Here is a 576,716-nt window from a genome sequence, read left to right as displayed (position 1 = left end):
GCCACTCGCACGACCAACCAGGGCCGGGGATAAACTGCAACTGAGGTACATGCCCTTGGCACGAACCGAACCCGGGTCTCTCTGTACCCCAGGCCAACGCTCCAACCTCTGAACCAAACTGGCCAGGGCTCCCTTTATTTTTTTTTTTAGAGACAGAGAAAGGGTGAGGGACACAGAGAGAAACATTGATGTGAGAGTGAAACATCAATTGGATGCTTCTTCCTGCAAGCCCCTTACTGGGGATTTGAGTTGATGACCCAGGCTTGTGCACTGACCTGGAATTGAACCTGCAAACTTTTGGTGCCCTGGAGGATGCCCAACCAACTGAGCTACATCAGCCAGGGCCTAACTCCCTTTAGCTTGAATGTCTCTAGAGCAGTGCCTCAAAAAGCATGTGGGGGAAAGATAAAAAAAAAAAAAAACTAGAAAAGGGAAAGAAAACAAAGATACACACAATGCAAGACCACATTTTTATTAGATCCACAGAAAAAAAATTCATGCTCAACTGCTATAAAAGTTTGTAAATTCTCACTCTCAATTTCTGTACATCCCTTGTCATGGACCAATAACAAAGGGTTTGCAGACTGGCACTGGCCTGTGGACCATACTTTTGGTGGCACTGACAAAAATCAGACTTCTGAATAGATAGGGCAAAGGTCAGAGCCTGAAATGTAGACTCAACTGAAGGGTTACTCTCAGTCCTGAGTCACCAGCTGGAAACCCAGTGGCCTTTTTCTAGGTTCAAGCACTTCCTAGCTCAAAAATTATCCACTGTTCCTTTTGTCTTCAGGGTAAAGTCCCAATCCTTTCACACGGCATCCAAGCAAGGCCTTCCCAGGCAGATTCCACACAACTTTTTCAGTCTGATTTTCCATTAGACTCCGTGGTGCAATATAGTGGCAACAGACCTGGCCGGTTTGGCTCAGCGGTTAGAGCGTTGGCCTGCGGTTCTGAGAGACCTGGGTTTGGTTCCCGCTAAGGGAGCATAGCTAAGGGTGCGTACCTCGGTTGCAGTTTGTCCCCGGCCCTGGTCGGTTGTGCGGGTGGCAGCCACTTGATGTGTTCCTTTCACATCGATGTTTCTCTCTCTCTGTTCCTCTCTCTCCCTCCCACTCTACCTGAACAAAAAATGGAAAAATATCCTCGGGTGAGGATAAAAAAAATATATATACACACACACACACACATACATATAGTGGCAACTAGCCACATGTGGCTATTAAGCACTTAAAATGTGGCTAATTTAGCCGTGGCTGGTTTGGCTCAGTGGTTAGAGTGTCAGCCCGTGGACCATAGATTCCTGGGTTTGATTCCCGCTAAGGGCACATACTTCGGTTGTGGTTTGTCCCAAGCCCTGGTTGGGGTCATGTGGGTGGCAATGACTCGACATGTCTCTCTCACATGGATGTTTCTCTCTCTTTCTTCCTCCCTCTCCTGCTCTATCTGAAGATAAATGCACAAATGTCCTCAGGTGGGGATAAAAAAAATTAATAAATAAAATGTGGCTAATTTAGGAACTGAAATTATAATCTTAATTTAAAACCACATTAAAAACCTCACACATAATCCAATTACTGAAAAACTTTTAAGCGTGTTCGGAATGTCTTGGGTATATGAATTTACTTTTTTAACTGTAAATTGTATGAAATCAAGTATTGAGATATGCTGTCAGGTAAAATACACATCAGATTTCAAACACTCAGTAATGAGAATAAGAATGTAAAACATTGTAAAATACTTAATACTGATCACATAATGACATAATACTCTTTTGGATAAATTAGGTTAAATAAAAAACTATTAAAATTAATTTCAACAGTTCCTTTCTACATTTTTAATGTGGCTACTATAAAATTACATTATGTGGCTTGTTATATTTATATTAGACAGTGCCGGTCTAAACAACCATGCCCTAAACCCTGTAATCACTCTTGATTCCTCCCTTTCCCTCACTCATGTTTGATTCATTAGCAATAAAATCTCTCTCCAACCCATCCACTTTATCTTTACTGCTACTGTCCATGTTACTCTCTATTCCTTAAAAAAACCATTTAATGGCCCTGGCCGGTTTGGCTCAGCGGTTAGAGCGTCGGTCTGCGGTCCAGAGAGACCTGGGATCGGTTCCCACTAAGGTCGTGTACCTTGGTTGCAGTTTGTCCCCAGCCCTGGTTGGTCGTGCAGGTGGTAGCTACTCGATGTGTCCCTTTCACGTCGATATTTCTCTCTCTCTCTCCCCCTCCCACTCTACCTGAACAAAAAATGGAAGAATATCCTTGGGTGAGGATAAAAAAAACCAACCACTTAAACTTACTAGGGATGCAGACTTCATCTTCTACCATTCCTTCCTTTGCTGTCTAGATTTTAGCCCCACTAGCTTCCTTGCTAAAACACAACTCTCATTTCAGGATTTTGCCCTGCTATTCCCTTTGGTCTCAAATACTGCCCTTAATTTATTCCCATTCAGGTCCTAGCATTGAATACCTTCTCAGTGAGGCCACCTCTGACCAACAACAAAAATTTTGCCTGCTTTCTGCCTCAGAACAAGATTTTATCCAAATACCCTTTTCCATTTTCTTCATGGAACATATTATGGGAATTATCTTTCCTCCTCTTCCGTAAAACTTATTTATAGTCTGTTCCTTCCACAAGAAGCTGAAGGAGCCTTTGTTGGTCTTGCTGCTGCTTAATCTATTCCAGTGTGTAGAGCAGTGCATTATAGACGGGTGCTCTTCAAACGTAAATGAATAAACATCTAATTACCTATTATACATATCTGCTTGGTTGGTTCACAATCACTTATTTCTACAAGGTCCTAACAAAATCTTCTTTCTTATCTGACATGTACTTCTCTTCTCTTGTTTCTAATCGCAATGAAGACATGACCATCCTTCCAGCTGCTCTCCCAACAAATTTGGGAGTCATTTTTGGTATCTTCCTCTCAGTCATTCCCTTATCTAGTCAAGCAAATCACCAAGCTCTCAAACACTTTGGTCAAATTCTTCAGGCCTATTTATTACTATCTCAGTAATATCTTGCTGTTTTCCAGGCCTCTGATTTCTGCACAATAGTCATCTGTTTGAAATGCAAATCCAATCTTATGATACTTCTATCTAAAATCTTTCAACTGCTTCTTCTTAGCTCTCAAAAGCTAATTCCTGCACATGGAATCCCTGACCTTCATGACTAGATTTCTTTAGGAATATCTCAGGCACTCCTGAAACATCATCAACTTTTTCACCTACCAATTTCTCCAGAATTTGCCTTTTAATCTTTGCATTTATTGCTTCCTCTGCCTGAAAGGTCCTTCCCTAATTTCCTTATTAAAGCAAGCCCTGGCCGGTTTGGCTCAGCGGTTGGAGCATCGACGCGTGGACCAGAGTCCTGGGTTCGGTTCCCGTAGGGGCACGTACCAAAAAAAAAAAGATATACTAGCCTTGGCTGGTTTGGCTCAGCGGTTAGAGCGTCAGCCTGCGGTCCAGAGAGACCCGGGTTCAGTTCCCGCTAAGGGCATGTGCCTCGGTTGCAATTTGTCCCTGGCCCTGGTTGGTCGTGCGGGTGGCAGCCACTCGATGTGTCCCTTTCACGTCGATCTCTCTCTCTCTCTCTCTCTCTCCTTCCCACTCTATCTGAACAACAACAACAAAATAATCTACAAATGTCCTCGGGTGAGGAAAAAAATAAATAAATAAAAAGAGCAGTTTAAAATAAATAAATAAATAAATAAATAAATAAATAAATAAAGCTAATTGCGCCCTGGCTGGTTTGGCTCAGCGGTTAGAGCATTGGCCTGTGGACCAGAGAGTCCTGGGTTCGGTTCCCGCTAAGGGCACGTACCTTGGTTGTAGTTTGTCCCTGGCTCTGGTTGGGTTGTGTGGGTGGCAGCCACTCAATGTGTCCCTTTCACGTTGATGTTTCTCTCTCTCTCTCTCTCTTCCTCTCCCTCCCTCCCACTCTATGTGAACAAAAAATGGAAAAATGTCCTCGGGTGAGGTTAAAAAAAAAGTCCTTGGATGAGGATTAAAAAAAAATAAATAAATAAAGCTAAGTGCTTCTCCAGTCCCATTCCATTCCTCCCTCCCCAGGTGAGAGATTCCTTTTGTATGAGTTTTCGGAGTTCTCAACTGTTAACCCTCATCATATTGATGATGCTTATTTACTTGTCTGCATTCTACAGCATATCATCAATGAGGGCAAGGATGCTGGAGAAATCACTAGCTGAATACATTAAAATAAACTCAATGTTAAAGAAGAGCACATGACGAAAATTTGACAAATTTTTATCAACTGAAGCAATGAAAATATAAGATCAAAAGAAAACACAGAATAGGGCCCTTATGCCATTCACTCTACTTCTATTTTAGGCACAGCGCTTTAATACAAAGACTTCACAAATCTTTACTACATTGATATTACAAAGGGGTCAGAAGAGAAAAGATAACTTATCCGAGGCCACAAAAATCAGTGGGCAATATGGATTTAATTAAACCTGTCAATTCTCCCTGGATCGGTCTGATATCCTTAATTCCTAGATACAGGATGCCAAAAGTTGTATGGTTAGCAGGCTGGGAATGCTGGGTGGTTAAGTCATTCCTAGGCTCCTCTATTAAAAACATATCACCACTTCATGGTGAGGCTTGAAAACCAGGTTACATACAGATGGGGACACTGAGGCACAAAGAGGTTAAATCACTTGCCCAAAGGCATCGAGCTTTAAAGTGACAGAACCTAGATCTTGACTTCTGCTTGTTTTGTTGGACAAGGAGGCCTTTCCGGAAAAAACAAAGAATGTCCAAAGAATACCAGTAACTGAGTTGGGTTAAAAAAAATTTTATTAGGGGAACAGCAGTGATCAAAGCTGGAAAGGTATTTGGGGCTGTACTGTGGAGGAGTTTGCACCAATTTGGGCATAATGGCATAGTCCAGGTGTCAGCAAACTGAGGCCCCCCAGGCCAAACCTGCTGTTTTTTGGGCCACAAGTTAAGAATGGTTTTTACAGATTAACAATCACAATTGATCTGATGATAGAGAACATTAACTCTGAGCTCCACTTAAGTGAAAATGTTCTATTTCCCATAGGAAAGGATTCCATTCTTCTCATTAGACAAATATGACAAAATACTATATTAAATTATTATTATATTTTTGTTTCATCCATAAAGTTTGTGAAACTTTAAAAAAAGCAAACAAACAAAAAATCACATATCAGTGTGGCCCTGTCCAAGTAGCTCAGTTGGTTAGAGCATGGTCCTGCTATGCTGTGAGTTGGATACAGGGCACATGCAAGTAGTAACCAATGAATGCATCAATAAGTGGAACAACAAATAGTTGTTTCTCTCTAAAATCAATCAATAATTAAAAACATACACAAACATATCCGTGTGTTGGGTATCTTAGCAAATCAGCCCATGTAAATTAAATTCATAAGGCTTTACTTTGCAAATCACCATACCTAACTAAACTTTTGCTGCTCTCTTATTAAATACAACACAACAAAAATCTTGACATGTCAGCCACAAAAAAAAAGCACATCTCTACCTTTGGTGACCGTAATCCAACGGAACTCAGAGAGCAGTTATTAGGGTCTACAAAGTATGAGAGAGCATCAGAATTAAAAAAAAAAAAAAAAGCTACAGGAATCTACACGTCATAAACCGGACCATCCTTGTTCCTCCCCTTGCACCTCAACAGCCACTCCTGTCCCAGCCTGCCTCGTTGAATCCAGGGGCACTTTTAAGTTAAATCCTGGCTGCCCTTCCATCTCCCAGCACTCTGCTAAGCGCCTCGGCTTAATCTCGGAGCCCGGACTCCCCGTTTCTCAGCATTCATGCCGGAGAGACACGGAGGTCAGCACCTGCCCTTCGGTTCCCCACTCCCAGCCCGAGGAGGCGGGAAAGCGCGGCGGCAGGCCGACTGCTCCCGGCGCACATGGCCGGCCGCAGCTCCCACCCCTTGCCGCGCAGGCGCCGGGCGAGCCGGGACTTGCGGTCGCCGAGAGCGGATCATTCCGCCGCTTTCTTTGTGTGGCTAAAGCTCTAGAAATGGCCTATTTCCTCCCCCGCCGTTAAAAACGAAAATCGGACCCTCTCGCCCCTTCTTCCCTCCGGAATGGGGTCGGGCAGTGGGTGGGAGGGGGCTCTGCTGACGCGGTCCGGGGCGGAAAGGCTCAGACGCGGGGCTGCCGAGGGCCGGGTCCGGGAGGGATGCTGGGAGCTTTGACTCACTCGCACACGATGTGTCCCTCCGCGCGCAGCACGGGGACTTTTCGGTGGGGATTTTGGGCGCCGACCAGACGCGGCATTTTCGGAAAATAGCGCCCTGTGCAGCTGAAGCGCTTTGTGTGTAGCGGGGCCGCGTCAGCCCGGCCGGGTACGAAGCGCCTCGGGTCCCCGCACCACCTCCTGCTGCTCCCCCGTCGCCGCTCCCGAAGCTTTTCCAGGTCAGTGCGGGTCTGTGTAGGGCCCTGTTACCACCGGATGTGGAAGTTGATCTCTTCGCTGGTAAAAAATAATTCCACTTCCCCCGGAACCCAGATCATCCCCGCGATTTCCTGTTTATTGCATTAAGGCGCCGGGTTTCCGGGGCTCCTGGCCCCGCTTATTCCGCGGGGGTCGACGGGGTCGGCCTGGGCGCCCGCTCCGCCCGCGCCGCCGGCGCGCATTGTCCGCTGGGCACCCCGCTTCTGGGAGGGGCGGGCAGACATGGTGGCGGCCGCCGCCCCCTCCTCGGCCCCGGCGCGCCGCGGCCTCCCCGCCGCTCCTCGCCGGGCCGTCCCGAGTGGCGGTCCCGGGGCAGGGACGGGGTCGGGCCGGGGCATCGGGGGCTCGGCGGGCGGCGGGCGGCGGGCGGGGGAGAGAGGCAGACACGACCCGGCCTCGGCGCCCGCCGCCCCGGCGGCCGCGGATCTCTTTGTCTGGGCGGCCTGAGCGCCCTGCGGGGCTCGCCGGAGCGGGAAAAGGGCGGCGGCGGGGCCGGCCCCGGGCGCGCTGTGCCTCGGAGTCCCCGGGCCCGGAGGCGCTTGGGCCGCGGCGGGAGCCGACGGTCCCGACAGGCTTAACCGGGGAGCGCGTCCTCTCCCGCGCGGGGCTGCCACGGCGACTGCCTGGGCCTCGGGGACTGGAGTCCTGTGGGCACGACGCCTGCCACTATGGATACTGGGACCTGCTTTTGGGACTTGGCCGCCGGGATCTGCGGATGCATGGCTTTGGGAAAGAAGTTTAAAAATTTGCCAGGTCATCTCTGCCTGGGCACCGTTAATCAGTGTGTCTGCAAGTGGGTTTCGTGGAAGCGCTCCCGCCGTGTGCTCGGCGTGCCTCGCCTCAAGGGTGCAACGTGAAAACTGAAACCAGAGGAATGATGTAGGCCCGCTTTGTGTGTGTTTTCCCACTTTAAGCTTGTTTGCAGTACACAGACTCTTGCTTTAAACCTGATTGGACTGCGGCGAGCAGACATCTGTTCAAAGGAGGGGCAGAGACCACAGCGATTCTGAAGGGGGCTTGGTAGTGTGGAAATATTTTAAGTGCTCTCTCCGGACAATGATTTGCTGTCTGGATTCAGGCAAGTTACTTTCTGAAGTACAATTTTCCCCTGGAAAGTGGTTTGGTGTAATTAGTAAAGGATCCTTGTCACTTGCCATCTCAGAATTAAAGATGCACTATCATTTATGATGTAGAAGTTAACGGTCAAAAATTCTTTTTACAGATAGCTTACTTTATTTCACATGTAGATGCACCCAGCTTGCTTTAAATTTCTCAGTGACATAAACCATCAGCCTTGACACTTCCACTTTCAGGCCCAGACTTTGAATTTAAGGAAACTAAAAGATTTTATTTTTCTGCATTTTCCTCTTTTTAAGTATTTAACAAAAATAAATTCATTGCATGTTAATATAATGACATATTGGTCAAAGACTGGCATTGTTTTGCATTTCTACAAGTCTTTGAAATGTCTGGTGAATGGAAGACAGCTAGATTCTTAAATCTACTTCTGCATTCAGTCTGTTGTAGTATCACCATATAACCTCTGGAACAATCCACTGTATATTCATGGCATTTTTTTTTTTTTTTTTAACTGAGAAATGTATACTTTCTAGCTGGTGCTCACCATACAAGTCAAATCAGGATATTATACCAGACACATTTTTAAAATATGGATAAGAAGGCTGATTTCGGTACTTTTTTCTTAGGCTCTAACTTTTTTCAACTTGGGATTTAGATGCATAAACAACATCACAAGTAAAGATTGCATGATCCCATGTGATTCTGGAGACTCGGGAACATTTGAAAAGATTTTAAGAAATTAAACTTGAATTTTTAATTCCACAACTTACTTTTAATGATGTACACAAATAAAATGTGAGTTCTGTATTGGATGTGCTTGTGAAACTTGCATGTAAATGTCATTTTGAAGATAGAACACTTTTCAAAGCTCTGTAGGAGCCCTAGACTTAAAAGGAACCCTGCAGTGAAACTTTTGGTAAATAATACTTTTGTCATGCATATATTTACCTTCAAGGTAACTGTTATTTAGAGTTCTGTAACTTAGAGTTTTATATCTCTGAATTAATCTGAGTTTTCTATGTTGAGGGGCAGTTATACTGTAAATGTGTGAAAATTTAAGGCCATACTTTGATTTACTGGTTTTGAAATGAAGCTAAATTCATTTCCAGTTGTTTCTGTGAACTCTAGTCTGGTTCTGTCAGTCTAGTTCTCTGTTTCATCAACAGGAAGCATCTGGTCATTCTTCATGTAATTGTTAGAAAATGCCAGGTATATTTTTGATGTTTGCTATTCAAATGAAAATAAATATCAGATTGGATCTTGGTTTGCCCCTGACCCCCTCTTTCTGAGATGAATTTATAATGGGCTACATCTTTCATAGAAAGAACATTTTAAAAAAATTTGCCCTTGTGTACCTCATGAGTTAGAAATAGCAACAGGTAGAGCAAACAAGTCATAAGGAATTCAGAAATTACTACATGAACTTTTGAATCATGACTTCATTTTGAGCGTGCATTTTGGCGGTGAGGTGTCCTTTTGCAAGTAGCCTAAGCCTGAATGAACTCACCAGTGGATTCCATCGCCTCTCTCTGCAAACATTAGAAAACAAGCCAAACAAAACAGAGTTCAGGGCAACTTAGTTTTCTAATTAGTATCATTTCTTTGGCTCCATAGCTTTCCAACCAGTAAGCATATTTCTATAACACTAATGTGTCTACAGATATAATTAGTATTCTACTTAAATTTTCTGAACATGTTTGTTTCATTGTGCTCTCTAGAAGGTATAAATCTTTCAAATCTCAGTACTAGGGCTTGTGTTTCCTCAGAGTATTGACAGCAGTGCTCTGCACAGAGAAGATACTTTGGTGTTATCAGCTGTCAGTTCAATCTTTGGTGGGCTAGTACACCTTTATTTGGACTAAGTATGTCCATGATGTAAGTGTAGAGGCTTAGATTAGCATGGAGTAATTTTTCCACCGAATGTAAATCCATGTGCAGGGCCATTGATACGTTTAGAAATAGAAATCTAATCTAAAACTCTTATCCCTAGTTCTCTTACCTTTTAATGGGAATAATTGTAAATTGGCAGTTAGGGCAGAAGATGCTAATGCACAAATAGAGAATGTGGAAAAGACTTGATTATTTTAACTGCTTGTAGAACCAACACTGTAGTATATATATTTTAACGTAAATGTCATCCTGAAGTTGGTAGAACATGGTATATAAAGAGCATGATGTTAGCCCTATTTTACTTCATACTGGTTGTATTATACCTGGGACGTTATGTCAGCTTTTTAGGTTGCATACCATCATAAGTGGGACCTTGAAGCAGTTCTCAGACTTTATATTAGAATCACCTGGTGGGCTAATTAAAACAAAACAAAAATCCACAGAGGCCCAAGCTTAAGTAGCATAGGATGTGGGCCACTGTGTTTTTTTCAAGTTTCCTAGGTGGTAGACACTCAACTTTAAAAACCAGAGGACTGACCTGGCCAGTTTGGCTCAACGGTTAGAGTGGTAGCCCAAGGACTGAGGGATTAAGGGTTCGATTCCTAGTCAGGGGCATGTGCCTGGGTTGCAGGTTCAATCCCTGCCCTGCTGGGGTCATGTGGGAGGCAACCAATCAATGTGTCTCTCACATAGATGTTTTTTTCTCTCCCTCCCTCTCTCCCTTCCACTCTATCTAAAAATCAATGGAAAGATATCCTCAGGTGAGGATTAACAAGCCCCCCTCCCCCCCAAAAAAAAACAAAAAACAAACCAGAGGACCTTGATCATGGAGGAAATGAAAAGGAGGAAAGGTTGAAAACATGTCTGGCTCCAAGGAAGAGAAGCTCCTCTAAGAAATGATAGTTGTCTATAAACATTTGGAAGTCTGTCACACAGATCAGGTTTGATCTAACTAGAAAGAACTAGGATCAGTGCGTAGAAGTTAGGAGGAGGCAGATTTCAACATTCCTCCAAGAAAACTTTTTCCAAAACAGTAAATATATATTGTTTTGGGTGGTAGGTTGTCTACCCTCACTTGACAGTATTCAGGTTGGGAACTTTAGGGAAATTGATGTGCTGAGTGAGGATTTGGGCCCAGTGTCCTTAAGTTCCCTACAAATTTTGAGATTTTTATGAAATACGTTTAAGTTTGCAGGTACAAAGGTGGAAGAGCTGATTGAGTGAAACAAGCTGGTTAGCTTAACTGGATCATAGTTTTTATTTTCTTGGGTAAAGAGAAATGAGTGTCCAGTGAGAGCTATTTGATGAGGTCTTTAAACCCAGCTGTAATTTGACAGACTCAAAAGCCTTCTGATGTGAAAATTTCCATTTAAGGGAATTTATTTTGATGTAATAAAAATACTATTAAATTGGTAGCTTGGGAGCATACCAATTACAGCATTGTTGATAATAAAGCTATGTATTAACATATTTGCATCCCCCCCTTAATTATATAAAGTAGACAATATTCCATTTTTTAGAAGAGAAAACGGAGCCATAGAGAAATGAGGTAGCTTGCTCAAAGTAGCAAAGTTAGTAGTAGAGCCAGGGTTTGGATCTAAGCTGTTTGATTCCAGAGCCAGTGACTTTTTTTTTTTAATCCTCACCCGAAGACATTTTTCCATTTTTTGTACAGATAGAGTGGGAGGGAGAGAGAGGAAGAGAGAGAGAGAGAGGAACATCGATGTGAAAGGGACACATCGAGTGGCTGCCACCCGCACGACCAACCAGGGCTGGGGACAAACTGCAACCGAGGTACATGCCCTTAGCGGGAGCCGAACCCGGGTCTCTCCGGACCGCAGGCCAACGCTCTAACCGCTGAGCCAAACTGGCCAGGGCAGAGAGCCAGTGACTCTTGATGTAAAATTATAAACAACCTAACTATTTCACAGTGATTGCTGGGCTATATCCCTACAGTAGGGTACTGCCTATTCATTAAAATGATGTTAGAAGAATGTAAAGACATGAAAAGGTGTCTTGGTATATAGAAGTGGAAAAACATTTAAGAAACAATTCCATTTTGGTTAAGAAACATATATTGACATCTGGAAGGATAACGTGCCACATTGTTCAGTGGTTATTTCTGAGTGTAGGTGATTATTGTCTTTTTTCATATCCAAGATTTTTAACTTTTATGAATATGTGTTGTGTATTATAATTGAAAAGATATTAAGATGTTTTATGTTAATTAAAGTTAAAGATATTAACATAAGCTGAGGAGTTTGGATTTTATACTATGCAGTCGATGCAAGGTAGGAATTCACATAATTGAGAATTGTAAGTGAAGGAAGTGGTTTTTTTTGTTTTATTCCTTACCATTCTAGAAATAATACATTAATTGAATAGAGAAAAATATCATTGATGCCCACCACCCTACAATAATAATCAGTTCTCTATTTTGTTATGTTTTCTTCAACTTATGTTTAATGTTTAAAAAATTTTTTTTCTTTATTGGTTTTAGAGAGAGGGGAAGGGAAAGGGAGAGAGAGATAGAAACATCAATGAGAGACAACATCAATTGGCCGCCTTCTGTGTGCCCCGCACTGGGGATCAGGCCCACAACCTGGGCATGTGCCCTGACCGGGAATCGAACAGTCTGCCCTTTGGTGCATAACCACTTAGCAACATCAGCTGGGCTTATGTGTTATGTTTTATTATTATTTTTTTAATTAACTAATTAATTTTTGTTACAGATGTTTCTCCTCCCCCGCCCCCAGCCACCCTCCTCCCTATCCTGCCCCTCACTGCCTTATGTGTAATGTTTTATTTATTTTTTTATCCTCATGTGAGGACATTTTTGCATATATCTTCAGATAGAGCAGTAGGGACAGAGGGGAGAAGAGAGAGAGAGAGAAACATCAATGTGAGAGAGACACATCGATTGCCACCCACACGATGTGAGAGAGATACATTGGCTGGTTGCCACCCACATGACCCCAACCAGGGTGGGGACAAACTGCAACTGAGGTATGTGCCTTTATTGGGAACCGAACCCATGACTCTGGTTCGCAGGCTGATGCTCTAACCGCTGAGCCAGACCGGCCAGGGCATGTGTAATGTTTTAAATATATTAAAATGTATTCTAGCCTAGTCACTCTCTAGCTATATGACTTTAGGCAACTTGTTCACTCTATACCTCAGTTCCTCCTTTGTAAAATGGGGATAATTATACCTCCTTCACTGTGGTTGGGAGGATTGAATGAGCTACTGCATATAAAGTGATCAGATCAGTGTCTTGACACGTAGTTGATAATTCAGTAAATGTTAGCAATTACATGCCTGGCTGGTGTGGCTCAGTGATTGAGAATTGACCTATGCCCCAAGAGGTCGCCAGTTCAATTCCTGGTCAGGGCAAATGCCCAGGTTGTGGGCCGGATCCCTAGTGGGGGGTGTGTAGGAGGTGGCCATTTGATGTTCTCATTGATGTTCTCTCTCATCAATGTTTCCTCTCATTGATGTTTCTCTTTCTCTCCCTCTCCCTTCCTCTCTAAAATCAATAAAGAAAAACTGTAAAAAAATGTGAGCAATTATTATTATAGGGTCTTAGCCCACTAAAACCCTTGGAGTTTACTAGTTTTGGAATTAAGAATTTTTTTGGATATAGGCATGGTAATAATGTTATATAACCTTTCAACAGAGTCCCTCTTAAATATGTTACTATTTCTGCAGGAAAATGTATGAACATTTACACTAAATGGGGTAAATAAAGAATATAAATAGCTTCATGTCAGTTCAGGTCAGGTTTTTACTGCTAAAGAAACTTGGCAATCCATGATGATTAAAAAATCAAAAAAATAATAGAAACTATTTACTTCCATTTCCTTTGATTAAAAAATATGCTAAACCCACCAGTACTGTGATTCTGTTGCATAGTGTAGAATCTTTTCTATAAGAAGCTTGAGAGTTCCTCTAACCCAGTTAGCTTTTTTCTCCCATTACACTTAAGGGATGAGACACTTCTATTATAGTGGTTTACTACAGCAGTGATGATTCTTTTTTATTTTTTATAATAGATGTTTATTTAAAGTAATATATTTGAAACCCAGATGGTTCTAAATTGTACATTTCAGGTTTAACCAACATAATTAAAATATCGAGGACAGGTGCATCTACAGATTTTGATTACATGATTGCTTCTTGCCCATTCTTCTCTTTCTTTTCTTTCCCGAATAACCTTTTTCAGATATGGTTCAAGGTAGAATTTATCCTCCTCGTATTTTGTACACTGCTCTTTAGGCAGGATCTGCTACCTCGGCCCTCGTAATGCAAAACACTCTGTTATACAGGTTCTTAGGAAGCCTTCTTGTACATTGTCATCCACATATATTGTCTCGCATTTACCCCAGTTTACTAAATCCTGCAGCATTGTAATACCATTTTGAATACCCTCCAGCTACTGGCTTGATGCTGCAACAGCAGGCCGGCTCGCCATTTTGACCTGATTCTGAAGCATTGCCTACTCATAGATTCTTAAAAGAAGCTGAAGTGGAGGCCAACCTAGTGCCTATCTTTATATATCTTCCTATTCTGTAAATGTGAAAATTGAGGTGGATATTTATCCCAAGTCATAATATTATAAACTGGACATTGGAATTAGGAGACTTCATCATGATAAATTTATTGGATATGTAGCCACTCTGACTCCTCCTTTGTGTCTACAGCACTTATCATGTATCCAAACAGGTAAAACATTTTTTAATTCTAATTTTTTATTAAAGTATAGTTGACATACAATATTGTGAGTTTCAGGTGTACAGCATAGTTATGCAACATGTATATACCTTATGATGTGATCACAATAAATCTAGTAACCATCTGTCACTGTACAAAGTTTTGATGACACTATTGACTGTATTCCATATGCTGTATATTACATCCCCATGACTTATTTTATAAATGTAAGTTTGTTCCTCTTATTCCTTTACTTTTTTTCACCCATCCCCCAACCCTCTCCGCTATGCCAGTCATCGGTTTGTTCTTTGTAGCTATGAGTCTTGTTTTATTCTTTTTGTTGTTAATCCTCACCCAGGGATATTTTTTTCTATTGATTTTTAGAGAGAGTGAAATTTGGGGGAGAGAGGGAAAAGAGAGACAGAGAAACATTGATTGGTTGCCTCCTGCATGCACCCTGACCGGGGCTGGGGATTGAACCTGCAACCCAAGGACATGCCCTTGACCAAGAATCCAACCCTAGACTCTTCGGTTCTCGGGATGACAATCTAACCACCGAACACAGCAGTCAGGACAGTTTTTCATTTGTTTTTTAGATTCCATATAAATGAGATCATATGGTATTTGTCCTCCTCCGTCTGTCTTATTTCACTTAGCAAAATATCCTCTAGGTTATTCATGTTGTCACAAATAGCAATATTTCATTTTTTATGGCTGAGTGATAACTCCATTGTGTAATACCACATATTTTTTTTATAAGTATGTTTTTATAGATTTTTTTAGAGAGAGAAGAAGGGAGAGAGAAACATCATTGCGAGAGATATATATCAACCAGCTGCCTCCTACACACTCTCCACTGGTGATCGAGCCCACAATCTGGAAATGTCCTGGCCGGGAATCAATCTGGGGCTTCTCAGTCCATGGGATGATGCTCAATCCACTGAGCCACACTGACCAGGCTGTAATACTACATCTTTATCCATTCATTGATTGATAGACACTTAAGTTGCTTTCATATCTTGGCTAGTGTGAATAATAGTGTTTTAGTTCATTTGACCTGTTATAAGTAAATACCAGAGACTAGGCAGCTTATAAACAACAGAAGTTTAAAAAAAATTTTTTTTCTTTCTTTTTTATCCTCACCCGAGGACATTTTTCGATATTTTTTTGTTCAGATAGAGTAGGAGGGGGAGAGAGAGAGCGCGAAACATCAATGTAAAAGGGACACATTGAGTGGTTGCCACCCACATGACCCAACCAGGACCGGGGAAAAACCGCAACTGAGGTACATGCCCTTAGTGGGAACCGAACCCGGGTCTCTCTGGACTGCAGGCCGATGCTCTAACCGCTGAGCCATACTGGCCAGGGCCAGAATTTTATTTTTCACACTTCTAGAGGCTGTTTGGTCTGAGATCAAAGCACCGGCATGGTTGGATGTTGGTGGCAAGTCTCTTTCCGGTTGCATACTTCTCTATTTTATAATCACATAGTAGAAGGAGCAAGGGAGCTATCTCAGGTCTCTTTTCATAGGGAAATTAATCTCATTCATGACCTATCTATCTTCATGGCTTCATCTTATAATACCATCATCATTTTGGGCATTAAAACTTTAACATACAAATTTGGGCAGTGGGGGAGGACACAAAAACATTCAGACCATAGCAAACAGTAGGTGTGTATGTGAATGATCTAAAACATTTCCCTTACATCCCAACTAGCTTGTGTGAACACTTTGATCTTTGCCCACATGATTACTCCATCTATGTTCCTTTATTCCATTCATTGGGACCCTAAATTTCTCTGTCTTAGCTAGTTCCTGTATGCACGAGATAGAGCCTGTACTTGACAAGAGTCACCTCTTTCATATTGTACTAGGCTCCTGTTGTCAAATCTGCTACCATCTGTTTTTGTTTTTCCTCACAGGTTGCAGTTTATTTGTAGAGGAAGGTGGGTAATTATGAAGATATTTTAGGCTAACTCTGAATTTATACTTAATAATTCCAATGGGCTCTTGCAGCTTCTTGGCAATTATTTTATTATATTTATTTTAAAACTTATCTTTATTGTTGAATGTATTGCAAATGTCCCCCATTTTTGTCCCCATTGACCCCCCTCTTCCCTGTTCCCACCCCTCTCTTGCCTTCTTCACACTATTGTCTGTGGCCATTGGTTATACATATATGCATATAGGTTCTTTGGTTTGTCTCTCCCTGCCCCCCCCCTTCCCCTGAGGTTCATCAGTCTAACAACCAATTTGTATTTCTTAATCCCTTCACCTTTTCCACCCATCCTGGCAACCAACAAAAAGTTCTTTGTATCTATGAGTCTGTTTCTGTTCTGCTTGTTCATTTGGTTTTTAGATTCAATTGTTGATAGATATGTATTGCCATTTTTTAATCTTCTTCAAGAAGACCCTTCAACATTTCATATAATACTGGTTTGGTGGTGATGAACTCCTTTAGCATTTTTTTGTCTGGGAAACTGTATATGACTATCAATTCTAAATGATAGCTTTGCAGGATGGTGTAATCTTGGTTGTAGGTTCTTGCTTTTCATCAATTTGAATTCCCCTCAGTAGTTGGTCCAATTCACCCCTCTATGTCTTCTTGCCACTCCCTTCTGGCCTGCAAAGTTTGTTTTGAGAAATCTGACAGTCTTATGGGAGCTCCCTTGCTTTTCTCTTGGCTACTTTTAAGATTCTCTGTTTGTCTTTAACCTTTTGCATTTTGATGATGATGTGTCTTGGTATGGACCTCTTTGGGTTCATCTTGTTTGGGACTCTCTGAGCTTCCTGGTCTTGTATGTCTGTTTCCTTTACCAAGTTACGGAAATTTTCTGTCATTATTTTTTTAAATAGGTTTTTAATTTCTTGTTCTCTCTCTTCTCCTTCTGACACTCCCATGATGCGAATGTTGGACACACTTGAAGTTGTCCCAGAGGCTCCTTACACTATCATTTTTTTGGATTCTTTTTTCTTTTTGCTGTTCTGATTCGGTGTTTTGTGCTTTCTTATATTCCAAATCGATAGTTTGCTTCTTGGTTTCATCTACTCTACTATTGATTCCATGTAAATTATTCTCTATTTCATTTAGTGCATCCTTCATTTCTGACTGGTCCTTTTTTATGTTGTTGATGTTCTCACTAAGTTCCTTGACATCCTTATAACCAGTGTTTTGAACTTGACAATTATTTTATAAATCTCAGGTTTTTCTGTTGTCTCTATCTTCTTCTTCTCCCTCAAAAGATACCATTGACTTCTTAATAGAAAAAATAGAGTACAATTTTGCACATTTTTTTATTGTCACCATGAAAATAATCTCTATTCTTTCATCTTATTCTGTAACCCGAATGGAAGTGGAATCTTTTGCTTTTGTAGGAATCTTGCTGCCATGCCTTTCCTCTCATCACTTTGATCATTATCTGCAATCGTTGTTTCTCTCTGCCTTCAGGTATGTACAGACCTCTATATTTGGGGAGGAGAAAAACCAACTTTGACTAACTATTGCTACTATTTACAACTATCCTTGTTTCTCTTTCAAAAAAACTTTTAAGATTTTAGTTAAAATTGCTACCCTTAGCTCTTTTGCTACTTCTTCCTTAACTTGCTAGTCATATTCAGACTATTTTCAAGAAACATCCTTCTTGCCAATGATATTGTCTTCATACTGATTTTATTCAGCCAGTCATGTGCCACTTAATAGAGGGGTTACATTTGTTAGGTGATTTTATCATTGTGCAAATATCATAGAATGCACATACTCAAACCTAGATGGTGTAGCCTACTACATACCTAGGCTATATAGTATAGACTATTGTTCCTAGGCTTCAAGCCTATATGCATGTCTCTGTATAAAACAACATGAGATTAAATCAAACACAAGAAACAACGATGCAATCAAGAGATATGGTAAATATGAGGTGTATGAGACTGCTGCTGGCATAACACAGTGTACTGATTTATAGCAAACTTTTTTTTAATAAGAAGAAAGGGTACATTCTAACATAATGATAAAAAGTATAGTATAGCCCTGGCCAGTGTGGCTCAGTTAGTTGGAGCATTGTCCCATACACCAAAAGTTGATGGGTTCGATTCCTGGTTTTGGGTTTAATCCTGGTTGGGGGCATGTACAGAAGGCAACCAATCAATGTTTCTCTCTCACATCAGTGTTTCTCCCCCCCTCCCCCCCAAGATTAATAAAAAAATGTATAGTATAGTAAAATACATAAACCAGTAACAGTCACTTATTATCATTATCAAGTATTATGCTCTGGCCCTGGCCAGTTTGGCTCAGCGGTTAGAGCGTCGGCCTGTGGTCCGGAGAGACCCGGGTTCGGTTCCCGCTAAGGGCACATACTTCGGTTGCAGTTTGTCCCCGGCCCTGGTTGGTCGTGCGGGTGGCAGCCACTCGATGTGTCCCTTTCACATCGATGTTTCTCTCTCTCTCTCTCTTCCTCTCTCTCCCTCTCACTCTATCTGTACAAAAAATGGAAAAATATCCTCGGGTGAGGATTAAAAAAAAAAAAAAGTATTATGCTCTGTACATAATTACATGTGCTATGCTTTTATACGACTGGCAGCGCAGTAGGTTTGTTTACATCAGCATCACTGCAGACACGTGAGTAATGTGTTGTGCTCTGACCTTAGGATGGCTACGCCCACACTAGGTTATAGGAATTATTCAGCTCCATTATAATCCTATGGGACTACTATTGTATATGTGGTCTGTCATTGACCAAAATGTCATTATAACATGAAGGAATATATTGATTTCCACTTAGGCCTCTTAACGTTCTTCCTTTCCTTGCCCTTCATGTTAGTGTGCCATCCTGGTTTTCCCTCTCTGACTACTACTTTCTGTTTCCTTTGTTGTTTCATGATCCTTTTACCACTGTCATCATTCCCCTCGGTGGTTGGTCCAGTTCTCCCCTCTATGTCTTCTCTCAGGTGGATGTTTTATATGCCGATGCTTCCTAAATGTGTTTTCTCTGAGTATGTCCATCACTTCAATTTTTTTTTTATTTGTTGATTTTAGAAAGAGTGGAAGGGTGGCGAGAGAGAGAGGAAGAGAGAGACAGGAAGACACCAATTTATTGTTCCACCCTTTCATGCATTCATTGGTTGATCCTTATATGTGCCCTGACCAGGGATCAAACCCACAACCCTGGTGCATCTGGATGACATTCTAACCAACTGAGCTACCCAGCCAGGGCTCCATCGCTTTTGGATTTATTATTACCAAATTTCCAACCTGTTCCATTTTTCTTTGTTAACTTCATCATCGTGATGTCTAAATCATAAAATTTTCTGTGATTACATGTCTCTTATTTCTTATAGCCATCAGTCAGCATAGTTCTTCACTCTTCACTGGATCTCAGTTTATCTTAGGATTCTGCATTGCCTGTTATTTGCCCTTTCTAACTTTAGTCTCCTTTCTCCAGATCCATCCTGCATATGGCTGCCAGAATAATTGTCCTAAAACTTTTTGAGCTCAGCTGGTGTGGCTCACTGGTTGAGCATTGACCCACGCACCAAGAGGTCGCCAGTTCTGTTTCTGGTCAGGACACATGCCCAGGTTGCGGGCCTGATCCTTAGTGGGGAGTGTGCAGGAGGGGGCCAATCATTCTCTCTCATCGATGTTTCTATCTCTCTCCCTTTCTCTTTCTCTAAAAAAATCAATAAAAGGAAAAAAAGAATCATAAAATAAAAACTGCTAAAAATAAATAAATAAAACTTTTTGAACACATTGCTACTAAACCTAAGCAGTCTAAGGAGAGAACATGTGGTGTTGACCTTTGTACTCTCCATTGTGCCAAGCAAAGTGAATTGAACTTGTGCTGAATAAATGTTTGAATGGATCACCATTTGCTCAAAATGTTGAATGATTCCCAATTGTCTGCAGGATAAAGTCCAAACTCTACTTTCTGGTTTTCAGACCTTTTCATATTATATTCTTCTTCAACCTCATTGTTTTTACTCCTTAACATTATTATCAAGCTCATATTTCCTCTGTAATATACCATGTTCAGGCACAGCTCCATGTGTTCTTCCTTTTCCTTTTCCTTGTCTGTCAAAGCCTATTCAGAAATGTTTGCCCTGTGCCAGGCACTGTTCTAATCTCTGGTGTTACAGTAATGAACAAAACAGAAGACAAAGTCTCTGTTTTCTTGGAGCTGGCCTTGGGGTTGGGGAGGAGGAGGGGTACTGCAAACACATGTCAGGTGGTAATGAGTGCAGTGAAAAGGAGTAAAACTGGATAAGGGGATAGAATGGTGGGAGATGGTTGTCATATTAGGTGGTCAGGGGAAGCTGCTCTCTTTGGGTGTCTGGAACAAGGGAGTAAACAGTGCAGTTATCTAAGTGAAGTACTTTCTAGGCAGAGGAAACATGTCCAACCAAGACCTCAAGGTGGGAACATGTTTAGCTTGCTAGAATAATAATTAAGATTTGTGTAGTTATAGCAGAAAAATAAGGGTGTGGGGGGGTTATAGATGAGATTCGAGAGGTAGTACACATTTCAAATGGTTAAGTCCTTTATTGAAGAAGTCTTTGACAGCATCATTTTGTTTGGTAATTTAAAGCTTTTCTGAATTCATATAACTTTCAAATTATTTTTTATTGTGACCCACAGTAAAAAATGTATTTTAGCCCTGGCCAGTTTGGCTTAGTGGTTAGAGTGTTGGCCCGTGGGCCAATGAGTCCCGGGTTTGATTCTGGTCAAGGGCATATACCTCGATTGTGGTTTTTCCTTGAGAGGCAACCAGATGATGTATGTCTCTCACGTCGATATTTCTCTCTCTCCCCCTCCCACTATCTAATGATAAATAGAAAAATATCCTCAGGTGAGGATTGGAAAAAAAAAAAGTATTTTACATCATTAGTGTATATACATGTTTTGTGTGTGTGTGTGTGTATGACTTCAATTTTTTTAGTGTGTAGGTTTTTAGTATTTATTGTAGTGCTGAATAGAGAGGACTTGTTTGAATAGCTATTGAGTGGTATGCTAGACGTGGCTAGATGCTGAAATATGCACACAACTAAGATAAACCCTGCCTGACTTCTTGAAGCTTATGGGAGAGGAGAGCTTGTAAACAAATTGTTCAAAATATGGTGGGATTTCTATATTAATGGAAGTAGGCTCAGAGCACAATGACAGAGTGGAGGAATTTTTTTTTTTTTTTTGCTGAGAAGGTAAAGGGGAGCTTGTTGGAGGAGGTAATGTCTGAACTGGGTTTTGGAGGAAGAATATGAATATTTGGTCAGACAAATTGGGATAAGGAAAAGACTTCTCGAGCAGAATAACATATAAAGGGATGGTATTATGAGAATCCAAGGGGAAAGTGGTAAGTTTAAGTCCAATATAGCCAGTTTTTCCTCTAGTGATGAAACATAGCACTGTTTTCTCCATTGTGTGGTAGAAGAAGTTGGTCTACATTTATGGGCTGTGTTGTACCCCCCCAAAATTACTTTTTTTTTTTTTGATAGTTTGTTCAGATAGAGTGGGAAGGAGAGAGAGAGAGAAACATCGATGTGAAAGGGACACATCGAGTGGTTGCCACTCACACCACCCAACCAGGGCCGGGGACAAACTGCAACTGAGGTACGTGCCCTTGGCAGAAACTGAACCCGGGTCTCTCCAGACCGCAGGCCAACGCTCTAACCGCTGAGCCAAACCAGCTAGGGCAACTTTTTAAAAAAATCCTTACCCAAGGACATTTTTGCATTCATCTTCAGATAGAGCAGGAGGGAGAGAAGAAGAAGGAAGAGAGAGTGAGAGAAACATCGATGTGAGAGAGACACATCGAGTGGTTGCCACCCACATGACCCCAACGAGGCCGGGGACAAACCGCAACCAAGGTACATGCCCTTAGTGGGAATTGAACCCAGATCTCTCTGGTCCACAGGCTGATGCTCTAACTGCTGAGCCAAATCGGCCAGGGCAAAAAAGTATTTCTTAAACATTAAATTTTCATACGTTACAGTGTGAAGTTCACTCTATAAGAAATATTTGAGAATTGAGACCTACTTAAGAAATGGTAGGTGGCCAACTACTTAAATTAGTTTTCACTTCAAGTTAATCCTATGGTATTTTATAGATGATTGGAATACATGATTATATGTATGTATTAGAAAGCTATTTTTATAAATTTGACCACAGTTTAAGACTTTGGTAATGTTAAATATATAAAAATTTTGCCGTGGCTAGTTTGGCTCAGCTGTTAGAGCATCAGCCTGCAGACCAGAGTGTACTGATTTCAGTTTCCGCTAAGGGCATGTACCTTGGTTGCAGCTTAACCCCAGCCCTGGTTGGGGTTGTGTGGGTGGCATCCACTTGATGTGTCTGTCACATCGACCTCTCTGTCTCTTCCTCCCTCTCTCATTCCCACTCTATCTGAAGATAAATGCAAAAAAGGTCCTCAGGTGAGGATGTATATGTATATGTATATGTATATGTATATGTATATGTATATGTATATGTATATATGTAAATTTTAAACAGACTGGGAGGAATATTTGCAACATATATAATAAACCAGAAATATACATAATGTACTCTTACTAAGAAAGTGACATAGAAAAATAAAGACTATGAGCAGGCAGTTTCAGAAAAGGAAACATAACTGGCCAACAAACATTTGCTGAGATACGCAATTTCATTAATTTGAGAGCTACATATTAAAACATAATTTACCATCATATAGGCAAAACTTAAAAAAGTTTGGCAATATTAAGATTGGCTATGTTTTAGGGTAATAATAAATACTATGAACTATTGTTGGGAGTATAAATTATATAACTAATTTGGGGGTATAAATTGGTATGGGTAGTTTGGTAGTATATTAATTTAAAATGCTCTTTCCTATTGTAAATAGCACTGCGGTAAACATAGGATTGGTGTTTCAGTTTTCTTAGGGTATATTCCTAGAAGTGGATCATTGGGTCAAATGGCAGTTCCATTTTTAATTTTTTGAGGAAACACTATATTATTTTTCACAGTGGCTGCAGCAGTCTGCATTCCCACCAGCAGTGTGCTAGAGTACTCTTTTCTCTATATCCTCTCCAACACTTGTTTGATGATTTATTGGTGGGAGTCATTCTGGCAGATATGAGGTGATATTTCATAGCTTTTTAAATTTGCATCTCTCTGATGATTAGAGATATTGAGCATTTTTTCATGTCTCTTGGCCATTTGTATGTCCTGTTTGGAGAAGTGTCTGTTCAAGTCCTCTGCCCATTTTTTAATTGGATTGTTTGTCTTCCTTTTTTTGAGCAGTGCTCTTTACAATAGCTAAGATCTGGAAACAACCCAAGTGTCCATGAGTAGATGAGGGGAGAAAAAGCTGTGGTACATTTACCAATGAAATACTATGCAGCTGTAAGAAAGAAAGATCTTTTATCCTTTGAGACAACATAGAGGGACCTTGAGAGTGTTATGCTAAGCGAAAGAGCCAGTTAGAGAAAGACAAGTACCAAATGAGCTCACTTATTTGTGGGATATAATGAACAAAATAGATGCAGAGACATGGAAGTAGGGAACAGACTGACAAACCTCAGAGAGAAGGGGGATGGGGGTGGGAAGAGATAAACCAAAGAACTCATATGCATATATGAGGAACCAATGGACACAGACAACAGTGTGGTGAAGGTGGGGGAGGGTAGAGGGAGCAGAAAGGAGAGTGTCAATGGGGAAAAAAGGAGAGACATCTGTAATACTTTAAACAATAAAGATAAACTTAAAAAACTAAAATGTTATTCCCAACAAATCTGTTTATTTTCCACACTGGAGGAATAATTCTATAGGTGCATAAGGAGACATGTAAAAGTATGTTCATTACAGCATTGTTTATAAAAGTAAAAAACTGAAAAAATAAACAAAATGAGCAAGTATATTGGTGTATTCATACTGTAGAATAACAATAAAAAAATAAATACATAAACTATTGCATGATAAGTTATAGAGTATATACAGTATGATAGCATTTATATAAATAAGGAAAATGCCAGATCAATATTATATGCATGCAAATGCAAATAATATGGTCTGGTAAGATAAATACTAAACTGATAATAGTGGTTAACTCAGGGATGGTAGGTAGAGGTTTGGATTTTAGAAGTAGAGATAAGGAGGGATGATCAGAGGAAACAACCTTTTCAGTCATTTTTAAGTTAGAATGTTATAGTGTATATTTAAAAATTAATTAAAAATAATGATCAGTGTGGCAATAAGATGGACAATGGTTGGGGAAGGATGGGAGTCCACTTAAGGGGTACTTCATTAATACAGTCATGAGAATGCAGTGGCAGAGAGAATGGTGAGAAAAGGACAAATTTAAAAATGACACCAGGGCAATTTGGCAATATCTATCAAAATTACAACTGTATTTATCTTTGTCCCAGTAATTCTACTTCAGGGAACTTATCTTTCAGTTATATGAAATGAAACATCTACAAAGTTATTAATTGTAGCATTGTTTATAATAGCAGTAGTGTCTATCTATAATAAAATAAGTCTTATACACACAGCATACTCAGCAGCTGTACAAAAAAAAATGAGGAAGCTCTGTATGAACTAAGAGGAAGAGAGATCTCCAGGATGTGTTAAGTAAAAGCAAGTGCAGAATGGTATGTAGTAATCCTGTCTTTTGATAATTATAGAAACACTGGGAGGATACCCAAGAAACTATTGAAAATGGTTACTTATTGTGGCTGGCAGGAGAGTGGGAACAGTGTAAATGCTTTCATTGAGACTTTTCAATGCATACATTTCCGTGTTTGGATATTTTGAGTTATATGAAATTACTGCCTGTTGAAAAAAGAAATTAAGAGAAAAAGAGATGTGAAGTAGACCCTAAAGGACTCGATGACCAACTAACTAACTATGTAAAGACATGAGGGAGAAGAAGGAGTTGAGGATAGCTCCTGGATTTCTCATTTGTGAGGTAGAGAGGGTGGTAGCATTGTCAGGGAGTACAGGAGGAAGATTAGGTTGTGGCATGTGCGTGGGAAGTTCTGGAGATGCTAATTGAAAATTTCTTACTCCTTTTTAGTTTAGTGTGTGTGTATATAATTTATGTGCTTTAGATATGTAGATATGTAACTTGACCTTATCTATACATGAATATTAAATAGTCATCAATAAATATTTTTTATCCTTAGATTACAGACATTGATATTCTAGGTTTTATGGAGAACAGCTTTGTAATTATGTCATAATTTTACAGTGAAATGGGGACATTGGTATGCACAGATTTAGTGTATTTAGACATAGAGACTGTATATCTGATAAGTACATAGCTTATGTGGAAAGTAGGAACTTGATTTATCAACATGGTTCCAACTTAATTACACCTGAAATTTGAAAAAATAGAAGTAGTTTTGAATGAGGAAGTACTCTTTAGGATAGATGAGATTATATTATAATTTTAAAAACAATATTAAAACTGGTTTAGGGAATTTTATAGTAGAGGAGAAAAGTATTTTTTTTTCATCTTCACCCAAGGATATGTTTTTTATTGATTTTTAGAGAGAGAGGAAGGGAGAGAGAGACAGAGAAACATCAATGTGAGAGAGAAACATTGATTGGTTGCCTCCTGTATGTGCCCCAACTGGGGATTGAACCTGCAACCTAGGTATGTGCCGTGACTGGGAATCAAATCCACAACCTTTTGGTGCAGGGGATGATGTGCTAAGCGACTCATCCACCCAGCCAGGGCCACAAGTGTTTTTTAATAGTTCATTTGGGAGTAACTGTATATAAGAGAGTTTCACCCTAATAGAGGAAAGGAGTCACAACATTGTGGGTGCCTAAAAAGCTCTTGCAGTATAATTTGAGGTTTAAAATTTATTCAAGTTACATTTCAGAATTGATTTTTGAAGTCTTTATTTCATATAACTTGTCCCTGGTTATATTTGGCTAGAGTCAAATAAGTAAAAAGGAGTACACAGGTAAAACACATACATGTCAGTACTTGCAAATTAATTTAGTTCTTTTCTGAGTTTATGTTAATAAGGACTTGGCTGTTGAATAGAAATAAAGAGTTGTTAAGTAATTCTTGCTTGAGATTTTAAAATTTAACCATTTTATATCTGAAGAGATGTTTTACTGGAAATCATTTTATCAATGCTTTAAAAATTACAAATAATGTCATATATGGAATCCTGTAACAATTGGAGATGATCTTGTTTAAGTGAGGGTGAAACTGTTATGTCACCTCCAAACTGTGCTTATCCTCTTTACCCACTGCCTTTATTGGCACTGCCTTCCTCTGGAGCTCTGGGAAGCACAATTTGAGAAGTGCTGACTTGGGTTGGGCTCCAGTTTCGTCTTAGATGGACTCTTACCTCTTACATATTTTTGATGTGTTCAGTTGAGTGAAAGGATGATCATAGCTTAGTGGATAGAAATTAATTTTAATTCAGGTAGCATTTAACTAATGGTTCTCAATTATGGGTAATTTTGCCTTCATGGGCCATTCAGCAATATCTGGAGACTTTTTTTTTTTATATTTTAAAATGGAGGAGAGGAGAGCGCCACTGGCATCTAATGGGAAAGAGCAAGGATGCTGCTAAATATCTTTCTTTTTCTTTTTTTTTTTTTATCCTCACCCGAGGACATTTTTTTATTTTTTGTTCAGATAGAGTGGGAGGGAGGGAGAGGAAGAGACAGAGAGAGAAACATCGCTGTGAAAGGGACACATCGAGTGGCTGCCTCCCACACGACCCAACCAGGGCCGGGGACAAACTGCAACCTAGGTACATGCCCTTAGCAGTAACCGAACCCGGGTCTCTCCAGACTGAAGGCCAAGGCTATAACCGCTGAGCCAAACCGGCCAGGGCACTGCTAAATATCTTAATGCACAGGACAGTCTTCCACAACAAAGAACTCTCAGGTCTAAAATGTTAGTGGTGCTGAGGTAGAGAAATTCTTGATTACTTGAATGTCAACTACGTGTGCAGCACTGTTCTAAAGTACTTATGGGAGCAAATGACAGTAACAAAAAGTCTTGTCTCTATCCACAAGAAATTTATAAACTAGCTAAACCATCTCAGACTTAACAAGTTAGTGGCCAAACTCTTAACACCTGACTCACCCTGTTCCACTCTGCCATCTTTATTTCAATAAGTAATCCTACTTTTCACCAAGTTGTTCAGGCCAAAAACCTAGATGTCATTGACTCTCCTCTTTTTCTTGTATACTGACATGTAATAAGTCAAGAAGTCCTGTTAGCTCTACTTCAAAGTATATCTTGCATTTGGGTAATGGTGGACTAGATTATTTAGACCACTCCTCTTATTGAAAACAACTAAAAATGCTGGATAAGATATATAAAATACTACCTTTCAAGCTTTGAAGCACTGAGAAGATAAGGGAGTCTGGCAAGTCAAATTCTGGAAGAAAGCCTAAAACAAGAGAGGTTAGCAGAATACCTAGATAACTGATGCCACTTTTACCCTGAGTATGGTTACTGATATCAACAAATTTAGGTAATTTAGACTTCTGATCATCAGCCATATGGGGTAAGGCAGACAAAATCAAGACCCATAGCCTATCCAACACATGGACATGTAAAGTCTTTTAAGGTATTCTTCCTTATAGGCTTGGACTCCATAGTTTACACCTGAGAAATAAGGATGAACCAGAACTAACCCCTGCCCCTCTTTCATTACCTACCTCCCAGCCAAATATTAGGGACTTGAGCACAAGTGGTCTTGGCATTGAGCAGAACAGGAGAACAAAAGAAAGGAAACAAAAATCTCTGTAAAGTTGCAGCCAAAGCCTAGCAAGATAAGAGAACCTTAAATCATGATCTAACTTAGATTGGTCCCTGACTGGTAGTGTCTCTTAGGGTACTTGGCAGAAACAAATGCAGTTGTTTCCTAGAGGAATACTCCTTCATCTTAGGCATTCCCTCAAATAATTTTTCAAAGACACCAGCACACAGAGATAACCAGGTGTACAAGGAGACAAGGAAATAGACAAGAAACAGCAGGAACAACAGACAGCAGAGAAATATTTTCATAGGCATAATATGTTAGAGAATAAATGATAAAACAACCATGCTTACCGTGTTTACAAATAAGTGACAAACTGCCCTGGCTGGTTTGGTTTAGTGGTTAGAGCATTGGCCTGCAGACCAGAGAGTCCCAGGTTTGGCTTGTACCTCGGTTGCAGTTTGTCCCCAGTGTCGGTTGGGGTCGTGTGGGTGGCAGCCACTTGATGTGTCTCTCTCACATTGATGTTTCTCTCTCTCTTCCTCCCTGTCTCCTTCCCGCTGTATCTGAAGATAAATGCCAAAAAAAAAAAAAAAACGTCCTCAGGAAATAGGAAACTAAAAAAAAGAAAAAGCACTGTAGATTTGAAAAAAACAAATACAACTGCTGGAAATAAAAAAATACAATAACTGAATTAAAACTTAATGTTATTTGTAGCCTATTGGACACATCAGAAAAATTATTGACCTGGAATATAGACCAGACAAAATTTCTGGGATGTAGCTTAGAGGCAGGAGGATAGAAAAAACAAACAAACAAAAAGAAGACAGGATAAGAGATACGGAGCATGGCTTAAGAAGATCTTATTTGGAATTTCAGAACAAGAAGAGAGAGAGAATGGGGCATTTAAAGAGATGATGGCTGATATTTTCCAGAACCAATGAAAGATACCAAACCCAGGATTCAATAATTCCAACATAGCCTGATCAAGATAAAAATAAGTCCATACCTAGACACGTCATAATGAAATTGCAAAAAAATAGTGACAGAGAAAAATCTAAAAAGTAGCCAGAGAAAAGATAACTATCAAAGGAACAAGAATTAGATTAACAGATGACTTCTCAGCAGCAACAGTTAAAGTCAGAAGATAGTGAAATGATATCTGCAATATGAAATGGAAAAAGCTTGCCAATGTAGAATTTTACACTTAGTGAAAATATCTTTAAAGAATGATGATGATGCCCTGGCCGGTTTGGCTCAGTGGTTAGAGCGTCAGCCTGCGGTCCAGAGAGACCCGGGTTCGGTTCCCGCTAAGGGCATGTACTTCGGTTGCAGTTTGTCCCCAGCCCTGGTTGGTCGTGCGGGTGGCAGCCACTCGATGTGTCCCTTCACGTCGATGTTTCTGTCTCTCTCCCTTCCTCTCTCTCCCTCCCACTCTATCTGTACAAAAAATGGAAAAATATCCTCGGGTGAGGATAAAAAAGAATGATGATGATCCCCTGGCTGGTTTTCCCAGTGGTTAGAGCGTCAGCGTGAGGTCCAGAGAGACCCAGGTTTGGTTCCCGCTAAGGGCACATACCTCGGTTGCAATTTGTCCCCGGTCCTGGTTGGGTTGTGTGGGAGGCAGCCACTCGATGTGTCCTTTTCATGTCAATGGTTTTTTTCCTCTCCCTCCCACTCTATCTGAACAAAAAATAGAAAAATGGCCTCAGATGAAGATTAAAAAAAAAAAAGGTTGATGATCAAACAAGTGCTGGTGAGGGTGTGGAGAAAAGGGGACTCTAGCACACTGCTGGTGGGAATACAGACTGGTGTAGCCACTATGGAAAACACTATGGTGTTTCCTCAAAAAATTAAAAATTGAATTGCCATTTGATCCAGTGATCCCACTTGTAGGAATATATCCTAAGAAGCCTGAAACACTAATCAGAAAGAATATATGTACCCCTATGTTCATAGCAGCACTATTTACAATCACTAAGATCTGGAAACAGCCCAAGTGTCCATCAATAGATGAGTGGATAAAAAGGCCATGGTACATATATACAATGGAATACTATGCAGCTGTAAGAAAGAAAGATCTCTTATCCTTTGAGACGACATGGAGGGACCTCGAGAGTATTATGCTAAGCGAAATAAGCCAATCAGGGAAAGACAACTACCACATGATCTCACTTATTTGTGGAATATAATGAACAAGGTGGGCTGATGAACGAAATAGACCCAGAGACATAGAAAGGAGTATGGTTCAGACTGACAAACCTCAGGGTAGGGGGGTGGGAGGGGATGGAGGAGATGAACCAAAGAACTTACATGCATGTATGCATAACCAATAGACATAGACAACAATGTGCAGGGTGGGGGCAGGATGGGGAGGAAGGTGTCTAGGGGGGAAAAGAAACATCTGTAACAAAAATAAATTAATAAAAATTGGAAAAAAAAAGAATGATGATGCAGTAAAGATATTTAAGTTTAAATAGTCATATGCACCACATTGGTCCAATTCTATAGGATATACATTGGGTAAAATGAAATTGATCCCACAACAGAAGAGTAAAATGTATGAAGGGCTGAAAGGTAAAGAAAGTGATATATATTTGGAAAATAAAATGTGATTGTATCAAACAGTAAAAATATCTAATAGATTAAAGGCAATAAAGAAGGGGATAAATGGAGTTTCAGGTTCTAAGGTCCTTGTATTTTCAGAAGGAGGGTAAATTAAAAAACAAAACTCTTTGTATAGAAAATTTGAAATATATAAAAGGAAAAAAGGGTATAATGAACTTCCATGTATTTATTACCCAGCTTCAGAAATGATCCACTCATGACTAATCTAGTTTCATATATATTCCCAAATTATTAAAAAAAATGTTTTTCGTCGATGTTTCCCTCTCTCTCTCTTCCTCTCTCTCCCTCCCACTCTGTCTGTACAAAGGATGAAAAAATGTCCTCGGGTGAGGATAAAAAAAAAAAAAAAATGTTTTTTAGCCCTGCCCGGTTTGGCTCAGCGGTTGGAGTGTCGGCCTGCGGTCCTGAGAGACCCGGGTTCGGTTCCCGCTAAGGGCATGTACCTCAGTTGCAGTTTGTCCCCGGCCCTGGTTGGGTCATGTGGGTGGCAACCACTCGACGTGTCCCTTTCACGTCGATGTTTCTCTCTCTCTCTCTCCCTCCCACACTCTATCTGAACAAAAAATAGAAAAAATGTCTTCGGGTGAGGATTAAAAAAAAAAAAAGTTTTTTAAGTTTTTTTTTTTCTTGTATTGATTTTAGAGAGAGAGGAAGTGAGAGGGAGAGAGAGATAGAAACATCAATGAAAGAGAACATCAACTGGCTGCCTCCTGCATGCTCCCCACTGGGGATTGGGACCACAACCTGGGCATGTGTCCTGATCAGGAATCAAACTGGCGACCTCTTGGTGCATGGGTCAACGCTCAACCACTGAGCCACACCTACCGGACAATTATTAAAAATTTTTTAAAGTATCAGCCCTCGCCGTTTGGCTTAGCGGTTAGAGCATCAGCCCATGGATCAGAGAGACCTGGGTTCAGTTCCCAGTAAGGGCGTGTACCTGGGTTGCAGTTTGTCCCCAGCCCCTGTTGGGGTTATGTGGGTGGCAACCAGTCGATGTGTCTCTCTCACATCGATGTTTCTCTCTCTCTCTTCCTCCCTCTCTCCCTCCTGCTCTATCTGAAAATAAAAAAAATAAAAAAAATTTTAAGACCCTGGCCAGTTTGGCTCAGCGCTTAGAGCGTTGGCTTGTGGTCCGGAGAGACCCGGGTTCAGTTCCCGCCAAGGGCATGCACCTTGGTTGCAGTTTGTCCCCGGCCCTGGTTGGGTCATGTGGGTGGCAACCACTCGATGTGTCCCTTTCACATCGATGTTTCTCTCTCTCTCTCCCTCCCTCCCACTCTATCTGAACAAAATATTGAAAAATGTCCTCGGGTGAGGATTAAAAAAAATTTTTTTAAGTATCACATTATTTAATTCATAAATATCTTGTTTTTATCTCTAAAAAATATAAACTTAAACTATAATACTACTGTTGTAGTCAGAAAAAAATCAACATAATTCCTTAATATCATTCTATATTAAGGCAGTGTTCAGATTTCCCCAATCATCTCCAAAATGATTTTTTTTAAGACAAGATTTTTAACCCTGGCCAGTTTGGCTCAGCGGTTAGAGCGTTGGCCCATGGACCAATGAGTTGCCGGTTTGATTCCGGCCAAGGGCACATACCTTTGTTGCAGTTCATCCCCAGCCCCGGTCTGGGTCGTGTGGGAGGCAACCAGTCAATGTGTCTCTCTTGCGTCGATGTTTTTCTTTCTCCCTTTCTTGCTCTCTCTCTCCTTCCCACTCTATCTGAAGATAAATAAAAAAATATCTTCGGGTGAGGATTTAAAAAAAAAAAAGGACAAGATTTTATAGGCCAGTTTTAGGTTCACAGCAAAATTGAGGGAATTTTGAGAGATTTCCATTTGCCCCCATACATGCATAACCTCCCCATTAACAGTATCCCCCACCAGAGTGGTACATTTGACTTATGGATTGTGGAGACACATTGAAAAATTACAATTCAAAATGAAAACAGTCCCTGAAATTGAAAACAAGCTTGAACAAGTGAACCTATGTGTATATCAAAAAATGTTATTTAAATACATGGAGAAAAACACTTAAATCAAGTGACTTTTGAGCTCAACACTAAATAACATATATGCTAAGGACAAAAGAATCCTTCAACTTCATTCATTTAATTACTGTTTGTAATACTATTATTTTTATTTTGATACCAGTGGATATATATTGTAGGATAATGCCAATAAATTTTTAGGCTTATATATTAGGAGCCAGTAGAGATACATGTAAAATCAAAGGTGCTAAGCAAGAAATCTGATAATGTTAAATTGGAATTATAAATGTCAGTATGAATTTATGATTTAAAATATATTTCTTAAAAAAATAGATAGCCCTGCCCTGGCCGGTTTGGCTCAGAGGTTTGAGCGTCGGCCTGCGGTCCAGAGAGACCCGGGTTCGGTTCCTGCTAAGGGCATGTACCTCGGTTGCAGTTTGTCCCCGGCCCTGGTTGGTCATGCAGGTGGCGGCCACTCGATGTGTCCCTTTCATATCGATGTCTCTCTCTCTCTCTCTCTCTCTCTCTCTTCCTCTCTCTCCCTATCACTCTATTTGAACAAAAAAATGGAAAAATGTCCTCGGGTGAGGATTAAAAAAAAAAAAATAGATAGCCCTGGCCGGTTTGGCTTGGCGGTTAGAGCGTCCGCCCGTGGACCAGAGAGACCCGGGTTTGGTTCCCGCTAAGGGCATGTACCTGGGTTGCAGTTTGTCCCTATCCCTGGTCGTGGTCGTATGGGTGGCAACTACTTGATGTGTCTCACATCGAAGTTTCTCTCTCTCTCTTCCTCCCTCTGTATCTGAAGATAAATGCAGAACTGTCCTAGGGTGAGGAAAAAAAAAAAAATGTGTGTGTGTGTATGTAAAATACACACACACACACACATATATATACACACACACACACAAACATACATTTCTTAAATCTATTCTTTTATAGCCTTGTTCACTGAAAGGACCAAGAAGCAAGTGTGTCACTTTGGTAGAAATCAGTACTTTTATTTTATTTTTTATTTTTTTTATCCTCACCTGAGGACATTGTTTCATTTTTGTTTAGTTAGAGTGGGAGGGAGAGAGAGGAACAGAGAGAGAGAGAGAGAGAAACATTGATGGAAAAGGAACACATCAAGTAGCTGCCTTCTGTACGACCCGACCAGGGCTGGGTACAAACTGCAAACGAGGCACATACCCCTGACCAGAACCGAACCCGGGACTCATTGGTCTGCAGGCTGACACTCCAATGTCTGAGCCAAACTGGCCAGAATCGATATTAGTTCTTTTAATACCCTGATGTTGGTCTTCAAATACTTCTACTTAGAATCCAGGGCTCCTCAAAGCAATGACTTATTTCAGGACTGGGGCAGAGAACATACATAGTGAGCCTGCAGCACCTTGCCCCAGAAGTGGCAAACCTTTTAAAGACACAGAAGCTGCCCTGGTTGGTTTGCCCAGTGGTTAGAGCATCCATCCATGGACCAGAGACACCCGGGTTTGGTTCCCACTAAGGGCATGTACCTTGGTTGCAGTTTGTCCCCAGCTCTGTTTGGGGTCGTGTGGGTGGTAACCACTCCATGTGCCTCTCTCAGATTGATGTTTCTCTCTCTCTCTCTTCCTCCTGCTCTACCTGAGGATAAATGCAAAAATGTCCTCGGGTGAGGATTAAAAAAAAAAGACACAAAAGCCAACCTGAACAGGCCTTGGTTGGCCAAAACTGGGACAGGTTGAGCATCAAAAATAATGAGAATAATTCATTGAAACAACATATAACAGTAAAAAAAAAAAAAAATGGAGATGACTGTTATACATATTCTTTACTTCTGGAAATTGGTGATTAAGCATTTGAGCCCTGGTTAGGTAGCTCAGTTGGTTAGAGTGTCCTCCCTATATGCCAAGGTTGGGGTTTCAGATCTCTGGTCAAGGCATATACAATTATCAACCAATGAATGCATAAATAAGTGGAACAACAAAATTGATGTCTGTTTGTCTGTGTCTGTCTTTCCCTCTTCCTCTCCTTTGCTCTCTCTTTAAAAATCAATCAATAAAAATTCTTTTAAAAGCATCTGAAGTGCCTCTTTAGTAGAAACATTATAGTTAATGAGGAATGCCAGATAATATAAAATAGAAGGAATCAGAATTAGAAAGTCACAATTTTCTAAAACCTGTTAAAAATTAGTTGATTTGGGCCAGGATCATTAATGGATGCTACTGTTAGGCAAAAGGTTCTTTGGGAATTGGATATTCACATGGTGCCATAGTAATACTCCACAGGGTACTAGTTGGTCTCAAAGTAAAACAATATAACTACAATGGAAGGATCAGGCTATCACCAACCTAATTATTATTATTATTATTATTATTTTTTATCCTCACCCGAGGGCATTTTTTGATATTTTGTTCAGAAGAGTGGGAGGGAGGGAGAGAGAGAGAAACATCAACGTGAAAGGGACACATCGAGTAGTTGCCACCCGCACAATCCAACCAGGGCCGAGGACACACTGCAACTGAGGTACATGCCCTTAGCAGGAACCGAACCCGGGTCTCTCGGGACCGCAGGCCGACGCTCTAACCGCTGAGCCAAACCGGCCAGGGCCTAATTATTAATCTTAATATCACTAAAAAGCAACCAAAAAATATGCTTCCTGATGTGATTTAATATCATGTATGTAGCATCAACTATGAAATATTTTTGACCAAAATTTAAAACCTGAATTTAGTCAATTTTAGACTTTTAGTTTATAAGAATATAAAAGATGAAAGAAATTAAGTACTACCTTGAAGCAGTCAGAAAAATCTAGAATGTGACATATGCATGAACTGGTCATTTAATGTCATGGGAGGTAGATAGGGGTGTGGGGGGAGAGGAAAACTGTCCTAGAATAAAATTGGTTTAGGGATATAATGACAAAATGCCATGTGTCAACTATAAAGTACATCATTTTTTAGAAAGGAGTAGGATGAAGCAAGATGGTCAACTTTTAAATTTTTTTTTTTATCCTCACCCAAGGACATTTTTCCATATTTTGTTCAGATAGAGTGGGAGGGAGAGAGAGAGAGAGAAACATCGACATGAAAGGGCCACATTGAGTGTTTGCCACCCGCACAACCCAACCTGGGCCAGGGACAAATTGCAACTGCGGTACATACCCTTAACGGGAACGAACCCGGGTCTCTCTGGACCGCAGGCCGACGCGCTAACTGCTGAGCCAAACTGGCCAGGGCTTAAATATTTTTTTAATTGATTTTTTTTTAGAGAGGAAGGGAGAGAGAGAGAGAAACATCAATGTGATACAGAAACATCGATTGGTTGCCTCCTGCATGCCCCCTACTGGGGATCGAGCCTGAAACCCGGGCATGTGCCCTAACTGGGAATCAAATTGGGACCTCTCAGTCCATGGGACTCAATCCACTGAACCGCACTGGCTGGGCAACTTTTATTTAGAATGTGGGTGATTGTCATATGGGATTGTGTATTAGTATACCTGCACACATAAATACATATGCATATACATACTTTTCTGTATTTGAAAAGTTTTATGATAAAAACAAATATTTTTCTGTTGATGGACACTTAAATTGTTTATAGTTTCCTTTTTTTTCTATTATAAATAATGTTTCTGGAAACATACTTATGATACATGATTCCTCTCTTTGTTTACACATTTTAGAGTACAAAAGGAAATGTTAGCTTCCCAGCAGTGGAATCCCTGGGTCAAAGGGTAGGTGTATCTTCAACTCTACTGATAAATTGTTCTTCAAATGGTAGTGCTGATGATAATTTTAGACAAGGGAATCATGAGATGGACAGGGTGGGGCAAAAGTAGGAAAAAATAAATAATAATACAAGAATAAACTATTGCATACTTACAACTATAAACCTACTTTTGCCCCACCATCTTCCCTACTAGATGGTGAATTCTTGGAAGGTAGGTACTATGTAGAGATTCACTTATAGAAATGTTTGAATTGAATGAAATTTTATTTTAGGAGGATTGGCTGGCAGCAGGATGAAGAAACTAGAATTAGGTCAGCTAAGAGGCTATTGTAATGTTTGAGGTATGAGGCAATGAATGTGTAAGATGAGTTAGTAGAAGGAAGGGATGAATATAAGAAATCTTGGCGAGAAAGGATCAGAGTGTAAGCATTCTTACTGTTGGGCCAGATATTGATGGTTTACTGTTGTGACTTCTGACATCCATCAGTTCCTTGGTTTCACTTTATAGTAAACAGGTAAGTTATGCTTCTCTGATTAATTCAAAACCATCTACTGGCCTGGTTCCAGTAGAGTTGTAGCCTTATTTTCATCTTCTGCTTGTACTCTTTTTAAGCTTCAGTCTCTTCCTTTGGATAAATACTTGTGATTTATTTTATTTTATGTTACCCGAGAACATTTTTCTATTTTTTTGTTCAGATAGAGTGGGAGTGAGAGAAAGGAAGAGAGAGAGAGAAACATCGACATGAAAGGACACATCGACATGAAAGGGACACATCGAGTGGCTGCCTCCCGCACGACCCCAACCAGGGCTGGGAAGGAATCACAACTGAGGTGCCCTTGACCGGAATCGAACCTGCGACCCATTGGTCCAGGGACCATTGCTCCAACCGCTGAGCCAAACCGGCCAGAGCAATATACTTGTGATTTAAAAGAGACTAGTAGTTGAATGGGTAAAGGTACAGTGGGTTGCAAAGATGAGAATTTAGTAGGCTCTATGGGTGCCTTTATCCCCAAATGAATCTGTGAAGTCTTAAGGACAAAGGCCATACATATCCACCTATAGTTTTTAGAGGGAAAGTCTATCCAGTGTCAATGGATAATTCATTAGATAAAGTTTTTCTATGAGAATGCCTTATATCTTATTTTAAAATGTTGCAACTCTTTGCACATTCTAAAGTTGGTGCCTTCAAGAGGTTTCTAGAACAACTCTGTCCAATAGAAATATAATACAAGCCATATATTTAAAGTTTTCTGTAGGCACATTAAAAAAAACCTGAAAATAACAGGTGAAATTAATATTTATAATATATTTTATTTAACCCTATATAGCCAAAATACTGCCATTTTAACATTAATCAATATAAAAGCTACTAATGAGCGATTTTACATTATTTTTGGTACTAAGTCTTCAAAATCTGGTTCATTATATCTATACACCTCAGTTTTGACTAGATGCATTTCAATAGTCAGTAGCCTCTTTTGGTAATGGCTACTATATTGGGCAGATCAGTTCTAGAACATACTAATTTGAAACCTTTGAACTCAGTTTGGTATTTTTATTTTCTAGAGATACATACTGAAATATTTATAGATAAACTATGTCTGATATTTGCTTCAAAATAATATGTGTACATGGGAAATGGATTGGCCATAAACTGATAATTTTGAAGCTAGGGGTGGCTCTGTGGCAGTTTGTTACACTATTGTGTCTATTCTTATATTTGTTCAAAACTTCTCATAATAAAAAGTAAAAAATAAAAGACCACAATGCTCCATTTTAATTTTTTTATTATTTGCCCTAGGGCATTTCAATTTTTTTCCTATTTTACATTATTACTGTTATAATATTTATGTTTCAGATAGTTTTCTTATGATAGATTATATGAATGAAATTACTAGGTCAAAGAGTATGAACAACTTAAAGGATTTGGGCTGGTACTTAGTGCTAAATTGCTTGATGAAGAACTTAAGAATTTTATTGGATTTATAATTGTATTCTAGGAGTGATATTTCTAAAAAAATTTAATAAAAATTTAAATTTTTATTAAGTATATTATAGGATTACATTTTAAAGTGTTTTTATTCATATTCATTTTTAAGAGTACTAGAAACAATTCACATGGAACTAGTTAGTACTTTACAGTTATGTAGAGAGTTGTCATGTCCAGGAGATGCTGTAACCTCACAACAGGTTTATAAGCTATGAGGTATAGAAATTTAAAACAAAATAGACTAAGCTTTACATTTTAAATTACATGTAATTCCTGTTACCACTAGATGGCCCTCTCAGCATGTCCTTTTGAGCAAATGTATATTTCGTTTGTAGACTTTTTGGGGGGGAGGCTAATCCTCACTCGAGGACATTTTTCCATTGACTTTTAGAGAGAGTGGAAGGGAGGGAGGGAAGGAGAGAGAGAGAGAGAGAGAGAGAGAGAGAAACAACAATGTGAGAGAGACACATCAATTGGTTGCCTCCCACACGACCCCAACCAGGGCTCAGGATCCAGGGAACCTGCAACCCAGGTACATACCCTTGACCTGAATCAAACCCTCAACCCTTCAGTCTGCAGGCCAGTGTTCCAACCACTGAGCAAAACTGGCCAGGGCTGTAGAAATTTTTTTTAAGCTGATTTTTTAGAAGGAGAGAAAGGAAGAATCATCAATTTGTTGTTCCACTTATTTATGCATTCATTGGTTTATTCTTGTATGTGCCCTGCCCAGGGATCGAACCCACAACCTCAGCGTATTGGGATGCTGGTCTAATGAACTGAACTGCCAGGCCAGGGCTCATTGGTAGACATTTTGAAGTTCCCCTACAGATCTTATTAAAACATTTTTATGTATTTATTTTTGTTAATCCTCACCTGAGGTTATTTTCCCATTGATTTTCAGAGAGAGTAAGAGGGAGGAAGGGTGGGGGGGGGGGGAGAGAGAGAGAGAGAGAGAGAGACAGAAACACTGATGTGAGAGACACATTGGTTGGTTGCCTCCCACATAGCCCTGGGGCCCGATATTGAGCCTGCAACCCAGGTATTTGCCCTTGACTGGAATTGAACCTGAGATCCCTTCGGCCAAGGGCTGATGCTCCAACTGCTGAGGCAAACTGACCAGGGCTTACAATACATTTTTTTTTTTTATCCTCACTCGAGGACATTTTTTTTCATTTTTTGTTCAGATAGAGTGGGAGGGAGGGAGGGAGGGGGAGAGAGAGAGAGAGAGAGAGAGAGAGAGAGAGAGAGAGATCTTCACGTGAAAGGGACACATTGAGTGGCTGCCACCTGCCCGACCAACCAGGGCCAGAGACAAACTGCAACTGAGGTACGCGCCCTTGGTGGGAACCGAACCCGGGTCTCTCTGGACCGCAGGCCGACACTAACTGCTGAGCCAAACCGGCCAGGGCTTACAATACATTTTAAGTGGAGTTAAAAAATCATGGTTTGTATCAGAATGTGATAAGCTTCTTTAGAAGTAGTAGAGGAATTAAAAAATGGAATTTATTACAGTGTGCTTTTGGGTTGGTTTTCCCAAGATGAAAGGAGTATTAAACTAGATGGTATTCAGTGCCATACTCAATATATTTTCAGTAAGTGTTTTTAACATTCATTAAAATGTACTGAATTGAATAATGCTTCTTTATTTGGTATACTGAAACACTTATTGCCAAGCCATTGCATGGTTTTGTTTAAATCAAATATTACTTTATCTCTGAGGATTTGATATATAAACAATGAACCAAGAAAATTAAGGGCCCTATCTGGAGCAGTGGTCCCCTTGGTCATTGCATTGTTGTCTTAATGCAATTGAGTTCCTCTGGGTAAGATTTATTCTACTGTGATGTGTGTGGTTCCCTTCAGATGAGAATCAGAAGTGAAATAGTTACATTTTGGTATTTTCAGTTTTACTAATTATCTTCACAAGAAAATTAGAGCACCTTTGATTTTGGTCTTACTTGATCTCGTGTATTTTTTATTTAAAAATTAGTTTATTGATTTTTAGTTAGAGAGGAAGGGTAAGGGAGAGAGAGAAACATAGATGTGAGAGTGCAACATCAATTGGCTGTCCTTGACCAGGAATTGAACTGGCAACCTCCTGGTGCCTGGATAACACCCAACCATCTGAGCCACACTGGCCAGGGCTCATGTGTATTTTTTAAAAAATTGATTTTCATCTTATTAGACCCATTATTGACTTTTTATAATAAATATTTTATATTGTCTCCATTGTTAACTGGAAATGAAAATCATAGTTAATATTACTTATCTGTGTAATTTTTAAAAATCATAATATCCTAATTTTAATATATAGGAGAAATAGATGGAAAGCAACTTATAATAAAATGTATATTTCAGTATGTAAATATTTGCGTGGACTACACTAGTTGTCTCAAGAGGTAGTCAAGTGGTTGCCACCTATACATAAAATCATTGTGAATGTGATAGCTGTGAAAGTGTGATTGATATAGTGTCATCTGTATTGGTGATTCACATACCCAAGTGGCATTGAGATTGGTGGCATGGTTTTCCAAAATGGTGAACAACTCAGTAATGTTCTGAACAAAGCAAAGAGATTTATAGCGTGGTTGCATTTTGGAAAATTTGGGATACATTAATAACAGTGGAGAATACATTTTTTACAAATTAAATTCTAGCCTTAGATATATTTAGTGGAATGTTTGAAATTCATCCAGGACATGTGGCAGTTCTTTGCCATAGCGGCTTATTCCCTGCATTGCTGTACCTCTAGTGTCTCTGGCACTTGCCCATTAAATACTGCTAGAGCTTTCACCCCACTCCTCTCTCCATCAGTCCCAGAATGTCTCCATGTACAAAGCGACCTCTAGGGGGCAATGAGAACCACTGATTTAAAAGTATTCAGCTACATTAACCTACTACACAGTTGTATTGCTCATGGAATTTTAAAACCACAGTAATTTAAATATCCTAGCTCCTTAAATATGCTATGTTTTTAGTAATTAAGATAATTGCAGAATTATGGGAGAAGTTGATTTGTTCAAATGCATTATTGTTTTGTTGCAATTCTTTATTTATTTATTTATTTATTTATTTTTTATCCTCACCTGAGGATATTTTTCCATGTTTTGTACAGATAGAGTGGGAGGGAGAGAGAGGAAGGGAGAGAGAGAGAAACATCGACGTGAAAGGGACACATCGAGTGGTTGCCACCCGCACGACCAACCAGGGCCGGGGACAAACTGCAACCGAAGTACGTGCCCTTAGCGGGAACCGAACCCGGGTCTCTCCAGACCGCAGGCCGACGCTCTAACCGCTGAGTCAAACTGGCCAGGGCTTGTTGCAATTCTTATAAGCATATCAGTAAGTTTGCTATTTTAAGTTCTCAATATCCTGCATTTTTGTTATTTTTTCTACGCTTCCTGTTTAGTAAGTCAGTAGCATATAATTTCCTTAATGTCAGCATTTTCTTATTTAATAGTCATACAATATAATTTGTCCCTTAAAAGTCCACATTTTAGCCCTGGCCAGTTTGGCTCAGTGGTTGAGCATCGACCTGTGGACCAGAGAGTCCCGGGTTTGGTTCCCGCTAGGGGCATGTACCAAAAAAAAAAAAAAGTCCACTTTTTAAATTAGGAAGATAATATAGTAACATTGCAGAAGCTTTGTAAACTGGAGGCAAAATTTCCCATAACCACACCATTCTATATTTAATATGTTTCAGTATTTTGTTCTCTTTGTGCATATTTTGACATTAAAAAATTAGTTTTGTATCTTATCTTTTCACTTAACATGGCATTACTTTTTAATGTTATTATATAACTTCAAAACTATTATTTTAAATTACTGCATCTTATTCTACTAGATTTCACAATTTAATCATTTTCCTATCTTTAGATTGTTCACATTATATAAATGATTATATATGTATACATACACATTTTAGTAAATATGTATGTATACATACTATGTATACATATTTAGTAAATATGTATACATACATATTCACATATTTAATCTGTATTAATAAATCTGTTTCAATATATTTTTATTTTTCCTTCAGAGTAGTTCTCAAAACTGGGGTCATTTATTGGCTCAATAGGCTGGGACATTTTTGTAACTTTGGAGATTTTAAATTCATTTATGTTTTGTTTAGATGTCCCTGGTAGATTTGGGAAAGAAGCTTTTAGAAGCGGCACGAGCAGGTCAAGATGATGAAGTTCGTATTTTGATGGCAAATGGAGCTCCTTTTACTACAGACTGGGTAAAGAATGATTATAATGTTATGGTGTTTTTTATCTTCTCATTTTTTACTTTTTTTCCGATAAAAATTTAGTCAGTATTGTGTTTATAAGTGGTGAAATTTTTCTTTTGAAAATTTATTTGCAACTGTAGAATTATAGCTGTTTTTTTTAAGAGAATGATTTATATAATTTTAAAATATTTAATAATCTTATCCAAGTATTCTGCTCACAAAAGGTTTTTTTTTTTTTAAATGTAAGATGAATGTAAAATGTAGCTGCTTGTGATTTAATTTAAAGGTCTTATAAATAGCACAGGTACAGTTTATAATTCAGAAAATAGCAGATAAAGATTGAGGTTATTATAATTGCTTCTAAAAAGGAAAAATGTTTGCATTTAAATTGATACTTGTAAAATTATTATTGCAAACATGACCAAAGAGGAAGACAGGAATGAGAAGTTCTTAGTAATCATAGAAGGCAATTGTGAGGAAGACAAAACCCTTAACTCTATTTAATTCTGGGGTTAAATCAAAAGGGATGCTTTTGGGAGTTCAGAGGGCTAGGAATCTGGATTACCCCTTCCATTGGTAACAGCTAAAAATTCCAGATTTTTTATTTTGTTGGTTTTGGCTTACTTGTCCTATGTTCTTCTTTTTTTTTTTAATCCTCACCCGAGGACATTTTTTCATTTTTTGTTCAGATAGAGTGAGAGGGATAGAGGGGGAGAGAGAGAGAGAAACATCGATGTGAAAGGGACACATCGAGTGGTTGCCACTCGCACGACCCAACCAGGGCCAGGGACAAACTGCAACCGAGGTACATGCCCTTAGTGGGAACCGAACCCGGGACTCTGGTCCGCAGGCCGACACTCTAACCGCTGAGCCAAACCGGCCAGGGCTTTTTTTAATTTTTCATTGAAAACAAAACTAACAAAAAATTTTTTTTCAAATCTTCACCTGAGAATACCTTTCCATTGCTTTCTAGATAGAGTGGGAGGGGGGGAGAAACATCGATGTGAGAGAGAGACACATCAATTGGTCACCTCCCTTATGACCCCCACTGGGGCCAGGGATCAAACCTGCAACCCAGGCACATACCCTTGACTGGGAATCGAACCCGAGACCCTTTGGTCCTTGGGCTGACTCTCTAACTACTGAGCTGAACTGGCCAGGGCAAAAAAATAACATCTATTATGGAGAATTTCAAACATATATCAACTCCTGCATACGCTTTACTCAACTTCAAAGATTATCTCAAATCATGATGAATTTTGTTTCTTCTATAACCCCATCTACTTATTTTGGTTATGTATTATTTTAAAGCAAATTCCACGAATCATTTAATTTTATCCATAAATATTTTAACATCTGTCTTTACAGATAAAGATTTTTTGTTGTTGCTAATCTTCACCTGAGGATATTTTTCCATTGATTTTTTTTAAGATAGAGTGGAAGGGAGAGAAGGAGGGAGGGAGGGAGGGAGAGAGAGAAAAACATTGATGTGAGAGAGACACATTGATTGGTTCCCTCCCGAATCACCTGGATAGAACTTGCAACACGGATATGTGCCCTTGACCTGTATCCAACCCGACGTACTAACAGCTGAGCCAAACTGGCCAGGGTAAAGATAAATATTTTTTGATTAAATATTTCAAAAATTCTTAAGTGCACTCATGAGTTAGAGAGAAAATAAAGATTATCAACCTGAAAAGTTAAGTGAAAGCCAGAAGCCTGAGAAATTTTACCCTAAGAACATTTGCTGAACGAAGTACATTTGCTTGTTGTTTTTCCCACCTCACTGGCATGGATTACTGCAATGATTTGAGACTGCTCATAGAGAGAAGTCTCCTAGGAGAGTCTCTCCCCATAATTCTGGAATCTCAAAAGATGCTCCCCTAGCCCAAGGATAAACCAGAAGTACCCCCATCCTCTTCCTACCTGCTCCTGCCCCTGTTTTTAGGGTACTGCAAGGAAAAGGAATTGACTGAAACCAAGGCACTAAATGGAGAGAGGGAAAAATTTGGAGGCACAAACCATTCATTGCACATGTTTGTGTCCTGAACCAATAAATACTTTTGCTTTCTATAAAATTATAACTGAAAAATGAATTTAAAGTAATCTTTGAACTAGAGATTATCCTAGGTTTCTGGAGGAACAAATGGAGGAAGAACCTACCTTCATTCCAGGCTTTATATCCACCAATGAAATTCCAAGGAAAATGAACAGTCAAACATAACTGAACAGACAAGGATACAGGCATTTTTAACAATACCCCACTGAAACAACTGACAACAGAAGACTTATCATATAAGCAGATTGGGAACAGTTGAAGAGAAAATTAGTAAACTGAAAGATAAGAAAAAAAATCATCGAGAATGCAGCACGGAGAGAAATTGATACAAAATATGAAAGCTGTCAGGAGTCATGAAGGCTAGTGGGAGAAAGTCTAAGATATATCTAAACATAAACTCACAAGGAGAGTAAAAATAGGGATGAATTAATTTTAAGACGTGATGTCTGAGATTTTTCCAGGACTGATGAAAGATGGCAACTTATAGATTGAATTGACCCATCAAATCTCCAACAGAATCAATAAAAAAGTCCATATCTAGACACATCTTAGTGATACTATAGTACATCAAGACAAAGGGATCTTAAGAAGGATTTGTATCCATAATACATAATTTCCATGGCAGTAATAAAAAGACAAGACAAAGAAGACTGGGCAAATGCTTTGTTATGCTACTTTAACAAAGAGAAAGTTCAAATGACCAATAAACATGAAGTGATGTTCAAGTACATTGGTAATTGGGTAAATGCAAAGTAAAATAATGAAATATCATTGTATATCCACCAGATTAGCCAGGGAAAAAAAGATCTAGCAATACCAAGCAGTGGTGAACATGTGTGTGAATTGGTATAAACATTTTGGAGGACAGTTTGGCAGTATTACATGTGCATATCTATGATGTTGAAATAAAGACATCCCCAAGAGAAACTTTTCTTCATATACTTGAGATATTTACATGACTGGTTTTTAGCAGCAACATTATTCATAGTAACAAAAAACTGGAAACACCCCAAATATTTATCATTAGATTAGTTAAATTAATTGCCACTTATTCATTCAGTAGACTGTTACAGAGCAGAGAAAATTAGTGAACTACACTTAAATTCACCAATGTGGGTGAATCTTATAAACATACTGTTAAGCAAAATAAGGTAAGTCATAGAGAAATACATGCAGTCTGATCCTATTTAAACAAAGTTCTAAATAGGCAGAACTGAAGTATATTATTTAGGAATATATAAGAGATTTCAGAAAAAAAAAAAAGCAATGTTTATTACAAAATTCAGAATAGTAATTACCTCTGGGGCTGAGGAAGGGGAGTGGTACATGGGAAGATTTTGAATTGCTGGCAATGTTTTTATTCTGGACTGTGATGGTTGTTTCATAAGTGTTTACCTTATTTTTTTCTTTAAACTACATATAGTCTGAGGAATAGAGTAGACCTAGAAACATGGAGGTAGGGTACAGACTGACAACCCTCAGAAGAGGGGGTTGTGGGGGGAGGGAAGAGATAAACCACTGAACTTATATGCATGTACACATAACCAATGGACATGGACAAAAAAGCCGGGGACGGGGCAGGGGGGATGGGGAGGAGGGTGACAATGGGGTAAAAAAGGAGAAACATCTGTAACAACAACAAAATAATAATAATTATTAATTACAAAATTAAAAACATAAAAAAATAAACTACATATAATATGTATATATGTTTTGTATTAGCAACCAGAAGGTAAGGTCTCAAGAAGAAAAAAATGCAAAATAAACCCTATTATTACACTGAGCAGAATCCATGGTTGCTAAACGGGCCATTGAAATACTTCATTAAAATTAGAATTTATGAGTATAGAAAAGTTCAGTTATAGAAAAATATGATAACATATGGAGAAAGGACCATTAAAGAATCTTCTTTGAGCTGTTAGACCTTCCCTAAAAGAAAATTACAAGGCTTTTTTTTTTTTTTTTTTTTTATCCTCACTCGAGGACATTTTTGCATTCATCTTCAGATAGAGCGGGAGGGAGAAAGTAAGGAAGAGAGAGAGAGACATTAAGTGGTTGTCACCCACACAACCCCAACCGGGGTCGGGGACAAACTGCAACTGAGGTACGTGCCCTTAGTGGGAACGGAACCTGGGACTCCTGGTCTGCAGGCTGATACTCTAACCACTGAACCAAACTGGCCAAGGTTACAAGGCTTTTATTAGTAATAAAATAATCATTCCCAGGGTAAATGATTTCTATTTTTACCATGTATTCAGGCAAGTTGGTAACCTCTTTGTGCCTTCCTTTTACTGCCAAAGGAAGATAGCAATAGTACCTATGTTATGAGGAGATTAAATGATAACACATATAAAGGTCTTAGAATGGTGCTTGCCATGGAAAGTGCTTAACAAAATGCTATTATTACAGTAGTGGTCTTAGCAAATTTCATGTTCTAGTGAACTATCTTGTTTTTTTGGAACATTAGTACCTTGGTAATTAGAGAGTTGTAGGGACTTTCTATGCCTCTAATTGCATGTGATATAATAATTCTAATTTTCACATATTAAAGGTGATGCCTCTAATAAGGATTGTATTTCCCCTGTATATTGTGAATATAGTATTAATGTAGTGGCTAGACCACATGGGATTAATTTTGGGAGAACTGGGCTCTGTTTTGTTTCTGTCTTGACTGACTTGTGGCAAGCATACCTCAGATCAGGTTTTTCCCTTTAAAAATGACTATATGAACTCCTTTAAAAATATCACTGAGGTGCTTTAATTAATTTATTTTTAAGTATTACAAAACAGTTTAATATAAAAATGTGCACTACTACATTTATTTGATGGAATGTCACAGATGAAAAAAAGTTTTGTGTGGTTGATATGAAGAAAAGATTCCAATACTCTGAAAAATTTCTCAAACCCTAATTATCTCTAATTCCTCATGCAATTAATTTTGTTTATACCCTTTTATCTGAAATATTGACTTTTCTTCTTCACTGAGGAAATTCTTGAAGGTCTCTATGAAGAGAATGTCATAAGCATACATTTCTTTTGAGTTTTGAGTTACTGTGTAAACATAATATAATTTTGCTATATAAACAGAAAATATATAGCAAAGGTAGTAATAGAAGTGTATTAAAAATGACTATAAATGTGAATTTTTTTTCTTGTGATATAGCTGGGAACTTCTCCCCTTCACCTGGCAGCACAGTACGGGCATTATTCTACCACAGAAGTACTACTTCGAGCTGGTGTAAGTAGGGATGCCAGAACCAAAGTGGACCGAACGCCACTGCATATGGCAGCTTCCGAGGGCCATGCCAGCATAGTAGAGGTTTTGCTTCAGGTATGTGTTCTCTCCTTTTGTACTTTGCTTTTGAAAGTAAACCCCTAAAGACTTTATAGTTTTGAAAAAGGGAGAAGGAAACTAGTTTTATGGACTGTCTTACTTTTTTGCCCCTTAACGCTATCTCATTTTGTGTGTGTAAGCATATCAAATGAAAATTATCTGAAAGTTTTCCTTTGTGGGGAATACAACACTTCTCCTAGGTATGTTTTCAGTTAAGTCAAACAGTTGTTTTCTTAGACCTTGATCTCTGCTGTGGTGAAGGACTACAGTTTTGTCTTAACAGTTAAAATGCTTATGGAAAAGGAATATTAGGCTTGGATAAATAATAAACAAATACTGCAAATGGGGATTTTTAAAAAATCATTTAAATGCCAAAAAGAAAATTCTGAAACTGAGAATGATAGATTTAGGCATTCTGAATCCTTTTTATTCTTGCCTCTAAATCAGTGATTTTCAACCAATGTGCTACAAGAGTTGTTAAAATATGCAATACCTGACCATTTTTAGTCAGGGGCATGGACCTCTTTTCCCTTAGATTGTAAAATAAAAAAAAAATGACAAAACCAACACAACAATAGCTGTCCAGTGTGAATGCCCTGTCTTGAACCATAAATATAATAGAGTTGCATCTTATTGGTCACATCTCATAATAAGGTTGCACCTGACTGGTTAATTCTTGGTCCCAGGAATCCTTATATATAAGTATAGGCACCTGATTTTTTTAAAAAAGTCACTTTGGAGCAAAACAGATAGGTGATTTACTATTTATTTATTTGTAAACCAATAAAAATTATACCTTTTTTTTTAGATCAGCAAAAAATATATTTTTGGTGTGTTGTAGACTTTTAGTAGTTTATGTATGCCATGAGATGAAAAGGATTGAAAATCTCTGCTCTAGATTAGCCTGTCCAAAGGAAATACAGTGTGTGCCACACATGTAAATTACATGTAATTCTATATTTTCTATTTGTTATCTTAGAAAAAGTAGAAAGTAATTTTAATGTTATGTTTTATTTAGCTCAATATATACAAAATATCATTTATATATGAAATCAATATAAAATTATTAATGAGATATTTTACATCCTTATTTTGGTGTTAAATCTTTGAATTCCAGTGTGTATTTACACATTCAGAACGTCTCTATTTGGACTAGCTGTACTTCAGCTGCTTAGCCACATGTGTCTAGTGGGTATCATTGGATAGTGTACCTCTAGATGGCTCCCCTTAAATTCTTTATATTGCACTGGTTTAGAAAGCACACGGTGTTTTTGTATAAATAAGGAACTAGAATTAAAAATAGGATTTGGGAGTAATGCTTATAGTTTTCCTTCACTTTTTTTTTTTAAATCACCTGAGGATATTTTTCCATCTGTCTTCAGAGAGAGTGGGAGGAAGGGAGGGGGAGAGAGAGAGAGACAGAGAGAGAGAAAGACATCAGTGTGAGAGAGGCACATCAACTGGTTGTCTCCGGCACAATGCCGACCAGGGCCAGGGACAAACCACAACCGAGGTACATGCCCTTGACTAGAATCAAACCGTGAATCTTTGGCCCATTGGCTGATGCCTTAACTGCTAAGCCAAACTAGCCAGGGCTCCTTCAGTTTTTATTCTGTTCTAGCACTTCATGCTCATAGCTGGGTGACTAAAAAATAATAAGTGCTGCACTCCTAAGAAATTAGAAGTAAAGAAAGCATTTAGGAAAGTCATCATTATAGAAATGTGATTAAGTGACAGATGTGTGGTTATTCTGGAGCATATAGGTTATTCAACACAAAAAATTAGTTGAGCATGTAGGCAAATTCTTTAAAGTGTAATGTCTAGTATTTTCATTTCAACAATTTTCAATGTTTCATATTTTAGAAGTCTCTTATTTTGTAATATTTTTGTAGCATGGTGCTGATGTCAATGCAAAGGACATGTTAAAGATGACAGCTCTACATTGGGCCACCGAACACAATCATCAAGATGTGGTGGAGCTTTTAATCAAATATGGTGCTGATGTACACACACAAAGTAAATTTTGTAAAACTGCATTTGATATTTCAATAGACAATGGGAATGAAGATTTAGCAGAACTATTACAGGTAACTTTTGGTTTTTAATTTAAGAAGATAAGCAAATGATCTTTGTTTTGTGGTTGATATGACCTGTAAATTTGGACTTACTTATTTTGGACAGGCCTTTTCCTCTTTTACTTTCTCTTTGGTCATTACTGTTCATTTTCCTGATTGTCTTTATCTCTTTGTGAGCATGGTTATTTATGGCTTTTGGGCAAGTTTTCCTCCCTCCCTCCCTCCCCCCCCTCCCCCCCTCCTTCCCTTCTCTGCCTCGCTCCTTTCTCTCCCTCCCTTCCTTCCCTTCCTTTCCTTCCTTTCTTTCCCCTAGCGGGAACGAACCTGGGTCTCTGGTCCGCAGGCCGATGCTCCAACCGCTGAGCCAAACCGGCCAGGGTGCAAGTTTTTCTAATAACCAGTATTCTCTTTTCTCCAGGTAGACAACATTGATATAAATTATCTTCTTTACTTCTTGCCTCTTCTTGCCTATCTTCTTGTTATTCTTCCCAATAAAACTCTTCTCTAAGGCCATCTGACTCTATTGAACTTCAGCTAGTTACTTAAAAGATGTGTTCAGAAAAATGAATTTTGCTAGGCCTCTTCCAACTCTTTTATTCATAGGAGTGCAGTTTGGGGGATAGGGTTGAAGAGGTAGAACAATTAATTGGGAAGGATATGCTTTATATATGTGGTGTTATAGATTGCTGAATATGGTAGAGGAAATACTTTGATTTAAATAACTTAATTTCTGTAGTCACAAGGCAGCAGCATATCTTTCAGCTGTGTTCTATAAAAGCCTTTCAGATATCCATTTTTTTCTTTCATGGGATTTTGCTGCTTTACCTAATGGGAACTTAGATATAAATTCATATCTTTGGTTTACCACTATATTCTCAGTAGACCATTAAAAAAAAGATACTCGTGCCCTGGCCGGTTTGGTTCAGCGGTTAGAGCGTCGGCCTGCGGTCCTGAGAGACCCGGGTTCGGTTCCCGCTAAGGGCGCGTACCTCGGTTGCAGTTTGTCCCCGGCCCTGGTCGGTTGTGCGGGTGGCAGCCACTCGATGTGTTCCTTTCACATCGATGTTTCTCTCTCTCTCTCTGTTCCTCTCTCTCCCTCCCACTCTACTTGAGCAAAAAAAAAAAAAAGATACTCGTTTGTATTATGTGATTATTCTTAAATTACGGAATATTCCTTTATATTTGTGTTTGTACTACATTGAGAGCCTGTGCTATATGTGGTGATTATAATTCTGAAAATATTGTGTTGATTTGTCCCCCAGATTGCTATGCAGAACCAAATCAACACAAACCCAGAGAGTCCCGACACTGTGACGATACATGCTGCAACACCACAGTTTATCATTGGACCTGGAGGGGTGGTGAACCTAACAGGTCTGGTATCTTCAGAAAATTCATCCAAGGCAACAGGTATTGAGATGCATATAGGATAGCTGTTGGGATTTTATGCCTTAGTAGGTATCCATCCTTTTAAGGAAAGACAGTTGGAGAATGAGGGTAAGAATATTTTAGCTACCTTGGTTTTCTTTGGTATAATTGGAAAAATACTCCAAATTTTTATGAGAAAATAATCTAAAGAAAGGTGATATTGCAAAACAAACTGCAATGTTATCTCTCAAAAACCAATGCTATCCAGGATAAGCTTGTTTTTCACAAAACTAATATTATCCAGGCTTCATTTAAGAGTCGAACAAAGTAAAACCATATCAGATCAGGCTTCGTAAACATTCAAATCTGTTTCTCTTTTCTCGTAGATGAAACGGGTGTGTCTGCTGTTCAGTTTGGAAACTCCTCTACGTCAGTATTAGCTACATTAGCTGCCTTAGCTGAAGCATCTGCTCCCTTGTCCAATTCTTCAGAAACTCCAGGTTAGAAAAACAAATCACATGTGCACATTAAAAATTGGAGATTACGCCCTGGCCAGTTTGGTTCAGAGGTTGGAGCATCAGCTTGCGGACCAGAGAGTCCTAGGTTCAGTTCCCGCTAGGGACACATACCAAAAATAAATAAATAAATAAATCAGACAACCCTTTCTTTTAAAAAAAAAAAATTGGAGATTTAGATAATCACAAAGGCTAGGAAGGTACTATAAAAGGCTGCAGTGGGCAGGGTTAAGATTATGGCCTCCTGAAGAGAGTAGGGCAGGGCAGGAAGTCATCAGCTGCTCAGCTCTAGCTGGTTAGAGTTATGCTTAATGTTGCCAGATCCTGCTTTTTCATGGGGAGCTGAAACTCAGGATTTTAAAAAGTTATTAAATCTTGCCAATTAATTAAAATTTAATTAAAATCGAAAAACTTGTGTGGTTCACAGAAAACATGTCTGTGTAGCCAATTTGGCCTTCATTTTACTAGTCTGTGACTTTTTTTTTCTTTATTGATTTGAGGGGGGGGGGGAGATAGAAACATCGATGAGAGAGAACATTGATTGGCTGCCTCCTGCATGCCCCCCACTGGGGATTGGGCCCACAACCTGGACATGTGCCCTGACCGGGAATTGAACCTGCAACCTCCTGGTGCATGGGTCAATGCTCAACCAGTGAACTACACCAGCCAGGCTAGTCTGTGACTTTTTGTATAAAATATATATGAATTTGTTATCTTTCATACTTTTGTTTTTGGTCAGTTCTATTAGAAGAACCTAAAATCTTAACATCTGACAGAACTAGGAAATGGCATACCAACAGCACTATTAAGGGATGATAAACAGTATTAATAGCTGATTTAGGTAAAGTTTACCTTTATACTTACCCAAAATAGTTCTTACTATAATTATTATGTAAGCACAATATTTTTTAAATCAGGGAATTAAGAAAACATAAAACTTTTCTTCTTACGATAGTTTAAGTGATTATGTTTGTACTAATGCTTACAAAAGTAAAAATAATTTAATGTTGCCCTGGCCCAGGTTTTTAAGTGGTTAGAGCATTTGCCCACAGACCAAAGGGTCTTGGGTTTGATTCCTGGTGAAGGGCATGTACCTGAGTTACAGGTTCGATCCTAGACCAGGGCTGGGGTTTGTGCAGGAGGCAACCAATCAGTGTGTCTCTCTCAGCATCGATGTTGCTCTCTTTCTTTCTCTCTCTCCCCACTCCTTCCCTCCCTTCCACTCTGAAAATCAATGGAACAAATATCCTTGGGTGAGGATTAAAAAAATAACAATAATTTGATGTCATTTATTATTTAAATTACTGTTTTTTCAAAGTCTGATCAATAATAACAGTAGCCCGGCCAGTGTTGCTCAGTGGTTGAGCACCAACCCATGCACCAAGAAGTCACCGGTTCGATTTCCAGTCAGGGCATGTGCCCGGGTTGTGGGCCAAATCCCCAGTGGGAGGGGGGGGGGGGCATGCAGGAGACAGCCAGTTGATGTTCTCTCTCATTGATGTTTCTATCTCTTCCTCTCTCTCTAAAAATCAGTAAAGAAAAATATAGTAATAACAACAGTAGCAGCAGCAACAACAATTCATTGAATGCTTACTGTGTGTGCTGTGGATTGTGGTATAATTCTCACCAAAAATCTTGAAGGTAGTCATTACTGGATTTGATTTCTTTAAGGTGCTATTGATTGAAAGATATATTTTTTTCCACAGGGAGAAAACCTACCTGTCTCTCTCTTTTCTTTATCTTTCTCTCATGCACTCTCTTTTTCTACAAACCAGTGATGATAAACCTTTTTCCACTCTCCAACTTCTTTAGTGTCATAATCAGGGCTTGAATCTAGGCCTTTTATATGTGAGAATTGTCAGGTTTTTCTGAATCACATTTGGCTCTTAGCAGCTATGTGCATCACCATATTGACATGCTGCATAATGAAATAAATTTGCATGTGCTCAGGCAAATTATTTCTCTGCTTTTTGCCTCTCCAGTTTCTTTTAAAATCAATTGTTAGATTCAGCCTTATTTTGGAAATATTTGTACACATGTTTCCAAGGACATCTTAAGATCTGGGAAATAAAGTAGTGCTTCCATTTTACATATGAAGAAACTGAGGTTTGTGAAGGTTAATCTTGTTTGAAGTTACCATGGCAATAAAGTGGTGAAAGGAGGTCTGTGCTCAAGGTCTGATTCCCAAGTTGTGTATCTGCGACCACTGTAATATAATGTCTCCTCTGTGCAGTTTCTTCCAGTGATCAGTGGACTGGTCTCAGAATATTTATAAATTGGTTTGTGATAGAAATAGACATTTGTGTAATTATCATTTTGTCTTATATCTGTCAAAAGTATGACTGATCCTACTTTTATTTCTGAGGTGTGTTTGTTGAAGCAGTATGTTGAAATAAATGTTCTGTTCTTCTTTTGTCCTTTTTAAATGATTGAAAACCAAAATATAAGAACCATCAGTACACTCATTGGTACTGCTCATATTCTTTTCTATTACCAGATAAGTTGTACAGTAAACACATCTTCTGGATACCAGATAGCCAGAATGTAGGAGCAGATGGACTGCATTTGAAATAGAGGCTGGCTGGCTGGCTGACATAGCCCTATATATTAATGGAACATACTTATAATAGTCTAGGATACCACCCACTTCACCTGGGAACTATGGCTTTAAGTAACACCTTCATGATTACATTAAAGCAATCTTTCACATTTAAGACACATCTTAATGTTAGTCCAATGGGAACCTCATAAATGACAGCAGTCTATTATGATGCTTTCATTGTGAAACCAATGATATTGCTCTCTTTTCTTGATGTTACAAGCAAATATAACTGCAGGTTGTTAATGATTGATGATTAGAATATCTCACTGAATTGCATCCTTACTAGTATTTTTTATGTAAATATTTTCAGTTTATTCTTTCCTCATAAACGTTTATTTTTCCAAGTATTTAACTTATTTGATTAAATTTGTAAGTCTCCATGCATAATTTTCATGATTTTTTTTTTTCTTTATTGATTTTAGAGAGAGAGGAAGGGAAAGGGAAAGAGAGATAGAAACATCGATGAGAGAGATCATGGATTGGCTGCCTCCTGCATGACCCCCGTTGGGGATTTGGCCTACAACCTGAGCATGTTCCCTGACAGGGAATCGAACCAGCAACCTCTTGGTGCATGGGTTGACACTCAACCACCGAGCCACAGTGGCCGGGCTAATTTTCATGATACTTTATCTGTTTAAGAGAAGTATAGAAAAATAATTTGATCAATTTCAACATACTCTGAAGAGTTTATTGCTAAGGTTCACTTTTTATTTTTTTAAAATTTATCTTTATTGATAAAAGTATTGCAGATGTCTGTCCCTCTTTTCCCCCATTGACACCCCCAGCCCCCCACCCCTGCCTTCACTGCACTGTTGTCTGTGTCCATTGTTTTTGCATATATGCATATAAGTTCTTTGATTTATCTCTTCCCTTCCCTTTACCCCCCATCCCTCTGAAGTTTGTTAATCTGTTCCCCAATTCCATGTCTTTGGATCTGTTTTGTTCATCAGTTTAATTTGTTCATTAGATTCTACATATAAGTGAGATAATGTGATACTTGTCTTTCTCTGACTGGCTTATTTTGCTTGGCATAACACTTTCCATGTCCCTCCATGTCATCTCAAAGGGTAAGAGATCGCTTTGAAAGATCACTAATGTTCACTTTTAATAAATGACTAGTTTTGTTGGGAATTACATATGTCACTTCCTGAGCCCCTAGGCCTATGCTAATGTACATAGTTATATTAAATAATCATTAGCTCCATCTGGGTCCAGGCCAAGCCAAAAAAAGATGATGAAACAATTTATATTAGCCATAAATTTAATTTGGCATAATGAATTATGGAAAAATAATGATTACTATTTATTGGGTTCTTGCTATATGCTCATTGCTGTGCCAGGTGCTTTACATGCATTATCTCATTTTGTTCTCACAAGAGTCATCTGAATTAAGATGCTATCATTGAACTTTGACCTAGTTTTAATTTTCAGGTGACACAGAAATGAGAATGCTGTTGTTTATTTTTAAGGGAAGATACAGCTGTCTTTTAATACATGAAATTAACTTACTCATTTTGGAAATCAGTAAAAAAAATTTATAGCATTTAAAACTATACACACACATGCAATTTTTAAAAACCTTGTTTAAATCATCCTTCATAATTTATGAATGGAGTAATTCAGGAGAAATGTCAGGCAGCTCAACATTAATATAATAATTGTCATTCTCTCTTATATTATTGAAACAAACTAGTAGAACCTCCGCTTGGAAATATTTGGGAATTAGTTTGTTAATTTATGTACCCAATGATTAGAAGACTGTATTCCTTAAAATATTCTCTAATTCAAGTTTTCTACTAATTTGAATTCCTTTCACTGAATTTGAATTAATATGATAATGGCAGTAGGAGCAGGGTTCTTAAATTTTGTGTGAATCAGAATCATCTTAATACATTTGCTCCAGTTGTACCCCCATAGATTCTGATTGAGTAGGTTTGGGGTGGGACCCCGACATCTGTATTTTTAACATGCACCTAAAGGTGATTCTGAAGGCACACCAAATTTTAAGATTTTGGCCCCTATTTTGTTGTTGTTGTTGTTCAGATAGAGTGGGAGGAAGGGAGGGAGGGAGGGAGGGAAAAAGAGAGAGAGAGGGAGAGAAACATGGATGTGAAAGGGACACATAGAGTGGCCGCCACCCACACGACCAACCAGGGCTGGGGACAAACTGCAACCGAGGCACGTGCCCCTAGCAGGAACCGAACCCGGGTCTCTCTGGACCGCAGGCCAACTCTCTAGCCACTGAGCCAAACCAGCCAAGGCATGGCCCCTACTTTTTAATTTTTATATGTAATTTAAGATTTATTTAATTATTTATTAGGTGCATAGGTGAATCTCTAACAAGGACAAGCAAGATGTGAGAGAGAGGAATGGCTTTCTTAATAGCTTTAATAGTTAAATATATCTAGCTGCTTGCTACTTAATGTTTTTAGGAGTTGAATAATTAAGAAGCAGGCTTCAGGTAATTAGGATATAATTAAAACAAAAATGTGACATTGATGATGAAGACCAGATTTCTCATGTTGAGATAAGAAGAAATTTGTGTTGAGCAGTTTAAAAATAAAACCAAGTGGAATAAGTTTTCAGTCAGTAATATACAGACCCATTTGGGTTTCCTTACCTTAAGTTTTCCCTTATTTATATATACTATTATCTAACACATTGATTTCTGTTCACAAAGATTAGAAAAATATTTTAGATTATGGAATTCCTATGAAGTTATATATCTAAGAGATGCTGATCGGTGAGCGTTGATAAAATTATGGTTTAAAGATAATTATATTACCTCTGTTTATTAAAAGAATGAATTGTTTCAGGGTACTAAGTGTAGTTACCTACTTAAACTAATAGAATGCTTGTCTTTTAATTACCTCTAAGTTATGTAGTTATCTACTATATTTGCTGGAAGCTTCTGTTGTTAAGCTTGATAATCTTAGGAATTATACTTTTTTTTTTTTTTTTTTTTTTTATCCTCACCCGAGGATATTTTTCCATTTTTTGTACAGATAGAGTGGGAGGGAGAGAGAGGAAAGGAGAGAGAGAGAGAGAGAAACATCGACGTGAAGGGACACATCGAGTGGCTGCCACCCGCACGACCAACCAGGGCCGGGGACAAACTGCAACCAAGGTACATGCCCTTAGCGGGAACCGAACCCGGGTCTCTCCAGACCGCAGGCCGACGCTCTAACCGCTGAGCCAAACCGGCCAGGGCAACTTTTTTTTTTTTTTACTAATATTTCCTCTTCTACTATCATATTAGTAGTCTAATTTGCAGTCTAGTTTGGGCTCCTTTTTTCTCTTTAGTATTTTGGTCTTTTGCTTTATTGGATTTGTTACAGTAGATACCTAGCCAGTTAAGAGATTTAGCATCTGAAAATAATGTGCGAGTTCTGTGTTTAGGCACAATTGGACATTTTTTTTGACTGGCAAAGTTTGCAGAGGTTCTGTTAAAGTATACTTTGTTTTTTCCCCCCTTCCTCATGCTCTCTTCACTAGTTTTGGAAAAAGCAAGTATATTCCTGAAACATACATTTTTGAAGTGTTCTCACAGTGTATTTTCCTGTGCATAAAACTAAAGGGATTAAGCTTGTGACTGCTGATTTCTTTATTTTAGGCCAGCCCATTTTTTAAGGTACCTGAGCATGTACTCTATGCTAGATTCTTATGGTTTCTTGGGAGCACTTTGTCTTCTTATGTCTTTGGTTTCCTTATTTTTTCTTAAATTCCTTATCAGAGCACATCTTAAAAAGAAAGCTTTTTAGATGAAAGGCAAGAACTCTATTATTTTAATGACAGTTATTGCAAGTAGTGCAAAGATGAAAGTTCTTGGGTTGTGCCTTGATTGTGTGTGATCTCAGAAATTTCTTACAAATTATTATGCTTTAAAATAGTCACTATGTGTAGTTAGCATTCAACTAGAGCAAACATTTCTTTTTCATATGGATATTTTCTTAAAAAAATCAAAGCAATAGTTCATATGTTTGGAAACCTTAGTAGTTGTTCTATTGAATATATTACTATTTTATGTCCTACGTTTCATTTTATAATTATCTTCCTGAAATTTTCTTAAGTGCTTGGTGATAAAGCCTAATTATAGTGTAAGACAAACAAAAATGAGAGAACTCAAACCATAAAGGTTGTTTACTTATCTTTTGCAGTTTGTATTGTGACCCTTGGTTATCAAATAAAACAAAAAAAATAAAGAGTTGCAGCCAGGCCTGGTTCCATGAGTGCATCTCTGGAAACTAGGGGCCCAGTACTTACCTTGCCTCTCTCTGCAGTAAATCCTGCGGTCATTGATATCCATGATGTTCCACTGGGAGTTGATAGCAACTTAACATGTTTCAGAGCAACTGTGTATCTGCATGGTAGCACTTGAGAAGAGAATGATTTTTTAAATTATACTTTTGGTAAAGAGTTTCCTCAGATAACACATTAAAAAAAACCCCATATCATTTAGAAATAGTTTTTATGTCATTTCTTTTTTCAGAAGTAGTTATATTAAAACAGTTTTTATGTTGACAGTTTTCAAACCTATAGAAAAATTGGAGGATGAACTTTATAGCTTTCACCTGTATTCACCTACTTTAACATCTTGTCACACCTGCATGTTCACACACCACCACCCCCCCTTTTATTTTGCCATATTACCTGAAAGTAAGCTGCAGACCTCATGACACTTTATCTTTTAATACTTCAGCATGTATCTCTCAAGAATAAGGACAGCCTTTTACTCATTCATGTCTTCATTATATTTCCTAAAAGCATCAACATTAATTTAGTAACATTCTTGACATATGGTCCATAATTCAAGTTTCCCCATTTATCCCCAGTATGTCCTTTAAACTCTGTTTTTCATCCAGGATCCAGTCAGAGTTCACAAATTGTATTTGGTTTTTGTGTCTCTTTAGTCTCCCTCATTCTAGGACAATCCTACTGCCTCTTGTTCTTTATGATTCTGAAAGCTTTGTAGAGTCTAAGTTAGTTGTCTACAGGATCACTCACATTCTGGATTCATTTGTTTCTTAATAATTAGATCCAAGCCAAACATTTCCAGGGATATTTGGTAATTTCCTATTGCATCACATCAGGAAGCTCATAATGTCAGGCTGTCTTGATAATGACCACTTGGTGAAAGTGGTGACTGCCAGGTCTTCATAGGCACATTTTCTTCTTCCCAATGGATACTGATCTTCAATGTGATGCCTGAAGAACATTTAAGTATCTTGTTTCCTTAAAACATTTCACCAGTGTTTTTAACATCCACTAGGATGATAGATGATAATTTTGGGGGGTTACAATGATACTTTTTTGTACGCTGTTAATTAGATGTCATTTGCTATCAAGGAGATCTTTTCTCCTTTTTCATTAGGTATTATCATAGATAAGTGGATTTTTAAAACTTCAGTGTGTTATAATTCATTACTGTCATTCCTTTTGATGCTGTTTTACTAAAGTATAACATATATGCAGAAAAATGCATAGATCATAAGCATACAGTGTAATGAATTATCACAAAGTGATTGGTTTGGCATGTGTAATCATTGTTCAGTTCATAAATGGAAAGTATGCACTTGTCTGATTTACATCACTCTGCATTGGTTTTTTTGGTCAGATGTTGTCCACATTTTGCATTTAGTCACTGAAATTGCTGTGTAATATTCCAGTCTGATAATCTACCACAGTTTATGTATTTATTCTACTTTTGATGGATATGTGGTTTGTTTCAAGCTTTTGACTATTTTAAGTAAAGCTACAATGAGTGGTCCTGGGTTTGTCTTTTGGGATCAGTAGTTGGTCCTAGGCTTGCCTATAGGAAAACATTTTGGCACTGTTAACTTGTGGTTTCTTTACCCAGATAAATCCAGGGGTACAGTTTTCAGATGCTAGAATACTCTCCGAGCCTCTCATAAAATATTAAGAACATGGTTTTGGATTTTACTGATGTAAATGTTAATGTATTATACTATATGTTAATGAATTATTATACTATATTATAGATTACAATAACATTACAATATATTATTCATATGATATCAGATCTGCATGCCAGTTATTATCAAGGTAACTCCATTTCACATAACCCAAAAAGGAAATACTATTTATTCTGGCTACTTGAAAAATACAAATTTTCATGTTTTATTGGATATGGTTATGTTTATCAACTCATATGTACATGTAAATGGAATGTAACCACATATAAAATTATCTTTTGGATTGTGGATTTTATTAAGCAGGTTAACCTTTGTCATATTTGTGACCTTAAGAGATCTTATACATTTTGTACCTCATATAACTAAATGAAGAGAAATTGTTTATTTAAACACACACATGCATAGTTGTAACTTACTTATTATAAACTGTGGGACTTGTAGTCATAACGTTTACATAGATATATACAGCACTGCTGGAGACTAAAGTGTAAAACAATGTACAAGCTTTTCTGTGTAATAAAGAAGTAGGGAAAGCAAAGGTATTAGCAGAAAGAAACTTCTGTTTATACTTTTATGTATGTTCACTGATTTTCACATTTATATATTTTTTTCCAGTAGTGGCTACAGAGGAAGTAGTTACTGCAGAATCTGTGGATGGTGCAATTCAGCAAGTAGTTAGTTCAGGGGGTCAGCAAGTCATCACAATAGTTACAGATGGAATTCAGCTTGGAAATTTGCACTCCATTCCAACCAGTGGAATAGGTCAGCCCATCATTGTGACCATGCCAGATGGACAACAAGGTTGGTAGTAGGCATTTACATAAAGTTTGTGTTCATTCTCATTTTGCAGGAAATTGTGATATGTTTTTCAGAGCATTTATTTTGGCCTTAAAATTGTATTTTTGTAATGCCTTGCAACATACTTAATTTTATTTGGTTAGGTTAATATTAAAATTAGTTTGCTTTCTCTGTGTATATGCTAGGTGGAAAAAAGAATTGACCCCAAAGCATTCTGGTTGGAAAATGAGCTTAAAAAAATAATTCAAAATCATCATTGGATGATTAATTTCCTAGGCCCATTTAATGCCATTCAGATGTTATGTGAGCTTTTAAAAATAAAAGATTCACAAAGATTAGAAAACTATTGTAGTAGCCATGTAAGAAATGGCTACTTAAAAAAGTTGGACTTAAGATTTGTAGTAGGAATGTGGTGGCAACTTTTAGCGGCTTTATTGATAATTTTCCCATTTTTCCCCTCTCGGAAACCACAGAGAACAATAAGATGGTTGACACAGAAGCCCTAACTACAATTTCAGTGAATCTCAAAGGCTGAGAAAACCACAAAATTCCATATTTTAAGTGCTGCCAGAAACATCTAAGACCATTACAGCCAGGGCAAGAGAACTCACATGAAAACCCACAATGGTGCATCAAGAAAAGAAAAGGGTTGAACTTAGAAATCAGCAATAAATATACATTCCCAGCAAGGCAGGGCCCAGACTGCATAGAAAGTGCAGCGAGAGGGCTAAGGGAGAATGGGGCATGAACAGAGGAGGAGGCAGAAAGAGAAGGTGCAGAAAGTTCCTAGCTGATAAAGCATCACCCTGCAGCCATTCCCCGACAAAAAGTATGTACACACACATAACCTTTTAGAAAATGACTAGGATTGCAGAGACCATGCCTCTTCGTGGCCAGTGAAGGAATTATAGAAGGGAAGGGCTGGAGGTAGAAGTTCTCCCAAACTATGTTTGGTTTAGTGATAGAGGAGGTATGACACTATAGGAAATAGTTTGTCCCTGTAGCAGGACAGGAGGAGTCCCTTGACCTGCGAGGCCTGAGAGGCCTCTCTCCTGTTCTGCCGAAATCATCTGCTGATAGCTGGTCTAAGGTCTGGATCAGGCCCAGGTGCTTGCACAAAGCTTTAAAGAACTAATTCTAATTATACATAAAAGAAGAAAACTTGCAGAGTATTTGTATCAAGCAGATATAACATTGCTTCCAATTGCTGACATTTATACAGACGAATCTTATTGATGAACAGGAGGAAATAAATTCATAGTTTTAGATGGGAAGACTCACTTTCATGAAGCTCTCAATTCTTAAGTTAATTTGTAAGTGTAATGTGATATTTAAAAAAGAGTATATTAATTTGCTAGGGCTGTCATAACAAAATACAACAGACTGGGTGACTTGAACAACAAAATTTTATCTTCTCACAGCGCTGGAGGTTTGAAATACAAGATAAAGATGTTGACAGTTTTGGTTTCTTCTGAGACCTCTCTCTGACTCACAGATGGTTGCCTTGCTGTGTCCTCACGTGGCTATCCCTCGTCTGTGTGTATTGTCTGTGTCCTGGTCATCTCTTTGTATAAGGACACCAATCATACTGGATTAGGGCTCACCCACATGATTCCATTTTACCTTCTTCACTTCTTTAAAGTACCTATCTCCAAGCATTCTGAAGTACTGGGGGTACTTTGAGGGGACACAATTCAGCCCGTAACAAAGACCAACAGGTCTCTTTGTAGAAGTAGCCAGATTCTAAGTTTATATTGATAGGGGAGGAGAGAAGAATAAAAAGAAAGAAAACTCTAGTAAAGAAGAGCAATAAGAGGAACCTACTGAATATCAGAATAAACCTTTAAAGACTCCAAAACTTTAAAATGTATTAACTGACATGAACATATACATTGTAGACAGTTCAATGAAACAAAAGGTTCTCACATTTTTGAGTTGATTTATAAGTGTAACGTAATATAATATGAATTGAAAGAAATACAACACTTTAATTCTCATTATTTCTAATTTTGAAATTATATTGCACTAAATAAATATTAGTTTTACTTTTTTCATTTGTTTATATTTATAATGATAGTTTTAATGTCTTGACAAAAAACATTTAAGGCTGTGGAACAATTATAATCATCCCCATTGTTTATTAAGATGGTTTTTGCATGGTTTCAGTATGCATTGTCATTTTTATGGTCCTATACCACTATGTAAAGCAAGGACAATCTCTCTCTGTACAATTTACATTTATATAATGAGATACTAAAAATTGAGACAAAGTCCATCAACCCAGTAGAGAAACAAGCAAAGTGTATAAACAGACAACATTCATCATGATGTATCCACACATTATTATTCAGCTAAATAAAAGAAAGCTCTCTATGTACTGGTGAAAGATACCTTAGATATATGAAGTAAAAAAAAATTGCGGAATGAGGTATCTATTGTATGTATGTTTGAATGTATGTTTTATAAGTGTTCTACCTTTTGTGTAAGAAAGAAAAATGAGAATGTATGTTCATGTTTGTTTTTACATAAATTAACATAAGAACAGTACACAAGAAACCAATAAAAGTGATTATTTGTGTTAGGAGTGGAGTGAGACCTCAAAATATGCTTGTTAAATATTGTTTTGATTTTGAGCCATGTGAATGAATATATTATATATAACATTAAAAAAAAAGTAGGTACTCAAACAATGAATAGTTTGCAGTTAAAAAGCAAGAAGGTGAAGACGAAGATGGACATCTTCAAAAAACATCAGTGTTTTGAAATGATTGTTTTGGAATATAATTTATTTTAGATGAGTTGCATCAACAATGTTGACTAGTTTTATTTCTACTAAACCTTTCTGAAAATGAAGTAATGTATACATTTTTTCATTTTAGTATTAACAGTACCAGCAACCGATATTGCTGAAGAAACTGTTATAAGTGAAGAACCACCGGCTAAGAGACAATGTATCGAAATAATTGAAAACCGGGTGGAATCTGCAGAAATAGAAGTAAGGAGTCTTTTACCCGGTGTGTTTTGCTGCAGTCATCCAAAATAAATTCAATTTACTTTTCTTTATTTTATTTTTGTCTTTTATATTTATTACTGACCATGTTATTTTGATACAGAAAGTACATAGTATTATTTTGTTTAATTTTTGCTTTATACATATAGCAAGCCCTCAATAAATAAATATTGAATGACTGAATGAATGAGTGAAGAATTTGTTTGTAACAAAGTCTGCCATCCTGGTAACATTGGAATGTCTTTGTTTCTTGCACTCCATCCTTTATTTTCCATTAACTTTACATACATCATTCTCACAAGTCACTAAAAGAAATATCACTGTATATTGACTAAAAAATTTTTTTTCTTTTAAAAGTGAAATGCAAATGCCTATTTGGACTGGAGGATCCTTTTGAAGAAGGTTGATATTTGTCAACTGGGTTGTTTGTTATAAAGCTGTAGATAATTGCTTATTTTACGTAATAAGTCCTTTAAAGAAATTAAGTGTAGACTAGCTCTCGACAGGATTCAACTTTTTTACCCTCTCCCAAATTAGATTGTAAATGTAAACCAGTGTGTAAGTGTAACCAGACCTTAATTACCTCACATGACTGTAAATAAAATTATGTCCCTCAAATTGGATATTAGCTTATATCAAATGAAAATAAAATTATTCAAAAAGTTATTTTGGAGTTTTCATGAGAATTGAAAAAGTTACATACCCATTATACACAAATTCATAATATCTGATATATGTGAATAGTAATGGTCATTATTTAAGGTTCTTGTTATAGGAAAGAGGATTTGAAAAGTCAGTAGAAGGCAACATAATTCTGACTGATGACAATTAGAAAATACCCTTGCCCAAATTCATTTAAATGTAAGACTGGTATGTCATTGACCACAATCACAAAGAATTTTTGAGTTGAAAATATTATCTGGTTCAACTAGTAACCAGGATATTTGGTAAAATTATCACTTTAATTACTGAGGGTGAGTTGTTTTATTTCTTCAGAATTTAAAGTGATATTCAACACATTAAAGTTCTTCAAACTAACAATTTATTCCATTGAACAGTATCATATACTTAGTAGCAATCTTTTAAATATCTTCCAATATGTCAGATGATCTTGTTTTCTGGCATATAAGGTGAAAATATTTTGCCATGTACTTTGCTTTAACTATTTAATAAGACATTATTTTAAAATTACTTGAATTTTTAAAAATCGTCACCTGGGGATATGTTTATTGATTTTAGAGAGAGAGATAGAGACAGAAACATTGTTGTGAGAGAGAAACATCAATTGGTTGCCTACTGCACACTCCCCGACTGGGGATAGAACCTGAAACCTAGGTCTGTGCCCTGACCAGGAACTGAACCCACAGCCTTTTGATATACAGGATGATACTCTAACCAGTTGAGCCATTGGCCAGGGCATTACTTGAATTTTTACTAAACATAAACTTACTAAGTTCAGTCAGTTGTGTTTTTAAAATATTGAATGTGCAGCCTGCAGCTTTATTTATATAATGTGAGAGATGCTGTTTTCCTCAAAGTTCCACCTGATTCCTCTCTTACAGTCTTTCAGAGACCAGGAGGGAATAATGCAAATTACAGGGAAGTATGAATTGAGGTATATAAATTAACAACAACCACAGAGATAGAACTTCAGGGGATAGAGTTTTAACTTGGTATAAAGAAGAGTGTTGGCTTGTTTTGTTTTTAGTAATTAGAGCTTTCTGGTGATGGAAATCTTATTCTCCATCAACAGAAATGTTCAAGCCGAGGTTGGATGATGTCTTAGAGCTATTACAGAGACCTTGAAGTGAGTTTAGATGGTAGAGGTGGGCTGGGAGAGTGAATGAGGAGACCTCTAGTGTTTTCATCAAACCACGTAATTATTTCCTTATAACACATGAAGTGGTCCTTTTGCAGTTATTTTCTTAGATAACCAATAGAGTTGTCTTGGGTCAGATTTTTATACTTCTCTCTGACAGTTTGGCCATTCACCCAAAAAGTCTAAGGCAGTGGTTCTCAACTGGGGCAGTTTTGACCCCAGGAGATATTTGGCAATGTCTGGAGACATTTTCGGTTATCGCGACTAGGAGCATGCCACTGATATTTGCCATGGGATGCCGCTAAACACCCTACAACGATACACAGGACAGGAAAACTGCTGCAAAGGAATTAAAAACGTAACTCATCACACAGAATCTAACATGTTTGGGTTTCTCCGTGTGTCCACAACTACCAGAGTGGCTATCTATAAAGAAGGTGTTAATAATATAGGGTGCCCCCCCCCAAAAATGTATATACAAAAAAGTGTAATTATAATGCCAGTGTTTATTCAAATACATTTTTGGGGGATACCCTGTATTGATGCCCTAGCTGGTATGGTTCAGTGGTTAGAGCGTTGGCCCATGCACCAAAGGGTCTTGGATTTGATTCCTAGTCTAGGGAATGTACCTAGATTGCAGGTTTGATCCCCGGCCTGGTAGGGGCGCATGTGGGAGGCAACCAATCAATGTGTGTCTCATGTCGATGTTTTTCTCTCCCTCCTTCTCCCTCCCTTCCTCCTTTCCTCGCTATAAAAACCAATGGAAAAAATATCATGAGGTGAAGATTAAAAAAAAAAAAATATATATATATATATTTACAGTTTCCCAGTTAACATTGGAGATGTTTATCAATAATCTCTAGAAAAATTGTTTAAATTGTAGAAAATTTATTGTAAATATGGCTTTTACATCTGCATTATAGCAATATAGGAAACCAAATAGGTTTATTTTTTCATAGGGAAAGTATGAATAAAATCAAATTACAATAATTATACTTTATCAACCCTTGATATTACTGTACAATACATTTTTGGAAGAAATATGCTGAGTTTGGATTTCTTCCATAAATAAACATTGGCCTATTCTGAATTGAAGTTAAAACTGTTCTTTGTACATATGGGAGGAAGGAGATGACAAATTTTTCTATTATTGTGTAAATTCAAGAAATACATTTACTTTTTCTTTGCCATGGAGATTATAGATGAATATGTTTATTAGCAAGTTTTGGTTACTTTATTTAATTTTATTTCATTGTATTGATTTTGAGACAGAGAGGGAGAGAGAGAGACAGACAGGCAGGCAGACAGACATCAGTGAGAGAGACATAGTGATTGATTGCCTCCCGTACTACCCCAACCGGGACCGCGGGTGAACCACAACCAAGTTACATGCCCTTGGCCAGAATCAAACCCGGGACTCTTTGATCCAAGGGCAGATGCTCTAACCACTGAACCAAACCAGCCAGGGCAAGTTTTGTTCATTTTTAATGAACAACTTCTATCTTATCCAGTGATGGATTGGGATCCTTAGAGTTCGTTAAAATATTGATTTCTATAAACTTTATACAATGTTTCATTTGATACAAATTTTTTCAGTCTTTTTTCCTTTGTTTAATAAATAACCTTTTGATCTACCAAAGTTTAAAATTTGTTATAGTCATATCCCTTTTTTGATAATTTTTTTCTCTAGTGCTGGAGTAGGCAAAGTTTTTCTGTAAAGGGCCAGATAGCGACTAATTTTGGCTTTGGGACCTATATAGTTTGTGTTTTGCTGCTTAGTTCTATCATTGTGGCAGGTTAGCAACCATAGACAATTTGGAAGTGAGTAGGTATGGCTGTATTTCAGTAAAACTTTATGAAACCAGGTTCATAGTTGGCCGATGGCAGTTAGAAAATTGATGCTTACACAGAAGCAAATGGACAGCTCACACACTTGACCAGTTTCTTTCCTTGTTAAAAGCAAAACAAAACATTTAACAGTTAAGAATATGGATCTGGAATCAGATTTAGATTTGAATTATATTTTATAATTTTCTGATTGTGTGATATTGGTTGAGTTAATTTCACCTTTCAAGACTTGGCTTCCCCATCAGTAAATAGCACCCACATTATCAGGTTGTTATAAGGCTTGAAGGAGAGTACGTGTGAATGACTAGTACAATGTTAGGCATATAGTAAGTGCTCCGTAAATGATAATTACTACTGAAAGCAGAATTCAAGAATCTTGTTTGAAAATGAAAAACCAAATTCAAGTTTTTCCTTGCTCTATTCCATTATCCAGTGTAGTAGTAATATATTGCTTGGGTTTGCAGTTATGTAAGATAAATATCTTTTATTGCTACCAAAACTTATCAGAATTTATTTTTCTTGGAATTCTTCAATGTTAGACTGTTAAAGGAAAAACACTTCAGTATTACATATTAGCTAGCTAAAGTATGTTTATTTTAAAATGACAAAATTCTTTTTATTGTGGTTTTATTGCAAAAGGTCAAAGCCATTGGATTGGCATTTCTATTTAAATATAAATCTCAAATATCTGTCCGTTGCACTATATATATGTGAAACAACCAAATTACTGTTTGCATTAAGGAAGTGTCTTACATGAAACATATGTTCAGTAAATATTTGACAAATGAATTTGGAAACAGGATCTTTAGAGTAAAATAGGAGCTAATATTTTCCACTATTTAGAGACGTTTATTTATTTTGAAAAGTGAGATCTCAAAAAGGTTCTTTCCTATATTTCTGAGAGGTAAAAGATGAGAACATAAACTTTAATAATGTCAACTATGCTTTCAGTGTATATTAAGATATATTCTAATTGAAATAAAAATACAATAAGGAGAATAGGATTAGAGTGTATTCACTGTTAACTGTTTACTTCACTCAATTTGCTCTTTATCTTTTGAAATTGTGAACCCCTTGCTGTTTCTAAATATTAACAAATAGCCAATACTAGAAGAGACTTTAGTATATCTGTTCCAATATTTCCTACCAAATCAGGGCAAGTTTTTTTTTTCTTTATCCTCACCCAAGGACATTTTTACACTTATCTTCAGATAGAGTAGGAGGGAGAGAGGGAGGAAGAGAGAGAAACATCGATGTGAGGGAGACACATTGACTGGATTGCCATCCACATAACCCCAACTAGGGCCGGGGACAAGCTGCAACCGAGGTACGTACCCTTAGCGGGACTCTGGTCTGCAGGCCGACACTAACCGCTGAGCCAAACCAGCCAGGGCCAGGGCAAGTTTTTATCCATATCCAAAACTTTGCCTACCAAAAGATCTTATATGTTAACACGTGAATTTTTAAAACATTTATGAGTGGCTGTAAGTGCTCCTGCTGAGGGTTGCTGGTGGGAAGCAGCACCCAGCTCTCACCCCTCCCACTAGTATGCTCAAAGTCTCCCAGAGTCACCGCCAGGGGACTGGCACTGATTGCTTACATGAGGCTCATCTTTTGGGTGTTCTTTCTGACTTGTTCCCACTCTGTCATCTTGCCTGGAGTATGAGGGTAAGAAGTGGGTAAGAAAGGGGTAGCGGGGCAGGGCTTGGGCATTTCTTCAATTGGAGATGAAGGGCACACCTTTCTTCTTGTCCATTTTGTGTAACTGGAAGATTTGAAGACTGCTTATGTAACCAGTCACTCTCATATTTGATGAATCCATGGGAAAAATAAATGTTAGATGTAGCTTTATTCCCAGTATGGGGAGGGGAGTGGGATTACAGGAAGGCAGGACTATTCAGTATGCTCCCCCTGGTGAACCATGTGAATAGGAAGAAGGAATGTTGGTATTCCCCTGGAAGAGTCAAGGGGGCAGGGGATGAGACTCATACTGTCCTTTTCCCCAGCACGATGCTGACCCCTTGTTTTCAGTTTCCTCTGGTCAAGTGTCTTACCTGGTGTGAGTGTGGCCTTTCTTATGATGAACAGTCTTACCCTCAGCCCCCACCACACTAATAGGTCCGGGCCTCTGTGATTTGTTTGAGCTCGGGCGTGTGCAGGGTGAGCTTTTGTCCATGTGCTTACTAGAGGTATGGGAAAAGAACCTTTGAAATGTTTTTCCTTAGGCAACTGAACAGAGGCAGAATGAGGAGGAGGACCAGATTTGTTTCAGCTCTCAATTTATTGAGGAACTTAATACATCTATTTTATACCTGAATAAAATAGTCACAATAGAGATTACTATTGTATTGATGTGTAAACTGGTATAACTTAGGAAACGCTAATTTAGACCAGCACTCATCATTTTAGAGATGGGGAATCTCGCTTGCTATCATAGAGAAAGATAGTTTTAAAAACAGTTATATTAGAATTTCATAGACCCGACTCCTTACTGTGTTACCATGGGAAAGCTACATCATCTCTGAGCATCATTTTCCTCATCTGTAAAATGGGCATGATATCTATCTTAGAAGCTTGTCTTTGGGAATCATCTTGTTTTGTCATAGAATCGGGTGTTCAATAAACACTGTTTATAAGTATTACTTTTAGACAAAAATGCAGATAAAGATGTGAAGAGGATGATTGTGTATTTCCTTCTTAAAGTTCTTCATTGGTTACTGTAGTACATATAAAAGTACAGGTCCTATTTGGGTTCATTATGTTAGTCTTATTTCTAATTAGGGCATAATTTCCTTGAGGTCAAAACCGTAATCTGTATCTCACAGTGTGGAGCACAAAATTCGGGGCTTTAATTATTAATGAATTGGTGGAAAAGGCAAGATGTCTAGGAAATATCTTCAATAAGTGACTACTTTCAGCTACTACGGATTTTTTTGTTAGAGGATGCGTGCATGTAGATGCTAGTTAACAATGTATTTGTGCAAAAATTGAAAAACAAACTTTCTTTTTTAATTAGGAGAGAGAAGCTCTTCAGAAACAGCTGGATGAAGCAAACCGAGAAGCACAAAAATACCGGCAGCAGCTTCTAAAGAAAGAACAGGAAGCAGAAGCATACCGACAGAAATTAGAAGCTATGACTCGTCTTCAGACTAATAAAGAGGCTGTTTAATTGAAATGGACATGTTGTTTGAATGTACGTTTGGTGAAGAAAGAATACAATCTTGAACTGTACACATTAAGGTGCAGTCATAGGAAGACAGAATGATAGAAGAGACTACAGATTGATAATTGGACTTAAGCCATGCGGTCTGAATTCTTGTAACATAAAACTTTCGAAGTTGTCAAATGTATTTAAAATTGAATTTTGTAAATAGTTTTTGTTGTTTTTTTTTTACAGTTCTAAATGAGTTGATAAAGATTGTTGAAGAGATCCAAAAACACAATAAGCCACTGTTTTTGTGAATTCTTTTTGATTTTAGTATGAACCTAATTTCTCAGAAAACAGACAGTTTTAAGGGTGATCGTTGTTTAGACCAAATGTTGTGTAATAATTATGTGGTGGACTGATGCTGGAATTACTCTTGTAGGTATAAACTTCTATATGAAGAGAAGATTTCTCCTGGGAAATCTTTGTACAGCTTTAAGTTGTCTCAGATTCTCTGAAAACATTTTTTAGAAAACAAATTTTTATATTTGTTCAACTTCAGCTATATACCCAAGTAGATTTACATGTATATGAAGCAAATATTTTTTAAACTTTGTGTTTGTACATATCCTGCATGTTTTATAATTTCAAAATGCATCACTTGCATAGGTGTTTTTCCCACAAAGATGATGAAAGTTACTAGGGAAAATGTAACACCTTTTATTCTGTAGGTCATCTTAGCTAAGTAAACTAGCAGCTGGTTTTATTGACATGATAGTGTTCTTGGAAGGAGCAGCTTACAAGATAACTTGAATTTGCAAACTACAAAATCTATGCTTTTTTTTGAAAATTTCATAGTGGGGACGTGAAACTGTATTCTGTGCCTTCCATCATGATTTCCACATGAAAGCACTTTAAGACAGTACATTTTAAGATAATGTTTTTTGAAAACTCAGAGCATATGGGTTTCTGAAATATTTCATGGACTCATTCCCCGCCCTCCCCCAGGAAATTATTCTTATGGAAAAAAATGCTTTTGTATGTAGAACAAGAACTTTTTGTACTACAGTGATGCTATAGATATGTCTACCATAACTTCTGCCTTCCCCCGTGAAAGCTGTGTGTCTGTGCTGTCACTTGCTCTCATCACAATGTTGTTGAATTCCACAATGTATGAACATTACACTCTGACATGCTCTTCATTCTTCTTTGTAAAATGTAACTTCAGACCTTTTTTTTTTTTTTTTTGCTTTATTTCTTGCATTAATATTTTATTGCTTTATGAAAATGTTTAACCCTAAGGCCCTCCTAGATTATCTATACTGTATAAAGAAGCAGTTACCCTTAAAACTACTCTGGCCTACTTTTCTATTTTACAATTAAATATCTTTTCCACATATATTCAGTGTAGACTTGTATTTTGACCACATTTTATTCACACATTAAAATAATGCTTGTTCTGTGTATTAAAGCCATATTCCACCATATGAAAAAAAAAATTCTTCACACTGTGTCTTAAAAGTCCTTGGGCCCTGGCCAGTTTAGCTCAGCAGTTAGAGCATCGGCCCACAGACTGAAAGGTGGTGGGTTCGATTCTTGGACAAAGGCATGTGCCTGGGTTGCAGGTTCAATCCTCGGGCCCGGTCGGGGTGGCGTGGGAGGCAACCAATCGATGTGTCTCATTGATGTTTTTCTCTTTCCCCCTCCCTTCCACTCTGAAAGAATCAGTGGAAGAATGTCTTCTTGTGAGGATTAACAACAATAAAAAAGTCCTTGAGAATTTGTTAATTCTCTCACTGTAGCTATCAGACCAGTGGTTAAAGTAGTAAAAATATCTGTGAACTATCAGCCTGATAGTTGCTATTTGGAAACTCTTAGAAAGGTTTTAGGGCAAATTTAAGAACTGTCAGGAAGAGCCCTGGCCGGTTTGGCTCAGCGGTTAGAGCATCAGCCTGCGGTCCTGAGAGACCCGGGTTCGGTTCCCGCTAAGGGCATGTACCTCGGTTGCAGTTTGTCCCCGGCCCTGGTTGGGTCATGTGGGTGGCAACCACTCGATGTGTCCCTTTCACATCGATGTTTCTCTCTCTCTCTCTCCCTCCCACTCTACCTGAACAAAAAATGTCCTCGGGTGAGGATAAAAAAAAAAAAAAAAAAATCTGTCAGGAAGAGAAAAAAACTCTTTCAGCCCAGCCGGAGTGGCTCATTTGGTTGAGCGTTGACACCAAAAGGTTGCAGTTTCAATTCTTGGTCAGGACACATGCCGGGGTTTCAGGCTATGGAATTTTTGTCAATGTTTCTCTCTCCCTGCCCATCCCTTCCTCTTTATAAGCATCTCCTCAGAAGAGAATTAAAAAACAATTAAAAAACGTTTTCAGGTTTACATTAAATTTGACATGAATTTTAAATAATCGAAATCTGTGCATTTTGCAAATGCCAGGCCATATTTTCAGTAGCATGAAGCTACTTTTTCTATGTCTGCTTTTCATTACTTTATTGCATTTATGGAATTATGTTAGGCAGGATGCCCTGACAGGCAGTGTTGAAGCAGAGAAGGGCCAATGTGTTCAACCCAGAGGGCAACCACTGTACAGTCTTGCCTCCAGACTACCTTGGTCCTGAGGAAACTTGAGACTGTTAGAAACAAACTTCTTAAAGCTAATTTAATGCCTTTGATTTCCAGTTTCCTGTTCTGCTAGAGACTTACCTGGTGCAAGAGAGCATTTTGATCTATAATAGCATGGCATAGATGGGAGAAAATAACTGGTATTTAAAAGGAGTAAGTCTATAGTAGTATCAGATGGATAGTCAGATGTCTTTGGGGGACGTTCACTTTTTTTTTTTTTTAATCCTCACCCAAGGACACTTTTTTGGCATAGAGCAGGAGGGAAAGAGGGAGGAAGAGAGAGAGAGAAACATTGATGTGAGAGAGACCCATCGAGTGGTTGCCACCCACATGACCCCAACCCGGGCCAGGGACAAACTGCAACCGAGTTATGTGCCCTTAGCAGGACCGAACCCGGGACTCTCTGGTCTGCGGGGTGATGCTTTAACCGCTGAGCCAAACCAGCCAGGGCTCACTTTTTTGATATCTGATTGTTATGTTGGACTCGTGTAAATCCTCAGTCATCTACACCGGATTCACTGTCCTATGAAATCATTTAGACAGAAATGATAACTAATGGGTTGCCTTTTTCTTTTTCTTTCCCTTTTTAGCTCCTGTTTTCAACGGGGCCAGTAAAGCTTTGCATTCTAATCATTCTCAGTGGTGTTCTGAGCAGAGGATTAAAAGAGTTTACAGAATAAAGCAATATAAAAGTTTTCAGAAATTCACACTTAATGTGTTTCCATTATGTAATGATGGATTTGCCACATTAATCATTAATTGTTTCCTTTTATGTGTCAACAAACCACCTTCTAGAGCAGCCTTTCTCGATGAGGGTCCTGTGAGAGAATCAAGCCCCAATGCCCCAAGTTAGGGCCTAATGAATTAATTTTTTGTAATGAATTAGTTTCTTTTCTAAACATCTGGAATAGTACTGGTTATATACCATCTTAGACACTGAGCTCATTAGATGTATTGACTGCTTAATTTCTTGATTCAGATGAACACTTCCCTATGTTTAGTAGCTGGGACTCTAGGATTACAAATTTTAAGTCGAGTCTGTGGTGCTTTGGGAAAGCCTCATCTGATGAGAATGGTGTCGCAGGGACTGTGCTTCTCAACTAATTTTCATTTATTATTATTTATATCTTACTTCCCAAAAGGGCTTGTTATGTCAGTTTTTCGTTAGCTTTTAGGCGTTATTTTCTTGTGTCAAGCTCTCATGGTATGAATGGCAAAGTAGTTACTCTGTTTTATTCTGCCACAGGATTGCTCTATTTGTTCATGGCAGTAGAGAGTTGAGGAGTTTTTTCTGTGACATTTAAAAGAGCAAAGTTGGCCTGGCTAGTTTGGCTTAGCGGTTAGTGTCAGCCTGCGGACCAGAGAGTCCCAGGTTCAGTTTCAGCTAAGGGCATGTACCTTGGTTGCAGTTTGTCCCTGGCCGGGGATGGGGTTGTGTAGGTGGCAACCACTCGATGCATCTCTCTCACATCGATGTTTCTCTCTCTCTCTTCCTCTCTCCCTCTCGCTCTATCTCAAGATAAATGCAAAAATGTCTTCGGGTGAGGATTAAAAAATAAAATATAATAAAATAAAAAGAGCAAAGTTAAAGAGATAAGAGAATAAATGTGAAATCCCGTATAATTTGGACTATGCTTGTTTATAACAAAAATATCTGTGTACAAATATATTTATCCAAAATATATTGCTAATGAGAATGTATGCCAGCACGCGTTTTTTTTTTTTTTTTTAATCCTCACCCGAGGACATTTTTCCATCTTTTGTACAGATAGAGTGGGAGGGAGAGAGAGGAAGAGAGAGAGAGAGAGAAACATCGACGTGAAAGGGACACATCGAGTGGCTGCCACCCGCATGACCAACCAGAGCCGGGGAAAAACTGAACCGAAGTACGTGCCCTTAGCGGGAACCGAACCCGGGTCTCTCCGGACCACAGGCCGACGCTCTAACCGCTGAGCCAAACTGGCCAGGGCAGCACGCGTTTCTTTAATATGATCCTTTCTTTTTGTTTGTTTGTTTTATTTTGTTAAACCTCATCCTCACCCAAGGATATTTCTTTCATTGAGAGGGAGGGAGAAGGGCAGAAGGAGAGAGAAAAAGAGAGAGAGAGAGAGAGAGAGAGAGAGAGAGAGAGAGAGAGGTCAATGTGAGAGAGACATCAACTGATTGCCTCCCACAGGCCGGCAAACAAAACAGTAACCCAGGTGTGCCCTTGACTGGGAACCAAACCCACAACCCTTTGGAGCGTGGGCTGACATGCTAACTAACAACTGAGCCACATGGACCAGGGCCAATATTATCATTTCTGATAGTATTTATTGAAAATTAGAAGAAACCTTTGCCCATAACAGGAATTGATGAGCTGATAGACATATTCATGAATGCTTTATGTGATGTGACTGATTTTTTCTGCATTACTTTATACCAAGTTTCTTCCAGATAAAAATCTGGTAAGTTCCTCTGTGCTTTAATACCTGGAAGATCTCGAGAACCAACTCAAGATATAGCAAGAAGAAAAACCTTTTCAGATAAAAACACAGTATGATTGCTGGAACCTTTATGTCCATATGGATAGGTTCCCAAGGCATTGGCTCTCAGGCTCACAGAGCAAATAGAAAAAAATCTCTTCTATTCACCTAGCTTCTGTTGAACAAACAACTTCTTCCATCATGTCAGGTCAACTTAGGAATGAACTAACTAATATATTTGTTGGTTCATTAAGTAATATTTACTGTACTTGCATTTCATTATAGATAACTAGTCTGTTGTAGTTGTGAATGATGTTTGTTATTTGCTTTCTCTATGTTATGAGAACATCTCAATGGACATGGGTTCTGTTTGACGTAAGCTCTCCAAATTCATTCTCAGATTACTCTGTGTAACCTCTGATGGAAAACAGAGTATCATCACTGGAAATATACTTCTGGTTCCAAATCAAAATTTTGGTATCAATATTTTTGTGACTTGCTAATAGTATTTTTCAAATGTATAGATATACAGATGGTCTTCCAATTTTTGATTATTTGATAGCCTGAACTCCTTTAAAAATATTTCACTCTCATTAAAATAGTGAATATAATTTGGATGCAGTTCCTGGGGCTCTTCATGGTTAGATATTCTTCCATTTTTCTTCAGACAGAGTGAGAGTGAGGAGAGAGAGAGAGAGAGAGAGAGAGATAGATAGAGAGAGGTTATATGAGAGAGATACATTGATTAGTTGCCTCCAGCAAGACCCCAACCTGGGCCGGGGACCGAATGGGCACTGAGGTATGTGCCCTTGACCAGAATCAAACCTGCGACTCTTGGGTCCATGGGCTGACGCTCTAACCACTGAGCACACTGGCCAGGGCAATACTACCTCCTTTTTACAATGTACACTTTTCCAGATAATTAATGGGGGGAAAGTTTTAATCTTTGCACTTACTGTTTTTAAAATATATGCTACCTAATGTAGTGAAAGATTCAAATTTGATAAACAATATTTCTAGGCACCATTGGTTGTGTTTGAGTGTGAGGGGGATAACATGCTGAAAGTGAGAACAATCTTCTAGTCATTATGTATAAAATGGGGGGGAGGGTTAGGAGGAACAACTTGCTGTTGTATTTTAATGAAAATGTGCATGGTGGCTGTGGAATTATACTTCTAATTCCCTCTGTAACTTTTTAAAATTCTAGTTTTTTCCAAGTTCAATTCTCTACCATGAAGCTAAAGAGGAGTAAAAATGCAAATCTGATCTTGTCACTCTCTTGCTTAACACCATAAACATTTCAATGATTTCTCATTGCCCTTTGGGAAAATCTAAATCCTAAGTGGCCCTTCACAGTTCTGCTCCTTCCTACCTCTCCAGTTTCACCTGGAACCTGGCCCTCTACTATGTTCTACTCCAACTTTATTGGAGTCTGTCTAACCTCAGGTCCTTTGCACATGCTGTTTCCTCTGATCAACTTTTTTTTTTTTCTCCTCATCAGAGGATATTTCTCCATTTATCTTCAGGTAGAGAGAGAGGAGAGAAAGGAAGAGAGAGAGAAACATCAACATGAGAGGGACACATCGACTGGTTGCTTCCCGCTCGACCCCGACCAGGGTTGGGGATGAACTACAACCTAGATACGGCCCTTGGCTGGTATTGAACCCAGGATTCATTGTTCCATGGGCTGATGCTCTTTTGCTGAGCCGAACTGGCCAGGGCTCCTCTGATCAGCTTTTCACACCCTTCTTCGTCTACTTTTAATTCAACTTCCAGGTCTTAGAGTCAACACATATCCTCATCAAAATTTCCCTTCTGCCCCCCAAATTAGGGAAGGCTCCCAGCACCTTTGTATGCCAACTTGACACCCAATAATGCCCCTCTCAAAAAACCTTTGTAGCCCTGGCCGGTTTGGCTCAGCGGTTAGAGCGTCGGCCTGCGGTCCTGAGAGACCCGGGTTCGGTTCCCGCTAAGGGCATGTACCTCGGTTGCAGTTTGTCCCCGGCCCTGGTTGGGTCGTGTGGGTGGCAGCCACTCGATGTGTCCCTTTCACGTCGATGTTTCTCTCTCTCTCTCTCTCCCTCCCACACTCTAGCTAAACAAAAAATGAAAAAATATCCTCGGGCAAGGATAATAAAAAAAAACCTTTGTAGACTTCCGGTCAAGATGGTGGCGTAGGTAAACACGGTATCGCGTCCTCCCACAACCACATCAAAGTTACAACTAAACTACAGAACAACCATCATTCAAAACTGCCTGTAATCAAGCTAAATGGAAGTCCTACAACTACGGGATTAAAGAAGCAGCCACATCCAGACTGGTAGGAGGGGCGGCAGCGGCGGCGCGACGGGCTGGTCCCACACCCACGTGTGGCGAATAAAAATCAGGAGGCTCCCGCGGCTGGGAAGGTCCTTCCTGAAGACTGAGGGGTCCCCGTCCCACACCAGGTGCCCCGCTTAGGGTTCCAGTGCCAGGAAGAGAAGTCCCCATAACTTCTGGCTGGAAAAACCAGCGGGAACTGAGGCTCAGGGAGGCTGAAGCAACTGGAGCCCCAGGCAGCTCCTTAAAGGGCCCGTGCACGGACTTGTCGGACCCTCTCCCTCTAAGCTTGGAGGGGAGGCAGCTCAAGGGGCACCAGAGACATACAGGGAAGAACTGAGCTGTTTGGCACTGGAGCGAGGGCTGGAGAGGGGGCTTTCTCTGAGGCAGATGTGCAGACAGAGGCCTTTGTTCCTTTGGTGAGCCCTTCCCTGGGGCAGCAGACAGTCGCCATATCTGGGACTCCAGCAACCTGGCTCACACTGGTCCCCCGCCCCGCCCCACCCAACTTTCAAGCCCACCCAAGCTGTTGCCACTTGCTTAACCATAGGATTGGCCTGTCTTGGATCCTGCTTCAGGTTTTTCCTAAATTCTTTCAAATGAGCAGCATCTGGTCTCAGCGAGCCCCTTACCTCTCATTAAGTAACACACAGAAACAAACACAGGGAGGCAGCCAAAATGAGGAGACAAAGAAACAGGTTCCAAATGAAAGAACAAAACAAAACCTCCATAAAAGAACTAAGAGAAATGGAGATAAGCGATCTAACAGATAGTGAGTTCAAAATATTGTTTATAAGGATGCTCAATGAACTTAGTGAGAACCTCAGTGAACTTAGGGAGGGCCTCAAGAGCATAAAAAAGGACAAGTTAAAAATCATGGATACACAATTAGAATTGAAGGAGGCATTAACTGAAATAAAGAATAACGTACACAGCTTCAATAATAGAGTATGTAAATCCAAGGAGCAAACCATTGATTTGGAATATAAGGAAGCAAAAAATGCCCAATCAGAACAGCAAAAAGAAAAAAGAATTTAAAAAAATGAGGATAGTGTAAGGAGCCTCTGGGACAACTTCAAGTGTGCCAACATTCGCATCTTGGGGGTGCCAGAAGGAGAAGAGAGAGAACAAGAAATCAAAAACCTGGTTGAAACAATAATGGCAGAAAACTTTCTTAACTTGGTGAAGGAAAGAGACATACAAGTCTAGGAAGCACAGAGAGTCCCAAACAAGATGAACCCCAAGAGGCACACACCAAGACACATCATCATCAAAATGCAAAAGGTTCAAGACAAAGAGAGAATCTTAAAAGCAGCAAGAGAAAGGCAGCTAGTTACCTACAAGGGAGTTCCCATTAGGCTGTCAGCTGATTTCCCAAAAGAAATTTTGCAGGCCAGAAGGAAGTGGCAAGAAATATTCAGAGTGATGAAAACCAAGAACCTACAACCAAAATTACTCTATCCTGCAAAGCTATCATTTAGAATCGATGGACATATAAAAACTTTCCCAGACAAGAAAAAGTTAAAGGAGTTCATCACCACCAAACTGTTATTATATGAAATGATGAAGGGTCTTTTTGAAGAAAAAAATAAAATGTATGAACAAACAAAATGGCAATGAATACATATCTATCAACAATGGAATCTACAAACAAAATGAACAGGTAGAACAGAATCATTCTCATAGATACAGAGAATATCTGTTGGTTGCCAGTTGGGAGGGGGGTTGGGGGAATGGGTGAAAAAGGTGAAGGGATTAAGAAGCACAAATTCATTGCTAGACTGACAAACCTCAAAGGGAAAGGGGTTGGGGGGGTGGGAAGAAATAAACCAAAGAACTTATATGCATAACCAATGGACACAGACAATATTGTGGGAAAAGGTGGGAGGGGGGCGGGAGTGGGGAGGAGGGGGTCAATGGGGGAAAAATGTGGAACATCTGTAATACATTTTACATCCAACAATAAAGATTTGAAAAAAAACAAACAAAAAACAAAACCTTTGTAGCATCTGTCCTTCTAGATTATAAACTATCTATATGCCTTGAGTTGGTATCTGTCTACTAAGACAGTATCACCACTGTATCACCCACTGTAAAAGAGAAGGAAGGCAATAAATATTCCTTGAATAAGTGAGCAATTGGGGAAAATGATGATGAAGGAAAAGTATCTACAGTGATACCTCGGTTCTCGAACATAATTCGTTCCAGGAGGACGGTCGAGAATCAAATTGCTCGAGAACCGAAGCAATGAAACCCAATAGGAAATAATGGAAACTGGATTAATTCGTTCCAAGCCCCAGAAAATGCCTATTTACTGGCCTAATTTGTATATAATATGTAGAAAAACATAAGTCTCAACAAGAAATTAAAGTGTACAGTATGTCTAAGGGTTAAATTCAGTGTAAAGCGTGACTCTCTCCACAAAGCGTGACTCTCTCTCTGCACTCACACTGATGACGCAAGCAAGGCGCGCTGGGCCGAATGAACGCCATTCGGCTCAACTCGGCTCATCTCGGAAGTTCGAGTTCCAAATATTTGTTCGGATTCCAATACAAAAGTTTCTCGAATCTCCTGGTCGAATACCGATTTGGTCGAAATCCGAGGCGTTCGAGAACCGAGGTATCACTGTAATATGATGATAAACCTATTCTCAGTGTTATTGCATTTTCTTCAGTTGTAGAGTTTTCATTTATTTTTATAGTTTTTAATTTCTTACCAAGTTTTTTTTTTTTTTTATTATTATATTGGATACATCTGAAGAGAAGAATGGAAAATAGGTTAGAAAAAAATTTCCAAATGAAAAACCGGAGACAAGAAGATGGAAAATAAAGAAAAGAATATACTTTATATAATTTATAATGTCTATATCACAGAATATATCATAATATATAATATGTATATACATATGTACATATACAATTATATACTTATGAGAGAAGGTAAAAATGTTTAATATGGGCATAACTGGAGTTGCAGAAAAATAGAACAGAGACAATGGAGCAGAATCACCACTTGCAGAGAAAACAAGTGATAGTTTTCCATTTAAATTGCATAACTTGGTGCTTGGTACTTTTTATGGGCTCAATAAATGTCAGCTATTATCACTGTCAATATTATTTTCCTCACCCCTCCTTTTTTTTTTTTTTTTTTGAAGAGACAGGGGAAGGGAGAAAGAGGTAGAAACATCAATGTGAGAGAAACACATCGATTGGCTGCCTCCTGCACGCCCCCTGCTGGGGATCAAGTCCACAACCTGGGCATGTGCTCTGACCAGGAATAGAACTGGGACCTCTCAGTTCATGGGATGATGCTCAATCCACTGAGCCACACCGGTCAGGCTCCCCACCCCTGCTTTTATGAAAGATTCATACTTTGGTAGTACCACTGGAGTCCAAATCTACTTGGCCATTTTTTTTTTTTTTTCACTAGGCATTCTTCTTTCTTTCCTTTTTTTTTTTTTTTTTTTTGGTAAAGCTATTGAGATATAATTCCATATTATAAAGTCCCCCATTTAAAGTGTACAATTCAGTACTTTTAGGATATTCATAGAGTTGTGCAACAACCACAATAATCAATTTTAAAACATTTACAAACAACCCTACAAAAAAAAAAAAAATCCCCCAAACCCTGTTCCCTTGCTGTCAACCTTGCTGTCACTCCCCACATGCCCCACTCCGGCCCCTAGTAAGGAGTAATCTTCTTTCTGTCTTTATAGATTTGACTGTTTTGGACATTTCAAATTAATAGAGTCATGTGACATGTGGTCCTTCGTGACTGGCGACTTTCATTCAGCATGGTTTCAAGGCTCATCCATGCTGTCAGTGCTTCCTTTTTATTATGGAAGAATCTGCTGAATGGATATCTCACATTGTATTTAGCCACTTCCCTGTTGATGGACATTTGGGTTGTTTCCACTTTCTGGCTGTTTTGAATAATGTTGCTATGAACATTTGTGTTTCTGCATGTCTATTTACACACACACACACTCACACTCACACTCACACACCCTCTTAAGTGCTAAAAGCGATCACATCTGGTGATTGTTATCCTTTTTGCTTATCTGTGTTTTCTCATCTCTTTGCAACAATAAGTATTGTGCAGCAACAAAATTACTTCATTGTGCAACATGAAAACCTCTGCTGTTCCTACGCACCGTGCGCCTTCTCCTCCCTCCCTGCCCCGAGGGGGAGGCAGCGCAGGAGTGATACCAGTAATTTGTGCTTCTTATTCTGCATCCCCTTGGCTTTGTTCTGGGCTACTGAGCTGTGAGCTGTGTCTGAGGCTGAGGCTTGTCTGAATCCAGGGACGGAAAGAACTAAGAGCTCGTCACCTTATTTACCTGTAGGCTTGGGTTGCTAAGTGCCCCGTTTCATCCTCCACTTCCTGACCAGACACAGTCTTGGTCACTGTTTCTCACAGGGACTGGGGGTGGGTTCATTTACCTAGAGGAAGAGCTATCGAAGGGCGGAGCTAAGGTTGAAGAAAGGAGAACCCTTTAAATAAGGGGCCCCCTTTGGCTGCCCAGCAGTGTCCCTCCGACCTCCTACAAGTCTGTGAGAAGGAGCCAGAGACTGACTGAGATGATGGAGCCCGAGGAGTACAGAGAGAGAGGTGAGCGATGGGCATCCCAGGTCCTCTTCCCCACCGCCAGCTGCAGAAACTGCTGTTGCTGGTGTGTCCTTAGGTTTTGCAGTGTCATTTGACTGGAAGGGAGAACTGCCTTTCGAGAATTGGCTGCTGCAAGGTTTTTTCTGAGACAGGAACTTGGGATCAGAGTTTAAAACTTTTCTCCACTTCTCCTTTATTCTCCCTCTCTCATACCCACTCTCATACACATCCACTCTACCACGCCATTCTTTTCTGCTTTCCCACAAAATAGAAGCTTTGGATTCCCTATCCACTACATGGCAAAAGGGGCGTTGATTATTCATATTCTGAAATAGAAAAACATTCCCTAAGTGTTCTGTAGCCACTGCAAAATCTGTTCTTTCTTAAGATTCATTTTTTCTTTTCTTTTTTTTATCCTCACCCAAGGACATTTTTTTTGATATTTTGTTCAGATAGAGTGGGAGGGAGAGAGAGAAAGAGAAACATCGACGTGAAAGGGACATATCGAGTGGTCGCTACCCACACGACCCAACCGGGGCCGGGGACAAACTGCAACCGAGGTACATGCCCTTAGTGGGAACCGAACCCGGGTCTCTCTGGACTGCAGGCCGATGCTCTAACCGCTGAGCCAAACCGGCCAGGGCAAGATTCATTTTTTTCTATGTGTGAACTTATCAGCAGTGTTCTTTTAGTCATACATTTTTCATAACTATTTAGTGAGCACCTACTATGGACCAGGTCTTGTGTCCTGAGCAAAACCAAATGGTTATCCGGTGTTCAGGCATGACTCTTCTAAGAGGGGGAGTAGGTCGTTGCTTATAATTCCCCTCACTGTAAGTTTTTTTGTCCTCATTCCACTATCAGGCTATACTGCCTGAAATTCCTTTTGTCCCGTGTTAAAATCCAAGCTTCTCCCTCTCCTCCACCCAGGCATAGCTCACTCAGAGGCTGTCAGCTTTACACATCAGTTTCTACCATTGCTTTCTGAAGGCGTTTTCAGCTGAGAGCAGGTTCTTGTGTGTGAAAGGAACACAAATACATTTCATACTGTCACTGGACAAGCAGAGGGCTAGGGCCAGGGCTCTCAGACCTCTGGCGGGGTCCTGCTGCCGCCTCGACAAGCATCGGGCTGCGGGAGGGTTGGAGGAGAGCAGAGGAAGAGAGGAGGGTGCAAAGTCTTATGCCTTCGTCAATGTTTTTTCTGTGGCTGGTCCTGCTCGTTAAGGATTTTGCATGAGGTAGTGCAGAGGGAAGAGTCTCAGGTTCCCTCTCCTTTTCTCTATTTTATTTTATTTTTTACATGGGAAAAGGAGCCTAAGGAGTACCAAGGAGAATCATAGATATTGAGAGAGACAGAGAGATGGATGCGCAGACACAGACGGGGAAATGGAGAGAGAGACACACACACAGAGGAACTATAGACTGACCCTCTCCTGGAGAACGGAACTGAAAGAGAGAATAAATAATTTGCAATGGCTTCAGCATATCTAACTTGGCAACCTTTTTTCCTTATTCATTTGTTCATTGATTTAGTAATTCTTTTTTTTTTTTTTTTTTTTTTGAGCATCTAAAAAATGTTCTAAGCAGAAGAGGAAAATAAAGTGATTAAGATAAGATTTCAGGCTAGTGCAGGGTTTTTAGTTGGGGCCTATGGGTGTGCTTTAGGGATTCCATGACCCTCAGAAATCACAGACTACATTTTGTGTGTATTTCAGCCTATAGTTTTAAACCTAGTCTTAAAGAAGTTTCTGGGTCTAAGAAACACGAGGAATTATGGTCCAATGGGAATGGTGAACAGACAGATTTTCACCTTTAATCAGAACCTGGCATGGGAACTTGCCGTCTGTGCTAACAGAGTGAGGTGTGTGTGTGTGTGTGTGTGTGTGTGTGTGTGTGTACCAATTTTTGGATAGAAAGAGCCACAGAGTTTCCACTGAACCTGTAAGGCAACGATATTACAGATGTTCTGTTTTTGAGAAGAAAAGAAAGGCGGGAGAGACGAGTGAGGCTGAAATGAACAAGGGAAGAGGAGGAAAAGGAATCGTTTTACATTGGCCCTGGAGTTTCATTAAAATAATTTTAAATCTTTATACTTGAGAGTATTACACATATCCTCTCCCCCCTTTCCTTCCCCATCGCTCACACATTCTCTCCATCATTCATTCACTCCCTCACTCGTTTTTAAATTCTGAAGACAAGGCCTATACTGGGGATCAGACCCCTGCCCAGCCATGAACCCATCTCCTTTGCACCAAGTTTCTTAGCCCAGACATGAAGGGGACAGGCACACATGGGCCAGGCCCAGTCAGGGGACACAAGGCTGGTTCTCTGCCTCCCTTGTAGGAAAAGAGATGGTGGATTACATCTGCCAGTACCTGAGCACTGTGCGGGAGCGGCGGGTGACCCCGGACGTGCGGCCTGGCTACCTGCGGGCCCAGCTGCCCGAGAGCGCGCCTGAGCAGCCTGACAGCTGGGACAGCATCTTCGGGGACATTGAGCGAATCATCATGCCTGGGGTGAGCTACAATCACCACAAGAGTGATTCTGCACTTCGGGGCACGGGAGGGTGGGCAGAAGGCATGCGAACGGCCTGGGATGACCCTTTAATCTCTTGGCCAACATCCAAGCCCAGCTTCTGGACGTGTGGAGGGCTGGGACTTTGACTGAAATTGGTTTCTGATGCCAGGCGAGCTCTAGTGTCGGGTGGGGAGCTGGAGAGAATAAGGATGGCATCCCAGGGCGTGGGGGGAGTAGAAGTGTGGAAATCCGGTGGGATGAGGGGAGAAGTGAAAATTGGGTCTGAGGAGGAAGGACAACTGTGGAGAGCAAAATGGAGAGAGGAGGCTGGGGATGGTCCTTGAAGCATTTGGCAGAACCAGGGACTGTCTAAAGAATTCTGAGACATGCCAAAGAGAAAGAAGGAAGCTGAGAACACAGCCTCCTGATGGAGGCTGAATGAGTCCCAGCAGCCCCCTCCTTTCTCCTTTGTGAGGTGGCACCGAGGTTCCTCCTTATCAAGCAGAGGTTGTGTGATTGAGCTGCTTTTCAGGATAAGAGGGGGCTTTCCCGGAACCATCCATACTCCCAGAGGCAAAGGGCACAACCTGGTGGTAGCCAGGGGCCAGGGAACAGGCAGAAGCTGGACAATGCACAGGGCAAGAGCTGAGGCTCGCGGCCATGGGCCATGACAATGCCCCTGCCACCAGGAGTGAGGAGCTGTGCCAGGGCAGTTCTTCCAAAAGTGCACGAGTCCTTCTCCCATGGAAGAGCTGCCTTTTACCGAGCTCCATGCCACGTGCCAGGCACGGTAGCAGCCGCATTCCAGACCAGCTTGTTTTATCCTACAGTGGCCCTGTGATCCTTGATTTACATGGGAGTAAATTGAGGCTCAGAGAAATTCACTGTCTTCTGAATGCCACAGAATTTGTGCCTGGGAAATCCAGGATCTTAACCTCAGCCAGTCTTGCTCCAAAGGCCCTGATGTTTCTCCTACACTGATGTCTCTGCTAGTGAGTGAGCGAGTGCTCTAGACGGAGCCTGCGCACTGGCTGTGCCCCCCGCACACAGGCTGTTCTGCTCACTCCCCCTGCCTGGGGCGTTGGTGTTCTGAACAGCACACGTCCAGCCGCTCTTTCAGGCGGGCTGGAGAGCTGCTTCCATTACCCCGACAGAGCCACAGAGCGTAGGACTCAGATGTAACAGAAATGTGCCCGGAGGCAGGAGTGAGAAGCTCTTCAAACTCAGAAAGTGATGGCAAGTTTGTAACAAACCAAATACTTCATCTCTCTCTCTGACCATTCAGCCTATTTCACAAGCATCTTTTGAAAAGTTTTGTATCAGTAAAGCTTCACCAGGGAGGCCAGCGCCCCAGTAAGATTATCTCACGGATTTCATTCTGTAAAATGTAATCTGCGGAGGGGCCAACGGTAATTTGGTAGTGACATTTGAAAGCAACCGTCAGAGGAGGCGGAAATGAGCTGATTCGTTTGATTGAAATTCCAGCAGTTGCTGGCAGTGTGGTCAAAGAGGGTCATTTCTGGACTGAGAGGTCTGTCTATTTTGATAAGGGTTCTTCTGGCTTATCTTATTGTGTTTATCTTACAAGAACACACAATTGCGTCTTGATAGGATCGGGAGGTAGAAGCCCTTCTCTGGCTTTCCAAAATAATGTCACCAAGCACATCAATAACGAGGCCCAATCTTTCATCTCATCTCATGGGCTGCACCAGCCTCTCAGAGTTGGCCTGAAAGCTGTTGGCCCTTTGCTTTCTCATTTTGGCCAGCACCGTACTGACAAGGGGATTCATTTTCCTTCCTAGCGACCGCCTCCTAGATGCAAAGAGAAGAAAAACTATCATTTTTTGCTTTGAATTCCAATTTCAGTTAGAAAAACCGAACTTATGCAGTGGGGGAGAAGGCGGGATGCCAGCCTGCTCTAGGGGTTTGGGCTCTGCTTTAAGGGTTTGGGCTTTAGGAGTGGGACAGGCTGGGTGTCTCTCTGGGTGCTGTCATTTGCCCCTCCGTGGGGTGCGTGGTCACGGGAACGCCGCCTCTCTGCCAGCCCCTATTCTCATCTGTAAATCAGAACCTACTTCATAGGGGAGCTGTGGGAATTAAATAAGATAAATCATGGAGAATGGAAGATATTGTTATTACCCACAGTGCCTTCTGCCCAGTGAAATTGGGAGGAAAAGGTCTGATTATCTTATCTAAGAGTCAAGTAGGATGTGGGCTGTGTCTATCACCAGGTGATTATCATTAACGATAGCACTTTACATGTTACTAATTTCCTCCAGACCAATTTATACAGCAACCCTTGGAGACGGGATTTAATTTTTGATGAGAAACTGAGGTTGAGAGAGGTACAGGGGAAGATCCTGGTTTTATGGGGTCTGAATCCTATACAAATTTTAAGAACCCCTCTAAGAAAATAAAATTAATAATGGATCTTTTTTTTTTTTTTTACTTTTTTTTTTTAATCCTCACCCGAGGATATTTTTCCATTTTTTTTGTACAGATAGAATGGGAGGGAGAGAGAGGGAGAAACATCGACGTGAAGGGACACATCGAGTGGCTGCCACCCACACAACCAACCAGGGCCGGGGACAAACTGCAACCGAAGTACGTGCCCTTAGCGGGAACCGAACCCTGGTCTCTCCGGACCGCAGGCCGACGCTCTAACCGCTGAGCCAAACTGGCCAGGGCAAGAATGGATCTTAACAGAGACCATACAAAAAAAAAAAAAAAAGCATTGCTCTAAGACACAAATGCAGAAATGAGCAGGGTATGTTTGCAGAAAAGTGAGATGAAGCCAGATTAGATAATCAGCCAGGCTCACGAGACTGACGATGCTTCAGAGACCTGTTATAGGGGCCCTCCTTGTCCACCTGGTTCCTCCTCACCTCCGGTTTAATCTGATGGAGGGCTGGGGGGTTAGCCTGGAGACAGGGGTCCCATGCCCACAGGCTGGCACATCTCCTGCCCTCTTTTCTCCTCTCTCCATCCTCATTGGGAAGCTAAGGACAGCTTTGCACCCATTCACACTGACCCTCTGCAGGAGCTGCGTGGCCAGAGAGCTCAGCGATCCATAGCGCAGAGGCTGCTTTTTGCAAGACAGTGGATGAGACAAGCAACCTGCTGTCCCCAGTAGTCTCCCTGTCTTTTTATTCCTGGGCAGGGGTGGTGTAGGAGATCAGCATTGGAGGCTAATGTGAACATTACTCAGAATCCCCAACTCTAATTACTACAGCAATTTTCATTTTACAGATTTCCTTCTGGTCTTTGCATATGTGCAAGTGCTCCACTGAAGAACTAGCCTAGAATATGAGAAAAGTGGGTGGCAAGGACAACACAAACAGGTCTTATTTTTATGGAGTTGCGTCACTTATTTGGCTGTCTTAAATATGTCAGCCCGTCTCTAGACTGGGTGCTTCCCCTTGCCAGGGAGGGTCTCTGGAGGAGGAAAGCCTCCTGCACATGGTTCCTGGTGTCACCTGTGTACATGCTCTGCCTCCAGGTGGTACACTGGCAGAGCCCCCACATGCACGCCTACTACCCAGCTCTCACCTCTTGGCCATCACTGCTGGGAGACATGCTGGCCGATGCCATCAACTGCTTGGGATTCACCTGGGTGAGTAGCCACGCCGTATCTGTCACCAGTGGCAATGGGGAACATTGCAGGGAGTGACATCCTGGGCCACACGTAGTTGGTCCTGGTCTCTGAACAGGGTTTCAAGTGAGATGTTAGTATGGCTGCATTCTTTGAAGTTAAGCGTTACATACATTATCTTATCTTTAACACCATAGAATTGTGAGTACTGGCCCCACATTGTAAGTGAAGAAATGGAGGCTTAAGTAACTTATCTCCCCCTGATCACACAGCTCAGAGACAGAGATGAGATTTGGACTGAGATCTGATTATTGCCATAATTTGTGGCCCTAATTAAGCACCTTGGTGCCTGTGGGTACAACTTCCCTTCTGCTCTTGTCTTTGATGGGGTTTCAGATATGCCCTAAGACTTCCCTTAATAAGGCCTTAAGCTAAATAGCTTTAAATTATGCTAGCAGCCTCCTAGAACAGCTTTATATTTTAAGCCTGAACTGTCATAGGATGTGTTTGGGGGGTTGGGGGGAGGGAATTGCTATCTTTTCCAGGAAGGGGTCCTTGCTTTCTTAGTCCTAAAACATCCCCCTGGCCTTTAGAATGCATCTCAGCTGGGTATTTAAGGGGCTTGGGGAGCCAAATAGAAGCAAGCATTTCTAGGGCTTGGAGTCCCAGGAGAACCCACTTCATCAGTGGTGGCATGAATCCAAAGCCCCCCATTGTTTTCCCTTTTTGGTTTGGCAGAGGATGGGGTGGGACTGGGGCACAGGGCTCGACACTGACCCCTTCTCCAGGGACAGCGTCACCGCCAGGGGAACACTAGGGCAGAGACAGATGTATTTCTGGGGCTGGTGGGGCATCTTGGTGCCCTGGGGCTATCCAGACGAGGTTGCGATCCTCTTCCAGGCTTCCAGCCCTGCGTGCACAGAGCTGGAGATGAGCGTCATGGACTGGCTGGCAAAGATGCTGGGACTTCCAGAGCACTTCCTGCACCACCACCCTGGCAGCCACGGAGGAGGCGTCCTGCAGGTGCTTCCCTGGCAAAGCTCGCCTCGCGTGGGGGAGAAGTAGTGAAAGATAAGCCAAACCCTTGCCTGGGCAATTCTTCTATCCCCAAGGAGCCTCCACATGCCACTCACACCACCATCCCCGCCACCACCATGGCCATTACCGTCACTGTCATGGTTGACGCCACCAACACTGTCACCGCATAGCTACCACCTCCTCCCTGGCAACCCCCACCATTGCTACCACTCCATGTCAACTTCCACTCCGTTCACGCTGCAGCTGCCTCCGTCTCCACTCTTTCTCCTTTCCTTGAAAAAAATTAAAACGCATATCACATTGCCGGTATTACTGGATTTAGGTTTCTTAGTTTACAATCTGACAACTCCTCTCCCTTGTCCTGTTTTACACCTTATGGCAAGTGGAAAAGAGAAGCAAGTAGAGACGTCTTCCCGTCCTGCCTAGGTTCAGGAGATTCTTGGCAGTGAGAGAAATTGACAGCACAAGTCAGTTTTTCTTATCCAACAACCTTATCTTTTGTATATCTATCAAATTCTTTTCTTCCTCCTCCCCCTCCTCCCCTCCCCCTCCCCTCCCCCCTCCCCCTCCTCCTCCTCCCCTCCTCCTCCTTCTCCTTTTTCTTCTTCTCCTTCTTCTCCTTCTCCTTCTCCTTCTCCTTCTCCTTCTCCTTCTCCTTCTCCTTCTCCTTCTTCTTCTTCTTCTTCTTCTTCTTCTTCTTCTTCTTCTTCTTCTTCTCCTTCTCCTCCTCCTCCTCTTCCTCTTCCTCTTCCTCTTCCTCTTCCTCTTCCTCTTCCTTTTTTTGCTTCTTCTTCTTTTCAAAAGTAATACAGCGTAATGGAGCTTTCTGGGTACCTTCCAGAGACCTTGCACATCACTAGGTACCTTTACATCTGTAAACCCTTGACATTCATGAGGGCTTGGTTCTGAGAACTTTGAGAACCCCCAAATTCCTGAATTCTATTATAATGTGCAATGTTCCTAGTTTTATAATCTATAAATAGGATAATATTTCCCTCACACCTCATACTCACAGAGTGGATATGAGGATTAAAAGAATTATTGTATTAAGTAAAATCACCCATGCTGCCCTGAGATGAGAAATGGAAAGTTCAGTGGGTCCCCTTGTTAGCTAAGTGACTCCCTGTCTCACTTCAACCTTGCAGCAGGAAGGTGAACCTCACAAGAAAGACAAATTATTGTATGTCGTGGATGTTCTGGGTTGTTAGTCAGTAGTTAAAACTTCAGATGTTATATCTGGGAGAACATGCTCAAGATCTGCTGTCCAGATCTTGCTTTTCATCCATTCATCTCAAGAAACTTGTAGGTAAATTTCAGCATTCACAATTTTTGAGATAAGAGCACTGAAGCTCAGAGAGGTTAAAACCTTACCCCAGGTCACACAGCTGGTAAGTGCAACCCATGTTTTATCAGCCATAGGGACTTGGTTTAGTCCTGTAACCTCTCTGAGTAGCATTATCCTCATCTATAGACAAGAATTACAAGAACCTCAGAGAGGTTTTATGTGGGGCAAACGGGATGAGAGAAAGTGTTTTGTAAATTATAAATTGCTATGCAGAAGATAAGGTGGTATTATTACTGCTACTCTGCTGTCTTCCTCGTTGTGGAGTAATATCTAACCACTGACTATCTAGGGGGATATGGCCTGTACCATTCCCACGACAGTCGGCCAGGCTTCTTAGCAGGGAGCTAGGAGCTGTAGGTCTCCTGAGGATTTCAAGAAGCAAAAGCCATTGAAGACAGAGTGGGTGACTGATGAGAAACCATAACAATTCTGTGAGGCTGCTGAGGTGGCCCCCAGAACCTCCACAGTCATAACCAGAGCAAAATCCTATCCAACCCTCATGGGGATAATCAGGATAATATCCTGGAGGCAGTTAAAGGGACATTCTCCATTTTACAAATGGAAAAAAGTCATCTAGAGGGAAAATACGAGATCAAGGTCCCAAGAGCCATTGGCAACAAAAGCGAGGCCAAAGTCATCAGCCTCTCCTGTAGGCCAGGACCCTTTCTTTGGGACATCCCTCCAGAAACAAACCCCACGTCCATACCTAAGACATTGAGAGTACTTTCTCTTAAGTGCGTTTTACAAGAAGAACATACATATCTATATGCAAACTTCTATGTAGCAGGGGTTAAATATTCTCTTTTTGGTCTCTGTGGCCTCTCCAATAAAGATGCTGGTTGGAGGAGAAAATCTGCCTTCATGACTTCCCTGAAAAGTTAGAGAGAGGTGTCCCAGGGTTGCTTACGGTGCTGTGAATGCAGAATAGGCATGAGCTTAGGCAGAAGCTGTGTGCTTTTTCAAGAATAGCTACCACACACACACACACACACACACACACACACACACCCTATGAAGAGCCTGGGGAATTTGGCAGGAGAACACAAGGAGAGTCTGCCACCAGTGTTCCTTCTTCCACTACAGAGCACAGTCAGTGAGTCCACCTTGATCGCCTTGCTGGCCGCAAGAAAGAACAAAATCCTGGAGATGAAAGCGTCTGAGCCCGGGGCGGACGAGTCCTCCCTGAATGCGCGGCTCATTGCCTATGCCTCTGACCAGGTGAGCAGGCCATTCCTTCAGGTCACTGCTGGGCTCCTGGAGTCTTAGCCCTGGAGTAATTTTCTTCTGTACTCGGGCTTAGGGAAGCTCAGGCCCGTGGGACTGTCTCCGGGAACCGCCGGGAGGGACACATGTCAGATGTTAGACTTTACTCGGTAGTCTGGCGCCTGCAGTGTCTGGGGAATGCTCCTCCCAGGAGGACTCTGCGAACAGGTCTCCTTGGTTCTGCCAGGCTCACTCCTCAGTGGAAAAGGCTGGTTTGATTTCTCTCGTGAAGATGAAGTTTTTGCCTGTGGATGACAACTTCTCACTCCGTGGGGAAGCTCTTCAGAAAGCCATCGAGGAGGACACACAGCGGGGCTTGGTGCCTGTCTTTGTAAGTGAGAATGTGTTCAGAGCTTAGGATGATAGAGCCTGGAGGTGAGGAAGGACTTTTGGCAGAACTCAGGTAAGTAACGTGCTGCAAACAAACACAGAAAGGCCATCAAACGCGATGTTTTGCAATTCATGAGTTGCTAAGCATTTGTGTGTTAGGAAATACATTCTGGGGGTTATAACCAGCATTAAAAAAAAAAAAAAAAGAAATGGAATAAAAAATGTCAGAGTGCATCCCTGGGGCTAGAGTAGGTATTGTTTGGTGAAACTTTTATTTCAAATACACATGTTTGTATGTATTAGGTTACCTTATAAACTGCATTTCTTACTGGGGGTCATGGTCAAACGTAGATACTCACTGTTCTAGCGGGATGCGTGGGGTAGATAACATCTGTGATCACATTTTCTTTCAGGCCAGATGTGTCACAAGCACCTCCCTCCCTCCCCATGTTAACTTCTTGTGCTTCCCTCCAGGTCTGCGCAACACTGGGGACCACTGGGGTCTGTGCCTTTGACTGCCTGTCGGAGCTGGGCCCCATATGTAAGTCTGCCCTGTCTGGCTGGGAAGACAAGTCATGAATTCTAGAATCTTTCCTAGCACAAGAACCTTAAACCAGCTCTGCAGAATTCCCTTGCTCCTCCATGGTTATAGAACGTATGGGAAGAACCACCACAGGTCAGAAATGTCTTCTCCCAGGCAACCAGGTCCCTGCTTTCCGCAGAGGTAGGACCGCGGGTTGGAGCGGCTCTGCCTTGCACCCCGTCCCGGGAGGCAACCGTGGGAGAGCCTGAGGTTTCATGTGTATGTGGACATCTGCTTGAAGCAGGCTCATCCCACAGCACAGGGAGAGAGGCACAGTGGACCATCTTCTAGTCTAGGCGGAGGAAAGTACAGGGGAGGCGAAACCACTGGAGGAGGTCAAGGCAGGAAAAAAACAAAACACCCAGATGCGATTGTTTAAGTCTCCGGGCAAGACACCAGCTAGGAAAGAGGGACATCCCTCTCTAATGTGTGTCTTAGATACATTCCCATTGCTCTCTGGGCTGCGGGCAGGTGGTTTCTGTCAGAAAGCTCCAGGATGAGGCCAGCAGGGTGCTGAGCTCTGGCTCGGGTGGGGCTCTGCAGGCTTCCCTTTAAGAGGCGGGGGGCCCCATTCTGCCCCCCTCCCCACACCACACATCCCATGGAGCCAAAGCAGGCCAGTCTGCCCCAGCTCTTCTCTGGTAGCCCCCCGGCCAGCTGGGCCGGACAGGGGATGCCTCTCGGCGGGTGCTGACCCACTCTCACCCCCAGTCCACCTCGAAGCCAGGTGACGTTTGCCTCCGCAGGTGCCAGGGAAGGGCTGTGGCTGCACATTGACGCCGCCTACGCGGGCACTGCCTTCCTGTGCCCCGAATTCCGGAGCTTTCTGCAGGGCATTGAGTATGCGGATTCCTTCACCTTCAATCCTTCCAAGTGGATGATGGTGCACTTTGACTGCACCGGGTTCTGGTGAGTGTGGCAGCCAAGCACCCGGCCCTCGGGACAGCCTCCTCCTCTGAGGAGGCCTCAGCCATCCATGCCCACTTGGAAACCCGCAGGGTCAAGGACAAGTACAAGCTGCAGCAGACCTTCAGCGTGAACCCCGTCTACCTCAGGCATGCCAACTCGGGTGCGGCCACCGACTTCATGGTGAGTGGCCAGGAACGGGCAGCCAGGTGGCCTCTGAACCAGAATGCGACCCCCACGGGTCTCCCGCATGGCAGCCCTGGTCAGAGAGTGGCACACTGGGAGTCCACCCCATCATATTGCTACTATATTCCTTTGGTTTCAGGCTGTGCCCAGCTTGAAAGCCAGAACACTTTACAAACCCTAAAAATGAGCCCTGGCCAATTTGGCTCAGTGGTTAAAGTGTCGGCCCGTGGACCAATGCGTCGTGGGTTTGATTCTGGCCCAGGTCACGTACCTCAGTTGTGGTTTGTTCCCGGCCCTGGTCGGGTCGTGCAGGACGCAACCAGTCGATGTCGCTCTATCACATCGATGTTTCTCTCTGTCTCTCTCTCTCTCCCCCCCTCCCACTCTATCTGATAATAAGTAGAAAGATATCCTCAGGTGGGGAATTAAAAAAAAAAAAAAGCCCTAAAAATGAGACCAACTTTGGAGGCAGTCTGCATGTTTCTTAAATATTTGTGGCAATTTTTTTTTTTTATTCCCAGAAATGTCCCCTTCTTGAGAATGGACCCATTCTTTTTTCCCTCTGTCCTGGATAATCTTTTCTGTCTGCTCCCCAGCAGCAGGGTAGGGTGGAGAGTTTCCTTCTCCTGCTGTCCCCGCGGAGGCACTGCCGGAGGCCATCGCGGGCGGGGCCACGGGTCTGTCCCGCTGGAGTTCCCAGATGCCTCTGGACATCCTCGGCGTTTTCTCCACTGCATCTCAGCCTCTCCAACCTGCCCGTGTTTTCAGCCTGTGCTCTGTCTTCGGGAAACGGGTTCAGATTTCCTCCTCAGTTTGGAGTCGAGCCCTTTCTATAACTATAGGGCCGACAGAGGTGTACACAAATAAGTTGCTTATCAAGGCCAAGGGGAGGCAGCAGTGGGCCTTGGGAAACTTGGTGGGTCTTGACTTCCTTATCTGTTTGCATTCAATATTATTTTGTATTAGTTTCAGATGGACACCATCGTGGCTAGATGATCATATACTTTACAAGGTGGTTCCCCCAATATTTCCAGTACCCACCTGGAAATAAATAGTTATCACAATATCATGGACTATATTTTCTGAATATCATGGACTATATTTTCTGTGCTGTACCCCCATGACTGCTTTGTTTTATTTTTATTTTTATCCTCACCGGAGGACATTTTTCCATTTTTTTTTTTTTGTTCAGGTAGAGTGGGAGGGAGAGAGAGGAACAAAGAGAGAGAGAGAAACATCGATGTGAAAGGAACACATCGAGTGGCTGCCACCCTCACAACCAACCAGGGCCGGGGACAAACTGCAACCGAGGTACATGCCCTTAGCGGGAACCGAACTCGGTCTCTCAGGACCGCAGGCTGACGCTCTAACCGCTGAGCCAAACTGGCCAGGGCCCCATGACTGCTTTGTAATGACCAATTTGTACTTCTCAATCCCTCCACCTTTTCACCCATCCCCCATCCCACTTCCTCTGGCAACCACCAGTCTGTTCTCTGTATCTATGAATCTGGAACTTTACTGTTTATATTTCTTCATCTAAAAAGTGCCGCTTTGTGCTTTCTCTTCACTCATCTCTAATCCCGTGGCTTTAATTTTTCAAGTCTCCAAAGAAACTCCTAGAAAACTAAAGCTGCTATTTGTTGTGACCCCAGGGATCTTCCCTACTGCTCTGACCTGTGCCTGAAGCTCTTTTTTACCCAGGTGGCTGCCCCTTTAAACAGAAGCCCACAGCATACTGGGAGAAAAGACTAAGGGACTTCATCCCCGGGGGCCAGGAGCCACCCCAAATCAGGCCTAGGTTCTCTGACATCGGGGCTGCCCCCTCACAGTAAATGGGGCATTGCCTCGCCCTTGGCAGAGGAGACCTGCAAGTCCTTGGAAGTGCACAGTGGAGGGTTGGGAATGCCTTGAGTTAAAGAAGAGCCATGTCATTTTTTGTAAGTCCAAACTTACTGTTAAAAACAAAAACAAACCAAAACCCAGCTAGAACCATCCAGCTGGGTCAGCATAGGTTGGTTTTTTTTGTTTGTTTTTTTTGTGGTACGTGCCCCAGCGGGAACCAAACCTGGGACTCTCTGGTCCGAAGGCTGACGCTCAACCGCTGAGCCAAACTGGCCAGGGCCATAGGTTGGTTTTAAAATAGTGAGCAGAGGAATAACTGGGGATATGGACAGAGAGGGAAGAAAAAAATTAATCTCTGCCTCTCCTTTAATGTGCTGGTGAAATAAAATAGCTAATTTATAACCATCGGGAAAACAATGTCTTTTCGAGAAGGTTCCTATCATCCATTCATTATTCTCCCGAGTGTCCATCTGACAAGCGGTGGAGTTGCTGCCTGCCTTGTTAACAGGGTCTGGGTGCGGTGTCCGAGTTTGGATGCCCTCTGCTGGTAAACAAAAGTCTCTACGCTGGTCCTCAACAGGAGAGATTTGCTTAGAAATCAAAGGCTTAGTAGTACTTGAAGTGGGAGACACACGGTCTCAGGAAAGGGGTGATGTCCCAACTGTACTGGGCCAAGAAGCTGGGTAAAAGATGAAGGTGAGCATGTTTTTGAGGATTTGGCAATCCCGTGGATGAGTGGATAAATATTCGGTGAGGTAAATATTTACTTTTAGTCAACAGAAATTGTGGTCGAAGCTTCCTGACATTTGAGGAAGAGGTCACATTAGCCATCAGAATAACTGTAAATGTTTCCACACCCTTTGCTCTGGTTCCAGATCCAAGAAATCGGTTTAATATTGCTTTGGGATTTTTCTTTTTTTTTTTTTTATCCTCACCCGAGGATATTTTTCCATTTTTTGTACAGATAGAGTGGGAGGGAGAGAGAGGAAGAGAGAGAGAGTGAGAGAAACATCGACGTGAAGGGACACATCGAGTGGCTGCCACCCACACGACCAACCAGGGCCGGGGACAAACTGCAACCGAGGTACGTGCCCTTAGCGGGAACCGAACCCGGGTCTCTCCGGACCGCAGGCCGACGCTCTAACTGCTGAGCCAAACTGGCCAGGGCTGCTTTGGAATTTTTCAAATCGAGGATGCCTATAACCCTGAACTTTAAGCTCTGTTGAATACAGTCACCAGGAAAAAAGGTCAATTTTAGTCTAACAGAGGCTGAAATGCAGATGCTCGGCACAGGAATGTCCCAGGAAAATGTTAGGACAAGAAAGTGAGATTAAATAATGATCATCTTGGCGCTAGGCACAAATACTACTGTGATCCTTAGCTCACCGTTTGTGTAAATAGCCAACACTGGCTGACGACTTCCTGTGACACTCTTAGCATCTGTTCTCCTCGAATCACTTCCCTGGGGCTGCTGTTCATTTTCTGTCTCACAGGGACCAGTGAGGTGGCACTGCCCAAGGTCACAGCCCAGATATGGCTGAGCTGGAGAAAAAGCCCAGGTCTGTGGGGCTCCAGCCTCCGAGCTCTTGACCACTATACTTTACAGTGTGTGTGTGTGTGTGTGTTGGGCGGGGGCAGGGTTGGGAAATAAAAATAAAACTTAATTTTCTGCTATTCAAAGAAGTGAGGTTCTTTTAGGAAACAAAAAAAGCCCTGGCAGGTTTGTCTCAGCTGTTTGAGCATTGGCTGTGGACTGAAGGATCACGGGGTTGATTCCCAGTCAAGGGCATGTACTCGGGTTGCAGGTTCGATCTCCAGCCCCAGTTGGGGTCATGCAGGAGGCAACCAATTGATGTATCTCTCTCACATGTATGTTTCTCCCTCCCTTTAGTCTATCTAAAAATCAGTGGAAAAATATCCGTGGGTGAGGATTAACCAAAAAAAAAAAAAAAAAGTATTGCCCTTATCTTGAGTTTCAGCCTGGGATGACATGTTTAAAGCTGTACTTAAACATAAAGTGTCTTCTCCTTCATTCAGGGTCATGGACTTGGTTTCCACTTGTCCTGCTCTTGGACGAGGGCTTATGCACTGGTGACTTTCACCAGTGACTTTGTCACTTGATGGGGCAGCCTTTGGGTAACTTGCCTTGGCTGCTCCTTAGCAACGGCCTCAGAGTTCCGGTGACACCGACCATCCCCGAGGGCTGGGCTGGCAAGGGGGTAAGGCCCGGGAGTGGCGAGGGAGCGGGCCCCTCGTCTCTGACCTGGGCGCTGTGTTCTCTGTTTCAGCACTGGCAGATTCCTCTGAGCCGGCGGTTTCGCTCTATTAAGCTCTGGTTTGTGATCCGGTCCTTCGGGGTGAAGAATCTGCAAGCACACGTCAGACATGTATGTAGTAGTTTGTGTGCGAACTGTGGGCTGAAGCCGGGCTTGCTTTGTGTCCTAGTGGGGAGGAAGGCTGGTCTGTGCTTTGCAGACCTGCCCAGGGGACCTGTGTCGTAGGCTCAGGTGTCTGGGACTGTTCGAGGCCTCCTGGGAGTTGACTGTTCAGGTCTCTCTGTGAGCTAGAGAAATACCGAGCAGGACATGACATAAAGCAGCTAGAAAATATATACCAGGGTGCTTTCCCTGAGAGAGAGCCTTAGGACTCGCCAGTGAAAAGTTCTTGGGGCAGTGACTGGAGACTGTTTTCAAGAGACCACGCAGCAGAGAGAGAGGGTTCTCGAGGAGGTTAGCATCCATTTGTTTCGTCATAGTCAAAGGCATCATTAGCTAAATCCCCTGCCTTCTCTTGAAATAGAGTAGCAGGTGTGAGAACCGGGTGATAGCAATTACTTAGCAAATATTGTATTGAGATCCTTTGGGAGGCTTGGAGAAATTTTAAGAAATAAAGAAAAGGCCAGTCCTATTCTTGTTTAGTTAGTATTCCTTCGTGAAAATAACATCGGAAACAAGTGCCAGGAAGAGAATCCCCATAACTTCTGGCTGGAAAAACCAGCAGAAACTGAGGCTCAGGGAAGCTGACCTGGCTGGAGCCACAGGCAGCTCCCTAAAGGGCCCACGCACGGACTTATCGGACTCTCTCCCTCTAAGCTCGGAGGCAGCTCGAGGGGCACCAGAGACATACAGAAAAGAACTGAGCTGTTTGGCACTGGAGCGAGGGCTGGAGAGGGAGCTTTCTCGGGGACAAACGTGCTGTAAGAGGCCTTTGTTCCTTTGGTGAGCCCTTCCCTGGAGCAGCAGACAGAAGCCATATCTGGGACTCCAGCAACCTGGCTCACACTGGTAGCCCCACCCTGCTGACTCCCTGAGGCCCCGCCCCGCCCCGCCCCACACAACTTTCAAGCCCACCTAAGCTGTTGCTACTTGCTTAACCATAGGATTGGCCTGTCTTGGATCCCGCTTCAGGTTTTTCCTAAATTCTTTCAAACAAGCAGCATCGGGTCTCAGCGAGCCCCATACCTCTCATTAAGTAATACACAGAAACAAACACAGAGAGGCAGCCAAAATGAGGATACAAAGAAACAGGTCCCAAATGAAAGAACAGAACAAAACCCCAAGAAAAGAACTAAGTGAAATGGAGATAAGCACCCTAACAGATGCTGAGTTCAAAATACTGCTTATAAGGATGCTCAATGAACTCAGTGAGGGCCTCAAGAGCATAAAAAAGTACCAGTCAGAAACGATCGCTGCACAGTTAGAAACGAAGGAGGCTTTAACTGAAATAAAGAATAATTTACATAGCTTCAATAATAGAGTACGTAAATCCAAGGAGCAAACCATCGATTTGGAATATAAGGAAGCAAAAAACGCCCAACCAGAACAGCAAAAAGAAAAAAGAATCCAAAAAAATGAGGATAGTGTAAGGAGCCTCTGGGACAACTTCAAGCGTGCCAACATTTGCATCTTGGGGGTGCCGGAAGAAGAGAGAGAACAAGAAATCGAAAACCTGTTTGAAACAATAATGGCAGAAAACTTTCCTAACTTGGTGAAGGAAACAGACATACAAGTCCAGGAAGCACAGAGAGTCCCAAACAAGATGAACCCCAAGAGGCCTACACCAAGACACATCATCATCAAAATGCAAAAGGTTCAAGACAAAGAGAGAATCCTAAAAGCAGCAAGAGAAAGGCAGCTAGTTACCTACAAGGGAGTTCCCATTAGGCTGTCAGCTGATTTCTCAAAAGAAACTTTGCAGGCCAGAAGGGAGTGGCAAGAAATATTCAGAGTGATGAAAACCAAGAACCTACAACCAAAATTACTCTATCCTGCAAAGCTGTCATTTAGAATCGATGGACATATAAAAACTTTCCCAGACAAGAAAAAGTTAAAGGAGTTCATCACTACCAAACCGTTATTATATGAAATGATGAAGGGTCTTTTTAAAGAAAAAGATAAAATGTATGAACAAACAAAATGGCAATGAATACATATCTATCAACAATGGAATCTACAAACAAAATGAACAGGAAGAACAGGAACATTCTCATAGATACAGAGAACATTTTGTTGGTTGCCAGTTGGGAAAGGGGTTGGGGGAATGGATGAAAAAGGTGAAGGGAGTAAGAAGCACAAATTCATTCCTAGACTGACAAACCTCAAAGGGAAAGGGGTTGGGGGGGTGGGAAGAAATAAACCAAAGAACTTATATGCATAACCAATGGACACGGACAATAGTTTGGGAAAAGGTGGGAGGGGGGCGGGAGTGGGGAGGAGGGGGTCAATGGGGGAAAAATGTGGAACATCTGTAATGCATTTTACATCCAACAATAAAGATGTGGGAAAAAAAAAAAAAATAACATCGGAAACATTTTTAAGTGACTACATTTCAGTGAAAGATTAATAGGATACAAAGCTTACATTTTTTTTATTGTGGTAAAATATACGTGACAAAATTTACAATGTTTAAGCATTTTTGTTTACAATAAAGTAGCATTAAGTGCACTGACAATGTACGCGACCATCACTACGATCAATTTCCTCTTTTCCCATCATCCCAAGCAGAACCTCTGTATTCATTAAACAGGTGCAAAGCCTTTCCATAGTGTATGGGGAGATGATATGTAACATATGTTCTTGGAGGAATATCGGGAAAATGGGGATGGATGATGCAAGGGCGTGTGAGGTGAGAAGGTTCAGAGGCAGGGGAAAGATGTAGGCTTCGGGTGGGGGCAGAGCACCCACTGCCCACCTGGTGCCTTTAGCAACAGAAACCAGCTGCAACCCTTGCGAGGCACCTGTTGGGAATGCAGAGCGCGGGTTTCGGCCCTCACTTGTCTTGGCTGTGAAGCCAGGATCCGAGGCCAGATTGCCTCGAATGCAAAATACGTGCCTCCCGGTTCCGGGGGGTGAGTTGGAAGAGGGCCCTGAGACATGAGTTCTGGAGGTAGATTTGAAATGACAAGAAACAGGGAGCTGTGGGAGGTTTTCAGCTTGGAATAGGGGCACAATCAAAGAGAAGAAAATTTGGCAGCAGCGTTGAGATCTCAGTGGTTCAAAGGTGTCCTGGCTTATACCCATCCAGCAGTGTGACAGTTTATGCATGCTTGTCCCTTGCCTGACTATTCATCTCAGTTCTCTATTTACAATTCTAGGGGACCGAAATGGCTAAATATTTTGAATCTCTGGTCAGAAACGACCCTTTCTTTGAAATTCCTGCCCAGAGGCACCTTGGCCTGGTGGTTTTTCGTCTAAAGGTAATGTCATCTTCTGTGGCTGTGAACAGTGTTCTTTGGTGATCCCTTAGCATCTCGGAAACACCAGTGCTGGGCTCCTGGGGGTGCTTACAGGGGCCGTGGTGCAGACTTCTCTCTCTCTTTCAAACAGGGTCCTAATTGTCTGACGGAAAGCGTGTTAGAGGAAATAGCTAAAGCTGGCCGTCTCTTCCTCATCCCGGCCACCATCCAGGACAAGCTGATCATCCGCTTCACTGTGACATCCCAGTTCACCACCAGGGCTGACATCCTGAGAGACTGGAATCTCATTCGCGATGCCGCCACGCTCATCCTGAGTCAGCACTGTACTTCCCAACCTAGCCCGCAGGTCAGGAACCTCATGCCCCAAACCAGGGGCCCCAGAGCCCTGACCAGTGGCATGTCCCTTCAGCCCATCAGTGGGGCCGAAGATGACCTAGCCCAGGCCAGAAGGATCATCAAGCAGCCTCAGCGTGTGGGAGCCAGTCCCCTGAGGCAGGAAGACGGCTGTCACCTTGAAAACCTGCTGGACCCTCCAGATGACTGCTTTTCAGAAGAGGCCCCGGACGTCACCCAACACAAGGCGTCCTCCTTCCTGTTCAGTTACTTGTCCGTGCAGAACAAGAAGAGGGCCGTGCGGTCCCTCAGCTGCAGCAGCGTGCCTGTGAGCGCACAGAGGCCTCTGCCCGCCGACGGCTCTGTGAGGAACGGGGGCTCCTCCCGGGTCAAAGTCTCCTCTCGGTTTCCGGAAGACGTGATGATGCTGAAGAATAGTGCCTTCAGAAAGCTCATCAAGTTCTACAGCGTGCCCAGCTTCCCCGAGTGCGGCTCTCAGTGCGGGCTCCAGCTGCCCTGCTGCCCTCTGCAGGCCATGGTGTAGGCCAGGGCCTCGGCGGCGTGCACGGGGGTGCTCCAGGGCGGCTCCGAGCCCTGGGAATGGTGTGCCGAATCTGTGTGCTTATGCGTGTGCATGTTTTCCTTCGGGGGAGAGCCCATCATTTTTATCAGATTCTCACAGGGGTTTATGATTCACCAAAGAATACAAATGGGGGGTTGAGGCAGCTCCTGTGGTTCAGCTTGTGATATGAAATGTAATGTAGAAATAAATTGTGCTTGTCTCTGAAAAAAAAAAAAAAAAAAAGCATATCCCGTGTGACTTCATTGACCCCTGGAACATTGGTTGATTATCCTGGAGCCTAAACGCATATGCGTGTGGACTCCGCTTTTCTAGGGTCCTGAAGATTCCAATTTGACTGGAAAAGCGGGTTTGGAGGAGCCGCCGCTATGAGAAGGCAGGCAGCTTGAGGCAGGCACGATGGCGTACAGTTTACAAACGAGGAAACTGAGGCTCCAGGTCACACAGCTTGTAAGTGGACGAGTCCAGGTCGTCTTGGCTCTAACTGAGCCCGTGCGCTTTCCACGGGACTGAACTGCTCACGGCTGCGCTTGGTCAGAGGCTCTCAGTCCAGCAGGCCCCTCTGGTCCTTCCGTACGTTTAAGTCTCCCTGTCTAGGGATTTTCTCATTTTTCTGGACCCTGTAGTCAAACAAAAGCTGTGCTCACTGGCAGCTTGCCCATACTTATTTCATAGGACAAAAACATGACTTTCTTCCCATTTCAGATGGTACCTTCATAGGGAACGGCTCTGAAATTGGTTATATGAGCAATGTCAAAGGCAAACAAAGCTGGACACTAAAGTGGTAAGAATATATATATATATATAAAATTATATATAATTTTTTTTTGGTCAATCCTCACCTGAGGCTATCTTTCCACTGATTTTTAGATAGAGTGGAAGGGAGGGAGGGAGGGAGAAACATCAGTGTGAGAGAGAGACATCGATCGGTTGCCTCTCACATGACCCTGACTGGGGCTGGGGATCGAACCTACAAGCCAAGTATGTGTCCTTGCCTGGGAATCGAACCTGAGATTGGAGGGCTGATGCTCTAACCACTGAGAAAACCAGCCAGGACTGTTCACATAGGACAGGTTGAGGCCAGGTCGACAAGAGAGCTTTGAGGAGCCTGGCATAGAATTTGGTCGAGGAGAGAATCTTTGTCAAGAGCTTAACGTTTCATGTTGATCTTTGTTCTCTACCAGTGGTCCCCGAACTTTGCTGCACACTGGAATCACCTGGAGGCCTCTAAAAAGATACTGATGTCTGCCTCCCACTCCTAGAGAAATCTTATGTAATTGGTACGGGGTGGCCTGGGCTTTGGATTTTTTGACAGCTCCCCAACTACAACTAATTCTAATGTGCAGCAGTGTTGGGGAGCCACGGCTCCAGAGTCCCTTGCTACTCAGAGACGGGTGTGTGGACCGCAAGCCGTGGCGCCCCAGGTGCTTCTTCTGCACAGTAGAGCTGAGAAGCACTGCCCCGAGCTGCTGGTTCTCGAGCTGAGCTGTATCAGAATCGCCAGGAGGGTTTGTTAACACAGATTGCTGGGCCCGTCCCAGCGGTTCTGATTCAGTAGGTCTGGGCATGGCCTGATAATTTGCACGTCTAGCAAGTGTCCAGGTGATGCTGCTGCCGGCCCAGGCCCACACCCTGAGGACCACTGGTCTAGAAGCGCTTCCTTTAAGCGCTCGGTGGGAGCTTAGTGATGCCAACGAGCTGTGTGACTTTTGGCATGTACTCAACCTCCCTGGTGTCCGTTTTTCTTTCATCAAATAAAGAGGTTGGACTAGACACTCTCTAGGATTGCTTTGCAGTTCGCTATCGCAAGTGATAGTATGTGTATATCTAGAAAATAAATACGTGCCGTGAATGTGCATTTTCAAGAACAATTGCGGGCTGAGGGTGAGCAGTGCGGCTTTGTGCTGGGTCTTTCCTGGAGCGGGCACTTTGAGTCCCCCAGATCGAAGATCTGAGGCGCAGTTAATAAAAGATAATCAGCGCCCAAGAGCTGAACTACTCTAACTAAGCACACACCATGTGTGACTCTGGATGCCTTTTCTCCGTCAGTGCTTCTCGAAACGTGGCAACACCCAGGAATTTGTCAGAAATGCAAATTCCAATTCTGGTTCTAACTGGGCAATGGGCCGCAGCAGTCTGTGTTTTTTTTTTTTTTTGTTTTTTGTTTTTGTTTTTTTTTTTGTGGTACGTGCCCCTAGTGGGAACTGAACCCGGGACGGACTCTCTGGTCCGCAGGCCGACGCTCAACCGCTGGGCCAAACTGGTCAGGGCAGCAGCCTGTGTTTTAACAAGACTTCCAGGTGATCTCAGTGCTCCACATGAACTAGAAGACTCAGATCCTCTATTTAGCTCGCTTTCTTTGTGCCCCCCCCCCCGCCCCATCTCCATAGAAAAGTTTGCATGGGGAGCCAGATATTTATCAGGATTGCTAGATGAAAAAGCAGCAAATAATTATTGCCTACTGTGTGCCAGGTACTGGGTAGACAGTGATGACCAAGATAAACAGAAACTCTGCCCTCATGGAGCTTATAGCTTCATAAAAGCATGACATCTGTGCAAAGGGAAACTGACGATCATGTGGAATGGCCCACCAGCTATATACACATACTACAACATGGCACTCCGTGCGCTCTGGGGAGAGAGCAGCCGCGCTGACCAGGAGACCTGCGCTGGCCAGTCGCCACCTCCCCTGGACTAGTGCCGGGGTGATGCTAGGTGACTTCTCCTTCCTGTTAGCTGCCTCTCTATGGACTTCATGCAGCCCCATGAACTGTAATGACAAAATAATTATTGTTGAAAAGTTAAAACACAAGGAGAAGACCTCCTTTGTCCAGGTTTTTCCAGTCAGCCTTCCTTGAACGTCTGACCTGACTTCCTAGTAGAGGCTTGGAAAAGTTGATCACACTAGTGCTGAGCTCATCTCTTGGTCCATAACAGGGACCCACTAAATGCTTGTAGAGTGGGTGTATGAGTCAGCAACACATTAACCAATCATCTCTTAGGGTGGGTCACTGCACTTGATTAATCTTATCCATTTTTATTCTGATTCTCATTAGCTTCCATTTCTTATGCTGACATTTCCTAGGTTTATCCCCAAATTATTCTGGTGCCTATAGCATCCTATCTATGCAGATTACATGTTTCCAAATACACATTTGAAATCAGACACCTGTTGAATGATTTACTTGGATATTAGCCTATGTTTATAAAAATACTCATTTGCACTTTTAAATTATGATTTGTGCAGCGATTTCTATGGGCACAATTTCTAACCCCCTTTAAAGGAGAAAAATCAGTCTTTCGAGTTGATTGTCTGAACACACGTGCAAACTGAGGGGCCGAGGTTGTGTGCTGGTGCCTCTGTCCGTCCTGATGCTGCCCAGAATCAGGAGGCGTGGGGAGGTGAGAGGCTGAGGGAGCCGGCAGGCCGGGAAGGAGAGTTTCCAAGTTTCTAATTGGAAAGTGTAAAATGTCCAAGGTGGACAGGCCCCAGTAGGCTCTGGGAACCGAACACTGTGTTCTGGCCAACACTGCGAGTGTGTACCTTTCACCCACAAAAGTGTCCCTGGTGACAAAGAATGATGTCACTGCTCCAACCTCTGCTTACAACTGGCTTCACTTTAACAGGATTCCAGGTAATACTATTGCACAATGTGATAGTCTCAAAAACAAAGGTCATGCTGTCCCCCCTCACTTGGGTTCAGATTCTCACTGGGAGGTCAATAAAGCAAAGGCAGAGATACTTTGGATCTTTAAAAAATTCCTAAGTGCTGACTCACAAGCAACAATCATTCTGAAGTATTCACGAAGAGGCAGTGGTATCCAGCATCTTCCTTAGGCCACCCTCTAGGCCCTTCTGCATGTTAAGGGCTCAGGAAGCGTTATTGTTGGGCATAATGAGCAGGGGAAGAGAGCCTGGTCATGAGTCTTCTTAGGAGTCACCCAAAAGTGGAGAGTTTAAAACATATTTCTAGTACCATGCAGGGGGTTGGGGTGATCACCCTTCTTGTCATATATCCTCGAGGATCCCTAGATGTGTTTGCCTGGGCCCTTATGGGGACTAAATTGGGGGGGTGGTATTGGGGCTTCTTATTAGCTCCTGGTCAGCTGAAAATGTCCTCTAGGGAAGGAAACTCCACTTCTTTTAGGGAGGCCGGGATGAACTTGGATTACACTTCCTGGATGTGGACTCAGTGACCGTGATGTTCCCGTGGCCGAGGACAAGCTCTAGTAAAGACCATGTTGTCTTCAGTGCCGCCACCAAAGACCTGCTCTTGCAATCTGTGTGCAGTGGACACGTGGAGGTCAGGGAGGCCTACTCAGGGAGACAGGCAGCTGAGTGTGAGGAGGAGACCCGCCTGAAGAGCGCTCGGCTCCCAGGCCTCCCTGCGCCATTGTCGAGGGCCTCGGGTCCCTGAACAGGCTCTCTGGCAGGACGCTGGCTTTGGTGCGAAACCTGTTCAAGTCCGAGGGGCACATGGGACGGGGGGTGCCGACTGGAGTTCTGGGACTTATCTGGTCCACAGAAACATTTCACTTGGGATGTATACAAGTTTTAAAATTTAGGGGACTTCATATTTTAAAAATTGGGAGGGTCACATATCTACCTGGGTTTCTGTTTTCTGAATAACCAGAAGATCCCAGAAGTGCCTGAGCTGTATTCCCACGTGGCAATGACCAGCCAGCTGAAGCTGCGCAGTGGCTGCCCTCAAGTGTGCCACGTTCATTTGTGACCTGCTTCTCTCATCCACATTACCAGTGTGGATCCCGAAGACACTTGAGTTTGCACACTGTGATGTAACTCAAAAATATCTGCTGGACACCTTTTATGTACAGAACGCCGATGCCATAGCTTAGTCTTCCTGAAGAATTCTATAGGTGGCATTCTCAACTTTTGGGTGACGCTGTCTTAGACAGTGGCCGGGGTGCTATTCGGTGGGGAGAGTTGGCCTTACGCTGGAGCTGGATTTCCACTGGGTTGTTCCTTGGTGACCCACACCCCTTCACCTCCCAACTCCGTGCTATCTATTACCCAGAATGCCATTATCGTTGTGAGTGAGGTACCTGTGAAAAGTCACCAATGAGACTGTCAGGCCCAGGGTTTGCATTTAGAATAAAAGAAGGAAAGAAAGTGCCATTTCACATGCTGGTGTTCATCTATTTTATTACATGTTAAAAAAAAAAAAATAACACCCTCCTGCTAACAAGGTTAGTTTGCAAATACAAACACTGAAAAATAATTATCTAAATTTTTTCACTTGCAAAAGTTTAGGTGTAATTTAGAAAAGTCTCCCCTTATTGGTATGCATAAAAAAATGCACCTCACAATCTTCAGTCAATTAAAGCTGGATCCATTCATTTTCTTTCTGGAAATAGGAATGATCATCCTGAGGATTTTCAGAGTTTCAGAGTTTCAGCATTTATGGCATTGTAAATGTCCTCAGTCAAAGGCACATACATTTCTACTTTGTCATCCAAGAAATACAAGGCATCTTTGATGACTGCAAGGTTAAAGCCCTCCTCCACAAGGGTCACTTTTCGGTGTTTAAAAGTTCCAGTGATCTCGATGTTGTCCTGAAAAAAACACACCAAACAATCCACACCGTTGCAGTGTTTTGCAAACAGATAAGGGTGCAGGGAAAGGGGTGGAGGCGGGGCAGTGGGCTGGCACCTCTGGCTCTTTCGTACAACATGGATACTTCCTGTTTTCCGAAGCTCCACTAGGGGACCCTCTGCGAAGGTAATTTTCATCCCCTTGAAGCTCCCCACCCCCTTTCACCTAAGGACATGTTTATTAATTTTAGAGAGAGAGGAAGGGAGAGAAAGAGAAAGAGAGTGAGAGAGCGAAAGAGAGAGAGAGAGAGAGAGAGAGAGAGAGAGAGAGAAACAGAGAAAATCATGTGAGAGAGACATTTTCAATCGATTGCCTCCTGTATGTGCCCTAACCGGGGATCGAACCCACAACCTTTTTGTGTATGGGATGATTTGCCAACCAACTGAGCCACTCAGCCAGGGCTCATTCCCTTAAAGGGGAGTGAGGGGCTGCCAACCGTGACAGAGCGTCTGCTGCTGGGTGAGCTTCATTACTGGAATATCCCGGTTACGAGTAGGGTGGGGCTAGGGATCATTGACACACAGACAACTCGACTTTTCCAGCTCGTTTGTTACACTGAAGATCTGTTTTTCTTCAATTAATAGGCAATGATCTGAGGATATTTGAATTTTCATGATCTTATTGTAAAGTACACACCAGTGCTTTATGAACATCAATTCTATATTTACAGCAATGTCTGGTAATCTAACACTTCTCAACCCTCAGGATGGTAGAGCTCAAAGTTGAAAGTGAGTGTTAAACTAATCATGGGGTTCATTTTTTTTGAATCCTCATTTTTCTACTTATCTTCAGATAGAGTGGGAGGGAGAGAGGGAGAGAGAGAGAGAAAGAGAGAGAGAGAGAGAGAGAGAGAGAGAGAGAGAGAAACATCGATGTGAGAGGGACACATTGACCAGTTGCCTGCCACATGACCCCGACCAGAGCTGGGAATGAACCGCAACCGAGGTACGTGCCCTTGACTGGAATTGAACCTGAGACTCTTTGGTCTGTGGGCTGACTCTTTGGTCTGTGGGCTGACACTCTAACTGCTGAGCAAAACCGGCCAGGACAGAGGTTAGTGTTTGAGAAAGTAAAAAAAAAAATCCCTTTGGTGGTGAAAGCTAAACCTTTGGTCGTTCCAGCTGGCTAATAGCGCCCAGCTGAATTTCACAGTGTAGAAAGGTGTAGGACTTCAGTGGAGTTTTCTATCCTTTAAAAGTGGAAACAAGAAACAAGGTTGGAGCATTTCTGTCACACATCCCCAAACACAGACTTTGTGATGTATTTGCTAATACTGTTGCTGAGTGAACTGGCCTGTCAATTTTAGGGAGAAAGGGATCCGGTGGGTTTCTGCTAGTTGTATTTTTCTGATATTTTTGCTTCCTTGTTGAACTTCCTGGAAAGGGGAGTGAAAATCTGGCCAATGTGGTCGCCATGGTAGAAGGGGAGATGTTGCCTAAGAGACAGGGGTCTCCATGAGAGAGGATATTGAACTTGATAGCAGAGGTCTCACCTGTATCCTTAGAAACCGGGGCCTTGCATAACCAGGCAGGTAATCCGCAACGTGCTTGAAGAGTTTCTTCCCATCAAATTCATGGTCTTTCTTCATCTTGATCGAGGCCATGCCAATTCGACCCTCATGACCTAGAAATAAGGTGAAAAAATATTAGATGTGTTGTAGCTATTTTATTTATACTTATTACCTGTTTCAAATAACAGTGGACCGAGACAACATGACATACATTTCTTTTTTGATAGTTGGAATTTTTATTTCAAATATATGTCGAAGTTATTCTAAAGTGAAAATACTACTACTACTACTATACTACTGATTGACTAGCGCTATACATTGATTGAATCTTTATTATACACCAGGTTTTAGGGACTATCTCATTTAACCCATGTAACAACCTTATGAAGAGTTTCAGACGTTATCTCCATTTTGCAGATGAAGAAGCTGAGGCTTGAGGGCATTGAGAGACTTGGTTAAGTTCACACAGCAGTTACTGAGCAGAGGCAGTCTGGCCCTAGATCCTGTGTTTGCAAGCGCCATCCTTGGCGGCCTACAGGAACACACTTGAGTGGGAAACAGGCCAAACTGGTGGCTAAAGAAATTATTTTCCCCTCCAGTGAAAAGTCCTGGCTCCACTCAAGAATAACGGAGCTCAGGTTGTTCTTTAGCTGCACTTCCAGGCACGGAACACCGTCTTGGAGACTCCGATATGTAACCAAGGCTCCTAACAGCTTTGCCTTTCTGCAGTTCGGAGAAGCTGCAGGACAGGAGGGGAAGGCAAGGTGCAAGGGTGAGCTGTTCTGTCCCCTCCCGCCCTTTCGTCCCCAGAGAAAACAGATCCTAATAACTATTTCCTCCCTGCCGGGCAGGGCAGTGGAGCCGTGTTCAGAACAATTACCATTGTTTTCTTGTGAGGACAGTGGTAATTAGGTACTAATCTACCTTCTACCTGATCCAGGAGACCTAGTGGGAGCCCAGGTCCATTTCCCTGAACTACTTAGCTGTAATCAGAGCGCGAGAAGGAGCGGCCCTTTGTCACCTGGGCCCCAGCGTTCGCAATTTCTCCCATGGTGATTGTGTGTTTACCTACAGCTCTAGAAGACACAGGAAACAAGAGGAAAAAGGAACAGAAAGGGAACACACCCTCAATTTATTCACCTTTCATCTGAGAGAGGCAGGGCACTGGACCCTCTTTCTCCAGGGGTCCCTGGTAGCTCTGTGCAAGGCCCTTATCTTGGGCATCTCAAATGTCTCCAGTAATTTTCTTTTAAAATTAAGACAGAAGCTGATGCAACAGACAGCTTCAGCGTGGACTAACTCCCTGCTGCTGGCTCTGCTGGGTCTCAGGCCTCCGCCTTGACTCCGAGAGGCTGGTGTTGGGCGAGTTCAGATCCAGGGGAAGGGTCCCGCCTGCAGCAGTTCCGGCCTGGGCTTCTCCGGAACTTCACTGCCTAATATGGTTGCCACCGGTCACCCGTGGCTATGAAAATTAATTACAATAGCAATGAAAAATTCAGTTCCTCAGTTGCACTTGCTACATTCCGGCTGCTCGGCAGTCACCTGGTGGCTACTGGATGCCATATTGGACAGTGCGGACACGGAACACTTTCATTGCTGCGGAAAGTTCTCTGGCTAAGAAAAGTTCTAGAGAGTAGATGGACAGTTCTGGTATGACACCTAGAATTTAACTCCATTCTAAGCCCAAACCTGGCTCAAAACTGTCATCTGTGAAGGCCCCGTGAAGATCACCTGAAAGTTGGGAGAGACCTCAGAGTCTCTAATCTCGAGTTCACCTCTAATTTCTCGCTGCTGTAAGAATTCTCACAGATCCCAGGGGGACATCCTGCCTCTCTACACACTCCAGTTGGTGGGACAGTCTCCGCCTCGGGAGATGGTCCATTCTGTTGCTGGCTCCTCTGGTTACAGGAGACTTCTCAGCTGCAATGTGCCCCCTGGTCGTTTCAACCTGCTGGTTTCCATTCTGCATGATGGAGCCGCAGGAATCCTCTGGCTCCTTGTTTTAACGGACTGTCTCCAGCCATCTGAAAACTGCTAGCTTCCTTGTCTTTTTTCCATATCAGTGGCTCCCACACCTTTCTGGTCATTAGTTACTTGGGGATGAAAAAAAAAAAAGAAGAAGAACAAGATTCTGACTCCCAAACCCAAGAGGGTCTGATCCATCAGATACGGGCTTTTAAAGGTTTCCCAGATGATTCTGAGGATTGGCTAGGTTTTTGGAACCACTAGGCCTCGGTGCTTTTTAAGACTTTAGTGTGTGTGTGTGTTTTTAAATTGTGTAAAACAATTTGGCTGGTGTGGCTCAGTGGCTGAGCGTTGACCCATGCACCAAGAGGTCGCCAGTTTGATTTTCAGTCAGGACATATGCCCAGGTTGTGGGCCGGATCCCCAGTAGGGGGCGTGCAAGAAGCAGCCAATCATTGTTTCTCCCTCACATAGATGCTCTCTCTTTCCCCCTTCCTCTCTCTTTAAAATCAATAAAAACATATTAAAAAATAAAGAATCACGTAAAGGGCTTGTTAAACACAGCTCCCTGGGCCCCACCCTAGAAAGTCAGAATCAGTAGGTCTGGGGTGGGCCTGAGAAACTGCTTTTTTTTGGTTAATCCTCACTTGAGGATCTTTTTTCCATTGATATTTAGAGAGAGTGGAAGGAGAGAGAGAGAGAGACATGGATGTGAGAAAGACACATCAGTTGGTTGTCTCCTGCATGACCTCGACTGGGGACAGGGATCAAACTTGCAACCCGGGCACATGCCCTTGATTGGGAATCGAACCCACAATCCTTGGGTCCATGGGCCGATGCTCTAACTGCTGAACCAAACTGGCCAGGGTGAGAAATCGCGGTTTCAACAAGCTCCCAGGTGAGAAGGATGGTGCTGCTGGTTCAGGGGTCTCGCTTTGAAGGGCACTGGGTTAGGTCCTTCCGCCCAGTTCCCAGATTCTCTCGCCTTCTCCTACACATTCTTTTGTGTTGTTACCATCTTAAAATTCAGCAGTTCAAAGTGTGTGCAGCCTCCCAGGTGGGGTGTGGGAGCCCAGAGTGGTGCGGCGGCTGGCAGCCCTGCCTGTGCACGCTCAGCCTCTGGTCCCCCACGAGACGCTCTCCCACCCTCCCACCCCGCGCCCCAGCTGTGGCTACGCTTCCACCGTGTCACTGCCACAGGGTTGAGAGGAACAGGTGAGAGCAAGTCCTGAATATCCTTGAAGAAATAAAGAACAGCTCAAGGTCATGTGAAACCATCACAGGTCAGGGAAACGGGATTTTGGGATGTCCCTTCTGAATATAGGTGGGAATCCCAAATACTGAGTTCTGGGGGAACACTAATATCCCTGGCATCTTATATTTGGACAGTGATTTGGAGGTTTAATCCTCCCTGACATCTATAATTGAAATGATTTCTTCTCATGACAATGCTCATGTACATATCTGGTAAATATATCTTTACTGTTTATGTAACTGAAATGAATTTGTTCTCTTGACCATCTTAACTACAGGACTGGTGTTATCCCCACTTTCAGTGACTTTCCTGAAGTCAGACAGCTGGCAGGTATCGAAGGCAGGACCCCTAATCAGACCTGGGTACCCCCACGCTGCCAGCAGATCTGCAGAAGGCTTGGCGACACCATCCTGTGTCATGACTCTGAAACTCGGTCAGGTGGGCTGGGTCAGGTGGGCTTTAAAAGAAGAGTCTGGCCCGGCTGGTGTGACTCAGTGGTTGAGTGTTGACCCATGCACCAAGAGGTTGCCGGTTCAATTCCCGGTCAGGGCACAGGCCCGGGTTGTGGGCCCGATCCCCAGTAGGGGGCATGCAGGACACAGCCAGTCGATGTTCTCTCTTATTGATGTTTCTCTCTCTCTCTCCCTTTCCTGTTCTCTCTCTCTCAAATCAATAAAGAAAATAAAAAAAGAAGAGTCTGGACAAAATCAGCTCCTTCCCAGTTTTTTCTCTTAACAACTGCACTTGCTCTTATTTGTGTCTTGTGTATCATTTCCTAGCTATCCCGCCAAGAGGTATCTTTTCTTGAGGAGAACAAAATGCAGCCTGGGACCTTGCGTCCCGGAGAGACTTGGCTTACCGGAGAGCCCAGCTGGGCAGCTGAACCACAGAGGAAGGCCAGGTTTGGATGTACTGCCTTGGCTGATTTATAAAGGAACACAGACCAGCCCTGACCAGTTTGGCTCAGCGGTTAGAGCATTGGCCTGCGGTCCGGAGAGACCCGGGTTCGGTTCCCGCTAAGGGCATGTATCTCGGTTGCAGTTTGTCCCCGGCCCTGGTTGGTCGTGGGAGTGGCAGCCACTCGATGTGTCCCTTTCACATCGATGTTTCTCTCTCTCTCTCTTCCTCTCTCTCCCTCCCACTCTATCTGTGCAAAAAAATGGAAAAATGTCCTCGGGTGAGGATAAAAAAAAAAAAAAAAAAAAAAAAAAAAAAAAAAAAGGAACACAGACCAGACACAAGCCCCTTACTCCCAAGTGGCTGAAAGAGTGATTCTCCAGTCCGCAGGAGAGCGCAATGGCATACCTTGCCCTCGGGTTAAAATGATCCGCAGTATAGCATGGAGTTAGGAATAGATTTACACTATCTTGTACATACCTGGTACAGGCACTCCATAAACATTCACTTCTTGGACAAAATCAACCAGTCCTAGAATGTCAGAGACTTCAGTGGTGGCCACGTTTTCCCCTTTCCACCTGGAAGAAAAGGCAAGGTGAGGAGAGTCACTGGTGGTCTCTGGCTCAGGAGGCAACGACAGGCAGCAGGTGGGTCCCTCCAGGCCTCTGTGGGGTGGCCGCACTCTGTATCTCACCTTGGCCTCCAAGCTCCCTCGAGGGACAAAAGATTAAGGTATACACCTAAATAATAAAATGTGGAATTTCAGCCCAGCCACATGACACACAATACACAGAATGATGTGCTAATATTAAAATACAGACTTGTTCTACGAAAGGCACTGGAAATAAAAAATAAACCCTCAATGACTTTTTGCTGTATTTGGGTCTGTCCCTTTCCTCATTCACTAACTTTGGGTGATATTTAACTCAATTAGTAAACTTCTGTTTAGTAAAATTTCATACTTGTAAGTCAGGGTCTCATGGGAATGAGAAAACTTAAAAACATTTTTTTAAAAAATTCTATTTTAGAGAAAGAAGAAGGGAGAGGGAGAGAGAGAGATAGAGACAAATAAGAGAGAACATTGATTGGCTGCCTCCTGCATGCCCCCCAATGGGAACTGAACCGGTGACCTCTTGGTGCCTGGGTAGATGCTCAACCACTGAGCCACACCAGCTGGGCAAGATAAAGCTTTTAATAAGAACAAAATATTATACTTTATTTGCAGAGAGACTATAATGTTAGTGGCCAACCACGTGCTATTTCTCACTTCACAAAGTTATTCATGTTTTACATTTAGATCTACATTTAGATCTCCCAGGAGTATCTTTTCAGTAACTTGAAGGTGGCACAGCATCATGACAGGGATCCTGAGTCAGAGAATATTACTGGTGGAAGGAACCCTGAGGATTATGGGGACCCTCATTTCATGGTTGAAGAAACTGAGGTCAAGAAAGTTTACCTGCCTTGCTAACGCAGAGGGTCGGGGCGCAGGTGAGCCTGGGAGCTCCACTCTCCTCGTTCATATCACACTCTGCAACAGCCAGACAACTTCCATCCCTTCCTCGCCAAGCCATGCAAAAAAGTAACTATGTGTGTCAGGCACTGTGTTGGGAGCTGGGGTCTGGCCTCAGGAAGTTCATGAAGGAAGGAAGCTAACTAAACAAAGGTGATATGAGGCTGAAGGATTGTGCTGTTGTTGGGAATTAGTTCCATGGTCTAAAACCATGACTTTCAAACTGTTGTGCTGACCTGGGGGTTCTGTGGGAAACCACCTGGTTGGGAATGGACACTGGGAAAAAGGGGAGCAGGTGGGGCTCAGAACCCCTTAACCCGCAATTAAATCAGCTCCATGTTAATTTGCATCTGATTTTATCTGAAAAAAAAAGCCAAATCACTGAAAACTGTGAAAAGCCCTGGCTGTCCTGAGAGTGACCATAATAACAGAGGAACTGGACGGACTAAGCTATTTAGACACAGGTTTTCCACCTTACTCTCCTCTGGTGTTGCTCAGCCAAGCTAACTGTGCATTGTCCGGGAACCCCTCGTGTATTTTGCTCCTTTTTCTCTAGGAACACAGGAGGTGGAATTGACACACCGGAGAGACAGAAGAAAAGGGAGTACCATAACCAAAGCAGAACGTGATTCCTATTTAGGAGTAAGCCAAATTGTGCATGTTTCTCAACCATTCAGAGAAACCAACCGGAATGTGTCTCCAACTCTGTCGTGGAAGTAGATGAAATCTTCGTGGTCAATCATTAAGAGATCTCCACTGTTGAAATAAATGTCTCCTTTCTTAAAGACATCTCTCAGTTTTTTCTTCTCTGTCTGAGTCTTTCCTCCAGCATAGCCACTAAATGGTGTAAGCTGTGTGATTTTGCAAACCAGGAGTCCAACTTCACCTAAAACAGAAGAAAGTAAATTGTTATTTTATGTGCTAGCAGTAGGCACATTTTATTATTAACCTTCTCTTAAAACTGATGCCATGCAACTCATTAGCAGCAAGCTAGCTGCATGTGTACCTGTATATTCATATACATCGTATGTACACACACACACACTATGCACACACAGCACATTATGCCACACGGCCACTCATTTGTAACTTTTATTATTATTATTATTATTATTTTATCCTTACGCGAGGACATTTTTGCATTTATTTTCAGATAGAGCGGGAGGGAGAGAGAGAGAGAAACACTGATGTGAGAGAGACACATCGAGTGGTTGCCACCCACACGACACCAACTGGGGCCAGAGACAAACTGCAGCCGAGGTACGTGATCTTAGTGGGAACCGGACTTGGGACTCTTTGGTCTGTGGGCTGACGCTCTAACTGCTGAGCCAAACTGGCCAGGGCTCATTTGTAATTTCTGAAATGCTAACCTTTTAGTGAATAATAATTTACATACATAATTAAACAAATGAATAGTAGTTGAAGCTTACAGGTAAAGACTCCCTAAAACTATTATTTTACAACCATAATTATATATGCTTTCCACAAAATGCTTACCTCACAATCAAGAAGTTGTTAAGCGAGGTTTCAAACTATAATTGTGTTACACGTAGTGGTTAAATTAGTATCTTTTGGAGTTTCTGTAACTATTTCTGAGCAAACAAAAATAAATATTTTTTTCTCCACTCTGATAAATTTTTACCAGGTATTCATTTTTAAAATTGTATGTTAGTTCTTAACAATCTCTTGGTCAAGGTAAGAAAATGACAGGTTAAGTCCTGGCCAGATAGCTCATTGGTTAGAGCATCGTCCCCATATGCCAAGATTGTGGGTTCAATCCCTGGTCAGGACACATGCAAGAATCAACAAATGAATGCATAAATAAGTGGAACAACAAGTTGATATCTCTCTCTCTCTAAAAATCAATAAATAAAAATTTAAAAAAAAGAAAATGACAGGTTAATTAAACAAAAATCCACCATACCTTTGGGCACTTTGATGCAATATCCATTTCCATCTCGGACAGGTTCATCTTTCTCCACATCATATTTAATCAGCTCATAAGATATGACTTTCTAGCAAAATTAAAATAGATCAGTTTGAGTACACATTTTCACTTTTACTGTGGTATAGCATGCATAAAGTATATAAAGAACACCTATCTTCAGTGTACAGCTTGGTGAATTTTATATATGTGTTCACCCATGTACTTACCACCCAGATCAAGATAGTAAACATTTTCATTACCTTATAAAGTTTCCTCCTGCCCCATTCTGTCAAGTTAACCTCTATTCTGACTGTTGTCACCATCAAGTAGTCTTAAACTCCCAATAAATAGCTTTGTGTCTGCTTTCTCACTCAGCATTCTGTGTGTGACAGTCATCCACCCACGGTGGTGTTTGTTCCAGTGGTTTACGATTTACTGCCACGGAGTTTTCCTTGTTTGAATGTGCAACAATTTATTTATCTGTTCTCCTATTAATGGGCATTTTGGTTGTTTCCAGTTTTGGACTATTAAAAATAAAGCTGTTATGAACATTCTCATACATGTTTTTTTGGTGGACATATCACAAGTGGGTTTTTAAAAGCTTGCATAACCTTATTATGACACTGTTACAGGTTTTGCATTTCCAGGGACATGCTCTCCAATATAGCTTAGGTTCAATGGTATAATTACTTCATGCCCATGGCTAGAAAACGATTAAAACTCCATCATATTTCATAGGTATTATAATTCAATGGCATGAAAATGGAAATTATATAATTCAGTAAGGGCACAGGTACAACTAGGACAGTATTTCAATGTAATTATCAGCCATGATTACTGTGTTCCTTTCAAATTTAAATTCGAGTCTATATAATAAATTAACCAATTATGTGCATTGACAGTAGCAGATAGCCACTAAAAACCAAGTGGCATTCATGGTCAACAGATGTAGATGTTCTTTATTTGCAAGGATGTGAAAAAACAATTGGGGTGGTCACTAACGCCTCTTTCCACATCAGCTGAAGGACCATCTCCCTCCCCCTCCCTTTCTAGTTCTAAAATAAAGAGTGTTTAAACTAGACAATAAAACATGGCAATCAATGGAGGGGGTACAAAGAACTAGTAACACACAGCACCAACTTCTAAGGGCCTCAGGTTTGGTTTGGAACAAAAGTTTCCTTGCAACTCATCATGACAACATGGAGCTGGCACCGTGCCTCAACTCGGCCATGTGCCCTCTCTTGTTCTGGACTGCAGTTAGCCTGGTCTGCAAGGTTTGCGCTCGCTCGTACAGCTGGGACCAGAACTAGTGAAGACAGACCCTCTCCCAGGGGGAGCAGGAAATCGAGTCCCAGTCTCTAGGGGCACTGCCCAGTAGCATCTCCTGTGACGATGGAAATATTCCATATCTGTACTGCTCCACACGGCAATCATAAAGCGTGGCTACTGAGCACGTGAAACGTGGCTAGGGCAAATGAAGAACTACATTAAAAATTTATTTATACAATTTAAATTAATTAATTAATTAATTAATTAATTAATTAATTTATTGTTTTCTTTTTTTATTCCTCACCTGAGGATACTTTTCTCTTTATCATCAGATAGAGTGGGAAGGAGGGAGAGAGAGAGAGAGAGCCAGACAGAGAGATACATCGACTGGTTGCCTCCCACACAACCAGACCAGGGCCAGGGACAAACTGCAACCTCGGTACATGCCCTTGACGGGAATCGAACCCGCGACTCATTGGTCCACGGGCTGACGTTCTAACTGCTGAACCAAACTGGCCAGGGCATGCAATTTGAATTTAAATAGCCATGCCTGGCTTGTGGCTATTGTATGGGATGGCACAGGTGTGGAGGACAGTGCAGTGTAGATTTGGCTGTCATTGTCAGGGAGCTTCCTTGGACTCAGGAATGCCTAGAGACCAGGCCAGAATATAAGGAATGGAATGAAAATAATCGTTACAGCTAACAATTACTCAAGGTCAATATATGACAGGTATTTGGGCTATATCCTCTAATGGCTTTTCCATAAATTATTTAATTGAATCCTTTCAACAACACTTTTCCTTTATCAACACTGAGTTTGGGCCGGACTCTGGGCTCTATATTTTCTCTTTTTAAACTGTTTTCCAGATGATGCGATTGAGGTGTAAGGAACATAAAGTGATTTGCCCTGGGTCATTCAGCCAGTTTGTGAATGTGCTGGCATTTGATTTCTAGAGTCCGATCTCTGCTGCATATGGATCTCTGTCTGCTGTACTCTGCTGGTCAGTCCCTGGGGACACAGGTTGCTTGGGAGGGCTGGGGTGGCTGTTTTGTGGCCAAGAGGATGGGTTACCAGAGGCATAAAGATGGCAGTGACTGTTCAAGCCAGTGGAGGCTCAGCATTTGCTGAATATTCCTGAAATTTTGAAGAATAGGTGGTCATCTGGCTGACTGACTGCTTGAGCACAAAAAAGGCAAAGAGATTGTTGGAGATCCCAGTCAGTAAAAGAGACTGCTATGTGAGCTGGCTTAAAAGTAGGAAATATCAATCATATATTTGATACGTAATCAGATATAAGAATTGTGTATTAATATCCAAAATAAAGAACTCATACAGCTCAATAGCAAAGAAACAAACAATTCAATTAAAAAATAGACAATCTAAACAGACATTTTCCAAAGAAGACATACAGAGGGCCAACAGGTACATGCAAAGATATTCAGCATCATTAATTACTGTGTAAGAGAAATGCAAATGGAAACCACAATGAGATAGCATCTCACATCTGTTTGAATGGCTACTATCAAAAAGACAAGAAGTAACAAGTGCTGGAGACGATGTGGAGAAAGGGAACCCTGTGCACTGCTGGTGGGACCGCAGACTGGTGCAGCCACTGTGGGAAACACAGTGCCTCAAAAAACAAAAAATAGAACTGCCTATAACCCAGCAAGTCAACTTCTGGATATTTATGCAAAGGAAATGAAAACACTAATGTGAAAAGATGTGCGCACGCCCATGTTCACTGCAGCGTTATTTACAATAGCGAAACATGCAAACAACTTAGGTGTCCGTTGACGGATGAGGGGTTAGAGAAAGCATGGTGTATATATACAGTGGAATATTATTCACCCCTCAAATGAAGATCTGGACATTTGTGACAACATAGGTGGATCTTGAGGGTATTATGCCAAATGAAATAAGTTAGGGCATGACAAATACCACGATATCACTTGTATGTGGAGTCTAAAAAACAAAAAAGAACTCAAAGGTTTATGGAACAGATTGGTGGTTGCCAGAGGTGGGGAGTGAAGAGTGGGTAAAAATGGGTGAAAGTGTTTAAAAGGTAGAAACTTCCAGTTATAAAATAAATAAGTCCTGGGTATGTAATGCACAGCATGGAGACTATAGTTAACAATAGTGTATTGCATATTTGAAAGTTGCTAAGAGAGTAGATCTTAAAAATTCTTATCACAAGAAAACATGGTAATTATGTGAGGTGTTGGATGTTAACTAGATTAATTTTGGTGACCATTTCACAATATTTACAAATATTGAGTCATTATGTTTTACACCTGAAACGAATATAATGTTTTATGTTAATTACATCTCAACTAAAAAGATGAAATACATTTTGTAATGCAGTTATTAGGAAAACACAAATCTTTACAAATCTTTTTTTGTGTATTTTTTTATAATCCTCACCCGAGGACATTTTTCCATTTTTTATTCAGATAGAGTGGGAGGGAGAGAGAGGAAGAGAGAGAGAAATATCGATGTGAAAGGGACACATCGAGTGGCTGCCACCTGCATGACCAACCAGGGCCGGGGACAAACTGCAACTGAGGTACACACCCTTAGCGGGAACCAAACCTGAGTCTCTCTGGACCGCAGGCCGACGCTCTGACCGCTGAACCAAACCGGCCAGGGCCAAATCTTTACAAATCTTAACCCTGGCTGCAGAGCTTTAAAAAAATACTTATGCCTGGGCCCCACCTCCAGACACCTGCACCCAAAGCTGAGGGGTGAGGTCCTGCACATGTATGTGTAAAAAGTTCCCCAGATGGTTGTAACCGACAGCACAATGAAAAGGAAATACCACATCAATTCCAAAATAGCGGCAGAGTGAATGGAAGCTACAGAGACCGCCTCCCAGGACCAAATTGGAATTACAACTAAAACACAGACAAATCGACAGGAAAAAGCAACAGAAAAGCAGCTTGGGAGGACCATATAACCAGGAACATTGACTTGATCCTGGTAGGATTGCGTGAAACGGGGGATGGGAACCCACGGTTGGCAGCACCGCAGTGGCCTTAGATGTGAGCAGTGGCCTGGCGCTAAACTCCCAAGCATCTTCACAGCACAGAGCGGGGACAGAGGCTAAAATAGCCACAGCCACTCACCTTGGGCTCCGGCAGAGGGAGGGCAGACTGGACTGGAACTGTGTGGGGACACTTGGGATTTGGAGGGCTCTCAGAGCTTTTGCTGAGTTGCAGCCACACAGGACAGTGGCCATATTGCTTCTTCCCAGGGCTCTGGGGAGAGGCAGCAGCCCCTCCCTCAGAGATCCAACCCCACCCTGTGGGCCACTGAAATACAAATTGAGGCTCACTAACAACCAGCATCTGCCCCACCCTGGAGAAATCCCCTTATGCTGAGCAACTGAGGGAGTTTTTCAATCAACTGACAACCCAAAACTCTTCAAGTAACCTGGACTGCTAGCCTCCAGGCAAAAAGCTAGAGGATAACAGTACCATTCCTAGGCTAGCAACTCTAACCAGGAAAGTAAGACTTGACAGTGGTGTTTAACGTGGGTCCTCCCTCGCTCATCCAAATCCAGTAGAGGGTGCCACAAACAGCAGAACACCAATACCCACAGGGAAAACTTGGTAGGCCCCAAAGCCCACTGTGATAGCCCAAATGGTGAAACACAGAAACAAAAGCCAAATGAAAGAACAAGAGACCTCCACTGAAGATGAGATTAATGTGGAGCAGTTAGGCAAGTTAACAGAGCTAGAATTCAGAGCCATGATCTTGAGGAAGCTCAACAGCATGAGTAAGGACATAGAGATGCTGAAAATAAACCAATTGGAAATTAAAAACCACCAAGAAGAGATCAAGAGTGACATATCAGAAATAAAGAAGGCATTGGAAGGTCTAAAGAGCAGAGTAGAGGAAGCTGAGGACTGGATCAGCGAATTAGAAGACAGGGTAGAAAAAATCAACCAATCAGAAAACCAAAAGGAAAAAATGATTAAAAAACAGGAAGACAGCTTAAGAGAACTGTGGGACAACTGGAAACGTAATAATATTCGCATTATAGGAATCCCCGAAGAAGAAAATGAGCAAGGGACAGAGAATATATTCAAAGAAATAGTGACAGAAAACTTCCCTAATTTTGTGAAGGAAGAAGGCATTCAAGTTCAAGAAGCACAGAGAGCCCCAAGTAAGAAGAACCCAAACAGGCCCACACCAAGTCACATAATAATTAAAATGCCAAAAATTAAAGACAAAGAGAGAATCCTAAAAGCAGCAAGAGATAAGCAACAGGTTACCTACAAAAGAAAGCCCATAAGGCTCTCAGCTGACTTCTCACAAGAAACACTACAGGCCAGAAGGAAATGGCATGAAGTAATCAAGGTCATGAAAAACAAGGATCTGAATCCAAGACTACTCTACCCAGCAATGCTGTCATTCAAAATAAAAGGTCAAATAAAGAGCTTCCCAGACAAAAAAAGGCTAAGGGAATACATTAGCACCAAACCAGCACTGCTATAATTAGTAGAAGAAATAGGAAGAAAAATATAACCCAACTAGACAAAAATGGCAATAAATAAATACATATCAATAATCACCTTAAATGTAAATGGACTGAATGCTCTGATAAAAACACAGAGTAGCTGATTGGATAAGAAAGCATGACTCATTTATATGTTATTTACAAGAGACCCACCTCACAACAAAGACTCACATAGGTTGAAAGTGAAGGGATGGAAAAAAAATTTTCAAGCAAATGGAAAGCAAAAAAAAGCTGGGGTAGCAATACTCATATCTGATAAAATAGACTTCAAAATGAAGACCATAACTAGAGACAAAGAAGTCCATTACATAATATTGAAAGGATCTATCCAACAGGAAGATATAACCTTGATAAACATATATGCACCTAATATAGGAGCACCAAAATATATTAAAAATCTTCTGGAGGACTTCCAAGGAGAAATCGACAGCAATATAATCATAGCAGGGGACTTCAACACCCTGTTGACACCACTGGATAGATCCTCTAGACAAAAACTTAGCAAGGAAACAGAGACTCTAAATGAAGCACTAGACCAAATAGATTTAATAATATCTACAGAGAATTACACCACAAAACTACAGAGTTCACATTCTTCTCAAGTGCACATGGGACATTCTCAAAGAGAGACAACATAATAGGACACAAACTAAATCTCTACAAGTTCAAGAAGATTGAAATCATATCAAGCATCTTCTCAGATCACAATGGCATGAATAGAAATCAATTGCAACAACATGCAAAGACATTTGAACATAGGAAGGCTAAATAGCATGCTATTAAAGAATGAATGGGTTACCGAGGACATCAAGGAAGAAATTAAAAACTTTCTGGAAACCAATGAAAATGAACACACAACAACACAAAATCTATGGGAGCAGCAAAAGCTTCCTTCTGAGAGGGAAGTTCATAGCACTACAGGCCTACCTCAAGAAACAAGAAAAATTTCTAATTGACTGTCTAACCTCCCAACTTAAAGAATTAGAAAGCAAACAAAATGAAAAACCCACAGCAAGTAGAAGGAAGGAAATAGTGAAGATCAGAGCAGAAATAAATGACATAGAGACCAAAAGAACAATTCAAAGGATCAATGAAACAAAGAGCTGGTTTTTTGAAAAGATAAACAAGATTGATGGACCCTTAGCTAGACTCACCAAGAAACAAAGAGAGAGAACCCAAATGCACGAAATCAGAAATGAAAGAGGAAAAGTAACAACTGACACCACAGAAATACAAAAGATTGTTAACAGCTACTATGAACAATTATATGGCAACAAATTCGACAATCTAAGTGAAATGGACAAATTTCTAGAAACACACGGTCTCCCAAAACTGGACTGGGAAGAGATAGAAAACTTGAACAGACCAATAACAACTAAGGAAATTGAAGATGTAATCAAGACTCTCCCACCAAACCAAAGCCCAGGCCCAGATGGCTTCAAAACTCCCCAGATGGAGGAGTTTTACCGAACATTCAAAAAAGAACCAACACCCATTCTCCTCAACCTATTTCAAAAAATTTAAGAAGAAGGAATACTTCCAAACTCGTTTTATGAGGCCAGCATAATTCTAGTTCCAAAACCAGAAAAAGACACTACAAAGAAAGAAAGCTACAGGCCAATATCCCTGATGAACATAGATGCCAAAATCCTGAACAAAATATTAGCAAATTGAAATAGCAATACATAAAAAAAATTATTCACCATGACCAAGTTTGATTTATCCCAGGGATGCAAGGCTGGCACAATATTCGCAAATCAATAAATGTGATACACCACATAAACAAAATGAAGAATAAAAACCACATGATCATATCAATAGACGCTGAAAAAGCATTTGACAAAATCCAGTATCCATTTCTGATAAAAACACTCAGCAATGTGGGAATAGAAGAATCATATCTCGACATAATAAAGGCCATATATGAAATACCTACAGCCAACATCATACTCAATTGGCAGAAACTAAAAACATTTCCCTTATGAACAGGAACAAGACAGGGATGCCCACTTTTACCACTCTTATTTAACATAGTACTGGAAGTCTTAGCCACAGCAATCAGACAGGAAGAAAAAATAAAAGGGATCCAAATTAGAAAGGAGGAAGTGAAACTGTCATTATTTGCAGATGACATGCTATTATACATAGAAAAGCCTAAAGACTCCATAAAAAATCTACTAGACTTAATAAATGAATTTGGCAAAGTAGCAGGATACAAAATTAACGTCAAGAAATTGACAGCATTATTATACACCAATGATGAACTCACAGAAAGAGAAACTGAAAAAACAATCCCATTTACCATCATGGCAAAAAAATTAAGATACCTACAAATAAACTTAACCAAAGAAGTAAAGGACCTACTTGCAGAAAACTACAGGACATTGAAAAAAAGGAATAGAGGAAGATATAAAAAAGTGGAAGCACATACCTTGTTCATGGATTGGAAGAATTAACATCATTAAAATGTCCATATTACCCAAAGCAGTCTATAGATTCAACGCAATCCCCATCAAAATACCAACATATTTCATAGAACAAGAACAAATACTTCAAAAGTTCATATGGAACCAAAAAAGACCTCGAATAGCCACAGCAATTTTGAAAAAGAAGGACAAAGTAGGTGGGATCACAATACCAGATATCAGGTTATACTACAAAGTGACTGTAATCAAAACAGCCTGGTACTGGCACAAGAACAGGCATATAGACCAGTGGAACAGAATAGAGAACCCAGAAATGGACCCAAGGCAATATGCTCAATTAATATTTGACAAAGGTGGCAAGAGCATACAGTGGAGTAAAGACAGCCTCTAATAAATGGTGTTGGGAAAATTGGACAGCTACATGCAAAAAAATGAAACTAGACCATCAACTTACACCATACACAAGAATAAACTCAAAATGGATAAAAGACTTAAATGTGACCTGTGAATCCATAAATATTCTAGAAGAAAATGTAGGCAACAAAATTTCAGACATCATATGCAGCAAAATTTTCACTAATAAATCACCTAAGGCAACAGAAACAAAGGTAAAAATGAACACATGGGACTACATAAAACAAAAAGCTTCTGCACAGCAAAAGGAACAACCATCAAAATGGAAAGGCAACCCACTGTATGGGAGAACATCATTGCCAATGATACATCAGATAAGAGGTTAATTTCCAAAATATATAGAGTGCTCATACATCTCAACAAAAGGAAGACAAAGAACCCAATTAAAAAATGGGCAGAGGGACTTCCGGTCAAGATGGCGGCATAGGTAAACGCGGTATCGTGTCCTCCCACAACCACATCAAAGTTACAACTAAACTACAGAACAACCATCATTCAAAACTGCCCGTAATCAAGCTAAATGGAAGTCCTACAATTACGGAATTAAAGCAGCAGCCACATCAAGACTGGTAGGAGGGGCGGAGGCGCGAGGGCCGGTGGTGAGATGGGCTGGTCCCACACCCATGTGTGGCAGATAAAAAGCAGGAGGACACCTCGGCTGGAAAGGTCCTTCCTGAGGACTGAGGGGTCCCCGTCCTACACCAGGTGCCCTGCTCAGGGTTCCAGTGTCAGGAAGAGAATCCCCATAATTTCTGGCTGGAAAAACCAGCGGGAACTGAGCCTCAGGGAAGCTGAAGCGGCTGGAGCCCCAGGCAGCTCCTTAAAGGGCCCGCGCACGGACTTGTCGGACCCTCTCCCTCTAAGCTTGGAGGGGAGGCAGCGCAAGGGGCACCAGAGACATACAGGGAAGAACTGAGCTGTTTGGCACTGGAGCGAGGGCTGGAGAGGGGGCTTTCTCCGGGACAAACGTGCTGTCAGAGGCCTTTGTTCCTTTGGTGAGCCCTTCCCTGGGGCGGCAGACAGTCTCCATATCTGGGACTCCAGCAACCTGGCTCACACTGTTAGCCCTGCCCTGCTGACTCCCTGAGGCCCCGCCCTGCCCCACCCAACTTTCAGGCCCACCCAAGCTGTTGCCACTTGCTTAACCATAGGATTGGCTGGTCTTGGATCCTGCTTCAGGTTTTTCCTAAATTCTTTCAAACGAGCAGCATCTGGTCTCAGCTAGCCCCATACCTCTTGTTAAGTAATACACAGAAACAAACACAGGGAGGCAGCCAAAATGAGGAGACAAAGAAACAGGTCCCAAATGAAAAAACAGATCAAAACCCCAAGAAAAGAACTAAGCGAAATGGAGATAAGCAACCTAACAGATGCTGAGTTCAAAATACTGCCTATAAGGATGCTCAATGAACTTAGTGAGGTCCTCAAGAGCATTAAAAAAAAAAAAAAAAAAAAAAAAGTCAGAAATTATGGATGCAGTCAGAATTGAAGGAGGCATTAACTGAAATAAAGAATAATTTACACAGATTCAATAGTAGAGCATGTAAATCCAAGAAGCAAACCATCGATTTGGAATATAAGGAAGCCAAAAGCGCCCAATCAGAACAGCAAGAAGAAAAAAGAATCCAGAAAATGAGGATAGTGTAAGGAGCCTCTGGGACAACTTCAAGCATGCCAACATTCGCATCTTGGGGGTGCCAGAAGGAGAAGAGCGAGAACAAATCAAAAACCTGTTTGAAACAATAATGGCAGAAAACTTCCCTAACTTGGTGAAGGAAACAGACATACAAGTCCAGGAAGCACAGAGAGTCCCAAACAAGATGAACCCCAAGAGGCCCACACCAAGACATAATCATCATCAAAATGCAAAAGGTTCAAGACAAAGAGAGAATCTTAAAAGCAGCAAGAGAAAGGCAGCTAGGTACCTATAAGGGAGTTCCCATAAGGCTGTCAGCTGATTTCTCAAAAGAAACTTTGCAGGCCAGAAGGGAGTGGCAAGAAATATTCAGTGTGATGAAAAGCAAGAGTCTACAACCAAGATTACTCTATCCTGCAAAGCTGTCATTTAGAATCGATGGCCATATAAAGACTTTCCCAGACAAGAAAAAGTTAAAGGAGTTCATCACCACCAAACTGTTATTATATGAAATGTTGAAGGGTCTTTTTGAAGAAAAAGATAACATATATGAACAAACAAAATGGCAATGAATACATATCTATCAACAATGGAATCTACAAACAAAATGAACAGGCAGTACAGAAACATTCTCATAGATACAGAGAACATTTTGTTGGTTGCCAGATGGGAGGGGGGGTTAAGGGAATGGGTGAAAAAGGTGAAGGGATTAAGAAATACAAATTCATTGCTAGACTGACAAACCTCAAAGGGAAAGGGGTTGGGGGATGGGAAGAAATAAACCAAAGAACTTATATACATAACCAATGGACACAGACAATAGTGTGGGAAAAGGCGGAAAGGCGGGAGGGGGGCGGGAGCTGGGAGGAGGGGGTGAATGGGGGAAAAATGTGGAACGTCTCTAATACATTCTACATTCAACAATAAAGATTAAAAAAAAGAAAAAAGAAAGTGAAAAAATGGGCAGAGGAACTAAATAGACACCTCTCCAAACAGGACATACAAATGGCCAAGAGACATATGAAGAAATGCTCAACATCACTAATCATCAGAGAGATGCAAATTAAAACAACAATGAGGTATCACCTCACATCTGTCAGAATGGCCGCCATCAACAAATCATTAAGTGTTGGCGAGGGTGTGGAGAAAAGGGGACTTTAGTGCACTGCTGGTGGGAATACAGACTGGTGCAGCCACTATGGAAAACAATATGGTGTCACCTCAAAAAATTAAAAATTGAACTTCCATTTGACCCAGTGATCCCACTTTTAGGAATATACCCTAAGAAGCCTGAAACACCAATCAGAAAGAATATATGTACCCCCATGTTCATAGCAGCACTATTTACAATTGCTAAGATCTGGAAATAGCCCAAGTGTCCATCAGCAGATGAATGGATAAAAAAGCAGTGGAACATATACACAATGGAGTACTATGCAGCGGTAAGAAAGTAAAATCTCTTATCCTTTGAAACGACATGGAAGGACCTGGAAAGTATTATCCTACGTGAAACAAACCAAGCAGAAAAAGACAAATACCACATGATCTCACTTATATACGGAATATAATGAATATAACAGTCTGAGGAATAGGGTAGGCCCAGAAACACAGAAGTAGGGTACAGACTGACAACCCTCAGAAGAGGGGGTGGTGGGGGGTGGGAAGAGATAAACCACAGAACTTATATGCATGTATGTATAACCAATGGACATGGACAACAAAGTCGGGGATGGGGCGGGGGAGGAGGGGAAGAGGGTGTCAATAGGGCAAAAAAGGAGAAACATCTATAACAAAAATAAAATTAAAAAAAAAAAAAGAAAAGAAAGGAAAAAAACAAAGAAATAAAAAAGTAAATACCACGTTTCACCATTTCACAGAGTATGGTAAATGTACGGAACTGGTCACATTCAGGTGTGTTATCATATACAAGTAAAAATGACATCAGCAATACTTTACCTAACTTGCAGATGGCAAAGGTATAATGGGTTGTTATTCACAGAAGTTAAGATTTTAAAATTAGAGCACCCTATCTTATTGAGGTCCTAGTTATAGAGACTGAGCAAAACCTCTCCTGGTGATATAGATGGACCACAGCCCTGATGCTTCATGAAATTCTGATAATAACATCAGCATGACAGATGTTCTAAGAAATCTCTGGATCCTGAAAACCAGCTACACACACTCTCATTTCTCAATATACTTACCCTGTGTAGGTAGTTTACTCTTCCAACAGCACCAATTTTCCTCGTATAATTCATAAAGCCGACATTGCCTTCCGTGGAGGCATAGAACTCATAAATGTGAATGTCCCCAAATCTCTTGACGAATTCTCTCCACACATCTCCTCGCAAGCCGTTTCCCAGTGCCACTCTTACTTTGTGGTCACGATCACTTGGTTTCTGTGGGAGGAGGAGGAGGCCACACTGAAACATCTCTGGAGGCGGTACTTACATATTGATGACTGCCTTTGTTTCCACATAATTATGTTGGTGACGAAATCACTTTAGTGCCCACCTTTTCGGTCACCCGTGTACATTATTCCCCTTTTGCCCCAAAACACGCAGTGGGATCTAATAAATAACCCTCTAATTTCATAACCAAAAGACTGGGATTTTCCCATTTTTGATTTTTAAGAGGCAACCTGAGACAATCTGACAGAACTAAGTGATGCCAACATTTAATCTATATCCAACCTGAAGCTGGAACAATGTATTGTTTTCTTTCCGGGGCTGGTGAACCCCAGTGAATTGCCAGAAAGGAGGGGCCGCATGGCAAAGATCTGTCAGAGACTAAAACAATCTGCAGCAACGATGTTCACTCGGCAAGGAAGAAGAAAACTGAGAATACAGTCCAAGGAGAAAGAATCATTTCCACAGGCTATTAGAGAGCAATGATGTTAGGTCTGAGTGGCCTGGGGGGAGAATCTTGATCACCAAGACAATGACACTGTCCCCGAGGGATGGGAAGGGGAAGAGTAGGAGGAAACTGGCTCCCAGTTGCCTCAGTGGCCTGGGAGGCGTATGCTTTGCTACAAATAAAAATCACAAAGGAAAAGCTGTTTTGAGTGTGAGAACTAAAGGAGAGCGTGTGGCAAGACAGGGGTTAACAGTGGAGGGTATTCCACTCAACCATATCTTTTAAGAGGCCCCTGCAAATATGTCTAAACCTATGGTAATTTTAATGATTATATATATATATATATAATAATTATTATTATTATTTTAAATCCTCACCTGAGGATATTTTTCTATTTATCATCAGATAGAGTGGGAAGGAGAGAGTGAGAGAAAGAGAGAGAGAGAGAAACATCAATGTGAGAGGGACACATCAACTGGTTGCCTCCTGCATGACCCGACTAGGGCCAGGGACGAACTGCAACCAAGGTACATGCCCTTGACTGGAATCGAACCCAAGACTCATTGGTCTGAGGGCTGACACTCTACCACTGAGCCAAACTGGCCAGGGCACATGATTTATATTAATAAAGGAACTGATGTTCTAAAGGAGCTCCCAGCCTGGTGGGAGAGGCAGGTGAATAAATTACAGGTATAATTTTAACTTGCATATTTTGTAACTCTATGACTTCTTCTCTAACAGAAAACCCAATGGAACAGGGTAAAAGTGCTAAGTAACTAGGGCTCTCCTCAAACATCAAATTTTAATTTCTTTGATTGAACCGCATTTTGCTTACAAGAGCAAATGCTTTAAGGCGTAGATATGACTTCCTACTCTGTGAAATCACTGTGAAGTAGGAGTAAGAGTTCCTCTTTGAAAAGAACTGCTGGCGGAGAGAGGCGCTGATAAGGCCCTTACACACCAAACCAAAACAAACCTCAACCCGTCTCCACGCAGGAGGCGCCGAGGAACCAGGGGAGCGGCTTACATGCACTCAATTTTTAAGTAGCTTCTTGGTCAAAACTCAGGTGGCAAAACCCTTTCAGGAATCCTAACCAGGGAGCTGGACAGATCCTGGTCTCTGGGAAAAACTGGGTCCCTCGGGCAACCTTCCCGAGGAGGAAGTGCCTGGAGAACCACGCCAGGTACTGCGGAGGACACAGGAGTATATTTGGCCTCAAAGGCATTTACAATCTAACGGCGGAGCGGTGGAGAATTACCAGGAAAGCCTTTGAACCTGCATGAGCCCTAGTCCCAAGGTCACTGAATCCATTCCCTGTTATGATGACTGAGTGCCTGTAAGTAGGGAGACCCCTTGCCTGGTTTGCCAAGGCCTGTCTTCGCTTGTGCCTGTTGTCCTGGTGTGCTTGTTACACCCTTTCACTCTCAAGTGTCTCCACTGGGATCATGGATTGTCACCCTGTCTGTCCAGTCACTGTTTTCAGTAAGAAGTGTCAGCTTTTCAGAGACCACCCTCACACCCACCACTGCTGTCCCTCACTCCCACTCCAGGAATAAAACATCACCAACACTTGAAGAATACTTTTTGTTTAAAAATAATCACCTGACCTGAGGCTCACCTGCTCCCAGGCCTGTGTTTTGGAAGCTCCCATGTAGTATCCCAACGTGTCAGCTCAAGACCTTACGTACTCCATATGCAGCCCACAACCACCCTCTTAGTTCATTTCCTTGTCTAGTGGGTGGTGAACATCCATCTCCTCCCCTGGGTCAAAAACACTTTTGAGGCCAAATATATTTCTGTATCATCCACAGCACCTGGGCCTGTGCTTTGCATACGGTGCAGTCCTTCAGTGAAAGAAGAAATAGCCTCCACCAGGAAACCCTCGCTTCCCTGTTCCACCATTAGGAGGTGGGACATCAGCACAAGGGCAGGGCGGAGGGCGCGGGCGGCTGCAGGGGCCTGGGCGTGCGGAAGTGGGCAGGTTCACAGGTGCAGCTGTCACCTGCGGGTGGCAGGTAGCCGGTCATAGTCACAATACCATGGGCTCGGTTTTCATCATAAACAGAGGGATCTTATTACATTAGCAGAAAGGATTAAGGCTCTAGGCTGGAAATATTTGTGGACACAAACCGTGAGACCCTGGAGCCGCCTGAGATGGCTGGTTCTCACCTAAGAGAACCAGCTGGCAGCGCCGGCTGTGACTCCTTTTCCTTTCCTAGAGGAGAAATGGTGTTTCCCCGTCAACAAAGCCACCCCTCAAAAGAACTAGCTGCATTTCAAGTCAGGAGTCACTGGGCTCAGTTTTCTTTAATAGGGATCAAAGCTGTTCCGCAGTAGACGGAGCTGCAACGTGTGAACACACCTGGGGGACTTAAATCCTCCCTGGGACGGACTGACTGATGAGGGTGAGAGGTCAGGGTGTCCAGAGAGGAATGTAGGGCACCAGGTAATTAGAGGAAGCAGAAAACTTTCGCTGAAGGCTTTACCACGTGTCAGGCTTTTGCCCTGTACTGTCTTACCTACGTTTCTAAAGAACCCTATCAAAACGTGCCTGGTAGTACAGTATCTGCTTCGTAACCAATGCCTGAGAGGAAAACAGTCTGCCCAAATCACCCGGATAGCAACAGAGTTGTTCCAAGATTCCAACCCCAGTCTACGTGACTTCAGAGGGTGCTCTTTTCCATATTAAAAACAAAACAAAACAGAGTGACTCAGTTTAAGGATGGAATAATACTGAAAGGCTTTTGAAAGAAAGAAGCTGTTCATCGCACTCTCTGTCCTCATCTTTGGCCCCAACTTACCACCCAGAGGCAGACGCCGTTAACTCTGACAGCTGTTTCTCATCCTCTTATTTCTACATTAAATGCTTACACAGCTATCTTTTGATTAATCCATTTTAGATGTTATTTATTGCTTTCCTATTGTGCTGGATGAGAATTAAGCCCTCTCCCAGTTCCCTGACTTTGGAGGGATGGCAGATAATACCAGGAGGTAAGCTGTGTCCAGAGGTCTGGTCTATATTACTTCCTCTTCCTAATGTCATGCCTGCTATGTGTGGTCCTTGGAACTCTCTTCTGGTTCCCTTTTCCTCCTTTTTCCCCGGTGGGTCACACTCTCAGCAGGCATGCAAAGCCTCACTGAGACCCCTTCCTGTAGTTTCAATTCCTAATTGGAGCAGAGAAACACTCAGCTTTGGAGGTGTCTTGTTCCAGTAAACAATTGGAACACTGAGTGACTGGACAACTTTAAGAGGCAGGACATGAACAAAACTAGCCTCTCCTTATAAACAGGTGTTCTGAGAGCTAAGCCCCAAAGAGAACAATGGAAGACAGGTAAATACAGAGACTCTTGAACAATAATACTATAAAAAACCCACTTAAGTCAATAGTTTTGCTACCTGACCCATTTTCAACATTAGAAGAGGGTGACTGACTAATTTGCATATCTTTTCTTTTTTCTTCCTTTGGATATGTGTGGCAGAATTTTCTTTGACTCATTCAGCGAACATGTATGGAGCACCCACTATGAGCTATACATTCCTAAGCACTGACAACAATAATAATAATGGCTACCATTTGTTGATTATTTACTAAGCATCAGGTACTTTGCTACATGCTTTACATAACATCTCATTTTGCCTCACCCGCTGTGAGGCAGGTGCTATTATTTCCCCGTTGGCTGATGGGAAACAGAACTAGAGGGGTTAACTCTCCTGCTGAACCGGTAGTCAGGAGTCAGGTCTTAAACACTACATTAAGTCTCTTGTGCCAAATCTGAACTCCTCCCCTAAGGATGGTTGGGAGCCTTCCTCCCCAGTCCTCTGCTGTACCAAAGGAGCTACTGAATATGGTTAAGAAGAGAAGCATTGCCCCAGAATACCCCCATTCTCCTGCTGAGCCACATCATGCCTGTGGAAGGCTGTCACCTGATTCATGTGCTCAGCTAAGGCAGGAGCTGCCTCCCTGATAGACACTGCTTGGGGGCTGGGAGTGTTAACCCCTCCAGGGAGAGCCTATTTAGGCAGCTCTAAAGGTGAGAAAGATCCTGATACACTGATCCCAAGCTTTCCTCCATTTGTTCTAGTTTGTATCCACTTTTCGTTTGACACAATTGTTCTTTAAGCTCCCTTTAAATCCGTAGATATCTGGGCTTCTTATCACAACCTATTTTCTATTTAAATTGTGGTAAAATACACATAACAATGCTACCATCACCACCATCCATTTCCATAACTTTTTATCTTGCAAAATTGAACTCTGTACCCATTAAACAATAATTCCCCATTACTCCCCTCCCCCAGCCCTTGGCAACCACCATTCTACTTTTCTGTTTCTGTGATTGTACCTACTCTGAGTACCTCATATAAGTGGAATCATACTGTATTTGTCTTTTCGTGACTGGCTATTTCACTTAACATAATGTCCTCAAGGTTTATCCATGTTGTAGCATATTGGAGCATTTCCTTAATTTTTTTGAGGAAAAAAATTTTGTTTTGTTTTCCACAGTAACCGTACCATTTTACATTCTCACCAATAGTACACAGTGTTCCAATTTCTCCACATCCTTGCCAACGCTTGTTTTCTGTTTACTTTTTGTAAAAGTCATCCAAATGGGTGGGTAGTAGTATATCATTGGAGTTTTGATGTGCATTTCTCTAATAATTAGCGACATAGAGCAGCTTTTAATGTGCTTACTGGCCATTTGTATATCTTCTTTGGAAAAATGTCTATTCATATACTTTGCCTATTTTTGACTCAGGTTATTTTTTTGTTGTTGAGTTTTAGGAGTTCTCTATATATTCTAGATATTAATTCCTTATCAGATAAAGGATTTGCAAATATTTTCACCCATTCTGTTGGGTTGCCTATTTATTCTGTTGATAGTGTCTTTTGAGGTAAAGAATTTTAATATTTTTATGAGGTTTACTTTGTCTAATGCATCTTTTGTTACCTTTGTCTTTGTTGTCATATTCAAGAAATTGCCAAATTCAGTGTTGTGAAGTTTTATCCTGTTTTCTTCTTAGAGTTTTATTGTTTTAGGTCTCAACTTTAGTTCTTTGTTCTGTTTTGAGTTAATTTCTGTATATAGTGTTAGGTAATGGTTCAGATTCATTCCTCTACTGTGGATATTCAGTTTTCCCAGTACCATTTGTTGAAAAAACTGCCCTTTCCCCATTGAATGGTCTTGGGACCCTTGTCAAAAATCATATACACCAGGATTTATTTCTGGGTCCTCTATTCTAGTCCATAGGTCTATATGTCTGTCTTTAGCTTAGTACCACACTGTTTTGATTACTATAACTTTGTAGTAAGTTTTGAAATCAGAAAGCTTGAGTCCTCTAGTTTTGTTTTTCTTTTTCAAGATTGTTTTGGCTATTCAGGGACCATTGAGAATCCACATGAATTTTAGAATTTTTATTTTATTAAAAAAAATTTTTTTTTCATTTATTGATTTTAGAGAGACAGAAAGTGAGAGGGAGAGAGAACTAGAAACATCAATGAGAGAGAACATCAATTGGCTACTTCCTGCATGCTCCCCAATAGGACTTGAGCCCACAACCTGGGCATGTGTCCTGACTGGGAATTAAACCGGCAACCTCTTGGTGCATGATTTAATGCTCAAACACTGAGCCACACTGACTGGGCAAATTTTAGAATTTTTAAAAAAATTTCTTCAAAAAACATCATTGGGATTTTGATATAAATTAAATTAAAACTGTAGATTACTTTGGGTAGCATGACATTTTAACAATGTTAAGTCTTTTAATCCATGAACATGGTATGTGTTTACATTTATTTTTATGTCATCTTTAATTTCTTTCAGTAATGTTTTGTAGTTTCATTATAGAAGTCTTTCACCTCCTTGGTTAATTTACTTCCTAAGTATTATGTTTTTGAAATTTGCTTTTCAGATTATTCTTTGTTAGTGTATAGAAATGCAATGAATTTTTATGTGTTAATTTTTTTCTTTTCTTTTTAAAATTTTTATTGTTGAATGTATTACAGATGTTCCACATTTTTCCCCCATTGACCGCCTCCTCCCAACTACCGCCCCCTCCCATCTTTTCCCACACTGTTGTCTGTATCTATTGGTTATGCATATAAGTTCTTTGGTTTATTTCTTCCCACCCCTCAACCCCCTTCCTTTGAGGTTTGTCAGTCTAGCAACGAATTTGTACTTAATCCCTTCACCTTTTTCACCCATTCCCCCATCTCCCCTCCCATCTGGCAACCAACAAAATGTTCTCTGTATCTATGAGGATGTTTCTGTTCTGCCTGTTCATTTTGTTTGTAGATTCATTGTCGATAGATATGTATTTATTGCCATTTTGTTTGTTCATATATTTTATCTTTTTCCTCAAAAAGACCCTTCAACATTTCATATAATAACAGTTTGGTGGTGATGAACTCCTTTAACTTCTTCTTGTCTGGGTAACTCTTTATATGGTCATCGATTCTAAATGACAGCTTTGCAGGATAGAGTAATTTTGGTTGTAGGTTCTTGCTTTTCATCACTCTGAATATTTCTTGCCACTCCCTTCTGGCCTGCAAAGTTTCTTTTGAGAAATTAACTGACAGTCTTATGGGAACTCCCTTGTAGGTAACTAACTGCTTTTCTCTTGCTGCTTTTAAGATTCTCTCTTTGTCTTGAACCTTTTGCATTTTGATGATGATGTGTCTTGGTGTGGGCCTCTTCGGGTTCATCTTGTTTGGGACTCTCTGTGCTTCCTGGACTTGTATGTCTGTTTCCTTCACCAAGTTAGGGAAGTTTTCTGCCATTATTGTTTCAAATAAGTTTTTGATTTCTTGTTCTCTCTCTTCTCCTTCTGGCACCCCCAAGATGCGAATGTTGGCACGCTTGAAGTTGTCCCAGAGGCTCCTTACACTATCCTGATATTTTTGGATTCTTTTTTCTTTTTGCTGTTCTGATTGGGTGTTTTTTGCTTCCTTATATTCCAAATCGATGGTTTGCTTCTTGACTTTACCTACTCTACTATTGAATCTGTGTAAATTATTCTTTAATTCAGTTAGTGCCTCCTTCATTTCTGACTGTGCATCCTTCATTTCTGACTGGTCCATTTTTATGCTCTTGAGGCCCTCACTAAGTTTGCTGAGGTTCTCACTAAGTTCATTGAGCATCCTTATAAGCAGTGTTTTGAACTCAGCATCTGTTAGGTTGCTTATCTCCATTTCGCTTAGTTCTTTTCCTGGGGTTTTGTTCTGTTCTTTCATTAGGGACCTGTTTCTTTGTCTCCTCATTTTGGCTGCCTCCCTGTGTTTGTCTCTGTATATTACTTAACGAGAGGTATGGGGCTAGCGGAGACCAGATGCTGCTTGTTGGAAAGAATTTAGGCAAACCTGAAGCAGGTTCCAAGACAGGCCAATCTTATGGTTAAGCAAATGGCAACAGCTTGGGTGGGCCTGAAAGTTGGGTGGGGCGAGGCCTCAGGGAATCACTAGGGTGGAGCTACCAGTGTGAGTCAGGTTGCTGGAGTCTCAGATATGGCTGCTGTCTGCTGCCCCAGGGAAGGGCTCACCAAAGGAACAAAGGCCTCTTACAGCACGTTTGTCCCTGAGAAAGTCCCTTCTCTAGCCCTCGCTCCAATGCCAAACAGCTCAGTTCTTCTCTGTATGTCTTGGTGCCCCTTGCACTGCCTCTTCTCCAAGCTTAGAGGGAGAGAGTCCGATAAGTCCGTGCGCGGGCCCTTTAAGAGGAGCTGCCTGGGGCTCCAGCTGCCTCAGCTTCCCTGAGCCTCAGTTCCCGCTGGTTTTTCCAGTCAGAAGTTATGGGGATTCTCTTCCTGGCACTAGAACCCTGAGCGGAGCGCCTGGTGTGGGACGGGGACCCCTCAGACCTCAGGAAGGACCTTCCCAGCCGAGGTGTCCTCCTGATTTTTATCCACCACACTTGGGTGTGGGACCAGCCCCTCCGCCTCTGCCCCTCCTACCAGTCTGGATGTGGCTGCTGCTTTAATTCCGTAGTTGTAGGACTTCCATTCAGCTTGATTTCAGGCGCTTTTGAATGATGGTTGTTGTGTAGTTTAGTTGTAACTTTGATGTGGTTGTGGGAGGACGTGATACCGCGGTTACCTACACCGCCATCTTGACCGGAAATCTGTGTTGACTCTGTATCTTGCTCCTTTGTTGAACTGATTTATTAGGTCTGAGAGGTTTTTTTTTTTTTTTTTTTGTCTTTAGGGTTTTCTATATGTGAGATCATATCTTTAAAAAACTCTTTAAATGAAGTTTTTGTGGTAATTTTATTTTTTAAAATTCTTAGAAGAATTTTTCCGACAAACCAGAATTCAGGGGTGGGAAGAAGCAAGGGCAAATAGGAACTTCAAATCTACTTTTAGATTACAGGTCATCCATGAATTATACACCAAACCATAACATGTTTTGAAGATATAAAATCCCAAACTGCCTCAGCATCGGAGACAACATTAGGAGAAAAGAGAACGGTGGAAGTGTGCGTATGTGTGTGTGTGTGAGCCTGAAAGAGCTACCCACAAACATGTTTCTGTTCTTTAAGTCCAAAGGCAGCTCCCATCAGAACGAATAGAAATAACATGCCCTCCCTCAGGAGACTTCTAATTGACAAGGAGGTGACTTTAAGGCAGAGAAGAAAAGTCAAACAGAAGGGCCCCATATGGATTTCTGAGTTTTAATAGAGAGTAATGCAATCTTGAAGACCAGATGGAAAATTAGTGTGAGAAAAGTTCAGTAATGACATCAACAGAAATTGCTGTAGAAAAGGTCCTCACCCAGCTGAATGCTAATTATGACCATCAGGAATCCTTTGAATCTGCCCCCCAAATTAGAATAATAAGTGCAAAACCCAAACATTTTGGGAGAACGTACTGCCTCCTTTAACTGAATTATATATCTTTCAGTGTTAAGGATTTCGGGTGGGATCGGGAGGAGGGTGTCAATGGGGGACAAAGGAGAAACACCTGTAACAAAAATATATAAATCAATAAAAAAGAATTTTGAGGTTCATTTAGCAAAATTTGTTGATGCCTAGGATGTACCAGGTACAGATTTTAGTGCTGGGACTCTGGTAGCAAACAAACCCCTGGTGCACGGAGCTTCAGTTTACTGGGGAAGACAGACCCATCACATAAACCTGTAATGTGTCAGAGGTACTAGCGCTGTGCAAAGTAGTAGCTCACGAGACGAACGGCAAGAGGCAGGGTGATACTGTGGTAGTTAGTAGGAGGGGCGTCTGAGGAGGTGACATGTGAGCAGAAACCGAATGAGCGAACAGTGGCATGGGCCTTCTTATACTTCTTTCTGTGTCACACAGCAGCTGTTACATAAGTTGAACGTAACAGAAGTTTATAAATAGCAATTCATCAACTTAGTGATCCTTTGAATTTTTTTTCCTATGATGAGTTAAAAGATTAAAAGAAGTAGTATCTGATGAATTGACTTCATTATCTAGTCTAGTGTTTCTCAACCGAGGATGACTTTGCCTGCCGGGGGACATCTGGCAGTGTTTGAAGACATTTTGATTATCGCGGGGGGGGGGGGGGGTACTATTGGCATGTCCTGGGTAAAAGCCAAACTAAACATCCCATAGTGCATTGACTAAATCCATACAGCAAAGAATAAAGGGACCTAAAATGTCAACAGTGCCACTGTTGAGAAACCCTTATCTTGTCCCCAGGCAGGCTGCTGTATCTCTGATGAGAGCTGAGGGACTGGGCAGGAGTTGCTCTTCCAAATATTCTATCAAGATACCTGGACAAATGCAAACAGGGTAGATCCAAGGCCCGTGGAGTTACCTTGGGAAAATCTGTTCCAAATCATCAGACTTAGTCAGGTGGTTTCAAAGCCACATTAAGCAACATTAAATAAGTTTCCTGAATGCCTTTGGTACAAGAGAGGGCCAGAAGATAAGACAAGATATGGTCCCAGCTGTCAAAATGTTTACACCCTAGGGAGAATGGGAGACATGAAGACAAACACCTGCAATGTGGCAAGGACCACAGTGGAGCAGACATCAGATGATGTAGGGTAGAGGGTAGTGACTTTTGTTGGAGTGACCAAAATAGGTTTAACATATAAGGAATCATTTGAGCTAAGCTTTAGAAGTGAGTAGGTTTTAATTAGGCAAAGAGGGAAGAAGAGGGTAAGTTATAAAAACAGGTACAAAGGTAGGGAGTAGTAATATTAATAGCAAATGTCATCTAAAAAATCCCTTCTATGTGATAGGGTGGTACCAAGCACTTTGCTGTGACAAACCGTTGAAATATAAAATAAAAACTGATTTTACACACACACACACACACACACACACACACACACACCAGCTGAAGCCTAGCATGACCCAAAGTAACTTGAATTCCCATCTTATCCATTTCAAAAAGATAATAAAACATGGAGAGTTACCTGGGGTGTGTTGCATAAATATCGAAGCAGTTCACCGATATACTGAATGACAGTAATGTTGTATTTTCTGCAGTCATCCCAAAACTGGCTGGCTGAAAATTTGTTCCGCAAAACAATAGTAGCACCTATAGAGAAGGCATAGAAAGTGTTGGTAAAAAAGTGCTACAAATATTGCATTCATAAATGTGTGTTGCGTACCAATTATATTCAATACAAAAAAAAAGGAGACATGGTTTTTTCCTATAGGAGCTTCCAATCTAGTCAGAAGAAGACACACAAAAAAGTCTTTCTAATGAATCAGTATGCAATAAATAAGAGGTTCAAATAAGGCCCTGTGGGAAGGTGAGTGTGTGTGTACATTAATTCTGCTTGGGCAAGAGCTGAGAAAGCCACTTTTTGGAAGAGGTAGGATTTGAACTGCTCTTGAGAAATGAAAATGGAGCAAGATGAGAGAATACCAGGCAGAGAAAAAAGCATGAACATAAAGACAGGATAGTCCAGAAGGTGCTGGAGGACGACCAAGATTCAGCTGGCCCATAACTGGGTGGTGAAGGGTGGGCGGCTCATGAAAGAGGAACCTGGAGAAGCAGCTAGGGGTGCGATCATGGGGAGCTAGGAAGTGCCAGCTGGAGGAACCAGACTTGATTTTGTGGGCGATGGAGAGCCAGGTTCTCGAGCAAACAGGAGAATTCGTCTGTGTTGGGGGAGGTAGACAGAATAATTGCTCCCAAAGATGTCCACTCCTAATCCCTGGAACCTGTGAATATGCTTCCTTATATGGCAAAAGGGTCTGTATAGATGTGATAAAATGAAAGATTTCGAGATAGGAAGATTATCGTGGATTATCTGGGTGGGCCCAGTGTCATCACAAGAGTCCTTATAAGAGGAAGGCAAGAAGGTCAAGGGCAGGAGATAGGATGATGGAACAGGAAGGCTGGAGTGATATGCTTTGAAGACAAAAGCTGGGGCCATGAGCCAAGGCAAGCAGGCAGCCTTTGGAAGCTAGGAAAGGCAAGGAAGTGGATTCTTCCCTAGAGCTGCCAGAAGGAAGGCAGCCCTGCTACCTTGATTTTAGGACTTTTGACCTTCAAAACCGTAAGAGAATAAATCTGTGTTCTTTTTAATTTTTTTTTCTTTATTGATTTGAGAGAGAGAGGAAGGGAGAGGGAGAGAGAGATAAAACATCGATGAGAGACAACATCGATTGGCCACTTCCTGCATGTCCCCCACTGGGGATCGGGCCCACCACCTGGGCATGTGCCCTGACCGGGAATCCAACCAGAGACCTCTTGGTGCATGGGTCGACGCTCAACCACTGAGCCACTCCGGCCGGGCGTGAGGAGAACTTTAAATGAGATGCTGATGGAGGTCAACATACAGATTTCTAAAGATGAAAATGATGTCTGAGTATTAATTATAGAATATAAGAATTGAGTGTTTGCCCTGGCCAGTGTGGCTTAGGTGGTTGGTGGTCAAACTGTGCAGGGAGCCCTGGCTAGTTTGGCTCAGAGGTTAGAGTGTCGGCCTGCAGTCCAGAGACCCGGGTTCGGTTCCCGCTAAGGGCACATATCTCAGTTGCAGTTTGCCCCCGGCCCTGGTTGGGTCATGTGGAAGGCAGCCACTTGGTGTGTCCCTTTCATGTCGATGTTTCTCTCTCTCTTTCCCTCCCACTCTTTCTGAACAAAAAATGGAAAAATGTCCTCAGGTGAGGATAAATAAAAAATAAAAAAACTGTGCATGGAAAGGTTGTTGGTTTGATTCCCAGTCAGGGCGCATGCCCAGGTTTCAGGCTCAATCCCTGGTAGGGAGTGTGCAGGAGGCAGCCGATAGATGCTTTGCTCTCACATCGATGTTCATCTGTCTTCAACTCCCTTTCTCTCTCTGAAAAACAAACAAAAAGAAAACCAAAAAACCCAAGTGTTTTAACCTGGATAAAGACCACAAATATTTTTTAAAAGTTTCTTCCTTGACATACTGAACAATCATAGCATTATGCTACTAGACAAGCAGGCATAAAAAATAGAAATTATTTTAGATAACTGTTTGCCATGTGTGAGTCAAACAGCCTTGTTATTAACATAGAATTAAACACCTTACTAGCACACAGGAGAGTAGCCAAATTTTTTTTTTTATCCTCACCCGAGGACATTTTTCCATTTTTTATTCAGCTAGAGCGGGAGGGAGAGAGAGGAAGAGAGAGAGAGAAACATCGACGTGAAAGGCACACATCGAGTGGTCGCCACCCGCACAACCCAACCAGGGCTGGGGACAAACTGCAACTGAGGTACATGCCCTTAGCAGGAACTGAACCCGGGTCTCTGTGGACCGCAGGTCGACGCTCGAACTGCTGAGCCAAACTGGCCAGGGTGAGAGTAGCCAAATTTTGAATTACTTTTTCTTATGAGTAGATGTGAATGTGTACTGACCTCCAATGCCTTGTTGAGAGAAAAAGCTTACCAGCCTTAATACATCCGTTTACACCAATCATGAGCGCAGCACTGTGGTACAAGGGCAGAGTGGTGTAGATGATATCATCTTTCTTAATCCTGCTTACAACAGCAAGGCCAGTTCCATACCATATGCGCTGGTGATTGATCATAGCTGCTTTCGGGAGACCTTTGTGAAGATACAGCAGTAGGCATGAGTGAGCCATGATCTGCCATTCACAGATACGTGGTCTGGGAGAGATCTGGCTTAAGAAGATTCATTGTCCGACGATTAGAGAATGGTAGATTGAAGGGCCATGATCAGTTAGACCAGGAGTTGGGAAATTTTCCATGAAGGACCGGACGGTAAATGTTTTAGGCTTTGCACCATCATACAGTCTCCGCTGAAACTACTTGACTCTGCTATTATATTGCAGCTGATCATAGTCAAACAACAAAGCAGCGATTTTCAACCTTTTGCATCTCATGGCACACATAGACTAATTGCTAAAGTTCTGCAGCATGCCAAAAAATATATGTTTTGCCAATCTGACACAAAGAGGTAGGTATAATTTTGATTCGTTCACACAGGATGGCTATTGTGTTGACTGTTGCCATTTTTTTTTTTATCTGACAGGCTAATGGAAAAGAGGCCAGTGCCCCTGACTAAATACTCAGGTATTGCATGTTTTAAAAATTCTTGCAGCACACCAATTGAAAATCGCTAACATAAAAGAGTTAATGTGGCTGTGTTCCAATAAAACTATTTACAAGAACAGGTGTGTGTGTGTGTGTACGTGTGTTTGGGGGTGGGGGCTGGCCCACAGGCCAGAGTTTGCTGACCCACGTGTTACATGGTTATTACAGTAGTAATTTTAAGAGAAAGAAGCAAATGGCTATTGGATTTCTGGTCTGTGCCTACCGCCTTGCAAGATATTTTCGAAATTTCATTTAATTCTCATAATGAATGAGATAAGTAGAATTATAGTCTCTAATCCACAGATAAGAAGACTTCCTTCATAACCACTTTTACAATTTCTTATGTACTCTTCTAGAGTTTCTTTATATATGTGTGTATGTATATATACATATATATTCAATTATGAACATTTGCTCATATGTTCTTGCCCTTTCCTCCATTTAGAAAATTAAAACACTCTTCAGCACTTTTCCCTCTTACACTCAGCAGAGTACCTTGGAAATCTATCCATATTTGTACATAGAACTTTCCCTCATTCATTCATTTATTCATTCTCTTTCTCTCAGTTGCATCAAGACCTTTGTGTGCATATATTATAGTTTATTTACACTATTTTGCTATTTTAATTGATGCTGCAGTAAATAACCTGGTCCCCATGGTAGTTTACACTCTGAATGATACCATATCTGTAGGATATGTGGGGTCAAAAGATATGTCTTTGCAATTTTGATAGATGCTGCCACATTGCCAGTTAGCTGCTAGGTCTGTCCCTACTATAGACGTACATGCTTCCTCATAGCCTTGCCAAGGTGTGCTCTGAAATAGACTTTTTGCACATCTGAAAGGTGAAAATTGATATCTCAGCATAGTTTTGGTACACTAGACTAAATACATTTGTATTTTGTTAGCTATAATTCATGTAAGTTTTCTGTAGGACTTTATTGAAAGGATATGCTGATATTGTTTCCCGTGGAAGGTCAATTTGTTTGAGGAGGGCATGAAGTCATTACTAAAGGGTAGGGCTAGAGTTGAAGACCTGAGTGGGTCCACTGGCTTTGTGAAGAGAAATGCAGTTCTCCATACTCATACCCTTCAATACTTGATGGGACCCAAGCCAGGTCCTGCCTAAAGGACAGCAATGCATCACCTGGCAAAGCAGTGTGGCCCGCACACTACCTTCAGTGTAAACACAACTAAAAATTCATTTTCTCTGATGGTGGGACAGTGACACTGAGTTAATATTTAATGCCCCATTCTATACTAATATTAAGAAATAGAAGCAAGCATCAGTAAACCAATTGTATTCACCATGGAAAAAGAATCTTCTGCATAGTAAAAGTTCTGAATTCTATTAAAAAATAAAAAAGACATGCAGTCTTTGCTGCTTTGAAATACTTTCAGAAACCTTCCTAATTTGAGATTTTGTATTAATGAAGAATTAAGAATGCTTGGTAACTATTATATAATTTTGTGCTAATGACTGCCTTTTGAGGAAGAGGGAAAACATTTTGTTCTCCAGTTATTGAAATGAGTTCTTTGAATTAATATCTGTAAGAGTAATTTAGCAAAACTTTATTCATAGACAAGAAGAAAAGTAAAATAAACGTCAACTCAATTATCTTCCAACTTAATATAAATTCTGAATTATGGGTTCAATTAAGGAGTGCTGATTCTCCTTTTCTCCCTAGAATGGGTTTTATTTTTGACAGCCCAAACCTGCACTGTGAAGATGTTCCATACTTGTCTATTTGGTATTAAGACTAAAACTCCCTGTCACTGACCAAGGGCTCGTTTGATCTCATTTATTTCCCAAGTCAAAGTTTACAATGTAATTTGACTGTTCTCTTAAGAAATGAGGACAAAGTCTCATATATTAAGGTAGTGTCTGTATGTAGTGGAAGCATCTGGTTAACTACGTTATCCTACCATTTTGTTGGCATAACTTTTGGGAATAAGAATAGTGTACATCTTAAGAGTGGCAGAATTGTACGAACAAATGCCATAAAGCTCCTAGCACATCCTACCCGTACTATTTATTGCCTGTTATGGAACAGTACCAAGAACACTATTAACTGGCCATGTTTTTCCTTACTGGCTCATAAAAATAATGGTGCAGCTTACAGTTGAAGGCATCCCGGTTGGATGAAATACAGTATTTTAGGCCCTGGACTGAGAGCCATCCCACACCCATAGCAGTGAACAGTTCCAGTTCAGTGCTGCCTCTGAAGATAGTAGTCAAAGCACTTCTATAAACATAACCCCATGATTATCCTATAGTCTTCTCTGGTGTCCAGTTACAACCGGTTCTATATTATATGTGGACTCTGAATATAACCAAAATACAACAATCATTTAAAAAATTCCAAAGACCTACTCAATGCCAAGTTTCCCCCATCATTACAACTACTTTGGTGATTTTTGGTTAATCTCTTTATCTCTTCTACATACCAAGGAGGGGGCAATATGCATAGTTTGCAGAAACCAATGGGGTCATATGCTATGAGATAAGATCAGTTCTCAGAGGCAAAGAGCTAAATCCCCTGAGGTATCAGTTATCTGGTACTGTTCTGTAAAGATAGAGAACGACTGAAAAGCTAACCTAACATCGAGCTCCTTCAGGACAGGTCCATTGCTTTCAGAATCCTGTCTTTGTTTTTACCTGTGGTTCCGGAAGTATAAATGTATAACGCAGGAGTGGAAAAAGTGACTTCAGACCTCCAGGACTCTGGGACGGGTTCGGTTGACACTTCATCCACTTTGTCGAGGAAGGAGTCAACCCCATCTGTGTTGGAAGTTCTGCTCACGTAATAGATGGACACATCATCTTTCTTCAGGCTTGGCAGCACCTCTTCAACAGCTGCTTGTAGTTCTTAATTTAATAAGGAAAAAACAAACAAACCCAAACCGGTTAAATTAGCCCATCAAAGTTCTATTAGTGTAACAGGCTTCCCGGTCATTTTATCTTCAGTATATCATTTTTGCTAAAATGACAAGTAATGCTTAGAGTTATACATTTTTAAACATGGAATTTGCCACATTTGAAAATATCATAAGATTGCAATACCTGAGGGAAGGTTGGGTTTTGATGGCTTTTGGTAAGCAGCAAATGGTTGGCTAAAACCTGTACAAACAAATGAACATATGCGTAAAACCCAACATATGTCAGTGTGTAAGTTATGAGTATTTGGTATACATCTCAAATGAATTTAGGAATTCCCAATATGTGCCCCACAGGATCAGTGATGAAACAAATTTCTTTAAGGACGGAGAAGAGAAATGAGAGTAAGGCAGCTATGCTAAGTAACAAAGATGACGGAAGTTGGCTTTAAAATTTTTTTAAAACACAACAGAAACAAGTAGTTCCATTAGGAAGCTTCAGCTGATCTGAGAACTAAGCTCCAAATTGCACAAGCACACTCTCTGGTCTGAGAAAAACAAACTGATCAGCATGTTTTCACCATGGGTCACAGTACAGTGGTGAATTATTAAAATCATTTAAAGTGGCCAGGATTTTTAAAACTTAAAATAGAATAAAATAAGAAATTTTCAGAGCACGTTAGAGACAGTAAAAGGTAGGTTTTTTTTTTTTTTTTTTTTTAAGGTTTTGCTTCAGTTATGTAGGTGTGTGGCTACGAAGTCACACACAAATGTACTTTTTGCTGTAGGTCAGGGTAAAAAGTTTTAAAGACACCAATTTAATATGCAAACCACATTTCATGGGTGCTAGTTAGATTTCTGTGCCTTTAAAACCATAAGATGAAATGGCCTTTAAGCTTACTTATCTTGAACTATGATAACTGAAGTGAATACACTCATTCTTAATGGGAAGGTGACTCAATATCCCAGGGAATTACCTTAGGGAGGCTCCACCTAAGTCATCTTATAAGCTTTGTTTTTCAGATGTTTGTGTATAATGTCTCCATCAAGACAAGAAATCTCCTCTGGATGGATGCATTTGAGTAAAAAAAACCCAAAAAAACTGGCCAGTTTGGCTCAGCAATTAGAGCGTCAGCCCTAACCAGAGTCCCAGGTTCGATTCCCACTAAGGGCACATACCTCGGTTGCAGTTTGTCCGGCCCCGGTTGGGGTCGTGTGGGTGGCAACCACTTGATGTGTCCCTTTCACATCGATGTTTCTCTCTCTCTTTTCCTCCCTTTCTCCCTCCCACTCTATCTGAAGATAAATGCAAAGATGTCCTTGGGTGAGGATTAAAATAAATAAATAAATAAATAAATACATACATACATAAATACATAAATAAATAAATACATAAATAAATAAATAAATAAATAAATAAATAAAAACCCAACATTTTAATCAAAGGACTCATGGACCTGATAAAAAGAAATTAAATAGTACACTGGGGTTTATAATGAAAATCAATAGGCCTTTATTCCATCCCTCCTCAAAACTAAACCTGCTGCCTAGGCTCAATCACTTCCAATATTTTAAGCTGTTTCTTCAGGCAATCACCTCTTCATTATCAAATAATGTTCTTTTCCTGCCACCTCTTGACCTATCAATTTTTTTTGTGTGTGTAGAAGGGAGGAAGTGGGGGTGAGGGGAGGAGAGGAGCATCGAGGTGAGAGAGACACATCTATTGGTTGCCTTCCACACGACCCCGATCGGAGCAGGGATTGAACTTGCAACCAAGGGGAATGGAAACTGCAACTTTTTGCTCCACGGGCCAACGGTCTAACTGCTGAGCCAAACTGGCCAGGGCTAGCTTAGTCACCTTGACATCACCCAACCAACATTAGGTAAATGCTCAATAAATATTTATAATTATAATTGAAAGAATTTGCACAAAACATTGTATTAGTCAGTGTGGAAGAGACAGGAATAACCTAACACTGCTGATTTTAAAAGAAGCACATCTTGCAATGAATACTGTGAAATGATAAACCTTGAATAAAATGAAGTGCAAAATGAAATAAGTTCTGTGACACAGGTATGCCTTGTGTACAAGTAAGGGTCCAGAGAAGTAAATTAAAAAACAACTACGATTGCTACTTAAAGAATTAGGAAATCTCCCTCCATCCCTCTCTACCTGAGACTGAGATTATTTGATCAAATAGCGTGTTCATAAATTAGATCACTTCTCACTTTCTCCCAACATTCGGTCAGTATCTATTTAAAGAGTGCTCCCTATGTGCCAACATGGTGTTAAGCTGGACACAACAGGGAGCAAACCAGATGCTGCCCTGTTTTCATAGTGCCTGGAGGAGGAAACAAAAGAATAATCTATCAAAATAAACTGGCATACGTGTCGCAGTTGGGGAAGGAGACCTACCTCCTTGTACTAGTCATTCAGGTTCAAGTTTTGGTCAACTGCCTTACTTTTTTGGAAGGTGCTGTCTATTAGACCTGCTGAATGCTGTGGATGTGTCTTTAAGGAGTAACACGGATGACCCCTTGTTCATATTTTTGATGAAGAGCATGGCCCACGCTTTACGTAAAGCTTGGGGATGAGAAATAGCGTTCATGGAAAGTTGCCTCAAGGGTGTAGAGCAGCTCTGTCATTTCCTCATTAGTCTAGGTTTAAACTGTGGAATGAAACAGAGCCTCAGAGGAAGCAGTACACGCTTAGGTGATGGGAAACCAAGTCATTACAAACCCCCTCCTCCCCAAGTGTGTCTTTTTAAAAAGGAAAGAAAAAAATACAGGTAGCATACAATATCCCCCCCCCCCCCCCCCGCGCACCTTTTTTAAGAGGTGGGAGAAAAGAAACTTCTGAATACACAATACACGGGCCACCTCAGAAAGCAGGGAGAGGGTGGTGAGGAGCTGGATCAGTCTTCATCACCGTGGTGGACGGTGCCACTGGCTCCGCCTGCAGCCCTCAGGCAGGAGAAGCATTTCATCTAGTAGTGTGTTCTGCTATTAGGCTCATTGAATGGGTAACTGACCGAGCTAGTTTAAAAACAACAACAACAACACACCCCACAAAAATGTAAGATCTGAAAAGAAGGCAGTGAAAGGAAATGCATTCCAGTAAAATTTCAGGATGACTGTGAAATGGCTGGGAGATGAGCAAGTCAGGATTGAGGACTCATTTCTTCTTCATGCAGAAAGGCAACTGAAACACACACTGGTTCTAACACAGCCCTGGGGACAGTCTGCATATACTTTTTAAAATGCAACTTGTAAACCGTGATTTTTCATATCTATTATTGGCAATTAGGAATGATAGTATTTAACGACTCATTGTCTAGTTTGTATGTCAACAATATGTGTGTTAGAACACCCTTAAGACAGAGCCACCCATATACTTCTGCCCCGCACCCTCCCCACCCCAAACAAATTACCTCTGGTCCTCTGGTCAGAAAGATGTATAATCAAGGTTAAGTCCCATCAGGAGTAAGTAAATCATTTTTTTTTTTTTTTAATCCTCACCTGAGGATATTTTTCCATTGACTTTTAGAAAGAGTACAAGGAAGGAAAGGAGGGGGGGGGGGCAGAGAGAGAAAGAAACATTGATGCAAGAGAGAGACACATCAATTGGTTGCTTCCCGCATAACCCCAACTGGTACGTGCCCAGGTACGTGCCCTTGACCGGAATGGAACCCCTCACCCTTCACCCTTTGGTCTGAAGGCGGACCCTTTGGTCTAACTGCTAAGCCAAACAGGCCAGGGTAGGAGTAAGTAAATCTTTAACAGGTAAATATATACTCATCTTACATTTATGTCATTATATAATTTCTTAATATTATTTTTCATTTCTCTCAGTTAAAGTCCTTGCTTATGTGAATACTTGCTTTCTAAATAGAGATCAAGGGTACTTCCTTGTTATGAGGTTACCGGACCTTAAACAATTGTTATCATTTGCTATACAATAGCAACCATATCACCTATCAACCAAGTACCAATTTCCTCACTTCTCAGAGGCTGTGGGGAGGTCCTTTTTCAATAATGGTCACTTACACTCATCATTCAGAATAATTTGAACTCTATCCTTCTCCAGAATCAATAACATTAACAGCTAATTTACAGTTTGTTTTGTTTCTACCTCTTCACTTCCTTCTTGTTTCTAAAGAAAATGAACTGTTCAGTACTCCCAGATACTCCAAAGAGGACATATAGAGATGGCCAATAGACATATGAAAAAATGCTCAACTTCACTAATCATTGAGAAATGCAAATTAAAACCACAATGAGATATCACCTCATACCTGTCATAAAGGCTATCATCAATAAATCAACAAACAACAAGTGTTGGTGAGGATGTGAAGAAAAGGGAACCCTTGTGCACTGTTGGTGGGAATGCAGATCAGTACAGCCACTGTGGAAAGCAGTATGGAGTTTCCTCAAAAAATTAAAAAAATGGAACTGCATTTATGACCCAGAAATTCCACTTCTGGGAATTTATCTTAAAAAAATCCAAAACACTAATTTGAAAGAATACATACACCCCCTACATTCATTGCAGCCTATTTACAATAGCCAAAATTTAGAAGCAGCCCAGTGCCCATCAGTAGATGAGTGGATAAAAATTTACACAATGGAATAGTACTTGACCTTAAAAAATAAGGAAATCTTACCTTTTGCGATAGCATGGTTGGACTTAGAGAGTGTTATGCTAAGTGAAATAAGCCAGGCAAAGAAAGACAAATACCATATGATTTCACTTATATGTGGAATCTAATGAACAAAATAAACTAACAAACAAAATAGAAATAGACTCATAGATACAGAGAACAGACTGACAGCTGTCAGAGAGGAGGAGGGTGGGGAATTGGGTAACAAAGGTGAAGGGATTCAGCAAAAAAACAAACAAACCCAAGAAACCATAAAAAACCCATAGACATAGACAACAGGATGGTGATTACCAGAGGGAAAGGGCGATGGAGGGAGGTAGATGAAGGTAAAGGGGGGATAAATGGTGACGGAAGGAGATTTGACTTGGGGTGTTGAACACACAATACAATATACAGACAATGTATTATAGAATTGTACACCTGAAACATATATATTTTTATTAACCAATGTCCCCCCAATAAATTCATTTAAAGAAGGAAAAAAAAAGTATTCCCAGATATACTAGCAAAGTGCTAGTTTTTGAATGGAAATGTACAACCCACCACCCTAGTAAGCAGGCTAAGAAGAAAAATTTGAAAGAACATGTTTAATCTAGCTGTCCAGACCTTGGGCTACCTGGCTGGGATCCCAGCCCTAAAATATACCATTCATTTGATGTCTGTGTTTCTGTCCCCCACCATCCTATGCACAGACTCCCCACTATGGTCTCAGCCCATCCTCTGCTCATCACTAGTCTTCTCTGTGGCAATGAGACCCAGAGAAAGAGAGAGCACCTCTCTCCTACAGCCCACTGCCAGATATAAACCGGGAGGTAAACAAGTCTCTGGTAGGGTGAGCCTGGGCCTGGGGAGGTTGGATCTAAATGAATTTTCTCAAATCAAGATACATTTGATTTTTTTAAATGCCATTTTTTTATGCCCCCACACCCAACCAAATGGTTCTTAAGCTTCAAAGAGAGCCTGTTACATTCAACCAGAATGGCACAACTCATCAATGTAACATTTACTGAGTGACTATTATGTGCTAGTTATTACTAGGGCATAATTCAAAGATCTATGAGAGAATTCTTTGTCCTCGAGATAATCAAAGGGCATTGAAGCAACCCATCTAAGTTACTCCTTGGGCAACCCAGAGAGCTATGAGGAGTGGAGATAAGATTATATCTATGCCCTGATCCTTCACTAACATTGACACTGGAAAATTATCTCTTTCCATCAAAGTTAGGCCACTGCTGTTGGCCATTCCTTGGTCTGTACTATTATTTAAGTCCAGCCTGCTCTTGTCCTTACATAGTAAAACCCTTTTTTAAAAAAATCCTCACCTGAGGATATTTTTCCATTTATCTTCAGATAGAGTGGGAGGGAGAGAGAGAAAAACATCATGAGAGGGACACATCGACTGTTTGCCTCCTGTATCAGCCCGACCAGGACAGGGGACCAAACCACAACCGAGGTACATGCCCTTGACCAGAATCAAACCTGTGACTCTTGGTCTGAGGGCCGATGCTCTAACCACTGAGCAAAACCAGCCAGGGCTTACATAGTAAAAGTCTCTAATGAAGCTCTTTAATGAAGCATCTCACTGTGTTACCAGCCTGATGAAAACTGCCTCTGGGCTCCTCTTGTCTGAAATGCCCCCTTCCCAATCGTACTTGCTCAGCTCAATTGTTAAGACCTCAAAATTTCACCCTCTGCTTCTCCCCTGGTCCCCCCACCTCCAACACTTTGTTGCTCTGAAAGTGTACTTATCACATTCTTCTGGATGTCACAATCATATATACATGCGGCTTAGCTCTTTTGCTGGATGGTAAGATACTTGAACTATTTAATTTTCTTTCTTTTTTCTTTATTGATTTTAGAGAGAGAGGAAGGGAGAGGGAGAGAGAGAAACATCAATGATGAGAGAACATTGAATGGCTGCCTCCTGCATGTCCCCACTGGGGATCGAGCCCACAACCTGGACATGTGCCCTGACCGGGAATCGAACAGGTGACCTTTTGGTATATGGGTTGATGCTCAACCACTGAGCCATACTGGCCAGGCTCTTTTTTTTTTTTTTTAAGTGTATATTTTTATTGATTTTTTTTTTTAGAGAGAGAGAGAGGAAAACATCAATGTGAGAGTGAAATATTAGTCGGTTGCCTTCTGTATGTGCCCTGACCTGGGACTGAATCCGTAACCCAGGTATGTGCCCTGACTGGGAATTGAACCAGCAATCTTTTGGTGCACAACCAACTGAGCCACTCTGGCTGGGCTTAATTCAGTTTCTGAACTTTTCATCCCACCCTGGCAATGAGCTTGTACCTTGTGGGGACTCTCTAAATGTTTCTTGATTTGAAATTAAATTGTTGTACTATCTGCTTTTCTCAATCTAACCTCCAAAGTTTGCATGACAAGACTTCTCCTGGGTCCCAACACCAGTTTTTCAATGATGTTCTCCTGTTCCAGAGCATACAATGGTGCAATACCTTTGAAAAAAATTGGAAGTATTTTCCTTTATCACATTGCTTAAAGGAAGGTCCAGTTTTGTTTATCACAACCTTGCAAAACCAGGTCAAAGGTAATGTGGAACTTGAGTCTTGCAATAGAAAGCATCTTTAACTGTTACTAAAACCTTGTACAAGAGTAGTGGCTACACTGTGGGAGCCTTGCATGGCTAAGTTGAGTCAGACAGTACAGACCTTGCCAGTAAGCTGACGGAGACTTGGGTTACCCCTCTAGTAGAAGAGCTAGTTAAGTGACAATCTTAAGACTAGCTTAAATGGAAACAAAGCAAATTTATAATTTTGGGGGCTCTTTTGGATGTTTTCACAAAATATCCTATGTTGTATAAAATTAATTTTGCTTTCCTATCTTCCTCATATTCTGTGTTTGGGAAATTGTTTGAAAAATCGCCAGACCAACAAGTTGGTTTCTATCAACAAAACTAATACAGGTTCAAATAGGTGAAGGCCATTTTTTTCCATGTGAGTATTTACACCGTACCCTACCATAGAGAAGGTATCCTGAAATGTACTACAGAGAGAAGATCACATTCTTTGGGAGATGGGGGCTTCTGTTTGATTTGGAGGCGTCTGTGAATCTTTGACTTTTGATAAGTATGGTCAATTCTGAAAAAATAATTGGGTACTAAAATTCCTAATAGGGTTGAGCCCTGTTAAGCTTTACAGAGTCCCTACAAATTTATGACAATTGGATAAATCCTCATGATAACTGCCACTGTCCTGGTCCAGAATTTGACACAGTTGGGACTCAAAAGCTTTTATAGTCATCCCTCACCACTTCGCGCTTCGACTTTCATGGCTTTGCTCTATCATGGTTTCTTCAAATATATTCATTAAAAAGTTGGTCGAGCCCTGGCCGGTTTGGCTCAGCGGTTAGAGCGTCGGCCTGCGGTCCGGAGAGACCCGGGTTCGGTTCTTGCTAAGGGCACGTACTTCGGTTGCAGTTTGTCCCCGGCCCTGGTCGGTCGTGCAGGTGGCAGCCACTCGATGTGTCCCTTCACGTCGATGTTTCTCTCTCCCTCTCTCCCTCCCACTCTGTACAAAAAATGGAAAAATATCCTCGAGTGAGGATAAAAAAAAAAAAAAAAAAAAAGTTGGTCGAGACAGTGAAAATGGTACAGCATGTACTCGGTTGTCTGAGTTAATTATACACCCCTGTATTACAATTAAAATTAAAATTACTATACGTATGGACTGTAGGCCTATGTGTTCGAGCACCCTAGGAGTCCTTCAACGCCAGGTGCAACCGCTAGAGTCTGGAACGGATTAACCGCGATAAACAAGGAATGCGACTGTACTAGCTCAGTCACGAGCTCTGAGGCTGAGATTCAAAATGCAGAATCAAACTTTATTGGATAGTCACCACTCCACTCGTCCGAAAGCTCCTCTCTTTCAAGTGCCATGTTCAGATAGTGTAATAGGATAAACAGTGCCCTGGAGGTGAGAAGAAAAATTGGGTTCTGTCCCCAGCTCTCTGTTGCTAATGTGATCCCAGGCAAGTGATATCACCCCTCTGGGACTTTGTTCAGCTATGAAACAAGTGGAAATTTGACTGATCATTTCTCAAAGTCTAGTCCTCAGACCATTTGCTTCAAAATCATCTGGGGGTGGGGTGGGGCTTGTTATGAACATACACATTCCTGGGTGCCACCCACAGTCCTACTGTATCAGTGTTTTTGGGGGATGGGGTTCAGGAATCAGTTTTTCAAAATAAGCTTCCCAGGTGATTCTTATACTCATTAAAAATTCCTTTCTAAAACTTTATACTGAAGTATAACACACTCATTGAAGTTGGAGGATTATAGGATTAGAGTATCTGTAAGATTCCTTCCAACTTAAAAGAATTCTAAGAATTAGTCAATTCAACACATTTCCAAATGAGCACATTTACTCAGGATGCAACTTTGGACTCTGTGCTACCTCCTTTGCAGGAACTGTTTCTGGTCAGAGTGTAATTCTGCATGGTGTGCAATGGTCCTTCAGTGACTTGGAAAAACTGAATGTTTTGCAAATATGTGGCTCCCCTCAAAGGTCAGTTTACTGCTAGGGAATGTCACAGGTCCACTGGAAAGCCTGGTTCAAGTATGATCTGAATGTTGGAATTTCATTCTGTTCTCCATGTACAATGACCTAAACATAATGCTCTTATCTGGGTGGAGATAAGAGCTATCTGGTTGTATTTCTGACCTGAAACTCAGAACCAAACTATTATAGTCATTTAAACCCAAGCTTCTTTGTCAACAAAACTCAGAGTCCTGGACCTTCTTCACAGGGGGCCTGGGATATAGTCACACACTGCATAATGACACTCTGGTGAATGATGAACCACATGTACAATGGTGGCACACCATCTAGCCTATGTGTGTAGTAGTCTATACCATCTAGGTTTGTGTAAGTGCACTCTATGATGTTTGTGTAATGATAAATCACCTTAAAATGCATTTCTCAGAACGTATTCCCCTGTCACACAATGCCTGACTGTACTATGCAGTTAAATAGTACTTCAATCCCTCCTGAAGTGGTACAAAGATCACTGCACTAGTAAGTTCCTTCTGAACTGGATGTAAAAGCAATAGATTTAAGAGTCTCCAGGTAACTAAATAGTGAAGTTGTCTCATTTCACAGGCAACTAGAAACTCCTGGGAGTTTTCTTGAAAGAATCATGCTGTTCAGAAAACTTCACTGCCTTTAAAACTGCCCCTCTGTTTTTAATCTATTATGTAAAACCTTCATTTTTTGGATTTATTTTATGCCACACAAAAACAGATGAGTAAGTTTCTTGGTTTCTCACAAGTGAATAGACATCTCATCTTTATGTGCCACTAGGAAAACTGCTCAGTTTGCCTGCTTCCTCAGCTATGAAGTGAAGGGGGAGAGCAGATGGAGCAGATGAATGCTTTGATCCCTTCCAGCTCTAATGCTAGAGGGAGGAGCTTGACCCAGGGAAAGTTGGGCTTTGAAGTTGGACAGACCTGGGTTGGTATTTTAAGCCTCGATTTTCTCAACTCTATAACAGTGGGCAATAATATGTTGTCTCTCAGAGAAATAAAAGCATGCAGCATAGGGCTTTGTACAGAAAGGCCTTCCGGAAAGGTGAGGCTCCTGGATCCCTATTCCTCCATGTCTTTCAGCCCACACCTGGCTAACCTCCTCTTCCTAACAGAGAGAGAAGCAACTGCTGGTCCTTATTCAAGTGTAGAGACAAGCTTCCTGGGAAGGGAAAACAAACAGCCTGGTGAGTAACAGGTTCTTGGTTTCTTCCTGGCCTGGTCACCACTGTAGCATGAAGTTACCATTTCAGGTCTTGTTGAAATATGGCAGGAGGCAACAACAGAACCAAAGGTCACTATTGCTATAGATACAAAAGGGGCTCACCAGATCCCAAAAGCCTTCTCCTTGGGGACCAGGTAGGCTCACCTTCTCTCTGCAGTGAGAATCCAGGGAAGCTACTAGCACTTGGGAGCTGGAAGCAGTCTTGAATACTGCCTCACTACACAGGAGGAAACCATGGGTCAGAGAGGGAAAGTGACTTTCCCAGGATCACAAAGCCAATCAAGCAGCAGATGTGAGAACAATTTTTTTTTTTTTTAGATCCACTAGTGTTCACAATAAAGATCCTCTGCATTTTAACACAGATAATGTCAGTCCTGGGTAAGAGCTTGGACTCTCACGGTGAACAGCCCTGCTTAACCAACCCCCTCCTCCCAGCTCTGTGACCTGGGGTATAAGACTTCACCTCTCTGGCCTCAGTGGTCTCATCTATAAAGTTCGATAGTAAATCCTACCTGTTGTGAGGATTAAAAGCAACACTGTACAGTGCTTAACGCAGTGTCTGGACCGGTCAGCTTCCACACGGTGGCTCTAACGATCACTAATTAGCATTTCGCCGAAGGGCTGCTACCCCCTCCCTCGACACCCCGGGCTCACCTGGAGAGGCCAGTAGCACCTTCGCTCCGCAGCACTGGAAGCAGTGCAACAGGGACTTGGCGCGGATGTTGTAGTTGAGGCACGCCATGGCACAGCCCAGCTTGGCCAGTCCCAGCCACAGCCACACGTAGGCCGGCTCATTGCCCATGAAAACCGCCACGCAGTCTCCTTGGCGCAGGCCGAGGTGGTCGCGTAGCGCCCGCGCCACTTGGTTGCTGCGTCGGTCCACCTGCGCGTAGGTGAGCGTCTCGTCGCCGAAGAGCAGGAAGGGCTTGTGCGGGGCCCGGCGCGCTCTCTCCAGGAACAGGTGCAGGATGGTGCGCGCCGGCCGCCGCTGCCCGTAGCTGCGCACCTGCCGGGCCAAGCCGGCCAAGCGCAGGAAGTAGCTGGTGTCCTGGAAGAAGTAGGGGCAGCAGAGGTTCACCAGCAGCGGCAGGAGCAGCAGCCCTGCCAAGGCCGTGTAGATAGCGGACAGCATGACGGTGACGGGGCCCCCTGTCCCCGCGAGGGCAGAGGGCGCAGTAGGGACGTGCAGCGCGGCGGCTGGGGGAGCACCGGACGGACCGCGGGCGGGCTGCGCGGGGCGCACGGCGGGGCTGCGGTGACGGCTGCGGTGACGGCGGAGAGCCGGGGCTGCCAGCACCTTCGCGGGCTCGCGGTCAGGTGGAGTGGCGTGTGGGCTGCCGGCGGTTCCGGATGCGACCTGCCGGCTGAGCCCGCCCCCTCGTGGGGGTGCAGTCACCTGCGCTCCCGGCCCACCCCTGCGGTCGTCCCTCGGCGGCTTAGACGTCCCGCCGGGGCCTCGGACACCTCCCAGCCCATGTCTGGGGTCCAGTCTGGACGCCTACGTTGTGACAGAAGTACTCGCCACCTCGGAGCCGCTGCTTCCTTATTAGAATGGTGATGATAAGACACAGTTAGCAGATGTTCAGAAGATTAGAAGAGAGAATGCAGGCCTAGGGCCATTATGTATTGCTGCCATTACTAGGGTTCCTTGTCGAGATTACGTATTGTGATTGCCAATGAAGTTCCTTATAAATGCCAGCCAGTGCTGTTATTTATTAGTAGCAGGTATGAGGTGCACTGCCAACTCAGAATCCCATCTCTCCTTCCTGGATTTGGGGCTTTCAGCCTGGTCTCTCTCTGTTTCTCAGATTTGTACCCCCCCCCCCCACCCCCAGCCCAGCTGCCCGCCTGAGGCAAGGTTTTCAAGGTAGAAAAAAAGCGCCATGGATTGTCACTTTCTGCTCACCCAGCCCCCTGGGCGGTAGGTAGGGGCAGGAGGCCCTAGTCCTGGTTGTCACCTCCCTGCCCAGCTAGTCCAGATTTAGAGTGAGGTAGTGTCACACTCTGCCAACTGAAAGCAAGCTCTTGCGATATTTTGATGTGTTCTAATCGTTTTTGTTTTTTTCTGTTAAGTAATCCCCCCCCCCCCCCCAACTACTGTTAGCCCAATTCAACACACATTTACTAAGTGGCTCTGCCAGAGAATAGTACAACACAGAGGAAATTAAGTAAACGTTATTGGCATTTCTCAAGTGCCATTTCTTTTAGCGTGATCCTTTCTTTAAATTCCCTTAGTGCTGCTTGTATACGGAGTGAATCCTTGCTCCTTGCTACAGAGGAGGGTCAGGATCTAAGGAAAACTTCACTTTCTTCCTCTCTTGTCTTCCTGCATTCGTCTTATTCTTTTTTAAATCCTCACCAGAGAGTGTGTTTTCATTAATTTTTAGAGAGAGTGGAAAGGAGGGAGGGAGAGAGAGAGAGAGAGAGAGAGAGAGAGAAACACAGTAATGTGAGTGAGATACACGGGTTGCCTCCCACACGCTCTCAACTGGGGATAGTACCGGAAACCTAGGTATGCCCCCTGACAACCGGAAACCTCGGTGTGTGCCCTGACCAGGATTGAACCTGTAAACTTTTGGTGCACAGGACGATGCTCCAACAACTGAGCCACTGGCCAGGGCTCATCCATCTTATTCTTATGACGAACAAGTAAGAATGGTTAATCCTGCCAGACACTCTGCTAGGGGCTTGCTGTGTACAGTGATACCTCGGTTCTCGAACATAATTCGTTCCAGGAGGACGGTCGAGAACCGAATTGTTCGAGAACCGAAGCAATGAACCCAATAGGAAAGCGTGACTCCACAAAGCGTGACTCTCTCTCTGCACTCACACTGATGACGCAAGCAAGGCGCGCTGGGCCGAATGAACGCCATTTGGCTCATCTCGGAAGTTCGAGTTCCAAATATTTGTTCGGATTCTGAGACAAAAGTTTCTCGAATCTCCATTTGGTCGAAAACCGAGGCGTTCGAGAACCGAGGTATCACTGTATATTTTTGGAGCCTCACAGTCATCTAAAGGTGGCATTTTCTGCTCATTTACAAGACAGGAAAGGGACCCATAGGTGAACTAAGACAGTTAGTAAGTGACAGAACTGGTATTTGTTTTCTTTTTAAAAAATCCTCACCTGAGAATATTTTTCTATTTTCAGATAGTGTGAGAGGGAGGGAGGGAGAGAGAGAGAGAGAGAGACAGAGACAGAGAGAGAGAGAGAGAGAAACATCGACGTGAGTGACACATCCATGGGTTGCCTCCCGCAGAGCCCTGATCAGGGCCGGGGACAAAACCAAAAGCAAGGTACATGCCCTTGACCAGAATCGAACATGCCCTTTGGTCCTCAGGCTGACGCTCTAACCACTGAGCCAAACCGGCCAAGGCTGGTATCTGCTTTTAAACTGGTATCTGTTTGGTCCTGGGCCCACTCTAAGCAACGATATTATGCTATCCTCCTATTCTCTAGGTTTCTATCCATGTTTTCTTCATCAACGTACCTTTCTTTTCTTCTTTCACAATCTTCCCCTCCCCCATTTTTTTTTTTTTTTTTGGTTAGTCCTCTCCCAAGGATATTGTTTTCATTGATTTTTAGATAGAGTGGACGGAAGGGAGGGAGAGAGAGAACGAAACATCAATGGAGAGAGACACATCCTCCCAAATGACCCCGACTGGGTCCGGGGATTGAACCTGCAACCCAGGTACATGCCCTTAACCAAGAATTGAATCTGAGACCCTTTGGTCCGAGGGCTGACACTCTAACCAGTGAGTCAAACTGGCCAGGGCTCCTCCCATTTTTTTTTAGTTCCCTCTTTTTATTCCTGGGACCTGCTCAAGCAACTCTTTCTCTAGCTTTCCTCAACTCTTTCCTTGCTGATCCAGTTACATCCAGTGACTGGTTGCATCATTTCCCTGGTGGCCTTCCTTATCCCCGAGGAGAAGGCAGTAGTGTTAATCTGAGTAGGGCTCAGGACATACATCATTCTGGTGGGCACCTCTTCTTTCCTGTTGAAGCTCAGACAGCCCTGTTTCCATCCAATGCCACCCCTTCATGGTTGGTCACTCCAAAAGCCTCTTAGACTCCTCTTGCTCATGCTTACAGAGCTGCACTACAGAGTGCGAGATTATCGTCAATGCCTGCTTCTCCTGAGGGTCACTTTAGCCTGTGCATCTGCAATTCTTTAGTTGCAAGTGAAGTAAAATAAGGCTCAAACCGGCTTAAGAAGAAACAGGAATATAAGCAGTAACCTAAGAATCCAGGGCAGAATAGGCTTCAGGGAGTCTTCACTTGTGGTAAGTGCGGGGACCTGGACCCGGTGTCCCTCTCACCACTTCTGTCATCTGTCCACTCTCACATAGGCTCTCCATCACGATCTAAAGATGGTTGCCAACCACTTAAGGGTTACATGCTTCCTACGCCAACTTCAGACAGAATATAAGACTCTTTTTCTTAGGAGCCCTTATTTAAAAAAAATCTCGGACTGGGTTGTGTGTCCATTCTTGGACCAATCTTTGTGGCCCGGGGGAAGAGAAATACTGATTACTTTAAGCCAGTCAGGGCTCACCCACGCAGCTGGGAGAAGAGTCAATCCCATACTGTGAAGTGGAGACAGATTCACGGAGACAGAGAACAGACTGACTGACAGCTGTCAGAGGGGCGGGAGTTGGGAGCTGGGTGAGAAGGGTGAAGGGATTAAGTAAAAAAAAAAAAGAAAGATTCATGGACAAAGACAATAGTATGGGGATTGCCAGAGGGAAGCGGGGTGTGGGAGGTAGAAGAGGTAAAGGAGGGATAAATGGTGATGGAAGGAGACTTCGTTTGGGGTGATAAACACATGATACAATATATAGATGATATATTGTAAAATTGTATACCTGAGACCTACATAATTTTATTAACCAATGTTACCCCAATAAATTCAATGAGAAAACCCCATATTTTGGACAATTTCAGTGTATTATTCAAAAGGTGGAGGTAAGGTAAGGGGAGAAGAAACAAATTTGAGGGGGGGAGGTGCAATTACAAATATTTGTTATCTCTTTCTTTGAAATCTTCTTCCCAATGATTCTAGCTTTGAGCCCGGGCTCTTTGTTGCAGTCTACGAGGGTGATTGTCTTCTTGAAAATATTACGATCATCTTATCCCTCCTGCCCATGGTTTTCATCCTCTTTCATTCATAGCATCTCCAGGCATTGGTCATCTTTGTACAGCACACAAGCATAGCCAGAGAACAGAACACTGAGCTGGACTGCATGCTCTTGCTCCTGCCAGAGCGGGAGCCTAGCACAGTGGTCACCCCTTCTTGGGGCACCTTCTGGGAAGCTCTGGTTTGTAAAATGAAGTTCAAACTTTATCTCTTGGCTCTTCTGAATCTGACTCAAACTGTTACTGCACTCAATGAACGAATATTTTTTGAGCAGAATATCTCAGGCACTAAACATTTTAAAATGGACCAAAACTTGCCCTGGCTGGTTTGGCTCAGTGGTTAGAACATCAGTCCGCGAACCAGAGTCTCGGGTTTAATTCTGGTGAAGGGCACGTACCAGAATTGGTTGTGGTTGAATCCTGGCTCCGGTTGGGGTCACGCGGGAGGCAACCAGTTGACGTCTCTCTCTCTGTCTCTCTCTCTCCTCCTCCCTCTCAATCTATCTGAAGATAAATGGAAAAATCTCCTCGGGTGAGATTTAAAAAATAAAATAAAATGGACCAAAACTTAATTCCAACTACTATTTTTCAAGAACACTTGGTTTCAGCAAGTCTGGTCTACATCCTCCTCCGAAAGATGCCCTGTACATTCCTCTCTCAATGGTTTTGTTCTTGACTTTTTCTACCCCCTAAACTCTCTACCCGCTAAATCCCAGCTCTCCTTTAAGGCAGTGGTTCATAGATGCCTGGATTTCTCAGTCCAGTAGCATCAAAACAAAGTTAGGAACCCCAAATAAAGTACCAACTTTATAATTTTTCAAGTAAAAACAGCCTCCCCCTCAACCAAGCAGAGTCTGTTTTTATTATTATTTCATAAAAGAACAACATTTTTAGCACCAAAAAGAAAAGTATAACTGTACCATACTCTTAAAAATAATAAAAAGTTTAATTTTGTTATGTATATCTTACACAAAAATTTACAAAAAAGAAAAAATACACACAAAAAGGAAAGTACAGTCCTGTTCAAGAAAGGATGAAGACAACATTACACCAACATATAAAAAAGATGGAAATGAAAATATATATTTAAAATTTTTTAAATTAATTTATTTTTGTTACAGATATTTCTCATTTTTCCTCCATTGACACCCTCCTTCCGATGTCCCCCCAACCCTGTCCCAGCATTGTTGTCTATGTGTGTGGTTATGCTCCCCCCCAACCCCCTCATCTGAGGTTTGTCAGTTTGTACCCTACTTCTATGTTTCTGGGTCTATTTTGTTCATCAGTTTGTTTTGTTCATTGTATTCCACAAGTAAGTGAGATCATGTGATATTTATCTTTCTCTGATTGGCTTGTTTCACTTAGGATAATACTCTCCAGGTCCCTCCATGTCATCTCAAAGGATAAGAGATCTTTCTTTCTTATAGCTGCATAGTATATATGTACCACTGTTTTATTTATTTATTTATTTATTTATTTATTTATTTATTTATTTATTTATTTTTAATTAATTTTATTTTGTTACAGATGTTTCTCCTTTCCCCCCCACTACCACTGTTTGTTTTTTTTAAATTTATTTTTTAACTCATCTTTATTGTTGAATGTAATACAGATGTTCCCTCCTTTTTTCCCCCATTGACCCCATTCTCCCCAATCCCACTCCAGTCCTGCCTTCCCCACACTGTTGTTGGCATCCATTGGTTATGCATACATCCATAGAAGTTGTTTGGTTTATCTCATCCTGCCCTCCCTCCCCCGTTCCCTTTGAGGTTCATTAGTCTAACAACCAATTTGTATTTCTTAATTCCTTTGTCTTTTTCACCCATCTCCCCAGCCCCCACCCATCTGGCAAGCAACAGAAGTTCTCAGTATCTATGAGTCTGTTTCTGTTCTGCTTGCTCATTTTGTTTGTAGATGCAATTGTTGATAGATATGTATTAATTACCATTTTATTGTTCATATTTTTGTTCCTCTTCTCCTTCAAGAAAACCCTTCAACATTTCATATAATACTGGTTTGGTGGTGATGAACTTTAGCTTTTTCTTGTCTGGGAAACTCGTGATATGTCCGTTGATTCTAAATGACAGCTTTGAAGGATAGAGTAATCTTGGTTGTAGGTCATTGCTTTTCATTACCTTGAATATCTCTTGCCACTCCTTTCTGGCCTGCAAAGTTTCTTTTGAGAAATCAGCTGACAGTCTTATGGGAGCTCCTTTTTAGTTAATGGACTGCTTTTCTCTTGCTGCTTTTAAGATTCTTGTTTTGTTTTTAACCTTTGGCATTTTGATGATGATGTGTCTTGGTGTGGACCTCTTTGGGTTGAAATTGTTTGGGACTCTCTGTGCTTCCTGGACTTGTATGCCTGTTTCCTTCACCAAGTTAAGGAAGTTTTCTGTCATTATTGTTTCAAATAGGTTTTCAATTTCTTGTTCTCTTTACTCTCCTTCTGGCACACCTATGATGCAAATGTTGGCACACTTCAAGTTGTCCCAGAGGCTCCTTACACTATCCTCATTTTTTTGGATTCTTTTTCTTTTTGCTGTTCTGATTGGGTGTTTTCTGCTTCCTTATATTCCAAATCGATGGTTTGCTTCTTGGCTTTACCTACTCTACTGTTGATTCCTTGTAAATTATTCTTTATTTCAGTTAGTGCATCCTTAATTTTTGACTGGTCCTTTTTTATGTTGTTGATGTTCTCACTAAGTTCCTTGGAGGTCTCCCTAAGTTCCTTGAAGGTCTCACTAAGTCCCTTGAATGTCTCACCAAGTTTCTTGAGCAACCTTATAACCTGTGTTTTGAACTCTGCATCTGATTGATTCCTTATCCCCATTTTATTTAGTTCTTTTCCTGGAGTTTTGTTCTTTTCTTTCATTTGGGACATGTTTCTTTGTCTCCTCATTTTGGCTGCTTCCCTGTGATTGTTTCTATGTATTAGGCAGAGTTGCTATGTCTCCTAGGCCTCAAAGGGTGGCCGATTGTTGTAAGTGTCCCATAGGATCCAGTGACACAGTTTCCCTGATCACCCCAGCTAGGCCCTCATGGTACACCCCTAGTGTGGACTGTACACCCTTCTGTTGTAATTGAGTCTTTTTTTTTTATTTAAAATTTTTTTTAATTTGTTTTGTTATTGATTTTATTTTATTTTATTTTAATTTATTTTTTATCCTCACCCAAGGACATTTTTCCCTTTTTTTTTTTGTTCAGATAGAGTAAGAGGGAGAGAGAAAGAGAAACATCGATGTGAAAGGGACACATCGAGTGGCTGCCCACGCAACCCAACCAGGGCCAGGGCCAAACTGCAACCGAGGTACATGCCCTTAGCGGGAACTGAACCCAGGTCTCTCCAGACCATAGGCCAACGCTCTAACCGCTGAGCCAAACCAGCCAGGGCTGTAATTGAGTCTTGATTGCCATTGGCACGTCAATGGGAGGGATTTACTTAGGCTGATCAGCTGCAAGGACTGGCTGTGCCCACTAGCCACTGGCCTCTGACTACCTTGGAGGATCAGCTGTGTAGGAGCCCACCACACAGAGCAAGACTTACTTCATCAGGGCTCTGGTACCCACTGAGTCTGCTCATTAAGTGTGTTACTTGTGGAGGTGGTTGGGTGGTGGTGTTTCGATGTGGTCCGAAACAGTTCACTGGGTGTGCTGGGTCTGGGGCAAGGTCAGCCACTGCCTGTGTTCTGTCCAGGGCCACCCGGCATAAGTTACAAAGTGATCTGTTGATGGGTGCTTCTTGTGCTGGGCTTGGAGGTGCCCAAGAAAAGCCAAGTTGTGAACCAAGGCTGGCTGCTCCTAGTGCCAGGCCTGGGGCCACTTAATGAGAGGTATGGGGCTCCCTGAGACCAGATACTGCTTGTTTGAGAGATTTTAGGAAACTCTGAAGCTGGATCCAGGACAAGCCATTCCTATGGTAAAGCCTTTGGAAACAACTGGGGTGGGCCTGAAAGTTGGGTGGGCAGGGCCTCAGGGAATCACCAGGGTGTGGCAAACAGTGTGAGCCAGGTTGCCGGATGCCGTGTCCTCTTCTAACTATGTTGTCTGACAAGGTCCGGACACGGAGAGGAAAGCTTCAAGGATGCATCTTCTAGGAAGAGGACGTGGCATGGGAGTGGGACTAATTGGTATTACGGGAATTATACTAAGAATTGTTACTCTGATTTACCTGATGACTAACCTGGGAACAGCAAACAAAATGTTTGAAATCTTGCCATTTCAATTAAATTAGGAAGAAACGCCAGCTTCCCCTGAAACAGTCACCACTGCATGTCCGGAATGTCTTAACAATTTACTAATTCAATTAGGTAAAATATTTCCCCCCAAAATCCCTAATAAACAAGTCATAAATCGCAACACGTAGAACTAATGGAGGCACCCTATGCTCCTGTGCCTCCTCCCCAGGTAGAAGGAGTATTTCACAAAGGATTCCTGACCCTCCCTTGCCCTTTACAGGCATATACAATGAAAACAGATTAAGAATAGTTAACAAAGATGGACTACATGACCCTTACACTTGCTTGCCTTTCATGAAAACAGTTAGCATGCCAAGGTCCTCCCTAGTGCCTACGGTCCAAAAACCAAAAATGTTCTATTCTATTTCAATTGAATAGATATTATAAGAAATGTTGCCCTTATCTCCTTGGAGATCTTAAACAAAACATAGCTGATCTAAAGAAAGAGAAAAGAAATAGGGGTTAGAATATAGTTAATCAATAACCTTAGATAAAGAATCAAAAAATCATATCTGGGTGCCAATATTTTGCTGTTACAAAAATAAGCCTATGATTCTGTTCCTTTCCTTTGTCTAATTGAAACTTACAAACTCACCATGATACTGAACTCAGGTTTGGTTGCCTGCTGCTTCAGAAGACAGGTACCTGTGCAAGGAAAGATGGTTTATTTAAGTGCCAGCAGCCTGAAAAGATGGTGGACCCCCGTCCCAAACATGATCTTAACATCTCAGTGCAGGCAGGGTTTTATTTTTATTTTATTTTATTTTATTTTATTTTATTTTATTTTATTTTATTTTATTTTATTTTATTTTATTTTATTTTATTTTATTTTATTTTATTTTATTTTATTTTATTTTTTTATCCTCACCCAAGGACATTTTTGCATTTATCTTCAGATAGAGTGGGAAGGAGAGAGGGAGGAAGAGAGAGAGAAACATCAATGTGAGAGAAACACGTTGACTGGCTGCCACCCACACAACCCCATGGGGCCGGGAACAAACTGCAACCGAGGTACTTGCCCTTAGCGAGAACCAAACCTGGGTCTCTCTGGTCTGCGGGCTGACGCTCTAACCGCTGAGCCAAACTGGCCAAAGCAGGGTTTTATTTTTTTAATCCTCACCCGAGGATATGCTTTTATTAATCTTTAGAAAGAGAGAATGGGAGAGAGAGAGAGAGAGAGAGAGAGAGAATGAAACATCGATTAGTTTCCTCCCATATGCATCCTGACCCGGGATCAAGCCTGCAACCTTTTGGTGTATGGTGTGATGCTCCAACCAACTGAGCCCTCTGGCCAAGGAGGCAGGGACTTTTATTACAAGGGAGAGGGAAAGTAGAACAAAGAAATCAGTGGAGGTGGTTTGAAAGTTCTCTATGTGTAAGTCAGCACAGTCCATTCTGATGGTTATCTCAAAACTGGTCGAGCGGAGGTCTAGTTTTTATGGTTGAAACTCAGCCAGTCTGGAACTGGAACATCTGGTTGCTGGAGTTAGCCTCCCCTGAAGCTAGTTTTTAGAACTCTTTCACAAACATGCCATTTATGGGTCACATATTAGTTAACAATTCATCTTTTACAAACACACTTTGAACAGAAATAATGTTAAAAGTATAGAGGGGTGGGTTGCAACTACACAGCTTGGCTCTTGGTTGTTTCATATGTGGGGGCTAGAAAATATTAATACCTTCCTCCCACCTTCTAAGTTCTTCTGATTAGGCTAACAACCCAATTAACAGAGACAGATTAACAGGAGAAAAATCAAAGTGTAATGCATGTGTTGCCACAGGTAGCTAGATATTAGGAAGAAAACAAAGGGAATTGGACAATGAGCCTGTTTGTTTTACCAGGAATCTATAGCTTCACACCCACCCACACCCAGGGGATCATAGCATTGTCCCTCAAAGGGAATTAACACCCCTCCATTCTCCATTCTGGTACCAAATTGTTGAGGGGAGCAGGGGGAGGTAAACACATGTGCAATAGAAGTCCAAATGGCACAGGGAGAGGTGCCTGACCATACAGGCTTATCAGTCTAACCTGGGAAAGGGATCATTGGTCAGGGGGTGGACCCATGGGAAGTCCATGAGAGCTTGGGAGTCGATTATTTTTTAAAAGCTCCTGGTTAAAACCCCAGGGGAACAAAAACGCACGTGCTCACTCTCTCTCTCTTTCTCTCTCTCTCCTCTCCTCTCTCTGTCTCATGCACTTGCCCATTCACTTGTGCTCTCTCTCGCCTGGGAAGACGAGACCATGCTTGTCTAGCAGCTACTGGGGCCCAGTGCAGACTCCAGGGGCTCCAAAAAAATGGAGCTTTAATATGAAGCAGAAACTCTGGACACTGGCCTTATTTTGGATTTGCTGAAGACACCGTTGGACTTTTCCCACAGTGGGATGGACTGAGATATTGGAAACACAGGGGCAGGCTTTCTGAAGAAATCATCTTGTCACACCACAATCTGCTGGGTGTGGACCCTTGGAATGCAATCCTTGTGATCCCACGGAAGAGCCTGATTTCCACCAGCAACACATGTGCATGGGGAATTCACATGGACGTGACAAATCCATGAAAATTCCAAAGACAGTGAGGCAACATTGGGTATATAAGACATGTTGGACCGAGGACTGAGGGAGTTAACGGGGTATTAGATTTCAGAAGTGAGAATGGGCGATTTACAGGTAGTTGAGGAAGAGGGAACACAAATGCAGGCAATTTCCTGCTCGGTGACTCAGAGACAGTGGGCACAGGGAGTGTCTTGTTCACCATACTTAATTCAAATTAGGTGCATCCTGAGATCTCCTTTCTGAAGCAGGTTTCTGTCTGAATCTCTTGAGTAGGAAAGAAGGGAGGGGCAAAGTTTCTTTCTGAGTCTTTTGTTACTTAATAAACAACTTAAAATCAATATCCCCCAAAGCAGCTTCAGAGTGGCAGAATTTTGGTCCCTTTGTTGCTGGAGAATTGAGTGCGTGGAATTTCTCCATCACTAGTGGGAGTAGGGTTCTTGCGATATCTTGAGAAAAATAATGTTCTGAGACTCCCATGGGAGAATGAGTGATTTTTATTTGTGTAGAGTCACATCCCTCGGTTTATGAAGTCCCACTTCCCTGAAGCTGGAAGACATGCAGCTGGGGTTTCAGCAGAGCTAGGAGCAGGGCCAGTGTCCAGAGTTTCCGTTTCATGGTGGAACTGAGTCCGGCAGAGCATCAGGCCACATTCAGTCTATCGGTCCACTGTGGGGGTCCCACATGGCTATGAGCCACATGGGTGAATGCAGGGGAGTGCACCCCCTGCAATAGGACCAAGAGAGGGAACTCCTTTTAGCTCATATTTCATGCCCTTGCAGTGGCCATGTCTGTTCCGGTCAATTACTCATTCCAGGTGTGATTGATTGGAAAGCACCCAGACCTTACTGGGCATGCATCTAAGACGGCCTTTGTCCAGTTTTCCCCCTCATCAATCTTTGGGGAATAGAACTGCAGTTTTCCGGCAAAGTTGTATCAATGGCATGCCTATAGTATCCATTTTCCTTTTTGATCCTTTCCTGTATTAATAGCCAGGTAGTTATAACAGTATCACCTTTACATATATACTTTGCATTTTCCGCTAATTATATTTTGCATTTATGCAAAAGTGATTTAATTTCCATTTTCTCTCACCCGGTTCTGGCAAATCAGTTTTGTCTGAACACAAATATTGTTGTCCTGTTGGCACAAAGCCCCGAATTTCAAAGAAGTTCCCAATGACTGACCAAGCATTTTCTTTTGACTTTTTTTTTTAAAGAAAAGATTAGAACCTGGCTGATGTGGCTCAGTGGTCAAGCATAGAGGTTGCCAGTTTGATTCCTGGTCAGGGCACGTGCCCAGGTTGTGGGTCTGCTCCCCAGTAGTGACCAAGCATTTTCTATTCTGGGAGCACCTGAGGGCACCTATGACAGAGAAAGAGAAAAAGAATATGGGTGGTAAAGAGTAGTGGGGGAAAAGAGTAGCCAGGAAAAGCCTGGAGTATTTATTTCGCATTTTGAAAAATGTCCACTAGATGGCAGTGACAGCCCAGGAATGAGGTTCCCAGGCAGTCTGGAGAAGGGCTAAGACTACTGGGAAGGGGCTGTGGAGCATACTGTGTACAGTCTCCTGTGCGGTGCAGAAACCTTTAAATGGATTTACTCCTTAGATCACACTAATTAAACTTTTAAAATCGAATTCTCAATTCTGTTTATCTCACAGTAATCTAATATTAGAACAAAAGAGACTCTCATCCTGAATCAATCTCTAGATGGGGCCCAAATCAGATAATTATGAAGAGCAAATATTAAAAATAATTTTAGATTCAGTAAAATGTATTTTTAAACCTACAGTTAATTCAAGTTTCTTTATTATAAGTATCTTAAACTCTTTATCCTTAGTTCAACTTAGTTTGATCACGATTTTTAAAAACAAGTAAAAAAAAAAAAAAGACAAAATTGGAAAGTAAACTAGCAAGATTCATGCTAAATCATGTTAGGAACTGGCAGCTATGTTCAGGAATTATAGAGGTGAGTATCATATGCCCCCCTCCCCCCTAAATTCAGCAGATCTTGCAAAAATTACTATTAAATATCAGTTGCATCCGTCCCTGGCTCTGTTGGCCTAGAGGAACTAAAGGGCTTCCCATGAGCTAGGCTGGTCTACAGTTAGCCTCCCTGCCAAAGCCACTTACGTGGGAGCTTGGGAAGGGGCCTGGAACCTGCAGGCCAGGGCCCAGCGGCAGGATCTCCCTGCTCTGCAGCCTGTTACTTTGCTGCGCCCTAAATGGGTGAGGAGGTGCGCACGTGGATTCCGTAGCACTGGGCGGAGCCCGGCTTGAGGGATACTAATCTGAGGAAGTGACAGGACAATCCCTGGAACTGACTTACCAAGAACAAGCACAATATTCACTAGTGTAATATGATACAGAACCAACTATTTCCATAAGTGTGGCGGGGAGAAGCGACCCCATCCACTGGGCCTATTCGGAGAGGGTGGCCGGGAGTAGGTGAGATCTGGAAAAAGTGCTGGAGAAATAGTAGGTATGAGCTGGTGTCTGGGGGAAGGTAGACCCCGTGGATAGGAGGAAAGGCATGCATATAAGATAATTGCAAATCAGGCCATCAATATGATTTTATTTTTCCATGATGAAATGAAGAAAAACATGTCTTTGTTTTTTTTTTTATTCCTCACCCAAGGATATTTTTCTATTTATCATTAGATAGAGTGGGAGGGAGGGAGGGAGGGAGGGAGGGAGAGAGAGACATCAATGTGATAGAGCCACATCTACTGGTTGCCTCCAGCACAACCCGACAAGGGCTGGGGACTGAACTGCAACTGAGGTACGTGCCCTTGACCGGACTCGAACCTGAGACTCATTGGTCTGTGGGCCGACACTAACCGCTGAGCCACACCTGCCAGGGCAAGAAATACATGTCTTTTTTTTTTTTTTTGTTATCCTCACCCGAGGATATTTTTCCACCTTTTGTACAGATAGAGTGGGAGGGAGAGAGAGGAAGGGAGAGAGAGAAACATCGACGTGAAGGGACACATCGAGTGGCTGCCACCCGCACGACCAACCAGGGCCGGGGACAAACTGCAACCGAAGTACGTGCCCTTAGCGGGAACCGAACCCGGGTCTCTCCAGACCGCAGGCCGACGCTCTAACCGCTGAGCCAAACTGGCCAGGGCAAGAAATACATGTCTTAGTTGTGAATGCAAACAGAGCATATCATGGTCATGAGAATTTTTGTGTGAATGTCTTTCACTCTTCTTCCTCTCCTTTGCGTTTCTACCACAATATCATACTGGATGTTGGCTTTCTATACTAGTAGGTTTGCTATTAGATTTATAGGTGATTAATCCACTAACCTAACCATATATTTACCTTCACCAGTGAGATTTATACTTTCATAGGTTTTCTTGTTACTAATCAGCACTCTTTCTTTTCGGCATAAAGAAGCCCCTTTAATATTTGAGATGGGTTTAATGGTAATGACAGTCTTGTGGGGGTTCCCTTGTATGTAACAAATTATTCTTCTCTTAACGCTTTTAGGGCAGCAAGACAATGTGTAAGAATTCCCCTTTGGGAGATTCTGGAGCTCTGGACCGTGGCAGAGGGGGAGCATATAGATGGTGCCCACAGGGACACACACACACGCACACACACACACGCACACACACACGCACACACACGGAGGGACGAGGGAGGGAGAGAGAGAGAGAGAGAGAGAGAGAGAGAGAGAGTAGTCTAACATTTAAAAAGAAAAGGTGCTGGCCCTTAGATATGTGCTGACTAGAAGCCTGCCCCTCAGGCCTACACCTTAAGAGCCTCATCCACAGGGTGTTGGCAGCCTTCCTGGTGAGCCCTGGGGCAGGTGGATCCCACCACCCAGATCCTTTAAGACCCTTTCTCAAACCCTTATAGCCCGTGAGTCTCATTATGGGGAGCCCCATTGGTTTTCAAAGCTAAATATTTTGAGAGCTCACCTCTTAGGTGAAGATCTTAAAAGCTGGGGTGCTTGATGTGGGGTTCAAACCCTTCACTCCTCAGGGAGAGCTCCTGTTTTGAGTTCCCTCTCCACAATGAGTCGCCAGGCCCGGGATGATGTTTATGGTGAAATTGTGTCTCAGTCTCTCCTCCCAACTCCATGTGGCTTCCCTCTGGTCTGTGTGATGTGAGAGCTTTAGAGTTTTAGGTATTTTTTTCCCCAGAGGAAGCTGATCTATATGTAGCTGCAGATTCAATGTGTCTGTGGGAGAAGGTGAACCTAGGATCCTAAGTCGTTAGAGGCTTCTCAGCTTTTTTCTCTCAAAATTCCCCAGCTAGCTTCATCTCCCTGATGGGAATCAAGACCCATGGGCTGGGATCAAGGCGACAAGACCTCGGAAGTCTGGAACTCGACCTCTTCCCCAAGTGTGTTGCTGTGTTTCCCTTTTCCTTTGTAGCCATCCTCAGTTAGCATCCCTTAAAAGGGAAGGGACTATGTGCTGTGTACAGGGACCGCAAAGCCAGACGAGGAAAAGGAGGTGGCTGCTCTTGTGGCCACTGGTCCTGCGAAGGGGACAGAGCACTAGGGTGGGGCCGAGGGAGGCAGCCTTAAGAAAAACAGAGAGGCCCGGCCAGTGTGGCTCAGTGGTTGAGCATCGACTTATGCACCAAGAGGTCGCTGGTTCAATCCCGGTCAGGGCCCAGGCCCAGGTTGTGGGCCTGGTCCCCAGTGGGGGGCATGCAGGAGGCGGCCAGCTGATGTTCTCTCTCATCCATGTTTCTATCTCTCTCTCGCTCTTTCTTCTTATTTCTCTAAAAAAAATAAAAAATAAAAGAAAAAGAAAAAGGGAGAGAGCACCAGGGGAGGTGGGCTCAGGGAGCAGGTGTGGGCCGAGTGTCCTGGGGCCTCACAGCTGCTGGGCTGGGATGTCTGACTCACAGGTCCTTCCATGGTGAGCTTCTAGAAGGTACTGGTGGCCCTTTGCTCTTTTGAGGACAGTCTAATAATTGTCTGAGAGGGATCAGTCTTTTTTGTAAAACATTCTCAGTCAGTACTCCCCAAAGCTGCCCGCACGATAGAATCCTCTTAGGAACTTTGACCAGCACAGACCCCTCACCAGTGTGATCCCAGAACTGCAGAGTCAGCATCTCTAGGAGTGGGGCCCACATGTCTCCATGTTTGTAAAAGTCCCCTGTTGACTCTCTTGCAATTTATTCAGGCAGATATTTAGGAACCACAGCTGTCAACATGTTAAAACTGAAATATAAATAATTCCCCCCGAGAAGCAGGGTGTGCTATTTTCGTCCATGAGTGTTTTAAACTCAGGAACTGGCATAAATAAAATCACGTTATGACACATGATACATATCAATCTACTTGGGCAAATGACATTTACTGGAGAATGACATTTATAGTACTTTTAGACTTTTCCCCACGCTTTCTTTCTTTTTTTTTTTCTTGTTAATCCTCACCTGAGAGAGACACATCAATTGGTTGCCTCCCGCATGGCCCTGGGGTTGGGAATCGAACCCGCGACCCTTTGGTTGGTGGGCTGATGCTAACTGCCGAGCCAAACCGGCCAGGGCCTCATTTTTTTCTTATCTACATTCTCATAACTACTCTGGAAAATAATCAACCAAGTGATATTTAATGAGCTCCTAGTGTTGATGGGGAACAGTGCTGGGTAGACAGGGAAATGGTTATTACTCCCATGTTATACATTAAGAAATGAATTGTAAGTGACGTAGGAAGGCCCTAAGGCCAGTCATGGGAAGAGTCAGGAGTCAGGACCTGCAGGGACAGTCTGGCTCATCACACACCAGGCTTTGCTCCTTAGAAAGCTGTGAGCGCACCTGTCGCGAGGTTGTCATGGTTACCTGGGGACTCTCCTAAGTATCAGTGAGGGCTCGATGTATCCATCTTTCCTGCCCCATTGTTCTCTTTCTGTTGTATTCATGCTCCCCATTACACAGGGAAAAAAATCTTCTTTTAACTCTTCCGGCTCATCTCATTTTCCTAGAGGCTTTCAGAACAGGAGATCCACACGACTGACCGCAGCACCCACTTTCTGTCGTAGTCCACGCTGCCCTCCTGGCCTTTCCCTCCACCACATAAATGTAGTTCAGGCCGACAGTTCACCCTCGCAGCTCCTTAGAGCAGACGCTTTGAAATCTCTCTTCTTTCCCCACAGACACCCCCTTCCCGCCTTTCACATCCTTCGTCTGAGCTGCCAGTCCGGCCTGGGCCCCTCCTTCTCCTTCCCTTCCTCCAGTTGCTCCTCCAGGCCTCGCTCCGGGGGACCTGGCTGGGTCCCCTTCTTCTGCGGTCCTCCCTCACCACACGCCGCACGCAGCTCGCAGCAAAGAATTCTCTTCGGTCCACGTCCAGTTCAGAAGCCCATCCGAGCTCTTCAGAGCCTGTGATATTAGGTCTAGGTTTGTATTCTTTTGATCTCAGATACCCTCGGGTTGTCCTTTTATTCACCCTACTCATCCCTTGCAACCATCCCAAGTTACTTTCTCACTCCTGCAGGCAAGTAGATTTGACACGTTCTACCATGTGCTCATTCTGGACATGGCTCCCCCCGCAGGCAGAAGCGCCTTCTCCCCCTCCTTGCCAGGTGACACCACGCCTTTGGTTTCAGACACTGGTTCAGATCTACACTTTAGAAGCTGTGTTCCACTGGGAGAGCTACTCAGCTTCCATTGTTTCTTCTTTAAAAGGAGGATTTCAACTCTTTTATGCTGAAGATCTCAGCCAACTTCGACTAACCTATAGTGGACGCAGATGAAGGCCGGCTGTTGCGTTACTACTACTGCACTCACAACGACCAGCAAGCATTGCCTTCTCCTGAGGCCCTCTCTGGAGAAAAAGTAGCAATTGGTCATTGTTTTCATGTTTTCCATTTGCATTGTTTTAACATGCATGCGATTTTGCTTTGTCTGTGAATTTTAAAAATATTTCAGTACATATTTGTGAATGGATCATGTCCCTCAGCGGGCAGTGTTTGAAATGCTCTTATTGAGCCTTTCACTGGAGTTTAGGACAGTTCAGGACATTATAGTGGTTGACAATATTTTTTTCTCCATACTGTCTCAGGTTTGGAATTTGGAGGTACTTTGAGGGTCCAACAGTGGCAGTAGTGAGATCCCAGCCCTCCAGCACCCACAAACCTGGCGTCACTAGCCACAGAAGATACTCCAAGCAAACGGCAACCAAAAGAAAGTGAATGTAGTCATACTTATTTATATCGGACAAAATAGACTTCAAGTCAAAACAGATAACAAGAGACAAAGATGAACATTCTATAATGATAGAGGGGATAATTCATCAAGGAAACATACATTTATTAATATATATGCACCCAACATAGAAGCACCAAAATATATGAAGCAACTATTAGCAGACCTAAAGGGAGATGTTGACAGCAATATAGTAATAGTGGGAAACTTTAACACTCCATGCACATCAATGGATAGATTATCCAGATAGAAGGTCAACAAGGCAATGTCAGCCTGAAATGACACTTTAGACTAGATGGACTTAATAGAACACTCTATCCTAAAGCAGCAGAATACACATTCTTCTCAAGTGCACATGGAATATTCTCAAAGATAGACCATATGTTGGGACACAAAACAAATCTTAATAAATATAAGAAGATTGAAATCGTATCAAGTATCTTTTTCAACCACAACAGTGTGAAGCTAGAAATTGACTACAAGAAGAAAACTGAAAGAATCATAACTATTGAGTCAATGAAGAAAACAAAGAAGAAATAAAAAAGTACATGGAGACAAATGAAAATGAAAATACAAAATACCCAAATCTATGATGCAGCAAAAGTGATACTAAGGGAAGTTTAAAACAATATAGGCCTACCTCAAAAAACAAGAAAAATCTCAAATAAACAATCCACCCTTACTCCTAAAAGAATAAGGAAAAAAAAAGAAAAAGAAAAATGAAGCCCAAAGTCAGTAGATGGAAGGACATAATAAAACTCAGAGTAGAAATAAATAAAATAGAGACTAAAACAACAATGGAGAAGATCAATGAACCTAAGAACTCCTTCTTTGAAAAGATAAACAAAACTGACAAAATTTAGCTAGATTCACTCATCAAGAAAAAAAGAGAGAAGGCTCAAATAAGTGAAATCAGAAATGAAAGAGAAGTTACAGTGGATATCACAGAAATACAAAGGATCATGAGAGACTTATAAACAGCTTAGTGCCAACTAATTAAAACATCTAGAAGAAATGGATAACTTCTTAGAATCATACAACCTTCCAAAACTAAATCATGAAGAAATAGAAAATCTGAAGAGACAGATTACTAGTAAAGAGATTGAAACAGTAATTAAATAGCTCCCTCCTCCTCACGAAAGAGTTCAGGACCAAAGATTTGTTTTTATTTATTTATTTATTTTTAAATTAATTTATTTTTGTTACAGATGTCCCCCCCCCCCACTGATTCCCCTTCCCCTCCCTCCCTGCCCTGTCCCCAGCTTTGTTGTCCATGTCCATTGTTCATGTATACATGCATATTAAGTTCTGTGGTTTATCTCTCCCCCATCACCCCCTCTTCTGGGGATTGTCAGTCTGTACCCCACTTCCATGTCTCTGGGACTACCCCATTCCTCAGACTGTTATGTTCATTATAGTCCACAAAAAAGTGAGATCATATGATACTTGTCTTTCTCTGTTTGGCTTGTTTCACTTAGGATAATACTTTCCAGGTCCCTTTATGTCCTCTCAAAGGATAAGAGATCTTTCTTTCTTACAGCTGCATAGTACTCCATTGTGTATATGTACCACCGGTTTTTTTTTTTATCCATTTGTCTACTAATGGAAATTTGGGCTGTTTCCAGATCTTAGCTATTGTAAATAGTGCTGCTATGAACATGGGGGTACATATATTCTTTCTGATTGGTGTTTCAGGCTCAGGCTTCTTAGGGTATATTCTTAGAAGTGAGATCACTGGGTCAAATGGCAGTTCAATTTTTAATTTTTTGAGGTAACACCATATTGTTTTCCATAGTGGCTGCACCAGTCTGCATTCCCACCAGCAGTGTACTAGAGTCCCCTTTTCTCCACACCCTCGCCAACACTTGTTGTTTGATGATTTGTTGATGGCGGCCATTCTGACAAGTGTGAGGTGATACTTCATTGTTGTTTTAATTTGCATCTCTCTGATGATTAGTGATGTTGAATATTTCTACATATGTCTCTTAGCCATTTGTATGTCCTGTTTGGAGAGGTGTCTATTTAGTTCCTCTGCCCATTTTTCAATTGGGGTTTTTGTCTTTCTTTTGTTGAGTTGTATGAGCACTCCATATATATTGGAAATTAACCCCTTATCTGATATATCATTGGCAATTATGCTCTCCCATAGAGTGGGTTGCCTTTCCATTTTGATGATTGTATCTTTTGCTGTGCAGAAGCTTTTGAGTTTGATGTAGTCCCATGTGTTCATTTTCTCCTTTGTTTCTGTTGCCTTAGGTGATTTATCAGTGAAAATTCTGCTGCGTATGATGTCTGAAATTTTGTTGCCTACAGTTTCTTCTAGGATTTTTATGGATTCATGAGTCACATTTAAGTCTTTTTTCCACTTTGAGTTTATTCTTGTGTATAGTGCAAGTTGATGGTCTAATTTCATTTTTTTGCAGGTAGCTGTCCAATTTTCCCAGCACCATTTATTAAAGAGGCTGTCTTTACTCCACTGTATGCTCTTGCCACCTTTGTCAAATATTAATTGAGCATATTGCCTTGGGTCCATTTCTGGGTTCTCTAAAAAATATGGAACACTTCACGAATTTGCATGTCATCCTTGCGCAGGGGCCATGCTAATCTTCTCTCTATTGTTTCAATTTTAGTATATGTGCTGCTGAAGTGAGCACAGAACCAGAGATTTGAATGTAAGACCTGAAACCATAGAACACATAGAAGAAAACCTAGGTGGTGAGCTCCTGGGCATTGCTCTTAGCAATGATTTTGTGTATTTGACTCCAAAGGCAAGGGAAACAAAAACAAAAACATGAAAAAAAAACAAATGGGACTCTATCAAGCTAAAAAGTTTTTGTACAACAAAGAAAACCAGGAACAAATCAGAAAGGCAACCTACTAAATGGGAAAAGATATTTGCAAATCATATGTCTGATAAAGGGTTAATATCCAAAATATATAAAGAACTCATATAACTCAATAGCAAAAAAAAGCAAACAGTCCCAGTAAAAAGCGGGCAGAGGATCTGAATAGATATTTTTCCGAAGAAGATAATACATATACATGTATATACAATGGAATACTACTCAGTCACGGGAAGATGAGATATTGCCACTTGCAACAACACAGATCTACGTTGAGTGTGTTATGCTAAGTGAAATAAGTCTGATGGAGAGAGACAAATGTTGTATGATTTCATGCATATGTGGAATATAAAAAAGCACAACAAAACAAACAGAGAGGCATACAACAGATTGGTGTTACTAGAGGGAAGAGGGTGAAGGGAGGGAAATGAGGAAAGGGGGTCAATTATATAGAAATGGGTGAAAACTAGATGTTTGGTGGTGAGCATGATGTAGTATGTACAGATATCAAATGATAATGCCATACAGATGAAACTTATATAATGCTGTAAACCAGTGTTCCCTCAATAAAACCAAAACCTTTTTCTGACTCAGTGGTGAGTGAAGGATGTTCATAATAATATTAATGACCTTTTCTAAAGATCATTCTCCAATAACCAGAAAACTCACCTGTGTCTACTCTTTAGAATAAACTCTGTGCATTTGAAAAACAAAACAAAGCAAAACAAAAAATTATAAGTAATTAAGTAAATAGTTAAAAAGTAATATAAAGAAGTATAGGATGCTGGAGAATTGTGTGAGCCTTGAGCCTTATTTTCAGTAAGATGAAGGAGTGTAGGGTCAAAAAGGAATGAGTTTGGTCCTGGGATCCTGTAGATGGGGGCTGAGTTGAAGAGCCTGTGGGCAGAGGAGTCTGGGCAGGTGCCCTGGACAGTGGGATCTTGGTTTTACAGTTCTAGGTACTTCCTGTCGGAACCTCCCATGGAATACTCTCTCCCTACTGTGTGTGTAATCTTCTCTACGAGATGCTACCTATTTTTGCTTGTCCAACTTTAATTTCTATCTGCCCATCCAGCAGAAAACATCTTGCTGTGCAGGTGAAGTCCAGGACTGAAAATGTGATTTCTGACAAAAATACTTATTTACAACATAGTGGTTAAGGAAGTTACTTTCCCTAATATGTATAGTCTAAGTCAACCAGTGAAATTTCCTCAAGTTCAAATTTGTAAGAGAATGATTAACAGTAAGAACTACCTCATATTTGGACTATTAGGTGCAATCTGATATACCAAAGTCACTTGAAGAAGTATTAATTCATCTATAGAAGACACATTTAATTACCTTATTTATTTACACAGTTTTCTCCACACCAGCAATTGGGTCCTATTCGTACTTACTTTGGCTTAGAAAAAATGACAGAATTTACAATGTAGACAAACTTATTGGAAGATGGAGTTGGTGGTGGTATGGGTGGGTATAAGAGAGGAGCAAAGGAAAAAGGGATAAATAAATAGTGACTGGAAAGTGGCATTTTAATTTAAACCTTTTTAAAAAAAGATTTACCCCTTTTTATTTATACACAGTGAAACACCCTCTTTATGAGTTTAGATAAATGCATACAGTCAAGGGCCCATTGCTACACAACTAAAGAATGGTTTGATTATCTTAAACATTATATTTGTTTCGCATTTTATTGCCATGTTTGGGAATCGAGTTCACAAGATACACTTCTTGGTGATAGCTCATCCTTGGCGTTGAACCTTCGACTCCAGTACCTGGCCCAAAGTGCCTTTCACGGGGTCTGGTGTGGCTAACTGATGCTTGAACACATATTTCATTCAGTTTTACATATATCTATACATGGGTGATGCCCTGTCCCTTACTAACGACAGATGTACCCATTGCCACAACTCTGGTCATTTCTTTTCCATTCTCCCAAATGGAAGGATTAAGTCAGAAGATAGACACTCATGTGAGGCATTTCCTATGCCTCCGGGCTGCTCTCCAGAAAGGTTGTCACTTCTCTCTACCAGCACATGGCAGAGACCGTCGCACTGTGGCTTACAGACTGGAGGAGGAAAATGCGACAGATTTTCTCAGCCAGCAGCTAGGGTGACACTGAGCTTCAGAGGTGGCCCGTGGTGTTCACAGCCTTTTCCAAGATATCGATCATTATGTTGATCAGTGGGAGCTGGGGTAAAAGAATAGCGGGGCAGAAAGTCCTGAAATCTTGTCACGAGGTGTGGGATAGTGGAAAGATCATTAGAGTGGCGGCCGGGAGGCCTGGCTTCTGGGATAACACACGTTAGATTTTCCACCCCTTCTCTGACTGTCACTTGCCTCTAGGATGGCACGGCTTCCAGCTCTTGCCCCATGTGCGGCTGTGAGGGGCACGCGTGTCATTTCGCCAGGGAGCATGGTGAGCCTGTCAACACGGAGCGATGGCAGATGCTTCTCGGGGAGGAGTGACCCAGAGCGGCCCTGTTCTTGCACCCAGTTGTTTCTTATGTCTTTCAGGGGCAGTGATTCAGATCTTACCCCAAGAGCACACTCTAAGACACTTCCCATAATTGGAGCAAAATGGTGCTCGTGGTTAGTCAAGATGTTTAAATGTCACTCGGTGATTGATCACTTGTGAGTCATGGTGAGGCACCGTACCGCTTAGCTGTCAAAGGACACAGTGCTGCACAGAAAGATCGATTTGGTAATTGGCCATCCCTTGGGGTAAGTCCCTGCAGAGAGTTCTGGCTGACACAGAGAATCCAGGAATCTCCCCAAAGGTCGTTTTTCTGGAAACATTTACTCATCGATTGGTAAGAGCTGGAGATATTGGGCAGCTGCACTTGGGTAGCCCAATGCCTGGCACATACTAGGTCCTTACTACATGAATGACACATAATTAGAGCATGAATGGGAAAGTGTTTATGGGAAGATTGACATTAAACCAGTGCTAACATGGCTCTTGATTCTGTGGCTGTTACACGTACGAGAATCCTCTTGCATAGTGCCTGGCGCACAGAAGGACAGCAGTATTTGTAGTGCTCCAGTAAAGTATGAACAAAAGCTATGGGGGTACAGCATTCAGAACCCCAACATGAGAAGTTTTATTGCTCCTTCAGAGCTTAACCCCTGAGCTGAAAAGAAGTGCATTTATTTCTCCTGTCCAATGTTTCCACCATCACAATAAAGAAATATCCATTGAATACATTCCATAGACTAGACCATATTCGATCCTCACAGCTTGATGAAGTAGGTTCCATTATTACCATCCCAATTTTACAGGTGAGGCAATGAACACACGTAGGGTAACTTGTCCAGCGGTATTTGGCTACAAAGCGGCAGGGCCAGGCTTCCCCCACAGGCAAGCTAGACTCCAGACCCCCACTCCCACCCTCATGCTATGTGTCCTCTCAAGACACACAAGGCCTGTTCTGTGTTCTCAGTACCATGTCACAGGGATAATTCCCCCAAATGAGGCATCTGGTCACTTTCAAAAAACAGAGAGGGAGGAAGTAAACTCATTACTACTTACCAATTAAGCACCACTCATTTAGCAAAGGAAACAATTAGGATAAAATATCTTGATCATGGAAAAATCAAACAGCCCTTCCAAACCAACATTTAAGCCACATTTTCTGTGGCCTGGCTTTCTCCCTGGATGGGTGGCAGGCGGACTGACCTTTTCTTTTTTTTTTTTCCCCTGGACATTTCGACATTTTATAGACATACAGAATGCATTTGCAAAGTGCTCATAATTTGAAGTCTCTGCATAGTGCTCCTCCCTGTAGTCCTTGCCATGATAAACATGCCCAGATAGCAAGTTCACAGAAGGTTGTGAGCTTTGAAGTCTTTGAAAAATCCGAAAATTATATGACAGTGTTGTATATGTAATCACGGGTGAGAGCAAGCCAACATCTCTCTGAGTGCCAGACACACGGCCCCTATAAATTCTGGGCTAAGAGCAGAAAGTGGTGGTCCTGTTTACTTAAACTCCAGGATGGAGCGGGCATGGTTAGCATCACAGTAACGGACACAATCAGGAGATCAGAACAGGATCGCTGCTACCAGTTCTGTGCATTTAGAGGTCACGCTGGTATCCATAGCTCAGAGGAAGAAAGTCTCCACACTCTAGGCTGGATTAAATAGAACAGCTTCATCTTTCATTGAAATGCATGTTAGAGAATTACTAAATGTCTGAGGATCTTACAGTTCAATCTTGAGGAGATAAAGGTTTATCAGTGAGAATTTACACTCTCTTGGAGGCCCTTTGAAGTTACATCTGTGTTCTCTTAACTGGGAGTTTCCCGGTCCGATCCCGGAGGACCCCATAGGACATTTCTCTTTATGGTGCTCTGCTTCAATGGCAACAGGAATTTAGTTACCGTTTTATGTGTATCAGGTTTCGATTTTGATGACCTATGAAATTATGTCCAGGAAGTAGACTTCAGTTCATTGCTTAGCAGAAAGCATCTGATTATTGTGTTGCTAAAGTCCCACGTGGAATTCCTGCACTTGGATTTTCCATCAATTTGTTCCCCACACTTTTGTAAAATTATGCAAATTGTGGCCCGATTGTTTTAAATTTAAAAGGATGTCTAGGAGCATCGATAAGTGTGTACTGGAAATGTCACCCGAAGCAATCTTGATGGACAGATGTGACATGTAAAATGCTCTGGGTGTATCGCAAGCAGTTCCCACAAACCACAGTGAAAATGATTCACAGCAGCGGGGTTACAGTGAGAGGTTCTCGGACGTGTGGTGCCATCAAGTTGTGGTGGAGTGACTAAAGACAGCAATATGGAAAGACTTCAGAATACTGACAGGAGGGGAAGGCCAAATGATGAGATCTAGGCTACCTCTTTGATCCACCCACGGGATGAAAGTTTGTCACAGTAAATAATGTAGATGAAACTGAGAAAATCTGGCAATGAACATGTCACAATCACATCTCAAAAAGAGAAGAGAGCTTTCAGATTTCAACCTGCTAAGGTCTCAAGAGTGGAAATATAAAACCTTTAAAACTTTCCTCTAAGGTTAGATTATTTTGTTTGGTTAATCTTTAACTGAGGATATTTTTTCCATTGATTTTTTTTTTTTTTAGAGAGAGTGGAAGGGAGGGGGGGAGAGAGAGAGCGAGAGCGAGAGAGAAGCATCGATGTGAGAGAGACATATTGACTGGTTGCCTTCCAGGCCCAGGATCGAACCTGCAACCCAGGTATGTGCCCTTGACAAGGAATGAACCCTCGACCCTATGGTGCATAGACTGATGCTCTAACCACTGAACACACTGGCCAGGGCGAAGGTTAGATTTTGAGGTTCAAGTTAAGATTTCCACTCTAGACAGACCACCTGAACCCTGAAGGGTCTGGTTAATAGTGTGCAGGTTTTGTTTGGCTGTTGTGAGAGGAAAAATAATGCCTCCCTCACATCTAAGGAGTCACGAAGTGACTGTTGACCTTGAAATACTCTCTCCTCCTGCTTGGTGATAAGCTAGTGAGACTGGTGTACAGAGTTGAAATAGATATTCTGGACCTTGTTCCACCTTCTCTCCTCCAATTTTAGTCAATATCTCCAACCTTTTCCTAGCCACTAGGGCTCGGAACTGGCCATCACCTTTGACCTTTCCCCTCTCCTTTTCCTTTCTGTTGCCAAGTGTTATTGATTCTATTGTTGGCATAATTTTTTCTTTTTATCCTCACCCGAGAACATTTTTGCATTTAACTTCAGATAGAGTGGGAATGAGAGAGGGAGGAAGAGAGAGAGAGAAATATCGATGTGAGAGAGACACATCGAATGGCTGCCTCCCACATGACCCCAACCGGGGCCGGGGACAAACTGCAACCGAGGTACCTGCCCATAGTGGGAACCGAACCTGGGTCTCTCTGGTTCATGGGCTGACACTCTAACCGCTGAGCCAAACCAGCCAGGGCTATATGTACTTTCTGAATATATACTTTCTTCTTCATCCCTGTTGACATTGCCTTAATTTCAGGTACTGTTATCACTTGCCACGATAATTGTAAGAGGCTGTGATCTAACCCTAGAGTCTGTTTTTCTTCCTTGTTTCCCACTATCTCCTTCCACTCACTATTTCCCAGCCACGCTGAGACATTGCATTTGACGATCCTTGCAGACACTGTTCTCTGACACTGCTCCTGCTGTTCTCTCTCCCAAATGGCTTCCCTCCTGTTGTTGTACACAGGTCATACCAACCCTCCAGGCCCAGTGCAAATGCTCTCTGCTCCCTAAAGTCTTCTCCCATCATGAGCCTCTTCTTGCTCTGTTTCCTTTCCCATTGCGACGTTCTACCTTTCTTTTTTTTTTTTTTTTTTTATCCTCACCCGAGGATATTTTTTCATTTTTTGTACAGATAGAGTGGGAGGGAGAGAGAGGAAGGGAGAGAGAGAGAGAAACATTGATGTGAAGGGACACATCGAGTGGCTGCCACCCGCATGACCAACAAGGGCTGGGGACAAACTGCAACCGAGGTACGTGCCCTTAGCAGGAACCGAATCGGGGTCTCTCTGGACCGCAGGCTGACGCTCTAACCGCTGAGCCAAACTGGCCAGGGCGCGACATTCTACCTTTCTAAGGGTACTTATAAGAGCAAAATTTGTCATAATAATTTGTTGTTTTATTTATTCCACTAAACTCTAACTCTTTAATGTAACAATCCATGTCTAATTAACACAATTAACACAAGCTTTGGATGGCTGGTTCTGTAATTTTTATTCTGCAAATCATACAACTCATGAAACGGGATACTAATTATTTAATGGTACAGCCTATGTCTAAAAATTGTTCATAACTTGTTTACTTGCAAGTCAATTTCCTGGATGCCAAACCAGAAGCCAGTTGCTGAATGACTATTATAGTGTGATTGCTATAACCAGGCATAGAACCAATGTTTTTTTTTAGCATTAACTTTTAAAAATAACTAAGTGGAAAAAATCAATTTGATAAAAGTTTGGCCTGTTATAAATAGAATCATTAAGATTTCCAGAATAAAGTATTTTTGTTTCTAATGCTGAGAAAGTATATGAGAATAATCAAAAATAGTACGGACATGATTTTACAATCTTTATAATATTTATTTATTTATTTTCCTACCCGAAGATACATTTTTGCATTTATCTTCAGATAGAGCAGGAGGGAGAGATGGAGGAAGAGAGAGAGAGAAACATCCATGTGAAAGAGACACATCGAGTGGTTGCCATCCACACGACCCCAACCCGGGCCGGGGACAAATTGCAACCGAGGTACGTGCCCTTAGCAGGAACTGAACCTAGAACTCTCTGGTCCGCAGGCCGATGCTCTAACCCAGTAGTTCTCACCCTGTGGGTCACGACCCTTTGGGGGTCGAATGACCCTTTCACAGGGGTTGCCTAAGACATAACAGTAGCAAAATTACAGTTATGAAGTAGCAACGAAAGTAATTAATGGTTGGGGGTCACCACAACACGAGGAACTATATTAAAGGGTCACGGCATTAGGAAGGTTGAGAACCACTGTAACTGCTGAGCCAAACCAACCAGGGCACAACCTTTGTTTTTTAAGTACAACTAATTCTAATTAATGCTCATTATACATATAAGTATTGTTAGCATCATTCCTAATAATTTTATTAAGATTTTTAAGAAGAGACGTTTGAAGTATAGCAATGCTTTTAGGTATTGGTGTTAAAATTAAATCATAGGATATTTGAATGACACTCTCTTTCTTTACCTAATTGTGATGAACTGGAATTTATATTTCTAGTATATCTGTGGGGATCAGACACATCTAGGCTCTTGGGGGAATGAGTAAAGTCACACCAGCTCTTATATGGAATGAAAGGAGGCTTCATTATACAGAAGCAGAGGTAGTTGATGGGTTAGGAACACAGACTCTAGGAGTAGACTGCCAGGTTCAAATTCTAGTCTGGCACTTCCTAGTTCTGCAACTTTATGAAAGTTTCTTAATAGCTCTTTCTCTGACTCCTTATGTGCAAAAAGGCACACCTCACAGGACTGATCTAAAAAAGAACGACGTAACTGTGTGCACAGCTCTTAGAGCACGTGAAGTACTGCACAGCTATTAGGAGGTGTTACCTATCGCTGTTATTGTGAAATGGTATATTTAGAAGGGTTGCATACACATTGTAGCCTGAGCTTCTTATTTAGTAGATGAAGAAGCTGAGGCCCAAAGAAGTCGAGTCCAGCTGCTCATCAGGGCCTGGGTCCTCACGACAGGGGTCGTGGGCTCTTAGGTTCCATGCTAGGCCCAGTGCTATGTGTGGGACATTGAGTTGCTACTCTCAGGTGTTGGAGGCTCAGACAAGTGGACAGGTGAAGATTACAGCAAGGCGTGCAGGGTGCCTGATGGGGACGTGCGGCATCTTGTGGGAGCTCAGAGGAGTTCCAGATTTCTTAAAGACTCTCCAAAGGGAGTCCCCAGGGGAAGGGATAATGCAGGGAAGACCTGAAAGATGTTGTCTTAGTCTGTTTGGGGTGCTATAACAAACTATCATAGGTTAAATGGCTTATAAACAAGAGGAATTTATTTTTCACACTCCCAGAGGCTGGGGGTCAGCGATCAGGGTGACAACATGGTTGAGGCCTGGTGAGGTCCCTTTCCAGGCTGCACACTGCTGTCATCTCACGTCCTCACAGAGTGGAAGCACAGATGGGAAATGAACTCTTCTGAGGACACTAATCCCATTCATGAGGAGGGTCCAATCCCAATGATCTCGCCGAACCCTATTCACCTCCCAAGTCCCGCCTCCTCATACCCTCACAAACAGGGGCTTCAACATGTGAATTGTAGAGGGACACAAATGGTTAGTGCACAACAGCTGTGGAAGATTTAGCTGGATAAAGGAGATGGGGTATTCAGGCAGTGTGTACAAAGGCCCCAATCTGCATCTACTGTACATGCAAAACCAAAGAAGTCCCATCTGGTCAGAGTGCAGACCTCTTGCTTTCTTTAAAGCAAATGAAAATCTCCTTAGCCCCCACTCTATAATTTCAATACTGGCTGTTTATTAAACCCCCCTTTTACATTTTACTGAGTTCAACAGGGTTCCCCAAATTCATGTCTACCCAGAATCTCAGAATGTGTGGGCTTCTATGTAAACAGAGTCTTTGCAAATGTAATTAAGTTAAAGTGAGATTATACTACATCAGGGTGGGCACTAAATCTAATGACTGGTGTCCTTCTATGAAAACCAGGTGAAGACACAAAGACGCAGGGGAGACACACAGGGAGAGCACCGGGCAACGCGCAGGCGGAGAGGAGGGAGGAATGTCAAGGAGTGTCAGCAGCCACCAGAAGCAAGGGGCCGATTCCCCCTCAGCACTTCCAGAAGGAACCAACCTTGCTAACGCCTCGATTTCAGACGTCAAGCTTCCAGAACCATGAGGGGATAATTTTCTGTTGTTATAATCCACACAATTTGTAGTAGTTTCTTATTGCAGCCCTAGGAAACTGAAAGAGCATTCTGGGTATGAGTAACTCTTTCAGGTAATAAGGGTTTTTAGTAAGAAGAGACAGACATGGTCTGCCTTTGGGGAAGGAAATGTGTGTAGTGGGTCACAAGCTATTCAATCCATCACTCACATGCCTGAACACACTGGTGCGTAAGTAGTGAAAAACAATCCCCAACAAGCCTTAACCTAGCCAACTTATCATAGTCTTTTCCAGCTCAAATAAACTCCTTTTGATCATGAAGTCTTTTTAGGGCCCTTGGGTGTCCTTCTCACCTGCTCCTCTTGCAGATGGCATCTGGGTTCATAGAGAACTCATTTGACTTTGGGACAAGGACAGAGGCGGGAGGCTGGTATCGTGCTGGGTCCTTTGTGTTCTCTTGGCTCAAGCAGAGATCTTCATCTTGCCCGGGCCCTGCCCTGCATCAGCCCCAGTGCTCTGCCCCTGCTCCCAGCCTGGCTGCATTTGAATCCATGCTGGGCAAGGGCATCCCTAGAGCTGAAGGAAACAGGCCACTACAGCAGATTTCCTAGGTGCCTTTACGTCTTTCTGGATGCTTCTATAGTCGGCTCCCTCTTGAAGCTTAGGCCCCAAGCTAGGAAAAGCCAGGACTCTGAAGTCTGTCTCCCTAGTTTCCCTTCCTCCTCTGGTCTCTGGCAAGTCTTAACCCCATGTCTCACCCTCCTCCTTCTCTGGGAAGATATTTATGTCCCTTCCTTTGATCGACAAGCCACACGACAGCACAGCCGCAGCGCCTCACACAGAGAAGAATGCATGTAGGTGGCTTTCCTGAGGGGTGGGCTGCCCGGGCAGTACCTGCAGCCTGCAGGACTCAGTTCCTGCCTGCCCCTGCCTGGTCTCTGAGTTACCAGGACCTAGGAATGACTTTCGCTGATGCAGTGCAGTGACGATGAACTCACTCTGCTCTCCACAGTCATGAATGTGGTAGGATGTGTGTCTGTGACTCACTCTAGCCATTTGGAGTGGAAACCCAGGTGACAGAGGGCGCTGCGGTTCTCTGAGGTTGGGTGGCCTGGGAGCTGAGAAGGGGAGACACAAATGGTCAGTGACATGTTTTTCTCTTGGATTGTTAGCTTATGGGACGAACAAGATCCTCCCTACTCACCTCCTACTCATCTTTTAGGATTCGGCTTCATGTGTTATCCTGAGGTTTCCCCTTGACAGCTTGACAGTCACGTAGAAATAAGTACTCCTCCCGTAGTTCCAGAGCGTACTGGACAGGCTGTACTGCCGTTCGAGTTCCTATCATATTGTCTCACGGTGGCTTATTGACAATTCATTGCCCTTTCCACTAGAAAGAAAGGTTCTTGCTAGGGCAGAGACCACGTCTTGGTTATCTTGGGATCCCCAATACCTTGCAAAGGGGTTGGTACCGAATTGGGGCTTGGAAAATAGTGGCGCACCGCACGTGTGAAACGTCCTAGAGATAGTCCTGATTAGGAGCATGAACTCCTTTGATCTTAGAACCTGCACTTTCCAAATGATGTGTTAAGAGGTAGGCGTTTCTCATCTACTGATGTGCAGGGCAGGCTGAAGGGGTAAAGAGATAAAGGGAAACACTCTTTTAAAGCCACGCGGTCCTAGTCCTTCCTTCTTGCATGGAGGACCGACTGCTGAGGAGGAAGTGGACCTGCCATGAATGTTAACAGAGCCTGAGTTTTGGGCTGGTCCTGTGTCTTGAAGGTTCTGAGACGGCGAGAACCACCGGAGCCCTGAAACCGATCCAGATGGAGCTCCTTCCAGATGGACTCCTCCATTCTTGTAAATGCCACTTATTGTTGTAGGAACTTATTATGATGTTAATGTATAAGAATGTAGAGCCCCCAGATATCTCCTGAGCACGTATTTTGTGCAGAGAAGACACTGTGCTTTCCTGACAGCAAGGGACACGTCATTTTGGGGAGTGTTCCTCTCACTGTTGCCTACAGTCTATTCCAGGATTCAGTTTTGGTTGTGGAACCTTTGCCATTTGGAAACGAACTGTTAGGATGACTTTTGCAACTAGGTATGCCAATTGTCTGGCTTGGGGTTAGGCTGTCTGGTTTAGAGCTAGGTCATCTCGTTTTGCAACATATGGTTCAGCATGCATTTGAAAGGGCAAGTTAAATGCAAATCATCTGGTTTGGGTGAATTGGACTGGATCACAACAAACTTCCTGGGTCCCACTGTCTGCTTTGTGTCTGAATGTCTGCCCTGAAAGGGATATTCAGGAGAGCTATCGAGGGAAAGTCCAAATCGCTGAGAGGATCCTGTCCCCAGAGGTGACTTTCAACACCCAGAAACTTGGGTATCTTTTTTTTTTAACCCATACCAACTTAATTTTAATGTAGTGGTGGATTTATATTATTTTTAGTTTACTTGTAATTCCTAACATTTTAATAGTAGAGAAGGAAACGCCTCTATTCTTTTTTTAAAAAAATCTTTATTGTTGAGTGTAAAATGTATTACAGATGTTCCACAGTTTTAAATCTGTGTCTCTATCTAACTAACTTACTTAACTTAGTTAAGTTAGAGCTCAACTTCTAAAGAAATGTCTCCTTGCATTCTCTGAGTTTTTTTTGTTCTTTCTGTGAGTTGAGTAATAACTAACACTCAGTTGTGAATCTTCTCATCAACGTGGAAAGTTTCACATAGGAAATGGCACCACCAAAAGGGGTCAGTTGTTTATGTTGATTAGTGTAAGGAAACCTACTTTCTTACACAAGAGGTTAACTAACCAGCAGGAAGTGATTTATGAGCAGATTGGGGGAGAAGAAATTAAATTGTTTTTTTTGATGCACTTTGGCCCACTGCACCACGGGAAGAACCAGAGAGTAAACGAAACTACAAGAGGTTAGAAAACTCGCTTTTTAGATATGGTGAACCTGTTCCTAAATGAGAAGTGAGTAGATTTTAGGCACTGAAGGGAAGAGGTCAGGGTGGGGCAGAAACATTTTTAGTGTACTTCCTTTAGCAGCATTATGGGCTCTTGGTTTGAGTTTGGCAAAGAAAGAATTTAGAGTCAAGAACTCTAGTACAAGAGGAAGTTTATTTAGCAAGCAAAGTGAAAGTACACTCAAAGGGAATAATCAAGCAGGCTGCTCAGAGATCTGCCTTGGCCTTTTAGGAAGAGAGTCACCGAGGCAGAAATGAACCAGCTGGGCTGTGTGGACTCAGGAAGCAAGTTACAGAGGCAAAGGCAGGGCCATTGGAGAAGAAAGCAAAAGATACACGCCTTAGGAAAGAAGAGGGGAAAGGCATGGGTGTGTCTTCAGGGCTTTTAATCTGTTTTCCAAAGGCAGGAATTTTAGGAGAGGTTTCAGGGGAGGATATCAATAGAATATTCATCAGCTTTCCAGGTGTGTCCTTTCAGGGTCGTGGTCTCTACTGAGTGGTTGGTTCTAGGGGGTCATTAGTCATTTAATCTGGTCCTGATATTGACCATGGTATCTGTTTCATCTGGTTTTGCTGCTTTTCTGGGCCTGGAGGCCTAGGTATCATCTCTAGCTTGACCAAAACTCCATCTCTGTGGTCCACAGACCCCAGGATTTGTTCATAAGATGATCTGATGCTGATCAGAACCTCATTGTCCTGAGAGCAGAGTGCTTAAGGGAGTGGTCGTGCAAGGGAGAAGGAGGCAGGTGAGTCAGGGTGCTGGGTGAGGTCAGTTTAAATCAGCCATCTGTCTCAGTTTCCCCTTGCCAAGGTATTTTCCTGGCTTCTTACTATCCTGCTGAAACTTATAAAAATTAATTAATTAATTGTTACAGATGTTTCTCTTTTTCCCCCCACTGATTCCCTCCTCCCCTCCCTCCGTGCCCTGTCCCCAGCTTTGTTGTCCATATCCATTGTTCATGCATACATGCATATTAAGTTCTGTGGTTTATCTCTCCCCCACCACCCTCTCTTCTGGGGATTGTCAGTCTGTACCCCACTTCCATGTCTCTGGGACTACCCCATTCCTCAGACTGTTATGTTCATTATAGTCCACAAAAAAGTGAGATCATATGATACTTGTCTTTCTCTGTTTGGCTTGTTTCACTTAGGATAATACTTTCCAGGTCCCTTTATGTCCTCTCAAAGGATAAGAGATCTTTCTTTCTTACAGCTGCATAGTACTCCATTGTGTGTATGTACCACTGGTTTTTTTTATCCATTTGTCTACTAATGGAAATTTGGGCTGTTTCCAGATCTTAGCTATTGTAAATGGTGCTGCTATGAACATGGGGGTACATATATTCTTTCTTATTGGTGTTTCAGGCTTCTTAGGGTATATTCTTAGAAGTGGGATCACTGGGTCAAATGGAAGTTCAATTTTTAATTTTTTGAGGTAACACCATATTGTTTTCCATAGTGGCTGCACCAGTCTGCATTCCCACCAGCAGTATACTAGAGTCCCCTTTTCTCCACACCCTCGCCAACACTTGTTTGATGATTTGCTGATGGCAGCCATTCTGACACGTGTGAGGTGATACTTCATTGTTGTTTTAATTTGCATCTCTCTGATGATTAGTGATGATGAGCATTTCTTCATATGTCTCTTAGCCATTTGTATGTCCTGTTTGGAGAGGTGTCTATTTAGTTCCTCTGCCCATTTTTCACTTGGGGTTTTTGTCTTTCTTTTGTTGAGTTGTATGAGCACATATATATTGGAAATTAACCCCTTATCTGATATATCATTGGCAATTATGCTCTCCCATAGAGTGGGTTGCCTTTCCATTTTGATGATTGTGTCTTTTGCTGTGCAGAAGCTTTTGAGTTTGATGTAGTCCCATGTGTTCATTTTCTCTTTTGTTTCTGTTGCCTTAGGTGATGTATCAGTGAAAATTCTGCTGCGTATGATGTCTGAAATTTTGTTGCCTACAGTTTCTTCTAGGATTTTTATGGATTCATGAGTCACATTTAAGTCTTTTTTCCATTTTGAGTTTATTCTTGTGTATAGTGCAAGTTGATGGTCTAGTTTCATTTTTCTGCATGAAGCTGTCCAATTTTCCCAACACCATTTATTAAAGAGGCTGTCCTTACTCCACTGTATGCTCTTGCCACCTTTGTCAAATATTAACTGAGCATATTGCCTTGGGTTCATTTCTGGGTTCTCTGTTCTGTTCCACTGGTCTATATATGCCTGTTGTTGTGCCAGTACCAGGCTGTTTTGATTACAGTGGCTTTGTAGTATAACCTGAAATCTGGTAATGTGATCCCTCCAACTTTGTTCTTCTTTTTCAAGATTGCTGTGGCTATTTGAGGTCTTTTTTGGTTCCATATAAACATTTGAAGTATTTGTTCTAGTTTTATGAAATATGTTGGTATTTTGATGGGGATTGCATTGAATCTATAGATTGCTTTGGGTAATATGGACATTTTAATGATGTTAATTCTTCCAATCCATGAACAAGGTATGTGCTTCCACTGTTTTATATCTTCCTCTATTTCTTTTTTCAATGACCTGTAGTTTTCTGTGAATAGGTCCTTTATTTCTTTGGTTAAGTTTATTCCCAAGTATCTTAATTTTTTTGCCACGATGGTAAATGAGATTGTTTTCTTAGTTTCTCTTTCTGTGAGTTCATCATTGGTGTATAAGAATGCCATCGATTTCTTGACATTCATTTTGTATCCTGCTAATTTTGCCAAATTCATTTATTAAGTCTAGTAAATTTTTGATGGTGTCTTTGGGGTTTTCTACATACAGTATCATGTCATCTGCAAATAATGACAGTTTCACTTCCTCCTTTCTGATTGCTGTGGCTAAGACTTCCAGTACTATGCTAAATAAGAGTGGTGAAAGTGGGCATCTTTGTCTTATTCCTGTTCTTAAGGGAAATGCTTTTAGTTTTTGCCCATTGAGTATGATGTTGGCTGTAGGTCTTTCATATATGGCCTTTATTATGTCGAGATATGATCCATCTATTCCCAGATTGCTGAGCGTTTTTATCAGAAATGGGTGCTAAATTTTGTTGAATGCTTTTTCAGCATCTATTGATATGATCATATTATTTTATCTTTCATTTTGTTTATGTGGTGTATCACATTTATTGATTTGTGAATATTGTACCAGCCTTGCATCCCTGGGATGAATCCCAGTTGGTCTTGGTGAATAACTTTTTTGATGTATTGCTGGATTTGATTTGCTAGTATTTTGTTCAGGATTTTGGCATCTATGTTAATCAGAAATATTGGTCTGTAGCTTTCTTTCTTTGTAGTGTATTTTTCTGGTTTTGGAATTAGAATTATGCTGGCCTCATAAAATGAGTTTTGAAGTCTTCCTTCTTCTTCAATTTTTTGGAATAGTTTGAGGAGAATGGGTATTATTTCTTCTTTGAATGTTCGATAAGATTCCCCCGTCTGGGCCTGGGCTTTTGTTTGCTGGGAGAGTCTTGATTACATCTTCAATTTCTTCTGTTGTTATTGGTCTGTTCAAGTTTTCTATTTCTTTCCAGTTCAGTTTTGGGAGACTGTGTGGTTCTAGAAATTTGTCCATTTTGCTTAGATTGTCGAATTTGTTGCCATATAATTGTTCGTAATATTTGTTAACTATCCTTTGTATTTCTGTGGTGTCAGTTATTATTTCTCCCCTTTCATTTCTGATTTTGTGTATTTGGATTCTCTCTCTTTGTTTCTTGGTGAGTGTAGGTAAGGGTCCATCAATCTTGTTTATCTTTTTGAAAAACCAGCTCTTTGTTTCATTGATCCTTTGAATTGTTTTTTTGGTCTCCATGTCATTTATTTCTGGTCTGATCTTTACTATTTCCTTCCTTCTACCTGATTTGGGGTTTTCTTTTTGTTTGCTCTCTAGTTCTTTAACTGGTGAAGTTAGATAGTCTATTAGACATTTTTCTTGCTTCTTGAGGTAGGCCTGTAGTGCTATGAACTTCCCTCTCAGAACTGCTTTTGCTGCATCCCATAAATTTTGTGTTGTGTGTTCATTTTTATTGGTTCCCAGGAAGTCTTTAATTTCTTTCTTGATCTCCATGGTAACCCATTCATTATTCAATAACATGCTATTTAGCCTCCATATTTTTAAATGTCTTTGCATGTTTTTGTTGCAATTGATTTCTAGTTTTATGCCATTGTGATCTGAGAAGATGCTTGATATGATTTCAATCTTCTTGAACTTGTAGAGACTTAGTTTGTGCCCTAACATGTGGTCTATCTTTGAGAGTGTCCCATGTGCACTTGAGAAGAATGTGAATTCTGCGGTTTTAGGTTGTAATTCTCTAGATATCTATTAAATCCATTTGATCTAGCGCTTCATTTAGAGTCTGTGTTTCCCTGTTAATTTTTTTGTCTAGAAGATCTATCCAGTGATGTCAGCCGGGTATTAAAGTCCACTGCTATAATTGTATTGCTGTTGATTTCTCCTTTGAAGTCCTCCAAAAGATTTTTAATATATGTTTGTGCTCCTAAATTGGATGCATATATGTTTACCAAGGTTATATCTTCCTGTTGGATAGTTCCTTTCAGTATTATGTAGTGGCCTTCTTTGTCTCTATTTATGGCCTTCATTTTGAAATCTATTTTATTAGATATGAGTATTGCTACCCCAGCTTTTTTTTTTTTTTTTTGCTTTCTGTTTGCTTGAAAGATTTTTTTTCATCCCTTCACTTTCAACATATGTGAGTCTTTTGTTGTGAGGTGGGTCTCTTGTAAACAACATACATGTGAGTCATGCTTTCTTTTCCAGTCATCTACTCTGTGTCTTTTTATTGGAGCATTCAAACCATTGACATTTAAGGTGATAATTGATATGTACTTATTTATTGCCATTTTTGTGTACTGTGGTTCTATTTTTCTTTCTCTTTCTTCTACTAATTACAGCATTCCTTTAAGCATATCTTGCCATGCTGGTTTGGTGTTAATATATTCCTTTAGCCTTATTTTTTTCTGGAAAGCTCTTTATTTGACTTTCTATTTTGAATGATAGCCTTGCTGGATAGAGCAGTCTTGGATTCAAATCCTTTTTTTTTCATGACTTTGATTACTTAATGCCACTCCCTTCTGGCCTGTAGTGTTTCTGTTGAGAAGTCAGCTGAGAGCCTTATGGGGTTTCCTTTGAAGGTCACCTGTTGCTTATCTCTTGCTGCCTTTAGGATTCTCTCCTTGTCTTTAATTTTTGGCATTTTAATTACTATGTGTCTTGGTGTGGACCTGTTTGGGTTTTTCTTACTTGAGGCTCTCTGTGCTTCTTGAATTTGAATGCCTTCTTCCTTCACCCAGTTAGGAAAGTTTTCTGTCACTATTTTTTCAAATATATTCTCTAATTCTTGTCCATTTTCTTCCTCTTTGGGGACTCCTATGATGTGAATGTTATTACATTTCCAGTTGTCCCACAGTTCTCTTAAACTGTCTTCCTGTTTTTTAATTGTTTTTTTGTTTTGGTTTTCTGATTGGTTAATTTTTTCTACCCTGTGTTCTTATTCATTGATGTGGTCCTCAGCTTCCTCTACTCTGCTGGTTAGTCCTTCCAATGTGTTCTTAATTTGTGCTATGTCATTCTTCATTTCCAATTGGTTGATTTTCAATGTTTCCATAGCTTTAGTCATGGTGCTGATGTCCTTACTCATGCTGTTGAGCTTCCTCAAGATCATGGCACTGAACTCTACCTCTGATAATTTGCTTAGCTGCATTTCAATTATGTCATCTTCGATAGAGTTCTCTTGTTCTTTCATTTGGAATTTGTTTCTTTGTTTCACGATTTTGGCTATCTCAGTGGGTTTTAAAGCCTGCCAAATTTTCCCTGTGAGTGTTGGTGTTCTGCTGTTTGTGGCTCCCTCTACTGGGTTTGGATGGGCCTGGGTGGGCCCACTTTAAACACCACTGTCAAGTCTTAGTTTTCTGGGTAGATTTGCAAGCCCAGGAAAGGTTCAGTTATCCTCTAGCTTTTTTCTGGAGGGTAGTAGTCTCAGTTACTCAGTGCCTTGGAATGTAGCCCTCATGTTCTGCATAAGAGGATTTCCAGAGGGTGGGATAGATGCTGGTTATTAATGAGCCCTAATTTGCATTTCTTTGCCTCACCTGGGAAAGTCTGAATCTCCGAGGGGGAGGGCTGCTGCTTCCTCCACAGTTTGGGGAGGGAGCACATTGGCCCCTGTCCTTTGTGGCCACAACTCAGCAAAAACTCTGAGTGCCCTCCAAATCTCAGATGTCCCCACAGAGTTCCAGCCCAATCAGCCCTCCCTCTGCCGTAGCCCCCAGGTGAGTGGCTGTGGTTATTTTAGTGCTCTGTCCTGGCTCTCTGTGCTGTGGAGCGGGCTTGGTCTTTATTCCCCAAGGGCGCTGCTCACAGCTAAGACTGCTGCTGTCCGTGGGCTCCTAGCCCGCCACCCTCTAGTGCCTCCGCAGATCCTACCAGTGTCCCTGGTTTTATGGTCTTGTCCTGCTGCTTTTTTGTTGCTTTTTTTCTGAGGATTTGTCTTTATTTTAGTTGTAATTCTCATTTGGTGCTGGGAGATCGTCTGCGTAGCTTCTATTCTATCTGCCTCCATTTTCACCTCCTCTATTCCTATCTTGTGTGTGGCTGGGTCGCACAGGCCTTCCTGGTGCCCCCACACCCTGCAGGTCCTGTGGGTAACTGGATCGCACAGTCCTTTTGGGGACCCAGCTCTATGCCTATGTTATGGGCTTCTGGGTCTCACAGGCCTCTCTGGTGCTTCAGCACCCCACAGGTCTATAGGGTAATTGGATGGCACAGTCCCTGCTGGGTTGCACAGGCCTCTCTGGTGCTTCAGCACCCCAGAGGCTCCGTGGGTAACTAGATCACACAGGCCCTACTGGGTTGTACAGGCCTCTCTGGTGCCCCGCACACTTCAGGTTCTGTGGGAGAGCAGCTGGATCACACCAGTCTCTCTCAGGCTCCGGCTTCCCACTGCTCTTGTGAGCTACTGGACCACACAGGCCTCTGTGGAGCCCCAGGTCCCGCTGCTGGTGTCTGGGGAGTGCTGCTGCCCTATGGGGCTCAACTCTGCTCAGATTATGCTGTAGTTTGTGGGGATGGGTCTCAGCTGCTGGTCTGTGCTTCTGTTGCCTGGGGATGGATGTCTGTTCCCCAGCCTCTGTTGCTGGGGGTATATCTTGACTCTGATCAGGTCGCTACTATGGGGGATGGTGCTGGGCTCCGGGCTGTCTGCACCTTCCATGACCGGCACCTTGGGAGCTCCACTACTGTGCACTGGTCTGTGTTGACACAGAGTGTCCACTGGTCTGATGGTGCCAGGTGCACTGGTGGGCTCAGGTTGCTGGGCCCTAGCCGCTCCCACTGCCTCCTCCCAGGGAAGACCCGGGATCTTCCAAATGGTGGGACCTCCCCGAAGCACAGGGAGAAGCGCCCTGAAGAGCCGCTTACCGCGGTAGCCGGCTGCTCCGTCCACAGCACAGGAACCTTCTGCTTCTTGTCTTTGCACTGCTCGGGTTTGGTTGTCCACCTTCAAGTCCACTCACACTCTCTCACACACTCGCTCACTCTCTCACACACTCACCCTTCCTCCTGTCCTGCCCGCTGCCATCTTTGCTCACCGAGTTGTACTACTACTGGAACATTTTGTACTGGAGTAGTGGTTTTCAACCCCTAGGGCTGCAGGAAGAATATATTAAAACTTCTTTTTATTCTACTTGATCTCATCATTTAAAACTGTCTATTTCTTGTGCTGTTTTATGGTTTATAGAAAGGATATGCTTGGGGACTACTGTCCTAGGAAGAGGAGAAGTCAGGTAATTGTATCAGAATGGAAGGTACTGAAGATGTGGAGTAGCTCAGAACCCAGAGCTTTTCCTTCTCTTCTGATACAAGAAATGTGGTAGCCATTGGGAAGATTCTAGAGAGAGAAGAGGGAGAACACTGACCAATGTTAGACAATGTGATAGGTGCTGGTTTATGTCTTATTCTCCTTCTATCACTGCACATGCAATTTACTCATGCATTCGTTCTTTTATCCATTTAGTGAATATCTCATTTGATTTTCACAAACAGCTAAAGAAAACGGTTTTACTTTTCCTAATTTTACACCCAGGAAGCTAAAATGTAAGGCAGTTAAGTAATTTGCACAATATTTCGTCACTTATACCCCAGCAATTCTCACACTTTGGTGCAGAGGTAGTTTACAGCGTGGGCTCCAGGGTTCCTCTCAAAGGGATGCAGCGTCAGGAGGTCAGCTGGCTTCTAGTCTCCTCTCAGCAGGTGGATCGTTCAAGAATGTGTTTATTAAATTGGGAAATACTTTGTTCTGTCCCCCCCCCCCTTTTGTATTGTATGTGTTTAAATCATAATTTTAGGCCAGAGGTACTTCTCTGTCATTCAGGTTGACACCGAGGCTTGGGTTGACATTTCAGTCAGCTCAATATTTCTTTCTTGGCATTAAAAGTAAGCAAGCTCACAAACAAACACAAACAAACAAACAAACAAACAAACAACACCCCATAAAACCCTTGTAATGGCTAAATTCCTGGGAATTGATTAATTCTTGATTAGTTCATATCATTGTGATTAAGTTGAATTGACACAAAGTGACTGAGTCTACTGCTTGGCAGTTCCCTAATCAACAGCAGAGCCTGTTTTCTCCTTTGGCTGCAGAACCCCCTCATCTGCATGCCTGACTCCTCCCAGTACTTGGTAAGAGTCTCATGAGCAAGAATCACATTTTGTTCATCTTTCTATGTCTCACAAAGTGCCTAGCAGAGTATCCGCACTTACTGAATAAAAATCTGTTTAAATCCATTTCTTCCAACTGTAGATTTGGAATGATGGGTCAGGACATCCCAGTTGTTATAGGTGGTTAATCTGTTTGCGTAAAAGGATACTTCATTGGCTTTCTTAGCTGTCTTGGCAGTGGAACTTGGTATATTCACAGCTACCAAGAAATACTCAATGCTATTTATTCTGTTCAGAAAAGCTGCATAGCTGCAGATTCTCAAGCATAAAAATTTTCATGGCTTGGCCCTGGCCTGTTTGGCTCAGCCGTTGGAACGTCAACCTGCGGACCAGAGAGTCCCGGGTTCGGTTTCCGCCAGGGGCATGTACAAAAAGAAATTTTTTTTCATGGCTTCCTTTTGAGAAATTATATATAAAGTCAGGGGACAAGGTAAGAGGGTGAGTAAATTAGGAAAAACTTTTCTCTCAAATGCTCAGCTATTTAATCAAAATTCTTTTCACCTAACTGACTGGATTGTGGTGAAGGCAAGTTGAGGTGATCACCAAGAAAGCTCTTTGGAAACTCTAGATTACAGACATGAAGGTCATATTTACAAAAAGTAAGATTTTAAGGCAAGACAAGTCCTCTTGAAAGCGTAGAACTTCTGGTGTTCTGACCATGTACATGCTGTCCAATGAAGACTACAGATTAAGTCCTGTTCAGATAATATTGTGGACAAAAAAGGTGCCACCAAGTAAACTTGAGGGGAGGCCTGCATGCGGCCTTGCAAACTCAGAGACCTAAAGCACACAGGTGCAAAACTGCTCTTCTCCGGAGCATTTCTCAGTTCGTTGAGATTATGCTTCTCGTCAATTTGGCTCAAATCAACTCATAAAAATTCTTGCAAGTTTAGACATTTCTTATTATGACAATATTATCTAGCGGGAGTAACATAAAATTTACCATGTAACCACTTTTCAGTTCAACAGCATTAAGCACATTCACGATGCTGTGTGACCATCACCACTACCCATCTCTGAAATTTTTTCAACATCTCTGTCTGAAATTCTGTACCCAGTGAACTATAACTTCTCATTCTTCCCTCCCCCAAATGCTGGTAGCTTCTATTTTTTGCCTACTCTAGGCATCTCATGTAAGTGGAATTACACAATATTTGTCCTTCCGAGTTGGCTTATTTCACATAGGAAAAGGTTTCAAGATTCATCCGTGTTGTAGCATGCATGAGAATTTTGTTCCTTTTTAAGGCTGAATAATATTTCATTGTACATATATACCACATTTGTTTATCCATTCATCCATCGGTGGACATTTGGGTTGCTTCTACCCTAACCCTAACCCTAACCCTAACCCTAACCCTACCCTAACCCTGAATGACATTGTTGTGAACATTGGCATACAAATATCTGTTTGAGTCTTTGCTTTCAGTTCTGGGAATATACCTAGGAGTGGAACAAAGCCAAACTTTTACTTATTTATTTTTTTCTTTATTGATTTTAGAGAGAGAGGAAGGGAGAGGGAGCGAGATAGAAACATTGATGAGAGAGAACATTGATTGGCCTCCTCCTGCATGACCCCCACTGGGGATTGGGCCCACAACCTGGGCATGTGCCCTGACCGGGAATCAAACCAGGAACCTCTTGGTGCATGGGTCAACGCATAGCCACTGAGCCATACCAGTTGGGCTAAACCAAACATTTTTATTTCTTTAGCCTCACCTGAGGACATTTTTGCATTTATCTTCAGATAGAGCAGGAGGGAGAGAGGGAGGAAGAGAGAGAGAGAAACATTGATGTGAGAGAGACACATTGACTGGTTACCACCCACACAATCCCAACCAGGGCTGAGGACGAACTGCAACTGAGGTACATGCCCTTAGCAGGAACCGAACCCGGGTCTCTCTGGTCTGTGGGCCAATGCTCTAACCGCTGAGCCAAACCAGCCAGGGCTAAACTGAACATTTTTTGAAAAACTTATTTTTATTGTTGAATGTATCACGGATATCCCTCCTTTCCCACTCCCATCCCCCTCCTGCCTTCCCCACACTACTGTCTGTGTCTATTGGCTATGCATATATGCAAATAAGTTTTTTGGTTTCTCTCTTCCTGGCCCCTCTCCCCACTTCCCTTTGAGGTTTGTCAGTCTAACAACCAATTTGCACTTTTTAATCCCTTTATCTTTTTCATCCATCCACCCAACCCCCCTCCCATCTGGCAACCAACCAAAAGGTCTCTGTATGAGTCTGTTTCTGTTCAGCTTGCTCATTTTGTTTGTAGATTCAATTGTTGATAGATATGTATTTATTGCCATCTTATTGTTCATATTTTTTATATTCTTTTTCTTCAAGAAGACCTGGTAACATTTCATATAACACTGGTTTGGTGGTGAACTCCTTTAGCTGTTTCTTGTCTGGGAAACTCTTTATATGGCCATTGAAGCTAAATGATAGCTTTGCAGGATAGAGTAATCTTGGTTGTAGGTCCTTGCTTTTCATCACTTTAAATATTTCTTGTCATTCCCTTCTTTTGAGAAATTGGCCGACAGTCTTATGGGAACTCCCTTGTAGGTAACTAACTTCTTTTCTCTTGCTGCTTTTAAGATTCTCTTTGTCTTTAACCTTTAGCATTTTGATGATGATATGATGTGTCTTGGTGTGGACCTCTTTGGGTTTATCTTGTTTGGGACTCTCTGTGCTTCTTGGATTTGTATGTCTGTTTCCTTCACCAATTTAGGGATGTTTTCTGTCATTATTTTTTCAAATCAGTTTTCAATTTTTTGCTAAGCCAAACTTTTAAACCCTCATTTCCTCCTATGTGTTTTTGGTTATTCAGAGCAAGTGCATCTGTGTTTACACCCTAAGGAGTGAGCTTCTTTCTTCCCCTTCATTGTGCTGTAGGCTTCTTTCACCAAAGCTCCTCTTCTGTGTTGGTCACATCAAGATGCAGCTACACAGAAATGAGATGGGACTCTAACTGCTGTTTGCCTGTAAAAAGATCTATTTCAATTAGGCCTCCCAACTGACACTACTTTGGGATCTAACAAGTTAAGATGAGCTACGAGAAGCTTAGCTGAGGGTCATGTAGAGAATATACTTTTATAGAGTTCAGTGTCAATTTTTGATAAATGACTGTCTGTTGGGCACTTTTAAAATACAAGTGAATGAGACAAGTGCTGTATTTTAGAGCAGCTCACATTTTAGAGTAGGCTACATACATGTTAGTAAGCAACAAGTAACTGTACAACAATGCTGTTACTAATCATTTGTTTATTCAACATTCATCAAGCACCTACTAAACACTGTTCTGGCCCCGAACAAGACAAAGTCTCTGCTGTCCTGGAGCAGACCTTCTAGTGGGGGGAAGTGAATAATGAATAAGAAATATATAGTAGAATGGCTGTGTAATTTATTACAGAAGAAAAGAAAACAGGATAAGGATAGAGAGCGGTAGGGTGTGTGTTGTTTTAGGTAGGCTGACCAGGGAAGGCCTCTTGGAGTCAGTGACATTGAGCAGAAGTCTGAATGAAGTGAGGGAGATAGTCAAGGGGATCCGAGGGAGATAAGAGAGCCCGACAGAGAACAACTACTATAATGTCATGTTCCTGACTGAGACTGATAAAGACCTTTGGGACTTTAAACGATGAGACAAATAAATCTGATGCTCTGTGATTTTAAGTACATAATTCTATGACACTGTAAAATTATTTTTATTTAAATACCCAAAGACCTATCTGCAAAAGATACTTGCATTTTAAAATGAACGAATATTTCAGAATGGTAAGAAATCAGTTCTTGGAATCTCTCTCTCTCTCTCTCTCTCTCTCTCTCACACACACACACACACTATGAAAGCTTCTGTGCATGAGATAAACATGAGCAGCACTGTGTGATAAGCCCTTCTCTATCCTTTCTACTTTCTTCTCCCATCAGGATTCCCCATTCTGTCAGTGTCGTTAGTTATGAAAATAGTTTGATTAAATCACTTGACTAATTAGTACATAAAAAGCCAGAGCATTTTAAACCAATTTAGAGCTTTTTAAAGAAGCATTTGGCAGAATATTTTTAGTAAGCCAATGAAAGGCATCTCTAGCCTTGAAATTTCAGAGAGAGTGACAAGGCACATGAACTTTTTCTGGTATCAGAAACTTTTAGGCAGATGGAACAAAATCACAACATGTAGATCCTTAATGTGCACTCACACCTTTATGGTGCAGGTCTGAGTGTGGGTGTATGTGAGAGAGAGAGAGGTGAAATGGAAGATTCAATCCTTACAGTCCTCAAGCAAAGCAATCTATGAGCAAGGAGAGGAGCTGGCAGACATCGTGGGATGTGTAGGAGGGTGGTGCCGAAGCCAGTCTCTAGCAGTGACCAAGGGAGGAACCAGCGATGCTGGGAAGATCAGAAAAGTCTCTGGGGAGGTCATATGTGATCTGGTTCTTTAAGGACAGATTGGAGAGTGAGAAGATGAAAGGAAAGATACCCTAGAAGGAGAGAATGGCCTGAGCAAGGATGCCAGGTGGAATGTGCAATTGATGTCTAAGTAATGGAGCGAATGCACTGGTGCAGAGGGTCCGCTTGGAGATTGTAGAGATAACTTTGGAGAGATCAGTGGAAAGCTGAGCTCTGTACTTTCCTACTTTTGTAAATTGCTTTCTGACTCCATTGATCAGATTATAGGGAGAATCATCCCTTGATCCCCATGATGTCTACTGTTAGTGGGGCAACGATAGATCTCAAGGTGCTCTCTGTAAACAAAAACATTATCTATTAAGAGCTGCATTTTTATTTTTGGTGTGCAAGCTCCTTGTGAAAAATTTAAGCATACGAAAGGGTAAGAACCAATGAAACATTCATCCCCATGCTGTTCCTTAGTGGTCACTACTATTAATTATTTCCTTTTGCTTAGCCTTCCTGTTATCATTCATTCAGTCAATGAATATTTACTTAATGTCTATTATGGACCCTGGGCACACTACAGTGAACAAGTGTCCCTCTAAAGGATCTTATAGTTTAGGGGAAGGAAATAGTAAACAGCAAGTATATTTAAAATAATTTTACCGAATGGAATTGTTCCATACTGATTCTGTGATTTCTCTTTCCACTTGACAATACATCTTGGGCATCTTTCCAAGACAGTTTGAAGAGTCCTACTTCTTTCATTGATAATTGCTAATATTTCTTGAGCCTCTGCTACGGTCCAGGCACTGTCTCAGTCACAATAATCCTCTGTGGTAAGTAGTATAATGATCACTTTTTTACATGTGAGGAATTGAGGTCCACAGAGGTTTGGGAACTTGCTCACAGTCCCCTGGTGGAGCCAGATCTGAGCCCAGAGATCTGATTCTTTACTCGAGCTCTGCTCCTTGATGGCTGCATAGCACTCTCTGTACAGATGAACCTTACCTTCTTTAGCCAGTTTCTATATTTAAGCCATTTTTGGTTATTTACTATCAGACAGTGCTATAATTGACCTTTTTACAGATGTATATACAAGTTTCTGATCATTTGTAAGGTAAATTTCTAAGAGATGGAAACATACACACTTCTATATTTAAAGGCATTACTCAGTTTCCCTTTGAAATATTAAGTTTTATTTTTCTGGTTTGTTTATTGATTCTTAGAGAGAGAGGAAGGGAGAGGGAGAGAGATAGAACATCGATGAGAGAGAAAATCGATTGGCCACCTCCTGCATGCCCCTCCCCCACCGGGGATTTGGCCCACAACCTGGGCATGTGCCCTGATAGGGAATTGAACTGGTGACCTCTTGGTGCATGGGTTCACGCTCAACCACTAAACCACACTGGCCGGGTTCCCTTTGAAAATAATTTATCAATTTCTATTCCCACTAACAGGGTAGGAGAAAATATTTACATCTTCTTCAACAAAGGGAATGACCAAACTTATAATAGTTGCCGATAAGATAAAAAATGGCAGAGGCTATACCTAATTTTTTTTTTTTTTTTTATTTAAAAGTTTTTCATTGAAAATATTTTAAAAAAATGATTGCTTCATTGCTTAGGATGTTCTTGGTCCTTCTCATCATCCAAAGAAGAAAGCTATCATTCTTGTTTCAAGAATCTGCAGTTTCTTGTGACCTTGGAGCCCTGGAAGGGAAAGGCCCTCCGTTCGCTCTGATCTGGCTCTGCGGAAAACTGAGCGCTCAGTACCAGAATGTTCTAGAACAGTAGAGTTGACAGTGCACAGGGGACCAGCTGATTCTGGGGGTAGAGACATGACTAAAACCTATTTGGTTTCAGCACTTAACTGCAAATCTGATGCAACTTCTGGAAAGTCCATAAATGGCTTTAGACATGTTTAAAAGGAGCCATACTCCTTTCATTTAAAAAATAGTCACAAACCAAAGTATTTTGAGTTCGTCCAATCCTATTTTAAAAACCAGAACGCTCTCAAAGCGATTTTGAATGAAAAAGTCAAGTCTATTTCCCACGTGCATTTGTTCCTTGGCATCCTCAGGGTTAACAGTTTGCTCCTCTGAGCTGAAGTTAAGGATGTTGGGAAACAGGAAGTGTCATTGCTCTTCGTGCTAAATGTTGCTTGATTGTGCTTAGCTTTCATCCTTAAGAGAGTTGAACGCCCCACGTAATGATTAGGAAAACACACAAAAAGACCACTGCTAATTCCTTCATTTCTGAGAAAAACAGGTGGAAACTCCAAAAATGTTTGCTTACCTCCCCCAGCCAAGGGCTGACACAAGTTTGGTAAAGCAGAAGTGGTAGCTGGTCACCCCTTGCGGTCCGCTTTCATCCTCTGAACTCTTGGTTCCCACAGAGGAAGCCACCCTCCCGAAACCAGCCTCTAGGGAGCTTCCTTTTGTTTCTCCAAGATTAACCCGTTCTGTCTGCCCTGGCAGCAGCAGCAGGCAGCTAGCGAAGGAGAGACTCTTCTGGGCTTTTGGTATTTTTCCAAGGAGCATTCTCTCCCCCAATTCCTCACTGGTAGTGAAACCGCTTCCCTACAACGTCTTCCTCTTTTGCTGAGGAGGTGCTGATTCTGATCTGCCACTTAGCAGCTTCTGGTAGTGGTAAGTGGTCAAGAGCGTTTTTCTGGGAGTTGGGCTCAGGTTTTCAAGAATGTCCTCTAGAGACCCAGCTTGTTTTCTAAGTAACTGCTAGAGCTTTCAGAATAGCCTTGCTTTTCTCACTGGCATGGTCATGGAATGGGTACCTGTTTGATCTTCCAGCCCTGCAGGGAAATCGCCCCTTCAGGGAGCCGGGTAGGTCCGGGCTGAGGTGAGTCCGTGGCGAGCTTTCTAGAACTGGTGAACTGGTGAGACTAACAGGAGTGTTAGCTTTGTGCTGTTCGGGGCTTTCTTGTTCTCTCTCCCAGGTTGCTGTTTTTATCTTCTGTGTGGTTGAGGCTTAGCAAATAGTCTTTATTATTCTCCTCTTAGTAAAAAATAAGTTTGGGGAAAGTTAGTTGGGTTTTGGGAAATAGGACATTTTCTTTGAGGTTGACATTTTTTACCCTCTTATCAATCATCTATTAAATAGCAATGAGAGCAACACCAGTGTACTTTTTTTCTATTTTGGTTTGTATTTCTCACTTCCTTTGGTAGAAGTGGGTTTTAGTGTTTCTCGGGGGGTTGGTAGCTCGTACGTCTGTTCCAGGTATTGTTTATTCTGTGGTCAATTCTCGCTTTGGATAGAGACAGTGTGCCACTAAACTCTTCCTCTGAGGCTTGAGGGATACGCTTTCAGTTCTGACAAGTGTCTGAAAAGAAAATAACTGATCCTTCTAGCTGTTTTGTTGATAGACGCGAGGGAGTCTCAGGTCCCTGGTTAACAATTAGCTGTTTTGACGAAAAAGAAAACTGGCAAGAAACATTAATTGGGGGCTGAAGGATTTATTAGAAAGAAGGTGAGGAAATATGGTATCGCAGATGTGATTCCAACACCTGTGCCCAGAGGTGTCACCTTGCTCAGGCGTTGCTCCCCCTTTACAGCAAAACGTAAATTCAAAGTCATTTTTTAACTTACATTCGTTTACTTTGTGCTTTTATATTGTTTCATCATGCATGCATCATTACAAAGGAGGGGGCAAGTGATTTTTGTGTGTGCCCTTGGCAGATTTATATTTTTGCACACGAGGATTTCATTTTGTGTTTACACGGTAAATGAGAAATTTTTATTTAGTAGGGCAAGGCTTAACCTGTCATTTCAAAGTAAACTGGAAATTGTAGCTCCTCCGTGAAATAAAACTTCTTAATGTATGTATTCTAGATACTTGCAAGGCACGGACAAGAATTAGATGCTAGTATTTGTTTTCAGGATTTCTCATGAAAGGTCACAGAAAACGGTAACCTCCGAGTGTTACACATTTGTAGCACATGCCTCAAGTCACTTAACTTCTCAGCAATGACACATATTTTTAAGTATTAACAAATACATTTCTGAATATAAGTGTTAAATATTATCATCATTGTATCTGTGGAAACCAATTCCTTCTTTAGTTTGAGGCCACCTTTCTTTCCTCTCTCCTTTTCTTTAGCCAACTCTGTTTTGCGGAGCACCTACCCTTTGCCAGGCCCTGAGCAAGGTGCCCAGAGGACGAGAGCAGGTTAAGAAAGCCACACGCTTCATTTCAATGTATCCTTCCATGACCCTTCTTTTGAGGTTGAGTGTTCTCTAGGACTTTGTCTTTGTCCTTTTATTGACACATCCTTACCCTCTGTCTTCTCCTCACTTTTCTTTATTCTTGTTCTTCTTGAGTGAGATCATTCATCCCCATGACTTCAACATTTCCTTATATGTCGATTCTAAGTCTACAAGTCTGTCTTTTCTCTTTTTTTGGTATCCTCTCCCAAGGATATTTTTCTATTTATTATCCAATAGAGTGGGAGGAAGACAGGGAGGGAGGGAGGGGGGAGAGAGAGAGAGAGAGAGAGAGAGAGAGAGAGAGAGAGATTGACGTGAGAGAGATACATCTACTGGTTGCCTCCCCATGACCCGACCAGGGCTAGGGATGAACCACAACAGAGGTATGTGCCTTTGACCGGAATCAAACCTGAGACTAATTGGTCCTTGGGCCAATGCTCTAACCACTGAGCAAACCGGCCAGGGCTGTCTTTTCTCTTTAGTGCTGAGGATATTTTCAATGATCAAGAGGCATTTCAAGTCTAATGTGTTCAAACTGAACCTATTCCTGCTCCCGCTCCCACACCTTCTCCTCCTTTTCCCTTCGTGGCTGTATTTGACATTTTGGATAATGGCACCTCTATCCCCTCAGGTGAAAAACCTGCAAGTCACCCCAGATTTCACCTTGCTCTGCACCCTAACATATAGACTATTTATAAACTCTGTCAATTCAATGGCAGAAGCATTTCTTGAATCAGCTCTACTTGCCTGTTGTCATTGATCCCCCTCTCTTTCCACGCCAGTCCATGCCAGTTCCTCCTAAAAACTCTGATGGCATGCACTTACAGAGAGCGAGAGCAAGGGGAAAAAGACGGTGGACAAGGGGGGCTGGATTCTGATCACACGTTCTATGGAGAGACCTCTTCCGCCTTCTCATTACCTGCAGATCAACCACAATCTCTTGACTGTGGCGATGCTCTGTCACCTCATCTATCCAATGGGGATGTGGAGAGTCCCTGCCCATCGCGTTCTGGTGAGGATTAGACGAGAAGGTAGATGTCAAGTGCTGAGCATGAGGTCAAGTACCCAGTGAACGAGAGCAGTGATGGTGACAACGATGAAGATGAGGACTTCTTTCAGAATCCCTCTCATCTATTTTGCCATATCACACCACATTCCTCCACGCTCCCTCAGTCTGATTGCCATGGCTGTCACTGCTCCCAAAGCTTCTCTTCTCTGTCACACTTGATCTTTCCACATGTTGCTCCTTTTCCTGGTTCTTACCTCATTGTATTATGCAAACTCTTCTTTTTCTTTCAAAAGAATTCTACTTGGGCCCGGCTGGTGTGACTCAGTGGTTGAGCATCGACCCACGCACCAAGAGGTCACCGGTTCAATTTCAGGTCAGGGCATATGCCCAGGTTGTGGGCTTGATCCCCAGTGGGGGGCATGCAGGGGGCGGCCAATGGATGTTCTTTCTCATCGATGTTTTTATCTCTCTCTCCCTCTCCCTTCCTCTCTCTCTAAATTCAATAAAAAAAAGTTTTTGCTTTTAAAAAATAATTCTACTTGGAATCACCAACTGTGAGGTCTTAGCTGACTCTGCAAAGCAAGCTTGGTGTCTCCCTTTCCTCTGACTCCATAGTTCTTGCTCCTTCCTTCTGTTATAGCCTGCAGTTGCCATTCTAATGATTCATCCATGTGTCTGCCTGTCTTGTATTCCTCAGACTGTAGGCTTTTGAAGGACAGATAGGGTGTGATGATCCTTGCCTCTACCTGCCCAGCCTAGGTTTGACATAGAATAGGCACCTGATAAATGTGTGATGATTGAACATCAGTAGGGATGGCTCTCAACTTTGAGAGGAGGTTTTCTACTTGTGGAGAGTTAAAATACACTTAATAACAAGAGCTTTCTTTCTGCATATTAACTTTGTAGCAGGAGGCACTGTGCTAATTCCTTTACAGGCATGACCTCATCTAGATTGCCAAATGATCCCACGAGTTTCCCTGATTGTCTCTGTTTACAGATAAGAAAACCCAGGCTTAGAAGGGGGTGGAACTTGCTGGAGGTTACAGAACCAGCAGGACCAAATCCAGTCTTCTGACTCTAGCTTTGGCGGATGAACGAGGAAGTGAGAAGGGGAAGGCCCATGACCAGGCCAGGGGAGGCGTGTTTGGGAGAGAAAGGCAGGACGAGAAGGAGGGTGAAACTACACAAAGGAAGGCTAGGAAAGGAAGAGAAAGGAAAAAGAAAAGAAAACTAGGAGACTAAGTTGGAAGGTAAACGGGATAAACAAGAGGAGGCAGGGGAACAGGGTTCCCGCTGCTTTAGAAGTTTGTGGCTGGATAACAGCTGCATGCCTAACGGAATATAAACAGACTTCGGTGTTGACATGACAACTCACAACAAAATCAATCTGATGTATATTACACGGGAAATAGAATAATTTATTGTTGAGGTATGGTAGTTAGATATAATTGCTAAGCAATTTATAAATTTGGCTGTACTCACCATCACTTTTATAAACATACATATACACACACAGACTGGCTTAAAATTTTTTCCCTTCTATTTTTGTTCATTATCTACAATCTGTATGCATTATGGTTATTGGCAGCTGTCACGGACACCAAACATGATTACAACATCATCTCCACTCTTCCACCCTTACATCACACTTAAAGTTACACCCCCACAGGACAGAGGCCTGGGCTGCTTCCTTACCCCTCACTGGTCTCACATTCCAAGGCTGAGCTCTCCCTGTCCCACCAAGATCTCTCTTCCCTGGGGTCTTAGAGCTGTGCTTCAGCACGTCCATCCCTCAGCAGCCCCAGGGAGCCAGGGAATATTTTTGGCTGGCAGGCGTGGTTGCCAACAGACAGGACTGCAAGGTGGCGATGTTGGGGGTGGGAGGACTCAATGAAGCTTTGCTTTTTAGCCCCTGGGAACATAGGGCCAGTGGGAGGAAAGGGCAGGGGTAGGACAGGAGAAGACGGAAGGCATCACGAGGAGAGAAGGGGCTGGTTCCTGAATCCTGCCATCCCAGCTTCCCATCCTCAGGCCTCACTATTGCTCAAGCAGGTGGGCTTTTCAAGGCTTACCTAAGCTCACCCTGGTGCTGTCCTCCCCGAAAGCTCCCCTTTTTTCCACTCTTGGTTGGGTCAGTCCTCAGAGGTGGGTTAGAAAGCAAGTGCTGTCGTGAGAAATATGAAGGAAAGTTAGGAAAACAGGAAAAGGAAACTGGGAGATTGAAAAAGGGGAAAGGTAGAGTGTAGGAAAGACAGACTGCGGAGGAGGTTAGGTGGAGAGGGAACACTTTTATGGGGTGAACTGTATATACCTGTGTATTTAACCTCACAACACCTCTGGGAGGAAGGCATTATTATCTTTATTTTATAGATTCAGAGATTGAGTCTCAGGAAGAGAAAGTAACTTGGCGGAAATACCATTAGAGACAAAGTAGCTGAGCTGAGATTGGAATCCTGTTATCCCAAAAGTCCCTCCTGCACAGAATAATATCTCCAGAAGGGAAGAGGAAGCCAAGCAGAACAGAGCAGAGTCTGGAGAATAGAAAGAGAGGAGGGCAGGAGGTCCTCACAGGGGGTGAGGTCTGGGAATTGAGCTCAATGAAGCTGGATGGGTCCCTTCCCCCTTGGCCCTTCTTGTCCCTGAGTCCTAAGAATCAGAGAGAAGCCACTACTCAAAGGAAGTAGGAGATTCCTCCCGGTGGGGACATTCCAGGTCTTCCCTAGACCCTGCAATGAAGCCAGACACGCAGGGGGCTCACCTGGGCTTATTTGCCCAGAGAGAACTGCCAAGAATCTGCCCCGTCCTATTCTGTCCTGTGACTGCTCCTATCTCTTTCCTAACTGCCCTGGCTCCTTTCTTTTCCAATCTCCTCTGATTCCTTTACCCTTCTGTCACTTTACCTCACAGTTTCAATCTTTCTCTTTCCACTGGTTCTGCTCCCTCAGTTTATACCCATGGCTCTGTCTTCCTACTGTAAACACATTTCTTTAAAGTCTCATTACCCATTCACACGTGTCTCCTTTACTTACTGCAGAATGTCTTGAAGGAGTTACATTCACTGTCCTCATTTCATCCTAACATTTATGTAGATACTCTGACAAAGAAAGCCTTAACGATAACTAATATAATGCACTTTCATTGGGTGCCCCATCCCCAACAGCCCCTTTGGGCAGGTTCTGAGGCTTACAGAGCTTATTTACCCCGGTTCTGCGAGGAAATAGTAGAAAAAGCAGGAATCCAAGATTGGGCTGTTTTTTTTCCAAAGGACAAGCTTCCAGCCACCACATCCTGTTGCCCCTTGAGCAGGTCAGTAGGCTATCCCCTTGGAGGCTTTTGGTGAGTTTACTATGGCCAGAGTGGTTGTTTGTCTTGTATACTTTGGACCATACTTCAATAGCATAACAAAACCAGATCTGTCTTTCTGGGACAGACTAATATTAGCTCAGGAGACTGATGATATAAACTAAAAATGACAATGTATTAATTCAAAATGTGTAATTGGCCCTGGCTGGGTAGCTCAGTTGGTTAGAGCATCATCCCGATACACCAAGGTTGCAGGTTCCATCCCTGGTTAGAGCACATACGAGAATCAACCAATGAATAGGTAAATAAGTGGAACAACAAATCTCTCTCTCTTTCTCTCTCAAATCAATCAATTAAAAAGAAGTGTAAGAAGACTCCCAGGAGCACTGGCGGGACTAGCACACGACTAGCACATTCTTTCCCTGCAGATGGAATTCTGTGGGAAAGCAAGTCGTTATCAGCAGGTTGCCTAGTGATCATGGAACTGGAGTAGGGGGATTAACTACAATAACTTGATTGTTGAAGGGCCTTGAATCATGAATGGGCATTTCCATCTAATCCTTTGCTTAAAGCATTGAGTTACTTGGGTGTACCCATTTTCACTGTAAGTAGAAACCTCCCTGAGGAACCATAACATGAACAGGATGCCCTCCTCTGCTGCTTCAACTGGGATGTCTTGTTATCACCCTCAACCTCAAGGTCTGAAACCAACTCCTTATTTTTTCGAAACAAACTGGAGCCATTTTTTTTTTTCTTTTCATCAGAAGAATTCTTTTCTGTGACCAAGAGTCAAAACCTGAACTTGAAATGTAAACAAAAATAAATTTTTCATGCAAGCATAACTTTCAATCATTTAGAAAAAAGTACTTGTTGCATTTTAAATTAATGAATGCACACAAACTAGTTATTTCTTAGGCACTCCTTTCTCTTCTTACTTTTCCCATACCCCTATTTTTTATAAAACGTCCCAAGGACTTTCACACAAGGAAACAACCATTTTAATCCCTTGCATAAGATGAAGTCAAGGGTAAGAAAAGACCTGCCTGGCAGCTTTCCTCTTTTCCTCTGTTTCGGAGTCATTTCAAAAAAGAAGGAATGTATCCATGGAAATATTGTTTGCAAGATTTCATTTTAGCAAACCTTTTCTCTCGTGTGATTTTGTTTGCTCTCTTTTCTTAGACCTTCACTGATCCAAAAGTTCCACAAAAGATGACTTTTTCTTTATTCCGATATCCTTTAGAGGTGAAGCAAGTGTCAGCTGGAATATTCTGGTGAGTGGATGAATGTGCAAGAATAAAAGTACTAACTATTGCTTTCTCTAAGTGAAACTAGAATATGTTACAGTAGTATGACTCCTCCTGAAGGTGCCTAGATTGCTATTGTTACAAGGAGAAGATCAGATCGGAGGAAGCATAGACCTGGTCAATTCTTAATTTTTGTTGTAACTTTATGCCTTAGAGAATAAAAACAGTTGATTGAGATTGGGAGGGAGAGAGGGGGTGAAGGGAGAGAGAGAAACATCGATGTGAGAGAGACACATTGACTGGTTGCCACTGACACGACCCCAACCAGGGCCAGGGACAAACTGCGACCAAGGTACGTGCCCTTAGCGGGAACTGAACCAAACACTCTAACCCCTGAGCCAAACCGGCCAGGGCTATCTAGGGGCTTTTAAAATGAGCAGCTCTTTTGGAGAATCTAACATAAGAGAGGGAAAGGATTACAGGGATAGTTTCTCTTCAGTTGCTTTTATGTTGCGCAAATATATTTAGGTTCATCTCTTGTACTGGTTGTTAGTACTAATCCCTCAAAGCAATATAGCAAACCAATAAGGAGAAGGAAAGAATAAGTTGGCCAGTGGCCAGTACTCTCAGCTTTCTGAGAGATTCAATTTCTTTTTTGCGCCTGCATTTTCATGGCCACCTGTCAGGGTGCAGGGCCCCTTTTGCCATGTTGCTTAAAGAATCGCTCTTCCTTTCACCTGCCCAGGGACTCTGCGCCTGTGAAACAGAGCACGTTCACTCAGTCCTCAGAGTTTTCCAGCCCTTACCAGTTGGCTTAGAGCTTGCTGATGAGCCTTAACCTCCTGTCCAGATGGGGCCGTTAGATCCAGATGTCAATGTCTCAGAATCCATTCATCACTCTCCCTGTTGCCATTTTGATCTGTTGTGATGATTTTTTTGGGGAACAAAGATAGCCCTTTGGACAGAAACCCACGTTTATCCATGTTATTTCTCACAGGAAGTCTTCATCTCAAAAAATGCTTTTTGTGCCTCTTTTTTTATAACCAGACTGCCTCTTGTCTTCCTCCCCCCAAATTAGCTCATTTCCACCTTCTTTCTCGTGTACTTCAGTTTTCCTGCATCACTCTTTCTACTGTTAACCATACATTGCTCGTCCTCGGAGATTTCTCCTAGGCTGGGTGTAAGGGTACACAGGAGGATGGGGACCAACTAGAGGGAGGGGGCAGTCAAGAAAGCCATGACGGCCCCTAGCTTGGGGAGATCAAAGGCGCTTGGGGCTGGGGTCTGGGAAGGAATAGTTACTCAAAGGGAAGTGCCTTTAGCACTGGAAAGCCCTTGCTCCATTCCTCTTAGAAATTGAGGACAGCAAACATTTTTTTTTTTTTCATTTAACAAATGTGTATTAAGCTTTGCCATATGCCAGATACTGGAGATACAACTATGGACCAGATAGATGAGGTCTCTGACCTACTGGAGTTTGTGGGCTACTGACAAAACAGCCAATGTAACTGGCAAGTATGTTCTAGCAGTGGTTCTCAACCTCCCTAATGCCCTGACCCTTTAATACAGTTCCTCATGTTGTGGTGACCCCCAACCATAAAATTATTTTCATTGCTACTTCCTAACTGTAATTTTGCTACTGTTATGTCTTAGGCAACTCCTGTGAAAGGGTTGTTTGACCCCCAAAGGGGTCATGACCCACAGGCTGAGAACCGCTGCAGAGAGATAGGGGCTCTGAAATGAAAAGTTCTGGTTTCTATGGGGGCACATAGGAGGTGTTCCTATCTCTAATTTGGGGGACCAGGAAGACCTTTTAGAGGAAGTGATGCATGAGTTGACATTGAAAAGATGAATAACAGTTAGGTGAAAGGGTTGGAGATGGGGTTAGACGGCAACAGGCAGAAGGAAGAGCATGTGTGAAGACCCTCAAACACAAAGAAGTCTAGATGTGACAGGGTGCAAGGAGGAACGAGGCCTGTGAGGAGAGTGATCACGGATCAGGCGAGAAAGATGAGCAGGGACCAGGTTGCAGAGGGTCCAAAAAATCATGTAAGAATTTGACTTCTTTTTCTAAGGCCAATGGGCAGTGATTGGAGTGTTTTAAGCAGGGGGCATGACATGATGCCATTAACCTTTCAAAGGATGACTCTGCTTCAATGTGGACCCTGGTCTATTGTGGCCAAGGCTGGAGTAGGGAAACCTCTTAGGAGGGACGCAAGGGAAAAGCAATCAGTAGTCAGCAGGCATGTCCTAGAGGCTGGGGTGGAAGGAGCAGTGAGGAGGCGAAGGAGGGATTTTCTTGGGCAGCTTTGTTGGCATTTGGTAGATGTGGGCGGAGGAACAAAAGTGTCGCGTATGTGAGGATCCGTCCCTGCTTCTGGTAGCACCTGGCAGCACCTGGCGGCAGTATCCCCATCTTCTCGCTCAGGTTTATGGGGTTTAGTAACTGGTCCTTATAAAAACAGTGGATTCCACAAAGTGTCGATGGCCCTATTTGTCAGGAGGCTGAGCCCTCAGCAGGCTCTTGGTTTCCTAGATGTGGTGAGTGGGAACTCATGGATCTGCGGAGCATGACAGAGAGAAATATCCATGGTTTCAGGCTTTTTAGACGGAAAGATTTCTAGTGCAGCAGTGGGCATCTTGTTTTGTGACTAAGCCCTAAGCATTGCTCTTCCTCTTTTTTGGTCTTCTTCTAACTGACCAACTTTTAAAAGTGTTTACTGCATCCTGCCACACCACTTCTTTGAGCAGGAAGCCAACAAGTCGTTTCCCTCTCTATCCGAAAGAGCACACGTTCAGTACCTCTGTCCACCTTGCCATGCGTTTGCTAAGGAGCCTGAGTTCATTTCCATGGTCTATTGGGTTCCAAATGTTTGAAATCATTTGTTTGCCCCTTTATTTATTTTAAGTCTTTAATCTGGTTTATTATATCAAGAAATTAGACCACATGTAGAGAAAAATTGGAAGATAAAAATGACATAATTCTGTTTTTTTTTTTCGTGTGTGTGTGTGTGTGTGTGTGTGTGTGTGTGTGTAATTACCTGGAGAAGACTAAACACATGAGAATAAATTGAGGAAAAATTTTGAACTGTATTTTGTTTCTCTAGAACCTGGCTGATTATTTCCTTTCACATGTAACTCCCACGATTTAGCAGTGGTTCCCAGCTCCGGCTATGAGAAGGGATCACCTATAGTGTTTGAATAAAAGGCAGATACTTATATAAATGTCTAATCACTATGCTGTACATCTGAAACTAGTATATCAACTGTAATTGAAAATAAAAAGGCAGATACTATAGCTTCACCCCTGAGATATTCTGATTCATAGAGCTTGGGGATATATTAGAAAATTTGGCTCAGTTTTCATGCCAAATTGAATAGTACACTTGTCCTTATCTTAAGCTTGTCTATATAGCCTTTATAGTATAACTAGATTATTTGTATATAGAATTATTCTTATCTAGTTAGATTTAAGCCTGAGACATGGGATCCTTATTATGCCAATGACTTCCTACTCACCTAGATTTGACTAGGAAGAAAGTCAAAGATGGAACTTTATAATTAATAAGTGTTTTTCAAATACTAATGTTATGTGCTCTTTTTGCTTTCTTATGTAGGCCAATTGTTGAGGCCTGGTGAAAAATATTTGGTGAAATAATGTTCTACAGTAAAAAGAAATCACGTGGTAAGTATTGAGTTCTTCATATGATACAAAGTGCATGTGATTTTTAAATTAAATTAAAATTTATTTTGTGGAGGAGTAATTTATATACAAAGAGCACACAAATCTTAAATGTTTAGTTTGATGAGCTCTGACAATTGTATATTCCTGAGTAACTACCACCTAAAAACAAGATATAGAACATTTCTATCACCCCAGAAAGTTCCCTTATGCCCCTTTCATTCATTCTTGCATTCCACACAACCATGTATGATTTCTATCAGATTAGTTTTGCTTGTCTTTGAAACTAACAAATGAAATAATACAGCACATATTCTTATCTTCTTTTACTCAGCATAAGGCTTTTTGATATACATCCATATAGTTGCAAGTATCAATAGTTTGTTCTTCATTTTTTCTTTTTAAGCAATATTACACTGTATGAATACACTGATATTTAAAACTTAAGATCACACAGTTAGAAATAATGTTGGTTCATGATGGCAGGAAACACATGTTGTTTTCTTGGTTGGGTAATTGGTCTAGCTGAACAGCATGAACAATATTCCAGTTTCTTTAATATAGCATCTCAGCCAGAGAGTATTGATGTTCTCTTTTCCCTCTAGTTAGTGACAGACCATTATGTAATTTTTTCTTTAGTACACGTGTATTCAATTAATTACTGCTATTTTCTTGATCTTTGACCATAGATTTTTTTGGAGACGAATGGCTGGGTTGTTTCATGGTGCAATCCATTCTCTTTTTTGAGTACTTAGTTATTGCAACATTCAGGCTTCTAATGAGCTGAAATCTGTCTCAATGTAGTTTCTACCCAGAGTTCATTAGTTGTAGCCTCTGGGACAATACTTTTATTAATCCAAATGCCAATCTAAGAGTTTAGAGCTACTGTCATCATTTTTTATTTTTCAAATGAAATGATTTATTTATATCAAATCACTATTTATATCAAATCACTAATATAATCTTAGTAGTGTAAGCATCAGGTTGACCAGCTTCAACGGGGACACGTTTCCTACAGGATTTACTGCTGTAGAAGTTACTGTGTTTTGGCGACACAGCTGGGTCTGTCCCTGCACTGGTGCTGATTTGCAGAGAAAGCTGAGGCCAGTCCCTTCCTCTTGGACTTGTTACAATGGACACAGGACTTGAGGGACTGACACTGTTTCACTATCGTTTGCATCACCACGATTGTGAATGATGTGTCTTTAGGTTATAGCAATTCCTGTAGATCTGGTATAGACTGGCAAGCTTTTATAACCTAAAAGAGTCACTCATTTATACAGTCACCAAATGTTTTTAAGCCCTTATGATATACAAGGCAGTGCCGACCTTTCTTGACTTCAAGTAGCTTTTTAGAATTCAATAAAATAGATGTATCCTCACACAGCCGTCAAGTTTATAGTAGCAGTGATCACTTAAAAACAGTTTGCTAAACATTACTACAAATGGTAGATTTGCCAGAGGAGCACAGACTTCTGATCTGCCTGGGGTTGTCAGGGGAAAAATCACGCAGACGTATTTTACCCCAGTGAGATATATAATAACCTGCAGCATTTAATCAAGACATACTCGCATTTATACCAAATTTTACAGCATCATTAAGAAGCTTGGGCTCTTGGTGATGTAAATGAAAATAGAACAGGCCAGCCACGGTGCGAGAAAACAATGACTTTCTCCCAGATATGCTCTATTATTTATTATCTCCACATTTCTATAAATCTCACATTCTTCAAGATGTAAAAATTTCCAGCTAATAGACTCAAATATTTAACAAATGATGATTACAGTCTATCCTCTGTTCTTTGTACTTCACCCTTTCTGTATGGCTTGAAGGGAGGCCTGAGGACAAATCATGTTAAAGCAAAGATGTGCTTTTCTACAAAGCAGCCAAGGAGAGCATTGTTCATATGTAAAATACCTATTTCAGATTTGATGTAGCTTAGTAACATGGAAAGCAAGACGAGTAGATAGTTAGAGGCTTTCTTTAAACGACTAAAGCTGTTCTTGACTCCACCACATGAAGCCACGGAGCCGGCACACGTCACTCCGCAGGGGAGCCCTGAGCATGTTTGCGGGTGTGGGGTGGGAAAATCAGACCAGGGTCACATGATCTCTTTTGTGGACCCTTCCTCCAAAAATATTAAAAATTATATTTTATGATTATGGGTATAAAGACACATATAATTGAAATAAAATTCATTACTATGTATCCATCATTATTATATTTATTTTTTCCTTCTGATCTTAAAATATGTGAACATTTAAACACTTGTGTGTGCCCCTTAGAGTACTGTGGACACTAGGCACTGCGTCTGCTGACCCACGAATGAGGCAGGTTTTGGTTGTTTACTTACCTGCTTCTTAGGCATTTTTTTTTATCCTCACCCGAGGACATTTTTGCATTTATCTTCAGATAGAGCAGGAGGGAGAGAGGGAGGAAGAGAGAGGAAAACATCGACATGAGAAAGACACATCGACTGGTTGCCACCCACACAATCCCATCTGGGGCCAGGGACAAACTGCTGCGGAGGTACATGCCCTTAGAGGAAACTGAACCCGGGACTCTCTGGTCCACAGGCCAACGCTCTAACCGCCGAGCCATGGCTCAGGCATGTTTTTGAGCATACAATCTTTAGCAGGTACTGCGTTGGTCCTGCAGTAAAGGGCTGGTTATGAGATAGATGAATAGTATTGGAACCTATCCTTACGGGTACCATATCAATGCCTAAAACGTACATGTATGTGTATAATGCATATGTTTAAAGAGTGTTATTTCTTCATGGGACAAAAACAAATCTGAAAGCTGTTTCTCAAGCAGTTTTGCAGTCCTGTGAAGGAGTTAGTTTTGTTTATCTTGCTTTTTGTCTACTATAGTAATTTGTCTGTAACACTGGATAGAATTTTTTCAAAATCATCTATTTTCTTATGTTAGTGAACAATGAGGCCAGGGCCATGAAGTGCCAATCATTACCGACCCATCGTGGTTAAGACAGTGCTGCTTCCCAAACTCTCTCTCCTAACTTTGGGGTAAGGATTGGCTAAGGAGCTGTCTTCTGCATCTTTGTAGCTGTTGGTGTCCAGAGGGGAAAGGGCATTGGAATTTTTTTTTTTGTGCCAGAAGGGAGGCCCCTTATCTGAATCCTAGCACCATCTGACACGAGGCAAAGTGTGAGGGGGAGGAATGAGAGTGGAAGAGACCATGATTTCAGCCCCTGTGGCTAAAATATTTTACTTTTGCAAATAAAAACAAAACAAATAAACGAGGCACACTCACCTTGGGCTCCTCTCAGGGCCTTGGAATGGAAAGTGCAGTGAGGTGAGCTGAAGCTGAAGCTTCTTTGGTTTTATGGTGAGTCCGCCTCTGGTGGACACGAGGGCAGAGAGGTAGCGAGGTGTGTGTGTGGAGATCAAGCAGGTCCCTGAAGGCTTTTGCAAAAACTCGCTTCTCTCTTGAGATGAAGCCACGCTGGACATTTAGAGCAGAGGGAGGAGGTGACTGTTGTAGGCAGAGTAATGCTCCTCCCCACAAAGCGTCCAGGTCCTAATCCTTGGACCTGTGAACATGTTACCTTCCATGGGAAAAGGAACTTTGCAGATGTGAGTAAGTGAAGGGTCTGGAGCTGGGGTTACCCTGGATTTTCCAGTTGGGTGCAATGTAATCACAAGGGTCCTTGTAAGAAGAAGACAGGAGAGTCAGAGTTAGAGACGGTGCTGTGACAGTCGAAGCAGAGGTCAGAGCGATGGGGCCATGAGCCAAGAAACGCAGACGGCCTCTGATGCCAAGAACGGAAAGGAGCAGAGCCCCCGGAGCTCCCAGAAGGAACCAGTCCACTGAAACACCTCGATTTTAGCCCTGGATGATCCCTTTTCCCACTTCCGACTTCGGGATAATACAATAATACATTTATGCTGTTTGCAGTGACTAAGTCTGTGGTGATTTGCTAGAGCAGGAATAGAAAATGAATATATTTTTAAAAGGATCACTCTGTGGCTCTATTGACAATAGATCAGAGGGATGGGGCAGAAGCAGGGAGCCCCAAGAGGAGGCTGGTGCCGCCATGGGGAGCGGCGAGGAGACTTGGACCCGAGTGAGGGTATAGGAGGGGGTGAAAGAGGGCAGATTTCCCTTCTTCCCAAAGTTTCTCCTTACATCTTAAAAAAAAAAAATGTATTATTTGAATCCTTCATGAATCGCTAAGTAAAGTGAGGCTCCTATTTTTTTCTTTTGGTCTTTTCACACTTGGTCCTAGTAGGAGGAACAGCTGAGGAGGAACTGGAGATGTCCTCTTGCAAAGTCCATATTTTACCCCATCTCAGGCGGCAGGCCACCTCTACCAAATTCCCCCTCTTTTCAGTAAATGACTGCAGCTCAGCTCGGACAAGGCGCTTGGCAGAACAACCTACCACCCCCCAGGCTGCGTGCGTCTGCCTGGGACAAACCGCCCATTTAGACTTGACTCTCCTTCCCTCTGGTTTCGTGGCTGCCTAGGCCTCTCCTCTGCCTCCTTGCTGTGGTGGTATTTGTGGGCACGTCTACCCCTTGAAGAAGGTCCCTGTCTTGTGTGTTTCTCCTTCGCTGCTGCCTACAATAGACCCTTGCTTGAAGGAGCTCAAGAAATATTTCTGGAATACATAAATCACTTTGTCTTTGCTCCAGCAGATTTTATTTGCTATCTAGATTCAGGGCTCGAGATACAGAAACCAATATGTACTAAAGAAACGGATAGCCCCATGCATTTCGAAACGACAACCACAAGCTTTGAAAAACAGTTTCCTGTGCAACCCTGGAGGTACCAAGCAGATGAGGGACCTCCTCACATTCCTTCCTCATGTGTCTTTCTTCTCCACCTGGGTTTTTCCCTCTCACTTTGCGACAGACGCTTGCTTTCCCTTGGATGCTGGAACGCGCCTCACTGTTTTGTTTTTCCTTTTGAATGAGAGTGCTGTAGAAAGATAAAGCTATTTTCCATTTTTACTGAAAGCATTCTGATCCTGACCCAGTCCATACAAATGCAAAATTGTAAAAGAATGTAGATAAATAAACAGTGATCTAAAACAGTTAGTTTTGAAGAGGGGTTTGGGAGCATATTCTCAGCAAGGACTGCCCAGAGGTCCCAAGGAGAGGGCAGACAGGTTTTCTAGGAAGACCTCCATGGTGAAATAGAGAAGCCTAGAAGCAATGGAATGTAAGAGATCACAGGGTCACAAGGTGAACTGGGAGGGGGCGTGTGATTTGAAGGACCCTCTGGAGTATTGTATTCTATGAAAGAGGCCTCTTCTCTTTCTCTTTGAACTCTGGACGCAGACACACTAATTTGCATTTCCCAGTCATCTCTGCACAGTACCACCGACCATCTCTTTTCAAGCTTCTTTTACAAAGGAGGCAGGTTAGAGTTTGAATTATGATTCCACTGCATAATCTTGCTAAGTATTTTCTTCATCTGTAAAGAGAAGATCATAATAGTATGTACCAAACAGGGTTGTTTTGAGGATTGATGAAATAATGTGTATAATATATAAAACAGTTCACACGGTATCTAGCTTTTAACAAATACCCGATAAACGTTAGCTCTTATTATTATCATTATATTATACTAAGTCTTAAATCTCTAGTTGGGAATCTGTGCTTAGAAAGCTACATGCCACAGACTTAGATAAAGATTTTATTGATTTTACTTGTAACTTGTTTAATACAATTCATGTATGTTGAAAGGAGAATGAATCGATAACATTTTTTTACATTTATTTGAGAAGCTATCATAAGCCATGGAAGAGTAAGATCCCAATACATAAAAATTCCCAAATACCTGGCCCTGATGAGCAAACTGGCACAGTCACGAGGAAAACAAACTCAAAGACCTTTATTATTTGTTTGAATGCCAAGCTTTTTTTGTGAGGACGAGAATAAAAAAAATGGTGGGAAGATTTTCTTTTTTGCCTTGATTCTCTTTAGTTTCCTGCTTACATGTCAGTAAGTCCCACCAGCTGGAAGTCACCCCTGGGTTTCAATAGGAACCCCCAGTTTGGGGCACATCTTTTTCAGTTGTATTAGACTGTGCCTTGGAGTCAGATCAGGAAATCTTGGAGACTGGAGAACCCTTTTCTTCAAAGCTCTCCCCACTCATTGTTCTTTCTTCATGTCTTTAATGAATTGGTTTGGCTCCCAACCACGCAGACCAGATTGTGAAGAATGGAAGAAAATTAAGAAAGGAAAAACCTTAAGTTATTGATTTGGCTTGAGGGAGTTTTTCTGAGATCTGACCCAACCCAAAAAACCACTACCACCAACAAAATCCAAATGATACTCCATATGTGAAGACATTCTTCATCTTTTGCATTGGGACTAACCTTGTTGAGGAATTATCAGCCCATGCCATCGGGGTTTTAGAGAGACCCCAGATTCTCCACGATGTTTCATCATTTCATGCTTTTGGGGATCTAAAGCCAATTGCCTGAAGGCTGTCTCCTAAACCACATTTGGTGAAGGACGAAATGATCTGGTGTTAATTGAAGAAAGAGTCATGTTCATTAACTACAGACTCGTAGTTGCTGTAATCACTCACAGGTCCAATGGAAGCCTCCTAAATCTTTCTCATGTCTTTGGTCATGTTAACAGAGCTTCTGCATTCACTAACTAGTCTTAAATACTAAGGTGTTATGGATTGTTCACAGACAAACTAATAAAAGAGATGTAAATGACTTGTCTGCTCTTGCCTACTGGAAGTGGAAGATGAATAATATTTAATTTATTATGTTATGAGGAAGAAGAGCCCAGATTAAGAGTTGGGTGTTGCCTTAGAGGACCTGGAATAAAATCAATAGGTGTTTGCCAATTTCTACTAAAAATATTACTTCAGACCCTCTTGGGAAATAATAATATAAACATCCAAACTTGGGCGATTTCCTTTTTTCACCTCTTATTTGCTATTTTTTAAAAAAGTTTTCTGGTATTTTCTGTTTACAAAGTGCTTTCCATACATTTTCTCACTTAATGCTGGCAATACAAAGTGACATTATTTGACTGAGGAGCCACTGGTAAGAAGAGGTCATGAGTTTAAATATGCTCACACGAAGAATTTTGTGGAAGGAGATCTTGGGCCTCTTGCTTCAAGATCTAGGCCTCGACTGCGTTCTCACCAGTTGGAATCAAAGCCTCTAAAAATGACAGATGATTTGGACTTCGAGACAGAAGATGCAGGGGGCTCAGCCACCTTCCCAATGCAGCATTATGTAAGAATGGCTTTGTGGTGCTCAAAGGCCGGCCGTGTAAGATTGTGGACATGTCCACCTCCAAGACTGGCAAGCATGGCCAAGCCAAGGTCTACTTGGTTGGCAATGACACCTTTACTGGGAAGAATATGAAGATATCTGCCCACTAATTCATAACATGGATGTCCCCGACCTCTAAAGGAATGCTTCCCAGCTTATTGGCATCGGGATGAGTGTCTCTCGCAGCTCCGGCACAGCAGGGAGATGTGATGACCTTCGCCTGCCCGAGGGAGAACTCCGCAAGAGATGCAGCAGGAGTGTGGAGGGAAATCCTGATTGCAGTGCTGTCTGCCAAGACCAAGGGGGCAGCTGTTCCAGTCAAGGCCATGGCAAAATAACTGGCTCCCAGGGTGGTGGTGGGGCAGCCGTGGTCCTCCAGCCTGCGGAGACCCCCTCCCCCAGCTTGGTCCACCTCCGGTCTGGCCTTTAGCTGGACTCCTGCACAATTTATTTGACATTTTATTCTGGTTTCCTCCACCCTACAATCTGTTGAGGAGCCCCTGCCCTTCACCCTGCTCTCTTGGCCAGGAGTGAGTGAGCCATGGCCTTGGTGAAGCTGTCTTTCTCTTCTCCCCTCATGCTTCAGCCCTGGTTGGGGAGAGGGGGTGGGTGCTGCTTGTGGTTTAGGTATCTTTTAAAAATTCATTCTGGAATCAGAAAGCTGTGGATTCTGGCAAATGGTCCTTGTGCCTCCCCCACATCCATCCCTGGTCTGGTCCCTTGTTCCCCAAGTACTACCCCCCACAGACTGGAGACCAGTCTTTTCCCCAGGCCTATGTCTCTCCCCAAATCTCTTTTGCAGGAGAGGGAAGAGGAGGGGAGCGAAGGGGCATCTGGGAGGATCCTGCCACCATGCGCTTCACTCTTTTTTAAAAAATCAAACCTGTAGTTTCTTCCACTCCACTTTACTTTTAAATATTTTTTTTCCTGTTATATATTCTTGAGTAGTTATCTTGGAGATGGTCTTGAATGTAAATGCTGTTGCCAGACTGAAAAGATTTTTATTGTCCCTCCATACTTGATTATTTGGCTGGGTATAGAATTCTCAGTTCAGGAATATTTTTCCTTAAAAGTAGAAGGCATCACTCTAGTGTCTCCTATCATCCTAGTTGTAAAAGAGAAATTTCATGGTGTGATTCTTGTGTCTCTGGGACTAATCGACTTTTTTTCTTCTGGAAGTTTTTAATGTTTTGTCTTTGTTTCTGGAGCTCAAAATTTTATGAAGACCTGTGGGTCCACTTTCATTCATCTTGAGTGGCACTTGGTGGCCCTTTCACTTGAAGAATTATGTCTTACTCTGGTGCAGGGAGATTTTCTTCTATCCATTTGAATATTTCTTCCCAGTTATTGTTTATGTTCCTTTCTCCTAAGTTTTCTTTTCACATTTTCCTTCTCTTTGTCAGCTTGGTATGTATTTTAGGAGACTTCTTCAATATTATTTTACAGTTTGTCCATTCAACATTTTAACTTTAAGGACTCTTTCTTATTCTCTGTTTTCTTTGTCCCTGCCAACTCGCCTTGTTTCATGGATGCCATGCCTTCTTGAACATCTTCAAGGTACTAGTTAGAATTAGAAAGAAAAACAACCTCTTTTCCCCACCTGTTTTTATCATCATTTCTTACCCTTGGATCCTTTGCCTTTGTGCTATTTTCTGTGTCTTAGATTTCTGGTGACTTATGGTTGCTGGTCTGCATTTACAAAAGAAGGACTGGATGGATTAATGCAGTTGTAAAGGTCTTTATCCCCACCAGGCCTCTCCTTTAAATAGGAAAGCCAGTGATGCAGCCAGTTCACAGTGAGGTGCTTCTTAGTCTGTTCTGGCTGCTATAACAGAATACCATAGACTTGCTGGCTTACAAACAACATACATTTATTTTTCAGTTTGGAGTCTGGGAAGTCCAAGGCCAAGCCATCGGCAGACTTGGTGGCTGGTGAGGGCCTGATTCCTGGTGCATAGATGGCTATCTTTTTGCTGTGTTCTCACCTAATGAAAGGGGCAAGGGAGCCTCTTTATAAGAGCACTAACACCGGAAAGACTGGGGTGTATTTCAGTCTGTTATCTGTTCAGTGCCCTGAAGGTAACAGTCTACAAAGAACTGAATTTCTGATTGTTACTGTCCCATGGAACCCAGGAACACAAGTTCCTCTGGTCCCCAGCGCTAGGCGATCAAGGGGCATCTCCTGGGTGGTAGTTACAAAAACCAAATCACAAATCATAAAACCTAGGGTACCAGACATGGTGTTCTGGAGAGTGGCAGAGGTTAGAATATAAAGATAGTGCCCACTGGCTGGAGCGAGGCAGAGGAAGAGTGGAAAAAAAAAAGGGTGAGGGAAGAAAAGAAAAGAAAAAAAAGGAGAAAAGGCAAGAAAAGGAAAAGGATAAAGGAATTAAAAAACAAAAAGGGCACCTGCTGGCTTTAGTAAGGCAGAGGGAGAACAGGAAGATGGGGCCCATCGGCCTCCATCCTGGAGTGTATCCCAGCAGGTTCCTTCTCTGCTGGCCAATGCTTTAAAACTAGTGTGTGAGTCTTTTCACCTAAGGTCTGGGCTGCTAACACGCTGGGCCCTGGGGTGGGTGAGTTTGTGTGAGCCCTCACAATAGCCTCCTCTCGTGGGCATGAGACCCACTGCTTTACAAAACTAGATATTTGGGGGGTTTGTCTCCCAGGTGCCAGTTTTAAAAGTTGAGGTGCCCAATGTAGGGTTCGAACCCTCTACTCCTCAAGGAGAAGCTTCAGTTTTGAGTTTCCTCCTGATTTTGGGTTGGCGTGGGGTTTATGGAAAGATTGTGTCTCAGCCTCTCCTACCTGCTTTGATGTGGTTTCCCTCTGGCTGCCCAATGTAAAGGGGCCACTCTGCCAATTTTCAGGTGTGTTGTTTTTTCCCTGAGGGAATCTTCCCATGTATAGCTGTAGATTCCATTTGTCCATGGGAGAAGGTGAGTTCATGATCTTCCAACGTCACCATCACCATCTTGAGCCAGAACTCTGTATTTGCTTTCAGAAGAGGTTTTATTTTTTGGCTACTTCCAGATGAGGGCAGGTCTCAGTCTCCAGATGATGTCGAGTTCTTCTCAATAGCCTGGGTAGCTTAATGACATAAGATCAGTGACTTCACTGGTCACTTCAGTATGGTTTGGTTTGGCTATGTTATATTTATGACTTTGTAGCAAAAAAAAAAAAAAAAAAGAAATTCCTTCCCAGAGTGTCGTCTGATGTTCAGCAGCAGCTTCTCCTTTAGGAACTACTTGAAGTTAAGAGAAAGGGTCTTTGTGGAGCTGAAGGGATGTAGAAATTGGAGACACATAATGTTTTGTTTTATAGCTGGCATCAGAAAGACAATGAAACACATTTCAGCTTTCCATTTTTGGGACTTTCCAATACATGTTCCAACATTTAGGCTGGAAAGAAATCAATGCCCTTCAAATTTCAAAGGAAAAAATTCTTGCAACCTTGACGACAATCAAAGTAACCTAAGTGATGTTAGTGTAATGAATTATATGTTTCTTTGGGTTGAAAATTTAATTTCATACCTGATCTCTCTTTCTCTTTAGAATTGGAGCGGAGAGTGAAAGCCAATGACCGTGAATATAATGAAAAGTTCCAGTATGCAGTGAGTAAAACACACACAGCACACACATGCGGGGGTAGGGCTTACCTTAAGGAAGTAGGATTGATGTCTTCTGAAACTTTATGACTTCACTAAAAATGTTCTTTTCCCATTTTAAAAGCAAGGCATCATATGTTTCCATAAATACAGAATTTAGTAATATTTATACACTTATTTCTATTCTGCACTGAGTGGTTGATTTTTTTTATTGGTATGGGAAGAAGATAAAATGTCTTCTTTCCCAAGAATTCTTAGTTCATTGTGGTGTCCATTTGGGCACTGGAATATGCAGGAATCATATGAAGTGAGTCTCTATTGTTGTACTTATTGACAGAGGTGGTGGCAGTGGCTGATGGGTGATGGATGGCATTTGGGGGATTTTCTCTAAGTAACTCAGACTGAATGTACAAAAGTATATGTAGGAGAAAGCTCCCAGATCCTGAATGATTATATTTACTAAGGGAGTGGTAAGAAACTGAGTAGTTAAAATGTACATTTTAAGTTTGTACTTAACTATTTTTTTAGGGTTTTCTTTATTTCCACAAATACTTACTCAGTGTTGACTAAGTGACTGGCACTGTTCTAAAAACTTGGCATACACTGGTGAACAACTTCGTGAATTATGTCATGGGCCCTCCTAAAGATCTCCTCATCTTGCTATAATGCAATCCAAGTTGCTGCATGGAGTCTTTTATAAGCTCTAATAAAGATAATTGGTAGAATTGAGTGTGCAGGTGACATGTGGCCTCTGAGACCTGCTATACAAGTGAGTGCCAGCACATTGATGAAAGAAAGTCTCAATTCAAATAAGGTTTTGATGACTATTAAAGTATAGGAATGTGTGTCAAAGGCAAACTGTGGCAGTGACCATCCAGGCACTAGCCAGAGTAGAGAGAATTTTGGCCAATGAATTATTTTTAGTATTTTGTTCCCATTGGTAGGTGTTTCCCATATATGGGGATGGATGCATTGGGTTATTGTAGCTTAATATTAAATTTCAACAGAGGTAGCCAGCAAGTCTTTTCTCATACTGTGCTAATTACATAAACTGTGATTATAATTTAATGTTCAATATAGGTTTCCTTACAGGGCATCAGTACACTGTCTCTGTGACATATTTCTCGTTGTAAAGTAATATATTGGCACTATGATTTTATTAGTCAATCTTGCAAGCTTGGTTAAAGTAAGTCTGCCCTTGAGAGAAGGAATCACTCTCAGGAGGCAGGTGAACATGAGAGAGTAAGGACTATACATTTTCATGGTCATTAATGCTATTCTGAGACTTCCTGACATCTAGTCATTTAGCCCTTCTGGCCATCACCAGAATTGGCCCCACGCCTTTCCATTCTACAGTCAGTCCTTTAACCAAGAGAATGACCCTTGTGAGTCTTGACCATCAAACCCTAAACCAGACGTGCAAACGTGTATATTTTAAGACCTTGGGGAAGAAACAGTAATAAATAATCTATTATGGGGTAATTATGCATTTAAGTGCTTAGCTACTTTTACTTGTTTTCCAACATATGAGTACTTTTTAAAATTATTTTTATTAGTTTATTTTTGTTACAGACATTTCTCCTTTTTTCCCCCATTGACACCCTCCTTCCCATGCCTCCCCACCCCATCCTCAGCTTTGTTGTATATGAGTATTTTCATTCTGTGAGTAGCAACTATATAAAGGAAGTCATATTTTATTTGTATTTTGTAAGATGGTACAGTCTTCTATATCTATAGTTATTTTTACTTAATTTATGAATATTTCAAACTTACAGAAAAGTACAGGAAATAATATGACACCTGGGTGCCCTCTCACCCCCTAGATTGAATAGATGTTGATAATTTGCTGCAGTTGCTTCAGATCTTTCTTTAAAAAATAATAACATGCCAGTGATAGAGAGATGGTTTTCTTTTGAGCTTGGATGATACTAAAGCACACAGATGTGTGGCTGCAGCTGTGTTTTCTGTCGGGTTTCCTAACAAGAAGACAGCAGAACAGTTGACTTAGGTGGTGAACACACAATACAGTGTACAGATGATGTGTTATGGAATTGTGCACCTGAAACCTGCATAATTTGTTAACCAATGTCACTCCAATAAAGTCAATAAAAAGGAAAAATAAAAGACAGAACAGTATTCTGCTGTAGCAGCAGCTCAGTCTCTTAGTTAATACACACCAAGGAAAGAACAAAACTCATTATGGGCTGGCAAATCTGAGAATGACAACATGAGTTGAGAAAGGAGCTGCAGTGCACAGAAGGGAAGGTCTAATGACACTACATTGGCTCAGAGGGGATGAGCCAGGTCCTCCTAGAATGAGCAGGAGTCCCCGCTAGAATCAGTTGGTGGTTTCTTGATCTGGGAACTCCCAACAGCATAGTGGGTCATATAGTGAGCTGTGGGCCTCTCTCAGCCTCAGTGCATTTAGCTACAATTTGAGATAATGAAAGTACTTACTTTATTGACTTGTTGTAAGGATTGAAGTAGAATAGTACACAATGACCCTATGAGCCAGTCTATATGGAGATGCGATTTGAAGAGGTATCTATCTGATTTTAAAGCTTTTAAACCACTTCCTATATGAAATATCCTTTTAAGAGAGGTAGAATCTAGGGGCCTTTTGCTTATCTTTGAAGGTTATTGCCCAACTGGAAATGGATTTGAAGAGACTCAAACTGATCTCAGGGAGAATGCTTACAATAACTGAAGAAGTAATATTCCTACCCAAAGGCTGAAAGGGACATGGGAATAAACTGAGTCTGATTCTGAAAAAGATGAAAGGAGAAATGGTGAAGGCCCCTTAAATGTAGTGGAAAGAGTGTTTTGGGATCAGATAGACCATAGTTTGAATCCTTTCTCTTATTTGCTAACTTGTGATCTTGATTTGTTTATTTCTCTGAGCATCAGTTATTTCATTTATGAAATGAGAGATTTTCCTCATAGATTTATTTACTAAAGGAATAAATGAGATAATTTATATAAAATATTTGATAATACCAAGACTAGCTAATATACTAGATGTTTACTATGCTCCAGGTCCTGCTAAACCTTTTATATACATTTTTCTTTAAATCTAACATGGCTGTGGGCAAGTATCAAAATAAGTCTTAAATTCTCGGTGACAATAATGTTAGGAAGATACTGAGAAATTGGCTAAAGTTGTAAACTTTTTGCAGCAGGTATCATGCCAAACATTAGCAAATTTGTGATATTAAAGGTGTGAAAGTTGCTGATAAATTATGCAGATGATGCCAGAATAGAGAAACAAATGCACTTAAAACTTGAAGACTAATGTCCTGGCTGGTTTGGCTCAGTGGTTGGAGCGTCAGCCTGCAGACCAGAGAGTCTCAGGTTTGGTTTAGGCTAAGGTAAGTACCAAACAAACAAACAAACAAAAAACTTGAAGACTAATAATGATTATGGTAGTAGAGACCCCCACACCTTTCCCCACTAAATAAACTATATGAAAGTGATAATAATTCAGTGAGATACTCTTTGATTATCTACTTTGTGCAAAGCATTTGATGAGGTCCGGAAATTTTCCTCATACTCTCAGTTCATGGTTAACAGTGATAATAAGAACAATAAAATTAGCGATGATGATAAGAAGAATAGCTTACACATATATAGTGCTTACCATGTGAAAGGCATGGTTCTAAGCACTCTACTATACTAAGCTTATTTAATGTCACGACTCTATGAAGAGAATGCTTTTATGAATGAACACATTGAGACACAGAGATCTCATTTAAGTGGCTTGCGCAAGGTTGCACAGCTAGCTGGTGGCTCCTATTCTTATAGCTGTGAGTCCAGCTGTGTCCCAGGTTCTCTGCACATACTGTTAATCTTCCAGCAAACAGAGAGGGAAAGTGGGGCTTTGTTTAGTAACAGAGGTCACATAGCTGAGAGGTGGCAAAGCTGGAATTCTAATTCATATTGACCGTATTCCAAAGGTTTTCCTCCACGATGCCATACTGTTTTATTGACCAATCCCCAAAAAACAAAGAAGCAACAGCACAAATAAACCAACAAAGAGTCTTCCAAATCTCTGCTCCTTCCCTCACATACCTCCTGGTAAAGTTTTTAAGCTCTGGAGACAAAGGCCGGTAAAAGCAACACAAACTTTTACAAACGTGAGGCTAAGAATGACCTTAAATCTTACCCTTCACATTTCTAGATGAGAACTTGGGGGGCTAATTTACACAAAGCTCAGATAAATGGTGTGACTTCCACGAGCACTAATCCTGGCCAAGCAAATCTGTCTCTTTGAAGGTCGAAGGAACATAGTTTAGTACCTTAGAGAAACTTAATTTATCTCCAGAGCCTGAAGCTTCAAAGCACATTACAGAACATAGCATAGACTTAAAAAACGACCAAAAGTGCTTTGAAAAGATGAAGGGTTTAGAGCATAAACAAAAGGCAAGGTTAACGATTCTAAGTGAAATCAGTTGGTGAATTAGACATGATACTGTGAAAACTGGAAGGTGGGGAACATAAAGTTACAAGAGGGATTCCAGACTGCCGACCTGTGTAAAACCAAGTGGGGCTGGAGAGTAGGGGGAGAGGGAGCCATGGACTAGAATCATTATCCTCTCTAGAAAGGAGTTCAAAGTTTTCTTGGTTAATAATAGGAATGAATTATGGAAGTAATGAAAACAGTGTTGTATTAAAATATGTTAATGTTAAAAATGTTAGAAAAACGGTGAGAGTGGGCCAAACAGCCAGACTCATTGTCCCTATTAAAAGGAGTTCAAAGTGAATGGTAGTAGTGAAAACAGTTGTAGTTGTATTAAAATGTGTTGATGTTAGAAAAATGTCAGAAAATGTATTAGATTAATTATAGCTGTTTTCTGACTTCACTTAAAAATAAATAGATGGTGTTAGAAATCATTGGTTTCCACTGGTTCTGGTTCTTTCTCTTTCTCACGTAGGCACACTCTACCCTCGTTCAAATTCTGAACAGGATTTGAGAAGGGAGATGAACGCATCTGAGCAATAAAAAAATTATCCAGCCTCAAAATCAGAAACTTCAGTAAAGCTGAACACTTCCCTTTTATCTGAGTGTATTTCATGCACAAAGATAGATGGGAAATTTCTAACGGTCTTTTTTTTTTTTTCTTCCCTGAGCTTAGTTATTGATTCTACCCAGGAAGTGCACAGGCTTATATAAGTTGGTGAAAATGTAACCAAAAAGCTTTGCATTCTTATAAAGAAAGGCTTCCATCCAACAATTATGATTCTAACACTTTAATTTATTCCTAGCACCTTAGAATGTTGTGTCGATCCAGTTTGTTATTGGATGGAATCTGTGGCTGGTCACATGATTTTTGTGGTTGGTAGAATGATGACCATGTGAGTTTTCAAGGAGTGGTCACTCAGTGAGACATGGCTGACTCTCAGCAGACAGTGATACAGTGACATCACCAAGACTCCCTTCCACTTGGCACCCTTTCCATTTCCTTAAATGGGACTTTATATGTTTCAGCAATCATTTTTCTTTACTCTTAACTCAGAGTAAGTGATGAAGAGTGGAGCAGAAAAATACGATCTACCATCATTCTGGCTATGTGAGCTTGGGCTGGACCTCTTTAGGCCCACATCATTATAATGTATTTCTCTAAGACCAGAGTGGCATAACTGTAAAACTATGTTCCTGTTTGTGGGTGAATTAATGATCGATTGTCTTTTTTTATAGAACTAAAAATGATTTTCAAAATTTGATATATTCACAATGTGACTAACTGTATGCCTAGCAATGTGCGTGTTTGTAGACTTACTATCCACAGTGGGTTTGAAGCAACGAACAAAAAGAAAAGAAAACTTAGAGGATAAAAATATAAGAGGAAACTAGGTAGGCCTTAAAATGTATGTGTGGAGGAAAAATATTACTACTTTCCCTCCTGCCTTCTAAATTCTTCTGGCTGCGCCAATCACCAAATGAAGAGAGATAGTTTAACAGGAGAATAAGTTTAATACATGCGTGTGGGGAATTCACATAGACGTGATCATTCCATGAAAATTCCAGGGACAGTGAGCCAAAAAACATTGGGTATATAAGAAGTTTTGGAGAAAGGAGAAAGGAGGAGGGATGGGGTGTTAGATTTCAAAAGTGAGCAATTTTCAGGCAGTTGAGGAAGAGTTGAACACACACACAGCAGGAAAATCCTTCCGAGGCCACGCAAAAGCAATGGGACAGGGGGTACCTAGATAACAGGCTCCTGCCTGAAGCCCTCTGCGTCCTAATGTTTCCTTACTGGAGCAGGTTTCTCTGTCTGAATCTTGAGCAGAAAAGGAGAAAGGGTCAAAGATTCTTTTTGAGTCTTTTGTTTCTTAACAAACACTTGAAATCAATATCCCCCAAAGCAGCTTCGGGGTGGCAGAATTTTGGTCCCTTCACACGTTAGAAGGCCCTATCTGCTTAGACTGGCAATGCACTGAGAGCTACTGGGGTCATTGAGAGAGAGGGTGTAAACTCTGCTCTCCACCTTCAAGGAACACACGTAATCTACTCAAGGAGAGACGACTGGCACCCGAGAAAGAATTTGACGCTAGGTAGTAATGAAAAGGTAATGTTAAGTTCTAAATGTGTGCTGTGGCTGTGTCAGGGACATAAGGGCTCAAGGGGAGTGGAAGTGTTTAAGGAAGTGTGGCCAGAGGAAATGGGAAATGATTCCAGCCTTGTTTGTTTACTTTTACCATGAAAGTCAGGAAGGAGAGACAGCAAAGTCCTGTAGTCCAAGACCTAATTGGTGGTGAGGTGTGTGTCATAGGAAATTATGGCTCAGGTAGGTAAGTCCAGATTATTTGGAAAAAAAAAAAAAGAGTTTTAATATGAGGTAATGGTGGTTTTCAGGAGCTGAGGAGTCAAAAAGTGACAAGGGACTGTACCGCCCTCCCGATGAAATAGATAGATATGGAAATGAAAATGCCCAGGTCGACGTAGAATGTAACTTGGGTGAGATCAGAGCTGAGGATGAGGGATATCAGTTGGAAGAAAGTACTTAAAGCTGGGAGAAGAGTAGAACTTGTTAAGGGGTGATGACTGAATTGTGGGGTGTTGGGGTGAAACTCTCAGTTAGTTAGAGACAAGAAGTGAGCAGAGGGCAGCAAGGAATGAGAACAAAGAGACGGCGGCGAAGGAAAGTCTGGGAAGGAAGTCTCTGGAAGCGGCTGGGTACCCTGTGTCTGATGCTGGCTGCCCCTGAGGTTCAGAACTAAGGAAAAACACCTTTAAGTCAGAAGGAAGCAACGGAAGAACTTCTCAAGAAAGCGGTTTTAATTTTTCTTAAAGAGTTGGGATTTGGAAGTCAGAGGACAGGAAAAAAATACAAGGAAGAAGGGAGTAGGGTGTAGTCCGCTCACTTATGAATTAGCAATAAAAAGAGGAGAAATAGTATAAAAGCTTTCAGGCCCACTGAAGTGAAGCACTTTTGAATCACTCTTCTCACATATTTTGCCTGTTCAAGGACATAACGTTCGTGCGAAGGTAAAAGTAAATATTTTCTTTGGGAGACTCTTGGGACATCACATTGGGACACATCCCAGTCCTGCTCTAATCCCCAGCCTGATGGAAACTGGGTTTCTCTTTCTGTTCTTCACAACAGTGTGGCTGCACTTCCCACGGGCTGTAGGTCCTCACTAACGGGCCTGATACCAAAGCCATTTACGCAACAACTGAAGAGGACAGATGACGACAAGCAATGAGACAAATTGGAATTGGTTGTGGAGAGTGCCAGTAACTTGCATTTGTTGTGGGTTTCTGGTTGCTGGTTGCTGGATGTATGTGTGTGTGTGTGTGTGTGTGTGTGTGTGTGTGTGTGTGTGTTGGGGCATTACCATAGTGACAATGGCTTTTTGGCAAACATTGAGAATGTCTTCTATTGTGTGTGCTGTTAACGTGTAAATTATTTTACGTTCTATATGACAGTTTTTATTTTTCTTTTATAAATAATTTACGTGTAGGAGAAGAGATAATTTTTGGACATCTCAGATTCATTTTCATTCTGGATTCGAGTTTCAAAGTATAAACATTTTTATCTTTTTGACAGCGAATTTATTTAAAGAGTGTTATTCTCTGGCTAAGCAGTTGCCCAATTCCTTGTTTCCTTAAATTGTTTGATCTGTTTTAATCTTTTGTTTTAGTTTCTGAATTCCTATTCTTACATGTTTTCAAATGGCACATTCAGATAGTTAAAAAATCCGACATGTTACCCCCTCTAAATTGGTTTCTCATTCACAGTGTTAACGTATTCAACAAGTCCTTCTGTTGTGGGAATTTACAGTACTAATTCTTTGTATTAAAGAAGTCCAGCCATCTGTAAACTTGTTTCATAGGATCATAATTTTAATTCACAAATTCCATATTTGGACTATTTCTGTATGATCCAATAACTATTTTGACAAAGGACCTAATTTGCTATTTTCAGGAATTTGTCAACTTATTTGTCTCTATTTTCATAGCTGGTGTTATGTCACTAGCATGATTTTTTTACTCCTCAGTAGCCCTTTAACACAAAATTTTAATTGTACAGAGTTAGCAGTTTTTAGGAAGGCATTGTAAACAAAGTGCATGTAGCAAATACATCATCTTAGCATGAAATCTGGATTCATGGAATTAGAGTTAGCACACCCAGTTGCTAATTCCCTTTATCCATAATCTCTCTTTATACTGAATTACCTGAGAACCAAATTTTACTCAATGTAAATTGCTTTTTAAAATATGCTTTCAGTTTTTTAATTTGGTGACACGTCTTCAGTTAAACTTGCTGGTTACCAATAACAACACCTAGGCTGGGAGTCTAAGCTGAAATGCCCGTCAGTGATGACTGCTTCACAATCAGAATGGCCTTCTTGCTGCTCAGCTATTACAGAGTCGGCTTGTTAGGGCACCTTTAGAAGGTCTCACCTTTGGTAGGTTGTCAATAAGTACTGTTTGTCATATAACTAATGTTTGGGGCACTGGAACATACCCCAACTTAAGAATTATTTTGTCTTATACATTCTTTTTTTAATATTTTATTTTATTTTCCCTTTATTGATTTGAGAGAGAGAGGAAGTAAGAGGGAGAGGGAGATAAAAACATCGATGAGAGAGAACATTGATGGCCGCCTCCTGCATGCCCCCCACCAGGGATCAGGCCCACAACCAGGGCATGTGTCCTGACTGGGAATTGAACCGGCGACCTCCTGGTGCATGGATCGATGTTCAACCACTGAGCCACACTGACTGGATTGTCTTATACTGGCTTTATATGTATTAAAGTCAAGAATTGTCTCTAAAATACATCGGTACCTTGTCTGAAACTCCTGTACTTCCCCAAACAGGCCAGAAGTGAGGTGGGAGGGAAAACTTTTGAATAAGACGTGCAGTGGGGGATGCAGGCAAGGTCGTTCTGCATGTAGATGTTAGCCTGTTGAAACTCTTGTAGCTGGTGAGTAGAAAGTAGAAAATAAGTATAGTTATACATTTTTTTCTACAAATTGTTAACCTTTAAAAATACAATTGCTGCTAAAACTTGAGTGCCATTTGAAAAAATGAGATCTTGTGCTGTAAATGCAGCTGAACTAGGTATAAATGTTAGTTCACAAATTAATGCTGTCAAAGGAATGAGCAATTTAACTAATGACATTTCATTCTACATTATGTAGTGTGATCAAACACTATCCCCAGGCATTTTTGTAGTTTTGTTTGTGCAGAGGTTATGGGTGTTTTATTTTATTTTTTAAAGAAAACATTTGAAGTCCTACAGATTGACACTTTCTATCAATCTTCACTGGACTAAGATTTTTTTTTTCTTAGTAATCTCTGAAGTTTCTTTAAATTACATGCTTAACACAGCAGAGCACCTGGACTGTTTTTGTGTCTGGAACTGTGTCCACCTGAAATGCTGTCGCAGTCCTTGGGGGTGGGTATTTTGTACATGACATTCTTAATCATGTATGAATTTACTATATAAACTCTTAGACTAAGTATTTGACCTGTAAAATATGTACAGTACCAGTGTCAGCCATCTCTTAAAAGTGAACCTATAAATATTGTTGTATAATTTTCTTTGGTCAGAAACGTTTGGACAAAGGAATGCCACTCAAGTCAGGATTTTCTTCAGTGCCATTGAGCAAATAACTGTCTTTAGTCTATGCAACTAGCAAACATTTGTATCATGCAACAGAATATTTACAGTTGTCACACTTTAAATTTTAAAAGGGGTTCTTCGCTTTCTTCTAAAACCCAGCCTGGCAAAATTAAAGAAAGGGCCCTAAGGATTTATTTTTGTTCAGAGAAAAAGCTTACATTTTCAGGCTTAACAGCTGGGTCTACTACAGATAACAAGTGTCTACTATCTCAACCCTCCAAGATTACAGTGTTGGGACTGTGATTGTGCTCTCTGTGGGGTCTGTGGATAAAACTAGACAGCTACAATTTTCAGTCCCATGTGCCTCCTAATAAAATAACAAGTTTGTAAACTGAGTTGCACACACAAAATAGCAATTATTCTGCATATTGTTGGGTTTTTTGTTTTTTTTTCTTTATTGCTATTAGAAAGAGAGAGGAAGGGAGAAGGGGAGAGAGATAGAAACATCTATTGACTACCTCCTGCCTGCCGCCCACTGGGGATTTGGCCCACAACCTGGGCATGTGTCCTGACTGGGAATCGAACCAGCTACCTCTCAGTGCATCGGTTGATGTTCAACCACTGAGCCACACTGTCTGGGCAGTTTTCTATTTTTTGTAAACGGGTAAAATTTTCCAACCCGACTCATTGTCATTCAGTTTTCCTGTGTTGAACACACAATTGCATAAAGCAGCAAAATTGGAGGGGGTGGGTGGGTGGGTGATTGTTGTACACACTTTGAATTGCTTTGCATGGTCTCATTTGAGATAATTGGTGTAAAGAATCTTGACTTTTTTAATATTTGGAAACATCAAACAAAAATGGGAATAAATGAAGATGAAAGATAGTTAAGACCTCTCAAGTGTTTCTTATTTACATGTTCCAGGCTTGTGATAATTTCAGCATCCCCACAAACTGGTCTCATTTCATTTACTTTAAGTAAATTTCAAGTAAATCCACATAGATTTAGCTTATTTATTATTTTACTTGTACTTTCTTCATTGCAAAGATACAAAATTGAAAAGTTTATAAGTAATATATAATTGGAATTAGAAGAGTTAATAAGCTCATTTTGATGTTAGAATTTTGGAGCTGTGTTATAGCCTAGTTATGGTGAAATAGATTTAAACTAAGACTGAGAATGAAAAGATAGAGCAGAAAGAAAAGTAACTTCCTGAGTGAAGAGAGAACTACAAATGCAGTTTTCTTTGTTGGCAAATGAATTATGAGAGTAATCCATAAATCAACCATGTGGATAAAATTGGGCAAGTTCAGTTACAGTTGAGAGTTAACAGAAAAACCACCAATCCCAACATTCTCAAAGTGGTTTTTAATCTTGTTTTGTAATTTGCTTTACTGGACCAAATAGGTTCTATGAATCATACTATGAAAAGATGGTAATTATCATACTTTACATTTTGTAGTTGAAAGATTAATCAAATTATTCACATTAAAAATGTAGTCAAGTTGCCTGGCCAGTGTGGCTCAGTGGTTGAGCATAGACCCATGCACCAAGAGGTAGCTAGTTCGGTTCCCAGATGGAGCACATGCCCATGTTGTGGGCCAAATCCCCAGTTGGGGGCATATAGGAGGTGGCCAATCAATGTTCTCTCTCGTCGATGTTTCTATCTCTCTCTCCCTCTTCCTTACTCTCTCTGAAGTCAATAAAGAAAAAAAAAATTAAAAAAAAATGTAGTCAAATTCATGTGCACTATTACAAAACCAGTGCTCAGATTACTGTTGTATTTTATATTTGACTTTCCATGCAGTTTCTTACAAAGGCAAGCTATTTAGGCATTAAATTTAAATTTGAAGACACTTTATATAAATGATTCTAGGAGTTGATGAGTGGCTGCAAATATAAATGTGCATGTGTGTGCAGGTAGGTAAGGTTGCAGTTGTAAGAATGTGCACACATCTTTGTATGAATGTTCTGGCTTGAAGAATTAAGCAAAGGACAAAAATCAGATTCTTACATCTAGATCAGTGATCTGAATCTCTAGCTGCTGATACCCTTGTCTTGACAGCTCTAGCAGCCTTAATTGTCATGAGTTTCATGCCTGCTCCCTGTCAAGCTTGCTGTGAATCAAGGTCACATCATTACAGCTGTGGCTGTTCAGGCACAATGTAGACATGTTGCAGATGGTGACATCATTCTGCATTAATAGTCCACAAGTGCTGGGAAGAAGAGTTGTTTTGTACAAAACCTGACTGAATTCTCTGGTAGTTGAAGTTAGTTGAAGTTCATGATGGAATCTTGGTGCAGAATGATCCTTTGAAGCTCTCCCGTCCACTCTCTATATTTTCACTGATTACCTATCCGGTCTCTGTTAATATTACACTAGAGGAGGGAAACTCTCTGTTTGCCAAACACCCTTTTCTGTCTTTGGTCAGTTTTGATTTTACATAGTTTTCCCTCCTTTTAGCCATACCAATCTTCTTTTGTTTTATTATCCATTAGTTGAGCATTTCTTCTGAGGCCAAAGCAGAGCCAATGTGTTTCTTGTTTTATATGACACTTTTTTTTTTGATAATTTGTATTTAAAGCATCAAACTTGGGTTCACTGAGTGGACTACTCTCCAGGACAATCACCTCCAATTCTCTTTCTTTTCAGAGCTTCAGCTTTTCTATAACCTCTCAGAGTGGGTTGCTCTGAGGTTAAACCCAATATTTTGGAAGTTATTTGACCAGCATGAAGTAGAATTATTATTAATGCAGCCTAAGATGGCACTAACTTTTTGGTGATTTTTTGACTCCTATTAATCTCGCACTAAATCTCATTTTCATCTGTATCTTACTTGTCATAGAACTTGGCACACAACAGGCACTTACTCTGTCATTAAATTATCCCTTTCATTATCTTCTATACCTCCATTGACATCTGATCCAATGGGCCAATTAAGTCAGAAGCTTTCGGGGTGGAGTCCAGCATATTTTAAGACTCCCAGGTGATTCTAATGAGAAATCAGGATTAAGAATGTAAGTTATTAGTAAAAATATTGAATACAATATAGTCAAAGGCAGAGCTGTGTGCCTCATCACTAGATACCTCCCCATAGGTCGCCATTAATCATTACATCTCATTGCTTTAACTACTATACTTCCCAATTTCTATAATTAACTTCTTTGCTGCCAACCCATTTTTTTTGTTTGTTTGTTTAAATATGTTATATTATGTCTCTCTATCCTAATAAGCAGAAGGCTTTTATAAAAATTAATGCATTACAGAGCTGGTTTAGATGACTTCTGTATGGAAGCAGAAGGATAGAATGAATAATTGAACTTTGAAGATTCCTTTCCAAGTCATGTTTCTATGATTCTTGCAAACCACTTAGTCCCATGTTGCGATATTTTAAACACCCTTGTAGACCAAATGCCACAAAAATGCCATTGTTCGAAGCAAGACATTTTTGAGGTTAGAAGCACAAATGGGCTGAACTTCTTCATAATGTTTTGCAGAGGAAGCATTGTCCAGACTTTTTTAGGTGAGAAAATAAGCTGAAGGGATGTTTGATTTTATTCTTTTCCCTTGCTCTCTGATAAAGTTAATGAACTGCATGAAGATATTATACTATAAAATATGAAAAATCTATATTTATGCTAGTGCCTATCTTTCTTGGGCAAAAGTACTTCTCTAGGTATGTATTAAAAACTACTGGTTTGTGTTGTGAATTACTAACAATTATGTTAGGTCATGTTCAGTTTTGATCAATGGAATTGCTTTCCCCTTATGTGTTATTTTGTATTTTTTTCCAATTGGATTTATCAGCCTTATATTGAGTAATTTATGTTTATGCTTTTGTTCAATGTTTTTAGAGAAAAGCATAAAGTCAGGTCTTTGCCCCTCAGAAATTTACTGTCCCCTTGGGATTTTGAGATTATTTTTTATGCATCAATGAGATAACAATATAATAATTTGTAATATTAAGTATGAAAATGAGTGGCATTAAACTTATAATGAATATTTTCACTATATTTGGATTAGAAAAACCATTTTCTAAGAAGAGATAAATTCTTTTCTTAAATTTGTTCAAGTAGTAATGAATATCTTTTTTTTATTGGTAATAAATATCTTAAAAATATGAAAGAATGGCAAACTACCATGTTGCATTTATATAGTATAAAAATGATCTAATGGGATTTTGGACACCTACCAATTTCTTGAATCCCTGTTTAGATTTGGGGAACCATTTGGCTACTCAAAAAGCTCAGTGCCAGTCACCTTAAGCCCATACAAACCTAAGCTGACTGAAGAAAATTATGAGCTCACTCAAAAGTATTTCTGGGATATACTGAAATTGAATGTTTTGAATATAAAAGGCAGTTGAATTAAAAAAAATTAAAATGTAAATTTATATATGTAATTCTTAAAAATCAATACTTTAAAAAATATTTTGACACTAAGTAATAGTTATAAATTTTGTTTTATGAACAAATAATTATAAATAATAGAGACCTGAAACCATCCAGGTCTTATATGCTATTGCCTATGCAAATAATCAGTATTTTGCATTCTATCATTTAAAAAAATTATAAAATTTTTATCATTTCCTATCCGTACCATGTCATGCTCCCCCCTGCCTCTACCTACCTGTTGAATTTCCCCCCTGGTTCTTTGTTTTCCAACTTAATGCTTGATCTTTAATTAGCCAGAGCTTAAATTGAAAATGCATGATATTTCTTCTCATCCAGTGCATTTTTCTAAGGCTTGAAGGAGAAGAAGTCCAGAAAAATGTGTTCAGCTGAGTCGAGGACACTTTGTTTTTGTGGTCTGAGTCTCGGTGTCAGACATTTCAGTGTTTCACCTGTGACATTGATGCTGGTCCACGGTGTAGTGGTGATATCAAATATTTCTCAAGGCTCATCATCGACAGGGGACAAATGGAGGAAGTTTTGGATTTGTACTAATTTAATTGAATTGTTTACATAGCCTTAAAAAATGCATGTGACCTTTCATGTAGCACAGACATTTATGCTAATCCAGACTCTTAGAGGTCATTCAATACTTCACTTCTTGAATTTGGCCATCTGGACAGACCAGCAGCACTTGTTAGAAATGCAGAATCTCAGAAATGCACAAAATCACTGAGTCCTAATCTGCATTTGAACAACCCCCGCCCCAATGATTCATATACACTTTTGTAAATAAAACATTTGAATTTCAGAAGCACTGGCTCCATCCTCTATTGTTACTTTAGTTAGAAGTTCCCTGAAGATTTTGTCAAAAGCAAAGAGGTGAGGAGGAAAACAGTGTTTAATTGTCAAGCACAGTGCGAGTGCTTTCTATGCATTATCTCATTTGATCTTCACAATCTGCAGGGTAGCTCTTATCACCTGCATTTTGCAGATGGGGAAACTGAAGATTGGAGGGACTAAGAGATTTTTGCCCCAAAGTTGCTTAGTTGGTGAAATGTGGAGTCACCTTTCAGATTCAGGGCTCCAAGTCCTCACTTTTTCCTAATACTCAATTATCTCCTGGGACAATGGGCATTTACCCAAGTACTTATTAACTGGATTGTTTTTCTGTATGGTGACTATGACTTAGATTTTTTTTGGGGAAAATGTCTTCAAGATATTCTTGAATTTTTCCTGAAACAAGATTTGCAAGGAGGGTCTTTCTTCTCACTCGATGTGTCTTAAGTTTGATGTTTGATTTGTCATTTTCCATAAGTAACTCCTTTCTTTATAGCATGTCTCCCTCCATCCCTTCCTCCCTTCCTTTCTCCCTCTTTCCTTCCCTACCTCCTTCCCTCTCCCTCCCCTTTTTCCTACTTTCCTTTCCTTCTTGTTCTCTGCCTCCTCCTCTTTCTCTTCTTCTTTACAATAGTTCCTGTCAAAATAGTTGTGTCTGTCATGAGTAAGAAGGCACATACTGAAAGTATTTTAGGTTACTATTTTGCAAAAAAAACTTGGCATATTTTGATGGGATTTTCAAGGAAACTGTGGCACTTAGTCATAAATGCAAAATCCAGTTTGAATTCAAGGTGTGGAGGGTGTAGAATACTATGTGTTCCAGAAGCTGGAATAAGCTCTGTCCTCAAGTCCATTCTAATGGTAAGTGAAGTGCTTTCAGCTGAAGCTGTTTATGGGTGGACTGTGCTGTACCATATCTTATTTCCCACATCTACCCAGTTGCCTGATGCTTTCCTGTTTCCAAGATCTTTCCTATCAGCAACGACATCCTCCTCACGTCACTACGGTATTATCCTCCCTTGGGTGTTTGAATGATCATGGAGGCCAGAGGGCAGAGACAGTGTTGACACAAAGAGTTAGCCTGAAAGTGATGCATCTGCCTGGCCCTCCATCCCTATCCCATGGGCAGCACGTTGCCAGGCATACAATAGATGTGCACTTTCGGTAGAGGGCTTCTCTGATTCATTGCTATAGTCTACTTCTTATCTGTTCATTCAAATATTCCTGCATTGATTTAACAACCACAATTACTGCCCTGGCCAGTTTGGCTCAGCGGTTAAAGCGTCAGCCTGCGGTCCAGAGAGACCCAGGTTCAGTTCCCGCTAAGGACATGTACCTCAGTTGCAGTTTGTCCCCAGCCCTGGTTGGTCGTGCGTGTGGCAGCCACTCGATGTGTCTCTTTCGTGTCGATGTTTCTCTCTCTCTCTCTCTCTCTTCCTCTCTCTCCCTCCCACTCTATCTGAATAAAAAATGAAAAAAAATGTCCTCGGGTGAGGAGTAAAAAAAAACCAAAAAACAACAACAACCACAATTATTATTAAAAATTAAGAACTGTTATCACAAATTCAATTATTAAGAGCAATTATTCAGGAATTTCCGTGCACCTGGCACAGGAGTGAGGTACATAGAGGTGGACAAGGCTCGTTGGTATTTGCCTTTAAGGATCCCACAGAGCAGTGGGGCCCTTTCTTCAGGTTTAGAATCAGAAAACTTCCCAGATGCCCAGGGGGGATGACAGGAGCCAGGATTCTGGTGTGGTCTACTCCAGTGTTTTCAAACTTTCTGGATGTCACTTTCCCTACCAAGGCTACAGTCAAGTCGTTTCACTGGAAAGGGCTGCTGAGGGAGGAGGCTGTCTAAGCTGAGTTTGATATCCTTTGTTGTTATAAATATAAACAATAACTAATGGGAGCAAAGGCCTGGGCCTACGTGACATACACTTTAGGTTTTGTCTTCTCTACCCCCTTCTAATTTGGGTCCTATTGATAATGGTGACTGTCATGGGAAGGAGACAGAGCGTGGGCTTCTGTTCTCATACAGTGTCTCCTGTGGCTGTTCTGCCAAACCCACCAACTTGTCTGGCTTCTTTCTCCCCCCAAACCAATACACTTTCACAGGGGTCGGATGGACTTTGTTTTTGAACTTGACTCCTGATGTTGGAAATGGGGAGGAGGAGGAGTGTGCCGGGGAGGAGGAATCTGAAGGAAGTGGGATGAGCTGCGGAGAAGGTGGGTGCTGCTGCCAGGAGTCTCTCCTTCACTCACTTGTTCATTTAGGAGAAACGGGGAAGAATCTGGTCTGTGTTGTTCCCAAGGGGCTTTGTATGCTCTCTGTTAGTCCTAGCTGGCTGCCCAGGGATGCTTGGTGGGTCATTAACTACTAAATAAATGAATGCCCACTGCAGCTTGCCCTGGAGCCTGGTGCTTAGAATTGCTCCTGTGAGAGGCAGCTCAGTTATAAATCAGTTCAGCAACTTAGAGTCTGTTCTAGTGAGTTTTGCTGTGAGACACATTGGAAACCACTGCGCATTTTCTCTGTTCACCTCACAGCAGCCTTGCTCTGCTCAGCACTGGTGTGAGCTTGGATCTCTGTGTCAGCTCCGACAAAAAACAACTGCCCACTTTTATGTATGTCATGAGGGAGCCCCACTGCCAGTTCCCCAAGCAAATTAGGGTAGTCTTTGTTTTAACTCAAGATTTATCCTAAGCACAACCTCCCAATTTGGTGAAAATTTATAAGCCCTTTGTGTATGATGTGATCACAAAAAATGAAAGAATGACACTTCAGTTTCTTCAAATGTTATTATTATACTTACTGTGTTTTAATGCTAAGAAGACGCTTTTGAGGCCTCTGTCTCCCCTCACTCCATGTAGAGAATTTTCCTTCTTTGTTTCCCATCCAGTCCCGGATTCTTCCCTCTCAACACCTCGACTCCCACAAAAAAACCACTCAATAGACAAAAATCACAAAGCCAGGTGGCGTGGGTTTGTCTAAGTGGAGATTTATTGCTCAACCCTGGAGAAACAGAGACTGGAGACTGTGAAAGGCTAGGAATGTTTTAGGATGACATCTTTACGAGTTGGCCAGGGGTCCCCGTTGCCCCAGTATCCTGCAGAGGGTGAGGGCTCAGAGCTTCATGCTCTTCCCATCTGATCCCTAGGGGTTCAGGAGAAAACTTCATAGTTACCCCAGAGATGTTATTTGTGTAGAACCCTAGTGCGAGATTAGACTATTTGTGGTGTGTTATTATAACCCCTCAGCCCTTTGGGAAATTCTTTATGGGTGCTTTTCCTCATTAACTGGACTTTTCCATTGTGTGTTTGTTATTGTCATAAACACTGAGGTCCTGCCTAAAATTTGGCTTGGTTCCCAGACTGAACAGCACGATGAGCATGGTCTAACTTTTAGTCCTAATAAACAAAGCAGATCATATGCACTAAGATGTCCAAAGACGCAGTTGTAGTTCAGGAAACTGGCCTGAGCAAGCCAGCCCCACATCAACTTACAGAAATGCCCACTCTGGTCATTCAAAGTCTCTAGAGCCCTAGAATGAAATGAGCCAACGGACCAAAGTTAAGGGCCTGCTACCCAGCAGGTGGCTGATCTACAAGGAGGAGGCGTGGAAGAGCTTTGGCAAAGCACTAATAAGAGGCAAACACATCATTAGGGATGCTCTATAAAAGTCCCACTGAAATACAGCCTTTGATTTTTTTCCTTTTCTCTTCTGTATGCCTTCCTTTTGTTCTACCTCTTATCTCTGTGGAGAAGGCATATGCTTGCCCTCCTTCTGTGTAATTTAAGAGTGTTTTCAATCCTTTTTCCGATGTCACAAAAGAAAAGTTAACATTTTATCTAGAACTATATAAAAGTCTTCATAGATTGTGTGCATCTAAACACCCGGGAGAAAAAAAAATTAGTGTGATTAAATTAACCTCAGAGGGAAATTTAATTTGTTCCCCTGGTAATTGCCCCAAATTAGTTCTTTGTGGGTAAATTACTGTTTCTAGGCTATTTGCTAGCTCTAGAACAGTCTTTCAGATGCTGGAAACTATACCCAGGCCTGAGGGTAGAAAAGAGAACAAGGTTTACGATTTGCTTTGGGGGAGACTGAGTCTGGGAAGCATGCCTAGCCATAGTAGGAGTTTCTGAGGTCTAGATGGGAAATAAAGCTCCCTAGACAAGTCCTGTGATGTATGTTCTCCCTAGACTGAGAGGATTACGAGTGACGGCTTTCGCTGATTGAATTAATGGGCACTCTTCACAGATTTAGTTTAGAGAGGCTCTTACCTTCACCAGGAGAAGAATGTTCTGCAGGGTCAGTGAATTCATAGACCAAGAGGGAGTCTAGAAACTCCTTGTTTCTGACTCATTTCCCAAGAAACAGCATTTAGGGGAACACATGAGCCTATGAAAAATAGCTTTTATAGGCATCCCTAGTGGTACCCTAAGCCCCAGTTTCCTCATCTGTAAAAGGGTGCTGAAATAATAGTAGCTCACTGGGTTTTCTGAATATGACCTGAGATGATGCATGGGCAGTGTTCAGCACAGTGCGTGGCATGCGTAAGTGCATGTTAGCTGGTGTCATTGTATTACAGAGACACCTTTTACACAGAGCCATACATTCTCTATTCTGTGTCCAAGTCTCGGTCACATGTGGGTCACCTCATTTCCTTGGACCATAATCTGGCAGTCTTCAAGCTTGGTTTTTTTTTTTTTAATTTTTTTTCTTTTTTTGATTTTCAAAGAGAGGAAGTGAGAAGGAGAGAGAGATAGAAACATCCATGAGAGAGAACATCGATTGGCTGCCTCTTGCATGCCCCCCACTGGGGATCGGGCCCACAACCTGGGCATGTGCCCTGACTGGGAATCAAACCGGGGACCTCTTGGTGCATGGGTCGATGCTCAATCACTGAGCCACACCGACTGGACAGTCTTTGAGCTTTTGAGCCTATTTCCTACTTGTAAAAAGAAAACATTTGCAATACACATATATTTATTTATAGGTATGTATTTATATATGTTCATTTATATAAATACATGTATATATGTAACTATATATATGTGTATACATGTATGGTAAATACAATCTGTGCATTAAACATTAGTAACTTTAATTTAAAATTTTTTGTTAATATTTGTATAAAAGTTCTTATTTTTTTCTGATAGCCTAGAGAACTGTTTGGGACCCGTTGGTGTGTGTGGGGGTGCTCATCAGACAGGGAAATCTTGAGGTTGCAGTAACCTGGACAGTCAACCAAGCAGGCTTCCTAAGGGAGTCATGGCAGGCCAGGTGCCCCTGTTCTGTTGCCGTTTTCTTCATAGCACCGATCACTTTCTTAAATTGTGTCATCAGTTTACAAGTTTATTGTCTGCTCATTCCTGCCTCGTTCCCCACAAGTACATTGCACCTTGCCCCAGGGGTAGAGACCTTGTTTATTTGTATCTGCAGTTCTGGCTCCATGACATTGAGCCTGATGCATAGTAGGCCCTCAGTTGAATGAGTAGGTGAATGTAGGGGTAATGTGCCCTCTGATTTTTCCCTCCCACAAATGTTTTTGTTCGTGGTGGAGAGCCCAGACTCAGGAGAATGTTACCATGATCATGATTGCAGCCAATGTTGACTGACAGCTGTCTGTAGAACCTCTCCTGTGGCTTGCCGCTCTCTCAACAGTGTGCATGGAGGAGCACCAAGGTCTCTTCTTGGCCCCCAATCCTGCATGCAATGGACTCCGGAATGGGCAACATTTGACAAAGCTGAGTTGTGGTCCTGCCTCATATCAGTGAGGCACCAGACACCAGATCTCCAGGCCCATTTGCCCCATACATGCATTCTTTTGGAATCTTTGCATAAACATGAGTGTTTCACATATTTTCTGAGTGGTGCAAATGCCTTTAGGCAACTTCCTTTTTTATGCTCGTTGTCTGTGGTCACAGTTCCTTTTCGGTTTTTGTTTTATGGTTTAGTGATCTCTCTCCTTAAGAGTCACGACTATTTTTCTCTCTGGAATTCAGATTGTATCATAACAGTATTATATTTGCCTGCTCTTACGGCAAGAAAACTAGGCGTTTTCCCCCTCAAGCTCCTGACAGTTACTTTTTATAGCTGGTACAACATTAAAATGTCTCATTAAATGTGGGAAGATCTTTTAATAGTGCTCAAACCATGGTACTCATTGTGAAACCTCCTGGGTTTGGCCGGTGGGAGTCACAGATGCAAGTAGTGTCCCCAGACAACCACTGAATGCACGCATTTAGGCTTGGCCTTCTGTGACTCATTGTTTAAGGCAAATAATAGAGAGAATAATAAACTATTACATAAAAACATAAGCTGGTCTTATATATATTATTAACGCTCTGACTTGGTGTTTGGTAGGTTGGTGTAAAAGAGAAATCAATTCAAATGGACTTAAACATAACATGAATAAAGAGATAATATAACCAAAAACCCAGAGATAGGACGAGCCTCAGGAGAGGCTTGGTCTAGTTTCTCTGCATTTCTCAGCCCTTCATCTCCAGTGTAGAGTTTATTCCTGGCAGGCTTTCTCTCGGGGTCCCAAGATGCTGTCAGCGACTCCTCATGCTACTTCAGGTTGGAATCTAGCAGGAAAGAGGAAGCCTATACATACTTCCAACAAATCCCCAGAATTGATATAGGTCACGTGCTAATCCCTGAATCCAAAATTGTAATTAGAAGGATGGGCTACATAGTTGGTTTTATCGAATCTGGGGGTTGAATCCATCCAGACCCCACAGGACTAAGCAATTAGGAGCACTGTTAGCAGAAGTGAAAGGTAGGTGGTCAAATAGCTGTTATACCTGGCTGTGCAGCACTGACGTAGGTTTTGGACATTCAGTTTTTGTAGCTGATTTGTCTATGTCTCCAAACATTAGGGCTGTTTTCCATTTCTGGTGGTGGTGGCCATTACTCATGTCCATTAGTGTTTCTGGCTTTCTGCCTTTTGGACATATGGTGATTCTTTCTGGTCAATGAGTAATACGCATTTGGGTGAAAGCATTAACTTGTGGGTGCAAGGCCCTCCAGAGCTCTCTCTTTCTCTCTGGTACCACAACTGGAAGCATTTGAAATGGGGGCTGGTCTGTGGTGAGTAAGTATGATGAGCGGAGTCTCCCTGCTGGCTCACGTTGGACAAGCACTAGCATGAGCGAGAAGCAATCTCATACTGTTAAGCTATGAGTATTCTGGGTTGCTTGTTACTGTGGCATACCCAGTTTACCCTGCCTACTACCTTGGATTGCCTAAATTCATTTGGATTATTTAGGGGTGTCTCGCAAAAAATCCCTATATTTGTTTAATTCTTTCAATTTAGCAAAAGCACTTTCCCATCTGTGATCTCACCTCCACAGCAGTCGTCTATATAAATGAGAAATATTAGCCTCATTTCTCCAGTGGGAGAATTGACGCAAACTCTCCCAAGGCCCCGTTGGCAGTTTTTGTTATTTTCTGTTTGCTTTGTTTTCTTAAGCAATGTGATTACATAATCGAACTCACTATAAAGAATCATGATGCTCATGTCATTAATATTTTATTTGATGGCCCACTTCTGAGGAATTTATCACTTTTACTTTGTTCTTTCCCCACACCAAGCAGTGATGTTGAAAATGGAAAGGACGCTGGCCACTGCAGCTTCTGCAGGAAAGCTTACGAAGGAAGTGGCCAGCTATACTGTCTGACTGCACTGAGCGGTGCCCAGGGCCAAGAGAACACCTGGAGGGGGTTGAGAGGGAATATGAGGAAGCTGCAATCTTACATTGAGCAATAGGTAATGGGGACTCTTCCTGAGCAGGTTGACTCAAGAGGAAAGGGAAGCTATGCAGAATTTCCCTTGGTCAGAAGTCTCAGCAGACTGGAAATAGAGTGGAGAGGAGAGCAGAAGAGCCGTCAGCTTTGCCCGGAATGGGGGAGCCTCGGTGGTGAAGGGGCAGGCTCTGGGAGCACGGCGCTAGGATTCAAAACCCCACCACTTATAAGCTCTGCAACCTTGCACAAATTACGTGATCTCTCTGAACCTTGGATTCTCCTTACATACAATGAGGATATTAGCATCTCTTTCATAAGAATATTGTGAGGACAAAATGAGTTGAAAAACGTAAAGCTCTCAGAACAGTACACATAGTAAAAGCTTGGTAAATATCATCATCAATAATAATTAAAAAATAATAATAATTTGTTGCCACCCTTTCTGCCACCACACTGGTCCAAGCCACCCATCAACTCTTCCTTGGACTAATTCAAAGACCTCCTCCTTGGTCTTCTCACATCTATCCCTGTGTCATTTCCAATTTGTTCTCCATCTGGTAGCGAAGATCATGTTTTATTTTCTTTTTTATTAATTAATTTTTGTTACAGATGTTTCTCCTCCCCCCCCACTGATTCCCCCCTCCCTCCCCCTCCCCACCCTGTCCCCAGTTTGTTGTCCATGTCCACTGTTCATGCACACATGCATGTAAGTTCTGTGGTTTATCTCTCCCCCACCACCCCCTCTTCTGGGGATTGTCAGTCTGTACCCCACCTCCATGTTTCTGGGACTACCCCATTCCTCAAACTGTTATGTTCATTATATTCCACAAATAAGTGAGACCATATGATACTTGTGCTACTCTGATTAGCTTGCCTCACTCAGGATGATACTCTCCAGGTCCCTCCATGTAGTCTCAAAGGATAAGAGATCTTTCTTTCTTACAGCTCCATTGTGTATATGTACCACAGCTTTTTTATCCATTCATCTACTGATGGACACCTGGGCTGTTTTCAGATCTTGGCTATTGTAAATAGTGCTGCTACAAACATGGGGGGCACATATATTTTTTCTGATTGGTGTTTCAGGCTTCTTAGGGTATATTCCTAGAAGTGGGATCACTGGGTCAAATGGAAGTTCAATTTTTAATTTTTTGAGGTAACACCATATTGTTTTCCATAGTGGCTGCACCAGTCTGCATTCCCACCAGCAGTGCACTAGAGTCCCCTTTTCTCCACACCCTCGCCAACACTTGTTGTTTGATGATTTGTTGATGGCAGCCATTCTGACAGGTGTGAAGTGATACCTCATTGTTGTTTTAATTTGCATCTCTCTGATGATTAGTGATGATGAGCATTTCTTCATATGTCTCTTAGCCATTTGTATGTCCTGTTTGGAGAGGTGTCTATTTAGTTCCTCTGCCCATTTTTTAATTGGGTTCTTTGTCTTCCTTTTGTGGAGTTGTCTGAGCACTCTATATATATTGGAAATTAACCACTTACCTAATATATCATTGGCAATTATGCTCTCCCATACAGTGGGTAGCCTTTCCGTTTTGATGATTGTATCTTTTGCTGTGCAGAAGCTTTTGAGTTTGATGTAGTCCCACGTGTTCATTTTCTCCGTTGTTTCTATTGCCTTAGGTGATGTATCAGTGAAAATTCTGCTGCGTATGATGTCCGAAATTTTGATGCCTACAGTTTCTTCTAGGATTTTTATGGATCCATGAGTCACATTTAAGTCTTTTATCCATTTTGAGTTTATTCTTGTGTAGGGTGTAAGTTGATGGTCTAGTTTCATTTTTCTGCATGTAGCTGTCCAATTTTTTCAGCACCATTTATTAAAGAGGCTGTCCTTAGTCCACTGTATGCTCTTGCCACCTTTGTCAAATATTAATTGAGCATATTGCCTTGGGTCCATTTCTGGGTTCTTTGTTCTGTTCCACTGGTCTATATGCCTGTTCTTGTGCCAGTACCAGGCTGTTTTGATTACTGTGGCTTTGTAGTATAACCTGAAATCTGGTAATGTGATCCCTCCAACTTTGTTCTTCTTTTCAAGATTGCTGTGGCTATTTGAGGTCTTTTTTGGTTCCATATGAACTTTTGAAGTACTTGTTCTAATTCTGTGAAGTATGCCGTTGGTATTTTGATGGGGATTGCATTGAATCTATAGATTGCTTTGGTAATATGGACATTTTAATGATGTTAATTCTCCCAATCCATGAACAGGGTATGTGCTTCCATTTTTTTATATCTTCCTCTATTTCTTTTTTCAATGACCTGTAGTTTTCTGCGAATAGGTCTTTTATTTCTTTGGTTAAGTTTATTCCTAGGTATCTCAATTTTTTGCCGCAATGGTAAATGGGATTGTTTTCTTAGTTTCTCTTTGTGAGTTCATCCTTGGTGTATAAGAATGCCACCGATTTCTTGACGTTAATTTTGTATCCTGCTACTTTGCCAAATTCATTTATTAAGTCTAGTAAATTTTTGATGGTCTCTTTGGGGTTTTCTATGTATAGTATCATGTCATCTGTGAATAATGACAGTTTCACTTCCTCCTTTTCAATTTGGATCCCTTTTATTTTTTCTTCCTGTCTGATTGCTGTAGCTAAGACTTCCAGTACTATGTAAAATAAGAGTGGCGAAAGTGGGCATCCTTGCCTTGTTCATGTTCTTAAGGGAAATGCTTTTAGTTTTTGTCCATTGAGTATGATTTTGGCTGTAGGTCTTTCATATATGGCCTTTATTATGTCTAGATATGATCCCTCTATTCCCACATTGCTGAGCGTTTTTATCATAAATGGATGCTGGATTTTGTCAAAGGCTTTTTTGGTATCTATTGATATGATCATTTGGTTTTTATTCATTTTATTTATGTGGTGTATCACGTTTATTGATTTGTGAATATTGTACCAGCCTTGCATTCCTGGGATGAATCGCACTTGGTCATGGTGGATAATTTTTTTGGTGTATTGCTGGAGCCGACTTGGTAGTATTTTGTTCAGGATTTTGGTGTCTATGTTCATCAGGGATATTGGCCTGTAGTTTTCTTTCTTTGTAGTGTCTTTTTCTGGTTTTGGAATTAGAATTATGCTGGCTTCATAAAACGAGTTTGGAAGTCTTCCTTCTTCTTGAATTTTTTGGGAATAGTTTGAGGAGAATGGGTGTTAGTTCTTCTTTGAATGTTCGGTAAAACTCCCCCGTGAAGCCATCCGGGTCTGGGCTTTTGTTTGCTGGGAGAGTCTTGATTACATCTTCAATTTCTTCTGTTGATATTGGTCTGTTCAAGTTTTCTATCTCTTCCTGGTCTAGTTTTGGGAGACTATGTGTTTCTAGAAATTTGTCCACTTCACTTAGATCGTCGAATTTGTTGCCATATAGTTGTTCATAGTAGTTGTTAACGATCTTTTGTATTTCTATGGTGTCGGTAGTCACTTCTCCTCTTTCATTTCTGATGTTGTGTATTTGGGTTCTCTCTCTTTGTTTCTTGGTGAGTCTAGCTAAGGGTCCATCAATTTTGTTTGTCTTTTCGAAAAACCAGCTCTTTGTTTCATTGATCCTTTGAATTGTTTTTTGGTCTCTATGTCGTTTATTTCCGCTCTGATCTTTACTATTTCCTTCCTTCTACGTGTTCTGGGATTTTCTTTTTGTTTGCTCTCTAGTTCTTTAAGTTGTGAGGTTAGATAGTCTATTAGAGATTTTTCTTGTTTTTTTTTGTGTGTGTGAGGTAGGCCTGTAGTGCTATGAACTTCCCTCTCAGAACTGCTTTTGCTGCATCCCATAGATTTTGTGTTGTTGTGTCTTCATTTTCATTGGTTTCCAGGAAGTTTTTGATTTCTTCCTTGATCTCCTCGGTGACCCATTCATTGTTTAATAACATGCTATTTAGCTTCCATGTGTTCAAATGACTTTGTATGTTCTTCTTGCAATTGATTTCTAGTTTCATGCCATTGTGATCTGAGAAGATGCTTAATATGATTTCTATCTTCTTGAACTTGTAGAGACTTAGTTTGTGTCCTAACATGTGGTCTATCTTTGAGAATGTCCCATGTGCACTTGAGAAGAATGTGAATTCTATAGTTTTGGGGTGTAATTCTCTATAGATATCTATTAAATCCATTTGGTCTAGTGCTTCATTTAGAGTCTCTGTTTCCTTGCTAATTTTTTGCCTAGAGGATCTATCCAGTGATGTCAGCGGGGTGTTGAAGTCCTTTGCTATGATTGTATTGCTATCGATTTCTCCTTTGAAGTCCTCCAGAAGATTTTTAATATATTTTGGTGCTTCTATATTGGGTGCCTATATGTTTATCAAGGTTATATCTTTCTGTTGGATAGATCCTTTCGATATTATGTAGTGGCCTTCTTTGTCTCTAGTTATGGTCTTCATTTTGAAGTTTATTTTATTAGATATGAGTATTGCTACCCCACCTTTTTTTTCCTTTCCGTTTGCTTGGAAGATTTTTTTCCATCCCTTCACTTTCAATCTACGTGAGTCTTTTGTTGTGAGGTGGGTCTCTTGTAAACAACATATAGATGAGTCATGCTTTCTTATCCAATCAGCTACTCTGTGTCTTTTTATGGGAGCATTCAATCCATTTACATTTAAGGTGATTATTGATATGTACTTATTTATTGCCATTTTTGTTTACTGTGGTTCTATTTTTCTTCCCATTTCTACTGCTAATTACAGCAGTCCTTTTAACATTTCTTGCAGTGCTGATTTCGTGCTAATGTATTCCCCTAGCCTGTTTTTGTCTGGGAAGCTCTTTATTTGACCTTCTATTTTGAATGATAGCCTTGCTGGGTAGAGTAGTCTTGGATTCATATCCTTGTTTTTCATGACCTTGATTACTTCATGCCATTCCCTTCTGGCCTGTAGTGTTTCTGTTGAGAAGTCAGCTGAGAGCCTTATGGTGTTTCCTTTGTAGGTAACCTGTTGCTTATCTCTTGCTGCTTTTAGGATTCTCTCTTTGTCTTTGATTTTTGGCACTTTGATTACTATGTGTCTTGGTGTGGGCCTGCTTGAGTTCTTCTTACTTGGGGCTCTCTGTGCTTCTTGAACTTGAATGCCTTCTTCCCTCACCAAATTAGGAAAGTTTTCTGTCACTATTTATTTGAATATATTCTCTAACCCTTGCTCATTTTCTTCTTCTTTGTGGATTCCTATGATGCGAATATTATTACGTTTCCAGTTGTCCCTTCGTTCTCGTAAGCTGTCTTCCTGCTTTTTAATCGTTTTTTCCTTTTGGTTTTCTGATTCGTTGATATTTTTCTATCTTGTCTTCTAATTCATTGATCCGGGCCTCAGCTTCCTCTACTCTGCTTTTTAGACCTTCCAATGTGTTTTCATTTCTGATATGTCGTTTTTAATTTCCAATTGGTTGATTTTCAACATTTCTATATCTTTACTCATGGTGCTCATGTCCTTACACATGCTGTTGAGCTTCCTCAAGATCATGGCTCTGAATTCTAGTGCTGTTAACTTGCTTATCTGCACCTCATTTATCTCATCTTCGGTAGAGGTCTCTTGTTCTTTCATTTGGCTTTTGTTTCTGTTTTTCACCATTTTGGCTATCACAGTGGGCTTTGGAGTCTTCCAAATTTTCCCTGTGGTTGTTGGTGTTCTGCTGTTTGTGGCTCCCTCTCCTGAGTTTGGATGAGGCAGGGAGGACCCACTTTAACCACCACTGTCAAGTCTTAACTTTCCTCTGACTTTTTTTTTGCCTGGAGGCTATTAGTAGAGGTCATCTGGAGAAACTTGGTTTCTGAGTTGCCTGAAAAACTCCCTCAGGTGCTCAGTGTAAGAGGATTTCCTGAGGGTGGGCAGATGCTGGTTGTTAATGGGCCTCAATTAGCATTTCAATGGCCGCCAGGTGGGGTTGAATCTCCGAGGGAGGGGCCCCCGCCTCTCCCCAGGGCCCTGGGAAGGAGTAAGATGACCACAATCCTGCGTGGTTGCACTCAGCAAAAGCTCTGAGCACCCTCCAAAACCCGAGTGTCCCCACACAGTTCCAGTCCAGTCTGCCTTCCCTCTGCCAGAGCCCAAGGTGAGTGGCTGCTGCCAATTTAGCCTCTGTCCAGACTCTGCGCCGTGGAGCCGCCTGGGACTTTTAATCCGGGGGCGCTGCTCCCAGCTAAGGGTGGCCCAGTCTTCGCCACCTGCTGAGGGTGTAGCACTCAGCTGAGTTTCCAGGGCTTAGCCGCGGTTGCAACCGAGGCGGCAGCAGCTTCCAGCCGATTCCCCTGGTCCTGGCCGAGTACGTGCGGCACCAGCAGAGGGCTTAGCATGTAGCCGGGTTCACAGGACTCAGCCTCGATCACAGGACTCAGCCTCGATCACAGCCGAGGCGGCAGCAGCTTCCAGCCAATTCCCCTGGTCCCAGCCGAGTCCGCGGGTCCCAGCCCAGGCCGCTGCAGACCGTGGGCTCCTGGCCCCCTCTCGCGTCCTCGCAAGCCTACCAGGATTGAGTCAGTGTCCCTGGTTATGTGGTCCTCCAGGCTGCCTTTCGGTTGCCCCTTCTTGACGATTTGTCTTTATTTTCTTTTTTCTTTTTTTTTTTTTTTTTTTAATCCTCACCCGAGGACATTTTTCCATTTTTTGTTCAGGTAGAGTGAGGAAGAGAGAGAGAGAGAGAGAGAGAGAGAGAGAAACATCGACGTGAAAGGAACACATCGAGTGGCTGCCACCCGCACGACTGACCAGAGCCGGGGACAAACTGCAACCGAGGTACGCGCCCTTAGCGGGAACCGAACCCGGGTCTTTCCAGACCGCAGGCCGACGCTCTAACCACTGGGCCAAACCGGCCAGGGCCGATTTGTCTTTATTTTCGTTGTCAATCCAGTTTGGTCCTGGGAGATGGTCTGTGTAGCTCCATTCACTCTGCCGCCATTTTTTTTCTCTCTAAGATCATGTTTTAAAACGAGAAATCCATTAAGTTATTTTTCATTTCTTAAACCTTTTCAATAATTCCCTCTCCACTTATCATCTTGGTCTTTATTGTAAAGTATAGCTTCCAAGGAACTTGCCTCCGTAGCCTCAGTTTGTGCTGACAGCGACAGTAAAGCCTCACAGTGCCTGGTTAGATCCCCAGGTGTTCCATCTTCTGCCCTCCCCAGGGCCTTTACACGAATGTATTTTAGGGGAGCAATGCCTTTCCTCATCCTGCTGTGGTTGGTCAGGTGGAGGGGTCTCTCCTGGACTGATACTTGTCTCTCCAGCTCTTTCCTACTCTGCCCGTGGGAGGTGGAGTCCTGTGTCCTGGGCCTCCTCCGCTCAGCGCTGCCCTCTTGCGCGGAGGTGAGCCCCCTACAGGGAGCAGGTCGTCTCTGATGTTGCTCTAGGGGCGGGTGTTCCGCCCTGGTCTGGGATCGCCTCTGACTGTGTGGTTAAGCCTGTGTCATCATGGGGTCAGTTAACTCGCTCACCTGCCTAACAGACAAAAGCCAGGACTTCCAGCCTGGCTGCGGTCAGCACTAAAGGACTCTCCCGATATCTTCCTTTCCACTTTGTCTCTTCTTCTCCTCTTCATGCCTGTCCTCCTCGTCGTCTGTCGTGGAAAAGCTGAGGGTCGTGGGGAAGATCCTCTGTGGTGTATAATGGAATCTGACCGTAGGTGGGCTCAGTGAAGTGACCGAATGTATCAGTGTGGCCGATTTCAGTTCCTAACAGTGCTCATATTCTTGGGCAGGACTGTGGAAATGAAAACTTTTTTCCCCTTTCAATGGAAAAGCAAAGGTAAATGGGTCCAGAAAGTGTCCAGGAGGGGGAGCCTTCGTTCCTTTTTCTCAGTCATAGCTGTAAGGATTTGCATCATTGTGACTAAGTCACAACAGAGCCAGTAAACAAACACAATTTTTGCTATAGTTGAAGCAAATAAGAGAAAATGGTCACAGCCTTCACTTGGCATGATCACAATTAGCTCTTCACCTAAGTGGAATTCAGTTTTGTAGGAGAGTTTTTTGTTGTTTTTTTTTTAATTTCCTGCCATGGTTTTGAATGTCAGAGGCAATGTTCAGTCTGTCCTCACAGCAAGATACAGGCTTAACCTCTGTTTTAGTTTCAACTTAGAGGGAAAATATAAAACAAAAATAGCAATATGTGATTCTTTTAGTTAACTGCCTTTTCTCCTTAGCCCCCCTCTTCCCTATTATGTTCTCCAAGTCCTTAGAAAAATGTGACAGTTCTCACAGCCTCCCTTCCCCGCCCAGCTCTTGAGTAGATAACATTGCAAAGAAGTCTCGTAGTTTTCACTATCTTACAGAATGGTTGTTAGCATGTTACCATGCATCAGACCAGCTAAGCTGAAAATTCCTCTCTTAACTCCTCTCTTACTCTCTCACGACTCAGTGCACAGAGCTGGACACACCCATTACTGGCAAATGTTAAAAAATGGCCATTTAACAAATAACTGTTTTCTGTAAAGAGTATCAGTGATTGCTAGGAGTCAGTGTAGCTTCACTTAAAACAAGGCACACCAGCTAGCCTCAGTTTTAAAATACTAGTGGATGAAAACTCCCTGGACATGCTGATTCGGAATTTCAGCATGACTCCAAATTTCTCATGCCATCATGGTAGATAACATAGATTGAAGCCTCATGGGAATGTAGTCAGGTGGATTTATAAATGGTTAAATAGAACATGCTTAGTATGTTTTATATAAACACTTGAAAAAGATGTTAACAATAATCTGTGCAGAGGTCTCCAGTAGTTTGCCAAAGTTGTATTTCTTTAATAAAAAATGTTGGGGAGAGGTATTAGCCCTGTCCATTTTAAAAAATTCAGTATTTTGGGGTGACATTGGCTAATAACATTATATAAGTTTCAAGTGTACAATTCTATAATACATCATCTTTATATTGTATTGTGAGCACACCATTCAAAGTCTAGTCTCCCTCTTTCATCATATATTTGATTCCCTTTACCCTCTTCATCCACCCCCCACCCCCTCCCCATCTCCTCTGGTAACCACCCTTCTGTTGTCTCTGTCTGTGTTTATTTGTTTTGTTTATTCATTCACTGCTTTCTGTTTTCTATCCCACATATGAGTGAAATCATATAGTTCTTGTCCTTTTCTGTCTGACTTATTTCACTTGGCATGGTACTCTCAAGGTCCATCCATGTTGTTGCAAATGGCAGTATTGCATCCTTTCTTATGGCTGAGGAGTATTCCATTGTATATATGTACCATGTCTTCTTTATCCATGTATTCTTTGAAGGACACTTATAGCCCTGTCATTTTTAATGTATGGTCTATAGCTTTGGAAGAATAATAAAAGGCATGCATTTGAAATTTCTTGATGACACAAAGCTGGGAGGAATATTTAATAGTTTGGGATAATTCACTGAAGAGTAAATTTTTTTTATTAATTGTGATTTATGAAGAAATTATCTAGAGATTTTAATTCGATGTGAATAAACAGTGAGATACAATTGCCAAAATGCTAATGAGATTGAAGTCACGTTAATACAGTATTCCAGAACACAGAACACCAGTCTCTGTTGTATGGGGATTAGTTGAACTTAATTTCCAATATGCATTTGGTTCTGGACACCATGTTTTAAGAGAGCTGCAGAGAAATTGGGAAAATTCTAGGAGAAGCTGATCAGGAAGAGATGTCTATGAAATGAGTCATGGAGAATGACTGAGGGGTTTGGGAATATCTGGGTCAGAGTGGAGAAGATTTAGGGGAGCTCAAGGAGTGATTTTAGAAAATTTGAAGGTAGTCAACATGCAAAGGGCTTAGGTTTGGACTATGTTACCCCAGGGATAGAATTTGTCACATGTCAGGAAGTTACAGGGAGGTAGACTTGGGTTTCTCATCATAAAAACCTGTCTAGCAATCTTCATTCTGAAGTGGAGACAGGCTGCCTTGCAAGAATGTTAGTTTCCATCACAGGAGACTTTCAATGACATGTTTAGGGGCCCCTTGTCAGAGTTACCAAAAGCCATACTTTAGGAATGTGGATCAAATGATCCCGGAAGTTCCTTCCAATCTCATGGGCCCCGGCATGAACTCAGTATCTGCATACAGTAGATGCTCAAGCAGTATCTGACAAATGAATGAATGCATAAGATTAAAACAACCTCAGGGGCAGACTTTTGCACTTGATGCATTTTTTAGTCGTAAATGGTGTTATGGCATTGAACAGTAATTTCATCGAGTTTCAGGAGTGTGTTTATCTTGGAAAAAAGGAAGGCCTTGGGCCACACAGAGTTTAACATCTTCTAGATAATTGGCTTATATTTTTTGCTGTGGTATAACCCATGCTCAGCCTTGTAAGTTTTAGAGCTATTTTCGATAATGGATAATGCTTTGCCCCTAGCTAACATGATGCTATTTCTTTTTCAGGATAATCGTATCCACACGTCCAAGTACAACATTCTCACCTTCTTGCCAATCAATTTATTTGAACAGTTCCAAAGAGTGGCAAATGCCTATTTTCTTTTTCTTCTGATTTTACAGGTAATGTTTACATTGTATTTCTTCATGATCTGTTTGTTAAAAGTATCCTATAATTTGAAAAAGTAAGTTAGTTCACTTAGCTAAATGTTCATGGTTAGGTATAACCATCCTTATCAGATTTTTAATGTTATTATTGCTGTTTCTCTTCACAAATGTGGGAGGGCTAGGAATGGGTAAAAACTAGCACATTCATCATTTTAAACACTGAGGTAATTAAAACAATGCAGTCTTGCACTTTATTTGAACCAAACCAGAGCCTAATGATTACTGTTCATGGCCTCCATCCTTTATCTCCCTCTCATGTCGACAGGTAGGTGTTGCCAGAGTGCAGACAACGAGTCTAGCAGAGATGTAGTTTGTGGAACTTAATATGGCAAATTTCATTTGCATCCAAGAACACTGACATATTTTACATATATAGAATAAATGATGTGTGCTATGTTATTTCACTGTAGAGGGATTGTTTTTGTTTTATAGTTTTGAGTGGTTAATTGGTAGTTAAATACATTGCTTTTTCCTCCCATTTGACTAAAAGTTGGGCCTAAATAAAATATAAGCTTTTACTGATATTTTAGAAAGGAAAAGGCATAAATTAAAGAATACACATACATATAAACAGCTCACATTAGCCAGTTATTTAGTTCGTATTTATTTTAGAGTAATTTAACCACACTAAACTGGTGGATTCAGAATGTGCTGGAATCTGTGTTAATTATAGGAGGTAAAAAGATAGATTAGATGTGTGTAGTCTAGGTTAATAGCTTGAGTACTATTTTTTCTTTAATTGAATAAACATTTGTATTAAGAATCTTTTTTTTTTTTTTTTTTAATGGTTAATCCTCACCCAAGGATATTTTCCCATTGATTTTTAGATAGAGTGGAAGGGGGTGGGTGGGGGGAGAGAAACATGGTGTGAGAGAGACACATCGATTGGTTGCTTCCCACATGACCCCAACTGGGGCTGGGGATCAAACCTGCAACCCAGGTATGTGCCCTTGACTGGGAATCAAACTCGTGACCTTCAGTCTGCTGGCTGACTCTCTAATGTCTGAGCCAAACTGGCCAGGGCTGTATAAGAATCTTTTGACTGTAAGTGGTAGAAAAACCTAAATTCTTTTAAGCAAAAAGAGAATATATTTATGAGTATATATCATTTCATGTATGACTAGATTTATGGACAAACTGTTTAAGCAGGATTTGACATCACTTTTCTTTGTTTTCCTTCATGTTGGCCTCATTCTCTGGCAGGCCCTCTGTACGTACCTGGTGGACCCTGAAAGCTTTAAAATTTTATCCTTCCAGCTTCAACTCCAATATGAAAGAGAGCAAAAAGGAGAAGGAGGGACATTTGCTCTGATTGGACCATGCTGTTACACATCTATTTCTAAGTCAATCACTGTGGCTCAAGCATTTGGTGCAGTGATTGTCTTGACCTCCATCGTGTGCTGGTACCTGGAGCTAGCATGGAATCAGTGCACCAAAATCACGCAAACTGAAAGTAGAAAATAAGGGTCAATGGAGAAGAACTAGATGCTAAACAGAAAAAAAAAAGTGATGAGTGTACATCTTACAATTTATTGAAGAGACTTTGGAAGCCTAGATTGTTTTCTTTCTTTCCCCCTCTGTGAAGTTGCTTTTGGTTTCTTCATATAATCCTTTATGCCATTCCAAAAATTTGAGCTCATTTCTCTAATGGCTTTCTTATTTATGGTCAGACTTTTGTTCACAAAATTTTATATCCAGAAGGGACCTTTGGAAGGGGTTAGTCCAACCTCCTTTCTTTTATTGATGAAGAAATTAGACCTAGAGACATATTAGATGGTGTATAAAGCTTTTAGCACAAATTAATGATAGAACTAGGACTAGAATCTAGCTTTTCTGCCACCTAGTCCAGTGTTTTCCTTAGAGTCTTTTGAGGTTTGTTTGTTTTTTAAGTCTTATATGGAAGATATTATATACAAATGATAAGTTTAAGCTGTTTTAATGGGGCCTGATCTCCATACATTGACCATCTCCACCCAACCCTTCTCTGCCTGAGGGCCCTGAAGCAACTCCAAATGGAACCCCACTTGAAAACCACCTGTCTAAGAGAGCATGTCAGCTGTTATGACGTCTCTCTCAGGTGGAGGCACAGGCACAGGCTTTGGAGTCAAATAGACCGAGGTTCAAATGTTTGCAGTGTATGTTCTTGGCCCAGTTGCTTGACCTCTCAGAGAGTTGTTTATACAATGGAAAAATAATACCCAAGGCTTCAGCTTTTCCCAGCTCTGGGGCACCATTCACAGTGTGTCCTGTGTTTTGCACTGGGGTGGTATTTACATGGAATACAAACCCATAGGCTTTGTATAAAACAACTCGGGTACAAAGTCTAACACAATGGGCTTCTCTCAAGATCAAATGACATAATATATGGAAAGTAGTTTGTATAGCGTCTGGCTCAAAGTAGAGGCTTAAATAATTTTTTTTTGGTGTGGGGGAATTGGTGAGGAGTTGGTAAAATTGTTAAAAGTTGAGATGAGAAACTGAGAAAAGACAGGTGATGCTTATTTCTTGAGGAAAGATCATCATCTGTGAAATATTTCAAGATGCTTACTTCTTAACTTGCTATAAAAATTGTATTTTTTGTCAGGCAGTCTGAAAAGTGGTTCAGTGATACATCTATTCTAACGTGTCTTATAATTGAATGCAAACACTTAAATTATTAAAAGTCGTTCTACATGCGTACAGATAACAATATAATCCCATTAATTTCTGGCAAGTCTTAGAAAATTACGTGACAACATTTGGAAGATATATTTACTAAATTTAAAAGTCTTAAACTCTTTGAAATGTTTGTTTTAGCTGATTCCAGAAATTTCCTCCTTGAGCTGGTTTACCACCATTGTGCCTTTGGTCCTGGTGATAACTATGACAGCTGTCAAAGATGCCACAGATGACTATGTGAGTATTTGCTTTTGAGCATTCCTGAGATCTCGGTTTCAACTGTGACCTCTCAGAAGTAGAAAATAGAGATCCATTTGAAATTTTTGAATGAAGCTGTTTTGGTCAATATGATAGAAAACTCTTTTGCTAATTGATGATTAATACAAGTCATAAAATCAGCAATGATTTGAATAATGACATCTTTGGAGTAAATGTCTGACTTTCCCACATTATCTGACCTTTCAGGAATAGTACTCATTTAGGTGCATGCGTTCCCACAAATTGGCTTTAAAGGTCTTATTTACCCAGACATCATAGAAGAGTAAAATGGAAGAGTAGAAAGAAAGAAAGAAGTTTTGGAGAATCTTCCCTTACCCTACCAAGTTCTAACAGTAACATGAGGCAAACCATTTCTCTGAACCTTTCCTTGACTGAATAATGTGGCCAATGACATCAGCAGCACTGTTGGGGGACAAAATGCAATACTGTGTATAAAACACTTGGCACAGAGCCTGCTTCACAGGGTGTACACAATTAATACTTGTCCTCTGTTCCCTTCCTGCCCTGGCCAGTTCTCCTCTGAGCCTTCATATCTATTTCTCACGTAGAAATTGTCAAGAAGAGCCAGCCTGAGATGACCATTTCTAGTCCTTCCATACTCTATCTGTTCTGGTACCAAGACCCCCTTGGCAAAACCTGAGCAGAAACGAAAGTGGCCCCATCTTAAGGCCCAGAGAGTGGGCTGCTCAGAGTTCAGGGGGTGAACCGATTGGTATTTTTCTGTGATGTCCAGCTAGTCAATTTAAGGGACTATTTTTAGGTTAGATACAGATGTGACTAAATGCCAAGTGTCCTTTGTCTCTATTGCAGTTAATACTTGAAAATGCTTTTGTGATACTATGTGCTGGTTCAACAACCGGATATCTTTATGAGTCAGGGTCTTGGCAGAAAACAGATGTCACTCTAAAATGGGGGAAAATTGGACTAAGGTTAATAATGAGGAGGCCATTTTCAAAGGGCGTGGGTGAGGAAAAACACACGGGATAGCAACATGGGTGGCCAAACTACCTCTTGGCCTGAAGGGGCAGAGGAAGGAAGCAATTACCAGACCTGAAGTTGTAGTTGGGGGCTGCTTGCAGTAGGTGGGGCTACCAAGAGAGGAAGCAGCCACTGTTAACCTAGCCTGAGAAGCCAGGGACTTTCACTTTCCTCTGGTACTCGATCTCTGCCAGTGCCACCTATTGGTCAAACCCAGCCAGAGCCAGAGGGCAAGGACCATGCAGGTCAGCTTCCTCTGGCACAGGGCAGAGTGGAGAGGATGGGTATAGATATTGAAGAGCAAACAGAAATTTCCAGCACCCATGACAATTTATGTATTTAGACAGAATCATTATTTTCATTTCTATTGTTCTGTTGGTGGGGAGAAGATTGACTTAATTTTTTCTTCTACCAATATTATCAACTCTTCCCCTGTTAACCAATGGCAAATATTTTCTTTTTCCTGGTAATGCCCACTAACTTATATCTGGCAATTGGTATAATTGTATGCACTGGGCACAGGCACAAAATAAAAGGAAGATTGGAATGGGTCTGGGAAGGATGTTGAAAAAGGGAAGGGCTGGTTGAAGCATTTTTTTTTTTTTTTTTTTTTATCCTCACCCGAGGATATTTTTCCATTTTTTGTATAGATAGAGTGGGAGGGAGAGAGAGGAAGGAGAGAGAGAGAGAAACATCGACGTGAAGGGACACATCGAGTGGCTGCCACCCGCACGACCAACCAGGGCCGGAGACAAACTGCAACCGAAGTACGTGCCCTTAGCGGGAACCGAACCCGGGTCTCTCCGGACCGCAGGCCGACGCTCTAACCACTGAGCCAAACTGGCCAGGGCGGTTGAAGCATTTTGTATATTGTGATAGTGATGTAATATTTTGAAAATTTTTAAAAGGAAAAAGCACTAATCCTGATGATTATGATCTATGAAATCAGTTTCATGATACTATCCCTTCCTTGTTCATCTGTGCATTTATGGTTGAAATAATACCTTACAGTTCAACCTACTGCTATCTGATCTTGACAGTTCATGTCGAAAGTCTTATTTGAATGGCTGCTAATTTATGAGTTTAGTAGAGGGCTCATAATATTTGGATTCTTCTAAGCAATAAAAGATATTTATATTACTGGAATATACAACAATAAATAGGGTCACTTGGGCATAAAAACACAAATTCATAACAAATGTGGTCTAGTATTTTATTTTGATATTTGGAAAATACTCAGTATTTAATAAGATCAGTATTAACAATGATAATTTCTAGAGAATAAAAATGCATCTTGTTACAAGTAATTTCTTGGCTTCAAAGAAACCCATAAAACAGAATGAATGATGTTTCAATAAAGTATTGCGCGCATATGTAAGAGAAATGGAAGTCCCCAGTCCCTGTTGAAGACATCAAAATTAATGTATGGTTTTCTCTGGAGCTATGCAGCAGAGTAAAGGCATATTGTCTTCTTAGAAGACACTAAAATGTGTGGAAATTGGAAAAGCATGTGGCTAAACTTGTTCCGCTGGTGACACCCAGAGTGACATTTAGTGAGAAGGGTCTTGATTCAGATTTAGGACATGTGGTGCTGGGTCCCCATTAGCTGTGCTCATTTTGGACCAATGGTGACATTGTTTGAACAGATGGACTCAAAGTACTTTCAGTGTCCCTATTTGTGCTGAGAAAGTATGACTGAATGTTTTTTTTTTTTTCCACAAACACTCTGATTTTCAGTTTCGCCACAAGAGTGATAATCAAGTGAATAATCGGCAATCTGAAGTGCTCATCAACAGCAAGTAAGACGTACATTCTTTGTTTTTTCTTTAAGATTTCTTGGACCACAAAACAGGTCTTGACAATGGGTGGTTTTCTCTTTTAATTAAATATATATTTCTGTTCCCCTTTATTAAAAATTGCAGTATAAGTCCATTTTGTGTTCATGGTTCATTTTTATGCTCAGCAAATGCTTGTGCTAGAGTCCAGTGGTTCTCAACCTTCCTAATGCCGTGACCCTTTAATACAGTTCCTCATGTTGTGGTGACCCTCAACCATAAAATTATTTTCGTTGCTACTTCATAACTGTAATTTTGCTACTGTTATGTCTTAGGTGACCCCTGGGAAAGGGTCATTCGACCCCCAAAGGGGTTGCGACCCACAGGTTGAGAACCGCTGTGTAGTCACTCAGCTTCTACTTCAGGTCCCTTTGGAGTTTCTTTTGTGGAACACAGACATATCATCATCACTTTTCATTTCTAGATCTAATACTACTTAGAACTGGAACACATGTGACGTTGTGTATATAGTGCATATTTCATAAGTACTTGAATTATTTAACTTGGTAATTTCTGAGGAATATTGATAGACCTTGAAACATTAGTGTATCAAGTGATAGTGATAAGAATTTTGTATTCACTCAGTAACTGATTTTAGAATAAATTATTCACCATAATACAAATTTTTCATTGATTTAAAATTCATCCACCAATAAAGAAATATTTATAGGAATGGTTCTTGAATCTGAAATGCTTTAAAATATGTATTTGCAAACAACAACAACATCAAAAATACCTCCAGAAAACTTAGCAAAACATAAATTTAAAATCTTCACTTCGTTGTTTCTCATTCTCTTTCTCTTCCTTATTTTTGGGCTAAGTATAACAGATGGAAAAGTAAATTTGTGACAAGTACTTTAGTCTGGCAGTCAACATCATCTTTCCATGATTTTGAATCATTTGGATACTGTGAAGAGAATAGTTTTTGAAGGAAATATCATAAAACAAATTGATCACATGAAATGAAAAATTTCAAGAAATTAAAGCTAGTGAGAGAGCCTAGACAATAACTGGTAGAATTAAAGTAATTAATCTCTTTTCATTCCTAAATGTTGATTGATCACTAATAATGTGATGAATACATACAATTTTTCTATATTGGATTGTTTTAGAAAATGGTATTAAATGCATGGTGAATAAAAATGGTCTTTATCTAAAGCCATAGTTATGGAGGCAGAGACTCTGAAAGTGTGACTCTGGGGTGACATGGATAAGCCATAAAGATGCCTGGAACCATGTGGTTCATTTCCAATGTTAGCACGTTTTCAAATGTTGCCTCTGTAGTATGCTGTTGAAAAGCAGGGGCTTTATACTTAGACTTTAAGTATGAGTCTAGTCCTGACCCTGAATGATTCTTTGGTCCTAAGCAAGTTCTTAAGAGGTGATGACTTTTGTAAGCTAGTGTGTGGCTTTGAGCTGTGCTGTTGCATATCCTGACTTTCTCATGTCTTGCAGTTTTGACTTGCTATTAGACTGACATTAACATGATTTGATGAATTCCCTAGGAGCATTTAATAATCAGTCTCATTGCCTTAAAGTATCATCTCGTATAAAGTGTGTTAAAAATATATACAGTTACATAATGAATTTGAACTTAATGGCTTGAGCATATCTTTTTAATGTCCCTCAGATTACCAGTTAAAAGTTGTGACACTATCTGGGCAGTGATAGTCATTGAGGCCTCTACCTAGAGGCCATAAGAGTAATCCAGTAGTTTGGATATTCAGGAATTTGATTACCCAAAGTTTCCCACATGCTAACTAACATTGTTGTTATTATTAGAAATAGCAATAGTATTATTTTCTTGTGGTTTCATTTAGCTTTTTGTTGAGTCCTTATGAGGTAGCATCTCTTTGTAATTCAATATGGTGTGATGTTTTAAAAAGTATTGTTGCTGATGTTGTCAATTTGAAGGCAGAAGCACATGTCATTGAGAAAGGAGTATTCTTTAGGATTCAGTTAAAATCAGGCAAGATTTTCCATTTGTAAGATTACCTACTACTGTGAGCTCCTTGAGGGCATCTCTCTGGATCACATTTGTGTCCCTTGAGTCTAGCATAGTGCCTGTTAAATTTTCAAACTGAGCAGTAACAAGTGTCCTTACTGAGAGGGAATTTACCAGAGGAGTTTGATCTGTCAAACTTTGCTAGGTCTCATCACTGGCCAATTCCTTTGGCTGGAATTGGAGGTCTTTGCAGAATGTACCCAGGCTCTGGAGAATGGCTTTTTACTTTTTGGTTTTGAGAAGTTGGAGACATCAGATGGACTCAGATTGAGATAACCCAGGGAGCTTTGAGTCCTCCTTGGAGCTGGTGGTGGTCGAAGGTGCTGTCTGACCAGACCATCACTGTCTTCCTGTGCTCACTCCCAGCTCCTGTGTACATTACTTCTAAGGGCTTGCACCTACCACTTTCTTCAAAGCACTGCTCCTTGGGCTATTGGAGCCAATGATCGATGGGTGCAGAAGTATGGAAAAGCAGCACTCCTGACTCAAACTGAACAAGCTCTGAGGTATAATTTGCATCCCTGAGGTCCTGTGGAGACCAGACTGAGGATGAGGCTTTGCTTGTAGTCATACCCTTGCATGGTTTCTTCCCCTTCCTCATGTTGCTTCTCACTTCCCTTATGGTTTCTCCCCCAAGTACTGTTTTATGAACTGCTTGCATGTCAATCCTCATCTCAGGTTCTACTTCTCATGAACTTGACTTAGACAGTAGTTAATACATACTTGTCCCCATGGCAATATTAATGGAAAATATCAGGAAAGTGCTTTGGGTCTACCCTTGGTACCTGTGGGTCATAATCCAGGGATAACATAAAAAGCTGGAGGGGATCAGGGGAGTCCAGGTATTGCTGAAGGTGGGTGTCCCACTGGGGTGGGCACCACCAGGAACTTGTGGCTTCCCTGTGTGCTCCTGGCAGAAGGTCTTGGACTTGGGGTTCATACTAGGGCAGGAGCCATCATTGGCTTCTCCTGGAGGAAGAAGAGTCATAGGAGGAGACTCCTGAGGGGAAGGGGGTACAATGAAAACACTATTCAGGAAACCTAGGTCTATGTACGTGGTCACTATGTTACTTTGGCAATTAATTTTCCTTCTGGGCATCAGGTTTCATTCATTCTGTGCTTAGCAGTGAGGAAGGTGGGAGCTATGTTCATATTCAATACATATTTATTGAGCAACAACCATGCATAGACTCTAGTGCTTCCACATGTAACTCGCATAAAATCTCAAGGTGTGGGTAATAGTGACTAATTTCAGAAATAAAGAGATTAAGACCTAGAAAGGGAGTGACTTATCAAGGGTTCCACGGCAAGTAAGAGTCTAAATTAGCCTTCTACCCACTCATAAAGTGATGTGTAAATCTGAACTTTGTGGTCTGATAGATCTTCACTATTTATTTTACATTCGAAGGACTTTGTGCATGATTATAGAAGTATAAACATAATTAAATACTGTATATGTAGCTTATATGTAATATATCCATAAATAAACATATACATCTATCCTTTCAGTGCCTGGAGCATTGCTCAGCTACGTTCTTAGCACTGTGCAAGTCGTGATGTTGGACATTATAAACTCGAGCCACAAAATAATTAGAGAAATACAATCCTTCCTTTATAACTTTTTTCAATTTCACTTTTTTGGTTTGTGACTCATATTCCTTTTAAACCAGGACCAATTCTCTGCATCTGCAATGTGTTATAATATGTGAAAATGCTTAAAAAATAGGTGTTGTATGAGAGTTGGATGAAATATTTTGGTGACTTTAGTTTTAAAACGAAGTAGGAGTGCTCTGGCAGGTGGCTCAGTTGGTGGGAGCATCATTCTGTATACCAAGAGTTTGCTGCTTTGATCCATGGTTGGGGCACATATGGGAGATTGATGGTTTTCTCACATTGATGTTTCTCTCTCTCTCTCAAATAAGTAAAAACATCCTTGGGTGAAGATTAAAAAGAAACAAAACCTATGTAGGCGTGACATGATTCCACACAGTAAAAATTAATGTGATTGGTCCTGGCTGGTTAGGCTTAACGGTCAGAGCGTTGGCCTGTGGACCAGAGAGAGTCTCGGGTTCGGTTCCCGCTAGGGGCATGTACAAAAAAATAAAAAAAAAAAAAAATAATAATGTGATTGCTGAATAGAAAGTACATGCTCTTGCCCCAGGCAAGATGACATGTATCTGCTGACTGAACCTGTGAATACCAATCGATAGCTCAGTGTTTCCTAGGAGGAGGTTTCTGCAAGGCATGGTAGCATCCTTGGCCACGGTGGGAGCAGCTGGGCCGCTGAGGGGCTATGAGAGGGAGTCTGACTGTTGCTGCAGAGGTCATCTATCTGGTGCTTCTCATCATATCAGGGCCCCAGCCACACCCAGAGCAGTTAAATAGGGTCTTGAAGGTGAAGCTCTGGTGTTTTTTTTTTAAGTTTCCAAGATGACCCTAACATGCAGCGTTAAGAATCTCTAATGACAGCCATCTCTTTACCCATATCTACATTTCTATGCCTATATCACTGTAATAGTCAAAGATATCCAAGACAAAATATTCCATTAGTTTTTAAAATGGTAAGCATAGTTTTCCATATTATAACTATCCTTGCAAAGGAATAATTCTATAATGCTTATTTACATTTATTTTAGTGGTAAGGCTCACATTTTTAGTCAAACACTTGGCCAATCAACACTTACTTTGCCAAAATTAATTAAAATTAAAATAATTAAGTTTCTTTCCTTCTGAAACTCAAATTTTATTTTTTTCCATGTTTGTCTTTTCTTTCCCAATTACATGTATTGTTCTCAGTGCTGAATCATTTGCTGATCTGATGTATTTATGCCCCTTCCAATATTTGTTGGAATATTTCTAGTCCTATGAGTTTTAGATAAGGAAAGGTATGTGGGGATCTTTGGCTACCCAGTTCGGTAGCCACTAGCTGCATGTAACTACCGAGCACTTGAAATGAGGCTGGTCCAAAGGAAAATGTGTGATAAATATAAGATATATCTACCAGATTTTGATGACTTAGTACCAAAAGCAGAATGTAAGGTATGTCATTAATAATTTGTTGTATATTGATTCCATTGCAAATATTCCATTGCAATCGTAAGATTTTGTATATACTGGATTACAGAAAATATATTATTAAAATTAAATTTACCTTTTTAAAAAACTCATTTTGAGTGTGGCTATGAGAAAATTAAAAATTGCTGGTGTGGCTCACATTGCGGCTGGCATTCTGTTTCTGTTGGATGGCGCTGCTTTATGCAACAAGTTACAGGCGTGGGAAGCAAGCAGAGAAGAAAGTGAACTCTGCCATGAGCTTGACCTCTGCTTCTCAGCCCTGGATTCTCTGTTCAAATCTTGCCGGCTGCCAGCATTACGGTTTGTATAACTATTGACAAATAGAGTCAGCATCATTTTTTCTTACTATTTTTACATCCTGAGTGTTTTCTGAACTCATACTTCTGCATTAGAACGATCTGAGCTCAGATGCGTCACTGCAGTTATCCCTCTGTGGTCAGGATATTTCCTGGACACCTCGAGATTTCAAATTGCTCTTGACCATCGCTTTCCGTGCAACGCATTCCATGTCACACCTTCCTGAGCACTGGTCAATTTGGCTTAAATCTCCCAAGCTCCTTCACAGAACTGTTCACATCAATCTTATTCAATCATTTTTCATTTGGAAACTATGTATTTGTAGGGAGAGACAAGGGCTTTCTTTTACTGCTGCAAAATATTGTCTGCACTATTCATGCTTGATATTCCTAGATGCTACATAATTATGTAAACAAATACTATTTTGCTAGAAATAAAGTTTCTCTTTGTTTAATCAACTTTTCCAGTTTGAATGGTAACTCCTAATTGTTAGGATAGAAAATTTTGTTTTATTTTTTCTTTAGTATGTAGCTTTTATTTTTCATTATAAAAAGTAACATATGTCCATTAAGAGAAGTTGGAAAATAAGAAAAAGTAGAAGGAAGAAAATAACATTCCTACTTTCAATATCCAAAAGTGTTACTATTTTCTTGTATTTCCTGTCTTTTTTTCTATGCCAAGATTTCTTATAATTGTGATATTTTTATTCTTTTGTTGTTCACTTCACATCATATTTACCATTTTCCAATGTCTCATACTCACAATTTTTAAGGGTTGGGTAACATTCCTTTAAGTGCATGTCTCAATTCAAATAAGTACTCTCTTATTGTTTGATATTTCATCTGCTTTTAATTTAAAATGTAGTTTCTCGATTGGTCTGATTGACAGAATTACCCTTTTTTCATAAGACTGGGTTTTTGCGACATATTTATACAACTCATCTTGTACCCATTATTTACATTGTACTCATTATTTTCTGTATGAAGAAATTAGAACTTGAAGCATTATTACCCAGTCCACTGAAAACAACCTTTCTTAGAGGACCTGGGGCTTAAGTGTAAGCAAACCGGGTTGGGCATATTGACTGATCCCCAGGAGGTTTCAGTTTCGTCAAACATGGGTTTCCTGAATGGGTGGCTACCAGACGTCCAAGTTTATTTTTTCTTAATCATGAAAAACAAAAAACAAAAAAAAACCCAACCCTTAAATGTTCTGCTTTAAAAAAAAAGGTATTAGTGACACACATAAATCCCCAAACACCAATAGTTTGAAACACTTGAATATAAGTTTTATATTATAATTACTAGCTATGTAGCACTCTGTGTAAAGTGTATACACCAGTTCTGGTCTGCAGAGCTCCTAGAATAAATTTGGGCAGCGACTGGGCAGTGTGAACAGCAGATCCTTCAGGCAGCTGTGATGGAACCGTTTCCATCTTCTTTGTTCTGCCGGTTTAGAGGTATGTAGACAGATAATCAAAAGCTCTACCATTTGCTGCTGAATTCTTGGAAAAAACTTACCCAAGAGAGGGGAAAATTCATGTATGGCATTGCCCTCTGCTGGATTTAATCCAAAATGTCAGTGTTGGGTAAGAGTGGATTATTATTATTAAATATGCTCTTCCTCTTTCTCTTTGGGCACCTGCAACAAAAATATCAAAGATCACTCAACTGAATGGCTTTGAAGCTGATACATACTTGTGTCTGTGTGCTTCCTGTAAGTGGGGCAGTGAGAAGTCTCAAGGTTCTGGGATTCTGTTGATCACGTAGGAGAAGGATGAACCCTGCATTGATTTACCTTATCTTTTTTTTTTTTTTTTATCCTCACCCGAGGACATTTTTCCATTTTTTGTTCAGGTAGAGTGGGAGGGAGAGAGAGGAACAGAGAGAGAGAGAGAAACATTGATGTGAAAGGGACACATCGAGTGGCTGCCACCCGCACAACCGACCAGGGCCGGGGACAAACTGCAACCGAGGTACATGCCCTTAGCGGGAACCGAACCCGGGTATCTCAGGACTGCAGGCTGACGCTCTAACCGCTGAGCCAAACCGGCCAGGGCAATTTACCTTATCTTCATCAGGGCTTTGTTGGCTTGCAATCGGAGTGGAGGCTTCTGTGGTCAATCATAAGGCAGAGCTCCAACTTCCTTAATCCCCCTCCCCATCTCCAGCCAGTCCGGATCATCTGTGTGTTACAATAATACCGCTCGGTCTAGGGGATGGCTATTCAGGGTCTATGTGAAGAGACTGCATATTTGAAAGAAAAATGAGGCAAAAACCTTGATTCTTCTTCTTTTAAACAATGTGCATAAAACACACTCTTATGGGCTTAAATGACAATGAGTTCAAAAGCAAGCTAATGGGAGTAGTTTCAGTGCTTTTTTTTCCCCCAGAGGAAGTTGTTTAAAAATTAATTTAATTTTTAGCTCATGATACGAACTCACAGAAAACATGTTTCAAAAATAGTTTCACCCTCAATAAATTAATTTCAGTTTCTTCAGTCTTGGATTGATCATTTCTTGGGCAGTTTCTGCATGTCAGTTTTGCAGATGGAAGTGTCCATTTGCCAATGGGCTGGTTTCTGTATGTGAGCCGTGACATTGTTCTTAGAAATGATTTTCCATTGCAATAAACTATTATAGTGCATAAATACAATTTTTTAAAGTGTTAAATTTCTAAATGGTGACTATTTTCCTAAATGAGGTACATCTTGAAGTAACAGGAAATTATAACTTTCAAAACTCTACACATGGGCTTTTCAGTGGCATCTCCTGATTTCTTTTCAAAATTTATATGATCCAGATGTTAGCTCCTCCCTTTTTCTCTCCTTAAAGCGCACCCTCCCATAAAAGCATTAGAGAGCAAGGTAGAGTTGAATAAAGATTTTGTGGCAGTTATAAATGAGAAATTTCATATACTTTATGGCAAACAATGTGAAATCCCATTTTTATATTTTTCTTCCTCAAAGTTCTCTGTTTGCTGCTGGCTTTGTGTAATCTCTTCCCCATTCAGTGCTCCGTGTCGTGGGTGCCAATCTCCTTCTCTCAGTATTTGGGGCCCCTCATATTTATCTCCCTCTTATTACTCAACGTAGTTTGGTTCTTCCTTGGCTCTGAGCTCAAACCCATCACAGCTGCTCACCAAAATAAAAGATTCTTCTGTAAGGAGGACCCACTTATCCTGCATGACAACGAACACTAAAAATACACCACGTTCTATGTAATATTTAAAACTCAATTCTCTCTTCTTTAAAAAAAAAATAGATTTATGTATCTCTTCTCTGTTGTCATAGGGAGGAGATTTAGAATTTCTTTTGAAAAAAAACAAACAAACACAAACCTAAACCACAAAGGCCTTAGAATTTAATAATGTAAAACCTGCTTAAGATCTTAAAATCTGAAAGCTAAAAGAGATTATAATATTATAGTGAGTAAATATGGTTTCAATCAGAGCCCACATGTTGTCTATACCAAACCAAACAAATGTTTTAACAGCATTTGTTGATTAACTACTTATTGTTGATTAACTACTTACACATTTCTACTACAGGAACATTTTGCTTTAAATATCCTGAGATAGCATCAATGAGTTAATTTCTTCCATGCATTTTAGATTGGCATATTATCTCTCTGCTGTAGGTAGAAAACTAAGAAAACTTAAAAGAGTATAAAGAAAATACAGGAATTGCTGTTGATTTCACTACCCAGCTCAGAGTAAAATAAAATGAACTCGTGAAGGCATTTTATTGCCTCCTTCCCTCTTCCATCTTTGCTTTCTCCTCTTTTTGATCCTCTCAAGTCTTCCACACAACATACATTAAAAACATAATTGAGGTTTTACCATATCTTACAGTCATTGTTTGAATGGTGGCCCCCTCCTCAAAGATATGTCCACCGGGACCTTGAATGTGATCTTTGAAAAAGCGTCTTTGCAAATATAATTAAGTTAAGAATCTTGAGATGAGGTCATCCTACTAATCCAACCACAAATGTCTTTATAAGAAAAGAGAAGGCAAGAAGACACACAACAGAGAAGATAAAGGGAAGATGGAGGCAGAGATTGGAGTTACACAGTCCCAAGTCAAGGAATGCCTGAGGTACCCGAGGCTGGACGTGAGGCATGGAACATATCTTTCCCTAGAGCCCCCAAAGTGAGTGCCACCCTGATGATACCTTGATTTTGGACTTCTAACCTGTAAAACTGTGAGAGAATAAACTTCCGTTGTTTTAAACCACCTAGTTTATGGTAATCTGTTATAGCAGACCCAGGAAATGAATGCTCTCTTGTTTTTAATTTTTAATTGAGAGGTTCGGTTTGTTCTTTTTTTTTTTTAACTGAATAGGCATTTATTAAATGTCTACGATGTGTCAAGAAGGAGGCTATATGTTGGGGATGCAAAGTTAAATTAGACATAATTTCTACCCCGAATATAATGCAATCGTGCATATATCGTATATAACAGGCTTATCCCTAGAACTGCCACAGTACTCTCAGCATCTTACTGTTTTTATTCAGGAGTAAGGCAAGTGAGCAAAATGACTCATCTCATTAGGAATGTGCAGCTTCTGAAAGTTTGTATCAGTATCCAGGCTCTGTCGACAAAGCAAGGCCAGGTGGCAGAAGACCTTAGTAGGATTTGGGAACCTGGTTGGGAATGGTGCCTTGAAGCCATAACTTAGGGAAACATTAAACCACCTTTAATCTTGAGTAGTATAGTCTCAGAAACTAAGATCTATTTCCTTATTCCATGCCAGGAATTGAAAAAAAATTCTCTGTGCTTGTTGACTTTTGGCAAGAATTAGATGTGTAATAATAGAAGAAGAAAAACAAAGAGGGGCAGAGAGCATAGAAACTAAGAGTAATGATCTCTAAATTAGATCTAAAGACTCAAAGCACCCGGGGGCTGTAAGAGTGATACTGTCAGCAGCACAAGGAAAGAGAACTCTGGCAGGGGTACTGTGGACCAGTTGCTAGAGATGAGGAAGAAAGGGGCAGTGTAACTGGGCTTGTGATGCTAAACATTTGCCGAAGGAAGCAAACAGACTCTGATGATGGAGAAAGACAAAATTTTGAAGATGTGAAAAAAGTTGATAGCATTTTTAAATGGAGACTATATGTGTAATAAAGTTGGCTTTCTGTAAGCTTTAGAAAAGAAGTGAGCATTCATTCAAAGTATTTGCTGGATTTTAAATTTGGCTAATGTCTTGCGTTAAGCCCAGTATGAGGGAGCTTGAGGGGCAAAGAGGAAAAGTGAAGTACTGAGAGATGGAGTTAAGATTAGAGAAGGCTTCAGGGAGGAGAACACATGAACATCAGGGAGACGGAAGGGGCTATGTTGGCAACAAGAGATGCATTTTATTTGGATCATTTAATTTGCTCTGTGTGTCAAATGCACATGTTGAGACTTCCTCGGAGACAAGAAGTAAAAGTTCTACAAGGGCATCGAGAGTAGTGGCAGTGATTCATGTTAACATGCATCCATCTGTCATCCGAGCCACATTTATGTGACACTCCTCTGAACCAGGCACTATACCAGATACTAGGGATACAGGGATTATTAAGACCCATGTTCCTTCCCTCAAGGAGCCTGGAGTTTAGGGGAAGAGATGGACAAATGAACAGACTATTTTGTAGCGGTAAGTGCCAGGATGAAAGGAAGCCCGAGTTGCTGTGAGGGTACACACGTGGGAGGACCCAAGGCAGGTTGGGAGGCCAGTAGCAGGGCTATCATTGTGTTAGGATAACTCATGGAAGGGTTGGCCCCCAGCAAAGATCAGCCCTTGCAGAGCTAATTGAATGATGGGGCGAGAGAAAGGGGAGATCAGAGGAGATTAAAGAAGGATCCAGGCTATAAAGGATGATGAGCTCTTCTTAGGTTTATTACAGAGGGAAGCTAAGGACATGCTGGATGAAAAATACAGATTGATGAACTAGCATGAATTCATTCTCCTCCTATCTTTTCCTATCTCTCCAGCTATGTGCTGTGATAAAATGTGGTCCAGCCATGACTGCCGTCTAGATATATAGACTGCTTATATAGGACTGTTGGAACATGCATTTATTGTCTTTCTACCCATGAGGCAGGAGGGTGTTGGGGAAAGCCCACAGCCTGGTGTCAAAAGGTTGAGGTCTGGTCCCAACTCTGTCACTAATTGGCTGTATGACCGAGAACCATGGACCCTCCGTTTTCCCAGCTAGAAAACAAGAGGATTGGATACCAGTCATTTTCAAACTCTTCTTTTTTCCAATCAGCAGAACCCTTTCAAATGAAATCTTATATGGAAGCTGAACATATAGAACAGATGCAAGCGTTGCTGCTCAAGATGAGCCTGGGTGATGGTGGTGGGTTGGAGGGTCCAGAGCATGTGTTGGTGGCTGCCCTCTCATCCTCTGTGGTAGCCCTCAGGGGGCCACCATGGACATCACTGGACTATATAGTTCTTCTCCAAATGAGGTCTGAGGATTGCCTGGGTCCAAATCAACTGGGGCACAGATTCTTGAGCTTTTCCCAGACCTCTGGAATCAAAACCTCTGGGTTTAAGGCCTATGATTCTATTTTAATCAGCCCTTACTGGAATTTTTATGCACATTGAAATTTGAGTATCATTGGGCTAAATATTACAAGGTTCCTCCCACTCCTTAAATACTGAGAGTCTGTGACCCTCTTTAGCTTTGTTGTGATGGTGAGGCATCTAAGAAGGGAAGTCAGAGACTCTACAGGATAAAAAGATTGAACAGAAAATGGGAGGCTAGAAGTGTTAGGGTGGATACAATGGTAATAAAAATAATAGCAATAAGCCTGGCCAGTGTGGTTCAGTGGTTGAGCATCAACCCATGCACCAAGAGGCTGCCAGTTTGATTCCCGGTCAAGACACATGCCCAGGTTGTGGGCCCAATCCCCAATGAGGGGCGTGCAGGAGGCGGCCAATCGATGTTCTCTCTCATCAATGTTTCTCTCTCTCTCTCTCCCTCTCCCTTCCTCTCTCTCTCATATCAATCAAGAAAAAAAAAATAGCAATAATAATAATAGATGACAGTAGAAGAGGAGAATTGGATATAAGCGAATAAATTACAGAATGAATTAGGGAAAGAAGAAAGTAACTCGAACCACAGGATCTTCCAGTAATGAAGATATTGTATTCCAGGTGAACGAAATTGTAGCAGAAAGTGTCAGGAGACCACTCAGAGCGTGAGGCAGCCAGACCCTGCAGGGCCTTGAAGACCATGTTAAGAATTTGGGTCCTGTTCTTAAGAACAGAGGAAATACATGAAAGAATTTACCTTTTGAAAAGATTGTGCCTGTTGCATGGGGGGGAAAACCCATGGAAGGGGCCAGGGTAGATGTACAGAGGGGGTGGTTGTCTATTGCTTTACTTGTCTGTCCTTATACTGCTGTGAGTTACAGGAGGCTGAACAACCTCTGTATTCCCATCACCTAACTGAATAGTGTCCTGCATACAGATGATGCTTAATAAGTCTATGATGGGTGAGCGGGATGCATTTAAATGAATTAAATGAATCATTTCAAGTCAAGATCAGATATCTTTTATGTACTTAGTTTCCCCCTTTTTCCTCCTTACAACTATTATGGGGCCAGGGGAAGTGTTCACATATGCCATATTCTGCAAACAACATTGTCTGCTGTCATTGCCACTTGAGACTGGTGTTTGCTGTGGGGTATTTGGATAACAGACCCATCTTTAATCCAAGTGCTCCGAGTCTTCCTGGCATTGCTGCTCCTTAATGTGCATAGGACCGTGTCTGACATTTAAAGAAAGGGAGAGGGTTAGGTCCATCTGGGCTTCATTTCTGAATTAGCAGAGCTAAAGGTAGTATTTGAAACAATGCTTACTGTTCTTTTCGCAGCTACCCCCGGGTTGCAGCATGTTGGAAAGCAGACATGCGGAAACCCGGGCAGCCCTAGACACCTGAACAGAGATGCAGAGGTGGGCTTCCTTGCATCTGCACCAAATATTTGCTTCCAACCGAACTTTCTGAATTGCCGGGCTAACAAATCCTGTTAACCCAGCTTGCCTCATCTGGTTACCTTGCCCCTTACCAGGCATTTCTGTTTAGACATATTTTCCCCCTTCACACTGCTAAATTTAAGGCTTAATTTTCAAATCAAATGCTCATGTGGCTGGTTGCCTGAGAAATCACATGTGGGGAGTTGAGAGACCCAGGCAGGGAACTGTGCCCTCGCTTCTGGAAAGTGGGTCTGGAAACCATATGAATTGTAAATAGTTTTAAAATGTAAAAAGCTAAAGCTTTCTGCCAAGAGGAGAGAGCTGAGTTTCTTTTGCTTTTCTTTTTTTCCCCCCTTTCTAGACTCAGTTATTAGGTATCTTTTGAAAATTACTGACCTCTATCATACAATCTGTTTACTGTCTCTATCAGCTGAGGCGGAACCAGCCAGACTTAACCCCCTTGAGGACTCAGCTCTGCCAACACTTGCTTTATTAGAAATAAGTTTGGGGGTCACAGCTATGCACCATGAGTCAAGTTGTTAGACACATGATTTTCATGGAAACTTGCCTTCTTTCACTTGATACTTCCTTCTGAAACTTGGGTGATAGAAATAGGTTAATTTAACAAAAAATGACAGAGCCTAATTTTCCAGTAAAAGCAAGAAAAAGAATAAACAGGGAAAGGGACATAGCTTTCTTCATTTGCTTCCCACCGAGTACCTAACGTATGACAACATTGCTGTCCACGTTGAGAAATATTGCTCAGCATATATCCTGTGTTCTTTGCTGTACTTTCTCTTCTTACCTGGTCTTTCCCCATGGAAAGTAGTTCCGCAGACTTTTGTTGTCGTTGCTTTTGGCTTTAATTCTTGTGGGTGCCAAGGCACAGAGGCGCTGTTATTTTTTCTTGTATATAGACTACTAGTGACATCCTTTTATTCTGTATTGGCAAATATCTTCAGATTCCTCTTATTTTCCCCCTGTGTTCCACATTTTGTTCTTTTTTTCTGTATTGCATTTCTTACTTCTCTTCTAGGGTAAAGAAAAAGAAAACTGGAATTGAGATATAAAGAATCATAGAAAAACAATATTCAATATAGGTCCCCTTTCCCCCAAAGATTTTTATTGTTTTTTAGAGACAGTGGAAGGGAGAGGGAGAGAGAGAAACATCGATGTGAGAGCGATACACCCATCAGCTGCCTCCTGCATGCCCCCTACTGGGGATCAAGCTCACAACCCTGGCATATGCCCTGACTGGGTATCCAAGCAGCAACCTTTTGGTGCACAGGACTATGCCCAACCAACTGAGCTACACCAGACAAGGCAATATAGACCTTGTTAAGTACAGAACATCCTAGGATATTAGGTGTCTAAAAAGGTAGAGATTATAGCAGAGTTTATGCAAATAAATATGCAAAGGACCATGGCATAAATGCTTAGAGTTGGCAGATTTGTCGACGTTCAGTTTCAAGTCTGGTACTGATAATGCTGAACTGCTCCAGTGGTACCTAATTATTGGCCACCACCTCTGGGCAGGAAATCTTTCAATTAACCAAGTTGAAAATACAATTCCCAGCAGCGGGTCTTGTGATTAGGAGAGAAATTCAAAAGAGAGCAGATTGCTTATACACATATTTAGATATATTTTTGTAGGCTACAAATAAAACCATAAACCAGATAACAGAAGGTTTAGGGGAGTGTAAGGCCAGCCTGTCATTGCTCTGAAACAAAAAAAAACTTCACCCTGTAGCTGGGTGGAGCAGACAATATAGAGTGTTTCCCAGAAAACAATTTAAAGGGCAAATTTTTGGCAGAAAGGTTTCGTTTTTCCTAACAGAGAAAACCAGAGTCTATTCCAGACAAAAGGCATCATCTAGATATATCCAGGGGGCAGAAAATTCTAGAGACTTTGGGATTTGAGTAATGCCAGAGGGAAATAAAGGGACTGCATTAGAAGGCCTTTATTATCCCCCCAGCCTCCAAAACATAACAGATGGAACCACCATTTGACATATCAATCTTCAATCCAGACCTTTCAGCCGTTCAGGGACTGACAGCTGTGGTCTGTGAGGCACAGGGCAGCGGATGTGTAAGGACCTTCACCAGAAGCCAGGTTTCCCCAGGCCTGCAGGGCCCAGGAATAGGGGGTTGGTGTGGGATCTCTGGTTTATACCCTGCCTTAGGGCAGGGGAGACTGTTAAGCTCCTGCTTATACCCCAATCCTACTAGCTTAGATGACAAAACTGAGAGGGCTCAACAACGGAGCAGGTCTTGTTGGGGCCTGTTGAACTATTGTCCCAGGACTATTAAAACAAGATACATGGCCGCTCTGAACCAAAGAGGAATGTTTAGGTCTTAGTTCTCCAAAATTAAATATCTTCAGTGTACTGAAGCTGATTAACATGCCATTGCTGGTTTCATGGATTCACGTTTTGTGGGGAGAGAGATAAACCAGTGGGTAGTTTCAATGTAATGTATATGATGATGGGAGCATGCATGGGCTGTCATGGACGTCCTCAAGAAGAGGTACTCAGCCCAGTTTAGGGTCAGAGGAAGTTTCCTGGAAGAAGTGAGTCTTTAAAATTAATAAACAAAAGTCAAAAACTCAGAAAAGTAAAAATTTCTACATTTTTTAAAAAAGAAGAGCAGTATCCCCTGTATTTGTTTGTATTTTACAAATATGCATATTTGCAAAGAAGCCCATGCAATATATACAATTTTGTATTCCAGTTTTTTCTTTTGACATAATGACTCATATGTGACATTAAAAATTCCTTGAAAACATTTTATAATAGCTGAATAATAGATGTGCTATAATTGATCATTTCTCTATTGTTGGATAATTAGCTTTTTTATAATTTTTTATTTTTAATGAATGAGTCACAGAGGAACATCTTTTTTTTTTTAATTTTTTAATGAATTTTTATTTATTTTTTGTTACAGATATTTTACCTTTTTACCCCATTGGCACCCCCCCCCACCCTGTCCCCGGATTAGTTGTCCATGTCCATTGGTCATGCATACATGCATATAAGTTCTGTGGTTTATCTCTTCCCACCCCCCCACCCCACATCCCCTCTTTTGAGGGATGTCAGTCTGTGCCCTACTTCCATGTGTCTGGGTCTACTGTATTCCTCAGACTGTTATGTTCATTATATTCCATATATAAGTGAGATCATGTGGTATTTGTCTTTTTCTGCTTGGCTTCTTTCACTTAGGATAATACTTTCCAGGTCTCTCCATGTCGTCTCAAAGGATAAGAGATCTTTCTTTCTTACCGCTGCATAGTACTCCATTGTGTATATGTACCACAGCTTTTTTATCCATTCGTCTACTGGTGGACACTTGGGCTGTTTCCAGATCTTAGCTATTGTAAATAGTGCTGCTATGAACATGGGGGTACATATATTTTTCCTGATTGGTGTTTCAGGCTTCTTAGGGTATATTCCCAGCAGTGGGATCACTGGTCAAATGGAAGTTCAATTTTTAATTTTTTGAGGTAGCACCATATTGTTTTCCATAGCGGCTGCACCAGTCTGCTTTCCCACCAGCAGTGTATTAGAGTCCCCTTTTCTCCACACCCTCGCCAACACTTGTTGTTTGATGATTTGTTGATGGCGGTCATTCTGACAGGTGTGAGGTGATACCTCATTGTTGTTTTAATTTGCATCTCTCTGATGATTAGTGATGTTGAGCATTTCTTCATATGTCTCTTGGCCATTTGTATGTCCTGTTTGGAGAGGTGTCTATTCAGCTCCTCTGCCCATTTTTTAATTGGGTTCTTTGTCTTCCTTTTGTGGAGTTGTATGAGCACTCTATATATATTGGAAATTAACCCCTTATCTGATACATCATTGGCAATGATGTTCTCCCATACAGTGGGTTGCCTTTCCATTTTGATGATTGTTTCTTTTGCTGTGCAGAAGCTTTTTAGTTTGATGTAGTCCCATGTGTTCATTTTCTCCTTTATTTCTGTTGCCTTAGGTGATGTATCAGTGAAAATTCTGCTCCGTATGATGTCCGAAATTTTGATGCCTACATTTTCTTCTAGAATTTTTATGGATTCATGGGTCACATTTAAGTCTTTTATCCATTTTGAGTTTATTTTTGTGTATGGTGTAAGTTGATGGTCTAGTTTCATATTTTTGCATGTAGCTGTCCAATTTTCCCAACACCATTTATTAAAGAGGCTGTCTTTACTCCATTGTATGCTCTTGCCACCGTTGTCAAATATTAATTGAGTGTATTGCCTTGGGTCCATTTCTGGGTTTTCAGTTCTGTTCCACTGGTCTATATGCCTGTTCTTGTGCCAGTACCAGGCTGTTTTGGTTACAGTCACTTTGTAGTATAACCTGATATCTGGTATTGTGATCCCACCTACTTTGTTCTTCTTTTTCAAGATTGCTGTGGCTATTCGGGGTCTTTTTTGGTTCCATATGAACTTTTGAAGTATTTGTTCTAGTTCTATGAAGTATGTCGTTGGTATTTTGATGGGGATTGCATTGAATCTATAGATTGCTTTGGGTAGTATGGACATTTTAATTATGTTAATTCTTCCAATCCATGAACAGGGTATGTGCTTCCACTTTTTTATATCTTCCTCTATTTCTTTTTTCAATGACCTGTAGTTTTCTGCAAATAGATCCTTTACTTCTTTGGTTAAGTTTATTCCTAGGTATCATAATTTTTTTGGAGCGATGGTAAATGGGATTGTTTTTTCAGTTTCTCTTTCTGTGAGTTCATCATTGATGTACAAGAATGCTGTCGATTTCCTGACGTTAATTTTGTATCCTGCTACTTTGCCAAATTCATTTATTAAGTCTAATAGATTTTTGATGGAGTCTTTAGGGTTTTCTATGTACAATATCATGTCATCTGCAAATAATGACAGTTTCACTTCCTCCTTTCAAAATTTGGATCCCTTTTATTTTTTCTTCATGTCTGATTGCTGTGGCTAAGACTTCCAGTACAATGTTAAATAAGAGTGGTGAAAGTGGACATCCCTGTCTTGTTCCTGTTCTTAATGGAAATGTTTTTAGTTTCTGTCCATTGAGTATGATGTTGGCTGTAGGTCTTTCATATATGGCCTTTATTATGTCGAGATATGATCCCTCTATTCCTACATTGCTGAGCGTTTTTTATCAGAAATGGATGCTGGATTTTGTCGAATTCTTTTTCAGCATCTATTGATATGATCATGTGGTTTTTATTCTTCATTTTGTTTATGTGGTGTATCACGTTTATTGATTTGCGAATATTGTACCAGCCTTGCATCCCTGGAATGAATCCCACTTGGTCTGGGTGAATAATTTTTTTGATGTATTTCTGGATCTGATTTGCTAATATTTTGTTCAGGATTTTGGCGTCTATGTTCATCAGGGATATTGGCCTGTAGTTTTCTTTCTTCGTAGTGTCTTTTTCTGGTTTTGGAATTAGAATTATGCTGGCCTCATAGAACGTGTTTGGAAGTCTTCCTTCTTCTTGAATTTTTTGAAATAGTTTGAGGAGAATGGGTGTTAGTTCTTTTTTGAATGTTCGGTAAAACTCCCCCGTGAAACCATCTGGGCCTGGGCTTTTGTTTGCTGGGAGAGTCTTGATTACCTCTTCAATTTCCTTTGTTGTTATTGGTCTGTTCAAGTTTTCTATCTCTTCCGGGAATAGTTTTGGGAGACTGTGTGTTTCTAGAAATTTGTCCATTTCGCTTAGATTGTCGAATTTGTTGCCATATAGTTGTTCATAGTAGTTGTTAACGATCTTTTGTATTTCCGTGGTGTTGGTTGTTACTTCTCCTCTTTCATTTCTGATTTTGTGTATTTGGGTTCTCTCTCTTTGTTTCTTGGTGAGTCTAGCTAAGGGTCCATCAATCTTGTTTATCTTTTCGAAAAACCAGCTCTTTGTTTCATTGATCCTTTGAATTGTTTTTTTGGTCTCTATGTCATTTATTTCTGCTCTGATCTTTACTATTTCCTTCCTTCTACTTGCTCTGGGGTTTTCTTTTTGTTTGCTTTCTAATTCTTTAAGTTGTGAGGGTAGATAGTCTATTAGAGATTTTTCTTGTTTCTTGAGGTAGGCCTGTAGTGCTATGAACTTTCCTCTCAGAACTGCTTTTGCTGCACCCCATAGATTTTGTGTTGTTTTGTGTTCATTTTCATTGGTTTCCAGGAAGTTTTTAATTTCTTCCTTGATCTCCTCGGTGACCCATTCATTGTTTAATAACATGCTATTTAGCCTCCATGTGTTGAAATGTCTTTGCATGTTCTTGTTGCAATTGATTTCTAGTTTCATGCCATTGTGATCTGAGAAGATGCTTGATATGATTTCAATCTTCTTGAACTTGTAGAGATTTAGTTTGTGTCCTATCATGTGGTCTATCTTTGAGAATGTCCCATGTGCACTTGAGAAGAATGTGTATTCTGTACTTTTGGGGTGTAATTCTCTGTAGATATCTATTAAATCCATTTGGTCTAGTGCTTCATTTAGAGTCTCTGTTTCCTTGCTAATTTTTTGCCTAGAGGATCTATCCAGTGCTGTCAACGGGGTGTTGAAGTCCCCTGCTATGATTGTATTGTTGTCGATTTCTCCTTGGAAGTCCTCCAGAAGATTTTTAATATATTTTGGTGCTCCTGTATTGGATGCATATATGTTTATCAAGGTTATATCTTCCTGTTGGATAGATCCTTTCAATATTATGTAGTGGCCGTCTTTGTCTCTAGTTATGGTCTTCATTTTGAAATCTATTTTATCAGATATGAGAATTGCTACCCCAGCTTTTTTTTGCTTTCCATTTGCTTGGAAAATTTTTTTCCATCCCTTCACTTTCAACCTATGTGAGTCTTTTGTTGAGAGGTGGGTCTCTTGTAAACAACATATAGATGAGTCATGCTTTCTTATTCAATCAGCTACTCTGTGTCTTTTTTTCAGAGTATTCAATCCATTTACGTTTAAGGTGGTTATTGATATATACTTATTTATTGCCATTTTTGTTTAGTGTGGTTCTATTTTCCTTCCTATTTCTCCTGCTAATTACAGCAGTCCTTTTAACATTTCTTGCAGTGTTGGTTTGGTGCTAATGTATTCCCTTAGCCTTTTTTTTTTTTTTTTTTTTTTTTTTGTCAGAGAAGCTCTTTATTTAACCTTCTATTTTGAATGATAGCCTTGCTGGGTAGAGTAGTCTTGGATTCAGATCCTTGTTTTTCATAACATTGATTACTTCATGCCATTCTCTTCTGGCCTGTAGTGTTTCTGTTGAGAAGGCAGCTGAGAGCCTTATGGGGTTTCCTTTGTAGGTAACCTGTTCCTTCTCTCTTGCTGCTTTTAGGATTCTCTCTTTGACTTTAATTTTTGGCACTTTGATTACTATGTGTCTTGGTGTGGGCCTGCTTGGGTTCTACTTACTTGGGGCTCTCTGTGCTTCTTGAACTTCAATGCCTTCTCCCTTCACCAAATTAGGGAAGTTTTTTGTCATTATTTCTTTGAATATATTCTCTAACCTTTGCTCATTTTCTTCTTCTTCAGGGACTCCTATGATATGAATGTTATTACGTTTCCAGTTGTCCCACTGTTGTCTTAAGTTGTTTTCTTTTTTTTTAAAATTATTTTTTTCTTTTGGTTTTCTGACTGGTTGATTTTTTTCTACCCTATCTTCTAATTCACTGATCCGGTCTTCAGCTTCCTCTACTCTGCTATTTAGACTTTCCAATGTGTTTTTTATTTCTGATATATCATTCTTCATTTCTTCTTGGTGGTTTTTAATTTCCAACTGGTTGATTTTCAACATTTCTATGTCTTTACTCATGGTGCTCATGTTCTTACACATGCTGTTAACTTGCTTGACTGCACCTCATTTATCTCATCTTCGGTAGAGGTCTCTTGTTCTTTCATTTGGCTTTTGTTTCTGTTTTTCACCATTTTGGCTATCACAGTGGGGTTTGGAGTCTGCCAAATTTTCCCTGTGGTTGTTGGTGTTCTGCTGTTTGTGGATCCCTCTCCTGGGTAAGGATGAGCCAGGGAGCACCCACTTTAAACAACACTGTCTATTCTTAACTTTCCTGGTTAGAGTTGCTAGCCCAGGGAATGGTGGTTATCCTCTAGCTTTTTTGCCTGGAGGCTATTAGTAGAAGTCATCTGAAGAACCTTGGTTTCTGAGTTGCCTGAAAAACTCCCTCAGGTGCTCAGTGTAAGAGGATTTCCCGAGGGTGAGGCAGATGCTGGTTGTTAATGGGCCTCAATTAGCATTTCACTGGCCACCAGGTGGGGTTGAATTTCTGAGGGAGGGGCTGTTGCCTCTCCCCAAGGCCCTGGGAAGGAATAAGATGACCACAGTCCTGCGTGGTTGCACTCAGCAAAAGCTCTGAGCACCCTCCAAATCCCGAGTGTCCCCACACAGTTCCAGTCCAGTCTGCCCTCCCTATGCCGCGGCCCAAGGTGAGTGGCTGCTGCCAATTCAGTCTCTGTCCAGACTCTGCATCGTGGAGCTGCCTGGGACTTTTAACCCAAGGGTGCTGCTTCCAGCTAAGGGTTGCTGAATCTGTGGCACCAGCTGAGGGCGTAGCACCCAGCGGAGTTCGCAGGACTCAGCCACAGTTGCCGGGTGCAGCCGATGCAGCAGCAGGTTTTAGTGGTGTCCCCTGGTCTCAGCCAAGTCCACTGGTCCCAGCCAAGTCCGCTGGTCCTAGCCCAGGCTGCTGCGGACCGTGGGCTCCCGGCCCCCTCTCACGTCCTCGCAAGCCTATCAGGATTGAGTCATTGTCCCTGGTTATGTGGTCCTCCAGGCTGCCTTTCGATTGCCCCTTCCTGAAGATTTGTCTTTATTTTCATTGTAAATCCAGTCCTGGGAGATGGTCTGTGTAGCTTCCATTCACTCCACCGCCATTTTTTCCTCCTTTAATATTATTATTGATATGTACTTATTTATTGCCATTTTTGTTTATTGTGGTTCTATTTTTATTCCTATTTCTTCTGCTAATTACAGCAGTCCTTTTAACATTTCTTGCAGTGCTGGTTTGCTGTTAATATATTCCCTTATCCTTTGTCTGGAAAGCTCTTTATTTGACCTTCTATTTTGAATGATAGCCTTGCTAGTTAAGGTGGTCTTGGATTCAGATCCTTGTTTTTAATTACCTTGCTTACTTCATGCCATTCCCTTCTGGCCTGTAGTGTTTCCGTTGAGAAGTCAGCTAATAGCCTTATGGGGGTTCCTTTTTAGGTAACCTGTTGTTTATCTCTTGGTGCCTTTAGGATTGTCTCTCTGTCTTTAATTTTTAGCATTTTTTTATTATGTGTTTTGGTGTGGGCCTTTTTGGGTTTTTCTTACTTGGAGCTCTCTGTTCTTTTTGAACTTGTATGCCTTTTTCCTTCACCAAATTAGGGAAATTTTCTGTCACTAATTCTTCAAATATATTCTCTAACCCTTTTGTAAATTTTGTCCTCTTCTGGAACTCCTGTGATGTGGATATTGTTATATTTCATATTGTCCCACAGTTCTCTTAAGCTGTCTTCCTGTATTTTAATTATTTTTACTTTTGGTTTTCTGATTGGGTGATTTTTTCTACCCTGTGTTCTAACTCACTGATCTGGTCCTCAGCTTCCTCTACTCTGCTCATTGTTCCTTCCAATGTGTTCTTTATTTCTGCTATGTCATTCTTCATTTCCAATTGTTGGTTTTCAATGTTTCTATATCTTTACTCATGCAGTTGAACTTCCTCATTATCATTACTGTGAACTCGACCTCGGATAATTTGCTTAACTGCATTTCATTGACCTTGTCTTCAGTACTGTTCTTTTGTTCTTTCATTTGGGATTTGTTTTTTTGTTTCAGATTTTGGATGTCTTAGTGGATTTTGGAGCCTACCAAATTTTCCCTGTGGATGTTGGTGTTCTGCTGATTGTGGCTCCCTCCACTGGGTTTGGATGAGTGTGGGAGGACCCACGTTAAACACCACTGTCAAGTCTTACACTCCTGGGTAGATTTTCAGGCCAATCAAAGGTTCAGTTTTCCTCTAGCTTTTGTCTGCTAGCTAGTAGTCTTTGTTACTTGATAACAAAGACTGTGGCCCTCAGCTGAATGAGAATAAATCCCTCAGGTGTTCGGGGTAAGAGGATTTCCATTGGACGATTGCTGGCTGTTAATGAGCCTCAATTTACATTTCTCTAGCCTAGTGTTAAGTTCCTGAGGGAGAGGCTGTTGCTTCTCCCCTGACCTCTGGGAAGGGGCTGTTTGAGTAATATGGCTTCTGTCCTATCAGGGAGTGATTCAGCACAAAATTCCTATTGCTCTCCCAGCTCTTTAAACCCCTGAGTCTCTCCATACATTTCCAGTTCAGTCTTCCCTCCCTCTGCCAGAGCCCAAAGTGAGTATCTTTAGCTAAATTAGTGCTCTGTTCCAGCCCTCTGTATTGTGGAGCCAGTTTGGGATGTAACCCCGAGGTAACTGCTCATAGCTAAAACAGCTGTTGTCTGTGGGCTTCCAGCTTGCCCTCTCACAGCTCCACAGTTTCTACCAGGCTCAATTTGGTGTCCTCTTTCCATCTCTGGTTATACGGGTTCTCTCCAGCTGCTTTTCTGTTGGTTTTGTTTTTGAATGATTTGTCTTTATTTTAGTTGTAATTCTAGTTTGGTCCTAGGAGATGATTTATCTAGCTTTCCTTCACTCTGCTACCATTTTAGAATCAGATTTTAAAAAAAAATTTTTTTTGAAAGATTCTTAATACATGTTATTTTCTAGGGAGTTTGTGGCCATTTATTTTCCCAATTGAACAAATGAGTGGTTTTCCCACACAATCCCAACTTTGAATATTATATAGGCCAACTGGATATGTATAAACAGGTGTCCTATTGTTTAAAAAATTTATTCATTTCTAGTGAAGGTGATTGTTTTTTCAAGTATTTATTAACTGTTTATATTATTTCTCTTTTTAGTGACTTGTTTATTTATATTCATTGGCTATTGTTGGTTTATAGTATTTTTTGAGACCTGTTTGAGAATTTATTTGAAATTTTGTCTTCTAATAAATTCCCCTAGTGGGAAACAATGACACCTCTAGATTGTGCACAGAGATATTGCTTCAGGGTCTTTGCTGGTATTGTGTGCACGTTGAGTATAGTTTTCTAAGGAGCACTGGGTTGTGCTAAGTTACCTACATTCCAAGCAGTTTTCTTTCTACAAGATAACTCAAATCAAAACATATTCCCACTAAACACTCCTTAGTAACTCCCCTACCCATTCCTTACCATCATAGCACCTACTCCAATCGAGCTTCTAGCTAGCCTTTCTAACATTGTATATAGTCACACGGAACTATTTTCTTTGCTTAAACCTGTGATATGCTCTTTCCCTTCTCCCTTTTTCATCCATCAGGGCTCAGCACCTGTGTTAACCATCTCTGGAAATCCCTCTGATATCTATTTCAGGCAGGTAGAGTACTCAGTACCCTCTTTGTACATCCCATAGCATGTACACCTTTACCAGGCTAGAGTTAAGTATGACATTTTAATAGTCCATTTTAGGCTCTGGCCGGTTTGGCTCAGCAGTTAGAGTGTCAGCCGTGGACCAATGAGTCGTGGGTTTCATTCTGGTCAGGGGCATGTACCTCGGTTGTGGCTCACCCTGGCCCTGGTTGGGGTAGTGTGGGAGCCAGTTGATGTGTCTTTTTCACATCAATGTTTCTGTCTCTTCCTCCCTCCCTCCCTCCCTCCCTCCCTCCCTCCCTCCCTCCCTCCCTCTGTATCTGAGATAAATGAAAAAATATCCATGGGTGAGGATTAAAAAAAATTGCCTGGCCAGTGTGTTTCAGTGGTTGAGCACCAACCCATCCACTGGGGGGTCACCTGTTTGGTTTTCATTAGGGCACATGCCCAGGTGGTGGGCCCAATCCCCTGTGGGGGGCATGCAGGAGGCGACTAATAAATGTTCTCTCTCATTGATGTTTCTCTCTCTCTCTCCCTCTCCCTTCCTGTTTCTCTGAAAATAAATAAAGGAAAAAAATTTATAGTCCATTTTAGGCATCCCCCTTGACTGTGGGCCTCTTCAAGCTGGGAACTAAACTGTGTTTATCCCCAGTGCTTGGCCCAATACCTGGCTTGTAATAAGTGCTCACAGTTTGTTGTATTGAGCAGAATCCACTTACTCTTTCAATTAACAACAGAGATTTGGGATATGGATAATAATAAATAAATTGGAAATGTCAAGACATAAAAGAAGTTGGCATCCTTGTAGATGTGCATCTTGCCTGATAGCCACATGAAATGTAAGTCAGCGGTATATCATTTGTGGAAAATAAATAATGCTTTTATTTTCTAAACTGTTATGCTTGCCCTGCAACAATTCATCTTCTCTCTACCTTCTTTCTGTACTTTGCAGTTACTTCTGCTATATTTTCCTGAGCCTCCTAGCAGGTGTATTTATGGGAAATTATTATTCACTTCAGCCCTAGAGCTAAATATGTTAAGCATACAGCATCAGTGACCATATAAATAACTAGTCCATTTAAATATTCAATAAACAAATATATATCAAACCCCTAATATGTGCCAGGCACTGTGTTACATACCAAGGATACAGACATAAACAGGACAGATAAATCCATGCCCATAAGGAGCAGACTGTCTAGAGGGGAAGATAGACAGTAAAAAATTAAAATAAATAATATGATTTCTAGCAGTTACAAGTACAAGGAAGAAAATAAAATAGGATAATAAGATAAGAGTTATGGGATGGAACAGGAGCAGAAGAGTTTAAGCAGGATAGTCAAAGAAGGTGCTTTGCAGAGATGAGATTGATGTTGAGAGGCAGTTACCCATACCAACCTCTTGGGTCAAAGGAACAATAAGTACAAAAACCCCTAAGTAGAAATGAACTTAATAGTAAGATGTTGACTGTGGCTAGAGTATTGTGATAAAGAGGAGTTCTGAAGGGTTGAAAAGAGCCAACTCTTGTAGGTCACAGTGAAAAATTCAGTTTTATACTAAATGGGATGAGGAGTTGTTTGTTGGAGGGTTTTAAACTGGAGAATGACATGAAATGACCAAAAAAGATTTATCTGGCAATTGTGTGAACAGTGGCAGTAGTGAAAGGCAACAATAAAATTAGGGTGACAAATTAGGAGGTTCCTACTGTTGTGCACGTGAGATGATGATGCCATATACTTGGTAGTAAAGTAGGGGATCAGAAGCAGGAGTATATCTTATTATGGGTCTTCAAACACATGAAAATAGAATACAGTGAACTTTCATTTATATATTACCCAGTTGCAGCCACCATCAACCTCCTGATATTTTTGTGTCCATCCTCATTTTTTATTGTCTGGAATATTTTAAAAGCAAATTCTGTATGCCATATCACATTATCAGTAGAAACTTTAGTGCTTGTCTTGAACAGATAAAGTCTTAAAAGGTATTTAGCCATAATGCTATTATTACACCCCATAAAGTAGCAGTACTCTCTTAACATTGTCTAGTGCCCAATGATTGAAATGTATTTTGAAGGCAGAGCCAATAGGAGTGCTGCCATATTTGTTGTGTATGAAGAGAGAAATCAGAAGTGGTTCTTGACTGAGGTTTTGAGATGAGGAAAACTGAGAAGGAGCATGTTATTGTGGTGGTGTATTTTTTTTGTTTGTTTTTGTTTTGCCGAGACTGGGAGACCAGAGTTTTATTACAATATTAGTCATTCTGTAGAGATGTAGAATGGGCAGTTGAAACTTATTGGAGATGTCTGGCCTGAAGCTATATATTTGAAAACCATCTGGCCAACTATAGTGAGAGTTCCTCCTCTAGACAGCGAAGAGAGGAGCCCTGTGGCATGCTAAGATTTAAAGAAGGGAGAAGAGAAAGGGCTGGCTAAAGTTTTGAGAAGGAGTGACTAATGAAGTAAGAAGAAAACCATGGGAATGTGGTGCTCTGGGTTTAAGGCAAAGAAAGTGTTTGAAGAAAAAAGGAGTAGCTAACTGTGGTGGGTAAAGTGAAGACTGAGAACTGATCCTTGGACTTAGCAACAAAAAGAGAAGTTCCACTTGGAGGGATAAAGACAAAATCCTGATTGGAGAAAGCAGGGCAATTAAGAAGTGGAGATACTGAATATAAATAGCTCTTTTGAAGACTGGAAATATAAATCAAAATGTACTATCCTTATAATAATTAAATAGTCACAATACTTTAAAGTATACACTACATAGTTTACATATTGCTTTAATCAATTTATCTTATATGAAACTCACAGATATTTTGATCGGTGTTTAAATGTTAGGTGGATTTATCCCATGTTCAAGACCTTAGTTTAATGACTAAAGAGATATTCTGAGGGATTGGCATGTGCCCATTAATTGAATTCATAGTGGTTATTTCCAATTTTGCTCAACTTTTTGCCTAAGTCACCTGCCTGATTGGGTGAACTGAGACCCAAGTCCATGTCTTTTGATTCTAATGGCATGAGTCCACTATGTTGCATCCTTTTTGTCATAAACAAGTGGTCAGGATTCCCATTACAAATGCCAGCATTTAAAAAATATTCATTTCAATCTCTGGTCCATTCTGAACAGTATTTTGTTTTTGAAAATATTAAGACTGTCCCTACAATGTTGTCTTCAAAGGACAGCGTCTTTACTATAAAATTTCCCAGTTTTGTTGAAACAATCCATTAGGATTTGTCATTCATGAATTTGAAATATTACCTTGAATTTTCTTTCTCCTCATAATGAAAGTGTCTCGGGTACAAAACTGATGTTTCATTGAAAAAAAGTATTCTAGTAATTGTGAACAATAAGATTTATACTGGTCTTGGGAGAAAAATGAATGACATAATGACTGAAGCCTCAGAAAACGGAGATATTTTACTCATGACCACAAGTAAATCTGTTTGGTGTGATGCTAAGTCATGATTCTGAGAAGCCAACTCTAGAGGGACCAGAGTAACATAGTCCAGGCATATAGTTTTCTGATGAGCTCATTGTATAAGGGGACAAAGCTGGGAATAGCTTGAGGAATGAGAATTAATGCATCCTTTATTAGACAAAGTCTCTGGTCTATCAATATTTTTCCTGGGATCTTGATGACAGCCTTATGGCAAACAATCGAACACTGAGGTCATTCTCCTAAAGTACAGGTATTCTTCACTGGACTGGAAGAATGTCCACATGCTCCAAGTATCCGAAGGCAAAGATGATTTAATCAGGGTTATTTAAGAACCAGATTTATATTTTCCCACTAGTCCCTAGGTTCCTTGGTAACCACAGTCTATATCTAACTCCACTTGTAGCTCCAACACTCAGCACTGTGCCTGGCTCAGAGTGCTCATTTTGTGTGTGTCTTGAACTCATTAATAAAGGGTGATAGCACCTCATATGCCAGTTGCTGATGATCTCATCAAGAATTCTGCCTACACGCTGTCCTGTTTCCAAGGAACTCTAAATGATCAACATTACAACCTACTTTAATATTTTAAATTTTCCCTAAAAAGTATTTAGGACTTAATGTGTCTGCAAATGTAGTAAATAAATAAACTCACGATCTTCCAGTGATATCCTGTAGTCTTTGCCAAAACCAGGAATGCTGTTTTCAGAAAACTGGGTTCTCTGACCTGAGAAAACCAAATCACATCACTGAGAGACAGACGCCTTTGCTCAGTTTATGTTGATAGGACATGTATTATTACTTGGCATGTTATGCAACTAATATATTTTTTTCTGGCTTTTAGTTCTCTCTGACATTTGTTCTCTCTTAACCTGGCCTTATATAGAAAAATTGATTAAAAATACCATTAAAGGCAATGTAAAAACACAATATAAGCCTTTTATCCTGGAATCAAGATACCCAAGTTTGATTCTCCTCCATTTGGGAGCTATCTTCTTTTGGGATGTTTTTCAAAAGGAGAAGTTATTCGCCACTGAGCTGGGTAAGAGCATATTCTTTCATTTCTCAAAATAAAGTAGGCAACTTAGATAAAGGGGATGATTGATCTACTCAGGCTAAGGTGATTGCTTATTATCAAAATATGTTGCTTGTGTAAGAAAAATGTCAGAAACAGTGAGCCCCCATTCCCCCCATATAGACATTGTTAGGACATTTGGGTAGTCAGTGGTTATCTGTAGACTATTTTTTAAAAAATGGAAATGTACTAAAAATTTATCTTCCAACTTCATTTACTAATCATTAGAAAAAGGAGTAAATTGGATGACCCAAAGTTTTACAAAGTTTTCCCAAAATGTTTAAAGTGGAAGTTTGGGGGAACACAAAGTTCACAGCAGCTGCTCATACTGACTTGATAGAATTGAAATGGAAACTAGTGAAAGGGAAACTAGCTTAGAATTAAAACTAGCTTAGTCTTAATTATGTGAACATGTCGATAGCAAAATCGAGAAGTGGGCTCACTGTTTGTAGAAGATGCCCTGCTGTGCCGCCCACACCCCCTTCCACATTGCAGAATGTATCTGCGCAGCTGCCGCGTTTTCCTATTGCCTCGAAGGTTGCCTACATACAACCCACCACTGTCAGCCCTCTTTGGAATTGCTCTGGGCTGAGAAGAGCTGTTTTTGCTCAAGTTTTCCTATTCTTGCTGGGGTCAGACCGCATCCAATGGCTGAACAATGCCAAGGTATCGGGCCTGGCCTGCTACATCCAACTCTGAGGGCATTCCAGCTGCAGAGCTCACCATGGGGTTGGCTGAGCCTGTTGTGACCACACCAACAGCCACTTCCTCCCTCTGCCCAACTGTTTCCTTCACTTCCCCACAGGTGTTAATCCCAAGAGTACTGCCAATAAACTCCGGGCACACAGTTCTCCCTCTGAAACTGCTGCTGAGGAATCTGACCTAGACCTAAATAACTCTGTTTTCTCCACAGTCCAACTAAGGTATTTCCTTTCACATTCAGACGTGAGAGCAGGCGCGATAGTCTTCCTCTGAAATAATTTTCTTTTGATTTCCTTGTGGTCTCATCATCTATTAGCCATCTGTTAATGGAATCCTACTAAGAATTTACAGAAGACAAAGGATCTTAAGAGACTGATTCAGGAGAAGGGTTTCAGTTCAGGGAAATGATTAAAGGGAGAACATTTTCTGCACAACTCTCAGTAGGCTTACACAGTTCAGTTAAAACTTAGTAAATGGGTCGATCATTCTGTTTTTAAAACAGGAAGGCTACATTGCAGGTGTATTTCTGCATCTTTCTAATGCGCAGTAGGAGCTATAAGAATGTGTATAAATTGAGTGAGACATCTCTAAGCTTGGTTAATTTTTTCTCAGCAAATTGTTGAACTAAATTATCCATGCTGTAGGACTACATTCTTATCATCTCCCCTTCTTCCCACCCTTTGCCCCTGGCAAACTTGGTAGGAGACCATCTTCGGCAGCTGACCACAGACCTCCCCCTGTGATTCAACTTTAGCATAAGCATTGTGCTAGTAAGAAGGGAGGGAAAGGAGGGGAACGTTTGTATTCTTCAAAATAAATAGATTCCAAAGATATGAGTATTCTGCTATTCTCGATGTAATGAGATGCTGCTCACCCGTCTGTTGTTAGAGGATTAGGGCCAAGTTGTATGTCTTACTCGAGTGTGGCTCTGGCAACAGTGGGATTGAAGAGAACCAGAAACTGCTGCTGTCCACTGAACATCTGTGTCATGGGACCATGACTGCAAGCTGTCTTTGGATCGGCTGGTTTTAAACATGGGGAGCGTGCACTATTGCTGTGATTGAATTTCTTCAGCTCCTTCAGGTCTGTTCTGTTTCTAAATAGGCAATCTATAAGTATCACAGAAAATAAAGTAAAAGAGAACAATAAATACAGATTTATTAAGAGCATGGGCTTTGTAAACTCAAGTTCCAGTCCCAGTTCTGCCACTGATTTGTGACCTTGGAGGAGTTTTCTCTTTCCTAATTTTTCCTCTTCAGTTGGCCTTTAAAATACCTATATATAATGCCAAAAATGCATGTACTGAATATAATCCAAACAGTACAAAACAGTGTGTAATGAAATAAAGTCTCCCTTCCATCCCTCTTCTCTGTATTTCCTTTCTCTTGGGGCCACCACTAAACATTTTCTTATGTGTGCTTCAAGAAATTTTCCATGCATGTAGGAACAGAGATATGTGTAGGTGTATCTTTGCTCCAAAACCCTGTTAGAACCTTCCCATGCATATGCAGTGTTCTGCCTGTGCTTGTTTTAACCTAATCATGTAACTTACAGAATATTTTATGTCAGCACATATAGACCTTTCTTATTTTTTGTGGCTGCATTGTATTTCATCGAGTCGATGAGCCGTGACTTACCATGGTATATCTACCTAGTTCTCATTGGTGGGCAAGACCCTCCACCAGCAAAAAGATTACGAGTCGTTTTATTAAGACACTTCATGCGGTTGTCTGGAATCAAACCTGCAACATCTCTGAGGTATGCCTCTAGTTAATGGGTATATTTAAAAAAATTTCTTCATCTAAGTAATTCTTGTCACCATTTGGTGGCATTTAAACTCCATATGTTTTATGGTGCCTTTGGACTTTAGATTTTATGAATTCTTTTCTTGAATGTTGGCTTATTTAGTGATTGGCTTGTGACTTTACTAAGGTAAAGGCTATCTTACAACCCCATCTGTTTTTGAAAATCCTGGTTCAAAGATTAGGTCCGTTTCAAAACCTGAAATGAAGGACACATATTATAGAGTCTTGGAATTTCCTGATTCAGTGCAATTAAATGAATTAACTTGCTTTCAGAATAGTCACATATTGCAATTCCTTCATGAGAGCAGAAGGCCTTTCCCTGACAAAAGTAAAAGCAGACTTTGTTTGTGCCAAGTGTGTGGAGCTAAGTGTCATCGTCACAGCCCATGAGGCCATCCTGAGTCCTCTTGCAGAGCTATGACACAAGCTTGCTTCAAACACCAGCCGTGAAAACAGCTGCACCCCACATGGGGAGCCGGGAGTGTCCGTTTTCATTGTTTTAGGATGATGACGAAATGCATTCACTATACAAACTAACACCTTAGAAGAAGTCTAGAAATACTTTGAACTGGAGCTTTAAAGCAAATCTTCCTGTCTGACTCCCTCCCCCCAGCCCTACTGGTCTGTCTTTTATGTGTTGTCTGTGGTGGTGAGAGTGGGTGGAACAAGAAAAATGGTGGAATTTGAAATATAGATGATTTTAATGCATTTGCAGGTCTTTATCAATTTATATTTGTCCAGCCCTGGCTGGTTTGGCTCCGCGGTTAGAGCATCGGCCTGCGGTCCTGAGAGACCCGGGTTCGGTTCCCGCTAGGGGCGTGTGCCTTGGTTGCAGTTTGTCCCCGGCCCTGGTCGGTTGTGCGGGTGGCAGCCACTCGATGTGTTCCTTTCACGTCGATGTTTCTCTCTCTCTCTCTGTTCCTCTCTCTCCCTCCCACTCTACCTGAACAAAAAATGGAAAAATGTCCTCGGGTGAGGATAAAAAAAAAAAAAAAAAATTTATACTTGTCCAGTAAGTTTGGCTGCTTCTTAGCTATGACCCTTAGAGCTCATTGAAATATATCTCTGAAGTCCTAGTTAAGTACAGTTATAATAACCTGTAAGATTATTACAGGTTATAATAGGAAATAACATGAAAAAACTCTCTTTTGACTATATTATATACATTAATTGTTCTACAGGTATATATTCAAATAAGGGGTTTAACCAAGGTATCACATACCTTTATGGTTTACCAGTATCTCCAGGCCCTTTTTCTTCAAAACCCTAATTATATCTGTAGAGTGTTACTTTTTCCTCTCTAAAATAATCTATTTTCTTCTTCTTCCTCTTCATTTAGTTTCTGGTAACTTCTTCAAGTCATAATATAACTTTCTATTGTAATCTTACTTTGTAAGGGTTATGTTCTCTTCTTAGTAAGATGATGTCCTCAACTCTAACCAAGGTGTCGGTGTGTCCACTGTGTAGGTTAATGATGAGGTTAATGCTGGGGTCGGGGTCAACATCTAGGCAATGCTGCTTATGGTTTCTTGACAAATTGCAAATTAGTTTTGGACAATATTTCTTTTGAGAAAATTTTTCTTGTGATTATGTACCTTCACAATATTTTGCTTAAAGCTCAGAAAAATATTGTGTCAGCCTATCTTGTTGCGTGGTGAAGGTTCTCCACGGCCCACAGCCCTTAGAGGTGATCTTGTGTCCCATGGAATTTGTACATTCCAGAAAAATGTAAAGATCTCAAGTATTGTTTGTTAGTGATAAGACTTTGGAGGCAAACTCTTTGGAGTATTTTTCAGGGGAGGATGTTTCATTGGGACAGGTGGAGAGAAATAGGTGACAATAGGTGGAGCAGGTGTTGAAAGATGTCTGGAATAACAAAAGGGCCTTTTGGGAAGAGGAGCTTGGAGAGACCAATAGGTATATGTTCTGGGTAGAGGGCAGGCAGGTGGCAAGAGAGAAAAAGAAAGAGAACTAGAGTGAGATAAAGTAAGGGATCCTAGGTCCATATAGTATTATAAGTACTTTCTACTTTCTTGGGCTATTAAATGACACGAGCAGATTACTAGTCAGATCTGAGCAAAGCATGGTCAAATGAATTATTCTGAATGTTTTTCTGCTTTTAGAAATATTTAGGAAGTTAGAAAGAGAGGTTAAAATACAGGTACATACTGGTGTAGGTGGGCAGGAGGGCAGTGGGCATGAAGCTTGGGCATGAGGAAAGGTATCTCACTCAGCTTTATCATTCCTCTGTATGGTGCCTATAAGACACCATGTTTACAGTCATATCAGATTGCTCCATATCAGGGATTCTTTGCATGTTCTGGGGTTTGGGAAATATTTTTCTTAAAGAGATTCTGTTCTAGTATTTTTTTTCCCCCAAGTATAGCAGTTAACTCAAGTAATTCCCTTTGATATCATCACACCTGTAAAAATATCTGTCCAAATGCTTTGGCTTTATAGAAGGGAATATTATGATACTGAACTGGAGAAAAAAGTTAGAGTTTAAGTCAGAAAATTCAGGTTTTGGTTTGTTCTCTTAAATAGTAGCTATTGCCTCTTAGCTGTGAAAACTTAACTGTCAAATGTGCACTTTGAAACGTGTGTGAGCTCCTATAGTGTCCCCTTTTCACTGTGGTTGGTTTTCCACTTGGATGGGAGAGGTAAGGCATGGTCCTTCCTAGAGCTTATAACGTACAGGTAGGAGGAATAAGAGTTTGAAAATAAAACTTAATATCATTTCAGCTTCTTCCTGAAACAGATGTACTTTCTTTATTTTTTAAATTATTTTTCAATGGCATTTTGCATTCAATATTATTTTATATTAGTTTCTGGTATACTACACTTTACAGAGTGTTCTCCAACCCTTGCCCCGATATTTCCAGTACCCACCTGGCACCATACTTAGTTATTCCAATATTACTGAAGCAGATGCACTTTCAATAGAGACTTCCAGGTCAATTCAGTAGCGGTGCAATTTCCATAAATAAACAGAGTCTACATATTGGTCTATTCACATCAACCTTTGTCTGAGATTCTGTCCCCTATGAAGTGTCGCTAATGTTCCAAAGGAGGTGTCCCCAGGGAAAATAAACCGGCACATAACCTGTACCTATAAAGATAAATACAAGGAGATTTGGAAGGCTTGTTAGGGTCTCCTGGTGTCTTTGAGCTAGATAAAGTGCAGGAAAGTATGGCTTTGGAAAAATGATTGAATTCTGGCTAGAGATGAAAATGCTGCCGTTGAAAACTTTCCAGAACAACATGTACTTGGATCCGTATTAAAGAAAAATTTTTTGAGTGTTTAAGCCAAATGACCCAGCAGGGTTGATAGTGTGAGGCATATTTCACAGTTGTATAAATATTTAAAACTGTTTTCCAGCCTATAAAACAAGTAAATTAGGTTGTTTTTAAAACTGCATAATGAAATTAACCTGCCTACCTAGACTTGTTGGGGAACCTGCCCGTCATCCCAGCCTTCTCTCCTAAAAGGGTACCACTGAGAAAACAAGTTTGATGAAGGCTTCCAACTTGGGGGGAAAAGCTGGTTTACTGGGGTTTCAGAGAATTTCAAAGGGGTGATTAGCATCACGATATACTACCATAGGTGGTCTGTTTCCAGGTGGCCTGTCTGCCTAAATTGTCAGTAGGGGTCCAGCCAACTAGATACAATAGCTTTTCATGAAAACTCCTTTCGACTGGCTGAAGGATAGACTCAGCGCTCCAGGATGCACAGCAGCCCCAGAGAAAGCAGTGCAGCTCTTACAGTGCCGGCTCATCTCTGAGCTGTTGGACCGCCATCAGGATGCCACCAAGTCCGCCCTTAGCCACAGGGCTGTGGATGATTTGTAGGTGGTCTTTCTCGTTTGGTATTAGGAGGCTTCTTGTCCTTTACAAAAGGCCTTCTTGTCCTTTGCATTTATGCTTACCTGCATTTCAGCTGTTGCTGTGGTCCATTCTCCCTTGCCTCCGAGACCACTGTAATTAAAGAGACGGGGAAAGACTACCCATACTTTTCTCTGATTAGACTTCTGTCTCCTCATTCACTTCTTGCCTTCAGTTAAACGAACTTCTGAAACAATAGCAGTGATGTTTTAACATTTATTAATAACAGAGTTTGAAAAGAATGTCAGTGACTGAATTTATCCTCCCTCCAACCCCTCCTTAACTTAGTGTTCTGGCCAAGGAAATGCAAGCAATAGGTTCTATATAAAGCTGGCACCATGGGGTGGTAGAAAGAGCACCCAATCATCTTGAGTTTAGCCCCAGGAATACCACTAACTCTCTGGGAATCCTTGGGCAAATCAGTTGACTTCTCTGGCCCTTAGTCCCCTATCACTCAGGTAAAAGATTTTGTCATGTAAGGTCCTTTGAACTGAGCACTCTAGAAAAGCCTTGTCTGCTTCTTTTGTCATATGATGATCCACTGTGAATACTTTCCCTGGATTCTTTTCTGTTCCTGAAAAAAACTAATTTTGTTTTTGTTCATAGACTGCAGAATGAAAAATGGATGAATGTCAAAGTGGGAGACATCATTAAACTGGAAAATAACCAATTTGTTGCTGTGAGTATTTAGCATTATTTGAATAATGTATCTCAGATGAAAATAGCATATCACTGCAGTATTTATATTTGCAAATTTAGTAAATCTATACTAATCCAGAGTAATTAAAGAGGGAATGCCAAGATGTATTTGTAAAAAGTCTCAATTATAAAATTGGATAGGTCAGTTGGTTAGAGCTTTGTCCTGACATGCCAAGGTTGTGGGTTTGATTCTCCATCAGGGCACATACAAGAATCAACTAACAAATGCATAAATAAGTGGAACAAATCGATGTCTCTTTCTCTCCTAGCAATACAAAAAATTAAAAGACATATTGATTGCCCTGGCCGGTTTGGCTCAGCGGTTAGAGTGTCGGCCTGCGGTCCCGAGAGACCCGGGTTCGATTCCCGCTAAGGGCATGTACCTCGGTTGCAGTTTGTCCCCGGCCCTGGTTGGTCGTGCGGGTGGCAGCCACTCGATGTGTCCCTTTCACATCGATATTTCTCTCTCTCTCTCTCTTCCTCTCTCTCCCTCCCACTCTATCTGAACAAAAAATGGAAAAATGTCCTCAGGAGAGGATTAAAAAAACAAACAAACAAACAAACAAAAAGACATATTGATTAATTACTTTAATGACATGGTAACTCAGATAAGGCTGTGTGATTATCACCTTCTCTATCTCCTTTGGGATCACTTGCATTAATAGAAACAAAATATTTAAAATCATTGGATGTAAATAAGAGCTTTTAAAATGCTATAGCATACTTAAAAACAGTTTGTCCTCCCATAATTTGAATACTATCCCTCTATAATGAAATTAATAATGTTAATTTGCAGTATACTTGAAAAAAAAAATAGACTAGAAGAAGAGAAAATGTATGCTCTCTCTGAATGACCACAATCAGAAAATTCCTATTATTGTTTTGAATTATTAAAATCCTGGTTATGAGGGGTTTGCTTTATATATCAAATGAAAGGGCTAGAAAGATGAATTTGACCTCAGCTGCAGTCCTGGCAAGGACAGGTTGTGGCTCTCTCTGGACCCATCAGGCTGTCTCGTCTAGTCTTTTTCAGCACCTTCCTCGGCCATCCTTCCAGAGAGGCCAATTTGTGTTCTAATTGCCCTTTGTTTTAAGTTTTATAGCTGCAAGTCAGAGTTACTCGTTTCACTGTAATTTCTAAAAATAAACGCTCCTTTACAAAAATATGTGACACAGTAGGAAAGTTGGCAATTTTTAGAGAAAGATTTTTTTTGAAACATTGATCTGAGCTGTACTGAAGAAGAATCTTTTTGCTTAAGGGTAGATGTTCAACATACTATTTTCTACATGAAAAAACCTAAATGGCCAATGTTCTGTTTATAAACAATTACTAATTTGTGGGGGTGAAATATATGGTCAAAGATTTTTTTTTTTAAAGAAGAAAGGGCTTATCCATGAGTAAATGCTATGATGGTCATTATTATTCGCCCCCTTTTCTCCTCTTCTTTTAGCCATCTTTTCATTTGTCTTCTCAAATCAATTTAAATATAAAAGACAAAAAATAATGATAGATCTAGTACATATTATTTTATAACATGCATTTGTTGGATGTGAAATTTAAGTTTCAAATAAAAATATTACCTATAATTTTACATTTTCATGACTTTATTTTGATTTTTGTCCATATTAACATATTTTCCCCTAAGTGTACTCATACTGCATGATGACTATTCTAGACTTTTATTTATTTTTGGACTACAAAAAAAGAAAAAAGAAAAAATAATATTATAGATGATAAAGAAGACAAAGAATTCCATGTGTGGAATGGCTTAAGAACATAAAAGGAGACCCAAGTACGGTATTCCAATGAGTTCTACAAACTTGTTTTTCCTCTAGGTTGTAGGGCCACCATACCAATATTTTCACCTTTGTAATTTTGGTTTTTGAACATCAACAAAGCAAAACGAAGTAGAGCAAAATGCTTTATTTTCTAAATTATTACTCCAGTGATTTTATAGTCAACCAGAGGAAAGAATATACATTTTGGGCTCAGAGTTCTGAAATCTAGTCCCAGGTCTGCCACATATATAAATGAGATCATATAATATTTGTCTTTTTTAGTAAAATTTTAGTTTTTAAATTGCTGAATAATATTCCATTGTATATATACACACAAATATATATATATTTCATATTTTCTTTATCCATTTATCTACTGATAAACCAGTAGTTCTACTTCTGCGCATTTATCTAAAGAAAATAAAAACATTAAATCTAAAAGATATATGTACCCCTATGTCCAGTGTGGCATTATTTACAATAGCCAACATGTGGAACCAAAATCCCTTATTTTAATATAAAATTTGAAACGACGTAAAACAAACAACTTCTCAATCTAGAAAGGTACCAGAATTTAAAAACTGAATTGTGGTAAATTATTTCCAAAGCTCAAATGGATAACCACATAGAATGATTTATCTCTGTCAGAAACCAACTACTCAGTCTCTGAATGTTTCCCACTGTCTTTGACCACATTTGTAGTCCATCTTGCCCTCTTGCCTCGTTCCTGCTTTCTTTCTCTTTCCTCTTCCTGACATCTAACCATCCTTTTTTTTTAAAAATTTTGTTTTTCTTGAAACTTTTTTTTAAATCTCCTTCTCTCTCTTATTTTTTCTGTTGTTTTCAACTTCCTCCTTCTACTTTACTTCTGTCTTTCCCCATCTTCTTTGCCTGCCCCCTGTTCTTCACCGATACTACAAAGAAATTAAAGTATGTACATATACATATTTCAATGTATCTAATTTATCACTCCTATCAAGTAGTGAGCCATATGGCCTCTGAAACTGCTGAGCTTGAGTAATGATTAAAGATAGAAACCAGAATTTTATATATTTCTTGCAAAAAAGTAAATGAAGTGCTTATTTCTCTTTGTACCCCCTGCCCTTGCTTATGTTCTAATGGTCAAGGGTATGCACAACAGGAACAGGTAAGTAGAGGGAGGGTTTGCTTCAGGGCACAGAACAGAGAGGTGGGATAGGCTTTCACCTCACTCACTTTTTCTAGGCTCACCTGGCTCATTAATGGAGGGATGATACAGCATAGAAGGCTTTCAACCAATCTTCCCTTCTCAAGTGTTCTTTATCCTTATTTTTGAAAATAGGCTGATCTGCTTCTCCTATCAAGTAGTGAGCCGTATGGCCTCTGTTATATTGAAACTGCTGAGCTTGATGGGTAAGTTATTAAAGTTAGAATAATTAATTAGATCGGTTTTTAATTTATTTAAGAGTAATAGCTTTAGGAACAGGACTTAAGTTAAATCTTAATCCTTATTCTTCATTTTATTTTTGCGGAAGAAATAGGAGTCTAAATTGCAAAGCCCATTTGCTAATTACTTTGTAGATTTTTTGAAAACTCTATCTTTTCTCTTGAATTTATTTTCTTTCAGAAACAGTGAACCAAACATGTATATAAACAATATCACACAGGGACTCTTCACTGAGATTCCTCAGGAAGGTTCTTTTTGGAGTTGATTGGCTTGTTTTTAATTTCATGTGATTCTCCAAGGAAAATAAGAGGAGTAGTAATCAAGATCTGAGGAAAGAAAGACCAATGTTACTGTAGAAGGCAACTGGACTTTTGGAACTGGACTAAATGAAGACAGGGAAAGAAAAAAAAAGAAATGTAGCATGATGTAGCTTTGACACTGATGTTAATTTAGAACTTAGTTATAGACCATAGAGTAGTTCTGTTTCAGTCGATTCGAGTTGTCTGTCTGGCATAAGAACATTTATTGAATGCTTACATTTTAAAGATACCATATGTTCTATAGGTGGATCTTATTTAATCCTGAAGTAAGTACTATATATAAGCCTCATTGTATAAAGAAGAAACCAAGTCTTAGAGAGACTAAGTAATTTGTCCCAAACTTCAGAATCTGGCAGCCTGACAAAAGAGCCCATGGTTTTAATGATTGCCTCTCAAATCGAGAGAAAAAAGTTATAGCAATAAACATATAATTGAAAAGAGAAAAAAAACCTCAAATCACTCCCATCTCAAGAACATAGAAAATAGCAAAATAAATCCAAAGCTAGCAGAAGGAAGGAGGTGAAAACAAGAGCAGAAATCAATGAACTTGAAAACAGGAAACTAAGGAAGACAATGAAACAAAAAAGCTGGTTCTTTGAAAACATTATAAAATTGAAAAACCTTTAGCAAGACTGAAAAAGAAAAAAGAGAAGACACAAATTAATAATATCATGAATGGACCAGGAGATATTACATCAGATCCTGTAGACATCAGAAGTATAAGAAAATACTACAAACAACTCTATACACATAAATTTAACAGCATAGTTGAAATGGACTACTTTGTTAAAAAACAATCATAACTCATCCAATATGAAATAGATAATTGGAATAGCTTTATAGTCATTAAGGAAATTGAATTAAAATGTAAAACATAGAAAACTATAAAACTTTTAAAGAAATACAGGAGAAAAATATCTAAGATCTAGGACTAGTCAGAGTTCTTAGGCTTGACACAAAACTCGTGATACATAAAAAATGAAAATTAGATAAACTGGACTTCATCAAATTAAAAACTTTTGCTGTGCAATCAACCCAGTTAAGAGGATAAAAAAATAAACTATACACTAGGAGAAAATATTTGCAAACCATCTATCTGACAAAGAACTTGTATCTTGAATATGTAAAAAATGCTCAAAAGTCGATGGTAAAAAATTCCAAACAATTTAATTAGAAAATTGGCAAATTGTATGAAGAAACATTTCACCAAAGATGACATACAGATGTCAAATAAGCACATGAAAAAATATTCAACATCATTTGCCATTAAGGAAATTAAAATTAAAACCACAATAAGATATCACCACATACGTATCAGAATGGCTCAAATAAAAACATAGTGACAACTCCAAATGCTGGCAAGGATTTAGAGAAACAGGATCACTCACACATTGCTGATGGGAATGTAAAATGCTACAATCACTCTGGAAAACAGTTTGGCAGTTTCTTAAAAAACTAAACATGCAACTGCCATACAACCCAGCAATTTCACTTCTGGGCATTTATCCCAGATAAAGGAAGACTTATGATTACATGAAAACTTGCACACAGATGTTTATGGAAGCTTTATTTTGTTTAGAAACAACCTTATGCCCTTCAACATGTGAATGGTTGAACAAACTATGGTATATCCATATCACGAAATACCACTGAGCAATAAAAAGGAATGAACTATTAATATATACCACAACCTGAATGAATCTTCTGAAAATTATGTTGAGTGAAAAATGCAACTCCCTAAAGGTCACACACACTGTATTATTCTACTTCTATAACATTCTTGAAATGGCAAAATTACAGAAATGGACAACAGACTGGTGGTGGCTGGGAGTTAAAGATGGATGGGTGGAGACAGGGAAGTGGGTGTGGCTATGAAGGGCAACCTGAGAAATCCCTGTGGTGATGGAAATACTCTGTATTTTGACTGTGTCATTGTCAATATCCTGGTTGTGATATTGTGATATAGTTTTGCAAGATTTTACCATTAGGGGAAACCGAGTAAAGGGCACACAAGATCTTTCAGTGTTGTTTCATGTGCTGAAAATTATTTGGCAGTTTATCAAGATACTGAGGCCCATTAGGGAAGAGTATGGCATGGCAATGAAGGTATTAATCTGGAGTCTTAGAAAATATGTTATTATCATAAGGCATATGCACGACTACCTTTAGTTTCTACATCTGAAGGTGGAAGTGAGATACTGGAGAGCAGCTTGAGGAAGTAACTTAAAATGATGAAATACTTAGATGAATGACATGATGTATTGAGTAGGGTAATGGAATGAAGACCGCCTGGCCTAGTTGGTGTGACTGACTGCTTTTAGTATTTGAAAAGTTGTTTAAATGAGTGGACACGTTAGTCCTTTAGTTTCAGCACCACTATCTCACTTTTGTCCATTAAGCCCAGCTCAATTTCTGCCTCAGTTATGAAGTTCTTTACTATCTCAAGCCCTACTCATGTCTGCCTCCTAGGAATTAATAGATTTTAATCCATGAGATTACTTTTAAACAAAGTAACTTCAATTGTACATCCGACTTTCCTGCAGAAAGCTATTTTACCAATGAGCATTCCTTGAATTGGGTTCATATTGTCTTAACATCATTGTGAAAATCATTTTTGGGAAGTTTAGATTAAATGCCTTCTCAGAACATAATGAACAAAATAAGCTGTCAACAAAAAGAGATTCAGAATCATGGAAGTAGGGAACAGACTGACAAACCTCAGAGGGATGGGGATGGGAGGGGTGGAAGGGGTGGAAAGAGATAAATCAAAGCACTTATATGCATATATGCAAAACCAATCAACATGGACATTAGGCTGGGGAAGGCAGAAGGGGGATGGGAGCAGGAAGTAGGGAGTCAATGGGGAAAAATGGGGACATCTGTAATACTTTCAACAATAGAATAAATAAATAAATATCCTCTTAGGTATCTGCTTCTTGGTTCTCTAAATTCTATTATTTCATGGTTTGACATGTACTTCCAAAAGGTGATATCTGCCTTTTTACCTACCACTTGTTTTCTTCAAGAGGACAATAATAACCCTCATGGGGCAGCATTGAATCTCTTGTATTCCATCAGTATTTGTTGACCGAATGAACCTACTACTAAACATTTTCATAAAAGATAGAACTCTGAAAATAAGCTACAGGAGAAAAGAATTCGCTTGAACTCAGTGAGAAAACTGGCACGGCAAGCTCTTAAACACACAGTGTGAGTGATGGTCGGAGAATCTTCACTGCTGGTCATTTCATGGACACCAGAGAGCAGCCATCCAACGTATGTGTGGTCCTGCCTGGAAGAAGATCACCAGCTCACTGCGCCTTGCTGAGTCCCTGTTCGGTTGTTGGATTTTAGACTTACAGGATTCTTGGCTTGATTTTCCAAAAAGAAAAAAAAAAAAAAAAGAAAGCTGTATACCTTTTTCCATTTAAATTTCAGATACGGTGGAATTAGTCATGACCATTTTTTGCAAGTAAAGCTCCTATGTAGATAATAGACGCAGGGGTGATACTGGCCTCCTTTATTTGGCAGTTGTGTTTTGTAACTCATGCATGACATCTGAGTGGGTTCGAATGAAACCATATTTATTATGTCCTCTGTTGTTTCAAATAGCAGAACAGATTACTGTGTTGTTATACAGATGGGCCGTGGTTGGAAGGCCAATTCTTAGGAGCCTCCAAAGCCCTGTCCGCTTTCCTGAGACAGTGTCCAAGATGTGAATGACATCGACAGGGAGCTTCTTGAAACTCGTGTTGGATTTTGCATGTGCTGTACCCCCCAGTTGCTTTGTATATTAACACTGTTGGGCTGCTCCATGTAAAAATTTATGTCATGTCAATTAATTTCACAGGGAGACGAACCTTAAAGTTCGCCATGCACTACCAGTTACTTCAGAACTTGGAGAAGACATTAGGAGACTTGCAAAGTTTGATGGTGAGTATTTAAAATAGACAAACAAAATTTCAAAATCTAAAAGCTTTTGTAACAAAAAATAGTAACACACTAATTATCTGAAACCCAATTTATGGTTTGTTTGGTTTTTATTTGGTGAAAGGACATAAAATTCTCCAGGCATCAGAGCCTGCAATCTCTACTCACGCTAAAAAGTAAAAATGTTTACCAAGGGAGAATGACTTTATCAGTTCATCATTCACTTCACCCTTGTTTCCTCTTCTCTAGATTGTGTTCCCTCGAGTCCCTCACTACCCTTACTTGCCTTACCTTTGCCTCCCTGGTGCCCTGTGTAGATTTGCTGAGGATGAATACAGGCCACACTTTTATTTCTAATTCTAGGTCTATGACTGCATAACAAAGACCAAATGCTAGACTGAAAACTTGGTGAAGACAGTAATCTTACCTCATATATTTCTGTATCTTTCATAGTGCCTGGCATAATATCTTAAAGATAGTAGGTGTTTAGAAAGAATATTCTAATTTATTATTCAGTCGGTCAGTTGTTGCCCTTTATTTTATTTTATTTTTTTAAACTTATCTTTATTGTTGAATGTATTACAGATGTTCCTTCTTTTTCTCCTATTGACCCCCTCCTCCCCGATCCCGCCCCCCTCCTGCCTTTCCCCACATTGTTGTCTGTGTCCATTGGTTATGCATATATGCATTTAAGTTCTTTGGTTTATTTCTTCCCATCCTCATCCCCCCTTTCCTTTGAGGTTTGTCAGTCTAACAACCAATTTGTACTTTTTTTTTTATCCTTACCTGAGGACATTTATCTTCAGATAGAGTGGGAGGGAGAGAGGGAAGAGAGAGAGAGAGAGAGAGAGAGAGAGAGAGAGAGAGAGAAGTGAGAGAGACACATCGATTGGTTGCCACCCACACAGCCGGGGCTGGAGACAAACTGCAACCGAGGTACATGCCCTTAGCGGGAACCGAACCCAGGTCTCTCGGGACCGCAGGCGGATGCTCTAACCGCTGAGCCAAACCGGCCAGGGCCCAATTTGTACTTTTTAATCCCTTCACCTTTTTCACCCATTTCCCCAACACGTCTCTCATCTGGCAACCAACAAAATGTTCTCTGTATCTGTGAGAATGTTTCTGTCCTGCTTGCTCATTTTGTTTGTAGATTCAATTGTTGATAGATATGTATTTATTGCCATTTTGTTTGTTCATGTTTTTTATCTTTTTCTTCAAGAAGACCCTTCAACATTTCATATAATAATGGTTTGGTGGTGGTGAACTCCTTTAGCTTTTTCTTATCTGGGAAACTCTTTATATGGCCATCGATTCTACATGACAGCTTTGCAGGATAGAGTAATCTTGGTTGTAGGTTCTTGCTTTTCATCACGCTGAATATTTCTTGCCACTCCCTTCTGGCTTGCAAAGTTTCTTTAGAGAAATCAGCTGACAGTCTTATGGGAACTCCCTTGTAGATAACTAACTGCTTTTCTCTTGCTGCTTTTAAGATTCTCTCTTTGTCTTGAAACTTTTGCATTTTGATGATGATGTGTCTTGGTGTGGGCCTCTTGGGGTTCATCTTGTTTGGGACTCTCTGTGCTTCCTGGACTTGTATGTCTGTTTCCTTCACCAAGTTAGGAAAGTTTTCTGTCATTATTGTTTCAAACAGGTTTTCAATTTCTTGTTCTCTTTCTTCTCCTTTGGCACCCCCAAGATGCAAATGTTGGCACACTTGAAGTTGTCCCAGAGGCTCCTTACACTATCCTCATCTTTTTGGATTCTTTTTTCTTTTTGCTGTTCTGATTGGGTGTTTTCTGCTTCCTTATATTCCAAATTGATGATTTGCTTCTTGGCTTTACCTACTCTACTATTGAATCTGTGTAAATTATTCTTTATTTTAGTTAGTGCTTTCTTCATTTCTGACTGTGCATCCTTTATTTCTGACTGGTCCTTTTTTATGCTCTTGAGGTCCTCACTAAGTTTACTGAAGTTCTCACTAAGTTCATTGAACATCCTTATAAGCAGTGTTTTGAACTCTGTATCTGTTAGGTTGCTTATCTCCATTTCACTTAGTTCTTTTCCTGGAGTTTTGTTCTGTTCTTTCATTTGGGACCTGTTATTTTGTCTCCTCATTTTGGCTATCTCCCTGTGCTTGTTTTTATGTATTAGGTAGAGTTGCTATATCCCCTGAGCTTCCTAGGGTGGCCTGTTGTAGCAGGTGTCCTGTAGGGTCCAGTGGGACGGCCTCCCTGATCTCACAGCTGGGCCCTCGAGGTGCACCCCAAATGTGGACTTTACACTCTTCTGTTGTAATTGAGTCTTGATTGCTGTTGGCACGTCAATGAGAGGGTTTTACTCAGGCTGATCAGCTATAAGGATTGGCTGTAACCACTATCTATCGACCTCTGACTACCTTGGATGATCAGCTGTGCGGGGGTCCACCACACAAAGCAAGACTTATTTGAGCAAGACTCTGGTACCCACTGAGTCCATTCCTTGAATGTGTCACTTGTGGAGGTGGTTGGGTAGTGGTGCTTCACAGCGTTCTGAAGCTGTCCACCGAGTGTGCTGGCTCTGGGGCCAGGTTAGCCACTGCCTGTGTTCTACCCGAGACCACCAGGCATAAGCTACAAAGTGATCTGCAGATGGCTGCTTCTTGTGCTGGGTTTGGAGGTGCCCAGGAAAAGCCAAATTGTGAACCAAGGCTGGCTGCTTCTAGTGCCAGGCCTGAGGCCACTTAACAAGAGGTATGGGGCTAGCTGAGACCAGATGCTGATTGCATGAAAGAATTTAGGAAAACCTGAAGCAGGATCCAAGACAGGCCAATCCTATCATAAAGCAACTGGCAACAACTTGGGTGGACCTGAAAGTTGGGTGGGGCAGGGCTTCAGGGAATCACCAGGGTGGGGCAGACTGTGTGAGCCAGGTTGCTGGAGTCCCAGATATGGCGGCTGTCTGCCACCCCAGGGCAGGGCTCACCAAAGGAACAAAGGCCTCTGACAGCATGTCTGTCCAGGAGAAAGCTGCCTCTCCAGCCCTTGCCCCAATGCCAAACAACTTAGTTCTTCCCCATATATCTCTGGTGCCTTTCAAGCTGCCTCCCCCCGCGGGAGCCCAGAGGGTGTGAGTCCGAGTAAGTCTGTGTGCAGGCCCTTTAAGAGGAGCTGCCTGGGGCTTCAGAAGCCTCAGCCTCCCTCAGCCTCAGTTCCCACTGGTTTTTCCAGCAAGAAGTTATGGGGACTACTCTCCTGGCACTGGAACCCTGAGCAGGGTTCCTGGTGTGGGACGGGGACCCCTCACTCCTCAGGGAGGACCTTCCCAGCTGAGGTCTCTCCTGACTTTTATCCGCCACACATGGGTGTGGGACCAGCCCGTCTGCCTCCGCCCCTCCTACCAGTCTTGACATGGCTGCTGCTTTAATTCTGTAGTTGTAGGACTTCCATTCAGTTTGATTTCAGGCGGTTTTGAATGGTGGTGGTTCTGTGATTTAGTTGTATCTTTGATGTGGTTGTGGGAGGATGCCATACTGCAGTTACCTACCTGCCATCTTGACCGGAAGTCCATTGCCCTTTATTTTAGATTACGGTTTTGTTATCATCATCTTCACACCATTCAACCCAGTTCCCTGCTGCTCAGCCTGGACTCTCCCTGCCTTTTCTTTCCCAGCTATGTCTTGTTCTTTTCTGTTAAAGCTGTCAGAGAAAAACAAAATCCTTCAAGTCCAAGGAAAGAACCATTAATATAGTAGGACAGTAGGCACCATGACAGGCTGTGGAATCTGTGGGGCCTTCCTGCCAGTGGTCTCCTGCTTTTACACACTTGTAGGCCTGGCCTTGAACATCAGTATTTACATACAGATTGGTTTTATTTGTTAACGAATCTTTATGAGTTTGAGACTATCTTCCAAAATGTTTTCTTTCGAGTCCCCTAAAAGAAAATGTGGACAAAGGTCTTAGTATGATCCCATAAGTTAAAGCACAGGTAAATTTGCATTATAAAATTTTTCCAGTGCACAGCTTAGAGTTTATATTGCCTGTGCTTTGCATTGACTTGTAAACTCCATCTGGGTTCTGTTGATATTTTAATCTCTCTTAAAAGAATGCTGTTGTAGCAAATGTTTATAGAAAAAAAAATTCCTCCAGTTTGAGATTTAAGTCAGGGGAATAGCCAGGAAACTTTGAATGGCCCAAGAAATATTTTGATTAGATTAAAATAAATTACACATTTTCTACCAAGCAGTTTTTTTCAATGAAATTTTACTGTTATGTGAATCCAAAAAAAAGTAAATTGTGTTCATGAATTAAAATGCTTGCTTAAAATACCTCATAAAATATTTATGGAGTCCTAAAAGGGCAACCTAAATATAATTTACCATTAGGTACTCACTTATTTCCTGCTGGAATTGTACCTTTGTACCTCTGTCAATCTATGAGGAGGTAAAAATTCATGATTTTTAATTTTCTTTACCATCAAAAAGCAGCAAATGATTGTTACAATTACCCAGCTCACTTTGTTTTCACAGGTATTGGCACAGATAGCCTACACTGTGATTCAGTTACAGACAACCCTGAAATCTTAGTGGCATAAACAGTAACATTTTATTTCTTGCTCATGTCATGTTCTGATGCAGGTTGGGTGACCTTCTCTCTCTTGTAGCCATGGTGCCTACACTAATGACCTCTAAGGTCAGCATGGCAGAATATGGATGAGATAAAAGAGACAAACTACTTTTTCTCACATTCATTGGCCAACATGAGTCACATGGGCCTGACCTAACTGCAAGGGAGCCTGGGAAATAACAAGTGTAGATATTCATTGACTGCTAACTGTCTGTATCATGCCCTCAAAGGACTTAATCATAGATTGTATGTAAAAGGCCAGTCTGGATTAAGATCTCTTATGTGAAACCATAGAAATGGGGCCAAGAATCATCCTTCTTTTAAAAAATTTAAAAATTTTATTTATTGATTTTAGAGAGAGAGGGAGAAAGGGACACCGAGAGAGAAACATCCATTTGTTGTCACACTTATTTATGCATTCATTGGTTGATTCTTTTATGTGCCCCAACTAGGAATCGAACCCACAACATTGGTGTATTGGGATGATGCTCTAACCAACTGAGCTACCCAGCCAGGGCCAAGAATCTTCCTTCTTGACATGAGTTCTTGCCTCTCAATCCCCTGCCTTGCTTGACTTTTTCTTCTCGTAGTACTTATTACCAACTGATGTGCTCTATAACTTACTTATTTTCTAAGTTATTATTTATTGTACATCTCCACCTGCTGTAAGCTGAACAGGGATCTTTGTTTTGCTCACTGACATATGCCTGGTTCCTAGATCAATGCCTAGCACATACTAGGTACTTGGGCAGAGCAAGATTAGTATCAGGCCCCAGAAAGATATGGGAGAGCACAGGGAGGAACTGGGAATAGAGTGTGAAATATAGGGAGGGGAGGTGGGGGAGGGGAGGAGGAAAGAGAAGGCTTCCTGATGGGGACTTGAAGGCAAAGCTAGAGTGCTGGGTGTCTTCCTCCAGAGGGCTGGTGGCTGGGAGAGGGATCTGGTGTGGTGGTTTTATAATGCTTCTACTCCAAGCACAATTTAACACAGAAACCCCAAATTTAAACCAATACAAGGGGTTTTGCTTGGGATGAAGCAAGAAAATCTGTCCTCATCTAACACAATTCCTTTTTACAGAGGGAATCCTGAAGGGTTAAAGGACTTGCTTATAACACAATCTCTTGTAATACTTCCTAAAATTTATGTTTACAGTGCAGTAATAATCATTACTTATTAGATGTAGCCTGAATTTGTTTTACACAGGAAAGATAACTCACCAAATCTCTAATGTATAATTGCTTTTGCAAATAAAGGCAATACAAATCTCTCTTTTCTATCATTTAATCTTTAACTATAGTTACTTTTTAGAGAATGTATAATGCCAAATGCATTGGACTGGTGCACTTCTGGGCTAAGAACCTACATGTCTGCTAAATTTACTCTTTCATTCTTGAACCTTGGGTTGAATTTCAATCTACCTTAAAGTTCAAGGCAATATGACACTTTGTAGGTTTAACCTTATTAAAATATGATGTTTTGTTTCAAAGAAAGCACCTGAAGAATGAATATAAGGATTAAGGAGAAATAAATTAGATACAAAATACAAATTGATTTCCCGTTACCAGCCAAATTTAAAGACAAAGAGGGTGATGCAAGACATGGTATAAAATGTTCCGAAAGAGTTGGGACAATTAGTAACCCTAAATCCTTCTTTTGCTCTTGCTTTACTATAGCCTTCAACCTTTCCTCCATTCTTTTCTTTTTAAGCCCTAGTTTACATTTTTCTTTTTGGTTGTTGTTAATTCTCACCCAAGGATATTTTTTCCATTGCTTTTTTTAGAGAGAGTAGAAGGGGCAGGGGAGGGAGAGAAACACCAATGTGAGAGAGACACATCAATTGGTTGCCTCCTGCATGATCCTGCCTGGGGCCAGGGATCGAACTTGCAAACTAGGTACGTGACCTGGACCAGGAAATGAACCTGTAACCCTTCAGTGTGTAGGCCAATGCTCTAACCACTGAGCAACATTTGCCAGGGCTAGTTTATAAGTTTTAATTTCATATAATTTCTCCCTCCTCGACACACACATTCACACACTATACACTATGCACACACTCTCTCTACCCATTTTGCTGGTTCTCTCTTTTCCTCCCTCTCTGCATTCTTTCTTACTATGCTCTTTCCATCATCCTCTTCCATGCTTCATGTTAGTTTACTTATTTTCCCTACCTGTATTCTCTTTTCCTTAGTTTTTTAAAGAGACCTTTTCTGTTCTTACTATTTTCTCCATATTAATTAGTTTATTAAGTCTATTTGTTAAGCACCTCCTAAGGACAAGATGTAGTACAAAATATATAGAAATATAAAATATTACAAGTTGCTTTATATTCATTTACTCCCCCATTCTTTTCTCCTTCCTCTTTTTTTTTGTCTCCTCTATTCACCTTTGTTATATGGCGTGTCAGTAGATTTCACAGTTTCTTCTGGTGATTAGAAAAATACTTTCTTGTGTTATGGGCATTAAAACTGGTAGTTTTTTTTTTTTTTTTTTTAAATATGTTTTATTGATTTTTTTAGAGAGTTAAGGAGAGGGAGAGAGAGAGATAGGAACATTGATGTGAGAGAGAAACATTAATCATCTGCCTCCTGCACGCCCCCCACTGGGATAGACCTCACTACCTGGGCATGTGCCCTGAGCAGGAATCGACCTCTTAGTCCATGGGCCAACGCTCATTCCACTGAGCTACACTGGCCAGGGCTGCATTCTTTCTTTTAAATGAAAACTATAATAAGAGCATTGTGTACATTTGGAAATGGCCTGCCTGGCTATGGCAAGGTCACATAGATGAGACAGACACACGGGACACGCCTGTCTGTGCTAAGTATATCTTTCAGCTTGTGACTTCTGGGCAAATCTGGGATGGCATTATTTTAGCTTCTAATTACTGTGTGGTTTTTCTTCTGAGAATTGCCAAATACTTTCTCTAGCACCAAACTACAGTGTTCTGTCCTTGAATCATAAGTGTACATCTTCCAAGTATCTGAAGACCTGAGTGTCCCACTCATATCCTTAGAGAAATCCCCACTGAAACTCCAAACTGGGGACACCAAGGGCCAAAACTGAGATGGTTAGGGTCTCAGGATATCTCTCATAAGTCTCCCTGCTTCCCTACTTTTGTACCTAAACCCTGGGACAGTATTTTGCTGGTGGCCTCCTGAGGCATGGCATGAGCTCTCATTCATTCTTTTCTTTCATTCATTTACTCTGGCACCTGTTCATTAATTTAGTAAATGTATCTTTAACACAATGCCAAGGGATTTGCTAAACCTGGAACGCAGTGGTTAATAAGTCAAACCCAGGTCTTTCTTTCAGAGTTTATAGCCCAGGGGAGAAGACAGACTTGAACATGAACTCATCCCCAAAGAAGCCTTTAATTAGGTGAAGGTCCTAAGTTCTCAGGCCCTAAACACGATGTTGACATATGAACAAGTACTCACTATGTACTAGGCACCATGCTGAGTAATTACACACACTCTTATTAAACCTTGACAGCCCTTGGAGGAAGACATTATGATTACCTCCAGCTATGGGCAAGGACTCTGAGACCCTGATAAATCAAATAACTTTCCCAATGTCACGTGGTTGCTAAGTGGAGAAGCCAGAATATGAGCCATGGACTGCTGGCAAACCCCCTTCTCCGAAGGAACATGAGAGACTCTAAACTACAAGTGGAAGACAGCCCTAGAGTTGGGGAATTAGCATGAGAGCATAGCCTCTGCACAGACTAGGGTTAGAGTAGGGTAAGAAATCAATGACGAGAATACTCTAAACCTAAAAGTACAAAATTAATTACCAAAGATCAGTTTTCTCCAGGACTCAGATGACATCATCATATTTTTAAAAAGTAGCAGTGTTCTCAGTGATCTGGAATGTTAGGATCCTGACAGGAGTTTATAGAGGGGCTGGCAAGACATAGAGACCAGTCCATGCAACGAAGAGCTGGATTATTTGAAAAGTTCTCACACGCCCAGTTGGTGTAGCTGAGTGGTTGAGTGTTGACCCATGCACCAAGAGGTTGCTGGTTTGATTCCTGGTCAGGGCACATGTCCAGGTTGTGGGCCAAATCCTCAGTAGGCATGCGAGAGGCAGCCAATCAATGTTCTCTCCCATGGATGTTTTTATCTCTCTCTCCCTTTCTCTCTTTATTTTAATCAATAAAGAAAAAAAATTTAAAAAAAGTTTTCACACAAATATTTTTGTTTCAAACATCAGAAAAAATTGGTATGTAGTCTGTTGAACTTTATAAGAAAAGATGCATAACTTGATTGAATATTATAATAAGTATGAAAATAGAGTGAGCCTTGATTTTTCATGTTAAGATCTTATGGGAATTAATAAGCTTTTATAAATAAGTAACTGGAAATAGTTGAAAGCTACACATTTGTCAACTGGTCATTTTTATGCCTTGGGGAAAGCCCTGGATGTAAATTGTCCAAATGTGTTTAAGAATCTTTTGCATATTGTTACTGACTGGACTAAGATCTGTTTTTTGCAACTTATGACAAGTTTACATATTTTGTATGACTGTTAATACTGAGTTCTGAACTGGCTCTTTATTTCAGGAATCTTTGTGTATTTTGTGGTCCTTTCTAAAGAATAGCATGTGTGTAATTAAAACACAGAAAAACAAGTATCTCTTTTTGGTTAAAAACAAAAGAAAAAGGCTCAGTTAACATCTTGTGACTTTTTTACCTACCAGATAGGTTTCCCATTCACCTGAGCAAAAGCACAACCCAGCACTACAGCATAGATTTTATGTAAAGACAGGAAGAATAACTTCCCTCTTTATTGTTGCTGTTGGTGCAGTCATGAAGGTGGTGATGATGGGTGGCCGAGGATTCATGTTTGAAGAATAAAGAGGTTTCAGAAAACAGGATGGCAACACTCTTCTTTCTAAGAAAAAAATAAATATTGCAATGATCACGGCAACAGTAGTGGGTAATCTTCTAAACTTAAGAGGCTCTTGGCTGGAGAAACACTTGAACAGCAATAACAATGTCTTATTTAATAGACAATTCATCTTATGGAAGAGTTGCAATGCAGATAATCAGGAAATATTGCTAATAATAATATACATAGAGAGATAAAGCTAACTTCTCTGGAGAATCATGGAATACTGGAATACTGGGTACTGAGCTCCATTTTCATGATAAACGACAGATTTCCACTTGGAGGTAAATACTTTCGTTTCTGAAGGTTATTAGGTTAATACTAATCAATGAATAACTACGCTGACTAAAGTTAGAGTGCTGAGGAAGGTCCAGAATGAAATCCTATGGATTTTGTTTAGCATGGACCTAGAGCATTTCTATGTGATTGTGAACTGGAGGAATTGTTATCTCCTTTCATGGGTGTTCTCTTCAGTGCAACGTTGACTGGCTAGTTTTGATTATATTAGTACTTCATTATTGACATGATTCCTACCCAGTTGTTTTATTGCTCATTAAAGATGAATTTATGTTCCAAACATGTTTTCAGTGCATAGCTATATGAGAAACAATGTTATTTGTCCTAAACAGTTTTCTCTTCCATTGTCAACCTGTTCACTGCCTGTAACGCTTCTCTGATACAAGTAGCAGAAGGAAGAAGGGTCCTAAAATTTTTCCCTAGTCCTCACTACTCTTTATGGACAAGATATATTTTGGTTGCTTCTAATGTGCTTGAAGGTTCCTACCCACCCCCTCTTTCCCCTCCAGTGTTCTCAGATATTTGTATTCTTTTAGAATTAGAGCAACCTCAGACCTCCACTGTGGCTGGGCTAATAGGTTTCCCAGACCCTTTTATCATTATTACCATAGAAATATATCCACTTCTTTCATGCATCTTAGATCTATTCTAGTGCCCATCTCACCTCCCAACCATCTGAAATATTTTCTACTCATCTCTCCAACAAATATTTGTTAAGATCCTATTATGCAGGCAGTATAATAGGTTATGGGGATACAGAAGTGAATACAATGCGCCCTTCAAAGGAAAATTATTCACCCCTTTTGGAAAGGGACAAAAAAGAATTTGGAAAGCTTGTGTTTTATGCTAACAGGGCTAAGAAAGGGGAAGCTGAGTACATCTGAAGATAAAGTATATACTTTGCTTTTGTTCCTGCCATTTCATTTTGACTCGGCCCTGTATTTAGTACTTTAATCACTGGGACCACATTCTTTGAGCAAGGTTGAAGTGGGGCTTGACCTTTAAGAACCTAGGCAGAACCCCTTGGCCTTACTGCCTGTTCCTATCTAGACCACACCATGGTGTCAGGACAGGAGGCTGGATGAGCCTTGGGGCCTGGGAGCAGTAAGCCAACATGTTCGAGGCTTCATTTACCTCCATGTCAGTCTTTGCTTGTGACAATAACAATGACCAAATGAGCCTATTTTTTATATTCCTATTGGCAGGGACTGTGTATCATGTTTTTTCCCAAAGCACATATATATATATTTTTTTTAAGTGGCCAAGTTTGAGGTCTGAGAAATCGAGTCTTGGGTCAAAAAAAACTGAAATAAATTTTGATGGTGGCTGTCAACCCATTATTTTATGTAGGTTTTGCCAGTGACATCCAATTCAAGGTTTTATAAAATTCAGGAAGGAAAATTATTTGTTAAAAAAAAAAAAAGAATATTGAATTTTTAGAATTTAGAAACAGATCTCCTCTTCTACTACATTATCCAAATAACTTGGGCCAGTTGAAATCAGTTTTAATTTACTTTTTAGTATCATTGATCGGCCATAATAAGAATAACCAGAATTCAGCCACTTTCCTTCATATAAAAATGAGTTTGTACAGGTTATTTAGCTTCATCCAAACCCTTCTGCCGGCACTCTCTCCTCTGGCAGTGGCTGTCCGAGAAGATGCCAGTGGGTGCCGGGTTGAGCCATCTAGGCAACACTTTTGTTATGCTGGGGAAAGAGAGACGGAATTTGGGAAAGCAATCCTGAGGCCATGAGTTGCTCATTTCCTTCAGGGTTTAGTTTGTTTTTGTTTTTTCTTCTGTTTTTATTTTCCCGTGGTTTTATCTATTTATTTATTTTGCTTTTACATCTATTTTTTTTTTTTTTTTTTTTTTTTTTTTTTATCCTCACCCGAGGATATTTTTCCATTTTTTGTTCAGATAGAGTGGGAGGGAGAGAGAGGAAGGGAGAGAGAGAGAGAGAAACATCGACGTGAAGGGACACATCGAGTGGCTGCCACCCGCACGACCAACCAGGGCCGGGGACAAACTGCAACCAAAGTACGTGCCCTTAGCGGGAACCGAACCCGGGTCTCTCTGTACCGCAGGCCGACGCTCCAACCGCTGAGCCAAACCGGCCAGGGCTACATCTATTTTTAAATTACACTTGACACACAGTATTATATTAGTGTCAGGTGAACATCCCAGTGATCAGACATTATATAACTTACTAGATGATCATCCCTGTAAATCTTGTACCCATCTGACACCATGCATAGTTGTGAGAATGTTATTAACTGTATTCCCCATGCTGTACTTTACATCCCCATGACTATTTTGTAACTACCAATTTGTACTTCTTAATCCCTTCACCTTTTTCACCCATCCCCCAACTCCCCTACCATCTGGCAACCGTCAAAATGTTCTCTGTATGTATGAGTCTGTTTCTGTTATGCTTGTTTGTTTGTGTGTTAGATTCTTTTTTTAAATCCTTGCCCGAGGATATTTTTCCATTTATCTTCAGATAGAGTGGGAGGGAGGGAGAGAGAGAAACATCAATGTGAGAGGGACACATAGATATGTATTTATTGCCATTTTATTGTTCATATTTTTTATTTCTTCCTCTCTTCCTTGTTCTTCTTCCCCTTCTCCTCTTCCTCCTCCTTCTTTTTCTTCTTCTTCAACAGAACTCTTTAACATTTCATGTAATACTAGTTTGGTGGTGATGAACTCCTTTATTTTTTTCTTGTCTGGGAAGCTCTATCATTCTAAATGATAGTTTTGCTACGCAGAGTAATCTTGGTTGTAGGTCCTTGCTTTTCATCACTTTGAATATTTTTTTGCCAGTCCCTTCTGGCCTGCAAGGTTTCTGTTGAGAGATCATTTGATAATCCATGGAAGTTCCTTCTTTGTAACAAACTGCTTTTCTCTTGCTGCTTTTAAGATTCTCTCTGTGTCTTTAACCTTTTGCATTTTAATTATGATGTGTCTTGGCATGGGCCTTTTGGGGTTCATCTTGTTTGGGATTCTCTGTGCTTTCTGGGCTTATATATCTATTTCCTTCATCAGATTAGGGAAGTTATCTGTCATTACTTTTTCAAATAGGTTTTTAGTTTCTTGCTCTCTCTCTTCACCTTCCAGCATCTCCCTGATGTGAATGTTGGTATGCTTGAAGTTGGCCAAGAGGCTCCTCACACTGTTTGTTGGGATTTTATTTTTCTTTTTGCTGTTTTGATGAGATTAATTTTGCTTCCTTATATCCCAAATTGCTGTTTTGATTCCTGGCTTCATCCACTCTACTGCTGATTCCCTCTAAATTATTCTTCATTTCAGTGAGTGCATCATTCATTTCTGACTCGTTCTTTTTTATAGTTTCCATGTCCTTTTTTATGCTGTTGAAATTCTCTCTAAGGTCATCTACTCCTCTTCTAAATTCATCGAGCATCCTCATAACCAGTGTTTTGAACTCCACATCTAGTATATTGTTTGTGTCCATTTTGTTTAGTCTTTTTTCTGGAGTTTTTTTCTGTTCTTTCACCTGAAACATGTTTCTTTGTCACCTTATTTTGGCAGTCTCCTGGGTTTGTTTCTATACATTAAGTAGAACAGCTCTGTCTCCTGGGCTTGGTAGAGTGGTCTAATATAGTAGGTGTCCTGTAGGGTCCAGTGGTACAGCTTCCCGATCACCTGAGCTAGGCACTCCAGGTGCATTCCTCCCACGCCCATGTGGGCTATGTACACCTTCTGTTGTAGTTGAGCCTTGATTGTTGTTGGCATATCAGTGGGAGGGATTTACTCCGAGGCTGATCAATTGCAAGGACTGGCTGCAACCATTGTGAAAAATCAGTTGTGCAATGGCCCACACCATGGAGCAAGACTTATTTCAGTGGGGCTCTGGTGCCTGCTGAGTCCTCCCCTTGACTGTGTCACTTGTGGAGGTGGTTGGGTAGTGCTTCAGTGTGGTCTGAAGATGTCCACAGGGTGCACTGACTCTGGGATCTTCCAGGAGGTGCAGGCCAAGGTTAGCTGCTGCTTGTGTTCTGCCCAGGGCCGGCTGGCATGGGTTATAAAGCAACCTTCAGATGGCTGCTACTTGTGCTGGGCTTGGAGGTGCCCAGAGGAGGCCATGCTGCAAACCAAGGCTGGTTGCTGCTGGTGCCAGGCCTGAGGCCACTTAGGTAGTGTTATGAGGCACTCCAGGACATGTGCTGCTTTTTGAAGAGATTCTATGAAAGTCTGAAACATGAGCCAAGATAGGCCATTCATATGGAAAAGGCAATGGAAATAGCTAGCAAGTTGGTTGGGGTTGGGTCTCAGGTATTACTAGGGCAGGGTGAACGGTGATAGCTAGGTTGATGGAGACTCCTTTATGGTGCCTACCTGCAGACTCTGTGGGAGAAGTTCTCAGAAGAGGAGCACTGACCTCTGCCAGAACTTTCGTCTGGGAGAAAGCTGACGCCTCAGCTCTTGCCCTGATGCTGGACAATTAAGTTCCTTCTTGTATGTCTCTGGTGTCTTTCAAGCTGCTGCCCCAGTGCTGGAGCTCAGAGGGGGTGAGTCAGAGTAAGTCCATGCATGAGCCTCTTAAGAAGAATGCCTGGGACTCCAGAGCCCTCCTTCTCACTCAGCCACTATCCCTGCTAGTTTTTACAGCCAGAAGTTGTGAGGCATCTCTCCCTGGCCCTGGAATCCTGGGCTAGGAGGCCTAATGTGGAGCTGGGACCTCTCACTCCTCACAGGGACCTACGCAGCTGAGATGTTTCTTCTAGTTTTTATTTGCCACATGTGGGTGTGGGACTAGCCTGGTCCTCATCTCTGTCCCTCCTACCAGTCTCAACGTGGCTTCTTTATATCCTTAGTTGTAGGATTTCCATTCAGTTAGATTTCAGGTGGTTCTGAATGATGGTTTTTCTGTAGTTTAGTTGTAATTTTGATGTGGTTGTGGGAGGATGTGAGTACCACATTTACCTACACTACTGCCATCTTGACCAGAAGCCTGTTTTTGATTTTTCACTCAAGCTCTATTAATGTCAGTAATCTGGTTGTTATCAGGCCATGTGAAAACTGGCTGCTGTCACCTGGGTCTAAGAGTTTTGAAAGGAAAAGATATCCTAGGAAGGCAAGGGAGCCTATGTAAGAGTATTCTAAGTTCCGAAGGTGTTTAGTGAACGTGTAGCAGGGTAATACAGAGGCTCTCCAGGCTGGGCTGGTCTCCTTTCTCTTCAATCAGTGCTAAAGAATGCTTCCCTTTTTTATTTTCCAAATGCCATTTATTATGTTTCAACCTACCATTTTGGCTTCTGATTAAATACACGCATTTTAATTGTTTTCAAGAGAGAGAATTTTGTAGGTACTAATCTGTTTGGATCTACCCACAACCTCTTTTTTTTTATACCTTCTCTCTCTTCTTTCCTTCCTTGCTCCCTCTATCTTTTAAGTTTTTGTATTTGTTACTTCTAAAAATTTAAACCTCAATTGTTTGCAGGGAAAATGTATCTAAATAAAGTTATTGGGTTGACATTGGTTAGTAAAATTATATAGGTTTTAACTGTACAATTCTATGATACATCATCGGTATATTGCATTGTGTGCCCACCACCCAAAGTCAAATGTATTTTTAATCTAATAGTTATATTTTGTGGCAAGGTCCATATAAGATTATTTCTAGTTTCTTTTTCTACCAGGAGAATACCCACCCTGAAAGTGGATATTCTTATTGAAATAACAGAACAAACTGATTCATTGATTTGGAATAGGCATGCCCTTTGTTTGGAAGGGGCTTGGAATTAAAAAACAACAACAACTAGATATATCTTCTGGCCAGGTTGAAGCAAGTTATATGGTCTCTTTTTTAGAATCCCTAGAACTCTGAACTTAATCAAAATAAGAAGCACTGAACAGCTGAAAGGAATCACATTCTCAGGCACATGTAGCAAACAAGATCCAGGTTTTTTGGGGGTAGAATATAGGAGAACTCTCGAAATTCTGATTATGGGCCTAGAAAGACCTGATTAACTTGGCTTTGAAATTGTAAGTATACTATCTAAATCTGTGGGAAAGTTTATATTAAGTAAAAAGAGATGGAATAAAAAAAAACTTTTAGGATAGTCCCTGCTTTACCTAGTCAAATGTAATTGTTACAAACTAGAAGTAGAGCAAAGTGATTTTTTTTAAAGCAAATCTATCTATCTATCTATCTATCTATCTATCTATCTATCTATCTATCTATCATCTATCTATCATCTATATCTCCCCCATGGCTCTCAAGCTTTCTGTTTTTATTTGGACAGTAAGCTATGTTTAAAACATTTGATGAGTTTCTATCTTTGTACCTTCGAACTCATTTTCCCTAGCACAATCCTGTAAATGTAACTCTATGCTGTCTAAAATAGAAGGTAGCCCTGGACTGTTTGGCTCTGCGGTTAGAGCATCCACCTGCAGACTGAAGAGTCTTGGGTTCAATTCCTGGCCAAGGGCACATACCTTGGTTGCAGGTTTGATTCCCAGCTACTGTTGGGTGGGGCAGGAGGCAATCAATCAATGTGTCTTTACCACATCGATGTTCCCTCCCTCCCTCCCTCTCTCTTCACTCTCCCTCCCTCCCTCACACTCTACCTAAAAAGCAATGGAAAAATATCCTCAGGTGAGGATAAAACAATACATAAATAAATAAATAAACACAATTAATTAAAAAAATAAATAAAAGAGAAGGTAAAATAAACTGTGTATAGGAAACAAGGTGGTAACCAAGTACTGTGGGCTTCTAAAGAGAGTTCAAGGTATGTTATAAAAAGGCTTATTAAATTATTTTTTATTTTGCAGGGCTTGTTGTCTGTGAGGCACCTAACAACAAATTAGATAAATTCATGGGGGTTCTCTTTTGGAAGGACAGAGAGCATTCTCTCAACAATGAGAAGATCATCCTGAGGGGCTGTGTCCTGAGAAACACCAGCTGGTGCTTTGGAATGGTTATTTTTGCAGGTACAGCTGACTACCCAGGGTTGGTTCGGGGAATCCCTTCCTGACATATGTATGGGCACAGTCTCCAGCTCTCCAGGTCGGATGAACACAGGGCCTTCATTCTACCCAACATGCATATGTTGACTACAGAGTGCAGGAAACCAGGGGAAGACACCAATGCTCTGGAAGCAGTCTGTGTGGTCCCACCATGTGAGGAACCACTGACATCAAGAACTTATTCCTAAGGGTGCTTGGGCCTTATGACTCAGTGGGTGCTAGATGCCTTCTGCTTAATTTCGCTTTCTTTAACCCCATCTCAATCATTCCCATCATATATGTATTAATCAACTTGCCTTTAAAGTGGGGAAATAGTATGAAAGAAATCTCCCTACTCTGCTGTTAATTTTGTAGTTTGCAAAGGTCAAATAATTCTTTTGGAAAAGCTTTCTTGGAGCTCCCACAATTATTTCTATTTATACTCCATAGCTTCTTCTATTATTCATTAATAGGACAGTGGGCCCTGGAAAGACTGTGTGATGGAAGGGGGCGTGGGAGTCAGGGGAAGGCAGGGGGTGTCTTTTCTTTTTCCTTTTGGCTACTTTTCCATTTTCTATTTTATCTCCACAAGCCCAGGTGGCTCTCTCCAGCTAAGGAAGCTTCCAGTAGCACCATTTCATAAAGCCACTCAAATTGTACTCATGGCTTCAATCGCCAGCCCTTGATTTTTAAAAATTTTGTTTTTTGTGACACCAGATTAAGATGTGTTTTGGGCCCGTTGACTATATATGCAATCAAAATTGTCGTATTTTTCTTAACTGACTTTCCTCAACAACAACACAGTGTTCATTAAAGACTCAGAAGGGTTCCGATCCTAGAAAAGTCCTCCCATTTCTTCCTAAATGTTCTCAGCTGTGGTGTTAGCAAGGCTCTTGCTGCTTGGGACATAGCCAGTGAGAGGACTTGGGAAATCCCTAGAAATGAGGCACTGTATGTGCTTTTATCTGGGAATGAATCTGTTTTCATAATTCACTCATCAGTTACTTTCATTCTTTTGTCATAAACATAAACCTATGACCATATCTTTCTTATTTGTGTCTTTCTTGCATTGAGAAAAAAGAGAGTCAAGCTTAACCATTAACCTCCCTTTACCTTTTTACTTAATGAAGGGGAGACTTCTTGAAGGTCCTCTGATGGGAAGGGCCCTCCTGGTTTGCTCTCAGTCATCATAGAAATGGGAGTTCTTCATCCTAGGATTGGGCTTGAGCCCAAAATTTTGTTTGCATTTGTATGATCTTGTTTGAAAAGACTGACTCAGGACTGTGGTTCAGCTACAGCATGTTAAGCTAGAACAGCTGCTGTGAACCATGCAGGGGCCAAGTTTTCCCTCATAAGGTTGGCTCTATGGGAAAATGCTCCTACATAGAAGGAAGTGGGGTGGTAAGTTGAACAGGTCTTCCTCTAAGCAGTATAACAGAAAGTTCACAGAATTTGGATTGGACAGATCTGGGTTCAGACTTGTTTACCAGCTGTAGGATGTTAAGCTTTGGTTACTTAAACTTCTGATGCTTTAGTTTTCTGCTCTAAATGGAGACAAATATAAGTACATTAGACAGTCATTGTAAAAGCTCAATGAGACAATGCATATGGGAAGAGAATTTTTGACAAATGCTGTCTTCCTTCCTTTCCTGCTTCTCCTTTCTTTCAGCGTCAATTCAAAGTGCATAAGCTGAGAGTTGGGAAAATGGACTGCTCTTAGGATCTTGGCACAGGGCAGTGGGGGAACACCCTCTTCTTTTGTGATGTGGCCTGGATGTTTCCTGGCAGGAAACCTTCATAAGGCAGATATTTGTAATGCAGAGAATGCTTCCAGTAAATTTAGTCTGGGCACAGATGTTGACAAAAAGCCTAACTAGAATGAGGGAAGGCAGAGGAATACTTGGTTTTGTCAATTTCAGAGTTGCACAGATGAATGTCTCAGAATCCTCAAGTCTTGAGACATCTAATTTGGGAAACTAGCTACAGGTAAACACCTAGATGTTCTGAAAGTTATCCAAAATAAATGATTAACTATTCTTTCTGTATTATTACTCTCATTATATATACCATTGAGGATTGTGCATGGAATATAGTTGAGGCAGACAGGTTTACTTTACAAATCTATCATATATGAGGGTCTAATGTACATTAATAGCTGGGCCATACCTCCCTGGTAATGACTTTTTAAGCCCAAGAGAGGAGAAAGTCTTGTTTCTGGGAGTAGGAGACTTATTCATTTAAGGAGTCCGCTCCATTTTGGAGCACAGTAGGTTTTTGTGCTGGATGTCTTCTACCTGCCCCTCCTGTTACCCCTTCCCACTCTTCTCTCTGGCCTGCAGGCTGACTTATAGGGTTTACACTCATAGGTTTCCTTGAACTTTGGCTTTTACTTAGGCTGTGTCACTGGGGATCCCTGGGAAGACATAGATCAAAGGGAGAAAGAAGATTGAGATCAAAGTATTTATTCTTCCCAACTGTCTCCCTGAATTGTCACTTCAAATTAGCTGAGTCCCTCAACATAAAGTGACTCTTCTTCTAAAGGCTGCAAATTCTACATACCTTTGTCTGTTAAGGTCCAGTAATGTCTCTCTTTCCTTATCCCCTCCCTTCTGGCTTAGATGGAAACATTTTTATTGCTACTAAGTCCTTGGTTACTTCATTATCCTTTTTCTTTCCCTATACTCCCATGCACACTTTTGTATAGTCCCTTTATAAATGAACCTGTCTCCAGTTATCCTTGTTCAATGTCATCTATTTCCTCTTTGGATTCCGAATGAGTCATAGCCTTAAATATACATTGAATGGATGAGTCAGTGAATCACTAAGTTAATGCATTATTTCATATAATTTTTAAAATAGTGGTCAAGAGCAAGAGATTTAGAGGTAGCTAAATATGGGCTCAAATTCTGGCTCTGACACCTACCAGACAAGAAATCTTAGGTAAGTTACTTAAATTTTTTAAACCTCAGGTTCATTATTAGTAAACTAAGGATAACTAATCTGTTGGCTTGTTTTAAACATTAGCTGAGATAATAGATAAAAAGCACATATATACATTGCCTAATGCATAGCAGATGCTTAATAAATTAATTCATCAAGCAATTATTTATAGAGTACCTACTATGTGTCAGGCACTATGCTAATTACTCATTTTAAATTAATAATGTGAACAAAACAAATATTATCCCTTCACTCATGTGGTTTTGAGTCTGGTAGAAGACAGAGACTTTAACATCAAACAATTGTAGTAATGAATATCTAATCTCAAACTGAGAAAAGTGCTCTGAAGTAAAAGAACATGGACTCACAAGAGTATATAATGCAGGGACATGAAGGGAAAGAGCAAGTTAACTAAAAGGCACATTGTGGGTAAAGGAACTGTTGCAGGTGTGAGGATGGTGAGGTAAAAAACAAAACTCAAGCAGGCCAGTGTGGAGCATGAAGAGTAAGAAGGACAGAGATGAATGAGTTGCCTGAAGATGCAGATGGGGGCTGGACCATGTAGGACCCTGTGGTCTGTATCCACAATTTTGGTCTTTATCCTAAGAGCATTAGGAAGACATTGAAAGTTTTCAAACAAATGGTGTGTGTTTATATGTTACATTTCAAAAGTTCACTTCTGACTACAGTGTTTGTAAAGTTGATAAATAGCAGATCCCAGAAAAAAATGTATGACTATGGCGGGGAAGGAGGAAAAATATTGATTAGAATTGGGGACAGAATGGATTAAGGGAGACAAAGATACTAGGCTTTTGTTATAGTCCAGTTGAGAGATGATGGTACTTTGGATTAGAGTGTGAGTCATGAAGATAGACTGGCTCCTAGGTTTCTGTGAGCTTTCACAGCTGAATGAGAAGTGGTATCCTTCACTGAGGTGAGGGACTCTGGAGCATGGAGACCATGGAGGATAGAGACGGACAAATGACGAGATTACAAATGGGGCTGGACAAGGGCCACTTGAGAAGTCTAGGAAAGATTCAGGTGGCGATGTCATATAGGCAATTAAATATGTGCATTTATACATATGGATTTCTAGAGCTCAGAGGAGCAATCTGAGCTGGAGATACACATTTGGTCTATAAATGGTAATCGGAGTTGTCGTCTTAGGTGAGATTGCCCAGGGGAGGTGAATTGAAAATGTCGAGAAGAGGGCCGATGCCTGAGTCTTAGTGAATCCCAGTATTTTATGGCTGGGTAGAGAGTGGTGGTCATCATGGAAGGAAGGAGCTACCAAAGAGCTAGAAGGAAAAGCAGGAGAAGATTGTAACATGGAAGCTAAAGGAAGAGTGTGTTTCAAAAGAATGAAATAGACAACAGAGTCAAAGGCTGCTGAGAGGTCAAAGAAGGCATAGAAAATATTGGTGATAACACCAGATCTGTTTGAGTGATTGGCCCAGGAACTAGGTTGAGTAACGAGTAAGATATGAGGAAACATGGACCGTTGAGTATAGAAATGTTTTTCAAGAGATGTGGCTTTGAAGGCAAGACGAGCTGTATATGTATATCAACAGCTGTGCTGTGGATATATTTAAATAATTGCTTAAAAATCCATTAAATGGATTCTTTGCTAGTCTGTGCATGTATGTATGCCTAAGAAATGTAAATTTGTAGCATAAAACTGACCTGTCCTTATTTCAGCTTTTAGCAATCACAAACTTTACTTGCCTTTTGTTATCTTTACTGTAAAATTAATATTTCCCACCCTCATTGTCCACATGATTTTAATAAATGATTTTGAGAAAATGTGGGTGGCCTCCTTTATACAGCAGTGGCTGGGAACAGGGCACTGGGTACAATTTTCGACTCAAACAGTGAATTGTTCTGAGACCCAAACTTTGCTTCAATTTGTTTTCAAAGTAAATGAAAGTCTTTAAGAATGTGCTCATTCTTCCCTGACTTTCGGAATGGCATGTAACTGCATGTGTGTCTCCCCTTCTTTTTTTCATTTCTCCTCCCCTTCTGTATTAAATGGCTTCATGAACTGAAAATAACCATGGGAAAAAATGTGGAGAGGGCACACTAGAGAAATCAGGTATAATTAAAATGTAATCACTTCTATTTTGTCCACAGGAAATCTCTAGCAATATATTCTAACATTCTCCTTTGTTTTTTTTGTTTTTTTTTTATAAATTTATTTATTTATTTTTTTGTTACAGATATTTTACCTTTTTTACCCCATTGGCACCCCCCATCCCACCCCACCTCTGCCTCGTCCCCGGCTTAGTTGTCCATGTCCATTGGTCATGCATATATGCATATAAGTTCTGTGGTTTATCTCTTACCACCACCCCCAACCCCCTCCACCCCCTCTTCTGAGGGATGTCAGTCTGTGCCCTACTTCCATGTTTCTGGGTCTACTGTATTCCTCAGACTGTTATGTTCATTATATTCCGTATATAAGTGAGATCATGTGATATTTGTCTTTTTCTGCTTGGCTTCTTTCACTTAGAATAATACTTTCCAGGTCCCTCCATGTCGTCTCAAAGGATAAGAGATCTTTCTTTCTTACAGCTGCATAGTACTCCATTGTCTATATGTACCACAGCTTTTCTATCCATTCATCTACTGATGGACTCTTGGGCTGTTTCCAGATCTTAGCTATTGTAAATAGTGCTGCTATGAACATGGGGGTACATATATTCTTCCTGATTGGTGTTTCAGGCTTCTTAGGGTATATTCCTAGCAGTGGGATCACTGGGTCAAATGGAAGTTCAATTTTTAATTTTTTGAGGTAACACCATATTGTTTTCCATAGTGGCTGCACCAGTCTGCATTCCCACCAGCAGTGTATTAGAGTCCCCTTTTCTCCACACCCTCGCCAACACTTGTTTGATGATTTGTTGATGGCGGCCATTCTGACAGGTGTGAGGTGATACCTCATTGTTGTTTGAATTTACATCTCTCTGATGATTAGTGATGTTGAGCATTTCTTCATATGTCTTTTGGCCATTTGTATGTCCTGTTTGGAGAGGTGTCTATTCAGCTCCTCTGCCCATTTTTTAATTGGGTTCTTTGTCTTCCTTATGTTGAGTTGTAGGAGCACTCTATATATATTGGAAATTAACCCCTTATCTGATACATCATTGGCAATGATGTTCTCCCATACAGTGGGTTGCCTTTCCATTTTGATGATTGTTTCTTTTGCTGTGCAGAAGCTTTTTAGTTTGATGTAGTCCCATGTGTTCATTTTTACCTTTGTTTCTGTTGCCTTAGGTGATGTATCAGTGAAAATTCTGCTCCGTATATGATGTCCGAAATTTTGTTGCCTACATTTTCTTCTAGAATTTTTATGGATTCATGGGTCACATTTAAGTCTTTTATCCATTTTGAGTTTATTTTTGTGTATGGTGTAAGTCGATGATCTAGTTTCATTTTTTTGCATGTAGCTGTCCAATTTTCCCAACACCATTTATTAAAGAGGCTGTCTTTACTCCTCTGTATGCTCTTGCCACCTTTGTCAAATATTAATTGAGCGTATTGCCTTGGGTCCATTTCTGGGTTTTCAGTTCTGTTCCACTGGTCTATATGCCTGTTCTTGTGCCAGTACCAGGCTGTTTTGGTTACAGTCGCTTTGTAGTATAACCTGATATCTGGTATTGTGATCCCACCTACTTTGTTCTTCTTTTTCAAGATTGCTGTGGCTATTCGGGGTCTTTTTTGGTTCCATATGAACTTTTGAAGTATTTGTTCTAGTTCTATGAAATATGTCGTTGGTATTTTGATGGGGATTGCATTGAATCTATAGATTGCTTTGGGTAGTATGGACATTTTAATGATGTTAATTCTTCCAATCCATGAACAGGGTATGTGCTTCCACTTTTTTATATCTTCCTCTATTTCTTTTTTCAATGACCTGTAGTTTTCTGCAAATAGGTCCTTTACTTCTTTGGTTAAGTTTATTCCTAGGTATCGTAATTTTTTTGGCGCGATGGTAAATAGGATTGTTTTTTCAGTTTCTCTTTCTGTGAGTTCATCATTGGTGTACAAGAATGCCGTTGATTTCTTTTTTTTTATTTTATCCTCACCCGAGGATATTTCTCCATTTTTTGTACAGATAGAGTGGGAGGGAGAGAGAGAGAGAAACATCAACGTGAAGGGACACATCGAGTGGCTGCCACCCGCACGACCAACCTGAGCCGGGGACAAACTGCAACCGAAGTACGTGCCCTTAGCGGGAACCGAACCCGGGTCTCTCGGACCGCAGGCCGACGCTCTAACCGCTGAGCCAAACCGGGCAGGGCATGCCGTTGATTTCTTGATGTTAATTTTGTATCCTGCTACTTTGCCAAATTCATTTATTAAGTCTAGTAGATTTTTGATGGAGTCTTTAGGGTTTTCTAGGTATAATATTATGTCATCTGCAAATAATGACAGTTTCACTTCCTCCTTTCCAATTTGGATCCCTTTTATTTTTTCTTCATGTCTGATTGCTGTGGCTAAGACTTCCAGTACAATGTTAAATAAGAGTGGCGAAAGTGGACATCCCTGTCTTGTTCCTGTTCTTAATAGAAATGTTTTTAGTTTCTGTCCATTGAGTATGATGTTGGCTGTAGGTCTTTCATATATGGCCTTTATTATGTCGAGATATGATCTCTCTATTCCTACATTGCTGAGCGTTTTTATCAGAAATGGATGCTGGATTTTGTCGAAGGCTTTTTCAGCATCTATTGATATGATCATGTAGTTTTTATTCTTCATTTTGTTTATGTGGTGTACCACGTTTATTGATTTGCGAATATTGTACCAGCCTTGCATCCCTGGAATGAATCTCACTTGGTCATGGTGAATAATTTTTTTGATGTATTTCTGGATCCGATTTGCTAATATTTTGTTCAGGATTTTGTCATCTATGTTCATCAGGGATATTGGCCTGTAGTTTTCTTTCTTTGAAGTGTCTTTTTCTGGTTTTGGAATTAGAATTATGCTGGCCTCATAGAACATGTTTGGAAGTCTTCCTTCTTCTTGAATATTTTGAAATAGTTTGAGGAGAATGGGTGTTAGTTCTTTTTTGAATGTTCAGTAAAACTCCCCCGTGAAGCCATCCGGGACTGGGCTTTTGTTTGCTGGGAGAGTCTTGATTACCTCTTCAATTTCCTTTGTTGTTATTGGTCTGTTCAAGTTTTCTATCTCTTCTGGGAATAGTTTTGGGAGACTGTGTGTTTCTAGAAATTTGTCCATTTTGCTTAGATTGTCGAATTTGTTGCCATATAGTTGTTCAGAGTTGTTAACGATCTTTTGTATTTCCGTGGTGTTGGTTGTTACTTCTCCTCTTTCATTTCTGATTTTGTGTATTTGGGTTCTCTCTCTTTGTTTCTTGCGAGTCTAGCTAAGGGTCCATCAATCTTGTTTATCTTTTCGAAAAACCAGTTCTTTGTTTCATTGATCCTTTGAATTGTTTTTTTGGTCTCTATGTCATTTATTTCTGCTCTGATCTTTACTATTTCCTTCCTTCTACTTGCTCTGGGGTTTTCTTTTTGTTTGCTTTCTAATTCTTTAAGTTGTGAGGTTAGACAGTTAATTAGAAATTTTTCTTGTTTTTTTGAGGTAGGCCTGTAGTGCTATGAACTTCCCTCTCAGAACTGCTTTCGCTGCATCCCATAGATTTTGTGTTGTTGTGTGTTCATTTTCATTGGTTTCCAGGAAGTTTTTAATTTCTTCCTTGATCTCCTCGGTGACCCATTCATTGTTTAATAACATGCTAATTAGCCTCCATGTGTTGAAATGTCTTTGCATGTTCTTGTTGCAATTGATTTCTAGTTTCATGCCATTGTGATCTGAGATGCTTGATATGATTTCAATCTTCTTGAACTTGTAGAGACTTAGTTTGTGTCCTAACGTGTGGTCTATCTTTGAGAATGTCCCATCTGCACTTGAGAAGAATGTGTATTCTGTAGTTTTGGGGTGTAATTCTCTGTAGATATCTATTAAATCCATTTGGTCTAGTGCTTCATTTAGAGTCTCTGTTTCCTTGCTAATTTTTTTGCCTAGAGGATCTATCCAGTGCTGTCAACGGGGTGTTGAAGTCCCCTGCTATGATTGTGTTGTTGTCGATTTCTCCTTGGAAGTCCTCCAGAAGATTTTTAATATATTTTGGTGCTCCTGTATTGGGTGCATATATGTTTATCAAGGTTATATCTTCCTGTTGGATAGATTCTTTCAATATTATATAGTGGCCTTCTTTGTCTCTAGTTATGGACTTCATTTTGAAATCTATTTTATCAGATATGAGAATTGTTACCCCAGCTTTTTTTTGCTTTCCATTTGCTTGGAAAAATTTTTTCCATCCCTTCACTTTCAACCTATGTGAGTCTTTTGTTGAGAGGTGGGTCTCTTGTAACCAACATATAGATGAGTCATGCTTTCTTATCCAATCAGCTACTCTGTCTTTTTATGGGAGCATTCAATCCATTTATGTTTAAGGTGATTATTGATATGTACTTACTTATTGCCATTTTTGTTTAGTGTGGTTCTATTTTTCTTCCCATTTCTACTGCTATTTACAGCAGTCCTTTTAACATTTCTTGCAGTGCTGTTTGGTGCTAATGTATTCCCTTAGCCTTTTTTTTTGTCTGGGAAGCTCATTATTTGATCTTCTATTTTGAATGATAGCCTTGCTGGGTAGAGTAGTCTTGGATTCATATTCTTGTTTTTCATGACTTTGATTGCTTCATGCCATTCTCTTCTGGCCTGTAGTGTTTCTTGTGAGAAGTCAGCTGAGAGCCTTATGGGGTTCCCTTTGTTGGTAACCTGTTGCTTATCTCTTGCTGATTTTAGGATTCTCTCTTTGTCTTTAATTTGTGACATTTTAATTACTATGTGTCTTGGTGTGGGCCTGTTTGGGTTCTTCTTACTTGGGACTCTCTGTGCTTCTTGAACTTGAATGCCTTCTTCCTTCACCAAATTAGGGAAGTTTTCTGTCACTATTTTTTTGAATATATTCTCTATCCCTTGCTCATATTCTTCTTCTTCGGGGACTCCTATGATGCGGATATTATTACATTTCCAGTTGTCCCACAGTTCTCTTAAGATATCTTCCTGTTTTTTAATAGTTTTTTCCTTTTGTTTTTCTGATTGGTTGATTTTTTCTACCCTGTCTTCTAATTCACTGATCCGGTCCTCAGCTTCCTCTACTCTGCTTTTTAAACCTTCCAATGTGTTTTTCATTTCTGATATGTCATTTTTTGTCTCTTCTTGATGGTTTTTAATTTCCAATTGGCTTATTTTCAGTGTCTCTATGTCCTTACTCATGCTGTTCAGCTTCCTCAAGATCATGGCTCTGAATTCTAGCTCTGTTAACATGCCTAATTGCTCCACATTGATCTCATCTTTGGTGGAGGCCTCTTGCTCTTTCATTTGGCTTCTGTTTCTGTGTTTCACCATTTTGGCTATCACTGTGGGCTTTGGAGCCTGTCAAGTTCTCCCTGTGGGTGTTGGTGTTCTGCTGTTTGTGGCTCCCTCTCCTGTTTTTAGATGAGCGAGGGAGGACCCACGTTGAACACCACTGTCAAGTCTTACTTTCCTGGTTAAAGTTGCCAGCCCAGGAAAGGTACTGTTATCCTCTAGCTTTTTGCCTGGAGGCTAGCAGTCTAGGTTACTTGATGAGTTTTGGGTTGTCAGTTGATTGAAAAGCTCCCTCAGGTGCTCAGCACAGGGGGATTTCCTGAGGGTGGGGCAGATGCTGGTTGTTAATGAGCTTCAATTAACACTTCAATGGCCCACAGGGTGGGGTTGGATCTCCGAGGGAGGGGCTGCTGCCTCTCCCCAGAGCCCTGGGAAGGAGAAATATGCCCACAGTCCTACATGGCTGCACTCAGCCAAAGCTCTGAGCGCCCTCCAGATCCCGAGTGTCCCCACACAGTTCCAGTCCAGTCTGCCCTCCCTCTGCCAGAGCCCAAGGTGAGTGGCTGTGGCTGTTTTAGCCTCTGTCCCGGCTCTGCGCTGTGGAGCCGCCTGGGAGTGTAACCCGAGGGCGCTGCTCCCAGCTGAGGCCGCTGCAGAGCTGCCAACCCTGAGCTGCCAACCCTGGGCTCCCAGCCCCCGTCTCGCGCCTTCACAAGCCTACCGGGATGGAGTCAGTGTCCCTCGTTATATGGTCCTCGCAAGCTGCTTTTCTGTTGCTTTTTCCCGTCAATTTGTCTGTGTTATAGTTGTAATTCCAGTTTGGTTCTGGGAGACGGTCTGTGTAGCTTCCGTTCACTCCGCCGCCATTTTTCTGTTCCCTGACATTGTCCTTTATTAACCACCTAATAATCTACCTCTAAGGCAGTTAATAATATTCTTAGAATTCCTTGAACAAGGTACTTAGTATATCACATGATAGTGTATTACATTTACCTAAAATTAATCTAACACAAAATTAAAACAATTCTTGCCCTTACATAAAGTACGTATTACAGAAACAGTGTGTAATACACAGTAAATGTTTAAATTATTTGCTCATGTATTGTTTGCAGTTATTCTAGTTTCTCTATTAAAGGCATCTCAAATCTTTTTGGGAAACAGATTCAGAATTTGATTTCTTATTTTAACTTTTCATTTTTGATGTGAGTGTTCGGAATTGCATTTATTACTGCATTCTTTTTAACATTTTTCAAACTATTCCTCACTTTAATTGACTTAATTATTTTTAACTGTTTCAAACTACAAGCATATTTTTACACAGATTTTGGAAAAATAGCATTTCTTAAACCTTTCGATTATAAGTTCTGTCTGGATTTATTTTATGCTTAGAAGACCATAACAGTTTCCAAGATGAGTTGTTCAGTCACCAGTTGAGAATCATATACAAGTTAATAATGGCTCTTGCTGCTCTTAATAAAAGTCAAATTATTTTGAAAGATATATTCTTTTCTTTTCAGGTACATTTGATATGAGTAGGAATTTCTCCTCTTCTTCCTCCTCCTTATCATCATCATCATCATCATCATCATGATCTAATCATTTCAAAGTTATTAAAAAAATTTTTTTTTTTGCAGGTCCTGACACTAAACTAATGCAGAACAGTGGTAAGACAAAGTTTAAAAGGACAAGCATTGATAGATTGATGAATACACTAGTACTGTGGGTAAGTTACTACAACAAAATTAGGCAATATCAGTAATCATTGTTATCTTAATATGTTTATTACATTTTGCTGAAAATTCTTTCAGAAGTATACATTCTCCTTGTGTAGTTTGTTTTTGGGGATTCTGTATTTTTAGCCCAGTTATATAGCCCTCTACTTTCCAAATGATGATTTCTTAACCATTGGTAGAGTTTCTTATGAGAGGAGGTTGATGCTTATGGAGGTTTCATGGTCCTGCAAGTTCTCCATATTCCAAAGATTTGTTTTTGAGAAACAAAACATATATATATATACACACACATATATATATATACACACACACACACACATATATACACACACACATATATATATAAATATAAATATATATATATATATTTTTTTTTTGGTACGTGCCCCTAGCAGGAACCGAACCTGGGACTCTCTGGTCCACAGGCTGATGCTCCAACCGCTGAGCCAAACCGGCCAGGGCCAAAACATAATTTTTAAGGTAGTTTGGTCTTTCTGTTGTCTTACTTTTGCTCACATCCTCTCTACACAGCTTATAGACAGGTCAGGCTTCATGAATGTGTGACTTATTCAGTTGCACAGGGTCCCCACTCTAAAACACCTCACATTTATTACTGATCTGCGATTGCTATGTAGGCATTTTTTTAAAGAAATTTTTAATAAATTTTGAACAGGTTACACATTTTTATTTTGCACTAGGCCCTGAAAATAATGTAACTGATTCTACTTATGAATCCTTTAATGCCTAAGTCACAGTTCTAGCTCATGGTTATCTCTTTCCTCTGTTTTTTTTTTTTTTTTTAAATTATTTCCTCTGCCACCCATTTACTAAAACAGTCAGGTATTCCTTGTATCCTACCCTTGTTTCAGTTACTCTCGTGCTGCCTCAGTCTGTGGAATCTAATGGTTAACTGATTTTTCATGAAATACTGCTTTGCCTCCTTATATAGGGGTTCAGTTTCAGGACATTAACTTTGAAATACAAGGGCAGTAACTTTGGACCATGTTCCTCTACCTGCCCCATCACGGACTCACAAACAATGATAAAATCTGAGCTCAATATTTATTTGCTTAACTGATATGTAATAGTGGGATTCTGAATAAGGAAGGAAAGAAGGAAATGGACTCTTATTTGGGTACAAAATATTGCCCAGGCTCTGTTTTACTTTCAGTATTAACCTCACACCTGGACTTTTCTCCCGCTACCACTGTCCTTTTGGGGCAGAATCCATGGGTCAAGAGAACATGCCCGGAAGGAGTCTGTGCCCCCCTCCCAGAATTTCCAATGTAAAGACCCTGAGTTCACTTCTAGGGCTTGCATGGGATTGTACATCTTTTCACCACAGAGTAAAATTACTGGGTTGTGAAGCAAGGACTGTCCCAATTTTTATACTAGAAAATTGGATGATCCATTGGGGAATTAGAAGTGGAATCCAGCCTTAAATTTGGTCATTTAATGCTAAGTATCATGAATTTTAATGCTCTTAAAGTAATTCAGTTAAATTAATTTGTAGTATCAGCCATTGAAAAAAACATGATACTGCGTGATACAAGTACCACAATATTAGGATTTCAGGGACTCACAGTTCTACTTTTCTCTAACACATGGTTTTCTTTTTCTTTAAATTAATTAATTTAATTTGTTACAGATGTTTCTCCTTTTCCCCCCGCTGATTCCCCCCTCCCCCTCCCTCCCCACCCTGTCCCCCGCTTTGTTGTCCATGTCCATTGTTCATGAACACATGCATATAAGTTTTGTGGTTTATCTCTCCTCCCCCTCTTCTGCGGATTGTCAGTCTGTATCCCACTTCCACGTCTCTGGGACCACCCCATTCCTCAGACTGTTATGTTCATTATATTCCACAAATAAGTGAGATACTTGTCTTTCTCTGTTTGGCTTGTTTCGCTTAGGATAATACTTTCCAGGTCCCTCCATGTCGTCTCAAAGGATAAGAGATCTTTCTTTCTTACAGCTGCATAGTACTCCATTGTGTATATGTACCACCGGTTTTTTTTTTTATCAATACATCTACTGATGGACATTTGGGCTGTTTCCAGATCTTAGCTATTGTAAATAGTGCTGCGATGAACATGGGGGTACATATATTCTTCCTGATTGGAGTTTCAGGCTTCTTAGGATATATTCTTAGAAGTGGGATCACTGGGTCAAATGGCAGTTCAATTTTTAATTTTTTGAGGTAATACAATATTGTTGTCCATAGTGGCTGCACCAGTCTGCATTCCCACCAGCAGTGTACTAGAGTTCCCTTTTCTCCACACCCTCTCCAACACTTGTTTTATGATTTGTTGATAGTGGCAATTCTGACAGGTGTGAGGTGATAGCTCATTGTTGTTTTAATTTGCATCTCTCTGATGATTAGTGATGTAGAGCATTTCTTCATATGTCTCTTAGCCATTTGTATGTCCTGTTTGGAGACGTGTCTATTTCATTCCTCTGCCTATTTTTCAATTGGGTTCTTTGTCTTCCTTTGTTGAGTTGTATGAGCACTCTATATATATTGGAAATTAACCCCTTATCTGATATATCATTGGCAATTATGCTCTCCCATACAGTGGATTGCCTTTTTATTTTGAAGATTGTATCTTTTGTTGTGCAGAAGCTTTTGAGTTTGATGTAGTCCCATGTGTTCATTTTCTGCTTTGGTTGTGTTGCCTTAGGTGATGCATCAGTGAAAATTCTGCTGTGTATGATGTCCAAAATTTTCTTGTCTACCTTTTCTTCTAGGATTTTTATGGATTCATGAGATACATTTAAGTCTTTTATCCATTTTGAGTTTATTCTTGTGTATGGTGTAAGTTGATGGTCTAGTTTCATTTTTTTTTTTTTTTTGCATGTAGCTGTCCAATTTTCCCAGCACCATTTATTAAAGAGGCTGTCTTTACTCCTCTGTATGCTCTTGCCACCTTTGTCAAATATTAATTGAGCATATTGCCTTGGGTCCATTTCTGGGTTCTCTGTTCTGTTCCACTGGTCTATATGCCTGTTCTTGTACCAGTACCAGGTTGTTTGATTACAGTGGCTTTGTAGTATAACCTAAAATCTGGTAATGTGATCCCTCCTACTTTGTTCTTTTTCAAGATTGCTGTGGCTATTTGAGGTCTTTTTGGGTTCCATATGAACTTTTGAAGCATTTGTTCTAGTTCTGTGAAGTATGTTGTTGGTATTTTGATGGGGATTGCATTGAATCTATAGATTCCTTTGAGTAGTATGGACATTTTAATGATGTTAATTCTTCCAATCCATGAACAAGGTATGTGCTTCCGCTTTTTTATATCTTCTTCTATTTGTTTTTTCAATGATCTGTAGTTTTCTGCAAATAGGTCCTTTACTTCTTTGGTTAAGTTTATTCCTAGGTATCTTAATTTTTTTGCCACAATAGTAAATGGGATTGTTTTCTTAGTTTCTCTTTCTGTGAGTTCATCATTGGTGTATAAAAATGCCATCGATTTCTTGATGTTAATTTTTTATCCTGCTACTTTGCCAAATTAATTTATTAAGTCTAATTTTTGATGGAGTCTTTGGGGTTTTCTACGTATAATATCATGTTATCTGCGAATAATGACAATTTCACTTCCTCTTTTCCTATTTGGATCCTTTTTATTTTTTCTTCCTGTTGGATTGCTGTGGCTAAGACTTCCAGTACTATGTTAAATAAGAGTGGCGAAATTGGGCATCCTTGTCTTGTTCCTGTTCTTGAGGGAAATGCTTTTAATTTCTGCCCATTGAGTATGCTGTTGGCTGTAGGTCTTTCATATATGGCCTTTATTATGTCGAGATATGATCCCTCTATTCCCACATTGCTGAGCGTTCTTATCAGAAATGGATGCTGGATTTTGTCAAAGGCTTTTTCGGCATCTATTGATATGATCATGTGGTTCTTATTCTTCATTTTATTTATGTGGTGTATCACATTTATTGATTTGTGAATATTGGACCAGCCTTCTATCCCTGGGATGAATCCCACTTGGTCATGGTGAATAATTTTTTTGATCCGATTTGCTAGTATTTGGTCAGGATTTTGGCATCTATGTTCATCAGGGATATTGGCCTGTAGTTTTCTTTCTTTGAAGTGTCTTTTTCTGTTTTTGGAATTAGAATCATGGTGGCCTCATAAAAGGAGTTTGGAAATCTTCCTTCTTGCATTTTTTGAAATAGTTTGAGGAGAATGGTTGTTAGTTCTTTTCTGAATGTTTGGTAAAACTCCCTCGTGAAGCCATCCGGGCCTGGGCTTTTGTTTGCAGAGTGAGTCTTGATTACCTCTTCAATTTCTTTAGTTGTTATGGTCTGTTGAAGTTTTCTATGTCTTCCCGGTCCAGTTTTGGGAGACTATGTGTTTCTAGAAATTTGTCCATTTCACTTAGATTGTCGAATTTGTTACCATATAATTGTTCATAATAGTTGTTAATGATCTTTTGTATTTCTGTGGTGTCTGTTGTTACTTCGCTTGCACTTCTGATTTTGCGTATTTGGGTTCTCTCTCCTTGTTTTTTGGTGAGTCTAGCTAAGGGTCCATCAATCTTGTTTATCTTTTCAAAGAACCAGCTCTTTGTTTCATTGATCCTTTGAATTGTTTTTTGGTCTCTATGTCACTTATTTGTGCTCTGATCTTCACTATTTTCTTCCTTCTACTTGCTGTGGGGTTTTTCATTTTGTTTGCTTTTTAATTCTTTAAGTTGTGAGGTTAGATAGTCTATTAAATATTTTTCTTGTTTCTTGAGGTAGGCCTGTCGTGGTATGAACTTCCCTCTCAGAACTGCTTTCGCTGTATCCCATAGACTTTGTGTTGTTGTGTATTCATTTTCATTGGTTTCCAGGAAGTTTTTAATTTCTTCCTTGATCTTCTCAGTAACCCATTCGTTGTTTAATAACATGCTATTTAGCCTCTATGTGTTCAAATATCTTTGCATGTTCCTGTTGCAATTGATTTCTAGTTTCATGCCATTGTGATCAGAGAAGATGCTTGATATGATTTCAATCTTCTTGAACTTGTAGAGACTTAGTTTGTGTCCTAACGTGTGGTCTATCTTTGAGAATGTCCCATGTGCACTTGAGAAGAATGTGAATTCTGTAGTTTTGGGGTGTAATTCTCTGTAGATATCTATTAAATCCATTTGGTCTAGTGCTTCATCTAGAGTCTCTCTTTCCTTGCTAAATTTTTTGTCTAGAAGATCTATCCAGTGATGTCAGTGGGGTGTTGAAGTCCCCTGTCATAATTGTATTGCTATCGATTTCTCCTTTGAAGTCTTCCAGAAGATTTTTAATATATTTTGGTGCTCCTATGTTGGGTGCCTATATGTTTACCAAGGTTATATCTTCCTGTTGGATAGTTCCTTTCAATATTATGTAGTGGCCTTCTTTGTCTCTATTTATGGCCTTCGTTTTGAAGTCTATTTTTATCAGATATGAGTATTGCTACCCCAACTTTTTTTTCTTTATCGTTTGCTTGGAAGATTTTTTTCCATCCCTTCACTTTCTTTCTTTTTTTTTTATCCTCACCTGAGGATATTTTATTCATTTTTATGTTCAGATAGAGCGGGAGGGGGGAGGGGGAGAGAGAGAGAGAGAGAGAGAGAGAGAGAGAGAGAGAGAAACATTGATGTGAAAGGGACACATCAAGTGGTTGCCACCTGCACGACCCAACCAGGGCCGGGGACAAACTGCAATCGAGCTACGTGCCCTTAGCGGGAATCGAACCTATGTCTCTCTGGACTGCAGTCTGATGCTCTAACTGCTTAGCCAAATCAGCCATGGCCCATCCCTTCACTTTCAACCTATGTGATTCTTTTATTGGGAGGTGGGTCTCTTGTAAACAACGTATGTATAAATCATACTTTCTTATTCAATCAGCTACTTTGTGTCTTTTTATCGAAGCATTCAATCCTTTTACATTTAAGGTGATTATTGATATGTACTTATTTATTGCCATTTTTGTCTAGTGTGGTTCTATTTTTCTTCCCATTTCTTCTGCTAATTACAGCAGTCCTTTAAACATTTCTTGCAGTGCTGGTTTGGTGTTAATATATTCCCTTAGCCTTTCTTTGTCTGGGAAGCTCTTTATTTGACCTTCTATTTTGAATGATAGCCTTGCTGGGTAGAGTAGTCTTGGATTCAGATCCTTGTTTTTCATGACCTTGATTACTTCATGCCATTTCCTTCTGGCCTGTAGTGTTTCTGTTGAGAAGTCAGCTGAAACCTTAATTGGGGTTCCTTTGTAGGTAACCTGTTGCTTATCTCTTGCTGCCTTTAGGATTCTCTCTTTGTCTTTAATTTTTGGCATTTTAATTACTATGTGTCTTGGTGTGGGCCTGTTTGGGTTCTTATTACTTGGGGCTCTCTGTGCTTCTTGAACTTGAATGCATTCTTTCTTCACCAAATTAGGGAAGTTTTCTGTCAGTATTTCTTCAAATATATTCTCTAACCCTTGCTCATTTTCTTCTTCTTTAGGGACTCCTATGATACAGATATTACTATGTTCCCAGTTGTCCCACCATTCTCTTAAGCTGTCTTCCTGTTTTTTTTTCCTTTCAGTTTTCTGATTGGTTGATTTTTTTTTACCCTGTCTTCTAATTCACTGATCTGGTCCTCCGCTTCTTCTACTCTGCGTTTTAGACCTTCCAATGTGTTCTTTATTTCTGACATGTCATTCTTCTTTTCTTCTTGGTGGTTTTTAATTTTCAGGTGGTTGTTTTTCAACATTTCTATGTCTTTACTCATGGTGGTCATGTCCTTACACATGCGGTTTAACTTCCTCAAGATCATAGCTCTGAATTCTAGTTCTATTAACTTGCTTAAATGCACGTCATTTATCTCATCTTTGGTAGAGTTCTCTTGTTCTTTCATTTGGGATTTGTTTCTCTGTTTCACCATTTTGGCTATCTCAGTGGGCTTTGGAGCCTGCCAAATTTTCCCTGTGGGTGTTGGTGTTCTGCTGTTTGTGGCACTCTCTACTAGGTTTGGATGAGCATGGGAGGAACCACGTTAAACACCACTGTCAAGTCTCACCTTCCTGGGAAGAGTTGCAAGCCCAGGAATGGTTCAGTTATTCTCTAGGTTTTTGCCTGAAGGCTATTAGTCACAGTTACTTGGAGAGCCTTTGCTTCTCAGTTGAATGAAAAAGTCCTTTAGGTGTTCATAGTAAGGGAATTTCCCAAGGGTTGGGCAGATGCTGGTTGTTAATGAGCCTCATTTTGCATTTCAATGGTCACTGGGTGGGGTGAATCTGTAAGGGAGGGGCCATTCCTCTCCCCAGAGCCCTGGGAAGGAGTAAGATGACCACTGTCCTGAGTGGCTGCAACTCAGCAAAAGCTCTGAGCTCCCTCCAAATCCCAAGTGTCTCCACACAGTTCCAGTCCAGTCCACCCTCCCTCTGCTGGAGCCCAAGGTGAGTGGCTGTGGCTATTTTAGCGTCTGTCCTGGCTTTGCACTGTGGAGCCGCTTGGGAGTATAACCCCAAGGGCGCTGCTCACAGCTAAGACTGCTGCTGTCTGTGAGCTCCCAGCCCCCCTTTTGTGCATCCGCAATCCTACAAGGATTGAGTCAGTGTCCCTGGTTATATGGTCCTCCAAGCTGCTTTTCTGTTGCTTTTTCCTGACAATTTATGTTTATTTTTGTTGTAATTCCAGTTTGGTCCTGGGAGATGGTCTGTGTAGCTTCCATTCACTCTGCTGCCATTTTGGAATCTAACACATGGTTTTCTGATATACTTCAAGTTGTCTTTCCCCAAACTTTGTCTTCATAATGTGGCTATTTTGTTCATGAGGAAAAAAGAAGGCAGTCCTAGAACATCTGAATATTTCTTCATGGAGGAGAAAAGAAATTGTAGGGAAATACATTCCTGTTCTCTAGCCCCACACCTCTGTCCCCCGTGGCTGGTCTCAGCTCCTCTCCGTGTGACACTTTGCAGAGCAAAGTCCCCTAAACATTGTGTTCAGCTCAAGTCTTACCACATTCACTGACTTTGTGTTCTTCCTGTTAAAGCTGGAATTTGGGGCTCACAAGGAACTGACTCTGCTATCTTTCTATTTCCTACACTTACAAAATGTTTGTTTTGTTAATACCGATACTGATCACAATGTAAGAGTCAGCTAGTTTTCAGGTTGCTTCCTACCTTTTTTTTTTTTTAATCTCAAAAGGAGAAAATATATAAAATACTATGCAGCTGTAAGAAAGAAAGATCTCTTACCCTTTGAGATGACATTGAAGGACCTAGAGAGTATTGTGCTAAGCGAAATAAGTCAGTCAGAGAAAGACAAGTACCACATGATCTCACTTATTTATGGAACATCATGAAGAAAATAACTGTCAATAAAAATAGATTCAGAGTCATGGAAGTAGGGAACAGACTGACAAACCTCAGAGGGAAGGGGGTGGGAGGGGGAAGAGATAAACCAAAGAACTTATATGCATATATGCAACCAATGGACACAGAAAATAGGTTGGGAAAGCAGGAGAGGAGTGGGTGTGGGAAGGAGGGAACCAATGGGGGAAAAAAAGGAGACATCTGTATTACTTTCAACAATAAAAATATTAATTAAAAAATATTAATTTAAATATGTAATCTTTTAATTAATCCTTATCTTTCTGGTTAACCTTAAGTAAGTATTATGCAGCTAGATCTGTAGCCAAAAGACTTGCCCAGTCTGGGACAGTTCTTTATCATTGATATTTTTTACTTTTGCTTTTGTGCCTTGGGTGATTATATAACTTATCCTTTAAAAGGGGTACTTTTAAAGGGGGAAGGGAGGAACACTATTAATATTACGTCTGGACAATAGATGTAAACTGGGGTTGAACAGGGCACATCAGGACATATGTTCTTTACTTAAGCCACTTAAACATGTGCACTGATTGTGAATTGAGGAATTAAAGTTATTAGCTTTGTGACCATGGACAAGTTATATAATTTTTCTGTGCTTCCATTGTATTTTTGTTTTTGACCAGTAAAGTGTGAAAGTAACTGTTCATATCTCAAAGTCAAAGGGAGAAATGAGAAAATGAATGCAAAATATTTAGCTGAGTTCTCTACATAGTAATGCTAAATTTTATTTGCATGGTTAATGATAAGTAAGAACAGCTTTTTATAACTTGCTTTTCAAATGACACTTTCTTGGCGTTAGAAGTGTAATTAGATTGCATTGATATGACTAGTTTTGATTCAAATTAACCTTAACCAGACTTCTATTCTCATTTCAGATTTTTGGGTTTCTGGTATGTTTGGGAATTATTCTTGCAATAGGAAATTCAATCTGGGCGAACCAAGTTGGGGACCAATTCAAAACTTACCTTTTCTGGAATGAAGGAGAGAAGAACTCTGTGTTCTCAGGATTCTTAACATTCTGGTCATATATTATTATTCTCAACACAGTTGTACCTATTTCATTATACGTGAGGTAAGATGAGAGTTTATATTTGAGTGAAGCCATTTCATGCAAAGCCTTTGTTTTGCGTAATCATTTTTGTTTGTTTTAAAATTACTACAGTGAGATAGATGTCTCGCTTTGTTTAGGATCTGCCACAGCTGTTACACATGAAGCAACTAAGCTGGTTAATCTGTTTAGCTTTTACATTTTCAAATGACAATAAATGCATTTTATTTTCTTCTTTGATTCGTTTCCTCATCAATCTTTTTCTTTGGAATATATGGACTATAATATAATCTCATGCAGCCTGATACATTTGAATTAAGTTGATGTTGGGCAAGAAAGAAAAGAATATTTGGGGATATCTATGACAATGGTGCCTCCCTGCCCTTGTCTGGCTCCAGATACCTGGCTTCAGATCCTTCCTAGTTCTGTAAATTGGGCAAGTTAACTCAACTTTTAGTGCCTCAATTTTCACATTTTAAAAATAGAGAAAAGGTGAGAGGTGGATCAAGATGGTGGCGTACGTAAACGCAGTATTGCCTCTTCCCACAACCACATCAAAATTACAACAAAACTACAACACAACCATCACTCAGAACAGCCTGAAATCCAGCTGAATGGAAGTCCTACCACCTCAAAAGTAAAGCAGCCACCACATCGAGACTGGTAGGAGGGGTGGAGGCACAGATGGGCCGGTCCCACACCCACGTGTGTCAGATAAAAATCAGAGAGACCTCAGCTGGAAAGGTCCTCCCTGAGGAGTGAGGGGTCCCCGTTTCACACCAGGCACCCGGATCAGGGTCCCAGTGCCCGGAACAGAAGTCCCCATAACTTCTGGCTGGAAAAACCAGTGGGAGCTGAGGCAGAGGGAAGCTGTGGCTACAGAAGCCCCAGGAGTTCCTCTTAAAGGGCCCATGCACAGACTTACTCACACCCGTTCCTCCTGAGCTCCGAGGGGAGGCAGCTTGAGGGGCATCAGAGAACAGAGAAGAACTGAGCTGTTTGGCCTCCCGACGAGGGCTGGAGAGGCAGCTTTCTCCTGGACAGAGGTGATGGTGGAGGTCAATTTTCCTTTGGTGAACCCTTCCCCCACAGGACAGGCAGATAGCCGCCATATCTGGGACTCCAGCAACTTGGCTCACACTGTTGGCCACCCCCTGGTGATTCCATGAGGCCCCGCCCCACCCAACTTTTGGGCCCACCCAAGCTGTTTTCAAAGACTTTACCATTGGATTGGCCTGTCTTGGATTCTTCTTCAGAGTTTCCTAAAATCTCTCAAACAAGCAGCATCTGGTAACTGAGTCCACTGGTGCACTGGCACCATGGGACCAGTGGCCACCCTGTGTCATCACAGACCAGTGCCCAGTAGTGGAGCTGTCAAGGTGCCGGTTGCAGAAGCTGCAAACTGCTGGGAGCCCAGCACCATCCCCCGCAGTAGAAGCCCAATCAGAGTCAAGATATACCCCCAGCAACAGAGGCTGGGGAGCAGACATCTATCCCTAGGCAACAGAAGCACAGACCAGCAGCAGAGAACCATTCCCAAAAACTACAACAAAGGCTGAGCAGGAGCTGAGACCCACTGGGCAGCAGCACTCCCCAGCCACAACAGGGGGCTCCATAGGGCCCTGTGCCACCCAGCGGCCCACAAGAGCGGTGTGGAGCCGGGGTTCCAGATGAACCTGTGTGACCCAGTGGCCCACAAGAATGGTGCGGAGCTGGGGCTCGAGAGGGGCCAGTCTCAGGGAGCCCCATACCTCTCATTAAGTGGCCCCAGGCCTGGCACTAGACGCAGCTAGCCTTGGTTCACAACTTGGCTTTTCCTGGACACCTCCAAGCCCAGCACAAGAAGCAGCCATCTGCAGTTCACTTTGTAGTTTATGCCAGGTGGCCCTGGATAGAGCAGAGGCAGCGGCTGACTTTGTCACAGAGCCAACACACCTGGTGGACAGCTTCAGACTACATCGAAACACCACCACCCAACCACCTCCACAAGGGACACACTCAATGAGTGGACTCAGTGGGTACCAGAGCCCTGCTGAAGTAAGTTTTGCTCTGTGTGGTGGGCCCCTACATAGTTGATCCTCCAAGATAGTGGCTAGTGGGCACAGCCAGTCCTTGCAGCTGACCAGCCTGAGTAAACCCCTCCCACTGATGTGCCAACAGCAGTCAAGACTCAATAACAAGAGAAGGGTGAATAGTCTACACTAGGGGTGCACTGAGAGGGCCCAGGTGGAGTGATCAGGGAGACTATGCCACTGGATCCTACAGGACACCTATAACAGTAGGCCACCCTATGAAGCCTAGAAAGCATAGCAACTCTGCCTAATACATAGAAACAATCACAGGGAAGCAGCCAAAATAAGGAAACAAAGAAACATGTCTCAAATGAAAGAAAAGAACAAAACTCCGGGAAAAGAACTAAACAAAATGGAGATAAGCAATCTAACAGATGCAGAGTTCATAACACATGTTATAAGGTTGCTCAGGAAACTTGGTGAGACATCCAAGGGACTTAGTGAGACCTTCAAGGAACTTAGGGAGACCTCCAAGGAACTTAGTGAGAACATCAACAACATAAAAAAGGGCCAGTCAGAAATTAAGATGCACTAACTGAAATAAAGAATAATTTACAGGGAATCAATAGCAGAGTAGGTAAAGCCAAGAAGCAAACCATCGATTTGGAATATAAGGAAGCAGAAAACACCCAATCAGAACAGAAAAAAGAAAAAAGAAAAAAAAAAATGAGGATAGTGTAAGGAGCCTCTGGGACAACTTTAAGCATGCCAACATTCACATCATAGGGGTGCCTGAAGGAGAAGAGAGAGAGCAAGAAATTGAAAAACTATTTGAAACAATAATGACAGAAAACTTCCCTAACTTGGTGAAGGAAACAGGCATACAACTTCAGGAAGCACAGAGAGTCCCAAACAAGTTGAACCCAAAGAGGTCCACACCAAGACACATCATCATCAAAATGCCAAAGGTTAAATACAAAGAGAGAATCTTAAAAGCAGCAAGAGAAAAGCAGTCCATTACCTAAAAAGGAGCTCCCATAAGACTGTCAGCTGATTTCTCAAAAGAAACTTTGCAGGCCAGAAAGGAGTGGCAAGAGATATTCAAGGTGATGAAAAGCAATGACCTGCAACCAAGATTACTCTATCTTGCAAAGCTATCATTTAGAATGGATGAACATATCAAGAGTTTTCCGGACAAGAAAAAGCTAAAGGAGTTCATCACCACCAAACCAGTATTATATGAAATGTTGAAGGGTCTTCTTGAAGGAGAAGAAGAACAAAAATGTGAACAATAAATGGCAATTAATACATATCTATCAACAACTGAATCTACAAACAAAATGAGCAAGCAGAACAGAAACAGACTCATAGATGCAGAGAACATTTTGTTGCTTGCCAGATGGGTGGAGGCTGGGGGGATGGGTAAAAAAGATGAAGGAATTAAGAAATACAAATTGGTTGTTTGACTGATGAACCTCAAAGGGAAAGGGGGAAGGAGGGTGAGATGACATAAACCAAAGAACTTCTAGGCATATATACATAACCAATGGACACCAACAATAGTGTGGGGAAGGCAGGAGGGGGCGGCAATGGGGAGGAGGGAGTCAATGGAGAAAAATGGAAGAAACCTCTGTAATACATTCAGCAATAAAGATGAGTTAAAAAAAAAAAAAGATACCAGATGCAAAAAAAAAATAAAATAGAGAAAATGATAGGATTATCTGAGGAGTAAACAAACATGTAATGCTCTTAGAAAAATGCCTGACACTTTGTAAGAGCTTAATATTAATTTTTCTATTATTATTTGTAACTATAAATGACTATATAAAGGAGTTGAAATATAGTTGGTGGTGCTTAACCATTGCTAAATAGAAGCATGATTCATAACTCCCACTACAACTTGATTTGTCATTCTAGATTTGGTCCTACAAACTAGAACTATAATGGTGTCTATGTCTATGTCTATGTCTATGTCTATGTCTATGTCTATGTCTATGTCTATGTCTATGTCTATGTCTATGTCTATGTCTATGTCTATCTCTACATATATATATGTGTATACACACACACACACACACACACACACACACACACACACATATATAGATGTACACACACCTCTCTCTGTATATGTACATATACATGTATATGTGTATGTGTGAGTTTGTGTGTTTGATAAGTTGGCCCTAGAGTCTGTACTTAATTCAGTCTTGATCCTAATCACACCAAGACTGAGCCAGACCATCCCAGAGATGCTGGAGCCAAGGAGAGCTGGTAGTTTGACTTTCCTCATCACCAGTATTTTAACAATACACCAGATCACCAGCTCTAAATCTCCACTAATTTTTATGAGCTCCTTTTTCTCTCTTTCCAAAATTCTACTTATGACGAAGCAAGGGAAATTAATGACAAAATCCACCCTTGTTTTGGATAGCAGTCAGGAAACTGAAATGTCAAGTTGTGGGAAATTGACTTGAAGTAGTGGCATGTGGCCATAACACCACAAATACTTTGAACCTTCTGGAGCTGTGGTCAGAGTGGGCCCTATTTAAACTGTATCCTACTGGCTCATATTTGATTCTGAGGACCTTTCAAGCTTGTATCCAATTATAAAGTTTGTAGTAAATCCCATTCTTTGCCAGAACAGCTATGGTCAGCTTTTATAGCTTTCCTTTTATGTCCTACATGAATAATATATGCTCATAGTGAGTTACCACCAGTAAGTGCGCAGTTTCATATGTCCTCATGAAGGAAGTATATTCTATATATGTTCTTTCTTTGAAGTGCATTGACATTTTTCATTTATTGATTTGAAAGTTTTTTTTTTGTTTTTTTTTTTAGAGACCAAGGCTAGATTCCTAGGTTAAGATTCATTTTCCTTCTAATGTATCCCCTGCAATGGTGGAGAGAAAATCTGTTTGGAGTAGTCCAAACCCACGTTCTGGTCTGGGCACTGCCACCGATACTCTGTGACCTTGGAGAAGGCACTTGGCTTCTCTGTTACTTAGTTAGCCTGTCAAATATGTGCTGCTCAATAAAATGAGGGGATTAAAATAACTGATTTCTGAGTGTCTTTTCTGCTCCAAATAATACCACCGTACCTTTAGATAGCTTTTAACATTTTATATAAAGTACTTTCATGTACTTTATCTCATTTATGTCTCCTAAACACTCTTCGGGAGTAATTGCTGAACTTCTTTCAAAAATGAGACGATTCACTCATGATGATGGAACTGGTTAGGGACAGAACCGCGATCGAAATCCAAGTCTTCTCACACTTGGCAGTATTTTTCCTCTATGCCTAAACTGAGCATGATTTATTAATCAGTAAAGGTATCGAGAGAAAAAACAAACAAACTGGAGTTCTCTGTTGGTAAGGCATAGTATTAATGAGGATAAATGTAAGCTTTTCTCACTAAATAGAAACAGTGATTCTGATCTCAAGGTGGGGGTGGGGAAGGCATTCTGAGGAATTTCAGGTGTCTTAGTCTTAAAGACTGAGATCTAGAGAAAGCGAACTCCCAGTTATTTCTATTTGGAGGGATAAAGGCCTTCACTAGCAACTTCCATTCGGCTTTTGAATAGATACCAAGGATAAATCAGGGCCATATGTCACTTGAGAATACAAGTGCAGAATTTCCTTTGAATGGTTAACAATTCCACGTGATGAAAGGACGTTGACTGTGGTGAGACAGTTCTATGCTGTCAGTGTGTTTATCTGTAGTGTTAAACGCACCCAGCTATGATTTTTAAATACTTTATTTAAGAAATACAACCATGTACTCCCCAGGCATTAGCTTTAGAGTTTTTTTATTTTCTTCCCCAAAGCAATAGGAACTTATTTCCATGTTGCTTGTTTTGCCATCGAATGGGGGGAATCGTTAGCCCTGCTCTCGGCATCCGGGCAGAAGGCACTAAGGGGCTTGATTATGCTAACTCTGAACACGGGTCTCCTTCCTCTATCCTAAAACAAAGGGCTGAGGGTTCCACTGTGACTCTCTTAAAACTTTTTTTCCCCGACAAAAAAGGATATGCTTCTCTCTACAGACTCTTTTTCGATCTAAGAATTCAAATTAATGTAGAGTACTTCCTTTGGCTTGTGCTGCAACACAGAAGGAACACATTCTGTTCCATTCATGCTGCCTTGCATTTTCAGGGAGCTACTTTACTTTCAAATAAATGAAAGCTCCAGCTGATTTCCGTAGTTACCTGCATAAAGCTGTCCTGATGGCATTCTTAAGGTCAAGTCTGCCCTGGCTTTACCAGATGCCCAAATTCTTGTCTTGGCTCTGTGGTTAATTATTTATGTGACCTGGGGTTAGTCATTTAACCTCTGCTAATGTCCTTATTAATGAAATTAGAGAATAGAGAGTCAGGATTCATTCAGGAATCCCGACTGACTGCCCATGACAGATAGAGCAGGTGTCTGGTCCATGTGCACTAATGCTTTCTGAGTGAGGGACTAAGGAACGTGAAGCTGAATTAGAACAGCTATCAAGGAACTTATAAGGATGGGTGTGTGCGGATGGTGGTGGTGGTAGATACAGACCAGTAAAGCGTAACAGGAAAATATATGAATAAATACATGCAGAGTATGACATTTATTTTTATATCACGTGATTCTACAAAGTCATAATGTGATGTTTAGTTTGGGTGGAAAAATAATGTTAACATTTAAATGGTTGGAAAATGAACTGGTACCATACCACCTTGGGGGAGGAAATGTAGCTATGTCGTGCAGTTATAGAAGTAGAAGCATAGAATTTAATGCCCAGAAAGCACTTGGGTGTCCTCTTTGTCTTCAAGGAGACAAGTATTCAGAGGTGGCGTACCAGGCCTCCATGAACTTCCTCACTTTACAGCTGAGAAAACCAAGGCCTGATTCCCAGTGAGGTCAGAAATAAGCTGTGGGTCCTTGCTGCTACCACCCCTATTTTATACCACTCTGGATGTCCTTATAAATGTGCTCGCACATGCAACTGAAATATCAGTGAACGCAATGAGTCATGAAACCAGAACGGAAACAATCCTATTAGAAAGGAAAAGCATAGATAATGTGATTGCAATTCTAGAAAATCCAAAAGATTCTGTAAAACTCTTAGTGAGATCATTTAATTCAATGTCTGATTTTGTCACATAGTCACATTTTTACGCAAATAACAATTTTTAAAATTATCAGTAAAAAAGATGTAATGTCCAGGAACACATTTATCAAGCTGTGGTGTGAACCTATGTGAAAAAGAAAGCAAAACAAGACTAAATCAATTTCCACCCCCCCATTGGAGGTACTTTTTAAAACGGAATTTCTGGAAAGATTTATCCTTCTTGAAGTTGTTTTAGGCATTATAAAATACCAGTTCTTTTAAAGTAATTCAGAGTCTAACATAGATTTTGTAAAAACCTAAATAATTTTATAAGAAAGCTGATACATGAATTCTAAAGTTTATTTACATGAATATGTTGATCCTATCAGGAAAAATAAATGATGGATCATAGCTCAGAATTTTAAAAAAAGAAGAGAATAAATGTTCTCTTCTCTCTTTCCAGGTATTGCCAAATTTTTATAAAGCTGCAATAAGGAAAACAAGAGACCATTAAGTGACATATTACGGAAAAAAATAGAAATTCCTAAAACAGATTCTAGGGAGAAAACTAATTTGTATGTGACAAGGAAGCAGCCCAACATAGTAGGGGAAAAGTTCATTACTAAACACACTGTGATGAAAATATTTCTGTTGGTAAAAGTTGACATTAGCTCTTTATATGTACATCGTATTAAAAAAATTCTGTGACAAAGAATTAAATGTGGAAAAAATTAATAAAGAACTAGAGGAAGAATATAGATATCTGTATGTATAATCTTGGCACAGGGAAGGCCTATCTAAGCAAAACTCCCGAAACAGAAACTATAAAATTTGATCAATTCAAAAGAGAAAACTTCTGTATGTTAAAAATAGTAGAAACAAACTTAAAAGACAAATGATAAATTGGGTAGCATATTTGCATAATGTGTGTATATATAAGATATACACATATCGTTTTTAACAAATAAATAAGAAATACACTACCTCTAGATAGGAAAAATAAAAGTAGGCAGATAACACAATTAGATAATCCTGAGAAGAAAACAACTGGCCAATAAAATCTGAAACAAATGTTTAACACACTGAAAAGAAATCCAGTAAACAGTAATTCGATGTATTTGACTTGGCATCTAGTCAAAGATAATTTTCAGTAATCTAATGGCAGAAATTTACATTGTTAAAATGTTTTTGGAAATCGGTTTGGCCTTATGCATAACAAAGATTGAAAATGATCATATTCTTGGCTGCAGAAACTTCATTTCCAGAGTTGCAAAGTCATAAATCACTACTAGATTATAAGACAATGCTCTCGTCCTGGTAAATGGGCAGAGTAATATGACAACACACCCCTGTTTTCACTCAATATCACAGTTTTTTCTATGCTTCGGGAGATAGTTTCTACCTCTTGTGGCAAAGTGAAGCCATATAAAAAAATGTATTGGTGAGAAAGTCCTCAACAACACATTTCTTTAGCTCAGACATCTGACAAGCATCTTTAATAATAGTTAGTTTCTCCTAAAATGTAGGAGAGATGCCAACTAATAAGTAACACAAGAAATCTCCACTGTAAACAGAGAACCATGGAAGGGTCCCTGGACTTTATGCGAAGCCAGCCCATTGTTCCCTGGTGCTGTGAGGAAATGACTTAGGAAGGTTTAAGAAACAAACTGCTGAGATGCTTCTGAAGGTCATGAGGACCTAGGGACAGAGCATCCACATTTTCTTCTAAACTCCCCAGACTTTGGCAGACTTCTTATTTTGGCAAAGCTTTGTATATTCTGAAATTGATGGAACACTTCTCTCTCTCTCTCTCATTTTTTTTTTTTTTTTTTCCATTTTAATGGATGAAAGTGTGGAAGTAATTCGTCTGGGACACAGTTATTTTATAAACTGGGATCGGAAGATGTATTACTCTGAAAAAGCAACACCTGCGGAAGCTCGAACGACCACTCTCAACGAGGAGCTGGGCCAGATTGAATATGTTTTCTCTGACAAAACGGGCACCCTCACTCAGAACATCATGACTTTTAAAAAGTGTTCCATTGATGGGAGAATCTATGGTAAGGGAAACAGTTCCTTAAAAAAAAAAAAAAAAAAAAGATATTGTTAATGGTCCTTTAAGAAACAAGCAAGCCTATTTTTTTTTTCTTATTAAGAAACCCAAAACCATCCCTGCTTTCTTGTTAACATGGGCACCACCGGCATCTAACATAGTGCTTAGCACATACTAAACACTCACTGAATATTAGCTGGATGAATGTTGAATAATTGAGATGAAACTGGCTTTGTTACCATTCATGGGTAGAGAGGGGCTTAGATGTGATACTGTCCGAGGTTCCACTCAGTGTTCCAACTCTGGGACTCTGCTTTGTGGTGCTTAATAGACCTATAACCCCAGGGGGGCATTTTTTTTGGTAGTTTTTTTGTACTTGCTTCCCATCAGCTCTGGAATTGATGTTAGTTCCTGTGTTTGTGAGAATTTACTATTCATTCCTGAGAATTCACAGTGTAGTGGGCTATTTTGAGTGGCCAGACAAGCTGGTTCGTCCATATGCAGTTCCTGTTTGTCAGCTTTGTTCAGGATACTGTCTCTGTATTTGGACTTAAAGCCTTCTATTTATACGAGACCCTTGTCACCCAGACTTTGGCCAATTCCAAGACAGTTTCTTCTGCTGAGAGCACGGAAGCTCTGTAGAAGGGGTATGTTGGGCTCCCCTGGACCCCCAATCTCACTTCACTGGATTCTGAGAGTCCAGTTTCTTTAAACAGAAATCCCAGGAAGTAAAGAGAGGCAAAAATTCCCTTTGTCTCCTGATGGGAAACTTCACATACTGCCAAATATTTTAAAGCAAGCTGGCTGGTGTGGCACAGTGGATTGAGCATTGTCCCATGGACTGAGAGGTCCCAGTTTGATTCCCGGTCAGGGCATATTCCTGGGTTGTGAGCTTGATCCCCAGGGGCCATGCAGGAGGCAGCCAATGGATGTTTCTCTCTCACATCAATGTTCCTATCTTTCTCTCCCCCCCAAATATCTCTCTCTCTCTCTCTCTCTCTCTCTCTCTATATATATATATATAATATATATGTATATATTTGACCTTGAACAAAACTAAGAACACAAGAAATTGATTTTTTTTGTTTTGTTAATCCTCACCCGAGGATATTTTTCCATTAATTTTTAGACCGAGTGGAAGAAAGAGAGGGAGGGAGAGAGAGAGAAACATCGACGGGAGAGAGACACAGCTTTTGGTTGCCTCCCACATAACCCTGAATGGGGCCAGGGATTGAACCTGCAACCCAGATACGTGCCCTTGACTGGAATCAAACCCGAGACCCTTCAGTCTGAGGACTGATGCTCTAACCACTGAGCAAAACTGGCCAGGGCAAGAAGTTGATTTTTATACTCTCCTGCCTTTGACCTCCTCCTTTCAACCCAGCCCTGTAACCCCGGGTCACCATGGCTTCCTCACTTCTCTGCCCCACTCTAGCAGTGGACCAGATGGCTTTCAACCCGCACTCACATAAGCCCTCAGCTATATTGTGCATTTCATATCTCACTATCATAATGACTAGTAAATAGAACCTTTCCTCAGAAAGTTTTTTTTGGACATTAGCTTCAAAGGCTTTCAAAATACTGCCTTAACCCAAAGAGTAGTTTAAATGGAAAACTTTCAGTTAAAGTATTGGAGGTATTTTGAAATTGTGGAACGTTTTGAATTATTTTACCATGGTATGTATTGAAAATATAATAATATCACTTCTAGAAAATGATGTTAAGGAAAATATCAGACATTTGGACCAAGATTTGTTTGTAGAGATATTTACCCCAGGATTATTTTTAGAGGAGGTCCTTGATTTTCATAAAGTATATATCCCAGGATCTTTGCAAGTCTCCAAATGTATAAATCCACGATAGCTTGTAATTTCCCTCATAAAATGCAGGAAAGTAACTGAAATATTTAAGTAACCCCTTTAGACCCTTAATTTCTATGCCATAATAATTTATAATGCATTCATGATATCATGAAAATATATTTTTACTAAAGCACTCACAGAATGTTTCAGAATAACTCTTTCCTGTTTTCACACACGTTGGTCTCGTTTATATCATAGATCCAGACCTTGGGCAATTTTGAAATTATACTCTGATTTATCTAAATCTTCTATTATCTGGCTCAGAACTATCATTTTTCTTAGACCTCTTTAATTTTTCTTCAGTCCCATCATAGCCCTAAAAGTGAGCTTTCTTTGGGGGAATCATTTTACACAAAGATACAGTTCTTAAAAAAATGATTATTTACTGGAGTTACTGCATATGGGATAATGATTGGAACATAAGCAGAGTGAGTTTGAGATTTAAATTCCACTAGCTCAGGGACTGCTCCCTGTGCAGCTATGCAGCACCCCAGGTTTAGACCTGTGCCCCAAAAAGCAACAAATAATTGTTGGTCAAGTGTTTTTTTTTTTTGGTCATAGCATTATGTAGTGAAAAGAGAGACACTTAGGCTCAGAAATCCACTCTGCTACCTTTGCAGTCTTAGTTTAGTCTTGTTACTTGGAACTCAGTTCTTCAGTTCACTCATCCATAAGACAGAAATGACAATCTTCATCTGCAAGTTTGTTCAAAAGATAAGTGATAATGTAAGTGCCTGGCACAGGATTGATGCAAATAACTCTTATTATTTTTACAAGAATTAGAGTCCTGACACATAGCATTGCACCTTCAAACGCCGAGCAAAAATTAGAAGTTTTAAAGGCCTCCGGCTAGGGTAAAACTCCAGTGAATGATGCTACATGGACTATCAGAAAACCATTCAAAATTAGATTCACAGAGAACTGTTAATGACAGGAGACATTCTTATCCTTTTAGTGATTAAAAAAAGCAGGAAGCAGAAATTTATGAACAGTATGATAAATATATGTATAGACACAAACATATACACATATGCACACACATATAATCAACCTGAAAACAACAAATATTGGTTGTCTCTGGGTGGTGGGACTGGTAATCATTTTAATTTTCTACTGTAAATGTCCTGTATTTTAAAATAAATGTATAATAATCACATATTGGCTTTATACTAAGAAAAGTTATTTAAAAAAATATCTGGCACCTAGGTGGCTATGTTCTCTGTCTGAAGAAGGCACTGACAATATCTAAAGTTTACTTGCTTGTTTTACCTTCATAATTTACACATATTTCTGGCCCCAACCACAATAGACCAAGATGTACTCACCAAGTTCTAGCATTGACAAGAATTGGTCTGTATTGGATATAATTTTGTATTCTCCAAAAGTGGAGATAAAGTAGAAAATAAAATTTACCTCTTACAAACATCATAGATAATGTAATGCCAGAATGATGAAATTTCAGAAAAACATGATTTCAAGTTTTGTGTTTTGTATTTTTTTAAATGCATACTGCATGTTAATTCTATTGTGGGCAAACATGAGCATCTCTCTGTGTAGATTGCTATGTCTAGGATTACAATTTGAAAACACTCCTAAAAAGTCTGCGTTTGAGCTTGTAATGCCATCCAGTACTGGTGCTTTAATAAATAAATGTATTCCTTAAGACTAATGTCTAAATCTAGTTTCGATTTCATTTATTTTTAATTCTCAATTTTTGTTTGGTAGGTGAAGTACATGATGACCTGGATCAGAAGACAGACATTACTAAGGTGTGGGGGTGATAACATTTCATTCTTATGATTAATTTCAAACTGTGCATGCTTTTAAAAAATGATGAGTTTTCAGAGGCCTTATTTTCACTATGATCAGATGAGCTATATAACATTAAAAAATAGATTAATGTGGTTCAAAATGCTATCTCATCCAGGTCCTCCAACCAGAGTTCTCAGTTTTTTATTCTTTTAGAAATATTTATGTATATGCAAGCAAATATATTTCTCCACCTTTTATGGTAGCATATGTATACTGTTCTTTTTTTAGACTCATCTTTATTATTGAATGTATTATGGATGTTCCCCCTTTTGTCCCCATTGGCTCCCTCCTCCCCTATCCTGCTCCTCTCAACTTTCTTTCTCAACAAGGCATCTTAGAGATTTTTCTTGATCAGTAAAAAAAAATAAGTGCTCCTTATTCTTTTTAATGATTGAATAGTATTTTGTCATATTGATGATCCGTAATTTATGTAAGGAGAAACTATTAGACATTCAGGATATTTCCAATATTTTCTAGTAAAGAAAATGCAACAAAAGTAACAGTGTGTACCTACACAATCTCATGTGGATTCTGTACTCTCTAACAAGTTCCATTGTTAGAAATGAATTGCTAAATTGAAAGGTATGTGCATTTGTTATTTGATAAATATTGCCAGATTACCCTCTTTAGAATATATACTAATTTTTTTTTTTTTTCATTTAACTTCAGATAGAGCCGAAGGGAGAGAGGGAGGAAGAGAGAGAGAAATATCAATGTGAGACAGACACATTGAGTGGTTGCCACCCACACGACCCCAGCCTGGGCTGGGGACAAACTGCAACTGAGGTTATGTGCCCTTAGCAGAAACCGAACCCGGGACTCTCTGGTCCATGAGCCAACGCTCCAACCACTGAGAAAACCAGCCAGGGCTTATCACAGGTTTTGATCATTAACAAACTATGTAAAAAACAGTATATCAAAATGGTTCTAATTTTAATTTTTCTTTTTATGAGTGAGGTTGAATATCTTTTCATATTTCCAGTAGCTGATTGTATTCCCTTTTCTGTGAACTTCTGGCTTACACTTTTTACACAGTTATTTATTGCGTTATCATCCATGGTTTCTGCGAATAAATGTCACTTGTTATGTTAAAATGTATTTTCAATGAGCTACTAGAGTCTGCTAATGCTTTAGATGTGTGCATTGGTATTTGTAAGACACATTCGTCTTCAATGTTCATTTAGGGAGTAATGTTTGCTTTGCTTCCAATGTTATATTTGCTGTAGAAAGAGAATGTTCTTTCCTTATTTTAATATTTCATAGGACAATTCATATAACATCAAAATGGTCTGTTTCTTCAAGTTTTCATAAAATTCTCCTGCAAAATCATGTAGACCTGGTGCCGTGGGGGTGGTAGCCCTTTGATAATGCTATTTTCTTTTCTATGATAGTTATCTGTTTAGAATTTCTACCTTTTCTGAAATGATTTGGAATATTATATTTTCCTAGAATATTCTCCAGTTCAGTAGGATTTTCAGATTTGCTATGAGTTGAACAAAGAGATCTCTTATGATTCTTTTAATTTCCTCTTTATCTGTGGCTATTTCTTTTTCTCATTTCTTATTTTTTCCCCCCTTCTTGATTATGTTAGAAAGTTGCCTCTTTCTCCCACAAAAAGTACAGGTTTTAAATTGATTTATTATTTATGTTATTTTTTTCTTACATTTTAATCAGTAAGTTGTGCTTTTGTCTTTATTAATGCTGTCTTTCTCCACTCCTTAGATTTCTTTTGCTATTTCCTCCACCCCAACTTTTTGCCTAGATGCTTAACATTTGGTTTTATTTTTCCTTTTTTTTAATCCTTACCCGAGAACATTTTTGCATTTATCCTCAGATAGAACCGGAGGGAGAGTGGGAGGAAGAGAGAGAGAGAAACATCGATGTGAGACAGACACATCGAGTGGTTGCCACCCACACGACCCCAACCGGGGCAGAGGACCAACTGCAACCAAGGTACATGCCCTTAGCGGGAACCAAACCCGGGACTCTCTGGTCCACAGGCCTATGCTCTAACCACTGAGTAAAACTGGCCAGGGCTATTCTACCTTTTTTTATACAAAAATTTATAGTTATTAATTTTCACCTGAACACAGCTTTAGTTTTATCACATAAATTTGGGTATGTAGTTTATTAAAATATATTTTTATTATGTCAATCTGAATATATTGAACCATGAATTTTTAAGAAAGAGTTTAAAAATTTTTAAGTGGTAGGGTTTTTTTTCACTCTAACTTGATAGTACTTTTCATAAAATAATATATTTGTATTATTTCTACTTTTTGGAATATATTGGGGTTTTCTTTGTGGCTTACTATGCTCAATGTTCCAGGGTCTTTAAAAGAGAAAGCGTATGTATATTTTGTTTTCAAAGCATAAAATTAGCTAAATGTCATTTAGTACTATCTTATTAATTATATTATTTAGGTCTTCTGTTTCATTATTTATCTCTTATCTATATTATCTGTTTGAGTTAAATAGGTTAATTAAAATGTTCTGATAATCTCTCTAGCTCCTATATAATCTGAAATTTTTGTTTTGTTTTGCTATTTTGGGGTATATTAATGTTTATAGTGGTTGCATTTTTATTATGAATTACACAATTTAACATTAAAAGTGCTCTTCTTTGATTCATTTAATTATTCTTGGTCTGATTTAAACCTAATTTGCTATTAAGATCATGACTCCTGGTTTCTTTTCATTTGCATTTGCCCATCTTTTATTTTCAATGTTTCTGAGTGACTTTATTTTAGGTGTGTCTCTTGTGTACAGCATAGGGTTAGATTTTGCTTTGTATTCCAATTTTTAAAAGTACTTTCAAACTTGTTAGTTTATTCTTTGTTTGCTTGTTCATTTAGCCTATACTATGCCTCATTTCAAAAAGGCTTTACAGTGAATTATAGACACATACAATAAGAAAAATAGCACATATCCAAAGACTAATAAGAAATGACAGTCAAACAGTAAAATTAAGCAAGCAGAAATGGCAAACTTACATGCACTCCAATCACAAAACGCTCAGTGTATGTATAATGGCACATAATTACATATACACACTTATACACACATTATTGACTCCCCAATTTTTAAAATAAGTAATGGGCCATTTACATTGGGCTACATGTTGTTTTAGTTCTGTTATAATATTTTAGGTTATATTTTGTGTCTTTATAATTTTTAATAATTATTTCTCTATTTGAATGCTTTTCTTTGTACATATACATTTCTTATAACATTTAGGAAAGTATTACATTATTTCTCTACTATAAGAGTTTCTATAATACTTTAATTTCTATTTCTTATGGCAATGTCTATCAATATCTTAATATGAACAGTGATGAAATCATTTTATTTTCTTTCCCTCATATTTTTCTACTATTTTTATTAATGATACTTCTTTTTTTTTTTTTTTTATCCTCACCCGAGGACACTTTTCCATTTTTTGTACCAATAGAGTGGGAGGGAGAGGAAGAGAGAGAGAGAGAAACATCGACGTGAAAGGGACACATCGAGTGGCTGCCACCCGCACGACCAACCAGGGCTGGGGACAAACTGCAACCGAGGTACGTGCCCTTAGCGGGAACCGAACCCGGGTCTCTCCGGACCGCAGGCTGATGCTCTAACCGCTGAGCCAAACCATCCAGGGCTAATGATACTTCTTAATCTTAAATATATATAGCTTTCTATTAGTTGGTTTAAATATTTAAATATCTTCTGAACTTCAAATGTTAAAATGAGGAAATCAGAGTTTTACCCCAATTTTTAGCTGTCTTTTCAACATAGACAAGGTATACAATACATACAGGGTGTGGCAAAAGTAGGTTTACAGTTGCTTGTATGGAAAATAATACAATAATTAATAAATAATAATTCAAGAATAGCCCTGACCAGTGTGACTCAGTTGGTTGGAGCATCGTCCCCTACACCGAAAGGTTGTGGATATGGTTCCCGGTCAGGGCACATACCCAGGTTTCAGGTTCAGTCCCTGGTCGGGGTGTGTACAGGAGGCAGCCGATTGATGTTTCACTCTCACATTGATGTTCCCTCTCTATCTCTCCCTCTCCCTCTAAATATCAATAAAAGCATGTCCTCAGCTGAAGATTAAACAAAACAAAACAAAACAAAAATACAAGAATAAACTTGTTTTGCATATCTATAACTGTAAACCTGCTTTTGCCCAGCTCTGTATATTTTGTTGTGCTATGCTAATCTATTTCTTTTAGACTTAGTCCTTCAAGTACAGAGATTTTGGTGTTCACCACCAACTAGTCCCCTTTCCATGTCTCCCCCCTTCCCCCGAGTTATCTCTTATTTGGCTGAAGTTCATCCTCCAGTTTCAAGAAGGATTAAGAAATATCTGTTTAGAACCATCTGTTGAGTTTATATTTGAGTAACAGTTTGGCTATTATCTCTTTGAGTCACAGTTTCTTACGGGGGATGGGGACTTAAAGGGAAGTCTAAGGTCAGTGTGTATATTACTCCTTACTAGTGAGTTGATCATTTTTCCCCCTAATATATTTTGTTCAAAAATTATTACATGGACAAAACAATCTGTGATTAAATAAGTCTCTATGATTCTAGGATAGATACAACTAATTGAGTGTCTTATATCCTGGTTTTGCCATATACTTGGATATAATATAAAACTTTAGTCTACAGTCTCCAAGACAAAGTGTATATCAAAGTATTTTCCCATCAACTGTTTTTGTAGATATTATCACAGAACTAGTGCTTTGAGTAACAAGCTTTTAAAAGTACGTTTTGTGCTTTCCAGAGGCAGGAATTAATAGGAATGATACTTACTATTGAACCATCTTCCACTATTGTGTTCTGTTCTTTATCGAACCCTATTTCTTTCATCTTTTTTTTACTCAACACATTCTTAAGTGTACAGAAAACTCATTCACAATAAGCACAATGTTGTACAGCAGATATCTAGAACTTTTTCATCTTACGTGACTGAAAATTCTATACCCGTTGCACAACAGTTCTTCATTTTCCCCTCCCCCGGCCCCTGGAAACCACTATTCTACTTTCTGTTTCCATGAGTTTTTTTTTTTTTTATCCTCACCCGAGGATATTTTTCCATTTTTTGTACAGATAGAGTGGGAGGGAGAGAGAGGAAGGGAGAGAGAGAGAGAAACATCGACGTGAAGGGACACATCGAGTGGCTGCCACCGCACGACCAACCAGGGCCGAGGACAAACTGCAACTGAAGTACGTGCCCTTAGCGGGAACCGAACCCGGCTCTCTCTGTACCGCAGGCCGACGCTTTAACCGCTGAGCCAAACTGGCCAGGGCGAGTTTTTTTTTTTTTTAAATCCTCATCCAAGGATATATTTTTTTTCTATTTATCTTCAGACGGGGGTGGGGGGAGGGGAGAGAGAGACATTGACTGGTTGCCACCCACATGACCCCTGGATCAAGGCCAGGACCGAACCACAGCTAAGGTACATGCCCTTGACCGGAAACAATCCTGTGACTCTTTGATCTGTGGGCCAATGCTCTAACCACTGAGCAACCAAGCCAGGGCTGTTTCTATGAGTTTTATTACTTTAGATACCTCAGGTAAGTGGAAACTGGCAGTATTCATTTTTCTGTGATTGGCTTACTTTACTAAGTGTTATGCCCTCAAGATTCATTCATGTTGTAGCATAAAGACAGGATTTCCTTCTTTTTTATGACTGAATCATATTCTATTGTATGCATGTACAAACTCTTTAAAATTTTTTAAATTGAATTTATTGGGGTGACATTGGTTAATAAAATTGTATTTGTTTCAGGTGAACAATTCTAAAATATATTATCTTTATATTGTATTGTGTGTTCACCACCCAAAGTCAAGTCTCTTTCCATCACCATTTATTCCCATTTTACCCTTTTCTACCTCCTCCCTCCCCCTTACCTTTTTGTAATCACCATACTATTGTCTGTGTCTGGGTTTTTTCTTAATTCTTTTACCTTTTTCACCCAGTCCCCCAAACAACCTCCCTTCTGACAGCTGTCGATATGTTCTCTGTATCTATGAGTTTGTTTCTATTTTGTTCATTAGATTCCATATATAAATGAAATCATTTGGTATTTGTCTTTCTTTGACTGATTTATTTCATTTAGCATAATACTCTCCAGGTTCATCCATAATGTCACAAAACATAAAATTTCCTTCTTATTTTTTATCCTTACCCGAGGACATTTTTTGATATTTTGTTCAGACAGAGTGGGAGGGGGAGAGAGAGAGCAACATCGATGTGAAAGGGACACATTGAGTGGTTGTCACCCACACAACCCAACCAGGGCTGGGGACAAACCGCAACCAAGGTACGTGCCCTTAGTGGAATGGAACCTGGGTCTCTCTGGACCGCAAGCCGACGCTCGAGCCAAACCAGCCAGGGCAAAATTTCCTTCTTTTTAAAAATGGCTGAGTAGCATTCCATTTTGAAAATGTACCAGAGCTTTTTTATCCACTCATCTACTGATGGGCACTTGGGCTGCTTGCCACTGGTTGCCACCCACACGATTGTAAATAATGTAAATTATTTTACAATAATGTAAAATAATGTAATGGCAATTGTAAATAATGCTGCAGTGAACATAGGGGTGTATATATAATTTTGAATTAGTGTTTAGGATATATATATATTCACAGCAGTAGAACTGGTGGGACATAAGACATTCCCATTTTTAATTTTTTGAGGTAACTTTATAATGCGTTCCACAATGGATGCACCAATATGCACTCCCACCAGCAGTGCAAGAGGGTCCCATTTTCTCCACATCCTCACCTACATTTGTTGTTTATTGATTTATTGATGATAGCCATTCTGACAGGTGTGAGGTGATATCTCATTGTGCTTTTAATGTGCATTTCTCGGATAATTAGTGACATTGAGCATCTTTTCATGTATCTATTGGTCATCTGTATGTCCTCTTTGGAGAAATGTCTATTCGTGTCTTTTGCTCATTATTTAATTGGATTGTTTGTTTCTCTGGTGTTGAGTTATATAAGTTCTTTATACATTTTGCATATTAACCCTTTATCAGATGTATCATTGACAAAAATCTTCTCTCATTCAGTAGGTTGATTTGTTTTGTTGATGATTTCCTTTGCTATGAAAAACTTAAAAAACAAGACAAAACCTTTTTAGTTTGATATAGCCCCATTTTTTTCTTTTGTTTCTCTTGCCTGAGGAGATATATAAGAAAAAATACTGCTACAAGAAATGTCTTGAGATTTTACTGCCTTTGTTTTCTTCTAGGATTTTTATGGTTTTGAATCTTACATTTAAGTCTTTAATCCATTTTGAGTTTATTCTTGTGCATGGTGTAACAAGGTGGACTTTCTTTCTTTCTTTCTTTCTTTCTTTCTTTCTTTCTTTCTTTCTTTCTTTCTTTCTTTCTTTCTTTCGTATATATTTGTCCAATTTTCCCATCACCATTTACTGAATACACTGTATTTATCCCATTGTATGTTCTTGCCTCATTCATCAAATATTAATTGACTGTATAGGTGGGGGTTTATTTCTGGGCTCTATTTTGTTTCATTGATCTACATGTCTGTTTTTATGCCAGTACCATGCTGTTTTGACTACTAAGGACTTGTAGTATAGTTTGATATCAGGTAGTGTGATTCCTCCAACTTTGTACTTCTTTCTCAATATTTCTGTGACAATTCAGGGTCATTTATGGTTCCATAAAAATGTTTGGAATATTTGTCCTAGTTCTATGAAATATGGCATTGATATATATTTTTTTAATCCTCACCTGAAGATATTTCTTTCACTTATCTTCAGACAGAGTGGGAGGAAGAGAGAGAGAGAGAGAGAGAGAGAGAGAGAGAGAGAGAGAGAAACATCAATGTGAGAGAGACACATTGATGTGAGAGAGACACATCGACCAGCTGCCTCCTGCATGACCCCAATCAGGGCCGGGGACTGAACCACAACCAAAGTATGTGCCTTTTATCAGAATCAAAGCCACAACTCCTTAGTCCATGGGCCAGCATTCTAACCGTTGAGCCAAACTGGCCAGGGCTGCCATTGATGTCTTGATAGGAATTGCATTGAATCTATAGATTGCTTTGGGTAGTATGGACATTTTAATGATGTTAATTCTTCCTATTCATGAACATGGTATATGTTTCCACTGATCTGTATCTTCTTCAATTTCTTTCTTCAGTGCCTTATAATTCTACAAGTACAGGTCTTTTATATCCTTGGTTAAATTTATTCCTGGGTATTTTTTTATGCAATTTTGAATGGAATTATTTTCTTAGTTTCTCTTTCTGATAGTTCATTATTGTTGTGTAAAAATGAAACACATTTCTTTATATTTATTTTGTATTCTGCTACTTTACTGAATTCATTTATCAGGTGTAGTAGTTTTCTTGTTGGTATTTTTTTTTTTTTAATTTTCTTTTTTTTATCCTCAACCGAGGACATTTTTGCATTTATTTTTAGATAGAGCGGGAGGGAGAGAGGGAGAGAAGGAGGGAGAGAGAAGAGAGAAACATTGATGTGAGAGAGACACATCGGCTGGTTGCCACATGCACAACCTCACTGGGGCCAGGGATGAACTGCAATCAAGGACTTTCTGCTCCATGGGCTGATGCTTTAACCACTGAGCAAACTGGCCAGGGCTTTGTTGGTATCTTCAGGGTTCTCCATATACAGTATCATGTCAACTGAAAATACTAACAGTTTTACTTCTTCCTTTCCAATTTGGATGCCTTTAATTTCTTCTTTTTGTCTGATTACTGTGGCTAGAACTTCCAGTACTGTGTTGAATAACAGTGGTAAAAGTGGACACCTATCTTGTTCCTGATCTTGAAGGAAACACTTTTTGTTTTTGCTCATTGAGTATATTGGCTTTTGGTTTGTCATATATGACCTTTATTGTGTTGAGGTATGTTTCCTCTATTTCTACTTTGCTGATAATTTTTATCATAAATGGGTGATGGATTTTATCAAAAGCTTTTTCTGCACCTATTGATGTGATTGTGTGATTTTTACCCATCCTGTTTATGTGGTGTATCATGTTTATTGATTTGCAGATATTGTACCAACCTTGGATCCCCAGAATAAATTCCACTTGATTATTGTGTATGATCTTTTTAATGTATTTCTGGATCCAGGTTGATTATATTTTATTGAGAATTTTAGCATCCATGTTCATCAGGAATATTGGCTTATAATACTCTTTCTTTGTAGTGTCTTTATCTGGTTTTGAAATCAGGATAATGCTGGCCTCCTACAATGAGTTTGGGGGTCTTCCCTCCTCTTGAAATTTGGGAATGGTTTGAGAAGGATAGGTGTTAGTTCCTCTTTGACTGGTTAAATTCAGCTGTGATGCCATCTGGTCCAGGACTTTTGTGTTTTGGAATTTTTTTTTTTATTATTGCTTCAATTTCATTGGTTGTAATCAGTCTATTCAGATTTTCTGATTCTTCCTGATTCAATTTCAGAATATTGTATGTTTCTAGGAATTTTTCAATTTCATTCAGATTGTCCAATCTGTTGGCACATAGTTGTTCACAATATTGATTTACAATCCTTTTTTTTCTGTGGTGTCAATTGTTACTTTTCCTCTTTCATTTCTTATTATATTTGGGTCTACTCTCTTTTTAACTTGATTAGTGTTGTTAAAGATTTACCTATCTTATTTATCTTTTCAAAGAACCAGCTCTTTGTTTCATTGAACTTTTGTATTTTTTTTAGACTCTGTTTTGTTTATTTCTGCTCTGTTCTTTATTATTTCCTTTCTTCTACTCACTTTGGACTTTGTTTGTATTTCTTTTTTAAGCTCCTTTAAGTGTAAAGTTAGATTGTTGATTTGAGATTTTTCTTGTTTTCTGCAATAGGCCTATAAAGCTATGAACTTCCCACTTAAAACTGCCTTTGCTATGCCTCAAGGATTTTGGGTTGTTGGGTTCTTATTTTTCTTTCTTTCAAGATATCATTTGATTTCTTCCTTGATCTCATTGTTAACCCATTTATTGTCTAGTAACATGTTATTTAGCCTCCATATTTTTGTGTGTTTTTCAGGTTTTTTTTCTTGTGATTGATTTCTAGTCTCATATGATTATAGTCAGAGAAGATGCTTGATATGATTTCAATCTTCTTAAATTTATTGAGACTTGTTCTGTGTCAACATGTGGTCTATCCTAGAAAATGTTCCATATGCACTTGAAAGGAATGTATCTTCTGCTTTGGGTTGAAATGCTCTGAAGATATTAATTAAATCTATCAGGTTTAGTGTCCTCTGTTTCATTGATGATTTTCTGTGTGGAAGATCTATCCATTGATGTCAATAAGATGTTAAATCCCCTACTATGACTATACTTCTGTTGATCTCTCCCTTTATGTCCATCTAGATTTGCTTTGCATATTTAGTTGCTCCTATGTTTGGTGCATAAATATTTACAAGCATTACATCCTCTTGTTGGATTGTTCCTGTTATCATTATATTGTGTCCTTCTTTGTCTCGTATTATAGCCTTTGTTTCAAAATCTATTTTGTTAGATGTACGCATTGCTACCCAAGCTCTCTCTCTTTTTTTTAAATTTGCATTTGCATGAAATATAGTTTTCTAGCCCTTTACTTTTAGTTTGTGTGTATCTTTTATTCTAAGGTGGGTCTCTTGTAGATAGCATGTATGTGGATCTTGTTTTCTTATTCATTCAGCTACCCTATGTATTTTTTTTTTTAATCCTCACCTGAGGATGAGGACATTTTTCATTTATCTTCAGACAGTGTGAGGGAGGGAGGGAGGGAGGGAGAGAGAGAGAGAGAGAGGAGAGAGGAGAGAGAGAGGAGAGAGAGAGGAGAGAGGAGAGAGGAGAGAGGAGAAAGGAAAGAGGAGAGAGGAGAGAGGAGAGAGGAGAGAGAGAGAGGAGTGAGAGAAACACATCGACTGGTTGCCTCCTGCATGACTCCGACTAGGGCCAGGGACTGAACCGCAACCGAGGTATGTGTCCTTGACTGGAATTGAACCTGCAACTCTTGGGTCCATGGGCTGAAGCTCTAACCACTGCACCAAACTAGCCAGGGCATGTTTTATTTCTTCTAAAAGAAGACCCTAAGACATTTCTTGTAATACTGGTTTGGTGGTAATGAACTCCTTGATCACCTTGCTGGTTAAAATAGTTTTGGTTGTAGGTCCTTGCTTTTTATCACTTTGAATATTTCAGGCCAAAAGCGACTGAAATATTCCCAAATATTTCTGTTGGAAAATCAGCTGACAGTCTTATGGGAGCTCCCTTGAAAGGAACCAAATGTCTTTCTCTTGATGCTTTATAGATTCTCTGTTTGTCTTTAACCTTTGCCATTTTAATTATGATGTATCTTGCTGTGGGCCTCTTTGGGTTTATCTTGTTTGAGACTTTCTGTGCTTCCTGGACTTGTGTGCTTTTTTCCTTTCACATGTTAGGAAATTTTTCAGTCTTTATTTCTTCAAATAAGTTATTGATCCCTTTAGATATGCTGGTTGTGAAGGTAATTGGATCCTTCTCTGATGTATTCTGAAGCTCGCCACTGGGTGTGTTGATTTTGGGGTCTGTTGAGGAAGACTCTGGTGCAAGTCAATGTCAGATGCTGCCTGTGACTGGCCCTGGGCCACCTGTTTGGAGCTACAAAGTAATCCAAATTTGTGGCTGCCTCTGCTGGTCCTGGGTATGTGAGAGAAGGACCAAGTTGCATACCAAGGCTGGCTTTTATCCACACCAGGCCCGAGGGCAGGTCAGCTAAAGTCCTAAGGCATCCAAAGTTCCACGTCTGTTTGCCTTCACCTGCATGTGACTCTAGGCTACTCTGCCCTCCCTCCACTGGAGCCCAGGGTGAGTGGCTGTGAATGAGATTTTGTGCATTGGTTCTTTAAGAGGGTGTCTGTGTTTCTAGCAGACTCATGTCTCCCCCTGATGGACAGAATCTCTGCTGATTTTTATAGGCAGATGTTTTGTGGATGCCTCTTCCTAGCTTTGGTGCTCTGGGATGGAGAGCCCAGTGTGGGCTTGAGACCCCATGCTCCTCAGGGGGAACCTTTGTAGTTGAGATATCCCTCCAGGATCTCAAACACCACCCCTGAGAGTGGGTCCACCTTTTTTCACATCTCCACCAGTCTCAATGTGATGTCTTCTGTATACCTTGGTTGTAAGACTCCTGTTCAGCTAGTCTTTGGTTGGTTATCCAGCTTGACTGTTCTATATTTTAGTTGTAATTCTACTTTGGTTTTGAGAGGAGGTGAATTTACTTTTCACCTACTCTACCACCATCTTGGATCATATACCACATATTCTTTATCCATTCGTCTGTTGATGGACATTTATGTTATTTCTATTTATTAGTTATTGTGAGTAATGCTGCAATGAACATATGAATACAAATGTCTCTTCAAGATCCTGATTTTAATTCTGTCATTATATTATGCAATAGTGCCAGGGAGATCTGAAAAGGTATTCTATAGTCAAACACAGTAACTTTGCATCAAAGTATTAATTCACATATTATCTCAGGTCAGATTTTGCTACCAAAATGAGTTCAAGTCTGGTCAGGTTTTGCTATTGAGTAAGTTTTGGGAAAAAATATTCAGTTTTCAGGGCTTCGTTGTATTTTGGAGCTGCAATAAGCATGTGAGAATCTTTATAGCCATTGGATGTATTTTTCCCCCATGTGCTTTTGGAAGGTTCACTGTCTGCTACACGGCTCTGAATTGAGAAGATAATATTTAACACTAATGAGAAAACAGAAAGCCGTTTTATTGCTAGGTGTTTGAGGCTGAAAAATCATATAAGCACTAAAAATGCTGAGAGAAAATGTTTTTGAATTTTAAAAGATTATTGTTGAAACAAAGTCTCTAGCTCTTTTTGTTGTTGTTTTCCTACAGAAAAAAAAGGCTGTGGATTTTTCAGTCAACCCCCAAGTTGATAAAACATTTCAGTTCTTTGACCACTGTCTGATGGAATCCATTAAACTGGGCGATCCCAAAGTGCATGAATTCCTGAGGTTACTTGCTCTCTGCCACACCGTAATGTCGGAGGAAAACAGTGCAGGTAAGTGGAAAGTGTGCTGAGCAGTGAGCCTTGGTTTTTAAGTCAGAACTGATACTTTTATTTAAAGTGTTTAGAATTGGAAGGATTTTCTAATTAAAAATTCAGCTCTGCATAAGGGGCTATCATACTAGCTTTTCTTATATTTATTTATACCCTGAGTGTTTTCCACTTATCTCTCATTATTAACATGCACATTTAATAGATGCAGATGACCATCAGGTATATGCTTAGGATGAATTTTCCAAGAAATGGGAATAGATTTACACTGATAAAAGAATGCTCATACAGTCCCCGTTATGAACAAGTTCTCACACTAGTAAGTTGGTTTTTAGAGCTCAGAGTTCCTAGAATAGAACAAAATCAACTGGGCCACTTTAATATTGAAGTGATGAGGTGGGTAGATAATGGTATTAAGAAATCGGCTTTTTGTTCCAATCAATCCCAGACTATTTTATTTGCAAGTTATTTTTTCTTTCTATCACCAACTATTGACCTAAAAGTACCACCCAAGTAATTCAATTCAAAAGTGAAATACTGTATATATAGACTATACATTGAATATATGTACATATGTGTGTATGTATATAGGTGTATATTATATATATTTTCCTTGTTGGGACTATATTTAAGCCATAGTTTTGTTCTTGATGATGCTAAACTAACCCAGCCATCTGAATTTTATTGCTATGAGAATTCACATAATTATATTTATGACTTAAACTTATCTTTATAGTAATAATGCCAATAATAATTTATTATATTTTTATCTAAGGATATCACAATAATTTTAAGTAAGTTTAAAAACATTTCTGTCTTTGAGTTTATTTCCAAAGTTTCTTTATTTTAATTGCAATCTGTTTTTAATGTTGTTATATTTTCTTAGATCTCTCAAGTTATTAATTACACTTAATTAAACATTTTCTTTTGTTTTATTATGTTTTATTTTATGGATTGTTGTTATTTGCGTTTTGAGTCTAGCTTTTATGTTGTTTTCAAACGTTTGATGATTTGTGGTTGCCTGTTCTCATTTGTGTTTGAGAATCCCTGTTTGCCTCTTGGTTAAGTAGGTTCTGATCACAGTGGCCTGTCTGCCAAGATTGCTGGGGAGGGGCAAACACATGGCTTGTCATGGGCGTGGAGTTCCTCCCTCCTGGAATTCATATGCTTCCTGGGCTAACTTTCTTTCTTCAGATCTAGTGCTAGGAGTCTGTGCCAGAACTCCCAACTGGGAGAGAGCTGTACGTAAGGTCTGTGCTGGAAGGAGATATTAGAGTCATTAAATTCCTTTTCCTTATTTTCTTTCTGTTATCCTTGTGACATTCTAAAGCTACTTTAGGCTCTTCTCAGCTCTGGTCTCCAGACCCAGCATTTCAATCTTTGTGGTTTCCTTAGGTGAGTTATACACATTGTGTTGAAGAACATTTCAAGGTTTTATCCTGGGAGCAAATGTCACTGCAGCCTGTTATTAAGACTAAGCTGGCAGGAGGAGGAGCCCAAATGGTCCAGGAGTGCTGAGTGGAATTCAGCTAATTTTACCAATGATTCCCCAAGACCACTTTTGCTTTCTTCTTTTGTTGACTCTGAGTTTGAAGAATCTTGGAGGGTTGCTCTTATCTCTGCATTTATTTTCTTTTTAAAATTTTTTTTTTTCATTTACTGATTTTAGAGAGGGAGGAAGAGAGAGGGAGAGAGAGATAGAAATGTCAATGAGAGAGAACATCAACTGGCCACCTTCTGCATGCCCCCCTCTGGGGATTGGGCACACAACTTGGGCATGTGCCTTGACCGGGAATCGAACTGTTGGCCTCTTGGTGCATGGGTCAATGCTCAACCACTGAGGCACACCGGCTGGACTGCACTCATTTTCTTTTGCAATGCTTTGAGCTACTTTTTTTCTTTTTATTTCTTTATTGATCAAATCTACTTTTTTTATCTTTCAGACATTTCTCAAATTTCTAGTTAATGATCATATTCATTCCTCTATTCTAGTATTATTAAAATTTGTTTTTATAATGTAATATAATTAAATGCAGTAAAACACACAGATCTTTTGACAAGTATATATACCCTTGTAACCACCACCCTGATTAAGATACAAATATTTTCCATCACTCCAGAAAGATTACTCTTTCCAGTCCACACACCAACCCCTGGCCAACCAACCACTGTCCTGATTTCTATCATCAAAGATGAGTTTTGCCTATTCTTGTACTTTATATAAATGAAATCATACAATATGTATTCTTATGTGTCTGGCATATTTCACACAATGTAATGTTTTTGTTATTCATGTTGTATCAGTCAATAAGACTTCATTCTATTTTTATGCCTGAGTAATGTTATATTGTTTGAATATACCACATTTATTTTCTTTTCGATTCTCAGTTCATGCACATTTGGGTTGTTCCCAGCTTTGGGTTAGTATGAGTGAGCCTGCCATAAACATTGATGTCTTTAAAAATATTTAACTAATTTATTTTTGGTAAATACTTAATGGAAATTGCCAGATCATAGTGTAGGTATGTTTAATTTTGTAAGAAACTGCCCAAATATTTTTCAAAAATGGTTGTGTCATTTTACATTTCTACCATCAATTCACAAGAATGCCAGTTCCTTCGTATTCTTACCCATTCTAGTGGTATTGGCTAATACCTCTTCTGTCATATAAAGATATTTTGAAGTACAGAGAGGTGAATGTATGTATCTTTTCAATGATTTCTGTCTCATGTTTTGAGATACCAATTCTAAAGTGAAGGATTGTATCACTGAGAAGGGGGAAATTACATTTGCTCTTTTCAAAAAGATTTATTTTATAGGCTAGATAACTTAAATGCATGTATGTTAAAGTACATTGAAAAGTATAAACTTTTCTTTATGCAAAAGAACAGAACCCAAATCTAATAAACTTAAAACTATAATGATTGTATAGTTTATATTTGAGGGTGTTGCTTTTGTTTTATTTATTTTAATTTAAGTATAGTTGATGTACAATCTTATATTGATTATATTAGTTTCAGGTATACAATATAGTGATTCAACATTTTTATACCTTATAATGTGACCACTCCATGAATTCTAGTAATTATCTGTCACCGTGCAAACTTATAACATTATTATTGACTATATTCCCCTTCCCCTTTTCATCCATTTTTCCCACCCCTCCCTCTGATAATCATCCCTTTGGTCTCTGTCTTCTATGAGTCTGTCTTTGTTCTGTTTTGTTTTCATTCTCTGCCTAACTTATCTCACTTAGCATAATACCCTCTAGATCCATCCATGTTGTTGCAAATGGCAAGATTTTGTTCTTTTCTACTGCTGTATGATATTTCATTATATATATAATATAATATAATATAATATAATATAATATAATATAATATAATATAATATTATATATTGCCTCTTCTTTATCAATGACTTTTATTTTAAGTGTGTGCTATTTGTTTCATGGAGAAGTAATTTGGGGAAGTTGATGTTTTCATCCCCTTTGCCAGGATGACATTTCAGAAGCAGAAAAGTGGAAAGTATAAGTGCTTCAGTAGGATTTTTTTTTTTCTATTTTAGTGGATGGCAATTAAAGAGATAAAAAATTTAGGATATTTTTCTTATCATCTTATTATAGCAGTCCTTTAAATTTTGTTGAGATTTATTTAATGGCCTGGTATGTATTCAATTTTTATAAGTGTTTCATGTGTGCTTGAAATGAATGTACATTCTACAGTTATTGGGTACTGGGTTCTCTATATATCAATTAGATAATGTTTGTTAATTGCATTGTTCAATCTTCTATCTATCATTGGGTTATTTTGACTATTTCTCAATGAGAGTATGTTAAAATCATCCATTACAATGGTGCATTAGTCTACTTCTATTTGTAGTTTTGTCAATATTTGATCTTTTAAGGTCAAGTTAGTAGTTAGATATTGTTTAGACTTGTGTGTTCTTTTAAACTTCTATCAATATACATATATTGATCCTTTTTATCTCTAGTAATATTTTTGCCTTAAAGTTTATTTTATTTGATGTTAATATAGCTGTGGATGTTATTTTTTGTTAGTATTTGTATTGTTTAGCTTTTCCCGCTCTTTCCTGCTAATCTGTCCTTTTTTTGTGTCTTTAGACACGTCTCTTATAAGCGACATAATTTTAATATGAATCAGCATCTCTGCCATTAAAAAATATTTAGTTTGACAAAACTAAAGGTTAAATGGAACATTTAATTCATTTACATTTATTGATATGTTTAGATTTTAAGTATTCCATGTATACTTTTTATATTTATATTTATTTCTACCATTTTATTTTGAATGTTATATTAGTCCCATTTTTGTTTCTTAGTCTCTTCTTTTTTTTTGGTCTTATAGATTTAGTTCATTTTTACTTTTGTTGCTTTGGAAATACTATATCCTTATTTATATTGTTTTAGTGGTTAGTCTAGAAATGTTAACATAATTAACTTACTGAAGCTTAAGCCTTCTTTTGAACAAAGCAAGAACCTTAAAACACTTCAATACTAATCAATCCTGTCTGACTTATGTAGTATTCTTCTCATGTATCTTCTTTCCTAATATCACAAGATGTTATTTTTATTGTTTTTATAGCCAATGCTTGCTTAGATTTATTCATGTACTTACTAATTTTTATGCTCTACAATGCTTGCCCCATTTCTGGTCTTCTGTTGACCTAAAGTGTATTCTTTAGAATTTTCTTTAGCGAGAGCTTGCTGGTAGCAAACTCTAGAAAACTTTGTCTGAAAACAACATTATTTCATATTTATTCTTTTTTTTTTTTTTTTTTTTTAATCCTCACCCGAGGACATTTTTCCATTTTTTGTTCAGGTAGAGTGGGAGGGAGAGAGAGGAACAGAGAGAGAGAAACATCGATATGAAGGGATACATCGAGTGGTTGCCACCCGCACAACCGACCAGGGCCGGGGACAAACTGCAACCGAGGCACGTGCCCATAGCGGGAACCGAACCCGGGTCTCTCAGGACCGCAGGCCGACGCTCTAACCGCTGAGCCAAACCGGCCAGGGCCATATTTATTCTTGAATGATGTTTTGTTGTGTGTAGAAATTTAAGGTGACCATTTTCTCTCAGTACATGGAAGACATTCCACTGCATTCTGGCTGCTATTTCTATTACTGTATAGTTAGCTGTCAGTCTAATTGTGGCTGGAAGATAATCAGTCTTTTCTTCCTGGCTACGTTTAAGATGTTTTCTTTTTTCATGTTCTTAGTATAGGTGTGAAATTTTTAAAAATTTGTATTGCTTGGGATTCATTGAGATTCTTGAATCTATAGAATGTCATCTTTTGTTTCTTCTGGAGTTTCTTCAGCCATATATTTCTTCAAATATTGCCTCTGACTAATTTTTCCTCTTATATTAGATCTTCAATGTTAGATTTTTTTTTCACTCTATTGTCTATGCCTTTTTAAAATTATTGGCAGTGTTACAGATGTCCCACATTTTTTCTCACCTTTGCCTCCCTCCACCCAGCCCCTGCCTCACCCCAGACCTTCAACAGCGCTATTGTCTATGTCCTTGGGCTATGCATATATGCATATATGTTCTTTGGTTAATCTCTTCTTGTTCCCTGTATCTGCCTCCCCTCAGAGATCTGTCAGTTTGTTCCATGAATGTATAACTCTGGACCTATATTCCCTATGTCTTTTAACAAGTCTCTTATGCTTTCAGTTCTTTACCTCTCTGAGATATATTCTGGAGTTTTCTTTTTTCTTTTTCTTTTTCAGTACACTAATTCTTTCTCTAATTGTATCTAATCTGCAGTTTTTGATCTTAAGTTCTATGAGACTGTTAATTCTTTTTCAAATCTGCTCAGTTTCACGCCTCTCTTTTATTTCTTGAAATCTATTAAATATTTCTATGTGCTATTTCTAATAAATCTGATATAGGGGTAACCGCTGGTAACCTTTGGTATGAAACATTTCACCCTTTCCAGTTCCAGATGTGTAGGTGGTGTATTTGTTTTTAATGAAAAGGAATCATGGTATAAACATTAACACACAACTTGTTTTCTTAACAATTTATCTTGGCCATCACTATAAATCAGTAAATATGGAGCTAGCTCTGTCTACCTTTTCTAATTTATTTTTACATACAAAGATAACATACTAATTTTATGTACAAGGGCTTTCTTTATACATATTGTTTTTTAAAGTATATTTTTATGTTATTGTCTTCATTCTTTTCCTCTCCTCTCCTCTCTTACCTTCACCCCAACACACATACAATATCAGGTGCCAAGGATTAACATCTGGTTTGATTCTTTAAATTTCAGGGCATTTCTTATATGCCTTCTCATGGAGAGGTCTTCAGTGGTGGAGTAAAGTGGAATATCTGCTCCATTAGTCACTGGCTGTATGATTCTGCCAAATCATAACCTCTTCAGTCATAAGTCTTACCAGTATATAATAGAAATAATAATTTTAATAACCTCAATCTCAAAGCTTGCTATGAGGATTATGTGAGTTAATAGATACTAAGTGTTTTAGCTTATGAAAACTTCATGGCACATCTCTTGTTACTGAAAATACAAAAGTATGGTCTCTGACCTAAGAAACATCCAGCAGAGTGGAGAGGTGGACTCAGGAACAGGTATTGTTTATTTATAAGATGACAAGGGCCACACTGGTGTTATGTATGTCTCTTAGGATAAGCATCTGTTCCAGCCAGTTGATGAGTAGAAAAACATCTTATTTCTATAGCTGTTATTGAGTTGGGTGTTGAAGAATGAGTTGGCATTGGTATTGGCATTCTATGAATGTCAGTTATTATTTTTAGTATGAATACATTTGTTTCTTTTCCTTTTTTTAAATACACTTTCTTCATTGTTGTTTAATCCACTTGTTTCTCTTCCTTTTAGGACAGCTAATTTATCAAGTTCAATCACCTGATGAAGGGGCTCTCGTGACTGCTGCAAAAAATTTTGGATTCATTTTTAAGTCTCGGACCCCAGAGACAATAACAATAGAAGAACTGGGAACACTAGTTACTTATCAGCTGCTTGCCTTTTTGGATTTCAACAATATCAGAAAAAGGATGTCTGTCATAGGTACGGTTGGTAGCTGAGATTATTTTTGATCTTTGGTAGTATTATGAATATATTAATACTTTTCAAGGATGGTTTTATTCTTGATTATGTGCTCAGAATTGTGATATTTTTGTAACTTTATGAAGTTACGAAACTTTATGAAGCCCAGCACTGTTCTAAATGCTCTACATGAGTTAACTGATTTGTCACAAAAACCCTATAAGTTAAGTACCATATTTTTATGACCATTTTAAAGATAATGAAACTGAGATACAGAGAAATTGCATAACTTGACCAAGGTCACACAGCTTGAAGTGGAATAGCTGGGATTCTAATCGAGGAGGTCTGACTGCCAAGCCCATTCATTTCATCATTACATAAGACTGGCTTCCAAAGAGTTCCTGAATTGCTTGGCACGTGCTAGTTGTTGTCGATATTGCTGTTTTGTGAACATCAGCAGCAGCCTTCTTGTTATTATTCATTACCCTGTTTACCTGCATTGCTGGAGATGATTACCTAAGATTGTAGTTAGCACCACAACAAGTGATGCTTTTTGAACCCTGTGCTAACCCTCAGTGTTGCTGCAATGGCCCTCTCACACTTACTTTGCTCCTGTTTCCAGTCCTTATAACAGATGTTCTAAGCCTTTGCCTTTCCTCAAGTCCTCAAGTTTGTCATGATCTCCTTTGCTCTTGGAAGCTAAATTCATCTCCTATTTCTCTAAGAAAATAGAGACCTTCTGAGATGTGCACCATCAACTTTTACTTTTCCCCATTCTCCTCCTTCATCCCCAAATTGTAACTTTACTCGTTATTTTTCCTGTCTCAGAAAAAAATTACTTCCTTTTCAAAGCTGAAGGTTCTACCTGGTTCCCTTCTTTTCCCTTCCCTTCCCTTCCTTCCCTTCCCTTCCCTTCCCTTCCCTTCCCTTCCCTTCCCTTCCCTTCCCTTCCCTTCCCTTCCCTGCCCTGCCCTGCCCTGCCCTGCCCTGCCCTGCCCTGCCCTTCCCTCCCCTCCTCTCCCCTCTATTCATCTTTGATTTCTCCTTTATCACTGGCTTCTTCCTTCAGCCCACAACTCTATAGTTATCCTGTTTCCTTAAAAATATTGTTCATATTCTGACCTCCACTGATTTTGCCACCCCATTTTTTTTCTTCCATCACAGCTTAATTTTTCAAGGACTATTTTTGCTCCTCACCTTTATTTCTCTTTTAATCCTGTTAGGGTGAGGCTTCTGCTTCCATTATTCAAGAAGAATGCTTTTTCAAAAGTTTCCAATCACCTCATAACTTCCCCATGAAGTTGCCTTCCTCTTTCTTTCTTTCTTTCTTTCTTTCTTTCTTTCTTTCTTTCTTTCTTTCTTTCTTTCTTTCTTTCTTTCTTTCTTTCTTGTCATCTATGTATCTAGCTACCAACTTACCTACCTACCTACCTACCTACCTATCTCTTTAAACACAATACTGACACTGTTGACCTTCTTCTTCTAACACTCTTCTTTGGCCTCTGTGACCTCATTGGCTCCTAGTTCTCCTCTTGTCCTGTCTTTTCTTTCTCCAACTCCTTCGCTGACTACTCCTCACCCCACTCTTCAGTGTTGGTGTACTTTTCTCTTCTTCCTTTCTGTGTTCCTCTGGGTTAATCTTGACCAATCATGTGGTGGTAGCTATTGCCTATATTCCGTGTCATTCCTATATAGTTCTTCAGTTTCAGTCTCTCTCTGAAGTCCACATACATTTTCAGCCTTCTCCTGGCTTCTGCCATGGGCTATACCATGGTTACCTCAAATTTTATGTGTCTACTATAGAACATTCTTTCACAGGTATTGCTCTTTCTTTTAAAATTGTTAACAATCACTTTATACTGTATGCCTGTCAGTAAGCAAAACATTTTACAGTGAATTATTTTACTAAATTATTGCAATAGTATGTTACCCCATTTAGGAGATGAGGAAATTAAAGTTCAAAGAGTTTAAGTAACTTACCAAAGTTTGTCACACATCTGTCACATTACTTGTCACATAGCTGGTAAGATGCAGAGCAAATATTTGAACTCAGGTCTGTCTTTCTCCAAAGTCTGGCCTCTTAATCCCTATTATAGCTCCCTTGCTGTGACACCTCACCTCCTTTATGCCCCTAGGCTAATGGTTCTCAAACTTGAGCTCCCATCAGAATCACCAGGCAGGTTTGTTAAAAACAGATTGCTGGGCCTCAGTCTCAGAGTTTCTGATTCAGTAGGTCTGGGGTAAGGCTTAAAAATGTACATATCTAATAAGCTCTCACATTATGCCAATACTGATACTGCTGGTCAGGGGACCATAGTGTGGAAACCATGTCTCTGGACTAATAGATCATCAAATACTATGCATTATGTTCCCAGAGCTATTTGGAGCATTTCTCAAACCTGTCTCCTCTGCTACGTTTCACTCAGGCCCCAGCATCTCTCGCCTTATTTATAAAATCTGCAGGGGTCACCCTGTTTCTAGGTCATTCCTTCTCAAGATGTCAGAGTAATCTTTCTAAAAATAGCCTCAGAACCCCTCTTATTATAAAAGCCTTCTTTTCTCCTAGTTTCCAGTACCCTGGCTTTAGTTAAGGCTCTCACCACTGCTTGCTTGTATTATTGCAATATCTCCAAAACTCTTCCCCCTTAAAATAATCCTCTTTGCTGACACCAGGGCATTCTTGCCAAAATATTGGACTGATTTTATCATCGCTTTCTTTAAAAAACCTTGGTGGTTTCCCTAAAACTTAAGGGATAAAGTCCTTAGAATGACATTCAAGATTATTTGCAATCTGACTACATTCTGACTTTTCTTCCTCTTCCCCAAATTTTGTGCTCCAGCTCCCTAGACCTCACCATTCCCTGCATGCACTGTGCATGTTCACATGCTTTGTGTATGCTATTCCCCCCCAGAACTCTCCTTTCCTCCACTTCTTTATTAAAGAATTCCTACTCACCTAGTAATGCCCAATTCAAATGTCACCTGTTCTCTCAATTCTTGTCCTCCTCTCCAAATAGGTGTATTCTCCTTTGTTCCCCTGAGCCCCTTGTTCATAACATGAGTGTGATACCAGTCCCATGACAGTCATGACTTTCCCAGTTGTTACAGTGTGTACTACCTGAAGGTAGGTGCTATGCCTTAGTCTTCTTCTTTTTTTAAAATATTATTTAAAAAATATATATATCTTTATTGATATTTAGAGAGAGAGAGAGGAAGGGAGAGGGAGAGGGAGAGAGAGAAACATCAATGTGAGAGCAAAACATCAGTTGGCTTCCTCTTGCATGCCCCCTACTGGGGAATTGAACCTACAACCCAGACATGTGCCTTGACCAGGTTTCAAATGAGCAACCTTTCAGTGCACAGGATGATGTTCAACCAACTGAGCCACACCAGTCAGAGCATGCCTTAGTCTTTTTAAACTGCCTGGGACTAAGCACAGAGCTTAGCACACAGTAGGTTTTTCTACAAATGTTGGTTAAATAAAATTTAACCCAATACTTTGTAACTTATGAATATCCTGATCCTCATCTTAAATCAATTTCTGCTGTGGAAAACATGTGTGTATATGTAATTGTAGGGTTTGGGGTCTTTAACTACTGGAAATTAGCCCTGGGAGATTGCTTTCAGCAGGTGAAAGCCAAACATTGAGGATGTTTATTTCTGTATTTTTAATAACAAGCTATAGGCAGTCATCATTGATGTCACCAGTGAGCACGGATGCTGCTTTGCATGTCAGCCTAACGTTGTATCATCAGGAGCTACCCTCTATTTACAGCTTCAGGGGAGGTGTTATTGATGTTGGGTTGGCCCAGAACTGGCTCTGAGGGTGTTGACAAAAACCTAAGATTGCTACACAGGGAAGCTTTTGGCTTTTCCCCAGCATCAGTCACCATTACAGACTGTGGAGAAATCACAGCCTAACCACAAACATCAGATGTTTGCCTTAATGGATCCCATATGAAGAAAGGTAATGTTCCACCACAAAAAGCATGGAGGCTTGAGGGCTTTGTTTTGGTTCTGTTTGGTTTTCATCTGGAAGAGTTTGAAAAAGGGACTCCACAAGGGTAGAAAAGTCTCTGTTTGATAACAAGGCAAAAACAATGCTAGTCTCATGGCTGTCACATGGCTTGGTGTGTGGGGACAACACCCTGATGTGAAGGCTCAGACATGTGCTGCCCTCCTCCTCCTGCTCTCCCTCTTCCTCTCCTTCCTCCTTCTCCTTCTCTTCTTCCCCTTCTCCTTTTTCTTCTTCTCTTCTTCCTCTTTTTCCTCCTTCTCATCCCCCCCCCCTTTGACAATCATTTATTGAATCATAAATGTATACCAGTAGTACTTTTGTTCTGGAGCAAGAGCCCTGATTTAATTTAGAGGTATGTAAACAAAAATAGATTTCTATAGAGAATTATGTCAGAGGTTTTAGAATATACTATATTGATAAACATATAAATCTTATATAGGTTTGAAGCACAAATTCTACTAATTATGTAAAAAAAATTGAGATAAAATTTAAAGATAGTTATTAAGAGAGGCTAGTGGCAGGTAATCATTAAAGAAGAATAAATTATAATAGCTCCTTGAAAAGCCCTTACAAAATCTTAACCGTATTAATTTTTTTTTTTATCCTCACCCGAGGACATTTTTGCATTTATCTTCAGATAGAGCAAGAGGGAGAGAGGAAGGAAGAGAGAGAAACATCGATATGAGAGAGGCACATTGACTGGTTGCCACTCACACAACCCCAACCAGGGCCGGGGACAAACTGCAACCGAGGTATGTGCCCTTAGCGGGAACTGAACCTGAGTCTCTCTGGTCCAGAGACCAACGCTCTAACTGCTGAGCCAAACCGGCCAGCGCACTTACAAAATCCTTAGATTAGAGTTGCTCAGCTCTAAACTGTTGAATGATTATCAAAGCACAGATCACACTGCCACATGTCAGGCAAAGCAGAGTATTCGCCACCCTTCACAACATTGCTATTGCATTTACTCTTATAGCACAAATCTGTAGCAATTTCTGACCCTTTCCTTTCCTTTATGTCACAAAGGCAAGCTGCTACTTTAGATAAATTTTGCATAATTATAATTCAGCTCAATTAAGAAAGTATTTATTAAGTGCTGACCGGGTTCCAGAGACTTGAAGCTAAGAAGGTGGGATTAAAAACTGTTCTGTGCGGTAGCATTGAGGGGAAGATGGTGAAACGGGAGGAGGTGGGCTGGAAAGGGGCGGATCTGGATGACCTCAGTTCATGCCCTGTTGAAGAATTGCACCTGATCTAAGGTTAGAGGGAAGCTATTGAAGGTTTCTAAGCAGCAGTGGGAAGATGATTCTGTCTGGATTACCTAAGAGTCTGGGGGGAAGCAGGACTGGAAAGAATAAAACCATTTAGATTAATGTGATAATCTAGGTAAGAGAGAAGGTGAAAGAGAGGAATCCATGACTTCATTTAGATGTAGGATGTGAGGGGGAGGAGCTTTGAATGATGGCCAGACATCTGATTTGGAGACTAAGTGAATGGTGAATCTATCTGGTTATTGATACTGGGGACACAGGAGGATTAGCTAGTTATTGAAGAAACATAATGTGTCCATTAAAGGGGCTAATGTTGGGTTAGGAGAAGGCTTCAGAGATGGAAAATCTTTATTGAATAGCAGAAAATTGCATAGTTGAAAAGAACTTTAGAAGTTAGATTAAAAAATAATAATAATCTTTTCACATGTAGAAACTGAGACAGAGAGATGGTAAGGGATTTGTGCAAATCACAGTGGGTTTTTGATTTCCTTAGACAAGTGGTTCTCAATGTGTGGCCTGGGGTACCCTAGGAACCCTTGAATGTTTTTCAGAGGCTGCACAAGAACAAAAATATTTTCATACTAATACTAATGTTATGCATCTTTCATTCTTTTTCTCATGAGTGTACTGTGCAGTTTTACAAAGGCCACATGTTGTGTAATATCACAACAGATTGAATACAGAAGCAGATATGAAAACCAACTGTCTTCTATTTGGGCAGGCATTAAAGGGACCTGTAATCACGTAAAACAATGCCACTCCCCAAGCTAAATTTTATTGTTCTGGAAAATTATGGCTATATTTCTTAGAAATGCTACTTATGTTAGTCTGTAATAGGTTCATTATTTTAATAATTATCATTATAGCAATATTATATAGTGTTGTAAGACTATATTAATATAATAAAATTTCTCAATTTCAATTTCTAATATGGTAAATATTGATAGAACCCACATGAAAAGCTCTTTGGAGTCCTCATGATGTTTTAAGAGTGTAAAGGGGTTTTGAGACCCAAAAAGTTTGAGAACAGATGTCCTAGTCCGAACTGTCAAAAGTGATCATAGAGAATTCACACTGGCAAATGCAGGATAGACATCCTTTGCTTTTACAGCTCTGGGGATGTGAGAAGAAAGTATGGGGGAAACAATTAAACTGGATTGTTATAAAAGTAAGAGGAAGTCATTTCTAGGATTAAATGTTTACCACCCAATTGAACAATAAAATAAATTACATATTTTTTCTCTCTCTCTCTTTCCCTAATGTGGAAAATTATAGCCAGAGAACAAGAAAAACTGCATGAGTTATGGCAACTAGGAAAACTGACCAAGGATCTTAGACGAGATGATGAATTTAGACAAGTCTCAGTACAAACAAGTTTCCAGGGTGCATTAGATCTATCTAAACTGGGGAAACTAGAACAGATTAAATGTTGACTAAGGGTCCTTAGAGGTGAGAGGGAAAAGTAATTTATTGTGCTATAATATTTATATTCCTTTAAATCAAGCTCTACATTTTGTGTCCTATTAAATTAATCGTCGTCCATATTTATGTTCATCTGTTTTGAGACGTTCTATCTTTAGTGAAAAGATATCACTGAGTGGAAAGCATGTATAATCTATGACTCAATGAAGCATGGTCAGAGTGTTCGGACCATAAAGTTGTGAGCCAGGCAGTTATCTTAAATTATAGGCAGTTTCTGGAAAGAAACACACTACCATGTCACTCATTCATTCAGCAAATAATTAAGTGCCTAGTATAGGCCAAGCTATAAAACCAAGCTTACAAAGGTAGGCCAAGTATAATGTCATTTACAAAAAAGACTTGTCAGACAATAACACATGGGACATCCGGGGAAGGCTAGGGGATTAGAGACGAGGTGAGCCTTGTGGAGACCGTTTTCCCCAACCCTAGGGGCAGGTTATAAACACAGCCATACTGCCCTGGCCAGTTTGGCTCAGCAGTTAGAGCGTCGGCCTGCAGACCAGAGAGACCCAGGTTTGATTCCCGCTAAGGGCATGTACCTCAGTTGCAGTTTGTCCCTGGCCCTGGTTGGGTCGTGCAGGTGGCAACCACTCGATGTATTCCTTTCTCATCGATGTTTCTCTCTCTCTCTCTCACTCTATCTGAACAGAAAAGAAAAAAAAAAAGAAAAAATGTCCTCGGGTGAGGATTAAAAAAACCCCACACAGCCATACTAACACAGGTTTCTAGTGGGAAGAAGGTAGAAACTGATTTTGAAAGCCCCCTATGAGGCATGCTTACCGCCAGGATTGTGACTCAAGAATGAACCACCTGGAATGAAAGGGCTTTTCCAAGGAGTTAAGGGGTAAAGAACTATGTTAGCAAGGGCTGAGAACGAATGCATAAGCCATGGCTGTGAATGGCTTGAATTCCATATGGAGATCATGTGGCATAACACTGACAGTTGATTCCTATGGTAGGCCTTGAATGTCACACCAGGAAAGAGGCAAATAAACCTCGTGATTCTGCTCAATATAGGCTTAACTTAAAGGCATCAAACCTTCAGAAATAGTAAGCAAGGAAAAGAGGAAGGTCATACTCATCAGAATAAAAACACTTGTTTCTGAGTTTGGGAAATCAAGGGATTCCAGTAGATGAAATATTTCTAAGTTAATAAAACAGGAATAAAGCCAAGCGACTTAGGTAGTAACCTTCTAATCAGAGACACTGCGTTGTTTTACTACTGGCTGAAACATTATGCACATTCCAAACTGCCTGGCTGGAGCCCTGGGAGAACCTAGTTGTGACAGATTTTATGGATTATAATCTACTTTCCAAACTTTTCTCTTTTAGTTAGAAACCCGGAAGGACAGATAAAGCTTTATTCCAAAGGAGCAGACACTATTCTCTTTGAAAAACTTCATCCGTCCAGTGAAGACCTTCTGACTTTGACGTCAGACCATATCAGCGTAAGTGCCTCTGTCTTAAGGTTAGCACAATGGCCCTTGGGCCACTTTCTATGGTTGAGTCTTATTTAAATCATATCAGCTAAACGATCTGACTTCTGAAATAGAAAACATGTGGAGAGTGGTTCCACGGGAAACTGTGCTAGTGAACGTCTGGAAACTGGCACTTGGACCCACTCCCTGCCCTGCTGAGAGTCTGGTTGGTCTCATCACAGGTGGATTAACACACAGCAGCTGAGACGTAGCCCTTGAGTGTGGGCTCCTGAACTCCAGCCAGGAGAACGCTCAGGACACTTAGGGAAACCTACTGGAACTCCCCTGCAGTTTGGGGCCATTCCCCTTGGGAGACTAGACTGGGTCAGGGAGGACAATTGCTTTCACCTGAGTGCCAATGTGTCTGGCACCAACAGAATCTCTCATGATCATCGCCAGTGAAAAGCTTAGGGTTGTGTTTACAGGGTGAGGGGAAAATAGTCTCTGTAGCCAATTTTCTCTTCCAGGGGTCTTTTTATCCAGGACATAAATCATGATGAGTCATTTACGTTCCTTAGGTTGAAGTTACCAATTGCATACATTGTGAAACTATGCATAATTTCTCTCCAAAAGCTTTCTGAAGGGAGCAGGGGTGATTTTTGGCAAACTTTCTTTCTTTCTTTTTTTTCCCCCCAAAGAGTAAGAGTCTATGAATAAATATGAGCATTACCTGGTTTAAACCTGAGATTCAAGTGTCCCTCTAGTATTTGCTTGAGAGTCTATTTAACCCAATATGAACTTTAAGGGCAACTGGTCAAAACTCTCATTTCCTCATTGGTTTCTCTCTAAAAAATTATTGAGGATTCATGTTCTTTGTCAAGCCCTGTATTTAATATAAAACATTCTCTGAATCCTTAAAAAACAAACAAACAAACAAACAAATAAAATAAACAACAACAACTCTGCTTGACTTTAAAGAATGATGGTTTAGTAATATTGGGTATAAACATAGCTATTGTTTTTGTCTTTCCAATAGAGCATTCTGGATTTTCTTTTAATCTCTTCCAGAAGGCTGGCATGGTCTTTAATTTTTTTTTTTTTTTTTATGAGAACAACATTGGAATCATAAGTATCTGAATTTTTGCCATTGCTCAAACACCAAGGCCCTGGATTTTCATATGTTTGCCTTTCAGACTAAAATATAGGAAGTCTAATTTGGTCTTTTTACATTTCTACGCAAAAGACATTTATTTTTCAGGTAATATCAATTTGACTTGCTCTTTGCTTCATTCACTGTATTCATTTTGACTTTCAAATTCTGAGGTCTAAATTTTATATTTAATTATTGATTTGGAATTGTTTAATGATAGGAAACAACCTTGCTCAAGTGCTCATTTAGGATTCAACTCGTATTTCATGTACTAATTAAATAACTTAAATCATCTGTCTCCTTTTGTAATGTCTTCTTAGAGTTGATTCACTATTGTACAGAACAGAGAGGAAAGCACTGGAATGCCCAGCGGGGTTGCAAGTTAAAGGCAAAGACGTGTTTGTTCGAATTAAGAGGACAAAAGATTGTTACAACACAGTGACTCCATGTTTGGATCAGTAGGGGACCCGGTGGTGGTCCTGGAAGGCAGGGCTTGTAAAATGTGATTGCAATATCCAGAGCACTACCCACTGCCTACATGATAAATTGGGACAATTTTTCTCATGGTCTCTCTGGGCTAAACCACATCATTGCAGTTTACACTGACTTTTCTTTCCATTAACCTAATTAGGCTGTGTCATGGTTTAACTTCTGTGTGATCACAAACCTATGTGTGTTCCATAAGCCAAAACACACAGAGAAGATTTGTTCAATGGCAATACCCAAAAGGGAAGAAATGGCTATAAAGACTCTTATAGAATACAGGCCCATAAAATGACCACTGGAGGGCTAGGCAGAGTGGGAGGTTTTTAGCATTTCCCCAAAGCAATCTACATATGTTTCTAGCTATTGCAGCAACTACCAGTTTCCTACTTAAAAAAAAAAATGTATTTTCTATTAGAAGGATCAAGTACCTGAAGTATCATTTAAGATTGTCAGTTTACTGAGGCATGAAAGGAAAAGCATAATTCTCCCATTAAATCGACATATTATTGAATGCTAACTCCATAGAAAACAGTTTACAAAAAATAATTTTTTAAAACTAACCTGACCTGATGTCTTTAAAGTTTTAAAACATTTTTATTATTAAAATGAAACTTTCATATATATAGTGTTACATAAATTACAGGAGTTCTAGAATGAAATGTCAGCCTCCCCTTCTAGTACTATTTCCCAGAAGCAAACATTTATATTGACTTTCTGCCTTTCTCTCTGCTTTTCCCCAGAAGTTATTGTTATAACATAACTTTAATTAGTAGGCTTACACTTCTATTACCTGACTAACATCTATTATTGATTTTTAACTTTTTATTATAGAAAATTTCAAGCACAAACAGAAGTAGTTTCAGACATAGCTATATTGTTAGGGTGGACGTGAGAAGATTTGGGTGAGATGTCATGCTGCAATCCCTTCAGAGAGCCTCTGCCGTTGATTTGAGAGCTACAGCTCCGCTGAGGGCCCTTTTCTTTCCACTGGAGGTTGAGTGGACCATGGAACAGGCTGGGTCCCTCTCACTGCCTGGAGGGCTTCCTTCAGGCAGAGGATAGGTTGGAAACCAATATATGTTGGTACAAATGGATATTTCAAGTTCTGGGCACTTCTGATCATCTCTCAACTAGGACACATCAGCAGGCATTTTAGATATCTTTTAAGGGGAAGGCTAGCCCTCCTGAATGTTTTAACCCAATAGAACTAAAATTCAAAATACAAACATTATTTCCCATTTCCAAGGGGATTAAAAAGTTGGAGGTTAGGATGGCCAAGTTGTGCTCTTGGGACAAGGTGAATTTGAGTGCAAAACTCCTTATCTAGTATTGTTGTTGTTCTTACTATGATTACTGCATTGGATGGTGCCTAAATCAATGTCTGCTTTGGCAGGAGTTTGCAGGGGAAGGCCTTCGAACTTTGGCCATCGCATACAGAGATCTGGATGACAAGTACTTTAAAGAGTGGCACAAGATGCTTGAAGATGCAAATATTGCCATAGATGAGAGGGATGAACGGATAGCTGGGCTGTATGAAGAAATCGAACAGGATTTGATGGTATGGGTTTAGAAGCATGACTGTGTTTACAGAGAGGATAGCATGAGTTTAGAGATCTAGCATAGGAATAATTCATTGGCTAAATTCATCTTGCACACAGCAGATGTTACTCTTTCAAACACTGAATCATGTGTTATATGCTGGCTTTGAGTTTGCCATGTGTGGCCCTACAGAGCCTAGAGGATTATTTCTATTAGCTATAGCTTATGTAATTGGAAGTCCCCTCGAGTAGAAGATACTGTTTGTCAACCTTTGATATGTCCTTGATGTTATTTTTCTCCCCTCCCTGCCTTATGATCCAGGGACAGTTGCCATGAAGAGTGGGGTTATAGCTCTAAACCATCTTAGACCCATGAGATTCTGATGATATCTGTGCTGTCCAGAGTATGAGAGTAAGATCTATTCTAGAAACTACTCTTCCCTGAGGTCCCAGTGGCCAGGATGCTTAGCTATGGTGAGGTACTAAGGGAGCATGCTTTGTCCATCTTTGGATGAAATAGTACAGAAAAATGTTTACTTTTTGGTTTATGACACCTGCTGATTCGTTAATTTAGGAAAATGGCTCTACTTTTTTGTGAACCCAACTATGAGATGAAGGCTCTTTTTTTGGACCCTTTCATGTTAACATAAGTGGGGAAGCATCTGGGGCGTTCTTAAGTCCAAATGGCTTCTGATTGCTTATGCTAACCTCCAGGATCTCTGCCATTAATTGGTGTTCCTATCAGTTGGCTTGATTTGAGAAACTCCTCTTGGGTCTTTCTCAACCCACTTCTGTACACAATGGGATGCTTGCTATATCAGTACATCATAATTTCTGCCTTCCATTCATGTTCCTTGACCTCTGAATTCAGTGACCGAAAGTCATATATTATAAATGTTGTTTGCATGCACTAACATAAGGTATTCTCTATTTTTCAACAAAGCTTCTAGGTGCCACTGCTGTAGAAGATAAGTTACAAGAAGGTGTTATTGAAACGGTTACAAATTTATCACTAGCCAATATTAAGATCTGGGTCCTAACAGGAGACAAACAAGGTAATTTGAAAATGGATAATGATGTTTTGAACAGAGGGCAATAATTTATATGGTAAAATTTTAACTAATCAGAAAGTTTAATTAGTTAGATATTTGCCCAGTCCTTCATATAAGAAAGAGTTGAAATACAAAAAGGAAAGTTAATACAAGAAGTTACTATTTAAAAATAAACAAAAACAAATTAAGAAAATATCTTCTATAGTATATCCTGGGGTCTGTTGAATTTCAACTCAATGTACTTCTTAACTATAGTTGGTAAACCTATAGGCAACAATGGAATTAAAACTGTTTAACTACGTATTGTTTTTTATGAGCACTGCCTCCAATCAGGACAGAGACTGGCAAAGTACTGAAGCAGGACATTGGAGACCTTAGGGCTACTCCTTTAGTTTCTTTTCTTTTTTAAATATGTTTTTATGAATTTGTTTTTTAGAGAGAGAAAAAGGGAGAGAGAAATATCAGTGTGAGAGAGAAACATTGATCGGCTGCCTCCTGCATGCCCCCTACTAGAGATTGAGTCCCAAACCTGGGCATGTGCCCTGACTGGTAATCAAACTGGGACTTCTCAGTCTGTGGGACAATGCTCAAACCACCGAGCAACACTGGCCGGGCTCCTTTAGTTTCTTGATGCTCTGTAGAGAGATGTGGGGATCTTAGCAGGATCAGGGTAGTGGGAAGGTTTTTGGGAGGCTCAGGGAAGCAATTGTTTATCAACTGGTATGGAGACATTTTGGTATTTTAACAACCCCTACAGTTGTACTACAGCAACCTGGCTAAATTTCAGGTCTTCCCATGCAGTGGTACAATGAAAAGTGACCCACTTTTCGGCACGACAAAATGCCACGTCATCAGAGAAAGAGTCATTGTGTGCATAATACTGTGTTTCCTGAGAAAGAAAATGGGATTAATACATTTTGGATCTATTGCTAGCAGTAATGGTTAAAACAAAAGTGATTTCACTCTTGGTCCCCAGTAAACCAGAAATATTCAGTTAACTGGAAAACACATGTTTTTAAGATTCTATCTACCTGTTAGATATTTTTAGAATATAGATCAGTTCTCTATATATTCACCCAAATCAATGATCACAAAAAATAAACAATAGACAGTTGAGCTCTGTGGTGTGTTACTACATACCTGGAGTCTGGTGTTGATCAGTGGGTATAGTTGTTCAGTTAGTTACGGATATCCACGAGGTTAGTATTATTTAGCTTTAATTTTGTGATTTATACAAAAAATATGCTGAGATTTTATCAGTTGCCATCCTTGACTTAGGACAGACAAATCTAATGACTCCATAGAATTAGGTTGAGTCTAAGAACTCAAAAGAATTAGAATCAAATGACTTTATTGAAAATGGAATGGTTACCTAACTATCCCAGGCTCCATTTTTATAAAATTAGAGGAAGGAATGCCCAACATCATGTAATTTTCTAGTTATCTAGAAGCAGCAGTCTATTCACTTAATAGGAAAAGGACAATGTTGCATGTGGGAGAACTATAAACATTTTATAGGAGCATTTTTGCTGTCCAACTGAACATTTTGTGAGTTGTTTTTCAATTTGCCTACCATATCAGAATTGAAAAATGGCTAAGTTCAGTATTTTAGCTCTCCGAAGGTGGTATTTTAGACCTCTAGTAAAAACCAGATGAGAAAATTGCAGGCTCATAGATGTTGCTACCGATCCATGGGTTTAGCAATTCACAGATCTGATCATGGGAGCAAGGGCTTTGAGTTTCCCTCTGGGCCTCCTGCAGCGTCACTGTTATGCTCTCTCTGACGCTACGTGAGCCTGTGAGCTGCAAGGAAATACAGCAATGGTTTCAAAACTTTTACAGAAAGAAAACCCCACAAAAACTTTTATATAAGTATACCATTAAGTAATGCTCTGACTGAAGTAGTCTTTATTTTGTATCAGAAACTGCCATCAACATTAGCTATGCCTGCAACATGCTGACTGATGACATGAACGAAGTGTTCATTATCACAGGGAACACGGCAGTGGAAGTCAGAGAAGAACTCAGGTAAGTGTTAAAGGAAGGGGTAGAGGGAAGGGAGGAAACAAGGGAGAGAGGGGGGAAAAAAGAGCAGATAGCTGAGAAAGTGAAGAGACACTCTGTACTAAGATACATTTGACATTAGTGGTGAATTAATGTCTTCGGGCCTCCAAAATTTTCCAAGTATTTTTAGAAAATGATTTTCAACCATTTTCATGGTTAGCCTTTAAAATTATGCATTGACGAGGAACCTGTTAACTCTTACATGCGAATGAGTGATCAGTGGTATTGAAGGCACTTGTTAAAGTAACAATTCTTTAGCTTCATTCTAATCCCAAAATTAAGAATATTAAGAATTAAGATGGGCACAGGACTTTGTGTTTTAATAAGTGCCCACATGAAGCTGATGGCCAGATAAACTTGGAAAACACAGTTGTAGGAGGTGGTGTGTAAAGCTGGGATAGAGTCAGGAAAGTAGATATTTTGACATGGCTGCTATTGAAATAGCATACGGTGCAATTTGTGTAACCACTACGTAGTACAAGAAAATGTGGAAGTGGTGAAATTGAAGATAAGAGTGGACAAACATTAAATTGTGAAGAATAATATTTCTATTATCTGCCAATTTATCCTTTTTTGTTATTTTATTTGAAGAACCTTTTATAAGTCTGCATAATTATTTTCCTAGAACTCCAAACAATGCTGTCCTATAACAAGTTTTGTTTGCTGATGCTTGCAGCAACGTCTCTCAGCTCAACCCATTTTGGGTCTGGCCAGATAGACTGTTGACTTAGAGGTAAACTGCTTGCTGCCTGTTATACTCTAGAGGGAGGGGCCTAACCCTCCCTGTGCACTGTGGGTTTCCTTAATGTGTCTCCATCATTAAACTTTTGCTCCTGAACCTTAGAAAGAAACAAAGTTAATTGTTAACACCATTATTAGATGAAATCTCTCAATTTCTACAGTGACCTTAACCACTGTAGAAAATTGCTATATCATGCCTGTTAGAAGCTGTCTTTGCCACGTAAAACTGGGAAATCTAATTATTAATTAATACTGATATAATTTTATTATTATTTCTATAACTTTAACGATAGAATCCATAGAATCTACTGAAGAAATATTAATGATTTGTTTGATAATTAATAATTAAACTTTAAAAAAAATTCTTACCCGAGGATATTTTTTCATTGATTTTTAGATAGAGTATGAGGAAGAAAGGGAAAGAGGGAAAGGGAGAAAGAGAGAGAGAGAGAAACATTGATATGAGAGAGACACATAGATTGGTTGCCTGGGCTGGGCTGAGGATTGAACCTACAACCAAGGTATGTGCCCTTGACTGGGAATCGAACTTGTAACTGGTCCACAGGCCGATGCTCTAACTGCTGAGCTAAACTGGCCAGGGCAATAATTAAAATTTTTTATTTTGGGAGGCATTTAACACTTGCTGAAGGAAGATAGATGCAAGCATATCCAGATTCTAACGAGCCTATTGTTAAATGCTTTGAGACCATGCCTGGCACACTACTGTAAGCAGTATACATGTATCATCTCCTTTTATTCTCAAAGCAACCCAGTGGAGACATATCATTATCCCTGTTAGCAGATTAGAAAGTTGAGACACAGAATAGGTGAACGATGTATCCAAAGTTTCACAACGAGGCAGTGGTTCAGCGGGGATTTGAATCTAGTACTATGGCCTCAGAGCCTGCACACCTAATTACTTGCCCTATTTCTCCCTAAAAACATCTTAGATGTGTTCTTACTCGTAGAAAAATGTAGTTGTTGAGGTATCTTACTGCTTCACTTGAATTTGGACATCAGATAAGCAATTAGGTCAGAATAAATTTCGGGGAGAGACAGCAGATGTAAGAGGAGGAGTATGGACTTCCTATTCACTGGAGCACAGTTAAAATCTCAGCTTCATGATCATTGGCTGGCTGAGTGACTGTGATATGCTATTCAACCTCTCTTCGCTTGGCTCCTTCATTTGAAAAATGAGAAAATTTACAAATATCTACCCTATAGGTTATTTTATTTTGAGGACTGAGTTAAGAATTTAAAGCTTTATGGCCATCAATGAACATCCTTCTTGTCTTCCCCCCTCTCTACTTTCTTCATTCCTCCTTCCTTCTTTCCTTCCTCTATTGTTCCCAATCTTTTACCAACAGGCACTACTTTCATTAATATTTCCCCAATAGACTCTATGGAGTCTATCATTAGAATTATATAAATAATATTAAAATTACATCAGTAACAATTAACTAGATTTCTCAATTTTTATTTGGCAAAGATATATACAATCTCTAGTCATAGCTTCTAACCAGCATGCTATAGCAGTTTTCTAAACCGGTTGGTGCCATGATAGCCAAAAATAACACAAAACATAAAAAAATGAGAGATTGCATTCTCATCATAGAGAAATCTGTAATTTTTCATGAACCTTCCTAAGATATTGAAAACATGCCTACCACTATTGCAACTTCTGTGGATCCTCTTCCTCTATTGTTTTGTTGCTGAACTAGTATACACGAAGGCATAGAAAAGTGAAAGAAGTCATGTTATTTTCCAGGAGCAATATTCCAAGTTGTGGCTAGAGTGTATCACAAAGCTAAGGGTGGAAATATTTTTTCAGAGATGGATTGGTAGCTTGATTGACAAGCAAACGTGATTATACTTTAACTTGAAGGTATTATAAATGGTTTCTAAACAGAAGAGTGATAAATCCAATTTTGCATTTTAGAAATAACACTCTAATAATAGAATAGATTGAGTATGTTTGATGGGAAAATGAATGGTAGGGGGAGATGCATCAGGAGGCTGCTGGAAGACTCAAGCTTAGATGTGATGAGGGTTGAACTAAGGCAGCCAGATTGTAACACGGGGAAACTACTTTGAAGGTACAATGAACAGGACTTAGAATTCGATTCGATGTGAAGAAAAGTAGAGGAGACTCTGTCATTTCTACCTTGTTGGACTTCACAGCCCAGAATATATTCAGGTGATCAAGAACAGAAACTTGTTAAATTTATTTTTTTCATTTTTGTTTGTTTGTTCATATAGACTGGGAGGGAAAGAGAGGAAGAGAGAAAGAGAGAAACATTGAGGTGAAAGGGACACATTAAGTGGTTGCCCCCCTCACGACCCAACCAGGGCCGGGAACAAACTGCAGTCGAGCTTCATGCCCCCAGTGGGAACCAAACCTGGGTCTCTCTGGACCACAGGCTGATGCTCTCACCACTGAGCCAAACTGGCCAGGACAAAACTTGTTAAATTTTAAAAAGCTGAACCTGAACCCCTTTTCCGCCTGATGACAATACAATTAAACTGGCCATTTTAGGTAAATTTAGTTCAAGTGTGGAATGATAGTTGCTTTACCTGCCACCAATCCTTAGCATGTACCCTGCTGGTATCTAGCATTTCCCACTTCTGTGCCCCTGTATGGATGCTTGTCTCTTGGGTTGCTAGCTGTTCCTCTTGGTTGACTTCTACACCCTCCTGCGGAAACAGGAAAGTTTGGCTTCTTGACTTGTGTCCCAGAAGACTTGTGCTATCACTTGGCTACCTCTGTTCCTGAAATCCCTTTACTATCCTTCATGTCACTGAACTTCAGACCCAACTATTCTACCCTCAGCTTCCCAAAAACTTACCTGAGAATTCTATTACCCACATGGTTCCCCCAACACTACCAGTCCAGATATGGGGCAGCATCCAGGTGTCTTTTAGCAACTCATCCGCATCTCAACTTCTCTTCAAATTCCTGTTTTTTTTTTTTGTTTTTTTTTTTTAAGGCTGGATGGGGGATGGGAAAAAGAGGTCATTTCTTTCTAGTTGGCAACAGTTTATGCCCAGGTTACTTTAAGAATTAGTCTCATGAGACTTGAAGAAACTTTCCTCTTCCTTCTCAAAAAGTCCAAATAGTAATATTCCAGATTGCTGCAATTCAGAATGACAATGCTGCTGTAAGTATCAAGAGTCTATTTTAGTATTCAAAAAGCAAAATCTTATTTAAAAAATTTTCAATTATAGTTGACATTCACTATTATATTAGTTTCAGGTGTACCCTCCAGTGATTAGACATTACATAACTTACTAGTGATTGTCCTGATAAATCTTGCACCCATCTTACGCCATATGTAGTTATTAGAATATTAATGACTATATTCCCTATGCTATATTTTACATCCCCAAGATTTTGATTGACCTTTTTACTTTCTTTGTGTTTGGTCTGTCAAATCCCCTGAGGCAAGATATGTTTCTGAATAAACATATAGTAGTGCTTGCAGAAAGGGTGGGGAACTCAAGTTAATACCTCAAGATTTCATCAGCTACATTTGGTTGACTAAGTAGATGACATAACTTGTTATGTGCAGGGAATGTGGAGAGATATAAATTCTTTTTTTTTTTCCTCACTCGAGGACATTTTTCCATTTTTTGTTCAGATAAAGTGGGAGGGAGAGAGAGGAAGAGAGAGAGAGAGAGAGAGAGAAACATCAACGTGAAAGGGATACATCGAGTGGCCACCTCCTGCATGACCCAACCAGGGCTGGGGACAAACTGCAACTGAAGTACATGCCCTTAGCAGGAACCGAACCCGGGTCTCTCTGGACCACAGGCCAGCGCTCTAACCGCTGAGTCAAACCAGCCAGGGTGAGAGATATAAATTCTTATATATTGTTAACGAGAGTGTAAATTGGTAGAAACTTTCTCAAGAGCAAGCATATATTTCAAAATTATACATATGAATACTTTTGACCTAATAATTCCTACTTTTAGGAATTGCCTTTAAGAAAATAAATGGACAAATATATGAATATGTATATAGAAATATTCTCTGTTGCATCAGTTATGATAATGGACTATTAGAAATTGGTCAATCCCCAGCCACAGGGATATTGTTAATTACTTTGCTATATGCATACAATGGAATACTATGCAGTCATTAAAAGTGACTGTTTATTTATTGACATTGGAAGATATCCATGATATAGTTAAATAAAAGATGAGGTTACAAAACATCATGCAGCATATAAGCTTTTTAAAAAATAAAATGTATGTATATGTATGTATGTATGGGGGGGAGTAAGTTTACAGTTGTGAGTATGCAAAACAGTTTATTCTTGTATTGTTATTTATTACTGTATTATTTTCCATGCAAACAACTATAAACCTACTTTTGCCTACCTCTGTATATATATAAACACTATATATCTATATCTGTATCTGTCCACCTACTTACCTGGAGGACATATACAAAGTTGTTCTCTCTGGGTGGTAGAATTATGCATCATGGTTGCCTTCTTCTTTACGACTCTTTGTATTATCTGAAGTTATAATAGCATTCATACAATAATTTTATAATTAGGGGAAAAAAACCCAAAATTATCTCCATTTATTTAATGAGAAGAAAAAAATATTCAGAGAGGAAAAATAAATAATTTCTATCTATACTAATTATTTCAAGATCCTTGAGGCCACCTTGCTTAACTGACTCGCAAATAATATTTGTTTCAACCCAGACTTGAAGATCCATTTTTAGAGTCTAAGACAGAGAGGCAATGCATAGTAGCAAATTTTACATCCATTTATAATATTCATTTGCTTAATATTAGGATTGGAGGGGAAGAGCATCTAAGAGAAGTTATTGCTATGGGTGCACTCTATAATTCTAATCTTGGTTACTTATATCAAAGTCCATAGTTTCGGGGATAAAATATTGAAATCATAAATATACACCATTAACTTTTCTTGTTTTATGCTTTTGAGTTCAGTAGGAGTTCATGCAAAACAAAACAGAAAAAGTGTATCAAAAGAACAGGATCTAAGTGATAGTAGCAATTGGGAAGAAATGACCTAAATGCTTATATTTAAACCTGTCAAATGTGTTTAGATTATTTTCATAGACATGGATATGTAGTTTTCATGTGTATCATGCATATGGCTTGTTTCAGATTTAGTGTTATGAAACCATTTTAGACACTTTGAATCCTGTGTTAATTTTGCTTTCATAGCTGCTTTAGTATTGAGGGCATGCCCAGAAATCTACAATTAAATTCTGCTATGGTTTCTCAGAAGATTACTAAATTGATTACAGTTCACCAATACATACGTCTTCTGCCCAAAAGAAAATAGACTGAGAATAATTTTTCTTGGGTTGACAGGCAAACTCATTCCATGTTGCATTTTTGTTGCATTGATCACATGCTTTATTGTTAGAAAAATCCATGTCTTGTAACTAATTAAACCATGAAGTGACTCCACTGTTTCTGAGAAGTATACTGGTGATATACTTAGGATATTTTTCCTCCTTAATCAACAAAATCTGCATTTTAGTTTTTGAACACCTACTTGGTGGAAAGTTATTTGTTTGAATGAACAGGGTTCACAAATGCAAATGGCTCCAGGGCCAGGCAGGTAACATTAGTTGTGTGAGCTGGACTATCTATAAGGCATTAGGGAGAGGTGGGGTCTTTGGTAAGGCAAACATCATCATGTCCATAAACTCATACAGATTTTTTTAAAACATAAAAACATTTAAAAAAACATAAAAGACATTTTTCTATCATAAAAGGTAAAACTTTAGAGAACTAAGTGATCTTGGAGATCTAGTACACACTTGTACAGCTGCCCAAGTTTTTGTAGCTGGTATCAATAAGTCTGATTGACTGGTACCATTTCCCCAGTTTCTAATCAAGAAACCAGTTTCTAAACTGGTTCAGAGCTTTAGTGTCTTCAAGGTCACATAGGTAGTAAGGGATGGAACTAGGACTTAAAATAAAAATTTCATGTACTTTCTCCCTTCCTCTACAGTTGGTAGGATAGAACTGTCCCTTACCCACTCCTCTGTCACTGTGTGTTTGCCCCAACCAAGAGGCAGCCTGGGACAGACTCTATAGGTAAACTTGTTTAGTGTGGTAGATCAAGAACTAGGAATTTGAAGACCTGGGTTCTAGTCTGAGACTGTAACTGACTAATCAAATGCCTAGATATCAGAGGCAGACCTCAGGCTTGAACCTGTAACCAAACAAAATAAAATGGAGGTTTGACTGCCTGATGTAATGAAAGCCAAATGTATAAGGCAGTTGCTGGTGCAAAAGGAAAGAAGTTTTATTCAGGAGCCACATGATCTGGGAAAATGGCGACTCATGTCTCAAAGACCAGTCTTCCCTTCCTGCTCAAATCTGAGGTTCTTATAGGGAGAGAGAGGGGAGGGCTCTTTCCCCCTATCCAATTATCTTGCTAGCTTTTGTCACACTGAGGGCCCTATCCATTCATATTTCTAGCTTTTGGCACACTCGTGTAAGAACCTCTCCTGCTGCCATCTTGGCCAACATGGGAGACACCCCAGTGATCAGACTGTCTAGGTAACAGATCCAGTTCTCCAGGTTCAAGATTGTCTTCTTTTAAGCATGATATCATGATTTCAATCCAATTTCCTAACAGGTCCTTTTAATGTTTGAATATAAAGTATTTTATGAAACTGACAGAAGGACTCTTTCCCCACCATCTCTTTTCTTTACAGCTTGCATGTGAGCCAACATGAGCCTAACTGGGATTTGCTGTGTTTGTGGTGGCATGGGGCTGTGAATGCCGCAGTTGCTTCAATCATTAATGCATTTCTGCATGCCAACATAATAGACTGCCCTTTGTTACAAAGCTTGGAAAAAACAGGCATTCTTTTGTTTTAGCATGTGTTATTTGTATTCTGTGGTTAAGCATTGTGTGTTATGCCTGCAAAAAATATAGTGCATATTCATTGAAGGGAGTTATATGTAGCTTTTGCCCTTCTAATAAATTATTTTTGCAAGAACCAGCTGGTATTCCAAGAGCTGAGTTCCAGGAAGAAAAAGAAATGACATCTATAGAACATGGGCAAAGGTCTGAAAACGCACACGCCCAATCTGGTGAGGAGGGTTGGCCCGTACGGAGGGAGTGCAGTCAGAATTTAAGGAGAGCTAGGAAAACTGTCCCTTTTCTGCCTGGAAAAGGTTCTTGTGAGATGTTAGGAAGACAGTTTAGGGGGAAAAAATTCCTAAGTAAATAAAATTTCAGCCAATACTTTTATGAACTTCACCCTTCTTTGGAATGTTTTCATTCTCCAGGGAGCAAACAGAGATTGAGTCATTTATACAGTGAGTGAGAACTTTACAAAAAAGGAAACCTCAGGAGATATTTGCTCTTTGGTGCTTTCTTAGGACCCAATTTATGAGCTTTGCAACATTTTCAGAAAAAGATTCATTTCTGAGGGACTTGTCTCTTTTGCTTTCTTCATTACATGGGACTATAAATTTTCATGACTGTGAGGATTCCCTGACATCGTTATCTGCTGCAAAAGTCTGGTCCTCCCACTTAAAACAATAATTTTTTATGTCTGCTCTCCCTCCCTCACCCCACCCTAATTCCTTAAATTTCACACGTAGCATTCTGATTTTATAAACCTTTCTCTTTGATTCTGCAAACTGATTGCTAAATGCATGATATCATCCTTGGAGCCAGGACTGCGTAAACTCTGGGTTTCTTGGGTTCCTAAGTACAGGCTGTGATTTGGGTCCTGGACAGCAGAAGGAGATGTTGAGCCAGAAGATAAGGGTTTTTTTGTTTGTTTTTTTTTGTTTTTTAAACTTAGCATGTAAACAATTAGTGTTACATTTTCAAATAAGAAGTTGAGGACTACAGTGATTGTTTCCGTATAGTGAACACTCTCTTCTTTCAGAGGGTTCACAGCTGAAAACCATTTTATTCAAGTTCTTCTATGTGGGATGAACCTTTGGGGAACCACTTCGTTTTGCTCTAAGCCAAAACATCCATTTTCTGGCCCGTCTCTCACTCCCCATTTTCTCATGGGCGCTCATTTTGTGTATGCAAGCTGTGGCCTGAAGTGTTGGTGGCCGGCTTTGACAGTCCTCTTCAGGGAGTGCCTGCTGTGTAGCTCCCTGGTTGTGGTGGAGAGTTCTGTTGTCATATCAGCTTGCCTTATGCTATTTCAATGCCTCTCATTTCCTCAGAGAGGAAATTTTCCTTCATTTAAAAGCATCATCCTGGAAGTTGGGTACAGACTGACAATCCCCAGAAGAGGGGTGGTGGGGGAGAGATAAACCACAGAACTTATATGCATGTGTGCATGAACAATGGACATGGACAGCAAAGCTGGGGAGAGGGCGGGGAGGGAGGGGGAGGGGGGAATCAGTGGGGGGAAAAGGAGAAACATCTGTAACAAAAATAAATTAATTGATCAATTAAATAAATAAATAAAAAAGTATCATCCCTCCATTTTGAAGAGAAAAGGAAAAGGCCACTTCTAAGGCTGTTGTTACCATACAATCTTCCTCTTAAACAGCAGAGATGGGTGAGGTGTGGGCAGGATTATCCTACTGCAGATCAGAGCTGGGACATTGAAGGGAGTTTCCATTTGGGATGGCCTTCTATACTTTGGTGTCTGTAGTTTCCTTCTCAGAAGACTTATTCCATTGTTTGAGCTGATGAGTAACAATTTTCACTTATTCTATTCTGACTGTGCCAATTCAGTAAATGCTATCATTTGTATTATTGTCAAATGTATTGTCCTTCTTAGAAGCCTGCTATTTTAAGATGGATCGTATTACATTATTCTACAAATTGATTAATTTATTCACTACATAGATGCCCCAGAATTCCTAGAAGATATCATGAATTTTTTTTAGTCTTTCCTTTTCATTACTTAACAATATCACATACCAGATCAGTGGTGCTTAAACCCTTGAAACTCAGCTGACCTTACATACCAAATTCATCAAGAACCCCCAGTTCAAGGCCAGATCAATCCTCACCAGAGGACAATTTTCCATTTTTTGTTCAGATAGAGTGGAAAGGAGAGAGAGAGAGAAACATCGATGTGAGAGAGACACATTGAGTGGTTGCCACCCACATGACCCAACCAGGGCTGGGGACAAACTGCAACTGAGGTACATGCCCTTAGTGGGAACCGAACCCGGGTCTCTTTGGACCAGAGGCCAACGTTCCAACCACTGAGCCAAACCTGCCAGGGCTAGCTTTTAAGTAATTTAGCACGTTCAAGATGATTCTTTTTTTTTTTCTTCTTCTTACATTATGTTTATCTTCCTCCTTCCTGGAATTTGGAAATTTGCTATGGTATCTTTATTACAAAGAACTATTAAGCTTACTGTCGGAAACTGAATCTTGTGTCAGAGTCTGTCTAAATAGTGACAAAATGAATTTACCTCTAGGCCAGTCTCTTGTTAGAGTTAAAAGGTATGCTCTGTATACTTTGTTATGATTTGCTTCCCCCTACCACTTGCCTTTAAGGAAAGCAAAGGAACATTTGTTTGGACAAAACAGAAGTTCTTCCAATGGCCATGTAGTTTTTGAAAAAAAGCAGCAGCTGGACTCAGTTGTGGAAGAAACCGTAACAGGAGATTACGCCTTAATCATAAATGGCCACAGTTTGGTGAGTTCATTTAAGGCTTTTGTTCTTTCTTTTTCTTCACCCCAATAATCGTCTCTTTTGTGCTGTCATAATGAGATCTCTCTTGTGTTTTCCAAACAAATGACACTCCTGGAAACCAGGCACACACAGCAATTTCCTGTTTGCAAGGCGAAAGGAAACGTCTAATATATATTTCATGCATTATTGTTTGAACCACCACAGTGAAGGGAGGATCCAAAGAAATACTGAATTCACAGAATATCAATCTTTTCTAAATGACTGTAGACCATTTAGTAGTTCTGTTAAAGTGCTTTTCTAAGGGAAAGTGTCAGAGTTCGCTGTTATTTAATTAAAATAATGTGACTGGATGAATGTATTGCAATTATTGCTCTTGCTAATGTTTGTGATTTGCAGAGTACAACCCGACCTCATATAATTACCACTCCAAATTATTGCCATTAAGATACCTCTGGTGGTTTTTTTAAATAGCAGCATTTTACAGCAATGCCAAACAATTTGCTTTGATTAGGAAATCTGGTTCTTGTCGTAATAGAATAAACTTGCATTGTACTTTTAATGTAGTTCAGGTTCTAAATCTTGAACAAGTATCAAAACGCTCTTCTGAGTTTCTAATTTAGAAAACAAAAGCTCTGATTGCACTACAATGAAATGATCATTTATATGCAAAGAGAGTTAATCTCACATTTTTCTTCCACTTTGATGATTCTTCTTCTCTTTCGGCCTTTGGAAAATAAGTGCATCTTCTTTTACACATTTTCTTAGAGGACAAAAGCAGTTGGATCTGAGTGTATTGTATTTTCCCCCTGTGATCAGCTGTCTGTTAGCTCTTAGTGCTTAGAGCATTATCCAGCTGGATTCCAGACGTAATGATGTGTTGCCTTCTACACCATGGAAAGTTACAGAGCTCAGCTGCAGGCCAAGCTCAGCTGAAAGTTTGTCCAGATGACACGAACTTCTCCCTTGCACAAATGAATAGCAACTGAAAATTATAAACCTGTCATCTGGGACTTGGAGCTGGTGGCCTCCAAGCTGAATTGACCAGAGACCACAATATAGAAAGGGTCCCTAATGAGCTGCACTTTCTTTTCCCTTTCCTCAGGCTCAAAGAAGCCAGTGTGTGGTGGGTTAGAGCACTCAGGTGATAACATACACTATTCTTTCTGTCTCTCAATATGCTGATAAAGCTAAGATAGATTCTCTTCAAGAACCCCTTCAATGCCTGAAGCTTATGAAACGTCATTTTTCATTGAAGGAGAACTAACCATGTATCTGATAGTATGGTCAGAAGCTTTAAAAAAACAAACAAATAATAATTCCAATTTGCTGAACTCTTGATGCTTTGCAGAATATAATTGGGTCTTTCTTAGAGAATCTAGGTTTTCACTTGTTGATATTAAAGAAAAAAGAGAAAAGGGGACCGTTCTGGGCAAGACAGCCAGTTACATGCTTTCTCTTTCAGAAAGGGCATTTATATTTGAGGATGCTAACTCACAATTTCCCATAGGAATTAGAGACCTTGACATGAGAAATATCTACCTCAGCGCATGTTTTTATAGCCATTTGCCCATCTTTGTATTCATACCGTTTACATGTGCTAGGTATGTTTTGGTCACAGTACTAGAGCATAAAGATAGGATGTGAATCAAACATGGACCTTGCTTTAAGGATTGCCATCTGGTGGAGCAACTAATCTCACAGTGGACTGGCCAATCCTACAAAGAGGAACACACACAGTGCTTTGAGAGCATAGAGGCAGGCACATTTAGGTGTTTTGCTTTTTTTTTGCGGTAAAGTTCAGGGAAGACTTCCTGGAGGAAGCGATATTTTCAGGTAGAGGAGACAGCAGTGCAAAGGCACAGAGGCAAGACAGAACCTGTCAAATTATGGAAATAAGCACTTTGGCATGATGGAAGTAAAGAGCAAACTTAAAGATGGTGGTTGAAGACAGAACTCAAAAGGAACGTGGGGCCACTTGTGAGGGGCTGTGAATATCTTGTTGAAGATTCATTCAAAGATACAATGACTTAAAGTTTAGGTAGATTCCTGTTTCCTCTTATTGTGTTTATTAAATAATGTACAGCAAGATGCTTTCTAGAAAAAATTGCAGTTAATTGCAAAGATTATGCTCTCTTTCAGTTATTGCTTGGCATATCTAAAGGCTGTTCTGTATTTGGAGAGGAGCAGGGGTGGAAATGGTTGGGGAACCTTGTCAGAGATACCACCAATTTTTTGCATGCCACCCTTTCGCACAGGCCTCTCTTGATTTCAATCACTATGTTCTTCAAGGGCTGACCTCCAGATTACCTGCTTTTCATTGACCTGGGGATTAACAACCACCACAACAAACACTAGATATACAAAACCACAATGCAAAGGAAGCAAAAATTCCATCATGGAGAAGAAACAAATCCCAAATTTGTAGTTCATTCTAAACTTGGTGAGGTGGTGAATAGGTCTGTGTTTTGCTTTTCCTTATTTCCAGAGATTCTGGAGCTCCTCTGGCCTGTACTTGTATCTCTCTCCAGTTCAGCGTGACATTGTGTCAAGGAGGACACACAAGGGCCCTGCATCTTTTATTTTTATTCTAAAATTCCTTGGCACTTACTAGGAGTTAAATACTCATTTCTTCAGTTGGTTGTTGTTGCTTAACACGAATTTAACTGTTTAGAAAAGAAATCAGTTAAGGAACAAGAAATCTGCTTCCCAAATGATGCCTCTGATTTATTGTTTCGGTTCTATTCTGGATATCTTTTCTTTTCTTTCTTTTTTTTTAACTAATAGGCTTATGCCCTAGAAAGTGATGTCAAGAACGAGCTCCTAGAACTTGCCTGCATGTGTAAGACCGTGGTGTGCTGCCGAGTCACGCCACTCCAGAAAGCCCAAGTAGTAGAGCTGGTGAAGAAACATAGAAATGCTGTCACCTTGGCCATAGGCGATGGAGCCAATGATGTCAGCATGATCAAAAGTAAGAACGTTGTTTGTAGCAGCACTATTTACAATAGCTAAGATCTGGAAACAGCCCAAGTGTCCATCAGTAGACAAATGGATAAAAAAGCTGTGGTACATATACACAATGGAGTACCATGCAGCTGTAAGAAAGAAACATCTCTTATCCTTTGAAACAACATAGAGGGACCTGGAAAGTATTATCCTAAGCGAAACACGCCAAACAGAGAAAGACAAGTATCATATGATCTCACTTCTTTGTGGAATATAATGAACATAACAGTCTGAGGAATGGGGTAGTCCCAGAGACGTGGAAGTGGGGTACAGACTGACAATCCCCAGAAGAGGGGGTGGGAGGGGAGAGATAAACCACAGAACTTATATGCATGTATGCATGAACAATGGACACGGACAACAAAGCTGGGGACAGGGCAAGAAGGGAGGGGGAGGGGGAATCAGTGGGGGAAAAAGGAGAAACATCTGTAACAAAAATAAATTAATTAATTAATAAAAAATAAAATAAAATAGGGCACTTTGGAAGCATTAAAAATAACACTATAAAGGAAAAAAAAAATAAAAGATCGCTCTGAAAAAAAAAAAAAGTAAGAACGTTAGCTCAGTGGGGGCCGCATACCTGGAGTCCTCAGGTTCAGCATCTAATGGAGATTCTATTATAATTTCATTTTTCTCAGTGGTTCTAAAATGAATACTCTGGGTCCAATGAATCCACCATTGTGAGCATTAATAAAAAGACCTCTTTTTCTGTAATGAAATAATTTTTGTATCTTTAGGCTAGAAACGGAGATTGGTATAGGAAAACTGAACACTGGTCTCACAGTCCCAGCACTTAAGTTTAGTTCCAGCTTTGCCACTCACACATTATAAAATCTTGTGCAAGTTGCTGAACTTTTCTGTGCCAATGTCCTGTTTTGTAAAAGTAGGATAAATACCTATCATGAATGTTTCATGAGATAATATATGTGAACATAGTAATGCTATAGCCGTAAGGTTTCTGTAAATAAATAATACCATAAAAGAGGAATGACAAGTTCCCCAAAGAGATTGCATCTTTGTTTGAGGAATGAAAGTGTTTTTTTTTTTTTGTAGGTGCTCACATTGGCATTGGAATCAGCGGCCAGGAGGGTCTGCAGGCAGTCTTAGCCAGCGACTATTCATTTGCACAGTTTCGTTACCTTCAAAGACTTCTCCTCGTTCACGGAAGGTGGTCCTATTTCCGAATGTGCAAATTCTTATGCTATTTCTTCTATAAGAATTTTGCATTCACACTTGTGCATTTCTGGTTTGGTTTCTTCTGTGGTTTCTCAGCCCAGGTTGGTAAAAAAAAACCAAAAACTTTTCTTTTATAAGATCCTCTGGATTATAATTTACTATGCTTCATGGCTTTTTGCTAATAAAAAGTGACACTGTAGCAGTTGTGTAATTGATAGTTGACTTGAGCTTTAAACCTGAGAAAAATATATATTTAGCTAAAATTCTATTTATTTATTTTTTATTTGCAGAGCAACTAATGAGTACTCATTTCTTTAATTTTTTATTAAAATGTTTTTGTATGATGGCAGGTAAACTTGATATGGAGTTTTAATTCAGAAGTCTGAGAAACAATAACAAGAAATGTTGAGGTATCTCTTTTGGGAAAATGGCCACTCATCCAATACCCTGAATTTAAATATTTTATATTAGGGAGAAGTAATTGATTCCCTGGCATCAAGTATGTTTTGATAGCAATTCATTGGCTAAAAATTTGATATAGAGATTGCGTTGGTTGAAACAAAGAAAAATTCAGCAAATTCTTAAATTAGGATTTGATTATGTCCATTCACTTAACCTTATATCTTGCAAATCAGGAAAGTTTAACCCTGGGTATCAATTGTGAAATGTAAGAGCTACAGTATTTAAATATACTTATGAATTAAAAATGACACTATTATTTTAAACAAAACAACAAAAGAAAAAGATTGTCCTTGAAAGTGAAATGGTAGCCATAATTCTCATTAGAAATTTCTCCAATTATTCTTCCTTCCTCTTGGGTTTATTCACCAGTTTTAAATGACAGGCATGAAGCTGATATTTTTGATCACTTTATTCCAGAATAATTGCGTATGAATTTAATCTTGGCATTTCATGTTATCTTAAAAGTGCCAAGGGAGATTAGCAAATCCTTTTTGTAGTAAACATAGATTTCATACATCTTTTCTGTTTTTCCTGAAAAGTTGAGATTTCTTAAAGTGAGGCACACCTATACCCATTCCTAATTTACTCTTTTAAGGGTAACCTTTTCGGAACTAAAAGTAGAATCTGTTGATTATTTTTGGTAATCTGTAGACAGTTGTAGTAATGCACAATGTTGATTTTAACTTTACCTTGAGAAGGCATGTGGATGGGGATATTTACCTGTTCATAACTCCACCCTTGTCCAACAAAGATAAGGTGGGAGTGTGAACTGGCTTTCCTAGGTGGGTAACTTCCTCTCCATGTAAGAATGAAGCAAGGCTATTTGCTAAGTGGGTTTTCTGAGAGATCTGTTTTTCATATTGCAAACGTTTGAGTCTTTTGAAAAATTATAAAACTATGAAGGGATGTCTTAACCCTCACTTAGACCTCTTTGGGTACAGAAGAGTTGTTAATGATTTGTATACACACAAACACCAAGCTTGGATAGGCGACTTTACTGCCAAAGTTGTATTCATGAAAACTGTGAAGTTGAAACGTATGTTCAATGACTTCTAGCTTCTACATTTAGGTGATTTTCTGCTCTGTTTCTAGGATCTGATAAGATTGGTCAGAGTCAGATGTTAAGCAATTAGATTTTTCAGTCTCTTGCCAATGTTCACATTTAAAAAGAGAACAGCAAGGAGAACAATGATTTCTCCAAAGACATGAGTTAATAAATCTAACTGGTTAAACCCAGTTGTAAGACACACCACCTGTCTGCGATTAAGTTTCTCAAGTGTTTGAATTGCAGATGGGCTGAGCCCCTGGCTGGGATCTGTCAGTTCCAGTGCTGCTGCAAATAAAAATGAGATCCACCAAGAGTGAGATTTTAGTGCTGGTTGCTATAAACCCCGCCCCCTTCTCCATCTCCATCTGAGGCTGGTTGCACCCCTTCAGATTTCCCCAGTGATTCCCAAGAGGCAAGACTGGAATGGGCCTCCCAGGAAGTGTCCTGTAGTGTTGGGAGAGCTAGATGTCCACCTGGGCCTCTCTTTTTCCTGCTGGAGAAACCATAGGCCCAGAGGGCCCCTCTTGGTGCAGTGCTGTGCCACCTGGGTGAGGGGTGATGCAGTCAAAGTGTAGCTGCTCCTCTTTCCTTTGGATGTGGTCGTTCTTCATCTCTGTTGTTCATGGTGCCTCATCCCCCCAGCTCTGTGATTTTCACAGTGGTGTTTGTCTTCTTGTGAGGGGAACTGACATTGAGAATGACCCATGTTGCCATCTTGATGGCATTATTCCTGAAGCTACTTTTTTCTAGAGAGCATTTGTGTGGCTTCTTCCAGTACTCTGGGGACACTGCTTACCTGAGATACATTTCTCTGTTGCAGGATTTTTTGAATTTGGATTTCAAATCTAGTGAATACCATTTCTTGTTCAATTTTTAGGAGATATTTTTTTGCTTCTACCTTTGGCTAGTACCAAGGTTGGCGCTGGCACATCCTGCAGTTCCTTTCTACTCGCAAGATGTGTTTCTCCTTTATTCTCACACTAAAGATTCAGCCCTTGGCTGCCTTGGCTTTATTAGATTCCTCATCTGGTCAAATCTTGGCATTGATAATGGTCTTTCTTAGAATGTATAGTGTCTTAGAGTCAATGAGATTTGGTATTATTATCCAAACTCGCTTGACACAGAACCTGCCCCTCCCCTACAGAGTCCACTTTGGGAAACTCTGCAATACATGTCTCTATGGTGACAGTTTCAAAACCTGACATTGCCCTCCTCTTTATCTTAGATCAGTATTTTGGAAGCAGTAAGATGTATGAAGGACAAAACAATGCTAAGAATATTTATCTCAAAAAAAACCAAAAAAAAAACCCCCAAAAACCCATTTATTTTTCTCCCTTTCAGAAACTTCTGTTTTCTTAATTAACTCTAGACCAACAACAAAAGAGCCCCAATTTATATGCTAAAGTGTGCAGAGTTCACATTTAAACTGCAGCAAAATCCTTTCTACTGCCCTCAAAGTTCTTTTCCCCTGGTTATAAAGATAATTACATGTGAACATACATCAACTTTTATATATCTGAGGCCACACTGTTTGTACCTTTCTTATTTAAACTGAAAAATTCATTCTCTGCTCATAACCACGAGTCATATGACACTGTCAAAGTGCTAGTAGGAATACTTATTTACCATCTTGGGAAGATAAAACAAAATGATGAATAGGACAAATCCCCAACCACCTGCAAATTGTTTTCTTATTGGGAAATTAAAAAATTGCATAAATAAGTCCAATAGAAGTACTGTCATTGAAATCAATATGTCAGCACGGGAAAGGAGAAGTATGTGAGCATCTGGGACAACTGTGGAGTTCAGTCTCAAGAGAAGACATGAGTATTTTCAAAATGAAGTGACGGTGAGGCCCCAAAAGTCCAGCTGCCTGCAGGGATTCAGGGGCTGGCTGGTGTCAAGGTGTGAGACTGTAGAGAAAAAGGAGGAAAACCCTCCGCCTCATACTTGAACACTTTCCAACTGACCAGCAGTCAGCTGAATGTGAAATCTCTTTTTAATTCCTAAAATTCCGTTTAACATCAACTCATTCAGAAACACTTTTTAAAAACTGCACGGCATTGAAGGGGGCTCTTACTTAATGGTGCTTTGTACAGCAAACAGAGTCTTCTAGAACAGGTGTTCATCCATCAGGAAGGTGGAAACTCGGGTGTTTCCCAGCCGCACCCACACACGAGTGGCCTGGTGCGGGAGTGACAATGCGAACTGGCTGTGAGGAGCTCCGATGTGGGACTGGAATAGTTTCTTTCCCATTCTCCATTTTTTTACTAGAAGGTCCAGATTAGCAACAGATTTAACTAAAAAAAATCTATTGGCATTTTTTTTTCTTAGCCTTGTTTTACTAAGAACAATATGCTGAAAATGAGACAAGTGAAAAAAACACACACAACATACTTGAGAGAGACACTAGTCTGCAGGGAATGAGCATTTTTGAGTAGGGAACGTTTCTGTAGTCACCCTTTTCCCTCCCTTGAGATCATTTGGTTGGCTTTGGCCTGCAACGCTGTGTGTTGATTGACAAGGCGTTCTTAGCCTCTGAAGCCCATTATGTAATCTCTTACTTCAGTGTGTAAATGAAAGTCGGCTGTCAGTTCTTCCTACTCCCTGCCATCCCTTCTCCTAAATTGCTTGAATAGAGCTGAAGGTTCCATGTCGAGATGGAGCCAGTAGAAATAAAACTCCGGGTTCTGGCAGATTTCAGTAACAGCAGGTATGTGTTTAGAGGCCCTTCCTTGGTAGACCTGGTCATCCATCCCCCTTCTGTCCCATCCTGATAGGAGTGAGACTCTCAGATGCATTCTCTAACACCGAACATACGGTCTTTGAATTCTCATTCATTTAACAAGAATAAACCAACTGCCAGTTTAGTGCCAAGTGTTCTGCTGGCCTCCAGGGACACCAGAATGAACCAGAGAGATATAGTGTCTGTCCTCAGGGAACTTACATTCTGGGAACAATTTTATTTTCATGGATATGAAATTGATGTTGATTAACTCCGTAATCACCTTTTTTTTTATTTTCCACCAAGAGCTTTTTTTGTGTGTTTTTTTTTTTTTAAATTAAATTTGTCATGGATGCGTCACGTCTTGGGGCCACCCCTGTCCAATCGCAGCATGATTCATGAGCACCTAAATATTTCTTCCCTGTACCTCTTAACAGATGGCTTTGAAGTAATCTACTCTGCAGCCAAAACATCTGACCAAATGTAAACTGGTTGTGCTTTCTTACATACGATGTTGACTTTTAAGAACACCAGTTTAATTACTTAATGAAATGACATATGCTTTCTCTTTACTACATTGGCCTGTCTCTCAGAGCCTGGTAAATTTTATCCAGGCTCTTATTCTGTGATGATATCCCTGGTAGATTCTAGCCAATGCCCCATCCTGGTAGGTGGGCTGGGGAAGATGTACGAGCCAACCCAGCTGTGGCGTGCGAGGCTCAAAAGGGACAGTGGGTGGTATCATTCTCTGCCTGTGGGATGATGGCACTGAGGACATGTCAGATGAATGATGACGTGATGAAGGCTGGGCTGTGCTTGCTTTATGGACTCTCCTCTGGTTGACTTCGGTACCTCGCCTCTGTTGTGATTGCTTTGGGACACATGGGGAATGAATCTGGCTGGGAAGAACCACGCTCCTTTTGCTTGCTTTCCTCAGAGAAACAGCTGGGCCACAGAACAAAAAGTGTATGTTTTGTGGAAACCTAGAATCTTTGCTCTATCAGGGAATGTCGGAGGTAATGAGTTTAGCCCTTTATTTCACAGAGGGGAACCCGAGTCCGGCAAGAGCCAAGAGTCAGTGGTAGGCAAGGCTGAGACTGGAGCCCGTGTCTCCTGACTCTCACCTCAGTGCGCGTTGCCCCTGCTCCATAAGTGGCCACTCGCATTGTGACAGACATGGGAAGGAGAATGGCTTTATCTTTTCTTGTTTTTTTTTTTTTAATTTTTTTTTTTTTTTTTTTATCCTCACCCGAGGACATTTTTCCATTTTTTTGTTCAGGTAGAGTGGGAGGGAGAGAGAGGAACAGAGAGAGAGAGAGAAACATCGATGTGAAAGGGACACATCGAGTGGCTGCCACCCGCACGACCAACCAGGGCCGGGGACAAACTGCAACCGAGGTACATGCCCTTAGCGGGAACCGAACCCGGGTCTCTCAGGACCGCAGGTCGACGCTCTAACTGCTGAGCCAAACCGGCCAGGGCTTGTTTTGTTTTTTTTTTTCTTTTCTAAAAATTGATTTTAGAGAGGAAGGCGGAGAGAGAGAGAGAAGCACCGATGTGAGAAATATTGATTGATTGCCTCCTGTATGTGCCCTGACTGGGGTTCAAACCCAAAACCTAGGTATGTGCCCTGACCCAGGAGTTGAACCCGCCGCCTTTTGGTGTATGGGGATGATGCTCCAACCAACTGAGCCACACTGGTCAGGGCCCTTTTTCTGTTTTTAAACTGTCTTTCCCTAACCCCTAACCAGGCAAATGTTTGCTTTATTTTGAATCTGAAGAAGAAACGTTCAGAAACGCTCAGTATAATATGACTATTGGGGAAAATGAACCCCCTTACTGAGAGAAAGCTCATGTCCTGGAGGGCTCGGGGTGTCTTCCAGACCTTAGGCCTTTAGAAAGGCTAGGCCTGTCTCTAGGCACACTGCCTCCTAGAATCATCTGGAAGCTTGAGGCCACCTTTTGCCAGCAAGCACTCCAACCAAACTGCTACCGAGAGGCAATATAAATAAAATCTGTCCAGATGAGGTTTCCAACCAGATTTCTGGACTAGAGGGCTTTGGAAAAATGTCAAATCAGTCTCTAGGATGAATCATGGATCCTGGTTAAGGGCCTGCCTCATCCCAAACTGTTATCAAAGCTCACATGACCTTCACGGAGTTCACTGCGGGCTTGTGTGCACTGCTTATACCTGTAACTTATTTGAAAAGCACTCTATGCCCTCAGGAGTTTTCATAAAGATGAGCTCTCCCCCACCAGGTACAGAGCCAAAAGAAAAGAGACATTGGTTGAGGGCCTATTTAGGAAATTCGCATTCGAAACTATGCAACTCCTGGCACGGGGTACTTGTGAGATGATATTATCTGATGACAATTTATCATTGTCAGTGAGATACAGAGCTGTGTATGGTGTTGCCTTTTTTTTAAAAAAAATTCTGCGGTGATATGGAAACAATTATGTTGTCAAGGCCAGAAAAACTTTAGTTCTGACAAACAATATGAGAAAACTCACAATGACAAGTTTGGAAAGTGACGTGAAAGAGGGCGACCAAGCTCAAGGCTTTGATGACTTCATGGATTTGGTTACCTGTGAGCCCTTCTCCACCTGGCAGGGTGGTTTCCCCCTCGCCTTCCAGCTGTGGCTCTGTGGGAACCCAGGGAGGGGCGCTGCTCCGAGATCCTGCGACTGGGTTTCTGCTAATTACACAAATCAGTAACAGATGTGCTGAGGCCAAGCACCTTGTATTTATTCCAAAATGTGTTTTCTTTAAATGACAAATGTCTTTTAAGGCCAAAAAAGAAAAATATTATTATATAGTTTTCCCCTGCAACACACAGCGAAACAGGGATCCATGTCTTCAAAGAGGTCGTCCATCCTGCTGTTTGAAGAAGGAGCTCAGCCAGTGGGCTCGGAGTGGAAAGCCCTTTGTAACTGTCTAAGAGCCTTATTAAGGTTTATTTAAATGTGGTATTCTATAAATCATAGAGTTTGTGTTTTTAGACTGTAATTTGTAGTTGGAATATTTTTACTCTATAAAATGGTTGATAAGGTTGATAAATTGCTTCCATGAAGAAAGGAGCCAGGAGGAGCTTTCCTTAAACAGGGAAACAGGGAAGTTGGAAAAATGAACTCTCCTCTTCCCTGTTTTCCTGCTCAGTGAGGAGACATTTCTATGGTTCCAAACAGACCAGTGGCATCTCACAGAGCTGGCTCTTCTCTTATTCAGAATACTGGAGATGGGGAACAGACAATTTGGAAGTTGAGGTGGTATGACACCTGACAGAGGCCCTAGGACAAAATTTTAAAAGTATTTATATTTAAATATTTTTATATGATAACAAATATACAAACAGGGACCCCTGTTCATATAAACAACTTGAGTTATCCAAAAATCACAATGTCAGTACCATTAGACTGGTCTAGTCTCAGGCCAGAATATTTCCTGTATCAGAGACTCCAAAGGAATCATTCCTCCTCCCTTCTCCACCCCACCCATCTCTTTGGGACATCTGATGTCATCTCTTTGGGACATCTGGGACATCATCTCATGTGAGCATGCATGTGTGTACTTGGGGGTAGGTGGGTAGTGGAAGTGATAGAGGGCTTGAGAAACAGGGATGGGATCCATGTGGGTCATGCTCTGGGCTGGGCGAGTGTGCCCCTCTCAGCTGGTCCTAGTCATCAGAGGGAGTCTTAAACATTTTCTGAGGGTATCTAAGGACCTTCAGGAGAAGTGGAACATACTAGCATAGCTATTTGTAAGTGGAGGGAGAAGCCTGTTGTAAAAGAAATACTGCTCGTGACTTTAATTTTTGTGGAAGTTCCTACACCTTAACTGTGCTAAGCCAATGCACATCACCAGAAAAGCTATTTTTTTAAAGGTGAATAACTCAGATTAGCACTTTTGTTTAGAATAAACAGTGATTGATATAATTATGTATTCATGAGGAAAATACTTCATTATATCAAGGTATTCAGTTTTGTTAATCTAGTTTAGATTTTCTCTTGGTTTCATGAATATAGTAGTTTACTATACAAATAAATATCTCTGATTAATTATAGCAGTAAATAATTGTATTTTCATAAAAAGTGTAATTAGTGAAAAAATAGACATTCTCACTTACCTTAAACACATCATTTGAAGCTTGAATCCCTCTATCCCTTCTTCCTTCCTTCTCTCCCTTCCTTCCATAATGCAGGTGCGCTCTTATTGAGCATCTTCTGTTTGTCAGGTGCTGCTATTCTGACATTTGCTTATTTCCGTGAACACTCACTGCCTCCCCTGGGTCCCCAGTTTACAGCCAAGAAACCAAAGACTCAGAGGGGTTATCTTACTTAAGAATACCTAGTTCTGTCTTCTGACTCCAACGGCTTTACCTTTAAGACACAAGCTTCCCTTTGTTGAATAATTACCCCATGCCAGGCACTGGGTTAACTTCTTGGGTGCATACAGATGTGTAAGTCATGTAACTGCTCACAAGGAGGTCACAGTCTCGTGGAGGTGGTGCTGGCACATAAATCATTTTTAAGCTGACAGTTACAAAGGAGTGAGGCGTGGAGTGTTGGAGGACTATTAAGAAGTGGCTGGACCCCAACTCCGGAGGGTGGGAGTGGCAGGGCACAGAAAGGCTTCCTGGAAGACCTGTCCATGGAATGACCCTTCAGGGATCAATCATAGTGAAGAAGGTGAGGAGTGGGAGGGTGAGCATCCCAGTAGAAGGGCCCCAGGAAGACAGTCACTGAAGTGAATGGCTTGGGCAGGAATGCAAGCCATCTGAAGTGGCCAAATCTGTGGGATTTGGGGATTAAGTTATGTGGGGTATTAAAGAGAGAAATATCAGTTTTCTGACTTGAGTCCTAAGATAGATTCTCATATCTGCTTCTGCATTTAGTTGGTTGTATTATCACAAGTCATATACCTTTATGCAAGAAAGAGATAGAAAAGGGCAAAGAAATTAACTTCGTAGTATCTTTTTGAGAATAGTTTTGACATTTACACATCTAGAAGTTCTCTAGACCATACTTTGAAACTCTTTATGTTCAATGTATGACATTGAGCAATCTCCCAACCTTGATGGGACTCAGTTTTCCCATCTATAATTTGGGGGCTGTTATTAGTACTGACCTCATATGGTTGGGAGGATTTCACGAGTCAATATATGTAAAGCCCTTGAACTAGAACCTGGTACATAGCAGGGGGCTCAGTAAATATCAGCTAGTTTTCTTTTTCTTGTTGTGATTCTGAGTAGCAGTAAAATGCTTCCAAGAAATTGCAAAAAGTCATTTAAGCTTTATTCTCATGAATTTTTCCTTCTTGTCCTCTCTTGCTCTAGTTGTGAAATGAGGCTTCAAGTCCAAGTGCCAACTTACAAATGCCTGCTGTGAATAATTTAGGCTTTAGTGCTAGCCAGTTTGTGATGATGGTGGCACTTTGTGCCACGCCATCAGCCACTTTCAGTGTAGTATGTCATGATTTCCCAGTCTTTCTTCTTAATATCAGAAATCATCTCTTCTCTGTGAGTGGATGTTAGTTGGTAGATGAGGTGAAGAAAGATTAAGTAATTTGACCAGCACACGTTCTGCCTGGGCCTACAAGATTCCTGTTTGGCTGCTTTCCCTCTTTTATATTTTCCAAACTGCAATCACAATGTGAATTAATATGCTTGAGGACTGGAAGTGAGGTGCCATCATCAAATAGTGGAGGATTCATGCCAGCTACTTGTCTCTCTCTCTCTCTCTCTCTCTTTGATGAGGGTGAGTGAAATAATCAATCTTGGCTTCATACTGAAATTACCTGGGAAAAGTTTCTTAAATCCTCCCATGAGGATATAATTTTTATTAATTTTAGAGAGAGAGGAAGGGGTGGGTGGTGGGTGGGGAGAGAGAGAGAAACATTGATTGGTTGCCTCCTGTACACACCCCAACCAGGGATCAAACCCAAAACCTGGGTGTGTGCCCTGACTGGGACCAGGTGACCTTCTGGTGTATGGGATGACACTCCAACCGAAGTTACCCGGTCAGGGCCTCCTTGGAAAAAATTTAAAACTACTGATGCCTGGATCATCCCAGCCCCAAAGATACTGATTTAATTGGTCTAGAGTATGGATTTTTAAAATCCTCCCAGTGTCCAAAGTTTTGCCAGGCTATGACTAAAAAAGGTCATGTGTTTCCTTTTTTAAAAAATTGTAAAATATAATGAAGCTATAAAAATTTCCTAATACCTTAACATCAGCTTAACAAATTGTAAAACGAACATCCCCATGACTATGATCCAGTGCAAGGAACAGAATGTTGCCAAACTCCCAGAAGCTCCCCTTACCTCCCTTACCTTTTGTTGGCCACACCCTTTTTCCAACTCTCTAGAGGTAACCATTAACCTGGCATTTATAATCACATTATTGCTTTGTCTTTTAATTTTATCATCAGTATGAATCTCTCAAAGACCTAAAAATGATTGGCACATTTTCAAACTTATTGAAATGGAATCCTAATTTTTTGTCTGGCTTCTTTTGCTTAGCATTACTTATATTTTTTATTCATTCTTATTCTTGGATATAGCTGAAGTTTTTTGCTTTTCATTATTCTGTAGTATTCCATGATGTCAATATAGTCCTACAGTGTCTTTTTCCGTTCCACATCTGATGGATGTTTTGTTTGTTTCTGGTTTGGAGCTGTTACAACCAATGCTGCAATACGCATTTTTATGTGTCTCCTGGTACATGAAGGCAGACACTCTGAACTCATATATCTAAATAGAGTTGTTGAATGCATTTACTCATCAGAAGGACATGAGAGATTGAGCTGCTGCTCTGGTAGACTCTTGGGGTAGACAGGAGTTGGCATCTGGAACCCTGTTAAGGTTCCTGCTCTGGGCTGAGACCTTGTAAGGTTGCATACTACTACATTTTCTCAAATGTCACTTCTCAGTGAGACCCCCTTCTAATCACCTACAACCCTCCGACATTTCCTATTCTCCATTCCTCCCTGATATGTATTACCTCCTAACTCACTCATTCAGATATATATAATATAGATTATATATATATGTATATATTCTTGTTTATTGTCCTTTTCCTGTCCCCATTAGAATGCAAATTTCATGAGGGGATATTTCTATCATCTTACTTACTTATATGCAGTATCCTGTGCAGATAGCTCAATTTCCAGCTTACTTTAAACCACTCCTAAGAAAAAGCTCTTCATTTGAACACATAGTAGAGCTGATAAGTTAATTTCTGCATCCCCCTCTGAAGATTTTAGTGAATCCTTTGCATATCACTTAGATCAGATCACTGGACTCATTATAAGCCATTGCAAAATGGAAGAATGAACTAACAGTCCACCACAAGAGTCCAGGGCCTTGAATGTGTCCAGTGATTTCTGTAGATCATCTCCTTTCATCCCCATTGCAACTCTGCAGGGAAAGTATGGCTTCATTTTAAGATAAAGAAATGGAAATTGAGAGTGATCTAGTATCTCACTAAGGCAGTGGAGCTGATAAGAGAGAGAGAGTGTGAGGGAGAACTCATTCTGTCTGGCTCCAAAACTAAACTCCCAACCACTGCAGGAAATTGAGATTTTCACTTAAGACTGACAAGTGAATATGCTCATTGGTATGGATGATGTTGCTCACAGATGTGTTATTTCTTTTCAGACTGTCTATGACCAGTGGTTCATTACCCTTTATAACATTGTCTACACATCACTTCCTGTTTTAGCCATGGGGATTTTTGACCAGGTAAGCGTTTTTCTCTATGTTTACAAGTTATTGTGCTCTGTGGATGTCTTTTAGTTGCTTCTAACTTATAAGTAGAAGATATAAGTCACAGAGAGTCTTAGGAGCACAGTTGTTTTAATAGGTATTGCAAAAACCCCTTCCAGATACCTTACTGCCCCCAAAGCTTCTCTGATCAGTTTGGCTACTGTCCTCTTAGAGATTCATATTCCACACTCACATCCCACCGTCTCAGAGCTCTTAAGGCTCTAAGACATCCTGCAGGAAGTAGTCTCTTTGACTTCTTCCTAGTTCAGCATTTCCCAAACGTATGCAACTGTATTCTTATTTATTTTCCACATATCACTTATTAATATGCCTCAGAACTAGCACCCTGTGGTTCTACACACCGGGAAGTGCTGTATTAGCTTCTGAGAGAGTAGAGAACCTCGAGTGGAAGATAAAAATTCATGGAACCAGGCGGGAGTGCAGAGAGGCAGCATGTGCAGGGAGACTTCCTTGGCCAGCACAGCCCAGAGCAGAAATTACAGGCCAGCGGAGCACCTTCCTACTGGGAGAGAAAGACATGGCTCCATAGCCGTGGAGAGAGAGGGTGCATTGCAGTCTTCTTTTGTTTAGCTCAACTTGCTTGAGAGGAGAGAAGGGAGGGAATCAATTACAAAAATGGTGGCTCCTTGGCACACTCAGAGCCTTGGAAGGTATTTCCTGGAAGAGGAAACTGTCTGGCTGCCTATAGGGGAAATGAAAACCTCGCCAGAAGAGTTTCCATGGCACGATTAGAGTGTATTCTTTAAAAAACTTTTTTGAAGTATTTTTAAGGAGACCAGATTTTCTCCAGGCTGTTGTTAGACCCATTTGCTGAGCCTCATTTTCTGGCCCGAAGCCTTCTATTGCAAAATATAAATCTTCACATTATGAGCTCACTTCACTCTTCCATTTTGTACTTTGCAGTCAGTAGTAAGTCTCACTTTTCATATGTAAAAAGGGCAGTTTGTGAATGGCATAGTTTATGGAATTCTACACCAAGAAATGGATTCCTAAAGACCTTCGATGTAAAGGATTTAAAGCACATTCATTTCCATGCTCAGAATGTGGAATAAAATAACAAAAATAAAGCAGTGTCTGCAAAAAGATGGTCATTGTGCAGTTTGAAAAACTATATAATAAGGCCTCTATAGCCATGCACTTGAGTGTCTGTTCTCTTCCTTTCCTGCTTTGTTAACTTGGCCCTCAAACTGATCCCAGGAACATGGAATGCTATGCGGGAAGGGCCTCAGTGATCACCTACAGATCACTCATTTTATAAGGAGGAAGCCAAGGCTCAATGGTTCAACTCACTGCCCCAAAGCCCTACAGTCAATAAGAGATAGAATTCACCCTAACACCAGGCCACTTGACTCTGAGCTTGCTGCACTACCACCATTGTTATTATTACTATCATTATTTTATTATTATTCTTTATAGAGGCATCTTTATTTATTACTTAAGGTATGGCAAGAACTCTGCTGAATACCTGCCCATTTAATGATGACAGTGGTCCTGTGAAGGAGGTGCTATTGTTAGCATTTCTGGAAATGAGGAAACTGAGGCTCACACTACACACCTGCTAAGCTGCAGAGCTGGGGTTTCAACTCGGGATTGTCTGATTTCAAAGCCTGTGCCCATAACTGTCCAAGTCACTGGACAGAGAAAACAAGCCTCAACAGCATCTCAAAACACAACTTCTGAACAGAATATGTCAGTGTTCTTCATGGGACTCCATTCACCTAGACTCAGGCTATCCCACAGCGGGAAGGGAACTTGGTCTGCCCCTAGAGTTCATGCCTGTGTCTCTTCCTCTTTGGCCTGCTTCTCCTCCACCCATGGTCCTCTGATGTCCTTCGTGGTCAGTCCTTGCCATCCCTTTTGGTTTTGGCATTTGGCTTTGGTGCTCACAGTGTGGTCATCAGCTTTGGAACTGGTTGGAGATGCAGAGTCTCAGGCCCCACCCCAGACCTATTGAATCATCATCTGCTTCCTAGGTGATTTGTGTGCACATTAAGCTCAGGAAGAACTCTTTTAGTTTTCCCCCAGGACCCTTGTTAGGGCCAAACATGATGCCTTCTCATTCTGTGGAAATTCTTTGTCCTGAACACCTGGTAAGTGCCACTGAAATCTTCATTGGGTAGGACACTCACCTCTTTAGGCTCAGCTCCCTGCCCACCTGAAATCCCATATGCAATGTTTCCCTTTTCCTGTTCCTCTCCTCCTGCTCCCCTTCCCTCATAAGCTGGGAACTCTGATTGGCCAATTCCAACTCTGCAGCTCTCTGCTGCCATCACCTAGTTACTTCCACTCACTGCCTTGGCAGCTGACACTGGAACCCTGGGATCATGAATGCAGCTGCAGGAGAATACAGGAAGGAAACCTCAATGTGAAGCCAAACATCTGGGTGCGAGTCAGGTTTTGGTTCTGAGAGCTGTGTAACCTCTCATGAATCTCTCTTTGAGACTCCAGTTCCTCCTTTATAAAATAGAAATCATTTTAGTCTCCTCTGGGTTATTGTGGGGACAAAAGCAAGATAATGAGTAGTACATATAAAGGCATGCTTAGACATGCACTTGCTATTTCTGGAGATAGGGAATTCAGGGCCTCTCTGACTTCTCCTCAGATCTCTTGTTCTGAAGTAACTCTCTGTTGACAGGATGTAAGTGACCAGAACAGTATGGACTTTCCCCAGCTCTACAAACCTGGACAGCTGAATCTACTTTTTAACAAGCGTAAATTTTTCATCTGCATGGCACATGGAATCTACACCTCATTAATCCTTTTCTTCATCCCCTATGGGGCCTTTTATAATGCGTCTGGAGAAGATGGGCAGCACTTTGCCGACTACCAGTCTTTTGCAGTTACCATGGCCACGTCCTTGGTCATTGTGGTCAGCATGCAGGTAACCGTGTTGGTGAAAACAGCTTGATAGCTTTACAACTTTTAAAATTCTGTTTCATTGTTGACTGATTTTGTTTACTTCTTTGAAAAAAACAAAACAAAACCCTACAGGAATACTGGGGTTTCATTTTTAACTACACATGTTGAGATGCTGGCTGAACCTATTATAGTAATCATTCCACAATATATGTAAATCAAGCCACCATACTGTATGCCTTAAACTTATATAGCAAAGTATGTCAGTTATTTCTTAATAAAGCTGAAAAGAGAAAGAAAACAACAAGCTTTAACATAAATTACCTAATGTAGGAAATTAACATTAGGTATTTATATCCTTCACGTTAATGTAAACCTCACAATGGATCACATTTTGGGGTTGAGCATTGTCGGTAAAGACATATGAGATATTATTATACTATTACTTCCTTCTGGTGTTTGAAGAAGAAAACTTTTCCACTTAGAAAGAGAAACGTTTTCATAATTTCTATAAGACTTAATACTTTCCAGATTTTAAAGTGAGATCTAAAGTTTATTTGGCAATACCTTTCCTTGGAATTATTCAAGAGGTTCAGTGTTTAATCTGTGGTACCTTTGAATCTGATGGGGATGCTTTTTGATGTTCCATTGATCTTCTTCCACTGGACATCTTGAGTGTTGTTTCTATTTCCTTTTTAATGCAAATATGGACAATGCTATTAGAAATGGAGTTAGACTTCACAAAGCTTTCTAATCCATTAAAATCTGTAGCTCTGGGTGGGTATGGCAAGCAATGTGGCTTCTGTTTCTTTCTGTTTTAGGTTTGGAGGTTTCTGTTTGTTTGTTTTTTGTTTTTGTATTTAAGGGGAAAGTATCAATCAAGGGCTTAATTTTTATAGAGTTTGAGTTGCCTTTGGTCAGTCCTTTTTCAATTCTATAAACAATCTCTTTTCCAAATCTTAGCTGCTTACATCCAACAAAAGATCTCATTAAACCCAGACTTTTTCTTCATGACTCAATAAATATTTATTAGATTGAATGAATAAAATGTAAACATATTGCTTTAAAAGGGTGTTTTGTCATTCCTTGGCCCACCTAAGTGAGTATCATTAAGTCCATACCCAAACCATCTCACACTTGACATCTTGGAAGTTCAAAATTCAGAGTCAGACAAGTAGTATCCAAAAGGAGAACCAGATTTCTCCAATCAAAAAGAAGTTCTGTTTGTCTGTTTTACAACGAAATAAAGCATACTGATGCTTTGTGAGCCCTCCAAGCCTGGTTTCCAATGTTTAATTCTGCAGCAGAGGAGAAAAATCATGGAGTGGTTTGGAAGCATCTGACGTAGCTAAGACCTTTATTGGGAGAGCCCATTGCTGGGATAAGGTCTATATCACCACACAGAAAGCTACTGTTCCATCTTTTCTTATTGCTCTTGCCACTATATTGGGCACTGCACCCTCTCTTGCTTTGTTGCCATTTGATCACTGAGCAAACTCAATGAATACAGCCCAGAGAGTTGGGTGACCTACTCCTTGTCATAAGTGCACGTTTTCAGTTCTCTGGATTCTCCTTTCAGTGGAAGGCAGTTGTGGGGTGTACAGGGACATCTTTTTAGTGGTAATAGGTACCTCCAGGTCAGGCCTGTTACTTGGTGCTCCAAGAGATGATTTGAAAGGTAGTAACTGAGATGAAGGGCCAACCACTGAAGAAAAAAGCAAAGGAAAACTATTCTTCAAACTGTTCTTGACATTATCTGCTATATAAACAAGGGCAAAATTTACATGAAAAATTCATTGTAGATATGACAGGCATGAGATATATATATATATATATATATATATATATATATATATATATATGAAGTCTGTGAACTTATTTTATTTATTTATTTCTTAATTAATTTGTTTATTTTTGTTACAGATGTTTCTCCGTTTTTCCCCTCTTGATTCCCCCTTCCCCCTCCCTCGCCGCCCTGTCCCCAGCTTTGTTGTCCATGTCCATTGTTCATGCACACATGCATGTACGTTCTGTGGTTTATCTCTCCCCCACCACTCCCTCTTCTGGGGATTGTCAGTCTGTACCCCACTTCCACGCCTCTGGGACTACCCCATTCCTCAAACTGTTATGTTCATTATATTTCACAAATAAGTGAGATCATATGATACTTATCTTTCTCTGTTTGGCTTGTTTCGCTTAGGATAATACTTTCCAGGTCCCTCTATGTTGTTTCAAAGGATAAATGATCTTTCTTTCTTATAGCTGCACAGTACTCCATTGTGTACATGTACCACAGCTTTTTTATCCATTCGTCTACTGATAGGCATTTGGGCTGTTTCCAGCCATTTGACCCAGTGACCCCACTTCTAGGAATATACCCTAAGAAGCCTGAAACACCAATCAGAAAGAATATATGTACCTCCATGTCCATAGCAGCACTGTTTACAACAGCTAAGATCTGGAAACAGCCCAAATGTCCATCAGTAGACGAATGGATAAAAAAGCTGTGGCATGATATATTTTTAGTGAGCTAGGTTTCAAAATTAAACCTACAATTTTTGGTTAACTGTATTTTTTAATTTAAAAAAAAGTCTGTTGGTATTCTTATATATCTTTTTCTCTTTTTCCTTTTGCTTGTCCATAATTTGTTTTCTTAGATTCTATTGCAGCAATGCCAGTGCTATGTTTCTATATTAAATTTAGATTTAGAAGCTGTTTTTCCCATAAAGCACACAGTTCTTGTTATAGTTGGATGTCACCATTGCATTTCTCCTTTTTCACAAGTTGAGAGATCATAGAAACAATCTTATTTTTAAAACACTGTTTATTCACAAAATGATCATGAAATTTTGCATTCTGTAATTTGGAGTTTTAAAAAGCAAACTATTCAAAATGTCTTACCTTTGATTATAAAGTTTTATAAGAAAGGTACCCATGCTTTTTCAGAGGGATTCATATTTAAGACTCAGAGTAACCATTGATCCCTCATTTGGGGTGGGTGTATCCAGGTCTGTTTGGTTCAGGCCTAACTGACGTTTCTCTCTCCAAGATCTGCTGTCCACCTTCCGTCTCCTCAAGGGCAACTGTGGTCCACCTAGCTTTTCTTTAACGTTAACACTGACACCTTACATAACCATTGTGCAATTATCAATACTATGAAATGAGCGTTGGTACAATACTATTAACTGAAATACAGATTTTCTTAGTTTTTCTATTAATGACCTTTTTTTCTGTTGAGGATCTCATGTCTCCATAGGTTCCTCCACTCTCTGACAGTTCTCTACTCTCTCCTTGTCTTTCATGACCTTGACATTTCTGAAGAGTGTGGTAGGCATATTGGAGAATGTCCCTTTGATGTTTTCTTAGGAATAGACTGAGACTGTGGATTTTTGGGGAGAATCAGAGATGTGTTTTTCTTGTTGCATCCTACCAGGGAGCACATGATGTCAACATAATTTATATTTGGCAATGCTGATCTTGGTTACTTAGTTAAGATGATGTTTTTCAGGTTTCTCTATGGTAATCTGACCAAATGTTTCCCTTTTCATACTCTATTCACTAAGTCCAGTCCACTTTCAAGGGGAAGAGAATGAAGCTCCATTTCCCAGAGAAAGGAGTTTCAAGGAATTGGTGGTCATATGTTAAAAGCATAACAGGTATAATTTTAAATAAAGTTGATATAACAAACTGGGGTCCAAGATTTGCCCAAGATCACACAGTGACTGCGTTTAGGAGCAGGTTTAGGAGCAGGATTCAGTTGTCTTATTCCCCAAGTAAATGTTCTTAAACAAAGGCATTTGTGAGTGTTCTTTAAAAATGTGAGGCAAGCATTTTCTATAATACAACTATTACAGGGTTGCCGGGTATTTAGGCACAATTGGGAAGCAGTAATGTTCACATGCAGTTGTATTTCCAAAGATGAGATTCTGAGTGTTGCCGCCTGGTAGCTGTGATCTCTTTGCCATGTTACGGGGTTAAAGTCCTCTAAGTCTTACCCACATATTCCCCTTCCTCACTGCCCTCACCCGCATGCCCATCATTAATTCTGAGTGCTGGAGGGGTCTGAAACAGCCAGGGGACTGAGGCACTTTCTGGATAGGAGACTAAGAAAGGAGAGGTCCAGGCTAGTGATGGTGGTCTAGATGCAGAATGGGTGGGGATGGATACCAGTTTCCACCATTTGGCATGCTTTGTTTATTACTGTACTCCAATTTAAACTACAGGGCCAGACTCAGATAAGTATTTGTTGAATGAATGGAAGGGCAAGCGATATGAAGAGAGAGGTTAAAGTCGAGCAAAGGAAGTGAGAAGAATTTGGTTGAGGTATTCAACTATCCCTGCTGTATTAGTTACATGCCCATCTTACCCCAGATGACTAAAGCTAGCCTGTCCTTGGTGATAGTCTTCAAAAACTTGTATCATCATTGCCACTATGAGTAAGATCAGCTTATACTTATTTTACAGTGCCACTTTGTTATCGTCCTCTTTTACAGATGAAGCTCAGAGAGGTTAAATGACTTACCTGAAGTCTCACACTGAGTCCCAGATCCAGGATTGGAACCCAGACCTATCTGACTCCAGCGTTGTCTGGGATAATGTCTTTTATTTTACAGTAAGATGGGTTAAAATGTGATGTTCAGGCAGTGTAAGAAGAAAGTTACACTGAACATAACAAAAGATACCAGATACTTTCTTGTTTATGTAGGCGAAAGAAAGAATGGGAGAGGTCATGAAGCTAGGAGCACCGGGGTTTGGAAGAGAGAGTATCTGCAAGAATAGAGGAAGGAGAGTGTAGAGTCTGAAAACAAACTTGACCCACTTGCTTCTGCCAGGCTTTTCTGGTTTTCAGAGTAACAGCAACAGCTCCCAATGAGTGAATATTTCCTATGTAAATGAGTTGTTACTGAGATAATTCCATTATTTCATTTACTCTTCTTCACTCACAGCTGTCTAAAACATAGATACTACAAGTATAGATGAAAAAATAGACCTGTTGCAGTTCAAGTCACATGGAACACAGTGGGCCAGGATTTAAACCCTGATCTGACCTCAGGTCTGTGACTCCAAAGCCATGTGCACCTCCCTTCTTTACACAGAATCCTGGAAGCTGTGGCCTTCCCCCAATATACAGTGGCTACAGGGAATGCACAATCCGCCTCTTTCTTCCATGAGGGGATGTGCAGGACACCGGCGCCATCCTAGAATAAAACAGAAGAGAAACTCTGTTGATAGAGAGTAAACACACAGATCCTCTTTCAACATGAAAATTTTAGTTTAAGGAATATATAGGCTAATTCCTGTCACTTTAGTCTAATACATTTTTATTTCTAGGAAGCCTTAAAAATGTGTGCTTTATCATAGAATTCTCAGATCTGATTGAGTACACAAATGTTTATAATCACAAAAGCTCAGCAATTTAGGCTTAAATAAAAAACTGTTGTCCTGTATATATAGAGAATAATAAGTATTAGGAATTTTGTGAATAAGCTCACTTTGATGGTGGCATTGGTATTCTTTTCTTGCTAAGTGTGACTAGTCGTTACGGTAATAATAGCCATGAAATTTCCTTGGTCTATACTTACAACTATAAATCTTATGTATGTGTTCTGCTGATGCTATTGGCCAAACTTTACCAGTCTCCATTATTTTTTAAATATCAGTTTTCTTCAGTTATTTGAAGTATAATGTTCTTCTTTTGACATTTCAAATAATATAGAAGTGTTTAAAATAAAACAAACCATCTTCCTTTCCTTCCCTATACTTCCCTGGTTAACTACCATTATGATTACTTTATCTTAATCCTTCTATATTTTTTTTGTTTGCTTTGAGACACATATTCATGAGACATGTATTCAAGAGACATTCTCACAATTTCTATAATATACTTTCTCACTTAATGAGATATGGTGGACAGCTTTCCAAATCAACCCATTGAGATCTATCATGATCTTAATAAAAGCTTTATAGAATCTTATAAATGGACATATAATTATTTGTTTATACATCCTCTAATGATAGACATTCAGGATGTTTCTTTTTTCTTTTTCTTTTCTTTTTATTGAAGCAGTGCTGCCACACATGTACTAGTACATATATTTTATATATTGTCAGATAAATTTCTACAGATGAAAATTTTGGGGTTAGAACTCCTAACTTTTACCAATCTGATGGATGAACACTGTTGTTTTTTTATGGTTGGTTCAGAGAGTATAAACATTCTGAATTTTATAAATATTGCAATATTAATTTCCAAAAAGATTGCACTTACAGACAAAAGAGACTTCTTTAATTTAAGTTTGAAAGGTTCATTAAAAGCTGCCAGGTAGGACTAGAATCTTCAGGAGGGCAAATGAAACTCGGAGAGCCACGGCTAGGCTTAGCCACTGCAGGCAGCACCCAGCCACGGGCTGCGTCCTCGTGGGGAGAACACTGCTGCTCCCCCTCTCCCAGCTTGGCTCTGCTCATGCTGGATGGCAGGTCAGCCATGGAGTTCCACTGGGGGACGTTTAGTACACTTTTCTATAGTGATTATGATTCTTATCAAGCTCTCCTTGTATTTCAGGGAGGTTTTACCTTAAATAATTTGAGGCTATGTTATTTGCCATGTTATAGTTCTTGATTATTACCTGTTCTTTGTTGCTTTTATCTTTTTTCATGGTAAAATATCCTTATGTAAATTTTAATTCTTAATATTTTTATTTCTTTTGCCTTTTTTAGTCTGCATTTACCTGATATATAATTTGGGTCCATCCCTTTATCTTCATTTCTTTTTAATCTCATTCTATTAGTTTTTCTCCTTTAATAAGAGAGCTAAACTACTCATTTTATTATAACGACACCTGTATTTTATCTTGTTCCTTTCATGCTATTTTATGATTACTTTTAATTCTACCTTTTTGTTTCCTTTTTTTTTTCTTTGTATACTTGGATGCACTTTGATTTTTTCATATCCTACTTATGAATAAGTCACAACTTTTACTATTAAATTCCCATTTTATTAGTGATTTCTCCCTATTTTCATAGTCATTTACATCATTTCTATACTAATATACCAAAACTAAAAACTATGTCCTCCATCAGATGCTTCACTATTCTGTTCTACACCTTCCCTCATCCACCTCCAAATTAAACAATTTTGGAAATGGTTTTACTTTACTTCTCTCTCCCTGGCCCTACTCCACGCCCCAACTCTTGCATGATAATAATTGAGAACTTCGGTTTCAGGATGTTATGTTACTAAATGCTCCTTTAAGATGTTTTGACGGTTGCAAAATTTGTTCTAAATTAATACTGCAGCTCATACTCACAATATTACTCATTTAGAGCCAACTACAAATTTACAAGAATTACTGCTCACCACCACTTTTATGCTCTTTGTCTTCTGCTATTTTGAGGTCTTTGTTCTGATTTAATTTGTATTTGGTTGCAGCAATTTCCTTGAGTAATGTTTTTCAGAAAGGGCAGACAGATTTTATGCTTTTGAGCCTCTGTCTTTGTCTGTATATTTAAATGCTCTATGGGAATGGCATAAGATTCTTGAGTCAGAGCTTTTATCTTCAGGAACTTTCTAAACCATGTTTTACTATCTACCATTTTCAGTGTAGCAGTTTGATATTAGGCTGATTCTCTTTCCTTTGTAAGTAGTATCTTCTCTATCTAGAAGCTTCTGTTGTTTATTCTTGGACTGTACAAATGTCAGCAAAATGTAACTTCTTTCATCAATTTGTTTTGGATTTAGATTGCTCCTCCCCATCTGAAAGTCTTTGCTGCTTGTTATATAAGTTTTCTTCTGTCATTTATTTGATCATTACTTTTTAATTTCTTTCTTCTTCTTTCTAAAATATCAGTTTTTTTGTATATTGGGCCTATGTATCTGACATCTATGGATTTGCCATGCCTGTCTTATATCTTTTTGCACATGGTTTCTAGTTCTTCAGGTTTTTGCTTTCTGTTGTGAGATATTATTTCCATTTGTTTTTTCCAGAATATAAATTCAGTTCTCATCCATGATTGTTCTTATTTGATTTCTCTATTGAATTTTTAAATTCAGAAATAATTTTTTTTCTTCTAGAATTTTTTGTTGTTGTTCTGGGATCTAATTACATCCATTTAGAGTTCTCATTACATTGTTGTTGTAGTTATAGTACTTGTCTGTCTTTTACATCCGTTCTGCCTTAGTAGTGGCCTCCTGTTCTTGTGTGTTCATTTTTTAAAAAGTTGAGTCTTAAATGTGTTGTGATTTTTCTTTGCCTACTCATACCCACATAGTCCAGGCTATGGGTATCTCTGGATAGTGATGAACTGACAGGTGACAGAAGATGGACTTGGAAATTTTGTCTAATGTCTTAGTAGCCAAACAAACTGGAAAACCAGCATTTCTTTGCTGAGGCATGCGTGGGAGGGCTCTCTGTTTTTAGACTTCTTGAGTAAAGACAATGCTGTCCCTTCATAACCTCTGGAGTTCACAAGCAAGGATGCCAGCATCCTTTTAATGGGGCAGCATTATAAAGGACAGTAAACTTCAAGTGGAAAGCAGAAGTAGATCTCCACATGCAGAGAAGGATCTATTTACTCAGTAAGTAAGGCCCCTTTAGGCAGGCAAGAAATCTGTGGTCTCGTACCAGCCTCTGCTAGAAGTGCAAACCATCACTTGGATCATTTGGGACCTCTGTGATACAGATAATGAGGTCAGAACCTCTTTTTTTCCCTCTGAGAATGCACAGGTTCATATTCACCAGTGGCTTCCTTGTCTTGCTGATAGCAGGCCACTGTTTTTCGGCTGTACTGCCACAAGTTATTGAAAGGGAGAAGGGCTTGTGAGCGTGCTCTCAGGTCACTCTGAACCCCAGCTTCCGAAATTTATGTCAGAAGAGGATTAAGGATTTTTCTTTGTTATTATTTGAATAACTTAAGAGAAAGAATCATCAAAATGAGGTAGAACATTGATATAAAACCAATTATACCACTGTAAAAAATGGTCATGTGAACATTGACATACAGATTATAAAATGTTGCACGTGATCACTACAGAAAATAATTTTTTTCCAAAAGAAATGTTTTGAAAGCATTTTATAATATAACATTGAAATTGGAACCCACTTCACCTTCTTATTTCTCTACAAAGAGACATTTCATATATTTTATCCCCCGATTCTGTCTCAACCGTCATGGATATGGTAGGCTGCAGATATAAGTTCTAAAGTCAGGTGTCCAGCAGAAATGTTAAGTCAGTTCCTTGTGTTGTGCAAAAAGTGGAAATGCCTGTGATTGGTTGGGAGCTAAACAGGTGCAACCATTTCTTCACAGAGCAGTTCTGGGGGAAAACCACTCAGTAAAATGATGCTCTTTTAATCCTCAAAGACCTCCCTGTGTATTTGACTTTATTTACAGATAGCCTTGGATACCAGTTACTGGACTGCCATCAATCACGTCTTCATCTGGGGCAGCATTGCCTCTTACTTCCTCATTTTATTTACAATGCAGAGTAATGGCATGTTTGGCATCTTCCCAAAACAGTTTCCATTTGTTGGTAAGTGAATCCTACTATCTACTGGGGCCCAATATCACACTGTCATTTATTTGTCTTCGTAATTTATTTTCTGGGTTGGGTGGGGCTAGGGGCGACCAAGAATCTTTTTTGCAGGAATTAATTGTGTCGGATGCCTCTGAAGGCTTCCAGGCTCGAACAGGGCTCTAAAAGGTTATTTCCTGCTGTCCTTCCCAGATGCAAAAGCATCATTGAGGTAACTGCTTACTGGTTCCCAACTACCCAGATGCAGTAAACTACCCTTTTGAAAACAAGAGGCAGAGCATATATATCAGGGCTACCTGACACCTGTGAAAAGTTCATGGTTGATAGCGGAAAAAAAGAGAGCAAGAAATACCGGGCTCTGCTTTTATGGCACATTGCCACCAACATCTTTGCCAAAGGTTACCGGGGGAACTTATTTGCATTTAGATAAGAAAGAAATGATATATAATTTAGAGGCTTCTAAAATTTTGGAGACATTAGTCTGCAAGTGGCATGAAGAGTAGGCTCTGTTGTTAGATGGCCAGGGTACAGTGTCAGCTTCACCATTTATAAGCCATGTGACCCAGGGCACGCTGCCTTTGTGTGCCTGTGTTCACTTCTAAACTGGGGATAGTAGTAGTTCCTAGTTTCATATGAAATTTGTGAGGGTCAAATGAGATGATACATATAAAAATGCTGCACATTGACATTCTATGTAGTACTTAAAAAATGTTAACCATGATCATGGTGATGATCATGGTGATGATGGTGGTGGTGGTGGTGGTGGTGGTGGTGATGATTCAAGTAAATGGGGCATGGGGACATTACAAAGTGTTCTGAGCAGTAAATGGGTAGCAAAGCACCTCTTAAAATCCCGTATGATCTTGAGCTTCTATGATTCTACAGAACGGTACATCTGCTCTATCTATGGAGTATGCTACCATTGCTCTCCACATTTCAAAATGATTCCTAGCAAGGACCACTGAACTTTACACAGTGGGGCTACTAATATACTTTCTCAGAAGTTCTGAGATCTCTAAGTAGGAGACAGAAGTTGGTAACAATGATGTTTTTGAGTTCATCCCAGCAAACTGGAGAGGCGTACAGTGAAAATCTTCTTGACCTCTTATCAGGCAAGACTGAGATTTGCATCTGCTAGTTGGGGAATCCATTCTACAAAACAATTCTTAGAAGACTTCTTGTAGAGAGAAAAATAAGAGCAACAATAGCGTTATACATTTCCAACGATGCAAAGGCTCCTGAAATTGTAATTCCATTTAAATTTAAACATACACTTAAAAATGTTATTCTTCAACTTTTGCTTTGCCCTGCATGTACATGGAAAATTTAAATTGCACCACTCTTACTTAATATGTGATATTAATACTTTGCTTACCAAAAGATTTCAGCCATGTAGAAGAGACATGATGGTAATGAATGAATATAAGCCTATTAGGAAAGAGAGACATTAAAACTATTTTTAAGGTTATTTTTGGTTGTCAAATCTGAAAGTTCAGTGCATTGACTAGAAGATTCCCAGTCCTAAGAGAGCATTCTAGAATGTATAACGAGACTGGAATGCCTCAACTGGAGAAAGTAGTTTGTGTGGGAACCGCTCTCCCCAGCTAAGCACGTCATTCCAGGAATTAATTGTTGAGCTCCAATAAGACTTTTCAAACGTTAGATCAACATTGGGGTTTAAGAAAAATTTTTTCCTTAGTAGCCAGCAGCCAACAGGAGTGTGGTTTTAAAGCAAAGCTTGTGTTTTTCCAGCCATGCCTGGGGGTACTGAGCTTCAAGGAACTCAAAGAGACATTTAATTTATTGAGTCAAGTTTGGTTCTGCCCAGGCAAATGGAACCAACTGCTCCTTGGTAGGCAGATACTATTCTCCAAAGCCAGAACATTCAGGAACCCAAAGCCCATTCAAGGTGTTAATTCTTTAGCACTGGGAGAGGAAACCTAGATAATTGGAGGTTACATGGTAAATCCCTAGAAACCAATAGAAACAGAAGTTTATTTTGGTGATATAAGTAGGGTTACCATCTTCTGTAGAACTTGTCTACTTGCCTTACTGACCCATATTTCTTTGTTTAAACAAACATCCCAGTATACGAGGTATGAGGACAAAGTAAGGAAACTGGCTCAGGCTGGAAATGAGTTTCACTGCTCTATCTCACTAGCACGTTGGATGTCTGCATCGGTGGTTTCCCAGTGAGGGGAATGCTCATTTCAAAAACCCAGGAGCATCCCTTATTTCCTGGGAACCTTGAGCACCTCATAACCCAGTGATCATCAGAGAAATCAGCAAGGCCCTTTGAGGCAGGTTTTCTGGGGGTAGTTTCTGAATTTAAAAGTTTAGCCTTGAAGTAGATAAAGCTTATCCTTTATGGCATAGTCAGTCACCAAGACCATTATTTGAAATTGTACCTGCAACCAAGACCTGCATTGTGTAATTTTGATATAATAGTTAGGGAAGCGGTGTTTGCCACCCCAACCTATGCCATTTGGGATATTGATTGTTTTAGGCTGATTATTTTTAAGAAACAAAAGGCTCAGGAAGAACCTTTGACCTTCCCCCTAACTGCCTAAAAATTTATGTAGAAGACCTACTTCAGGAAGGAGGCTATCATCATAGATAACTATATTTTAATATGAGCTAGATGTGATAGAGAGGAACCTAACGAAGTCCATTCGATGTAAGTTCTCCCTGGGTCCATTGTTAAAGATGGTCCAGCAAACACCTCCGCCGCCAGGGTAAATGTGCCACTTACAAATAATGGATGCTTTGTAGTCAAGGGATCTAGGAACAGCTTGAGAGAATTATGGTTCACGAGTGAAGCTGAACTGAACCTGGATAAGAGAATGCTCTAGCTGGCAATCTCCAAGTGATCAGGCTACAAAGCAGTTCCCAAGGGTTATCACTTTTGCCTTCTCCTCATCACCACTGAACATACTACATAGTAGAGAAGACACCTAGTTTTTCTCCCTAGGTAGTCCGAACCTTGCCATTTCTAAAAAGGCCTTATGAGTATAGACACGTCTATTAATGCAGCAATTCTATGCTATTTATAACCACAATGTATATTTTCCTTTAATGACAGGAAATGCACGACATTCCTTGACCCAAAAGTGCGTCTGGCTTGTTATTCTCCTAACGACAGTGGCTTCAGTTATGCCTGTGCTGGTATTCAGATTTTTGAAGGTGGATTTATTCCCAACCCTGAGTGACCAGGTATGTTGCAGTGCTAATAAGTCCTTGAAGGGCTGGTTCTTGGTTCTTGGGATCATGTTCTTCTCTGCCTGATGGGAAGCCCAGTGAAAGACCAGTAAACTTCCAATTGGCAAACACCCACCGGTGCACAATGTCACATCACAGTAGGTGGAACTGCCTACTTCTAATGTACTAGTCTTATGAGTACTGTTAAAGACAAATGTCTACACTAAATATGGGTGGGGAGTCATAAATTACAAGTGAATCTGGGTATTTAAAAAAGTTGACAGGCAGCATTTTGACAATCATTCCAAGGGAAAGACAAACTGTAGGGAAAGTTATTGACTTGGGGGCAAATAGAGGGTGCAGTAAAAGAGAGACAACCAAGGTATGTGGTGAAGGGGCTCTAAATATTGGTAGAAATATAGTGGCAGATTCAGAAACACACAGGAGCCCTGGCCGGTTTGGCTCAGCGGTTGGAGCATCGGCCTGTGGACCAGAGGGTCCTGGGTTCAGTTCCCGCTAGGGGCAGGTACCAAAAAAAAAAAAAAAAAAAGAAACAGGCAGGAGATGTTACCTTCTAAACAGATTAAGAAAGGGAACAGCAGTGTGATGGATGAATTAGAAAATATACAGTTAGAAGGGAAACAGATTATAGAAATACCTAAACAAAGGGATTAACAGATCATATTTCAGTATTTTCTGGGAAGAAGAGCATAAGTAAGATGATGTCAAGTTAGTTCTGGGTGCAGATAAAAAGAAAAAAGGAGAAAGAAGGGGAGATATTTGTGGCCACATTAAGAGAAGAGTAAAAACATTGATTGGGATGAGTGACCAAGCCAGTGATGCTGAGGGGAACTGAGGTAGAACTTTCCTTTGTCATGATATCCCTCACATTCTGAGGCCAGAATACAAAAATATTCCTTCTGAAATGATTCCCAGAGTCCCCTGTTGTTTGTCCTTTCCCTTTGGCTCTGTAAGCTCTTTTTTTTTTTTTTTATCCTCACCTGAGGACATTTTTTTTATTCTATGTTCAGATAGAGTGGGAGGGAGAGAGAGAGAGAGAGAGAGAGAGAAACATTGATGTGAAAGGGACACATCAAGTGGTCACCACCCGCATGACCCAACCAGGGCTAGGGACAAACTGCAACAGAGATACATGCCCTTAGCAGGAACCGAACCCAGGTCTCTCTGGACCGCAGGCTGACGCTCTAACCACTGAGCAAACCGGCCAGGGCTGTAAGCTCATTCTTATGTAAACCCAGAAAATGATGAATGAGCTGAAGGAAGGAAGATGATCATTTCTTCCTATATTCAGTCAGATCATGACTTTCTGCTTAACAGTTTTCTCCTGACACAAGAGTTGGAGTCCAAGCAATCAGCGGAGTCATAGAAAAAGGTGGCTTGCAACTCTTGTTCTAAACCTTGGATCCTTTCTCCTCAACTTTATAGGGAAATGAAAGAAATATTGGAAACCCACCCAAATGATCTGGCCTCTTCAAAAAATGACCTACCCTCAACCCCCATGAAATTAAAACCCTGACAATTTCATGATACATTGACCTACCACAAGAGTTGGAAATTTCTGATTCTCATTTTCTAAATTTTGTCTTTGTCTAGTTCCTAATGACTATTGGATCCTGAGAATCTCAAAAGACATTTAAAAGGCCTGCTTTTGAGGGACTGGAACAATAAATTGTTATACTGACCATGTTTGGGTGGTGCATGCTAGAAAATCTTTCTGTATAAAAGTATGTTCCTATTCATTTAAGACGGATGTATGAGATAGAGAAAATAATAAAATTTTCCTTAATACTTCTTGCGTCCTTAATAGTCTCTTGATAGAAAAAAAAATTGATGAGTGTCCAGGGTAATCCTTCAGGTAGAAATATTCTTAGCTTTTAGGTGAAAAAACTCAATTTTTGCAAGGAAGGTAAGTATTTTGTTCATGTTGATGTTGTTTTCACTGGGAAGGCTTTCACTTCACAGTGGCCCCTGTCACCTGGTTGCTTCATCTCACTCTGGGTCTCCTTCCTCTCCAGATCCGCCAGTGGCAGAAGGCTCAACAGAAGGCCAGGCCTCTGCATGGCCGGAGGCCTCGGTCCCGTAGGTCAAGCTCAAGAAGATCTGGATATGCTTTTGCTCACCAAGAGGGCTATGGAGAGCTTATCACATCTGGAAAAAATATGCGAGCTAAAAATCCATCCCCACCGTCAGGGTTGGAAAAGACACTGGATAATAGCACTAGCTGGATTGAAAATGCATGTCAGAAAACCACAGACACAGTGAGCAGCTTTAACCAGGACAAAACAGTGAAACTGTGAGTCAAGATGCATTTGAACCACATAGTTATCTTTTCACTTCAGCTGAAGCTGAAACTCAGCTGGCTTCAGAGTTTGGGGCTAGGAGTGGACAGACTGCCTCACTAACTTAAATCTGTGGCAAGACAGCTGCCTGGTGCCTGTCAAGCAGAGGTGGACTCTACCGGAAACCAAGCTAGAGGGTCACCGTCTAATTTGTGATTTGGCAGACAAAACCTTCACAATGCAAGCACAGGTTTTTTTTATCAACCTAGACACCAATTGACCCGAACTTTAGAATTTTATATATGGAGACAAACTTGTAAATCTGCATGTACATTAAATGGATGGATCGTCAGGTGGATAAAAGGGTACATTCAGAAGGCATGTACCCCAGCTGAAAAGCATGCTTGTTTACAGACAAACATGTATATGTCAGATCAGCCTTTCCCAAGATGTACTTTTAAGATTTAAAATTGTACTAAGGTGCCTTCAGACTAGGAGGAGCTTGTCCCTCCCAGTCTTGATTTCTACCTGTGTGTTCAGCCAGGACAAAAATCACCTTCATGCCTGAAGAATGGAAAAATACATCAGTGTTAATTACTTTTCTGCTAGTCTAGACATAGTTCAGACTGAGCCTCTTTACAGTGGGATAAACTGGTAATTTGGTCAAATTTATTCTAAAAGCTGTCATGGACATGTTCATGAAGTGTCAACAAGAAGCTCTAGTAAGTGTTCTAAATAAGTTTCAATGACTTTTATAACAACCTCAGTAGTAATTTGCCCTGTGTCATCCAGAACCATTCATGGAACCAGCGAAGCATTGAAATTTTACGCTTTAATGATAGTATTCTATATAGTTGATGGGCAAATGTTTTAAACATTTTTTATTTTAAAAAGTTCCGATTTGCAGCCAAACAAATAAATCAATATGATCTTCAATTACTATTAAATTCTCAGGCTTAGGTCATTCAGAGTGAGTTGCTTTTGGTTTTGAGCTGTAATGCTTATGATTCCAATATAAACATATGCAGATGAGGCTGAGTTTTTGGGAAATGTTCCAGGCCAAATGTGAATCACCAATGTAGATTCCATAACAGAATTCAGGCAGATTTGTGTTCAAAGTCCAGCTCTATTCGCTTCTTACCTCTATGATCCTGGGCAGGTAACATGCCTCCTCTCAGACTCAGTTTCTTCCTCTGTAAAATGAGGATATACTACCTACCTCATGTGGTTGTTTGGGGATTGTCAAAGCACAAATTCTCAAATCACTGAAAATGTAATTCTCCTATGAATAGATGATGAGTTTAGTTCCATTTAGCTCATAATCAGAATAATAGAGCAATCTGAAGAGAACATGAAGAACTAGATTTTATCAGTGGAAAAAGACTTGATGAAATGAGATTACAAAGTAAGATATAAAACTGGTTAATGTCCTACAGGGAAATAAAACTATAACCTTGGAGGTGAATTTCTCCACCAGAAAGCAAAAATAGATCATCCTCATACCTTATTAATTTTTTACAAGTCAACGCTCCAACTTTACAGGGTTCTTAATCTGGTCCCTATTGAATTATTAGTCAAATTTATATTTCCCAAGAGAGTCAGATGGCCCTTGAGTGGGCTTGATGAATAATAGGCTAGCATATTATTAATAGATCACATAATCTGTTCTGTTTTGTTTTGTTTTTTGCCTTAATTTCCAAGTCTGGGATAATTTTCCCTAAATGGGGTCAAATGAGATACATGTCGAAGAGCCTAATCATAGTAAATAAATGCTCATATTTGTTCCTTTTCCCCCTACATGCCTGTGTAGACTTACCAGGAGATTAGTTTTCAATGTCTAATTTGTCATTTATTTCACTATGTTTACTCACTTTTTGTAACATCTTTGAAAGATTTGAAAACTTTCAGTAAATATTTTGGCACTATTGGTATTTGATGTTTTGCCACTTCTTTATTGGGAACTCATTGGAAAGAGTTTTTGTCACATTGGTCAACTGATTTTTCTCTCTCTCTCCTTTACATGCCTGGGGAAAATGTACATCATTCTTAGGATCAGAGTCAAGAATAAAACAAACCAATTGGACCTATGTAAAAGGGGTGGGAAAGATTAGGAATGTTCCAAGTTTGAAAATTCAGTTCAAATTAAATAAGGCTGTTTATAAACAGATAATGTGGATGGCTATGAGAGAAACACATTATCAGTTTCCTTTGGCCCATGAGATTCTAATAAAGTTACACACCCATTGCGAGATCATTTGATTACAAGTGCCAGGGATTATTTTGAACCTGAACAAAAGGAGTCTGAAGAGTGGCTGATGATGGCAGTACTCTGGGGAATAATAAAATTTTAATTTTACATAAACATTATCAGATTATTTGGAAAGAATTTTTTTTTTTTCTAGATTCAGGACTGACGTTGGTAGCTTGAGTTTTTAAAACCTTAGTTCAAGTTTTGAGCTTTTCTAGGCAACTGCACATTGTATCCCTTTGACTTAGATTTGCCATCTTCGGCTCTCTCATCTGCCTCCAGGTATACATACCTGTGAAAGAGAGAAGGAGAGAGGGATGAAGAAAGCAAGAGAGGCAGAAAACAATGGAGAGAAGATAGGAGAACGGGAGAGAAGAGTTTCCAATGACATATTTCTTATGGTGATATGACTCTCTGAGAAGTAAATTTAATTCCTCAAAGGAAAAAAAAGATTATATTTGAGAAGTAAATAACAAAACCTCCTTCACAGACAGTGTGAGATGAAGAACATTTTGTTGGAAAGGGAGCCAGGAGCTCTGGCTTCTCGTCGCGGAGATGCCGCTGAGTTGTGTTGGGCAGAGCAGGTCATGGATTTCCCCAGGCCTTAGCGTCCCAATCCGTCAGGAGAAATCAGGCAGTATGGTCTCAAAGACTCACTCTCATGTGCTCACTCCGTAAACTTTTCTTGCTAGTGTTGCACACTGTGATTGTTTTTGATGGAAGAGAGAGAGAGATTAAACTGGACTGTCTCTTGAGGGCAGGGCTTGGCTCTTAAAAGAGCCTCTGGTGTCTTGCTGTCTCTCAGCTCACCACAGAGGCGCTAAACCCGATGGTAGTACTTTTGCCTGGGTCAGCTGAAGACACTTTGTTTCTTGCTCATGATTCATTAAGATCTTATATGCATACTCTCCTTTCTTCTCTGCTGCTTCCGCCTGGCAAGAAGAGGGCCATGTCAAAGTCCTTTCTAGTTTGTCCCTGGGCTTAGAGGAATACTTATTTTTATTGAGTCTATCGGGGTAACATTATATAAGTGTCATGTACAATTCTATAAAACATCATCTGTATATTGCACTGTGTGCTCACCACCTGTATTCCTTTAATCATCGTATATTTGGCCCCCTTAACCCACTTCATCCTCCCCTCACCCCCTTCCACTCTGGTAACCGCCAGACTGTTGCCTGTGTCTATGAGTTGGTTTCGTTTTGTTGTTTTCTATTTTGTATCCCACACATGAGTGAAAGTGTATGGTTCTTGTGCTTTTCTGTCTGACTTAAATTGCTTAGTCGATAATTTCAAGATCCACGTTGTCCCAAATGGCAGTATTTCATCCTTTATTATGGCTGAGTCACATTCCTTTGTGTATATGAACCACATCTTCTTTATCCAATCATCCATCAAAGGACACTTTGGTTGTCTTCATGTCTTGGCCACTGTGACTAATGCTACAGTGAACATAGGGATACATCTATCTCTATGGACAAATGTTTTCAGATTTTTGGGGTAGATAACCAAAGAGAATTTCCTGGGTCATATGGTAGCTCTATTCTTAATTCTTAATTTTTTGAGGAACCACCAGCCTGTTTTCCAATTTACAGTCCCACCAGCAGTGTATGAGGGATCCTTTCTCTACATCCTCTCCAACACTCATTCTTTCTTGTTTTATCAATAGTAGTCATTCTAACAAGGGTGAGGTAGTATCTCATTGTAGTTTTGATTTGCATTTCCCTGATAGCTAGTGAAAGTGAGCATCTTTTCATACATCTGTTGGCCATTTGTTTGTCTTCTTGGGAAAAGTATCTTTTCAGGTCCGTTGCCCATTTTTTAATTATACTGCTTTTTTGTTGTTGTTGAGTTGCATGAGTTCTTTATATATTTTGGATATTAGCTCCCTATCTGAGGTATTGTTTACATATATCTTCTCCCATTTGGTTGGCTGACTTTTTGTTTGATTGGTGGTTTCCTTTTGTGGGCAGAAGCTTTTTAGTTTGATGTGGTCCCATTCCTTTATTTTTGCTTTTATTGCCCTTGCCTTTGGGGTCAAGGTTACAAAAGCCTCTCTGAAACCGAAGTCCATAAGTTTAGGACCTATGTGTTTTCCCCCATATAGTTAATAGTTTCAGGGCTTATATTTAAGTCTTTAATTCATTTTGAGTTATTTTTTGTGTATGGTGTCCAGTAGCAGTCTAACTTCATTCTTTGTATGTGGTTTTCCAATTTTCCAGAAACCACTTATTGATGAGGCTTTTAGAGGTGATTCTTTAGGCCTCAGCTTCCTCAGGATTTGGGTTGAAACAACAGAGTTGGAAAGACTTTCTTCCTAGTTATACAAAACTTTTCAGCGTATGTATCAGTTTGTGTGTTGACACAAACTGCATTCTCTGAGTATTTACCCTGACTATATTCTTTGAACCGCACAACAATCCTGTGGTCAGGACATTCATGTTAAAACCATCTTTAGGCAGAGGAATCGAGGTGCAGGGAGGTTAAGTGCTCTGCTCAGTATTTCCAGGAAATTAAAAACTCACTCAGATCTGACACCTAACCCAGAGCTTCTTACCTACAACTCCTCATTCCCCACCAAGCTCTCGTCCTCATACACACGAAGTTTCTAAACAGTCCATCCGCCTTCTAACACAGCCATTCAATTTCTCAAGTGTACAGATCCAGGGAAGGAAGACAAACAAATGTCAATGTGTCTTGAAATGTGTGTTTCAGGTGTTTTCTTTCCCTCTCGATGAAATAAGCATGATTTCCTCCCTTGTTTCCTTTCTCTCTGCATGTGACAAAGTTAGATAGGTGTGCCATGCAGACAAGGGAAATAAACATGCCTCAAATTACTTTTTAAAATTTCTAGAAAACACAAAAAACAGAAAGGCTGCAGCTCCGATTTTTATGGTAAGGAGCCACGTCACGCGATTCGTGTGTTCACAAAATGCCTCAAGATCAACCTGACCTCGTGATCTCAGTTGAATTGCTCAGAATTACTATTTTAAATTTCAAAATATTAGACATGGCTTCATAGTGGAAGAAGCCGGAAATTATGATGCCTTGTGCACTCTGACGGATTTCTGCAGGTCAGGAGTCAGATAATGACGTGGGACCACACTTTTCCCAGTGACATCTGGCATTAAACGTCTGCAGTTTGCTCTGCTGCATCATATTTCATTCCTCGGTGACAAATCATGAACTTTTGCAATTCTCTAGCCTAAACGTTTCACTAAACTGCCTGGAAGCCAGAACGAAATGACCCATGTGTTTCAAAATGCTCATTGCAAAATATCTGGAGGGTCTGACTGGGCAAATCTGTAGGTGTGGGGCTATAACTTATCTGTCCTTGCATTTCAAAACTTCCTGGCAGATCGATTCCTGTAACTGGTACAGAATGCAGATCAGCTCGGAGCAGTGTGGTAAATGTCCAGTGTTCAAGAAATAATAATGAGTTGGCCAAAAACCTCCGGCTCTCGCAATTCGGATTCCCGTAAAGTTTGTAAGGGCAAGTTTAAATTGTTAATAAATCGCAGCCCTGGGCTCATACAGAAAACTCGTATTGAACCAGGATGCACAGAGAGATGATGTTTAACTTAATCTGAAGGTAATGATCAAGGAGAAAAGTAGTCAGTTCATCCTTGCCACAAATGTTTCTCTTTTCCCTGCCTTCTTCTAGGTAAGTGTGAGCAGTGAGTAGGATACTCCTTTGGTGGTTGATGGTTTTACTCCTGATACCCTTTCTGTCCTCAGTGTGCAGCAGTGTATACATCTGTAAGCACAGCTGGTGTACAGAGACTGGACAGAAACCACACCGACTCCAGAACACCCTCAGAAAGGTGTTGAATAAAATTCCCGTTACTTTCTGAAGATGATGTCACTTTGATGAAGTGATCATTGAAAAATGATTAATTTGGGATCATGATTAGGTGATTGGAGGTGCTATGAAAAGTATTACCAATCAGTTTGGTAGGGTCGCTGACCAATAAGAATGGACACGAGTCATTAATGACCCCTTTGCCCAGCTGCTAATGGCAGCTGGCTCTCAGCCCTACTCTGATCACATTCTGTCACATACAAAAACAATACCCATTTCTCTTCATAAGGTCTGACTAGAATTCAGTGGTTCTCAACCTTCCTAATGCCATGACCCTTTAATACAGTTCCTCATGTTGTACGTGGGCGTATCTGCATGTGGGCGGACCCGCCTGGAGACGGATAGAGGAGCGGTGTCTTGGTGGTAAGACCATCAGAAATATGTGTTTTCCCATGGTCTTAAGCGACCCCTGTGAAAGGGTCGTTCGACCCCCAAAGGGGTCATGACCCACAGGTTGAGAACCGCTGGACTAGATAAAAACAAAATTCTAAGCCAATTCATAGATGCTATAAGGTAGGTTGATGCCTTTTCTTGGTATCAGTTTGCTATACCAGCTAACAGTTTATTTTCTAAAGCTAGAAGATGGTATCTTGAACACCGGGAATAGCTTTTAACTGCATAACACCGATGACAAAGCATCCTTAGGCATTGTGAATGACTTCTCATCTGTATGAATTACTGACATTGTTGATTAAATAGTTTTACAAATAAAACACTTATCAATATTTATGGTTCAGGAGTTTGGGAGTTCGGTTAAAGTTTTGATGGTAGCAAAGATCACTGGTAATATCTCTGATTGACTGGACGTTGTTTTGCGGTCCTGGTTCTTCCCCAGAGTTCTCAGTGTCAAGTTTGCATGTGGCTTCCATCTAGTAGACCTTCATCATCTCAGATGAAAAGTGCTAATGCATGTAGCACTACCGGGCTAGGCAGAGTGTGGGGCGATGAGGGTATGAAGTGTAGAAGAAACAGAAACAGTGTCTCTTTTCTGTTCATGGAGAAGATCTAATCTAGAATCTTTTTTCTGAGCATCACCCATACCATAGTTTACCGAATTTAAGATGGCATGATTGCGAAGGTGCATCGTCAATTTATAGACCACTTGAAAATAAACAAAAAAAAATAGTCAGTGAGAATTGTAAAGATGTCATTGCATGTAAGACTTTTTCCTAATTTCAGAGAATTTAAAATATGAAATATGGTAATTCCTGGGTTGTAGAAGGTTAAGAAATGGCTGGTGAAAAAAATACAGTATATGGGTGGTGACTACTTTTAAATTTTTATTTATTGATTGATTTTAAATCCTCACCTGAGGATACTTTTTTCCATTTATCTTCAGACAGAGCGGGAGGAAGGGAGGGAAGGAGGGAGGAAGGGAGGGAAAGAGAGAGAGAGTGAGAGAGAGAGAGAGAGAGAGAGAAACATCAATGTGAGGGAGACACATCGACTGGTTGTCTCCCGCACGACCCCGACTAGGGCTGGGGACCGAACCACAGTTGAGGTACGTGCCCCTGATCAGAACTGAATGCACAACTCTTTGGTCCAAGGGCCGATGCTCCAATTGCTGAGCCAAACCGGCCAGGGTGTGACTACTTTTTAAAAGATGTTTGAAGAACACAATAGTTTTAATAGTTCTTAGGGGATAATAAATTGTTTTTATTTTGCAGCCCAGAAAAAGGGAGAGCCTGGAGAGTCGGGCAAGAGGGTGCTCTTGAAGGGGAGCATGTCAGAGGGCTGCTTCTCAGCAAATTAATGATGCAAAGAACAGTGGGGGCACTGCTACATTTGTCCCAGGCAGACGCACCCCCCCCAGCAGCCCACAGAGAGGATAAATAACCTCCAGGCAGCTCCCCAGGACTCAAGGCTTTGCCTGGTTCTGTGGTTGTGTGTGATCATTGCTTCCTCTTTAGATATCCTCTGCATGGCCCATGGAGTCTCTGGGATTTAACTGGTATCATTCTGGCAAGTTAGTCTGATTAATTTACTTGTATTTAAATTTTGCTGCAGCATCCTCACAGAAAGAATGGTAAAGTTACTTATTGCTGGATTCATGTATTAATTTTGTAGAGGAAAGCACTGGTATAGCAATTGAGAGTCTGGGCTCTGGGGTCAGCAGCCTGGGTTTAGCTCCATCCCCCGCAGGCAAATTCCCTATAAAAGCTAATTATGAATAAATAATTACAAGCTGCCAGAAAAGCAGGTCTGTACTCCAGAAGGTTGCATGTCACTTGCCCCAGAGGAGATTTAACAGGCCTTTGTTTTGAAAATTGGTCTCAAGGAGGCTAGACAGAGCTAGACTGTTGGAGAGAAGGTTGGGCTCCGGGGGTGGAAGAGAAGCCCAGGGACTAAATGCTGGAAGGATGGATATCTCAAACCTGGGAGGTGGAGGGCTGGTGCATTCTACCGAGAGGCAGAGATTCTAATCTCATTTGCCTCCCACAATCCCAAGAGACAGAAAGTGGTGTGATGCCCAGATGTCTGGGGTGTGATCAACAAGCATCAAAGTCTTCAGAGAGATGACCCTGTCCCTGTAGCTTAGTCTGTGTCCAGCAGAAAACTGGGAGGGCAGCCATAACCAGATATGGAGAGCCAGACAGCAACTGTGGAGTCATGGCAGCTTTGGAAATAATGGCACCTATTAGGGACTAAGGACTAGGTTCTCCCCTGGTTCTTGGGGCCAGGTAAGAGCTGAGATTCCTGCAGGAGTCAAGGGGATGGGGTGGTTCAGAACCAGACTAACTGGGTATAGAAGAATAAAAGAATGTGACATTTCTTACATCTCAGTTCTGTGGAGCACTTAGAGCCATTAAAAAAATTCTTTGACTTGATATTCTGTATGACAGTCATCATTATCAGCTCATTCTGAGAAGTATGTGTGTCTAGTCCATGTTACCTGTAGAACTTTTGTTCTCTCCATCCCCGCACCTTTACCCCAAACTCTACTTCCTTTTATCCACACAGTCATGGTGTTCCTTAATCCATCTACCCACTTTATCCACACAGGCATGGTGTTCCTCAGTCCATCTACCCACTTTATCCACAGTCATGGTGTTCCTCAGTCCATCTCTTCACTTTATCCACACAGTCGTGGTGTTCCTCAGTCCATCTACCCACTTTATCCACACAGGCATGGTGTTCCTCAGTCCATCTACCCACTTTATCCACACAGGCATGGTGTTCCTCAGTCCATCTACCCACTTTATCCACACAGTCGTGGTGTTCCTCAGTCCATCTCTTCACTTTATCCACACAGTCATGGTGTTCCTTAATCCATCTACCCACTTTATCCACACAGGCATGGTGTTCCTCAGTCCATCTACCCACTTTATCCACAGTCATGGTGTTCCTCAGTCCATCTACCCACTTTATCCACACAGTCATGGTGTTCCTCAGTCCATCTACCCACTTTATCCACACAGTCATGGTGTTCCTCAGTCCATCTACCCACTTTATCCACACAGTCATGGTGTTCCTCAGTCCATCTACCCACTTTATCCACACAGTCGTGGTGTTCCTCAGTCCATCTACCCACTTTATCCACACAGTCATGGTGTTCCTCAGTCCATCTACCCACTTTATCCACACAGTCATGGTGTTCCTCAGTCCATCTCTCCACTCGGCTGAAGTCGAGGATATCAGACCCACAAAGGCTATTCTCAATTGGACACTCATTCTTATCAACTGTCATTTCCACGTTACCTGGGCTTTCTAACTGATCCTCTGAAAAGTGGCCTGGGGACTTTCTCTAAAACAGCATCATAGAGTGGCTGGGGGCATCCAGTTGACTTACTGCTGGATAGAAGAGCTCACTGGAAAGAGGGAAAGAGGTTGAGTGGAGTACCTTCTCCATATCCTGGGTCCCTGGGCGGTTCCATGGAAGAACTATGTCCTCTGGGCATCAGGGAGGTAAGGTGGGTAGTTTGTCTTGGGCATCCTCCTTCACTCCATCTGTCCTCTTCTCACACCTATCACTCCCTTCCCCATCCCGGTTGCTCTTCTACATTTGTCCCTCTGTCCTCTGCTAACTCCTATGAAAGAGTGACACTCCTGTGTTCTGACAGGGGACTGTGTACTTTCTGTTTCATGCAGGAACCCCCTTCAGAATAAGTTTGTGGGTAGCATTCAACCTGCATTCAAATGTCCCCAGTGATGCAGCACTCATGAGCTCAAGGCAGCAGACCCCTAATGGGACAAACCCATTGGTGAGAAAATGCTTTCTTCTCCTGACCTGGGATCTGCTTCCTCACAGCCACCACTTATTGCCTGCTCCTGCCCTTGGGGAAGAATCAGTCTCTTCTTCATGACAACACCTCAAATGTTAAAAAACAGGTGTCCCCCCCCCCCATCCTCTCTTCCAAGTTACATCGCAGCTTCTACTATTGCCTGTAGTCTTTAAGGCAATTTGTAGTCTGACAGTGGGTGTTGGAATTGTCCACATCTCTGAAGTATTTTCATCTTCCTCGGGAACCTTGTTCTGATCTGGGAAGGGAGTACCTCAAAGCTGGCAAAATATAGAAAAATAGAAACTGAGGAAAAGGTGATGGCAAGCTGATGTCCAGATAGTCACGAAGGTTTCCCTAATAGCACTGGTTAGTGTAGGGTAGTCCCATGTGTCCTTAGCATAAAGAAAGTTGAAGAATGAAGGCCAACAAGAAAACAAAAAAGTGTTCCCATGGTATAAGGAGGGATTTGAGAGTCATGGGGAATTAGGAAGGGGGTATAATAGGGGCGAGAGAATGATTATAACACAGAAAATGTTATAAACTAACATTTTCTTCAGCCTTTATTAAGCATTATCTCATTCAATCCTCACGATAACCCAGTGATGTTGGTTCCATTATTTCCCCCTTTTCAGGTGAGAGAAGTAGCAGAACCTTAGGAGTGTCTTACTCAGAACTATATATTATATATGATGGAGAAGCTGGGATTCAAACCCCAGGGGTCTGGTTCTCCCTTGACCTGTGTTCTTAACCCAATGTCATGTCTCAGACACTTAGTTCGCAAGTTCAAACTTTCTTGTTACTAGTGGCTTGGTTTTTGGTCACAGGTGTGCCCACTTCTCCCTAAGGCTCTTGATTATTTCTGATTCCCTGAGTTATTCAGTATTCATTATTTCTGAACTTCTTTTTGTTGTTTTTCTCTCAACTTCCAACCTATGAGTTAACATAAGGAGAAAACCGGAGGCAATTTTCTCTACACGTTACCTTATCAGCTTTTGTTTCTACAGGAGGAAGTCAGCATGTGCCTTGAGCTAACACCAGGGAGGTGTTGATTTTCCATGGAGCCCTGCTTTGGGGGTTCTCCAGACCAACACACCAGAATCTATTACAGCAAACTTTCAATGCAGGTTGCTTCCCCCCACATTGCTTTGTAAAGTGCGTCTCAGTTTTTTATGACCATTGAAATATTTTTCAGCCAGGTCCACCAGAAGAGGTTGCTCCAGATTTTGGAGTCAGCACCAGAGCTCCGAGGGCTCAAAACACCTGGTCACTTCTGTTACTGGCTTCCAGTTTTTGGGTGCTGATCACCATCAGACAAACCTGCCATTTTCATCTCTCTCGACTTGCTAGATTTTTGTTTTAAATGTGGTAAAAGGTGGTTTGAATGGATACATAGCCTGTTAGAAGGTTGGTTGTGTCCCCAAAGGTACCGTTATCCAATGGGGGATTGCCAAAAATAAAAACCCTATGCCACGCCAAGAGATCAGCCTCACTGACCTGGATATGACCACATATTTTCTGCGGTATTTCCATCCATTTCTCCTTCCGGTTCCTGCTGGCATTGCTGCCTTATTTCTCTACACATTTAAATAAATAATAATAATAAAAAGGCACATTTGACAAGTTCAGAGGTAAGTTATTTCTTCTAAGGTTCCCACAGTTCCACTTGATTAAGGATGGCTCCCTAACTCAGAACCCCAGCGTCCCAGTACCTGGATATGTGTTGGCTAGAAGATAAAATACACCTGCCAACCTCAGCGAAGCAGTTGTCCCCATCTCTGCATTCGCAGCTCTTATGCATACCTCTGAGATCACATTAATAAGCCTATCTCCTCCTCTAGACAGAGATATTCTATAGGAAAGGGTCCGTGTCTTATTTGCCTTTGAATTTCCAGCAAATCGCATGGTTTCTGGCAGATAATTAGTTGTCACAATATCTGTGAAATGAATGAATGGACATGATTCAGACTCGTTTAAAGTTCTGTTCTGCACAAAGCATTGACGTGGTCTTTTTGGCAACCTTAGACTTGGAAAATATACCTACCATTTAGCCACGGATGCATGAATACAGTGTGTTGACCACATCCTGGGGAGAAATTCTATAGTTTCACTGCTTTAATCATTCCTCTGGGTCAATATCTGGCATGAAGTAAAACCACACAGGAGTTACTGAGCTCTTAAAAATACCTCATTAACTGAACCCCACACATGAGAGATCTATTTTAAATGTACTACAATCTTTTGGGCTTCAGGCAGTGTTTCCTCTGTGACTAATAAAGTATTTTTCCTTGGACTTGACTTTTTACATTTACATTTTCCCCAGCCTGGGTTGTCGTTAGTTGTTTATATTTTATCTTTATTTATTGTATCTATTGCAAACCACTTGAGTCCTTGGGGAAAGGAGGTGAAAGATGACTAAATAAAAAGTCACTGCTGTGTCATATGGAGGTGACTGGGGTTCAAACCAGAGACTTTTGTGGGAGGCAGTGGGAGTTGTCTTCCTGCCTTCTGCTGGTTCGTTCCAGGATCAAGGGCAGGTCACTCGAGTCACATGGCTGCTTGCTTCTGCTAGTTAATGTGGATACTTGGGAATCATACCTTTAAAAATAGTGACTGGAAGCCTTTTAAAAAAATCATATAAATAAGTCACGGCACTAAAAGGACCATAGTTATTCCCCCTCAGCAGTTCTTTCCAGCCCCCAAATAATTACTAGGCTTTTGTTCTTCAGGTCCTTAGGGCCAGGATGCCTCACGAGGACATTCTTATTACTTCTTGGCAAATCAATTAATTAAGCAACAGGCTGTATATCTGGGATCTGCGGGGAATACAGGAACAGCGTAAACACAGTCTAGACCCTCAAGGGACTTCAGGTCAACGAAGAACAGAGCTTGCCGCGTGGCAGATGAGAACAGTGAAAATAGCCCTGCACGTGGAATAAGAACACCTGGCTTCATGGCCAGGATATGGAATCCGGAGCGTTTTACCTAATATTTCCATTCTTCATTCCCTTGCTTGTCAAATAGAGCTGATAGCAGGGGTGTGGTCAGGACTAAATTAAAAAACAAATCAAAGAAATGTATAGCTTACAGACCAATGGATCAGGAGTACATGGTCTAATAAGGAGTGTTTATATTTGATATAAAATGAAGCATTTGAAAGAACTTTGGAGGCATACAGATCTGGATTCGTATGTCCTTATGGGGCAAGGTCCTCAACATTAATGAGTCTCAGGGTCTTAGTCTGCACAGTAGGTATATTGATGTATGGAAAGCAGAGGGCCTGGCATATAATATGCCCTAAATAAACAAGAGCTTTTATTTTATGATCACTCTAGCGTAACAATGGAAATCATGTATAGTTTAGTCCTGGATTGTTTGCCTGCAGCCTGTGGGTAGGGTAGGAGTTCAGGGAAGAGGTATGCCAGCTGTGGTTGGGGTCTTGTTAAAAAGGCTTTATGGAAGAGGAGTGATTTGAGACAGGCCTTCAAAGTTGTCAGCTTTGCTTAGATGGGATAAACGGTAATTTATTTACCCAAATGAGTGCTCTGGGTGAAGACAGGACGGCTCAGTCTAGCTCACACCTACATTCTCCTCAGACCTTCCGCACCACCTAGCACTGGAGGTTGAGCGTTATTTACACATTTGCCCGTCTCCCTGTGAACTTCCGGAACAAAGCAAACTCACTGTTTTCACCTTTATATCGTTTAAGGTAGTGGCTCTCAATCCTGGTTGTCTGCAACCCCATGATAGCACCTGGAAAGCTTTTAAAACTACCCATGCTGGAGCCTCATGCCAGACCCCTTCAACAGGAGTCTCAGGGTATGAGTCGTGGGTATTATTGATGCTTTTCAAAGCCTGCCAGGTATTCATCCCCTGACTCCCAGTTGAAAACCAATGCCTGACAGCATCAGCCACACAAATGCCGCCATGTGCTGCATGACGACGAGGGTTGGCAGATACGACGGTGGTCCCACAAGGTTACAGTGGAGCTGAACAGTTCCTATCACCTAGTGTGCACGCAGCCCTTGTGAGGTCCTAGCTCAGCTGGTTGCTCGTGTTTGTAGCGATGCTGATGCAGACAAACCTACTGCGCTGCCAGTGGTGCACACGTGTAGCACATACAATTATGTGCAGAGCATAACCCTCGATAATGATAGTGAGCGACTGTGTTACTGGGTTATGTATTTACCATACTATCCTTTTATTGTTATTTTAGACTGTGCTTTTTGTAGTTATAAAGAAAGTTTATCGTAAATAGTGTGCCATGCTACACTGGCAGCAGCCTCATTCGTCTCATGATTAATTACATACTTTTCCTTTATAAATTTTCAAATTTGCATTGCATCTGTCATTTACAATGATACTTTTTAAAAAATTTTTCTTTATTGATTTTAAGAGAGAGAGGAAGGGAGAGGGAGAGAGACAGAAACATCAACGAGAGAGAACATCGATTAGCCACCTCCTGCGTGTCCCCACTGTGGATGGGCCCACAACCTGGGCATGTGCCCTGACCGGGAATCAAACCCGCATCCTCTTGGTGCACAGGCAGACACTCAACCACTAAGCCACACCAGCTGGTACAATGATACTCTTTATTGCATCATTTTCACTTGTGCTTGATTTGATCTTAAGTTGTTTTGTACAGGAACATGCTAGACAAGCTTGTAGCCTAGGAGCAATAGGTTAGACCATGCATCCCATGTATAGTGGTAGGCTAGACCACATAGGTTTATGTAAGTGCACTCAGTTATATTCACACATCCATAACATCGCCTAACAACGCCTTTCTTGGACATATCCCTGTTGCTAAGCGGCGCGTGGCCGGAGATGCACGTTCAGTTGTTGAGTTGGTTGTGTGAAATGGAATGTGCCAGAAAGCAGGCCACACTGGGGTTCGGCATTGCAGGTTCTAGCTGCAGCTCATTCCTGACTGCTGCTCAAGTTCTCCTGTCTCCCTGGCTCTGTGCCTCGTCTGCCAGATAGGGAGGCCGGGCTCTGTCTCCTCAAGGCCTGAGGTTTATGATGTAGCTAAGCAGGCAAGGTTCACCCTCGAGGTGGAATCTTGGGGGTGCGCCTCTTGTTTACCCCATACCCGCACTTCCCTCCTCCCCACACCAGCCCCACTCAGAGGCGCAACAGAGGTGCTCACCAAGGACATTTGAAAACTGTTTTCCTCTTTTCCCGAGAAATGCCATGCCATCATCAATCTGTGTTTGTTTTATTTCTAATGAAGAAAATGGACCCCTTTTATTGGAAACACCTTGTGGAAGGAGGTGAGGGCCCCTTTTGCAGTCTGGCAGCCGAGAGCAGAGCTGCGGCTGCGCCCCACCTGTCCCCACAGCCCAGACTGACACGGCCCCAAATGCTTTCCATACGGAAACCTTTGTGAAGTTTCCTGCGGACACAGGGTTGGGCCCCCATTTCTGTTTCTGGCCAAGGAAACTCGAACCACATGCTTGGATGGGAATCAAGAAGTGGTTCCCCCAGAGGCACAGAGTAAGCTACTGGCACCTTTTGGTCCTAGTCATCGACACTCTCCCAAGGACCAGGCACCAGCCAGACCTGAACTGCAATGGCAAATTTCAGTTCTGAAAACCACTGTGCACTCCGACTAGGACACCTGAGGCTCATTAAGAGGCAGCCGTCCATTTCTCCTCCTGGAAAACCACACTGGGCCTGGATACAAGAAGGAAAGGTGGTACTCGTGGGGAATTTCTCTGACATTCCAGCTTCTCAGTCTGAGCTTCGGGCCAGGACGGGGAGCCCAGACAGGTCCTGTGCCCTGGTCCTCGAGCTCTTTCCCGGGTCCTGAAGTGAGTTTCAGAGACCCCGTCGGGCGGACTCGGAGCCAGGCTGGATTGCCTCACGTCTGTGAGAGTTTTTTTTTTTTTTTTTTATCCTCACCCGAGGATATTTTTCCATTTTTTGTACAGATAGAGTGGGAGGGGGAGAGAGAGAGAGAGAGAAACATCGACGTGAAGGGACACATCGAGTGGCTGCCACCCGCACGACCAACCAGGGCCAGGGACAAACTGCAACCGAAGTACGTGCCCTTAGCGGGAACCGAACCCGGGTCTCTCTGGACCGCAGGCCGACGCTCTAACCGCTGAGCCAAACTGGCCAGGGCGTCTGTGAGAGTTTTGAGGAGGGGCATTGGGTCTGTTAGTGAGTGGTGGCCACAGCCATTCTGAGAATAGGGTAGCCTGTCAGGACAAAATCAGCAGCCTTAGAATCTTCTAGAGAACAGTCCCTGACCATGCTGCCCATCTGGTGACTTGTAAATATTTCCTATTAGAGACCCCATTTGAGCTTCAGTTCAGCGTGATGCCGGGGAATGCGCTCAGGCTCTGCAGCCAGAAGAGTCACGTTCTTTGTACCCCAGTGAATTGCTTCTACATCTACCCTAGTCATTAACATCCTTATAACCTCAGCTTCTTCACCTGTAAAATGGGAAGAATGGTAACCACTGCAGAGGCTTTTACAAGGATTAGCTTTATATTTAAGTAGTTAAATGAGCGGGCTCGACCCAGGATGCCTGAGTTTAAACACCTCCCCACCACATTCCAGATCTATGGCCTGGAGCAAGGTAATTATTCTCTCCCTGACTCAGTTTTCTTACCTGCAAAATGGTCATGATAATAATAGGACACACCTCATCAGGTTATAGTAAGGATCAAATGAGTCAATACTTGTAAAATCTCCTGGAATAGTGGCTGGGACAGAATACACATTCAACAACAGGATGAGTTAACATCTATTGTGCTTTATAGCCCTTCACACAGTGGCTGGTGTTCCAGACATGCCCAATGACTGCTGGCTATTGTGACAACTAGGACTGTTATCCACTCAGCCAAGGAAAGAAACATCTGTCCTCACCTCTCATTTCCTCTCTCTTGACCTCCTAGTGTGATTCAGCGGTGAGTCTGAGTCCCCTGAGGTGTCATCCTGGCCCGAGGGAGGAGAAGGAGAATTTGTGAACAGTGCAGGGACGTCAGACTGGAAGCTTTGAGCCCAGGCTGAGGACCAGTTGATCTTTCCGAAGGAAGAGGAGAAACCACAGCAGATCTCACTTTCCCTGGGCTCTCACTGAGTCATGCTAAGTCATTCTTGGGTTTCACCCCATGGAGAAACATGTTTTTACATAAGCCGGAGAACGTGTGCTTAGGGTCCCAGGCTCTGTGGTCTCAGACCAGGATGATCTAATGGGGCTGCCTGGGGGGTGGGACGTAGGGGAGAGGGTTCTGGCTTCCAGGGGGCCTCCAAAACCCTGTGGCAGCTAGAGGAGAAGCTGGTACCTGCCTCAAAGAGGAATATTCTTTTTCTGGGATCAGAGGAAAGGAGAGTAAGTAGTCTCTGGTTTGCTGTTTAGCATAATCGCTATTCTTTACTCTAAAATTAGCCCATGCCTTATTCCTACAGACTATGACCTTGATATGCATCCATTTATTCTATAAATATTGGAGGGCCCGCTATGTGCCAGGCACAGAGGTAGGAGTGCTCTCAAAGAGAATTTCACAAACTCCTAAATAATGACTACATAATATTTTTAGTGTATAACATAAGTGGGCTCCAAGTCTGATGGTGGCATAGTGAACAGGGAATTTATACAGAGCTTTCTAGAAGAAATGACTTGGAGTTGAGCTGTTGGTAATGTAATCCACCTGAGTTAAAACTCTACCTCTGCTATTACTCTGCAATCTTAGAGAGGGATTTTTCATCTATCTGAGCCTTGGTCCCTCCATCTGTAAATAAAATGGCACCACAATTTTGTGTGTGGATTGACTGAGATAAAGCATACAGTGTGCTGTGGATATAGTAAGTGATTTTAAAATGGTAGCCATTTTTAATCACTGAAAATCTACATATGCCTAAAAATTCCATGTGGGTATTTTTTTAAAAAAAAACAAATTATAGCATATTTGTAATTTTCTATTCAAGTTTTTGTTTCATGGATGGTTGCATCTGAGCCTATAATCCTTTAGGCAGAACCATTGAAGACTGTCAGGGTTGCCCAAGATCCCTGCACATGTATGGCCAAAAAGTATTAATGAGTGGGGCTTTCACTGATGAGCTCACATACTGTCTCTTCTTCCCAGACTGCCTAGCCTTATAGGAGGTTTTCTGGGAAATTTTCTACATCTTGAAGTTAGAGAGAAGAAGAGAGAAAGGTAGAATTTCTCCAGGACCCCAGGACACTTTGAGTTCAGAAACTCTGTGATTCTTCCTTTGGAAATCTCTTTCCCCCACAGTGGGTGAAGGATCTGTTGTGTGAGGAATGAACCTTCACCACATTGTTCAACGGGTGCCTGTTGAGTGTCACCTTGTGCCAGGCACGTGAGTTGCATGTGCTTGCATGCCATCCTCCATAATTTCCATATCAAGTGAGCAGAATGAGTGTAGCACCCCTAAGAAAAGAATGGCTTTAAGCTATTCAGCACGGAGTTCCCTGGAAGTATCCTTGGTTCTTTGTGGTTTTGCCATCTTCCATTAGTTTAACAGAACCTTGTCTCCATTTCTATTTTTTTGAGATCTCTTCCTCCCCTCTCATTGTCCAGACTGGGCCACAACACATCTTTGAGAGGGTTTTTACCTCTCACTCACCTCTAGGGTTATTTAATTGTGAATTCTCTAATGACATTTAGGGATTTGGCTTATTATATTATGTGCATTGTATTCTTGCGTTTCAGAGGTTGCTGTTAAGTTTTGTCTATGGTGAGTCCCCAACTAGAACACACACTCTTTGTAGTGAAGGGCCATGTCTTTTCATCCTTTCATGGTCCTGATTTCTTTTAAGGGTGTCATCCAAGCAAGTTTCAAAACACAACTCCCTAAAATAGAGCCCAAAAATATTTGAGATCTGCTTGGCTGTAATACTACCAAGAGAATGTAGCTGTAGTACCAGAACTTTCTGAACATTCCTGAAATATCCACTACTCAATGTTGGCCTAGAATAAGATCGGATTAAGTCTGTCCCTGACATACTTCTCCACTGATCTCACATCACACTCCTCTGTTTTTAATCTCAAGACTCACTGGCTCTCTCAAGTACTTTAAAGGCTTCACTTTGCACATACTGTTCCCTTTGTCTGGAATGCTTCCCTCCTCCCTCTGCTCCCACCCTCTGCTCACATTTTCCCATTAACTACCAGTCACCCTTGAAAACTTCTTTCAGTTACCACTTTTTTAGAGTCTCTCCCATTTTCCTCACTAGGCAAAATCCCTTTATTCCTAATCTTGTAGAACCTTTACTTCTTCAGGAAACCTAATATCTAACACATTTGCTGTGTACTTGACCAGTGCTGTTATCATTCTCCCTCTTTAGATAGCAAGTTCCACAAGGGCAAGGCTTGTGTCTATTCCTATTTATTATTTCATCCTTAAGACCTAATATATAATAGGTATTCAATAAATCTTATAAGCAAATAGTGTTTACATTTAAATCAATCCATAATTATTTACTGAGCATCTGCTATGGGACAATGTGCTTGAGGCTTATTGAGGAAAAGAGAAAGGAAAATTTTATGAGTTATTAAGGTGCTAACAGCAGAAATGATACTGAGTGGTGGCAAAGTAGAATAAGGAGCAGGCCAAGAAATGGGAATTGAATGATGTTACAAAGCAAGGTACACAGAATGGAATGAGCTTGACTCATGAGGGTGATAGAATTCAGATGGGGCTGGTGGGATAGCTGATGTATGTGTTGCGATATCAAATTAGTGACACCACTGAGTAAGAATATGTACATTAGTTATCTATTGCTATGTAACAAACTAGCCCACAACTTAGCAGCTTAAAACAACACTATCATCTTATAGTTTTTGTGGGCATGGCTTTGTCGGGTCCTCCGCTCTGGGTCTCTCACAGGGCTGGTGTTATAGTCTCATCTGAAGGCCTGATTGGAGAAGTATGCATTTCCAAATCCACTCATATGGTTGTTGTTGTTGGGATTCAGTTCCTTATGAGCTGTTGGACTGAGGGCCTCGGTTCCCTATTGACTAATGTTCAGAGACCTCCTTTGGTTCCTTGCCTTATGGGGTTCTTCACAGGGTAGTTCACAATACGACAGCTGGCTTCATCAGAGTGAGCAGGTGAGAAGGCAAATACGAGTGCAAGTGAGGGGTAAGAGCAAGACAGAAATCACAGCCTTTTGTAACCTATTCTGGGAAGTCACAGCTTATAATTTTTTTTTTTTTTTTTTTTTTTTGCCGTATTTTGTGAGTTAGAAGCAAGTCACTAGATTCAGACCACACTGAAGGTGAGGGGATTACATAGAAGGTAGAGGTCATTGAGGGGGCGGGGAACATTTTTGATGTTGCCAACCACAGTCTATGATTGCTATGTCCAGTTACCACTAAACAGAAGAAAAAGATTATTATGTTTATATTTCAAGGGTTATGAATTGTGTATGGCTCATTAGAAGGCATAAGAGACAAGACAACCTAGGAGTACAAGACTCACATGCTTGCACAATATAGAAATGCAAGTGGCACCCTGGTCGGTTTGGCTCAGCGGTTGGAGCGTCGGCCTGTGGACCAGAGAGTTCTGGGTTTGGTTCCCGCTAGGGGCACGTACCAAAAAAAAAAAAAAAAAAAAAAAAGCAAGTGGAAGGGGAACTGCTGTGATTAAGCCTTGCTTTCTGCTTGAATCCTATCTTAGGATGTTTCTCCCAGTCAGAGAGCAAATCGTGATAAATACAGAAAAGCAAGGCAGGATTTTTGAGACAGATGCACTCATCAAACTCATGCTCTGAGACTGGGGATAAGCATTCAGGACAAAATCCCTTGTTCCCAGCCCTCCCAAGATTCCTGCCACACTCCAATACTCACTATCCCGGTAGTCCTTTTCCAGACACTTTTGAAAGTCAAGAGACATGCAAGTCATATCTGAGACCGTGTGGGTATTTTGCTGCAACCCAAGGATGGTATTGTTATTAGGGACTGTGTTTGTTTTATTAACTCTCTATTGAACATGCACTCATTTAGGAACATATGACTGTAACCAAGAGCGTCAAGACTGAATAAGATCACCTCAAACAGCAGAAATCTCTTAGACAGAAGCCCTGTTGTCTCAATGACAGTCTTTTCTACCTTGATTTCTCCTTGCTATGGAAAAGTATTCTGTGTATAAATCTTTCTCCTCTAGCAGTGTTGTGGCTTCCCAGGGCTATCAGAGCTGGATCTGATTCAGATGAAACTGTAGACACTGGAGCATGCAGGACAGAATTGTAAATGGACATCAAAGGAGGTATTCAGAATGGTTATAGGAAAATTGTGCTTCCTCAAGTTGTCTGCCAATGAATACACTGGCCCTATCCAAAGAACACGGGTTAAACTCTGGAAGATGAGCTTGGAGATGGGAGGCTGCACTCTGGCTTCTGTGCTGAGTGGGTAGCCTGCAGGTTTTGAGAAGAAGTGAAGCAAAACCAATTTATGATTCATTTTGCAAATAGCGGAGGATTGGCTAGATCAAAGAGAAGCAATTTGGAGGAGCATGCCTCCTAGTTTTTCAGTTTGAAGGAATTCCATTTGGATTAGAACAAGGATTAGAACAATTTAGAACCTGGTCCCTGCCATAGAGCAGGCCTGTGGGTCTTTCTCAGGGTAGAACACACCAAACCCCTGGATTCTTTAGATGCCCTGGATTCACTTAGATCTTTCACCCTTAAATCTCCTTCTGCAGTCCCTGGGGCTCTAAAGGACCAGGGGGGAGTGTGGGGAAAGTGGCTATAGGTCTGATCTTAGCTTTGCATCTACTTATATGTCAATCCTGGGCAAGTAATTTAACAACTCTGTGAACCTCAAATTTCTCACTCTGTAAAATGGGAAAAACAGTATCTACCCCTCTCACTTTATGAAGTTACTATGGATATTAAATGTGATGTTATAGGTAGAAGCTACTTACAAAATATGGTACATGAGCAAACTCTTTCACTATAGTTATCTTCACTTCATTGATTTCTTACTCATCCAATTATTTGTCCAACCATTTATTCATATTGTCTTACTTGCTCTGCTATTCTTCTAGTTGACTTAAACATTTTTGTTTTCACTCATTCCTTCTCCTACATTCAATCTTGCTTTTATGCTCTTACTCTGTTCCTTATGTATTATTTTTACTCATTAACTCTTTGTCTTGACGAAACCCCCTCAGTTTCTCCACTGTCTGTCTTGACCTCCTGGTCAATTCCTGCCCTCCATCCCCCTACTCTGTGTCATGTCCCTCTCACTCTTTCCCAATACCATATGTGATCCCAAGTTACCCAGAAGCGTCACCCAGCCTCCATATCATTGTGCTGGGCTGATCTTTGTACTAGGAAGCATCATTGAAGAGCCCTGTCCCCAGCATAGTGACGACGAGTTGCATTGCAGTTTCCTCATCTGAGAAGTGAGTATACCCACTAACACACTAGGATGTCATGACTTTAAAACCCCATTGCTGATGAACAGACCTGTGTTAACTATACTGAAACTATAAGCCTAGTAAACAATAATAGATAACCAAGCATTTATAATATGTAAACAATATTTAATTTATTCAGTTATATAAAATAATTTCTGCAAGGTAGATATTATTTAAGGCTCAAATACAGTAGATAAACTTCCTGAGATTTTGTAGCCAGAATTAAAAGTTAGGTATATCTGATTCTAAAGTTCATGCTCTATACACTACATCCTACTTACCTCCAAAAATTGATATTTTTGTGATGGACCAGAAATCATCTGACAGAAGAAACAGTGGCTGCACAGGTGAATCAATGAGCTTGAGAGAACCTTGGAATGCAAGGGGACTAGGTCAGGAAGACTGGTCTATTTCTAAGAACCTGAATGGATAACAGAAGATATGCCAAAACTGGGGTTTATCTTTCCTCAGAACTAGGGTTGCCAGATTTATAAAAATATGTCACCCAGTAAAATTTGCATTTCAGATAACAAAAACAAATAGATTTTAGTATAAGTATGCCTCATGCAATTAATTGGGACATACTTGTACTAAAGAAGTATTCATTATTTATCTGAAATTCAAGTTTAACTAGGCAACCTGTACTTTACCTGAGAACTCTACTCAGAGCCCCAGACTAGTCTGTCTTTTCTCCCATTCACGGTGCTTATTTTATTTTTATTTTTGGTATAGCTAGTTTTTAACGTATTTCCAATGCCTTTAAAATCACATAGTAAAACTTAGGCTTTCTAACTATGATTAAAAATACAGATGCAATGTAGGAAAAGATTGATGGATTTGACTATATAAAAATAAAAACCTCTTAGGTATCAAAATTAAAAACACCATCAACCAAGTAAAAAGACAAATGACAAACTGGAAGGAAACATTGTAAGATATATATCACCGATGACAGACTAATAATACCTAATATATTTTTTAATTTAACAATTGAGAAAAAACACAAAATACTACAGGAAATGGGTAAAATACATAGACAGATAATTCACAAAAAGAAGAAATAAAAATGGCTCTTAAACATATAAAAAGATGTTCAACTCCACTTGCAATAATTCAAAGCAAATTCAAACTACACTGGTACTCTCCCCTATCGGACTGAAAGGAATTTGAAGACTTGACAGTTCACTCTGTTAGCAAGTCTGTGGGGATACAGACTCTCACACATTGCTGGAGGAATGCTAAACAACACATTTTCCTGTGGAGAGGAATTTCAGAACGTGTAATAAACCTATGTTATGCATTTACCTTTCAATACTAATTCTAAGAATTTCCTCTGAGCATATACTTTCAATAATATGAAAACACATATCACAAGGTTATTCAATGCAGCATTGTTTATAGCTGTAAAGTATAGAGAAATACCTAAATATCTCAGCATATCTTAGTTGAAAGGTCCATTCACATAGTGGAATATTATACAGCTATAAAAGAGAATAAGGAGATATTTATGCACTAATATGGAGGAATTTCCAGGAGATAGCATCCAGTGAAAAAAGTAAAGGACACATAAAGTATGTTAGTCTTTGTGTGAGAAAGAAGAAAAAAAAATTGACTGTGTAAAGCATGTGAATGTTGTACATATTCAAAAATTAAAATTAAACCAATAAGAAAGGGAAGGAAAGAAAAACCTAAACCTAAAAGGAGAAGAAACAAAGTAAATTAATTATATTTGAAATAAATATGGTAACCACACTGAAGGAAAAAGGAAAGAAGGAAGGAAGGAAGGAGAGGAGGAAGGAAGGACGGAAGGTCGGAAGGAAGGACAGAAGGAAGGAAGGAAGAAGGAAGGAAGGAAGGAAGGAAGGACAGAAAGAAGGAAGGAAGGAAGGAAGGAAGGAAGGAAGGAAGGAAGGAAGAAAGGAAAGAAAGAAGGAGAGAAAGAAGGGAAGAAGAAAGAAGGAAAGAAAGAAACAAATATAAGTAATTTATGAACACACTATTTGACTATACACCCACATTTTTGGCCAAAATTGAGCGTGATGGTTAAGGGCAGAAAAATTGCAAACAAATTCTAAATTCCTTTAATACCTTCTTCTTCTTCTTCTTCTTCTTCTTCTTCTTCTTCTTCTTCTTCTTCTTCTTCTTCTTCTTCTTCTTCTTTTTTTTTTTGTGGTATGTGCCTCTAGCAGGAACCAAACCTGAGACTCTCTGGTCCACAGGCCGACGCTCAACCACTGAGCCAAACTGGCCAGGGCTAATACCTTCTTTTAAATTAAAAAATACAGGTAAAGCAATTTTGAAATTTTAATGTTGATAGGAGTCAGTGTTCTCACTATGGAAGAAGGAACATACAAACATAGCATGAGAGAAAGCAAGAAAGAACACATGAGCATAAATTGCAATTGGAGGAATCAGTGTGAGCTGATGATTTCTAAGTTATATCTACCCATGTGATGTACATATGCAAATATGCAGGTATATATGTATGTTCACACACACACACACACATACACACACACACATTTCCTACCACTATCAGTTGAAAGGACCAGGATTGAAAGAATACCTAGTAGTGTCCTGGCCGGGTGGCTCATTTGGTTGGAGTGTCATTCTGTACACCAAAAGGTTGTGGGTTTGATTCCCAGGCAGGACGCATACCTAGATTGGGGGTTCGATCCCCAGCTGGGGCACATACAGGAGGCAACCAATCAATATTTCTCTCTCACAACGATATTTCTCTTTCTCTCTCTCTCAAATTAACAAACATATCCTTGGGTGAGGATAAAAAAGAAAACCCAGTAGCAATAATGTTACCTAAAACCCCAATCTTGGTCTCTAAAATCATTATCCACTAAAAGGAACCAAGGCTCTTTGAAGAAATGGTTGACTAGGCAAAATGTAAGCCTGGAAGTAAGAAAGCACTTTAAATAAATTAGGGGGTCATTTCACAAGCCAAGGTATTATATATAAAGAATTTTAACTGGCCACATCTGGAATAATTTTAGCACCAAAACACTGAAACACAATGATAAATTATAAGCCAGTAAAAAAAATTAAAATTCATGAGCCCATACTGATAATGCATAAGTAAATAAATGAATAAACAAGTGAGTGAGAATGGAGGGCTCTTGTTACTGTAGAATACTGATAGCCAACCTGTAAATGTGGTGGTGGGGAGTATGGGAGTTGGGAAAACAATTATTTTGCAACCACCATAGAAAGGATTTCATCAAGCGAGACTCATCAATAACTATTAAATCTAAGGGAAAATTTTAATAAAGAGAAGAATATTTACATGGTCTTAAATTATCTCACCACAGATGACTTATTAGTTGTGAGAGTAAAAAGTAGTAATGACATAGTAAAGACGCTGAACATCAACTTGATAGTGTAATCAAAATCAACATGACTGTTGAGGTAGACGGACATTGTGTGGTTCCATGTGATAGATGCGCTAAGGAGGACACACCATCATCTATGCAGTATTTTGGCTGAATAGAAAACCTGAATCTAACCATAAAAAATATAAAAAAATATGATGAGCATTCTACTGGCAAAAAAGGAGGGAGACTGTTCTTAAAAAATGACAAACACCATTGAAATATTTCAGATGAAAGGAGGTGCCTTTGTCCTTTAGTATTACTATAACAAAAATATCATAAACTGAATATTGAAACAAGAAATTTATTTCTCACAGTTCTAGATACTGAGAAGTTCAAGGTCAAGGCACTGGTAGATTCGGTTTCTGGTAGGGGCCATCCTTTTAGTTCATAGACAGCTGTCTTCTTGTTGTATCTTCACATAACAGAGCAGAGCAAAGTAAGTTCTCTTAGGACTCATAATGGCAATAATTCCATTCATGAGGCTCTAATTTCATAACCTCATATAATTCTAATTACCTTCTAAAAACCCCACGTCTTAATACTACCACTGTGGTGGGTAGGATTTCAACATATAAATTTTGGGGAGACACAAATGTTCAGTTCATAACAGAAGGTCACAGAAACATGGCAACTAAATGCAATACCTGCCCCTAGACTGGATCCTGTACTAGAGGGGGAAATGCCAGAAAGGACATTGAATTAACTGACAAAATTAGAATACAAATGGTGGATTAGATAAAAATATTATAGTATTTCTAACTGACTGGTATTGGTGACTGTATTGAGTTTACATAAGAGAATAGTTGGAAAATACACACTGAAGTATTTAAGGGTAAAAATCCATGATGTATGCAACCTAACATCAAATAGTGCAGAAAACAATTATATATGGCGACAGAATGAATGATGACGCCAATGAGATAAAACAAACTGCTATGGAGGAATTAATAAAACAAGAGATGGCTCTGGGTTGAAGGTATATATGGGTATTCTTTGTACTGTGTTTCATTATTGCAACTTTTATATCAGTTTAAAATTATTTTCATTGGGACACTACTTTGACCAGGCAATCAAAATTATCATCACTAGTGAGGGACAGATGGACACTGTGCCTCCAGAGGGGGTCCCCTGAGGATGTATTACCTGTGCAGTGCTCCCATCCAGAGTATATACGCTGAATCCAATCGTGAGGAAACATGGGACACACTCCAAGTGAGGAATATTCTATTTACAAAGGAGGGCCATTTTTTGTTGAGCATAATAAGATTTACACTTTACAAAGAGAACCTCCACAGTTGCACGGAAGGATGGGAGATACTTGACAGAGAGAAGACCAGCTTTGTAGCAACTACGTTGACAGCCTATCAGAGAGCTAATGGCGGACAGAATTAGACTGGGGTGCAGGTGTGGGAATTGGTCTTCAGATTTGACAACAGTTTCAAAAAGAGGAACAACCCAGCTCGAACACTGATTCAATTAAGTGGCAAAGGATAGGGGAAGAGTAAAATAAGCACAGGTTATTATTAGTTAGGTTTAAGCTGACTCCTCTCTGCTCTGCCACGTGTGGATTCAATGAGAAGACTATCATGAACCAGGCAGATGGCCCCCACCAGACACTGAATCTGCTGGTGCCTTGGTAGATGGTGAGGCCACTTATTGAGACAAGGAATCTTGGAGATGAAGTAAGGTAAAATAAAGCTTTGGTGCATATTATCTGGGGGAGAAATACTGATCAGAATAAACATAAACATGTTCTTTATTTCATCAATGATTTAGAGGCACTGAATGCTCACTCGGTCCCATGTACTGTGTCAGAGAATGCAATTCATAAGCATTATCTGCATGACTCTCAAAATGACATATTTTACCGATGAAAACAACTAGGCTTAGAGATAGTAGAAAAACTTGCCCAGTATCATACAACTAATAAGTGGAGGAGGCTTGCTTTTAAACAAAAATTATGTTTTTCAACTATGTATGTTACATCCCCAAAGAAAAATATAATTTTGATGAGATATTTATGTGCTGTATGAAGTGACCACCCCAATAAGTCCAGTATGATCTATCCTCTTGCCTTTCTTCCTAAGGGATGCAATAAAGCACTAGGGATGATATTGGATTTCTCTAGGTGATGAAATTAAAACTATGATCTAAGCATGTTTTTAACTGGGTCTGTTGAGTTTACGAACTATGGTCCCCTAACTGCTTACAGTTTCTAGGTAGAATTTCCTAATTTTCCCCAGAAGGTGGTAATTGCACTACAGAGAAATCTCTGAAGACAGAAGGTGGGTTCCATCCCTGCCTCTTCAGTTTATTGGCTGTAAGATGGTACCTCACAGGGCTGTTGCAGGGGTTAAAGGAGATAATGTATGCATAAGCACATATAGATGTAGGTATGTCTATGTAACCAGGCCTATGACACCACAGACCTCAGTGGGATCCAGTAATGTCCACTGTTTCCTCCAACACTATCTCCAGAATGTCCCTTTCACAGCGAGGAGTCAATCAGCTGCATTCGGATCAGGAATTCTAAACTGTAGAACAAATGAAGGGGCAGAGGCTTGGCAGTAATTTTCTCCGAGGTCTACAGTCTTGTGCATCTGGTGTGGTTAGTGTGCTTCAAGGACAGAGGTTTCCTCTGGTTCTGTCACCTAGCACCACGTGACCTTGTCATCATCACCTTCCCCTCCTTGACCTCAGTCTCATCATGAATGAAGGAAGGCAGGTGTCAAACTTCCTGAATCAATGTTAATCACAGTCTTGTTCTCAGATCACTTCTAGCTAAATCAGCTGGACTGCCTGTTAAAACACATTCCCCAGGTCTCACTCCAAAGCCCCCAAGTTAGAACCTTGATCAAAGGATCTAGGCATCTGCATTTTAACCTTTTACCCCCAAGTAATTCTAACACACACAAATTTGAGAATCACTGACCTAAGTTCCTTTTCAGGCAAAGAATTCCATGTAGGACGGTGCTTTCCAAACTTTAATGCATCCCTCTGAGATCTTGTTAAAATACAGTGGGGCCTGATCTGTATTACTACTAAGCTCTCGGGTGATGCTGCTGGGTCCTGGACCACACTCTGAGTAGCAAGGCTTTATGTGACACGACACAGTCATAAAAGTTGATGAACTCTTTGGGATGAAAATAACATACATCATGACTCAAGAATGAGAGAAGTGCACACACATGTATAGCAACCCCAAAGATTTGCTTGGCTTGAGCACAGAGTTAGTTGATTGACCAGCTTTGGGTGACTTAGGTCCTCATGATAGAAAAGACACAAATTTGGAGATAGCCAACTTGGCGAAGTCCCCTACTCTGTCATTTCCTAGACATATGATCTACAGAAAGCGATACACACTTTCAGAGCCTTAAGCTCTGAATCTGCAAAACAGAGACATTAAAAGACCCACCTTGTAGAGTGGCTATGAGCGTTAAATGTGATCACACATATGAAATTCCCAGCCTAGTGCAACCATATCTGTCCCTCTAGGTTTTCTGGGGACCCTTCCTATGCCTTTACTTAATTCCCTACATGAGACAATTCAATAAGGCCTGTTCCTCTTCCACAGACACCACCACCAGGAGGGCAGCTGCTTCTTCACCATGAGAAAACACTTGGACTTTCTCAGGCTGCTGAGTGATTTATCACACAGCTGCTCTCCCAGACTTGGAAGGCTGACGGCAGCCCTGCCGGAGACAGATGGGAGAGCTGGAGTCCAGTTGCTTGTCAGCGATGTTCAGTGGACACATTTATAAGGCTTTTCACACTTTCCTGGCATCCTCCACCACCAGCCAGACACCAAAGCGGCCCGCTGCACACCACATGCCGGCAAGGAGAGCTGAGCACACGTGCCGGGGCCCAGCGCGGCGGCAGCGCGCTCTCCGGCCTCCTCCCGTTATTGTTTCTGTGTGCTTGTGGTCAATGTGCCACCGGGATTTTCACGCCAAGTCCTTTCCGTTTCTTTGACAGGCACTTGTGTCCTTTCTCCCAAATAACTCACTAAACCACTAATGAGCTGCAATAATATGGACTTAATGTGAAGAGTTTTCAACGTTCTTTAGAGCCATTTGGTGGGGTGTTATCAACAAATACTTCTTTAGTGATTGTAGCATTCCGGGTGCCTGGGGGAAACTATAATCAAATAATTTGTGAAGTGTCTTGTTCCAGCTACAGGAAGCAAACCACGAAAGTGGTTTTCTGTTTCCCTGCGTCATCCCCAAGTTTGATTTACATTGGAACCACCGGAAGAGATTGAAAAACATACTGATGCCTAAATCCCAATCCCAGAGATGCTGATTTAATTGATCTGGATACAGTTTGGACACTGGGAATGCAGCCAAGAGTGGGGATTAGAATTGATAAAATCTACCCAGAATTCTTCCACAGTGTCTCAATTTTTAATCAACATTTGTTTTCAAGACCACCCTTTATAAAACCTTTTCACTGAAATAATCTGTTAAACCTCAACACAGACCCATGAAGCTGTTGGTCTGAATTTGTTATTGGTTTACTTTTATACTTGTACATTAGCCTCAATTTGAGTATTTTGAAAGATGGAGCTTGGAAAGGACAAGTTATGTCCTCAGATAGACAGCTGGTAAAGGCAGGGATAATCTTTGAATCCATGGGTCCTGGCTCTAACTATTCTTTCAATTGCTTTGTAATGCCCTTGGTTCAGAATTTGTCATTGGACATCATTTATTGGATCATAACACATCTCCACTTTAGATTGTATAAGTGTTCAAAATGAAAACTCTCTGATGTCCTTATTGGCAGATTTAAGTGATATTAATAAGGAAAGAAGGACAGTGCTAATGAAAATATAGGGCCTTTCTGGTTTGATGGCTAATACATGCACTTGGCATATATAATGTGTTAAGTGCCAGGAGACATTCAGGGCATGACGCTACTTACTGGGGAAGTCAATGAATGCCAGCCAAAGGCTAGACACACAAAGCTCATCTCCAGGCATCATAAATCATCTCAAAAACAGACCACTGCATTCTTCCTTCTGTGATGAAAGACATTCCGAGTTCTTTGGAAGGTTGCACAGATCCTTGTTTGAAGACAGAATCATCTGTCGATTCCCATAAATATAGAGATTAGTTTGAAGGGTGGCTGTTCTCCCAAGCCAGTGGGATAATACATTGAGTTGGAACCTGCATGCCCAACTTATTTTTCACTTTACATGAGACAATGCAAATATTTTAAAAAATTATAACTTTTTGGAGACATGAACTTACCATTTATCCACAACTCATTGTGTGTTTTATTAACCCTTCCTGGAAGGAACAGAACAGGATTGATTGATAAAACTAATTCTCAGCACTCTCTCTGAACCTTATCCGGGAGCCTAAAATTTAGGTGTCATGGTCATGTCTCAGGCCAGTGCCACAGCTAATGATAAGCTTATGGTCAAAGGATGCCTAATGATTCACGAGTCGGCATGGGTCAGAAACTTAATTAGCATAGGGTTGCTCATGCCTTTGGTCCAGTTAGGCTTCCACAGACATTTGGGTTGCAGAAATACACCATCCAATTAAACCACTGGTCATTTTGAAAACAGTTGTGTGAATGAATTCCAAAATACAGTTTGCAAGTACTCTATCATTTTAATCAGTTTGTATATGTGAGCATACAGCCATAAATGAAAGTATAGATACAGTCATAAATGAAAAGAGTATACACATTAAGCTCACAAATAGGACTGTTAGAATTACTAAAATCACTCTAAAAGCCCAAGAGTTTTTAACCTGAAAAAAAAAAAGACTATAAAGGGTACCTCTTAACCAAACCTACCATAAATTATCTATTAACTGAATCCTTAAATGCAACTGAAATCTAGTTCTTTTCACAGTTTCTCACTCTCAGAAACCCTGGGAACAAGTCTCCAAAAGCAGACCTTGCAAATCCCTGTTAAGATGATGACTCTTTGGTAGAACCACCTACATAATTTGTGGGGCCCAGTGCAAAGTGCAGGTCTCATTGTTAAAATATTATTAAGAATTTAGAAATGATGACAGCAGAGCATGAAACCAAACACGAGGTCCTGTGTGACTGCACAGGCTGCCCGTCCTGACGCAGTCCCTGTCCTCAGGGCAGCGAGACCCCACAGTGCTCTTCCAGATGCCCCTTTGCTGAGTCTCTGAGAGCAAATGACACTTTACTGTGTGTTTCCAGTTGTTATGTAGACAGATGGCTATGGCTGCCCATAGGACATCTGCAGGGACAGCCACAGAAGGAAAATGTGATGAAAAGTGAACGCAGCATGTCTGTCAGGAGTAACAGTGGAAGGGCAGAGGTTTTGCACAGCTGTTACAAACTCTGAAAAGGACAGTTGGCTACTGTAGACCCAACTGAATGCCAACGCTGTCCAGGGGAGACGGAGCCTTGGATGTTCTCATTCTAAATGAGATAATGTGGCAGCATATCTTGAGATACTCTCCCTTCCTTCCTTCCTTCCTTCCTTCCTTCCTTCCTTCCTTCCTTCCTTCCTTCCTTCCTTCCTCTCTCTCTCTTCCTTCCTTTCTCTCTCTCTCTTTCTTTCTTTCTTTCTTTCTTTCTTTCTTTCTTTCTTTCTTTCTTTCTTTCTTTCTTTCTTTCTTTCTTTCTTTCTTTCTTTCTTCCTACCTACCTATATTTGCATAGATCTATAGTTAATTTTTTAGTGTTTCTAGCTTTCCACCCCAAACCCAAGCTAACAGTTGTCTCTTTGCTCATTATGTCAGGGGAGAGATCTACCAGAACAAAAAGATCCGAATAGTCATCTTGGACTTAGGTACACAAGCCTAAGTCCCAGAGAGGAGTGGATTCAGAGCACAGAAGTTGTCTGGCCAGAACCATGAATGCGGGACTTTCCGCAGTTCAAAAAGAAGTTTTCTTGGTTTGGGATGGAAGAGCGAGAAGGCCAGTGTATCCCTGATCAAGAGGACACATACCCAACATCCCAGGAATGGCTGCAGGGGCAACAGGCAGGCTTGGCCCTGGGTGGGGGATAAGGGCAGCTGAAAGCTCCCTGTATCCCAGTGGGAGGCACAGAAGCAGCAGTGGACAGCTTGCTAGGAAGAACCATGGATCTCTCACTAGTTACTTAGGCAGCTTGATGATGGAGGATCAATGACCACGTGATGTGAAATGTGATCCCCACTCCCACCCCAACATGCAAGGTTTTGCATAGGATTTCAGAAATCACTGCGGGAGAGGAAAATGAGAAAATGACTGAAGTCAGGTTTGGTGGGAGGAAGACTGAGAATAGAAATTAAATAATAAAAAAATAGTTTTCTCATACACTTGTGTCTGCAGACTGGGATTCATTCTAACCACTCTGTGATAACACTGTTTCCCAAGCTCAATCCGTTCTCATTGCTTTGATGTTGCTCTCAATGAATAACTTTTTATCTTTTAATTTGGTTTTCAGTTTAGACTTTCCCAGCAGAAAGAGCACGTTTGGATTGCCATGAATATTGTAGTTCTCTTGGCAGTAAAAACTCTCAGTACAAAAGAACAAAATTGACATTGTTCTGATTTATAAATTAGTCAGTCTTTTGTGAGTTTGGCTAACATGGCTCAATTCCCTGGGACCTGGCCACATGGATACACTGTATAGTCTAGAATTTGCAAAATAGAGGGCGATGACTCTACTAAGGTGCATATACCCTTTCCATGACTGAAAAGGTCTATGACCTCTCTCTACTGATATTTCCTATTGAAAAATAATATCAGAAAAATTGCAAAGAAATTTTTTAAAAGTTATATTAGGATAATATAGTAGTTAAGAATGCAGGCTCTGGCCCTGGCTGGTTAGAATGCCGGCCCGTGGACCAGAGAGTCCTGGGTTCAGTTCCCGCTAAGAGCACGTACCTTGGTTGCAGTTTGTCCCTGGCCCCGGTTGGGGTCATGTGGATGGCAACCAGTAGATGTGTCTCTCTCACATGGATGTTTCTCTCTCTCTCTCTCTCTCTCTCTCTCTCTCTCTCTTCCTCCCTCTCTCCTTCCCGCTTTATCTGAAGATAAATGCAAAAATGTCCTCGAGTGAGGATAAAAAAAAAGAATGCAGGCTCTGGAATCAGATTGCCCAGGTTTATCACATCCTGGCTTTGCCACTTATACAAATTGTGGTTTTGCAAGTTCAAAGAAATCTAATGGGGATTGTTATAAGAAATAAAGGCATTAATACATGTAAAACGTTTTGATCAGTGCTTAGCATATGTTAAGTGCTATATAAATGTTAACTATTTCTAGTTTTATTGTTGTTATTATTTTAGTTGTTCCCTTACAGCCTATGTTCGAATGCATGGATATTGTTTCATAATGCACTTAACCTATATCCTTCCTTTCAATTTAACTCTATGCTGTGCATACTTTATGCATTTTGTGGTGTCTTTAATTGTTTTTAATAGTATAACTGAATTCATGAAATAGTTGAGCACTTATCTTAAAATGACTGTGCTATGTGACAGGGATATCAAAATGATGATACATTGGAAAAGTTGGCAAAGGTGGTAAACAGGTTACCTACCAAGAAAGAAATATAAATGGCCAAAAGAGAGGCTCACCCTAACAAGAAGCCAAGAAATGCAAATTAAAGTGATTGTTACTATTTTTACTTAACAGGTTGCAGACAATAAAAAGTTTGATCAAATCCACTTTAGTGCAGGACATAGGACGATGGGTACCCCCTCTCCTGCTGCCCAAGTGTCAGGGCGTTCGGCCATTTAACTATTTCTATTCAAAATTCAGTTTGCAGACCTTCTTCTCTCAACCATTTCACTCTTCCATAAGTGCCCTTGAAACACACTCGCCATGTGCTGCAGAAGACAGAAACAGGAACATTCACTGAAACACTTGTAATCGTGAAAATGGAACATCACGTAATTGCTCAGCAATACTCGGAATGGTTAAATCAACTGTGAGATAGTCCCTCAGGAAGAATGCATTCTATCAATACTGAAGTGAAAACGTCCAAGGCTTGTTGCTAAGTAAACAAGCAAACGAATTTGTAAAAAAGTTGCTGAAAAGCAAGTCCAGTGAGATAGCCTTTTTGAACACACTCTAAGCATAATATATAGCTCTATACAAAGTGTATGTGCATATATAAATGTGTGTGTGTGTGTGTGTGTGTGAATATATTGAAAATGTCTGGGAGGGACAACAATAAGAGACACCAAGGTTAGCAGTGGCTACCTTTACACAGAAAGCTGAGTGGTCGAGGAGGACTTGAGCTTTTTCTGTATTTTTAAACATTTTTAAGTATTCTTTGAGTAAATAAGGATAAACTTCAAGAAATAAAAAGATGAATAAAAAGATGAATTCAAGGTTTTTGAATCCCAAAGTTAGTATTCCACTGAGTAGTTGTATAACAATTTATTTAGCCATTGACCTACATTTGCAATTTAGGTTGTTTCCTTTCTTTTATATTATAGATCTTTGTACACTGCAGCTTCTTTTTCTTCTGTTGATTTATTTCTCTAGGACAAATTCCAAGAATAGGATTACTGGATAAAATGGTATAAACATCTTTCTGGCTTGTGATATATTTTTCCACATTGCTTTCCAAAAATGTAGGGCTTCTCTCTCCCCGTCATTTCTGCAGCAAACTGAGCCCTTCTACCACCTGGCAGCGATCTGCTTCTCTGTTGCCGTCTCATTGTTCTCAGGAATGTCCACTCTTCACTTCAGCTTTCAACCTGTTTGAGAATTGGTATCTCATCGAGGACTGTCAGTTTATAATCTTTCTCCTAGGCCGAGGGTGTGTGTGTGTGTATATATATATATATATATATATATATATATATATATATATATTCTTGAAAGACAGATATGCTTAACATTCCCATTTTACAGATGAGAACACTGAGGCTCACTGAGGTTGAGGAACTTGCCTAGTTACCAAGTGAGAGATCCTTACTTTCAATCATGTTGCTATGTTCTCTTTGCCTCTGCATGCGGTTCTCCATCAGTTTGGTGTGAATAGAGTTGGTTTGAATCCACATGCCTTTTGCTTACACGTAGGGTCCACTTCTGCCATGGTTTTCCTGCTCCAACAGGTCTCTTGTTACCAGCTGTGTTTGTGTCTGCCCTGCCTTTCTGCCTGTATCCCTCTTGGTCTGATTCTCAGATTGTCAACTTGAATTTCACATACTTAAGCTCCTTTCCTACCTGTTACATCTACTTTAACTGAAGTGGTTGAAAGTTAGCCCAGTGGCTCTCATCCTTGGCAAACTTAAAACAAAGTGAACCAAACAAACGGAGGCCTGTACTGTCCATCCCTGGAAATTGAGATTCCTTGATCTGGGCAATAGTCTGTGTCTGGGCCTGGGATATTTTTTTAACATTTCATGGGAACTTTGGGGTAAGACCCTCTGCCCTAGATGCCATTTTTGGTCCCCTTTCTAGGTTTAGGCAGCAACATGGCTGGTTTTCGTTTGTTTTGTGATAGCTGCCATGTCTTCCTTGGCTACCACCAGGACTCGAAATCACATACCTGTTTGCCTTGCTGACATTCTGCGTGTCCTACTCTCTCTCTCTCTTTTTAAAAATTTTTTATTTATTAATTTGTTTTTGTTACAGATGTTTCTCATTTTGCCCCCATTGACCACCCCCCCATCCCCAACTTTGTTATCTATGTCCATTGGTTATGCATACATGCATGTAAGTTCTGTGGTTTATCTCTTCTCCCACAAACCCCCCTCCTCTGAGGCTTGTCCTCTATGTCTCTGGGTTAATTTGGTTCAGCAGTTTGTTTAGTTCATTATATTCCACAAATAAGTGAGATCGTGTGATATTTGTCTTTCTCTGCTTGGCTTTTTTGCTTAGTATAATACTCTCCAGGACCTTCCATGCCATCTCAAAAGATAAGAGATCTTTCTTTCTTACAGCTGCATAGTATTCCATTGTATTCATGTACCACAGCTTTTTAATCCACTCATCTACTGATGGACACCTGGGTTGTTTCCAGATCTTAGCTATCGTAAATAGTGCTGCTATGAACATGGAGGTACATATATTCTTTCTGATTGGTGTTTTAGGTTTTTTAGGGTATAATCCTAGAAGTGGGATCACTGGGTCAAATGGAAGTTCAATTTTTAACTTTTTGAGGTAACACCATAGTGTTTTCCACAGTGGCTGCACCAGTCTGCATTCCCACCAGCAGTGTACTAGAGTCCCCTTTTCTCCACACCCTTGCCAACACTTGTTGTTTGATGATTTGTTGATGGCGGCCATTCTGACAGGTGTGAGGTGATAATTCATAGTTGTTTTAATTTGCATCTCTCTGATGATTAGTGATGTTGAGTATTTTTTCATATGTCTCTTGGCCATTTGCATGTCCTTTTTAGAGAGGTGTCTATTTAGGTCCTTTGCCCATTTTTTAATTGGGTTATTTGTCTTCTTTTTGTTGAGTTGTATGAGTACTCAATTTTGGAAATTAACCCCTTATCTGATGCATCATTGGCAATTATGGTCTCCCATATAGTGGGATCCCTTTCCGTTTTAATGGTTGTTTCTTTTGCTGTGCAGAAGCTTTTTAGTTTAATGTAGTCCCATGTGTTCATTTTTTCCTTTGTTTCTCTTGCCTTAAGTGTTGTATTGGTGAAAATTCTGCTGCGTCTGCTCTGTCTCTTTGCTCTTAGAAATGTGCCTTGCTGTTCTTACCTTGAAGCCCTTGCTATGCCTGCCACTTGTAAATACTCCTTCCCTTTACCTGAATCTTGTGGAGCTGACATTCTGCCTCCTCCACGCAGTTATCTTGCATCACAGCCACACAGGTGGCTGCTTCTTCCAAACTCCATTTCAGCTCTCACCTGCTTCCTTCTAGTGGCTTTTTTTTTAAATGAGAGGATGTGGTATGTGATTTCCATGGGTGGACAGGAGGAAGCACTCTTAATAGTAATTAAAAGCACAGGATCCAGAATCAGGAAGACTCATATTGTAGATTCCAGGCTGCTACTTACCACTCTATGCCTCAGTTTTCTCACTTATAAATTAAAGATAGCAGTAATATATATCTCATGAAGCTTAGACAGAATCATGGAAAGCATTTAACACAGCACCTGCTGCATGATAAAAGTTTGATACATACTATTAGGAATAGGATACATGGTAAAAGACTTATCTCTTTCAACAAAAATGGTGGAATTGAGAATTCATGCATCCCAGTGAGCGATTTCCCCTATCAAATGCTCCATTAATATTTGTTATGTGAATGAATGGAAAATACATACTTATTGTGATGATGCTACACTGTCCAGATCTTGTCCACGGATCTTCTTTTGGAGCTGCCTGCAGAGCCATTTCATGAGTCAGAAAGAAAAGAACCCTATTACTCTCCTCTTTGTTTCTATTTACCAAAAAAGGTAATTTCCAGTTACATTGTCTACTTTATTCATCAGCTTTTGTGCCAAATGACCTTTGCTTATTTTTTTCCTTTAAGTTAAACCTGTCCCAAGAAGACAAAGATGTCACTACTAAGATTATGCACAAAAAGTGTTATGGACTCTTGAGGGATTTTCAGAACGGAAGTTCTCAAAAAAGTCTCCCAAGGAGATTGCAGATAATGTGAGAACAGGGACCTACCTTATCTAGAAGCAGGGTTCTTAACCTGGAGTTAACTGACGTCAGGTACAGACTTTTGTTGCACACATTTTTCTAGATAGAGGGTCTGTTACTTTATTATTTTCAAAGGTATTTATGACAAAAAAGGGATGAGATCGTTTGAAAAATACTTTATAGGTGCCAAGGCTCCTAGGAGAGTGCCGTAATGTTAATAATACATTTAGATATTTAAAAGATTAAAAATGTGCTATCTTTCATATGTTAAAGTGATGATAGTCATCTATTGCTGTAGCACACATTGCTATGTTATTGGTGGACATTGGTTTGAGTGAAATTATAAACATTTCCCCAACCGCTCTGCCTTGACATCAGTTGTACATGTTTTTTTTTTTTTTTACAGATAGCTGCTAGTGTTCTAGCCTATGGGATGTGACCTTGGAACAAAGCTAGTTTTTCTCTTTGAATGAAGAAAACTGGACTGTCAGGACTGATGCAGTGACTTTTTGGTTATGTTAGTGACACATTCTAACACATTGAGTTAACTCAAACAAATGACACTGCAGTTATTAATCGAAAGAACTGAGATGTTAGCTTTCTGTTGCTTTTATTCCAGTTCCCAATGCTATATTTTTAGAAGCATTTATTTTAAATGGAAAGAGTCCAAAGGAAAACACAGCTCTCAAGGTTAAAAACAAAATCTGAACATGGGAACTGGAAGGAGGATTATTTTATCATTGTGTTTTTATCCAGGATCGTGCTGGGAAACTGGATCTCTAGGGGGAGAAAAGCCAGTCCTGATTTTTAGTGTTTACCAATTTCTGTGGTGAAAATACTCCCACCATGGACAATTTCAAGCTACCAATGTGAGGCCACAGAGTGGAATTAGAAGATATGCGCTGAATTCGTTCCTGTGAGTGAGCACAGCTTGGCCCAGTAGACCACTGCTTGTCACATTATGACCCTAGAGGCCCAGGAAAGGGTTACTAGAGGAGAATTAGTTTTACAACAGTGCCCTTTGGAAGAAGCACAATTTCAGAGCAAAAAGTAATTAGGAATTCTGTTGGAGGATATTGAAGGATACTAAAATCTATATAGTTTAATATATATTTCTCAAACTCTCTGATAAAATTTGTCCTCCTCCACCCCAAGACACTATAAGATTTTTTTCTTCCTCTTCTACCTACCCTATTTTTTTTCCTCATTAGATTGACGTAATATCCGAGAGTCCTTCCTCTTTAGAAAGTAATTGAAAGTGGAGTGGGGAGGGATTGGCTATTCTCAGTCAACAGAGGAGGGGGAAGGTTTGGGAATAGTAGGACATTCGTAATATGAATTCTGTCATATTATTTTCCCATGTTTAAAGGAAAGAAACATTTGATGAGGAAAAAAAATTCTTGTTAAGTTTATGGTTTGTGAACCAATCAGTCTTTATAAACATAACCCTTTAAAGAAGAAAAAGCAGTATAAATACGAACCAAATCCTTTTCTTTTCTTTCCACTTACTTATGGGCATTTCTTAATCTCCACCTGCATTTCCAAACCAATTTGACTAATCATGTTTGAGTTAATAAAAAGTTTAAAGCCAAGCCAATTGTTTGTCTATCCTAGCTGATTCTCCTTTGGCTGACTGGTCACATTTGCAATGTGACCATGAGCAAGTCATTTGGCCTTTGTGAATCTGAGTTACATCAACGGACAAACAAACAGGATTGAACCGAGTTGTGTTTACATTGTCTTCTAGCCACAGGAGTTTATGGCACTGATATCACATTTAATAAGCAGCTTCACAATTTTCTCTTATGAAATAGACTAATAATCTCTACTTGTAAAGTGTCATTGACCTACTAGTTTGAACAAGTGCACGTATTTTATCTGACTTGTCCAGTTAACAAGGACTCTTCTGACAATAGGAAGAAGAGCTTATTCTTTAGAGTCCAGTTTTCACTGCTGCCTTCCCCAGACTTCGAGATTCATTCAACTCATGTGAAGAAAAAAACTCTTCTGGCCCCAAAGAATTCATATTCTATGTGTTTCCTTCCTTTTTTTTTAAAAAAAAATTGAGTTTGTTGGGGTGACATTGGTTAAGAAAAGCCATACAGGTTTTAAGTGTACAGCTCAACAAGACATCATCTGCTTATTACACCATGCAACCTTTGCTCAAAGTCAAATCTCTTTCCACTCCCATTTATACCCCCTTGACCCTCTTCCACCTCCCCTCACCCCCCTTTCTCTCCAGTTTTCATCATACTGTTGTTTGTGCCTATGTGTTTTATATATTTTCTTTTTCTTTTTTTGGTTAATCCTTTCACATTTTTAACCCCAATCCACCTCCCCTCTGACAACTGCCAGTCTGTTCAGTGATTCTATGAGTCTGTTTCTATTTTGTTTGTCAAATCAATTTGTTCATTAGATTCCACATATAAGTGAGATCATATGGTATTTCTCTATCTCTGAATGGCTATTTTCATTTAGCATAATATTCTTCAGGTCCATCCATGCTCTCTCAAAAGGTAAGATTTCCTTCTTTTTTGTGGCCAAGTGGTACTCCATTACCACAGCTATTTAACCACTCATCTACTGATGGACACTTGGGCTGTTTCCAGATCTTGGCTATTGTAAATAATGCTGCAATAAACATAGGGGTCCATATATTTTTTCGAATTAGTGTTTCAGGTTTTTTCAGATATATTCTCAGAAGTAGAACCACTGGGTTCCTTCTCTTTTTATCTGTTTCTGGCCCTCATCCCCTGCCTCCATCTCAACATGCTCAGTGGTCTAGAAAAAGGACAGGGTGAGTGGGCAAAAGTATATCTTTCCATGTTTTTTTGGTTGTTATCACTTGACTCTTACATCAAATACCTGAGGAGTCACTTTGTTTAGGAGACTCATGGAAAATAATCATGGCAATAATAGCTAATATTTATTGAATGCGAAGGACTTTACAGACATCTCATTTAGTTTCTGACAACAGTATAATTCTAGTCCCATTCCATCCATAAGGAAACTGAAGTTTAATGGGGTCAACCCAAGGCCAGAACAAGTGACAGAAGCCAGATATGATACATAATCCCAGGACCTGTGCTCCTAATCCCGACTCATGTGTGGTTGTATCCAAAGTTCCTAAAGTACAACTGGGAGGGAAAAGCAGAAAATCGAATAAAAGCTCTAAGATGGGGAGGATTACATGGGAATCCGATTCCACAAGTTCTTCTAGCTGGAGAGAAAACTCACACAGCTCAGATGAAGGGGGCAAAACCCAGCTCCGAGGGCTTTCTCCTTTCAATGGCCTCCCTACCCATCCCCTGAGCGTCTTCATCAGGGAACTACAGTCTCCACCCTGGGCTCTGGCCCTCTGATTATCAAAGTATAGGTAGTTGGCAGTGGGGAGGGGGAAGTCAAGATTCCTGCCCCATTATTCTAGTTTTCTGCCCAGGTTACCACTTTTTTAGGTTTCTGAAGACTCACCTTGTGAACAAACACTGGCAAAAGTCATCCCAAAACTATGTGTGTAGGACCTTCTCTACTGGGCAGAAAGACTGACCGTAGATTACGACCTCATTTTATTATCAAAGATCTAAACCCCAGTCCAAAGGAAAGGAAAAGAAAATGATACATGACAGAAAGTGTTCTGCCTTTTGGGAGCTATGAATACATGCATCTTAACTGGCACCTCCCCGAATCTTTCCATTTGGAGACTGGAGGTCTCCTGAGGCATGATAGGGGCTAAGAGCGCTCCCCCAGCTTCACTTCAGCCTCCACTTTGAAGAAAATGGGAAAGTGTAGGGGGAAGCCAAAAGTGTTTAGTTTGGGGCTAGAATTCTTTTCAATCGATAAGAAAGTGTGATGGCAATTAAGCATGGGAAGAACTCAGGAATAAAGAAAAGATGACTTTAAAAGAAGTTTTGACAAATTGTATGTTTAATAGAGGGACTCAGAGAGAAATTAAGTTTGGTGCTTTAAATGTATTAATGGGTGAGAGAGGGTCCAGGAGTGAGTAGAGACCAGAATATGTGTAGGGATTGTACGCAACCTGAATCTTGTATGACTTAGAGGAGTACGTTTAAGAAAAATAATGTTAATGCACAATTTGATATAGAGCCTCACAGAGCTCATGCAGGTGAGGAATCTTGAGATTCAGCTTCATTAGCTTCATAGAAAATCCTTCTAAGATTGAGAGGGAAAAGTGGGGGCATCTGTAATAGTGTCAACAATAAAGATAAATTTTAAAAAAGAATATAAAAAATTAGAAACAGCCTAAATAACCAACAACTTAAGTATGTTAAATAAATGCTACTATAGCCACCCAAAGGAAATCAATGAGGCCATTAAAAATCACATAGTAACAAAATATTTAATGCACAAAAAAACAGAAAAAGGAAAAAAGAAGAGTTGGGGAGTAGAAAAGGGAGTAAGCTTTACAATTGTGGAAAAGTCTCTGCCGTGGCTACATTTCAGGGGGTTTTCAGTAAGCCAGAGCATTTCATTAGTCATCAGACTTTAATCCTGTTTTTAGGGAACACAAATCCAATTATTTTTCTAACTGGAAACAGAGACAAAGCCCTCTGAGCAGTTCTACAATCAGAGACTGAAGGGTCAGTGACACAGACGCACAGGGGAGGATTCAAACAGGAAAGAAAATGCAGAGCCATTAGAGCATTTACCAGGTAGTGTGCAATCGTCAGAGAGAAGGTCACATGTATACATGGTTTTAAACACCAGGATCATCTTTAAGAAAAGAATGCCTGAAGGTGCCCAGGGCAACATGGACCACCACGCAGTTTGCTTCCCAAAATATGAAAGGGCAGATAAGGATCAATAGCTTACCGGCTGAAGTTATTTTTTTACTCTCTCTTTGGTTTTCTACTAATTACGTTTTGTTTATACGCATCTTCAGCACAATTCATTTGCTACCCACCTCCTCTCTTTATTTTTTTTCTAATTATATTGATTGATTCTTAACTGTCAAATAATCATATATTTCAACTCGGGAAATAAGAGACATTTATGAGACATGTAGAACATTTTAAGCCTTGAAAATATTTTAATCTTCATCAGATATTTCTACAACTACTTTTAGATACTCCAAATGTAGGGTTTAACTAAACTGACAATGTCCCTTTTAAACTCTGGGACAACAGGGAAAAAACAGGCCTGAGACGGTGCCAACTCACCAAACTGGCCAGGGCTGTGGACAATCCTAATTTCATGTAGTGGGGTTAATTTGGATGATCTTACTGCTAGTCATAAGAATATTAAACCCACTGAGCAGCTGCCAGCCTGCAGTTAAACTGGAAAAGAAAAAACTGTCAGAACTTTTAGTGACAGCACAATCCAGCAACAGATTCTGCATGAATTAAAGTACTAGAATCTAAAAATTCCTAAACCAAGTATTAGGTAATCACCATCTCTAATTGACAAATGATTAACGATACAAATGTGCTGTGCATTACCTGTCCTAAGAGATTAAAGAGAGGAAGGAAGAGTTAATGGGCTTACAGAAGAGCCACTAAAAAACAGATATCTAAGCTTTAAAATATTTTACCAGAAATCAGCAACAAAACATATAGCAGATCAAATACAGATGGGGGAAGGGAGGTTTCAACAACAGCAGATTGGCAGGGAAGCTTGGGAGACACCGTAATAGGTTCTCTCTGTCCTGTCCGGAAGGGAAGCCAACGGGGGGCAGGAGGGCCAATTTCTCTGGCACTCAACTCCTCATAATCATCAATAAAAGGAATGTTGGATACTTAGTCTCTGGTTCTTATGAGATTGTTCAAAGTGCCTTGGACCATGATACTTGTGCAGTAGGAAGGGAGTCTAAGAGGCAGGAAAACCTCTTGACATTCCTGCACCAATGCAGGGAGAGGCAGAGTCTCTACTCAGCTTCCATTTAGCCCCCTTTCCACACAGTGGGGGGCCTAGGAAGTGGAAGGACATTTTCCAACCTAATAAACACAGGTAAAGCACTCTTGATAGGACAGGGTGGAGTAGCATTCATAATTTTAGTCTAGGAGATTCAGTGACTCCGTATGTATATGAGTAGCTCACCTACCTTTCTTCTTTCCTCTTTCCATCTCATTTTCTCCTCTCCTCTCTCTCCTCTTTTTTTGTTCCCCCTTATTCCAGGAAATTTCTCAATTTGCACACACTGGAGTCATGGTTTTACATAGTATTAGGCTTATCCAATTATTTTCCCATCCAGTATTTTACATGCGCTAGTCTGTCAGAGGAGACAGCCTGATTGTCCGTCCATCCATCCATCCATCCATCCATCCATCCATCCTCCCAGTAAACTTTTATGGATAGTCTTAAAGGTGCAAGGTAGTATTTTTACAACATCATAAGGTGCAGTTCCTCTCATCAAGGAAAGTATAGTCCAGCTCAGGGTTAAGATATGTTTATGACAAACAAATTATTAAGTGACAAATGAGTGATATTGACAATAGAAGAGATTGCAAAAGATTCAGAAAGGGCAAGGAAGGCTTAAAAGAGGAAAAGGGACTTGATCTAGAATCTTATGGATAGAAGACTTCCGGTCAAGATGGTGGTGTAGGTAAACATGATATCGCGTCCTCCCACAACCACATCAAAGTTACAACTAAAATACAGAACAACCATCATTCAAAACTGCCTGAAATCAAGCTGAATGGAAGTCCTACAACTACAGAATTAAAGAAGCAGCCACATCCAGACTGGTAGGAGGGGGGGAGGCGGATGAGCTGGGTGTGTGGCGGATAAAAATCAGAAGGACACCTCGGCTGGGAAGGACCTCCCTGAGGACTGAGGGGTCCCCGTCCCACACCAGATGCCCCGCTCAGGGTTCCAGTGCTAGGAAGAGAAGTCCCCATAACTTCTCGCTGGAAAAACCAGCAGGAACTGAGGCTCAGGGAAGCTGACGTGGCTGGAGCCCCAGGCAGCTCCTTAAAGGACCTGTGCACGGACTTATCAGACTCTCTTCCTCTAAGCTTGGAGGGGAGGCAGCTCAAGGGGCACCAGAGACATACAGGGAAGAACTGAGCTGTTTGGCACTGGAGCGAGGGCTTTCTCTGGGACAAACATGGTGTCAGAGGCCTTTGTTCCCTTCCCTGGGGCGGCAGACAGTCGCCATATCTGGGACTCCAGCAACCTGGCTCACACTGGTAGCCCCGCCCTGGTGACTCCCTGAGGCCCTGCCCCACCCAACTTTCAGGCCCACCCAAGCTGTTGCCAGTTGCTTTACCTTAGGATTGGCCTGTCTTGGATCCTGGTTCAGGTTTTCCTAAATTCTTTCAAACAAGCAGCATCTGGTCTCAGCTAGCCCCACATCTCTCATTAAGTAATACACAGAAACAAACACAGGGAGGCAGCCAAAATGAGAAGACAAAGAAAAAGGTCCCAAATGAAAGAATAGAACAAAACCCCAGGAAAAGAACTAAGCAAATGGAGATAAGCGACCTAACAGTTGCTAAATTAAAAACACTGCTTATAAGGATGCTCAGTGGACTTAGTGAGAACCTCGGCAAACTTAGTGAGGGCCTCAAGATCACAAAAAAGGACCAGTCAGGAATGAAGGAGGCACAGTCAGAAATGAAGGAGGCACTAACTGAAATAAAGAATAATTTACACAGATTCAACAGTGGAGTAGGTAAAGCCAAGAAATAAACCATCGATTTGGAATATAAGGAAGCAAAAAACACCCAATCAAAACAGCAAAAAGAAAAAAGAATCCAAAAAAATGAGGATACTGTAAGGAGCCTCTGGGACAACTTCAGTCGTGCCAACATTCGCATCTTGGGGGTGCCAGAAGGAGAAGAGAGAGAACAAGAAATTGAAAACCTGTTTGAAACAATAATGGCAGAAAACTTCCCTAACTTGGTGAAGAAAACAGACATACAAGTCCAGGAAGCACAGAGAGTCCCAAACAAGATGAACCCCAAAAGGCCCACACAAAGACACATCATCATCAAAATGCAAAAGGTTCAAAACAAAGAGAGGATCTTAAAAACAGCAAGAGAAAAGCAGTTAGTTACCTACAAGGGGTTTCCATAAGGCTGTCAGCTGATTTCTCAAAAGAAATTTTGCAGGCCAGAAGGGAGTGGCAAGAAATATTCAGAGTGATGAAAAGCAAGAACCTACAACCAAGATTACTCAATCCTGCAAAGCTGTCATTTAGAATTGATGGCCATATAAAGACTTACCCAGACAAGAAAAAGTTAAAGGAGTTCATCACCACCAAATCGTTATTATATGAAATGATGAAGGGTCTTTTTGAAGAAAAAGATAACATATATGAACAAACAAAATGGCAATGAATACATATCTATCGACAGTGGAATCTACAAACAAAATAAACAGGCAGTACAGAAACATTCTCATAGATACAGAGAACATTTTGTTGGTTGCCAGATGCGAGGGGGGTTAAGGGAATGGGTGAAAAAGGTGAAGGGATTAAGAAGTACAAATTCATTGCTAGACTGACAAACCTCAAAGGGAAAGGGGTAGGGGGGTGGGAAGAAATAAACCAAAGAACTTATATGCATAACCAATGGACACAGACAATAGTGTGGGAAAAGGTGGGAGGGGGGCGAGAGTGGGGAGGAGGGGGTCAATGGGGGAAAAATGAGGAACATCCAACAATAAAGATTTTTAAAAAATCACACTTAAAAGATAAATAAATAAAATAATCTTAATGGGTGGGAGGACTTTGAATATCTTCTAAAAGGTATGCAAAAGCCCTTTGAGTGAAGCAATGACATGGAGGCCTATAGAATGCTATGCACTGAATATTTGTGTCCCTCCAAAATTCCTATGCTGAAGCCTTAATCCTCAATATGATGGAACTTTTGGAAGGTAATTATTTCATGAGTGTGGAGCTCTCGTGAATGGGATTAGTGGCATTATTCATTTGTATTTCAATTACATCTCAATGAAACTGCTAAAAATCTTGGTCAGTTTCATTTTCTCTGGCTTGGCAGTCATCACGACTCCTGTTGATCATGCCTTTGAAACACTTGTGTAGTATCTCCAGTCTGTCTCCAGACTTTCTCCTTGCAACCACATATGGAAGATAGGAATATAACATTGTGAAGTCAAATCTCAAAAAAATATCTTAAGGAAATAAAAGCAGTATGCTCACAGAGTGGTATGCTCAGCTGGACAAATAGACGTTCATATTGCCTATATCAATACTGGCAGTGGCATTTGCTGACATTAATTTCCTGGTAACTGGAGACCTGAAATTCAAATTGAACCAGCCAGCCAGATATAGATGAGCATGTGAATCACTTATTGATCTTTAAAAAAAAAGGGGGTTTCAAGCCCCCATTCTTATCTCTTCTGATGTAGTAAATGTGAGTTAGTGCTCAGATAATTTGTGTATTAAACCAAGATAAGAAACAACAGCATTAAAATTAGGCAAAATGAACATTTTCACTAGACCCCTTTCCATCGTCAGGCTGCTGTTCCCTCACCCTCTCACACCCTCTCTCCCACTTGTCTAATTTTCACCTATGCAAATCATGGTGATCCACCCACTGCAAATTCCACCTCTTCTTTTATAACTAACCATCTCTCCCTACTTTATTACTTCTCACCTGTCTCCAATCACTGTAGCCGTCCTAATCCTTGAGTCAAAACAACTGGAAGATCCCAGGCTAATTACAGAGGTATTCCTTTTTTCTGGGCTCCAAGTCACTACATGGGATGAAGGCCCCAGGGTTTCAAAACAGAGATTTATTTACAGAAAATCAGCTCTTTTGCATTACCCAGATCACAGTTGTAAGTTCTCTTATGTGCCACTGGACGCGTCTATGGACAACAAGTACTATCCTGTTTTGGTTTTAGAGAAAATTATTAAGGCCTAGAGCGAAGTTGTTTATTTTTGCCATCCAGATTTCTGAGAAGATATTTTAGATAGGCAATTCACCACTGTCTTTGATCTCCAGCTATCAGCTTCAAAGAATAACATTTAAAAATAATTTTTATGTGGTTTCTATTATTTTGCCTGCCTTGCATGCACTGAGGCTTGTTTTAAGATCTCTCCTCTGTCTTTGAGCATTTTTGTTAGATGGTCAAGTTAGATGTTTGTCCTTTGTGATAAAATTCAACAGCTCATTTATAGAAATATCCCAGACTTTATTGATTATTGTGTCAGACAGTGGTAACATGAATGCATTGCTCTTCTTTATGTGACATTTCTGAGTACGGAGTTAATTTCCACTCTTAATCTTCCAGGAGAGCATTGGCTTCTGTTTTTTTTCTTCCCTTTTTAACTACTCTTGAAAACAAAAAGATTCCACTTTATACATTTAATATATTTGGCAGGATGAAGATGGTTAACATGATTTCTTCTACATGGTGGAGGTAAACTTTTCTTTTTATCGGGGTCAAGAAAGGAATAATGTTAAAGGTAAAGCACTTGGATAGTATGTTTCAGAAGGTGCGTAAATATGCCTCTGAGGTCCACTCAAGGGTACATAATTAATCTTAATTTTCTTGGTTTACTGTCTGAGAGATGATATAATATTGTAGGCATAGTCAAAAAGCAGTAGTAGCACTAAATACCTAGAATTGGAGAAGCTGTTCTCAAATTTTGGCTTCCACCCATGTAATCTTGGGCAAGATTCTGTATTCTTTTGTTTATTCATTCACTCATCACACAAATAATCTTGATCATCTTCAGTGTGTCAGACATTGTGAAAAGCACTGAGAATAGAGGAGCAAACACAATATTTGCTCTTACAGAATGTGACAGACGCGAGAATGTGATTTAGATTTCCAACAAACCATTTTGCTCCTTTTTGTCAAGTAATAAGAAGTACACAGCACCACTCATGAAGTAATCTTTTCGTTCAAAAATTTTATTACAAAAATATTAAAACATTTTCAGAAGAGAGAATACTATAAATCCTTCCACCCACTTTCAACTCATATCCAATTTCTTCAGTGAGTATCTACAATGGGGGAAGGCAGAACCATTTTATTTATTTATTTTTATTGTTATTATTTTTAATCCTCACCCAAGAATAAGTTTTTATTTATTTGTTTATAGAGAGGAAGAGAGAGAGAGAAACATCGATTGGTTGCCTCCTCTACATGCCCCAACTGGAGACCAAACCCACAACCTAGGTATGTGCCCTGATAGGGCATCAAACCCACAATCGTTTGGTGTATAGGATGGCACTCCAACCAACTGAGCCTCCTGGCCAGGGCTAGGTGGAACCATTTTAGATTAAAAGACATAACAAGATGTTGCAGTTTCAACAATAGTGGAGAGTCTTGGTCGAACTCTCCCTCAGAAGGTAATTATAAAATTTGGACAATATATTTTTTAAAATTATATTAAGGAACCAGAGCATGACCAAAATTAAAACTAGATTAAAATCTATCCTTGAAAGAAGAATTTCATGAGTGAGATTTGAAGATTGGCAGGCTATTGTCTACACAGCTGTTGCAGCAGAAGCCACCATCTTACTGGTTTTAGGTTTCAGACACAGTTTGTGGTAGGCAGAGCAGAAGTTAAAGGGATAATCCTGGAAGGAAAGGAGCTGCCCAGGGGGAGAGCCCCAAACATACACATATATAATCACCTAAAACCTTGGATGATTGCTAAACTATACATGGCTAGGGAAGACTCCAAGGGCTTTGAAAATTAACAGTAGCTGAAAACTGAATGAATTGAATAGAGAGTTGATATGCTGCTCACTAAAAGGAAGACAGAGTTGGAAGTTTGGGTCCAGTCAAATGAACCATTTTCTAAAATAAGAATTACTCATCAAAAAAATATAAGAGAATACAGAGATGTTACATTGTATAATTCATAATGTCCAGTTGCCAATCAAAAATTACTAGATGCACAAAGAAAACATAAAAAATACTCAAGGAAAAAAAACATTCAATAGAAACTAACTCTGAGGGTATCCAGATGATGGAAATTGCACACAAGGATTTTAAAGCAATCATAGTAGATATGCCCAAAACCTTAGGGAAAAAATATACATAATGAATGAAAAAAAGGACAAATTTTTAGCAGAATTTAAGGTTAAAAAAAAAAAAAGCTTTCCCGGTTCTAATGTCTGTTCTACCTGCCTAGGCTTGAACATCTCTTTAAGCACTAAGCTCTGTTTACTTTCACTAGGCATTATGGAGGCACACTCAATACTAATTAGCATCACCTATTTCAGTTGCAGTAGGTTTGATCTCAATGGGAAAAAGAGTGGGTAATGGTGTTGGAGATGTCATGGTAGGAGTGATGGTGGAAGTGGTGGCAGACAGAACTGAAATGCTAATTGAATATTAGGATGTAAAAGAAAAATATTCTAAATTTTTGCTTTAATTGAATGAGATTATACATCTATGGTATTTCCCATAAACTTCAGCATTTTGTCATGGCCCAAATTATGTTTTTTTCTAATGTTTCTTGAGAAAGGAAAGGATTTATATTATAGTAATATCTAAGAGTGAGACTTAGTTCTAGATGCTAATATCCTAACCAATTTGGAGAAGTTAAAATCCCAGAAAACCCAAGTTTTTCCTTCTCTAAAGCAAGAAGGAGATTGGATGATATGATCTCTTTGTAGATCATTAATATTTAATGAATCTCAGACTTGGATGGGGTTTTATCCAAAGCCCCATCTTGATAATTATACTACCTAAATCATGCTTCCTCCACAGAGCAGTTATAAAGAACAAATGAGATGTTGACAACAATAACAATAGCTGACATTTATTGAGAAATCAGCATTTTCCATGCACGGTTCTAAATGCTTTCTTTTCATGTATTAACTCACCTAATACTAACAATAATAAGGTAGGTACTATTTTTATTAGCCCCATTTCATAGATAAGGAAACAGAGTTCAGTAGTTTGGCAAGTTCTCCCAGTTCACAAGAAGTAGATGTGGGATTCTACCCTGGTAGTCTCTCGTGAAGATGTGGGAATCAAGAATTTTCAGCCTCTGTTGTTAAGAATGTAAATTGGTACAACCAGTATGGAGAGCAATTTGGCAACTTCCCTACAGCTAGATGCTCACTTCTACAAACTGGAAATTCCACTCATGGTATGCGTTAAGAGAAACTCTTGTGTATGTGTAGCAGGAGACTTAAACAAAAATGTTCAGTAAACCATTATTTGCAATAGGTGAAACTCCAACTGTCTAATATATATACATAAAAGACAGATTGTTTCTCTACAATAATTAAGTGACTGTGTATCAATATAAATAGATCTAGAACTGTGTTCTCCAATATAGTAGCCACTAGCCACGTAAAACTATTGACCACCTGAAATGTGGCTAAAGATATAAGTTAGAATAATATTTTGGATGTATGGGGTTAAATAAAATACATACTAGATCTCATTTTAGCTGTTTCTTTTTGTATTTTTTGATGTGGCTATTAGAAAACATTAAATTACTTATGTGTCTTATACTTTTATTGGACAACAGTGATCTTATAATTTGCGTTAAAATAAGCAAGCTACAAAATGATAGATACAGCATGAAAGAATCTATAAACACTGCAAAGCATGTAAAGCAATCCTATCTACTATTTATGGAACATATACAGGCAATTAAAATACAAACATATGAACTGAAATGGTACCCCAAAATTTCATAATAATGACCACCCTTTGAGAAGAGATAAGAAGATAAAACTTGAAGAGAGAAAAAAAGGAAATTTTAATTTTATTTGTAATATCCTATTTTATTTATATAAACAATATATCTGAAGCAAAAAGAACTAAATAGTAATATTTGGTCATTCTTGAGAGAGGGTTATTTTTACATTTTTTAATTTTATTTTAACATTTCAAAAACAAAACAGCAAAAAATTGAAATAAGACTAATAACTTCACACATGCCAGCACACACTAATGCACATATATATACACACACAGTCATACTTTTACTAACCCTCCAGTCATTAGGCACCATATTTATCCAGAGAATGCAGCAAAGCACTCCTTAGGGGTACCCAGGTAAATATGAGGGCAATAAGAAGAGAGGCTAATGAAAGCTAATTATTTTTCTTGACTATAAAAGTAATATGTGTTCGCCCTGGCAGGTTTGACTCAGTGGTTCAAGTGTCGGCCTGCAGACCAAAGAGTAGTGTGTTAGATTTCAGTCAAGGGCACGTACCTCCATTCCAGTTCCGTCCCCCGCCTTGATTGGGGTCGTATGGGAGGCAACCATTGATGTGTCTCTCTCACATTGATGTTTCTCTCTCCCCACTCCCCTCATCTGAAGATAAATGGAAAAATATCCTTGGGTGAAGATTTAAAAAAAGAAAAGTAATATGTGCTGATTGTAGAAAGTTTGGGGTATTTGAAAAGTATAAGAAAAAAAACACAACAATTTCCCAAAACCCATCACTGAGAGAAAGTCACTGGATATTTTGGTTTATTTTCTTTCAGTTTCTTTGAATATTTGGATTTTTACTTTTGCTAATATCTGACAGATATTTTTAAACAAACCCATGAACAAGATTGTTTTGTCTTTAATCAAAATAATCTTTGCCTTGGGGCTTCAGATTGAGTTTATGATAACTTAAAAAAAATTAAAAGAAAAATAAAACCACTAGCTAATATTCACTAAAAGCTGTACCCTGCATATTAAGCATGTTCCATGCATTATATTATTTAAACTACTTTCTAATGTAGAAACTATTATAATTCCCATTTTACACAGAAGAAAATTAGACATAGAGAGGCTTATTAAGTTGCCAAGGAGGGTATAGGAAGAAGTCAAGGTAGGATTCAAACCCAGAGAGTTTGAGAAATACAGAGCCAACCTTTAGTCTCCATGGCTGGTTCCCTAAGAGTGAGTCTTTGGGTTTATGTTGAATTTGCATGTGTGTGTATGTGTGTGTGTGTGTGTGGGGGGGGTGAGACAGTGGCATAGATTGTATTCTGCTGCCTTTACCTCCCCACAAGCCACCTGCCAGAGGCCCTTGCACCTCCATTACTCCACACTCAGAGTAAAATCTGGCCCATTCTAGAGACATGCAAAGCTCAGATGGGAATCAGTGGAGCTCAGGCTGTGAAAATGTCCTGTTGAGGTTATGTAGAGAGAGTTAATTACCTGTCAGATATGCCTGTGTTGTTATGGATTCAGAGTTTCTCCGCACCGTTTCCCCACTCTTCAACAACTCCCTACAGGCTGCAATTGGAACAAAGAACTCCAGAGTCCCAGAATAATCAGTGTCTGAGTCTACAGACTTCTTCCCTGTGTCTAGACACATAAACACGTATAAGTGACAGAAAGATAATTTTATTTCGCATTTAACATTTAACATTTGTCGAGCCCTCTTGATGTGCTTTGCCAAGGACTAAGAACATTACATGCTTATTTAATCTTCGTAACAACCCTATAAGGAAGGTTCTATTATGATTCCCATTTCCCGAAGCTCAAAGAGGTTGAGAAACTTGCTCAGGTTACAGATAGCAATAATAGCCATGGAGCTGTCCACACTTTCAAAATGAAGACCGTGAACGCCAGAGTCCCTAGCCTTCCTCTGTCTTTTACCAGTCGCCAGCATATGAAGAATTTCTGTTTCTCTTTGCTGACCAGTATAACATGATGATGTTTGAGGCCAGTAGAAGAAACATGTTTGATGTAGAATCCTCCAGACACTGACACAGCCAATCAGATGACTCTTGTCTTTTATAAAGATATCTTTGCCTTCGGTTTCTCCCACCAGGCCTGCCAAGTTTGGGTTGGGTGCCTGTTGCCAACTCCTGGTTCCACCTAGTTAGTGTTCAGGAATGGTCCACAACCCCCAGAAGCAGCCTTTAAACAGCTTGTTTTTGCATTGCATGTTGCAGTCCGAGGAGGAAACTTGGATGGTTACCAGCTTATAAAAATAAGGGAAATGAAAACCATACTTAATAGGAATGAGACCTGCCAGCGATGGGAGCCAGGGATTAACCTTTTGAAAAGTGATGTGAGATGGGGGTGGTGTAGGGGACGGGTTGGGAGAAGGATGAATCAGAGTGTGAAGGCAGCATTAGCCAAAGAACTGACCAATAAACAGATTCTGGGCACTTAACAAACTAGTAACTTTATAACCAATGGGGAGGAAGACATCTCCTAGTTCATGTTTTAAAATTCCTGTGTTTTGGAGGCTGAGGAACAGTCATCCCTGGGGACCTTGACAGGTGAGATGACAGTAACTCACCTGTTGCTGGAAGTCATTCTCTTGGCCTTAAAGCCTCACTCCACCTCAGTGCCCTGACCACTGTATTATTGGTATGGGTCCCAACAAACAGTGTCTTTGAATTTCATTACCATCCCAGGTTCTACTAAAGGCCTGGGTCTTTGTAATATTGCATATACATGATGAGTATTAACAAGCAAGAGAGCACTGTGGTCCATGATGAGATGTAGAACACAGTCTCTGAGGTCGGGGGCCAGTGAATGAATTGGGGGAGGCATCCAAGCGTGTATCTGAAACCTGAATTATTAATGCAGAGATAAATGTACACAGAGAAAAAGAGTAAAACAAAAAGTGAAGGGGACAAGCTCCTTACATCCTTACTCTTCAGTTCTTTAACCTAGATAAAGAAATGGGAATTAAGTGTGTAAAAATTTTTTCCTTCAGCCTTATCTGTCTACATCAATGGTCTGTCCTGCCAAGGGGTGGGTATTGCAGGAAGAAGAGCTGAGTATTTTCTGGGAAATAAAGCCAATGCACCAATTTTTGACTGAAAGAAGAAAAAGATGACAAAGCAAGGGGGAAAAAATTGGCAGTCGTGTCTTTGAAATTATTTAGCACGTTTTCCCTGGCTCTGAGGGCAACGTTTGTCTGGGGAAAGGAAGTCCTGTCCTTGAACTCCACGTACAGGCTGAAAATGAGTCTCCACAGTCATCCAAGCATCATAAAAAGCTGTTTTCTTGTTATGCTCACTCTTCCCAAAGGGCCCACAGGAGTGGGACTGGGCGCTCCATCTATTGGAGACAGCCCCGGCAGTCGCTAGGGTCTCCTTTTAGACAGGAGCTACTGCGACTTGCTGAGTTCTTCCTTTCACAGACAGAAGGGTGGCACTGCACCTGCATCCCTGCTGCAGTACTGTCACTAGCGAGTCCTTTAAGACCAGAACATACAACTGCTAAAGGAGGAAACACTTCATAAAATGGGATTATCCGTCCAATCCAGCAGGTCCCCTCGGTGACAACATGGAACTCCCGGTGATCAGGCAGCGATTAGACTAAAGGGGGGAGTGATAGTTTCTGGGCTGCTGAGGCCCCCCTGGCTCTTCATTTCTAAAACGTTCATGGACTCACTGCAGATGTTAGAAGCAGTGGCATTTGGCATGGGAAAGGGAATGACTTTCTGCAGCAGGGTAAAGCTGAGCCCTACCCAATGTGTTTTCTTGTGTAGAACAGTCTGCACTTTTCAATCAACTGGACTTCCCACTCGGGGTCTGCGTGTCAGCCCTGCAGCTCCATGCCCTCCTTCTGCCTGTATGTTGGCACTGCCACTCCTGGTGAGCAGCTCCTTCAAGGTTTCAGAAAGCGTGTGCCTTTGTCTTCATTAGTAGGATACATCCATGGAATTCAGTGGATTTGCTTACTTGTTGGTATATATATATATTTGTTGGTGTATATATATATATATATATTTAGACATATGGTTTCTATGTTCATCAGTTCTATCTGCATACTATTATAAACATCTACCTGGCATTTGAATAGTTAGGGGAAAATCTTGCCTTCTATGTCAAAACTTCATTAAGCATTAAAGAACTTGCTTGAAGAAGAAAATGATGAGATGGAGAATGTGAGCTAGAACAGGCTCTAGAGTCAGACACTCTGGGATTCACTCTTTGCTCTGTCACTTAAATATTTATGGATGGGGGCAAGGTGCCTCACTTCTCTAAGACGTCTCCTCATCTACAACATGACACTATAACAATATCCATAGTCAGGTTTGTCCTGGGGCTTCCATTGTGTGCCTGGAACATCATAAGAGCCCAGTATTATTACTAAAAAAAGAAAATATGGACCCTAATCTTGTAGAGTTCATAGTATATAGGGACGTCAATCATTTAAACAGATAAATAATGATACCGGGACAGAAGTGCTATAATAGACATGCCAAAAAAAAAAAAAATCTAATAAAGCATAGATAACATAGCTGCTCATTTTGTCAGAAAGGGTCACGAGGCCAGGGGAGCAAGTGCTGTCTGATCTCGCTTGGCTGAAGGGAGAGAATTCTAGGCAGAGGAAATGGCAAGAGAAGAGGCAGAGAGCCATGAAACAGGAGAGGACGCAGTCCTATGAATTTGAGAACCCAGCCTACAGGAAGGGATGGTAGGCTTTCTGAATTTTGTGAAGGATTAACTTCTGTTTATTTCTGAGAGCCTGTTGAATAATCTAGTTAGAGTCAGGGTGTATGTTTTTCTTTGGCCTGACAACCCATCTACTGCAGAAGATGAGCTGGCCAGGAAAGGAAGGGTGGAACGCACTGTGGAAGAACTGACGCAACGTTACCCGCCCAACCTGGTTGAGTCAGTCACAATCCAATCATTGACGTCTCATTCTAGAACACTGCATCCTGATTGTGTACATTGTCATTTACTAAGTCAGACGGGGTACAAGCCAAAAAAAAACAAAAACAGGCTTCCTGGTCATACTTATCTTGAAATTGTTTATTACCTAGTTCATTTGTTCACAGAACATCCCATTGGTCTCACCAGCCCTCTCGCTGTGTTTGGTCAGCCTGATTCCCTGGAAGGTCGAAGGCTGGCCTGGCCATATACCTATTGAACACAGCCTGGTTTCGTTTTGGTTCCAATGCTTGGCTAACATTTTTTTCTTTGCCTTTATGTGAAAATGTACACTAAAAACTTATACATACAAAACTTCCTTTAGGTAGAAATTCATAAAAATGGGGAGACTTGAAGCAAAAGTCAGAAGAGCTGTCTTTCTCTGAGTGCAGGAAAGGTTTCAGCCTTCAAGAGGAGGCGAGGTCCAGGCATGACGAACACATTAGTTGACACATACAGACAAATCAAGAAACGTTTCACATGAAAAGATGGTGACTGAGCCAAAGGTTTGCACATTCAATGTTATTGAAGAAACATATTCTAGTCTACTTATTACTAAATGTCCTTCTTAAAAAGTATTTTTTAGTTATTTTAAGAATAATCTATATATTACTAGGTGTTTCCACTGTGGTCAGGAAAAATACTGTATGATTTTAATTCTTTGTCATTTATTGGAAATTGCTTTATTGTCCAGCATATGGTCAGTTTTGGTAAATCTATGTGCGTTTGAAAATATCCTGCATTCTGTAGTTATTGAGTGCATAATTGTGAATTTATTTCTCCATTTAATTCTATTAGCTTATGTCTTAGAATTGGTAAGACTATTTTATTAGATGTATATTGATTTAGGTTATTAAATTTTTCTTTCTTTTTTTTTTTTTTTTTATCCTCACCCGAGGACACTTTTGCATTTATCTTCAGATAGAGTGGGAGAGAGAGAGGCGGGAAGAGAGAGAAAGAAACATTAATGTGAAAGAGACACATCGAGTGGTTGCCACCCACACGATCCCAACCAGGGCCACGGAAAAACTGCAACTGAAGTACATGCTCTTAGTGGGAACCGAACCTGAGACTCCCTGGTCCGTGGGCCAACACTCTAACCACTGAGCAACCAGCCAGGGTTAATTTTTTTTAATTAATCATTTTATTGTTATGAAATGTTGCTCTTTATTGTTATTAATAAATAATAAAGTAATTTTTATTCCTAATATTAAATATTAAAATAGTTAGAAGTATTAAATTTTGCTTTTTAATTGTCAAAATGATATCTTTTTCTTTATTTCTAGAATTAATGTATACGAGTTTTATTTTATCTCTAGTAATACTACAAAGTTTTTAAAATTATTCAATTTATCCTTCTATTCATTTGCTTGAAACACTCTTTTTATTTTTACTTTGTATTCCAATTAGTATAACATGCATCTTTGATTTATTAGGATTTACTTTAATATTTTTACCAAGTTTTCATACAATGCTCAGACCTTATAACACTTTAAAAAATGTTTTTTTTCTAGTTTTATTGAAACATGATTCACACATAGCATTACATTAGTTTAAGGTATACAACACAATGTTTTGATATTAATCATTTATATTAATAATTATTTACTGATGACTACAATGTGTTAGTTGACATCCATCACCTCACATAGTTAACACATTTTTTTTCCCTTGTGATAACAACTTTTAAGATCTACTCTGTTGCTTCGTTTTTTGATTCTTGGTCTCTTACCTCACACACATACAACTTAGGAGACATAAAATGCATCCCCCCAAATTGCAGGCACAAAGTAAAACTCACTTTTCTTTGGTTTCTTTTTCTCCAGAAACTTGGCTCCTCAAGTTCTGGATTTGGGCTCTTCAGCTCAGTGAGCCTGCCTTGGCACTAGGCCGCCCCTTTTCAGTGTGTCCGTGCCCCGTGAGTTGAACTGCAAAATGTGCTGGGGGAGTAAAGCAGCCGCCAGTCTGAGGCTCCGAAGCACACACCTGCTGTCTGGAATCTTGGCCCCTCAAATTCTGGCTGCCTTAGTGCTTTCTTACCCTTACAAACCACTGTCTTAGGGCATTTTCTCCAGCTTTTATAGTTGTTCTTAATTACTCTGTCATAGTTAGAAGTCGAAATGCATGTTGTCTCTGAAAGTACTGATGTAGAACTTTTGTATTTTGTTTAGAGAAAAAGTCTACTTATTTCTTTATAAAAGCTGGTCCTGATGTCTGCTCTGAAGTCGACCTGGATGGCAACATAAACAAATCCCAGGATCATTCCTTATCTAAACCTTACAATAGATTCCTTCTTTTATCCTTTCATCTTTGAAGCATTGAGAAAAGTTCTTGTACTAAATATATTAGAGATTTCTGTACTTAATTCTTTCCATTTCAATCCTGTTGTTCCTTCACCCCATTTCCCATCCTCGCTTCTTCTTATCTAGCTTTAGACAAGTTAAAAACAACTAGCCCAGCACCTGGCACAAATAAATGTTGATGAAAGAATGAGAAAATGAATAAATAAATGAAATTACTTCATTATGTGAAAAACAGTCGAGATCATTTTTTGAGTCTTGCTTTCATTGTTAACCCATGCATTATTTTAATTTTAAAAAATGACAAGAAAAGTACACTCTGATTTGAGGCTACTCTTTTAGGATGTATATTTAGTGAGTTCCAAGGGATTGCATTTCATGAGTGTTTAGTCCTTATAAAGGTATGCCAACATCTTCGTTTCTTTTTACTCTGAATCATTTATTTGTTTGTCATGTAAGTGGTCACCCAGAAGTGATTTTTGACAAAAATCTCGCTGTATACACTTAGCTAATCTTGACTGGTGTAAACAGTTCCTGTCATGTGAATTTCTATTTGGAGACATGACATCGCTGGTGAGACATAGCTCGATTGTTCATTGCCTGGTCTCATTTTTCAAAGTGTCTCTCTCAGAGTAAACTTAGAAACAGGAAGTCATTGCGTTCTGTCCCGAGTTTCCTTGGGGCCCGCTCTGTCCTGTGTTTACACCTTCCAACATTTCTTCCTGTGCCTAGAATGTCCTTCTCCCTTTGGCTTGTCTGGTGAACTGCTGCAATGCTCAAAAATGTTACTTCCCTTGTGAAGTTTTCCCCAGTGCCCCAGCGACATCCCATGTTCCCTCTCCTGTGGCACTTTGTTTCCTGGCACTCAGTTACGGTGCTTGTTGTTGCGGTAAATTATTTATGTGTCTTTGTTCCTCACTAGACTCTCACAAGGGCACAGGGTGTGTCTTACCCCCTACTAACTTCAGTGCCCAAAATAGTAGCGAACACTTACTAGATCCTCAGTACATTTTTTAAAAATAAAATTCACCTGTTTGAAGTGTACAATTCCACATGATCTCACTTATTTGTGGAACATAATGAACAAAACAAGCTGTCGACAAAAAGAGATCCAGAGTCATGGAAGTAGGGAACAGACTGACAAACCTCAAAGGGGTGGGGGGTGGGAGGGGAGGGAAGAGATAAACCAAAGAACTTAAATGCATATATACACAACCAATCCACTGGGATACTAGGCTGGGGAAGGCAGGAGGGGCGTGGGAGTGGGGAGGAGGGGGTCAATAGGGAAAAAGAGGGACATCTGTAATACTTTTAACAATAAAAAAATAAAAATAATAAACTCGCCCTGGCCAGTTTTCTCAGTGGTTAGAGCGTCGGCCTGCGGTCCAGAGAGAACCGGGTTCGGTTCCCGCTAAGGGCGCGTACCTCGGTTGCAGTTTGTCCCCGGCCCTGGTCGGTTGTGTGGGTGGCAGCCACTCGTGTCCCTTTCACATCGATGTTTCTCTCTCTCTCTCTCTTCCTCTCTCTCCCTCCCATTCTATCTGAACAAAAAAAATGGAGAAATGTCCTTGGGTGAGGATAAAAAATAATAATAATAATAAGAAGAAGAAATTCAGTAGAAACAAAAACAACAAATAAATAAATAAAGTGTACAATTCAGTGGTTTTTAGTTTATTCACAAAGTTGTGTAACCATCTCCACTCTATAATCCCATATTATTTTCACCACTCCCAAAAGAAACCCCGTACCCAATAGCATTCACTTCCCATTTACCCTCCCTCCAGTCCCTGGAAACCACTAATCTGTTTTCTATCTCAGTGGGCTTGCCTATTCTGGATATTTCAAATAAATAAAAGCATACAATAATATATGGCTTTCTTTTTTTTAAATCCTCACCCAAGGACATTTTTGCATTTATCTTCAGATAGAGTGGGAGGAAGGGAGGGAGGAAGAGAGAGAGAGAAACATCAGTGTGAGAGAGACACATCAACTGGCTGTCACCCACACAACCCCAACCGGGGCTGGGGATGAACCGCAACCAAGGTACGTGCCCTTAGCAGGAACTGAACCTATGACTCTCTGTTCCATGGGCTGATGCTCTGACCACTGAGCTAATCTGGCCAGGGCATATGTGGTTTTTTGTGTCTGGATTCTTTCACTTATCATAAAACTTTCAAGGTCCTTTCATGTTGTAGTATGAATCAGTACTTCACTGTTTTGTGGGTGACAAATGTTCCATTTTGAATATAGCATGTTTTGTTTGTCCAGTAATCAGTTGATAGACATTAGGGTTGTTTCCACTTTTTAGCTATTATGAATAGCAGACCATTCATGAACAAGTTTTTGTATAGATATATGTTTGCAAGTCTCTTGGGTATATAGGAGTAGAATTTCTGGTAAGTCTAGGTTTAACTTTTTGAGAAACTGCCAAACTCTTTGCTGAAGTTTTTGCACCATTTTATATTCCTTCCTGCAGTGTTTGAGGGTTCCAATCTCTCAAAATCCCCTCCACATTGGTTTATTGTTTGTCTTATTAGAGCTATCCTAATAGATGTGAATGAGGTCTCATTGCTTCTTTTTTATTGAGGTAAAATTGCCATATACCAGTACTTAGTTTGGGGTGCACAGCATCATGATTCCCTATTTGTATACATTGTGAAATGATCACCACAATATTTCTAGTTAAAAGCATCACCATACACAGTTACATATTTTTTTTTCTTATGGTGAAAACTTTTAAGATTTAGCAGCTTTCAAGTATGCAATACAGTATTATTAACTCCAGACACCACGCTATACATTACACTCCCATAACTTATTTTAGGACTAAAATTTGTATCTTTGACACCCTTGACCCATTTTGCCATACTCCCTTCATTGTGGGTTTGATTTGACTTTGCCTAATGAATAATGATGTTGAGCATCTTTTCACATGCTTATCAGCCATTCGTATATTGTCTTTGAAGAAATGTGCATTCAAATCATTTATCTTTTAAAAACATATATGTTTTTATTGATCTTTCAGAGAGAGAAAGGGAGAAAGATAAATCTGTTGTACTTGCATGCCCACGACCTGGGCATGTGCCCTGACCAGGAATCGAACCAGTGACCTCGGTGCCTGGGATGATGCTCAACCGGCTAGGGCTCCATTTTTAAATTTGGTTGTCTTTTTATTGTTGTGAGAGTCCTTGATATATTGTGGATACTGAACACTTATATAAGATTTGTAAATAGCCTATTATTTGCTCCAAATGCTATCCATCGCCTCAGAGCAGCCATAATTGTCTGTGATTGTTTTTGTCAAATGCCCCCAGGAAAAGGCTGTTTTCACTGGGCAAGCTCTGTGTCAGGTCAAATAAAGACAGCCTTGAAGTGGAGTCTTTTTTTTTTTTTAATTTCATTTGTTCTGAAAATATTTTTTTTATTAATTTATTTTTGTTACAGATGTTTCTCTTTTTTCCCCCCATTGACACCCTCCACCCAATGCTGCCCCCTCTCCCCAACCCCCCAGTATTGTTGTCCATGTTTATTGGTTATAACCAATGGAGTCTTTCATAGAATCACCAAATAGGTCATATAATGACACTTCTCTGGGAAGGTGTCTTTGTAGACGCACCAATTCCATCCTGTCCCCTCCAGTGACCACCAGACTACAGTTCTCACCATCATTGCAAGCTGTTGGCCTTTAAGGCTACCACAGAGCTGCAGCTGTGGAGAGGGCGGTAGGGATAGGGCACATTACATCACCACAAAGTTTGCTTTGCTTATAAGGATTTGGCCATTTCTCTTGAATAAGATGCTCCCCAGATTGCTTGTAAGCCTTTGATTTACTTCCAGAGTTCTAAAAAGTTGATTCTTATCGATCAGTTGATCTATCTATTTATCTATCTATATCAGCCAATGTTAACTTTAAAGAAAAAAGGATTTTTGAAGGTCCTTCTTTCATCATTTTTATTGACATTCTCAGTGCATGATTTTGAACAAGGGAGTGAATAAATGCACTAATTGAAGTATGCATGCCCACTGAAATGACCTCATACTCCCCAATTCAGCCAAGGTATTTATTTGATTTATCTGCTACAACCTGAAGACTGAGTTAATTAAGCCCTGGAACTGAATGCTGTGGCAGGAAGTGAAATGGGACAGAGTCCTTCTCAGTATTGCGGTGTTTTATATAGGCTGTCCAGATTTTTTTGCCTAAATATGGAGGGCACCCCCTGCTGCATTTCCTGTGGTGTAATTACTTCCTGTCTTCTTGCCAGGTCTTTCTACCACAATCTCTGATCTTGTGTTTGGAATCGTATACTTTTTTCTTATCTTTTTGCTTAATTTGAACAGCTATCTTGCCTTGAATTCAGACTCTGTGAAGCCCTTACCTCATTAATTACTTTATTTTATTTTTTTATTCACTCAGTTTTTCCAGTGCAAATCTCTTCATGAATTTTGAAGTTGAATCACAACTTTGTTTGAGTTTTCCTGATCCATCTTGACCATCAGTCTTTGGGCACACTTATCCGATCTCTTGCCTGACTGCTACTCTGCATCTGTGCTTTAAAGATGATGTTAAATCTCATACCTGCTTCTAGTGGTCCTTGCCACTCTGCAATGACACTTCCTTAGCAAGAGATACAATCTCAAAGTGCTTAAATCCTTTGGTCTAATCTATGAAAGATTATGTAGCTATCTAAATGAGTATGTTTTAAATTGGTGGTTTATAAAGCAAACATTTGTATATCGGATTATTCTAATTCTGGGGAGAGATGCCCATAGTGAAAAAAACGACCCCTGTCTTAAAAGATAAACTGCAGTACATTAAAATGTTAAGAGTTTATTTGAGCAAACATTGATTTGAATTGGACATAGACAAACCAAAAATGGTTAGGAGCGCTGTAGTAGCAGAAGCGAAGGGAAATGCTTTGTAGAGCAGCTGCAGAAAGAAGCATGATTGGCGAGAGCTTAGGTTGCTGCCTTATTTGGGAAAGCCGAGTTGGCTGCGATGGGGTGTTAAATTTTGATTTCTTAACCTTAAGGCATTTATAGGAATTAATTCTGGCTTAGGTTTCAGTTTGCTCACTTAGGCTGCCAAGGCACCTTGTCTAATGGGTTTTTTGTGTACTTGTTTTATCACTTACATACATTTAAAATTATTAAAATTTATTACTTAAAAATGCTTTTGTTCTTGTTATTGTATTGTGTCCACTCAAACTGTATTCTTTATTCTTCTCTTTCTCCTCTCCAAACTTCTCCTAGCTCCTGTGTCCAACCCAAAATATGTATTCAATCTAGTTAAATCAATAAAATTAATAACTTAGAGTTTTCCTTTTAATTGACTGATGTCTTTGCTTTCCAATATTTATAAGAGCATCAAGTAAACATAGTCAATTACATTTATTTCACCTGTGCAATTAACACCCTAATGGACAACTATCTAATAATTTCATTGTCACATTAAGAGTTCATACAAATTATCTACTTCTTTCTTTATCAGATACTTGATTCTTACCTCATAATCTCTTTGTTCTTGCTTTATGGGATTTAATATTGAAATAGCTAGACATAGGCAGTGTTGTTTTTTCAGTTTTGCACCCCTTTCCACATTTGGGGTGAAAGGATGGATATCTATATGGAGATACTTTTTATTAGATTTGACTCAAGCATTTATTACTTAATGTCTAGTATATAAAAACACTGCTACCTTCTTGTGGCAGAAACTGTTCTTGCTTTCCTTTTAAAAGTCATCCAGTGGATTCACTTCAATCAAGTGTGTGTTCTTGATTGTTTCAGAAATTTTTTGCAGATACAAATCGCAAGAAATTGAAAAGAGATACTGAGATCCCAGTTCTGTTTCTCTAAGGATTTACTTTATTTGCAGTCAGAGATAAGATCAGGAGAGCTGCACAAAAATCTATGCAACAAATTATTATCTTCATATCTTAAATTTGTATATAGTCCAAATTATGATAAATAAACGAAGTTTTAAGCAGGATTCATTTGCAGTAAAGGTCCCCATGCTGTTCATAAATAAACAATTTCCTCTTTTGTTTTTATTTTCTTCACCTTCCTCCTCCTCCTCCTCCTCCTCTACTCTTCCTCCTCTTTCTCTTCCTAATTCTCATTCTGTAAATGCTATATAATCAGGCTCAGTAGCTTTAAGAAATACATAAGCTATATTTTCCAGATTATGATACTGAGGCATGGAGAACTGGGACCAATCTCATTCTTACCGAGATAAGTTCAGCAGGACAGAAGGAAACAAATGAGACAAGCATCTTATCTGTGTGTTCTTCCAAGTTCTCACACAAACACTACTTAAGATTTGCTACAGTTCATACTATTGGCAGAAATTCAAGTTTTATTCTTTCTCCAAATAAATAAACTTGTGGGTGGTGGGCAGAAAAGTGACTTTTGAAAAATCAATATATTCTATCTATAGTGGTTCTTATTAAATATTGCAAGTCAAATTAAGTAAATATCAAATCTCTTTCAAGACTCTAGTGATTACAAAAAATATTACTTTTAAGCCCCAGGTAATACCACAAGTATTGAAACCTGCTTAGTTTGGATGCTAGCAATTGCAACGTGGAACATGGAAAATCTTCCAGCAACGTCCTTCTCTAAGATCCTCAGAATAAATGAGAACATGATGAAGAGATACCAGAATCAGCATCTCTTGTCTTTTGACTTTATGCCTTATAAAGCAAGACCTAAACGCTGGGTAGAACCTCCCTGAGATCTGAGATTTGAATTAATATATATTTTTTATCCTCACCCGAGGACATTTTTCCATTTTTTGTTCAGATAGAGTAGGGGAGAGAGAGAGGGGGGGGGGGAGAGAGAGAGAGAGAGAGAGAGAGAGAGAGAGAGAGAGAGAGAGAGAGAGAGACATCTATGTGAAAGGGACACATCAAGTGGTTGCCACCCGCACGACCCAACCAGGGCTGGGAACAAACTGCAACCGAGGTATGTGCCCTTAGTGGGAACCGAACACGGGTCTCTCCGGACCACAGGCTGACACTCTAACCACTGAGCCAAACCGGCCAGGGCTGAATTAATATTTTTTAAGGGAGCCCAGCAGGGATGGCTCAGTGTATTGTGCGATGTCCCATAGACTGAGAGGTCCTGGTTTTATTCCTGGTCAGGGCACATGGCCGGGTTGCTGGCTCAGTCCCAGTGAGGGGGAGTGCAGGAGGCAGTCAATCAATGTATCTCTCTCACATCAATGTTTCTATCTCTCTCCCTTCCTCTCTCTCTAAAAAAAAAAAAAAATCAATAAAAACATATTTTAAAAATATTTTTCAGGGAATGAAGAAAAGATTCCAGTAATTGGCCTTCAATTTTTTTGAAGATATCCACAAACTACTTAGAGATCAGCAATAAAGCCTGCCAGATTTGAGGCTTATTATCTAAAGAACATAAAAAATCACAATAGTGTCTTCCTTGACTCAAATAGGAAAATATTATGTTTTTAATTTAATTTGACCAGTACTTTTAGAAATTTTCAAATCATGCCAAGAAAAGTCTATAGAAGTTTAAACAAAATAAGATACTCATCAGAGGAAACTTTTTCTACACAGATCATTAAATCTGTACACTTGTGTCTTGTTTTTTTTTCTGGAAATGAGCTGAACAAGGAGAACTAAATATTGTTAAGTGTTATCTAAGACAGCATTGCTGGTTTACTTCAAACCTTCACGCAGGGCCATAGTTTTGATAGACGACATGATTATTTAATCACAATCCTATGTTTTTAATTAGAATGTTGCCAAATATGCACCATAACTTTCTTTTCAGCTATTCTGGCAAGGTCATAGACATATAAATCAACACATGATACCATTTGGTTCTCTTGGCTTAAGGAGTTCACACAACTAACTGATATTGCTTATAAGCTAAAGATGGCAACTATTCTTTCTACATTTTTAATGTCTTATTGAGCCAGTTCATGGCTCACACCCTAGTCATGAGAATGAAGGCTGCTTCTTCTGATATGGAACCTAATCTTCAGACAAAGTTACATCTAAATACCTAGTATACGTCCAAGTTGTTTGCAGTCTCAAGATGTCACATAAATCATGTATCTCCTCCAAAGTCGCTTCTATTGTCATTGAGAATTGGTTATGACTGTAGACCGCAAGTTGTTTTACATAGAATCAACGCCATTGGTTGAATTCTTGGAGTAGCACTGATTTACACCGTCCTGCGATGCCTTACTTGTGGTGAGTCCTGCATGTAGAACCCAGCTTTGTCATGATTCTCTTTCATGCAAACATAACCCCAGGTCTGGACTTGATTTTTCTCCTGCAGATTAAAATAAAATGGGAACTCTAGAGACAAACTAGCCTGACTTTCTCCTTGGGGGAGTCGGTATTTTACTATGAGTCACCAGTAGGGGCAGGCCCAACTTGGGACCAGTGATAGCGCAGTGCTCTCTGGCTCAGGACACTGGATTGTCCAGCTATAGAGCCCTTCAGAAGCGGAGACTGGATGTGGAAGGATCTCACTGCTGCTTCTGTCCCGGTCCTCCCACAGAGTCCCAGTGCTTCACAAAACAACCACCCAACCCAGAAATAGTCACAGTTTGAATCAATTCAAGCTTGGAAATGATTCCCATGTCATTTGGATCTGGATAAGGAACTCATTAAATGAAAATCCAAACTGGTTCAAATATTGGACCAATTAGAGTCTGATACAAACTACATACTGAAATGGTTTTAGATTTTAATCCCTTCAGACACTGAGCAGATTCAACTCAGTAAAAACATTAAGTATCATCCAAGTATTTGGGGAACAATGAGAAGTGTTCCTTATCCATTTCCCTGTTCCCTCTCCCATTTCTGTCTCTCACAGGTGTTCAACACGGTTACGTTGCCTCAAAGACACTCTGGATATGGTGGGTTTTTTTGTTTTTTTTTAATGATCTGGGTCAGGATACCAGCCACACCCTACCACTAAGAAGGCACAAGGAGCTCCCATCATTCATTGGCTTTCATAATCATCTCTTACTGGAAGGCACCGGATTGAAGTTTGTATTTCCTTAGATACTTGTTTGTGTATTTTCAGAGGCTGAAAGAATTCCAAGGCTTAAAGAACTACAGGGGTCAAGAAAAATCAGGGTCTTAGCCACTGGAAACCAACGCTCTTCAAGAAACCCTGCTCTCCTTTGAGGTACAAGCCTGGGAGAGAGAGCACCTCATTTACCTTATATTTAGAAGGTCTTTCTCATTTGAGTCTGCTTTTCCTGCCCTGTTCCATTCTCAGCTTAGAAGACCAGTGAGGTAGACCAGGCTATCTTTCAAGTGAAAAGTGTTTGTAAGGAAAATCCATTCAGATGGCTGACCTGGTGAAACACTGTGAGGTAAATGGAGGGTGTCTAAGGGTGAGGGTTCTTAACTTGATTGGCCCCAGGATCACAGAGCCATAGTATCTTTGGATGGAGTACTAGCATTTTATTTTTATTTTTTTACAGTTCCCCAAGTGATTCTGAGGGATGAATATTTGAGAAATGCTGGTGTAAGTCATACTCTCTTAGCTTTCTCCCCTAAAGCCTTCTCACCACCCACCATCAGGTTCCTGGTGCTATCTCTGTTTTTCCAGACTCCTTAGGCTGGCATCATAGCCATGAAAGTCCTCCCTATCTCTTTCCCCAGCAACACACACACACACACACACACACACACACACACACACACACACACAGTGTTTTCAGTCCAATTTAATAGGTTGAGCATAAACCAGTGACATTATGCTAACGTGCAAAAGAATCCTCAATAAGCTCCATGTACTAAACCTTCTAGGAGTAACTGCATTTTGAAAGAATGAAAGAAGTTACAGAGTTTAAGGAGAACAATGGATGGAAGACACATGTTATCAGTCTTTAAGATCTAGTTATACTGTGCAGAGAACACTTACCCCATCTACAGGACTGACTCTCACTTTTCAAATAGACAAGGCAGACCCCAATCAGTCACATTCAGCAAAGCCAGAATTGGCTCAGTATAGCAACATGGAAAACACAGAGACAGCTGTGCTGTTGCTCTTAGCTCCAGGCAGCCCTGGGGGAGAATTCCAGCTATTAAGACTGTCTAACGATGCTTTGGCTAGTGGCTATGGCATATTCAGCTGGGATGGTGCCTCTGCTGGGGTAGCATCCTAAAGGACAGGCTTATTTATCTTTCTTGTTTTGCTTGCTAGCTGCCCCTGACTACATTCCAAAGCCATGGCTCAGGGTCCCACTGGTTTATGCAGGTTTCAAGCTTCAGTTACCCCCACACAAAAAGGTTATGCAAACAACTTTCATTTGGCCACTATGTAAGGAGCTGGGGGACCCAATAATTTATTTAAATGAAAAGAAAATGGAGTGTTCCATGGGATCCCCTTGTTTTGGGGACATAATTGAAAAAGCAGCTGCATAATCTCTGGAAAGTGGCAGGCAAAGCACAGATCCTGTGTTGAGGGGTCTTCGATCTTCATTTCCTCCAGGGACACCTCTTTTCGAAATCTGGAACAGGAAGTCCAGTCCTGTTCCCTCTTGATTTGCCCTTTCAACTAAGCCTTTCAAGGCCCTTAGTGCTAGTAGAGTTGCTGGTCTCCCAGGAGTTGGAGCAAGTCCAGGGTTGAGCTCACCATGACCACAGGAAATTCAACTCATGCTAAATGATTTGTGGTGCCTGCCCAGCCTGAGCTAGACACAAGCCAGAGACTCACGAAGCCAAAGGTTCCATGTCCTTCCACTGTCCTCTGGAGTCATATCCTTTCTGCTATGCATTTCATTTGATGTTTCCAAGATAGCTCACAGAATCCAAAGTCTTCAGCCAAGCTTCAAGATGAGACTGAGTTGGAGAGGGCTGGGTCAAATCTGGTATCCTCCTGCCTCACCTATGCCTTGCTCATTGTCCCTTCACACCTCAATCTCTATTTGCATTCATTTTACTTTCAGTTTATGATGACCTTTTTTCTCCCCTGGGAAAAGCCAGCTGGGGGCTTCTAACCTGTGGAGATTGACTGCAGCTGATCCCTTTAGGTCTTAGTTTCCTGAACCTGGCTGAGAGTCAGAAATGTTTTGTGATTCCTAGGCCCCATCTCATCTGCTACATGAGAATCTCTGTGGTTGAGCCAGGTATCAGGGTTGTCTTTAGTGTCTTTGGTGATTGCATGGTGCTCCTAGTAATCTACTCCCGCTGGACTAGATTCATTTCTCTCCGGTTCTAGACTGAGAATTGAGTCTCCTGACTAAGATCCCTTGATTTGCTGCTAAACTTCCTACATAACCTTGCCTACATCACTTACTTCTCATGGGGTTCAAATTCCTCATCCAGAAGGAGGTGGGAGTGGGATGGAGAGCTAGATTATGGCAGTGCTTTTTAATTCTAACTGAGCAACATGTTCACTTTTGTAGCTTTTGAAAATTTTGGATGCAATGGTTCAGTTTTATTTCTTTTTGCATCCTCTTCCAGCCGCCACCATTCTACCACCCCCCTGATGCTTGGCATATTCTGCAGCTAGGATGGCAAAAGGAGACATAGGCAGTCTTTTTTTTACATTTTTTTTTTAAAATTTATTTTAGAGAGAGAGGAAGGGAGAAATAGACATATCGATTGGTCACCTCCTGCATGCCCCTCACTGGGGATGTAGCCCACAACCTGGGCATGTGTCTTGACCAGAGATCAAACTGATGACCTCTTGGTGCATGAGTCGAAGCTCAACCACTGAGCCACACTGGCCAGGTGACATATGCACTCTTTCAGCACACTGATATATGGGAGCCATTCTTGTAGGAGCTTAATCTTGACAATGGGTGGGGTCTTATAGCCTTTTAAATAATCACCTTGAAGTTAGAGTGGAGAGTGAAGGCTTCTTCAGAGCTTATTTTCTATCTCCCCTCCACTCACAGAATCTATAGCCCTCCCAGCTCAACCAGAAGTAAATAAATGAATTTCGATGGGAGGTGAAGGGAGGATTGGCAAAGTATATAATCTGAAGGGCCTTCAGAGAGGGGAAAGGAAGGAAACCCCAAAGAAAGTTTTTTTTTTTTTTTTTTTTTTGCTGATCACCAATGGAGTGGCATATGGAGGCCAACAGAGAAAAGTCCCAAAATGTGTTGGAGGGAACAGGAGTAGGGCTACCCAGAATAGAGTGAGAAAATCCACTCCAGACTCTCCACTGTTTTGTGCTATTGCATGGGTTAGAATGTCCTGTTCAAATTCAAAGAGGTACAGTCTTCTAAATACTATGAAATGTGGTAAGATCTTAAGGTCTTTTGATGTTGGAAGGTACTATCCACTGATAAGTACTAGGGTACACTGGTGATGATTCTTGGAGATATTTTATTTAATAGGTCTGGAGTAGAATTTAGGTATCTGTACATTTTTAAATATCTGCAGGTGATCCTGATACACAGTCAATGCTCAGATTTACTTTGAGTTAATTTTTATCTTTACTTTCAACTTGTGCAATTTCTTATCACTCTCATTCCCACCACCCAAATTTCTCCTGCTTTTGTGGGAAAAGGTACACCTTCCCTAAGTCAGACTCCTTCATGCTCTAGGGCACTTGGTTTGCCAAGCAGAGCACAAGCTATATTTTGGTCTCTAATTTCCCTTTGGATCGGTGCATGTATAGGTCACAACATACATAACTGTGACCAAAGGAGGAAAAAGACTACTGGCTCTGGAAGTGGCAGATTTGAGTTTCAGTCACAACTCCCACTTTCTAGCTGTCTGAACTCGGGCAAGTTACTTAATCTCTTTGAACCTCAGTTTGATTATATGTCAAGGAGGGATAACGATGCCTACTAAAATGACCAAATCCAAAGGTAAGACTAAATCTACCAAATCAATTCTAAGGCCTCATCTATATATGAGTAGCATCTGATCCTTGTGATTATTTCTGTCTTCCTGAACTATGTCCCATGCTTAGCTCCTGGTACAACTCGCTCTTCATTCCTTTCTTGCCTCTGTGGCAAATATTTCCAACCTCCTTTGCTGATTTCTTTTTACCTTTCCAACTTCTAAGTATTAGAATGCCTAGCACTCAGTCCTTAGACCTGTTTTCTCACCAGTTTACCCTGTTTTCCTAGGTAATCTCATCCAGTCCTATGAGTTGAAATACCATTTGATGTTGATAATCATCAAAAGGAGCTCCAGTTGTAACCTTTCCCCAGAACTCTAAACTCTTAAATCAAATTGCCTACTCAGCAACTCCATTTAGATATAATCTAAACCAAACTTAATATATCTAAACCAAACTCCTTATATCTAAACTTAATATATCTAAACCAAACTCCTCATTTTCTCCCCCAAACCTATTCTTTCCACAACCTTCCTGACCTCAGTATATAACCTCTTCACTTTCTAGTTTTTCAGGCCCAGAGTTTCTTTATCTCACTCCATACTTCCAGTCCATTAGCAAATCTATTGGCTCCACCTTAAACTATATCCAGTACCGGGTCTCCACTGCTGTCATCCTAATCTCTTCCTCCATCATTTCTCTCCTCAGCTATTGCATTAGAGGAGTGAGTGATCCTGTCCATCCACTTTGCTCTGCCATGGTCTATATTACTCACAACATCCACAGAGATCAGTCAAACTCCTCCCATGCCTTCCCTTCTCACTAATAATGTCACAAGGTCTTCCCATGGCCTCCACATGAGGGTTAGCATGACATGCTTCTCTTCTATTATCTCTCTGACCTCATGAATCATTTATTTAGCTCCTTAATCACTCCTCTCCAGACATGCCTGTCTCCGTGTTGACCATCAAACATGTCCCATGCTCCTGCCTCAGCGCCTTTGCACTGCCTACCCCTCCTTAGGGAACATTTTCTTTCTAGATCTTTATAGCTCATCAGTTTACTGCATTCAATTTTCTTTGCTCAAAAGTCACCTTATCACCAAAATTCTTTCTTAATTTAAAACAGAACATTATCCCAACTCCCACAACTCTTTGTTTTCTTATCCAGTTTCATTTTTCTTTATCGAATATATCACCACTTACCATATAATATACTTTTCTAATTTGTTTGTTGTCTATCTCACCTCATTTGGAATTAAGCATTCAAGAGTACCTATATTCCCAACTTCTAGAATAGTGCTTGGCACATAGTATAGGGCTCAATAAATATTTGTTAAGCAAATGAATACATGAAAAGATGTCAATGATATAACAAATGAGCTAATTTATAGGAAGGGTTTAGTACATTCCTGACACTTATTAGTACTCAGTAACTCTCCACTTCTGGTTTTTGTCTCTCCCCCAAAATATTTATTGAGCTTCTCTTCTAAGCCATGGACTCTGCTAGACAATGATGACAGGAAATGGCTCTGCTACAAGTAGCTCACATTCTAGTTGTTATATGCTAGTGGGAGAGACACCACCAGAAATAACCACCAGACAATGCATTCAGAGCTGCAAAGAGACATTGCACTATGAAAACACAGATAAGAGGAGAGTTAAGGAAGGCTTCAAAGAGCAGTGATATTAAGCTGAGGTACTTCTGTGCAACAAAGGATAAAGACATTTCTTTCAGAGAGATCTCCAGGTGGGGGACACAGAGATTTGAAAATCCTCCCATCCCCCACCAAGAGCACACAGCTTCTTAGCTCCTTAGTTTGAGAGGGAAAAAAAATAGCAAAGTGAAATGAAGAGAAAGTATTGAAATTATAGCATAATTATTGATGTTACTACCTGTCTCTTCACCTTGGTATAGACCACTCTACTTTTCAACATTCTCACACTTTTTATGTTTCTCTTGGCTCTCCAACATATCAGCGGGTCATCATCCTTTTATGATACAGCTAAAGAAACTAAGGCTGAAATAAAATAAATGGGCTGTCCAAGGCTACATGGAGTATTAGTGGAGGATCTAGAGTTAGAACCCAAGACTCCTGTTTGGTTGACAATTTTTATAATATGAAGTGAAAGACAAATGATTGTCTTTTCCAACTAGTTAGGAATATTTCCAAAATGGCATTCTAGATCTAAGCATTTCATGTTGCTTTAAAAAAAAATTTTTTTTTCTTTATTGATTTTAGAAAGAGAGGAAGGGAGAGGGAGAGAGATAGAAACATGGATGAGAGAGAACATTGATTGGCCACCTCCTACATGCCCCTCACTGAGGATTGGGCCCATAACCTGGGCATGTGCCCTGACCAGGAATCAAACCAGTGACCTCTTGGTGCATGGGTTGATGCTCCACCACTGAGCCACAGGAGCTGGGCTCATGTTGCTTTATTCTTAACTGGCCATATCCAGCTACAATTTATTGAGAGCCTATTCTACTACATGCTGTACTAAGTTCACCACATATGTTATTTCACCAGTTTTCACAACCCTCTGGTAGGTGAAGTTATTACTGTCATTATTTTACAAATGAGGAAACTATCACTTTAGTAGATTTTAAGTAGTCCCTCATTCGTCCAAAGATACTTAATAAAAAGAGGCAGCATTTTAGAATCTGGTTTGTTTGATGCCATTGCCCATGTTTTCTCAGCTCTGCTTACATTTCTGACATGAAATCTAACCAAATGTGAGAGTCTATCTTCTATTTGTGTTTCCTCTGAGTTATCTATATGGCAGGGTATGATATTCTTGGCCTTGTACATGTTACGCAGAATTGTTTACTCACTGGTAATTTCATCTTTCATTGTAATTTTATATTTATACATTTCTTTAGCCAAGTTATACCACATGTACTCATGTACTATTTTTCAGCTTTTGTTGTCATATAAGTGTGGTCATATGAATCACTCTCATGTATCCAATTATAACACTGCTAAATAGGAAAAAATGACCACCACTGGTAAAGTTAGCCTAGTCAATATGGTTAGTCTTTGTAAAACCATAAACAAAATCAGGAAGAAAAGATTTTCAAGTATTTTGCTGACAGCTCTTATATAACCCAGTAATCACAAGGAGAATATGAAACATTTTATTAACCTACACAAATCCTTTCTTAGAGGAAAAAAATCCTATGAACCATAGATTTGCCTCCAAACAGGTCCCTCTCCATGATGAAGCCTAACTAAACCATGTCTTTATTCTTCAAGATTTTTTTTTGTTCTTAAATTTGGAGATAGAGATGTTGTGGTAACTTGTTTTTTCCTGCTTCCAAAGACATTATTGGTTAACAGATTTGTGATGGTGTCCACAGAAAACAGTCAGATGTGCTGTCCTATGAAGGAGATATACCAAGAGACGCAGACTTCATCTATTCATCCTTTGTTGTGAGAGATGAGAAAATTAGCATCCTTCAATTTCATTCCAACTTGCTTTCTGTTTAGTTTCTGATTGTTAATAATTATATTATTCTTCCAATTTAAAGATTGACAACAGTAACATGTTTTCTGCAATCATATTTTCATAATTGTTTAATCTTCATTTTAAATTTAAATCTGTTCACTATGAACCACAATTGGGTTTTGGTACCACAGTTCTTTATTCCCAAGTTTAAAATTTTGACTCATATCTTAGTTAGGCTGGTTTTATTTTCAAAAAGTTTTTTTTTTAAAGAACAAATTGTGGGTGCTATAGTCTGTAGGATTTTCATGCTTGAGAATGCCTGTTGCTTTCATATTTGAAAAGCAACTTATCTGGACATACGACTCTTTGGTCACTTTCCTTCAATTTTACAGGGATTGTCACATTGTTTTCTGGTATCAAGAGGATACCAGATGCTGTGGACACCTGAGGAAAACCCACCTTCCTCCTTACTCTTCTTCTTTCCTGCTTGAATGTCTATATTATTTCTTCATTCTTAAAGTTCCGTAAATTCACCAGACCATGTCGCAGCAATCTTTCATATTAATTTTACTTGGCATGAGGCAAGATATATATTTATATATATTTTCTCTCTATACATTAAAATATTTATTTCAGAAAAGTTCATTCTAGTAGATTTTTAAATATTTTGTTGTTTCTTTTCTTTTGAATGTTCTTTAGTATTCTGTGTATTTTACATATATATTTTATTGTCCATAAACTATAAATACCTTTGTTGTTGTTTGTTTTTTCCATTTTCTCTGCATACTTTTCTATAGGCGCTTATGTTCTAAGCTTAATTTTAAATTGTACTTATTATATTTTTATTATTTCATTATGATTTTTCTTTATTTTCTTTTCCCTTCCAACTTGCTCTATCAATTTGCTTATCACCCTCTGTTGTCTTATAATCTCTTTTTATTATCTCTCATTGGGCCTTTTTAAGTTTTCAAATTCTTTGAAATTATAACTATTTGTTTGAATTATTTATCTTTTTCTTTTCTTCTTCTTCTTTTTTAAAAATTATTAATTAATTTTTGTTACAGATGTTTCTTCTTTTCCTCCCACTGATTCCCCCTCCCTCTCCCTCCCCGCCCTGTCCCCAGCTTTGTTGTCCATGTCCATTGTTCATGCGTACATGCATATATGTTCTGTGGTTTATCTCTCCCCCACCACCCCCTCTTCTGGGGATTGTCAGTCTGTACCCCACTTCCATGTTTCTGGGACTACCCCATTCCTCAGATTGTTATGTTCATTATATTCCACAAATAAGTGAGATCATATGATACTTGTCTTTCTCTGTTTGGCTTGTTTCACTTAGGATGATACTTTCCAGGTTCCTCCATGTAGTCTCAAAGGATAAGAGATCTTTCTTTCTTATAGCTGCATAGTACTCCATTATGTATATGTACCACAGCTTTTTTATCCATTCGTCTACTGATGGACACTTGGGCTGTTTCCAGATCTATTTATCTTTTTCTTTAGTTAATTCTCTCTTTATTTTCCTTTCATCTGTTTTCCCCTCCTCCCCCGCACACCTGACACACACACACCCTTTGCCCCTCTCTCCTTTCTCTCTGGTCTGTGTTTTATGTTGGTCATTTTCTGATGATTAGGTATCTCTGGTTGGGATCAAGTTTTCTTTTAAAAAATGTTTTCTATTAAAGTATAGTTGGCATACAATATTAGTACAACATAGTGAATTGACATTTGTATACCTCACAATTCTTAAAGAACAGAATGGAAAGAGGTGGTAAACAAACTTGGGAAGCCCATAGCTTTAGTTCTGTTTGTTTTACTGAAATTCCTTTCCAGTCTCACCTTCCCTTTGCTCTTGAGGCCCATCTCATTTCAGTTTTAGCCATAAAGAGGTTGAAGTGAATCATGGGAAATCTTCCCTTTCCTCCTATGTTCTTTGTCTCCTAATCTCCATCACTCAGGAGGAGAGACTGTAGAAAAAATGGGAAGGTCTGCATGACTTTACCTTCAGCTCTGCCCCCCTGCTTCATGGTTGTGCCAAGCAGGATCTCTATGGGAAAATCACCTACTTCTCTGGGGGCTGTCACAAACCTATGGATTTGATTACTCTAATGGAAGGACCATTGAACAGACCCTTTGGAACTTTGATGCTCGCTTGTAGGGAAATCTGTGTCCTGCTAGAAACCTGAGAACAAACTTGTGTAGAAGTCTGAGGATAAAGATGTTGGATGTCAATGCCTTCCCTCATTGCAGCTTGAGTGGTAAGCTGTGTTTGCCACTTTTTCTTCCAAAAGACTGACAGACTGGATCAGTTTGGGTTTTCAGACTTGGATATTTGGTAGCATTAAACAAAATGAAGGAAGTGAGCCTGTCACATCAAGGAAAATAACTGACAGTTGTTGACAACAATAAAATTTAAGCTTTGAAGAGAAAATTAGAATTTTTGAAATCTTGTATCTACCATGTGAACTTGACAGCTTCTCAAGATATAAATACTTTTCTCATGAGATTGGTAGTGATTTAACAAATATGGTTTTTTGATATTGCATAATAAATTATGTCAACACTTGTAAGACTGGTATAAATGAATAAACCAATATTTTCCAAATGACCAATCATGCCTACTACAAAATCATGAATGGAGGAAAAACTCATTCAAAGTAAAGGTAAATCAATGGACTTTAATAACAGAGTATTAATTGATTCATTGTTATTGTTTCATATTAAACTTTAAGAAACTACTACCTAATGAGTTTTGGTGTAATAGCAAAGAATAATATCCATAATTATCTGTAAATGCTTTTAAAATAAATTTTCTGTTACCACTGCAATCTACTTGAGGCCAGATATTCCTCTAATACTTTAATCAAAACAGTATATAACAACAGATGGAACATACATAGATGGAGAATCCAGCTGTCTCCTACTAAGTGACACATCAAACAGATTTGCAAAACTGTGAGACAGTGCCATATTTCTCATTAAATATTCTTTTAAAAAAGTATTTCTTTACTGATTTTAGAGAGAGAGGAAGGGAGAGGGAGAGAGATAGAAACATTGATGAGTGAGAACATCTATCAGCTGCCTCCTGCATTCACTCCCTCACCCCACCCCTGCCTTGGGGATCATCTGCCTGCAACCTGGTCACGTGCCCTGACTGGGAATCAAACCAGCGACCGCCTGGTGTAGGGATTGACAGTCAACCACTGAGCCACATCTGCTGGGCAATATCATTAAATATTCTTGGTTTGGAAAATACAACTATCTTTATTACAATATATTATTTATGTTAGTATGAAATGGGATCATTATAGTTCTTTTTAAATAAACTATAGATAATTTTTTTAAAAATGTCTGTTTTAATTTCAAATAGATTAAGTATTGTAGCTATATGACACATGAACAAAAAAGTCTCGAGTCTTTAAGAATGTAAATGAATCCTTAGGCCAATAAGTTTGACCATCTCTGTGCTAGATGCACAGTGTAGTAAAGCAGTAAGCGGTGCAGGAATGAAAAATTAGAAGAAATTATGCGTTGGATTCAACTTTGTTTCAGAGTTAGATGCAGACCGCTGATTGATAAGATTCAGAGGGGAGAAGCTAAAAAGACACCATGTGGAAAAGGTGTGATGGTAGAAATGGTCAGGTTAGCTTTGGAGGACTGTGACTCAAGCAATGAGAGTCCCTCAGGCTTCAAATCTCTCCTTCTGCCTTGCCTCTCTGATTCTTCTTCTGCTGTCACATTCTCTCTCTCTTCTCTCTCTTCTCTCTCTCTCTCTCTCTCTCTCTCTCTCTCTCTCTCTCTCCCCACACACACACACATCTGGAAAGAGTTCTTTGCTTTTTAAGGACTCATGATTATATTGGGTTATAATTAGATCAGGGTTATATTAGATCAGGGGTGGGAAATCTCTTTCTGCCAAGAACCATTTAAATATTTATAACATCATTCGCAGGCCATACAAAATTAATCTGCTATATTCGGTCAAACATTTAATTAACTCACCCTAATGTGATGGCTGGAGCTGCTTCTCTTTGGTGCGGCTGTGAGGTTAGCTGGTACTGATGATGTTGCTGCTTGCAACTGCTTTCCCAGGTTTGCATTATTCAGTCTGGAGTGCAGCCGACCTTTTATGATGGTAAGTTTTGAAAAGAACTGCTCACAGTAGTAAGCTGTTCCGAACACAGATGCATATTTCAATGCATGTCTCCTCAAAGTGGGAAATTCATCACTGCTTAGGTAACTGTTTATAGAACTCAAGCAGTAGGAGGTTGTTGTACCTAAGTTTCAGCTCATCATCACTTTGCCTCTGAATGATTTTATGTTGTAGGTTATCACGCACATCAGCTGGTTGCACATTGAATGCTGTAGCAAAGATGTTCAGTTCCATTTGTTTACTTTTCATGACCTTGAATCTTTCATTAAATGCCTCAATTAGTTTTACACATTCACCAGCATATTCAAGTGTCCTAGAAGGCTTTTGTCCTTCCAGAGTGGGGAAATTCACCATGTTATTCCTTTCGAATTGCACTTTCCACGGCCTTCATTTAGCTTCAAATAATTTCACATTTGAAAGCAGGGACCTGAGAAGCTGGTTGGTTCCCTGCCAGTTGATATTCAGCTCTGAGAGGTCCTTGGTCCACCATAAATGCTAAATCACATAACCACTTGCTGTCATTGAGTTCCCTGACAGGTTTTCCCTTCATCTCCATGAATTGTTTGACTTCACCCCATAGTTCGTAAAACCTCATTAGCAATTTCCTGGGACTCAGCCACCGTACTTCACAGTGATGTACGAGATCACTGTACTCAGAGACAAGATCATTCAGTAACTACTTAAACTGGCAGCTGTTAAACCCTCTGCTTTTGACAAAATTTATGCATGACACTACTGTTGACATCACATTGTTGAGCCACAACGACTGTGCATAGAGACTTTCTTGGTGTATGATGCAGTGGCATATAATTAAATCACTTGGATCAAGACTGAGATGATTCAGTTCTTTCTTGACAAATGTAATTAACCCTTTTTGCAAGCCAGCCATGGCTGGAGCTCCATCTACAGTAAGGCCACTTAACTTTTCCAACATTAGCTCAAGTTTTTTTCATTGATAAAACAAGTCTCTCAAACAAGTCCTCAGTCTTATAATGCATGGCTTCTAGTGACAACAGTTCCTCTTGTGTGTTAAACTCTGCAGTTATCCCACGAACTAAAACAGCCAGTTGGGCAGTATTTGTTATGTCCGTTGTCTCGTCACAAGCCAGAGGGGAAACTGGAAATCTCCTGCAGAATCCTTCAGTGTTTTTTCAATATCTTGTGCAAAGTCAGTAATCCAATTTGAGAGAACCAAGACAAACTAACACTCTGAAACAATTTTTCTTTGTCTGGTGCTAACAACTCCATAGCAGCTACCACGCACTCTTTCACAAACGTTCCCTCTGCATGAGACTTCAGCTTCTTTGTGATTAGCCTGCTCACTACGTAACTTGTCTGAATAATGTTGTCTCTGTCACAACAAGGCCTAGTGAAAGCAGCTTGTTGTGATTTCAAACTCCACTAAAAAGCATTGATTTTATCCAGATGCATTTGGCCTCCCAATTAATTGAGTTTGGCATATTTTGAGCTATAATGATGCTCCAGATTGGCTTTTCTCATTACTGCTAATGCCTCATCATAAACTAGGTGCACAGGTTTGCCTTTGACGTCAACAAAAAATTAATCATTTGTCCATTTTTTCTTGGAAAGATTGACATTCTGCATCAACTTTTCTTGTAGTTGCCATCTGTAGGATGTCACACCACTTAAGTTTTAATAACCATCTAGTGTGTGTTTCACCAGCAACGTGATTATTTGCTTTGATCACTATTCTGATCCTGCATCTTGGATTTGGAACATATCCAACATTCATATTATCAACTCTTGAGGTCATTTCTGTGTACTGCAATTTCCTTAATCTTCATCTGAGATTCAGTTTTTGCTAGGATTGTTGATTGTGGATGTGTGTATAAAGGTTGGATTGGAGTTATCATCATCTGTGTCGACAAAGAAGTTGACAATGCTGTCGGCAAGCATCAGAGGCAAGGTCATCAATGTTTAGAGGAATCATCTCATCGCATCTCATCATCACTGGATTGCAGTGGTTTCACCGCAGTATGTTAACACTTTCATAATGTGTACACTCCCAGCCTGTCTGGCACTGCCTGTCATCTGAGTCACCACAATACATGGGCCGAGGGCAACTGACGAGAAGCGTACATATCTGTCCCGTCATGTACTTGTATGTGTCCTGTCTATCCCGTAATGGATATTCCTTGCTTGTCCCTCAAAATTTATGTTATTATTGTGATTCATTTAATATAAATTTATGTTGCTCTGAGAAAAGCTCCTAGATGTATTAAATTTTGAGTCCAACCTGTGGTTGCCTTGGCAGGGCAAGACCAAATGATTTCTCAGGCCTTATATAGCCCGCAGGCCAGATGATTCCCACCCCTGACCTAGATAATCCATTCTCAACTCCCCATTTCAAGATACTTTACCTTAATCACACATATGTGTAAGGTAACGTATTCACAGGTTCTGGGGATTAGAACATAGACATCTTTCTAGGGACCATTATTCTGCCTACCTGTCTTTGTCTGTTCAGGATGCTATAACAAAATACCATAGATTGGGTGGCTTATAAACAACAGAAATCCATTTCTCACAGTTCTGGAGGGGGGAGGGGGCAAGATCAGGGTACCAGCTTGGTCACATTCTGGTTAGGGCCTCCATCCTGGTTCAGAGCCATGACTTCTTGCTGTGTTCTCACCTGGAGGAAGGAGGTGAGGAAGTGTCCTCAGGACTGTGAGGGTACTAATCTCATTCATGAGGGATCTTCCCTTAAGACCTAATCACCTCACAAAGGCCCCACTTCTTAATACCATCACCTTGGGGGTTAAGATTCAAAATATGGATTTAGGGGGGATGCAAAAATCTATACAATAGCACTGTTGTGGGATATTTTTTATTTTTTTATTTTTTGAAGTTAGGTGTTTCTATTTTTATTTTTTAAACTATTTTTATTAATTTGTTCTTGTTACAGATATTTCTTTTTTTTCCCCCATAGACACCCTCCCCTCCACCCCCACCCCCACCCGCCCCATCCCCAGCTTTGTTGTCTATGTCCATTGGTTATGCATACATGCATATAAGTTCTGTGGTTTATCTCTTCCCCCCTAACACCTCCTCTTCTGAGGTTTGTCAGTCTGTACTCTACCTCCATGTCTCTGGGTGGGTCAATTTGGTTCAGCAGTTTGTTTAGTTCATTATATTCCACAAATAAGTGAGATCCTGTGATATTTGTCTTTCTCTGATAGGCTTGTTTCACTTAGCATAATACTATTCAGGTCCATCCATGCCATCTCAAAGGATAAGAGAGCTTTCTTTCTTACAGCTGCATAGTATTCCAATGTGTACATGTACCACAGCTTTTTTTACCCACTCATCTACTGATGGACACTTGGGTTGTTTCTAGATCTTAGCTATTGTGAATAGTGTTGCTATGAACATGGGGGTACATATATTCTTTCTGATTGGTGTTTCAGTTTTCTTAGGGTATATCCTAGAAGTGAGATCACTAGGTCAAATGGCAGTTCAATTTTTAACTTTTTGAGGTAACACCATATTGTTTTCCACAGTGGCTGCACCAGTCTGCATTCCCACCAGCAATGTACTAGAGTCCTTTTCTCCACACCCTCGCCAACACTTGTTGTTTGATGATGGCCATTCTAACAGGTGTGAGGTGATATCTCATAGTTGTTTTAATTTGCATCTCTCTGATGATTAGTGACGTTGAGCATTTTTTCATATGTCTCTTGGCCATTTGTATGTCCTGTTTGGAGAGGTCTCTATTTAGGTCCTCTGTCCATTTTTTGAGTGGGTTCTCTGTCTTCCTTTTGTTGAGTTGTATGAGTACTCTATATATTTTGGAAATGAATCTCTTATTTGATGCATCATTGGCAATTATGGTCTCCCATATAGTGGGTTCCCTTTCCATTTTGATGACTGTTTCTTTTGCTGTGCAGAAGTTTTTTAGTTTGATGTAGTCCCACCAAAACTAAGTTTATTTTTTTCCTTTGTTTCTCTTGCCTTAGGTGTCATATCACTGAAAATTCTGCTGTGTATGATGTGTGAAATTTTGTTGCCTATATTTTCTTCTAGAATTTTTATGGATTCACAAGTTCCATTTAAGTCTTTTATCCATTTTGAGTTTATTCTTGTGTATGGTGTAAGTTGGTGGTCTAGCTTCATTATTTTGCAAGTAGCTGTCCAATTTTTCCAATACCATTTATTGAAGAGACTATCTTGACTCTACTGTACGCTCTTGCCACCTTTGTCATATATTATTTGAGCATAATGTGTTGGGTTAATTTCTGGGTTCTCTGTTGTGTTCCATTGATCTATATGCCTGTTCTTGTGCCAGTACCAGGCTGTTTTGATTACAGTGGCTTTGCAGTATAATCTGATATCTGATAAAGTGATTCCTCCTACTTTGTTCTTCTTTTTCAAGATTGCTGTGGTTATTTGGGGTCTTTCTTGGTCTCACATAAACTTTTGTGAGTTCATCATTGGTGTATAAGAATGCTGTCAATTTCTTGATGTTAATTTTGTATCCTGCTACTTTGGCAAATTCATTTATTAACTCTAGTAGATTTTTGACAGGATCTTTAGGGTTTTCTCTGTACAATATCATGTCATCTGCAAATAATGACAGTTTCACTTCCTCCTTTCCAATTTGGATCCCTATTATTTTTTCTTCAAGTCTAATTGCTGTGGCTAAGACTTCTAGTACTATGTTGTATAAGAGTGGCAAAAATGGGCATTCCTGTCTCATTCCCATTCTTAAGGGAAATGTTTTTGTTTTTGCCCATTGAGTATGATGTTGGCTGTAGGTTTTTTATATATGGCTTTTTTTATGTTGAGATATGATCCCTCTATTCCCAGATTTCTGAGCGTTTTTATCAGAAATCGGTGCTGGATTTTGTTGAATGCTTTTTCAGCTTCGATTGATATGATTATATAGTTTTTATCTTTCCTTTTGTTTATGTGGTGTATCACATTTATTGATTTGCAAATATTGTACCATCCTTGCATTCCTGGGATGAATTCCACTTGGTCATGATGAATAATTTTTTTGATGTATTGCTGGATTCAATTTGCTAATATTTTGTTAAAGATTTTGGCATCTTTATTCATCAGAGATATTGGCCTGTAGTTTTCTTTCTCTGTAATGTCTTTATTCGGTTTTGGAATTAGGATCATGCTGGCCTCATAAAATGAGTTTAGAAGTGTTCTGTCTTCTTGTATTTTTTGGAATAGTTTGAGGAGAATAGGTATTACATCTTTTTTGAATGTTTGGTAAAACTTCCCCATGAAGCCGTCCAGGCCTGGGCTTTTGCTGGGAGTTTCTTAATTACATCTTCAATTTCCTTTCTTGTTATTGGTCTGTTCAACTTTTCTCGCTCTTCGTGGTTCAGTTTTGGGAGACTATGTATTTCTAGAAATTTGTCCATTTCTCCTAGATTGTCCAATTTATGGGCATATAATTGTTCATAGTATATTTCTAGGATCCTTTGTATTTCTGTGGTGTCAATTGTTACTTCTCCTCTTTTGTTTCTGATTTTGTTTATTTGGTTTCTTTCTTTTAGTTTCTTGATGAGTCTGGCTAAAGGTCCACTGATCTTGTTTATCTTTTCAAAGAACCAGCTTTTTGTTTCATTGATCTTTTGAATTGTTTTATTTAGTCTCTATGTCATTTATTTCTGCTCTGACTTTTACTATTTCCTTCCTCCTACTAGTTCTGGGTTTTTCTTTTTGTTTACTTTCAAGTTTTTTAAGTTGTAGTGTTAAAAATTTAATTAGGAATTTTTCTTGTGTCTTGAGGTAGGCCTCAAGAACTTCCCTGTGCTATGAACTTCCCTCTCAGGACTGATTTTGCTGTGTCCCATAGATTTTGTGTTGTTGTGTATTCATTTTCATTGGTTTCCAGGAAGTTTTTAATTTCTTCTTTGATGTTGTTAGTAACTGATTCATTGTGTAATAACATGTTATTTAGCCTCCAAATCTTTGAATGTTTTTGTGTGTTTTTATTGTAATTGAGTTCTATTTTCATGCCACTGTGATCTGAGAAGATGCTTGATATGATTTCAATCTTCTTGAATTTGTAGAGACTTGCTATATGTCCTAACATGTGGTCTATCTTTGAGAATGTCCCATGTGCACTTGAGAAGAATGTATATTCTGCAGCTTTGGGGTGAAATGTTCTGTAAATATCAATGAAGTCCAACTGATCTAGTTTGTCTCGTAAGAACTCTATGTCCTTGTTAATTTTTGTCTAGAAGATCTATCCAATGGTGTCAGTGGTGTGTTGAAGTCACCCACTATGATCATATTGCTATTGATCTCTCCCTTGAAGTCCTCCTTTTTAATATGTTTTGGTGCTTCTGTATTTGGTGCGAGATCCTTTTAATATTATGTAGTGACCTTCTCTGTCTTTTATTATGGCCCTTGTTTTTTTTTGTTTGTTTTTTTATCCTCACGCGAGGACATTTTTCCATTTTTTGTTCAGGTAGAGTGGGAGGGAGAGAAAGGAACAGAGTGAGAGAGAGAAACATCGACGCGAAAGGAACACATCGAGCGGCTGCCACCCGCACGACCAACCAGGGCCGGGGACAAACTGCAACCGAGGTACATGCCCTTAGCGGGAACTGAACCCGGGTCTCTCCAGACCGCAGGCCGACGCTCTAACCGCTGAGCCAAACCGGCCAGGGCTTATGGCCCTTGTTTTGAAGTCTATCTAGTCAGATATGAGTATTGCTACACCAGCTTTTTTTTTTTTTTTTTTTTTTTCCATTTCCATTTCCTTGGAAAATGTTTTTCCATCCCTTCACTTTCATCCTGTGTGAGTCTTTTGTTGTGAGGTGTCTCTTGCAGACAACATTTATATGGGTTGTGTTTTCTTATCCAATCAGCTACCCTATGTCGTTTGATTGGAGCATTTAAGCCATTTACATTTAAAGTAATTATTGATAGATAGTTATTAGTTTATATATTTTAATTTTATGCCTGTGTTCTCCCCCTCCCCCTTTCTTCTTTTTACAACAGTCCCTTTAGCATTTCTTACAGTGCTGGTTTGGTGGTGGTAAATTCCTTTAGCTTTTTTTTAAATCTGTGAAGCTCTTTATTTCTTCTTCAATTTTGAATGATAGCCTTGCTAGATAGAGTAGTCTTGGATTTAGACTCTTGCCTCACATTACTTTGTATACTTCATGCCACTCCCTTCTGGCCTGCAGCATTTCTATTGAGAAATCAGCTGACAGTGTAATGGAAGCTCCCTTGTAGGTAACTTTCTGCCTCTGTCTTGCTTCCTTTAAGATTCTTTCTTTAGCCCTGGCCGGTTTGGCTCAGTGGTTGGAGCGTCGGCCTGCGGTACAGAGAGACCCAGGTTCGGTTACCGCTAAGGGCATGTACCTCGGTTGCAGTTTGTCCCCGGCCCTGGTTGGTTGTGCGGGTGGCAGCCCCTCGATGCGTCCCTTCACATTGATGTTTCTTTCTCTCTCTCTCTTCCTCTCTCTCCCTCCCGCTCTATCTGAACAAAAAATGGAAAAATGTCCTTGGGTGAGGATTAAAAAAAAAAAAAAAAGATTCTTTCTTTGTCTTTAATGTTTGCCATTTTTATTATGATGTGTCTAGCTGTGGGTCTTCTGGGGTTCATCTTGCTTGGGACTCTGTGTTTTCTGGATTTGTGTGACTTTTTCCTTCACCAGTTAAGGGAAGTTTTCTGCCATTAGTTTTTCAAACAGGTTCTCTATTCCTTTCTCTAATTCTTCTCCTTCCACTGCCCCCATAATGTGAATGTTTTTATGTTTTGTATTGTCCCACAGCTCCCTTAAACTCTTCTCCTGCTTTTTAAACTTTTTTTTTTTTTTTTCATTTGCTGCTCTATTTGGGTGTTTTTCTCTACCTTATCTTCTAAGTCACTGATTCGGTCTTCAGCTTCTTCTAATCTACTATTGAACCCTTCTAAGGTATTTTTCGTAACAGCTCTATCATTTTTTATTTACTCTTGATTTTTATGCATAGCTTCTACCTTTTTATGTGTAGCTTCTACCTCTTTTTTTAAGCTAAAGTAGTTCCCAGTGAGCTCTTCGTGATTCTTAAGTTGCTTGTAGTTCTCACCAAATTGTTTGAGCACCCTTAAAATCATTGCTTTGAATTCTTTGTCTGACAAGTTGCTTTCTTCCATTTTCTGTAGTTCTTTTTCTAGTGATTCCTCTTTTTCTTTCCTTTGGGTGTTGTTTCTTTATCTCCCCGTTTTAGCTGTCTGGTAGCTCTAGACTCCATGAGGGATGTTTGGATGTGTAGGCAGCTCACTGTATATCAAGTAAGGCTACTGTGCCTCCCAGACTGTTCTATTGAGTGTCACCTCTTGCCTGCTGTGGATCCTGGATGATTGACTACTAGGGGCTGGTATTGGTGTGTCCTGGTAAGTGCTGCTGCTGGATTGCGTGGGCCCCTTTAAAACTATATTCTCCACTGGTCACTGGTGCCACCTGTGGCTGTATTGCTCAGGCCCTGCTGGAGCTGCACTCCCTGCCCACCTTGTGGGTGGCTGGGGTCACATAGGCCCTCTTGAGCCCCAGCTCCCTGCTGGACTGGTGGGCAGTTGTGTTGAACAGGCACTACTGGAGCCCTGGCTCCCTGCTGATCTTGTGGGCAGCTGGGTTGTACAGGCCCTGTTGGAGCCCCCGCTTCCCTCTGATCCTGTGGGGAGCTGGATCACACAGTCTCCTCTGGAGACCCAGCTCCATGTCTATCTTGTGGGCAGCTGGGTTGCACAGGCCTCTCTAGGGCCCCAGCTCCCTGCAGGTCCTGTGGGGAACTGGATTGCACTGGCCCCTCTTGAGCCCCTGCTCCCCACCTCTCTTATAAGCTGCTGGGTCACACAGATCCCTATGGATCCCTGGCTCCTCACTGCTCTTGTGGGCAGCTGTTTTGCACAGGCCTCTATGGAGCCCCAGGTCCTGCTGCTGGTGGCTGGGAAGTGCTGCTGCCCAGTGGGGCTCAGCTCCTGCTCAGTGTCAGCTGTGTTTCGGGAGATGGTTCTTTACTGCCTGATCTGTGCTTCTGTTGCCTGGGGATGGATGTCTGCTCCCCAGCCTTTGTTGCTGGGGGTATATCTTGACTCTGATTGCGCTGCTACTCTGGGGGATGGTGCTGGGTTCCCAGCCATTTGTGGTTTCCGCAACAGGCACCTTGACAGCTCCACTACTGTGCACTGGTCTGTGTTGACACAGGGTGACCACTGGTCCGATGGTGGCAGGTGCACTGGTGGGCTCAGGTTGCTGGGCCCTAGCTGCTCCCACTGACTCCTCCCAAGAAAGACCTGAGATCTTCCAAAATGGTGGGACCTTCCTACATTGTGGGGAGAAGCATCCTGAAGAGTCACTTACCATGGTAGTGGGCTGCTCCCGTCCACAGCACAGGAGCCTTCTGCTCTGCGTCTCTGCACTGCATGAGTTTGGTCGTCCACCTTCATGTCCACTCACACTTTCTCACACACTCACCCTCCCTCCGGTCCTGCCCACTGCCATCTTCCAGGTGTTTTTGGTGGGATATTTTTGAGCAAGAAAGTGTCATAACGACAATGGTATTGAAGAAAAAAGTCTCCCAGTGATTACCTAGCATAGAACTGATCTGGTGCTGAATTCGGGGCAGAGCTCTACCTTGGTGGAAAACAACTTCCATGTGTTTTTAGTGCAACACAGATGACACCGTCCAGAAGGAGATCTGCTGATCCCTTCCCACTGCCTGTCCTACCCAGATTTGCCATGCAGGCCACCAAGGGGACAAACACCCGTAGCTTCTAGAAGTAACTTCTTCTCTTCATTTCTTATCTCTGAGATGTCCCATGAAAAGAAAGAACACAGAATTGCCATATCAGATCTTAGAAGCCAACATGTTAACAGGGCAGAGAATTTTTCCCTCTTAGTGCTGACCTTTCACATGAAGCATTTTGTAAAATAATTCGGTGGGATTTCCAAACCTTGAAGTCAGAGACCACGTTTCAGTGAGTGTTGGGTTACCACAAGTACTCTGAAGAGACAACAATAAGCTTAAGGACCTTTGAGTAATAATTTATCGGGAAGGTTAAATTATGAATGAACGCTTGAATTAAACAAAAGAAACCCACAAGATGGATGTAGCTCAAATATTTTCCAACATAAGCTTCCTTTTGAAAGTAATTTAAATGTTTGCCTGACTTCCCATCACATTTATGTGTGATATGTTGAGTAATTAACTAAGGAGGACAGAATGGGAATCCCTGTGGTATAAATTCCAGGAACAACTGCAGACTCATCCAAAGGTCACTTAGAAATCAGAACAAGCCCAAATTCATAAGCTAGTCTCAAACAGAATCAAGTATCCTATAAAAATAAGACAAAATGACAAGCCATTATTTCCACCCCCTTAAAATTTTCTAAAAAACAGGATGCTGTTTCTTCTGTCAGGCATATAACTTACATAGGGCATTCTTAACTATTGATGTTGACTGTTACAGCATTAAGAATGAACTTTAACATTTTGCAACTTGCATTGTGCAAAGTATATTTTCTGTTCAATCCTCCTGGGTGTGTGCAGTTTACTATTTTTGCCTATGCATGTCTTCACGGGGAAAGATGTCATACAGTCAGGACTGTTCTTAAACAGAACTGGCAACGTTTGCTCTAACACTTTCTCTCTTCTCTTTTGCTCTAACACTTTCTCTCTTCTCTTTCTTCTCTGGGGGAAGTTATCACAGCCCTTCTCTCTGCAACCGACCATAGGCAACCAGGGCACTGCTGCCTACATCTCCCCATCCTCCTCTTCTTAATTTACTGGCAATTAATTGCACCTCCCTCTTTTGGACCCAAGGTGTGGTCCACCTAATTACAGACAGATGTAACCTAGTGGACTAGGTTTCCTTTCAGACAATGTAACATTTTTAACCTACTAGACACCCCCACACTTATCTTAGCTTTTTTTTTTTTTTTTTTAGCTCATAATTTGAGTAGTTTTTTTAAAAAAATGTAAATAGAAGATGAGATAACAACCATAAAGGGAGGGCCAGTAAAAAATCATTAATTTTGGAACCCTGGGCCTCTAGCTAAGAGAATGCATGTAATGAAGCTTCAGAAGGTAGATCTAAGGAGAGTGGAGAGAGTTTCTAAAGGGAAAAATTTAATATAGTAAAGGAAAATTATATCTACCTCAGAAGTTTGCCTTTGCTTCTGGTTTGCCATTTGTGGGGGCCTTCTTCGTGTTCATGAATTGTACTGAGGAGATCGTTAGGGTCAGCCATGTGTCTGAATAGTTTGTGTCCTACCATGGGAATTGCTAGGAATTGCAATTTTATTTGGGAATTCAAGAAGCAGACACAATGAGCCTTGGGAGATGTGAGTCTGTAGCATGCCACATTTGGATCAACCTAAGAAAACATCTTATTATAATTCTTGGAATATTTTGCCCAACCTTGGAATCCAGAAATGGCAGATCAGTGCCTTAACTATTAACCTTGCATTATGAACTAGGTACTGGGTGTATTCAACAAAGTCATTCTCAGCAGGTATCTCTTCTTAATACTGATTTATTTTTATTCTTTATGTACTAATTCTCTTATATGACTTAGGATGTAATTTATATACTTATTAGGGTTTAACTTTAGGCACTATTCCATGTGCATTTGTGGTTTGGAAAGAATAGAACTGAATTAGGAGTTGGAAAACTTGGATTCTAGTCTGTATTAGTTTTGGTAATACTATTTGCTATAACAAACAATCCCCAAACCTATAAAGGCTTAAATCCAATAGAAGCTTATTTCTCACTCAGGATAAGTCCAAATGTGTATTCTTGATATGTGTGGTGCTCTCTTTCAAGTGGTAATTCAGAGACTCATGATCCTGCCATCTTTAAGATGTGGCTTCCAAGTTTGCTATGTTTATCTCTATCAAGCTGAAAGAAAAGGAAAGAGCAATGAAAGGTTTTTTAGTTTTTAAAGTGAGGTTTTCATGGGCCACACCCAAAGGCATGCATATCATTTTGCTCACTGTTCTTAATTTGCTTTTCTTACAGATGTTTCTCATTTTTCCTCTATTGACACCATCCTTCTCACCTCCCCCCATCACCAGCTTTGTTATCTATGTTCATTGGTCATGCATACATGCATATAAGTTTTGTGGTTTATCTCCCCCTCCCACAAGTCCCCTCCTCTGAGGCTTGTCAGTCTGTACCACACCTCTATGTCTCTGGGTTAATTTGGTTCAGCAGTTTGTTTACTTCATTATATTCCACAAATAAGTGAGATCGTGTGATATTTGTCTTTCTCTGCTTGGCTTTCTTGCTTAGCATAATACTCTCCAGGTCCTTCCATGCCATCTCAAAGGATAAGAGATCTTTCTTTCTTACAGCTGCATAGTATTCCAATGTGTACATGTACCACAGCTTTTTAATTCACTCATCTACTGATGGACACCTGGGCTGTTTCCAGATCTTAGCTATTGTGAATAGTGCTGCTACAAACATGGGGGTACATATATTCTTTCTGATTGGTGTTTCAGGTTTCTTAGGGTATATTCCTAAAGATGGGATCACTGGGTCAAATGGCAGTTCAATTTTTAACTTTTTGAGGTAACACCATAGTGTTTTCCACAGTGGCTGCACCAGTCTGCATTCCCACCAGCAGTATACTAGAGTCCTCTTTTCTCCACACCTTTATGAACACTTGTTGTTAGATGATTTGTTGATGGTGGCCATTCTGACATGTGAGGTGATGCCTCATAGTTGTTTTAATTTGTATCTCTCTGATGATTAGTGATGTTAAGCATTTTTTCATATGTCTCTTGGCCATTTGTATGTCCTTTTTGGAGAGGTGTCTATTTAGTTCCTCTGCCCATTTTTAAATTGGGTTATTTGTCTTCCTTTTGTTGAGCTGTACGAGCACTCTATATATTTTGGAAACTAACCCCTTATCTGACGCATCATTGGCAATTATGGTCTCCCATATAGTGGGATTACTTTCCATTTTGATGATTGTTTCTTTTGCTGTGCAGACACTTTTAAGTTTGATGTAGTCCCATGTGTTCATTTTTTCCTTTGTTTCTGTTGCCTTAGGTAATGTATCAGTGAAAATCTGCTGCGTATGATGTCTGAGATTTTGTTGCCTACATTTTCTTCTAGTATTTTTATGAATTCATGAGTTACATTTAAGTCTTTTATCTATTTTGAGTTTATTCTTGTTTATGGTGTAAGTTGGTGGTCTCGTTTGATTTTTGTTTTGCATGTAACTGTCCAATTTTCCCAACACCATTTACTGAAGAGACTGTCTTGACTCCACTGTATGCTCTTGCCACCTTTGTCAAATATTAATTGAGCATATTGTCTTGGGTCAGTTTCTGGGTTCTCTATTCTGTTCCATTGATCTATCTGCCTGTTCTTGTGCCAGTACCAGGCTGTTTTGATTACAGTGGCTTTGTAGTATAACCTGAAATCTGGTAATGTGATCCCTCCTATTTTTTTCTTCTTTTTCAAGATTGCTGTGGTTATTCGGGGTCTTTTTTGGTTCCATATAAACTTTTGGAGTGTTTGTTCTAGTTCTGTGAAATATGTCATTGGTATTTTGATGGAAATTGAATCTATAAATTGCTTTGGGTAGTATGGACATTTTAATGATCTTACTTCTTCCAATCTATGAACAAGGTATATGCTTTCACTTTTTTATATCTTCCTTTATTTCTGTTTTCAGTAACCTGTAGTTTTCTGTGGAGAAGCTCTTTCCTTCTTTGGTTAAGTATATTCTTAGGTATCTTAACTTTTTTTGCCATGTTAGTAAATGGGATTCTTTTTTAGTTTCTCTTTCTGTGAGTTCATTATTGGTGTATAAGAATGCCATTAATTTCTTGATGCTAATTTTATATACTGCTACTTTGCCAACTTTGTTTATTAAATCTAGTAGATTTTTGATGGAGTCTTTAGAGTTTTCTATGTACAGTATCATTTAATCTGTGAATAGTGATAGTGTCACTTCCTTCTTTCCAATTTAGATCCCTTTTATTTTTTTCTTCATGTCTAATTGCTGTGGCTAAGACTTCTAGAATTATGTTAAATAAGAGTAGTGATTACAGTGGGTTTGTCGTATAACCTGAAATCTAGTAATGTGATCCCTCCTACTTTGTTCTTCTTTTTCAAGATTGCTGTGGCTATTTGGGTCTTTTTTAGTTCTATTATAAACTTTTGGAGTGTTCTAGTTCTGTGAAGTATGTCATTGGTATTTTGATGGGGATTCCACTGAATCTATAGATTGCTTTGGGTAGTATGGACATTTTAATGATGTTAATTCTTCCAATCCATGAACAAGGTATGTGCTTCCACTTTTTTATATCTTCCTCTATTTTTTTTTCAGTGTTCTATAGTTTTTGGTGAATAGGTCCTTTATTTCTTCGGTTAAGTTTATTCCTAGGTATCTTAATTTTTTTACTGCAATGGTAAATGGGATTTTCTTTTTAGTTTCTCTTTCTGTGACTTTATCATTGGTGAATAAGAATGCCATTGATTTCTTGCCGTTAATTTTATATTCTGCCACTTTGCCAAATTAATTCATTTAGTCTAGTAGATTTTTGATGGAGTCTTTAGGGTTTTCTATGTACAAAATCATGTCATCTGCAAATAATGACAGTGTCACTTTCTCCTTTCCAATTTGGATCCCCTTTATTTTTTCTTCATGTGTAATTGCTGTGGCTAAGACTTCCAGTACTATGTTAAATAAGAGTGGTGAAAGTGAGCATTCCTGTCTTGTTCTCTTTCTTAAAGGGAATGCTTTTAGTTTTTGCCCATTGAATATAATGTTGGCTGTAGGTTTTTCATATATGACATTTATTATGTTGAGATATGAGCCCTCTATTCCACATTACTGAGCATTTTGATCAAAAATGGATGCTAGATCTTGTCAAATGCTTTTTCAGCATCTATTGATATGATCATATGGTTTTTATCTTTCCTTTTGTTTATGTGGTGTATCACATTTATTGATTTGCGAATATTGTACCATCCTTGCATGCCTGGGATGAAACCCACTTGGTCATGATGAATAATTTTTTTGATATATTGCTGGGTCCGATTTGCTAATATTTTGTTAAGGATTTTGGCATCTGTATTCATCAGGGATATTGGCCTGTAGTTTTTTTTCTTTGTAGTGTCTTTATCCAGTTTTGGAATGAGAATTATGCTGGCCTCATAAAATGAGTTCAGAAGTCTTCATTCTTTTTGAATTTTTTGAATAGTTTGAGGAGAGTATGTGTTAGATCCTCTTTGAATGCTTGGTAAAACTCCCCTGTGAAGCCATCTGGGCCTGGGCTTTTGTTTGGTGGAAGATTCTTGATTACATCTTTAAATTCCTTAGTTGTTATTGTTCTGTTCAAATTTTTTATCTTTTCCCTGTTCAGTTTTGAGAGACTATGTGTTTCTAGAAATTTGTTCATTTCATCTAGATTGTTGAATTTGTTGCCATATATTTGTTCATAGTATTTGTTAATGATTCTTTGTATTTCTGTGGTGTCAGTTGTTACTTCTCCTCTTTCATTTCTGATTTTTTGGGTTCTCTCCCTTTGTTTCTTGGTGAGTCTAGCTAAGGGTCCATCAATCTTGTTTACCTTTTCAAAGAGCCAGCTCTTTGCTTCATTGATATTTTGAATTGTTTGTTTGTTGTGTGTGTGTGTGGTATTTTTTAGTCTCTATGTTGTTTATTTCTGCTCTGATCTTTACTATTCCTCCCCTTCTACTTGCTCTGGGTTTTCTTTCTGTTTGCTTTCTCGTTCTTTAAGTTGTGAGGTTAGATAGTCAATTGGAAATGTTTTTTGTTTCCTGAGGTAGGCCTGTAGTGCTATGAACTTCTCTCTCTGGACTGCTTTCTCTGCATCCCATAGATTTTATGTTGTTTTGTGTTCATTTTCATTGGTGTTCAAGAATTTTTAAATTTTCCCTTGATCTTCCTGATAGCCCATTCATTGTTTAATAACATGCTATTTAGCCTCCACATGTTTAAATGTATTTTGTGTGTTTTGTTTTAACTGATTTCTAGTTTCATGCCATTGTGATATGCTTGATATGATTTCAATCTTCTTGAACTTGTAGACTTAGTTTGTGTTCTATCTTTGAAAATGTTCCATGTGCACTTGAGAACAATGTGAATTCTGCAGTTTTGGGGTGTAATTCTCTGTAGATATCTATTAAATCCATCTGATCTAGTGCATCATTAGAGTCTCTGTTTCCTTGTTAATTTTTTGTCTAGAGGATCTATCCAGTGATTTCAGTAGGGTGTTAAAGTCCCCTGCTATGATTGTATTGCTGTCGATTTCTCCTTTGTAATCTTCCAGATGTTTTAAAATATATTTTGGTGCTTCTATACTGGGTGCATATATATTTACCAAGGGTGTATCTTTCTGTTGGATACATCCTTTCAATATTACATAGTCATCTACTTTGTCTCTTATTGCCTTCGTTTTATAGTCTATTTTATCAGATAGGAGTATTGCTACCCCAGCTCTTTTTTCCTTTCTGTTTGCTTGGAAGATTTTTTTTTATCCCTTCACTTTCAACCTTTGTGAGTCTTTTGCTGTGAGGTGGGTCTCTTGTAAACAACATATATATGAGTCATGCTTTCTTATCCAATTAGCTACTCTGTGTCATTTGATTGGAGCTTTCAATCCATTTACATTTAAGGTTCTTATTGATATGTACTTATTTATTTGTATTTTTGTTTATTGTGGTTATATTTTTCTTCTTATTTCTTCTACTAATTACAGCAGTCCTTTAAAAATTCCTTGCAGTGTTGCTTTGGTGCTAATATATTCCCTTAGCTGTTTTTTGTTGTTGTTTGTTTGGGAAGCTCGTTATTTCACCTTTTATTTTGAATGATAGCCTGGCTGGATTCAGATCTTTGTTTTTTATTATCTTGATTACTTCATGCCTTTCTTTTCTGCCCTGTAGTGTTTCTGTTGAGAAGTCAATTTATAACTTTAGGGGGGGGGGATTCCTTTTTAGGTAACCTGTTGCTGCCTTTTGGATTCTCTTTGTCTTTAATTTTTGGCATTTTAAGTACTGTGTGTCTTGGTGTGGGCCTGTTTGGGTTCTTCTTACTTGGGGTTTTCTGTGCTTCTTTAACTTGTATGCCTTTTTTATTCACCAAGTTAAGAAAGTTTTCTGTCACTATTTCTTCAAATATATTCTCTAACCCTTGCTCATTTTCTTTTCCGGACCTCCTATGATGTGAATGTTGTTACGTTTCATATTGTCTCACATTTCTCTTAAGCTGTGTTCCTGTTTTTTAACTGTTTTCTCTTTTTGGTTCTCTGAATGGGCAATGTCTTCTAATTCACTGATCTGATCTTTGGCCTCCTCTACTCTGCTAGTTAGTCATTCCAATGTGTTCTTTATTTCTTTATTTCCAATTGGTCGGTTTTCAATGCTTCTATATCTTTACTCATGCTATTGTGCTTCCTCATGATTATTACTCTGAACTCTCCCTCTGATATCTTGCTCAATTTCCTTTAATTTATTTCATCTTCTGTCAAATTATTTTGTGTTTTTATTTGGGATTTGTTTCTTTGTTTCACCTTTTTGGCTCTCTCAGTGGGTTTCTGAATGTGACAAATTTTCCCTATGGGTGTTGGTGTTCTACTGGTTGTGGCTCCCTGTTCTGGGTTTGGATAAGTGTCAGAGGACCCACGTTAAATGCCACTGTAAATTTTTACTTTCCTGGGTAGATTTTCAAGCCCAGGAAAGGCTCAGGTATCCTCTAGCTTTTTGCATGGAGGCTATAATTCTTAGCTTCTTGATGAGCCTTAAGTTGTAGCCCTCAGCTGAGTGAAAAAAATCCCTCAGGTGTTCAGGGTAAAAGGATTTTCAGTGGGTGGGGCAGATGCTTATTGGCTATTAATGAGCCTCAATTTGCATTTCTCTGGCCTGAATGGGTGGTGTCAAGTTCCTGAGGGAGGGGCTGTTGCTTCTCCTTGAGGCTCTGGGAAGGGGCTCTTTGAGTAATATGGTTACTGTCTTTTGAGTGAGTGATTCAGCAAATGACTCCCAGGGCCCTCCAAATTGTGAGTCTCCCCACACAGTTACAGTCCAGTCTGCCCTCCCTCTGCCAGAGCCCAAGGGGGGTAGCTGTAGCTAATTTAATGCTCTTTTCTGGTCCTCTGTGCTGTGCAGCTGGTTTGGGATTTTAACCCTGAGGGAGCTGCTCACAGCTTAAACAGCTACTGTCCATAGGCTCCCAGCCTGCCCTCTCCTGCCTCTGCAGTTCCTACCAGGCTCGTGGTTATGTGGGTTCTCTCCAGCTGCTTTTCTGTTGGTTTTTCCCAATGATTTGTTCTTATTTTAGTTGTAATTCCAGTTTGGTCCTAGGAGATGCTCTGTGTAGGTTCCATTCACTCTGCCATCATTTTGGAATCATCTCGAGTTTATTCTTGTGTATGGTGTAAGAAGGTGGTCTAGTTTCATTTTTTTTCACATATCTGTACAATTTTCTCAACACCATATATTGAATAGACTATTTTTACCCCACTGTATGTTCTTGCCTTTTTTGTCAAATATTAATTGACCATAAAAGCATGGGTTTATTTCTGTGCTCTCTATTCTGTTGCATTGACCTATATGTCTGTTTTTATGCCAGTATCATGCTGTTTTAATTACAACAACCTTGTGGTATAATTTAATATCAGGTAGCATGATCCCTCCAACTTTGTTTTTCCTTCTCAAGATTGCTCTGACCATTTGAAGTATTTTGTGATTCCATATAAAATTTTGGAATATTTGTTCTCATTCTGTGAAATATAACATTCGGTATCTTGATAGGAATTGCTTTGAATCTATAGATTACTTTGGGTAATATGATATTTTAATGATGTTAATTCTTCCTATCCATAAACATGGTATATGCTTTCACTTATTTGTATCTTTTTAAATTTCCTTCTTCAACGTTTTATAATTTTCCAAATACTGCTCTTTTACAACCTTAGTTAAATGTATTACTAGGCTTTTGTTTTTTTGGATGCCATTGTAAATGGGATTGTTTTCTTAGTTTCTCTTTCTGATAGTTCATTATTGGCAATAACAGATTGTCCAATTTGTTAGCATATAGTTGTTCATAATATTTCCTTACAATCCTTTTTATTTCTGTGATGTCAGTTGTTACTTCTTCTCTTTCATTTCTGATGGGTCCTTTTCTTTTTTTATTGATGAGTCTGGTTAGAGGTTTGTTAATCTTATTTCTATTTTGAAAGAATCAGATCTTAGTTTCATTGATCTTTTGTATTGTTTTTAAGGACCATTTTGTCTATTTCTGCTTTGATCATCATTATTTTCTTTTTTCTACTCACATTGGGCTTTTTTTGTCCTTCTTTTTCAAGTTCCTTTAAGTATAAAGTTAGATTGTTTATCTGAGATTTTTAAATTTTTATTTATTTATTTTTTTGAGATAGGCCTGCAATGCCATGAATTTCTTTCTCAGGATTGCTTTGACTGTGTTTAATAGATTTGGGGTTGTTGTGTTCTTATTTTCATTTGTTTCAAATATCTTTTGACTTCTTCCTTGATCTCATCGTTAACCCATTTAATGTTTAGTAACATGCTGGTTAGCCTCCATGTTTTTGTGTTTTTTAGGGGTTTTTTTGTATGTGATTGATTTTAAGTTTTGTAACACTATGGTCAGAGAAGATGCTTGATATGATTTCAATCTTCTTAAATTTATTGAGACATGTACTGTGTCTTAACATGTGGTCTATTCTAGAAAATGTTCCATGTACACTTGAAAAGAATATATATTTTGCTGCTTTGGGGTGAAATGCTCTGAAGACATCAATGAAATCCATCTGATCTAGTGTGTCATTTAATTCTGGAAATTACATTAAGTTACTATAAAAATTGCAGAGGAGGGTTGTGTACTGTTTTCTTCTTGATATTCTATCTGGAAGATTTGCTATTGATGTCCATGGGGTGTTAAAATCCCCTACTATGACTGTATTACTGTTGATCTCTCCCTTTATGTCCATCAAGATTTACTTTATATATTTAGGTGCTTCTATGTTAGGTGTATAATAATGGAAAAGTTCCCTAAACTGGTGAAGAAAAAAGACACACAAGTCCAGGAAGAGCAGAAAGTCTCAAACAAGATGAACCCAAAGAGGCCCACACCAAGGCAAATCATAATTAATATGGCAAAGGTTAAAGACAAAGAGAAAATCTTAAAAGCATCAAGAGAAAAACACTTAGTTACTCACAAGGGAGCTCCCATACAACTGACAGCTGGTTTCTCAATAGAAACATTTTAGACCAGAAGGTAGTGGCATGAAATATTCAAAGTGATGAAAAGCAAGGACCTACAACAAAGACTAGTTTAACCAGCAAGGTTATCATTTTTTTTTTTTTTTAATCCTCACCCGAGGACATTTTTCCATTTTTTGTTCAGGTAGAGTGGGAGGGAGAGAGAGGAACAGAGAGAGAGAGAGAGAAACATCGATGTGAAAGGGACACATCGAGTGGCTGCCACCCGCACAACCAACCAGGGCCGGGGACACACTGCAACCGAGGTACGTGCCCTTAGCGGGAACCGAAACTGGGTCTCTCAGGACCGCAGGCCGACGCTCTAACCGCTGAGCCAAACCGGCCAGGGCAATCATTTTTAATTGAAGGAGAAATAAAGAACTTCCCAGACAAGAAAAATGTAAAGGAATTTGTTACCACCAAACTACTACTACAAGAATTGATAAAGGATCTTCTTTAAGAAGAAGAAAAGAAAAACAAAACAAATCCCAGAGGAACATAGTTAAAAGAATAAAATGGCAATAAATACATCACTTTAAATGAAAATAGCTTAAATGATCCAATAAAAAGACATAGGGTAGCCCTGGCCGGTTTGGCTCAGCGGTTGGAGCATCGACCTGCGGTACAGAGACACCCGGGTTCGGTTCCCGCTAAGGGCACGTACCTCGGTTGCAGTTTGTTCCCGGCCCTGGTTGGTCGTGCGGGTGGCAGCCACTCGATGTGTCCTTTCACATCGATGTTTCTCTCTCTCTCTTCCTCTCTCTCCCTCCCACTCTATCTGAACAAAAAATGGAAAAATGTCCTCGGGTAAGGATTAAAAAAAAAAAAAAAGACATAGGGTAGTTGAATGAATAAGAAAACAAGATCCATATATATGCTGTCTACAAGAGAACCACTTCAGAACAAAAGATACACACAGACTAAAAGTAAATAAATGGAAAAAAAGATATTTTATGTAAATGAAAATTAAAAAAATATATAGGGTAGCAATGCTTATATTTGACAAAATAGACTTTAAAACAAAGGCTATAGTAAGAGACAAAGAAGGACACTAAAGAATGATAAAAAGAACAATTCAATAAGAAGGTATAACCCTTGCAAATATTAATAATTAGGTCCTGATCTCCTGAAGTTACCCAGTCTTTGATGCCAAAGATTTTCTGAATCAGGAGTTATATAAAGGAAATTCCACAGACGGTCTTGTGTAAGAATCATTGCTTAAATGTTAGTTTTAGTTTGAGAAACCTTTCATTTTTCTCTATTGCTGCTGAAAAATATAAATAATTCTAGTGTGCCCTTTTTTGACTTATTTTTCTACCCTTTTTAGCTCTTCTCTCTTTAGGATTCTGAGTAGGAGAAGGTCCCCTCCTGGTTTTGTGATTGTGTAAGTTTGGGATGTATGTTGGAAGGAATCTGGAAAATATTGGGGTAAAATTATCCCTATAAAAGATACATGAGCATAGTATTTTACATGTAGTGGATGCTCAATAACTATTTTTAAATTAATAATAAATAAACACATGTTTTTGCTATTATAATATTACACAGTGTTTGGGTTAAATTTTGCTGTCCCCAACCCAAATTCATATGTTGAAGTCCTAACCATGGTACCTCAGAATATGATCTTGACTGGAGATAGAGTCTTTACAAAGGTAAGCAAGTTAAAATGGGGTCATTAGGGCCCAAATCCAATATGACTGTGGTTTTTAAAAAAGGGGGGGAGGATTTGCAGACACTCATATAGGGAAAACTCCATGTGAATATCAAGGCTGAGATCAGGGTGATGCTTTTATAAGTGAAGGAATACCAAAGATTGACAGAATACTACCAGAAGCTAGAGAGAGGCCTGGAACAGGAGTCCCTCACAGCTCTCAGAAAGAACCAACCCTGCCGACATCTTGATCTCAGACTTCTAGCCTCTAGAACTGTGAAACAATACATTTTTGTTGTTGTTGTTGTTTTCTAAAAGGCACATAGGGTATAAGACAAAACACAAGAAATATATCCTAGTATAGGAAGCTAATGGGAATTTTACTAAATATTTACTGAATGAATAAACTAAATTCTAATCTAGTACAGTGATTCATTATGTAGTCTTACTCTATCGCCTCATCCTTCTTTGCCTTTATTTTTGTTTGAAGAAAAATTATTTTATCCCCTCTCCAAATATACTTCATAGAAATATTGTGAGGAGTCATTTGATTTTCAAAATAATTCTGGAAATTGCTCTCAGTTACTATAAAAATTGCAGAGGAGGATTATGTGCAAGGCAAAATTACGCAAGCATTTGCGTAAGAAAATAAACAAGGAAGTGCATTTCAGTTCAGGAATTAATATTTTGGTTCAAATTATGATAAAGGGTACCACAGTTGTTGGAAATCAAGAAAAAAGTTTAGAGTCTCTCTTTTTTTTTTTCCAAAAGTTCTGTGTGATTTTTTTTTTTTACTTTTGTTATTATGTTTGGTTCTGAAAATGCACCCATTCACAAAACCTCTGGGCAGCTGGACAAAACGGATGTATAATCCTCCAAAATGGGCCAGGACTCAAGTTGAAGTACAGTTGGCTGGACATTTAAGAACACAGTGAGAAAAGGCTCACCTTTCTTTTTCACCGGAAGTTGCCAAGTGAAACTTTCCAAATTCTCAAGAAGAAGGAAAAAAAAGCCTCTGACTCATCTTCTGTTTGCCTTTAAGTCTTGCTCAAAATATTTCTTTTCAAATGGTAAAAGAAAGAGTGAAGGAAACAGTAAAAGTCAAGGACTAATTTTGTGTCAAGGAAAACACAGCTGTGGAATCTCTGGGCTATAATTGTATACAAAAATTGGAGGGAAACCCTAATTTATTCAATGCCTTAATTTGAAGATGAAGGTACAGTGCTGAATAATGGTGAGATTGAAGTGCTCCTTCAGAAAGATGGCCTTTTCTTTGAATCTCAAAGAAATTGTAAAACCTTCTACAAGAACCATTTCTAAGGTTGGAAAAAGTGCTTTTTTCTGCATACTTCAAATCTCTCTAACAGTAGAAATTTAAAATCCCTCCAAAAAGTACTAGCTCCAGATATATGAAGATAAAAATGTTCAGAGAACCCTTTGGGAGTGTGTGAGTTTGCTTGTTTGGTCTTGCTTCACAGTCAACACAATTCTGAAAATCCTGGAGACCCTTCCCTCAAAGAATAGGTTCAGGTGAGTAGTACTCTCACCACAAGAACTAAATTGATATCAACTGCAGGGCCAAGAATTCTGGGGGGTGAAAGGACACATAAAACTTAAAATACTGGCTATACCATTTAGCTCAGCTCTTTCACTTTGGAGATGGGGTTGCTGAGGCTCAGAGTGGAAGTGCATACTGGGACTGGTCTGGAGGTCCCTTCTGCAGATGATGTGGAGCAGGCTACCTCAGGCCTCACTCCAGGTCTCGCCCACCCTCTTGCTGCAGTGCTCAGAACACTGTGAATGTCTCTATAGGTATCACTAGAAGCCTTGCCTCGTTGACTGAATCTGACTGGAAGAGTTGGGGGTCCTTATAACCATCCCCTTCCATCCACATCTCTGCCCTATAAATTCTAAAACATGAGGGGGTTCTGGGCAAGGCCTTTGAGCTGTCTGTGGGGATGGTAAGTGAAAAGACAAGGTGAGGAAGCAGGACCTGATATTCCCAAAGGGCAAATTAAGTGGTATGAACCTTGCCTTTCCCCTTTATCCTTCACTTTTATTCCTTTTGAAATGTTTTATTTTGAGCAAGACTTAAAGTCAAGTAGAGTATGAATCAGAGGCATTTTCTTTCTCTTGAGAATTTGGAAGGTTTCACTTGGCATCTTCAGGTGGAGGAGAAAGGTGAGTCTTTTCCTCACTATGTTCCTACATGTCCAGCCAACTGTTCTCCAGCTTGAGTCCCGGTCCATTTCAGAGGCCCCTGGTTGTACATCCATTTGGTTTGACTGCCCAGAAGTTTTGTGAATAGATATGTTTTCAGAACCTAAGTGATTTATCTATTGATCTGAATCTGAAACCCACACTCTTTTCATGTCCACAATACTTAACTATTTTTCTTTACTATTAGTCTTAAAAGAAAGATCTACATTTTTATGAATAATTAACATTATTTCTAATCATGGAACACCAAAACATATTTTACTGTGTTTATAATTTTAATAAAAATGTAAACTATGAATAATAAATCTAAAACATCTTGTCATATACCAAATATAAACATTATTATCCAAAGGAAGTCTCAAAAATTTACACCACAAAGAAGAGATTTCCTAAATATTTCCAACTGTAATTATTTAGACAAATAAAAGTTTGATAGATGAAAAATAAAATAAAACAGACAAAAACAACAAAATTATCTGTTTATAAAAGTGCTCGCATTTTGATATGCATAGAAATCACTAGGAGGAGTTATTAAGACACAGACTGCTGGGGCCCCTTCTGAGTTTTTAATTCCTCAGGTCTGGGGTAGGACAAGTTTTACTAAGTTCCCTGGTGATGCAGCTGCTCATACCAGGGGTCAGGGTTAATGGGAGCAATGGGTCCTGTGACTCAGCCTTAGAGGTTATTCACCTTACCTGCTCCCACATCTCTGACTCAGTGAGAGGCTCTTACCACGTGACAGGGAGATAGAGATGATGATGGGCATTGCCATCTTCTCATAGGAACCTTTCTGCTTTTATTCCTAACTCTTAGCAATTATTTTAGACTTCTTTTTAGGCTCCTCATCTATTTTACCCCTCACACACATATTACTATAAAATCCCATAGATTCTGTATCTACAGAGGCTCTCCACCTGCTCTCCAGCCCCTTCTCACCTCGATTCAGGTCAATATTCTCTCTCACCCAGAATTCAGCAGAAGCTTCTTATTTGTTCTTCTCTTTCACTCCACTATCAAAACAAGTATCCTAAAGCAGAAATCCAATCCTAAAACTGTACTGCTCAGAACTGCTCTTCTGTGTCCTCTTGGCCTTCCAGGGTAGAGAAGAACCTATGTCTTGGGGATATTGTCCCCCCATCTGTCCACCTGTTCCTTCTTTCAATCAGACCAACACCCATAGTACTCTAGATCAAACTTGACAGAAAGAGAAAGAGGTTAAATTGATCAACCTCCTACTGCTTAAAAACTGCTACCTTTCATTTTTAATGAGCATTTAATAGGTACCTACTGTGTGCAGTGCTTTATACTTTTCACCAATCTTCACAAGGATCAGGTGGCTCAGCAGGAGGAAAGAATGAGGCACATAGTTAAGGAGCTACCTAAGGTTATAGCCAGCAAGTTAGGATACCTTTGGAAGAGAAAACAGGCCTCCAATTGCCTGTCCAGGTTTCTTGCCACTGAACCTCACAATAGTCTCCATTTATTTTTCAAATGTATGTGTTAGGCCTTAGAGGTTAAGTCAATAAGCCCTTACTTCAGACACTCAATTAGAAACCTGGTTCTGCCTGTAGGGCAACCATCGGTAAGTCTCTTACCCTTTTGAGCCTCCATTTTCTCATCCTGAATTAATTTTAGTCAGCTTTTATTTTTCTTCTAATAATCCCCTTATGGTAGAAGCATTCTAAAATGACCCCTGTGATCTCTGCCTCCTGATATCTGTGCCTTTGTGAAACCTTCTCCTCTGGAGTGTGGGCAGGACCTGCAACTTGCTTCTAACTAATAGGATACGGCAACAGCCATGGGATACCCTTCTTATGATTGTGTCCTGTTATAGAAGGAATTTTGCAGGTGAAAGTAAAGTTCTTAATCAGTTCGATTTTGAGTTAATCAAAAAGAGAAGATCCTAGATGGTACTGCCCTACTCAGGGAGTCTTTTAAAAGAGGGCTTATGCAGACTGGAGAGTCACAGGTTCGATTCTGGTCAAGGGCATGTACCTCAGTTGCTGTTTGGTCCCCAGCCCTGGTCAAGGTCGTGCAGGCGGCAACCAGTTGATGTGTTACTCGCACGTCAATGTTTCTCTCTCTCTCTCTCTCTCTCTCTCTCTCTCTCTCTCTCTCTCTCTCTCTCTCCCTCCCTCCCCCCTCCCCCCCACTCTATCTGAGAAAATAAAAAAATTGAAAAATATCCTCAGGTGAGGATTAAAAGAGGGCTTATTTATTCCCTGAGCTCTGAGACTCCAGATAGCAGAGATCCTCTTTCTCCTGCATGCCCCAAAGAAGCAAATTGTCAGGAGTTCTCCAGAGGCAGGGAAATAAATATTTCCAAATTCCACATGAATTTGCAAGAGGACCCCTGAGTCTCAGATGAGACTGTAACCTCTGGAATGCAATCTTGCAAGATCCTAAGCAAAGGAGCCAACAAAGCTTTGCCTGGACTCCTGACCTAGGGAAACTGTGATACTAAATGTATGATGTTTTAAGCTGCTAAATCTGCATTAATTTGTTACACAGCAATAGCTAACTAATACATGCCCCTTTTCCTATAATTTCACCACTAACTCCCCTTTTCCCTAATAAAAAAGGGGAGGAAGGTAATAAGGACCAAGAAGCAGACTCCATAGACCAGATAGAGCTGGTTTGAAAAACAATCACTTCTTTACCCATTTCAAACACCTGGACAGGTAGAATGGCTTTCAGCAGCGCTGCTTTGATAAGGCAGATGATGTACCCCGAAGAGGGCAGAGGAGTGTGGGACTGAGCTAAAGACCATTCTTCTTGTACTTCTTCCAGAGTTCTGCATTTTTCTGGGCTCCAGGAGGGAAGCACTGTCCCAAGTGTGGAGCTGAGCAGGCAGAAGCAACGTATAAGGCTTCCTGAATACCTAGTAGATGTGTACCCCTGGGCTGGGCTCTGGGGCTGGGCAACACCGAAAGCACCATTTTGATGTGCTCTGCTCTGCCCTTTAAAGCCTGTGAAAAACTGGTGGGGAAACCAATTTTAACATATGGAGAAAGTTAAGTAAGGAAGACGGCCATAGAAAACGATTGGCTTGGGGAGTAATGCATGGGGTGGAGCATGGTGTTGGGTTTGAAGACACAACACAGTCATAATTTGATTCTGCCACTACATGCCTTTAAACTATAGTTCCTAGCAGCACTTTTTGGGATTTTGTCTTCTTTGATTCTAACACAAAAGGTTTGGATGTTCAATAGTTTCTAATTCCTTCAGAAGTATACTGCCTTTCTCAAGTGAAATATAGAAAAGTGATGAAAAGCAGAGCTATTCTGGTTAAAGCAGAGAACCCAGAACAAAAACCAGCACAGAAAATAAGCCCCGAGTTCCCTTCTGGTTCAGACATCTTCTGACGATGTTATGGCTTTCTGGCACAGGCTGGCAGGAACGGGGACTGTGAGGACACATACACCTTGCCATACACCCAGCGGCTGTGCAGTGTGGTAGGGCTGGTGGGAAGAGGGGCCCTACAAGTGAGCCTTCACTCCTGCAGGGCCCCTGAGGTGCACATCATTAACAGATAGAGCTGTCTTGCTTTTAGCCGTTCCTTCACTAGGCTTGCAGTGGGTCAGCCAGAACTTTCTATGGGGCTCCAAAGACTGTTCTACTCTACGTCCCAGCTAGAAAGATTCAATAACATAAGTTTCATTCTTGGAACATGAACTGTTTTAGGAAAGTTAATTTGTCGCTTTAGAGTCATTGCATTTTAATTTCATGGGGAATCAAATAGAAACTCCCACCTCCTCCATCCCCAGTAGTTGGTTTCATGATTTGTCTGTTCATGTGTTGCAAACATCCCCACCCCACAAACTCTCAAAACCAGCCTTATGTGATAACACAGACAATAGAAACAAATCTCTCCGAGTCCAGCCAATTCCTCGTACTTGTGTGTCTATAAGTTGTTTCGGGTTTTGTAGCATAGAGAGAGAAACAAGTGAAAAAGATGTTCATTTTTCCATGTGGTGTATTTAATAAACAGCTACCATGTGTTTGGCGTTATGCCAGTGACTGTGGATACAGATGTAAACTACAGATGTTGTTTCTACCTTCACGGAGCTTTCATTCTATAGCAGGAGAGAAGAAATAAAAAAAAACAAATAGCCCTGGCCGGTTAGAGCGTTGGCCTGCGGTCCGGAGAGACCCGGGTTCGGTTCCCGCTAAGGGCATGTACCTCGGTTGCAGTTTGTCCCCGGCCCTGGTTGGTCGTGCAGGTGGCAGCCACTCGATGTGTCCCTTTCACATCGATGTTTCTCTCTCTCTCTCTTCCTCCTGCTCTATCTGAACAAAGAATGAAAAAGTGTCCTCGGGTGAGGATAAAAAAAAAACCAAAAAACAAAAAAAACAAATAGTTGTGTATAGAAGACATAAATGAACTAGATAATTTAGAGCAAATGAAGGCCACTGAAAGAAACAAGCCAGGAGATGGGATAAGTGGGAATCGGTGAGATGGGGAAAGGTAACTTTGGTAGAGGCCTTCCAGAAAGGCTTCCCTGAGGATGCAGCATTAAGCTGAAATCTTGATGCTGAGACGCCAGCCAAGCCAGGATTCCTGGAAAACTATTCTAAGAAAGAGGTGACAGCAAACGCAAAGGCCCTGAGTCAGAGAGAGCTCAGCCTGTTTGAGGAGCTGGAAGGCCAGTCTGGCTGGTGTGGGGAACATCAGGGGAGTGGCAAGCCTTTCCCTGGGTCCAGCTCACTTTTGACAACTTAGCTGGAGTGGAAGGTGTGGGTTTAGGCTCTGCCACTCATTACTCATCAACTGTAGGAGTCAGTACATTCCCCCAAGTTCTTGAATTGGCCACAGGGACAGGAACCTGACCCCAGTCTGTGTTGGCTGGTTCTGCTGACCACAGTAATGACCGGATTGAATTGCTTGAGTGCCTTAGGTCGGATCCCCCAGGAAACAGACTCAGGATGGAGATGTGAATGCAGGCCGTTAACTGGGGGGCACCCTTGGGAAGAACTCCTGTGAGGGCGTGAGGACAGGGGAGGAGAGGGAGGAGCGGTGGAGTCGTTGCAAACCAGGCCACAGCCAACCTCACTTGGAGCTCTGAAGAGTCCTGGAGGTAGAAAGTTCCAGAGAAAGGGAAGAAAATGTGCATATGTCCTGAGGTTGGAGAAGGTTCCAGTTACAGTAAGAAGGTCAGTGCAGCCAAGCACAGAGTGTGAAGGGGGTGTCTCAGGGGTTGGCAGAAGCTACCTCATGTGGGGCCAGGAAAGCTGACCACGAGAAGGATTTGGGATTATTATGACTGGTTTGTGGGTGCAGTGGGAAGTCACTAAATAGTCCTGAGCCAGGAGTGATATGATGTGACATCAAGTTATAAAACGTGCACTCAGAGGACAGACAGCAGGGGGGAGGGCGGAGAGCACAGGGGGGAAGGGTAGGAGAGCACAAGTCCATGCTACTGTCATAATTAGGCTGTGTGAATAACAAGGATTAGACCAGGTTATCTGCGGAGGTTTTGAGATGTTATTGGATCCTGGATAAACTTCAGAAGTTGAATTTGCTGATGATTCGGCTGTAGGTGTGTCATTTCTATGAGAAGTTACTCCCCTCCCCCACCTGACCTCACCCCCTCTTTGTTTGGCCACTGTCTTCTAATCCTGAGGACTCCCGTTGACTTCCCGGATGCATCGCTGTGAGCTCTCTCCCCCACCCCAGGCCTGCATACTCCACTTCTAAATGCCTTTTATATTCCAAACTTTCTATACTGTGTTCAGGTCTGTGAATTCCCCTCATAGTGACTGGTCAGCTTGTTTGCAAAAGTAAATGAAGACCAAGGTACTCATTTGAAAATGTCACGCCCCTCCTTCCCGCCCCCCAGCACCTCATTCGTTTCTGTTTGCTGCCCTCACCCTTGCTTTATCTCAGTCAGGAGCAACACAGGGAACTTAGGCATCTGAGAGTCAATGTGGGGTATGGGCCCTTTCCAAGCAGGAGCTACTTCTTTTATTTTATCCTCACAGCAGTCTGATCAGCATTTTTATTCCCATATTATGGAGTAAGTAGCAGAGCCGGGATCCAATCCAAACTGCCTGACATCAGGCTCCATGCTCTTCCCTCCACCCCATCCCGGGTTGAACAGAAGGGTGTACAGAGAACTTCTGGAACGCTGAGAAGGGGCCTGCTTCCTACCTGGGGCATGTCCCTGTTATTTCTGACCTTTGGTCAGACAGGAAAGAATTCAAAATGCCACCTGGTGAGTATTTTTAGTGTTTGTTTCTAGCATTCAAGACAGTTTTATGGCCTTGGCCGGTTTGGCTCAGCGGTTAGACATCGGCCTGCGGTCCAGAGAGACCCAGGTTCAGTTCCCGCTAAGGGCATGTACTTCGGTTGCAATTTGTCCCCGGCCCTGGTTGGTTGTGTGGGTGGCAACCACTCCATGTGTCCCTTTCACACGATGTTTCTCTCTCCCCCTCCCACTCTATCTGAACAAAATATGGAAAAAATATCCTCAGGTGAGGATAAAAAAAAAAGAAGACAGTTTTATGAATGACTCTTATTTCAAAGCTCTACTCTGTGAACTCACTAAAAACTCCAAATGTTCTGCTTTAGGGTCTAGAAACCCTGCATGTGCTTATGAGCTCTGGGCCCTCAGCTTCAGTCTCCTGGGATAGTCTGAGAGTAAACCAATGTTAGAACTTGAAGTTGGGGTCTTTTTTTTTTCCCATGGACACCTTCAAATCTGGTGTGTACCATTTCCTGGCAAGAGTTTGGGACCAACTCACATCTGTCTCACCACTTGCAATGTGACTGTACCACATTAGGTTTATTCTGAATGTCTATCCTTCACCTCTACCTCCAGGTTCAGTGAAAGAATGGACGATTCATGACCCCATTTAAAAGGCCATGTCAGCATCTCTACTTAGGCCTGTAAACAGAAAGTCAGTTTGGATTTCCACACTGCCTTTCAGCCCTAAACTTTGTTCTTCCTGTTTAGAAACATAGATGCAATGGGGATGGGATAGGGAGAGAGGAAGGAAACAGTAATGAAGTTTATCAAGGCAACTTCATTCAATTATGTCATTCAATTAAGATACCATTATATAGGTAGGTAAGGCTATCAGTTGGTATTTTTTTCCTTTCCTTGGAAAATCCTTTGTGTTGCAGCTATTTTCATGTTATATTAAAGTTTATTCAATAGCTCACATTGGCAGTCCATTTACCTTTTAGAAAAAGTAAAAACAGATAGGTATTTAAAGATAATCTCATGTTTCAGTTAGAGTAACTTTTAAATTTATCTATGCTGCTGTTAAACAAACAAGCAAGAAATCAAACAGCCATTAGAAATTTTAGCTAAAGCTTGATTAGGGGCTATTAGTAGGAGCTGGGTAGAGGTGGGCAAAAGGCAGGGGGAAGGGAGGACATCTGGAATACTGTGAATAACAAAATAAAATTAAAATTAAGAAAAAATAATACAAGTAAAAAATAAAAAGTAGTATACACTATTTTTAAAAGAACAAATAAAATATTAATGTTTACTTTGTGTTTCCCCAGGCTACTTTAAAAGAATCACACATGGGCATTTAATTATCTTTGCTAATAAAATAGAACAGTGGTCTGGCAAAATGGAATTACAATGTATTCAACCATACCATCTGTTGTTACCATGTACAATAAGACTGATGTGCTAGGTACTTTATACATATGATCATGTTTAAATATCCGAATGATTAGGTCCAGTGACCTTAAAAGCCAATATTATTTTTGAACTATATTCTATGGTAGAGAGTCTGCAACACTTAAATTTTAAATTGTATTTAGCTCAACATTAAAATTAGTTTGCAATTCTGAGCATAATTAAAGCTTATAATGGGCACATTGTCCCGAAGCTTAGAATGATCATATTTTTATTATTTAGTCAATAAAGTGTTCATTGAGCAACTACAATGTAACAAAGTCCTGGGTGAATCAGATATAAATTTAATTCTAATACAATTATAATCAAATGCAATTTAAATCAAAACAATTTGTAGAACAAACTCTTTTATGGATATTTTATAGAGTGATTCAAACTTTTGATGGAAAAACAAATGGCCAATAATCACCATGACTGTTTTTGCAAAGAGAGGACAAAGTAAGAAGCCTCTACCTATTAGGTACCAGACTTACAATAGATAGTGTGTCCTGATACAGGAGTCAATAAATAGACCAAAGGATCCAAATGGAAAGCCCAGAAATAGACATATATAGTACATGAAAATACACACACACACACACACACACACACACTAAACATCTTTAAAGCCCTTTGAGCTAAATCAAAACACTCAAGTCTGGTACAGCAAATGACAGAGTTTGACCAATGGGATGTGCACAGATGGCTCCCCCAAGCCTGCGCCATGAGACCACCCTTGTAATACTCCATGTTCTTTCTTCATTGGCCTGCAAGACAGATGTAAAAAATGTGGTTGAGCTCTCTGAGAAGCAAAAAGATAACATACCACTTGACGGAAGAAGCCTGAATGACTGTATGAAGCAGAACCCGTACCCTATCCTCTCTGTACCCACCAAGGATGGCAACATAACCAAGAAATGTACCTTTGTTATGTTGAACCACTGAAAATTAACATCGTTTGTTATAGCAATTAGCCTATTTTGACTAATATATAATTTTATTCATATCTGTCTCTTTCCACTAAACTGAGTTCTTTGAGGCCAACACCATATAGGTCTTTACCCAATGTTGCCTAGCAAGAAGATGATCAATAAATATATATTGAGTGAATAAATATTCAACTAAGGCATGAGAAAGAAATAATATACAGGGTGGGGGGAAAGTAGTTTTACAATTATGAATAAGCACAACACAGAGTTTATTCTTGTATTATTATTTGTTAATTGCATTATTTTCCATACAAACAACTGTAAACCTATTTTTTGACCTGCCCTGTATTTTATGTTTTCATTGTACCCACTTCTCCCAAAGTGACTGTTTAAACAACCATGCACAGAAGAAAGTTCTTAAACATCAGAAAAATAAAGTAGCATGTTAACCAGATCTCACCATTTCTCAAGCATTATGGATAGCTGGTATTTTGCTGCAGTAGAAAATAAGAGATTGATCTGGAAGTTTCCAAATGGCTTATTGTACATCCTTCAAAGCAGCGAAGGAAAGTAAACGTTTCATTCACCATTCTCATAATAAAAATAACAAAATTCCCCACATTCTATAGATTCCAACTAGTTTCTATCCTTAAGTTTTCATTTGAAACAAAAAACTGTGTAGAGTCACTCTCTCAAGGATCTTTTGATCACATAGGCGTTTTGACACATTTACTTGAGGCAGTCATTTGGCACAGCTGAGTCAAAATACATTAAAATGGCATTTAAGCCCTGGCCAGTTTGGTTCAGCGGTTAGAGCGTCAGCCTGTGGTCCAGAGAGACCCGGGTTTGGTTCCCACTAAGGGCATGTACCTCGGTTGCAGTTTGTCCCTGGCCCTGGTTGGGGTTGTGCGGGAGGCAGCCACTCGATGTGTCCCTTTCACGTCGATGTTTCTCTCTCTCTCTCTCTCTCTCTCCCTCCCACTCTATCTGAACAAAAATAAAAAAATGTCCTCAGATGAAGATAAAAAAAAATTGGCATTTAATATACAACTTTCATTCATTTTTTTAAAACATAATTTATCATTTTGCTTTTATTATTATTATTATTTTAATCCTCACCCAGGGACACTTTTTACATTAATCTTCAGATAGAGCTGAGGGAGAGAGGAAGAGAGAGAAAGAGAGAGAAACATCAATGTGAGAGAGACACATCGACTGGTTGCCACCCACACAACCCCAACCAGGGCCAGGGACAAACTGCAACCGAAGTATGTGCCCTTGGCCAGAATTAAACCCGGGACTCTTTGGCCCCAGGCAACACTCTTACCACTGAGCCATTCCGGCCAGGGCCAACCTTTATCATTTAATTACCAATAAATATTTGTAACAATTAACCCTAGACAAACTTCCATTTAAAGGATATCAATATGCGTGTTTCATTGAGTACTGAGAGAATCATTGAATATACAATTAAGGATTCCCTGTGAAGATTGAAGCTAATATTAGTGGAACAAATTACTACCCAAATATCCTCCCTTTCCCAAATACTATATATAGCAGGAAGCCCATAAAAAGCAGGTGTGCCTATCTTTATTTTCAAATTTTTAAAAAAAGCTATCATTATTAAGCAGGCATTCTATGCATTTATTTAAAGTAGATTCATATGGCTGTTAGAGCTTTTAAATGACAATTTCAGACTTGGGCCATTCATTCATGTAAATTTTTAGAGACTGGGCAGTTAAGAATAATTGATGGCCTTTTATGAAATGAGTTCGGTGAATACATGCCTCTTGATTGTACTTTGCCTGCCAGATGGTGTCTGGGTGTATCCCCCATACTTATCCCTCCCTGACTCTTGCCTCATGACTTCTTAGTTTCCTTGCCAAGGGATGGCGTGAGGACGATTATGTCACACACTTCTTGATATTAAAAGGAGTTGAAATTTTAATATGGCTTTTTAGGGGATTGTGCTAAAAAATCCACACATCAAAAGACAACTGGGGAAGGTCATTTATCTCCTCTATTCTTCTCCTGTCCAACTCCCACCATTTTGTCAACTTTAGTTTTGCCCGAATGGCTTCATGCCAAACCAATTGCCAGTGCTCCGTTTTGTAATTTTGTTTTCTAAATATGTTTTTATTGATTTCTTAGAGAGGAAGGGAGAGAGATAGAAACATCAATTGGTTGCCTTTGCACGCTCCTCCAGTGGGTATCCAGCCTGAAACTGGGGCACGTGCCCTCACTGGGAATGGAACTGGGACCTCTCAGTCCATGGGACAATGCCAGATCCACTGAGCCATGCTGGTTAGGTGGTAATTTTGGTTTTTAATTGTTTAGAATCTTCTAACTTGGCATATGAATAAAAGCATACATATTTTCTTAATATATTTCCATGTATATTACTATATTGTGAAAGTTATTGATGATTTCATCTTGGCCGAAAAGCAATCCTTGCTTTAATTATAACAAAAGTTTTAAGTAAGTTTCTTAAGGGAAAAAATGAAAAAGCATCTTGAATTGAAGTGCTAAAAGGGAATTAAATGGAATAGCAAGTGTACAATTCTTTTCATTGACATATTCAGATGTTTAACTTCCCAGTGTATTAAAATATACATTTTTAATTTTCTAGTAGTTCAAGACTAAGATATGGACTTTTAATGTTTTTTAAAGTTCAGTCAATTTTATTATTCAAATGCATTTATCTGGTTTGCAAGATGCTGGGCTATAGAGATGTCTTTCTCTCTCTCTCTCTCTCTCTCTCACACACACACACTCACACACAAGAAGGCACCAGTCCTGATCACAAGATGGTAATGAAAGCCAGGAATGATGGCTCTATAATTAAGAACTTGAATTAGATGATAGCGTAGGATGTAGTTAGTGTGTTGAAGTTAGAATATCTGTAGAATTGAATCTGACTTTTAAAAGAAACAGCTTTACCATTGAAAGTCCAAATACTGTCACTGTTGTTTGAATCGAGAAGAGAATAATAAACCCCATAGATGAGAAATAGCAGTATGTTGTTTTTTCCACGTCTGCTCTTATAGTGCTTACAAATGGAAATAAAGCACATTCTAGTTCAGAAGAAATGAAACAGCAAATGAAATACTATACAGACACATTCCATCTCTGAAGACCTTATGTTCTGCTTTTATTATGAGAAAGATTACTCTGTTCTGAATATCCCTATCCAGAAATGTTCCCAAGAAAATATCCCAGGCTTTAACAAGATTGTGGAGTAACCAGAATCCAAGAACAGTTGAGCAGGGGGCAGGTGGTTTCAGGGAATAGAAGAGACTTCTCAGCATATTCCTTTGATGAGATGTGAAGACTGATGATGGATTACTTTCACTACTGTCTCTCACAATTTAGTTTTATAATTATGCAATGAAAAATGGCATTGGAGAGAAAAACAATGATGTAATATTAAGCATAGTTACAAAAGAAAGGGTGGCCTCCTGAAAAATTTAACAGAGTAATTATTGAGCTCTTCTCCTTTCATTCTCTGCAATCTCTCTGTATGAACCCACTTCCATCAAAGTTTTCCCATCGTATGATGGCTCAAGCTCTTAACTTTGTTTATCCTGAACAGGCTTCTCTCTTGTTCTACAAACCCTTACATAGTATAACCCTTCCTACCTGATACTCCCCCTCAACATCCTTGAGGCACTTCAGGCTCCACTGACCATATTCTCATTATCCTCACTGTAGTTCTTGGTCACACTGAGAAGTGCTGCAATTACCACTGCATTCTGTGAGGCCTCATTCTTGACTATCCCCATAAACTACCCAAATCTCTGAACACTAAGAGACACAAGCTGCTAGTGATTATTTTAGGCTTGGTTTCTTAAAGTGGTTCTTGCTCATGCAGAAAATAATGGTAACTTCTATATAGCCTCTACAAATATTCAAAAATAAAAAGTTATGGACTCTTCTGACCTTGTTGGCAAAACGCTATGTGCTAAGGCTATCTTCTATTAAAGCAGCATTTCTGTTGAAGGTAAGTAGGTAGAAGACGGTTAGATGGGCAGATAGAAGGACAGAAACACAGAAGTATACAGAGAGCTATAGATATCAGTGTTTTGTAAAATGAAGAAATAAGTGGAAGAATGAGTCATTGGTTCTCAGTGAGGTAGAAAGGCATCCAGATAGAGTGAGCCAAGATCTCTGTTGAGGGCTCTTTCTCAGTTTATTGTAAACATGGCTTGAGTTTTGGAGAACAGTCCTGTTCTCAAGTACATTGCGCTAATATGATACTACTTGTATAAATGTTTGGTCATCAAATTTATAGTGGAAATTAATCAATGTTTGTGTCTCACATGCTTCTGTTAGGGACTTGAGAATTTTTCTTTAAGAAAAAACCATTACATAGTCAACTGTAGGTCAATGTTCATTTTTCAACTTTCCACTTCCTCAGTCCTCATCTTTCTTGACCTAATAGCAGCAGTCAATAAAGTTGACTACTTCCTCCTTTTTGAATATTTGTTTTTTACTTGGTTTTGGCACATCACTGTCTCTCAGTTCTCCCCTTACATCACTGGCTGCTCCTTCTCAGTTATTCGTTGACTCCTCCACATCTACACAACCTCTAAACATCGTCCTGCTCCAGAGCTCAATCTTTGAACATCTTTATATATCTACAATTTCATGTGGTCTTGTGGCTTTAAATACCATCTATATGCCATAATGTTATAATTCAGCCTGGACTTCTCACCCCAAATCCTTCCTGTCTATTCAAATCTCTATAAAGATGATTAATACAAATTAAAATTCAGTATGTTCAAACCAGAACTCCTGGTTTTCCCCTCGGCTCTAATTCTCCTATAGTCAGCCTCATCTCTCTCAGAAACAATTTATTCAGTTTGTTTGGACCAAAAACACTGCACTTTTTTTTTTTTTCTATTTCTCTCCTTTTTCTATACCCCACTAGCAATCTTTTAGGAAATCTTGATGGCTCTACCTTAAAAGCACATCCATAATACTACTAATTTTCAACATCTCTTTCTGTTCCAATTGTTTTTCTCTCATCCACTGCTATTGTTACTGGAGAGACGACAAGACCTTGGTTCTTGTCTTCTTAAAGGAAAGATCTCAATCAAGAGACAAAGTATAGCAAAGCTAGCAATAATTTATTGGCTGTGGCAAAAACACACTTAGGACAGCGAAACAAGGAAGGGCTTAGAAGAAGCAACAGGAGAGCCTAGGCTGGGCTGCTTTGGCTCACTGGGAAGCCAGAGAAAGGGAGCCTTGGAGACAGGTTCAGGGGGTTAGGCCAGGAGGAGCTGCTGCTGTCCTTTGCTCCCCTGGTTGCAAGTCTCCTGGGGTCCCTTAGAGGAAAAAGAGGGGAGGGAATGGCATGGTCATGCTCCCCTGGGGGAGAGTGTGCACTGTGTCGTGTTGAGGGTATTTATTGTTCTCTCTTGCAGGTGGGAATTTTAGGGAAGGTCTCAGGGGAGGGTCTCGATAGAATATTCATCAGCTTTCCAGGTGTGCTTTTCCAGGTCATTAGTCAATGCAGCTGTTTCTGTGGCAGCTGTGGTGTTACTTGTTTGGTTTTCCTGCTTTTCTGGGCCTGGAGCTAAAATACAACTGAAGCCTAGATGTTATCTTTAGGGAAGAAAAGTTCAGGGGGTCTAAACCGCATGAGATATGAAAAGTCAGGGGTCCAAACCACAGGACCAGGGATAGGCTAGGAGGAAAGGTTACCCTGGGGGCAAAGTTTTTGTTTTCCTAGTTTTGTCCCTTGCTTTCTGCCCTGGTGGGTGTCTGTACCTGGCCCATTGTCCTTGCTCTGCTCATGTCTGTCTAACTGCCTATAGCACTATGACCCTGGTTAAGCTATTTTCATTTCTCATCTGGATTATTGCAATAATTTTCTAACTGGTTTTGCTTCCTTTTTTCTTAGTTTACCATAATCTATTCTCAACCCAACCACCAGTGGCCCTTTTAAAATTTAAGTCAGATCATGTCCTACTGCTCAAAACTATCCAGTGGTTCCCTGTCTTTCTCAGAGTAAAAGCCTATAAAACCTAATGTGAGCTGGCTCTTCAGTAGCTGGTGACCTCCCTTCTGCCCATCTTCCTATTCGTTATGCTCCAGCCATAGTGACTTTCTTGCCTTTCCTCAAGTACACACCTAGCACGCTGCCCCCTCAGCATCTTCATACTGGCTCTTTCCTCTCCCTAGAAATATTTTCCTCCAATATATCCAAGTTGCAGCCCTTGTTTTATTTTCACCTTACCCAAGAGACTTTCCCTGACCACACTAATATAAAATAGCAACACCTCATTTTATATCTCACCAATTATGGTTAATTTTCCTCTTAAGGCACTTAAAAACTACCAACAATACTGTATTTCGTGTTAGAAGGGAGTCCCTGAGCTGTGTTACTGGCCATAGAAGATATCTCCTGGAACATCAGGGAGACTGGGCAGAGGCATTGAAGAAGAAAAGAAAATTGTGGTTTGTGCAAAAGAGCTTCCCTCTGTGGGCGGAGCCTGGTGCTGCCAGGCAATCAGCTCTCATGGCCTCCAAATTGCCTTAATGATTGTAAAAGGAGTTGGTGGAAAGGTGACAAAGTATTTGCAGGCTTATATTATTAATTAGCATATGAAATGCCTCAGGTGGAAGCATCAATCATTTTTAACATCAGTGTCTCCCAGTCTTTTCCATGTTCAATTATACCAATGCTCAAACTATAAGATTTTCTACAATGAAGCAGATATCTCGGGGGCAATTCCCTGATTAGGATGGCTCTTCACAAGATCACACTCTTCGTATCCCCTTTTTCTGAGGCAGTGGTTTCAAGGGAGAGTGGTGAGTTGTAAATGCCATAAGCTATCACAAGTCTGGGAGCTGGCGCTGGGCCCACCATGGCTTACCTCCAAATCCTCGGCTTTCCTAAAGATGAATGCTTGGTTCTAGGCTTATAAAAGCAACACTCTGGCGGAGACCCAAGCTACACACAAACTATAATTTCAGGGATTTGAGAAACCACAGAAATAGTTTCTTCTTTCCATTTCCAAAAGTGAAGAAATAGAGAATATTTTTAAGGGTAAAGAGATTTTCTGATTAAGTAGCTTCTTGACAAAGACCTACTAACTGTCACCAGGGCCAGTATTAACTGTCACATCCCCAGGCAGAATCATGAAGTAGGGAGAGTGTATGTATCCTGTGTATCTTCCCTGCTGGAAACTCTCTCTCCAACTCTGCCCTCCCATCCCCAACCAGGAGGCAGCAATCTTGTGCTCTCTTCTTTTAACTTCATCCCCTTTCCTCATCAAAAGCTGCTTTCAAAAGCAATCTGGTATCAGTCACTTATGCAAAATGAGGATAGGGGCTATGCCGGAGGAAGAACAAGAAGGATTTGTTTGGGGAAGAGGCATACATAAAAATAATTCATAGGCAAATCCAAGACCAAAATAGATAAAGGGTTGAATGGATTATGTTTGGGCGCAAGGCATAAGAAATAGGGCATGTATGCAGTTTGTTTGGATGAATTCCCAGCCTTATGTGTGTGTGTGCAGGGGTTCCTCGTTGGAAACTAAGGGCTCCTGGATATTTGGAGTACTTCCATTGTTCTTAGAGAAAGAACTAACACTTACCAAGCACTTTCTCTGTGATAGGCACCATGCTAAGGGCTTTACTTGCATTATTTTATTGAATTCTTGCAGTAATCCTACAGTGTAAGCACTATGTTTATCCTCATCACTAGTTTAAGCTTATAGAATACTATGTATTGAGTCCAGACTTTGACTCTAACTCTGGCTGATTCTAGAGGCAACACCCACTCTAATCAGCCATATGGCCTCCATATGGTAGAGTGTTGGATTAGCATAAAGCCCATGTTTGATATATAGCAACACTCCCCAGTGTCTAAGTGAATAGAGTGGGACCTCCTCAAAACCCTCCCTCATGTAATGCTGTTCCCCCGAGACCTTTGGGGATCCTTATGGTTCTCTGGGTTCCATGATAGTAATTTGTCTATTTTGATATCTCAGTATTTAATCAACTAGCCTTGGCCTTTAGGATCTGGTTCCTGTAATATTAGTTCTGGGACGAATCTAATATACATTTTAATCAAATCCAGATGAGCCTAACGAAGTGAGCCTTAAATAGATATATCCATAAAGAAAACTATTACAATGGCATGGGTGGTGACCATTATAAATTTTATCATCTCCTAATAGCATGCTAAGTTGACCAAATTCTCCACACCTGCATTCCTGGAATCCCCCATAACTGTGGACACATTGACCAAAGCACCAGAAAGGATTTCTTCTAATAATTAGAGTATAATGCTTAAGTTCTCTAATTCCCTAAACTCTGTTCTGGAATACATCACTATTGAATCAATATTGCCTTGAGTCTCATCTGCCCAGGGACTCATGCTCTATCACACCTTTCACTGTCGTTCAGTCATTCAACACAGAATCTCTGAACATCTACTCTGGGCCATGCCTTGGGACTAAACAGTGAACAGGATAGGCACTCTCCCTTGGGAGGCTTATGGTCCAAAGTGGGAGCAGAGTCATGCCACAGCATGGAGCATACTAACCGTGGAAGAATGCTATTTCACCTCTTAACAAACTTCACTTTCCAGCTATGTTTTTAATCTTAATAAAAAATGCTACAGGGCCCTTCATTCCAGTTGAAAATGCTCTGGGTCCTCAATTGGATAAAGACTGGTCTTGAAAAGTTTGAGCTCCCTGACCATAATATATTCCACTTTAATATGGAGTCAATTTACTCTTGCTTGTGTATATTTCTGCTATGTATACAATTTTTCCTTCCCGAAAAGCTTTTTTCTTCTTTATTTATCTAATTTTTACCTTTCTTCAAAGCCCAGATCAGGTTCCCTTCCTCTCTGAAACACTCCCTGACACAAGGAGGTTATTCACCTAAACTCCCAGGACATTCACTGTTTGTGCCACTTGTTGTCATGACTCCTTAGATTATTTATCTTTTCTTGTATCTGCCCTCCAACAGGTTTTAACCTTTTCATTTTTGTATTCTATTATTTAGAAAAGTGCCTAACACATCATAGGTTACCCAGTTGTTTATTGATAATAAAAACACATATTTCTGTATGAACTTGAGTAAAGAGTAAGCCTTTCCAAGGTAAGCACTTTTGGCCAGGAAGAGTCACCTTTGGATCTGCACATTTCCTTTTAGGTATCTTTTCATGCCATGAGTCATGAGGTCAGCTTTTTCAACACTGGTCTCCTGTGTGGGGGTGTAGTACAGAGAGGAAGCAAGGTGAGAGAAAGAAGAAAGAAGGCTTATGATTTGCAAGACTGCGAGGGTAGAGGATACTCTGTGGGAAGCAGCTGGTTATTTGGCACCAAGGATTGTATGCACACTATAAGTGAGACTAAATAAAGAATTGGGTGAAAATCCTAGAAATGTCAAGAACAAACCAGAGGATAGGACAACTCATGAGATCAAAGACCAGGGAAACAACCAGACCACAGACTAGGCAGTGAGGGAATCTGGAACCAAATCAAGTAAAGAATCTGAGCAGGAAGGGTCAGAAATTCAGGGCAATAATTTTACAGGACCTCTGTAGTAAGGAAGGTACTCAATAAATGCTCGTTCCATGAATAAATAAGCAAAAAGGACATACTGGGACCTGACATAATATTAATGAATCGATCCAATGTATTCCTTACTCTTGCTCCACTCAACTCTATCACAGGAAAATTGACTCCTGAAGACCCCGTTTTCTAGGTGATGTCCTGCTGAGTTCAGCAGCCCTGATAGGAGATTGATTGAGGTGGCAGGGTAAAGGCAGGGTACTCTTCTATCTGGCCTCAGTTAGCATTTCAAGCAACAACTGTGTTTCCTTCCTGCCTCTAGTTCTTGATAGGACATCTTTGAAGGTTGCATGGACCCTGCGTTTTAGTACCATCACCTCCATCTGTCTCTCTAGCCCAGCACTGTCAATATAAGTATAATCTAAACCATGTATGTAAACTTTAATTTTCTACTAGCCACATTTAAGAAGTCAAAATAAAAAAGGTAAAATAAATTTAAATACTGTATTTTATTTAAACCAATATATTCAACATCTCATTTCTCTGTGTAGTCAATATAAACACTATTAATGAGCTATTTTTTATTCTTTTTTTTTTTCCACATGAATCCTTCAAAATTGTACATGATTTTATACTTCTTAGTTCAGATTAGCTGCATTTCTAGTGTTCAACAACCAGTGTGGCTAGCATGTTGGACAGCACAATTCTAGCCTCCTGGTGAGAGCTGTTCCATGCTGCTGCTAATTCTGGGGTTGTTTCACTATTAATCCTTGTTTTGCTTTTTAGCTACAACATCACTTATGTGACTAATACCCTGAATTGAAACCCCTCCATTATAAATAATTGAAGCAGTATCTGGGGTTTTTTAAGAGCCTGACTAAAACAGATTCATTTAATAATACTAAAAAAGAAATATCAGAGTGTCAGCCAGGAAGGAGAGAAAAGAGTCAAAGAAATAATAGTAAAATGTGTATGGAACCACAAGACTCCAAATAACTTGAGCAAGAACAAAGCTAGAGACATCACAATTTCTGATTTCAAATTATACTACAAAGCTATAGCAATCAAAAGAGTATGGTACTGGCATAAAATAGGCACATAAATCAATGGAATAGAATTGAGAGCCCAGGAATAAACCCACACATATATGTGGTCAACTAATATATGACAAGGGGCCAAGAAAACTGAATGGGGGAAAGAAAGCCTGCTATTTGTCACATGGATGAACATGGAGGATATTATGCTCAGTGAAATAAGCCAGGCAGAGAAAGACAAGACTGCATGATCTCACTCATATATAGAATCTAAAAAAAAAAAAAAAAAAGTGAAACGCATAGTAACTGAAGGTAGTATGGTGGTTACCAGGAGTCAAGAGGTGGAGGAAATAGGGAGGTGTTGGTCAAAATGTACAAACTTTCAGTTATAAAAGGAATAAGTTCTGGAGACCTAATGTACATCATGGTGACTATAGATAATATAATATATTGTACACTTGAACTTTGCTAAGAGAGTAGGTCTCAAGTGTTCTCAGCACAAAAATAAGGGGGTGGTGGTGACTATGTGAAATGAAAGATGTTTTAATTACTTTGATTTTGGTAATCATTTCATAATATATATGCATATCAAAACATCATGTTGTACAACCTAAACCTATACAATTTTGATCTTTCAATCATACCTCAATAAAGCAGGGAGGGGATGGTGTGGAGGTGGGTCACAGAGGCTAACTTTAGCAGTGACCACCAAAGAACTGTCCAAAGAGAGCAATTTTTAATCATCAGACTCTCAGAATGAAGATTAACCACACTGCTAGTCATGCTGGGGAAGGGTGCCTCAAATTCCTTTAGCAAACACACTGTATTATTCAATACCTTCTCCTTTCCTTCTCCTGCTCCATTGCTATAATTCTATGCACACTAAGCAAATCCTTATTACAATTTGGCTTCCCATGCAGATCTGCCTACTAAATAGAAAGAGCTAGCCATGCAGATTTAAACACCTGGTCTTTCTCTTTGTGACTTCACTGGGTACCTGCATGAAGGTGTCCTCCCTGTGCAGTATCTTGCCACACATGGCAGATCCCGACAAGAGTTTGCTCCAGTGCTCCAGCCATACACTTGACCTGGCAGGTTTAATATTTCGTACTTGGGCCTTCAACACATCTTCCTCTGTGAAATGATAGATGAATTCTATTAAACTTTTATGGCCATAAGGAACTGGAAGGAACTAGAGTGTCTACTGCTCCAAACCTATATTTTTTACAGATGGGGGTAGTGAGGCCCACGGGGATTTAAAACATTGCCCAAAGTCATGCAGCAAGTTAGTAGCAGAACAAAGATTATGATCCATGTTTTCTGCTTCTTGGAACAGTGTTCTTTTATATGATGTTACATATTAGATTATTACCTTAGAACCTAGCTAAAAATTTCAGAATTGTATTTGTCTAGTATTAAGATTCCCCAATGCAGAAACACATTTACTGTTTGGCCTACCAACAAAGGACAGTTTATTTGAAATTTTATGCATGGTTTGAATTTGGGAAATCAGGTTAGAGTCTGTGGTGCTGCAGCCCTGGCCAGTTTTGCTCAGTGGTTAGAGTGTTGGCCCGCAGACCAGAGTCATGAGTTCAATTCCCAGTCAAGGGCATATACCTTGGTTGTGGGTTCAATTCTGGCCCCTGTCAGGGTAGTGAGAGAGGCAAACTATCAAGGTGTCTCTCTCATATCGATGTTTCTCTCTCTCTGTCCCTCCCTTCCTCCCACTCTATCTAAAAAAAAAAAAAAAATCAATGGAAAAATATCCTTGGATGAGGATTAAAAACAAAAAGAATCTGTAATGCTGCTGCATTTAATATTACAGACTCTTGGGCACACTGCATAAGGTTGGTGAAAGTCCACTGTTCTTTCTTTCCAATAAGTGTGATACAACTTAGCTTTGGATATGATGCCAAGAACGGTAATTAGAAAATGGAATGAAATCCATCTCAGATGATAAACTATTTTGTTTAGGTTTGAAAATAATATATGTGAAGATTCAAACCAACAAAATGTAATAGGATTCATTCATTTACTCACTCACTCACTCACTCACTCACTCACTCACTCACTCACTCAGCCATTCAGCCATTCAGCCATTCAGCCATTCAGCCATTCAGCCATTCCTTCTTTCTCTGGGTGTCTGTACTAGGCAATGTGGAAAAAAACAATGAACAAACAAGTTCAAGTTTCTGCCCTTATGGAACTTAGATGCTGGTGTAGAAGCCACCAAAATGTCAGATAAAAAAACAAAAACAATAACAATTGCCGACAGTGATAAATGTGAAGAAAACTGCAGGTTGCCAGGATGGAGAACATTTGAGCATTTATTTTGGATAGGTTGGTTAGGGAAGGCCTCTCTAAGAGATGGTACTTTAAGCTAAGACCTAAATGAAATGACCGTGCAACTTCCTGGAAAGAGGGAAGTATTCAATGCAGAGGAAAGGGGTATGACGGGGCTGAGGTGATAAGTTCTGGGATCTTAACTATATATGATAAACTGAAAAAATTTGCAATGTAAGCAATTCTGTTTTGAAGCAAAAAAAAATTAGTTTTAATTCAGACTTGACTTATGATTGAGTGGGGAGGATGGGCTGAGTACTATGTATGGACACAAGGAACTGAGTCCCATGTACAGCTCTGGCTGGCATGAGATTCTCGGGGGCTTCCCACAGAGTGCCTGAGGCTGTGACAGAGAAGAAATAGGATAAAATAAAGATGCCCTGGCTAAGGGCCCTAAAAATAAAAGGGAATATTCCGTCTTAATAGATGATACTAGTTAGACTAAACAGAGACCATAGGGGAAAGGGCACTGATTAGCTCCTCACTCTTTCTGTGAGCCCTCAGAGTGGCCATTTTACATAGAAAAATCAGCAAGAAAAAACCCCCACAAAAATGTGAAAAATGTGACACACAACGAGCTGCAAAAAGGACAGTTGTTTATAGTGTGAGAGCTGAAATAAGAAGGCAGAGCGTCGCTTTATTCTGTCTCAGCTGGAAACATGCCCACTGGGTAAACATTTTTCATTGCTATGTGCGTGTCTGTGAATGACTGTGAAAATGCCCCGAGTCTTGAACAAAATAAGCTATCGACCAAAAGAGATTCAGAGACATGGAAGCAGGGAACAGACTGACAAACCTCAGATGAAAGGGGGTTGGGGGGTGTGAAGAGATCAACCAAAGAACTTAGATGCATATATGCTCAACCAATGGACACAGACTTTGGGTTGGGAAAAGCAGGAGGGAGGTGGAAGTGGGAAGGAGGGGGATCAATGGGGAAAAAAAGGGGGACATCTGTAATACTTTCAACAATAAAAATAAATGAATGAATAAATAAATAAGTTCTAGCAAGTAGGCAAAATCACAGGCACAGAACTCATGAACAGTGAGGGTTGAATGTGTATATGTATAATGTGTCAGGCTCTGTGCCAAGCAATTTATGTGTATCACCCTATTTAACCCGCTTAGTAACTGTGAGATAGGTACTACTTTTTTAACAGTGTGTAAATTGAGATTAAGTCAATTCCCAAAAGTCACACAATCTGTAAGAAGTAGAGCTAAGATTCCTACCCTGGGATCTCTGAATCCAAAGCCAATATTCTTAGCCTTTATGCTGAATTTTTCCCATAAATAGGATGCCTCCCACAAGCTTTTCTTGCCTGAGTAGAGGTCAGATGGTCACCTTTTTAGAGGATGACTGTAATCTAGAGCTGACTTATCCTGTCAATCACAGCATACTATCTTTTCACTTAACTTCTATGCCTTAAAACAGTGACTGCCCATAGGATGAGTTGGCAAGATGTTCAACCAAGATATTTAAATCTGGGCACTGGAACAGTGATCAATGCTATAAGAAAATCTTCTGAATTTTAGGCATAAACTCCAAAGTTCAAATCCATGTAGTGCTTGAGATTATAGAATTGGATTTCCCACCATCACTGAACCACAAATATCAAGTTCAGCATGATAGGAAATGTGAAATACTATTTTAAAAATATCAAAAATACATATTATAAAAGGCACCACTTACTGAAATCTCATTGAATGACTGAGTGAAAGCATAATCAATGAGGCACTCATTGCTGTGTGAGGAGAATGAATGTTTTTAAAGCTTGCATAAACTTGGTTTCTTTTCTAAATAAACATTATATGGATCTATATGTTCACTCCTTGACTCGCTTCCAAAAGTTTCCTCCTACTGGCTTATTAATAAAGTGTTCTGTTTTCAAGAGATTCTGTAATGAGCATTAGTTTCATGACTGGAGCAGAACCTATTAAACTAAGCACTTGGAATACTTGTCACCAGCCCCTTACAATTCCTGACTGTGTTGTATCAAGTATATTACATGTCAGTCTCCACAGCATAGAAATAGACCGTAATAATATTTGGCAATTTAAAATGAGAACAATGACTATCCCCATCCCTTGCTTCCTTTCTCTTGAGAGTATGGTGTTCGTTGTTTATGCCTTAGAGGAATTTGCCAAGAATGGTGGCTTCTCAGGCCGATAGCACGTATTCCAGCTGCATCTTGAGTTGATAAAAAACGATTTCTCCAGTTAAGATGAGTTTCACCTTGAGTTAAAGAATAAGTCTGATTCAGGGATTTGAAGGAGTCATCAAAGAAACAATGTTATGGAAAATGAGAATGAAATGGTAGCTGTGCTTGTCTTCTCAGTTACAATAAGAATATGTTCTTCAGGTTTGATTGAACCAAAGATCCAATTTCTGACTTAAATATACAGAGACTACTTTTTCATTCATTGGGCTTCAATACTCAAGAAAAATCTGAATAAATAAATTGATGATAAAAATCGGGAGATTTATTTGGTAAAGACCAAGAATGCTTGTCTTTTATTTTCATTTTGTAATTGGTATCCAATAAGAAAATTCCATTTTGGTACAATTAGTAATACTCCAGGATAATTTCATAACATTATTAACAGTTGCAAAGGCAAGTCTTAAGTCTGAGGAATTGGGGCAGGAGGGAGGGTGAGTTGGAGTTTTTGAAGCAGTTTATCCATTCCAGGAATGAACAAGTATTGGAGCTAAGTTCCCCCAAAATAAAAACATCCCAGCTGGATTGGATGAGGAATAGATGTGCTTCAATAATATTTACATGCATGAAAAGAGACACTTTGGTTAAAGATTTTCTTATTTACTCAGAATGGTTTCTAACTGGTAACTAGAAAGGGTATAAATTTAGATGCTAGTGTATGGAGAAATCACCAGAAGACTGAGAAAAAACTCAAAGTAGTTATTTTGGAAATTCGATGTTTTTACCTGCAAAAGACCACTAGAAAGTTTCTAATTCCTCATAAGGATCTTCCAGAGAGAACATTCTTTCCTGAGAATTCTACTTTAGTCTAGTTTAACCTAAGGGATTTTTCAAAGAAGGCAGGGAGATTTGATCCAAAGTACAGGTAATTTGGGAAAATATAAAGTTGCAATTGATTATTGAATGCCAGTGGGCTAGAGCTGCAATAGGGGAAAGGAGGTTGTTTAATGTTAATGAAACATTAACCATTTAACTTATGTAATACTTCATGAATCTCACATGTTTCTAAATATACATCACCACTTACTACACATGCACCAGTGGAAGAGGGACCTATTTCAGACGAGTGTAGAGTTAATGAGTTCAGTCTTAGATATGCTGAGTTTGAGGTCCCAACACTTTGTTCAGGCCTAAATCACAACAGTTAATTGTTGATTGCAGCCAATTTTTTCTAGAGCCCTAGAAATTAAAATGTATCAATGCCAATGCTGATCTGAAAGCTTCTTGGGGATTTGGTGGTTTCTATGGAGGTTGAAAGCAGTGGCACACCATGGAAGTTAGTGGGACATGTGTACTCACACACTTGGTGCCCACAACCCAACTCTCCCTAAATCAGACTCCAACATGTGGCAAATCACTGACAGTTGTACTGTTTTATATTTTAGTGGAAGTTCAGGAATTATGGTCCTTTCCTCTTCTCCCTCCTCAAATCCCACTGCAAACAGATAAAAGATCTTTCCCATTTTATTGGGCATGTTTTGAGTAACAGTCACAGCTCAAAGGACACTAAGTTAGGGTCATTGTGACAAAAATTTCAAATAAGTAAACATCTAGAAGATTTTACTTTAATTCAAGATAAGGCAATGAAAATAATATCTGCCTAAAGAGAACTAAACGCAGCCAAAATTCTTCCCAAATCTTCAGATTCAACTTCCAACGCTGTCAGTTGGAAATATTTAAAAGAGGCAAGTCGGGTCTATGATACCTCGTTATGCCAGGGATTTTTATCTGTTGCTTATTGTTAGTTTTATTTTTTTCTACTTGCCAAGGTTTTAAAAATGGGTGCAAGATAAAAACAAATTTTTGAAGCAGATTTTAAATCTTTGGTGTTTGTTGAATTCCATTCCTTGACATGCATGCTTTGGGAGAGGAACAAAATAAAACATTTCTCAACAACTAGGTAAGTCTTGACATATTGTCCTGTCATGCAACTAGGGGATTGGACAAAGAAAGACAAGTTGTATTATATTTGAATACACATTCTTTCATGTGCAGTGGGTCCTCTGAGAATGTCTCTGGATTCACAAAATGAATATACTAACTTTCAGTGTGTACAATTTTCTGTAAATTTTCATGATATAAGGGTTCATTCAATAGTTTGACTATTGTCTTAGAGGGCAGTGAGTTCTCCCTTCATTTCTCCTAGGAGTTCACAACTCAGGAATTCAGAAAACTGATACAGACAAACACTCAAGTGTTTGGCTGAGTTTGTAAGTTATATTAGGGGCATCTCTCTCCAAGTACAGGCTGTACCCATAACAGAATGACAGGCATGCCAAGCTACTCTAAAAAGTCCTTCCAATACCAACACATGGGTTTGTATTAAATTAATATAGTATTATCCTTGGTGAGTATGAAATGACTTTTCCCTTTAGATCCTATTTATAAAAGTAATGAGTAGAATAAAATTTGTAGAATTGAAACAATCGCCTGTAACTCCAGTTTCGTGTTTTCCTCTGGACTCATACTGGTTTGCACACAAGGAACATTCACCAATGTCATACATCCTTCCATCTCAACATGCTCAACATCTTCTCTGCAAGACGTGTTTTTTTCTCTTAGTTTATACTTCTCTTAGTGACATTATCATGCACCCAAACCAGAAATCCAAGAGGATTTTTTTTTTTTAATTGTTTGTAGTGACACTACCATGAGTATTTCTCTCTCAGCCAGGTAGAATCCCTTACCATTCTTTGAAGTATTTTTATTCATTTTTTTTTTTTAATGAGAGAGAAAGAAGAAGAGGAACACTGATTTGTTGTTCCATTTATTTATGCATTCATGGGTTGATTCTTGTATGTACCTTGACTGGGAATTGAACCCACAACCTTGACATGTTAGGATGACAGTCTAACCAATGGAGCTACCCAACCAGGGCCCAAAAGGACTTTTCAATTCTTTCATTTCCCTAATTTTTCAGCCCTGGCTTTAAATATCTCTCAAACACATTCTCTCTTGTTTTCATTACCACTGCCACAACCATCATCTTATTTCAGGCCAACATCAATCATCTCTCCTCTGGACAATTGCAGTTCCTTCCAAACTAGTCTCAACTATTTCTAGTTTCTTCACCCATCCTACCTATTCTCTTTTCAAAAGCCAAAGAAGTAAAATTTCCAAATCATACGCTCATCATTTTCCTTTTTAACTCTCTCCCCCACATTCTGCCTCATTGGTTTCTAAATTCTTACATAAGAAAGTCCAAGCTCCTTAGTAGAGCACCTAAGGCCCTCCTTAGCCTGGTTCCTCCAAACTGTGTTCCTATTTTTCTTTAAGCTCCAGTCATGAGGTGGCTGGTTCACAGACCTCTTTAGGTCCCTGAACATTCCAAGGTTTTTATGCCTTCATCCCTTCCAGAATGGGTCAGTTCCTCTAATGGCTGCTATTTAGGGAACGTGCAAAACCTCTATAAAGACCATTCACATCTGCTTTTGTAGCTCAGGGAATCATCCAGGTTTGTCTCTTATCCAGGTGCCTTGGTTGTCATCATGTTTACCTCATTTTCCTTATATGACTTATTTTTTACTCATCTTCTAATATTTGGCTTGGGTTTTCTCTCCTCTGGTTTCAAGCAGGAAGGCCCTCAGGCAAGTGACACTCCATCCCTATATCCTACTCCAAACCCTTCACACTAAATGCCAACAAGGGTCCATCTGGAAGGTGGATGGTACAACAATGCCCTCTCCCTCCTCTACGGATTACAAATGCCTTTCATTGAGCTTCAAATATTCCCAACTTGGAGAGCCTTTCCCTCTTCTATCCAGATTAAAACAGTTTTTTCTTCCTATTTGTAACTCTATGCCTTGTACAAATTTGTATTTCATTTATCACACTCTATTGTGTGATCTTGGGTAATATCTTTTAATTTTCTGTGGCTGATCTGTAAAAATGGGATAAATTAACTCTCAGGGTTTCCATTACATGGTACATACTCAGGAAATGTTTACTAAGAACTGGTAGAAAGAATGCTTCTAACTAGGAACAGAAAGCCATATAAAGGCTAGAAAAACATTCATGCCATGACTATTTTAGGGATTAGGTGTAGCACTTTCATAATTTTAAATTCCTTATATCCACATTTAAAATCTATGGCCCCTAAGTGAAATAAGCCAGTCAGAGAAAGACAAATATCATATGATTTCATTTATATGTGGAATCCAATGAACAAAATAAACAAACAAAATAGAAACAGACTAATATATACAGAGAACAGACTGACCGCTGCCAGAGGGGAGGAGGGTTGGGGAGCTGCGTGAAAAAGGAGAAAGGATTAAACAAAAAAAGATAACCAGAAAAAACAAACAAACAAAAAAAACAAACTCATAGACAACAGTATGGGGATTACCACAGGGAAAAAGAAGCTTGGGGGAAGTAGACGAGGGTAAAGGGGGAATAAATGGTGATGGAAGGAGACAACTTTGGGTACTGAGCACACAATACAATATACAGATGATGTATTATAGAATTGTATACTTGAAACCCATATGATTGTACTAACCAGTGTAACTCCAATAAATTCAATAAAAATTAAATAATAATAATAATTTTTAAAAACATATGGCTCTGGACTTAGTGGAATTGAAATAACTGGGCCCTCAATTTCACAAAATTCCTTTAGAAAACCGTAGCAAAATTATACAAAGAATATTAATGCTTCTGAACATAGATTATCTTTGTGTATCATCAGGAATAAATGAAGTATTTATTTACACACTGAACTTCTTAAAATAAAGTTGTTCAATAAACTTATGAGTTACCTCCACTTGGTGAAGTGGTCTTTGATTTGTGGTGAACTGAGGACCTTAGTGATGTATAGATAGTGTGATTTATAGATAGTGTGCCTTTGAACAAACATACCCAGTATCAGAGTTTCCTAACTAACTGAAATCTTAAGAACTCATATAAGGATTTCCCCAAAGGTGGCTCTTTTCTCCAAATGGAACAGTTCGGAGAATCTGTTTTCCATCCTCATTAGATCATGTGATAGTCACTCAGCCGCCACCAGTGATGGTCTCCTCATCACTTTCTTCAGTCATTTTTCTTCTTGCCCTCTTTACACTATCTGGCACTCTTGAAACCCACTTTATTCTTAAAAAAATTTCCTCTTGGCTTCTACAATACTCAGCTATCCTATTCTTTTTCAAACCTAGTGTCTTCTGATTTTTATTTTTCAGTCTAAAAATGTGTGTTCTTTAGATGTTTTGATTCTGCTCTTCCTTCTCTCTAGCCTCTCTCTGCTTCCCTTGGATGGATGGATGATATCAAAGCAATATCTTTCTGTCTGCTGCATATTTACACAAAGATATCTCAATTATTACTTTAAACCCAATCTTCTAAGTCCAAAATCAATAATTGTATCCCTACCAAAAATGAATTCTCTTACCTCTCGATGCCTCCTATTTCAGTTGTACAGGTATTTGATTAATGAACAAAAGTTAGAAAAGCATCTTAAGTACATTTTTTTCTAGTCACTTGAAAGGCAAACAGGGACACATTCTGTAACTTTTCATAATTTTTACTTTACTTTTCAAATTTTCTATCCTCAACAGAGTTAAATGTATCCAGAAAAATATTCAATTTAAAAAATGCACATGTAATCAACACAATGATTGACAAAGCGGTAGCGCACATGTTTGAGACAGAGTACCACTTCAAAGACGAATGGAGGGGAATGGTCTTAGCAGGTGCCCCTATAATGAACACATGGTTTTATATCTCCTACATAAAAGACCCCGTCTGTACAAGTACCAGCTCCTAGATGTTTATAAAAAAGGTGACCTTCACATTATGCCTGATTCTAATGATTCACCTCCAACAGACAGGGAACCAGGAGAAGTTGTGGACAGCCTGGTAGGCAAACAAGTGGAATACGCCAGGGAAGATGACTCCAAAAGGACGAGCATGGTCATTCATCAAGTAGAAGCCAAACGGTCTATGTCATCAAGTTTGATGATGATTTCCATATTTATGTCTACGATTTGGTGAAAACATCCTAGATGTCATCATGAACTTTGAAACTATTAAATGTCTGTTCAAGAACCAGCCTGGAATCTTGTACTGGCGTGGGTTCTGCAGAATGGTGATCACATGTTCCACCTCGTCCTCCGTGAGCTTTCTTGGTGAGGTTGATGTCTGCTTTCTTCAACACCATATGAGTATATTTTCACCCCACACCCTTAATTGCAATGATGGCAAAGGCTATTTTTCGCCACCCAGTGATGGTGTTGAGTACTCGCAAAATGTGCTGGAACTTCTCAGAGGTCAC

At 40.3% G+C, this 576,716-nt stretch overlaps 4 protein-coding genes, 1 non-coding gene and 2 pseudogenes across 18 annotated transcripts; 5 read left to right on the top strand and 2 right to left on the bottom strand.

Moving 5' to 3' along the window:
* Positions 1–6,224: 6,224 nt before the first annotated feature.
* Positions 6,225–72,335, top strand: GABPB1 (GA binding protein transcription factor subunit beta 1). Of its 6 annotated transcripts, none has more exons than XM_036265595.1 (9): positions 6,225–6,436; positions 42,332–42,439; positions 47,653–47,820; positions 49,716–49,910; positions 51,161–51,272; positions 51,653–51,766; positions 60,932–61,117; positions 63,994–64,109; positions 70,808–72,335. In XM_036265595.1, exons 2-9 carry the CDS (start codon positions 42,332–42,334, stop codon positions 70,958–70,960), a joined length of 1,152 nt encoding a protein of 383 aa, XP_036121488.1. In that variant the 5' UTR covers positions 6,225–6,436; the 3' UTR covers positions 70,961–72,335. The 6 variants fall into 6 exon arrangements, with proteins under 6 accessions (XP_036121488.1, XP_036121479.1, XP_036121450.1 ...); XM_036265586.1 differs by having other exon boundaries at positions 6,229–6,436; positions 51,161–51,308; positions 70,808–71,639; XM_036265557.1 differs by lacking the exon at positions 6,225–6,436 and adding an exon at positions 36,159–36,209 and having other exon boundaries at positions 51,161–51,308; positions 70,808–71,185.
* A 10,465-nt stretch (positions 72,336–82,800) lies between these two features.
* On the top strand, positions 82,801–103,354 carry HDC (histidine decarboxylase). The gene is made up of 12 exons (XM_036245372.1): positions 82,801–82,954; positions 85,295–85,467; positions 88,968–89,081; positions 89,961–90,083; positions 92,527–92,661; positions 92,894–93,037; positions 93,511–93,577; positions 94,366–94,528; positions 94,618–94,708; positions 98,842–98,940; positions 102,147–102,248; positions 102,379–103,354. Exons 1-12 carry the CDS (start codon positions 82,924–82,926, stop codon positions 103,123–103,125), a joined length of 1,989 nt encoding a protein of 662 aa, XP_036101265.1. The 5' UTR covers positions 82,801–82,923; the 3' UTR covers positions 103,126–103,354.
* Positions 103,355–108,558: 5,204 nt separating this feature from the next.
* On the bottom strand, positions 108,559–158,931 carry SLC27A2 (solute carrier family 27 member 2). Of its 2 annotated transcripts, XM_036272694.1 has the most exons (10): positions 158,454–158,931; positions 147,144–147,353; positions 143,816–143,974; positions 141,359–141,483; positions 130,312–130,506; positions 117,840–117,930; positions 116,603–116,801; positions 114,883–114,980; positions 110,268–110,398; positions 108,559–108,735 (listed from the first exon to the last, which is right to left on the bottom strand). In XM_036272694.1, the coding sequence occupies exons 1-10, from the start codon at positions 158,929–158,931 to the stop codon at positions 108,559–108,561; spliced, it is 1,863 nt and encodes a 620-aa protein (XP_036128587.1). The 2 variants fall into 2 exon arrangements, with proteins under 2 accessions (XP_036128587.1, XP_036128596.1); XM_036272703.1 differs by lacking the exon at positions 143,816–143,974.
* Positions 158,932–179,443: 20,512 nt separating this feature from the next.
* Positions 179,444–179,550, bottom strand: LOC118621156. The gene has a single exon (XR_004957639.1). It is a non-coding gene; the product is annotated as a U6 spliceosomal RNA (small nuclear RNA).
* A 12,436-nt stretch (positions 179,551–191,986) lies between these two features.
* Positions 191,987–446,335, top strand: ATP8B4 (ATPase phospholipid transporting 8B4 (putative)). Of its 8 annotated transcripts, none has more exons than XM_036258095.1 (29): positions 191,987–192,057; positions 214,948–215,039; positions 218,630–218,697; positions 229,518–229,576; positions 262,982–263,095; positions 265,937–266,035; positions 268,793–268,854; positions 305,148–305,220; positions 308,341–308,411; positions 312,616–312,698; positions 329,285–329,443; positions 341,434–341,522; positions 350,746–350,942; positions 359,866–360,074; positions 363,655–363,698; positions 376,615–376,780; positions 383,666–383,854; positions 391,937–392,052; positions 395,052–395,216; positions 396,140–396,251; positions 398,171–398,276; positions 408,552–408,693; positions 411,475–411,658; positions 412,747–412,970; positions 424,759–424,842; positions 427,523–427,768; positions 437,134–437,272; positions 440,358–440,488; positions 442,510–445,154. In XM_036258095.1, the coding sequence occupies exons 3-29, from the start codon at positions 218,670–218,672 to the stop codon at positions 442,789–442,791; spliced, it is 3,573 nt and encodes a 1,190-aa protein (XP_036113988.1). In that variant the 5' UTR covers positions 191,987–192,057; positions 214,948–215,039; positions 218,630–218,669; the 3' UTR covers positions 442,792–445,154. The 8 variants fall into 8 exon arrangements, with proteins under 8 accessions (XP_036113988.1, XP_036114007.1, XP_036113951.1 ...); XM_036258058.1 differs by lacking the exon at positions 191,987–192,057 and adding an exon at positions 207,573–207,883; XM_036258075.1 differs by lacking the exon at positions 191,987–192,057 and adding an exon at positions 207,573–208,075.
* LOC118627683 lies at positions 225,764–226,401 on the top strand (annotated as a pseudogene).
* Positions 446,336–515,051: 68,716 nt separating the features above from the next.
* LOC118621903 lies at positions 515,052–576,447 on the top strand (annotated as a pseudogene).
* Positions 576,448–576,716: the final 269 nt, after the last annotated feature.

This window comes from Molossus molossus, unplaced genomic scaffold (genome assembly GCF_014108415.1).
Source record: "Molossus molossus isolate mMolMol1 unplaced genomic scaffold, mMolMol1.p scaffold_m16_p_1, whole genome shotgun sequence".
Taxonomy (NCBI): Eukaryota; Metazoa; Chordata; class Mammalia; order Chiroptera; family Molossidae; genus Molossus; species Molossus molossus.
This window is presented reverse-complemented; position numbering and strand designations above follow the sequence as displayed.

Coding starts and splice junctions, on each gene's coding strand:
- GABPB1 (XM_036265586.1), top strand. CDS start 42,332: ATGTCCCTGGTAGATTTGGGAAAGAAGCTTTTAGAAGCGGCACGAGCA. Junction 47,821..49,715: donor TAGTAGAGGTTTTGCTTCAG/GTATGTGTTCTC, acceptor ATATTTTTGTAG/CATGGTGCTGATGTCAATGC. Junction 51,767..60,931: donor CAATTCTTCAGAAACTCCAG/GTTAGAAAAACA, acceptor ATTTTTTTCCAG/TAGTGGCTACAGAGGAAGTA.
- HDC (XM_036245372.1), top strand. CDS start 82,924: ATGATGGAGCCCGAGGAGTACAGAGAGAGAG. Junction 93,578..94,365: donor GTCGGAGCTGGGCCCCATAT/GTAAGTCTGCCC, acceptor TTGCCTCCGCAG/GTGCCAGGGAAGGGCTGTGG. Junction 102,249..102,378: donor TGGTGGTTTTTCGTCTAAAG/GTAATGTCATCT, acceptor TCTTTCAAACAG/GGTCCTAATTGTCTGACGGA.
- SLC27A2 (XM_036272694.1), bottom strand. CDS start 158,931: ATGCTGTCCGCTATCTACACGGCCTTGGCAGGGCTGCTGCTCCTGCCG. Junction 143,975..147,143: donor TTATACTTCCGGAACCACAG/GTAAAAACAAAG, acceptor ATCTTCACAAAG/GTCTCCCGAAAGCAGCTATG. Junction 110,399..114,882: donor TTATGGAGTGCCTGTACCAG/GTATGTACAAGA, acceptor CCTTATTTCTAG/GTCATGAGGGTCGAATTGGC.
- ATP8B4 (XM_036258105.1), top strand. CDS start 218,670: ATGTTCTACAGTAAAAAGAAATCACGTG. Junction 312,699..329,284: donor GAGACTTGCAAAGTTTGATG/GTGAGTATTTAA, acceptor TTTATTTTGCAG/GGCTTGTTGTCTGTGAGGCA. Junction 363,699..376,614: donor AGAAGACAGACATTACTAAG/GTGTGGGGGTGA, acceptor GTTTTCCTACAG/AAAAAAAAGGCTGTGGATTT.